Consider the following 511,907-nt stretch of genomic DNA (forward strand, 5'->3'; position numbering starts at 1 on the left):
TATTCCCTTGAAGAACGAAAATAAAATATCAAACAACATAAATCATATCCATATTCACACAATGGGACAATACACTGTTAAACCAAATGCGGTAATACATTTCCCCCGCTTCGTTCTGTGAAACAATCAGTTAAAATTACTTTTATGTCACACCAAAATAAAATTAATCCAATTAACTCTTGCTCATAAATGCATCGATTTTGCGCCAGGCAAATTAGTTATAATTTAATTATTTACATCAAGCGTAAATACATTAATGTAATATATAAGCTTCTAGAGTAAAGTAACACACGCGCTCGCAACATCGGGAGGCTCAGCAACCGGTGGACCCACAGGCAACTCTGCGCTCTACATTAACTCAATCTCTTCATCTTTCTTAACGAGACCCAGATGCCCCCCGGCTGATACTTTCTACCTCGTGATATCGTGATACTTAACGATTTTAACACCCACCATACCGATTGGCTCAGCTCTAAAACACCGATCACGCGGGAAGATCCTTTCACGACTTCGCTTTAGCATACTACTTAATGCAAATGGTCCCGGCGATTATGCCTGATATGCCTGATATACCAGATGTGGATAGTCATACACCGTCTTTGTTGGACCTTCTGCTGACTTCGCATCCGGTGAACTACCAAATCTCTGTCATGCGCCCTCTACGGCCTCGCTTTGCGGGCTGTCGCCACGTGTGGCACTACAAGTCAGCAGATTGGGATGGGATGTGGTCTTTTTTTGCGTCCTACCCTACGTTTAATGGAGTCCAAGCCCATTTGCTTTTTGTCGGGTACTCCAGATGCAGTCGCTGACTCTGGCACTGAAGCGGTTCTGCATTGTATGGAACATTTTGTTCCATTCTCTGCGGTGCCAGTCGGTGGCAAGTCTCAGCCTTGGTTTAAACGTTTTTGCGTCGTAAGCAAGAATGCTTTAAAACTTGGGCAGAAGCGGTGACATCCTGCTATGCGATTATCGACGAACTTAAAAAAACATACAACTCAGCCTACAGTTCCTTTAAACGGAAAATCGCTAATGCAAAGTCAGAGCACATTGACAGATTTGGAAAAAAATTGGCCCACCTTCCTTCGGGGATTCGAGCCTTCTGGTCTCTTGGTCAAAAGCTGTCCAAAGGAATGTCTGTCAGCCACCACTGCAAGGGAAGATGACTCGCTGGCCCATACCGCGTAGGAAAAGGCCGATCTTCTAGGCAGTCTAGTCAGTACGATGCTCGTCAACACAATATTGTTTCAGGGTAAATAAAGTATTATAAAATTACTAATGAAATAGACTGTGTCACTGCCACTTTGACGGGTATGAGACTTCAAACACCTTATTATCAACTTCATTATTGGAAAAAATTAAGTAAGAAAATTAATTTTACAGGCGAATTCGAAATGTTCAAAGCAACGTAAATGTTATTGCGTTAAAAAATAATATGTCTTACCACTCAAAAGTTAACAAGGTTCGTAATATTTTGTAAAAGCCGAGTCATGGACTAAGTGATTGGGCGGAAAATTAGCTAAACGAGAGGTGTCAATCACTCTAAATAGCGTATTCAGTATCTCATAATTAGATAATTATCTTGATAATGTGAGTGTTCAAATGTTTTAAAGATTAGCATGTTTCTAAATGTCAACCTCAGGGTCGATGTACGCTCGTACGTTCTTTATATATGCGCAATTAACACTCACAATGGAAAACATCTTGATAAAATCAGCAAGTCTTAGACCCACAATTAATTAAAGTAAATAATATAACGCTTATATATTAATGATTCCGTTGTCTACTCGAATACTAAGACGCTATGTCTAGCTAGCCTCAGTAGCATAAAAACAGTATTATTTCGGATTGGAAAGCGCATACTCTAGGCGTCTTGCCTATTTTCACTTCCATACATGTGGTTAAGGTAAAATTATACTTAATATAGATACGTTATTATTATTATTTGGCATTCGTGAAATACAATTGTTGTAACAGTCCTTAAAACAAGAAACTTTATTTCGGTAACACAAAGAACAAGCCGTCGTCGTTAAAAAAATATACACTATATATATATATCATTATTAAAAATCTCGCTTTGCTACTAACAACAACTTATTACGCATCACACAAAGAAAAATACAAAGAAAAGATTCCTTCAAATCTTCGTGACTTAAAGAAGTTGTATGTCATGAAATAATCCTTATAAATGTTGAAGAGTTATCGTTTGTCTCAGGGAAAAGGAGCTCGCACACAACCTTAATTTGCCCAATCTAAACATGGCAAAGTAGAAGTGATTGATGTTTAGTGTCTAGCGCCGACTGTGTAACAAGTGTTTTTATGTGACGTAATCATGACAATGTTACTAGGGAATGGGATAATGTGATTTGACTGCGCATTCTTTCTTTCATATTTGTAAATAATAAATAAAGCTAATACGTTATTTACAATATTTTGTACTATGACTTTTGATTAAATGATCTCTGAAAACTGAGTTTATTTATAGATGTTGTGCATGCTATCTAAGCTTAATTGCAAGTCAATTACATTTCAGTAAAACCTACTTTAAATAAAACAAGAAAATTATGAATATTTCTCTACATCATTTTAATATATTTTTGTAAAGCCACTACGTTTATTTAAATTAAATAATAGCAACCACAACAACACAAACGATCCCCTCAAAGCTCTATCGAAAGCTCTCTATTGTTCTTCCAAAATTAGAGAACATTATAACTCATAATAAATTTGAACACATATTTAAAACAAAACAGAAACAAGCTTAGTTGTTACAACAATATATTGTTCTAAATATGAAACGAAACAAATAACATTTTATTTGTACATACAGTTGTTTTTGCTGTAGTTCATGAATTGCAAACTAGACTGACGGACAGAACTCCGCAGAGTATTATAAATTCGACCTTTATCAAACAATCATTATCATGAGAGCGTCAAGCTTTGAAACATATTTTTACATCTGTATCATTGACAATATCAGTCTAATTTTCTATTTAATAAAAGTGAGAAAATAAAGCTTTTTTAATTTAACTGATAAACGTTAAGCAATCCTACAGTCATTTAATAACCATGCGTAATCTAACAGATTGTGTTAGAAATACACCATAGACATGTGTCATATGTCGATAAGACAAATTTGTCTCTATTGTGATAGTTAGTAGACTGATTATCTCAGTAATTGAGTACTAACGCCCGAATTACGTAGCAAGCGATTCTACATTGGACGTACCAGTAAATTATCGCGTTCCTGAGTACAGAGGTGATTAATCATTGTGGAACACAAAATACGTCTTAGGGAAAGGAAGAATTTAGCATTTTCTTTCTTAAATATTATTTTCATACTTATTATACATGCTTTTTGAAATTAAAATATATATAATCTTTATTATATTTGCAATTTTGCAATGTGTTATAGTTGCAATTATAAGTGTATGCACTTATAAACTAGCAAGTAATATATATTATTTTCACTGTGTTATTTCCGTTTACGATTATTCTAATTCTACTAGTCGCGATGTGTGGACAGTTTTCTAATGTTTACTTAAATTATACAATAATTAAAACTTAATCAATCCGTATTTTCTGTTAAATGAATTAAAAGATTGTGTCCATTATCTTACAGAATGGTGAATTACCGGCCGCTGATTAGGCGTAAATCGTATCTTATTGCCTATTGAATAGACCCAGTAATTTCTATCAAAGGTTTTTCATACATTACTGCATTGATCTTGACTCTTTATTTCTTTTTCTGTCTCATTTTTCAGATTTAAGCAAGCTGAATTAAAATGTAGCGGACAATTAATATTCCGAAGAACAAAGGGTACTTGTTTCAATGGAAAAATTATGAAGTGTAACACCAACAATCACCCGTTCATTTGAGTTGGTTGCATTCAAAGATTACAGAAAAAATCCGTAGAATATTTTATGATGTTATCTATGGTTCACAGATATTAGTAGAATAACAATTGATAAACAAAAATTTACAATCTATAACGAAAACTGAGGTAGGCATTATATTTTTATAGTTGTATAAAATGGTAGACATTAAAATTAGATTACACTATACAACAGTGCAGTCTCTCTTTGAGCCGACATCATGATATTTCAGTTATCCTGTGAGATAACGTATTTAATTGAATTTAACGAAATTTATTTATTTTAATATTTATAATATATTTTCATACCTTACTAATTATCTAGTATTATTTCATATGACTATTGATGTTATTGATATGAAATATTGATTTGGTGTATAACCAACGGTTAATTCTTGACCACATTTTCGGGAGATCAACATTCTTTTTAAACTTATTAATAAAACAGGCACAGATATGTGTTTATTGTGTTCCTTATTGAGTGATCACGGGACTTCTAAGTTGTAAAAAAATAGTACGACAGTTACTACAGTACAGGAAATATTCAAAGCAATGTATGTTTTGATGTATCAAAACTTCAATACAATTTTTATTTGACTACAAATAGCATTTTTTTCGCCTTATGAAAGACACTTAAGTCATTACTAAACGATAAAGACTCCAAGCCGGCGACTCAGATAAAATAACATATTATGTTATTACAAACTATGAGTACGTGAGGTGAAATATTATGAGATTGCACATTTGTCTTCAGACGCTCTGTGAAAATACTGACTTTTGAATAATATCACATATCTTTGACTATAGAGTATAAAACTTTGGTAATACGGTATTGTATACACATAATAAATAAAAACTTTAGAGATGTCAAGGGACACCCGGATGGAACGAAATTCCTTTCGATTAATTTATATGTTAATTGGTATCATAACAGTATGATAGAATTTCTCGACACCAATCTTACGACGAAAAAAAAAGCCAACATCACGAGGTGTTGTTCCCAGGCGGTCACCCATCCAAGTACTGACCTCGCCCGACGTTGCTTAACTTCGGTGATCGGACGAGAACCGGTGTATTACAATTGCAAATAGCAAAAAAGTGTCGTGACAACTTTTCGTAAGAATTTTTTCCGTCTAGCCCCCTTTCACAACGCGCGATAAGGAACTTCGTTCCAATTATTAGCTGAGTTAAGTTCGGTGGCGGTTGTTGGAGGGATCTTCAAATAAATGAAACTCTTTGTTTGAAGCTGGGTTCAACTAATAACTAACAAAAATTAGGGGTAGTGGGGTATCGACTAAACTAAAACTATATTGAGTTATTGAAGGGATCTTAAATCTAAGTGAATGTATACACTATAAAGAATACAACAGTAGTCGACGTATTGTACATTATCGGAAACGAGAATGTTATATTACAACTTATGAGAGTGGGAAAAACTAAAGGGCTCATTTTGGCGTCAATTGTGCGATGATTGCTAACATTTGGTTTGCACTTCTAATTATTGATAAAAACATATATATGTAACTTAACTAATGTTAGATTACATATCTACAAAATATATAAATTTTTGAGGGATCCCCAAGTCGTGAATATGTCGTTTCTCCGCATCTCGACAACGCGTTTTCGAAGCCACCTTCACGTATTCCAACTCGATTATTTCTTATTAGGTTTAAACCAAGTACAAAATAGCTGTAAGAGGAGAGGGTTGGACAAGCCATGTCTCTGATATAAGGATAGCGTGAACTTAATGAAGTTTGACGATTGTTTGTATTTGTATTTTTTGACAACCCATTGGATACAAATGTTGTCAACAAATACAAATCGTGCGCAGGAATGCTTTCGGCACTAATACCTATGGATGACATTCCAGTGTTTCGATCGATCTTTCAGAATGTTGTGAGGGTACTATGCAAGGGAGGCGGAGATATTTCAGCGCTATGGAATGATTCGAAATCCGACGAAGAGATACAAATTCAAGAGCTTCAGTATCGTGATTCATGTGTTAAAAGCCTATAATATTTGTCTATAATTTATATAATTATATAAACTTTCAATTTTTGAATAACAATGTTCTTGATTTTCCACTCAACCGCTAATATGTAGATAAGTTTAACCATTGATATTAACAATGATGTAGAATATAATATACATTATTATTCATGTATATTTGGTGAACAGATAATATAGAGATTACCATTATTTACACTATAAGAAACTTAAAGTAATAAACTGAATATTTAAATAAAACTATGTACTTTTAACTATTTCTATTAACTATTTAACCAACATATATATATAGTGGGTTTAGACTACCATAATAAGAATAATAATATCGACACATTCAACTCCAGTTCAACCCCATAGGAAGGTATCACAGCCTACGTTGATGAGTGAATTCTCTAGTTGGATCCAATTCGCATTTTCAAATTTTCCTATTTAATAACACTTAGAGAACCTCGGAGTTATCCTGTTGTGTTACTAAAGATCCTATCAAAGCCGTAACTCTGCAATAGTCAATACCACGACAATGCGCAATCGCAGTCTATGGAAAATGAAATTGAGATGTGAATGTCTATCAAACTATATTAATATTTACAATCAGAAGAATAACGACATAGAACTGCTGACACATTTATATTGATACCTAACATATTTTTTTTAGTTAAAGACGTTTTAATAATCAGACTTATTTATTTAATAGAATAACTAAAGTTAAATACAATGCTTCAAAATTTTTCTTGCGACACAAAATGTTAAATGAGGTTCAACACTTTAATAGAAGCCACGGTCTCATAGTTATAATTGTAATTGAAACCGCTAGTAAATTGCTAGAACATTTAACAATTTTCGGGTGTGTAACTGTACAATGTATAAAGCAATATAGGCAGAACATTGTGACACCGTACAGTGTCAGTTGAAATGAAACCAATTCATTTTTTCAGGCAGTTTACGTTTACTGCCTATGGAAGCTTCATTCAATTTCTATAGGTACCTATTTTTGCCGTGTCCAATATAAATACAATATGAACATTGTGCCTATATTTGATTGTATTCATGTTATTCTGACATTTTATATTCAAACAATATTTTGCAAGATTTTGATTTAATTTACTGTGTTGTTTTATTCAACGTTGTTTTAACCTTTTAATATTAAACGTCTATTTTACGTTGTTGGTTTGAATTTACTGCAAATGTAATTTGGTTTTTCTGATATTAATATTTAAATTCATTATATAAGAATGCAAATTTCTATACGCTATATTTTAAAGTTAACATTTATAACATTCTCTTTCAATTAAATAATTTTAATCTTCTATGCCAGGGTTTCCAATGATCATAAACAATCACATTGAATATTTAAGTATATTCTAATCTTAGCATGTCTTTTGTATATAGAGAAGTTAAAAACCTGTCTTATTTAACTTTATTTAGAAATCAACGCCTATGTACAGGCCAAAGATCAATTAGGATGATATTACATATTAACAACCTTGACTTGAACCAACGTATACTAAGTCTAAGTAATTCATAAGTCGAGTCGCTCACATTCGAAGTAGGTATCCGGGTGAAGCTAGCACGGAATAGGAAATAAGCTGGACAATAACTTTCCGCGAAATACCGGAACTGAGCTGAATAATAATTGCTCTATTCCCGTATATTTGATTCGGAACATTTAAGTTGCAGTTTCGCTGAATGAGCATCCACAGGCTCAGACGTCCTCAGTAAATCATCGTTGAAAAATTTTCCAGTAAACGTTGAATGGAAGGACTTATACGGATTATGTACACGCCATTAGTTCGGTTCACGCTTTTGTGCGGGAATTCTGGCTGACTCTCATTGTGACGCCGAAAGGGCTGCGATCAAGATTCAAGACAGACTTAATTACGATATCGCGATGCCAGTGCCAATCGCTTGTTCCTTTAATTGAATTACTATTGTCGCTAAGAAATGCTTGCCTAAATTCAAATGAGGGCGTTTAGTTTTGTTCTTCGTAATAGTGTTTGACCGACTTTCAAAATATATTTTTAAATTAGTTTCATTGTAATGTTGTTACCGTAATATATTAACTATTTTGTCGCCTTTTTAATCAAAATTATTATAGCAGAAAGTATATGATGAAAGTAAAGGAGACTTACAGACACCTAGAAATATAAAAGAGAATCTGTCTTTATATTTTTTTATATATTACTAGCTGATCCGGCAAACGTCGTTTTGCCATGTAAATATATTATCATTTATAATAAAAAATAGGGGTTGATCGTAGAGGGATTAAAATTAAGGGTAGTATGTATTTTTAACGCTATATCATAAAAAAATATAACTTAGGGGTGGACTTAGGACTACCCTTAACATTTAGGGGGATGAAAAATAGATGTTGACCGATTCTCAGACATACCCAATATTCAAACAAAATTTCATGAGAATCGGTCAAGCCGTCTCGGAGGAGTTTAACTACAAACACCGCGACACGATATCATATAAGCTGAGATTTGAACGCACGCCAACAGGGTTGAGGGGTATGCGGACGCTAACCATTAACCTTACACTCCACTTAATGAGCTTAATAGATAATTTCCTTTAAATCGATATAATTGCAAACACATTTGAAATTAAAATATAGAATAGTCTTTGTGAGACTACTAATAGCAAGCTTTTCCATAATAAGGATCTAGACTGGACTTTCGGTCACCGGTTACTATAAGCGCAAGTTGACGTGAAACTCTATGTTGATTTAGGAAACTAACCTAGGCGTATTGAATAGATAATGTTACCACATCGAACTATGTTCCACGTAAACTACTTTTGACGTAAATAATAAATGAATCGTATAGGGTCTTAGTCGACTAATGAATCGTACTCATGTTCTCGTTTGATTTTAACTAATTAATGACATGACGGTAATTTGCTAATATGTTTTAGTGTAGTTTGTAATTTGGATAAATAAAACACATTTATATTATCTAATTAGCTGTCCCCGCAAATCGCTTTAGTTTGATTTTTTTACTAACCTTTTTAATACAACATATTATGAAACATTTATCTACCTAATACAAATTTCAGAAAAAGAAAACTGGATTTTAGGTATTTCTGTCTATTTTTTTCTCTCAAAGATCAAGGAAAAAAATATACTCGAATTGATGGTAAGTTTCGCACTTAGCCACATATTTTGCGATTCACTTTGATTTGTTAAGAAAGTAATGGAATGATTAACTTATTCAAAAACTAATGCCCGCCGCTGTCTTCGGGGTTTTAAAAAACTATTTTTTTCCAAACTACTTAAATAGAAAACCTTGTTGTTGCTGTAAAAACTACCAACACAAATCGTCAAATTAAAATTGTATACAAATCGAATGTTTTTTTACTTGGCTAAGTAATTAAAGTTAATCGGAATATAAAAAGCTGTATTATGAAATGCTTTGAAATTTGTTTATATAAAAACCTTTATACTTCATCTTTTCATATAAAGAAATACAAATCTTTGATAATAAAAACAAAGTAATCTAAATCCTTTTATTTAAGCAAAATACAAGCAATTCTAAGAAGACCTAATTAATGTGTAAATCTATTATCTTACTTTCGAAATATTGAGGCGTAAAATAAGCTATTAAGATAAATTGAAAAGTATAGGTTGCGTTTTTATACCCGTCGTAAGCAGGTTATGATTATTTGAACGTCGAAATGTTTCATAAAATTTAAAAGGTAATTTGTTGGTAAATAATCTTGTTTTTTACTAACGTCGTAACCTATTCGCGACCATTAAGAACGGCGAGTTCTAACGCTATCGGATAAAGGTGTGAATATAAAGATTTCTTAGTTATTTTTATGTTCTATAAACACGCGTCAATGCCTGTATTATTAAAGCTTCTCATGTCCTTATATCAGGAACATTTTCTGTGTACTAGGGATGTTCAATAAAAAGTGATAATAATGACGCAATATTTTTATATTATTTTTCGACATTTCCCTTCGAAAATTCCCTTTAAAAAATCTTTTTCCTGGTCCTTAAAAAATGTGTACCGTGGCGACTACATCATCTTCAAATTTATGGCCCCTGATGATGTTCCTTTAACCGCGGAAATAGGGAGAACTAACTAAGACCTAGGTATAGATAGATGATGATGTTCTATCAATTCGAAGCCAGTTTCTTTAATAGCATCGCAACTCAGGACTGGTGCGCGGGTGCGTTAGCGGGTTTTGCTTGAGTTTTTCCTCACACGACTTTATTAATTGTTTTGTATTTTGTATTGGATCGTTACCACTCCTTGGCTATCCCAGAAACAACAGCCCAAGATCTTACTGGCAAAGGGAATCGCAAATGCCGCAGTTGGAGATGACTTTCTCCAGTCATGGACTGTTTTTTCGTTCATAATGGACAAGGTAATAATGGTTCATAATGTTGAAGCCATATTTCGCCCATCATTATGAATCGAGCCAAAAATCAGTCCATATTTTGTAACAATGTTAAACAGCTTTACGAAATTATAAGTCTGTTTCAAAGCATTCTGGGTACCCAGCGCGCTGTCACTTTTTCATACCCAAATGGTTCTGTTTAATTATTGACGTCTCATATAAATCTTTATTTTTCCTGTTATAAAAAAGTAACACGACGATCCGCCAAGATCGTCTCTTGTTGAATGTTTTCAACTTAAATCATTTGTTCAGCCGCTACTGAGGGCGTCACGTGCGTGGGACGTCGTTAATGAAAAAGTTCATCCTCGCTTGAAGTCAGCACAGCACACAAACGCGCAACCTGAGATTATGGAGGAGCATGAACCTTTAATGTTGCTCTCAAGTCTTGATTCACCAGCTCAATAGTAAAAAAATTCAAGATAATTTATTAGATAACCTATATAGCAAAAAAGAAAAGATAAAATTTTGAATGAAATTTATGTGCTATCGAAAAGAACATAAAATCTTATGTCATGTCTAAAGTGAAAATATGTAATACCTTCAGACATCTACCTTAATTATTATACTAATTTTAAGACAATATATACCCGTAACATCTCTCTAAATATCAAAACCGTAGTAATTAGTGAGCCTCTACGTCTTCTATGTCCGTCCTATGACCGTCGGCGGTGCAAATACGTCGACTGGCACAGGTTCTAAAGAGAGCTGTGCTTCAATAGTGTTATATAAAATGCTCTGCCATAATACGCTATACGCAATCCAATGGGATTTCACATTATACCTTAATCTTTCAGTAATTACAGATACATAAGTAAACGTATTACGCAAGCATTTCCATTTAGTCACAAACAGTGTTTGAAATGAACAAAACCAACACGGCGACACGCTTGTCCCAACGTAACTTTTAATAGAGTTGAAGCACAGTAACCCAATTCAAAACTCATTCAATAATACCCTGCAGGCTAGTAAGTTGTTCTTGGAAATATTGAAAGACTTTTACCCTGTTATTCTAACAAATATTTTATTTCAATACTCATTTTTACCTTATGTCGCTTTAGTAGAAATTCAGTTTTGTAGGATGAATGGGAATCTAAGGATGTAGACGATAGCACGCTACAATAATATTTTATTGTTTGAGTCAGTCAAGATAAGAGGTGAATCTTAATTTTGGATCGGAATTGTCTAAATCTTCTGTCAGATTATTTTAAACAATCAAAACGACCACGGTTCTATAAAATCAAAAGCCCTTCTATTCTTCTTCTATAAATACTGATAGTGATTAGTTCACTATCAGGATCTGGTACTTAAACAGTGCTAAGGTCAATTAATTAAAGATGTCGGGTTAGTGTACTTAGTTATTTTTTATTATGAAAATAATTAAAACAATAGCAATCTATTGCGGGTTACATTGTAAATTCCTAATAACTAAGTGTGAAATAATCACATTTTATGTAGTAATAGCGAGTTGAGACTAAATATTTTTAATAAAATAGTAAAATCTAATAAAGCATAGAACGCAACTGTGTTCGAATCCAGTATTCGTACTAAATTGGCTTCAACACAAAACACTGTAAAACCTCACAAAAGCAATGTGGCATGTTATTTACATAATTTATCAGTACCATTTAACCGTCTTAGTATGCGCGATACACATCTAAACACGCTCGGAGCTACGTGCACAGGACCCGACACTTCATTAGGCATCATTTTAAATTAATTTGGAGCGTACCTTATTTCGCTGGTAATAAATCTCTTTTAATATGCTCAAATATCGTGGAACACGTAAATCCATTTCTATTTGCTTTATTAAACTTTACAGAGAAAATTTATTTCTCTGTTTGAACAAGGCTGGTTCATTTCTTCAACAAAGCCACGAATGAGATAAGTGTCCTCTTATTTTAATATTTATAAAACGTTCTAAGTATCTAATTATCTTTAGTGACGTGCCTTTTTATATTTTATTAAAAAATAATCCAGTAATAAACCCTTATGCCTTTTATATTTCGATATTCTTGTCTGAAACATACTGGTTATGTTTTCCTTCCAAGTTCTAATGGCAACATAGAATGAAACATGAATTATAACGATGCGCAGGATTTGAACGCATGACCTCAGGGTTTAGAATTGGACACTTAACTGTAAGTCCAAATATACTCTACTAAATATTAAATCGAAAGATTGCCATAAATCAACAATTATTCTAAAAGGGTACGTGAAGATTTTTATATCACTACGGATGCTCTTGAAACACATCCGTTACAGGAACTTGTACATTTCTACAATAATAAACAATAACTAGTCCTAAAATTACACTGTGTATACAAAAGTTGATATAAAATGCATTTATTCTGATCTGTATTTCGATATTATGCACATAATTTATACTGACCGGGTTACCTTTTAGTGCCAGAGGAAATGGAAGGACGTAGTTCAATAGACAAACCAAGTTTCGCAATACAAATGACGAAGAATTGTCTTGTTTTGGTTAGTATAATTATATTCTTTCAATGTCGATAAAAATAGTTATTAAAATTCAATAGCCCTCGAATGGCCCTTGATTAATCTTTCTAGACATTTTGACCTTTGGAGGAATATCAACGATTAATTTAAATTCAGAAGCTACTCACGCATTCATTGTATTGTTTTACTAATCAATTAATATATCAACGTTTAATGAATAATAGTGCCAATGTGAAGGCAAGGTTGAAACTTGAAGGAAAGCTTATTCAAATGGAACGTTGTATTCAATTATCTTTGTGGATTTGTCGTGATGAAGCCTCGCGACATAATGTATTTATTGAAGCACGAAACTAATAAAGGGAAACAAAATAGAATCGTTTAGTATGAGCTGGTCAAATAACTGATTGTATAATTAAAGCTACAAATTTTATTCAATCATATTTCTATTGTATTTAGAGTGTTTTTTTTTATAATCTAGGTCTAGGTAATAATATCTAGTAGATAGATAATATACACATATATTACACTTTCTTCATATTGTATAACAGTTGCCGTGTCTTAGTGTTGCCCAAATGCAAGACCAAGACGAGACTTAGGCCAGTCTTGGTATTGTCTTGCGTCAATACACCTGGTCTTGGTCTTGGTATTGGTATTGCGCTCTCAGGCTTGGTCTTGGTCTTGGTCTTGCAGCAAGAGTCTCGCAAGTCTCGCGAGACTTACAAATACCTATTAGCCTATTGCTATTTGTGGGGGCTTGCGGGCTATCCTGGAGCATTCACCAATGTACAATGTTCATCAACCAATAATAGCAGGCAGGCTACAGGCAGTGTGTTGAGATTAGCAGATTTCATTACAGTGTGCGTAGGTACATTTTGTAGGCAATTTGTCGTACTCGTGACTGGCGCGCTTTGCTACGTAGGTACTGTCGTTAAAGTATGTGTAAGTAAGAAACGATGTAGGTACCTACTACAACAAAATTGTATTCCTTAGAAAAATAATCGTCGTACCTACACGACGATTATTTTTATTTATTTAGTAAATCATCGCTGACGACAATAGTCGCTACTAGAGTAGGTACGATAGAAGTTGATAAACCGACACTGCAAATCTCGATTTTTGGAAGTGTGTGATTTTAAAACAAAATGCGTAAAGCAATATGACGTCGCTCATATTTGGAGCTTTTCCACGTTTCAAGTTTGTTAAAATCACCCACTTCCAATTTTGCAGAGCAATGTCCTTTAAAAAGGTATAATAGGTAATAATAATATAAACTAGGTATATTTTTATTACTTACAACAATTTTTATAAAATCTACCTATCCTTACGACTACATTCTTCCTTGCGAGGACAACATAATCTATTTGCGTCCGTTCTGAGCACCCGGAAACTTATTTTATTCTTTAGAACATGGGCAGTGGCGGCGACCTTTGACATGAAAGCGACGGCGGCAACACAAAGTCTAGAAGCGGACTAAATTTTTACCTATTTTGGTGGGGTTGTCAATGTTGGCATTAGCACAGAAAAATAAAATTAAGTAAACACAACGTTTATCCACTTTTTAATAACTAGGTATCCACGATAGAATATTTTTTCTACTAATTTCCTAAGTACTCAGTCTAAATATCTTTTTCATAATTTTTGTTTTTCAATAATTTGTTGTGTGTAATTGAATGGTAAACTCTAAATCTTACTAGAGAGCTTTTTTAAAATAAACTTATTGAAAGCACTGACATGGCATATACACTTTTCAATCTTGCTGCTCACATTTTAGTACCTAGGTATCACTCACTATCTATCATTTACCGATATTAACAATGATTATTTCGAAATCAAAATATTCGCAATTCAATATTTGCAATACCTACTTAGTTATTAATTATCATCTCGCCCGACAGCTTTTAACGCTGTAGTGTTCGAATTCAAGCCAGTGCAGTGTGAGAATGTATTTAAATAAAAGAAACTCAGAGCATTCAATTTATACCTACCTACTGCTGGGACATGTTCAAGGTCATTTAATTTTATACTCCTGTACCAACCCTACCAAAATAGGTAAAAATTTGTGTGCCTCTGTCCGTACTCTTTGTCGGCGAATGCGGCGCTCAAACAGTGTCAAATGCTGTGATAAACTTGTTGCAAACCGCGACGTCTTTGTCGGTAAATTATCAAATAAGTAGTACATATATATAATACACCGACCGACCAACAGTTTATTCGCAGAACGTCACATTTCCCCAATCAACTTTGAACCTTAATTCTTTAGCGATAAACTTGAAAATCTGTTGAAGAAATTTGATAGATTGTAATAGCTTGATGTGCTGGCGTCTGTACCATAATATTGGCTGCCGTAGAAAATGTTACTAGACCTACTCGACTCGCTGTTACTTTTAAATTTTGCTAAATAGAAGAATAATATAAACTTTGAAACATAAGTTTCACACCTACATGATGTGTATATAATTTTGTTAGCTATAATTTTAAGCACATACCAACCTACGAGTACTAACGTTAGATCTGCACATTAGACATAAACAAGCATAACATATTATTATAGGTAGATACCTACAAGGTATGAACTTTGCTAGAAAGTTATTCTAGGTAAATTTTATCACATGGGATGGTGGGAACAGATTTGTGAGTATTAACACGCTACCTACTTAATAAATTGTTGAAATATAATAAGTACTAACCTACCTAATCAATACAATACGTTTCAGGGTGCTTTCAGACGAGCGGCACGTTGCCAACTGCAAATACAACTGCAGCCCTTAGTTTAGTGTTATGATATGTGATACCTACGGTTTTGATACTGGGGAACGTTTCTCAAAATCGGGATTGAAACCAAATACCTACTTATTAACGCCCAAATCTCAGTTTGTCTTAACTGCAAGACGCAAGAGTCTTGCAGGCTTAAGTATTGTCTTGCTCAAGTCTTGCGGGGTTCAGTCTTGGTATTGGTCTTGCTATAATAAGGCGGTCTTGGTATTGGTCTTGGTCTTGCAAAAACGCAAGAACAAGACAAGACTGCAAGACCAAGACCGATTTTGGGCAACACTACCGTGTCTACCAACGCGGCTTTACTGCTTTCTGCATCGAGATTCGAATCTAAATACTCCGCCTCTATCACACATATAAACAATACTCGAGGACTTAGTATATTTTATATTTGGTAAATTGACACTTAATTTTCCACAACACAAAAGTAAAACATAAATCATTCAACAGCAAATCTATATCATTTTCAAATATCTATCTGCAAACTGACACCGCAACGACGGCGACTTCAGGGCATTTCTACGAGAAATACGGCAAATAATCGCAATAATGAAACGCAGACTGTAGGCAGGTTGGCCGTTGGCGACAGATGGTAACCAGGAATAATTCTAGAGCAATTTCATAGCCACAAACTGCACTCGTCACCTGCCGTTCGTGCATCCGTTGCAAATTCACTGGATGTTTTATGCGACTGACGCGTTTTATGCATCCACAATGTTCAATTTGCGGTAAAATATTCGGCCTACCAAATCTCAATAAGCCAATGTGATTCAAGAATGCGAATTAACAAATATTCGCAGTAAACCAGACAATTTAACTGAGGCTTGTAGTGTTTTATTGAGATATGCATTGTTTATATAATATATTTAAATAATTCAGCTTGTGATAAAGAATTCTTATATTACTTGATTTTTTGCAAACTAGTCTTGGTTGTTTAGGTAAGTACTATATAGTATTCCTATAGCTATTATTCTCCACGTTATCGATCGTAATTAATTATATTCCATTTTCCTGGGACTTAAAGGATTTTGTACATTATTTTTCTTCTTATTTTCTTATCATTTTTAAAAGAAGCACATTATTACATCGCTTTAATATTTTTGTAAAATTAAACAAATGGTTAAGAATTTAATGTACCTAGTTTGTAATAGGCTATATTCCGTAACATGTTTGCAACGTACAATAATCTGGCTGGTTAATCGCCCGGTATTTCACCTATCTAGTGCTGATATATTAATTGACTTTCCCTGCCCAAATGTGTTAAACATATCATCCATACATGGTAAAAGTCAAAGATTATCACATACTTTACCCATTAAAGTGCTATTATTGAGTGACATTTCATTTGTTTTTGTTGTACTTATACTATCATAGAATTTTTATCGATCCTCAGTTTCGTGTACTTATTACATTAAATTAAAACTAAATTAACGCCTGGCATTTCAAACTTAGCTCGACGCTTCGAATTGTCTTCAGGTCAACGTAAGAGAAAAGACAAAATTAAAAGCATTAACGAAGGGTCTACCAACCTTTAGTTACAAATACTAGAAACAGACACTACTGGTTTTTACTAAAAGAAATCCTTTATACTGTGTAATATGATATTTTCTATGTGTTTCGTCTGTCTAAATCTTGTTACAGTATCAACATAAATTATGTATATTTATTCAATTTTGCTTCAAAAAAATATTCAGTTACGTTAAGGTGAGGACTGGTACAATTCTTTTTTCTCATTCGTCTTTCAATATTGTTCTTTCGACTTTGTTGAGTTTAATTCATTCCTTTTATAACTTTTCTTGATAAGATCAAATGATTATATGTGAACTTTATATTATATTGCAAATAAAATCGCCTTAGAATAGAATTGTGGTTCGTTTAGTGCAGCAAATCGGAAGAAATGTAATTTCTCGAAATAAATTTAAAATTATTTATTTCTTTAAATTAACTGACATTGTTATTTTCACTGTTGATTGTAGTTCAATCGTTACTGATGCTTTATTTGCTATTAATTAAAGTTTAGTCTCGTAATCGTGCAGATTATCTTCTGAGATTATAAGTTCTAAGTTACATTTTAAATTATTTTTTTGACGTGACAACGTCTTATAAATCGATGGAGCCGGCTTCACGCACGAAAAAAACATGCCTCATGCGGCGTTACCTCGCTCTGAGGCGTTCCATTTAAGGCTTGAAGTGCAAGCGAGAGCGCGAAGCGACAGAGAGGCACAATCGGACTCCGCGCTCTTCAGCGTTCGACATCTGTCTCTCTCCTACTTGAGTGAGCGATTCGTGACGTTGTCACGTTCAACTATCGTCAGTAAACCGACTTTACAGACAACCGATTTTTTTAACAAAATATCTTTAGTATCATAGACTAGTTCTCTATTTTATAGAAAATTAATTCGAATATTTCGGCTTCAGTAGAAGAAAGAATGTCACAACTCACACGTTTAGCGGTAAGACGACCCTTATCACCCGCCACGCGATTACACCGGGATTAACCGGCCAAATGGAATGTGTAATTATCTGTACCTAATTAATGGCGTTTGTCGAATTTATGTTTTCGGGATTGTATCTGTTTATCATGACAGATGTTAAGCAAATATACTTTTACAGAGATACAAGTTTGGTTAGTCATATATTTCGTATCATGTCCCACTTCTTATTGTTTTTGTTTAAATAAAATATAGTGATTCCTTTGGATTTGAACTCCGAGCAATTTATGTGTGATAATTAATATGTATGTGAAGTCACTAAGCTATGAAAAGTTTACATGTAAGCAAATCAATATTAGATTAAATATTCGTGTTATAGCATATAATTTCCTAGACGATAGCCTTTTTTTCAATCCATATTTTTCCCTTTATACTTTAAGGAACAAAAGACTTTCACAAAAATGTCACAACTTAAGTAAAAAAAGTTTGGTTTCGATCTTTAGTCTATCTATTTTGAGATATTACATCTACTTTTGTGTTGGCGCAAACAGCGTTACTAACATATAACTTATATAAATTGACTTAAAAATTATATTAGTAAGGTAAGTTTAATTTTTTTATAGAACAAACGCAAACAAATGTAGATGGTGGCTCTCCTAATGTTATGTGATACCGCCGCCCATGGACACTGAATGCCGGGCTAGCGAGTGCGTTGCCGGCCTCTTATTCTATACTGTAATTTATTTAAAATCACTCTTTTAGAATTAAATTTTAAAATAACGTTAAATTCGGGTACTCGTTACTAAAAAGCGCGTCCGTTGACCAGAGCAACGGAACTGAATTTACTCATAACGACATAATTCAATATTCCAGCACTTAGCGGGACATATTAGTCGTGACAAGTTATGCTCAGCGCTCATACATTTCACGTGATAAATTAATTAAAGGGGACAATGTAATTACCTTCCTCTGTGGTAATGGAATATCAGTAACAAGCTCACAGACGAGTCAAAGGCCATCGATGCGAGAGAACACAAGTGTCGAAACAATACTGCCACATATCTCATAACGAGCCGTTAATACGTTCCTCGATATTACGATTGCTTACCAGCCGTTATGTAATCAACGTGTTATCATATCGTATTTGGTTGCTATTCAGTTATTTTGTTTTACCCACTCGATGGAAAGATATTTGTATATTTAATAAACCAGTGGATAAATATTTATGGTTCGAATCGAAAATTTAGTATGGTAACGCTACATTGACTTCCCAGCGGGATACTCACATTTTTTATCTTCAAAGCTTGCAAGTAGAGGCAGACACCCACTGAACAATTATTTATTAAAAAAAATTGTACTTTGGTTAATACTGAAAAAACCGGCTAAAATAACAGTAGTGCTTACCACAATTCAAATAAGGAGCCGACATCATTTCTCAAAGGTCCAAAAACTGTCCGATTGGCAAAACTAACTGCCAACGTTACACATATATTTGTACTTATTGTTTGATTCAAGAGTGGTAATAGTAATTGCTTTGACAAGTGCACATTTTGTTCTTTAAAAATGTTGTCTATTATAACATTATGTACAAAGTCTATACAGTTATATTTAATTCCAGCTTTATTGCATATATAAACAAAAATATAGAAAAACATTTCCAGAAACAAAGGTTTAACTATTTGCGGTTATGTAATTGTTTAAAATCGTTGATTTCTTAAATATTACGATATCTATTGACATTACAATATATAAGCAAAACGTTTTTAAAATCATATTTTATATATTTAAACGTCTACATCCGTACTACGTAAGGCTACATTTCTCGCTTATAACTCTAATTATTGTTAATCTGTACTATTCGTCTATCCGGGAAGGCTGTTGAGCTGGGATTATCCTTGGAGGGTAGTGGGGTGCGTCCCTCGGCCTGGACGCAATTAACTCTCGACATGTTTCAATTTACACTCGCAAATACGCGCCCCAACAACCCCTCTATTCTAGTGATATAACTGCGCCTAGCATTAATAAACCTCCAATTTCATTATAATAGCTATATATGAGCTATGTTAATTATAAAAACACCTACAATAATTTATATTATTAAAATTATTAGATTACTCAAGATATTAGTTGTTTATTCAAAAGTCTTTCAAAGAGGGTCACAGAATATTGAACTAGTCATTGCATTATTTGATAATTGAGTACTGAATGCACGTGAGGTTTATATGGTATAGCAGGCTGTATAAATGGTATATAAAGGTTTACGGGACTTGAATATTACTTACTATAGATGACTACTTCTATATTTTCAATTGCTATCCATATATTTAAAGGACAACCTATCTTTACCCTTTCACACAAAACAGTCGAAAATCACGTATGTAATTTGTATGTTTTCTGTGTCTGACATATGTTAATACTAAGGTCGGCTTTCCGCAACTGTGAACTCAGGCGACGAGTGTGACAAACATTTTTCACGTGTCGCAGATTTTGAAAGGCATAATTGAGTCAATTAGCTCGTCCCAGATACTTTAAGTAATACAATTAAATTCGAATTTAAATATTTCAAAGGGTAAAAATATAGTTTGTTTTCGAGCGAGGCGCCGCAGGCTCGAATAACGCGACATAGTAATCCACCCGAGAATAACATTGTTTTCACTTTATTTTCACTTGTTTTTGTTCATTCCCAGGAATATACCGCAGAGACGTGTAAACGGGGACTGTTGCCTTATGCGTCGCCCTTCGTATTTGCAAAACAATTTCAACTTTTTTGAATGTTTTTATAACCCCAGCTTGAATTATCTAATGACATTATTCCCCAGATAGATTCTAATAAAAATATCATTGCGAAGCTGGTCGTAAGTTAGAAGTACATTATAAAATAGTAGATTCGATGCGGTCGATAAAATTCTCTTCCTGTATCGAACATTATTTAGTGGACGTTCCGGAATTAAATAAAATGGTGAAGTGAATTCGATGAAATGTATTTATGTAACTGAACTAGATTCGATTCCATTTACTCCAAAAGCTTTTGTTCTCGAGTCATACAGAACATTATTCATAATAGGAAGTGAAGTATTATGAAAAATAACGTCGAAAAATAGCGTTCTTGTTGAATTACTTTTAAGGAAACCGCGCCGCCAACCTCTTGTTCACTTTGCAGCCTGTATAGCGATATGATATATTACTGCTAGTGTACATTGTGTGATCTTACCACCTCGCTAAAAGACACCCAATTTAGTGTAAAATATTACCCTCTGCATTATTCTGTTCATTATTAAGAGAAACGAAAAATAGCGAACAAAAGCGCTACAGATTGTGCGCTGACCTTGTTTGTTTTAATGTAAAGATATTTTATTGCGTATAATTAAATCCTTGAGTAGGTCGTGGGAATAAAATATATGTTTCTTTTAGCAATTACATGTGGTTTCGACGTCTCTTATAACGTGTACCATCAAGTTACCGCTTGGGTTGTTTAATGCATTGCATTATTAAATATGAAGTAAATGAAATGAAACTTATGCGGCTGCTGGCAGTTCACTCAATCGAAATTTGAGGTAGTGCAAAGTTTCATATCGCATTGTTATTTGTGAACCGTCGTCGTGCTTCTCGTCTTTCAATTCCGGTATCCCAACTAAATATTTTAGAGCTGCTAAACTCGGCTTGTTTGTTTAGTTTCACTGATTCTGGATACAAATTGATTTTTTTCAATAATATAAATGCAAATTGTTATTAGAATAGTCCATCGTGTACTTAGAATTTTTAAAATAGACACGATAAATGAATAACTCAGATTTTTAAACAACTGCCTTGCGATTCTGTAACTCACTTTTCGAACTCTCACAGCGATTTTCACAGCGGCGGTCGCGCTTAAATCAGTCGTGACGCAGTCATTTTACGATTTGGCATTCTGATAATCAATAAACTACAAGGTCCCTCCTTATCAGAATGACAAATCGTAAAATGACTGCTTCACGACTGATTTGAGCGCGACCGCCGCTACGAAAACAGCTGTCTCTCACAGTGCTCTGAAAAGTGAGTTACAGAATCGCAAGGCTGTAATTTAATTATGTTGTAATCAACAGACATTGCGTTTCGGATGGTACGTTGGTTTTGAACAAAAATCGGGCATCATTAAATATTTGTGAATTTTGTATATTGTAGATTGTACACAGGCTTATTTAACATATCTTTAATACTAAAACGAAATTGGTCTTCTTTTTATAAACTAAAAAATTGTTATGCAAATATCAGAAATAAACAAAACATATAAAATTAGAATAATACGATATTGAAATAAAATCATGTGTACAAATAATATTTCTCTGAACCGATTTGAACTAAAATATTAGCATAGAACGATAAAACTTAAGTTTCATATTGGCTAGAGTGTAGAATTTGGCATCAACTGCAGCACCGTATGTTCCACAAGAAATTGGTCTCGCGTGAACAGCCTTCTATAAGTTATGTGGCTTCAACGTTTTACTCATCTTATTTGAATTTAATACATTAAATAATACACCGTATTTAAAAAAAAAGCTGTAATTGTTCCTGCACGCCTGACACTCTCTATACTAACAAATAATTCTATACATATTTTATGTAACGTACTCAGGAAATTATAAATCGTTTTACATATATTAACATAGAAATTCTTATATACAGAGCTATTGGTAATTTGACTATTCCCGTTTGGAGGTTAAAGGGGTCTTATTATTGGGTATAGTTTTAAATTAATTTTATGGAAATTTAAAAGAATAACCTTTAGTTTAGTTCGAATACGAATTTCCGCCTGCAATGATTGTTTTTCAGTTCCTTTGAAAAAAGTTGGGGATTGAGGGATTATAATTATCACAAATAGTAACCCCTATCACTTCCTAACGGGAATACATCGAATTCCCTATAATCCTGTATACTGTTAGAAATAGTGATTCATGAATTTAAAACTTACAAAGTAATTTTTTTTGTAAAAAAAAACTACTGTAAAAAATGTCCTTGTTTTAATGACTTTAAGAATTAACTAAAGTAGGTAAAACTCTAGTAAAATAGCCTAATTTATCTTGATGATAAGCAAATATTGTTCATTATAAAACAATTAGCATTTTATACAGACATCAGAGTAACATATAACATTTAACTTTCAACAGTCTACTTAAACAGACCGTTCTGTTGACGTTTTGAACATAATACATATATCGTAGCACTGCTACGCCGTAGCAGTATCGTGCCTATGTTGTTTTAGAGCGTGATATGTTTTATCAACGAACATAAAAAATACCGAACCTAACTTGGAAATTACGTCATACAATATTCAAAGCGGAAGAGTATATTAATAAAGAAAAATGTCACTTGAAAAATTATATTTCACCTATGTGTCCAAAGTCCGTTATGCATAGCAAACAGGCTCACCGTCATAAATAAAGAATTGTTACATGTCGGTCACAAATAAGTATTTGTTGATTTATTTGTAAGAATTACATTAGAATTATTTTTTTTCACTTAAGTAGAGACTTAAAAATGATTCCGTTCCTACTCATATATTTATATATCATATAATTAACATTCAGTGACAAAGACATTCTCGCCGTAGACTAATCGGATCGAGACAGGATTTATACTAATAATAATTAATTCTCAAATTCGTCGTTCATACTCGAATCACGTCTCAAATGGACAAAGTACTGAGGCTTGTGCCAGTCAGTTAATAATTCAATCACTCAGGCCAGCCCCGAGAGGTCCCGGGCTTAAATGCACAAATATGTAGATTCTGTATAACCCAACAAAGTTTTAAATGAAATTGTGAGTACATAACACATTCCGCTGCGGAAATTCTTTTATGGTCGACATAAATCTGAGTTATAGTTGATTTATGACTTCGGTACTTAGTTGTTTTGATAATTTTTATAATGGATATGTTACGTGTCGAGTAATGAAATAAAAATAACTTTGCCCACTCTTGGTGAGGTTTGTATGAAGACCAATAGGAAGCCATGATTATGCAATAGTAAGTACATATAACAGGGAAAGTCCGGCAACGCACTTGCGAGCCTTCTTCCTTGCCTTCTGGTCGTATGAGTATCCACGGGCGCGAATGTATCAGGTGAACCTCAAAATCGTTTGCCATACGTTTTATATAATATAAGGAAATTTACATATTTTATTCTATGGCAAATACAAAACAATATTAGTATTCGTTTTTAGATATTTATGTAAAGCAATAGCTATACTAGGAATATTAAAAAATAACATTACATTACAACATATAACCTTTCTTTAAGAATAAAAAATTATTTCAAATGAATTTAATCATAACATTTTTCTACAAAAATAGCTATGACATAACAAAATAAAATAAAATTAAAATAAAATATGTTTATTATGGAATATTAGATACAGGTATCACATATTTACTTTACCTTGATAAATTTGAACCTGTGGGCATCCTTACTCATCGGCAAAGAAGACAGAGGGTGTAGGCCGAGAGAAAAAGCCGCCGTAAAAACTCTCGGTAGGTACTCTTTTAAAATAGCGAATCATCAAACTACACTTATTTTAAAACATATATCGCAAATTAATTAGAAGTAGCCTGTCTAGCACAAGTATATAGTCCTAGGCCCTTTTATCAACTATATAATCGTTAACTTTATAGTAAGCCTTTTTACACATCTTTTCTTTAATACATTTCTTAAATTTATTAAAAGGCAGAGATAAAAGAGCCTCTGGGATTTTATTAAATAAGAGTATCCCTTTTCCCAAAACGGAATTACTAATTTTTAGATAGTATGGGGAAATTGCTACCTGCGTTTGTTCCGAGTATTATTATTAACACTTTATATTCTAAAGAAAACGGTTCTACTAGTAACGGTTTTAGATGTTACTTTTTAAATTGTATAGAACATGTCAGTTTCTTTGTTGCTGTGTAATATTCTTCAGCAAACAAATTTCAATAAGCAAATCTATTACGAGGCAAGATATCAAAAACCTATAATACCATGCCGTCCAAAGTTGTTATAACATTTTATGTCGCGGTAGCATTCTTCCGACACCAAGTTTTCTTACCGCGACCAAATTTTATGTCCCAACTTTGTATACAGGTGAACAATAACCAACAAACAATATTTATTCACAATATATTTATAAATTTAAAGAATACTTCACATTTGATAATTGGTACAACTAAATTTGCCTTTGAGGAAATGAATATTTACATCTTAATGCACTCTCCATTCTGAATAAATTCATTTTTTACACTTTAATACCGTACATACGTACAAGTACATACGTATAAGTATATACGGACAGTACGTAAGGTGAAAAAACATCGTGAGGAGATTGGCATATCTTGAGTGTGTGGCAAGCTGCTGATCACCTATTTCGTTTAAAGAAAAATGAATAATTAAACAAAGTACATAAAGTATTGTAGTACCATGAGCCATTCTTCATTCATATAAATGAGGTACATATGAAAAATGACTTAAGTCGCCGAGTCAAAGATAAAAACATAACATAAGAAAAAAAATCTATATATATACTATACACCATGAGTTTATCTTTTTAATTAAACATCGCTTCTTTATTAAAATAAACAACGTATCGTAATAGGTATTACTCTTAGGAAAAGCGCAAATTTTCTAATTAAATGAAAAAACAAACAATTTAATTCATTATTAAGAAAAAACACATAATCAAGCGTTGCCAGAAGGCATCTTGCCAGAATCCTGTAGCGATAAATCTTTCAGGACTCCGAATGAATAGAGACTTGGCGGAATTATTAACGCACCATTAGTTTCTGCCGAACGTCTTTATTTGTACATCGAAATCTCTTCGATTATCCAGCATTGATTTTCGCGGCCAATTTCATTGTTTTATAACTTTTATTTCATAGTAATTATTTAAATTTCATGAACATGGCTGGTTGAGTTTACTGGCAGTTTTAAAAGTATATTCTTTCCACGGTGAATATCATAACCGTCAACGCAAGAATTAACCAATGACATGAACTTTTAATAAGCAAAAAGCACCTTAAAAGTAAGCAATGAAGACGCAATTTAAATACACGAGAATTTACTAGACTATAACTATTTTACCATGCGTGGTCTTTTTAGAGGGCAATCGGGAAGTCTTGTGGTGTGCAAGCGATAGGTCGCGTGGTGTACGTTTAGAAATATACCGTATTTAATATATTAGGGAGTTTATTTCATCGTTTTACTTAACCTTAAACTAACGATTTACTTAACGTTTTACTTAACCTTAAAATAACTACCTTAACCTTTATTAACGGATTGGCAAAGAGACTTAGTTCTGCAGCCTACGCGGTTAAAAAAATTCGCTCACTAACTGATGTCGATACAGCTAGACTTGTTTATTTTAGTTACTTTCATAGCTTAATGACTTATGGCTTATTATTATGGGGTCATGCTGCTGATGTCGAAACTATTTTCATCCTGCAGAAGAGGGCTATTCGTGCAATCTATAATTTAAAATGTAGGGAATCTCTTAGAGATAAATTCAAGGAAATTAATATACTTACCTTTCCCTCGCAATATATTTATGAAAATATTATGTATGTATACAAAAATTGTGAAAAGTTTACTAGAATAGAACATACGCACAATGTTAATACACGGAACAAACGCAGGCTGCAATTTCCCCGTACTATACTATCTAAAGTTAGTAATTCTTTGATAATTGATAAAAGGGCCTGGGACTAGTGCTAGACAGGCTACTTCTAATTAATTTGCGATATTTGTTTTAAATAAGTGTTGTTTGATGATTTGCTGTTTTAAAAGAGTACCGAGAGTTTTTTACGCCGGCTTTTTCTCTCGGCCTACACCCTCTGTCTTCTTTGCCGATGAGTAGGGATGCCTTCAAATTTAATGACGTGGAATAAGTGATACATGTATCTTATGTTCCATAATAAACATATTTTTTTTTTTTTAACAGTTCCACATCATTACACCGCACCAAACCGCTACAATCATACATCACCGTATTCAACTGAAAGTCCGTAATTTAACCAGATAATGTTATTAATAATTTAAATTCAAATGATCGAAATCTATTATTAAATAAGTTTTATTTAGATACTTTTAGCATATTTCCAAACAGACTTTAACCCAACGTGAATTTATCCTTGTACCGAGACTTATTGGTTTAATATAATCGATTATTGAGACCTCAAGACTAATTGCGTTCCTAGAGTGATACCTTTTATTAAGAGGGTTATAAAAAGACATATTATGTAAATGGTTTAGTACATTTATCAAAGTTTAAAATAATTTATATTGTGGAGGTGCGTAATTATCGTAATTTATGCCTTAGATTTTTTATTTATTTAAAAAATAATTCCTATTTAGTTTTGTCTTAATATTTATAATATGTATTATGTATTTCTGCACAGCTTGCATACCTTATCTAATTTAATACATTTTTTTTTTTCAAAAAAATTTTTTGCCTGCATTTTGGTTGCCTGGAAGAGATCGCTAAGGCCGCGCGCTAAGAGAGCGATAAGGCCACCAGTTACCCTCCTTTTCATTCAATTATGTTAAATTTCTATTAAGTTAATGCCATAAAGTGTTAATAAATAATAAATAAAAAAAATATCAATTTTAAATATTCTTTACCTAGAATATACACAATTATAAAATTGTTTATACAATATCTTATACAAATCTGAGAAATTGCATTACTTTACTTTTTGAATCTCCAAAACCGTTTGCGATACAGTTATACAAAACAACTGTATAGTGCAAAACATAAATCAGGCGAAATGCTTGCCCGAAGAGCTCGTATTGTAACAGGTTGTAAGGGTATAAAATGTTTAATAGCGAATACCGCCCATAACGAAACCAAATACGCTTTCGAAAAATTCTAATCTTTGCTCTACAAAAATAATGATAGTTTAATGCAGCCTTTATAATTTTATAGAAAAAGGAAACTAGAGTAATAGTAACTGTGGGCGTCATTGACGTGAAAAATGAAATGTGCATTACAATATTGTCTTACAAACGCGTAATTAACTAATAACTCGTATTATCGTTTAATACTATTAAATTAAATACATTTTTGCAGACGCGTAGACTAGAACATTCATGTATTGTACAAACTATAAATAATTAAAATAGAATAAAACTGGCATAAATATATAAAATCAGAGATGTACACGTGTATGCGAGAATTTGCGTGGGCATGTGATGTAATTTACATTTATAATGTATCAGAAATTGTATTTCACATATCATGTAACCTTGAAGCTGGTTGTACCCATACGGAACTTTTGTATGAATATTTTCAAACGCTAACGCCACAACTTTTTAGGTCTCGGCCTCAGATTTCGGTATCTGTTTCGTGATAATTTGTTATTTTTTCTGATTGGAAAGAAGGTAGTCCGACTTTTTGGGTCTTTTTTTTTTAGAACATACTCTCAATTTCAGAGGCCTCGCGAATGCGTTGCCGGGTCTAAGGCATGTCAGTTTATATAAATTTACTATAAAAAACTTGTAAGTTTGATGGTGTTCAACATTATTTTTCATAGAATGAGCACACAACAAAATACTCATGAGTTCATAGCCGACCTTCTAAGACGCGGACTCACAAATAACTAATAAAGGACTAGACAACGTTATCTTTAACAATGAGGTACAATCGTCCGAAAAGCAATGAAGTAGGCTCCAGTTTCCCACGGCCTTTTACAAGTAAAGCAATCCACAAAAAGATAAATTAAGAGTAAATTTATTACACTAGAGTGCTCTCAGCAGGACAGATATTCTTCAGTACTCGGAGATTCGTGAATTTTATCTCGACGTTCCTGTTATTTAAGTAATTAACGGCTACCATTTGAAAAGCAAAGCAATAGAATCATTTTGTTTTGGAACAACAAGCCTTAATAAATTCAATGGATATAAAGTAAAATATAATGGAGAATATTTTATTATTGATACTCAAAGATTGTTTCATTAATTAGTTATAAATAGCATCCTTTTAAATACCTGTCAAGATTGATTGATTGTAGGGACAGCTACATTTTACGGCTACAATCAGTGCTATTAAGTCATCCTGAATGCGCTAATGAAGCACCGCAAAGGATATATTATGTCAACGTAAAATTATAAAAACCGTTAGATTGTAATCTATCTCGCGAGATTGTAAACTGTCGAAAAATTGGGAACTCAACGTACTGCTTACAATTTAACGTATTATTATTCGGTAGATTATAATCTATCGAAGTGAAATCGTCAAATTGTGAAACGGTACGCACCTCGCGCGCTGATTGGTTGAACGGATTATGCCATGGTGGCGACCATATTTGTTTGTTAATTCGTTTGTTGTCGAATGTAAACAAACGGTGTTTTGGTAAATGTAAATTGATGTCGTCTTGAAAGTAACTCGATTAAAGTAAGTCGATTTATTAAGTAAATATTAAACATTAGTTAGAGGTATACACCTGTTTGGTTCAGAGGTAACGTCACACGTCAATTCAGGAATTTTTCTATCAGACAGATGTATCCGTAACTGTGTAACTTTCAAAAATTGATTATGTCTAATAACGATACTTAGGTATAAGTCATTGCCCACAAAGTTTTTGACTGACTGTACTGGCAATTGTTGAACTATTTTTTTTTGTCGACAGCCTAGGTTTGAACGCACGAGAGTTTAAGAATCACACGCTTAAACACCAAGTTAACACGCTCAGTTATTTTATTAACACTCTATCTATTACCGCTATATCATTTGAATAAAGATATTCTCGCTGTCCAATATGATGTATATTCTAGGTACAAATACGAAGTCACTAATAAGCAACTTACATATTCATAAACGTATTTCAAGATATGAATAGCCTCTGAATGTTGTATGTTCATCACATCGAATTAATTTAAACATATGGTTAATTCTTCAATTATTTTGAAGATTCCACTAAGTTAAGACTGATTTATAAAATCTTTCATTCATATTAAATAGCTTAAACGATTTCATACATCAATCGAAGACATCCTAATAACCGGTTAAGTAAGATTTATGATTAAACCCAACAAAAGGCTTCGACTGCATCGATAAATCTGCTCACGAAATAATACGACCCTAACAATTTGTTAACGGGAATTGAATTTTTTAACCAATAAAACTACGACTAGAAGGAAAGATGATTCTACTAAAATGCGACCCCGGTTCGAGGGTACAAGAATATCGTTATTGGGCTCGGATTACTTTTTATCGTCTGTGTACTGCGTTCTATTAAACTAAAGATATTTTTCGTATAAATTCGGTAAACTCCGGTACTACAAATAATTGTTTTTTCGTCAGATTATTTATCTGGGAAGGCTATACTAAATCAAGAATTAAAACAGGGCTTAGGTTAGATTAGTAACATTGCTCCCACATATATTCTATAATTACGCGTATGATAAACATGGCCAATACTAAATAAGGTATATACTATAAATCACATGATTAACATACAATATTGGCTCAGAAGAATACATACACACAAAACATTTAACGTGGTATGTATAATATAAACTTATTTTTGATGTTAAAAGACTTATTTTGTTTAATAGTATATTAAGGCTTATACCTATCTGAATGCATTTAAATCTCGCTCTTTATGTTTCAATTGAAACATAAGGAGCACACTTTATAGTATCTCGTATTCTAAGTTCTTCAAATGCACCCTAGAGACTCTATAATGGGGGGTACCCTTTTAACTGCGTCATTTTCCTATGGTTTTCAAGGACTCATTTATTCCATAGTGGAGTGGTGAAGTAATTAATCCCCGTGGAAGACATGAACGTACATATTTAATCAGTGTAAGTGGGAAAGATGTGTGACCATTTTCCGATAGGCTTCTAAGGAGAAGAACACCTGTGTTCATGGATGTGAAATTTCACAGTGAATTTTCAGAAATTCCTTGTTTATTTACATTAATATGTTGTTTAGGCTTAAATTAAGGTTCTAAAAAAAATAGGCTTTGATATAAGTACATACTTAAATACGTTTTATTCAAAACAACAATAGTCTTCAAGGTCTTAGCAAAAAACTCTTCTGGCTTCCGAGAGATATAATTTTTCACATTTCATTCTGTAATAAATTATATAACATAACATTTAATTTAATATTACCATTCCTGATATATTAAGAGTAATATCAGCTTTACTTCATCTAGATACACTGTGTGGGCAGAAACAGACGACAACGTAATACGTATACGACTACATCAAAGAGAACCATGAAGTACGTAGATTACTAAATAATATTATCTCCTACATTCTTTATATAAACCTAATTTAAATGTCTTGATTACATTATATTCAAGTCATTTAAAATGTAACTATATAATATTCTTAGGGACCAGAAGCGGTAAATATTAAAAAAAAAAACAAAGCACTTAGTCAACCTAGGATGTTTTATTCCTTACATAATGATTTTATTTAAGTAACTACAACAATGAAATAATAATCGACTGAACATAATAGGTAACACAACTAAAAGCCGAAACTGATACATAGAACAACAACTAAACACCACTGAAACGTCCGTCACGTCCGAGAGCCAAACGTACCCCCCCAATCCGGTATTCCACTCCTTTTTTTATAACCTCTCACTCGGTCCGGTTTGCTAGGTGGGGATTTTTTTCTAAGAATATATTTACTATATAATTAAATATCAACCGTTAACGAAGGATTTGACAAAAGTGAAAAAAAAACAATTTTAAACATACAATAGGATTTATCTATAGCATTAATTAAGCCACTTACAATTTATGCCTGAGCACTATGGACATAAACCACTTATAAAGGAGTCAAAAGCGTAAAAGAGCTTTTTATCTTTCTTTTTACACTTGGTTAAGTTTTGCAGAAGAAATTACGTTGTAAAAAACCTATGGATATAACAGAAATAAGGATTTTACACCGATCCAGATACTTTTTAAGTACAAGCCGTATGGAAAGAGTACCATTTACTTTCTTGTTAACCAACCAGAATAAAGTTACCATAGATAAGACTTAATCTTAGCCTTAGATGTTTGTATCTTGGTGATCACTGTAACTGAGACACTGATTTTAAGGTTTCGACATTGGTTTCCTTAGAATATTTTCATCGTATCATGAACCCATATTGAGCCTATTTGGGAGAGTAATTCAATCTAATTAAGAATAAGACTAAATTAAATACAAGTTAATTTCATTCCAAGACCGTGGTATGAGTACTACATTGGTTATTTGCAATCTCAGTAAACTTATATCGAAACAGACTTCGTATCGTAAAACTACCTAATTAGTGGTAATATTTGTAAACATATATTACAATAGAAAAGAATTAGCGTATTCGCCTTTATTTTATTAATTATCTCGCTACGCTTCTGTTTCATTAATCTCGCTGTATAAAATCTTATTTTATTTTGAGATCGAGCTAAATAAGCTTACATTAAACTTAATTGGTTGTACCGTGCTCACAACGTTTAAGAACGAGAACTATCCATAAAACTTTAAACTTCTCAACTTACGTAATTAAAAATTTTGCCAAGACCGCAAAGTTTATATCGATTAATTATTACCAGGATGTGAAAACAATACAGTTAATATAAGTTTCGTCATGCTTTTATAAACATAATTAAATTAATAATAAAGACTATTAAACCTAACCTTGATAATTATAAGGCAAAAATCGTAGGATCCTTATAATAACTTTATATTTTAAAAATGTACCTTTTTAAAGTATAAAATAAAATAAATGTATGCAAGTTATAAAAAAAATGTATTACGAACTATAGACGGAGCTCAGCAAATAGAATATTGGCTGTTAAAATAGACGGTATTTATTTCAATAATATAGCTACGTGGATGCCATGGTGCTTTTGATTGCCTCGGTCAGCTTGAAAATATGTGAGAGCTATGCGGCTGATCAAGGGTTAATTAATGGTAAAAAAGTCAGTGTATAATCAATAGTTCATTTTTAGAGAGGGTAGATAAGGTCAAATACCTCGAACATTTCGTTACCTCTCTGAAACACGATGCTGACTTTGAGCGGGAATTAAAGGCGCTGTGTGTTAGAGCTAATATGGTGATTCGGTGATCTGCACGGCGTTCGCGTATGTATATAATTTTAGGTCTGTAGCCTGTGGTCGTACTATTAAAAAAAATTACAATGCCCTTCGTGTTCAGTTTTTATAATGCGTTCTGCCTCACTGTTAATAGCGGGAAGGCTGGATTGCCCTTACATGGAACATTGCGATGAATTTCATGTGCCTACATAATAAAAAAATACTGTGTTTTGTTGGAGTGATGTGTGCGGAGGTAATATTATAATTTATTTTTATTTTTATGATTGAATATACCTAACTAACCCGCTCATATTTAGGACTGTATTGTAAGTAACAAATAGTAACAATATTATGATTATTTTGAATAATAACCGTATGGATCTATGATTGTCGGCATTAAAAAATAAATAATTATTATTGTTATAAAAGTAGTATTAGGCTTGTTGTGTGTTCGATTCTCAAACCCAGAGGTTCATGACCTATCTGTCTAACAATGATTATTATTATTCTATGTGCGCCATTTGCTCGTATCGTAAATAAAATCATCATGTAAAAACCGACGTATTCAAGATTAACTAATCATTAAAGGCATTGCCTCTAAATACATAAAGCTAACTCAACATTCAGAAAAGTTTAAGGCAAATAAAGGGTTGTATTATTTGTAGTATTAATTATTATTATTTCACTGTATTGGCATTTTTGGGACACGTCTAAATGAAAAATAAGACATATAAACATAAATATGTGATAGTAGTAGGTATTTAGATATATGATAGGGAAATGAGCCTACGGATCAGCCATAAAATACAGCTACAGCAGCCAATGGACGTTTATTGGTGTTAAATATTTCAGAAACGAAAAGGTCTTCTTATTTGAAACTGTATATTATTGAAATAATGCTTAAAACTTAAAAAGTAGTCATACAACACAGCCAAATTAGGTACCTTTTAGTTAAACATATTGAATAGTTTTTATTTGTTTGTTTCCTTTTGTAAATTTTTGAACCTTTTTTAAATGTATTATGTATTCTATATCTGGCTATATTTTCAGTGTTATTATATATAATTTATGTTAGCTGTAGGATTACGAAATAAATAAATAAATACATCTCCTGTCTATTTAACAAAATTAGACTTGATTACAAAAAATACATATCATACGTAACCTAAAGAATAATAGAGCTACTATATTTGTTACATACATGTAATGTTCGTGTATTCCCTACAGAGATAAGCAGCTGGGTAAGTGCACAGTTCTCGGCAGTTTAGCAAAGCTCGTAGCTCAACTCGTAGCGTGAGGCCGCTAACAGAGCGACTGGCAGGCATTATTAACAGACCATTAGCCTTCATTCGACGCGCCGTGTCTGTGAGACGCTCCTTAATAGACAACTTCACTTCGTCAATCGTTCGGAATTACAAAGTCAATCTTTGATGAAAAGCCATCGAATGTAAGAGTGTAGACAGCTATTAAGGATATAAGTCATGATATGCTGCGTGTTATTTATAATTGATGTGTAATGTGTGTGTGTGTAAAGTTTGGGATGTCATATTTTCTTGTATAATTTTACGGATACATTTTGTTTTAGAACATCAATAAATATATCAATTGTTTCTTTCAGTTTAGGAGCCTATGGGTCGACTATTTCATGCACAATCCTCTTGTTATTTCTTTTAACAGATAAATATGGGTGTGGGTCAATTGTACTGCTACGATTTTTGGGTCTAAGACATGCTGGTTTTCTTACATACTGTATAGTGTAGTTTTCGTACTAGTAAATATTTATAAGTAAAAATTTGAGCATATTGCACAGCCGCAGTCTGGAAGCGCCATCAGGGTTGAGACACATTAACACTGCTCTTTTGCCTTGTTATAAAGTGAATTGCCGTTAAAAAAGAGTACTTGTCCCAGTCTTAACATGAATAAATGATCATAGAACTCAAGAAATTGTTTATATTTTGCTCGAATATTAATTAAATCGTTAAGTTAATTATATCAATAAATGAAATGGAGACATATTACGTAATTACACATTTTTCTAATTATCACAAACAAGCTCAAGGGATCAAAGTCGATTGCTTATATCGTCGGTCGATTCCCCCAATATCCTTGCGAATAATAGCGTATATTTTGAGACAAACCATAACTTTATCTATAGAGAAAAGTTAAAAAGCTATGTAAAAGAATATTTCTTTTTTCAAAACTGCTGACGCGAAACATTGGTATTGTTTATTTAAATAAATAATTATCAAGGGACTTAAGGCTACATATTAATAAAGAATTACGATAAATAAAATAGATTGTGAAATCTCAGGATAAAAGCCATAAATATATCGACAGTATGCGTCGACTACATGCCTTTTTTAAATATTTTCTACGGTGGATTAAATTCAATGCAATATTGATAAAACACATCTTTTTTAATCCTTATTATTCCAATAGTCATAGTTTCTTGTTTATTTGTATAAAACCAGTTCAAAGGAGCCTTATAATAATCCTATCGTTTATAAAGGGTCAGAGCATTTTATCAGGATTATAACTTTAATGCTAACAATAACGGCATTTATTGATAAATTTATTTATGCCCTATTTAATCGATATTTATTACGTTAAACTTTAATAATCGTTATATCAGTTATAAGGCTAATAATAAGGCTCCCGTTTATATCCTAAATATTTAAGAAAATTATATATAGAATCTTTCATACTAATGTGATTAATATATCATACACGTTGAACCTAGAATAATATGACTAATGTACTTCGACGATGACACCTTCATCAGCTCGCTGTGATAAATAACGTTTTTTGTTAGGAAAAACAAAGATAAATCGATTTAAGCTCGCGTAAGTATACTTTTTAATGGAAGGTATATACTCTTATTAGCATAATTATAAAACCCATTGGTCCTTATGTTTGATTCTTGACGAAACAGTCAATTGTTTCAGTCAAAAGATTGATAAAGAAAATAAGCATATGTAAGAGATATAAAAACGTGACTACCTCTTTGTATTTCACGGATATAAATCCGATGAAGCTTCCTCATTCCCATTTAGGTACCGTATATAGCCAAAAACTAAACATAGTGCTAGAGTCGGACGTGTAAGTTTAACATAAACTTTATACTAGAATTCTAAGCAATTTTGCACCTGCAAACTGTTTGCATATAATAACTTATTACACCCGGAGTTTCGAATTGGATTCCAAATTAAAACTTTCCTCTACACCACAACGCACTAAACAGTCATTCACACGAAACGACGTTAATATTCTGGAGTTGCAGTAACTTTTATGTAAATATACGTTGAAATATACCGCCCCACCTGGGCCCAAACGGCGGCACAACTCCCCGAGTTCCAACATATTGTGTTACGTGCCCGCTGCTGTCCTCTAACTAATTAACAAACTAAGATTTCTAAACAAAAGCTTGTTAAGAAAAGCTTTACAACTATTAAAGTTTAAACTTTGAAATAGAATAATTTGTCTGGCATTTGTTGAGATAAAATGTGGCTGATTTTAATATAAAATTGTAAATATGTTAACACATTTTCATCCACCTGATTAATGTGTATTGGTTTTATAATACTGATTTCGAGTACGAATTCTTATAGACATTAAAATACTTATATAACCAAGATTACAGTGCAAACCACTGATTTCATATCACAAATGTAATAATAATAATTCAGTGGCCCTAAAATCTATTATCGGTCTTGGCCCTGGGTCTATGTAGTAGATCATAAATATAATGTGCTTTACAAATGTTAATTCTTGGTTAACTTAAACCTAAACTTAAAATTTATAGATAGCTACTTAAGTAATAAACCTAATAATACACATTCATAATACGATAATATAAGCCCACATCACTAAATTCCTTTACAATTATTTAAAATTGATGAAGACTTTTAGAATATAATTTTTATCCTCTGTGGCAGCACATAGGCAATCTCAATCACATAACAAGAACCCCTTACGGGAACAACCCAATTTAGTTGTGTACAAGTTTATTTGGGTATCTGTCCGTAGGGTATTATACTAAATGGAAGGACAAATTCGCAACCTTTTGCTATATTAAAAATTAATATTGATTAAAAACTTTTATGACATTAAAATTTCGCATAATATCTCTAATTCACATTTCTAAAATACAAAAGATTAACGCAATTATAAAGTTGTTCTGATTAGAAATTGACAGCTAAAGTTTGAGCTAATCTCCCCGTTATGAACATTGTTCCTCAATAAATTTGAAACAATAATTCCCATCTAAATCGGGTTTTATACAACATTTAACAAACTCGGCGACATTTTATAATCGCAACTCTTAGGCCGAATGCAATATAAACGAGACTGAAATGAGTATTTCTTTAATCCGGCTGCAGCTATATTACAGAGAAAACAGGGAGAGTCAGAATTAAAGAAAAGATTAGTAATTCGCCTCCTAGACGTTGAAGTGAAGTGGCGCAAACAATAAATCTTGGGCATTTTCTTCCGCGGCCGATGCAAAAACAGCTACGCGTAATTAATTGCCTCCTTCGCCTGTTCGAGGTCAGCTTTGGAAAATTCAATCAGTGTTGCTGACTTTTTTGATTATATAAAATCACGGCCTAATTGATTTTGCTACGATTAATAGGTAAAGTTAGTTTTATAATTATTAACTTTATAATGCACATGCGATAATTATTTATTTAAATATACTACTTGTTTAAATTATATTCATCTTCTATTAATTATTAACTTCACCGCTCGTCTCAAAGAAAAATTAAACCATAATTGCGAGGGTTAATCTATTGAGTACTTCACGCAGACTCCAAAGCCGACTGAAAACTTAGCGTTTCACTCAAATTAATTAATTTAAAATTATCAAGTACGACCCCTTTATGGCTCAGAAGTCAGAGGAATCAACATTGCTTATTAATTTCAATCAAACTAAAACCGAAGCGAGTTTCTCTACAAATTACTTTCCTCCGATAACGGTACACAGAATAAAAATATTAAAAAAACAACGTCGAAGTTGAAGATCGCCGTAATGATCTGCTGCAAAGACGGATCGCTTTGAAATTGTTTTCGTTTTCCTTTCAGTCTGCCGCCAGACGACTTAGTGCCACTGCGGAAATACAAGCTTATCTGCTACGGAAAGGTTCGGGAAATCTCGCTTTCCTCGGCGACCGATATTACTATAGGGTAAATAATTAGGACTAATTCGCTTTATATCGCTTCTATTGACGCTTTCTTTTAACAAAGAGAATAAAAATACAATTATGTGTTTACCTAAGTTAAAACAACTATTAATGTCCTAAGCCTTGGATCTTTCTTCTTTATTATAGCTACTAGTATGATTGTCGTTGTCCTGATTTATATATTTTGTGTTGTATTGTCTACTTAGATAACGTTCTACTATCTGACGACTCATTGGTCTAGTGATTAGTACCCCTGACTGCGAATCCATGGATCCCGGGTTCGATCCCCGGCTGAGACGAACATCGATGTGATGAGCATTTGGTGTTGTCAGTTGTGCATAGGTTTTTATATATATTATATAATTAATTTCATATCAGCTTGAAATCTATTTTACGATCTTGACTTAGCCGTAAATAGAATCTTTGAATGTTAGATGATTCACGGGAACCTATTTGAAGAGAGCAATTTTTCGAACTGCGAAGAAATATTAGAGCTATAGTAATATTTTATAAGGAGAATATATAAATGTAAAAAATCAATATTCATTCATGACAAGATGACAGCATCGCTTAAGAGATATAATGGGTGATGGCAGAATTTAGTTTAACATTCAAATTAAATGTCATTTATTACTAATTAGATTTCTTGATTTGTTCGGTAATTATTAACTGAACAGAAGGGATAATTTAATGCTAGATGTCGGGTCTCTTAAGGTCAAATCAAAGTAAGTATTGGAAATCCTTAAAATTATCACAAAGATATTACAACTGCACGAAAATATCCAATGACAACCGTATAACTAGAAACATTCCCCTTATTTATAAAAACTAAATCAGTCTAAATTTGATTGAAGCACTCCTTCATTTCTTTTTCTCAAATTGTGATGAAAATAAGATGCTAGTTGAAACGTTGAAATTAGATTGATTATTGTTTATATAAATAAAGGAATAATATATTATTGTATAATAATGCTTTACATATTCGACAATCCTCACTTGTCTAGCGAGGTGTATAACATATTATAAAACGATTTCTATGAAAGTCATGAAGTAAAGCAACAAAAACACCCTAATATCTAATAATCTAAGCTTATAAAAATGTATGAACCATTATTTCTAAATAATATAGAAATAATGGTTCATATATTTCGATGTATATATAATATTCTCATCCCATTACAACTACATATATGTAACACAATTTTGATCGAGTCACATTCTTAAAAGAAGAAGTATTTCATTCTGTAATACTACAATATATACGTACAATGCCCTAGGGTGTTATGCAGATTTGATTTACCAGCCCATCAAGCGCTTCCATTAAGATATTTTTATAACTGTCAACACAACAATATAGTGTTCGTGGCATTGTCCGTTGTGGGCTTCCCCGGGGCTGATTGTCGACTAATTCCTCCGCTCCGCTGAAGGCTGTACAACGCAATAAATTCTTGGCATTCAGAAGAAGCAACCGAGCGAAAGAGCTCTGATAAAAATGGGATGACGCTGCGTCTGACATATTTTTTCATAAGAAAACAATCGGTGAATTGATACAGTATTGAAACAAAGCGATCTAATATTCATTCAATATAAATTGTTGACAAGCCGAGCATTATGAATATTTTTCTTATATTTTGTAGTGTAACTAAATATATTTTCTACTTCCGCACATAAGTTTTTTTTTTTAATTTTTCTTTAAACAAATAAATGTTATGTCTTGATACAATAATTGTCATGTCGATAAATGTCTTGCTTAGTCCATGCGGAATCATACGGTTACTTTAATCATACATTCTTCTACTTACGTACTTCTACTAAACTAAATAAACCGTTAAATATGTGTCACACTTCTGTTTATCGAATTTGAAACTCTTATAACATAAATAATAATTAAATTGAAAATTACACTTAAAACGGCAGTACAGCTCTATTTCTATAGATATTTTAAAAGCCTAAACTCGTCCCAATTTTATTTTCACGCCTGCAACTCGCAGATACGATGAAACTTTCATCGCAGGCTTTCACTAGACACGCGAGCGAAACATAAATTGTAGAATGGATGCCGCCGGATCCCGGATAAATGTTTTTTTATTTACGTACACTATATACTTTAATTTGTACGCTATTCAGTTTATTTGATACGTTGAATTTCGGTTAGAAATTTATTGAGAAATTAATACAATGTATTATTATGTATTTCAAAAGTTTTTAAGAAATTATCTTTACATAATTAATATTGTGTATAAAAATATATAATTGGCAAGAGTCAACTTTTACATAAAAACCATAATACTGTGCTAATATAGATAAATTATCGGTAGAAATATTATTTCAGCCCTGCGATTCTGTAACTCACTTCACGAACTCACACAGCGGTTTTCGCATCGGCGGTCGCTCTCAAATCAGTCGTGAAGCAGTCATTTTATGATTTAGCATTCTGAAAAGGTGGGAGCTTGTACTTTATTGTTTATCAGAATGCCAAATCATAAAATGACTGCTTCACGACTGATTTGAGAGAGACCGCCGATGCGAAAACCGCTGTGTGAGTTCGTGAAGTGAGTTACAGAATCGCAGGGCTGATCTCATTAAATTGCAATTAATACGCAGCATTTATTAGAATATACACATATTATATCTTTTATTATAATACAAGAGCATCTATTTTTACAATTAGAACCTTACACGTTCAATTTAGATACAACGAATGAATCGGAACCGAATACCAGAAACTGTTTTGTTAACGTGCAAAAAGGTGTTTCCTGGATATTTGACATTTCATATTCAATCATTTATAGAAGTCATTCATAAAGCATTATCTAGAGAAATCACTACGTCAATCGGTTACGTCGTGAGACACCTGAATACAAATGAAGCTGGTTTTAAGATTGACACATTTATTCATCACGCCATATTTTGCACTGTGAAAAAATAAAGGTAGAAATGGTACATACAATTTCGCTGTTGATTGGGTATAGGTAAGTTTGGACTTTTTCGATACCTATTTATTATATTTGGGTACAAGCAAATCAAGTAAAATAATTTGATTAGGTACTGCCGCCTGAAGGTTGTTTGAAATAGGAATATCTAATTTATAATCGTAACCGAAATTAGTTTTTATCTTGTATAGTAATATTTGAATAACCATCAGAACTGTAAAGAAATATCTTTTGCACAAAATACCGAATAACCAAAAAACATAGCATCAATGCTCAAAGTAACCAATGTTGCAATATTAATTTACAGGTCAAACGTCATTCCACGAGGCTGGTTATTTTAAATTATAATAATAACACATATAAAACGAACTCTTATTTTTATAATTGACAGTTTTATAAAGTTACCCATTACACTTTAATTCTAATTCTTGTACACTTCTTGTGAACAAGCACATATAATCGTATCTTATGATATCAACAAACATCATTAATTATACAAATACAATAATTTACATAAGACGCGATTACTTAACCCATATTGTCCCTCAGTGAATTAACGGTCGAACCCTTGATAAGGAAATACCTTCGCAGACGGAGACATTAAATTGGTACTATAGATAAACCACAGATCCGCGTATTCTGTATAACTAAATTCAATGACAATATTGTTTATGCTAGCATTGGCTATGCGTTTTATGCAATTAAATATTGCACGTACGGCGCCGTTAAAAAAGGGTAATGGAACGTAAAGTAAAGTAAAAAATCATTTAATCATATAGGTAACATAATTTACACTTATGACTCGTCTCGTATATCTGAGGTATCCCAATATCATCATGATGATGAACCCGACGCAGAAATTTTCTGCCCTATTGGGGGGTAATGGTACGTTATGTAATTATCGTTACATAATTATATAATACTAGCTGACCAGGCAAACGACGTTTTGCCATGTGTATTATTTCTAGGAAACTTTTTTTAGTTTAATAAATATAACTATCTACTATAATAAAAAATAGGGGTTGATCGTAGAGGGGTAAAAATTAAGGGTCGTATATATTTTGGTATGCTGTATCATAAAAAAATAAATACAAAAAGTTTTGTTTAAAAAATAAAAAATAAAATTTAGGGGTGGACTACCCTTAACATTTAGGGGGATGAAAAATAGATGCTGTCCGATTCTCAGACCTACCCAATATGCACACAAAATTTCATGAGAATCGGGTAAGCCGTTTCGGAGGAGTTTAACCACAAACACCGCGACACGAAAATTTTATATATTAGATTTAGTGTAGTAGGAACGTAATGAGGATTTTTCTTTTATTATTAAAACTAATTATTGAGATTATTCCACATAGATTATTATACAATGACTTACTCTGTTTCGTTTCATCCAATAGTTACCTACTAGAAATAATAATATTCATATTCTCTTCCTTCCGTCAAAAACATGAGATTGTTCCAAAACTATTCGTTTGAATGTTTTGTGTATGACAAGACCGGGAATTTTGAATAAAACTTCTACAAAACAGTTCACTTATTTTTATATTTCCGGACTTCGTTGCCTAAACGTTACTTTATTGCAATGTAAAAAATATAATTTGACAAAAACCATTAACGCACATAATGAAACTTGAATTTCTGGTTTAATTACGTTCCTGAAAAGATTTTCATTTGGAGTCAACATTTCATATAAGTAAAATGAGTGAGTTGTACGTAATGGGATCAAATTAATTTAAATTGCGAGATCCGAGTTAAAATTTTAACTAGCATTTCGCACATTGGTTATCAAATAAGCAGAGTGTATCATTGAGAGGCATGTTTTGGTGATCGAATTTTGAGCTGGGTGTAATTTGTTAGCTTTTAAAATTGCTTAAATTAATGCAGTTAATAAAAACTAGCATATAGCAGTATAGAGTAAAAAATATTTTAAATTGATTTTGTTACTCACAGGTGAAAATGTTTTTATCCTAGTAAGAAACAAGTAAATGATCATAACTTAACAGTATTGGATTGAGCGTGACTAATGTATTTATGTTTAGGCACACTCAGAATCATTCATTAGAAAATATAAATAAGCTTCCCAGATATACAATTGGAATATAAAAAATCTTCATAAAATTCTTAATGAAAGGGTTAATGCTTCTTGTATTTATAATAATAATAATAAGACTTTTATTTACTCTATAAATGTAATATGAATTATTGGTTTCACTATTTTGAGTTATTGTATTAAAAATTTACTTAGATTAATAATGTTAATAACTATTATTAGAGTAAATCCCATCTCAGGTTAGCGCCTCTTCTATTTCCTTCTTTTCCCTATGTTCTGTTTTTGGTTTGGTGTAGCTATATTCTGTCGGCCTAATCCACGGGACTGCCCGCCCACCTTCGCCGTGGTCTGCCAACGCTTATTTTCCCAAAGCGGGCCGCGTCCCAGCGTGTAGTTCGAAAGATTATAATTATATATTAAACCAACATTTGAGATACATCTTATGTCAAGAAAAACATCATAAAGTATCAAGTCTCAAAGGGTTAATCGCTTACGCGAATTGTACAGTTAAGGGTTATGGATCGTTTTTCAATTTCTGATATTCAATAAATAAGCGTCTTAAACATAACGGTAAAAACGGAATACTTAAGCTCTTTATTAAAGCCAAGTTAAAGAAAAAATATTGAATCCTTATCGCGAGTCCCTTTATGCGGCCTAAATTTATAATTCTCGTCTGTTATTTCAGACAGCTTCGAACTAATTCGGTAACACTCCTTCCTAATTGAAATGTGTCGTGTGGAATACATATTATACAATTCCTAAATTTAAATACCAGAATGTCTTGCACAGTTCTAAAATTGTATTCGACACCAAAATACAAGAGCCGTAATTTAATAAACTATAGAGCATGCTATTAATTAAATTCCTGTAAATCTAACGTAGAACAAGGTTTTGTCAGAGCTTAACAAATATTAAGATTTCTGAGCAGCGAAATAAAATGATTACGTACAATTATTGTAGTATTTATGCCTGCAAATTTACGTGTGAGTTTTATGTAAGTCAAATAGAAGGTGTCTATTGATTTTTATAAACCTAATTATCTATCTTTTATTTTAATAAAGCAAGTAAAAAAGCTAGTGAAGGCAACTGGAAGTAAAAAGTTTTTATATGAAAATATTATTAAGAAAATAAGTCGGACGTGAAATTTCTCTACTCGGTGGAAGATGACAATCGACCGCCATCTTCATTTTCTAGATAATTTATGGGCCGGTCGTTTTCTTGTGCGTAGGCGTTACAAAACATTTTATTTTAAGGTGTATAGTAAAAATTTTGCATAGCCAAGCGGTACTTAATGACATACCAATATCAGGTGTAATAAGTTTTTCTACAGACCAGTTGATGATCACGCCGGTGTGGCCTTTAGAATCTAATCAATTATTTATAATGGAATTTAATTTAAACTACTTAAAGGTGCTGGACCCAGTGGGTTGTATCGATCTATAGACAGTTTCAGTATATTTTTGCTCAAATATTTGTACCTATAACATTAAATGATAAGTTTGTTGAGCTAAACTTTTATACGACTTCGGTCAATGGGTTAATAGAGCGGCCAATATAAGGTAATATTCTATTCAGAACACATAACTTTGCTAATGACGCGTACGTTAAATAGGCAATTAGGGACATTTTATCAAGTAATCCACAAGTCTAAAGTATGAACAAGAATATTGTATGCATGACCTAAATATAAGTAGGGTAATAGTAGCTTTAGAAAAAATATTATGTTTAAATACTCGTAGCTCATGTCGCCAATGACGCATTCATTCTGAGGGTCGGATGTGGGTTTCAGATAAATAGCGGTCAAGTACGCGTCGGACCCGTGCATCGTACTAAAATGTCGCGTGAGGCACTTACATTTAGTATCTTATTAATAGAAAAAAAAAGCGTAGAGATATGCCTTAATAAATGTCATTCCAATATCAAGAAAAAAGGTAATATTCGAATATTATCTACGTGTTGCGCGGTTTACGTATTTCAATAGAAAATATCGCATTACCTCAACATGAATTTAATAATGCTATTTTGAGCGGAATCGTACATACTAAAATAAGCAATACAAACTATAATTTATGGATGCAAAGATAAAAAAAAATATTTGTTTATAAAAACTAGGAAAACCGTCGCGTGTGAAAAAACAAACAACCTTTCTTAGATAATCTGTATTGTTTCCCATTATAATAAGTAAAATGTTATTGTTTTATTTTACGTCGGCATTGTTCTATTGATTCTTGCCATTTCTAACTATTTATTGCTACCTATCTCATGAAATATTAGGTACAGGCTACAATTAACGAAAACCAGACGATGTTATTTTTGTAAATAATATGAATTGGGAAATAAATTCCTTAAATTATTTAAGAAGTGATTTAAAAATGTTTATTAAGTGCAAGAGTTTTTATATATTATCATGGTTCAACAAGTGTATTCCGACATACACTACTAATACTACTTTTGTTAATTGTGTCTAAAACTATCTATGATTATATTACACAAAAGTATCTCGTATCTCGTTACACTACCGAACGAGTAGGATTCCGTAGATGGCTTTTATGGGCGACCGGGACACAGGGCCAAGAGAGACAAGGCCATTTCTAGACGTTCACAGTCGAAATAGGGCAATTTCAAAATTGTTATCATTAATTGCTAATGTGGACGTAAAATAATAAGACATTTTAAAAGATCCAATAAGGATCATTATTTATTTATAAAATGTTATATACAATTTACAATTGACACAATGACCACTAGCGTAACAGGACCTGTTTGGAATCTGATATTTAAATACTGGGAATGATACATATTTAGCACAATACTTTCAACATATAAAATATTACGAAAATTTCAGATTCAGTGAGGTCTTGTCATTCTAAAGGCCGCATGACCGACCCGTCACATTCTACAATTCGAGTTTAATATATACAAAATATTTACAATTCTCAATCCATTTTCGTTTAACACATTAACCGCACAGTTCAATCTAGCAGGAAACTCCATTGCTATGTCACCAGCCTCAAATTTAACGCCTTACCGATAGTTAACTAAAAACGAAATTTAACTATTAACACCGCAAAGTTAAACTCTGCAACGTTTGGTAACTTTTATAAATTTTAAACTAGCAACAATGAACGTTTGAAGTTTATGCAATAATTAACAAGTCCGTGGACAGCTCCTGCGCCTTTGATACAAATAATTCCTGAAAGTGAAAACAGCACAAAACTCGACACAACATACTGTATAATAAATAAATGCGCTTAATTTCATGTAAAATAAGATTTGATCGGGCGAGATCAGAAAGGCGGAGCATTCGATCACAATATTAACTCATTAACCATTTGTCCCCGAGCACAAGTCATTTGTATACAATTTTAAATAGTCGAACTATTTTATTAAACTTGGATTAAGGTTGCAATTAGTGCTATCCGAGGCTATCGTATAGTAATTATTGCGTTAAGTAGTGCACGGCCCGCGGGGCGTACGTCAAACCTCTCAAGGACGCTCCGACGAACGCGCCCGTGATCCGTACGCCCGTATATATCTACGAGTATAGTGCTGCGCGGACGTGTAACCAGTCCGGACGTGTGTGTGTGTGTGTTAAAGCTGAAAACAACCAATGACTGTCCGTGGAGCACTAACTGGTCGACAGTACAGATGATCCTTACTGCGGAGCTACTACATCGGTATAGCACTAAATGCAGCCTAATAGTATCGTGTTTGTTACCATAGTAATATTTCCATATAAAAAGAATGGTGGTAACCATGGTAACAAATACCTAAGTCCACGTTCTACTCATTCCTTACAAACGACACTCTGTACTCAGAGCCTAGTACTGTTTGTATCGGATTACCCATTATACCAAAAATGGGTTCATCACATCACTTGGGTTCTTTCTATAGAAAACCATCTCGCATTACCCATTTACCCGACTGTAAATGTATATATACCCGATACAAAAGTAACGATAATAACCATCACAGCCCTATATAGGCGACCCTTCAAATGACCAAACATGCTTCATTATTACATTTTATTTTAACGCTTTCGTCAAATACAATTTTAATACATTTGAGCACTATACTAGCTGTGGTTGTTCGGTAATCTCTTTAGGTTGAGTGATGTGCTGCTTCCATTTCTCTCAAGGCCGACCAAGAAGTCTTCTAGAAGCTTCGCTAGCGCTTTCCGCTTGAACCTCATCGATTCACTAATAACGTCCCTAATCACTTCTTTCTTTATTTCAACACTACCTTTTAATTGTTTTAAGTATTCGAACAACTTTGTGAAATCTGAAACAAATATTTTGGTGTTATTTTTTGTTCAAGAACAATTCCTAAACGTGCTTAATGCAATATTATATTAATATATATGCTCGTCGTATAACAGAAACAAATATTTTTCCTTGTCCTTTGTATAACTTCCTATAGTCATTTGCAATTACTGCTAATTTATATACTTAATAAAATACAGATTTTTCGTTCCCTAATTATCACAAACTTTTCTATAATATTATGCTGGTAAATGGCTGCCAACTGGAAAATATGTTGCTAGGGAATTTGGCCTGTCTGCATTATTAACACTATGATGCACCATAGGTAAAAATGTCGCTCGATTCTAATTGGTTCACAATAAAACATGTTCAATGTTTAAAAGTATTCATATATAATAAAACAATAGAAAAGGAAAAATTAAATACAAAGAAATATTTTTGTATTTTCCTAGTAGCTTGACTATATCCAAACAGTCTGGGGCAGAAGGCTGATCACCTACTAGCCTGTTGGAAAAAAACAAATGATCGCGAAACAGATACAGAATTCTGAGGCCAAGACCAAGGGTTGTAGTGCCACTGGTTATTTTTTAAGTGATAAGCTTCCCTACGTATATAATAATCGCTAGGCTAGATTATTTTTTAATTACAGTTAATATTTTATAGTTACCTCTGCCCGGTCGACGCACAGCGCGATATACTTCCGATCGAACAGAGAGATTGTGCTTCTTTATCTCGGCGAGTTCCTTCCGTGAAGGCTGTGGCGGCATCAGAACTGATGATAGGTGGACTATATCATCCTCCTGGAAAGAAATAAAATTTACACCTCCTAATAAAAATATATCTCACTATTATTTAATAAAATTCTTATAATTATAGGTCATTTTATTGATTAACAACAATAATACATTTAAAAAAAATCATATTAAGTAACTGTCAAACTATACTGACAGTAAAAGTGTTGCCAACAAAGGCAATTTAGCACTGCTACGAAGCACAGATAATACCATAATTTTAATGTTTGGCATTTTTATACTTTACCGTATACGTATTCTTCAAACGATTCTTCTGTTTAGGTCCTACTACGCTTCTTTTATAATTAAGTTTTTTGTAAGTGGTGAGTTTCATACAAATTCATACAAATATATACAGTTACCTTTCTATTTATTGCCTTTTAATTTGATTTAGGTATGGTTCATGCTAAGGCCTATAAATGGATGTGTATTCTTTAATCTATAAGCATTTATTCTGGATAAATGGTGTGGGTGAAATATTTAAATGACATAATATTATTATTGAAATGAAAGACGATATATATGGTGGACAGAAAGCAAGTTTTAAGCAATTTATGTTCCACCATCATATTAATTTTTGTTTAAACTAAACTTATGATTTGACACGCTATATTTAAGTTTGACTTCTGAAATACGGACCCTAGCTTAAATACATTAGCATTTTCTATATATTTTTTTCGTAATTCTTCGCTTCAACATCAGAAACATTTTTGTGACTGATTTACAACAAGACATGGACAAAGTTGTCCCATTTCCCATAAAAACTATTAAAATACAAGTTTGTTACTAGTAGTTTTTAGGGTTAACCCTAAAAACTGTAAAATTTTCATTTCCAGAATATATATTTTTTTAAATTTAATTGGTTGCTTTGAAGCTGTCAATTATAAGCTAAATTAATGAGCACCCATAAATAAATACCTTTCGTTTTCTCTTCTTTCGTGAATTAGAGCTATTCTCCGCTGCCACTCCTTGTAATATGGCGTTAATTTGCAACTCCTGCGTATCGGGCGGCGCAGGCGCAACGCATACTTCGTGCGGCGGAGAGGGCGATCGAGGCATCTTACTTCCCATTGTTGTGTACGCATCTGAAATAATTCAAAATATATTTAAAGCACAATTAAATTGTATCGAACGTATTCGGCTAATTAAATAGCGTAGACGCAACAAAACATTTAATTACGAAATGTAAATTTTATTTTCTAAAAAAATTGTGAAGCTAGACCACTGTTAATTAAACATCACAGCCAATGACCTGTCCTTTGTTATTGAAACCTAAATTAATAATAAAATACATGACAACTCTGCCACGGCTTAATTAAGGCAACGGGCCTTGTATTGATTAAAAGCGATCTCATCCAGGCAACCATCACAAAGACTAATAATTTATAGTAGAGTGCAGGAAAAAGGAGTCGGTTTGGTTTAAGGAATTAAATATTTTGACACTATCTGGTCAATATATTCTTAAAGCCTTGTTTTATATACAAAAAATATAAAATATTTTAAAACAAATGGTGACTTTCACCAGTAGAATACTCGAAACATAACAAATCGACCAACCAGGCTCTAGAAGATAAACACCTGCAACGTAGCGAAGGTTAGTTTAGGTTTATTCCCTTTCTTGAGGGAATTTCTATAGAATAGATTTGAGACTGTGGTCTATGGTTTTCCCTTTACTAAGCGTCACGAGTTATGAAAACCTTTGATGTAACCAGTCAATTTTAATTACCTCCGTTGAGGAATGGTTTGATAACTGGCGGCAAATTGGCAGGCGCAGCGGGAGCTGACGCAGTACTCGCCGTCCCACCCGACTCCACGTTAGGCGGCTCCTGGAATATACAAATAAATTATTAATTCTACTCATACATTTGTCACTAACTTTTTTTACAAAAAACATCGTTGCCATGGTTACGAAACCTAGGCGTGTAAATCGTCTAAACAGTTCTTTACACTATAACTTCCGATCCCAATACCGTTGTACTGTGCGATCCCAAGGTTGCAACATCGGTGCTATGGATATTAAATCGAATTTCCATAGAAAAGCGCTGGGATCGGTATCGCTGTCGCTATTGGAAGCTACAGCGTAAGGGCGCAGTTACTAAATGACACGTACGAAATCTGTGTGCTCTTACTGGTGCACTGGTGAACTTAGACATAGACATAGACAACATTAATTACTAACAAAACACACACACGTCACTGGAGAATGATAACCTCGTATGTCCCGCCGCCAGTTGTGTGATTTGCTCAAAAACAAAAAGTGTTATAGTGCATTATATAAATACGTTAAAAATACCGTAGGGAAGATTTAAGAAAACAAGTGGAATGTTGGAATAAGAATAACATGTGAAATTAAATGAAGGAAAATAAGTGAAATTTAGTGACCGAAAATAAGACTTGGCTTAAAGGTCTCGTTACCAGGCCATAAAATTAATTAAAAAAAAAAAAAAAAAACCTCGTATGTCAAAAAACTATTTATTTTTTATTCTTAGACTTATGTCATTTAACTGGTCTAATTATGAAGTAAGATCTAATTTATGTTATTAATAAATATGTCCTTTTAATCATCTAAAATCTATGGCCAAAAACACATAATAATATTTTACCGAACGTTTCGTATCCTGTAATGTATGTCTGTCTCTGGACATACGAGGTTATCATTCTACAGCGACGATAATAACAATAATCAAAGATAAATATATATAATGTGAGATAACAATTTTTTTTTCCTTTCTGTTCGTTTCAAGTGTGTAATGCGTGTGTGCTGTGGTTGTAGTTGGCCCTGGCTCAGCATTATGCTGAGGAGCAGACTGTTTCACAGCACTTCAAGTACGCAAACGCATATAAGACTGTTTTTAACATATTTAAAGCGTATTTATGACTTAGAATACATACCTCAGGCGGTCTACCAGACGGCAAATCGGAAGGCACGGGCGCGAGAGGCGACGCAGGTCGTCTTGAGACGGGCGACAGTGGCGCTGCTGCTGGCGAGGGAGGCGGGGTGCTGAAGGACAGCGCTGGGGAGAGTGGGGCTAAAATAGAATAATAAATATTTATTAAATCACACAAAAGTTCCACTAAAGTAAAATAATCTACTGCTATGTTAAATGGAAAGGCAATTTTTTTCAATCAGAATTTTATGCCTGAAATAGATGAATGACGTGAATTTATAATAAATATTTATTTTATAGTACAATAAGAGATAAATCCCTGCTCAATCATTTTTATTTCTAACAACTACTAAGATTTTTGGCGCTTTGTTAAGACTCGTATTTAAGTAGATGAGAATTAGCATCAGTACTAAAAATTTAGTTAGAAGTCTTGAGCATTGTCAAATATGTCAAACTTTATATAGAAAATTTGGTTGGACAGCTCTTGACACTTGATTTAAATTTGATTGACGTTCTAGAATACGGGCCGCAGACTCCGTCCGTCTTATGCACGAAATAACATAAATACTTACTTTGAATATTATTAGGTTTAAGGTGTTCAAAAGTACAGATTAATATTATTATACATACGCGGCGTATACGCAGGCGAAGGTGGCGCTGGTGAGGTAGGTCGTCTCGCCACGATGTGTTGCGGCAATGGCCCCGCTTTCCTCTTGGGTGGGATGGCACGGGGACTCTCCGCACCCCGCTTTCCTCCCACTCCACTGCCGCCGCTACCCCGCACTGCGCCTAAAGGATCTATATCCGCTTCGTCGACCATCATACGCTGGAAAATTAATGGAAATATATAATTGGTATAGAATTAATCTTTGCCAAATGGTGGACATCAAAATACTCCAAAATAGAAGATCTACTCGAGCAAAAGATTTGCTTTCTGTGCAGTTATTTCTTACTTTTATACTTATCACTAGATTTGTAAGCTCTGGAATTATAAGGACTCCCGTAACTCTCAAGCCGGCAGACACACCTCTGTGTCTGTTTTGTGGATATTTTATAGTTTTTGTCTTTCATCATTTTAGATTTAATATAAACTAATTCTAAAACTAGCCTATTGAATTTCGATTAGGCTTACGCTAAAACAATTTTCAATAATATCCAATTCTGTCCTAACAAATGTTTAAATCTTATTTTTACAAATATAGAGAATATATGAGTTTCTTCATATTCTATATCTCACCTTATCAATCTTAAACGGATTCCCAAACATATGCTGTCTGACGGGTTGGGACTCAATTTCTCTTAGTTGCGGTGTCATTCGCTTGAGATATTCTTGGTAGTTGCCCATCTGTGCTACAGGCATCGAGTGAACGCTATCTTCGTCTACTAGACGTGTGTGCGCAAGCGAGGGCTGTAGGAAGTTAGCACGCATGCGCACCACCTGAAATCATATTTTTGGTATTTTTAATTTATATCTTAATTGTATCATACAAATCTATGACATGAAAAAACCCTATTTATCATTAAAATTTAAGAATTTGTATGTATCAGCAAATTAAACAGCAAAACTGTACACAAAAGTTATTAATTACACCAAGTAATTTGAAAAATAAAAACTCTCGAAACAAATTCTTAAAAAGACGCCAGCGCATTCGCGCGCCTTCTAGCATTATGAGTGTCCATGGGCGATATCACTCAACAGCAGCCCGTGTGCCCTGTTCTATAAAAACGATTCCATAAAATGTTTGTGAAAAAGATCTCTAAAATTTGAAGTAAGTTTTATTCAGCCTTATCTAATATATACAATTTTCGTATCGCGGTGTTTGTAGTTAAACTCCTCCGAAACGGCTTGACCGATTCTCATGAAATTTTGTGTGCATATTGGGTATGTCTGAGAATCGGACATCTATTTTTCATCCCCCTAAATGTTAAGGGTAGTCCCCACCCCTAAATAATTTATTTTTAATTTTTAGAAAACAATTTTTTTTTATGATACAGCATTAAAAAATACATACAACCCCTAATTTTTACCCCTCTACGATCAACCCCTATTTTTTATTATAAATGATATACATGGCAAAACGACGTTTGCCAGGTCAGTTAGTATACTATAAATATACCTGATCCAATAAATCCCGTCGCTGTATATCGAATGGATTTCGATATGTATGCGCTTGGGTTCTATGTCGTCCTCGGGATAGTCCCACTACGAAACCCCCAAATTCGTTCAACTGATCACGGAGCGCTGTGAACTTGTCTTGTAAACATGGATGACTTGTTAAATCCTTCTTTAAAGGCGATCTAGGTAATACGCGGACGCTTTCTGCTACCTGAAAATAATAATGATTTAAAAGAATAATTTCTATTTATAACTAAACATAATACTGCTATATTCATAAATAATAAATCTTGTGGTTCAAAATAAAAAAATCGAACAAGAAAAATCCGCACAATCAGCCATATATAAATAGGCATGCAAATGTCATAATAAGAAGCTAAGTCATTTATAAGTAATTGTCAAACTTATGTTCTAAATATTTGGTCACGCTATAAAAGCACCTTGACTTTAAAAACCTAATCACCTTCCCCTTGAAAACATTACATGGCAGCGATCTATAACTTCTAGGAAGGTGATTAAATATAACGTGAAAAAAATTATCCAATATAAATAACAGTACGTTGCGGTAAGCCTGAAGTTAGTTTTCAGAGGTAGGCAAACTTCATAAACAACAAATCTTGCAACTAATCAATAAACTGGGTACGAAATCGCAGGACAAGAAAAAGATGGCGCGTAAAGGAAAAATGTGACGTCACGTGACGTAAAAAAAATTCCAACGCCAATAAAGAAGTTTCACTTGAATAATAAAACACTGTGTTACTTAATGGGGAACAACTATTATACAACAGAGGGATTTATTTTAAGATATACGCTCAGCTACCAGATTTGTCCGTTTTGCTGACGGTATTGTTAATTTAGCATTTCAAAAAAAGTATATAGAGATAATTTATCAATCAATATAGTTTTAAGTTATTATCGCAATTTAAAAATGTTTGAATCTTGGTATAAAAGGAAGGCCTAAAATGCAATGACTAAGGAGTCATTGCATGTTTGACAAGTTTTTCTTAACTCAATTTACACATAAGAAGAGATTTGACATTTGATTTCTATTTATTAAGGCGATATTTCATAGATCAATTTTATAGAATTTCAATAAAAAAAATATTGTTTCAGAAATCGAACCCAAGAATTTCCATACACTGAACCCAGTCGGTATAAACAAGATTAATATTCGTATAACATGAGATGGATGACGTACAAATCTGTGCAAATACGGCTTAGGAACAAAGTTTGAGATATTAAATCCGTTTTATGGTTTCATACAATTACGTAATTTCACACCTCTCGTTGAACATAAATAAACTAATATTTATTCAACATGGAAATAATCATTGACCTCAATGCTTTGAACTGTGAGTAATCGAGGTCTGATAAGAGGTGATACAACTATTAGACAACATTTCGAAAATAGATTCTATTTTTAATGGGCATTTCTAAGATGGTTTAAATATTATTATTTTTTTTAAGACAATTCACACCAATTGACCTAGTCCCATGCTAAGCTGGTTAAGCTTGTGTTATGGGTACTAGGCAACGGATATACATACATATTATAGATAGATAGACATATAAATACATATTTAAACACCCAAGACCTAAGCACAACAACAAATGCTCATCACATCGATGTTCGTCTCAGCCGGGGATCGAACCCGGGACCCATGGATTCGCAGTCATGTGTACTAACCACTAGACCAATGAGTCGTCGAAAATAATTTCAATAATACATAGTTGACTACTGAGACCCAATTTTTATTTCCCCTAAATAATAAAAACTATTACCCGGATTAATTTAATACTACCAAAAAAAATCCGTAATTACCAATCGTTTTTATAGAAATTACCTAAGTTACAGAATCAGTTAAAACATATGAGAAACTCATCTAAAGGAATTCAATAAACGTAAGTTACGATGTCGAAACGAAGATAAGGCGTTGTAAGAAAATTGGAATTTTACAGATAACATTTTACTACTTACTCGTACTATTTAACTGACATAGATACTGATTATTTTATCTTAGTGTTTACAGCGCAGTTTATCTATATTAGGCCTAGGTTTGAATCCAAGAAATAAGATATTTGAAAAATACATATTTGCAAATAATCATCTCAATATCATAAAATTTCATATCAAATTAAATACCCTTCAGTTTGAGGTCTTATCAAAAATGGAAATTTATAGAAATGAAATTGTCAGAAAGTAGAGAATACTAATACTAATAATAATAATAATAATATTAAAGGAACTTTTCTCCAAGTCCTCTCATAAGAAACCTATGCATAAAAAATTTTATGAATTTATATTAACACAAGTTTTCACTTGCTGTTTTACTGGTTTATATGTTTTAAACAATATTACTACAAAGTTAACAAGCCCTACCAATAATAAAGTCATGTTATTAATAATCACCTTCTGGCTATTATTACTGGAGGCCTTATTAATGACGTCAGCACAGAGTTTCTCGAACTCAACTTTGGCTTGGTTCTTCAGTCTTTTCAAATAGTTCAGTACGGAGAAGCTAAGGCAGATATCTTGAGTCTCAGGGATTAAACTTTGAACGAGAGGTGCCGATGCACCCATTTTGGTTAAAGCTCGACGGAGTGGCTGAAATTAAATTATTTATATTCAAGTTGTTTAGTTTAAATCAAATTTTAATTTACAAATAATTTAAAAATATATACTTATATTACCACACAGTAAATGTACTAAAGCGACAATGATACATTGTATAAATTACAATGAGTTAGTTATAGGAATCTTAGATATACTTGCTTTAAGATTGAATAATAGTACAATTTTATATATTACTAGCTGACCCGGCAAACATTTGTTTTGCCATGTATATTATTTCTAGGAAACATTTTTTAGTTCAATAAAAATAACTACTTATAGCTACAATAATAAAAAATGGGGGTTGATCGTAGAGAGGTAATAATTAGGGGTTGTATGTATTTTTTATGGCTGATCATAAAAAGGTAAAGATAAAAAAAAAACTAAATAAATAACAACACAAATCTTTATAAAGTAAAAACTCACTGTAACATAATAAGAAGGCATCCTATCTAAATACTGTTGGAAAGCCATTTTCCATTCAGGCGTTGGCTTGCATCTGTGGACTTTAAATAAGTCATCCAATAAAGGTAATAACACTGGATAGTTGTATGGTAGGACGAAGAGATTCACACAAGTGAGGTTGGTCGAGGCTTTCAGGTAACCAAAGGGATGGCTCACTTCGGAGTTCTTGCAGCTACTGTTCGCTACAAACACCTGTAATAATGAGAGTTTGATTAAAATATATTTTGTATTTTTTTTTTTTAAACAATATATAATTTAAGAATATTGTTTAAAAAAAAAAAACACTCTTCAACTTTCTTACACTCTTCAATTCATCGATCAGACTTAACCTGTTAATATATTAAAATCAATGGAAATATATACTGGGACCTTATTACAATTTTATATAATTATTAAATTAAGTAACATTATATATACGACAAGTGTGGATTTAAGCTGAATCGGGATATAATTAATTTACACATTTTGATGAAATAAGTAAATTAAAGACAGTTAACCTAAAAAAATATTAAAATAATAGTTTTATTTTTAATTTATTCTCTATAATATTAGAAAACTTCTAACCTGCCAGCATATAGTGGGTTGTTTCCTGGCCAGAATAAACTGTGTGAGTGGACTCGGCTCTAACTCATACTTGTCAAAGGGCAAATTATCTATCACCATCGGCTCTTGGCTCGAGCAAGTGAATTTCACGACTGGATGCGCAGAACGAGGTGGCTGTAATAAATATGTTAAAAGCATTTATTATATATGTATATATATGTATTATTCATTACAAAAGTGACTTATATTTATTAATATATAACCATATAAGTCCTTCAGTCGATTACAGCTGAGCAAAATACGTATTGCCATGCACAGAACAAATCAATAACTACAAAAACATCACTTTCCAAGAAATAAATAAAAGTAATTATACATTTTGAAAATGCATTGGAATACTAGTTTTAACAACGTTAGTAATCCCAGAAATCGGGATTTAATCAGGTATACGCCAACGTAAGGACAAGACCAAGTTTCATCAAAATAGGTTTAGTAGTTTTGGCCATATGGTTTTTTTTTCATTCAATTGCTTCAGTCACACAACTGACCAGTTAAACTCCATTCATACTCAACATAATATTTGTAAAAGATTACAATTTTATTGATTTAGTCTTACTAAACAAAATTATAATTGCAAATCGCTCCGATATAGCCACAACAAGACAATTAGTTATTGAAATATCTTGAAGGAAAAGTTCTGGGTTTGGACACCAAGAATAAATTTAATGTTGAATGCTCAGCAATTTCTATTTTTCGATGCTATGAAGTAAATTTCTCAATTCTACACGCAAATTGGTTTTCCAAAAATAAATACAACTTTTCACTTAATTAATTATTTGTTTGTAATGCTCAACACATTTTTACATAGTTAAGTTAGTAACACTAACATCGGAACCCCGAACACAATGCAATTATATTTGTTTTCTTTTTATTGTATGTATTAAACTTACGAGTGTAGGCGCATTAGGATCGGGTCGAAATGACTCGGGTATAGGCCAAAACCCAACAGCGAACCCCTTTTGTGACACAGTTCGTGGTACGTAGATGAGACGGCGACACGAATGCCACGCTTGCGGTGCACCTGGTTGAACTGCTGCCAAAGTCGATTGATATGGACCGCCGTTCCATCTCTGTAATAATAATAACTTTATTGTAGGTAATTGGAATAAAATATGAACAGTGCACGCAGTGGTTAGGCTCGCAATCGGTCTGTCCTGCGTTCGAACCACTGCTGTGCCAATGTATTTCTTTCTATGCCCGCAATCAACACGCTCATACAGTTAACGAAAACATTGTTTAGAAACCAGCATGTCTTCGACCCAAAAATCAAAAGTCAAACCACCTATTTGTATATTTAAAAAAAATATCAATGGTCTAAGTATCAACGGTCCACGCCGCTGGAAATTTTGTTAACTATGGTTTTAAGATTGTTTGAGGGTGAGCTATTTATAGGTATTTAAAACATTAATTATCGTATGTAAATTATTTTATTTAAAGCGTAGTAGATACAAATCGTAATACACGGAAAACATATTTTAAACTAAAAGAAAATGAAATGTCTGTACAATCAATATGTTAATTGTACGATAAGGCAAGTAATGAAAAAAGATAAGGCATTGTTCTGTGGTTTGTCAAATCTTTGTGCCTGCGGCCTTACTTTTCAATACCGTTCTATAAAAACGGCTGCTTCTATAAAGATTCTTCAACTCATAACAATTACGGCTGGTATTTTAAATTTATTAAAAAATATAAAAAAAAGTTGATATTTAATTTAGAGCCGTGTTGGTCTAGTGGCTTCAGCGTGCGACTCTCATCCCTTAAGTCGTAGGTTCGATCCCAGGCTGTCCACCAATGGACTTTTTTTCTATGTGTACATTAAACAATCGCTCGAATGATGATGGAAAATATCGTGAAGAAATTGGCTTGCCTTAGACCCAAAAAGTGGACGGTGTGTGTCAGTGACATCGGGCTCATCACCTACTAACCTATTAGATTGTCAAATGATCATGAAACAAATACAAAAATCTGAGGCCCAGACCACGAAAGGTTGTAGCGCCACTGATGTTTTTTTTTTTTGATATGTCATTGAAATACATATTTGCTGTCACAATTATAAGTGGGTTCTGAATTTTGACCTTGGTGATAGGTATGATAGTATCTGTCGATATACAAGCTTACGTTGCAAAATATATTATAAGAACGTGTTCGTATATGAAGTAATCAGATGTGTGATAAAACAATCAAAACAATTTAACCACATTCATACATCGTCAAAGTGAAGTCTCGGCTTCTCCGGGAACATAGGTAGCTTGATGGGGTAGAAAAAAATACTTTTGATACGAAAACTCTACGACTCTAGCACAAAAGTTTGCAAATAAAATAATTTCTTACCCCATTCCTATCGTTGTCCGTTTCTATATCCTTCTCATCGTGATGCTCGTCTTCACCATCTCTATTAGGTCCACCGTCAATAGGCGGCGGATCAGGACCAATCTTTTCAAAATTTATCACCACCCCACTCTGCACCTTTTGCACGAGACTGTCGATGCACTGCATCAGCATACGATGGGAGGTGATACAGTAGGATCGACCTGGAATATAGATAGATCGATTTAAGATATTCAAATTCCATTCATATAAATTAATTAATTTTAATACCTCGCAAACGATTTGCGTTTATCAGTTTGATATATGGGAGACACATAAAACAGTATAAGTGATATTTACTAGTAATCATAACAATCAAATATACAATGTTTACAATTTTCTTAACCTACATAGTAATAATAAAAATAATTAATAAAAAGAAAATTAAAAGGTTTGGTCCCTATGGCAGAGCACCTTTAACGCTGGCAGAATTTCCTCGCTGTATTGCGATACTAATTATTCGTTGAGGGAGGAAAGCTGATAACAAGCTGATAAAAATAAATTCGACTAAATTTAATTGGATTAACAATATTACATAACAAAATTTAACTAAAAATTGTCTTCTATTTTTTTCGTACACGAAAAGAATCGCGATGAACCAAGAGGATGCAGAAAATTAAAAAAAAAAAATACATTATGAAATTTGACGACCGAATATTATAATACTACAAAATATAGCAGTGTATGCTTGCATACATTAGCATAGGTAGGCCTTCGTTTATAAACCTGCAGCGAAAAATATAAAAAGATTACTTTTGTATCTTCAAATCTTTTATGAGGAAAATTGTTTAATTTATTTTTGCATAAATTTAACTTGTGATATATCTTTGAACGCACTAGGTCTGTATCCTTAACACGAACAATAGTACCATCGTATTGATGATTTAAAAAGAAATAATATTTTTCTACAGAAAACTTCGACCTTTGAAACTGAACGAAAAAAGCGCTGGTTATAACATATAAGCAGCTAATTTTGGTACCAATAACGGATTAAATACAAACAAGTATCGTAAAGGGTATGCTTAGGATATAGTAGTAGTAGTTCATGATAATATAAATATTAAGTTTCTGTGAGAACCGCTAAACAATTACCTACTCAGTCAGTTTCGCAGAGCTATTCTTTCCAAAATTTTGCATTAAGTTATTTATATTTCTCGCTCTGTTAAATCATATATTTTTTTAGTTAAGTATTTCTGTTATGAAGTATAACGCCTGATAAGGTGTACTATTAGTTTTTACTGTTATTTTTGTTTGTTTCTAGTTATAAGATTTTACTATATTTCCCGTTTTTTTAAATGATTAAAGAGCTTTTCAAATCCATAGTAAACTTTACCATTCAAGAACATTTTAAACCTGCACGTACTATGTAGAATGTAAATAACAATCTTTATAATGTAGAAGCTTCTTCAACTTTTATTGCTATGCTCATTATTTTAAATTGTGTAAATATGTATATGCATAACACCCGAAAATAGAGATACCCTATACACAAAGTCATTAAGATCGCCATGCATAAAAAAATTGTAAAACAAATGTAGAATGTTAAGTAGAATGGCAATGTCGATTACAGATTCACGCTTTTAAATAACATCAAAGCAAACACACCTCGAAAACTAAACAAAACTGAAGGATTAATTTAATTGACGAAAGAAAGTTTATCACAAATAATAATATGTACCTACAAAATTTCGATTTATAGCAAATACGATTGTTATTTGAATAACGAACAACGCGTTGGTCCACCGTGTATCAATGAGCCTGAATGGCTAAACGTATTCGACATCATCTAACCATATTATAACATCGCTTCACGAAACTTTGCATAAATGAGTCCTATGAAGGCCAAATTTTATTCCTGTCTAACAGTTTCACATCATTAATTTAAATACGTACTTGTTTTTGTAATATTTTAAAAGCTTTAATAATCTGCAAATTTGCAGTTTAACTTCAAAGATGCAGTGATATGCGTAAAAATGCATTCTTATGTGAAAGATTATCATCAAGGTCAGGTATAACTTCAACTAATTGACACTAGTATAAACATTTACAATAAGCGATGCTCAAAAAACGTGTTAAACTGGTTTCTAAAGGGCTTGTCACTCCCTGTTTACTGAAATTGGTAATCTATTTGAGAAAGATTTGCATTGCGATGTGGGTTAATTAAAGTAGCTTTAAATATAACTTTATTTACGGTTTTAGGTTTCTTTTTCACATAATTTACTTGACTTTTAAAACGGTTGTAAAGAAAAACAAAGGAAAACAATTAGTAATTATCACACGATCTAGCGAACTACGCGAAGCGAGTCGCGGCAACAGATGGCGGTAATAAGACAATGGATTAATAGAGTTCGGGTATGATTCCGAATCGAGACTTGGCTCAAAATGTATCTTCCGTATGCCGGCCGGGTCCTGGATCTGATATTTATTTGTTATTTCTCAACTTAGTGGCTGTCGCTGACCACGACGTAATAAAACATTTGAAAAGCCGGGTTAAGTTAATGTTTAAACGCGTTTAAAATTAAATTTATAGTACTCGCATAAACCAAAGACATACAAGTGAATAGAAATCAGAAGATTTCTATTCACTTGTCTTTGTTTTCGTAATAAAATACCTATTTCCTAAAGAAATCTGAACCTTTAATTACAACCTAAACATAACAATCAACTATACAGTATTTATAATTTTCTTACTCTAAATAGTAATAATAAAAAGAAAATTTAAACAAATTTAAAGAGTATGGTCCCTGTGGCAGTGCACCTTTAACGCTGGCAGCGTTTACCTCGCTGTATTGCGATACTTATTCGTTGCGCGAGGAAAGACTAAAGTAAAGTACTAATAGTACATTAAGCACCGGTTAAAAGATTAATGAGGATAAGCAACCTTTGATATATCGGTTTCGATTTCCGGAAAAAAATAAAATATATGAGCATATAGTTTTTCAATTTACGTCCAACAGCGTGCAGTAAAACAAATGTATTGAACGCAAAAAATCCAATCGTATTATATAATTGTGTCTCATCAACTAATTCAATTTTTTAAGACAAGAACTCCAGCAGGATAGTTTTATTATTACTTTGAAATGTCATTGAATTTTTATTATTCATGTGTAATGGTATCAATTTTGGAGGCCTATACCATTATCAATATAAGTAGCATTGTCATTATTACTTAAAATTCTCTGACACTGTATAAAAGTCTTATTTCTTGTCGTCAAGGTGTCTTTTACAGTGACCAAAAATAAAATTAATTTTGTATAAGTAATGTAATGTAATACTTGAAATGGTCATGACCTATCCATCAATTGCCTATTAAGTCACGAGCCTACAGATGTGTCCAGTTTATCACTCCTTAAAAATATACTAGATTTGACGACGATTTCAAATTACTATAATCTTGTTTGAGTGTTGCATGATAGCCATAGTAGACCAGTGTCGATAATTTTTGAAACCTAAAAAAATAATAGTAGGATGAAACCTATTGGAAAAGGAGGAGAATATGTGAAAATCCTTTAATTTTTATAATATTATCCTCCCTTTCCAATAGGTTTCATCCTACTATTATTTTTTTCACTTTTTATTTTTTTTAAAGGCTGGTCTATAGGTATCTAAAAATTGCCTATTAAGACACTACTGATAAGTGATATAACCCTATAAAAACTCACTGCCAGAAAGCACACGACTGCATTACAGTTACTTGTAAGAATTGTTACGCGATTTCTAAGCAAATAACGAATATAGTAAGAATGGGATTCGGGGTATACTGACTTATCAGACTGTGAGACCTTTCAGTGCAGTCACAGATACGAAATGACAATATCTGAGGGAAAATAATACATAAATCACAGAAGAACTTCTGAGAAAATGCTGACAAAACAACTTTGTTGCTATAAACAAGGCTTAATTCATTGTATAAGACAATCTGAAATAAGGCAAAGCTAAATTTTATTGTTTTGATTTAAAATATTTTTAGTATAAATTATCATTAAATGTGTGTCACTGCTTGATAATCTTTTATGGTAAAAAACTTTGATGATTATACTAATGGGATAGTAATAATCATCAATTCTATATCTAAGGAAGCATTAATCTAGCAAAAAAAATATATGATTTAGAAAAAAATACCATTTCTCGGCTATTGGTGAATGAATTGTTTCATCTATTTATATATATTTGGAAATGTAAGGTAGAGCTTAGTCACTTCAGGAGATGAAACACTATTTCTCTCTATATTTTAATGTAAATATGTGTTATATATGTATAAAATGTAATAATAAATTAAAAGTAAGCAATTGTGTTCAAAGTTACAAAACTGATTTTTATTATTGTTTATTTTAAAGTGACTAGTTAAATATTTTTCCATCCACTTACCACCCGTAACTTCACACATTGCATCAATCGGAGAAGAGTCTGATGGTACAAGGCCTGTGTCCCGCTCTACAGCTGGGGTTCCTGCTAGCCTCAATACTAGGGAGAAAAGTCTTTGGTCCCATCGGAATGGCTCCCGAGTTAGTTCCGATCCAGGTATAGGGCAGTTCATAGGCAGATTAAACTGTTCAACAAGATAAATATATTCTGGAGTTGCACTTCTGATAAATATTATATTATAAATACAAGAACAATAACAATCTTAAAAATCCATACATTACAGCAAATTTGCTATAGTTTTAAATTGGTATATTTTTATCCAATAAGATTTCCTAGTTGTTTTGAGTAAATATATATTTCTTTTTAATTACCTCTTCCTGTATACCAGCATTGCTTGATAGTTTTCCTCCATCTGTTATAACAACAATTACTGAAGGTTCAAGATAGAAAGGACATCTTCCTTGGCCATAAGTGTCTATTCCAGTCTGCATACGATTAATATTTAAAACATCAAAGGCATGCTTCAAAGCAGCACCCATTGTGGTAAGACCAAGGCACTGTAAATTCTTCAGTTCATTTATAAATGTAGCCAAATTCTCTTTCCAACCAGCCTGCAATGGGACAGTTATTACATATTAAAACAATAATAATAATAATATTGTAAAGAAAACATGTAAATATCCCATATCTCGAAAACGTTAACATTTAAAACGAAGCTAGACGAGTCATGAATTCATATTTCCCCCCAATTCGCCATTTCGTTTAAAATGCGGTCTCGACCAATCAGAGTGCGAGGAGCGCAGTCGCGAGCGATATCGCGCAGACAGCAACGGCAGCCGCTCGTCCTGTTTACGTCGTGCTGTACATTTTGTTAATTCACTAGCAAAGAATGTTCATTTATTGGTCTACAAAATGAAGTGTTTGACAAAGAGATCTTTTATACTGAATACTATGGATTAATGTATTTATAATTATCGGAATAAATAGCAAAACGTGTTCACTCTACTACACTAACCTTGATGTTCGCGGGTGGCTCTTCGAAAGTTAGAAGCATATACCTATCGCCTCTGCTTTCAGGAGATCGTTGACGTACCTACAACATAATAGCAATTAGCACATTAAAATTACAGCCAAAGAAATCGATCATTAAAATGAGGCGTTTGATGTCGATGACACTGCACGTACCTTAACAAATGTTTCCACAGCGCCCTTGGCTACATCAAGTAACGTTGGGCGTCCGCCCAAATAAGCTCTTTGGTTCATAGATGCTGATGTATCTATTAAAAAGACTATTATAGTCATCGTGAAAATTTTCTAGCTATTTCCCTAAATACATTAAATATGCGCACGCTATTATAGACTAAGAACAAAAATGGCTGCTACATTGTACGCAGTATCGCGAAGAGGCGACCGTCCGACAGCCGCTTCGACGAGCAGCTGAACAAGCTACGCCACGAAGACTCCAAAAGTACCACGTGACCTAATCATTTGTTCGGATATTCTCGGATCGAAAAGAAAGATGTTCGGTTATAGTCGTGCCTTAGTTATAGAGTTGCCACTTAATAAAAATTAAATTTCCAACTTAATTTATTTATTATTAAATCACAATATATTTTAGTAAAACCTATTAAATAATAAATAACACATATTATATACAGATCTAATCTAAAACAATCTATTGATGGATGACTAAAATTTGTGTTTTTAGATACATAACAACATAAGTACGAAATGTAATATGTTTATTTTTTATTACATTTAATACGACTTTTAGAAAGAGTTTTTATATTATAAAAAAAATAGTAATAATTCCTCATTATTTAATTTAGTTACTAATTAAAATGTATACATTTCATTATTTATAGATAAATAATAGATATTTAAGAGGCTATCACTTTTGCCAATGAATTTTTCAATTAATGGGGTAAAAGCCATAAGTTAGCCACACAGCGATAACATGCATGTTCGTTGAACGATGCTATTAATGACTATAATTATTTTAGCTTTATTTTGATTCTTGATCATAGTCATATATATTTTATGTAGAACAGATTAAAAATTTTGATAAAAATTTTAAAAACAATATCTCATTGGTTGGAATTTTCGTTGGTAAAAAAAGTTACTTCACGACAAAAGCCAAAGCGCGGGACGCTTCAAAATTAAATTTAGATTTATGTAGTTTCAGTATACGTAAATAAATTAAAAAGAGTAAAAAGAACATCATTTCTACTACTTTTTATTTGTTTAGTTTAAATTTAGTTTAATATGAGTTTTTACTCATGTTAACGTGAAAATTCACTCTTTGAAATGTAACTGTAGTTCGTGCCTTTAATTGCCTACTACTATACCTACAACAGTGCTAAAGGAAAAACGTTTTGCGTGACATCTAATTTTACCTCTGACCTATTATTTTTTTTAACTTAGCTGGCTAACTTGCTTTATATCCTAACTACGGTTTTTGGCCGATCCACTGAATCATTTTTGATAAATTGATATATGGATATCAATGAGATTTTAGAAACTTATGATATACAGCGCATTATTCGAAGCATTGTTTAACTAATAAATATTTGAACTTGTGTTAAAAAAAATATTACTAAGTGTACTAAATTTATGACAAAAATAAGTTTAAGAGTTTAATATTTACTTAGACATAAGTTTATATAATTATTACAAAGACTTTTATATGCCGCCAAAGCATTTTTTTTTAATTTTGTTAATACGAACGTCAAGGAAACAAATATGTTGCACCAAAGACAATAATATAGTAACTTAATTGTTGTTTACTTTAATTAACTTTGGTTGCACGCTGAACGTTAAATCATTTCATTTTTTAAAGCGGGGCACCTCTATAAGATCGATATTGACTTTCAAATTTGGGGCTCTTTTCATCTCCTAATTATACTACACTTGGCATTACGTGGTAAGAAAACTAAATACATAATTGAAATTACAATCTAGATTGGAATCGCTATTGAATCTACTGGGTAAACCAACAGGCGTATGTATCTAATACAGACAATAATTGCCTCGGAAGGTTGGGTTGGTTTTTTACTAACAATAATTACTGTGGATTATTTCTAATTATACTTTGCAAAGTAAGTTTGAAATAATTTGGCGTGTAACTATGAATTAATTTTATCTATTTTTTTAAACATACAGAGATAATTATGAGAGAGATTATACCTATAGGCACGGACATTTACTAGGTAGGTACAAAATTTAATAGGTAGACAAATACTACAAAAATAGTTTTCGGTGTGAATCATAGCTATGAAGATTAATTTTATTATAATATTAATATTACTTATCCTGTAACTATTACGTAGATATATAATATATCTAGGTTTGTTTACAACTTCCACATGGACGGAAAACAAAATTCTGTGCATGTCCGTTTGTATCCAGAATCTCCGTATAGAAGCGATTATAACGTCTAACGCATAGGATGCATAAGTCAACTACAATATAGGTATATTCCTTTCTACTGTAGACTTGATTTCAGATGAAAAGAACATAAAATAAAAATAGTTACTAATTATTGTAATTAAAATTCACAGGAATTATTGATCTTTTTAATTTTAAACAGTTGTTTGTTTATTTATAAGAATATTTTCGACTGTCGTCTGTCGTTAATATTTTATTATTTTGTACGTATCCTTTTAAATAAATAAACACACTATAATATAGAAATAACTTTACTAGTCTAATTTGGCCGAAATTCATATAATTATTATAAAGAATTTTATATGCCGCCAACGAACTTTTGAATAAATTATTATAATATAAAGAATTTAAAATAAAATAAAAAAATCTCATATACCTATTTGCCCTTAATGTAATGATCAAAGACACATATTAGGAATAAAATATAAGTACAGACGAACTCAGTATGATTCGAATCAGATTTCATTAATAATTATCCTTAAATTATACTTATTGGAACCTATGTGGATTTTTTCTAATAATATATAATTTTTGCGTAATTTTATCAATGATTTGTTTTGTCTCTTAAGTCATTAGTCACTGAATATTATAAAAGTTATATTATTCTTATTTTTTGTTAATATCTGGGTTATATTATTTGAAAAGTGATAAAATTCAACAATATAAAATAATTGCATAAGCTTTATGAGTTGTCAAACGTCAATTCGCGTATGTCAGTTTTCAAATTTCAAAATAGTTCGGCACGGCTTCGGCTTACCGCTTTTCTAACTTCTAAATGAACAATGGGTACATACATAATCTTATTTTAAATTTAAATAATTAACTAATAAAATACGGTCAATTCATCTATCATCGTGAATCTATAATGGAGGGAGATATTGAAGTATTGGAAAAAGCCATTCAAAATCTTGAAGCTATTGGGGAAAAGGATGACGATTTGTCACATCAGGACCTGTATAAAAATTGGGGAAAATATGGATCTCAAGAGGAACGACGCAAAGAACTCTTAGAAACCCAAAAAAGGTAGGTTAAACATAAAGTAAATGCTTTAAATCTTTTTCTAGATCCTATATAATTCTGTCTTAATTATTTTACAGCAATAGACAGAATAAGGTTGATAAATTAAGAGGACTTATTAACGTTGTGGAACAAGAAAAAACATTCAAACCAAGTAACAAAGTGAGTATGTAAACAGAGGGTCTTAGAAATAAAAATATTCCTTGTTAGAACTGTAGTCAAAACAGTATTTTCAGTCATTATGGGACGTGTAAAAATTTAGACAACACCAGTTATTTGAGTTGGAAATTGTAAACATGAATTGAATTGTAATATTGAATCCCTTAAACAATTACTTAAATTGCGATTAAGTTTGTTTCAGAGTCACAATTAAATTTTGTAAAATTAAAATATTAAGGCATTTATCACAATTATTTGATATTATTGTGATAAACAACATGTAAAACAAGTTTTGATTGGGGAAAACCATATTTATAAACACTAACATGTTATTTTAGGTGTCTTACAGACCAAATATTTATGTAGCTGGATTTCATAAAACACCTCAAACATATAGTAATGTTTTAATGCTATCTGAATGGCTGATCGAGAAACCCTCAGACTTTGAAACAAATTGGTACATTGTCCCTTGCCCTAAAGCAATGAGATTGCTTGTCATAGCTTTTCATGTAAGTATATTGTAAGCTAAGTAAAAAATATTCTTTACTTTTTCACTTCTACTATTGAATCTTTTGTAGTCATTTTTTTATAAAGTGAAGTAGAAGTCTGCTTCTGCTTAAAAACCTTTTTTATATCGTCATGAAATCACAAATGCATAATACATGTTTTTAAAGATTCAAAAATGGACTTTGTGGAGACAGCTTAAATTTTATATATAATTATAATTGAGCCTATCAATATTGAACCATAATATTTATATCAGCCTTTTTTGTTCTATGAGGTGACATGTACAAAACTAACTATAATTTTTTTAAGGGTAACACTAAATGCTTTACCAAGTATGGTCATTTTAAATTTGAATGTTGCACGTCACTGCCGGGTGGTAATCCTAAATCAAGTGGAAATTGTGTGTTGGATTGCTTTTATGATAAAGAATCAAATACAATGTATGTGTTAGATTTACTAGCGTGGAATAATCAGCCTATGACAGATGGAGAGGTAAGTTTTTACCACCAAATATACCTACTTCATAAATCAAACAAAAGTTTCAACTGTATATCATAATTGCAACTCTAGATATTTAGAAACTTATTATACAAAAATTGAAATTAATGAAAATATTAATAATTCATTGCACATAACTTATGTACATATGTGTACCAATGAAATTCCTTATTGACTAAGTAATATAGGTTAGGTAGATAGGTTGGTTTACCTTTACAACCAAGTTAATAAAAAAAAACATATAAGAAATTAATATAGGTACTAATATACTATAATACTTAGGTTTACTGAAGCACTAACATTAAAACACTATTTATTAGCATTCTACACATAATAAAGGTTTATTCAGACAATAGTCTGATACCTTTTTTTCATTTTTTTCCTAAGATATATCATTTGTGTTTCCAGACAGAATTTCGACAATTTTGGATGCAAACTCACTTAAATGATATCTCAGCTATTAAAAAAATATCTAATTTTAACAAAGTCATCTTTAAATTATTACCAATGATACCATGTACGAAGGAAAACTTAAATAAGTAAGTATTATTGTAAGTAATGATTTTAATTAACAAAAAAATAGTCAGATAGTCAAACAATATATCTAAAGTAGATGACTATTAAATGTGTTTTTTGTAGTGATAATTTATTATTGGTCAGGAAAGTAGAAAAGTATTTACAATTAAATTAACGTTATGAGTGTGTGTTTACATTTTTCTATGGATTAATAGATGGTTGAGGTGAAGCTATATAATTAATTTGGCAAAATCTAGTACCCAAAAAACTTATGGATTTTTCAGGTTGTTCACTTCTCAATATACCCTTAACAAGGCAAATTTTTAAAAGTATTAACATGCAGATACCTTACTTTTTTTTAATATTGTTTGTTCTTTATCCTGTCTCACAACCTCAAACAATGCAGGATTTAATTTTTTAATATTTGGTTGTTCTACATTACAAAAAAGCAAATTTAATTACAGTTTGTTCTCAAAGTTCCCGCCTTGTGATGATCTAGATTTCCCAGCATTAGATGGATTGTTATTTTACCACAGGCAAGCACATTATTTTGCTGGACAGACACCATTAGTAGGCTGGCTCTTCCCATATATGGTCAATGAAGTTCTTGGCCAAGGTACATACAATAAACAAATTCTAGTTATAACTCTGACCTGTGAAAACTATCAAAACACCATTATTTAATTTCCAGTTGACTGTAAAGGATATATCATTATAACATATTATATACTTAATTATTGATGTGGATAAATAATAAATAATATTTATATAAAAAATTGTATTTTTTTCAGATATCACAGTGAGCTCAGAGTATTTAGCTGGAACACCTGAAGATTATACAAATCAATCTGATTTTATATCAAGGTTTGAAGAAAAGTTAAAAAAGAGAAATAGAAGGAGTAGAAACAACAGCTCTATGGAGACTGAATATGTGGTAATTGAAATACTTTCTATGTTAACCAAAATTCCGAGCAATGGACGAATATACTGATAATTTATATAAACTAAGGTTATATAAATTACGGCTCATTGGTCTAGTGGTAGTACCCCTGACTGCGAATCCATGGGTCCCGGGTTCGATCCCCGGCCGAGACAAATATCGATGTGATGAGCATTTGGTGTTGTGCTTAGGTCTTGGGTGTTTAAATATGTATTTATATGTCTATCTATCTATAATATGTATGTATATCCATTGCCTAGTACCCATAACCCAAACTTCACCAGCTTAGCATGGGACTAGCACTAGGTCGATTGGTGTGAATTGTCCAATAAAAAATAAAATAAAAGATGAATGTGCTCCAAATGTTTAAAAACATTTTATTTCACATTAATTTATTATGATTGTTTAATCATACGGTGCGCTCATATTACCGTCCTTAGTTAATTATATGTGGCCATTTGACCCTGTCTGTAAATTACTAGCGGCCCGTCCCGGCTTCTCACGGGCAATACTGAGCCCTAATCTACGAAAAATGATACACACGGGATCAATTACATGCAGTAGTTTTTGAGAGTTAATAGAGAGATAGACGCCGCGGCGGACTTATTTTTGTATGATATAAGAGATAGACTGTCGCTAATTTATTGCAGTTAATTTAATAGAGCTTGCTCTAGAAGTTAATGAGGATCATCGTTAAGGCAGCGTTCGTTAGAAACGTTTTCGTTCGTTTTTCCTCCGACTTACTTTCCAAATAAGGACCAACTATTTTTAATACAGTTGCGAAATAATTAAACAATTTAATAAAATATTAAAAACACAATAAACTCAACTAACTAATCATTTATTTCTTATAAAAGTTATAATTCACATATACATTGAAATTGGTACAGTTTTTTTTACTAACTGGGGAAGTTTTAGGTTGCATATTTACTGTTTGAGACAAACTATTATTAATTTCGTATGATTGTTCATGTATATTTAATATATAACTAGCAGACCGGCCAAGCGTTGCTGTGGCTAAGGTTTTAGTTATATTACATAGTTACCTATTCTAGGGAAACATTAGGACAACACCAGTCATGGGGACCACCATGCTTTATTGGTGGTTATGCCATTAAATTGTAACTTTTGTGAAATGTTGGTACTTTCAACACACCGCCATCTGTTAGAATTGTGACTGTTAAATAATAAACAAATATTTTGCAATAAAATAATATTGCGGGTATAAATTGAGATGTAAGCTATCCTATCTTTTAAGTTAGATCAAACTGCACACGGTGTGCAAATTTGATTGATCAGCCTCCTGTGCCTGACACACGCCGTCGACTTTTTGGGTCTAAGACATGTCGGTTTCCTCACGATGTTTTCTAATGAATGTTAATTGCGCACATAGAAAGAAAATCCATTGGTGCACAGCCGGGGATCGAACCTACGACCTCAGGGATGAGAGTCGCACGCTGAATCCACTAGGCCAACACTGCTCGATAGTTTACTTTATTGTGATTTTAATACATTGTTGTTTAAGGAGAGTGAAGAAAACATAGAAAGTGACAAGAAAGTGGACAGCATGGAATCGGAAGATACAAGAATAGATCCTAGAAACAAGTGAGGCTACAACTCGGACAAATTAAAATAATTATTAATACGTTTTAACGTATTTTTATTGTTTTGACACCGACAGTTAATATCAGATGTGAATACTACACGTCATTCATATTAACTTACGTCGGCAACATGTGTCATATAACTTTTACGACGTCTATTTCATTGGTATCTTTTTAGCTGGTTTAAAAGTTCATCCCAAAACAATGGTTTCGCTGGGTATCGAAGATTGGATATATTTGTAATTAATTAAATATCAAAACATTTTTATTGATTTGCAATGTCTCTCGCTTATTATCTGTATTTTAAATTGTGATATTTTTGTTATATATTAATTGTATACCTACCACACTACAACCGAAAAACGGACTGCATCCACTCTATAGCGCCGTTCACGATTCGCTCGCGGTCCAATCTCGGTCTGCTAATATTATGAAATGAAAAACAATATGTGCATTCATACTATCCGGAGCAGTCAAGTTCCGGTCGAATCCAAGTGATATTCGAAGAAAATTATACTAGACGAAGAACGAACTGTGAACAGCATTATAGCGTTGATCCAGCCTTAATAGTTTGTGTTTTCCATCAAATTAATCAATAGACAAAAATAAATCTTTTTGTACGAAATATATTGTTAATATTGTACATTTTTTAATGCATTTGGATCTGGTGAATAATGTTATGTTATTTTATATTATTTATTTATTTATTTATGCTTTATTACCTTATTCACAAACATACACATAACAAAAATACAAATTAAATGGTAAAACGCGTTTGTTTTGTTTTTACCCTTATAATAACGACCCTAATAAACTATTTATTAATACTAAATAATATTTTAACCAACGTATTATTTTTAAATTCTGTTGACGATGATTGAAACAGTTTGTTTAAACAGAGTACTAAATAATTTAGTTTTTATGAATTAATTCAGGGCCAGACAAATTTCAAAACGAAATTAAGTTCGTTAAGATACATATATTTAAACAATGCTAGATTGAGGAAGTAAGTAATTTTGTAGGCGCGATCGTTCGTCTATTAAAATGAGACAATTAATTTAGTAGAGAAAAACTAATCACTATATTATGACAAGTATACTATATTATGTTACTTTGAATAAAGTAATCAAACTCTTAATTGTACGCGAGTACTAAACATTTTTATAAACATTCTTTGACTAATATACACATGAATTAATTCAATTTTTACATAATTAGAAGCGGTTATCAAATTACACAGGTGTAATACACGAAAAAACTGCTCAGCAAATACGCACAAAATTCGAATAACAAAAATCCGTAGGATCGTAAATATTGTACGAATACTTAGAGGCCATAACATATATAACGAGCAAAAAATCTTTGTGAAAATACTTAAATGTGAACCCCAGGTGTTGCCTTAAATCCGTTTTTGTTAAGGACTAATATCAGATAATTTAGCTGGAACATTTCTTTAAAAATAATGCATTTTTAGAGCCTTTTTTTGTGTATCGTACTGCCCAAGGACGTATATACCTATGTGAGTCTCTGCCCACTCCAGCTTCTGCTTCTTAAGGCCGATTTACATTATCTTAGTGTTTAGGAGAGTGCTTTAGGATAGTACTTTAGTTGAAACATGTAAACGCTACTTGCTTTAGTAAACGCTACGCTAAAGAACTTGAAGAACTAAAGCACTCTCCTAAACACTAAGATAATGTAAATCGGCCATTAGATACGTTTATAATATAGATAGATAGTGGGTATGTTATACACAGATATTTATATTATTTGGGTAAACCTAACATAATCACATCACCGAAGTCCGTGGAGTAGCTTTCGTCTATTATCGCACAATGTAATTTTGGACCACGATGACTATGATAATAATTTTCGTGTTGGTTTTTTTGAATAAATAAAATCAATCATTATTATTATATTAAGCTAAGTACACAGTGGGGACCAGTTCCATAGTACGATCTGCTCTTGTATGCTGATCTGCTTGCCACTGCAGTACTACTACAAATTACAATGCAGTTATCAGCCTTCACTCTCTCTATAGTGACTCATCACTTCACAAGTTGATTAAAATATGCTACTATGTTAGTAAAAGTACTTCTTCATTATCATTTTTAATCAAATAATTTTTCTATAGTCAAAAGTTATCAGTAATTTTTGAGTTGAACATCCGTAGAAGTAGCACACTTAGTTAATTCGCATAGTTAAATCTGAAAGTTTATCCAAATTTATTAACTGGAAAATAAACACGAGTCAACCAACGATAAACATTTCGATTAAAAACACAATACACTTCGCTAAAAATTACCCAACTTAGTTTCAAGGCGTGCTTCACTTTATTTCAATTTACATAGGTTTAATCTGTGCGAGATTAGATTGCTCCGCTATCTCAAGACGTCGCTTCATGTAGGGTAATGAACGGGAGACTATCCTTATCCCGCGGGAACTCCTTGATCGACACTGTTTTAATTTCAATTATAACCTATTTTTATGCAATCAACGGCTGACACGAAAGTTTGATCTGAGTTTTGTCTATGGCATTAAGCGTTATGATTGATCGTTGACTTGTTCGACAGTATATTTAAATAGCCTGAAACTGGTTAAGCCGTTTCTAACATTTTTAATGAAAAATATATAAAACAAAGTCGTGTTAGTTACACCACATATAACTCAGGATCGGCTGGACCGATGTTAGTTATCTCTTTTTTGGTGGATTCTTTTCCACTAGCAGAATGCAGTATCGCAATATTGGTGCTAGAGATAAGAGGCCTATGTGTAAAACTACCATTCTTCTTTCGCAATGGCAAGCAGCATTTCTGTATTTGCAAAAAAGTCGTATTAATGTTATTACCTTAATGAAATCCTAAAATAAGTTTAACTAAAGTAACAACGATATTATTTGACTGTAAGGTGGAACGAAGTTAGCCGGGTCAGCTAGTATGAGATATTTGTAATATTTCGTAAGTTAAGGTATATACTTACAAGGTGGTCAAAAAGTCGTGGATCAAACGCAATTAGGGGATATATGAGGTCATCAGCTGCAAAAAAATGTTCTACGGGAGGTCTCTAAGCTTAACCCCTGCAGAGTTATAATTTATTTTGCGTTTTTATAAGAAAATTGACTTTCTACTAATTCTTATTAAAATTCGAAAAAATCTACATTCTGTATCTTTTTCATAATATCCAATAGATTGGTACTGATGAGTTCTTGCGTTAGACATACTATTTACCTATAGTTGTTTATTGAGTGTATTGAAGATAATATTAAGTTAAACGATATCATTTTTTTTTCAAATTATAACTTTTTGTTTACTTCGGACCCCACTGTGAAAAAAAAAATACTCTACCGAAAAGTGACCCTGTATTACAAGTTTTGGCGCATTTAATAGGGATTCTGAAAAGGTATTACGCATGGCCATGAGTCGCTCTAATATCTTTCTAGGAAGAATTACAAACAACGATTGTGAAATATTTGTATTAAAACAATTATTTCTCAATGTTTGTTTGTAGGAAACAAAACATTTTACAATAAATGCTCAAAATAAAATTTATCTCTTACAAACCCTTGAAACATAATGCATATAAAGTATATTTTCTTTTTACATCTGTGTACCCAAACCAATTGAAACTCGGCAGGATTTACATTCAGATCCAAGATAGTGATTTTCAAACAAAACAGCCAACAAACAGCTAGAAACTTTCGGTTACAATTTGTATTCACTACATGCCCTTCGGTCCACTTTTAGTCCCAAGGTGCAAAACGTTTGTAAACTGGAGCCTGAGAAATAAATTCAAGGGGTCAAGTGTCAACTTTTGTTCGCAAAACGTTTTTTCAAGTTTTCTTTTGTTTACTACGATAAAATTAAATAGATCTACTACAATTGTGTCTAACTGTAGTCAGCCTATTTTTGTAAGACACTCTCGTGTCTTTGTAAATCGAAGAAATATTACATACTTATAGAAATGAATTGTGGTTTACCAATAAAATATTAATGATATTGATTCAATGTAAAATACTTGTAAATATTTAATCGACCAAAGTACAAATATCATCAAAACTTCTAAAATTTAGTCTACGGTTAGGTAAAAATATTAGATCATTTAGCATAAATAGAAAGATACAAATTTAAATTTAAAAAATTTCGTTGTCTGTAAAATCGGTTTACGGACTACGTATAGTTTTATGTAACGTCAAAAGAAAACATCGATGAGAAATTGCAAACTTTTATGAATTAAAATGAATTATTATCACTATATTATCAGTATTGTGTATAATACAACGAAGGAGTTAATTGAAAATTACAATTTCTTCGATAAAATAACATTCTTTTTAACAATTAAATATTTTTTAAGAACAAATATATGAGATTATATCCCTAATGAAGTTCTGAAAATGCAACAATTATTACCTTTTTTTGCTGTAATTGTTCTTGTAATAAACAATGGAATTCCGCTCTATCTATCTCTATCGCTTGTTCCGCGGTCTCGCTTGCACACTCGGCTCAGACGGAACGTGACAATGAGTCATGTTTTTTCGTGCGTGAAGCTGGCGTTCATCGATTAATAAGACATTATCACGTCAAAAACATTAACCACGTGCTTAACGAACATTTCGAGGGTACAGTAGTTCTAACCTATTCACTTCTTACTAACAAATATAATGTTTTATATATTGTAATGAATCCTATATATTCTGACACTCGTAGCACATTATTCAAGATTCAAGTTATCATGTTTTCACAAACGCCGAGAGCCTCTACATTTGCATGAGTGTATTTTTATAAGGCGCGAGACGTCTCATCGGATTGGTATGATAAATGATGATGATATGCTAATAGAACAGAATTAAACAGAGTCTTTAGAGGAGGATCCATTATTGGTGGTAACAACGGTTGTAAAAACAAATACAACAAGGACATAATCATTCATCATTCTGTACTACAAATCCCTTCGTGCAAAACAAAAAAGGTTTATCCTCATAGAAATAGAAGCTTTATTAATATACCAAATTATTATAACTACAGAAATACTTAAGGTAATCTTAGTTTAGTCCCGTTAATGAGCAGGGTAATGGTATAAAGTGTGGCCATTACGAGGTGCGCAATACGATAACTAGAAATATATCGCCATGTGTAAACGTTTTGTTTTCCACGTAACTGCCAGGTCCCAATAAACGTGTCTTGAATATCTTTCTCTGTATTTTTACATACAGTTGATTATATGAAGGTTCAAAAGCATTAGCTTACCTTGTGTGCATACTTTCTAGTGTGCTTTTGAGTAGGTATAAGTGCTAAACAAACATATAAAGTGTTTAATGTAAATATTTACCCTTTAGTACCTTTAGTCCTTCATATATCTCTTTTCATCACAGCGTTAACGAAAATTGATAGAAAGAGACGAAAGTTACTGTAGTTAAAATTTTGCAATTATACTATTAAGTTTTATGAATAAGGGGGTTAATCTTTCAGATTGAACATGTATATTGAACATATACGAGTTAGTAATTAATTACTGTCCAATTGTTTTTTCAAATTATTAAAAAAAAATACTTTTGTTATTCAATTTTTTTATATTCGAAATTAGTATTTTATTTAAATTTAGTTTTATTATTTATAACTTTGATGTTTATCCTTGGCAAAATTAACATATGCTAAAACCCTCGGGCAATTTAATCAGGCAAATGTGAAAGAAAATGAACCAAAAATGTGTACTCAGACTAGGGGGACGTAAACATTCATCTAGCTAAAGCGTATATTTTGTGGATTCTTGAAGCAACGTCAGGCTGCGCTTAGAAGTACCAACATAAAGTACAAAAGGCGGTCTCATAATGAAATTCGTTGGATTTAAAAGAATAAATGAGGAATGTGGTTGAATGCGATGAAATGGGAGCTGAAACAGGGTGGTAATAAAAAGTAGGCATTCAATTCAGAGGGGCGAGTGCAGCTTATCTCCGGGTACAGGCTTATCCTGCATTTAGGGATAAACTTACATTTCCAAGCATACTTTTAAAATCGATCACGTGGTTAATGTAGTGATATACTTAGGTAAGGTGTTGCGAATGGTCTTTTTTAAGTAATTTGTAAACTACCTGTGCCAGCTTGAGCTCTTGGAAAGGAATTTTCATTTCGTACCAGTAGTTCTTGAGATAGGAGTGTAACCACACTAATAAAGTATAGATTTGTAAAGCGTAGTAATGTGTAATTGAAGGTCATGAATTTATAGCTAAGATATATAAAAGTAAAAGTGTAGCTGTGTGGGAATGGGTGTCCTATCTTTAAATACCCACTTATCCCCTTTCTAAAATAACTAAATTCGCTATATGTTCCGGTTTGATCACATGAGACATCTCATAGCTTTAATTAATACAGTGTAACTTGTCTTACTTAGTTAGTACTTAGTTGTAGTACTTAGTATCGTTATTCAAATAAACTTTTTTAGTTACAACTGGTTTGTGGAAATTCAGTAATTACTCTAATATTAAAAAGATACTTGCATTGAGATAGACATTAAATTATAAATTCACACTTAAGCCACTTTGGTAGCAGAAGAAACGGGAGTGTTAGTGTTTTCCCTCAAAAGCACAAAGCAATGGTTTATCTGACAATCCCTCTCTCAAAATCAAAATCGAAAGTGACTATGAAAAGTGCCGGGCCATAATCAGAGAAAACTGTTATTTATCCTCTATGTATTTATAAACAAAATGATCCTGGTGTAGATGTCAGTATCTTGTTTGAGCCAGCAACGGCTTCCGAGTAATAAAGTACAGAGACAGTTTACGTCGTTTTTATTGAAGTTTTTTAACGGAACATTTAATCGACGCGACGATGACGTCTACCCATTTAAGCCCTAAATCTATAAAACCGGCTACTTTATAGCAACATTGTCTTCGTTTTTAAAAGAGTTTGCATTGCTACATTATATTTAATCTTGCCTATTTCAATATACTTAGACATTGAAATTGACGGAATTACACTAAATTTATTTTCAATATGGATTTGTGTATTCGCGGACTTGAGTATGATAGTTTTGTTTTTCATCATTGTCTTAAAGAGTTAGCTAAGAATTTAACTTTAAAGCATTCGTATTTTCTCACTTTTCAGGCAGGCACGTAATTGCGTCAGCACCAGTCACCAGAGCTTTTCTATAAACAAGATTATTATTACTTTAAATTAAGGTTCATTTAATTGCACAAAAAAAATACTGTCGATCTGAGCATTAAGAAAGATCCACTTAATTTTTTTAGCCCTTACGGTTTTATTTGTAACTAACTTTATTTGTTTCGCTGTATTTACGATACGAGGAATGTCTAAGAAATTAGATATATTATAATAGCTTTTATGAAACAATATTGCTTTGTTATAAAAGCGTAATGTATAAAGTTAAGCAAAGAATTATGATCGCATTGACAAAACTATGATCTCAATAATGTTCCCAAGAGTGAAATGTAAGAAAATCTGCAATAAAAACGAAGTAACACGTTTCGACAATACGGAATTTAGTTCAAGTATAGATTCAAGGGCTACGTGAGCAGAATAATTTGGTCCCAAACAATTCGAAACTAAACTATCGCCTTGACTATTACACTATATAATGGTATATATTTCTTTATTGATTGATTTACATTGAAGTGCATTGAATCATTTGACGAACTGTCTACGTGGAAACACGATAGTAAAATGGAATCACAGATAGCGCAACGGCGAAACAGCTTCAATAACTAAGTTATTCCTTCCAAATGTTGTTTCGGCCTTTTCGATAATTAATCAAATAAAACCAACGGGATTGTTTACCCAGATGTTGACAGGTCACGGTGGATTTTCGTCGTATGTTTACAGGTTCAGGGTTAGAGTGCTACCTGTCCTTGTAGCAATACATCTGAAGCGACGGTGTTACATGTTCCGACTGATTGTCCAATGATACGACAGGTATAACACTGAACAAGCTATGGGAATAGAAGTAACACAGACAAATTTAAAGGAAATGTTCAACATTAGGTTAAGAGGCATCTATTTGGAATTTGCTGTAAAGGTCATACAAAAAGTTGTTATAAGAAATAGGTCTTCTACTTAATTTAATACCATTTACGTAAGTAATTTAATACCTGCGACGACAACATAGTCGGGGAATTATCTAGAAAACATTAAAAACTCATTTGGCGAGGTTTTTGATAAACAATTATTAATGTTATTAACTGCAACTTATTCTTTTGTAACTAACGAGCTGTGTTGGCCAGGAACGTGTGTTTGAAGCCCGTCTGCAAGAATAGATGTTTCTTTCAGCACAATGAAAACATGTTCGAGTGGTAAAGGAAAACATTGATAGGAAACCGGTATGTATTAGAAAAACTCTATGTGTGTGTGATCACTTCCTTACCTAAAACAGAAAAAATCTACCATTTCGTTTGATGAATTCCATTCATTGTTTAGGCAATATTAAACATTTAGAATACGCTTATAATCTTAATAGTAATGTATTATGCTGCTCGTGCGTTTTCTGAATAAATTGAAAAACATGCATTCACCTTGTAGTTTTAGTTCCAAACGTATTCATTTCGCCCATTCGATTGTCTCTAATGCTACATTATTAATGATATATCTGAAGAAGGGTTAAACTTAGCTATGACATTTAATGACTACTTACTTAAAGATTGATTTAAAGGATGCATAATGCCCCTCTATCAATCAAACGACCTTTTTTAACTCGCTATCGCTTTGCTAAATGGCTTAAGTTGTACATTCAGTAAAATGACTTTGAGAACGGCTATTAGACATAAGCAGAAAATAACTTTAATTGACAGTTTTAGAACTAATTACTCACTAGAAGGTATAATGTATCTAAAAGACGTAGTCCTCATACTTTATTTTCAACTTAAATGGGTGTAATATTTCATCATAAAGCCATGAAACATGACCTGTTTTCTGATTACAAACCAAATGCTGTTATTGAGAACTGAGGACCTTAATGATATATACCCTCCAATTTATTGCTAATGAACAACAAGATATATCTATTTTAGGGCAATTAATAAGGGTTGGCCTATTTCTTAGAGCATACTTTACATTGACTAAATGTAAAATATTATTAAAATTAACATAGATATTGAGAGTTTATTGGTACAAGGTATAGTTACAATATGCGATCCTCTCAGGCTAGATACAACAAGAACAATAGATGCTCTTGTTGTATGCATGTAAGGGTATAGCTGTACATAGTGTTAGACATTTTAGTTCTAGTTGAAAATGTTACTAAAATTCTTTTGTGTAGTACATATTATTCTTTATATACCATCCTTAACTTTGATGGATTGTGTATCTTTGCAAAATGAACTTACTATTACTTATTTGTTAAAGAAAAGCGATTCCTTGAATCGGACTTTATTTATTCATGACACACTTATTAACTACTACATCTTTTATCTATTAGAAATAATTGGCTGGAATAAATTAATATAATAAAATATACACTAAGTTGATTAAAGTAATACATACATAAGGCTTTTGTTGTTTATCAGTAAAGCTTCAATAACAAATAGATTGTGTTTTCCGTGAAATATTTCCGTACTCGTTTATTTGAAAATACTATAAAATTGTTCAATAATTTATACCAATATATTGTGTTCATAAAACTCTTATTACGACTAAGCGGTCTTTTAAATGTTAATACTGACCTATATCGTTAAAATGTATCGTAAAGTCCCATATTTTAATATTTTGTGGGATACTGACAGCTACAGGCGAGGTTATTTTGCAAGTCAATTTCCATGTAGAATGCATCCCATTATCAATTCTGTGTTGTTTCCTGCAAGTGACTGCTAGGCTATTCACATGATGTTAGTATATAATATCGTGATAATACGATGACATTTAACAACGTAAAAATCAACAATGAAAGTAATGAAAATGGCATATATTTTTACGTATTTCAATTTATAGACAAAGATGTTTGGAAACAATGTTAATTTTCCAGTTCATAGGCTTACAAAATTATGAAAGTTTCTGTAATTTCATTTTATTTAGACGCTGTAGAGGTACTCATATACAACCTAAATGTATATTTTTTTGTTTTTTCTTAGCTGTAAGAAAAACGAGTTTTTTTCATTAAGTACAGTTATAACCACAGAACTGTTTTTGGTGAAAATCTTAATATGATGATGCTGACTTTTCTACTAGTAAACTTCTCGATCGTTGAACAGCAACGGTACAAAAATCGTTTCGTTGAAGAATCATTTTAACCACATTTAATAATTGTAAATATTTAATTTCATTTTAAATATAGGTCGGTCGTTTGTATTACAATGGTCTTAATTTTATTTTCTACAAATCAAATAATTATAATCCCGTGGCTCTAGAACCCTACATGGGTTTTGGCATCAGATTGCATCCTTCTGCCTCACGCGTCATCGATTTTTGGATTTGAGACGTGCCGGTTTCCTCACTATATGTCCTTCATCGTCCGTCAAAGTCCATCGATGCACAGCCGGGGATCGAACTTACGACGGACACCGATACTGCTCTTAACGAACCGTAATTTATAACATAACCTCTGAAATAAGACCTTGAATAGTTTAGCAATCTTTGTCAAGCTATTCTACTTTTCCGTTGCTTCAACAAACTAAAAAAATGCATTTTACTACTGGAATCGTACAAAAGGAATGTGTTGCGAAGTGAACCTGTGAACCTACGTTTGGCGAAGAAAGAATGCGGTAAATTTTTAATCTGGATTCCACACTTTCTTCAGGTAATATTGGGTAAAGTAGAAAGCGTGGACTGTGGTATTCTATATTAGAGAACTGTAATACTAAGAAAGATTCGTACTGAGTATTTCAGAAACTACACTTTACCACAAATTCGCTTTAAAATTTCGAAGAACAATAATTATTTCCTTTGAATCCGTGGCTTATTTAAGAACAAACCTCACAACAGTGTTCGCCGGTGGTTCGAGGTTATATGTCCAGCCTCTAACAATAATGGTGCAATTGTTTTGGGTTGGAAAACAAAAGTTAAAAAAAAATGTTAAAAATATTTGATTATATTTTTATACTAAAAGTTTGTTAGATCATTGTTAGGTCACAGAGTATAGTCCAGTACTGTAGAAATATTTATAAAAGCGAGTAAAGGTGCCATATTAGTACCTACCCGCAATTATACGTATTATTACTATAATTAAAGATATATAATTAATATGATGCAAATCGTCTTTCAGAATATACGTAGAAAACAAATGAAGATTTGACCTTGCTTGTATTTTATTACCGATACGTCATATAATATAACAATAAAACTAATCAAAACATTTAAATATAAACCATCGGCAAATATTATAAATCGTTAAATTCGTCGAAGCGAAATGTGTTCAATATTAATTAAAGGTTGTCAAGGGTGGCTGCGGGTTTCCATTATTTCATTAACTCACTTTTATTTTCTCAATTGACAGAGAAAACGACTTGAACGATGGAAGCTAATTGAGAACTGGGTTAAAGAATTTGGAATTAAAAATCTGTTGACAGTTCTTTGCTATTGAATTAAAACCTATAGATGATTTCGGTTTATGTACACTGTTTACTTTTTACTCAATTGTTAATATTATGAAGTGATTGATTTTTTTGAAACGTAACTCAACATTATTGCCAAAAACTATATTTTGTACTGGCTTTATTTTTCAGTGAAGCACTCTTTATTGAAAAGTTAGTATATCATGTTAAATTACCTTTACTATACTTATGATTATCACTTTATGCGATATGTTCTTATAAAAACCATGATTATAAAATACATATCATGTCAGAAATAACTTATTTATTATTTAACAGCTTAAATAAACCTTTCTAAAAATATCTCAACGAACCATAGGCTCTGAGTATTGCAATTATGTGGGCTTTATCAAATGAAATTAGTCGCCGCCATCATAAATTTTCATGTGACACCTTGAGACCGTTATAGTAATTCTTTTCTTCGCTAAAATAATTTTCGCAAATATACGATCGATAGTAAAATAATATCTTTTAGTGCGTATTGTTAGTTTAAGTTTCAGTAGAGAATATAGGAATATTTATATTATGTAGTTAAAAATCTAGCTCGGAGCTCGCTCCATATTATTATTAATTTCAAACTGTTCATAACACTTTCGTGATTAGTAACGAAAGTACTTTTTACCTTAAATTTCTGGGTTCGTATTCCGACTAAGGGTTAGATAAGGCTGTGCTAGCCTGTTTAGAAATGTAAGCCTGACATCAAAAGTATCTGGACATTAAATTTTCAAGTAGTACAAAGTACCTTGTACTACTTAAAATTTAGGAAACGTAGGAACAGGTTTACAGTTTCCCTTGGTGAAGGTATAGAGTGAGGATTAAGGAATTTATTTGTTTTAAATTAAAGTACAGCCACTCGACTCCAAAATACGTCTAGACATGTAATCCGAGTATACTTGTGGCATTACACTGCAACTCATGAAATGTCAACAGCTTTAATTATCACAGTCACACAACTTTGAAATCCTTTTAAACTTTAAAGGGTAAACCCATTTCCACGTGAACTTTACGTGTAATATAAGGAACTATATTTATTAAAAGGTTAATAATAACTATCATATGCAACTTACGTAATTTTCTACGTAGAAACAAATCGATCTGACGTTTGAACCTTTGTGAACCGTAACATGTTGGGTTCGATTCTCGAGTTAACAATAACTGTTTCGGGTTGGTAGTAACAGAAGTAAAAACTTTCCTCAACAAAGTATGAAGAATTTGAAGTATGTCCACTTTAAGCCCTATTGGGTTACCGCACTTCAATCATCAATACAATAGTGCTCAATATAGTAGCGGTTTTCCGATGTACAACCGTTATTAAAAAGCCAAGCATTTCCTTACGTGGATTGAGATTTTCAAAACGCTGAATCTACGTGACTCAATAAAACCGTAGGCCTCGTTGAGCAGCAAACAATAAAAGAGATGAAAACTTTCAAGGGTCAATATAAAGGGATTGTTAACAGAAATATATTACACGGTCCGAGACGATTGTCGAATAATAGAAGGAGCACCTGTCGAAAGGATATTATACGGATTAGGTTCTGTTAGGTACCCTTTTGGGAATGTTCTAGCTTCTCGTCAATAGAGCGGCAAATTCTGGCTTTTCTCACGTAATTGGGTACTGACCTTCATAATCGTTATAGATTTACAATTCGGGGCAGTTAGCCTTGCGGTTAAGCAAGCATTCTGAACCTTCAAGTAGTTCATTAGAAATGGTTCTTTTTGGTAAAGAAACCTTTATGTTTTGACCTACTCACCCTTGCCGCTAACAAGCAAGCATAATTTTATAAGGGCGACCCCATAAAAAATAAAAAATTGTTAATACGATTTTTTCCAACAATCAAAACTTTATTGCTGGTATCAAATTTGATTTGATGACAAAATAAAATTATAAAATTTTCTTTCCGACGTTTTTTTAACACTGCCAATGGACTAGAGGTGCGTATTAGATATTCTCTTTACATCCAACTCGAAAAGAGCATTTGTTATTTCATACAGGTTTGACTGCCTGACATTTCCATCTTTTATTTTAATTGAAGTATGATTATTTTATAAATAAACGTATCTCTATAGAATATAAACTCGAGGGAGTTTATTGTTTATTTATAGCCATTATTTATTAAAATAAGAAAAAACTAAACAAGTTACACAAACTTGAACCAATTTTTGATAAAAAGTGCGGACAGCGTGCACAAACATTATGCTTTTGATATATTTAAAAATAGTTACTAAATGACAAAAAGAGAACAAGATTCCAAAAAAATTTAAAATAAATAACAAACTTCCTTCCTACAGATGGGCGGCCCAAAAAAAATCCAGAGTTGACAGGGTCCTTCAAGAAAAGTGCGTACCAATTCTTAAAAGACCTACAACGCACTCGTAAGCCTTCTGAGATTGTGAGTGTCCATGGGCGGCGGGGCGGTATCACTTAATATCAGGAGAACCTCCTGCCCGATTGCCTCGTGCTCTATTAAAAGTTAGCTATGAAGCTAGACTCAAACCCATTTCTTTGCTCGCCATAGACACTGTAGTGTGTATTGCGGCGAACCTCGTAAGGAGTTCCAACTAGACCGCATAGGGGAGCTCTTTGGGATCGCTCTCGCATTCCATATAAACGAATAGCTTCTAGTAACAAATACACTATAAAAATTATTCTGATAGAATTTCTGTAACAAGTATGTAAAATAAACAAATTCCTTTCTGTACAATTCCACGCAATTTCTTTCTAAGAAGAGAATTTATTGCTGATAACTTCAGCCGTAATTGTCGTAGTCAATTGGGTAGAAATATGTACTACAACTAAGTGTTTGTCAATACGCCTACCATGTTTGCTGACGTGAAAGAAAAATATCGTCCTTCCATTTAGACTTGCTCTTTACTCAATACTCAAGGTCAACAGAAAGCATAGACACGACTTGTATACCGTCTATTAGAAGAAAAAAACTAATTTTACAAAATAATTTGCGAACTCGCTAATTTGATGTGTTACATAAAAAAGTAAAATGCAAAAGTATTACGAAGAAAAGTATGTGTGAGTGTGGCACAAGGATTCGCATTGTCACCCACACGTGTAATACTTAATAGTGGGTTTACTTTATTCTAACCTGAAATAATGTTCATAAAGTAATAAATTCTACGATTGGGCTTAGATATCAGATATTTTATTGGAATCTATCTGTTTTTATATTATTATTTTATTTGTTTATTCACCTATCATTACTACAATACATTGTGCCTAGGTAAGCATACAGGTTTGATGAGCCACAGGATTCGCTTCTTTATGCAATATATGTTTTTTTTAATTTTCAATTTGACCTCGTCCTTTAGGTAACTGTTTTGTAACATTTTCGGTGGCTAATTAACACTTTAACGCATTGCTGCCATGCAAGTTTATTTGTAGAAGAGTGCATTTTTGTCTGATTCATATTTTATAATTATTTAAAGTGTTATTAGATCTTAGTTTAAGGTATGTTCGAAATTCAGGTCTCATAATTAGTAATTACGTCGATAGCTAAACTATTCAAATCATTTAGAGCGCATCATTTACCAGTTTAGAATATTAATTGTTAATTATTGGAAAATTAAAAGATCATCAAACATACTGGTATTTATAATTTTTTTTAGTATACAACCGTTACGCATTACTAGGAAATAATAGCAATATGGACACATTTTTTGGATAATAAATACATTGGTAAGTACACTTATTGTACATAACAAAGCTTGTGCAATAAAAAAAATGGTATTATGTACTAAACTTAAAAGCTTCTGCACTATCGTAAGTTAAAATATAATGAGTAATTTTCAATGTATAACATTGTTAGACGTCGTAAGAGCTACGTAAGTTTTCATGAAATGTTTTATCGCCAAATAAACGTTTTATATCTACCTCGGTTGTATCAAAATAAGAAACACGGTCGTTATTCACACTTGAATGAATAAGTCGGGTATGCGGTATCTCACGCGTCACTGGCCTTGTTATCCGAAGCAAACTATTGATGTCTGCGGGCTGTTTTCCCCATTAATGTAGGAGCAAATAGGACTATTTAATATAATGTCACTACTAACATTTATAGCTACGCCCGGCTTTTTTTAGATTGATTACTTTATATCGCGTTGATAATAGATGTGATGGCAGTGTCCAGCGAGAAAGCCAACAGGCTTGCATATGTACAACAGCAATACGACTTTTATAATGAGGATTAATTCTATGAAACTCACTTTACAGATATTACAGCTACTCCAGCATATAAGTATATAAATTACAATTATGTAGTACCGAATTATATGGCACAAATCAACTACCATTGCAGAAGAGAGTGGAGTTTGATGTGAACATATAACACTGTACATTTCGACAAAAACGCTTCGCTATTGGAAGAACTACATCGAAACAGAACATCGATCAGAACTTTAAAACCCTGGGTTTTAAAGACTATCTTGTATAGGATCTATAGGTAGCACAAATTTTAAATGTCCGTAACAAATATTCATTTATATAAGCACCTTTACATATAGATCTACATAATGAGAGAGAACTTGTCTATGTGAATGTTAAAATTAACTTTTTCTCAAAGGTAAAGCCAGCGCGAACTTTGTGTGCGTTTGGCATACTAATGACTAATTTGCAACTAAAATTCTTGTTCGCGTTGTCTTTTCTAACACAGGAAATTTTTACTTAAGATTTATTCCTTTAATGTCACGCAGCAACACTAAGCGAAAATGCAAATTTCAGTTACATTAGAATGTACTAAACGAATAGAAGCATACACAATTGATAAATAAAAATAAAGTTTTTACTAAAATTATAACAGTAGCCTTCATATTTAGAACATGATATTATTCTAGCTTATATGTTATATTGGATAGTGATAGGACACAGTATATTTTAAGTTTTTTGAATAAAGTTCATTTTAGCAACAACACTATTTAAAATAAAAAAAATATTATATTTTTCTGTCTTCCTATATATATTGGAAATGTGTTATAATAAGAAGTTTTTAATAGCCTTATTATTTATTATAAGGCTATTAAAAACTCCATTACACGATAGACGACAGATAGATAAAAAAAACTATCAGCTAAATAATGAAATCCTGAATTAACTTTCAACTCAGCCGCCGGTTACCAATCAAAATGTAAATGCAGTTCGCAGGCCCGCATTCATTTCTTTTAAATGGGTATTTTCGTGTAAAATTCGAATTCATCAGTTGTCAGTCAGAACAGTGACATTCATTTATTTTATTCCGATTAAGAGTCGTATTAAAAAGGCATCTATTGTCATTAAGTGCGCATTTAAATGTAAAAATGCAAAAAAATGTAACAAGTCTTCGGACTTAAGTTTAATTGACGGGTTGAAATAGGATTCTAACGTGTTTTTAACATACCATTATTGAATTTATAATCTGAAGGTCGATTCTCTGCATTTTGTTCATTCCAAATTATTATCATTACACATAATTTCGAATGATTTATTCCCTAGATGAGAGGCTGTTTCAGCGCAGAGGAAACAGTCACCCACGTAGTCCTGGAATGCGAGGCTGTGGCTAATCAACGTGAAAAATTCCTCGGAACGGTGAGGTTAAGGAAGCCTGTGAAGTGCCCAGGAGACTTCTGTGCTTCTGTAAGGAGCTAGGCTGGCTAAATTAGCCAGGACTTTTACGCACAACGGACCAATTAGGAGTCTTATTGCGGAAAAAGGAGTCCTACTACCCTAACCCTAACCCTAACCCTTCCCTAGATCAAATACAAAGTCTTTATATAACTATACAATTCAAAGAAAATAATATAGATTGACAGTGAGTAATTATCTTATTACTTTCAAGCGACAGGACTCTTGTTTATTTTCACTTTGTCGCATTAAAAATGCAATAACAGTACACATAGCAAACACATAAAAAGGCTTGCAAAAAGGATCCTAAGTCCAATCCCAAATGTCAGGGTTCCATTAATCATAAAGGCTACAAAGAATATGCCTAATATATCAAAAAAAGAATTGCAGAAAATTTTGTCCCTCTTGAACGCGAACAATTATTCATTTCATATCTTATCATTGAATTATGCGTGGACAGATAACTCTCATTATATTTACCAACGCTGTAGTGTCCCAACTTAAATCACGTACTTTACGGGGATTTTATCTTAAATATTGTATTGTTAATATTATTCACACTTTGAATTATTCAATCTTGAATTTAACCAAAAATGTTAATCCACTTCATTCAATTTAAAAATTTACTATATTTATATAATGAGTTGTGTTGCGTCTATCATACATGTTTGTTAAACTATTTCTACGAATTTAAGACGCTAAGATGTAAGAAAAGCATTTCCGTCCTGATGAAAGAATAGTCAGACAAAACGTGTCATATACCCCAGAATAAGGGGATATTTTTGAATCTAAGCGGCTTTGTAGAGGCACTATTTAACGTGCGTTCAAATGCCAGCTACAATACTATTTTTTTATATATCTGCAACATCTGCTCGTAGTTTAAAACGTCATGATGTAGTCGGCACGTAAGCCCTAAAGCTTACAGAACTTCGCAATGTAAAAGTTAAGTTTCTTGAAGTCTGGAAAAATGTGTTTCCTCTTAATAAATTACGTTCGATTCGACAGTACATAAATTCAACATCTACAAACAATCAGTAGAAAGACACTGATCAATAAAGCGATGTATGCGGAACTAATCAGTTTGGTATTCTCTTGAGACTACTTGGTATAAAGGATAAAGTATACTAATAAAACTATATTAATACAAAGATATTGTTCAGTTGTCATTTCGAGATAAACGTCGCAAACTGGGACACAATGTCATACAACTACTGCAACTTGAAAGGTCAGATTGTTCACTCTGAATGATTGGTATTGTTTATTGTTATAAACTATTATATCGTAATTTACCTCGTCAAATAAATATGATTACATTTCATAACAAAGTTCAAATAATATTAATTTTATTCCCTTTCCTCCCAACATTAAATTGTAAGAAATCTAACCGTTATTCATAAAAAATACTTTTTATACTAAACTCGCCTCTTTCTATAAAATTTGCCATAGATTGATTAGTTCTATAGTTGAACCAATGTAATACGACTATTTTATGTGCTTTTAGTAGTCCTGTTTTTATTACAAAAGAGAGCTGTTTTTTTGCTTGTTAGGTACGTTTATATATAATATTTCAAACGATTACAATGAATTTGGGTTGAGAGAAACAAAAGTAGTTATTAATATCAAATCCGACAAACAGAATCTAGCATTCAATATTTGTTAAATTAATAGCACTTTCTTCAATCAGCTACGAGTTTGCTACGACGCTTAAGAGCTTTAATATTGTATAGCTTCTTTGCGTAGCTGTACATTCATAGCGATCTTCGTAGCGTTCATAACCGTGTAGCCAGTCTTGAACCGCCCTCTAGCCGTATCGGGCGCCAGATCGTTTGTTTAGTTTTCCACACAGAATTTTCCGATTATTTTGAATTCGTCATTATGATAGTGTTTACTTAAATATATATAGAGGTATGTTATTAGATAAGGACTTTTCCTTTCTGTAGATTAAATCATTTGAATTTTTTAGTTCTAGGATTTTTACATTTGGTACTTACTAACTAGTGACATAAATATTTAGTTTTTTAAATTATAAATTAAAATACGTTCATTTAACTATACAATTTTGTTATATTTACAGTGATTTAAATGGTAGTTCTAAAATATAAAAAGTATTTCTACTACTACTTCTCTTGGGTCTGTCCCGTGTATTACTACTTCTACTCTACCGCTCAAACCATAAGGAATGTAAAAATTATCTGTAATACCTTTTCAAACGATTTTTTATTCAGTGTATATTAACTGAGCTGGTACATCATTGTGCAAAATTGACATCGTGCCTTTACATAATCTGTATACTTTACAAGAAACCGAGCGACCATAATAGGTACTTTTAATTAGAGAGATTTAAATGGAATTATGTTTTTAAGTGAAAATAATTATCGCTTGTATTAAGTATTTGCAATATCAATTTTTGATAAATAAAAGCCAATTTGTTGTGCAGCATTAAGCCATGATGCTAGATATTTTAAAGAACGGTTTTATTTATAAAACAGGCGAAAAACACAAAAGGCTAATCTGATGTAAAGTGATACTTATACCGGCCGGCTATATAAGAATGTCAGTTTTTGTAAGTATCTAGTTCAATTTCTGTACCTTATTACAGTAATGTATTTAGTGTTTAGACGTAATCTTGTTATAATCTCATTACATGCGTATCTGCTATTGAATTAATTGGTCCTTCTTTCGTATGCGCCCTATTGGGTTTTTGCAACTTCGGTGAACCCATAAATCACCATGACATAGACTATAAACTTAACTTCTTTACATATTTTTTACTTATACTTTATTTATATAAACTAATTAGAAGTGCCTTTAAAAGAAATACGTATATATAAGCGGTTTCGGATAAATATTTCATTCGTTATACCTTCAGAATGAACACATTAGCATAATAACCGTAATTTACAAAATGTGTGATTTTAGGGAGAAGAGAGTTATAATGAACTTGTAAAGTAATCGGTCTCAAGTTGGCGACTTTCAATATTTGTATAATTATCTAGATGACGGGAAGATGGCGACACTTAACGTTAATTAAGTCGTTTAAGTTCGAGAACAATATAACAAGAACAAGTGATCTGCGTAAACTTAAATTTCGCTTAATTAAAACTTTCTCGGGACTCACTCATGTGAGGGAAATTGTTTATCTAGGTTTTTTTGCAGATGGTACTCCGTCCCTTGTCACTTCTTGACGTACAGCGTTTAATTATTCTTATCACATCTATCATTAATTAATCTATACATCACGCAATCTATGGATTGCGTTTGTACACCTAAAATCTCCTCCAGTTTCACAACCTCGATTTTTATAAACGTTTTGCACTACCACTGTGTGGAACGAGCAACAAATTGACACTTGGTCTATAAGAAACACAAAACAAACATTTGGTTGAAATTTTAAGAGAAATGTAAGCAAATATCTATGATTTCTGAAAAAACATTTTTCTTACATATTATAATGTATGTTTAAAAACAACAAAACTTTTTCCTTACTTCCAATTATTTCACTCGAAGACATTGTAAACAGCACACCAAGAGCTCAAAAGAATGTTCACTTGAAAGATTTCAATATTAAATTCTATTAAATTCCTTACATTTAAAAGAGGGCATCGTGTATAGCATTTTTTAAAATAAATAACAAATAGGTAAGTTTATAATTAGTTATCGAATAACTAAAGGTTACATCATTGTTATTTAAAAAGATAATTTAATATAAATACTCGCAAAATATTCTCTTGATGTTGTGAAATGCTAAAAGTATGGCCAACAACTACTTAAAAAAGTACAGGGAACCCATCGTATTCCAGCGACGCTTCAGGATATTGGAATACTTAAGTATGTAATATGTATCGTAATATTCTCACCGTGTCGCTCAGGTAAAGTTCCGGCTGATACTCAATACAATTCCGTTTAATATTCCGATAAGAACTATTGTACCTAATATCGGGATTTTCCTGTAGTTGACGTTTGCTACCCAATTGATAGTAACTGATAAGGGTTACAAAAGATTACGTTAATTGAATATCTATATATATAAAAATGAAACCCGTTTTCCGTTGTCACGACATAACATGAAAACGGCTTGCCCGATTTGTCTGATTCTTTTTTTATAATATTCCTTGAAGTACGAGGATGGTTCTTACGGAGAGAAAAATTCAAAAAATTGAGTGAAAAAGTCTACAAACAACACTTTTCTATATTCCCATACAAAATATTCGTAATAATATTTAAAGGAAATTTGAACTTTAATACCATATTATAAAGTTCAAGTGTTAGTGGAGGGGTTGCGGGAAGGTAAATTTTTATTTTTTGACATAATGTATTTGTTGTATTATCAACTTTCTTTTTTTTATCTTACTAGCTAGACCGGTGTCCCGAATAGCAGAATAAGTATTAAAAAAAAATAAAGAATCGACTGTTAGGCGGTACGATTTTCGCCAGGCCAGCTAGTTGTTTATAAAAATATTATATACCTCTTTACGTACTTATATACTATTTCATAGGTGATTCGTCGATGTGAGGTCACATGGATGAGAAACTAAAATGTTATCAACTAATTTTTATAATATTTATAATCCTAGTAAGGATGAAATATAAATTAATCATAAAGGCATAAAATACGCTATAATGAAATTTTGACTGTTTCATATTTCAAGCTAACCAAAGAACATGTATTTGCGTGATTTTGAATATAATTTTTTGGCATTAATTATTATTCTCAGTGCCACCAATATAATTAATATAGTACGTACAAAAAGAAACATTGAACTGTACTGTAAAAAAAGTTATTAAACCCACCTAGACTAAATCATTGATACAACATATCGTGATTACCCGCTTTGTACTTCGTAACATACGTATTTATCACGTAATACTATAATAACATAAACGCATTCTCTAGTAATCGGTAAAGTACCAAATCTCCAGATATATTAGTGTTCTGTTAAGCTCTGGGTATGTTTATTATTATAGGTAGTATGAATGTGTACAACTGTTGTGTAACTTGGCCACATGTCTGCGAATTTCTTATTTTCTTTGCAACATTACCCGACCCGAAATGGAGATCTCTGCGTAAATTGTAATGGATTGTGTCGTTTGCACCTAGTCCCTACTCGAAGGGTTTTTTGTTGAAAACATTGTTTGTTTTTAGTTCTTAAGGCCTTGAACGGCGTAAGATGGTTTCATTAATGTTTTAAAAGGTTTTCTTCATTGATTTTTTATAAGGCCAAAAAGTATTAAATGAACGGAGATGTTGCGTGCATGGGATTTATCTCGCTCACACATTTATCAAAATCTTAGTTACATTTTGATGCTATACTATTCGAATTAGTGCTTAAGATTGCTTTCCTAGAAATTTAAATGAAACGTTTAATGTATAAAAACACATTTATTAAAAACTCCACGTTTCAAGTATGGTTGACGTCGCGTTATGTGGAAAAGAATACGCGTTTGTATACTTTAAAAATCATATTATTCGGTAAAAGAAAATATGATTGCTCAAAATATGAAAGAACTCATAGATACATATAGGATATGGTACTTATTATGTATAAATCACATATCTTATATTATTTATATAAACTCTATACAATAGATAAACAATACATACTACAGAAGTTATTTAAACTAATAGGTAATACAAATAAAGTTGGAATAAAATGAGATTTCATTACAGCGTCTCACATTGATATTACTCCATTATGCCCTCGTCCCCGAGCGAATATTATAGTAAACTTCTCATATTACTGTAAGGAAAATCATGAACTCAAAAATTACACTTCACATTTTAATATGAGTTTCAAAAGTTGTTACGAGTATTTGCGTAAATTTTTTATTTATCAATTGTACTGTTGATCCGACTATACAAAACCTATATAAAACGGTTATTAAAGATAACGTAACTTTTATTTAACTATTACGGATTGTTAAAGATTATAATTTACTATTAATAGGATTCTAATTTGATTTTAAGCATTCAAAAACAATCAATCAATCCGTAAGTTTAGTTTTTTTACAAACGATAGCTCTGTATTTCATAGAAAATGAACGCATAATTAAATTAAAGTTTTACTTTGCAAACTATGCAAACGTCCAAATTAAAGAATACGTCCGGATAACATAAAATATAGTAAAATTTTTGCGATCTTACACGTGATTTAGTTTCGCTGTGTAATGGATAATTCGTCTGCATGTGTAAGCACAATGCGATATGACTAAACGATTCTCCGAGAAAAGGTTTACGGAAGATAAGCGATTTGAATAAATGGCGAGAGGTGACCAAGCATGATTTATATTGTTTAAGTATGTGATACTGGCATAAGATATATCCTCGATTGGTTCTTGATTGGGTTAGTCTTCTATAGCTTTTACTTGTATCTACTACAAGTAAGAAGAAATGTCAAATTTGGATCTTTTCATAACATTTCTGTCAAAAATTAAACTTAAGGTTAGATGGTTCCTTATAAACTCACATTACTGAATTTGTGAACTATTTTAAATAAATTATGTATTTTGCTGACATAATAGAGACTACCTTTATTTAGCTAACTTTAAATGTGTAATGCCTTTTCATCACAGTGTAAATACAATCTATTAGAAAGAGTGTTTCAGTTCCAACCTAGGAATAAAAATTAAAATTAGGCAGACATTAATAATGGGGTTTAATTAAAGACTTTAAAAGAAGACATAACGTACTTCTAAAACTAAACGTAAGAAATTTAGTGTAGCATGCTTCAAAAATGAAAACGTATTAAAGATACCCCGCTAATTTATGGTTGAACACCCAGACATCCATTAGTTAATGGTCCAAATTACACTCGGCTTAGCGGGAAAATTTTACGTATCCATCACGTAATTGCATCCTTTATGCTTACTCATGCATACAACTCATAGCAATTTTTAATAACCAGCACCCTGTTAATTACATTATTTCCTAAAAAGTTATCAGGAACGTAGAAACTTGAGAAAAAATAGGTACTTATTACAACATAAGTTCAAATAGTTGGAAATTTTCTTATTTACACACTAGATTATTAAAATAATCTATCTGAACGTTAGTTAGTCATAATATTAGTAGGACAATATCAATATCTACGTGATACAAAAAACATCGATCTTATGTGTCATATCAAATATATAAGACCGAGCCGAGTGCACTTACGGATTTTTAAATCACGCGGATGGAAAAATTGAATTCCCTATGAAATGGCAATACATTTCTTGCGAATTTCTGCATATCTGAAAGCTTATTGAACGCTTGGTACAATAAAAACGAAAAATATTTATTGACTCTAACAGTTATGTTTCGCTTCAAAATTATTCGTTCCAAACTCTGTTACTTATTGGGTCACGAATCGGGAATTACGTTGTATTGGTTCAAAATAAATATTTGCTTTCAAAAGAATACGCTTCTATGATTTTTGAAATTCCATTTTTCATTTACAATTTGTGTAAATGGTACAATTACTATCTCCTGTACTTGTTATGAGATCATAATTTCTAAGCTGTTTTCTTAGTGTACATATATTCGACGCATAGGAATTGTCATGCCTTAGAAGTTTTATTGCAATTATTATAGTAATTTAATTACTATTTCTAATTAATGTTAACGGTTGTTAAAATAAGTGTACGATTCTACTGATTCCATAAACGATAATGTTATACTGCATAATTCTCATCATGTCGTGTGGTCGGAGTGAGCAGAAAGTTTGGGAGTAGCGGTAATCTTACTAGATTATCACGGTTCTATGGGGATCAAAAACTTTGCCCAAAGTTGCCTACTTGCTTCGGCTATAAGTAGGTTTTAAAAGCTATTAAATTTGTGGTATATGCTTGTAAATTAATTTTAAGCATAAAAATTCATTAGTTCACCTTTTTAATAGAAATTTATAATTAAAAAAAAAGGATTGTGTGGTTTTATGAAACCACGGTAAAAGTAAAACTTTTTTTCACATATTTAACTAAAAAAAATTGGAATAATATTCCATTAAGGGTATAAAATTTGCTTTATCAATCTTAATTTTATACCTGGAAAATTGGAATGATAATGAGAAATAATAAAAGTAGACTAAGTCTCCAACTAATATTTTTATTGAACTCTGTGTCTTAGAGAGTACGACATATATAATACTTAACAATTATTTAGATTATATACACATAGGAAATAATAGTCTTTACACTACACGGTCAGCTGCGAACTATAGGCGCCGCCATATTAGCCTTGGCTGCAATGACAAGCGCCTTTTACTTTATCCCTACTACGCGGCCGACCGTCACGCGACATGCAATACACAGACGAAAAAGTTTGAGACGATGTAATAAAAGTTTCACTTTAAAAACTACTATTTTTTCCAATTGCTGTAATATTCTGCATTGTTTTTGTATATTCAAAGTAATTACTATTTCTAAAGTAAAACAAACCCATTGATAGGTTTTTATATTACAGCCTATTGTAAAGATTTTGATATCAATATGAGAGATCGTATAAGATTGTAGATATTTGCGCTATGTCTACGCAGACATACAATATATGTCAACGATAGTTTATTTTTGAAAATATTTGTCTTGAACTGTACCAGGGGCTGAGAGTATAAAAAGAAGAACGCAAGTAGAAACTGCGTTTGTTTCTGATTGGTCAATCGGACGTAAAAACATGACGCAAAATGTCGCGAGTCTAAGTCCAAGTTCGTATTGGAATAGAAATGCAGTTGACCAATCACCATTGAACGGAGCGCAAAATCGTTTCGTCCTTTTACTTTCTACCCTCGCTGCTTCTCAATTCGAAAATATAAAATAACACTAAGATCAAATAAAACAAGTTTACATGTAACTGCAAAAGCTTACAGAAGCCAAGTCAACAAATAGCTTTCTAGCTGGGTTTTACTGTCTTCATTTATCTTGTCCAGTTTATTTTGAGACACTCTCATGAGGATCGAATTCCTATATAAAAACAAAGGCGAACTTGAGGGAGGAAATATGATTGCCAATAAAAGTTGCCATTACATTTAATAAACTAAGTTCTGAACCCCTATAGAATAGGATTTCCCCAGTACTTGTACCCCGAGCTTTCAGTAAACCAGTGCATAACTGACTACAAGATTTATAACAGTGATGTGTCGTTAATTTTATAGCGAAAAGCGGGCGTAAGAGTGTAAAGAGTCGCCAGGAACTGTAGGAAAATTAGAGCTCAAACTTGAGCGTTTAGTACTATAATATATTCCGTTCTTGGGCGCCATCATCGCCCATTAACCTTGTAATAGGTGAAATATGCTAAGCGTGAGCTCGCTGCGTTCTTAATTTAAAATTACTTAAACATCCTACGTACAATAATATACAATAATCTAGCAATTAAGTGGCACGGTAGACAAATATTTGCGCAGGTAACCAGTTTCATTTTACACTATGTTATCTATTTAAAAGAATTATATTGAAATAAGAAAGTTCGTAACACCTATACTTAGAACATACTAAAAAATACCTAAGTTTGTCTAACTCATTTGAATTGAATAAATCAATAATAAATAATATCCAAATTCTTTTATAGAATGTGTAATAAATCACAGACCGGATGTTTACTTATTTATCTAAATACGTCTGCATCTATGTACCAACGTGAGGACAGCGCTGAAATATTATGGCAAAGAAAAAATTCCATTCGCTGGTCCCTAATAAGATCAAGTTATAAAGAGAGTAAATTTAATTGGAGTAAGTTAAAAATTATGGCCACGCAGCGGCTTTGGTGTTGCTCAGTGTTATTATTTTTGACCTATTTTTAATAAAAGAAAGCGACATTTGTAATTTCAATGTATTCTTTATTTATTAAATTAATATTGAAACCTTTACTTAACCTTATTTTATTAAAAATTTAAATATTAACAGGATTTACGATATTGTTTTTAGAAGTAATTTTTAATGTGTTCATAAACGATTCTTAAAGCTTTTTATTTAACTACTGATTACTGATATCTCGTTAGCATATAATTTAAATAAAGAGCCTTATGTTTTTTTGAGAACAATCTACATATGCAACCCTTGCACGCTCAATCAATAGTTTAACATACTATTTAATTATATAGTATATATTTTCTTCACACTACATGTGATACGTAGTACATAGTACGTGCTTAAAGTTTCATTGTAGGAAAATAAATAAAATGAGTAATGTTCGACATGTCAGTCTAAACCTGGGTCATAATAATGAAGTATGCTATAAATCAATGACAGATACAGTATAAGGAGTGTTTACAATTGCTCGCAGAACACGGTCTTGCCAAAATATATACCAGCATTATTTAGTGTCATGAAGTGCTTATAAGCGCAGATAGATGTATTCTAATAAATAATAATTCACATTGTTTTCTTACCAAAACAAATACAATGACATTTTAAGATTTTCTTATCTATGTTATTAAACAAGAATCATTTGCATGCAGTTACGTACTGTGTTAATATGAATAATTGTAACATACAATCCCTATTATAAATACAACACCTATTTTTATTAGGTAAAGCATATCACTTAAAGGAGTTATTTAAATGACGATATTAGTATACATCTTGTAAGACACAATTTACACGTTTACATTATTTATTTAAAGTATTTAAATATCCATCAAATCAATGGCTGGTGTCTTAACTGTCTGGGCCTCAGATTTGTGTATTTATATCTGCTTCGTGAGTATTCTTTTTTCTAATAGGCAAATAGTAGATCAACCTCCTGTGCCTCACACGCACCGTCGACTGATTAGGACTAAGGCAGGCCGGTTTCCTCAAGATCCTTCAATATACGAGAGAGTATTAAATGTCCACATAGACAGAAAGTCCATTATGAACCTGCGACCTCAGGGTTGAGAGTCACACGCGGATACCGGAACTACCTAACTAACATAAAATTTTACACAACACATTAATTTTTTTTTTGAGAACGTTTCTCAAAACCAAAAAATAACTCGCTATTCGGTAGTAAAACGCACGACACAGGAAGCTTGTTATTGTTTTAATAATAAAGCCACGAATAAAGGTAGATGATTTTATAGCCGCGTCGGTGCATGGGAAAATTGATAAAGCGTAGCCAGTAGCCACCCTTTAGCAGGAATTCCTGTGAGCTGTGACCTGGCTCCTGTTAGCCTGCATTTATATTTTCTGTTTTGGAGTCTCATTCTTAATTTGGCTTCTTATCACTGTCGGACGGACTCTATCAGCAATTTGTTGATGAAAGCTTGAAAAATTACAAAAGCCACGGTAAAATTAAGAAACATTGACAAACTAAATATTTTATTATACTTTATTCGCTTTTTCAAAAATCGCTCTAGTCGTGTTTATAAGACAAACACTATTATGGATTATTTAATACATATATAAGGTTATGGGAGGTGGATTATTAATGACCTATCCATCTTAGTTATCTGACGTTACTTGGTCGATTTTCCCATTTTGCTCTCCTTGCTTCTATTGAATTCCGATTCCATTAATTAATGGAATAGGTACTAGAGCGAAGTGATTTTTTAGTTTTTCCTTTCAGATGCTAAAGAATTACGTAATACATTTTGACAAGTTTTATCGATATGAAACGTGAATTCTTTGCCTTACATATTTCACCGAAAAATTGTAAACACCGTTAGATTGTAATCTATCTCGCGAGATTGTAAACTGTTGAAAGATTGTGAACCTCAACGAACTGCTTATAATTTAACTTATTATTATTCGGTAGATTATAATCTATCGAAGTGAAACCGTCAAATTGTGAAACGAATCGCACCTCGCGCATACATACTAGATTTAAATAATAATTAAATAAGTATGAATTTGTAACAGCTGACTTCTATTGCTGTGTGCTTATAAGTGGTTAACATAAAAGGTAAAATCTTAGAAAGGAAGGAAATAATTTATATTCGCTATTAATAAAAATGTTTTACACACCTCATACCAAAATATGTCATTTTATTTTTTTTTTATTTTTTTCTGATTGGATAATTCACACCAATTGACCTAGTCCCATGCTAAGCTGGTGAAGCTTGTGTTATGGGTACTAGGCAACGGATATACATACATATTATAGATAGATAGACATATAAATACATATTTAAACACCCAAGACCTAAGCACAACACCAAATGCTCATCACATCGATGTTTGTCTCAGTCGGGGATCGAACCCGGGACCCATGGATTCGCAGTCAGGGGTACTAACCACTAGACCAATGAGACGCCATTCAAGCCATACTACACATACCTAGTTGTGTAGAGTTAATATTACACAAGTATTTTCACGTAACCAACTGAAAAATTACTTTACATTCTCCTATCCAATATTCAAATGACTAACAAAACGAAATTGGCAGCTGCAAAAACAGAACATTCACAAAGCGTATACAAAAGTTTCGTCATAAGTCATAACTTTGAGTGTCATTTCACAAAATGTTTTCTTTGCTATATGTACATTGTAAGTCTATTTAAACCAAAGTTAACGAATCGTGAATTAAGCTTAAAGTAGGACGGTATATTGCAGTTGACAGTTGGGGCTTTAATTTTGGCGATCGTGTATTTTTTGCACAAAAATATTTTGCGAACTTTGAAAGGTGGTACAGGAAATTTTTATATGTGTTCTTTATCTGCGATAATATTATCACTGACAATATTCAAATGCAATGGAATGCTCATACTTGAGATTTTAATGTGGATCATCTAGATATGACGTTGGAGAAGTAGGATTTTATACTCGTGTGTTTTTATTGCACAGCTATAACTATTGCACGATAAAACATTAAATCAAGTGATATAATGCTTCATGCTTATACTAGGATAAAAAATATTAACATAAAAGTATAAAAAAACAGATTTGCATTTGTTTAGAAACCATTACGGACAACATTTCACCTGTAACGTGGATACTCTAATACAACTTCGAACATCTGAAGTTGAGTACGCACATACATTAAATGTCCCCTTACAACCTTCAGTAACCCCTTAAGTAGATAGATGACGGTGATTGATGTATGATGTTTCTCTAAAAATTATTCAATTCATGTTACGCTGCGTGAATTCAACTTATCTCTTTTAAAAAAAGAAGAAAACAACGACACCAAAAAGAATACAGAAACAATCTTTTTCATTTGTCATAAATAAGCTTAATATTCGCCTTTGGTCTAAGCTTAACAATTTTAATTATAGGCTCAACTCGTTATTACAACCGCATGTAATCCACAGCTTTCAGAGCTTTTAGTATTATTTATATCGGTCGCCAGTACTATGCGAAAACTTAAGCTTGTCACGTAACTGATGTACGCTTTGCAAGTAAAGTAGGAATACTTTATTTTACTTATTATTCTTAGAACGGAAACTTTACTTACTGGTTTATTTTGTCGAAAACAAAGAGACAATAATTTCACATTCAAAGTGCAAGAGATAGAAATTTCTTCACATAGCATTTGAGTGTAAAATTGATCAGCCATCTGAAATTATTAAACAACATGGTTTGATTAGGAGTAAAATTGAGTTTGTATAAAGAAAAAATTATATAAATAAAATCTATTTATAAAATCAAACTACTAGACCAAGAATCATAGACATTAAAGCCTAACGATAGCAAAAAGGTCTACGTTCTTAAATTTCTCTTACATAACAACGCCTTACATGATACATCCAATAATTAGTTAAAGTGAAAAAACATTGTGGTAATACCTCACCAATGTTATTCCATCTATTAGAGCAATCACTTATTAGATCAGAATGGGGTCGATATTAGTATATATATTATAGTTATGGATTCCAGCTTGGTTCTGGAATACAGCTAATGTCTGGTATATGATATAAGTATTACTCTTTTTATAAGTAAAGTAAATTTTGTCTTACTGTAAACATAAACCGCTCATGAACGGTCATGTATAATATATTTGATTTTACTTTTTATAAGAAAATTAACTTCAAATGTATGATTTTTTTAAGATAATTATTTCATAACAATTAAGTTATGCCATGAAGTATCTTTTAAAATAAAAATTATAAATAATCAAAATTTGTTAAGTAATTTAAAGATGGAGGCTATCGTATTTAATTAATAAAACGTTGAGACGACATGACAAACCCATATCATTCGTCACTTTTTTCATTTATGTAAAATTGGATACATAGAAAGTAAATGATGAGATTACTCACTTTGACACATCCTTAATATCAACCATTTGAGACTGAAAGAAATGACCCCATTTGTATGGAAAAGGGTTACGAGAATTCAGGCATAATACTACCCAAGTATAAAACTATTGTCTTTTGTTACAGATATCGCTAGATGGATTCAGTGACAAATTAAATGATACGGATTTATTAAAAAGATAAGTAATTTAAAATCTAAAAATTAATACAGTATAACATTTTCAGTCAAACTGCTGCAACGCTCGCCCTGCGTTTTGTTAGTATTTTCAATTAATTAAATAGATTTAACTTATGTCGCTGTAAATACATGTGCAGTGCATACAGTGCTTCGATGATATTAACTCTTTAGAGGAAAATGTTGCCAGTGCCACAGGATCGGTTGTCAGGAAGGAGAAGCAGCTCCATTGTAAGCCGGACTCTGCTTGGCCGTCGTTCTTCCGTTTATGTGACCAGCAACCACCAGGATCCTGCTAAAGTAAGTCTATTTTTTACTGAAAAACAAATCTCTTATAATAACTGCCAAACATGTAAATAATCGTTTGAGTAAAATTTATTATTGTCTTCTGTCTTAATTAAAAAAATTCTCTTAAAATCTGTATTAAGAAGAAAACTCATAATCACTCATATTTTTACTGTCTTAACATATATATTTAATTATGTAGTTTACCAAATTAATGAAGTTAACTTTCGGTATTTATCGAACGACAAACAAACGAAACTAACCGATTCGAATAATAGTGTAACGAATCGAGGCGAAATATTCGACGGCGTTGATCTAAACTCGATTACGGCTCGTCAAATGTAGCAAACCACAGAGGAAATGTTTTATTGCTACGCCCAAAAACAATTGGATATAAAAAGGGAATTGTCTATTGTCTATGAACACATACATTCACTTTAGAGTGTCGCAAAATTTTGAGTGGTACGAAATCTGGCGCAACGCTGAACGTAATAAAAATGAACTTAAACCCCGTACATTTTGCATGAATCATACATTCATTGCTTCACAAATCGATATTTAACTTATTTTTGTATAATCCTTTTGTTGTCAAACTTTTTATGATAGCTATTTTGTACACGAAGTAGAATAAAATAAGCTCGGGTATTCATTTAATTAAATAATATCTTCAGTGCTAACAACGTATGATAACGGGATTTATTCTTACGACAAAAATTGTTTCGCTTACGCCACAAAAAGTGCGCTTAACAAAAACAACTCTTCGTTCCCCGGAAGCGATCGCCTCGTAGCGATAAGGTCACTCAGCTACTTTTATATTTGAAAAATATTTATTTTATTTCTGTTTGCAAATAAATGAGAAGAATGCTTAAAGACATTCCAGGCATAAGTCATTAAACGAAGACGACACAGATTCACGTCAGCATAACTTTTCAGTCCACTTATATAAACCATAGATAATGTTAAAACGCACAACCATAATATACATAATATAAATTTATGTGATAGGTGTACAGAAGTCGAGTGCCAGAACCTGTGTTATCACCTCGCCGTGTAACCAGACGGTAGAAGATATCACCATAAAATTTCGCACTATGCAAAGTCTATAGAAGTATGATAGTTTAATTTTGTTGCTACATATATATACCCTTATAATAGGTTTTAGGTTGCACGTTTTAACTTAATCAATATGCACATAAATACGTACCAAAACTGTATTAACATTAAGCTTAACTTCTTGTAAACTTACTCAATCTAAATGCATTTAAAACTTGCATAGAACTAGATTGAAAACTGTAATTATTGCCAACAGCTGTTCTTCCAATGTTATGTGTTCATTTTACACAAATTATTTTACAAATATTTGCCTTACGGTTAGTAATTTATTTTCTAAATTATAGATAAAGATAAGTATTTTTTAAAACAATAATAGAAAAAGGTTTGAATTATATTTTATGAAATTTCACACATATCAAATCATTCCCACTCTCAGCTCTTTGTCAACAGTAAAAGATTATTGACATGTCAAACTAACGTTTTATTTCGAATCTGTATGGCAAGATGCCGTCATAACTGGTCCACAAACGTCAAGTTTTTACGTTTCACGACTGTGTAAAATGAGATACAAATGGTATGCAGTACCAAGATTATTAAATAAATGCATAAAAAACATATATTCCAAAGAACGTCAAAATGCTTCGAAAGTAGAGCTTTCTGATCAGAACAAATTTTGCATATGATTCAATGGTATCACTACATCTGCTCAAAACAAACCTATAACAGGATTGCCTAACTTGGTACATAATGAGAGATTAAACCATAATTTCACCATCCCATGATAAATCTAAGTTATTACTTAAGGTTTTAGCGTACTTACTAAGCAGTTTCATATTAGCATAAAAATTGAATGCGAAATACTCCAGACTATTTTATGTAAATTTTAGGCGAAATACACATATGCTGTATAATTTGATCAAAAAGAGTCTCCGTAAAACTGCAAATACATGCTACGTTGATGCTGGCCATTGTGCCAATAAATATTTAATTACGGATTGTTTAATAATTTTGTGGTCATTATACAAATTCTACTCTATAACTCCTTTGAAAGTCATACTGACCAATGTTATTATGCAAAATATATATCATAAATTGCAACAAGCCGTAGATTACATATTTTAGCTATAGGGACTGGGTGTAAGTGTTTAACTATTCTATATCATTTTACAAAATACATTGTTACGTCACCTTTATTATGTATGGAAGTACCGTAGGCCAAAAAATGTGTTCCCCAAATAACTGAGTTTCTGAAGGGGAAAAAGTTAGATTGGAGCATTAAATATTACATGAATCAGGCAGAAAGAGTTACCTATAGCTATTAATAAAGCATTACTCTAACTTCTTTATTTACACCAATATTATGAATTAAGTATTTGTATGTTTGTTATGAATAAATTAAAAAATCTACTGATCCGATTTTATTTAATGCTACATTATTTCTGAGTAACATTGGCTATTAATTTCTAAAATAATTAAAAAAATGTCCAGCCGTATGGAACCGGGACAGAATAACATATTTTGGAAAATTATATTTAATTAAAGAATTATAATTTATTATTTTGATTTTGAGTGGACATCTCATCATCAATATTAAAATTATTGATATGAAATTAGATAAGCCCGGTTTCTAGAGTAAATGTTTAGTTCATTGCATATTCTTAGTATTGAATATATTAAGCTCATTGAAACATTTTCCCGTACGGTATGTTTGTATATTCAGTTTAATTATCGTACACTCGGCAAGCTTATAAAAGCTGGGGCTTAAATTGATCCATTTGAATTTCGAGGCTGAATAATTACGGGCTGAGATTATTGCAGCATAATCACACCGCGTGCTAGTAATGGCCTCTGGTTTACCAATACTGAAGCATAATACATCATTAGAAACCGTCGTAAAACGGTTTTGGATTCGAACTAGATTTATAAATACTAGACCACTTAAAATGTGATGATAAAAAAGTCGAAATGCGAATTAATGATTTCGATCGGAATTTTCAGACCTAAGATTTGACAGAACAACTCGTAAATAAGATAAAAATTTGTCAAAATATTATGGAAAGAAATACAACAGCCTTGGGATTCTGTAACTCACTTTTCGAACTCTCACAGCGGCGGTTGCGCTCAAATCAGTCGTAAAGCAGTCATTTTACGATTTGGGATTCTGATAAACAATAAAGTACAAGCTCCCTCCTTATCAGAATGAAAACCGCTGTGAGAGTTCGAAAAGTGAGTTACAGTATCGCAAGGCAGGAGTCAAAAGGAAATATAAAATAAAATTAAGCGATATTAATATAAAAACTAAATATCATGACGCATGCAAGTCATTTGATCAGAGAAAAGTGGCAAAAATGGAACAGAATAGTTAGTAGTGACGGAGTGGTACCCACGAAGTGGGAAACTATAAATAATATAAAAAAAGTAGCGGGTCCGATGTAGATTTGAACCGCTAGAGAACGCCAAGATTGGAAATTTGGAGGCCTTTGTCGAAGGACAAGCGGTAAATTAATAAATAACCGTTTGCCGATAGATATTAAGTATAGATTAGGACTACATATTATATTACATAAGATATATAGCATGTAAGTGTAAACAGCAATAAAGGCTTTATTTCAAAATATATTACTTTACTCTATGTTTACACAAAACAAAATTATTTGTATGGATTTAGACATTCAAACATTTATTTTAATTATAAAGCTTGTTATCCGAACCAATTGGACTTAGGGTCCTTCAAGAAAAGAGCGTACCAATTCTTAAAAGGCCGGCAGCGCGCTTGCGAGCCTTGTTGCAGTGTGAAATGGGAACGGTTCCAATTAACATCAGGCGAGCCACCTGCTCTTTTCCTCCTGTAACATAAAAAAAAAAAAAAGTAAGTGTAGCTTGGATGGTTGTAGTAATGCCTATAAACTTCCGGGATTCAATTAGCAAAAAGTTTTCTCATGAACAAATGCTATTTCAATCGCGCTGATGGCCAAGAACATCGCACGGAATCCATCAATCATAAAGTATCAGAAATAAATCTTTTAAGAATAAAGCCGACAGTTTCCCTCTTGATAGCCAGTTAACGTAAACTATAACTCGCATTTTACGAGTTTTATGGGAGCAGATTTTACGACTCCCATGAATGTAGTCTTTATGAAGATTCAGTTCAAGGTCTATAATAAATTATTCGGCTGATTGACCCCTGACACAGTATATTATATACTTTTTCATCTGTTCACATATATTTTTTATTGAAAGACCCATTAGTCCAATCATACATAGACATTTCTGCATTTGTTATAGTGGTAACATTTATAGTAAAATCATTTTTGTTTTATCAGCATTCGAACTCATGACGAGTTAACTATTAAGACACGGAGGCTGGTTGCCAAGCAGCTTATTTCGAGCAGACATAGCGATAATAATTAGTTGTTCACATACAAAATACTGTCAGTTTAGGATAATGGTCTCAAACGCACAGTCTACGTGATCCAACATACTAAAAGGGTTAAGCAAACTTTGATCATGTATTAAGTGCCATTTCTAGATTACTCACTGTCTTACTTACTTACTGTCTACATTATATTAAATATTCACCAATTATACGACTTATTATGTATCTATATTGTATAAAGATTACAAAAGCTGCTGTCATTGGTCTATGGTTGGGCTCCTCTTGAATATTATTAGATTATTTTCATTTGTGTACTTTTCATATATATAATTATCTAATAATGACATAATAATACATCAGTGGCGCTACAACCTCTTTAGGTCTGGGCCTCAGATTTCTGAATCTGTTTCATGATCATTTTTAAATTTAATAGGCAAGTAGGTGATCAGCCTCCAGTGCCTGAGACTCGCCGTCGACTTTTTTGGGTCTAAGACATGTCGGTTTCCTCACGATGTTTTCCATCACCGTTCGAGCGAATGTTAAATGCGCACATAGAAAGAACGTCCATTGGTGCACAGCCGGGATCGAACCTACGACCTCAGGGATGAGAGTCACACGCTGAAACCACTAAGCCAACACTGCTGACTATATTACTGCAATTAAAAACACAGTTATATAGTCTTTAACATTGAAATTGAGTTTTTTTGGTGTTTAATATATCAACGATCAATTCGCACTTTCTAAAACGCTCTAAAATTGTTATCGCAAAGACTATACTTAAAGTTAGCGTAATCATTCAGCGCGTTTATAAGATTAACCATTCTTCATACTTGACTCCTTTGTGTATCAAGTTTAATACTAAAAAAATATTATTGTCAACAATATTTTAAACAAGAAATGCGTGGATTAAAATAGGAACTAGGTTGCGGGTCATTTCATTCATCAGTAAGGATAATCGATTGTGAACGGTTCAGTTGTTTTGCTAGATTGATGGCTTCCAATTGAGCTATATTCGAATGACCATTATAGAAAATATGGCATCCGTTTGTCTAGATCACAGATAAATAGTTGTTGATAATACACATAAATTCTTTAAGCTAGCTAATAAGAAATACTTATACTACAACAGTATTAACTAAATTATTATAATTTTAAACGATTAAACAATGGAATCGAATAAATGTCTAAAATTTTTCATTATTCTGTCAAATAAGTATTTTAATCTATTGTAGTTTATTTAATAAAGCTTTAATAATAATAACAATCTTTTGTAGTTACAATTGGTTAAAATTGATCCATGTTAAAACATCTACTTTAAATCTAATTCAGCTAATTTGAATATTTCCCGAACTTTATTCTCGATTAATCAAATTCGTGATATTAAGGACTTCGCAATTATTAATAGATTCGTGGTTTATTTGTATTCAATTTTATTATGTTATTAAAAAACTATGTTCTTTAAGAATTGTTTAGCTGGTGTAAATGACTCTTTGTTTTGAATCCTCCATGAAGATGTCATATAACATAGTAGAAACAGAGATAAGCAAAATTTTCGGATCAAGCAAATCACAGTTTAATATATCGTGTTGCTTAATAAATTACGACTTGGAAAACGGATTGATTGAAAGACTAAGTGGAGCTTTCTTATTTTTTTAAAGTCAACTGTATGTTTCTTGTATACGGACTACTTACATGTACGAAAAGCAATTACACTTAAGATTAAATGTCTAAATGAATATTTTAACATATATCATTGAACAATAATTAACATAAAATCTAATCTTTGTTTTAATTTCGAACAAAGTTAATTTTACAGTAAATTTGAGATCGCTGGTCGGATTATGTTCAATAAAATATAGTCATTTTGTATATATATAATTATAAAAATAATTTATTTAAAACCTAGAAAAATAACTAACATAAAAACTTGTAGCACATGATTCTTTACAAAAAGTTACTATACTGATTAATAAATATAATATCTAAGTTTACGCCTTGTTATTTTCGTAGTGTACATAAAATCGTAATCGAACGTGAAAATGGATACAGAGGAAAAACGCCAGATTTTCTGGGTGACCCGGTAAAAGAAAATATTATTGTATTTCGTAAGAAAATATTCTAACGTAACAAAATATGGAAATATACTAACGTAAGAAAACGTATTTCTTATGTTCGCAAAATCAAGTCGTATTTAACATCTGTTCAACCCTATATTGAGTTATCGAAATATTCTTCAAATTCCCTTACAACTTTTATACTTACAGTGGAAATAGGCTATAAACTACATATTTGTTTAGTGGTTAAGTAAGCAATTCCAGTCTGTTCCCAGTCTGTCTACCCTGTCCCTAACACCTTGGCAAATTTTTCAATATATCCTAATTGTGCTTTTAATATCATGAAAACATATTAATTTAGTTTACAAGGGTTTTTTTATAAAGAAAGAGGTGTGCTGGAATTCCAAATACAAAATACTTTAGTGGTAATCTATATATATAAAAAGAAAATGGTGTTCGTTTGAGGCTCTTTCACGCTTAAACCACTGATCGTATCGACATGAAACTACCACCATTCGATGCGAAATTTTTCCTAGATGGTTTTGGCTATTTATTTTTTTAATTCCAACGTTCCTTCATTTTTTTATTTCTGTTTTACTTTTATGAAAATTTTTCCCGCTAATAAAAACAAAAGAGGCTTCCTAGAACCGCAAAACGTCAACATCTGTTAAAAACTCGATTTTCGAAATATTTTAATTTTCTTAGCGGGAAGTTAAAAAGAAGAATAATAAAAATATGAAAAAAAATAAAATAATGAAACATAAAATTTATTTTAATTCGTCCAGCAAAGCGGGCGCGAAACGGCTAGTATACCTATATAACATGTTCTTTTTATTAATTAGCTTCTCTATAGCTTATAATTATTTTTTTCCAAATAACATTATAAATCTTAAAGCGTTGGGTTGCTATGGGTAAATACCTACTTACCAATTGAATTCCATTTCACTTAAAGTATTCCTGGAAATTTCTGTTTACGTTTGAATATTTCGTGCAACTGTTATTTCAATTATTGCAGGTTGCTCCAGTTAAATGAACAATTTGCTAAACGTAAATTTGAATTATGTATAAGTTAAAATGAGTTTGTAATAAGTTGAATATTATGGGCTTATTTCTTTAATTAATGTGCAAATAGTTATATGTTACTCAGGGATGTATTATTCTAATAATGACAAAAAAAATTACATCGTTCCAGTAGTTTTTAAGTTTATTCGTTCCAAACAGACTACAATACAAACCATTGTATTGAGTGGTAGCCTGGAAGAGATCGCTCGAAAGTGATAAGGCCGCCAATTGCCCTTTATTTTAATTTTACTTCCTTTCTCTATACTTACTACGGAGTGTTAATATATTTGTATATAAGAGAAGCGTTGGTCTTGCGGCTTCAGCTTGAGTGTCGATCCCGGGACCAATGATCTTTTTGCATATGTGTAGCACTCGCTCATTGTGAAGTAAAACTTTGTGAGGAAACCGGCATGTTTCGAAATCGACATGTGTCGGACAAGAGGCTCATCATCTACTAGTCTATGAAACAAAAAATATCAAAGAAACGTATGCAAGCTGAGGCCAAATCCTATATAGGGGGGAACACCACTGAATTATTTATTATTATTATTATTATATTTGTATGTCTGTTAACTTTAGGCGTAAGGTGTACCTAAAGAATGCATTAACATTTAGGCGGTCTGTAATTGTTCTTGAAGTGTCACACATTATAACCTTGAAGTTTGATATATTATAAGCCTCTATTGGCGACTGTACTATTTAGAAAAAAAATTTAACTACTTTTAAAACCAAATGTTTTTAAAGAAATAAGTAATATTTAAACTAAAGTTTCACATTTCAGAGGCCCAGGCACATTTTGAGTCTCAGAGCACGCGGATTAGTAATAGTCGTTATATTATTTTTATTTAAAAGAAAAAAATATTGGTTGTTTGTAAAGTAGGTTTACGATCGAGATGTTTACGTGATAACGTCTTATTGGTGATATAAGTTTTTGGGAAGTAAGGAATTAATGAAGATAACAATTTTTTCAAATTTTAAATTACATCTATCGTTTTATTCACACTTTTGATGATAAATTTCGGGTGTAAAATGACAAGTTTACTTATTCGACTATGATATACATTTTTCTTCATACATTCACGGAATGACTGGCAGCGCTCGAGATGAGACGGGAGATCGGTCCGTCTCTCTCTCGTTATACCTGCGATCGCGCTCGTGAGGTTTTGGTGTGACACAAGTTTCTGAACATGTCACCCGACTAAAACGATTTTAAAGACGTTATCACGTCAAACTCCTTTAATTGTATTATTTGAATGATGACATTGTCTCTTAGAATTAATTATCGCATTATACTTATGAAAACTATATCCATAAAAAAATACTTTGAAAATGTCACAGTAAAGCGAAGTAATAATTTTCTTCAAACGGCAGATATACCGCATAGGTGCAGCTCAGTGCGTCATACATTATGCTACGAGTATACGCTCAATGCAAGCCAAACCCTTCATATTTCAGTGTGACACAATTCTCTTCGGCCACAGCAGTACATAATTAAAGTATTATTTTGATCTGTATGAATATGTGAAATAAGTTGTTGATTTTGTATTTTTATATGTAAAATTGTGTAGTAATGTCGAGTCATCTAGTATTATTGTAAAACAGGTAGACCGTTTTACAATAATGGGGTTTAAAAGGCTCAGTCCATGGGCGGTAGGTATATTTATCATACACATTAAATTACGCAAAAGCATTGTTTTTAAAAGAGGTATAAAAAATGATTTTGTATAATTTATTTATTTTTTTCATAAAAACATACCATATGGTATAAGATTACATTTAAAGCAATGAAATATTCCTAAACAACAAAATTACTCTACAAAAACTGCAATAAGTGTGGCAACACCACAAATTGTGAAATTGATCTCAGATTTAAAAAAACAAGATTATTCCAAAAAAAGCTGAACTTTTACATTAATAAAAACTCTTCTCTAATTACAATGTTTCAACAAAAGTCTATCCTCTCTCTTTCTATGACAGTTTTAAACAGCGTGACAGAAAGAAACAAAACAGTTCTTCAGTTTAAACAGAGCAATAACTCTGATTAAGTTTTTATTAAAAAGTGCGTAACTCTTTAACGCATATTTAAATACTTTTTAAATATACAAAACAGATTTATATGCTTCGTAAGTGTTAAATTCAGTAACATTTAATAACATTTTTATTATTTTACCCTTTTCATGTTGAGAGAGAAGTGAAATTCTCGCAAGCCAAGATTTGAATGATCCTTTGGTATGCTAAAATTAATTCATTAAAGTAATTATTATATCTAAAGAAACGGTTTGCTAAATCAAAGGATTGCAGAAGTCGGCGGCGGCTCATTATATTTGCACTATCGGCTTAGTTTTAGAGTTTTATTAGTGGTAACAATTTCAGAACTCGTTCTATGCGAATCCACGTTTGATCGGTCTCACCCAAGTCTTGTTTACATACAATTTCATATTCATAGCGACATGGTTTTCATTCGTTTGTCTAGCATTCCGATACGCTAATGTATTTCGTATTGCCATTTTTTAACTTCACCTTAACAGTAATAACATTTTAAGCAGCAACAACGTACCTAATAAGGGAAGGTATAAATTAGTACGTAACTGACTCTTTTAGGCTAAACATAAGTAACTCTATGGTTTCAGTGTGGTGTATTATATTGAGGCGAATTAATTTATTGGATTTTAAATATCGATAATAAGCAATTTTTTCTAAACAGCCTTTCTATAATTTTTAGAAGTTGTATATAAATACTGTGATAATATAAATATAACATTAATAGGAAGTAACTGTGTAAGTAAATGTACATGCTTATTATATGTGCTCGAATTCAAAGTCTCATAAATCAAATCGGCGTTGTAAGGTATTTAAAAACAACTTTTATTTATCTTTATTCCAAATCCTATTGAAATAGAGTTTATTTTATTTAAGGTTAGAAGAGATCGCTTAGGACAATGAGGCTGCCAGTTGCACTATTTGATTTAATATTTGTTCATTTGTTTTATTTATGATATTTCTTATGGCGTTAATCAATAAATTCTATACAAAAAAACATTGTTTTTATAACAAAAATCAAATTTGGTTTCTATCGATCCACGTCGCAGGGACACAGATTTCGTGCTGTGAATGAAAACTGAAACGAGCAGTTCTATAATTCAGAAGTGTCCCAGGTCGCAACTCCCTACATAATTAAATCCATCGGATTGGCTCTCACTTGTTTAAAAATTCATATTAAGCTACTTTTCACGTGAACATGATTGTAACTGCCAATTTGAGAATCCGAAATTATCCAACAATATAGTCAAGATCGTGATACGTATTAAAAATGTTTGGATAAAATATTGCAAATAGATTTTTTGCAAGAATTTACTGTATAAACATTTTACAGTACGAATGTATAGAATTTGTACACTATGTTTTGTAGTATTTTACAACTTTTTTATCCCTTTAAATATCATTAAACCTAAAATTTCATATACATATCTGAATAATCACCGATGTAGAATTTATTTCATATATCATTGACTGCGATCTCATCCCCGAGGTCGTAGGTTCGATCCCCGGCTGTGCGCCAATGGAAAGTCCATTGGTATGTGCGCATTTAAAATTTGAAAACATCGTGAGGAAACCGGCATGTCTTAGACTCAAAAAGTCCACGACGTGTGTCAGGCACAGGCTGATACTAGCCTATTAGATAGACAAATGATCATGAAACACATACAAATATCTGAGGCCCAGACCTAAAAAGGTTGTTATTTACTTGTTCTGGATTACAATGAATAATAGGTTGGTTATATGAAATCCATAACAACAACGGATCAAAGCTTAGAAAGAGGTCAATCTTATAAGCATTCTAGCATATTTCCAATATTTGTTTCGCCAGAAATCGAATCAAGGCTGTACAGCATATGCCTAACAAAGTCACGGACTTTGTCTATGATCATATTTTCTTGTAATAGGTATTCACTATAGGCGTATAATTAATGTAGAGAATATCTCATCCCATATCGATATTAATTAGGAAAATTTTGTACCGACCCAAGCAAAAAAGTTAATAACAGCAATAAATATCTGTTGGCACCCTTGTAATCGACTCGTTTTCATGAGTTTCTCGCAGTTAATCTGGGTTATTTATTTACTTTTGATATCAGATTGGCGGCGGTTTCAGCCTCACCCTTTTAAAGGCTTTGGCGAGCGTGTATCTCTTTAAGCCGTACACGTACGCAATTGAATGTACGGCTATTTTTTTACCATTTTTCTTTTTAAAGTTATAATAATAAGTAATCCGATCGTCATCTCTTAGACTATTAATTCTTTTACACACTCTTACACATACACACTCACACACATATTCACACAACCGCTCATGATAAAGTTATATTTTGTTACTCTCTCTCTGGATTGCTGAACATTTTCTATCCGCGATGGAAGGGTGGTTACAGGGGTGGCCACAAAGATGATAGGACTATAAAAGTCCTATCATCTTTGTGGCAGGCTAAAAATTAAGAAATCCTGAAAAAGCAAAATTGTGACGAGGGAAATAAACTTATTATTATTACTTCATGTATCACCTTATTAACTTCGACATAATTAGCGCCCAGATCGGTCGGAGTCGTAAGTTAATAAATACCATAACTTCCTCAATATTTTATATACAATAGCAAATGGGTTGGATTAAATCGGAAAAGTTTTAGACACAATCTGTGCGAGCACTATTCATGGCCACGACAAGTTTGAATGAAGCCGTTGAAACTTATGCGGTTAGATTTACTATATTCTGAAGAATAATATTCAATGAGAAAGTCTTTCGAACTTTTCAATGTACAAGACCGGATTCCCATTGGTAACTTGAAGAAGTAATTTAGTAAAACTACATCCCAAATAATTCGGCCTTGTAATTTTTTGCTAACATTTCCTTTATTATGCCCTAATGAATACACATTAGCAATGAATAATTTTGATGATGTTAAACATAATTGACCTATACAATTGTCATATATATCTTATCTATTCGGGATTACCTACATAAAAATCTGAATAATAAAAATATTTCAGATATTGCAATAAATTTAATTAATCCTTTCACTAAACCACTGTTAAATATAAAAAGATTAAAATTATAAATATATAATAAAGTTTAAAAATATTATATTCTTACGAGCTAGGGGAATGGATAGAAAACGGCGTAGATCTCTTCAACCGTTTATTATTAATAAATCAACGAGGAATTTAATTATAGTGTAATTCTAGTAATTTTTTTTATTTTTTTTTATAAAACAGGGGGCAAACGGGCAGGAGGCTCACCTGATGTTAAGTGATACCGCCGCCCATGGACACTCTCAATGCCAGAGGGCTCGCGAGTGCGTTGCCGGCCTTTCAGGAATCTGTACGCTCTTTTCTCGAAGGACCCTAAGTCGAATTGGTTCGGAAATACCTCAATGGGCAGCTGGTTCCACAAAGTGGTGGTGCGCGGCAAAAACTGCCTTGAAAAACGCTCAGTTGTGGAACGGCGGACGTCGAGGTGATACGGGTGGAATTTCGTACTCTGCCTCGACGTCCGATGACGAAACTCAGCTGCAGGTATTAATCCGAACAACTCCTCTGAACACTCTCCATGGTAAATGCGGTAGAAGATGCAGAGAGACCCCACATCTCTACGCAACGCCAAAGGATCAAGCCGCTCGGAAAGGGATTGGTCGTCGACGATTCGAACCGCTCTGCGTTGAATACGGTCAAGTGGAAGGAGCTGGTACTGGGGAGCCCCCGCCCAGAGGTGAGAGCAGTACTCCATGTGGGGCCGAATTTGCGCTTTGTATAGTTGCATGCGGTGGCCCGGAGTGAAGTACCGTCTCGCCTTGCTGAGCACACCAAGCTTTTTGGAGGCTAATTTAGCCTTTCCCTCCAAGTGACCGCGAAACTGAACGTCGTTCGATATGTCAACGCCAAGTATTCCAATGCTGGCTGTGGCTTTAAGAAGAGTGTTTTCGAAAAGAGGAGTAGCGACAAAGGGTGTTTTTTTAGCGGAAAACGCGCAAACTTGTGTCTTCTTGGGGTTAAATTGGACTAGGTTTAGTCTGCCCCAGTCTGAGACTCCACGTAGAAGAGTTTCGACTTCAGACACAAGTTTGTTCCGGTACTCATCGACAACTGCCCGAGAAATACCTGCCCGGCCAGTGTAAAAAGTATCCCCAGTGCTGTCATCCGCATAGCAATGAATGTTGCTAAGTTGCAACATATCATTGATATGCAGAAGAAACAGGGTCGGGGATAGAACACAGCCTTGTGGGACCCCCGCGTTCACGGGTTTAAGGTCGGAGCATACTCCGTCGATGACGACCTTGATGCTCCGATCGGCCAGAAAGCTGGAGATCCAATCGCATAATTTCTCGGGTAGCCCATAGGCTGGAAGCTTCGAGAGCAGTGCTCTGTGCCACACCCGATCGAAGGCTTTCGCTATGTCCAAACTAACCGCCAGCGCCTCCCCCTTGGACTCAATTGCCTCTGCCCATCTATGTGTAAGGTATACAAGAAGGTCACCAGCCGAACGACCACGACGAAAGCCGTACTGATAATCGCTAATCAGCTGGTGGCCCTCTAGATACCTCAAGAGCTGGCAGTTAACAATGGATTCCATTATTTTGGAGAACAAGGAGGTTATGGCTATTGGGCGATAGTTGGACGGATCAGAGCGATCGCCTTTTTTAGGGATCGGATGTATCGAAGCGGTTTTCCAGCACTTCGGGACAGTGCCAAGCGAGTACAGGTACCGGAAAAGGCGCGTTAAGACCGGAGCCAACTCAGGAGCACAAGTACGCAACACAATTGGGGGGATACCATCCGGCCCGCTCGACTTATGAATGTCCAAGGAAGATAGTGCTCTGCGGACAGCACGTTGCCGGAATGTGATTTCCGGCATCGAAGAATCACACCGCGAAATGGTCGGTGGTGATCTTCCTCGGTCATCCAAAGTCGAGTTGGACGCGAAGAGACAGCCTAAAAGGTCGGCCTTCTCCTTCGCAGTGTGGGCCAGCCAGTCATCCTCCCTGTGCAGTGGTGGAATAGCGGGCTGACAAAAATTCCCTTGGACAGCTTTGGCGAGAGACCAGAAGGCTCGAGTCCCTGAAGGGAGTTGGGCCAATCTCTCGCCAAATCTGGCAATGTGCTCTGACTTTTCTTTAGTGATTTCCCGTTTGAAGGACCTGGAGGCTGAGTTATATGCTTTTTTAAGTTCGCTGGTATTGGCATCACGAGATTTCGCCGCTTCCGCCCATGCCTTTTAATTATAGTGTGCGTAAAAGACGCAAAGTACGCGCAGAAATACACTAATTACGACACACAAAATACGGTCACTTCAATTACGCGCACTTCACACAGTACTTTAACTTTTCGATATTAATCTCTCGAAATCGCACTGGAAACTGAATTGATGGGTCGCGTTTCGGCTCGCTCATATATCCCTGGGAATAATCTTGAACGATGTTCGAGAACTTTCTGGCTGTAGTGGTACTGAACAGCTGTTGTTCTATTTTTACCGCACAATTCTAGAACGTACGTAGTCTTTGTCTCTTTCACCAATCGCAAAAGGAAAGTAACTTTATGCAATTTACAATTTTTGGGAGTGTGAGCCTCTCCTGAAACGGCCATAAATCACAATTAATAATAATATTAATTGATCATAAAGCTTGCTGAAAACGTCTCTTACTTGTGGAAAAATCGAGAAACCCATTTAGTCAACCCATTTTCGTAACTATATGTAAAAAAAAGGCCGGCACCCACTAAAAATGGGTGTCTATGGGCTGCGTAGACTGCCCTTTTTGGTCGTCCCGCAAGCTCGTTTGCCCCCCTATTATATATAAAAAAAAAATACTATATGAAAATAAAAATTAAAATTATGTACTTTGCTAAATTAGTTACTCGTACTTATATATTCAAAGTTTGCGTATTTTTTCTTACTCTTGTGCATATGTCAGGTTTCCGATTTAAAAAATGCCACATTATTTACGTGTATTTTTAAAATCATGAATTTCTGAAAAAATATTGATTAGAAACTTGAAGGACTCATAAAGATAGAAAGTGTAATGCTTATACATATTTATGCCCGCTCGGACACGATTTCATTATAAAGCTACTGCTATTTATTGTTGTTTTAATTTTAAATTTATAATACTACTCACAAACTCGACGCTGTAAAAGGATTAAAAAATTTCAACCAAGCGAGAAGATTTGCAAGTATCATAAAACATAACAAGGACGTTGGGATAATAGGACATCCCGTTAAGTAAACGCGTTAGGCCGTGGTTAAATTCGTTAAGGCCCACTTCCCTGTACCATATAGTTTTAATAGTTTGGGCGCAATTCAGTCTTATCTTAACCTCAAGTGTCTGTGTCGGTTTTATCCATCTCAGTTCTTTAAAGACAAGTATTGTTTATTTTGAAGTCCCGTAACCCTGCAATGGGGCATAGAGTAGTCACATTTCAGTGATACAGGTCGTCGATTTTTTAATCTAACCTCTTAGGGTTCAGAGTCAAGACAGAATTATGACTCAAGTAAAATTTAATTTTTTTTTTTATATACGGTACTCATACCTAGTGCTATTTCGACTTACCCTTCGACAAGTCACGAGTTAATGACAGTTCAAATAGACTAAAAATTCTGTTAACAGCCGGGGTTCGAACGACAGCATTCCAAAGCCCATGCTTTCCTATAATACTAGGCTTACATTACTCGCATGTTGTATATGCATGCAATTTTGTTTTTAAACAGTGTGTTTTTAAACAGAACAAAGTGTTCCGACACAATTTCACTAAATTTATATTTAGACCATGATGGCGAAACTCGATTACGTTTACAAAATGATTCGAAGCACATAATGTGGATTAGAAACGATAAATTGAGTCACAATTTAAAGGACGCGACATTGACTGATATACAACCTCCTTACAACATTCGCCGGCACTTTGCCGAGATCGACTAAAGTGGAAAAAACGGGACTCCCGCCCAACAAAATTTATTGGCTATCACAACACTGGAGAATTAGCTCCTTGATTTAACTTGAACCGATTTAATGGAATCTCGTTACATAATCTTTTTAAGAAATTCAAGGCGGTATTCACTGCTTTTAAATAATACTTAATAAGTATACCAGCCAAGCTATTTCTGCTCATTTGGGTGTTTTTCAGTTAAAAGTGTAAACAGTCAGTAACCTGACTATTTACATCGTGAACTAACCGGAGCTAAAGCCAGTGAACCACATTAACAATTACATCCACATTAACAACTCTTTGGTACTAAAATTGACTAATGATTGACTTTTGAAATAGTCTGTGGGGTTTTAATAATAAATGTATTATTTAAAGCATCCCTTTGCTCAGAACAGTACACTGATAAAACATCTAGTCAACATGTGTATCCCGTTTATCAGGTCTACAATGTGTGTGTGTGCAAATAATTATTTTACTAAAACCCTAATACCCCATTCTGTAAAACCATTGATTATTACCATTTTAATGATTTAAATCATTGTTTTTTGGCTGGCTGGCATTGATGGTCCCTAACAAAGAACCCTAATCATGTTATCTAAAGAGAAACCTATGTTCGTCGCGATAGTCTTGGAATAACGTACTACAAAAACTTCATAGTAAAATCGTGATCGCAATCGCTATCGAAAGTTATGTGGTTGACTTACTAATCAATAAATAACATAGGTACATACTACAGCATTATGTAGATTTGCTTTTAAAGAACCACAATTACAGAATATTTCACTACAGATAATATCATGGATGTTTTTCGTCAGTTGTTTTTGTTAGAAATTTCTATTCATCATTCATCAAGTTCGTGACTCGTGCATTTGTCTGAAGAAGTCTTTCCATAAACATCAATTACTCATCGAATATAATACCTAATTCATTGTTTTTATATGAAAACTTATGAAGAATCTTTGGTAATTTAAAAATATGATGAAACTTATACACATATTTGGTTGGAGATATATAAAAGTACGTAGTATAAGCGGTGTTTAAAAACCGATAAAACTCAATAGAGAAAGTTACCGAACAATATTTTCACAATTAAATCTAAAACTGAGAGCATTTTCATCCCAAAATATTGAAGGAGATTTCACGGACTCTTTTTATTGGTGAGACCAAGCGCATAGCGCAGTCTGGGCTGCAATTCTGAATTACAATACGAAGAAGACTAACGTACCAAAATGTTGGATTATACAAAGGAAAATTCATATCACAGTGTAATAAAAAGCGGAAGAAAAGGGATACAGCTAACGCCATCTAACCGTATTTTACTTAAAGTGTCAAGTAATGGTTGTTCTCGAAGCCACCTGAAACTCGAAACAATTTCAGCGGCAAGTTGTGTCTTTTTGAAACTTCCGATAGATGGAGTATTCCACAGATTTATATAATAACCAACATATTATGATATGTTTTTTTGTTATCTTCCCTCTATATAATAATAATAAATACTTATACATGAGATGTAATCTGTCACCCAATCATCTATGCGAAACATCAAACAATTTTTTGTACACTTTTGATACAACGTAAATTTCTTTGTGTAATACAGTTTTCAATAAAATAAAATATTATACGTAACGCTTTAATAAGAATAAAATATTTTACCGCGTTATTAATATGTAAAAATTTATTGCACAAACGATCACATAAGTTGAACTACAATTTCTGTTATTTTCACTTTAATAAGCCCAGCATTCTCTAGACTGGACGGCAGTAAATTGGATTTTATTTCTTACATGTCACAAACAAAACTGGACTATTTTCATATTAATAAGAGCTGCAGACTTTGACTAAGATTTAGAACTTAAGTATTATTCCCAATTTGAATAAAATATTTTTTCTTATTTGTGTAGTTTTTTTTATCAAAACCCGACTTCTTCGTTTCGCTGGAAATAATATCGCTATATATATTTCCAAGAACTCTGTACCTACCAATATAAGGCTAAACTTATTAGTTTAAGCGAATTAAATTTATAAGTTTCAAGAAAACCGACTCCAAAGATAAGACTCAAACATTAATAAAGAAATAGAACGATCAAAGACTCGATTCGGCAATAATCCTTACACAAAAAGACGATTAAATTCTCGTTTAGAATAAGTTGCATAAGGCCCAAAGGAGGCTGCTTTTCTCCAATTTTCCTCTCCATTTCCATTTTCTTTATTCAAAATAAATCAACTGAGATATATTACATCGGATTAGTATATGAGACAATAAAGATTGTATAAATTTATTTGTAAAATACATCTTCAATAATAATAATAATGCCTTATTACCCTTACAATCCTGAATTGGTCTTGGCCACATATTGCAATTGTTTCTATGATTATTATTTTTTGTTGTTTTAAGTTTGTGCAAACAAACACGTATATCGGAATATAAGGACAAAATAATATTCTAAAACAGTTGGGAACACAATTTATATTGAAATGAGTCAACACAAGTCACAATGACGTTGTGAGTGTTGTTAAATATTAACAACCCTCACGATATATTTACTTGTTTATAAGTAATCTTACAGCTAAAAAATAAAATAAATAAATATCAAAAAGGTTAGTCAACATCACAGGAGACCGAAGATCTGGCAGCTACCTCGGACAAAGAATTAGTCTAGCAATTCAAAGGGGGAACGCTGCCAGTATCTTCGGAACCTTGCCTAAAGGGACTCCTTTTAATAATATATTTTAGTTATTATATGTTAAGGTTAGTTATTTATTTCAATGTATAATGTATAGAATTTATTAGTATTATGTAGAACGAAATTCAGGTTCTAAATGATTGCTATAAAATTTAAGAAAAATCTTACAGCTTTACATATATATTATAAAAAAGAAAACACTAAGACAATATTCAAAGCCAAAACAGATTACATTGTCAAACAAAATATATGAAACAAAAAAACATAAGTACATGAATAGATAAAAAAAAGAAAACTGAAATTAAACAGCCTCCTTATAGTTAGATATTATGTTAACTTTATTATTGTAACTATTTTATAATTTTAAGCTATATTATGTGTATCCCTCGTTATACTAAGTACCAGTAGTTCCATTGTGTCAATATACGAAATGAAGACCGTGGGACACTTTAGTAAAACTTACTTAGAATTAAGATATTATCTAAAGTTGTAGAACGTGCGCAGCATCGAGCGGCCAAACTTTGTAATAAGATTAGAAGTATTATTTTAATTAAATTAATTTACAGAAATTGTTTTTGAGACCGCCGATGGCCAGCAACATTGCTAGTTCCATGAGATACGAATGTTGATAGTCCCGTATATTATAAGAACATCGCAGCTCTGCGGCTTTTCTATTAAATAATAAAAATTAATTAATTTATATTTAAGCCTTTTTCCGAAAGGGCATACTATCAGACCATATTCACACTACGGTCCTAACATACGTCTCTCGCTTCATCCACATTTATGACATTCACCATGCATACTCGTCGGTTATGGGACTTGTATTAACTTACATCGGAAAAATGTCAATTTTACTTTCGTTTATATCGCCTTAGTTATATCATGTTGCATACCAGACGACCGAGATAATTTTATTATGGTCGCGTGAAGTGCAGTTCAAACAATAGCATTCAAAATGTGTTTTTAATTTAAATAAAAGCATTTATTTAACCTTACATTACACGACTTTTATTTATGGTTTCACTGTTTCTCGTGTGCACAAGTACTTAATCCGACTTCAGCCTGCGGATTTATTTCAACTTTTGAATATGAAATATGTTACAATTTTTCATTTCATTTCATTTTGAATAAAGCTATACTAACGAGTAATCCAAAATAGCCAAAAACCAACACGGCGAGAGAAATATTAGTTCCAGTTTATGGTAACAAGGGACTGATCAAGCAATCAAAACGCGAGTTTAAACAATTAATTTTTATTTTCCCATTTAATAAATAAACTAGACGCGACCAACATTAACGCCAATTAGGGTGGAAAAAACCACAGATCAAAGATCTTGATCAATTTTCATCCCTTCTTAATTGGTATAGTGTGAAAGCGATTATTGCACCATGCATTAGTAAGATTACATTTTACAGCTTTAAGCTTTCATAATAGTCATGCCACGTTTCGTGCAAAAACTACCTTTACCAGTCTCAAAAAACCTTAACCTTTTAAAACAACATAATTTATTGGGCCTACCTTAACCTAATTAAGGTTGTGGTTTATTATTTATATTCTTTCTCGTGTTAACATCTTTTTCATAGTAATATATATAATTAAATAATTTGAATATATTAATATAAAGAATTTACTAAAATATGTGCTGAATCTTCAGCATTCTATATCAGAACATGTATCTTCTTTTAGAACATCCAATCTAGCTGTTGAGCTCTAAAAAAAGCAAACAATCAGCGCATACGCAAGCCAAATCGTTACCATGCATGGGCGCCGGCCATTACGTAATCATTTATTTTTTATTTACGAAAAAAATTGAGTGAAAATATGTAACTTTATCGTGTAGTGCGCTTAATATTTTGTTTTAAATAAAGTCTCTGTGTGTCAGTTATATTAGTTGTGGTTACGAAGTATTTAATATATCATTTGTATATGTTTTAATGAAAGCACAATGCATTTGAAACCAAAAGGTCAGCCAAAATTGAATTAATATAGAAATACAGTAAATTTTAATCCCGTCGCTTTTATAAAAGCTTTCCAAACGAGTAGGCAGGGATCAGTTCGGTGGCACATGCAAAATGATTGGCCCTTGTTGTTTGATTTAGCCCTGGCACCAACCTCTTTCCGCATCGCCGCTCCGCTGACTCGCCACAGGGCTTGTATAGCTTATAGCCAGTTTACTTGGAATTTCAAATTAATTACCTATTAAAAAATTATTGGTATAGTGTTACCTGCAGACAACATTTTATATAAAATAACTGTGCCGCGCGTCTTATTTGGGTAGTGTTATAATCTGTTATAGTTAAAGTAAAAAAAAAATATATTTTTATATGGAAAATAATTTGGGACCATCTCTCTCCACTCTTTTGTTACCCTGAGGTTGCTAAAAAATTATTAATTTAAACGCCAGTTTTAGACTAATTGTAAACTTGTAGTATATTTGCATTAGTAGTATATACAAATAAAATATTTCCACATGACTGTCATCGCTTTTGAAAGCATCGCTAATTTTATTCTAGCCCTGTACTCCACCCAGTCCCAGTTACAATACCCGCTTACATATTTAAATAACGTAGGATTTTTTTTACGTTTGTAATAACAAATTTCTAACTGGTAACATTTTGCATATATATGTAGAAAACTAATCTAAGATTAGAAACTAGACGGACTAAACTAAATAGAACACATTCAGTTTTATTTATAAATTACATATAAACAGAATAGAAACTTCTAGTACTTTCCATAGTTCAGAGTTAATTTGTACACATAAATCCTAGGCACACAAATGATATGATATATCATATCATGATATATATATAATATGATATGCTTTATAATGTATGAATGATAATTTTAACTTATACCTTCTCGGTAACAGTTGTTTTAAACTGCGTACCCAAAATAGTCATAATGTAAATCATAATAAACAAATTGTAAGGGAATGCGGGACCCTTAATAACCTACGGCGTATTGGACAAATTTACTCAAACTCCGAAACTTTATAAAGTTAACTCATAAACAATATAAATACAGAGGCCAGCGATCGGCAAGAAATTAATTAAACCTGTGTTTACTCTGACGGTAAGCACCAATTAATTTTGCGAATATATTTGTTGAATAAACAAACAGCCGACTGCGGCTGACTCCAGTTTACACAATTTAGAATGAATTGCAGTCAATAAATGTTAAGACATTGCTCACTTCTTGGTAATGTAGTTCTGCAGAATTCTAGATTTGTTTGCTTTCGTTAGTGTTTCTTTTGGTTTGCTTATATGAAGGAAATAGTGATTTGGTAAAGATTTAATTAGAAATGTACAGGCGACAACTGCGACTCCTTAATCTAAATTAATTGAATAGTGATATATGTCTCGTTTTAATTAACATTCCAATGCTTGAAAAACATTCTTTACAACAGATTTATTTTGAATTGCATAGAAAAATATATTACTTGCTAATTGATTCATAGTGTCACTATAAATCTCATTATTAATTATTATTAATGAACATAAAAAAGGGAATTTCACTATGTCCTAAAAAACGCCGCATCCAAAACAAGCCAAATCTTACCTAAATGAAACAAGGAAAGTGTAGTCAAGGTTTATATATCAAGTTAGGATTACAGAAATAAAAATAAAGTTGTATAAACGGAAGAGAATGAAGAATTCAATAAAACTCATCAAGCAGTTTCTATTTTGTGTAGCCGAGCACCTGCAAATCCAATTTGCGATCTTTGTTGCCCCTCTGAATATTACGTGGTCAAATACCGGGTTATTGCAATATTCCAAAAACGAACAACTGCAATGCAATATTTTTACCATGGTATAATACATTTTTTGATTTAATAAATACCTACCTACTTTATAGAGCTGTCAGTGGGTGACTCATTTCCCTGAGGTAGGTAGGATATAGGTTCGATGGAGTGCATCACGTGTGAAAACACCGTGAGGAAATCGGCATAGTCTTGCGATTCTGTCTGAAACTCACCTTTCAAACTCTCACTGCGGTTTCCACAGCGGCGGTCCCGTTCAAATCAGTCGTAAAGCAGTCATTCTAATAAACAATAAACTACAAGCTCCCTCCTTATATTATATTAAGATATAATTATTATTAACTAATAAGCAGCAGTTTAATTCACTATACGACTAATGATAAGAATAACACAGACTCTAGCCTAGATAATAATAATAATCCACTTGTGTCACCTTTCATCTATTTAGCATAAGATTGTTTGTTTATTAATAATTTTTAGAGGCAAGTAAGCGATCAGCCTTTTCTGCCTGATATACGTCGTCTAACTTTGACGACTTTGGGTCTAAGACATGTCGGTTTACCTTCACCGTTCAAGCAAAGATTGATTACAGATAATCAATAACCAAAAAATATATAACGAATTTATTCACAATTAAAGTACTGCACAGTTATTGGATATTTCCTTTTTTAGTAACAGTTTTAGCACATCATTGAGCAGCTATGAAAAAGTTACTGTCTTAAATAATTCACCCTGAAATGTGCCTGTGTCACGAAACTGACATCACAGCTGTATTAACGATGTGTCAGAAACATTAATAAATAAGTATTATTTACCACGATAGTTTGACAGTTACTTGGTAAGAACTAATGAGGCTCATCTGATGTTCAGTTATGCCGCACATGGACACTCAATGCCAAAGGGCTCGCGAGTGCGATGACGGCTTTTTAAAAATTGGATTCGTTGGTTCGAGTAAATTCTTCCACTTATTCTTTTTTGTTTTTTTTAAGATAATTGCACAAATTATTCAGAAATAATAATTTAAAATATACTTCCACACTCCTTGCAAAACAATTTTAATGAAGCATAAAGTAAAAGATGTATTAATTTTTTGTCTTGATTTTACATTAAAATAGTTGTGAAAGTACAGCGCGGTGTCAAAAATTTTCATATTTATATACAAGAACATACTTTCCTATAAAATTAATATTAGAATGCGTTAACTTAAAATCTCGTATTTGAATATCAATGAAATCAACGAAGAATCCGTTTGATCCTATTGACTTTTTGTAATCAGATCTCGATTTACTTGTTTTATTTATTTAGATAATATAATCGTGTAAAATTAATTCGTCCCAAGCGACAAAAACCTACTATGAATATATGTAAAGAGCAATATATCATTCCCGTAAAACACAATGCTGTCTTTATGTCTACGTTTACAAAGCAAACAATTGACTATCGCAAGCTTTGTAGCAGTTCGGACTTGGGAGCTATTCGTTAAGCCTCTGCATTAATGTTGCTCTGGCTTAGTATTCCACAGTCCACTATTTGTTAGCGTAGGCCCACGCTGGGACAGTTCGGACAGAGCCTGCCAACAATTCTTGATTTGAAAGAAATCTGTTTGTTCACCAAAAATTACTCGCGCCTATAGTCTTTTTGGTAACTTTGAATAACATTATTTTTTATTAAGCTCAAACACTAATTTTTTTCTTGAATTTGTCTTATTATTTCTGCAAAATATCTATTCTTATGAGCGTTTTATTGTTGCTTTATTTGCATTTTTCATAAATGGTTTATACATAATTTCACTATATTAAATTTCTGTAGAAATGTATTTTATGATTAATTATTTCCGTATACAATTTTCTTTGGTTTCGCATAACAACCTTCATTTGAAATTTAAATATATTCGCACACGTGAAACGTAATCTATTCACGTTCTTCTCAGAAATATAAATATGAAGCACGAACGCCGATATTGATATAGGGTAGCATTTAAATATTTATACATAAAATAACAAAAGGAAAACAATATTGAACAGACTGAGAACCTGACAAAATTATCACAATTCACGAAAATATAATGTATAAATACTTCTTCAATTTATTTATTTTAAATTTTGTGCGTAATATTAAGCAGTAAATTCTGATTAATGGCTGAATAAGTAAGTATATAAGTATATATATATAGTAATATATTTGTTCAAGGTAAAGCGCACAAAGAATTCAATATACTTCCACACTCCTTGCAAAACACTTTTAATGAAGTATAAAGTAAAAGATGTATTAATTTTTTGTATTGATTTTACATTAAAATAGTTGTGAAAGTACAGCGCGGTGTCAACTATTTTCCTATATACAAGAACATACTTTCCTATAAAAGTGATATTAGAATATATTCAAAGTTTGTATTCAATGCATTATCTTAAAATCTCGAATTTGATTATCAATGAAATAAACGAGAAATCCGCGATTTCACATGAGGAAGGTAAAGCGCACAAAGAATTCAATAATTCTTCTTGATTCCTTAATGCGATCGCAAGCGACTCGTGTTACCAGTAAATTGTAGAAACTTATCGGGTAATCTGGGTCTCACGTGCTTGCGTGTACCACGACCACTTGTTTGTCCTTTTTACCTCCTAAGAAAGCAGGTGAACTATTTTATCAATCATTACGGTAGTTTGCGGGGTGGAACGCAGGGCGGGCGGCCGGTTGCGGCAGTTGGGCGGGCGTCGGCTACGCGCGCCGTGTGCCTCGACTCGTAGCGCGCTACATAACACATGGTAAATGGTCCGCGAACTCCCGCGTAAATTGTGATATATGCATGCAGCAGTTCGATTAAATTTAGATCACTTAGTTCGGAACAATTCACGTATTTAAATTTTCATAAAAATACTAAATATACGTTTAGTTTAGGTAAATAAAAATGTATTTGGTTTAGTGATTTATGGTCAACGCAATTTTTTGTGTACTTGTTTCGTTAAGAAGTATAAAAAAATCATCCCGTTAAAACTGTTTTTTTGCTCATTTAATTTTTTTCTTATTTATCCATTTATTTGATCAACTAAAGTTTATTGTTTAGGTCAAAAAAATTCAAAACTAATATTATTACGCTTATTTCGAAAAATAAAAACTATTAAAATCACATATATTAACAAATCATGGCTCTATTAGTTCTTATCGCAGCCTTTATCAATTTATCATAACCAGTTAAACGTAATTGAGATATGGTTCTGAAGGGTATAGTTGTTCTGATACAAATGGGCAGCTAAAAGCTGAGGTATGGCGGGGCCAATTCGACATCTGTCTACCTACCATCATGAGACTACTCCTTCTGCGTCTACGGTGAGTAAACGTTTTCTAGACCTGAGCCTTTGTCAAGTGTACGTGTATGTTAATATGATCATTTTCGATCATTAACGGCATGAAAGTATTGTTTACTTTTCTACACGTCTTTTAACTTACACGTTTGTGCCTTTTTTAGCTCCAAATACGCCCACGCAACGCTTTTTAAGTTTTTTACAATGCATATAATAAATGCCATGTTTTAATTTATTAGACGGTCGCGGTGGTTGCTAAGAAAAACCTAATATAAATTTACATATTTCTCTCACCTCTTTCATCACCTCTGTGGCGTTAATCGAGGAACTAAATTACGTAATAAAAATATATGTAAAAAAATCATCTAAACCACACCTGTTATGTTACCTGTCACATCATATATGGATCAGCTTTTCATTTCAATGCATCGCATATCGCATTCTGATAAACAATAAACTACAAGCTCCCACCTTATCAGAATGCCAAATCATAAAATGACTGCTTCACGACTGATTTGAGAGCGTCCGCCGATGCGAAAACCGCTGTGTGAGTTCGAAAAGTGAGTTACAGAATCGCAAGGCAGTATTGGCCTGAGGTCTTAGGATCGAAGCCCGGCTGTTCACCAATAGATTTAACTTACTACTAGCTCTAGGAAACCGGCATGCCATGACCCAAAAAGTCAACGGCGTGTGTCAGGCACAAACAGCTGATCACCTACTTGCTCATTAGAAAAATAAAATATCGCGAAAATGGTAACGAAAGGTTAACATTTTCAAACCCTGGTAATGGCTTCAAATATCGTGCCACTGTTTGTTTTTATTTAAATAGATTTCTATTAACTAGTATTTCTCCGTACAGAAAAAACTTTCCTTCGCAATTTATAAAAGACGAAAGAAGAAAAATCTCGATACGGGTAATCAGTCTATCACTTCAATGCTTTTAACATTTTTTACTCTTTGACAAAAATAAAGAAATAAATTGAGGAAAATAAATTCTACCTTAGAACACTTTACTGTCAATTGCCTAATAAAATATAATAATAAAAACTTTATTCATGACAAATAGGTTGTGACAAAATTCATATATCGCTTGTCCCCACACTAGTCCCTGTATCTTGGATAACTAGATAACAATTAGTCAGTGGTACATGGTACATGTTGATAACAAATTTTTGAGAAAAAATAGGTTTAGTGTTAATAATCAAACACAAGTCTTATAAGACACACATACTTAATGTCTTCTAAGACTTGTGTTTAAATCCATACATCGGGAAATTTTATTATTAATAATGTAAATATAAAAAAATATAAATAAAAAAGAAGCGTTGGCCAAACACAGTCCTTCGTTTTGGCGTCGGAAATACAAGACGTCTGTTCTTAGATGTGTCCGGATTTGATAGTCCATAGAGTTTGTGATATCTTAAACAGATCGCTAAGACGTATAAATTTATTTCTGAATAGGTTTTTGTTTCTAGATGGAGTTTGACTGTGGGATATCTAAACGGTCTGCGATAGACAACTTTTAGAATCGCTCTTTGTGCACGATCCAAGTTAATCAGTGAAAATTCAGCCATTCCTCCTCATGCAGGAAGTTAGAATGGACACTATGTTAGAATGGAATGACAAAGTGCTAAATCAATTATTCTAATAACTTTGTCCTCCGCTACTCGTTTCAGTCGATTGATGATATACATCAATGATGCTTTCTGATTCCAGAAGACTGTGCAACAATGCTTTTCTTTTGTAAGGTGTCGATCTGTTATGTCTAATAATTATGTTTTTATTTTAATATAAATAATAAAAAACTTTACTTCTTGTAATCTCAAAAAATATTTTTTAAATAAACATATTGCAGCCAATGGGATGGTGATCCTGCAACGTGATAATTCGGGCGGAAAAAAACTTTCCCACGATGTTAAAGAATTTTCCTTCGGGCGTAGGAAATAATATGCTTCACGTCACAATTTGCGATAACTGGGAAGCTGCTAAAAATATTCGCGCGATTCCATCTCTCTATATAAATTCAGCTAAGAAGCTTGTTTAAACTTTTCTCACGAGTTTAATGTACCACCTGCAAAGTATTTTACAAAGAGAATACAGATATACAATTATTGATCTTGTCTTTAAATATAATACTAATAAATTTATTTTATATTAGATTAGATTAAATCAATTATATTTTTGACTCCAAATAAGATATGGTTTTTGGTAAATAATTAAAAAAGAATGTGACCTCAACGGATAACCGTTAGATCTGACAAATTGTCAATGATTGGTAAACATATTTGAGACTGAAACTTTGTTCGTTGAATCGTTTCTGACACTCGATGCGAATATTATCAAAAAAATCTAAACAAAATTCTTACTAAATAACTTAACAGGTTAAAAATAATCAAATGTATTTTTTGTGTCAATTGTGAAAAGAATAAATGAAATAATTTTATTAAAAGCTCTAAAATAATGAAACCTATACTGTTAACGTTAACCAAAGTTGTTCTGAATCTCAGCAAGACCAATTTTGCAGATGTTAAATATTTAATACTTGCTCAAATTTCAATTCAATCTCGCACACCAAAGCCTATTGAAATGGGTAAAAGACCATACATATTGTAGGCCGAGTCGGGACTCAGAATCGCAAACTGCGTGGTTCTATCAAATTTTACTGTGCAATTTCCTTTTGCCGCAATACGGAGAACATACAAATAATAAAGCCCATTTATCACCACGATTTTATACTTGAAATGACAAAATCGTGATGTGGTAGGGCCTATTTCAAATTAGATTTAATTTTGACGTGTCAAATTACTATCAACTCAATAATACGGATATGACAAATATTTATTTTCTAGGTAAGTAGGTTTGTACAAACACTTTTACAAGCATATTTTTTTTTAAAACAAAATCAGTTCGACGTTTCCTATCTGACTACTCTGAGAAGAAACGCCGAAACGAACTCAGAGGTCACAGTCTCTTTTAAAGTCCAGACAGAATCTTGGTTAGATCATGTGAAGACCATGTAGATTGCAGTCTGAAATGGTCTATTGAGGAAAGAACCACACAGATTGAGTGGACCTGTCAAGTCAGTGCACATTTGTCAATAATCGTGCAGCTCAACTCAAAACTAACGCGGTGTCCTGCGTAAGCGACGAATACGACGCGACGCGACGCAACACGACGCGACGTAATGCGACGCGATGCTACACGCGACAAATGTCCTACGTAATTTGGTCATTACTTCTCGAATCATGGAGAAGTACAGTACAATTTTGCTCGAAAGTTCATACTTAAAATATAGACTTTTAAAAAAATATCGTAAAAAGCATAGAAAAAAAACAAATATAATATTTTTACAAAGAAACACATTTGGCGAGTTCCATTATTTATATCCAAAATTAAGAAACGATTCTAAAATGTATAAACAATATTGTGGAGTGTTACTAATAAACGATTCCTATAATGTTTATGTTTTTTGTCCCACAAAAATCTTTGCTCACGCACTGCGGCGATCAACGCTTCAGAATCAACCATTTCATAGTTCGTAGTGTCGCGTCTGGTCGCCCTCAAAACAAGTCCGCGTGACGTCGCGTCTCGCCGCAGACTGTCACATAGGCCGTAAGTAGGGTATGCCGTTGATTTGATTGCGTTGGTCGCGTTCACCGCGTCGCGTCGCGTTGCATTCGTCGCTTACGCAGGACACCGCGTAAGGAGCTTAACGATTCGACGAACAATACCAAAGATAAGACATTCGGGTAGGCCGCATAAATTACTCAAACTGTCAGACTATGACTAAAACTGAGGAAAAGGATAAAATAAATAAAAAACAATGATCCACGTAGTCTTCACATTCACAATAATTAAAAATAGTATAAGTAATACTTTACAAATATTCATGTCATTGTAAAATTTTTGACATTGACATTGACAAGAATAACAACAATTATACGTGTTTATTCTTATAGGTTTTGTCATAGTTTGGTAAAGAAATAGGTTTTTGAAACGAATAAAGCATATCTTTTCTAACACATATATATTATAACTCTGAGAATTGTGAATTGAGTTTGTAGGTACTACTTTTAAACCCTTAAAATTAACGTTTTGAAGATTTATAAGGCAAAGACAATAAATCATTTATATCAAAATATTTGTTTAGCCACAGAAATAAAACCTTTATTGTACACTAAATTAATAATAATTAATTCAACATCATCGGAATTAATTCATTTCGGATAATTAATTATATATTATTCATTACTTATTAATTGCTGCTAGATTTGTACTTAATACCTACATTAGGCCTGTGATTACAAGCATAAAGAGAATTTATTGCACGTATAATTCGCAAATTTTGTCTAAGTTTTTTGAATTATTGTTAGTCTATATTTATTACAATGGTATATTAGCAAATTATACTAAATGACTAGTTACATTAATGGATTAAATACATACATTATTTGTGCACGACGTTAATTACTTAAAAAAATGTGCAAGTCGATATAAAAAAAATACTTTCTTATTTAGCATCTAGCCTAATTTTTAACGCAAATGCCGGAGAGCCAGAGTTCTGTTATATTATGTCAGTGGAACAAATAATATAAATTATTAACGATATACGAAGAAATTTAAATTGACAATGAAATTATCAAACATTTAACCAAACCTTGTCTTGGAATAATATTAGTATAGACATTATAAAAAACAGAGTCATCGTACATAACATTTTAATACCAGCAGATAAAGCAAAAAAATTACGCTAGAAAAATAAACATGTTGACAATACAATATTATATCTGTTTACCAACTCTTGTCTACTTTGATTCAAATTAGCCGAGTTCGCCCCAATTACATAATAAAATATGGTAATATATGATAATGTATTCGAGCATTAAAAGAATAACTGTGAAACAAAATAAAAGCTATTCCAATACTGACTCAGAATTTACGAGCATAAAAAATATTATAGCTTGAACATAACAACAATAATTTAAAAACGCGATGACACCCGATTTACGCAAGTTCAAACTTTATATTGACGTTTAATTACTATATCTGTATCTCAATGAATGTAGTTGTGGATCGCAGCTAACATATATGGTTAAACTTAAATAAATAGAAACTGCCTTTTAAGGTATTTATTAAATTATCTGCATTTAAATGATATTAAAAAAATGTTGTGAGTATGTTTACGTCCAATTTAAGTAACTACATAAGGTTTTGTTTCATTGAAAATTGGAGTGTATGTAAGACAGCCATATAGAACCTTCGATATTTACTTAGAGATCATCGTCTTAATAGCTCTAGTTTCTCTTATCCAAACATTCTTAAGTAATCTGGATTAATTAGGGATGTTTACTTTGATTTCAAGAAGACACAAATTTCACTTTGAAAGCCCGCTTAGTATACGTTGTTTTGGAATATATTTTGCCATATCAGACGGTGATATGAGGTCATTTTTCATAAAAGGAAAATTAGGCTCCAAGGAGCTTGGTGTGCTTAATAGGGTCGCTCCACTATACTTCGATAAAAAAATTTTTTAACCTTGTCCTCATATGATGATATTTTTCACAGATCTGTTTCCTGCAAGTGTAAATTGTGCACATAGAAATAAAGGTCCATTAATCTACTCAACCGTGATTTGTACCCTTTTTAAAATAATAATAAATAGTTTATTTGGAAATAAAGTGGTACATTGAGATTGATCTTTATCATTAATAAAGAAAACCGCACAATCAGGAAGAATTTTTTAAATAAATCATGGTGATCCCTTGGTAGGTACAGGTAAATTTCTTTAAATGAAAAAAAAATCAATTTCTTTTAATTTTTTTCTTCATTTCTAGGATATTAAACTTGGTACTGTCAAAATACCGAGTTCGTAAAAAACTACAGCTTGCAAGAGGTTGAACACCCATAATAGCCCTCATACATTTTTACCAAGTAATAAAATCTCTATTCACATCTACTGAATTTCCCCATAAAACGATACGATAGCGCAGTACCGAGGCAGCATACCCGTAATAAGCAATAATTGCTGCGTTTTTCAGGGCCACTTTGAGTTCGACGCAAATTTATTAAGGCGCGTACATATAGATAAAATGTGTTGTTTCCAAATAACCACAATCTTACTCTAATGTTATGCGTCGTATTAACTTAGTTGATACGACGTCTTCAATTGACTCGTTTTTATAAGTAATTTTGAGCTTACTTGGGTATTATTAGAATTCCGAAAGTGTTTTTACATTTACACTTAAATTATTATCCGCAATATGTCTGTGTTACTAAAAGTGCTACAATTGACATTGACTAAGCCGTTTGCCACAAGAAGCGTAGCAAGTCTGACATATTGATAAATGACCTCATAACCACAAATATAATATCGGGTTCTATTCGATCTTTCATGTCATAATAATAGTGTTGAATCGTGTCAAACAAGGGGCAATTGCTTTTCCTTGAACACAATTTTATTTGATCATACTATTGATATTACCTATCGATTTTAATTTAAGAATTTTCTATATAAAGTGAGATAGTGCATGTAATATTCGTATGAAAGTCGTAAGCCTCGCACTATGTAATTTCTATTAATAATCAACTAGGTTTTTATGTACAATTGTCATTGTTTTGCTAACGTGTGTGTGTAGTGTCTTGTTACGTATGCTCACTCTTTTGTAATAAAAATTCGCAGAATAATTGTCGTTTTTTTACCTTATAAACTGACGCTTTTTAGAAAAGTGATTTCAGTATCAAGAATCATCATTCAAAAAATCTATTTGATCGAAAAAAATCCTCAATATTAAATTGTCACATCAGACTGTAATCAGCACGCTTGTTCTCCAATAAGTTTAGTACTATTTATCGAGAAAAGATACGCCTTTAGATTCGCTAAAAGATTTTCCCAAAGAAGCAATCTTTTAGATTCAATTAATTGCGATTCAATAAATTCACGTAACATCTCAATAGATGCTACGTGAATTGAAACTATTTTCAAGAACTTTCCATCGGCATTTTTAAATAATATTTTGGTATATAATATAATATATAAATATTATTTCTATTTGTATAGTATTGAAATAGATTGATATACACAGATAGTAACCGCAGTTACGTGATATCCATAAATTATACCAATTATGAATAACTAGAAATTGAGCATGACTTTCCCAAGCCTGTCTGGGATTTAAATGAGGATAAACAACATCAATGCTCGAGTCAAATTCGTTTTTCATTTTATTAATCTATAAAATATTATGTATGAATACGAATTAACTATCTTATGTCAATAATGGCCTACTACAAAAATTAGGATGCCTTAACTGTTGGCTAGTATAATGAAATTAATAAAATATAGTAGGATTTTATGGAACAAACGTTTTTCATTTGGAATGTAGCGCTAACCTTCGCCCGTAGACACCCGCTATTCCGCGACTTACGGATGTGTTGCTGGCCCGATGGTTCGATCCTCTTTGCTTTAATAGAAGTAAGACTATATGTAATTGTCAATATAGAAGTGCTAACATTCCAATATCAACGTACAATCTCGTCTCGAGAACTGCTTGACAATGCTTTGGCAAATCGGTAGAATTAATTTCGTAACATGCAGCTTATGTATGCGTTCATTTAATATACTAGAGCGGTGTGGGATTCCATTAGCCTATAAAATGTTATTCTCTTTTAGCGGCATTTTTATGAAAGATTTATTGCCATCTTGTCTCTATAGTGCTTGAGACGTGGCTTTCAGCTTATATCGCTTAGATTAATCTTGAAAGTGGTGGAAATAAGTATGTAAGGCGTGATCGGTCACAAAGAGTGTCTGATGCCAGTTGGCAATAAACCAGATACTGCATTGAAACTTCACTGAACAGTGAACACTGTATTATGTAAATACTAACCTTTACGTGATTAGGATCGAATATTTCCAAAAGGCGAGTATTTCCGATAAACTATTTTAACTATCTTTTTTAAACTATTTGTACCTTTTCATACAAAACTAGCAAATGCTCATATTGAATAACTATTGTTCCTATGCATTATTAGCCTGTAATATATGTGTAATGCTTCTTCACATGTTTATATTAGTAAAATAACCAACCAACAACATATAATATGTAAAAACTCTATTTAGTTAAATAATAATGTCGTAAGGTTTAAATTAAATTTGCCATTTCGGATATAATCCGGCCTTTTTGGGTAAATAATTAAATAGGTTTCACGCAATGGGCTTAATCTTGAAGCGGCTCTCAAATCACATTTAAAAGTCGACCCGTGTTGAAAATGCGAAAACTTTTGTTTCTTTTTAATTAGGGCAAATTTAACAGATTTTTAATCCTATTTTATTTATAGTATAGTAGAGCAGTGTTGGTTTCAACAAGCGACTCATATATCTGAGGTCGTAGATTCGAACCCCGGCTTGCACTAATGAAATTTCTGTCTTTTATATATATTTCACATTCAACGCCCGCGTGTGTCAGGCATAAAGGACTGTCACTTAATCACCTAAACAGATACTCATACACAAATCTGAGCCCCAGAGCAAAAAAGGTTGTAGGAGCCTTGCGATTCTGTAACTCACTTTTCGAACTCTCACAGCGGTTTTCGCAGCGGCGGTCGCGCTCAAATCAGTATGATTTGGCATTCTGATAAGGAAGGAGCTTGTAGTTTATTGTTTATCAGAATGCCAAATCGTAAAAAGACTGCTTTACGACTGATTTGAGCGCGACCGCGGCTGTGAAACCGCTGTGTGAGTTCGAAAAGTGAGTTACAGAATCGCAAGGCTGTACTGGATGTTCTTTAGTATTAAATGTCTTAAATAACAGTTCGATTAATAATATATTTATTTTATTGTAATACTAAATAACACGAGCAACATACAAATACAATCACAACTATCTATTTATATCGCAAAAAGTAATGTACTTACCTACACTATTACATAGGTTTTAAAAAACTGTGATTACCTATCATAATGATATATAATACGTACGTGACGATGTTTGACGTTTTTTTTTAATTTACAGTTAATAAACGAGATAAACGTGCAGCTGGCGTTATTTCGGGACCTCCTCATCCATATTGGTCAGCCTCACGATAGCCCAGAACTACGTGAAAGGGTGCGGCGACTGCGACGTACTTGTGTTGAAGCGACCAAGCAAACCAGCCAGCTTGTTCTTCCTACCTGTAAAAAGTATGTATATGAACATTGTTTATAGCTGTTAAATCCCGTAACCTATATGGCATGGACCGGACACATTTCTGCATCTTTTCATTAATCATAGTAGGTGATGGTCACTTTATATATCTGACATACATTGATATTTATAATAAAGACATCCTTATGATGTTTTTCTTCAGTACTAAAGTGTTTACTGTGTGCCTTGAAAGAAAAATGAATTGGAGTCTGGATTCATAGAACGCGCGACTTCAGTTTGTACGTTCTCATAAATATAATAAATAGTACCAAGAACTCACCAATTGTAATAGCCTCATTGATGCTTCAATGCTAATGTATTGTGTCTTTCGTGGTTTGACGGTCATGGTAACTTTGAATAACAAGCACTTAACTTATTATAACACTTAAATTTAAGGTCGAATATTACAATCATTCATTCCCGTTTCAAGTACAGTTGCCTAATTAGTTGTATTTAAAAAGAAAGTTAATCGCAAAAAGAGCGAATAACCTAAAACCAGTAAACAAAAGGCAATTTATAAAGAATTTTGAGCATTGCTTCGGTATTTTATAAAACATTTTCCTAAACATTCTATACTCACGAAAATCATTAATTTTATTTTAGTTTTAATTTTATCGAACGGTTGAATGTAAAAAAATTGCTAACCCAAATTCAACACACATTTATAAATTAAAAAAGCGTTTTGTAAATTGGCTTCAATTATTCCACCGTGAACTCGGGAGTGAAATGTATTTGCAATTCAGAACAAAGGATAGGTAAAAGTTGAATAGGGCTGAATTTGGCTCGTGGACAGCGGTCGAGGCAGATTAATGCCCAACTGACAAATTGTTACTTAATTACCTAATACCTATTTTTATTCGTATATACTTCAGCAATTTTTTCTCAATATAAACCTGTTATCTTATTCGTGCATAATGCTAACACACAAGCATAAAATACATAGAAAACTTTCATAACTTCATTAGTGCAATTGCACTGTAACCGCGTATAATAAAATAAATATTATGTATTAAGTATATGCATATAATTGTTCCGTTTTAACTTTCTGTCTGTTTTCATTACAATATAAACACAATTTGATAGAGAAGGACGAAAGAGAATTAAGCTAAAAGAGCGCATTTAGATTGATTTAGGTCTTATGAATAAGAGGCGTAATTTTCAGATATTCTTTTATGCACGTAATTGATAAATCGTACATGTGCATCTCAATTTTGTTTGGTTATAAATATTACACAAAATATATAAATACGACTTTGTCTCGGCCACATTATTAAGCACTAATAAATCGACTGTAACAAATATTAAAATAAAAGTTATTTAACAAACTACAATTTCTATTATAGCAATAGTTTATTAATCCTTACATAATTTCGTGTTTATTATCTTGTTCAACAACAAGCATGCGGGATTTTTTTTTTACGTTTGTAATTTTATAACACCTTAAAATATAATAAATATTTTTTTAAACATAGCTATTATTATTATATATATATACGTAATTTTATATTTTTAACTTTAAACCATTTCTAAAATCAAAATTAAAACAACGAAAGTATATTGTCAGTGACAATTTGCAGAAACTGTTCCGTATGATTCCTTTACCAATGTCTCGTACGTATAAGAATTCCTTAATCCCAAAGGAATAACTTTTCTCTATAATACTACTAAATTATGTACCAGTACTTAATACAATGTATTTAGAAAGTTCATATAAAAGTGAACCAATTACGTCGGCAAAGTTCCGATTCCCAAATGGGATCCTAAAAAGCGGTAAACCGCGAAACTAATAAATCTATCCATTGTGCGATTTCTACGGAAAGTTCAACTATTTTCTCGTTACATTTATTGAAATAAAGTTGAACGGTTTATTTCATTTTACTACAAAATACAAGTAAACGTTTATGTAATTGAGATTTTTTTAAAGTGATACACCTCATGTTAAGCGATACCGCTGCCTATGGACATTCTCAATGTTAGTGGGCTCGCAGGTGCGTTGGCGGCCTTTTAAGAATTAGTTGTTGAAAGACTCTAAGTTGAAGTGGTTCGGAACTGCTGGTAGCTTGTTCCACATAGTGGTGGTGCGCGGAAAAACCTGCCTTGTGCAAAAATGTAATGGACAGTGAAACAATATTACTAATTATAATTTTGTGTCAAATTGTAGTCCTCATAATTGACCTGTCTCTGTTGTGTTAAAGGCCGTGTTCTTCTCACACTCTGCTTAGACATTAAGCTCCAGCCTAGTAGTGTGTGGTAAGCACAAACTGGGTCTTCCGTATGTCAAAAACGTACTGGATTTGACATGCAGTAGTCGTGCTTTACGCTATGTTTTCACCTTGCTATTGCTTGCTAACCGTTAGCTAAACCATTCATTGGTACAATTACTCACCAAAAATGTAGATTACATTGCCTCTATAGGTTGACAGGTTGTGGTATCACAGATGATAAATATACATACACGTCAAATTACTTTCACCATTTCTTTGTGTCGGGGATATGAATCATATAAAATGTACAGCTATAGTAGAGCCCATAAACTAACATTTTCGAAACATATTTGTGTCCAATAGATAAAAAAAAACATTAACATTAACCTTAACAGCCCTTTTAACTTAAGTTATTTTTGAAAGGTGTTCTTTATGTTCTTTTTATTCCCTTCGGTAATAAACTTCGATATAAAACGTCATAATGGGTAGAAAATGTGACCTTAGGGTTATATTTAACATAATAAATCTATAATTTCTCTTTGAAACAATTTTTTGTTCAATTCTAAAAGGTCCATAGATTGACATCGCGTTTTATTACCTAGACATTTAAAGTACCAATATGACTTTAAAAGTTCCCTCCTCACGGCCATAACTTTCATAGTGAATTCTTTTGTTATTTTATTTAATATTGATCTTTTTCGTAAAATATTTTTTTTTATTTCTTTTTCTGATTTTTTGAGTACATATTTGGTTAATGAACGTTAATAATAAAACAGATGATAGTTTTCATATATCAATTTAAATCAGAAGCTTTGCACGGATAGCATAGAAGCAGGAGCCTAAGCTCATAAAGTTTCCAGTAAAATTGCCAGAAACGATAACCAAATAAATCATGGAACATAAACTTTTTCATTAATCATATCATTCGTTGGTGACCGCATTACAGTTTGATAATATTGAGCTTACGCCTTACACGTCGATTCAATTGTTATTATTGTCCAATAATACCTACAAAAAAACTTTGATTTAATTTAACGTAGTTTTCCTTCTTTTTTTTTTTTTTTTGGAGTTTATGGCCTGGTATCTAGACCTTTAGGCCAAGTAGTTATCCTTTATGTTGCCTTGCCAGAGAATAGACAAGGATATCTTATCTGTTCTCTGTAATGTCTTTAATTCCCAACACCTATACAATTTTTAATAAAAGCACCCATAAAAGTAACGTATTTATTTTTAGGTCTAGTGGAGAAGTCTGTGCTGAACAGCCTCAATTGGTGCTATTATACTTTATGTCGAATCTACTCTTGCGGGAACTTGCCAAGTGCCACAGGCTAGTTCAGCTAGTGCCGATGGACATGTCGTCATATTACGGTATTTATATATTATAGTCAGCGTATAAGTCAATTTTTGCACGCTAAAAAAGTATTGTCATGACGAAAAGTGTCGGCTTTTTAAATCCATAAATTGAAAAATGAATAAAAAATTATGTTTTGCATGTATCGTATATTTCCATACTTTTGTATGCAAAGGCAACGCAATGTGCAAATTAACTACAGGCAATACTTTTTTGAAACCAAAGAACAGTTAAGTACATTTATTTTAATCGCATTGAATATTTCTTATTATTTATATAAAATTAGAACAACGTACGTTGATAACATTAAAAAAACTGTAGACATATTGAAAATTTTTAAGTATTAAAGCGTAAAATTTAATAATTAGCACGTTTATAAATAAACACAGATCTTGTTCTATTCACTCTGAACTAATATAAAGACAATTCTTAAACATCTTAAGAATGATTAGACAATATCACTTTCCTCCAATTAACGTGCCTCCGTTGTTTTGACATCATTAAGAACGACGATAAAATTAATTAAATTATAACAAAGCATTTTCGGTGAATTTATGATGAATGTTTATAATGAGCTGTGGCAATTATGTAGGTCACATTTACTATTTCGCTAATGACGTCAGGTTTGTTAAATTTCCACTTTTTACACAAACTTCTAAGACTTAGTAATGAGACAAGGTCAGAGGTGTTCTTTATTTTCATTACTCAAATATTGTTTAAACTCTTTTATTTCACAATGTTTTAAATATGATGTTTTTAATTAATATAATATTGAAATATTTCCTCATTATCGTCTTTCCCCCTATCATTATAACATGGCAATGATTAATAAGCAAATGGGCATTTATTAGCTAGACAACACCTGGCTTAATCTAACATTTACATCTTTCTATTCTTAAGATTCTGTTGAGAAATAACTTGCTCGAAGCTCGATGTTAGTGAAACAGTGTGGAAGAGGGTAATAGTCTATATATGTAAATATCATTCATTAGGGCACTAAGGCAAGAATTCATTCATCATTTAATTAGTGTTTAATACTATATGTGCAATTCCCAGAAAATCGCGCTGGACCATCAAACTTCGGTAACGTCATCAGTCAGATTTTGTTGTGTAAGCAAATAACGCCTGATTTCAATCAAGAGGAGCTATGCAGTATTGCCAAGGACACGCAGGAAATTACGAGAATAGTCACCGATATACAGGAATTCCTTCCACAACACGAGACGCTTAGTCATTTAGGTAAAATATTTCTATTATATTAGTCGCTAGGTCAAACCATACAATAGAATTGCCTAGGAACGGTTAGCATTAAAACTAATATATCACCTCAATTATGACTACGAGTTTTCTAAAGTTGAAGATGAAAGGCGTGTTTTAGAATAACAAATGTTGTCTACTGAATGATGTTTTTGCCATTTATACGAGTATACGGCTAAGTATGTTTTAGTGAAAGACATATCGGTTCTATAAAACTATATCATTTCTGTTCGTTTTTTAGTACTCACGTTTGAATAATTTTGGTTGAAAATGCAATCTCATTTTCCGTATATGACGTCATTAAATATTGACAGCTATCGTAAATAATTATTAGGTGCTCAATTTTATTGAACGTGTTTTACAAGCTTATAAAAGACAATAGTAAAACAGACGCAATTTTATTCTATTATGTATTTCAGATGAGTTAAATAACTAAGGGGAAAAGTAATAATGCGATTGGGCTTGTAGATACGCGATAAACGTTATTATTTTTACCCAAGGTACCCGACTAACTTAGGGGAGGATAGAAAAGATTATTCTGCTCATAATATAAGAGAATATTAATAGCCTTAACCCTCAGATCCCTCTTGTACGCATTAAGAACACTGCGCACTGAGATACAAAACGCACACATTTCTTATACGTTCTCGACACTAGCTATATTTCATAGTTTTTACTTGACACAAGATCAAACCACATTTGTATACGTTTTTACCAAAAATGTTTGAATGTAATGAGACCCTGTGCGAATTTGAAATGTACAGAATTATCGATGTCTTGACCTCTTTAATATCGTTTGAATTTAAATAATATACGAGTTTTAACCTGAAATTTGTTTTTTAGTATGTATGTAATTTTAATGAAACACATGATTTTACGTAAGAATGATAAGTAAATTCCGACAAATTCTGGCACGTTTCGCACGGATAGCACTTGGACGCTACGTAGAATATTACGATCAAGGCGCGTGGTTATATCACTTCCCTTCGCGTCACTTTTAAAACTTAGATTTATTTTGCTTTTATATAAACATTTAAGTAATTCACAGAGAGTAACATCGCACTCAAAGGGGACGAAGTTAACGGCCTATGGAGGAATAAGCGAAGAGGTTCTCTTTACAAAGGCATGGGAGTGCTCTGTTGCATGTCCCGACCCAACTACCTCTGAGGGTATCGAATCTCGCCCACGCGGCGCCTCTCGGAAACCCAGGAGGAATCAAGGTTTATGGAATTGGACGCTCAGTGTTCGTAAATCAGTGATTAGTAGCAGGTAAACGTAGTGTAGAAATAAAGGGTCCATTAGTTTGTCTATCACGCTACTAGAATCTAATTCACGCATTATAGTCAATAGGTCTTAGAGTAGTGAATTGTCTGGAAAGGGAACAATTTCGTTTTAATTTTCCGAGCACACTTTACGTTATTTAAAATGTATATATAATAGTTATAACCCCAAGCAGACTGATTCTTTTAAACCTTCTCTTACCTCTACTACGCATAATAAAATGTACTATTTGTTAAGAAATTATGTTAATGCGAATTGAACATCATATTTCTATCCCTATCAGAAAAAATATTTATCTCTAAGCATCTTAGAGACTAGATCAATTTTATTATTAAATTGTCTTCCAATAAAGTTCATTAATAATTAGATCTCATTACTATAAGTGAATGTATTAAAATTTATAAATTTTTTATCTAATACTTTCATTTTTGTTCCTATAAACTCTCTCTTTAAGCTGTATTGTGTAGTTCCTCAAAAATTAATATTAATTATCACTTAGCTGTGATAGGGCAACATTAAAGATTGAAATGAAAATCAAGAACAGAAATGATAAAATGTCAATAAAAAGTTTTAACCTTCGCAGTATGGATCTGATCCCTGCTTCATAAGCCTATTTAACAAAAGCTCTTGCAATCTGAAATGTTGTCCTACCGATTAAATTGAATAGAAATACTCGTATTATAACCTAAATATTTTATAAATCAGGTTAATTTTATAAATCATTTTTAGCACTTAATACGTATGTATGTGTGACGTAAAATAATATTGCATACATGTTCAATGTTAAGTACCGTACACTTAGGCTCTCAATTAAGGTTTAATTAAAATTATGGCCTAGTTATAGCTTGGATTTCTAGTCAATTATCATAATGTCCTTAAAATAGTTCATAAGGATATGTACCCGAAGCGAGTATAAAATAACTTAGAAAGTTATTTAACAAGACTAGTTTGTATATAATACACATTAAAAAATATAATAATTTACTAACCGTAGGGCGTGGCGCATATTAAATGGTTCATTAGGACGTATAGGCGGGTCATAGCTACGCACTTATTCGAACAGCTACGTCATTCAAGTTTTTGCTACGCCAATGCTACGATAATAATATTACGTAGAACTATGGCTCCAATTGTATGTAGCATATCATTCACTTAAATATTTTATTATATATTATTTTTCATGTGTTGAATGTTTATAATCTACTAGCTACCTACGACGCTTGCACAAAGTGTTTGAATCTCAGTTGATCAATTTACAACGACAAGGCCTGTATACGATCTCTAGTAAAACAATATTATTAACGTTTAGTTACACCAATCTAAATCATCAGGTGAGACATATAAAGAAAGAGATCTGAAACGCAAATATATCTGTGTCCCAAGTTACTTAAATTAAATATTGTGTCATTTCATTTATATAATAGTTTCTAATTGTATTTACTTTATTTAATTAAGTTAATTTAAGATTTAAAATATTTCCGTATGCATCTCGAAAATGCAAATATATTTTTCAGTAAAATTTTCTCCGTGGCTACTTTTCAATTTACTGAGATTTCCCTCTACCGTTCTCAGTTGAAGATTTAACGTGTATTGCTTCAAGCTCATACATTTAGTAGTAATATCTAAGATGAAATATAAATATTCATATAGAATAAATAGTTTGACATTTTATCGTGGTCTTCTGTATATGAAGAAGATTATATTTTTTGGGTTTTTGGTTTAATCTCAAAGGTACCTTATAAATCGTTTATGCTCGGATTCTATATCAATAACATTATTAATTATAAAAAAATACACTAATTATAAAAACCAATTTGGTCTATTTACAATATTAGGTTAGCTTAAAATAATCAAGATTACTCTCTGAATGAATATTATTTCTATCTCTACTGCATTATAAAGAAGTACGGAATATAAATAAGAATTACCTATTGTACTCACATATTTTGATTCTTCGGTCTATTATTACAAACAGAAGTATATATGAACTCAGAATGTAATTTCGGTTGTCTGACGGATCAGTTATTTAGTTAATAGTGTATAAAGTAGTTAAAATTAATGAAACAGAAAATCTACGATTTAGTAGCAACTACAATTAGTATTTTAGATATAGAGCCCGGATATAAAAGAACCTAAAAACATTTTTATTTAGCAAATCTTTATACGTCCAATATATTCCAATTTTCTTAATAATTATATCTAAGTATTTTTCTATTAAGTGCACTATGACGCATAACATAATTATAACTTTAATATTTAATAATACGTAGATGTACCTTATAAAGTATTAAAATAATGGTATATAACACCAAACAGTTTATATTAAAGTATATCAAAGTATGAATATCTAGGAATAGCCATAGTTTTATTAAGAAAATATTCGTGTTATTCGTATTGTTGAAGTATGCAGAACTACCAAAGCATTGTTTTTAAATACTCTGGAAATTTGCTGCTTCAAAACTGTCTTCAACTAAATATTTATTTCTATTTAACGATATTTGTAGCCATGAGAATTGTAATAATACGATAAATTCGTTCATATCATAAAAAATCAAATGTTTGGTGCGTATGAATAATGCTTCGATTATTTATAATTCCTAACTTTAGATTAAAGTACCTTACTGTAATACAGGAGTATTTATATTGAAGTACCTACTGAAGTGATGACTGTGATATACTTGTATATTATAAAGTATGTATTAGTAAAATATCTAAGGTATTGTGTTGTTTTATTTGTGCCTTGTGTGTTGTAATTTTAAGAACGAAATTGCGTACTTCAAGCGTAAATTTAAGGTCTGGTTCGATTATTCAGTATTTATTTTTGTTTGCTTCGAGTCTACATCACAAGAATTCCCTAGGAGCATCGGTACAAATAATAGCATTTGTAATCTTGTACTAGAATAAAAATTCCTTTTCTATAAAACTACCAAGTCACCAGTAAGAGGTTTGGTAAAAGAACATTTTCCAAAGAATCCTTTTGTATCTTTGCGAAACGATGACTTTATGATTTACTCTGGTGAATGCCTGACAACTTAGTAAAACCTGTACTCCGAAAAAGTGGGCTTTCAAAGGACCCATAACAAAGGCCTGACCACCAGAATATCTTTCTAAACATTTATAACACTTAAATAAAAAATATCCCTGCAAGAAAGTTTAATAAATATAGATTCGAATAATATTATTGAATCTTTCGCCGTGTCACTCCTTTTCATAGATGTCACCACGGTGACCTATATATGGTATAGAGGTTCTTGCACCACCCGCGTAATCACTTCTCGCCCTTTTTGGCTTGTAATCACGTTCAATTGAATCCTTTGAAAATTCTGAAAAAGCGTACTTATACATTTTTTTATGATATGATATCATTGTAGATGGGTCTGTTATACTGAGTTTGCATATAATATAGCCTGTGTATCTTATTTTCAATTTTTTTATAAAATGAGAAAATTTACACGTGTCACGTACTATACTTGTAAAAAATCCTAGCTCTAAAATATAAAAGTATTTCACAAACCCACATAGCTTACAACCAAAAGTGTATAGTATACAGCCTATATTTTATATTAAAGTTCCATGGTCCAATCAATTTAGCGGCGTCATAAAGCCGTAACAAACAAACCATCTCACCATTGTATGCATAATATCCGTAATTTCTACATCATAAATCTACGGTTATATTTTTGACTGGAATTTTTGTTTTTAATATTACCTCCATATCTGCACTAATATTATACAGAAGAGAGTCCATCAATTTAGAAAGGCTATTAACATCATGCTACGAATTAATTTAGGTGAAACTGCAGGGCTAATCTGATATACTAATAGAAAATATTGATTTTAATGCTTTATATTATGAAAGAGGTCTTACTTTCATTGGAATCCCTGTTCCTTCTTCTTGCAAGAAAGTCATCCATTAAAACAAACCCTTTGTAACGAGCCAGCTTTTTCCGTGGAGGCTTTGTTTCTAGTTTAGCCTGACTTGATATTAAAGATGACACCCTTGAACGACATATTTTTATTATTAAAAAGTGTGCTTATTTTTCAAAATTAACGCGAATGTTTTACCCGCGGACTGCCTGCATAATTCAATATCACTCTAGTGGGCAAGAAAGAATACTTAGAACGAACGCAATCGCCCAATGTCAAATTATTTTTGATCAAACAATGAATAGTGTGGCTTTAATTTCCTAAACTGTTTTATTGATTATTTTCTTAGTAGACAAGTAGGAGCCATCTGTTGCCGCCAAATTGTTGATTAGTCGATCTAAGATATCTTTTGATTTTCTCACGATATTTTTATTACCGTATTAATTGCGTAAAAATAAAATCAAACAATGCATATCTCATGATTGGAAATTATTTAACTCTGTAACTCTAGACTCTCTGTTTAGAAAATCAATAAGCACATTTTACATTAAAAATGCATTCCCGACACAAACACTTAAGTGCTTATATTTCATAAATTTTATGATCCTATTACTTGAGTAATTTCATATGTATGTTCAGCGTATGTGCTTTACTTCTAAGTAGTTCGAAACGCCTGCAGTGGTACAAGTTAAACATGCTCAATAGAATACTAACGAGGTGTAAATGGGTGAAAACGTTAAATTTTTAATTAAGAATCTTTTTCACTTACATTTCACCTATCCGTTTCACATCTGCTGCGTTAATTTTAGCTTGCGGGTCCAGAACCAAATATACTTTTGAATAGTCTTGAAGATTTTTAGAATCTACTTCGTATGGTTTACTTTGTTTTTGTTGTAGTAATTTATCTATTTTATTTAGTCCTGGATGTTTAATTTCACTAGTATCGGTCGAGATAGAATTTCCTTTATCATCATGGAATAAATGTTTGTGATGTCTGTTATGTGTGTGATCGGTATGTAAATCTTCGTCACTGTGGTTGATAGTTTCAACATTCTTTTGTTTTTGTAGGATTTTAAGAATGCGATCCAAATCGGCATTAAACTTCAGACTGTAGGATATTTGTGGTATACATTGTATTGCTGCAAAATCAATTGAATATTACAAAACGATCTCTATTGAAAATTTTTCATTCAAAACTTAATCTGTCCTTTTTACCATATACCTTGATAAATATTTGTTCATCGTAACTTAATACCGAAATAAAACATGAAATTCATAAAAATGTTCACAACTGTGTATAGAAATTCATATTTATTTTACGATAATTCATTTGAAATATTTAAAAAAATATCCGTAATACTCTTAAAAGCTTATCCTACTCTGCAAATCCTCTACCAATTAAAGTTATTAAAACTCGAAGGCAACAGATTGAATTAGTCGAAAAAATTTAAGCTGGTTTAAAATCGGCGTGTTGTTTCGTTTTCACTTTGTCGTCGCCATTCGAAATTCAAATTCATAATTTAAGCCGCATTCCACTCACCAAGTAATCCTACTACTAAGCTTAACATTCTGCAGCGCACTGAGAATTGTAATATTTTAGCAGTTACCGATATCGACACGGCAATTTTAAAATTCAATTTACTCTTATCGGTTTTGGGATTAAAAAAGGTGTCGCGACAACTAATTTTAGACTTAACATGTACTTATTTATAAAATTATCCCTCTAGCAGAAAATGTTGTCACATTTGTTTATTTTTAAAATTATCATGACATAATTTGCAATAACTGCACTTCAAAGCGTATTTATGAAGAAGTAAGGTAAGGTAAGAAATTTCATTGAATACGGATTCTTCTAAATAATTTCTAATATATTACTATTAACTACCCCCTAACAACAATTCAAGGGGGTGTTTATGTTAAAATGTGTTAGCATCTTTTTAAAATATGTATCAAAATGCATAAACTTAAGCACAAATATAATATTCTTATTCCTTACATTATTACGAGATCAAATTATTTTATACACATTGGCTAAAAAGTATCCAAATTAAAGGATTTATAAGAATTTTGTACTAAAAGTTTCATTACATTGTTGTCCCTTAGTTTTAATAGAAATCTGTCTCTTTTCATTACTACATAAACATAATTTGAGTAAAAGAGACGTAAGAATATTTTAGTCAAAGGAGTGTGTGTAATTAGACTGATTTAAGGTTAACGATTTCTAAGTCTACACTATCTATATTTCTCATAATATCTACAGCAGCAGTATTGGCCTACTGGCTTCAGGGAGTGACTCTCATCCCTGAGGTCGTAGTTTCGATACCCGGAGGAGCACAAATGGACTGTCTATCTCCGCAATCAATACTCGCACGTACGGCGAAGTTAAACATCGAGAGGAAACATAAATGCCTTAGACCCAAAAATATCGAAGGCTAAACTACTTGCCTATTATAAAAAATAATAATGAGATAACTGACCTAAAACATAAAACCTGCCCTTATTTAATTAAACACGATGAATAACGCGCGTAATTTAATTTATGTTGTACGCTATAACCGCGTGAATATGTTTCAATTATAGCTTGAATGAACATATTCAAATGTATTTCTTTCATGACGTACTTTTATGTAATTTACTTTACTTGTGATGTCATTTATAGGAAATTGTAGGTATGGAAAAATATATAAAGAATCTTATAAATTCTTAATACAGTAAAAAGCCTTTGATTTTCATTCAATGTTGAAATTTCTTTTGCCAGTTCTACGAACCTTGACCATGGTACCAAGATCAGATTTGTCTTTCATGGTTTTAAGTTTACGACGGGCTACTACCAAAACGGAACCATTGTGCCGCAAGTAAACATTGGACACTAACACTAGTTTTTTTTTATTTTAAATTAAATTTAAAGTTCATTTAAATAGAACACCAGAGTACAGTATCAGTCAAAATTACAAAAATATTACTACGCATTTGGGAGTTCCAATAAATTGCTTCTATGTCTTTAAGCCCATGCCAATTGCAAGTCTCTAGTCTATATTGAGCCTTTAACAAAGAATTACTACTTTGTTAAATTTCCCGAGGCGAGTGCACAAACGATTCACTATGCTACATGCATTTGACATTACACTTGTATCCCTTGGGGCTTCTCGCCTTCATTACAAATGCTTTCAAACGCTTTATATGACCGCATTCTAACCGAAATTCCTTTTAGTGGCTCTCTAGTTATAACGTTTTATTGTATTTCCTCAAGAGAGTTGGGTGTCACTCGCGATGTTAAGTAAAAATACGGGCTTATCTTGGAATCGATCGTAATATTTTTATGAATTATATTATAATACTACTTTTATGATTTGTTGACTCGAAATAATGCAATCAATTAATTAAACGCTTGGGATTAATGGGGCAATAAACAGCAACGACGGGCAAATAAGGTTATTAAAGTAAGGTCAATTCCTGATTGGAAATCACTTAATCTAGTAGCTGCGTTGGATTTGCTGTAATTAAGAAAAGCGTCGCTGAGCCTCCGTATATTGCTTCCTCAGATTAACATCAAGCTGCCGGTTAATTTCCTACGTTCCACTCCTTAATGGCACCCTCTATGGAACATTCCGCCTTAATATCATTGCGAATGATTGGAGCCATTGGACTGGAGACTTTTATTGGACTTTTTCGATTACAATATTTAAACAGCCATAGCAGCAAGGGCTGATTTAAGGGACCACAATTTTTTACAATATAAAAAGAAAAAAGGTTATAAATAATAATTATTGTTAAACAATAGCTTTTGTTAGTTGATATTTCCAAAATTCTGTATAAAACTGTCATCATAGTCAGCATCAAAATCAGTAACTTTACTAGTAACTGATCATATCATATCATATCAGACAAAGTTTTTTAGTATATTAATACTTATACATATAAAAAGAAATACGATTAGAGATGTGTCCTAAATAAGCTTCAAAACAGAAGAAGAACAGTGAACAGAAATATAATACTAATAGGCACGAAAATATACACAAAACAATAATTTTAAATGGCGCTTATGTAGGGGAACCTATCAACTTTGAAAAAGTGAGTCTTACCGGAATTACACATTCTAAGTATGGGAGCTCGATACCCGATATTAGCACGTGTGTAATAGGTAAATCAAATGTATTGCATGAGTGACGTGAAGTAATGATATACGGTGTTAATCATGTATATATAATAAAGCTTTAAGTGTTTAAGTTTATCCCCCCGATGCGAATTCTAGATCCATAGCATAGTAACACTATTGACCTACACTGTTTCTCTATCATGTCCGGTACAAACGACATTTCTCAGCCTACACTTCAGTATAAGCGCGACAATTTCTGTAAAACTTGTATTACGTATTATCTTTGTGTGTTTTATAAGCTTTGCTTTGATTACATTACATGCCTACGATTATTGACGAAATGGTATCCTAATACACAAATTTACACGCCACAAGAATGCGTGTTTAACTTTACACATCTCGATTCTGCTTCACAAAGGAAATCTCGCAAACAGATGTTAATGAGGCCTTAATGACTTTGCTATTTCCCAACAAAACCTAAAGCTTTCCCAATAATTACGTTGAAATTGAAGAATTTATTACGGTGAAGGTGAAGTATAAACCTTTTCCTTATTAATTACATTCTGATAACGTAATAATATACGCCAATCTAATAAATTCTGATGTTTATTAAATCTTTAGAATTATACACTCTATTAGTTCTATGAAAATGAATAAAACTGGGTGTGGCCCCATGTTTTGTGTGTCAAGCCATATGTTAATAGAACCATAGCTTACATATTAACAATTTCTTTATGTACTAAGATATCTTGATTTGAGTAAAATGATCCACTGACATTACCATTGATTTGTATTTATTGCAAAATTCTAGGATCTTGCAAAAATAACTAAAAATAATCCTTATTTACATACTCTAAACATAAAAAATTTAAGAAAAGTATTAAATATAAAATAAGTACTTTTGTTTTTTAGAATGTTATGTTTATAGGTAGGTAGCGTTTACTAAAAGACTGCATAGATTTTCACTTATTTTAATTTTCTCGCAAAGATACATGATAATGAAAATCTTATATCACTGCTAAATTATTGTTTCACAATTTTTAACATTATACAATTAACACACGATAAATCATAAAATACAATAGAAATATTTACCCCGAAATACTAAGGGTATAAGTCACCTTTAGTGACCTAATATAAAAATAAAACATATGAGAAACATCTATAAGCATGGGTAATAACAGTACTAATGATATATATCGTTAGTACTGTTATTTTGTAAAAAACAGATACAGGCTTTGAACAATATAGAGAGCGCGATGCTTAGATGTTGTCTTCGCATGTAATGTATGCTTTCAAGGTTAACGTTCTGGAGCTAATATTTCGTCAACTGCGTGCGGTCCGTTGCACTGTTCACAGAGAACGATAAAATTCTGAAAGAAGAATAAAGAAGTATTTATTACTATGCATGATAAATCTATAGCCCAAGACTTTGATCTTCATCGAGCTAGTCATATTATTCTGCGCTTTAACATTTACTTGTAGACTGTAGTACCGAAAGATTTGAAATACTTTGTCTAGTATGCTTTTCATTGCCACTATTATGTAAGTGTTACTGGGTATAAAGCTGGCATACCTACTGCTAGGTAGCTTTACTAAGGAGAGTGAAGTTTAAAACAGATTCATAGTCTTTAAGTTTAAGGTACAGACCAACATACAAAAACGGATTCCTGCTCACAACACCAAACACTATGCAAATACGAAAATTAATATTGTTTACTATAAATTGTGTTTTATTATTTAACTACTGACTTTAATTAAATAGATAACATGTAAAAGAGAATATTAAGATTCCGTCGTTTAAATACATCGCATATAATACACATATATAAATAATTTAAATAATCGTTCGACGGACTTACCAGGTTGTATTGCAAACGCAAAAGATCCATCGCGACATGGTAATTGTTGTTTGAAGTCGATCCGTGCTTTTCCATTAAAACCACTGATCTTTGTGCCAAGGCATCTAATTGTAAAAGACCGTTGGGTACTTGTTTTTTCTCTTCACGATTCCTACCAAATCTATAACCAAAATTGCGATGATTACGATGTGAATTAGCAAGACCATCAGAAATTTCCGGTTTTAAATTCACCATTTTAGCACACTCAAATCTTAAACGATACTAAACTATTTAAATTCGACAACTTATATTTATACAATTCCCTTAACTACCTGATCATTAAGAAATGGCCTCAGCTGTAACTCGGAGAAGTCAACATCTTTTGTTTCATTGAAATTGTTATCTTGGTTATTAAGTCATTAAAGGATTATAGGTTTGTAAATTGGCCAAGAAATAAATTAAGTATAATATTTTTTTTTTGGAAACAGTGTAAGATAACTTTTGCAGCTGTTCAAGTACAGTTGCTGTATAAGCTTTGAGCTTCGACCGCTACAGAAATATTAATATCACAATTTAAGTATGTGGTACTTCATGTACAGTAATGCGCAACCTTATTAGCAGCGGAAGAAATGCATGCTTAAATCTGTTGAATCTTAAGTGTGAGTTGTTAAAGTATAAGTAGTTTAAAATATTTATAATCGCCTTCTATGAAAATTGGTTTATGGGCACTGCGCCGTTCATAATCTTGAGAGATCCTTGATACCACTTCCGGCAAATACAATTGCTTCTAGTTTGTAGTCACTGAAAGCCTTTGTCAAAAAACCTACGTAGAACTGCGTCGTGCCGCGTGCCGGTTATATGATTTCATCGGTTGTCAGTCACATTTCTTGGTGAACAATACATCGAACAAAATAAAAAAAGTTATTATGTTTATATACTTTTATGGCAGTAAATAGCAATCCGGTAATCTGAAACTAAGGCTGTAGTTTATGTAGGCTATAAACTTTGATCCAGCAACTTTAGCATAACTCGTACACTTATTACAGCACTTCACTGCTTTAGTGCAGACGCTCATAGTTTCAAGTTTATTAGTTTTACAGCCACTTCAAAACCTCATTTCCTGTGTACCTTTCGTTAAATTACTAAGTTTTCTTGTTCATGTCTAAAGTTATTAGGTAATTTTTTTATGGGATACTATGAGTATAAAAAGCTAAATTCATAAACGTAATATAGGGTAGTAGAGTTTTGTCTCGTTTACTTACGAGATAGCGAGTTTAAAGACAAAATATTTAATAGAAGCTAATAAGAGTCAATTAACAATGAAAGCTATCCTCAAATATCAGAGAGCACACCAATGGTGACGAACCCATTTACAACGGCGGATCCAGGGGGGGGGTCATGGGGGTCATGACCCCCCCCTGAGCAGGACTTAGGTGGACCACTAATTGAACATAATGATTTTATATATAAATTTGTCACCATACAGATTATATGTAACTACATACCTTCAATATTTAATTAATTTAATATTATATAATAACTTTGTATGATGGCAAACGTTTGGGAATGAACGCATCGAAAATTTGTATTTTCCGCGCCACACTTGCGTGCGCTTGTCGCTATGAAACGTCTAGCTAGACCTTACCTCAATCGGAATCGGAACGACTAAACTTCAACATATCATAACATAGTCTTATTTTAAATTGTGACATCAATATGTATCCTAATATAGGAAAATTGGATACACTACCCTGTCAGCGAAGCGACAGCAGAAAGGTCTTTCTCTACGTTGCGCAGAATTAAATCGTGGCTAAGATCTTCAATGGTTGAAGATCGCCTAACCAGACTGGCACTTCTCCACGTTCATGAAAACGTACCCGTTGACGTAAATGACGTAATAACGCGTTTCGGGAAAACACGTTAATAGGCCACAAGCCCATGAACAAAAAATACCTGTGAAATGACCCAACCTGAATTACGCTTAGAAGGCTGTTACTATACCTGAAAATAGCTCTGAGCACTATGCCGTCATTTCTGAGCGGTACATCTGAGTACGTGAGTAAATGGACTTTCTCAGGTACAATGGGGGAATTTCGACTAATTATTAATGTACGGCTTTGTTATAAGTGTATAGATGATTAAAAATAAATGTCGAAAAACCTAGTGCCGTACAAAAGTGATGGTGCCGGAAGTCGGTGCAAATGTTTAATTCGACGACAGTTGCAGAAGCAATATAGGTCATTTATTACTGTACGGCATTTGTGTGATTCCTTTTGGACACATATACAGATACTTTACCCGTAAACGCCGTACATATTCCCAGCGGAGCGGTCGAAAGCCAAGGGTCGCAACATATGTCTGATTAGCATATAGGTGATGATGATATGAAACAACATAAAATTAAATGATCTTGAGAGTACTTCACAAATAGATAACATTTTCCAGCATGCCGTACATTTTTTGTGGAACACATAGGTGTATGGGGTAAATTACTTTCCTCAGACAAGAGTCATTTTCCGGTGACTTTTATCTGTACGGCAATAACACAGATTATTAATACTTTAGACAATCTTCAATAAAATATAAATGCCGTACACTTTCGATAGTCCGCTACCACCGCCTACCAATACAGGGCGTCCCAAAGTTATGGGAAATGAAGGGAAAGTACCTTAAATATCGTAGATAGGGTATTTTACTAAAATAAGACTTTATGTTATTTTTAAAAGTTATTAATTCTGCATTCAAAGATTTTTAAAAATTACTTGCCTCGTCTGGGAATCGAACCGACTTAAATGTAAAAAAAACACCCCTACTTTTATGATGCCAATCGAAAGAATGGCCAAAAACTAATAACTCTTCTTAAGTAACATAGTATTTTAAAAGAAAGGAACAGCGTGAATATATCTTTTTAATCAAATTAAAAACATTATCTATCGTATTCGGCCTAAAAAAATCCCCTACGAGTCTGTTCCTTTAGAAAAGTTATTAGGTTTTGGCCATTCTTTCGATTGGCATCATAAAAGTAGGGGTGTTTTTTTTTTTAATTTAAGCCGGTTCGATTTCCAGACGAGGCAAGTAGTTTTTAAAAAATCTTTGAATGCAGAATTACTAACTTTTAAAAATAACATAAAGTCTTCTTTTAGTAAAATACCCTATCTGCGATATTTAAGGTACTTTCCCTTCATGTCTCATAACTTTGGGACGCCCTGTATTATATTTTTATTTTTGTTAAAAATATGTTTCCTTTACCTCTCTCTGCTGGTACGATAAGGCTGTAAATATACTTTACAGCCTTATGGTAGTATACTCAGATATGTACAGTTATTAATGACCTTAAGGGACACCTCAAACGTCGTCGAAGTTTTTATCAGCTGTAAAGAATAATCTGGAGTAAAATGTACGGCATCTGGTTTTTTTTGTTTATTTATATTTGTTACATATAAAATAACAATAATCATTGAAAATATTACTCCCCATATTACTCTAGGAGCATTTGAAAAGTCATCAAAATTTCGGAAATTTCATATATTTTTTATCATAATATTTTTATTTGTTACCATTTATAATGAACGGCTATAATGTACAACAGTAATATTTAGTAACATTATGTAGAAAAACAAGTTGCCGTACATTATTCTCTGATCTTACAGCAGTAAGAACTTGGTAAATCCTGAAATTTCGATAAATATTTAATTACACAAATATTAACTATAATATTTGGACGGCATAATTATAAAACATTATTGTCCGTGTTAAATAATATTTTGAACATGTTGCCGTACATTTTACAATGACCTTAGGGTATATGGGTGTAGGAGTAGGGTTCCGACCCTTGGCTTTCGACCGCTCCGCTGGAAATATGTACGGCGTTTACGGGTAAAGTATCTGTATATGTGTCCAAAAGGAATCACACAAATGCCGTACAGTAATAAATGACCTATATTGCTTCTGCAACTGTCGTCGAATTAAACATTTGCACCGACTTCCGGCACCATCACTTTTGTACGGCACTAGGTTTTTCGACATTTATTTTTAATCATCTATGCACTTATAACAAAGCCGTACATTAATAATTAGTCGAAATTCCCCCATTGTACCTGAGAAAGTCCATTCACTCACGTACTCACATGTACCGCTCAGAAATGACGGCATAGTGCTCAGAGCTATTTTCAGATATAGTAACAGCCTTCTAAGCGTAATTCAGGTTGGGTCATTTCACAGGTATTTTTTGTTCATGGGCTTGTGGTCTATAAAGAAAAATTGATTTAGTTATTAAAATATATGTATTTTGTCTGTTTCTATTTTGTTTGATGGAATCCCTTGTCGTACCTGCATCTCTTCACTTTTGCGAAGTTTAGCGTAATACCCCTCGACATACCTCTAGCTGTTATGACAAATCATTCACCACGGTTATGTAACATAAATAGGCTGCCTCATTCCGTACGTGACAGGCGACAGCCATCAGGCCAAGTCGCCAAAACAGCCCGAGCTGAGCTGTAAAGGCCCTAAAGGCCAAAAACAATACGTGATAGTGTTTCTCTGGACGTCTTCAAGAGAAGATGGTAATATGTGCGTGTATACAGGTTGGTCCAACTAGTGACGTCAATAAATTTTTTTTAGATTCCTCACACCTGGGGGTATACGAAAATACCCCATGTATGTTCCGCGATTTTTGTAGTTTTCGAGTTATACATTTTTTTGTGTTTTTTGAATGTTTTCTGCCAGCGAGGTTTCAAAAATTCATATCTTTTTTGTTGTAGGTATTTTGCAGTTTTTTTTCTGTTAAATGATTGCCTTAAATGATGTTCAAGTAAAAAAATCCCAGCTTCCTAAAATTAGTTAAAGCTACTCAAAAAAGGTTTTAAAGTTAAAAGTTTAGTTTTTAGCTGGATTTGCCCAAACATTCGACTTCAATTTAAAAATACAAAAAGAAGTTTCCATAGCTTCTGGCTAAGTTTAAAAACTCCACAGGGTTCTAAGCTACCAAAATCATAGAAAAAAAAATGGTACTTAATTGGTCTTTTTTTTTTGTTGTAATCGGTGGAATTTTTTTTGGTGGATAGGCTAAAAATCATTTAAGCATTAAAAAAAATTTTTTTTCGATTTTATTATTATTATGGTAAATTAAACTTAATAATGTGTTTTTTTTATTAATGTTAATACCCGTAAAATAAATGTAGCTGTAATCGGCCTTTTAATGTGCATAGGCAAAAAATCATTGAAGCATTAAAACTGTTTTTTTTTTTTAACTTTTATTTTTCTTATATGGCAAATAAAACTTTACGATCTATTTTTTACTAATTTTAATACCCGTAAAAAAATTAGCTCGTGTAATTCTTACAATAATTTTGGTCTTACCACTCAAAATTCAAAATGTTATTCGAAATGATTATTGCTAATTGTGAAATTACCTGTTTTTTTTAATAACAAATATAAAACACAATTTACTGAAACAATACTATTTCTAATATATAAAATTCTCGTGTCGCGGTGTTTCGACACACGAACTTCGTTCGAACTTCTCCAAAGCGGGTTGACCGATTCTCATGAAATTTTGTGTGCATATTGGGTATGTCTGAGAATCGGACAACATCTATTTTTCATCCCCCTTAATGTTAAGGGTAGTCCACCCCAAAATTATTACTTTTTAATTTTTAGATGAAGATTTTTTTTATTTTTTCATGATACAGCATTAAAAAATACATACAACCCCTAATTTTCACCCCTCTACGATCAACCCCTATTTTTTATTATAAATGATATACATGGCAAAACGACGTTTGCCGGATCAGCTAGTATTATAATAAATTTTCAACCTTCCTTCCTCCAACTTGAATACATAACGACAACGTTTGGGGATCTTTCAAAGCGCTGGTTTACCCGAAGGAAAGCTACTTTTTTTTTAACGGGTATTAAATTTTATTAAAATCACATTATAAAGTTAGACCATTAGAATAATAAAATTCGAAAAAAAAAACATTTTTAATGCTTCAATGATTTTTAGCCTATCCACCTTAAAGGCCGATTACAACAATAAAGTACCAATTAAGTACCATTTTTTTTCTATGATTTTGGTAGCTTAGAACCCTGCGGAGTTTCTAAACTTAGCCAGAACCTATAGAAACTTCTTTTTGTATTTTTAAATTGAAGTCGAATGTTCGGACAAATCCAGCTAAAAACTAAACTTCTAACTTTAAAACCTTTTTTGAGTAGCTTTAACTAATTATAGGAAGCTGAGATTTTTTTTCATTTGAACAACATTTAAGAAAATCATTTCACAGAAAAAAAACTGAAAAAAAGATAGGAATTGTTGAAACCTCGCTGGCAGAAAACATTCAAAAAACACAAAAAAAATTATAACTCGAAAACTACAAAAAAACGCGGAACATACAAAAAATTATTGACGTCACTAGTTGGACCAACCTGTATGTATACAATATTGTGTTAAGTTTTTCAAGTGTAATAAAGAATAAATATTTTTAAATGCAATACTTACGTACATTAATAAAATACCTACTTTTTACTTGTATCTATTGTTATCAAAATTAAATTATAAGTTCTTGACTTGACATCGACTATGTGACCCCCTCCTGGCGCCAAAGCTGGATCCGCCCTTGCCCATTTAGTTCTTGCTGAAATTAAAGTTCCTTTATTTCTATTCTAGTAATAATAAACTATTATATCAAATTAAACTTTTAAATCAGTCAAAGTCTCTTATAACGACATCGAAGGTACTACTCATATTTGGTCGTAAAGACCGATAGTTGTAACAGCCGATGACGTTGTTATTCAGAACCTTATACAATAGAATTCAGCCGAGACCTTTGATTTTGGTCTATATAACCGGTATGTTGTTGTAAACGGTTTTGACTGTAAATAAAAACGCTAAGATTCACCGATTTTGGGGATTATTTACTAACCAAAATAATTCTGTCGTACTAGATAATTAAAACTTAAATAATTCCTAACGCAAAGGATTGCAAAATGTTTAGTAGACTAATCAAAACATCTTTAGAAAGATGAAGTAAACTAATTACCGTGATGATTAAGCGTTAAGTGGAAATTAACCAAACAAAGTTATCATAATAAAGTTGGCAAGCAGGTCTTTTCTTGCGCGGCTTGTACAAAGGATTAACTAGTCACCTCTCATCAATTTGACTTAAACAGTTTGTTAAAAAGAGCAATATAGGAATGATGCAAACAATAGTCGTAATATCTAGTAATGCAATATAAACACTCATATTATCATCGGACTAGAATAAACATATTCCATGGTATTTTGCTTGATTTTATAATCACCTAATAAGCGATTGGACATATTCGTGTTTCCCGGTAAATTATTAATCATTCAAGTAAACCGCACCCCAAAATCATTTGATCCGCACCAGTCTAAGATAGATGTGCGGTTTTGCATTACACTCGGAACAGATAAACCGCTTTATAATTATTTAGAACATTCCAAACAGTCTAAAGATATAGGTGTTTAAGCCCGTTAAATAATTTACACGTAAAATATAGTTACAAACACATACACACAGTATATGTATGTTAGTTTAATTGAAAAATGTCCAAAAGAACGTATAATATGTCGCCGCTTAATAACCCGTTACAATTGCCAGTCTAACCTTTTTTTACACGACGTTAAACGCTAACGGGCTGCCATGCTATTTTTTTTTATTAAATAGTTCGTTATATACAATTTATTAACAGCCTTGCTACCTAAGCTGACAACATCGAGACAACACATTTACTGTACCTATGTCTTTATTTTATCTAAGAAAACCTATTTGTCACCAAAATAACGTTATTACCTAAGCGATAACCCTTTCCAATAATAATCCTAATTATATAATTGCTATAACAAAAGTCTCTAATTAATAATAAGATAATTTAATAGGAATTTGAATGATAAATAAAAGACGTATGTAGTTAAACAATGACTGTCCAAATCATCATTTGATTAAATGTCTGATTTTGAGTCCTTTAGTTCAATGCCAAAAGCCAGTTTTTATGTTTAGGTAACATGTGAACAACATAATAAATATTCGCTGAAAATCCTTATGGAGTCAAAAATTAAAGAAAGTTTGACATTCTTGACTTGTGCTCTGAAAGGTACTGTATAAGTACTAACTACGAATACCAAATGCCTATTCTTATATTGAAGTTGTGTAGTCCCGTATCTATTTTTAAAAAGAGGCTAAGACTTAACGAATGTCTTTAATTATTATTCAAAGTAAAGTAGGTGTAAAGTGTAAACCTTCCGAGTCTTAGCCAAGAAAGCCACGGAGATGGTCATGTCAGCGACATAATTTATTACAAGCGTTCGTTACGTTGCTTTTATAATTTATCATTGATAGAAGAAAGCCTTTTTCTCTCGGTCTACACCCTCTGTCTTCTTTGCCGATGAGTAGGGATGTCTACCTATTCAATTTTAATGACGTGGGATAATTAGTGATACCTGTATCTTATGTTCCATAATAAACATATTTTTTTTAAATAAAGGAATAAAAATATTATTATGATTTTTTATGTATTATAAAAAAATATACAGACTTCATATCAGTTTCAGCCACTAAACAAACACTGAGAGATATAAAGTACAGTTTAAATTGAATAATAAACAAATAATATATAAATCAAGCTAATTTTGGTGTTATTTGCTATTTGTTATTTTTAAATTTAATACCCATGTGTTAAAGCCTTGTTATCTAGTCTCCTTATCTTCATAATATTCAAAGCCAACTTAATCAAGTGGTATAATAACACGTCCAAGTTCTTTGATTGATGACCTCGTCCTCTTGGTAACGACTTAGAAGTCAAAACTGGTGAAGGCTTCAAGATATGACATTGATACTTGACATAATTAAATAGTTCTTTACTAATATTTATATAGATCATTTCTAATAAGAGTATACCTAATGTTTACCTAAAATTTTCCGGCACCAAAATGTGTTTCAGTTATACAAAATGTATTTATGTTAAATTAATGTATGTAAACATTTATTTATAAAACCTATAATAATACGTTTTGGAACAAAATTGTAATCGAATAGGAGTATTCCTTGTGTCTTCACGTGGCTCCACCTGTGTCCAGAACAAATATTTAAAAGCTTGTGGCCATTTTATTTTATTTAAATAAGATAGCCTTTCCGCCTTAGATGACCGGTATATGCTAACCAATCCCCATGGCCCATACATTTATGCTATCTAATATTTATAGTGTTGCCTGCACCCATAAACATTAACTACCTACTTACAATATTGATTAATCTGTGTTCTATCTATCTTGAAATAACAAATGACATCTCCACTCAAACTTGTTTATTTTAATCTACATTTTTTAGTTTGTACTCTGTAGTTCATGATTCATTTTTGATTATTTAGCATTTCAATATTTTTTTAATAGTTTCTTGTTGTGATTGTGATTGTGAAGAATTAGCAACAATAATCTACAGTTACCGTGTTGTTTAAAATAATTTTATATTTAAGTAGTAAGACGTTGTGACCCAGAAATATGTGGGATCCAACGCACGTTCAAGTAACTGTACAAAGAGCTCGCAATTTACTTATCAAAGGAAAAAACGGTACTAATAACTGTTTTGTTACTATTTCACTCGGCAAAGAAAAATTTCAAACTTCCGTGAAACACAAAGCTACGGAAAATGTTGAGTGGATTGAGGAATGTGAATTACATATACCCTCGCAGGGAAATACAGCCGAGATTGTTTTGAAAGTCTTTACTGAAGACTACCTCAAAGACCACTTACTGGGTCAAATTTCGATTCCGTTAAAAGACCTAGATGTGAATGAACGCGCTAGGAATCGCTGGTATCCGCTGCGCGGTAAACCAGGGAAGGAATCTGATAAAAATAGGGGTGAACTGGAAGTGAAAGTAGCATTTTTAGTAAAAGAAGGCAGTTTGTCAGATCTTTCAAAAAAAGACAAACATAAATCTTCCCTGGGTAGTTTGGCTCACAATGTGGGAGGCAGTCTTATGAGTATTGGAAGTATTGAAAAACGTAAAAGCCTTCATAAGTTTGCTACAAAACTTGGATCTAAAATGAATTTAACTAAAAAAGATAAAAAGAGTGAATCATCATCACTTGGTGGAAGTATCGGTAACCTTAGAAAGTCCTCCATTTCTCCTCCAGATACTTCTACTCCAAAGAAACCAGTAGGTGAAGCTGATCCAGGTGTAATAAGTGAAGATGAAGATGAATTTGCTTTTGATGATTTATCTCATAAAAGCTCAGGTAGTTCACTGAATGTACAAACATCATATATGCCCCGTATAGCGAAATATTCGCCATCTCCTGTAAATGCTTCCTTAGAAAATTTAGGAGGAGGTGAGTTTTTGAGAAGATCAACTAGTAGCAATTTAGTTGTAACAGAAAAGACAGCACCCTCTAAACCAGTTCGCTTAAGTCTTGATACATTTAATTCTCCCCAGCTTCCAATACAGCATATAGGTGATGATGAATGGTCACAGAAACTAGTGCCCAGAAAGTCAATGAGTCAATTAGCTATAGATAGAGAAAAGTCTTCCAGTCTTGAAAGAAACAAAAAATTAGACAGTCCAAGTTCACTTAAAGAAAAACCGAGCCCAAAATTCTTTAAAAAATTTGGTAATAACAACAAGCCTAAAAAATTACTTGAAGAACGTATCATTGTTGGAGAAGAAAATATTGTGGAAGAAGATTCAATTAATCCAGCATATAACAACATTCCAAGGACAGTGCTACAACAATGTGATGGCATGTCACGTGAAGACCTAATTTTAATGATTTTTAACCTTCAAAAGGATGTAGAATCTGAAAAGAAAAAAAATAAGGACCTTGAGAACTATTTGGATGATTTACTTCTTCGAGTAATGGAAACTACACCTAGAATTTTACAAAATCCATATGTCAGAAATAAGAGCATGCATTTAAGAAATAAATAATACATTTTCTTCAGATTAATCAAGTAGATACTAGAAGACTTTGAACTACTACACGCTTAAAACATTCTTTGTATTATGCAACATCTAAAATTTTCATGAGATGTTAAGGTATGAGTTTCCAGTTTGTGAAAGTACTTCCTAGATATATTATCATCTCATGTTTATAATTGCGTCCTAATCTGTGCCTTACTTATCATTCATTGGGTCTGTGATATATGTACTGGTAAATTAGTTCAGATGAGATTTTCATCAGATTGTTGCATGTACCATTGTTGTTGGATTTCATTTAATTAAAATAACAATATAATAGATGTATTGAGTGTTTAAAGTAAGTTTTTGCTTCTGCTTGTTATTACATTTGTTTTAACTCTAATATGTGCCAAAAAAAATATGAATAATTTTAAAAAATGGCCATATCAGAGATTATAGCAAATTGTGTTAGATAATATAGAATCATTAAGATTTCCTTCAAAAATAAACCAATTAGATGATTATCACTTAAAATTATGAAAACTCAATGCTAAAATTCCTGATAATGATAAAAAGTGCAAATATGTATAAAATTGGAAATGATTAGTAAAAACTAGCAAAAGCTTCTATATTTTGTTAGACAAAAACTTTCAGTATTGTTAATTATATTTAATTTAAAAACAAAAGTAATCATAAACGTGTGCCTTAGCTGTATTTCACCATATAATGAAATTTCTTTATATACTATTCATACTGCATACATATATAATATTCATTTAAATATTACTGATATTTAAACATTTATGTTAATCAATTATATTTAATTTAATCAATAAGTGCAAATATACTTGGGTACATTCCCTAGTGCAATAAGTAATTTTAAGATCTTAACATAAATCACTTGTATAACGCAATAGAAAAGATTATGTTAGTTATGATTATTAAGTTATATTTATTATTAAAATATTAAGGCCTTTCTAAAAATTACAAATGTGGTCATTTTATGTTTTACACATTGGTTGAGTTTTAAGAATAGTTCATCAGTAAAAATAAGTAATTACATATACTATACACTAACTTTGCATGTATAATTATTAATAATTGATGTAAGACTACTTTCTCTTATGATATTTATATAATTTTTTCCTAAAATTATTAAGAGGAAGAAATGTTTTGCATATTTTGAAGCATGAATAATAAATATTAACAAAAAAAATATTTTTTCATTACAATTTACACTTTCATTCAAAATAAAACTTTTAATTGTGAAAAAATTGTTTATTTTTTTGATTAATGTATTAATAATAATAAGGCATTTCTTGAACACCTATTTGTGACGACGACTCTTCACTAGAGCAGGACTTGGTGCAGCAGCACTGTAAGTTTTCTGGGATAGCTTGTTCATGTAATAAATTGTGATAAGGGAAAATATCAAGCTGAAATAAAAAATAATATTTATCAGAATGAACATATTTTGTATATAGTTATTCTTTGAAGTAGATTAAGATGTCATATTGTGGTCAAATTATAAAATTACCTATATTTAATTGACCATGTAGATTAGATAGACTAGTTTGTATTTAACTATAAAAACATGTCTGCCACTTCATAATAATTTTCAAATAGCGAATTAAATAAAAATTACATATTGTTTTAAAGAAGCCATATAAGTTATTAACTGTGGTTTAAATTTAAACATGAACTTGCATGCAATAAGGTAATAAGTTATATAGCTTAATGCCCGCTATAATAAACGGACTATCTTAAGATCTATCTTACTTTAGAATTCATATTTCAGTAGGAACTAGTTGAATTTAGCATGTTCAATTAAACAACTCTTCAGCCCTACAATGTTGATAGATTTAAACTCTAATTTGGAAATCGAAGGCGCATGAGCTGAGCAGAGAGGAAGAAAGTAGATTGTGCCACTGTCCACATGTACTGTGGCAGGAAGGGATGAAAGTTTTTTGATTTAGAGGCCAAGAACATTTTGTGTTGCAGAGCCAGCAGAGATAGATTGTAAGACACATCAGGGTGACAGACAATTTAATGAATAACCACAAATAGGCCACAACATATATAGCAAGGAACTTAAATGTCATTTAGTATTTTTAGTTGAACAAATTGCTCCTTAAAAAACAACCAACATAGATGATTACTTCTCATACTTTAACATTGACTTTTCATAACATCAAATGTTATATTTTGAATTTCAGTGATATAAATGAAGTGCAGACTTATATCCGTTACTTTGTTGACAGAAAATGAAATTTGTATTTTAATTGTATAATAATCATGCAATTACTGTATTTAATAATATAAAAAACAGTTGAACATACCAAGTAGTGAAACAAACTCTATGAACCATTCCAGCTGCAATTAGTGATATGGCCATGGAAATAATAATTTCTGGCAATTTTAACTGGAAGTTTTTACCAAACAATGTGGCCTCTAAGTTACCAACTGCCTGTGAAAATTGTTGAGGAAACAATATGCTTATTAAAACTTTTTCATTTATCAAATTCATAGTATGCATTTAACAGGTAGCTACATATTTATATTATAGTTAATAACTTTTTAATGTGTACATTAGAGTTATTTTTGTTTACTTTGTAAAAAACACAACTTTTATTTTGAGAGACGCCTTTTATATTTACCATTATTATGTGAATTACTAGGCTCTGATCGAATAATTCTATACCTTGTATTTTAACATTTATGGATCTGTGGAGCCCTAATATCTTACAACGTTTTAAAGGATACAGTCACGAAAAACATGAACATCAATGATCCAAGATAACCCCCAAATATAATAGTAATTGGTGATTTTACGAGGATTGGTTTATACATCTGCATTCCAGAAAATAGCAGGAGTGTCAATATTGAGGATATTATAAACGATGTGGCACTGTTAACAGCTAAAAAATACAATATTCAGTTAAATTTTTGCACAACAATATAAAGTAGATCAGTATTCAGTTTATGGCATTAAGTAAAGTTTACCCATGGCTATTAAAATTTAACGTAATTCTTAAACGATATTAGATTTTATATCTTAAAGGAACTACGACTATTTAAGACTATAATTTTACTTTTAAGATAATTCTATTCAAATCAACAAACCGGCGAGCAAGCATTAGCCAACTCACAATTTGGAAATAAAATGTCAATTGTCACCATTCACATTGTGTCAATGTCAAATTTCAGCACTAAACTTTATTATTTGAATTAATGATCTGTCAGCTATAAAATAATCAATAGATTTGTATTTTGATTTCAAATTATTTCCCTTATAATGTTTAATTATATTTACCGGCAATATCATATATAATATCCAAGACAGTGACGCTCTCGGCTGGCGGCTCTTGCCGCTTACCGCCTACCGGAGTACCGGCCAAGAAAAGTATGTGCCTGTGGCACTGTAGTCTGTAGTCTGCACCTATGAGGCCGTTAGAGGCTAGAGCAAGACGAAGACTACTAAACTAAGAATCTTGTTCTTTTCTAAGGTCAATAGTCTCTAATCTGTACAAAAATTCAATCACAATTGATACAGCGGTTATTATAGTATCAGCATATATATATATATACAGTCAAAACCGGTTATAACGACATTGAAGGGACCGTGTAGTTGCCGACGTTATATCCGATAGTCGTTATAAGCAATGTCATATACACTTGTACAGTACATATGTATGTACATAGTTATCGATCTAGAATTGGTAGGTATGGGTTATAATATGGTATGTTACTATTATAAAATGTAAACGAGTCAAAAAAGAAACAAAAATATTTATTACGAAATAATTAGGTACAAAAGTAATCAGTCATTTTGGTCTGTTTTTTTTTTTAACCCAGTCTCAAATATTTTTTGCATTTTACGTTTCATACTCCTCAAGGTATGAGTATCACCAGTATCAAACTATTCGTTAAAGGCAACAAAATTTTTTTAAGAACCTCGGAAATCGTTGTTGGGTGAAACTGTTCGTTGGGAGAAAGTGCGTAGGTAATAATGTGCCTAAATATTCATTCAATGCTTATAAATAACATTTAAAATCGTTTGTATTGTTTTGTTTTGCTGAGACAAGAAGCGGTTGGTCGTTATAGCCGATGAATATAGATCATTTTCGTCGAAATTTCGTCGTTGTAAGCGATATGTCGCTGTATCCGATGTTGTTATAAGCGGTTTGTTTACTGAATAGTTTCATAGGGATTCGGACGGGACCATACAATCTGGTTGTAATAACCGATAGGTCGTTGTAAACGATGTCGTTATAAACGGTTTTGACTGTATATATATATATATAAATAACAAACTAATGTTTGCATATTTTATGCATAGATACCATTAAATATTTTATAAATGACCATTTCTTGCTTAATATTTTCTTAGATTTTATTGTTGATTTTAATTTACTTTAAAATATTAAAAACGCATATCAGAATGTAAACTGTATATAAATTACGTTTATCAGCGTCCCACGACACTCACACATTAACAGTTTCTACTGCTTATCATGTTTAGCTTTAGTCTCTTTAGCGCGATAATTAATAAATATTAAATCAATATTACCTACATTAGGTTAATTTTTCTAACTTCTATACAAGTCATTCCAGATCTCGAATTTTTAACTATATTACTATGCAGTGTACTTACAGGCATGTATTAAAAAAAATTAAAACTTCCAAGCGAACCATTGTAAGTATTATTCTAAATATAAAATGTAATAAGTACTTAATTGTTCTATTATTTAATCAAATAAATTCTTTCATTTACTTAATATATATTTCAGACCACCATCGTGCCTGAAATACGAATATATGAGGTTGGACCCAGAGATGGGCTTCAAAATGAAACGAAATTTGTACCAACAGAAGTCAAAGTTGAGTTAATACATAAATTGGCATCTTCTGGTTTGAAAAATATTGAATCAGCAAGGTAGCTATATTTTATTTGAATTTTCGTAATAAGTTTGTTAACTAAATAGGTTTATATTGTAGCATTTAGTAGCTTCTGTTTTCGGATCTATGGACTATATAATATACATTATTGTATTGTATTTTTTAGTTTTGTTAGCCCAAAATGGATAAAACAGATGAGTGATGGTGTACATGTTATGACAAATATTAAAAAAATACCAGATGTCAATTACCCTGTGCTAGTTCCTAATTTAAAAGGATATGAAATTGCTGTAAGTAAAATTAGCTTGATACATTCACAAAAATGGATATTGTTTAATCATTGATTTTCATAAATAATGTTTAATTTTTCATAAAATTGCTTAGTATATGTATATTAGTAGGTACCTAGTCCTTAACAATAAACAAAATTTTAATATATTTGACTTTAACTGACATATTCATGAAACAAACTAAATTATTCTAATTTATTGAATTGATTAAACACCATTTTTGTTAGAGTACTGTACCTACTGCTTACAACAGCTATTTATTAAAACAACATACTATAAAACCATTCAATGATTCTTCCCAATTCCAATACTTTTGTTATAGAAAAAATGCAATGTTGAAGAAATAGCAATTTTCCCAGCTGGGTCTGAGGCTTTCTCTCAAAAGAATCTCAACTGTTCAGTCAAGGAAGGACTAGACAGATTCAGGGCAGTAGCTGAACAGGCTGTGAAAGATGGTGTTCGGGTCAGAGGCTATGTCTCATGTGTAGTAGGATGCCCTTATGAGGGTCCAATCAGTCCTACTGCTATAGCAAAGGTAATTTTGGATGACCTTAAATAAATAAATATAAGTAACTAAGTCACTTACTTTTAAACTGAAGCCTTTTTTACATTATGTTTTTATATAAGTACTTATGTACAACTTTTTCTTTATTTTTTCCTAAAACTGTGAAGATTACTGTATTGATGTAACAAAGTGTATAAAGTATGGAAATATAATAGATTTTTTTTTTGTTTGGTGGATAAAAATAAGAAACACTATATAATAAAAATCTTCAAGTATTGTGCTTTGAAAAATGTAAATTATAAATTGTAATTGATTACAATTTACGAGGCTTCAAAAGAAAAAAATTTGCACCTTGTGATCAATGGTCATAGTAGAGAAGCTGGACTCTAAAAACGTAATGTAAACATACCTGTAATCTGTATGCTAATTTGCTTGTTGGTGATAGCTGTTAGCAGAGCATTATATTATATGTAACCCATACCAATATTAAAATAATTAATATCAATCATTGTCTAACCAATTTTATGGTCACCAAAAAGGTGTCATCAACAGTCAACTATTATTTCATTATGAAGTGCATTCAGTAGCGCCATCTTTTTATTTTTTTCATATCTGTATTGAGTATTCTGTAGTGCTAAAGCTATGTGTCACTGTTTGGCGCCAACCTTAAGTTATTCACTAAATAATAAAATTATGATTCATCATCGACTGCCGAATTTCTTTACAATTACAATTCTTATTCTTAAGTCAATTATATTTATAAAAATAAAAACGTCTTGGATATCTAGAATGACGTAATAAAAAAAAACTGTATTAAATGCTATCAGACATACCTACTAATAGGTGAAATTATAAAATGATAAATATTTATTAGTATTTTGGTCAATTATCACATTTAACCAATTATGCAACAGTTTAAACAAGTATGGTCTAATCTTAATATATATAAATTACGTGTCACGTTGTTTGTCCGCTATGGACTCCTAAACTACCGAACCGATATCAATCAAATTTGCACACCGTGTGTAGTTTGATCCAACTTAAAAGATAGGATAGCTTAGATCTCAATTTATACCCGCAAAATTATTTAATTGCAAATATTTGTTTATTATTTGATACAATTCTAACAGATGGCGCTGTGTTAAAAGTACCAAAGTTTCACATATTAAGCTATCTACCTTTCACATAAGTCCTACCGTTCCCTTGAATAGTTTACTACTATGTAATATAACACAAATCTTAGCCACAGCAACGCTTGGCCGGTCTGCTAGTAAATTATAAATGTCTATATATTTTAAACGTTTAATTCCTTTATTTTAGGTAACAGAAGAGGTTTTATCCATGGGATGCTATGAAGTGTCTTTAGGAGATACCATTGGTGTGGGAACAGCAGGGTCAGTCCGGCGACTCATGAAAGAGGTCCTTCAGGTTGCGAAACCCGAAAACCTGGCTCTCCACTTTCATGATACCTATGGGCAGGGCCTATCAAATTTACTAGCAGGACTTGAGGTGGGTTTTATATTTTGTAGGTTAACTTATATGTATAACTAGTCTGGCCATAAGTTCTGTTACAAATGAAAATGCATTTTTTTAAACTTTCTAATTATTTTGAATTTGGAACACGTAGGTATATTATTTTAAAAACCTTTTTAGATTTTGCGCCATTTCACATATTTTTTCGTGTTAATTATCAAATTACAATATGGAATAGGGTGTTAAAGAAAATAGGTTTGCAGTGATCGCCTTGCACAAAGTGGGTACTATCCACAGTTACAAAAACACTTCGTCGTATTATTCCTGATTAATTAAATTGTGATATTTTTTTCTTTTAAAGTTATAATTTTATTGTACGTAACTGGGAGCACGAAAAATGTAAAATGGTGTCGAAGGCTCCTGAAATACAGTTCTTCGTCATGTATATATATTCTTCTGCATTTGTTGCCAATAAATTATATTATTATTATTATTAGTAATCTTAGTCTTAACAACGTCCGGCTGCGAACTGCACCAATTAGTATAAAATACTCTTTCTTAAATGTTTTATATTATGTGTTAATTTTAGAATTATGTATAATAAATTTTGTTTTACGTACTTCGAGATGTTTAATAAGAACTAAGATTTAAATATTTAATGGACGACTTTAAATACGCTATGTATTGTATCTGCTTGAAATAATGTATTTAAGTGTAAGTACATATAATCATATAGTTTGAGGTTTTTTCTGACGAAAAATATATACATTTTGGCATGCAATTGGTAACGTCAAGTACTATCTTTATATATTTTATTATAGGAAATAAATTAAAGCAAATACTTCATATTGAAAAGCTATCTATAAAGGGATAATTAATCAAATTAACACAGTAATAATATCTAATACCCGCCCCATACAATGCACAAACTACAAAGCCAGTATATGCCGTTAAATTGTAAAACCTTTTTGCTTCCTAATAAATTGCTTCCTAAACTAAACCTACATACTTAATTCAACCAAAAACCTATATAATTTTCATACAAAATAACAGTTAAGATAACGTTCTAGAAAAATAATAATATGTTTAATCATATCGTTCTGTAAATAGCATCTAATTCTTATCAAAACATTGACAATACAGAATTCAAAGAGTTTTTGCGCTCGAATATAATACGAAAACACATCCACGGAACGCTTACGTCACCTGCTATTTTTAACCTTGCATACTTTCCACAGTTTGGCATCAAAACTGTGGATTCCTCGGTCTCAGGTTTGGGTGGATGTCCGTACGCCCGGGGAGCCAGTGGTAACCTTGCAACTGAAGATCTAGTCTACTTCTTATACGGTTTAGGGGTCAATACGAATGTCGACCTTGTGAAATTGGTCGAAGCTGGCCGATATATTTCTAACTTCCTTGCGAAGCCTACAGAATCGAAAGTCAATCGAGCTTTAGGAGACCGATTCAGTGATCATTTGGATATCGTCAAAATTGCTGCTTGTAAAACATAAACTATATTAAATGAATAGTAATTGTACAACTCGGCTCATAAGTAGAAAGATGAAACTTATTTCATATGATACAAGATGGCCACATCTAAATATTTTATTCGACTGTTCTTAATTCAAATCATTAGACAGAGACATTACAGAGAGTATTGTGAAATATAAATATTTTGCAAAGTAAATTCGAAAATTATAGAATAATCAAGTCAGTTCCTATTAAAAGTTGTTTTTATTGTATAACAATAATATTTTATATGCGTTTATGTAAATATATTTGCTGTTATCGCTTTTGTTGAAAATAAACAAGCACAAAACACAATAAAATATGTATCACTGACAGTGTTTTCTTTATCAATATAAACTTACTTATAGGTACTATACATACCTATAGGTCGATGTTGGCGTGATCGTTTAACTGGTTTTATCAATTATGCGGTGTGGGTACTGGATTGGTGGGGGAGCATTAGTGCGGCGGGCGCGCAACTAGCTGCCCGCTTACTTTCAATTGACCCTAATCAAAACTGAGGTCGATAACCCTTTGCTCAAGTCTAAACATTCGATGGAAATTTGAAAAATGGGAGAAGTAAAAATAACAGGGGACATAAAAATCGGAGGTGACAATCCGTGCTTTATCATCGCAGAAGTTGGCCAAAATCACCAAGGTGACATTGAGATAGCGAAAAAACTAATAAAAGCCGCCAAGGTAAGTGCATTTTTGTGCTAAATACAATGTAGAGGAAATAATGGAAACAAAAGTGAAGGTCCGTGTTTAATGACTACCTTGTTCCTTCTTTTTTTTACTCCGTACACTGGTCAAGGATAAATAACAATAGACATAAATATTGATAACCGTATGAAGTACGTATTGAGCAATAAACACATCAATTTGATAACACTCGTAGGCACTTTGTAGGTATTTATTAATATCATTTCTAAAAATTTTCCAAAATCTTACAATGAACAGCTGATGCAGCGCGGCGGAAAACAATTAAGCACATACAAGTTTTACAATGTATTTTTTTGGTGTCAAACTATTTTATTATTATAAATGTAAATACATAGTTCGATTCTATTGGTTTTATTTTCTAACCCTCATGAGTTTAAGAATATAAAGATATTTTAGAAAAAAACCGAGCTAGGTTCTCTAGAAGATCACCAAATATAGTATCTCTTATTAAATATAATGAATAAATTGTTCATAGTACAGTAAACAGGCTAAGCATCAATTGATATAGGTATTACCGCCGTTGTAAAACATATTGACGACTTACTTCATCGAAAAAAAAAACATTTTTGTCCTTTGTACAAACCGGTTGGTATTTATAGTTATTATATTTACAGGAAGCTGGTGCCAGTTGTGTGAAATTCCAAAAAACATGCCTCAAAGAGAAATTCACGAACAAGTATTTAGAGCGTCCATACGACAATTCAAACTCCTGGGGCAAAACATACGGAGATCATAAAAGGCATTTGGAATTTTCCGAAGCTCAGTATAGAGAACTGTTTAAATATTCCCAAGAAGTCGGAATTCCCTTTACAGCGTCTGCTATGGATATGGTAAGCGGGATCAGTTGGCCTTAACTTCATTTTTTTTTATTAATATAAAATAGTGACGCATAGTAAAGCAAGTTAATACATATTATTAAAGGTAACATATAGAGTATTCTTCATAATTTATCGCTAAAAAATATTATCAGAAATCATCCACGATGTAGTATTAAAATATATAAAATTAAGTTGTGAATTTCGCTCTCTTATGCAGAGGTAACATTATTCATTTTTGCAAAATTATACAATTTACGTTGCAGCTCAAACTAATCTAATCTAAAATCGTCATATCTTTAAACCGCAAGAATAATATTCGAATCTCAGAGAAATCCATTTTTGTTATAAGCATTGCTTTATATAATCTGTATATACCTATACGTAACGACGAAATATAGCGATAGTAGGTCCTCTAAACGTACTGACACATTGTGCCCCAATTCACTATAATAAAAGTAATTTAAAAAGTTAAATTGACTTCAAATACTTATCAACTTTACTTTACAGGCTTTACAGTATAATACATTTAAGATTTAGGATGAGTGTCTCTGAACCCTCAGATCACTGAAATATCCGATTTCAACAATACCACATCATACACAAACTCTTTCCCTTTCTTGATGATGAAAAGTTTCAAATAGATATTTTAATACAGCCAGTATCACCCGATATTGTATTTTCCAGGTATCCTTTGACTTCTTGGTAAACCTTAAGGTACCCTTCATAAAAATCGGTTCCGGTGACTCCAATAACTTGCTGTTTCTAAAGTATGCAGCTAGTAAGATGGTACCGCTCATTATATCGACTGGGATGGTCGACAAATCAGCTGTGAAAACAATATATGACATAGTATCGGCAAATCATAAACGTTTTTGCCTCTTGCATTGCATATCGGCGTACCCTGTGCCATTTGAAGACTGTAATTTGACTGTGCTGCAAGATTACAAGAACACTTTTGACGTACCCGTCGGATATTCTGGTCAAGAGCTGGGTACTGCAGTTGCGTTAGCAGCGGTTGCTTTGGGTGCTAAGGTAATGCAGTTTTGCTATCACTTTATAGTTAAGATTATATGTATAATTATTGTAAAAAGTATTAGTAAACGTAATTTAAAAAAAATCTTGTATCATACGTGAAAGTTCCAGCTTGGGTTTTGAAACCGAAAGTTATAAAAAACGTTTCACAATATCTATTGTTCTAGAGTTCTAGTATACATCAAATATTTTTAATTTAAGAATTATATTCGGCATGTTAGGTAATTAGACCTGTATCACGATGTTCGATGACAAACCATGATATTGCTACTGTAAATATTTAGGTACCTACATGTAATGATTTTAAATATTTCATCATGGAAACTTAAATCTACGACACTGTATACAATAATGCCACTTGGTAGCAATTAATGTTCACTTCTGGCCACTTAAAACCATTGCCTTAGGCTAATTATTTTGGCTCTTAGTAATTTCGACTTCATTGTACCAGAGGATTTAAAATTATTTATTTTAATTTAAAAATTATGCAATAGTACCGATGTTTTGCAGGCTTACAGCAAATAAATATTTGTACCTTTTTAATTCGATATATCACGCATCTACGAGTATAACACACTAATCAGTGGAATAATTTTTTGTGTATGTTTATAACGAACAATTTCAAAACAACTCAACAAACTTCAACTTATTTACAAAATTCACTATTAGATTGCTACATAACCCCCGAGTAATGTAGGCTTTTAGTTCCAAAATCTTTTAAAAAATAAATCCAGCCGGGGTTATTCGCCTGTTATTAACAATAACATCATTGTTTTATTAGCTGAGATTTTTAAGTTGACGTAGTTGAGTTAGTTTTGTTTCCAAATTATGTAATTAAAATCTTTATCGTTTCAGGTGTTAGAAAAACACATCACATTAGATAAGACTATGAAAGGTACTGATCATGTCTGCTCCTTGACACCAGCCGAGTTTAAACAACTTATTAAAGACGTCCGAGTCATAGAGGCATCGCTCGGTACACCGATTAAGAAAGTTGTCACATCTGGTAACTACTTTATTATCCGTTGTTTTCTTGAATCTTTTTCTGTTATATTAAATTAATTGGAATTGTGAAATGGATCAGCACCTACTGTAATAGTCCGTACTGTTCTACCGAGACACGAGTTTTGTGCGTAGTACTTCCGTTGGATGATGCAGCGATTATATTAATTATTTTATTGTTATTTATTGTACATATAGTGTTTAGAAAAGCCAGCAGCGCTACAACCTTTTTGGTCTGGGCCTCCGATATCTGTATGTGTTTCGTGATCATTTGTTTTCTTAATAGACAAGTAAGTGTCAGTATCGTTTTGTCGGTTTCGTCACGATGTTTTCCTTCATCGTCTGAGTGATTGTTAAATACGCACATAGACAAAAAGTCCATTGGTACACAGCTGGGGATCGGATCTACCTCAGGGACCTTAGTCTTTGAAACCACTAGGCCAACACTGCTTTAAACTTATCCAATGTTAGGCATTACAATAATTAAATAGATAAATAAGCAAAAGCACTAGCTTATACTTGCGATTTGCCTCTAAAAAATATTAAATAGGTAAAAGGTTAACACAACATATATCTTATCTGGAATATAAAAATCGTAATAACCAAAAACCTGTTTGGTTATTGATGAAACAGACCCATTGTAGGAAACCAAAAAAAACTTACTATTAATTTTTGCTATACAAAATGATTTTATTAATAGATTGGTTTAATTGAAATTTAATTAAAATTCTCGAATTGAATAACGACGTACCAAAAAACTTTTTACAAATTAACTTGCCTTTGGTGTCATATCAATTTCATATTTTTATTCGCGTTCATTGGTAAGTTAAGTATTCATAAAATTTAATTTATTTTCAGAGATACCGTGCATTGATAAACTGCAAAAATCTCTTGTAATGGGTTGTACGAAGAATAGAGGAGAAATATTATACCCCGGTGACGTCAAGATTAAAGTTGCTGAACCAAAAGGATTGAATGCCTTGCATTTTGACGAAGTGATTTACAAGACTCTCGTTTATGATAAGAAAGAAGACGAGCCGTTGAACGAAGGAGACTTTTGTTAAAAATGTTTATTAAAATATGAAAAGTAATGTGACAAATGGCTGCTCGATTATATATTAGAGTTACCAAATAATTCCGAATTCTTAAACAAACCGCGTAATAAAGAAGTATAATTTGTCCTTTATAATGGTAAAGTTTTGTCGGACAAGTCATTTATACTTTGAAAGATATTTCGTAAAAATATAATACTCGAAATTTAAACACCATAGTTTCATTTATTTATTACTTCTTCTATCCTGTTGTTGTTGTGTGGCCTTGTTGGCGCGGCTTTTAATAAATAAGATTATCCTTAAGAGAGTCTGCGTCAGATTCAGTTCCGCCACTAGGCCCGAACAATAAAAAAGTATTGGATTTGATATACAATTTGGAAACCGATATACAAAAGGCTCTAATTTACAAAACTGCTGGCCGTGGGCGCTCTTGTTAGTTCACTTCTACAATGCCAGAAGACTTGGTATGCTAATACTTCAAAATTGGTATGCTCTTATCTTGACGTACTTATGTCGAATTGGTTAGGAAATGCCAAGCTCCAAAAAAATCGCGCACTCCTTGAACAAGATTTTATTATTTATTTTTTATTCCGTCTGATATAATTCACAAACAAATGTATACTATTACACAGTACTGTCTTATAATAGTGTAAAAGAGGCTTGAATTGATTTGTTTAAAAGAATAAAATCTTCGTTGAAATCCAGTTGGAAGAATGTAGACGCATTGTTTGTTTCCAAAGTATGTATGACGTCAACATTCATTCAGAAGTGCGTTACGTTACGAAATTATATTTGAAAATAAAATACGCTGACGTAAACGTTATATTTATCTACATTTCACAGGTCTATTTCTATAAGGTTTCCCAAGAATCTAACTAGTTTATAATCTTTAGTTGTCTTTGAGTGTAAGTAATCAAACAAATTTGACTTATTCCAGAGTGGACTAAATATTATTAAAACCGAGATTTTCGGATAGTTGTCTGCCTAACCGTATTCAGAAAATTGGGTTACAATTCAGCGTTGCCAGATTTTTTTGCCAGTTGGGGTTTAGGAACTTTATGAGTAAAGAAAGCGGGAGTCGTTTGTCGAAAGCATAAAATAGTTAAAAAACTTATATAATCAGAGGTTTTAAATATTTATCTTTTTATTTAAGTTCGAATTACGTTTATATGATAATAGATAGCAAAAAAAGCCATAGAAAATGTAATTTAATAAAAATATAATTTTTTAAATCAAATTTACCCTATCGTTAAATAGTTCAGTCTTAATTGACTTCTTGATAAAAAAAAGACATAATTAATAAAAATATGGCGTTTCAAACAATAGTCTGAGCAATAAGTGTTACAAATTGCAACATACAATAAAATAATATTTTTTTATAGGAATTACTTATTCATGATATTTCTGTGAAGATTTAACTTCTTTTATGTTTCTTTTTCTCTTTAATGAAGATGAAGAACTCTTCACAGGATAGCTGTAGATTAAGCTGGATGAGTAATTCTGCTTTAATTTTTAACATATACCTGGTATCTTTTTTGGGTAGGTACTGTTGAAAGAGCTAGTGTCATTTCTGTGCATGGCAGTGGTGTCTTGACTCTTGAGTGACGGTTGAGTTATCCCCAAATAGCGAGTATAAGCATGCTTCCGGGACAGAAATTTTGTGCTGATGAACAGGTAATTGCCAAAACTGAAGCCTATTTTGAGGCTATAGACAAATCATACTATAAACATGGTATGACCTCTATAATCGTTGTATCACTCTCAAAGGCAACTAATAATCAAATCAAATTCAATAAAAAAAAAAGTTTTTTCTATGTTAGCCTATAAACTTTTCAGCCCAACCATTATACACAAGAACTTGCAAGCTAGTTCAATTGTTTTAATGTAGAATGGTGAAACCTACAAATTTTACTAAAGCCTAGAAGGTCTACATACTGAGTAGCAACTAGGTAATAATTTATTAAAAGGGCAAAGATTGCACGCAAGATTAAAATATTTTAGATTATTTTTGCTGCAGAGTAATGAACGGAATGAGTTCAGATAATGGCCAGACTTTAATAATGACTAATTATATTCTATCTACATATTTTGGATAAAACTGCACACCATTACAATAATGATTTTTCTTATCAAAACCTGTAGTTTACATTTAAATGTGAGAAGATTTTGATAGTGTAGTAGCATTTATGGAGACTAAGATTCAACACTAGTTTATGCTTTGTCAATAAACTTTAGAACAATAAAAGTTAGTGTGGTCTGGGAAAACCTAATTTTATGCAAGTGAAGCCACAGGAAAATCTTAAAAGAGCATAAGTGCTCCGCGCTGGCATGATGCCCGTTAGATCGCCAGTCCCCGGAGCACCGGCCATATCATCGCCTGCGCCGCTAATCCATAACCCTCGCGATTAATCACAAAAGCCAGAAAACAGAAACCCTCAACTGATAAACTTTAAAGTACAGTATAAAATAAATGATAATACAAACGCCAGTGATCAAGAGTATCCTCAGACAGCTTAAGAAATTAGGTCGCCCGGTTGTAGCAGTGGGATATTTTTATTGTGCGGTGCAGACGTACGAACACGCTGCTTCACTAACCGTAAATTTCATTCCATACTAGATTATGTAAGTTCTAACAAGTCTGGGGATGTCGTGGTGGCATTTATGTGAAATTGTGTATTTGTTAGTGCATTTGGACAATGAATAGTGAAATACCTACACTTTGTTGACTATGACTTAATACCGTGTTGAATAGTGAAAATGCATCATTTGTATCCCTTGGCTAAGGGAGATGCTCTGTGCCCTTTGGGATTCCATCCTCAAGTAAGGTGGCCCACGCGCTGCAAAAGATGCTTTAGGGATTACAAAGAACACGGTGGTCGGAAAAGGGATGATGATTTCACTGCATCCACCCCCAGTCTCTCTTACTCGCCAGCGTCACGGTAAGTAGCAAAAATACTTGCTTATAAATTTATAATACAGTAATAAAATTACTTAATCAAATATTTTATTGATTCTGTGTGTAGTTTCGACTGCGTAAGATAGAACTTATAGCAACTATGTGTCATTCAAAAAAATCTCTATTTAAAAAAGCCGTTTATTTTAAAATCGTTAAAAAGTTTTGTGTTTCAAAGAATTTTTTCGATTTTTGGTTGAGTTATGTTTTGTATACTAATTTTTATTCATAATATTTAATAATCAATTAATTTTATGAATAAATACTTAATCGAGACGGAACGATTGTACAAAACAACTTGCCATTACTTTTTTTAAATCTATTGATGTAATTTAATTGTTTAAATGTTACCCATCAATTAGAATCAATGTAAAGTATTTACATTTAAAAAATATTAACATTATGTAATACACTTTTTATTAAACCATTAAAATGTAAAGAGTATCTAATATTCCTTTTTTATTATTAAATACCTTATTTTCGTATCTGTACACATGCAATTTACGTATTTGAGTGAAACGTCGATATCTTACATGAACCTAAACTATAGTATACCTTATAAAATCGCAACCTTTAAACAAAACTTTATTTGTCAGATCCTGTGATAAAGCAGTACCACAGTACTTTATAAATTTTCCATAAGAATTCTCAGTTTTAAAAATATCTATAGGAGCTTTTAGCGAATACATAGCAATACAAGAATTAAAGCGATATCAGTCGTTAAAGATGAAAAGGCTAGAAGAACATTACGTCAATTGTAAGACCATAAAAGATAATCATGGCAGGATTCCAAATTCCAGCTTAGTTTCCGTGAATTGTTTGCATTGATCCCAGTGATGGATTGACTGGGTAGTCTGTAATTTAGCCAGCAGTCTTGATACATGAAATGCTAAGAAATGTTACTGTTGCAATATAAACATTTTAGATGCATAATAAGAAAGACAATTCTTGCTTGTCTCAGTTGAAAGTTATTTTATATTTTCATGGAGACCAATTCCTTACCTTGCTCAATTGTTTTCCTACTAGACGTAGAAAAATACCAGTTAAATACTAAAAAGCTAGATTTCATAGAAAGTGTATTTGACAACCATTACTTATATTAGGTAATTATTCGACTTCACATTATTAACAAACTGTATTTATGTAACTTATAGTATGATAGCAATCGATTTTTAAGAAATCAATACAAATTTAATTAAATTCGTTCTTCCAAATAACAATTCGTTCGCAATTTTAAACTTCACAAACTTCGAAGACATTCAATTTAAATGCATTTTAAAATTGGAACGCAAAACCGGAAAAGGTGTTTTAATTCATTTTATGACAGAGTATGCAATAACCAGTGATTTAGTCATTTGAAAATTAACCGCTCGGTTATTGAATTCCTTGCCAAATTACATGTTACAAGTCCATTACGATGTTCATACAGAACACTCACACATTAGTTATTTCTTATTCGTAAACATTTGTATGTTATGAATTCCAACAAATTCATATTATTTATACAGAGCCGGTTTAATTGTCTCGATGTGAATGTAGCCGGAATAATTTAGTCTGACTTGAATCGCGAATTTATTAGATATTTTTACTAATATTTTAACAGAGGCCGTGATGAAGATAATGGAACAGAGGGAGAGAGAACTGGCCGAGGCTGGTCTTCAAGCGTTAACCTCAGTTACAACGAACCTGCTAAGAAGGACACTTCCACGGGTATGTATTATTGTAAATTTCTCAACTTTCAAGATTTAGAGGTGCATAGTGGATATACCAAATTAAAGAAACAACAGGTGGTACATGGCAGAGAGTGGCACAGTGCAGAGAGGAATGGCGAGATTTGGAGGAGGTCTTTGCTATAAAAGGGCACACACATAAAAGAAGATTGAAATAGAAAGGCTATTATTAGTAGTAGTAGTACATTCACATTGGGTATTATTTTGTTTACTTTATACGTATAGGTTTGTCTCAGCAATAGAACTACATTAAACACAACTTATAATTGTTAGCAAGTTCAATTCTGTATATGAATTTAAAATCAGATTCAGATTTTATGTACAGATATTAGAGATCTCAAATAGCATGTTTTTATAATATTAAGTCAATAAATTACGACTACGATATTGTTATTTATTATCTTTAGAAATATTGTTGCACTGTTGAAGTTTAAGTACACTTAAACTGTTTACATGATGATCCATACATCAAGTCTTTTTAGGGAGTTGAGAATGTAAAACATAAGACGAAACGATTGGGCGTTCCGTGCGAATGTGATTGGTCATATTTAGTCAAAAACGCGTTACGCAACCTGATGCGTCATCTTATTACGTCAGTTAGTCCAATCACAAACAAACGCAACGATTTGCCTTGCGTCTTTTGTTTCATCAGAATATTTTTAGGGTCAAGCAAACCCGGATTGTGGACATCCACGCCTGACTTAGCAAACGAAGCAGAGACTGCAACAGCTGTCACTGTTAACCTTAAACTGCCGAAGCGAAGGTCCACGGGACCACTACCTTCGTTGGACACAGGACAAGGAAATGGTATGAAAATGCATTGATTGTAGAAAATAGGCACTAAATGATCTTCCTTTAGTTAAGATAACGGTTATGTTTAAATCGTAAATCGGTATCTGTATGTATGAAATTGCCGTTTGAAACTACATTTTTCCAAGCCAAATTAAAAAAAAATATTGAAAGTCAAACGTACATTTTTCTACTTAGGAATGTTACAGTTGTTGCATGAAAAACGTTTCACTCTGGAATCTCTGGAAGGGAATATTATTGAAACTATTTTTAGCTTGGCCAAATAAATATTCTGTGTATTAGGTTATTAAGACAATTAGGTTTTTAAACGTTACATGGATTTCATTGAAGAAAATTAGAGAATATAAACTGCTGTTTCAAGCATTTATTTATGTTTAGAGCGCCGAACAATTTAAATGTCTATAAAAAGAAACAATTATAGTACCATAAATACATCACGCCGTTGTTATTTGTAATGGGATAATGATATATAACCCAAAAGATTAAATTTAAATTTTTATTTCCTTATATTAAAACTCATATTTATGTACATCTATAAACATTCATACATTTATTGTCTAATTATATTTTCTATTTGCAGCTACGCAAATATATGGTAAACCTTCTTCAATACCCCTTCATTTTGAGCATTAACAAATCGCTATTCTTCCAATTCTTTTTGCTACTTACTGTACCCATTTATGCGAGCCTACCTACATTCACATACTTTTAACATCTTGTTTAAGAAAGTAACTGTTTTATGCAATCAAAGTTACAAAGTCTGTGAACCTGGTCGTAGCGTCCCTTAACAATTCGTACTGTTGTTTGTATCTAACGCTTTGTAGGATTATATATTATATAGGAAAGGTATAATGTATTATATTACAAATGCAAGAGGTGTATGAATGAAGGATACTTTCATTTACTACTATCTCCAAATAAGTAATCTCTGTGGGACCTGTACCTATAAAAGTTATAATATTAAGCATTCGTAGTACGAAACTTCTTTGCCACATCAGTACTACGGACTTCGGTGAGGTTATACCTATAATTGGAATTGGAATATACATAATTGGAACCCGTTTATAGTATTAACTAGCTGGTGCCTGCGACATCGTCTGCGCAGGATTAGTATTTCGAGTGGCTTAAATTAGCGTGGCGGAGAAAAAAACTACTAAAGATCCGTGGCGTAGCTAGACAACCAAGGGCCCTGGGGCAAATTGAAAAATGGGGCCCGCTGTTGTGTATACTGATTGGGTTTTATCAAATATAAATATGAATATACAAATACTTTAAAAATGCTAAGCTACTTAAGCTATTTTGTGCACTGCAGGGCACTCGAACAACTGTGTTGTTGAACTCTTTCTTATAAATGCTTCCCATCTCGAATTCCAAAATGCACATATCACTATCCGTAAAATTGACGACACTGCCAACCTACAGAAAGAATTTAGGGGAATTCCGTAAGCATAACTTTTGAATTTCTCTCAACTGAGTTGTCATGATTAAAGTGGGGTTGCAACCTGTCATATTTATTTTGAAAATGGGAGAAATTTCCAAAATTTCAGTTCGATCGAGATTTCTCGTAAAGATTTGAGGGCCCCCTGAGCTTGAGGGCCCCGGGGCACTGCCCCGCCTAGCCCCTAGGTAGCTACGCCACTGCTAAAGATATTGACTATAAGTAGGATAAACATTTCCATCATACATAAGATATGTCTAGCGGTTTTGGCAGCGCCCGCCATATAGCTCGCAGATGGTAGATTTTTTCCTACTTACTTGAAATTTTGGACAATTCACACAGTATATTTATAAATTATTGTAGTATTGTGTTATTCTGATATTTGAGATATATTATTGTTAAGTTTCATTAAAATCCATTCAGTAGTTTTTACGTGAAAGTGTCACAAATATCCAGCCGTACTTACAAACTTTCGCGTTTATAATATTAGTAGGATTCCAGCTATTATTAGAACAAATCAGTAAAAATTGGTATCAGTTTTACAGAGTAGCTCTGCTTGTCAGTCTAACGCATAAAATAATATATTCTTGTATTTGTTGCCTATTCTAGAATATAAGAACACGAGTCTCCAGTTATTTTTATTACAGAATCAGTAACTGTACGCCGACCATCGCCGTCACCCTCACCGGCTCCGGCGGCACCGGCCACTCAGATCACAATCAACAAAAATGACTCATTGGCAGAACGTGTGAGAAAGGTACGTCTATATAAAGATTCAGAAATGTGCCAAGAGTTTTATTTCGTATACGCAGTTACTACACGTTGAATCAATGTACTTTGAAAGATATTGATAAAATAATTGCCAATTGAAAAAAAAGGCGCTTAACTATTTCTCTATCTGTTTTCGAGATAATTTTTCGGTATAATTTAAAGCAGGTATATTTAAAGTGTGTATAAGTAGGTCAAATCCACAGACGCATCGCCATAGTTTACTCGCGTTTACTCTAAAAATATCTGAAAGGTCGCAACCGTTTTAGCGTTTGGCAATGCAACGGACATAATAATTAATTAAGGAAATGATATATTTAAATGCTAATTGATTTATTACTTCTGATTGATTGGAAGTAATTGATTTGGTACACGTGGTTTAAAGCGAAAGTCTTGGGATCGATTTTTGGTAGAACAATGTTACGGGTTGAATTTAAACAACAAAACAGAGGCTGAATTGTTTGAAAGGAAATTGGACTTCGGTACAGAGAACTATGCATATGTAAACAGCATAAAAATTTAATAATGTAACTTAGCTGTACATAAGACTCGAATAAATAAGTTACTAATTACGTTTTTTCCTTCAGATGCAGTTAATGAAAGCACAAAACAGTTTCGAGAAAGAATCAAGTACAGAAAAGGAACGCGAAAGAAGAAGTGCTTCTAGAAGTAAAGAAGAAGAAAGGAGTGCTCGGGCTAAAGAAGAAAAAGCAACTGTTAAAGATGATGTTAATTTTATGATGCAGGTAAAAATACAGGAGTCCTTTCATTCGTTCATAATGATTTGGTGGATCTGTTGTTAGTGCTCATTACTTACCACTGTTTAGAACACAGGAACAGAGTCTTCGCTTTAATAGAGACTTTAAGAAGGGTTATTGGACACTTTCTTATGTTAAATATACTTATTAGTAAATTAGGTTAGGCTTAACTTACTTATTAGTATTAAGTTAGGCTAGATCGTAATGTTGCATAATGTCTCAATGCAGACACACGTATAAAAAAATCATAATCATGATTATTTTTTAAAGATTGTTTTGTTTTTGAAACCCCAAGTCAAATCAAAAATATCACTTATACTTATGACAATTTAAAAGCGCTTATTTATTTATTAATGTTAAAAATAATACTTCGTCGTGTTGATCTTAAAAACGACTGTCTCTATGCTTTGTTGGTTACACGGCGGTTATATTTAATTCTGGTCTGGGACCAGCGAAAAAAAAAATCCTCACATTAATAACAATGACACAGTTTAATGTAAATTTACAATTAATTTAACTTCTTTTCTGCCGTTTATAAGTGTACTCGTTTACCTATAGGAATAATGTTTGTGTAGGTTAAAAGTAGTCGCAATGCACTCTCCAAACCGCCAAAACGTGGAGGACCAACTCGCGAAAAAGAAGAAACCTCGGATGACGAACATAGTCTTACTGGTACAGCCACAACAGACACAGAAACCACACTAATTGATGCTAATGTTAAGGAATATCAGGTAAGTTTCTTTTTTGTCATAGAACTTTCTAAAAGCTGTAAATTCTTTGTATACATCTCTAATAACGAGTGATTAATACTTCTATGTTTATATTCGGTAATTCTTCTATACCAATTTATATGATATATATTTAATAAGTTATAAAGCAAATAAAACGTTTTCCAGATCAACAGTTCAAATATAAAAAATATATATTTTAGTATTGCTCTGATGGTCATGATAACCCCCAAGATCGTACGTATCTTACGACAGATACGTCAATGCGATATTGTCATTTCTCTTCCAAATTCCATACAATTTATTTAGTTCACCACACTATTTCTATACAAACTATGTATATTGTATATGCTTTTGGTTCCAAAGTGCTCCTTAGCCGTACGATCGCTGCTGAAATTTTACATATATATAATAGAATAGGTAATACAATTTTTTTGTGTAAACAGTACCTCTTCTATTCAGAATGCACGTAGTTCAACAAAATATTTTTTCATTTATTTATATAATCATGCCTTTTTCCCGAAGGGGTAGGCATAGACCATGGATCACCATTTGCTACGGTCCTGATACACCTTTTTTGCTTCATTCACTCTCATGACATCCATGCTCGTCCCTTCCTCACAACCTCCTGAATTTGGTCCAGCTGTGTACGACAAAGCCTCCCAAACCGTCTTCAAAATCCAAGGCTGCCTTGTATATCATATAAACCCACCCAGCACCCTTTCGTAAGACCTAAGCATTCCCTTTCGTATCCTCGTCATTACGTCCTCTTTCAACCCACACTGCTCACGTATCTTGCTATTACTTAACATATCACGCAATCTTTCTTAACACATACTTTTTAACGCTCTCATTTCTATGACATTTATTCTACTCTCATTCTTTCTCTGCCACACCCAACATTCAGTCCTCTATGTACGGCCTCGTTTGTGGTTCGACTTTCCATCCGGAGATTTCATTCCATTCACAAAATCTTAAATATTCAAATATACTGAATTATTTATAGGACCAAATTGAGAGCCTAAAACAAGAGTTAGATCTTCTTAAGAAACGTTGTGAGCGAGTTGAAAAAGAAAAAAGTGACATCCTACTTAGAAGGTTAGCAAACATCGACACGGTAAATAAATATTCTATTGGGCGATCTTCAGAAGTTTTAAAGCTACAACAGAAGGTCAATGACCTAACAACTCAGAACGAGGATTTGAAAGACGAGAAGATACATTTGTCGCTTAGGATTAAAGAGGTTGAGACGGAACTTGAGGTAAGTTTTCCGAAAATAGTTATATAGCATTTTTATTAAATAATTTTTCCCAGATTTGATTGCATTTATATATAAAACGTTAAGTAAAATTTCATGTAAAAATGAGTCGCTAAGTCTTTATCCTCAAAATATATGAATTCATCATATATTTTGAGGATGGAGGAGGTTATCTAATTAATTATTATTAAAGAGATCTTCTAACTAAAGATTCAAATATAAAGCAATTTCTATGAACTTAGTGTCTAATATAATTAGATTTAAAATTTGATTATTATACTACGCCGATTTGGCACCACCATGCACTACAAGAGACCCCTTGGCAACTTTAAAATTATAATGATTTGCCTTCATTACAGCTATAATATTCCATAGTAAAAAACTATAACCCTTGCGAACTGGTAGTTAATGTAAATTTACAATTAATTACAATTTGACGACTCATTGGTCTAGTGGTTAGTACCCCTGACTGCGAATCCATGGGTCCTGGGTTCGATCCCCGGCTGAGACGAACATCGATGTGATGAGCATTTGGAGTTGTGCTTAGGTCTTGGGTGTTTAAATATGTATTTATATGTCTATCTATCTATAGTATGTATGTATATCCGTTGCCTAGTACCCATAACACAAGCTTCACCAGCTTAGCATGGGACTGACGATTCATAAGTGTACTTGTTTACCTATATGAATGAAGATATTTTGAGTTTGAGTTTGTTTACAAATTTATCCTGAAATTTAATATTCGTCATTCCAGTCAAGACCATCAGCTGAGGCACAGACACGGCAAATCGAACAGTTAAGGGCGAAATTGATTGCCGCAGAAACATTATGTGAGGAACTTATGGACGAAAACGAAGATATGAAGAAAGAACTCCGGGATCTTGAGGAAGAAATTGAAGAGATGCAAGACAATTTTAGGTAACTTGAATAATAGGAATTGCTTTTTATACTTTTCTTTAAAAATCGCCTAATTAATTAAACTTTTTTCCTGTCACGTCTTTTAAACGCACGTATTAGTACAGCTGGGGCAAGAGTAGTTTTTTAAGTTGAATGGTACAGAATAACTTGTTTAATACTAAGACTTTGTAATCAGTCTTTTCTATGATCTAAGGAATAACAAACTATCATCTTACAGGGAAGATCAAGCAGACGAATATACCTCACTTAGACGTGAGTTGGAGCAAACGATCAAGAATTGCAGAGTTTTATCATTCAAATTAAAGAAAACAGAAAGAAGAAATGAACAATTGGAACAAGAGAAAGTTGATCAGGAGAAAAAATTATTAGAGGTAATTAATGTCATGAATTTATTATTATATATTATTTATTTCTTCATAATATATCAAAAGAACACCCATAATAACTTTGAGTAAATTAGAGCTATAATTGTGAATAAAAATGATTTTTAATTGGACTTAGCTAGACGAGTTTTATTGTATTGAAAGAAAATAAAATCCCTCTTTACCGGATGAACGAATGTAAATACTACTTCCAGTTGTGGATACGCGATAAGCATGTTTTCCATATAAAACATTATTGACACCATGCTAATACGTCAAGTAGAGTTAGCATTTGCGGTTATGAAACCTATTCTTTCAACCCCCGTGGAGGAGTTAATAGTTATAATTTATAGTGCACGATAACTAGAGCAAGAGTATTGTTTCATGTTGAAATATACTGTCGAAATTGTATTATAATGTGATTTCTTGCAATTATGTATCGCTCGCGTAATTAAACAATTTTAACAATGCAGATTCAAAAAGTATTACATTATGTATCTAGTATAGTGTAAAAAAGTTTAAAAAATACGAATATTTTAAGCTTTAAAATATTAACAGATTGTCGGCGGTAAAGATGGCTTACAACGTGAAAACCGTATCAAAGAGCTGGAACAGGAAGTGTCGCGTTCCAACGAAGTAGCCTTAAGGCTTCAGCGGGAATTAGCTGAAGCGAACACCAAACTCGTCGCTGCCTCGGGCGCTCCACCAGCCAATCTCAAAAAGCAACCTATTAGTGACGGAGTAAGTGTCTCATTAAAATACGTAGGCTGTATATTGTCTACACTACATGATATAAATAATAAATAAATAAATGATGGGTTCGACGTCACCGAATTGTGCTTTCTAAAATCATATGCAACTGTTATTATAAAATACTAGAAACGACAAATCTCTTCAATTGTCTGTATTAAGTGCCTTTGAGATTAATTCTTCAAATAGTTCGCTTATTCGGGTAAAAAATATATATCTTAATCATTTATTTAGAAAAATTAAACCGACTTTTAACTCCGGTTATATTAACCGGAGTTTAAAGACACAAACTTCTCTAAAACGAAAAGTACTATTCTAGTTGCAATCGTAGCTTTTGTTTTGACAGCTGCTTATTCTTACTGTACATTTACGGCCAAAACCAATACGCAATCTCAATCCAATTTTAGCTGTCATAGACTGACAATTCAATCCATTTCTAAAGAAAAGCATGCCAATATTCAATACATGGACTGAGATACCAATCTAATTATTCAACCAATCGTTCAGAGGGCGGATAAGAGATTGAAGATTGCCCTCTGTATGAAAATGAATGTTTACTCATGCCAACAACCTATCTGTCCATTTTGACAGTTGCTCGATTGGCCAAATCAATCTCGGATTGCTATCGGTGAAACTCGTATGATTTGGGTTTGGGATTGCGACCTAACTTAATATTCATTGGGAAAATTTATTCATCTTCGTCATCTTCCAGTTCTAGTGATAGTGATTTTGAAGTTTAAATGCAATTATCCGATTGGGATAGTAATTCTGAAGCTGGAAGAAGACAACGTACTTCTGTGCGAAGACATAAGAAAACAAGAATTAATTATATCCAGAGCCTGAATGACGCCGAATTCACATTTAGATTTAGGTTAACAAAAGAAGCTTTGGAGACACTTTTACACAAAGTGATGTCTATCATATATGACTTCTTGCAGGTTTCATCTTTTTATCAACTTTTGTAATTTTTTTTTAAATATTAGCTACAACCAAAAATATTTGTTACTATAGATACTACCTACTAACACCACTTCAAAACCTCAAGACTCCAGCAGAACATCTTTATAACGAATCTCAAATACGAAGCAGAAATGTGGTGGAAAGGACATAATATGGTGTTTGGAAAAAATCGGTTCCCCAAAATCGGTTTGTCAAAAAAGGTTTTGCTTCAAGTATCTCGTGTACAAGCCGTGATAGTGGCATGTGCAGTGTTGCACAATATTGCTATTGATATGCGAGATGAACATTTTGAACTACTGCAACAAGTAGATGAACCAGCTGATGATATTGATCAAAGCGCAATTGACAACGTGGGAAATGCAAGTGTGCGAAGTAATCTTATAAGTGATTATTTTGCTTTATTACTATAATATTTTATAAATTACAACATTTTTGAGATAAATTAAATAATTTATTTAAATAAAAATACAAATTTTTAATACAATACATCCTCGCTCCAGGCACAAAATCTATTATTTTTCTAATTTATTTAACAATATATTTTTTTCTATGGCCCATAATTCTCTTTTATGCTCTCTTTCTTCCTCTTCAAATGCCCATTGCTTTCTCTTATTTAGATGCTCTTCCTTTCAATTGACTTTCATTTCCTTCGACAGACAACAATATCATGTCTTTGACTTTTTCCTCGATAGGGGGTAAGAGGAGTAGCAGCACTAGGGCCACCTCCTGTACGATATGTTTCAGCAGACTTTTTTCTTGTAGCACTCTTTAAGCTTTAGCACTGCGAAAGTTTACCCCACTTGTGCTATTAAACAGCGCCTCCAGCGTCTTCCAGCACTGCTCTTTCTCCTGCCAGGTGACTGAGTCACTCTTTTTATTTTCTAATATATTTTTATGGTCAGCAACAAGCGAAGTTAGAAGGTCAACTTCTTCCCGGCTGAAATTGACGCTTCTTTCACGTTTTTGTGTAGACATTTTTTTAAGTTAAAGAACCAACCTCGAATAACAAAAACAACATACACAAACTACTCAGAGAAAATTTATATTTGTAATAATATGTACTAAAATACTCAATAACAAACAAAAATACCATATGAAAATGACAGCCCGTTTCGTTACAAGTAATATTAAATGACCAACAAAAAGGTTAAGGTTCTATGTTTTTCTATAGAATTTTATAACTTTATTTGTTCGTAACAAAAAAACAAACAAAACGTTGCATAGCTATTTGCTACTTTATCCATACATTGTTAAACAGACCCTAAGTCTTACTTATTTTATTTCGTTCCAAAAACAGCAAGCTTTTGGTATGCTTGAACACAACATATTGCATTGAACGAAACGCGGTCGAGAGGCAAGGATCACGCAAAAGATTGCTGTCAATCTTTTGTCAAATAAACAATCGGATAGCAGAAATGTTTATTGGCATGCAGATTGGAGATCGGTCTTTAGATATGAATCAGTCCAAGATTGGTTATAATCATAGATTGAGGATACATTATTAATTTTGGCCGATAGACAGAGCCAGCATTCCGCAGACTTACGGTATAGTTGCAAATTCTATACTAATACTCGGTACCTATAATATTTTGCCTATCGGGGTTTTGACAAACGTAAAAATATAAGTAATGGATTATTTTTTTGTGGAAAAACTTTATATTTGAAGATATTAAAACCGCAGAGTCTGCTATCATGTTTTTATAGTTAATTTTGATGCTTTATGACATCTGGGTATGCCCAAAGGAACCCTCGATGTAAATAGTCAATTCCCACATCATCTAAGGCAGGTGAAATAGTAGGTATACCTTGTATTAATATGGAGTTTGCTACTATGCCGTAAATAGCTGGCTCTTAGACGAGTACTACGAGTACTCAATTCAATGGAATTTGCAGCAAAAAGTGTCTCGGTCATCTTTAACCCGAGGAGGCAGTCAAGAGGACCCGGCTCAATTATTACGCGATTTACAAGACTCACTAGAAAGAGAGGCAGATTTGAGAGAGCAACTACGCAACGCAGAAGAAGAGGTAATCTATCAAATTATTGTTTCTTACAACTCTAAATATTGAGTATTAATTTGTTCACAAATCAAATTAATGATACCACTATTACTCGAGTATTATAGTGGCTAAGACCAATAATGTTAAAATGTGTATAAAATAAACAAAAAACCTCAGCCAGGCAATAAGCCAATATCTGAGTCAACAACAGTCTGTTAACATAATATTGCACACATTTAAACTATATGCCGTATCCGCTATTGGACTTCATAACGCTAACACACTATTAAATCCAATAAATCGAAGTGCTATGAATTTTCATCAGGGTTTTAATCACCGCTTCAAAGGCAGCATGACCGCTCAACCGAAGGCATCATCACATCATTCTATTAACCGAACTGCCAATGATAAACAATACTTTCTAGATTTTCATGAACTAGAAAATAAATTAGGGACCTTAGATTTTAGTAGATTACTATCAATTGGTGTAAATCAAACTATCCAATGTCCTCAAGATGCAGTTCTGAGTTATTCAGAAGGGTGTCAAACAGAAACCTTAATGGTACATGATGTTGAAACCGATACTGCTAAGATATGTCTTGATTCGTGTATACAAAGCGATAATAATACATTGGAAACGTCAACTCAAACTGAGAAAAAGTTCTCTAAAAATAAAGGTTTGCAGACTGAAACTATCGGAGCAAATGTAATAACGCAAACTGAAAAACCTAAGCATAATAGTACTGGAGTTCAGACGACTAAACTAATTAACGATAAGTTCGTTGAAACCATATCAAATCTAAAAGTACGTAATGATTCAGAATGCTTTAATAAAGAAACGCAAACAGAAATATTTGACAATAGGGAAAAATCAGATAGTCCTCCCTTATCAGCCGAAAAATCATCTTCAACCGTTCATGTGCCCTTTTCTCTTGCATTGTTTAATCCATTGGCAGCGAGGTTACCAATTGTAGGTACATGAAGCACTTTAATTTCATTAGTGTTCCCATAAATAACAATGTCAATATAATAGTTTTCATAGTAATATTACTGATTAAACTAACCGATTTTCAGGCAAATAACTTACGTAAAACAGCGTCAAGAGTTGAGGACGACAATGAATCATTGCTACTACAATTGAAGAAAATGGCTACCAAAGCCAGAAGTATGTCCAACGAATTATGTTATTCAAACTCGTTTTGTGTATTCCAAAATCCCATATTAAACCCTGCATCAAATCTTTAACATACATAATACCTACGAAAGTTCATATAATTATCACATTAAACGCCCTGTATCTTGCCATTTACCAAAAGACTTGGTAAAAAAATAATTTGTGATTGTTGTTACTAACATGCTTTTTTACATAAAAGGATACTTCAATAAATCTTCTGTGGTAGCCATTTTCTCCAGAAAGCTTTTGAAAATTATAAAAATAATATCTTCGCTCTTGACTGTATGTGTTATTTCGTTATACTAAAACATTTCGGCTTTGACTGTGTTAAATTTGTATTGATTTGTATATGCTTATGAGGAACAATAATATACATTTTTTGCTAGGTCGTAAATTATCACCAACAGCCCCAACAAACAGACTCGCAATTGAAGCCCCCAACGAGAAAGATGAAGGTATATCTGATGAAGAAGATCCAGCAGAGTTACGTCTCTTGCTTGAACTTAATGAACAGGTAAACTATCGTTAATAAAGTTTACGTATTACATTAAATAGATAAGAATATAAATTCTTAACAATATATTTATAAAGGAAGCCGCCGTATTACGCAAAAAAGTTGAAGATTTGGAATTAAACAAGGAATCGTTGAAAAAACAAGTTAAAGAGCTTACGGAAAAAATCTCAAATGCGGCGACAAAAACAAATGCCAACACCGGTGCTGCATTACGTCGAACAACGAATAAAGGCAATTTAGCGGAAGAAAAAGTTAAAGTAAGTAAATAATACATAATACGTTGCATTTAAAAATACCTACATATTTTTTACTTAAATTCCGATAGTGTTGTTAAATGAGCGTTTATTAAATATGTACTTCTATTACGTCGCTGGGAATCTGTCATTGTTAGTGGTTCATAATAAAGTTTAGTGTAAAAAAAATAGTTTACTCTTTCTCTGGTGAAAAATTAGTGTGTTTCTAAATGAAACCGTATGAATACGTCACGCCAATAGATCGATCTATACTACTACTACTATAAACTTTAAAATCTATAGGTACTAGAAGATGAAATCGCTGAACTTAGAAATAAACTTATCGAAAAGGAAAGGGACTGTGAAAGATTACATGCAGAGTTGAGTCTTGCTCAGAAAAAACCTAAGGCATTATTGAATAAGAGCAAGTAAGTAAAAATACCATACCGTAAAGAAATTTTGTTAAAATATACAAACTATCGAGTTTTTTTGGGTTCTTTGGAAAACAGGTTGCCAATAAACTGCTATCGGTGCGTTTCCGGCTTTTTTTTAGATCAACTGTAACATTTTGAGGGGTTTCAGTAAGTGAATTTCTGTAAACCAGTGAATCATATTCTTATAGTTATCTTTAGCAGGAGAGGCTCTTTATATTTAAAACGGAAAATCAAATAAAATTTTTTGTTAATTGTCACTGTTAATACTATCAATTGTAGGTCACTCGATGGAGATCAACAAAATGTCGATCTTAAACGGCAACTGCAAGTTATCGAGCAAGAGGCAAGCGTATTAAGAACTAAAACGCAGAATCTCGAGGCCGATAACGAGAAACTGCAAACAGAGAATAACAGACTGCAGGTAATCCTAAGATATATATCGCTTCGTTATGCATTAAATATTGTACTTATTGATTAATTTTCATGGAAAGATTCACTGTACCTATCGTTCTGCAAATAATTTAGAGTTATATATTGTGAGATTCGCTGCGTTAAGATCAATACAAAATATTTACAGTTGCTTAAAGGGGCAAAGTCATTAAAAACAGATAAATCGCTAGAAGTAACAACAACAAAAGTCACTCAACTTGAAACGGAACTAAGGGAAGCTCTAGCAAAAATAAAAGAACTAGAAACGACAAAGGATGAAAAATCTGAAAAGAAAGTACGATTTAGCAGTGAAGTGTCTAAAAAGGAAGCTGACAATCTTAAATTGAAACAAGAGGAATTAGACAAATTAAAATTAAGTTACAATAAGGTTAGTAAAAATATACTAACAAATAATATTATTAAAATACTAGATTTCAGTTCTTAAATTAATATATAAAATTAATGTAATTTTAATAACCATAGCTTGATAAAGAAAAAGTCAAACTCCAAACGACACTTAAGGAATTAAAGGAAGATTCAATTAAGACTTTCAAACCAAGAACACCGAAAAAAGTGACAGATTTAACAACTAAACTACAGTTGAAGAGAATGGTTGATGATTTGGAAAGTGAAATAGGTAACTTATATTCAAACTTATAGTTTAATTTCCTATTCACTCAATGATGCATATTTATTAGAGAGATATATTTATTTGTTTTTTTTTCGCGTGATATTATCTATTATAATAATGATCTAGAAATCGTAATTAGCATCGAAGCTAGACATAAGTTAATAACCCACTCACATTTTAGTATCCACGAAGTAGTCTTAGCACAAATTTGACTTAATATATTTCTCTATATTCTATTTAAATATTTCTTTGAGCATTTTTGTTTAAGCTTGAAACGTTTTCAGGTGAACTATACGTAGTTATGAAAAATGCTGGATTATCAGGATCACTAGATAATAAAAATACAACTAAAAATATAGAAGAAATAAAAGAAAAATTATCCAAAAAAGAAGCAGAGTTTACGAATGAAAAGAATCGTTTGCAAACCGAAATAAGCAAATTAAAAGAGTTCAATCTTAAAATTGAAACTGAAAAGAAATCGTTTGCAGAAAAAGTTAAAAGCCTCGAGTCTGAATATAAAACTACACTTGCTGAATGCAAATCTTTAAAGGACGAAAAGAAAAATTTGGATGCCCAGATCACGAAATTGACTGCTGAAATGAGTATGTATCAATTCAAACAATTCGTTTTTTTTTTCAAGAATAATGAGAGCAAATCGTAACTGTGTCATCGGGGTTCAATTCCAAGAAAAGTAAATTAACTAATAAAGTAATAAGTCTAAAATTCTGTGACATAGATAACCATAAATAGTAATTTCTCTCCATTATCCTCTAAACACTAATAATTAACTTTCCTTTATAAGTAGAGATTATTATACTTCTACTTGATATTTCAGAAAAGAATAACTCGCAACAAACTGCAGTTTCTGACTGTATGAAGAAAATAGAAGAGTTGAAAAAGGAATTAGACGTTAAGGATAAAGAAATAGATAAATTGAAAAAGCATGCCGAAAGTTTATCTAAAGTGGAACAAGATAAGAATAAGTTGTTAAAAGAGGTAACAATTTTTATTTACATTTGGTAAATAAATTTAATCTGAAAACATAATATACAAGTAATAGGATAAATATTTTTACGCTCCAAGTCCTGTTTCATGTTGACTGGTTATTCAAAACACAAGATTTCTTTAAACATTAGAACAATAATTGTTTTATTAAATATTACTTGTACGTACATACAGGTCGGTGACAAAACCAAAAAGCTAACAGAATTGGAGAAGAAACTTAAAGATGCTGAAGATAAATGCAAAAGAACCGAAAAGCTCTTGGCTACTCGCAAGGATCGTGTTAGTAAATTAGAAAAAGAGGTTGGTATACCAAATGTTATACTTTAACCATTTGAGAAAAATATCATTATATTAATAAAATAATCGATTCAAAAAAGTAAACTTTACGTTGTTATTTATCATTAATTGTAAACTTAATATGTGACGAAATTCTTTATACGATTAGCTCTCAGAAGATAAGGATCTCATAGAAGAATTAAAAGATTCAAAAAGACGATTGTCATTTGAATTAACAGGCGATAAAGATGAAATACAAACGAAACTTTTTAAATCCGAAAGCAAGCTCGTAACTTTAGAAACCGAAATGAAGGAATTAAAAGCAGATTATGAAAATAAAATAACAAATTTAGAATCAACTATAGCCGCCAAAGATATTCACATAAAGCAACTGGTATTATGTGTGACCCTAGAGTTTAGATCCCTAGGAACCTCCAAATCCTTCAGAAATTACAAAGTTTTAGCAAAATTTTATTCGAATTAATACCACAAATCCAAATTCTATCCTATATTTCAAACGCATAGTAGTTGGGAAAAGGTGATTTCCATTGTAGACGCTTGCGCATGTTACTAGCATTTAATTTATACAAAAGGAACTATCGAATGCCTGGTTCATAGACTTATGTTTTTAAATTAATATAATTGTTTATATCTGCCAGTATAGTGCATATCAAAACAAAACTATGAAAGAATTCAAAATCGGTCCAAACATCACAAACCGATTTTATGTAAATAATACACCTAAGTGCTCTAGTAAAACTAAAAAAACATACATTTAGAACCTGTAGAAAATATATATTACTTGATTTACAGGAAGACGCCTTACGTGACACATCTAATCAGAAATACGACGAGGCAGTTTCATCTGTTGAACTGGCCCAAATGCAAAATAAATATGAGAAAGCCGCTAGTCAATTGAAAGAAAAGGAAGAAGAATTAAAAACAACCAAAGAAGATCTATCGAAAGTTGAGAAAGAGTTGAGTGCATTGAAAACTGAAATTGCTCAGGTTAAATCTACAATTAGTAAAACGGAGAATGATAAAAAAGATCTTGAAGATAAATTGAAATCAGAACAAAAGGACTCGAAATACTGGGAAAGTAAGGCGTCCGAAATTGACACTGACTTACAGGTATTTAAGAATTTCTATCTTGCTTATAGAATTCCTAAAGTGATTTCTATGTTCTTATATGATTTTTTTCTTTAACGCTGGCAAAACTATTAACATTTTTTACAAATAAAATTAAACCATTAAAAAACTGTTTATCTTGTACCAGGCTGAAAGGAAGAAAGTTGAGAGAATGAGATTATCTCACGATAAAGATACGAAGAATAAGGAAGCGGAACTGGCAACACTTAAAGGAAAATTAAAACTTCTAGAACAGTCTTCAGGTGCAGGTGCAAAGAGAATATCAGAACTTAAACAAGAACACGAGGACGCTGTCAAAAGTGAGTGTGCACATCATTTAGTGGCTTAAGAAATTGGAAGTAAAACACTACTAGAATAATAAATACGTAGCTATATAGCAGCTAATATAAATAAAACGTTAAAATTGCAATAATAAATTTAAATAATACATTTGAAAGTCTATTATAACCGGCTATTGTTTTTGATAAAAGTTTTTAAACTATCGCGATATTTTTCATAGTTTTAATTACAAAGAAACTCTAAACTCCTCTGACCTTTTACCCAAACACATAAATTAACTTATCTAAATTGAATTAAATATTTAATTTTTTCTTCACTTTAATTGACTGAGTAAAAGAGAACTCTACCGAAGAGTCCAATCTTTGTAGTCAAACGATGTTTGTAAGAGTCAGAAAAGGTATATAAAATTGGTGATAATCAATGTCATATATCTGAATAATATTTAATGTTTAAAAATACGTCTTTAAATCAATATCTATTGTATATGTAGGTAAAATGCTTTTATTTTATCATACATCATTTTCTTTACATTGTTTTATAAAAAATCTTTTATTTATGCATATAAATTTTCTCAGAATTGGCACATAATCTAGCGGTTGAAAAGGCAGAGTACGAAGAATTGACCGTTAAATATGAACTGTTAGAAGAAGAACACGTAGTAACAAAAGCTAGATTGACCGTTGAGAAGGAACAAGCTCAAGGGTAGGTACCCACCGACAAACAAACCCAACTAAAAAAAATTCAGTATTTTGAAGTCTATATAATTGTTCATAAAATCTTTTCCGTAATGCATATTCTATTATAATAATAAACTGATTTTTTGACAAAATTAATCTATCCCACATCCTACACTAGGGGGCCTTGTGTTGTAGGCAACATAGCAATTATTCTGTTAAATGGTGCATGTTTAAAACAATTTTTAAAGAAAAAGTAGTCTAAGAATTCTGTAGACAAATTAAAAATTCTATAAAATGAAATTTCAGAGACCTATTACATATACAAAAAGAGTTGAATGAAACGCTTGCTCAGCTCAAGTCGTTAAAAGAAAGCTGCGCCACACAAACATCGACTTGGAGTAATGAAAAAGCAGAACTTCAAGTAAGTATTTGACTTATTCCTTAACGTTTTTTTCAAATTATTAAACGATAAGCAATAATAACATAATTATTATTGACTTAATTAGCGATTATTGACTTCGAAGTGAAAAATAATAATAACATATATATCATTCAATAATGATAATGAAAATATCTATACTGATTCTAATATTACGATTTTATAGAGAGAAATATCATCTCTCCAAGAGCGTTTATGTGGAGGTGGCTGGGAAGTTGAGAAAGCACGACTCAATACAAAATTAGAAAAGTTACAACGGGAGCTACGAGAGTCAGTTAAAAACCATGAAGCAGTAGTACATCATCATGACCTCGTGAAGAAAGAGGTGAGTAAGAGTTTTTTTTTAAAAGAGGTCCCATGTACTGTACTACCACTGTCAGAAAAACTAGAGTTCAGGTTTTAATGCACTGAATGGTCAAAGCGCATATACATTTAAAGTTGAACATTGAAAGAGTCATTGAATATATGTATATACAATATAAAAAATCTGCAAGCTCTCCCCTCAGAAGTTCTTTTAATTCTAAAAAATTATTATGTATTTTAAAAAGAAATAATTATTCAAAGCTGGATGAGGCAAAACGAAAACTAGAGGATTACGAGAAAGTAAGCAAAGTGCAAAGGACGCTGACAGCTGATAATGCAGAATTAGAAAGAGAAATGGCAACACTCAACAGCAGACTTGAACAGATGGAGAAGGCAAGAAGGAATGAAATTTCAGAAACTAAGATGAGGTATGAAGAACAAATGAACACGATGCGTGAGGAACTAAAATCTCTACATAATCAGGTTAGTACACATTACAGACCCAAACATCGACGAGATGTTAGATAGCTAATTGCAAAAAAATAGAGCTACTTGATTTTCACCAATAATTCAATTTATTTAATATATTGTATTTAAAGGTATCAAGATTCAAACGGGAAAGAGATAATTACAAACAAATGTTAGATTCTGCTCAGAAAACGATGTCAGATATGAAGAATGGAAATAAATCAAAAACACCACGCAACTCAATATCAAGCACAGATGATGTAAGCAAGCTTATTATCGCCTATTTGTTTAGTTCCTTTTTTAAATTGATTCGTTATCGTTGTAGTTGAATGAAAATAAAAGGTAAACAGTGTTTTGGTAATTTTATGTAAACGGCTATTTTGTGGAACTAGCTAGTAAAGGTATTTTCGAACCGATATGACTTAGTGCCTCCGTTAAAAGAGTGTACCACTCCCTCAAAGTTCGGCAAAACACACGCAGCCCCTGGCGTTGCAGGTCTACCTATCTATTCGATTGCCTCCTGACGCATAAAAAAGGAAAAGCTGCAAAAATAACGTAGCTCATGTAAAGAATATTCCTTATACTCCTTATCCCTTATACCTACGGTACCGAGGCAAATGCCTCTATATCGGATAATGATATTCGCGTATCATAGGTTCCTGCCTATAAAAAAGATGTTTCGATTTGGCAGACATATCCCAAGGAATAGATGAATTAAAATTAAATTAGCTACCGCAAGATTGTAGCACGAAGTGTGCTACCTACCTTATGATCGTACTTAATAAATTCTACATACGTCTGTAAAATGAGGGTCAAAGTATAGAAGTATAGAATTTATTGGTTTAAGTATAGAATTTAACAAAACCTTTTCTCTAGTGAATCAAGTAACATAAAAAACAACATTTTAGGAGGAATTCCGCAACAAAGTGGCGACATTGGAGCAACAAGTGGCGTGTTTGGAAGACGAGCTATGTGAAGCCAGACTGCTCTCTTCAAAGCTAAATACAGAATTGATTAGTGAACGATCTTCCGCGGAAGTGCGTTTAGCCGAGATGCAATCACGTCTTAACGAGGTATGATTTAGGGACGTGATATGCTATCTTAAACAAGAATGATACCGAAATTTTGTATTGTTCTACAATCCACTTTCTTCCATTGTTCAAACTAGGTTTTACCCTAATTATTTATATCTAGGCCTTGGTTACATTATCAACACAATTTGGCAAGACTGGTGCGGCGAGTGATACGTTCGCTAGTCCGTTAAAAGCTAAATACTGACCAACAAACTATAAATGGTCAAAGGATTTCTTTGTTTTCGTTTATTTTTACCGTAAAAGCAAAAGATCTAAAAACATTCTGTAATCAAACACTTACTTATCGAAGAACACATATTTTTACAGAAATCTAAATAATTAATCAAACTTATTTATCGCATACATTGTGCCCGCAAGAGTAAATCGTAATAAACCATAATTTTCTAGTACGAAGAAGATAGACTACTATCATCCGGGCGTGCCCGGGTGGCAGGAATGGCGACTCGTATGGAGCTGGCCTGGCACAAGGAGAGAGATGAACAACAGAGGCTATTGCAGGAGACTTCTACACTTGCCCGGGACTTGCGACAGACGCTGTTTGAGGTAAGATTGCAGTTAGATTTAGCTTTAGTAGAAGAAATGAACTGTCCCATTACATTCACCGATTTGTCTATTTAATATTTTCGTATTTACTATTTACAATAATGACACATCTAAATGAGAATGCGAGTTATCATAATAACGAAGCCCGGCGGGAGACGCCAAGCCAACATGAGTCGAGTCGAAACTATTATATCGACTTTTACGGTTTATTTGACAATTTAAAGGAAAGAAAGATCTTAATCACCAATTATAGAGCATGATAAACGCCAAATAGCGATGAAATTGGAAACTTAAATTTCAGCTCGAGCGAGAGAGAGAGAAAGAGAGACTAGATATGAAGAGGAGAATCGATCAGATCAAACGAACCACCGAAGAAGAGACTGAAGAAGCTAAGAAAAAGGTAACTTAATAATGAGATAATAGAAAGTTGGCGCATATCGTGATATATATTCTGCATTCGAATCTATAAAATATAATTATTAAAAATTATATATTATAAAAATTAAAAAGATTTAGAAGTGTCTGTCTCAAACTAGCATAATTCAATGAACCCCGTTACTTTAAAGGTAATTTAAGAAAAAGTAAAAAAATATGTTATATTATTCATTATTTATTTATTTACTCTACAAACTACTCTAGCAGCAAATAGCCAATGCGATAGTTGTTTGAGTTTGGGTTTAACCCAGTAAGCATTTTTTGTCCAGGTAGCAGAATTACAGTGCGATTTATTAGATCTTCGGGATGCGCACGCAAAACTGCGTACGGCCAATGAAAAATTGCGACGAGATAAAGAGAGACATGACAGAGATCGGGACCAAAATAAACTGCTTGTGGGGTCACTTAAACGTGCACAACAGGTATATTAAATTATTGCATCTAAGAATTATATTGGTTGTTTTTCAGATTCCATACCACTATTAGTACCTATATTTTAATATCATCGCGCGTATTTTTATATGCATTTGACTTTAAGACTGCTATTGTTACAATACAAATCATAGTGGTAAAAAATAATACATAATATTTTGGAGAGTAAAAACGTTGGCGACTAAAAATATTGACGGAGAATATATTGCTAGTTTCCGGTTTGAGAACTGATAATAAAATAAGAACAATTATTTTTTTGTAGTTAAGGAATTCACTATTCTAACAATTTAATTTGCAGGAAGATGACCGTGTGGTGACACAACTTTTGGAAGCAATAGATGAGCTGATCAAACAGAGTCCGGACTTATTCAAAACTGAAACACCTATCAGACCAGAGAAGAGTCTAGCGACACCAACGCCACCTAGAAGGAATAGGGTGTGTATTTAATATTTGTGTTTGGTTAATTTTTAATATGGTGTATAGAATAGAGAAATTTAGTATCAGAATTTTAAACTAGCTACAATTATTAATTCTTTATAAAAAATTTAATGAACTTCCCCAGTCATCAAAGTCAAGATCCCGTTCTGCAACTCCTGAGCAATCAGCGGCTGTAACCAATGGATCGACAGGTGTGCGTCTGCGCATGCTGGCTGACGAGTTACGAGCCTCACGCATCGCAGAACGACAGAGAAGACAAACCACTTCGAGACGGTATTTGCTATTTATTTTGCTTTTAAAAACGTGCTAGTGTCAAAATCATACAAAGGAATGGAATTTTAATGGCTTGGCTTAATGAATGCCGATGCTGTGAATAATATAGTCACCTACTTACAAGATTCAGAAAAAAATACTCCTTATTCATAAAAACATAAAATCATAATTAAGCAGTGATTTGTCTCTATTAACGTAAACACAACCAGACGAATATAAGTTAATAGTGGGTGACTTCATGTTTGTGAATAATAAATAACCCTAGCCAAAGTTTGCTTCGTCGGTACAGAATTTTTATCATAATTTGATACGATTCGTTTGATTGTGATTGGTCAAAAGCATCTCTAATCCAGTCACAGAAATGCAATACGACCCGAATATCCGTATCGCCAAAAACTGAATTATTTTATCTTTAACACTCATCACATATATAAATATAAATACGTGAGGCCCAGCATACTGTACATGTTAGAATAATAATATTTAATTTGGTCCAATTAGTGCTATGTCAACGGAGCCGCGAGAGACTATGACGGTTACGGCATCGAGAACTCCCTCGCGAGTACCCTCACTGAAAAAACGGTCTATTTCATTAGAACAAACGACTAAAGAACAGGTATCTCATTACATTTCTAGAGCTCATATACCGATCAATTTATATAATAAAAATGTCACAGCGAATTCTACTTTTACTAGAATACTTTCTCTTTTAACGATACATCCTTTTTAATTATGCGTAATAAAGATTTTTATTTTCTTTCTTTTTCTTTATTTGCCATTAAAATAGGTTTATCGTAATAGCTTTTTACTATGAAAGTGATTTAATTGTCCCTTTTCTGAATTAAAACATGACATTCTGAATGGTCCATTTCCAGTCTTCTATATGGAAATCGGTGGATGATAGCAGCGTATCTTCTATGCAATCGTTGGACGGCGATGACAGATTATTCACTATGCAACGCGATACTAGTTTGGACAGGTAACAAAACCTACCTCAGAACAAACACCTTTTATTATATATTTGTTAGAATTTTATGCCGTTTACACTAACGATTAAATAGTAGTTTTAGTATTTGATTTTTTACACTATGACTGGTTTGCACAATTATTTCTGCACGAGTCTAGGTTTGAAGCTCATTTTTACCCGGGTATCAAACCCAGGATCTCCAGGCTAGCAGAATTAATTTGAATACAGATATAGTAGCGCCAGGCCTAGATGGTGCTTGGTTAGCAAAAGGATATTAAACAAAAGGCTACTAAACATTTATTTAAAAAATTTATTGTAGTCGTCTATCGGGTGGCTCAGCCCAGAGTGAGGTTCTTCCATCAGAAAAGAAGAAGAAAAAGAGTATATTTGGCAAATTGAAGAAGCTCACTAAATCTCGTTCTATCGACGATCATGTGGAGGAGGTGGAATTTAGACCGATAGGGAATGTCTCACAGGTAATTTAGTTTAAAATAAATTTATTCATTAAATAAACAACAATATTAATGTGTGGGCGATGATGACGAAAGAGATTACACAATTATAGGAAGTTAATATATTGATGCACTTACATAATATGTAATCGAGGTTTTAGAAAACAGAGTTTAAATTACATACCATATTGTGCTCATCATGTATATGTACTTTATTTTAAACAGCAAGGTTCCGATTCCGATATGAGTGCGACTGGAAGCAAGCAGAACTTGCGCGGGAGACTTTCCGATATGTTCAGTAGAAAACAAGTGTCGCGTGGAAACAGGTAAGAGAATATTATATATTATAAGATTGTCATAATGCAGATCGTTAACGATATAGAACAGAATAACAATAATAAATTAAACTCTTTAGATATAAAAACCAGACCTCAACCCCTGGCATGACTTTTTGATGTAAGAACTTTAGACGTATTAATGATACGACAGGCGTGACCCATTTTTCATACAAATTTGCATGACGTTAAGTCAAGTCTGCTGTAAAGTGATTTTCTCAAGTAATTGGCTCAACCTAAATTGAAACGTTTATAAATTCAGACCTACGTCTCTTCACTATCTTAACTAACATAGTAATAATCAAAAATCGATATATTTTATTAAATAAAACCAATTTGTCTTTTCATGTAATGCTTGCTTTACAGCAAGGAACAAAGTCCAGACACGGGTTCCACCAGCGGGTCACGCTCCATTCTACGCAACGCGAGTTCATCCACACTGCCTCGATCAACAGTCACGGTATAAAACTATATTCATAATTAATATTATTTTTCAATTTATTAAAAATTGTGACTGTTTTCCTGGACAAATTTTTTACATATTTCATTCCATTTTAATATCCTCTTTTCGCATAATTATAGAAATTATATTGGTAAAAACCTGTCAAGGTAGCGTCAGATTTCTGTATCTGTATCGTGATCATTTGTCATTTCTAATAGGCAAGTAGTGATATTCTGTGCCTGACATACGCCGTCGACTTTTTGGATCCTAAGCGGGCCTTGTTGCAGTCAAGACCGACTGCAATATGCGGTTTGCTCAGGAACTGCTCGAGCGGTCCGTGTATTGCGTATATGAATTTAGTATGGAAAATGCAGATCACGGATGAGTCACACGCTTAAAGCATTAGGCCAACACTAATAAAAACTTAGATTCAAGTTTGTTACTAGATAATTAACAACTGAAACTAGGCAAATGTTATTTAATAATTGTGTTACATTATATATTTTAGAGTGAAATGCGAGCATCGAGCGCAACGCCCGGTACGAAGAGAAAAGGAAAATAACTAAACAATTTTTTATTTAGCTTCATTATATTATCCACCCTATTCCACATAGCTGTAATATCACATACATATCAAGATTGGAGATTCATTATCTTACGGACTATCAACTAAAACACCTGAACGTCGTTTGTGACCCTTTGTTTTGTATTTACCTATTTATAAATAAATGTTGATTGAAAAAATGGTTTTATTAAACTCAAAACATTGTTATAAAGATTTATTAAGACCTGTTTTTTTACATTAAATAAAATGTATAAAAAATTCAGAAGCTCTTTTGCTTTACGACATAAATATATTTTAGGAACGAAAATAATGCCAATTCTAACAGGTTTATTAAAAAAAAACTAAATCAGTCTAATTGCACGCTTATCTAGTCTCGTCTCATTCAGTCAAATTGTATTTACGCTGTGAGACAGATGAGTACTTTGGCAAAAATGGTCCAATTATACTGATTTTGGGTTAAATGGGTATTCGAGCTGATAAAAATGCCGCACTGTTATTAAAATGTACAATTTAAGCACAAAAAAACAAAGTATAAAGTGGAAAATGTATTAATTTTTTAACATATACACGATTGAGCCCACAAAGTGCGGCTAACTCTGGTCCATGAGGTTGGAGTCTAGGCCGCTGGAGTCCTTCAGGATGGACTCGAAGATCGGCTGCAGTTCCGGGAACGACTTTATTTGAGTCACGAAGTCCATTAAGTGGGGGTTCTTTTCTGTAATTAATTAAAAGTGTTCTCTTAAGCAAAACGTATATGACAGGAGAAATTATAATCATACTGCCAAATAATTTAAGAAATTATAGCTAAAGTTAAGTATGTTTAGTGCCATTACGTTTTATAGCCTTTTATATAGTTTAACTTATGAAGAAACTGAGCACATTTTAGTACGAGTTCGCTAGTTTGACACAAACATATATAATTATATACTTAACAACTAGTATACACTCAATCACACACACACACGCACATGCGCACTTACACAACAACTACGCATGCATAAAATAAGTTCATAGAATTGTCAGAGAAACTATGAGAATTACATTTCATTTTATTTATTTAATTTTTTACCGGCTTTGCCTCTTAGCTGGGTTTTGTTTTGTTTTGTATTCTTTTCTAACAACTGTCTCAATATTGTATAAATAACGTATTGTATAAGTAGCGAGCCAACCCCAACACAAGTGTCTCTGACTACTTACGGGGGCTGTCTCAACTCATGTATTAATTGTAAAATTGAGATACAAATAAACATTTTTCATTTTCATTTCATTTTTATAGCCAAAATTGAATAGATTTTTTATCGACAATTTAAAATTTGTTTTCTTAAGTTCACGTCCGTGCTTAGTGGTACATATGTAACTGATCTGTGCTTGATTCCCGGCGAAACAATGATTACATCCATCACTACTTAAAAATAATAATGGCCCAACTTTTTTTGCCACAGTTGTTACTTTTTATGGTTTCTCTAATTGCATCTAATCTAATTACTACTAGTTACTTACCAGCTTCGGGTATCTGCAGTAAGGCAGCTGCGGCCCGTAAAGCTGACCGTTTGAGTTCATCCTGCTTCTCGTACTCCTGTTTCACGGAGTTGGCCTTCACTTTCATGGTACAGGTCGCACGGAGAGGCTCTACTAGACTCTCCAACCCTGGTGTAAATATAAAATAAAATATGTTTATTATGGAACATAACATACAGGTATCAGTTATTCCAAGTCAATTAATTATTAATCCCTAATCAGCAAAGAAGACCGAGGGTGTAAGCCGAGAGAAAAAGCCGGCGTAAAAAACTCTCGGTACTCTTTTAAAATAGCAAATCATCAAACAACACTTTATTTTAAAACAAACATTGCAAATTAATTAGCATCAACTAGATAATCGTTGACTTTATAGTAAGCCTTTTTACACAGCTTTTCTTTAATACATTTCTTAAATTTATTAAAAGGCAGAGAGAGCCTTTGGGATTTTATTAAAGAGTATCCCTTTTCCCAAAAAGGAATGACTAACTCTAGATAGTCTAGTACCGGGAAATTGCAGCCTGCGTTTGTTCTGAGTATTAACATTGTTCGTATGTTCTATTCTAGTAAACCTATCACTATTTTTGTATATTATTTTGTTTGTATAATATTTTCATAAATATATTGCGAGGGAAAGGTAAGTATAATAATTTCATTGATTTTATCTTTCTCTTTCTTTCGGTGTAGGTTAGGTTAACCAAATTACTATTGTTTTTGGTTCAAGGAACCACTATGTACGTATGTCGAAGCACGAGTGCTTTCTGCATGAATTAAATAAAACACATGTAAACAAACTAGCATGCAACTGTCAAATTATAATTAAAAGCAAATAAATTATTTATTTGACCATATTCTATGTGTATCAAAATTTATAATCTATGAAGTTCCTTATATGAGATATTTTTGATATTATAGTAAACGTACGACAATTAGTAGTATATAGAATTTTATATTAAATTAGCTCCCACGAACTTCGTTTCGCTTTAATATGATTTTCTAAACTTAGCCTTTTTTCAATATTTCTCTCCATAAAATCTTTTATTTATTCCTTTGAGTTATAGGAATAAATAAAATTAAAAATTACTCTAATTGTTTAGCCGTCTTCAAGTTAAGAGCTTAGCAACATATTTTGAGATTCTTTTTTATTTAGATATGTAGATTTACAGTTGTACCATCATTCTTTTACAAGACTTATTTATGAATTTGACCAACTGAGTATAACAAAATAAATTTATTTAAAAAAAACTTACTGTTGAAACCAAACCAACCCTACAATAAACTACATAAAACGGACTTACTCTGCAAAACAACAGCGGGGCACAGGCTCGCCAGCCTCGCGCACATGAGGTAAGTCAACATCTTGATGTCGTAATGGTCTCTGAGGCCGTCTTCCACGTGTCGCAGGAACTCAAACACGTCGAGGCGGTCCAAGCAAGTCCCTAACAGTGTGTACATACACTCGAATGCTGCCTTGCGCAGGTCTAAGCCATCGTCCACCGAGTGCTTGAATGGTCCCATTTCCACTTCACGTATTAGCTCTTTCTAAAAGTATATTATAAAGCTTGGTATCGAAGCGGAGTAAAGATATGTTTATTATATGATATGTTATATTTTTGGAGTTTACTCCTTAAGAAACGATTTGGAGTTTACTCCTTAAGGCCTGGTACGGAAATTTTATGAGGAGTAAAATCAAGTGTAACACGAAAAGTTGAGGCGTTATGTAGAAAGAGACAAACATATATATCTGTAGGATTGAACGTGTAAAAGAATGAGATGGAATACATTACACAGCGTATCTCATTCTAAAACACATGGATGCGGTTAATTGGTAAGCTTATCGTTTACATTTATAAATAATATACATTTTAAATACGAACAGCTAGATCTTTTATTATGTGTTTTTGTCCATAGTTTTGGATGGTAAAAAGGACATATTTATTAATAACATAAATAAGTCCTTATATTTTCATGATTATACCAGTTAAATGACATAAGAGTCTAAGAGTATTATGTTATTATTATTATTTATTTATATTGTTTTGTAACATACTTTATGTAATACGCTTTATTGAAGTAATATAAATAATCCGAATAATTACAGATATATGTTTGTTTCTCTTATCATTTTAGCAGATGCGTTCATTTACCCTTTTTTTCTATTCGATATACATATATCATAATTATCGTTCGTAAGGAGTAAACTCCAATCGTGCGTCGTAGCTGACACACACACACTTTTTTTTCCTTATTTATTTATTTGCTCAACGGTATTCCTACAGCTACTTATTAAACAATATTCAAACAATTACACTGTACACAATAGCCAAAAACGGAATACACATTTAAACATACACAAAGCACAGTTTCACCTATACAAATACAAAAAATATACAAAGAATATATGTATTTATTATAAATTCTAAGTTCTAAGATTCATTGTTCATTATAATATATATTTAATACAAAGGAAGAATTTTTAAATTATTTAAGATTTTTTAAATTATTTTTTAAAAAATTTTTAGTTAGCAGTCTGTTAAACACCTTTTAACTGACTTCCACTAACTATAGGCGATTATGTTTGCCTATACTATGATTTCTAAGATTAAATATTGTACAAAATTCATACTGGCAATATTAAATAATTTTATCACAGCATTTAGGTTTAAGGAACTTAGTTATAATATATAATACACGTTTTAAATACTTAAATTTCAAATGACTTAAAAATCTGAATTGTAATATTCTCGAATTCACTTGAACACACAAAATCTTATCAAAATCGGTCCAGCCGAGTAGGGGGACTTTAATAACAAAAACGCTACATATAAGATAAGTTTATCATCTTAAATGTCCTAATTATATGAAATTAAAAAAAAAAGCGAATAAATCTAAATTTTACGAAATAGCAGCATACAAATTACCTTGACTTTAGTCTCACTATAAATAGTGGGCAGCACTTGCGGCAGCAGATCTCTGACGAGGCTGGGTTTATTATGAGCAGCAGAGTTGAAAGCCACTAAGGCCACTCGACGCACGCCAAGTTCCGGATCGCGTAGGGGCACTAGAAGCTCCGCCATACAGGCACGCAGGAGGCCGTCTATTGCTTGCGGCTAAAGAATTTTTAATATACAATAATTATCTTTGGCTTTGATCATTTACGATTTGGTAGACATAGTATCGTCACGATATTTACATATCGTATCGAGCAAGTATTTATTGCGCACGTAGTAAGTTTAGTGCACAGCGGAGATTTGAATGGACTTTGAGTGAGAGTCATACAATCACCCAACCGCCAATCATCAAAGTAATTTTTAAGTGTGTTAAACAGAGCATGAGACAGATCTACCATTTTCTGCTAAATACACCGAAACAGATATACCCATTACCCATGCAATCCTAATAATATTATAAACGCGAATTTTGTTAGTATGGATGGATGTTTGTTGCTCTTTCAAATAAAAACTACTGAATGAATTTTAATTAAACTTTCCAAAATAATATAGCTTATACATCAGAATAACATATTTATAAAGAGAAAAACACATAGGCTACAATTTATAAAGATATTGTGTGAATTGTCCAAAATATCAAGTAAGTAGGAAAAAATCTACCATCTGCGAGCTATTCTAGCGTGCGCTGCCAAAACCGCTAGTTACAAATATGTAATGTATGTTGGAAATGTTTATAAATAGTTTTTTTTTTTTTTAAAGACAATTCACACCAATTGACCGAGTCCCATGCTAAGCTGGTGAAGCTTGTGTTATGGGTACTAGGCAACGGATATACATACATATTATAGATAGATAGACATATAAATACATATTTAAACACCCAAGACCTAAGCACAACACCAAATGCTCATCACATCGATGTTCGTCTCAGCCGGGGATCGAACCCGGGACCCATGGATTCGCAGTCAGGGGTACTAACCACTAGACCAATGAGTCGTCAAAAATAATAAAATATCAATAAATAGTAATATCAATATGGTAGATATTTTCTACGCCACGCTAATATAAGGTGCTCGAAAAACTAACTGCGCAGACGAAGTCGCGGGCACCAGCTAGTTAGTTATAATTTTAAAAACTCTAAACATGTCTAAACAGGGCATTGTTTTATTACCTGATCAGAAATGGTGAATTTGACAGCCGTTACGGCAGTGGTCCTAGTTAATGGTTCGGGAGATTTGAGGAACTCCTTGAGATGTGGCAACAAGTCTTGTGGCTCCAGGAGACACAGCTTTCCTAGACATTCAGCAACCTTGAAAGTTAAAAAGAAATAAAGTTCAAATTAATTTATAATAAGCTGGTTATTGTATAAAGTTTAATTACGAGCAAGACTGTACTACCAAAAGTATTCTAATTATACGGATCTATAAATGCAGTTTATTTAGTTAATATTTGAACCACTCCTTATATGGAAATTGTATTCGTTTTTACAACAAACTCCCAAGCGAAATTAGAGAATTATCACTGAATAAATCCAAAACTCTCATTGAACGTAAATGAATCAATAAAGCTTTTTATAAATTTGACGATTATTTAAATGAGCCTAATCCTTGGGATTGATTTACTACAGTTCAAACAATTTGTATGACTCAAAACTTAGCGATTAAAAGGCGGAGAGTTTCTTGCCCGCTCTACGCCCTTGACTTGCGAACTGGTAGTAAATGTAAATTTACAATTAATTTAACTTCTTTTCTGACGTTCATAAATGTACTTGTTTACCTATATGAATAGTTATTTTGAGTTTGAGTTTGAACGACGAAATTGAAAGGGTTTACCCACCAACCCTTTTGTATTGGTGACGACAAATTGTATGCTGACGGAAATAGGTAACACACAGTGGAAAAAGTTGGAGGAGGCCTTCTCCCAGATGAGGGTCGCACCTTTGAATAATAAATTAGGATCTCTTTTTGTATATTATATGTAAACTAGATGTGGATAAATAAAAGCTTATTATTATAAATGTGCTCTGACCAATGGTTGTCTAATCTCTATTGAGACTGGCCATCTTAGTGCACAAGTGCTCTATTATAGACATACGTAAAAGCTCTTTAGTCTTTATTATAAATACATACGACATTCCGAGATCCTTCCTCCGCGCATTGGCAGTGTTTTGAGAGTTGAATCCAAATTTCCGGAATGAAAGGCCTCAAAGCCTCCACTCCCTCTGGTGTTGTTGATTCGCAGGCGATTATCTAGAAAATTACCATCTTATACAAAAATGTATTAGAAACCTATAATATTCAAAATTGTTTTGACACACTTATTAAGACTAATGTAAGGGTTAGAACGCACTATTCAAAACGAATCGTTAGATGGCACAATGGCAATGTCATTATTCATTTTAATTTTAAAAATTTAAAACAAAAAATATTTCAAAATTAATTCGATGCAGCATTTTTAGAAACTTATTTCGACATAAATTTTTCACTAACATAATATATAGTTTCTGAAATAGTTCCCAAAATCCCAGTGTTATTTTTATGAAATTCGAAAGCGGTTTTTTTTAATAATCACGATCATATTTTAACTATTAAAGGGGGCGTAAGGTGATAACGTTCACTCATTCTATATTTTATATGTTCTTGGGCAAGTATATATATAGATGACATTTATGGAATTTATTTCATACTAACAATATATATAAGAACAATGGTCTTCGTTTGAGTCTCCTTCACGCCTAAACCACTGATCGTATCGACATGAAACTACTGCCATTCGAATTGCGAAATTTTTCCTAGATGGTTTATGGCTATTAATTTTTTTAATACCAACGTTCCTTCATTTTTTTTATTGCTGTTTTACTTTTATGAAAATTTATACATACGGACTTCACCGTGGAAACATTCGGGGAGGCTTACTAGAACCTCAAAACGTCAACATCTGTTAAAAACTCGATTTTCGAAAATTTTCAATTTTCTTAGCAGGAAGTTAAAAAGAAGAATAGTAAAAATATGAAAAAAATAATAATAATGAAACATAAAATTTTATTTATTTCCTATTTTGATTCGCCCAGCGAAGAGGGCGGGAAACGGCTAGTTTATGTTATAAAAAGGATCTCTCATTCATATTTTCTTACAAAAAAACAATTTTAATAAACATACATTAGATAAAGCCAATTATAAAAATGAATACCTCTCTAAGTGAATGAAGTAGTAGATACTGCCTTTTTGGCTGGGCGTCGATCTCGCCCAATATGAAAGGCAGGAACTCGGGCAGGTTGCCAACAGCCACTGAGCCAAGGGCGTAACTCGCGGCAGATTTCACTTCCTCGGAAGACGGTGTGAAGGAATTTAGAAGTACTTCCTTTAGATTCGGTATTGAGCTTAGATCCCTGTAAAAAGTTTAACATTTTGATGAGATTTTTGATAATGTTTTTTTATTGTTATAATAAATCTAACAATGAGAATTATTATGATGTCCGTGTCTTTTATATACGTTTGTGAAGTTACTTTTCTTTAAACACATCTATTTATTGAAGTAAAAAACAACGCATAGAAAAACGAAAAAATACTATAAGAATTATTAAAAATATTAATAGGTACACTAACCACGACTAAACATTTGATTTGTCTTCATATAAGAAAAGTACTGTAGTTTTTAGAGTTTCTTTTAAACAGAGCTCAACGATAAACGATCCTACAGTATAAGTGTAACAATTAAACTTACAAATGGCGTCCGATCTCAGCGATAGCCAATAGCGCGAACATATGCACGGTGTCGGAGGGTGGGTCTGCGGCGTCCCGAAGGAAAGCCCGCGTCGTCTGCAGGGCTTCGCCCCCCGCACTGCCGCCCCCAACCACTACTGCCGCTACGCATTTCGCTAGCGAGTGATAGGCCTGTGAAATATAGACGATAATATTGAAGTAAGAAGTAATGTTGGCCCCGGAACTGGAGCCAGCGATCGTCTACCCTGAGGTCGTTCGATTTACGCACCAATGGAGCTCTTTTAATATGCGCAATTACCACTCGCACGTAAGGTAAAAACTTTATAAGAAAATCCACCAAAAGCCAATGGCGTGTGTGAGGTACAGAAAGCTCATACAGATTCATTCTCTCATTTTTTTTGGTATTATAACGTCGACAGTACGCCGCTTATTGCCGTGGTACATATTTTCCATGAAAAATGGTAACCGTGGTAACAAATTTTTAACATAGTTTATCTTTAGTCCACAGGCAGTATAATGAATGTAACTCCACAATTGAGTTTATAGATCAACTTGAAAAACAAAATTCGCTAAAAATGCTGTGGTGGCGGTATAAAATATAGTGATTATATAATATAACAAACTACGCTAAACAAAAAAACATAATAAACAAGTATAATTTATCCCAAAGTCTGTCTTTATTAAAAAGCTCAAATAAAAACTAAATATATGTACCTGCTTAATATGATGAGCGGTGGCGTTGTGGTCGGTATTCCGGTGTACCGGCGCCACTAACAAGGCCAACAGTTCCCTTCTGGAGCACCCAGGTACATCCGCTTCCACCAACGCCGATAGTACGCCTACCATTGCCTTTAAGGCACCACCTGAATTTAAAACGGACATTGTTAAATATATTGACGATAGAATTCTAACCATACATATTGAACTAAAGAAATATTTGTTTCAAGGAATGGTTTAGTTTTATGGAAAAAGTAATATGATAACAAAGTTTATTTTAGCCGAATTGTTATTATTAGAATAGAATAGGTAATATTTGATATAATGATATATTTAGGTAATTAAATAAAAGCCTCATTTATTCCTTGAAACATTTACAAAATATATATATATTCTTGAGCATTTTTCTCCCTCGTTATTACATATATACTATGTCCTAACTAGATCAATCATCCCTAATGGTACATTACATTCGTGGAGGGAATTCCACATGCTGCTGTGTGAGATGGAATCGGATGCTATTGCGTAATCTATCTTATAGATTACGCAAAAGTAGTATAGCCAGATAATAATAGTATGTTGGTCCAAAATTTAAGTAATAATAATACAGATTTAAGGAGAATGTCCATACTTTCTTAAAATCGCTTTAAATACCCACGCAATTCTGAATCGAGCATGTATAATATAGGTAATTGGTACCATGTATCTACTTTACTTTTCCAAATTTTTGGGAATAAATAAATGAACATGATGACCTTGCAGCAACGGTGAGTTAGCCAAGGCCAGAATGTTGGGAGTGAGGGCCTCGTGTCTGAGGGCAGCGGGGCAGCGGCGGCAAACGTTGGACACTAGCGACAGAGCTGTTTGGGCGCAGTGTAAGTCCACCTCTGATACCAACGCCGGTACTTCCGTCAGTACCTACAATTTTTGTTATAAATTTGCAATCCATAAAAATAATGCGTCTAGTATTTCATTGTAAAACAATGTATGTATTTTTTGTAATTTTAGAAATTAAACAAATAAATAAATTATCATTTTTAATCTATAAAATTGTACCGACTCTCATGACTTCAAAGCAAGTATGTGGGTAGGCTATGAAGTAATGATAAAAAAGGTATTTAAATTTGCTAGATATAAGAGGTATTAAAAAAAATATAAGTATTGTTCTCACTTTCTACCTTCATTTCAATAACTTATTTATTATATGTATAAATATAAATGTTTTTATTTACCTTACTCAACAGCTCTATACTGATGTGATCGCTATAATTCTGTACGAGTGTGTCAAGTAGAAGCAGCGTGGACAATTTCAAAGCCCTTTGGTTCTTACGTAGAAATGATCCGAGAATGGGCACTGCATCGGACTGAAATATTGTGTTACAAATAATAATTATTACGTTATGGCATTTTCTTGTTTTATAATTTATCTATTCCATAGCTTATCACATGACAAGACCAGGGCACCAAAAACCATTACCCATTGGACGTAACACAAACTTGCCAGTTCTTCTCTTCCGTTCTACGCCCTTGATTTGAGAACTGGCAGTAAATGTGAAATTAGAAGCATTAATATGTATTTCTTTATTTACGATTCATAAGTGTACATTATGTTACCTATATGAATAAATGATTTTTGACTTTTGATCAATTATAAGAACTTAAGGAGAATTGATGTCAATGTGTGTGGGGAGCAACTATGCATATCGAGACCTACTAGCTTGTTTATAAGAAAGCTCAATGTGGATATTGGTGAGTTTTGGCCAAATCGCGTTCTTCTAACAAAACATCTTCTAATGTAACATCAATATAGTTTTTGGAATCGATCCATTGTCCACATATAAAGGATTCCTCTTTATAACAATAGTATACAATTAGAAAATTGTAACAATTTCTTACCAAGATAGGTCTAAGATCAATTCGCAGAGGTGATGAGGCTATTTTTGTCAGAGCCTTAACTGTTGTAAGTCTTGTGATTTCATTTCTCAGTCTTTCCAAAAATATTGGAAGACACACTGGCAGCTCATTCTAAAAAGAATATGAAATAAATTATAAATAAATCATTTAGTTATGGTTGAATTGATTCAAGACTGTGAATTATTTAAAAAATTGTTTTGCACTAGATAATTTTTTTTTAAAAATCATCTGTCCTAGCGGCTGTGTGATTAAAAATTGACTGTGTGTCAATCAGTTGATAATCATGAGGGTTACCCTGTTACTTAAATAACAAATTCAATGTCAAAAATAAGAGACTGGCTGCCCACAACAAAGGGAATCCTAAATATCCTGTTATTGTGTATAATAAAGGTATATTTTTTTTTAACATTACATTGTATGAGCAATGGTAGAGAGTTAGACGTTAAGCCACGGAGTTTAGACTTTTTTTGCTAAATAAATAAAGAGGAATTTCTACTTCCATAATTTTTAATCTCATACCTGTAAATAATCACCAAAGTGACATATAAGTTGTCCACAGGTGGCTATGGCCCGTTCCTTCACCTCCTGGTCCATATCAGTCGCACGTAGTCGTACGAGCGTGCACTCGTACATCGCGGGGATGAACGGACGGAACTCTTCCGGTGCCGGCTCCACTTCGATACATCCGTTATTTTCTATGTTATCTAGGGGTTAACAAACAACTATACTCTGATTTTTAATTCCGTAGAATTCTGACAGCTATCATTTTTTGACATGTCAGTGATGGCAAACCGTTTAGGCCGGGCACAGTTTTCAATTTCAATACGAGTCTGAACATCTGAGTCTATACATACATTTTATTGTTAGTTAATGTATCCATTTTATTAAGTGCGGTGCTCCACATTAAAAGTGGTTTAACGGCGAGTGGTAATTATGTTCCTTTTTATCACAAACAGTAAAAAACGCAGAAGTAAAGATAACATTTTTTTTTTAATGTTTATATTATTCTCTTTGATTAAACATCCGAAATCGACGTTTATTACTATTTTTTAAATTCGCTTATATTCAATAATTTAAATCATGTTTAAAAGAATATGTATTTATTTGTACAAGATATGTGGGTAAAGTTTGATAAGAGTAGTTTCCAATCAGCCTTCTGTACCAATCCAAGAATTACTTCACCTTAAATGGAGCTAAATTACGATTTACAAACTTTACTCAATTCCATTTGCCATCTCTTGGTAATATTAACAGTTTATCAACTCACCGAGTGGTCTCATAATCTTAACCAGCGCCTGCAGAACCCTCAGTGCCTCAGCGGTAACCTTATAGAAGGGGTCAGCCACGGCGGCCAACACGGCCGGTAACAACGCAGTCACGTGAGCACGAAGCCCTGCAGCACCCGGACCCCGCGACACCCACCAGATGAACACCAGGGTCTCTATTTTCATTGAGGATGCTGTGCCTTTGTCCCTGAAAGATCAAGGGGACATCAAATTTAATACTATGAAAGAGAAGAGTTTGGGTCGCACTGATATCAATCTTATTTAAAGTTATTACGTTCGAATCTAACTAAATGTGATTAATATAAACAAAATGTTGGAAAGAGGAATATTTATTATAACAAAAACTTATTGAACGAAATGTATAATAGTTGACAATTAACTGGTTTGCTTACATTGTTTACGTAGATTTTTAATAGTTTCCTGTAACCAACAGAATATCACTTATTTGTCATTCTGGCTTGTGGGGACAACAAATTTCATCGTAAAACACATACTGCAAATGAATACTCACATGAGGGGTGGTGTGAGAGCCCTAATGACCTTAGCGGCATGGTCAGTGAGGCAGCCAGGAGCCGCGGCCAACAACTCCCGCAGTAAAGCGAGTGCGGCACCACGGGCACGCACGCTACGACCGCGAATGACGCGAAGAGCGCCACGGACGATACTTGGCACCTGTAAACAAGTCATTTAGAAAAAATCACTTGATATGTCCCAACATTATTTATCTTTATTTTAATCATTCAATATGTTAAGACCGCTACCTACGGCTACCAACCGGCTTCCCTCATAAGGATGGTCCTCACATTATTTATATACCTATATTTGACCTTGGTGCCCGTGCATGGATCGTTATATCAAAATTACTGAACTGATTTTGATGAAATTGTTATATACCTGATTTAAAAATCACCATAATAGTATAATAATAGTTATTCAAAGTGTTGAGTCTCCAAATTTTGTATGAGATTGCCACTACTTTATTCTAAGCCTAAAACAAATGTTACATAAATAATAATAATAATCTTCCACAGGCCAAGACGTCTAAGACAAATAATATCTATTGATTTCTGCCCATGTATACAGGAGATTATGTGGCAAAGGGCAAAAGTGAAAAATAAAAAATTGATTTACATGATCAACCGAGGGAAAGGGGGTGGTAGGCACTGACTACTTACATGCCTAGCATCAAACTTTTAATTTTACCCGAGACTCATATGCAGTTAAACAGACTAACTACTGGACCAATGAGCTACTGGCCGCTTACATACCCTTTGTATAAGCAGAGCTTGTGGAGAGTTGTCAGTGGGTGCGATAGAGACTTGTAGGGTGGGCGGAGGTTTTGTTGCTCTCAGTAAAGCCGTGTACGCACTGAGGATATCGCACTTCACATTTTCTTCACGCTCTGTAATAGGAATAATTAAATCCAATCGATTTTTGAAGTTATACTTCTTTAGGCGCGTTATAAAAAATTTATGAGAGTGAAATTTTACGATGCGCGCGCACCGTGACACAAAATTAACAGAATGAAGTTGCCCACGGAAGATTGACATTAAACATAATTTAAAAACAACATTCCAATAATAATAGAATTTATGTTACACTTAATGTAAGATAATAAATATTTATTGAATTTTTCAAATGTAAACTGAACTTTAATAGACTATAATGACTCCTTTACCAGTCTTTGATTATTTAATTGTAATTAATTATTTGCATGAAATCAAAAACTATTTTTAATAATGCCAAAGAAGTATATCTTCTTACGCGCGTAGATAAGTACACGCACCCTTTTTTTTACATTTCTTATAAAAATATTCACCAAAACAATACATAATTGTCCTTCTCTTTAGACAGTTTAAGAACATCTAAATGGTGAATTAAAAAAATTACCTTTGAACCTGGCAATTAAAGCTGGCGACACAGTTTGGTACATTTCAGCCAAGAGCTCGTGACGCGTAGATATCACTGATTCGAGACATTTAGCGGCTGCACGGCGGACCTAAAAATTGGATTTTATAAATGAGCAAGAAAATTCAATATAACAAGTATTACTCAAACAAAACCACTTAATGCTCACATGATTTTAAAAAATAAGTTTTATATTATAATCCCCCCGGCTTTAGAAATTTCCGAGCTATTGTGATATGAAATTAAAAAAATATTTTTAACTAGGATAGCATAACATAATTTATTCAAATCTTGCACATTTAAGAAAAAGAATCGCAAAGACATGTTACGATTCCAGATATTTCACAACATTTATTCATATGTTGTCCAAATGATTAAAGAACTTTGAACATTTTATATTTAGTGTCATAAGTTTTTTCTTTCTAGGTCTTTTAGGCTTTCTCCAACTAAAGTGCATAATTATGGGAAATTAAAATAGAGACAGTTTTTTAATGTGTAAATTATGGTAATTAACATTTAACACAATGCAATTGTAAGATGTTTACTATTCTATTATCTGCAAATAAAAACCAACTTTTATTTAAAAACACAAAGAATATACTGATTTTAATTCCAGTTTTTCATTATTTCCCAATGAAATAAATCTTTTGATTAATATAAGTAGGATTTCACCTTCCATGACATGTCGTCATCATCAGAGTACTCTTCAGAGTCAGACTCAGGGTCTGCATCAGGTTCAAAGGACTCCTCTTCCATATCTTCATCCTCTCCACCACCGCTTTCCTCCTCATCTTCATAGTTATAGTTGGGGTCATACGTTATCATCTTAAGGCAGAGGTCTATTATCTACAAGAAATTTATTTTATACTTTATGTATATATTCAAAATCTAAATAATAAAGACACCTTTACATTGACCTTTACATTAAAAAAAATTACCTAATAGTGGTCTAATACATAGCAATTGTGCATCACATTGGATAGTTTATGGATATAGAATTTGGCAATTGTGATTTCACAATGTATATTAATTTTAATCCCTCATTGTTTTCTATCATTTATTATTACACAATCCAAAGATGGATAAGTAGTCAGGTCTAATAATCATCAAAACTTAACCCGAGCGTTTAAGAAACTACCAAATCTTCATTTATGACATATAACAAAACTTGCACCTGATTGAAAAATGGGATGTCGGAAAATGTAAGTTCTTAAATATATTTTGCAACACTTACAGTAGGAATATGTGGCTGAACCTCTTTTGGGCACTTTAAAACAATGGCTTCCAGAGCCTGAAGGCAATGCTCTCTCAACTCCTCATCAGAGTCTGTTGAATGTTCAAGCACTTGTGGTGCCACTCTCCACAACTGTTCACCAAATCTGTGTCCAGCCTGTCGGCTAAACATTAATAATAATTATTCAATATGTGATTATAGTGCCAAAAGATACAGTTTATCAAAATGAGGAATAAAATCAAACATGACTCTGAAATAGGAATTCAATAGTATCATAATAGAAAAAGTAAGATCTTTCTAGTTTGCTTAGTTGTCAAATATTAGGTCAAACACATACCAAATAGATGCAATGCATTGTATATGTGTACGGCTGACGCTAGCTGATGAAGAACTGCTCAATCCCTCCAAAAGATGATCAATTAATTTGTTGTACAAAGTTGCATTACAGGACATCACCAAGTGAGATAGGGCTACAATGGTTCGCTTACGAACAGCCTGTAATAACATCAGAATGTTTTAAACATACTCATTTTAGAAAAGAATTAGGTATGACAATACAACAACTATGATATTACCAATTAATTATTTGAATGTGGCAGACATTCAAGATTGCTCATTGGTAAATTTTCTAATAAGAATATGTAAAAGAAATTATTTAGATTTTTAAATTAAATACTTTTGACAATAAGAATTATATATAAATACAGTCAAACCTGGGTAAGTGAGAACTGGATAAGTGAGAAAACCTGTACCTGTACCTGCTTTAGTTAGGAACTCGGGTTAGTGAGAAACCTCCATAAGCAAGAATGAGATTGTGCTCCCTTGAACTCGTTGAACTCCTAGGTTTGACTGTATTTGAATATATAAAATTTTATTTTAATATACAGTACCTGTCTTGGAGAAGCAAGTTGGGGCAACAAAGAATTCAACAACATTGGATGAAATGATATCAGCAGTCCACCAAACCTGCTAAGTAGATCAGCCAAAATATCTAGAGCTTCTAATTGCACCGAAACATCTTCTTGCTACAATAATATACATTTTAAGTTTGTTAAATTATATTCTTTAGTAATAGCAAAGGTATGATTTACAATAATCATAGCATAATATTTTCCATAGTAAAATAACTTTCTTCCTAAAATATTTCACACTTGGTTTATCTTCTTTAATAATAGAAAGCACTCAAAAAGTTGAAGTTCAAATATTGCCAGTGAATTAACATTATGCACATGTTAATAGAGGGTTAGATATATTATATAGGGTGTGAATTCAAAACATAAAAAAAATTAAATGAATAAAAATATATACCTTCTCAATAGCACTGCTTAACCGGCCAGTTATTTTTTTGCACACATTTGCAGCTAATGTGTTAGATCCTAAAGGCAACTCTGATATGACAGTCTTTAGCCCAATGCTGCTTATGTCTCTTAGTTGTTCAGTATCAGACAACATATTTGCACATAAAGTTTCCACAATGCCCTCCACTTGATATTCTTTTACTTTATTCACAAGTGGGCCCAGACTATACAAAAACAATATGTATATAATCAATATAATTAATTATTAAACTGATATATGTCTAGTATCAAAAACATACCATTTAACTGCTAGATTTTGAACCTCTCCGTTTTTATCTTCAAGTAAACGAAGCAACATTTTTACAACTTTTCTTTCAGAATCATCATCCAACTTTATGCTATCTTTTTGCAGTTCAGTCATCAAATCATTTGTAGCCATGAAACGAAAATCCTTGTCATTTGATGTCATCTACGTAGACAAAAAGTACGTTTGTATATTTAAAGGAAAATCACAATTCTAAATTAAGAAATATCAAAAATATTAAACACCGGTTACCTTCTCAAGAAGATTGGCGATTTGATAGGAAACACTAGCCATTTTGATAGAATTTATTATACTTCGTTCTAAAAACTCAAGTTCATATTACTACATATGAGTAATTTTTTAGTTCTGTAATTATTAAATAGTATGTTGATATATCTGAAATAAATGAACTTTTATATCACAAATGTGGAGAATGGAAAGATGAAAAATAATGCACGGAATATTCAGTTTAATGATCAAATCATAAATGCTGACAACTGCCAATGCCAATAAAACTCACAGATTATAGAAGAATGATTAATGTAATCTATGACAAAATATTTTTAAATCATTCGCTTTTCGGCCAAGCTAAAGTCTTGTCTCTTTTTTTCTCTATTACCTTAGATACATAATAATATTGTGAAGTGGGACAAAAGTCCAGTCAAATAAATTTTAAAATCAGAACTCAACTTTTAATTTTTGAAAGAATGTAGTTTTAAAGAAACACTTTTAAGTTTTTTTTCACCCCTTTCCGAAGGTTGCAGCTATATAAATCTTTATACATTGTTTTTCTATCATTAAAATTACATTATATCAAAATGCAAAGTTGAGCCGAGCCTAAATTGTGATTTAATTAAAATGTATTTGACTAGACTAAAAATATTTAGCGATTTGTTACGCCTAGTGTTAGTGTTTTTTTTTTTAATTTAAACAAATTTGAATAATTTAATTATATTATTCGAATTATATTTAAGCATTACAAATATTTTATACTTGGTAAAATAATATAATACTCGTGATACATATTCAGTAACATAATGTTCCACACCATTGTTTTACTGAATTTTAATAATTCAGTCAATCATAAGGTTGTTATTTAGTGCGGCTTTAAAGATGAACTGATTACTGAACTATGTTGCGGCAAATATTATAGTAGACACGCGACTAGGTGACGCAAACCTAGCCGTAGGAAAAACTTATCTTATATTGTTATTGCCAAGCACTGCATGCCCAAACAGCTACGAAAGGTTGTGTTAGCTTGACCGGATTGTAATTTAAGTGACTTCATAGTATGATCCACATCCATTGCGTTTGATGACGTTTCTTCGTAAAGAGTCCAGCAAATGAAAGAAGATAACGAAAAAGCGCGGCAAATACAAAAAAAATTAGTATGGTATCCCTAAAAGTTTGATATATTTTGTGGATTAAACTTAATTGATACTTGATTTTATTTTATTATTTTTTACATTGGTAGTAACTGTATTTCAATGAAATTAAATACTATACGTATTAAGTATTTTACTATTGTCTAGTCTTTTACTTAAAATTACTAGCATTGCATGGAAAACTAAAACTATCTTTATTATATAACACAACTTTATTCGGAATAATCAAATCCGAATCAAAGAAACGAAATATTCTATCATATAAAACAAAGTTTAGTCTTTTATACCTGTTAACTATTCGGAAAAAATACCTAATAGAAATAAAAATGAGTAATTGCATGAAGTATCAAGACAATAAATCATACTAACCTAAGAAATTCAATGACATTCTGCGTTGCCATCCGAAAGTTTTCAAATAATTCAATTATCTTCTTTCATTAGTCAGACTAGTCAAATTCTGTAGTAGAATAGTTTAGATGTAGCAAGTATACTTAGCAAATTCAACATATATTCACATAAAACGGGATTTATGTGTTCTAATGTGAACGTAAAAACTAAACTCCTCAATAAACCCATATTACATTGAGAAAGACTATTAATTGATGTGTAAACGTCCACCGTCACCAACTCGCGATGATGGGCGTGTACAGCGCGTCCTGTTTTACCTGGAGCAAGACTGGACTCAGTTTCAACCCTTAGGTCGAATAATACGCAAATAGCTAATACGTGCCTGACAAACCTCAGCAATTTTTGTCTTAGGTATTCTCTATATCTATTTTTTTTTCATTACCTTGTATGAGCGAGTATTAATTGTGCAAGTCAGAAGAAAATAAAATTAATCCATTCTATTTGGCTTTTATATAGTAACGCAAGTGGAAGTTTTTTAATAACAAATTGCTTACAATTTTTATTCTATAACATGAATGATGTCTCATACGTAAGGTTCCAAATAAGTCATGACTTAAAGGTCTTTGTTACCAGGTCATAAAATTTAAAAAAAAAAATCATACGTAAGGGCTATCAGTGCTTGTGTATGACTGATAGTCTTCCTAGTCTGTGCTTTGAGGTTATGTTTTGAATTAAAATAGTTCCAACATTCATGATACATGTGAAAACTATTTATATTTTTAATATTAAAACTTGGCAAAAAATTGGCAATATCTTAAAGTATGGATTTATTTATTATTAACAGGTATTGTAAAATACACAAAAATAATTTGCGTTAATATAAACATACGTTTCATGTAATATTAATTATTCAGATATACAGGAGATGCTGAAGACAATATAGCAACTCAAGAATCAGTTCATTTACTTAAACTAAAGCAAGCAATTGAAGATAGGAAAAAAGCGTCTTCACAAAAACTAGGTTCTGAATCTTGTGAACCTGTACCCAAAAATGAAAAACATGAAGACAATAGCGAATTACAAATTGATAATATTTATATGGATGTTGAGCCGAATCCATTGAAGGAGTTGAAAGAAAACGTTGTAATAACAAATGTTGAACCGACAGTTGAAAAGACAAATATTATTAATGAATTTAAAGTACTTGGAAGTAGTGACTTTGAGAAAAAACCGAAGGTAATTGATATTTTTGTAAAATTAACCTGCCTAGAATTTTACTTCGAATTGTTTTGTGAATTGTGATGCTATTACACTTAGTAACCCACATACCACTGTCTCATTTCAGGTAGAAAGAGTTTTACCATATTGGTTGTCTCATGCCTATAGTGTGTCCAAGAATCTTCAAAAGCTCAAATGTAACGTAGAAGACCAAGCATGGTTACACAGTACACTGAAAAAGACCTTGGCAAGTGAGGGAGTTTTTAAATTGTTTCCAGTACAAGAACAAGTTATTCCTTTTATATTGAAAGAACAGAGCTTACCTGCTCCATTATGGCCACATGATGTGTGTGTTTCTGCTCCAACGGGTAGTGGAAAGACACTATGCTTTGTTTTACCAATCATTCAGGTACACATTTCTATTTTAAACTTAAAAAAATGAATTTTTAGATAAATTCTGTCCAATTATTATTGATTTAGCAATTTAAATGTTTACTTTATAGAGTCTGATGCCAGAACTAGGACACCACATAAGAGCATTAGTAGTGCTGCCTGTTCAAGAATTAGCCACACAAGTATCTGCTGTATTTCGAAAATATTGCACTAATACTGGTCTTAAAGTGGCATTGTTAAGTGGAGCATCACAATTGCAAAAGGAACAACAACAAATATTAAAAAATAGTAAGGCATTTTAAACACAAGTAGACAAACATATTTATCATAGCACAATAATAAACTGAAATGTTATGCAACTTGACCACAAATTCCTTAGGCTGTTCATAATTTTCCTCACATTTAAATCTGTAATTTCCTAGAAATCTGTGTTACCTCATTTGTTCAATATCAGTTTACTTTTTAGCTGAAACTCATGGCTGGATCAGCACAGTAGACATAATTGTTTGTACAGCAGGAAGATTAGTTGAACATCTACAAAATACTGAAGGATTTACACTAAAATATTTGAAATTTCTTGTTATTGATGAAGCTGACAGAATTATGGATAACATACAAAATGACTGGCTTTATCATATGTATAAGCACATTCAACTGGAAGGCCATGCTTCAAACAAAATTGCCCAACTAAATTGGGATTTCATATGCAACACAAGAAGCCCACCTCAAAAACTTCTTTTCTCTGCAACTTTATCACCTGATCCTGAGCTACTAGAGCAGTGGGGATTATTTCAACCAAAATTATTCTCGGTTGCACCAATATCTGATACTTTGGACAAAAATTCTAAAAAATATTCAACGCCTGATGAATTAAAAGAACAATTTGTTACATGTTCCACAGAAGAAAAGCCATTAATTCTTTATCACTTGTTAGTAGAACAAAAATGGGACAAAGTTTTATGCTTTATGAATTCAGGGCAATCAGCACACAGATTAACAGTACTTCTTAATAATTGGGCAGAAGGAAAGATAAAAGTGGCAGAATTGTCAGCTTCTCTTGATAGATCATCTAGAGAAAATGTGTTAAAGAAATTTAGACTTTCTGAAATAAATGTGTAAGTTAAATATGTATACAAAATATTCCAAACATCAATTAAAATTTCAGTAATCCTTAGAGGCCATTTTCAACCAACTAATGTAAATTCAAACTGAAACAATTTTTGCCTAGCCAAGAATCTAAACTGCAAGAATAACCATTGAATGCAATTAAGATTATAATTTTGATCTAGTATACATTTTTCAGTATTTCATGCAGAACCAAATATTTTTTTACATTTTAGAATTGTAAGCACTGATGCCTTAGCCAGAGGAATTGACATACCCGACTGCAACTTTGTATTGTCATATGATCCCCCCAAAAATATAAAAACATATGTACATAGAGTAGGGCGCACAGGAAGAGCTGGCAGACTTGGAAATGCTGTAACTTTTTTGGTACAGAATCAGCTACAAATGTTCAAGGTATGTTTGGTGTTTTGGTATTACAAGTTTGATTTTCATCATTCAATACTAATTCCAGAAATTTGATCGGAATATTTTCGTTTTGTTAATCCCAGTTTTAATTTTATGGATGTAACCTTGTATCATTTACATATTCTATTTAAAAAAAAAACTTTGTCTTTGATGTTGCAGGAAATTTTGCAATCAGGAGGGAAGGAGAATATTTCTCAAATAGAATTTACGTCAAATATGTTGGAGCCGCTAATAGACAGTTATCAGAGAGCAATACAATTAACTAAAGTATCAATTCAAAGTGAAATTGAAAACAAAGTCAAAAAGTCCATTGAACTAAAGAGAGGTGCTAAACAGAAAGCACGAAAAAGAAAACTCAGTGAAAATAAAACTAATAATTAGCTTTTCAATATATTTTTAAAACTAAAGATTATTTCATTGAATACCTACTTCTTACTTTGATACAATTTGATTTAATACTTACAAACCTGAAAAGGAGATAAAAAATAACTATATACTTTAAAATATTTATTAAAAGCTATTATATTCTAAGTTTGTCATGTTATTTTTGTTATAGAATAAATAAAAAATATTCACAACTACTCTACGACAAATATAATATTTATTATTCATTACTCAATATGGGAGTGAATAATATAAGCAATATTAAAACTTAAAAGCTCAAAAGAAAATGTATATCTGAATTGGTCTGTTTAACATGGGAGCTAATAACAATAAATTTACACACACAATAGATTAGAAATATACTGTATTTTACATCTATGATGTCCATCAACATACATGGGACCTCAATACATGTGATGTGGGGTAGAAAAAAAACAATTCTGGTAGTAATCATAAATTAAGGTAATTTAAAACACATTGACCACTTCTTTTGCCACCAATTAACTATTATTAACAAATGAAGACCTACATTTACAAATCCTAGATCTAATGGGCCTTCCATACTGTAAACATACAAAAAGCATATAAAAGTTGCTGAGATTAACTTTACTCTTGACTAGTAGTTTTAAAGCTATGCATACTAGTTGCTACATAACTAAACGAGAATAATAATGTAACAGTAGCTTTAACACTAAGAACTTCATAGAATGTACATATTTATCATTTTATAGTACAAAGTTACTGTTTATTGTTACTGAAGGTTAAATTATAATACTTCTTTGGGGGTTCAAAGTAAAAAAAATGTCAGGCTGGTGAATTCATTTTGAATGACATTGTAAACTTTAAAGACAATCACAATTGAATTAAATCTTCATTTGATATATCTAAAGAGTCTCTACTGTTGCTATTTGTATTACTTCCTGAATTTGTATTAGATTGTTTAGGTAATATTTTTCTTCTAGGAGGAATTGGAGCAGGATCTAAAATGCTACTCTGAGCTAAAGTCTTTCCTTGCTCCGAAAACATTTTGAAGTCCTTACTTGCTTCAACACGTTTGGTGTTTGGAGACAACTTTGTTCTTACAGGTGGGCTAGGAGCAGCTCTTGAATATAAGGGTCTATTGTCAAAAATAGATATATCTATGGGATTCAAACTAGCTGTTAAGACTGATGTCTTACTTTTTTCCAATGCATAGCTTTGTTTTTCTTCCTTACTTATGCTGTCAGTGTAAAATGTAGTTGTGTTCTGATATTCTGACCTCAAGTGTTTGTGAGCCTGAACATCTGACTTGCTCCTCTCAAGTGTAAAGGCTCCATTGGTGTGGAGGTGACAGCTGAATGAGTTTGTGTTGACTGTGCATGCTGGAGCTGTTGAAAAGGGTATAGATGGTGCCCACAAACATGCACCATCATTACGTGGTACCAGCAGCAATGGGTCCTGAAAATTATGTTTCAAATCTTTAGTTTAACTTAAGACCTCATAAAATTTAAACAAAAGTTAATACCTTACCTTGCCAGTAATGGAGTATATCTTAGACTGAAGGGCATGCAATTGGTTTCTTAAGTACTCATATGAAGACTGTCTTAGCTTCAAAACCCATTGTACCACATTATCTTCGCTTCGAGCAGCAAATATATGCCGTTTTTCAGGTTCATCTCTGATAAAGTTTACTCAAGCATGTTTAAATTAATTAAAAATTTCAAATATTTAAGTGTATAACAACGTGTTTAAAATATTGCTTATAACAAACAAATTGGTTAGAGATCTGTATAATATAGTAAAATCAATATTGAAATAACAACTCACATAAAGGAAATGGAGAAAGAAAAAGAAATATGGTGACCATGTTCCATTTGTACCGAAGAATTTTCCATAACAAATACACCAGCTGGCTGTTTGGTGTCAAATTTCCCCATTTCACTTATTTTGAAATAAAATAAGTAATTATTTATTAATCTAAACCACCGTTCTTTGAAAACTAAAAAATAATAAAAAAAGTAAAAACTAAATTTTGTTATTTGAGTAGATAGGGTGTGAAAAATAAAAGAATGAAGTTTCTTCATAGTTATTTTACATCTTTTAATGAACATACCTGTCTGATTTCGGTAATTGCCTGTAACTTTTTTATAATTTAGTCTTCCTTCCATAACACAAGGCCTGTCACTTAAAAGAGACAGCTCTCGAATATTGCATTTCATTTTATAAGAGTTTTATTTAATATTCAAAACAGCTTTAATTCATAATTAACACCTGCAAGGGAATGTGTTCATGTACTTATGAGTAGTGACTAGCAATTGGTCAGCTCGGCAGACTAATCAAATTATGACGTTATTACAGTATTCATTAGACTTAAGAGCGTTGTTTCTGTATTAAAAATATTTAAAAGCCATATTTGGTATTAAGAATATAATAAAGACACTGATAGACATTAGAAACTTAAAAATGTTGTAAATGCTATAAATTGATTGACAAATTATAATTGATAAGAAATAACTTGATGCTAAATGCTTACAAACATATTTTATGAGAATAATTATTATTTATATATTTAATTTTAAATAATAAATTAAATCAGTGATGGTTTACAAAATTTATATATATTTTATTTGTCACTTGTCAAACGGTAATGGTATTATTAGATAAACGGTTCTGGACCCGAGACAAAATCACTTTTCAACAGTCGTGACCCACAAACGCTAAAATGTATAATAATAATAATAATAATTTATTTCAAGCTTGTTTCACAGGAAAAAACTTATATCTAAATTACGCTAGTTATATAAACAAAAATAGTCAGGTATATCTGACGCTGAACAAGGTGTGAACCTGTATTTCAGCATACAGCGCCTAACCTCTTAAAATATATAACAGACAAAAAAAGGGTGCGTGTACTTATGTGCGCGCGTAAGAAGTTATACTTCTTTGAGTTCTTTGGCATTATTAAAAATAGTTTTTGATTGCATGCAAATAATTAATTACAATTAAATAATCAAAGACTAGAAAAGGTGTCATTATAGTTAATAAAGTTCACTGTTCAGTTAACAATTGAAAAATTAAATAAATAAATATTTATTATAATTCTCTTACATTAAGTATAACATAAATTCTATTATTATTCGAATATTGTTTTTAAATTATGTCCAATGCCGTAGCATCTACCGTGGGCAACTTCATACTGTTAATTTTGTGTCACGGTGCGCGCGCATCGTAAAATTTCACTCTCATAAATTTTTCATAACGCGCCTAAAGGCCGATTTACATTATCTTAGTGTTTAGGAGAGTGCTTTAGGATAGTACTTTAGTTGAAACATGTAAACGCTACTTGCTTTAGTACGGTTCTACTTGACTTTCAAGTTGAATCAAAATAGAATCGCTTTTTATTTTTGTTTCAAGTGATACCCCTCCCGCGCCCGCGCACCCCTCGAGTTCTTCCCTCGTTGTGTGTAAACACGTAATTTAGTAAAATCTTTAGGAGAGTGAAACGTGAAACGCGTGCGTGTTTTTTGATTTTTAAAGATGGCTAAATGGTCGGAAGATACAACTATCAAATTTGTGTCTGAATATGTTGTTCACGAATGTTTGTGGAACGTTAAAAACAATTACATAATACAAAAACAAACAGGCTAGGCATTCGGCATACACTGCCTTAAAAGAAGCTATTTTATTTATTATTTATATTTAGTTTATTTATTTCGAATAAAATCTCGTCTTCTATTTGTTCCATAACTACAGTTAGTATTTTGCGTAGAATAGAGCGTATTTGCCGACATCGTTGCGCGTTCATTGTGGCGCTGTAATGATACTCTACTGGAAGAAATGTAAACGTTCACTCGCAACGCACTAAAGAACTTGCCTTTCAAGTTGTACTAATATACTCTCCTAAACACTAAAGGCCGATTTACATTATCATTAGTGTTTAGGAGAGTGCTTTAGGATAGTACTTTAGTTGAAACTTGAAACATGTAAACGCTACTTGCTTTAGTAAACGCTACGCTAAAGAACTTGCCTTTCAAGTTGTACTAAAGCACTCTCCTAAACACTAAGATAATGTAAATCGGCCTTAAAAAAGTATAACTTCAAAAATCTAGCATCAAGTACATAGCTCATTGAAAAAGATAAACTAATCTCTTAAAATGTACAATCTATTTAACAAGTAGTTATACTATGGTGTGGAGTGTTTAAGTGTTCTCCGTAAGTAAGGTGAGAGGGTGCTTGTGTGTGTGGGAGAGTGTGTTCAATACTATTTTACAAAAATAATACTAATGTATTAATATATTACATTCTTATATACCTATAAATCATATAACAAATACCTATCCTTTTAATATATTAATCATGTCGAGTAGTTATATTATATATTTATTTATAACCAAGAGTTCCTCAGTTTTCTCATAATTGAGGCTTTTTAACCATTTAGTTACCTACTTCGTTTTTACACAAGACTCTATTATATATTTAATTGTATATATAAGGGCCTAGAAAGGAGAAAAATCTTTGTGCAAAAGTAGTTGAGCAATGATGACTTTGTTGAAATACAGTATCGTTTCTTCTTATATTTAATAAGGTTGAATTAAAGGTTATCTACTATGTTGTTTATTTATTATGCTAAGGAGAAATAGTAGCCGAATTCACAACATTTATATAGCTCACCTGTTGAAAAGTAAGGGTTGCTCTATAGACGAAAAATATGGCACAGAGCGCTTTTTCACAATAATACCAGTATTTTTGTTCATTAGAATTTTCAGCCTAAATTAAGAATTATTTTTAACTTTTTAGTTTGATGTGCTTTAAAAGCGTGTTTTATAGTTTTTTTAAACTATATTTATTTTCCACTTTCTAGTCCTAGCAGCAATACGTGTTGTCTTAATTTAATCGTATTGCTTTGTGGAATTAAAAAAAATTCATTATTTTTTCGAGATAAACCTATGAAATTATTATATTGTCGCTGATTCTTTAAGTGTACAAAGTTTGAATTAAATCTGTCCGTTTAAAGTGGGTCAAAATCGAGTCCGAAGGGGTCGGTTACATACATACATACAGGTGAAGCTAATATAAAGCGTGTAGAAAGATAATACTAATCCCCTTATACATATCAAAGATTTTATCGAGCATATTTTGTAAAGCTGCTTCGAAATTAAATCGAATGCATAAGTCAAGTTTTAAAAATAAAATAAAACACTTTTAATTACTTATTTATTTTAACTTTTAGTACAAAATAAAACTAGTACACAGGGATACATCTCAAACCTAGCTTTTGCAATTGATGAATAGTCCGAGTCTTACGACAATAAGTCTTCTCATTTGTACTATTTTAGACACTAACGTCACACTGATTAGCTCATTTTCCCCAATTAAAATAAAAGTTAGTCAAAACTGAATAATGCAATCACTCTTCGAGTCGTGGGCCAAGCTATATTGAACGCCAATATAACGCTACCACACTAATGGTACTTCCGAACCGATTTTACTTACATTACAAGTATCTTACACGAATACATAAGTAATTTTGAGGTTTGGAGCGGCATTGTTGAGTTTCAGGCACAATCAAGCCAGTGCACTCCAATGTTTATGATACACCAATGACATTATTGTATATATTGCCATTAATGTACAACAAGCATTATACTATTAATAACTCTTTCTTTATACATTAATCTCCACCTTTTTATTCAAGAGCGTTTAACACTTTCACAATCAATTTATGACAAAACCCTTATCTTAATGATAGTGAAGTGCATTATGAGAATGATAAATATATAATTTAAATATCACTTGCTAAAATGATCACTATTTTTACTGCAATTACTAAACTAGCGAACGACAATTTAAATTCAATGTATATAAGACAACGGTGTATACCCATTCCATACAATGGTCCACTTTAAAAATTATCAACTTCTACAAAGTCTTCTATTGTATCATTTTTATAAAGTATATATCTATTTTGATTTCATTAAGCCTGAATTAGTCTTCATAAATCTTTCCTAAAATAACTGTTGCAATGACAAAGGGTAATAATTAAGTGTATTTAAAATATTTTATATCTCCGAATCGATAGTAAATAAATACAATGAAACAAATAAGTATAAACCAAACCTTAAAACATAATACGATCCTTGTATTATGATGTAAAATCCCGTTAAATGAGCTTTGCAACAATTTACAACAAACGTATCAATTTTATAGATAAAATTATTAATACATTACATTAAATTTTGTTTAAACGCCATCGTAAAAGACATTAAGTGCGTATTTCCATGTCTCATAAAGAGACACATTGAAACAATAGAAACCCATAAATTTAACAGATAATATAACTACATGATTTTCGAATTATTACATAAAATGTCTAAGAAATCCATGACCTTAATAAAGGTAAGCCTTACACCTAAAAGGCGGATACTTCTGAGCGATAGTAACAATTTACACTCGGTACATCATGCATGTAATATAAAAACTTGAAAACGTTATTTCGAACGACGTCGACCCTGTTCCTAGCGACAACTACTTGACTAAAATGCATTTCACGATAAAAGAAATGCATCTCTATATACAATTGAACGTGTGCAGTGTCCCTAGCATTCGAATTGGAGGAACTATTAATAAGGCTATTGCAATACCGTGCCAATAACAGTGAAAATCACTGCTATAATACTAAATAACAGTGACAAACATGCCTGTAACTCATTCACAACGAGGATTTATCCAACGTGATAAAACTCGAGAGACATACACTTTGGCACGATTACGACATTGCGCCTGCAATTTTGACTAATTAAAAGTATGAATATAATAACCATTACATCTATTCAATCTTGTAATTTATCAATTTATTTATAATACATTACTTTTAAAAAATTTAAGAGCGTCCTTATTCGAAAAATAATAAATTATGAACAAGATGGAATATATGTAATGGATACATTTAATTATAAAAAAAATCCAACAAAAGATTTAAAATTCATTTTCGCTTCGTGTCTAATTAGACTTTGTTCCTGTTATTTAAAAATATCACGATTTTATGTACCATAAGGCAGCGGCTTAAACGGCAGTATCTGGAGCTTGATTTAAGCGAACAATATATTTAACCGAATTATTCTAACCGCTTATTCGTCCTATAGTATTCTACCAGTAGTATTTACAACGTTAACGATACAATTATCTAATTTAAGACACCCTCAAAGAAATGATTCACATTATTCAGAACTCACCGTAACATCAAAAACGAAAAGAAAAACAACAAACATCCATCAAAACCGGAGTAAAAACGAACCGTTAGCAGTCACCGAATTGTGTATTTCGAATTCTAAGAGCTAAATGAACACATGAAATACATTTCGCCGCGCGATCGTTCGCTACGTTCCGGAATACGACGATATAAACTAACACTAAATAATTACATTTCTTAAACGTAAAATAAACTCAATAATATACATAATTACAATATATATTCGAAAATAATAACAAATAAAATCGTTAATCAACATATCGCAAACGCGACTTTCCGAGCGGCAGTGTTCTTATATCGATCTGTTTAACGCGAGTTTTCACTAGTGCTACACACCGCAGTTCAATTTGCGTCAACGCAAAATGAAAAATATTATTTTTGGTAAATCAATGTGTTAGAAACGACACGGTACAAGCGGCGTTTTCTGGCATATCCAAGAAAACGTAATTGAACATTGGCGCTGATTGTCCGAGGGGTAATCCGATGTGATCCGGATCGCCCGGGCTCTAGAGCGGTGACGGGGCTACTCCGTCACCTGAGAGGGGGCTATGAGGCGATGCGCGGTCGAAGTCTCGGGCGCTAGATGCTCGAGCGTCACATGGGCGGCCTCTCCCATTCGAGCGCCGGAGGGGGCGTGGAGGGAGCCCCCTCCGCCGCCCCCCAAGCACCCCACCGCGACCGACGGAAGAACCGTTTCTTGAAGTGGTGCGTGGGCGGCGAAGGGGAACGCGCTTCGTTCGGCGCGTTGCTTTCTCCGGGAGCGCTCTCGGCGTTTACCTATCGAGAATTTTACACAAAATTATTTACATTACACTAAACATACAAAAAGATTAAACTCAAACTCAAAATATCTTTATTAAAGTGGGTAACCAAGTACACTTTTGAATTGTCAAGTTAAATTAATTGTAAATTTACATTTACTACCAGTTCGCAAGTCAAGGGCGTAGAGCGGGTAAGAAGAACTGGCAAGAAACTTTCTGCCACTCTTTTTAATCGCCAAGTATTGTCATACAAATTGTTTGAACTGGAGCAAATCAATCCCAAGGATTAGGATCATTTAAGTATTCCTCAAATTTATAAAACGCTTTATTGATTAATTACCGTTTAACGAGGGCTTTGAATTTATTTAGTGATAATTCTCTAATTTCGCTTGGGAATTTGTTGTAAAAACGAATACAATTTCCATATAAGGAGTGGTTTATCTTTTGGAGCCTGGTTGGTCGTACACTCAAATTAGTTATATTTCGCGTAAATGCACAATTGCATATACCTATAATTATAATTAAAATTAACAGAGTTACATTAACACCAATCTTACATACGATAGAATAACCCCGGTTTTCATACGAATTATACATTTGTTTTTCGGACTACAGTAAACCCATCTAACACGGTGGAGGAAACGTGTTGTAGGAGTATTCTCGCATAATGCGTTATGTACAAATGATTCAAGTTTAACTTTTCTCGTTACAGGGGATTTAAGTCGAAAATATTAAGAAAAAACTATGTTATGTACGAAATATGTGCGTACAAATTTCTGTACAATTTCTATTATTATTTATATCTATTAACTGTAACATTTATAATGTTTCAGTACAGAAATATAACGTGTAAAATCCCCGCGTTATATGGAGGAATATCCGTGGTGTACGAGGGACTGAAATCGTGTAATATGTGATAATTATCAATAATATTAATTTTTTTATTTAAAATTTTTTTTAACGGCTCGCACATGCACATTTTATTAGGAAATATATAGAAAGATATAGAAAGTTTTGAAGATAATATCGAACGAATTAGTTCTTAACGATATTGATAAAACTTATAGAATTGGTCGACTCTCTATTTGACAATTCGAATCTGTTAAATTGACACGATTAATATACAATTTTATATATTTTACATATAACAATCGTAGCATGTACAAATATAAGTAATTACAGACGGCTTGTGCTAAGAGATTATCATTTGTTATTTGGGTCGGCTTAAGACCTGTTTCTATATCTAAAATACGACTCGTAAGTAGTTAAGATAAAGCAAGCTTTAAAGCATACTCCAATGTTGTTTATATGACTATGCTAAATAGGTAATCATTCGAAAATACCTCAGTGATCACCGGATCGGTCGGTGTGGGAGGAGGGGCAGTCGGCTGGACGGCTTGGGCGGGCAGCTCGTTAGCCGTGGGGCGGGCGGCCTCGCCGTGACCTATTCCCGAGTCCGGCGACGTGTTACACGCCTCGTCCGACCTCCGGTGCTTGTCCTCCATAGCGGTGGACGCGAACGATATGATCTGGTCAAACCTGAACGCGATACGATCTTGCCATTTGCTCTCCTCGACTTCCTCACCGCCCTCGCCTTCTAAAACCAATTGGTCTATGTACACATGGCCTAAATGTTATAGAGTCCTAATGCTATAAACAGGAAACATATTTTGGATATTTGTAATAAATAACATCAAAACTACGGTATTGGTTATACATATATTTATTTCCAAAATGTTTAGAAATATAAGGGAAGCCGGGACATTGCGCTAGTATTTTATAATTTCAGCGATACTTCAGAATAATGTATTTTGAAAATTTAGAATCGATTTCTTTACCGGAAAATAACATCAATGTAGATTTTTTTAAATAACGCATTGCAAATGCATTAAATGAAAAATTAATTGTAAAACTAAGATATCTAAATAAACAAGGTTTATTACAATAACAGTGTATTATAATATCGTATGCAAATTGCTATAAATAGAGACAGCATAATTGCTATTATCACCTGGGGGCCGATCGGGCATCTCATCAACCAACGGCGTGGATGTATTTGAGTGGGGGTCAAGCGTAGGAGTGTTTCGCCTTGATGCGTCTTCGGCCTCCCCTGGTGCAGGGGGGTTTTGGCCTGCGCGACCCCGCCAGTACTCCGACGCTAGGACACGCGCTTGTAAACATGCTGCGAGACCTGGAGGTTTCGTACATAAATATAGATACAAGTTGCCACCACTATTTTTAAGGCAAAAGTATTTTTAAATCCAGAATAGAGAAAGGAATTCTAAAATAGAACCCTGAGCACAGGTAGGAATTCAAACCAGCATACTTTGAATTCCTAGTCTTGTTCACACAATTGGACACGGGACACTCCTTATCTATCAACTCTTAGGAAAGATTTACAACCCATGAAGTAAAATTAAGTTAATTTTTTAAATTTTTAACATTATCTTAAATCCATATTTGAACAAAATAAAAAAAAGCTTTTCATGCCTTCTCTTACTTTTCAGGTTTTTTATTTAACTTTTTTCACACTGTTCGTGAACTCTCAATTCAATATATTTATGAAAATATTATGTATGTATCCAAAAATAGTGATAAGTGTATTAGAATAGTATGTTGTTGTCGTATGTTACGCACAATGTTAATACTCGGAACAAACGCAGGCTACAATTTCCCCGTACTAGACTATCTAAAGTAAGTAATTCTTTTTTGGGAAAAGGGATACTCTTTTTTAATAAAATCCCAGAGGCTCTTTTATCACTGCCTTTTAATAAATTTAAGAAATGTATTAAAGAAAAGCTGTGTAAAAAGGCTTACTATACAGTTAACGAATATCTAGTTGATAAAAGAGCCTGGGACTACTACTTTTAATTAATTTGCGACATTTGCTTTAAAATAAGTGTTGTTTGATGATTCGCTATTTTAAAAGAGTACCAAGAGTTTTTTACGCCGGCTTTTTCTCTCGGCCTACACCCTCTATCTTCTTTGCCGATGAGTCTACAGATTCAAATTTAATGACGTGGAATAAGTGATACCTGTATCTTATGTTCCATAATAAACATATATATATATTTTAATAATAAAAGCGAGGAAGTTTATATATATTTTTCAATATTGAGTAAAATTCCTTCTGCACTAAGCGGTTGTAATTCAAATAGTGTTAAAAATACTACTAAGTAAGCCACGATCCAATATCTGTAATAAAAACTACCTTCTAACGGCTGATGCGTTTGTGTTTGAGGCGGCTCATGGTACCGGGCACTCATATGCACAGCTGCGTTGATGATGCTCTGGTTGGAGATTTCCAGCGTTCGCTCGATCTCTCCATTCACCAGGTCCCCGATGGTACGAGCTCCACCTGACACGCGTTCTTGTGATAAGTGACGACGGAGGGCTAGTTTTGCTGGGGACACCTGTAAAATAATATGTTACGTTCGTTTCATTTATAGATTTACTCTTATTGTATAGGTAAACAATATGAAAAACGTATTTCAATACTTTTGGAATTGTTTTTAATTATATTCTCATATTTCCAAAATTTATTCAAATAAAATATAAACCAGTGGCGCTACAACCTTTTATCGGACTGGCACTCTTGGATTTCTGTATCTGTTTTATGATCAATTGTTATTCTAATTGGCAAGTAGATGAACAGCCTCCTGTGCCTGACACATGCTGTCGACTTTTTGGGTCGATGTTTCCCTTCACCGTCCGAGCGAATATTAAATGCGCACATAGAGTATGAGAGTCGGACGCTGAAGCCACTAGGCCAACACAGGCCAATCAATTTTAAATTTATTACCTGTGTATAATCTGGCTGTCCGGGGTGATGATTCCTCATATCAGGCGGTCTGGGCTCGTGATGCGCATGCGACGGCCTCGGCTCACGGCGTTCATACCCGTATCGCTCTCTCCTTACATCCCTCATATCACGTGGGTCACGCAAGTCTCTTGGGTCACGTAGTTCCCGTGGGTCACGCAATTCCCTAGGGTCACGCATTTCTCTTGGGTCACGTATTTCCCGTGGGTCGCGTAAGTCCCGAGGGTCACGTAAATCCCGAATGGGGCGGGCGTAAGCTTGGACGGCGTTTCCAGTTTGCGGCCGTACATAGCCCTGATGGGGCACGTTTGGTCTCACGTAACCATTGCTGAACGTGTGATTTGGGGTGGGTTGCCTGGGCTGTGGAAGTAATAAATTTATATTTCTTTAAATAAAATAAATGATTTTATAAGTTAGTAGCGAGGCTGTTAATTTACGCGACATAGTCACTGCAACAGATATTAGTTTGAAATAGCATTTTAAATGTTTATTTCTATAAAATATATTTTCTCTTGGTTCTATCCCCATCTTACACAATTATATAAAAGTCCTTAATGTTTCTCTTTCTTGATGGGCAAGTGTCAGCGAGATTCAAGAATTCAATATTTGTGGGGATAAATGCAAAAGAAAGTACTATAAGACAAGTTAAGCCGAGACAAACTATTACCTCAAGCCTTGACGCCTTCCGCTGTTCCTGGTCTTCATTAAGCACAGAGGTGATGATGCTCTTCAGACGGTCTTCGAAGTTGATGACCTTCGGCGATTCTTGGACTTTGGCGACCACGTTCAGCGGCTTCTGGGACTTGACAGGCGAACGGGCCAATGGCACGCCCGGACGTGCCGGTACGTGCGCGCGATTGATTTGGACTGCCGACTTTTGCCTGTACATAAAATATATTATGATTTAGTACGACATCAGCTTTTTACTTGGCCAATTTTTGTAATCAGTCACTTTTGTGTATCTTTTGTGATGTAATCTTTTATGGTATAAACGTGAAAACTATAGCAATTATTTGTACATAATTTTTAGTATTGTATTAGTAATTTTTATTTATTTTTGAAGTTATAATTCTTTAGGCGCGTTATGAAAAATTGATGAGAGTGAAAGTTTACGATGCGCGCGCACCGTGACACAAAATTAACAGAATGAAGTTGCCCATTCTACGGCATTGGACATAATTTAAAAACAAGATTCGAATAATAATAGAATTTATGTTACACTTAATGTAAGAGAATAATAATAAATATTTCTTTATTTAATTTTTCAAATGTAAACTGAACTTTATTGACTATAATGACTCCTTTTCCAGTCTTTGATTATTTAATTGTAATTAATTATTTGCATGCAATCAAAAACTATTTTTAATAATGCCAAAGAAGTATAACTTCTTACGCGCGTACATAAGTCCACGCACCTTTTTTTTTTCATGTAATAAAGATGGCAAGCGTGGTACTCTTTAGTCCACTTTTATAATAAAGCATATCACAATTATATGAAACGACCAGGAGATTTAATTTACTCACAGACTGCCTCTGTAATTACTGTACTTACAAATAAATTACGTTTAAAACTTTCAAGAAAAAAGACTTACCTATGATCCGCGTGTCTATCTAGATCCTTCAAATACCCATTAACTATAACGTTAGGTTTTGAGATCTTGCCGGCTTCAATCTGTCGACCTGTCTCTAGTATTTTCTGAGCTAGAATTTCTGGGTTTTGTTCTTCAATCTTGCCTACATCAGGCACATCGGGCCAGTCTTGTGACCTCGATCTGTGGTCCCTAGACTTTCTAGGTTTAGAATTGACTGTATGAGGCTTAACGGTAGCAACGGGAACGCTCGGTGTTGCTTTCTGTTGCTCACTTGCTTTCTCCATCTGAATTATTTCGTTCTGAAGATGTCCAACTTGTGCGTGAAGTCTCTTCCTATGCGCTAGAGTCGCCGATATCTCCTTTAATATGCAGTCGTGCGCTATGCTTTGAGTTATTTCGACGTCGGGCGGGATGTGACCCAGTTGCCGATATTTTTCAGTTATTTCAAACGTCCTTTGTTTCACAAGCATTGCTTGTTCCACTTCTATATTTGATACCTGAAAGTATTGTTATACGTTTTTAACTGTATAATACCTTATATGTAGTACTAAAATTGTTTTCTTCTTTTGTAATGTGTCTCCCTATGTCGTCTTAGCTTACTACTACTTGAAGTACAACATTGATGTAATCTGTATTTTATTTAATCTGTGAGTGATTTTGTAACATACTAATATAACAGTTACAAAGATATGGCTAACCCTATAAGCTATGATATATAATAATAAACTGAAACCATTTTGTCTCATCAAAATTATATAGTAACGTATCTGGACGTATAGAGTTAGGGTTGAATAACTCGAAGAAACCCTCGTCTTTACTCAGAAATTGTAATTTTATTCGATACAATTGATTATATTGTCCCAAATATACTGACCTGTGCTTGTAATTTACTAGCTTTACTCTGAAGCTCCTTATGTCTCCCGACGATTTCCTTTGCTTTCGCCAACAAGTCCACGGTATTATTGGCATGAATACCAAGTTCACTCATCCTAGCCTTTAGAAGCGCCACACTGTCACTTATTAGCACACTTATTTGTTTATCTAACTGAGAGGCTCTTGATTTTAATTTTTGGTTTCTTTCCTGAAATGTTAAAATCATTTTAATTTAGTTTAACTATTTTTTATTCGACTTTTTAACAATGATATTAACAAAAACTATTCAACAACTAAAACAGCAAAATAATATATGTATTATTTTAAATACATATATTATTTTGCTATATATAGGGCAACCAACAGCAACTTAACTCATAAATAAAATTGCCACTAAATTAATTTAATTTAACATAACAGACAGCTTATTAATAAATATATAATAATTTTAGCACCATATTGAAAACCATCGAACTTTAAACTGGTTTCAAAAAGAGAAGAATTATACAAAGTCTACAATAAAATCTAAAATACAAAATCGCAGCTTGTCAACATACCTTCTCCTTATCAATCTGCTGTCTGATATCGTGGGCGTATTGCGGTGTGTTCATTTGCGTGATAAAAGCTAAATACTGGTCTCTAAACATATCGAGCAATAGTTGTAAACTGTATGGTGTGTGCGGTGAACGTGGAATCTCTAGTTCTGAATGTAATCGTTCAGGCGATTGTAAGGATACTCCCAATGCTGATAAACGTTGCTCTACGCAGCCAGGTGGCGCTGTCGTCACCTGTTCGATGAAATTAAAATTTGTTATTATACTTTAAACATGTGTTTGTTACACGTAAAGTGTATTAGGTTAGGTTATGGGTGGTGCAAAAACAAATATTCATCAAAATACGCAGCAAAGGTCATAGACCGATAGAACATAGATAAGAATATTGATGCTTGTCTTAAAGGTTTATGCCTTATGCCTTGCTATGCCTTGCAAGTGGTCAATCCTTAAGCCTGGTAAGGCTTTATATACCAAGGACCCTAATACCTTACGCTAAAGGAGCTAGAAGTGGCACAATATAGTTGATTAGCGATCTTAAACAAACAAGAAACTGTTAAACTTTTTTTAAATTCACTCACCGCGCCATTATGTATGGTGGAAGCCAGCGTGGTGGAATGCAACAAATCCAGTCCTGCTATATTAGGCCTCGCACCTCTGCGTCGCTTGGCTCTGGCCGCGCGTCTCCGAGCCCCACCGGCACTGGCACTCCGCTTTGAGCTGCGCCCGCGACGATCTATATACCAATCGCGATTACAAAAGCCCAATCATTTAAGATGTAGGGAATAGACTGCGTATGAATTGCCTCGCGTTAAGTGCAAAGAGTTTTAAGTAACTCCACCTGATACTACGGTTCACAAGTTACACAAAAACTAAATGTTATTTTATGACTTTACAGTCACATGTTTATATAATTTTACATTACATATATCGTAAAGACAGTCTATTCCCTTTGTGTTAAACGATCGCCCAATTCCTAGATTTAAAAAATGTACTTAAATTTCTTTAAATTTTTGTGTGCTTATACAAATGTCCAAAGAGGAAAAGGGCGAAAGTCATTTACAATTTGTGTATAGCGTTAAATTACAATAACTCATTTATAAAAAAAATAAGTATTGCTAGTTCAGTTGACACATTTTTAATAGACTTCATTGCCTTAGATTCAAATTGTAGAATTCAAAGAAACTTCAATATAGGTACTTTAACATTATTTCTAAACATGCAAAAGAACTTAATGTACGCCAACAATGAACACAAATAATCTATATCTAAAAGCGATTGCATATTTTATTAAATATAAATGAATGATAAGAAACAATATTATGATTGTACTACACATTTTTTCTAAACATTTATTGTTTATTTGGTCAATAAACTTTATTCAATATAAATGCGTGACAAGCTACAGAAGCGGAACGTAGAGTATTATTTATTTGGACCTGGATTGACTATTCAAAATAGTTGCAGTAGCTACAAATCGAAGTTTTTTTTTAATCGTAAATAATTCGTGTAATCACTAGTTTATTAACTTCATGTATGGAAAACTTGAGCGGCGCTTCGTGGCCGTATTTGAAACTAAACAGCAGCACGTGCTCGTAGGCGGTGACGTCAACTCAAACATTTTCCATACAACTTGTATAGAAAATCTTCGAGTTGATAGATCCTAACAATATCGTATTGAAAAATATCAGATATGTGCTAAGATTACTAATGTCAAATCTATTCGAATAGGTATTGTTAAATCTCAAGTAAGATTTAGGAAAGGAAAGATAGTCTTCATTAATCATGCAACAAATCAAAAGGCTGGTTAGAGCTAATTATATTCTAATAAAAGCATACTTTACGTCAGGTAGAGCTTACAGTTTAAAAGCTTTTAAAACAAACCTGTCAAAACAAAGGATGCCAAGTGGATGGATGATCTCGTTACCAGAATTTAAGTCTCTTTAACTATACAATGATGAAAGACATCGAATTCTCTTATCTAATTGTCAAATCCAAACTGTTAAAAAATAGTTTCACAAAGAACGACGACTCTTAAACAGATTGAATTAATCCGATGAAATCGAGGTGTGTTAAACGGGTATCCTGTGACACAATTTGCATTTAAAAAACATACCTTAATATCAACGAAATTTGATATTTAGTGTGTTATAATTAAGATTAAACTTCAAAAATGTTAGTAGTTGATTGAACCACAAACTCCTAAGTGTAGATTTGTTCAATTACAAATCAATAATAATGTGTAAAATTTTAATGGAAACCGATTTCCTGTGCCATTGAAGACTTTTTCAACTAATTTTTTTACTATAAAATAATGTTTATTTAGTTTTTATAACTGTAATTTAAAAGTGCACATAAAGGTGATTACAATATAGAGTAACAAGTACTGATTATGTACTGTAAGGTATATGGGTGTGTTCGTGTACGTTGTGTTAGAGTGTACTGACTAGAATCAGATGAGGAGGCCCAGGGAGCGCCCCATTCCCTGGGCGCGGGCTCAGGCCCTGGTGGGGCATCATCAGTTCCGCTGGACTCTTCATCACTTTCATCACTGGAGCGTCTCGCCGGGCGACGCTTTGCTACTGCTGCGCGCGCACGCGTCCGTCCATTTTCACCTCTGATGAATATTTACTTATACGATAAGTAAAATTATTATATAAGTTTTAAGCATAAAAAAATTAAGACTTATCCATACTCTTAAAATAACGTCTATCGGATTTTTGATATTTATTATCAAGTAAAGATCCTAACCCACCAATATGGGCTAATACAGGTTCTGCATGTTTCCTTGATAATTTTTAAAATGTCATGCAGTTAATCTCTCAGCCAACCCGAAACCATTATTGATTGATTTTGTTTTCCTTTTAACTTGCCCTGTGCAGCGAACAATTTTTCTGTTTTTTCAACAAACAAACAATATTTATAGGTATGTTATCTAAAGCTGGCGGCTTCAACACATTTACACTTTGTGCTTGTGTAGTGTCTGTGAATAAGCGCGAGACGTGATGTCAAACTAAAATGTTGATCTTTACTGTACATGTTGATCTTTTTTTAAACATTACCAGAGCAATCTCGTAAAATGGTGCACAATGTTTTTAATTATTTTAAGCATCTTAATAAAAACAGTTTAATGAAAAAATGTTATATTTAATTTGACATCAGATGCGACTGGGGTTTCTAAGAGGAGTATTGAAAGAATAGTTAGTGAAGTAAAAGTGAAGTGTGTTGAGCTAGATGGAGCTTATGTCGAAAAATGAAAAATTATTTACACGAACTACTCTTTCACGTTCTTGGTCTGGCTTAGAACTTTTGGATCCACCCTCGTATGCACCTAATATTTATATGTATTTGACACATTTTTATTTATTTACAACCCACCCAACCTTACTAAAACCAGAGTAGACTAAAATATATAGCTTGGCAAAAAAGTCATATTTTTAAACATACTGTATAGTGAAATTGCATTAGTGTGAGTACTGTGAACGCGCCAGCTTTCGATAACCGACCTATACACGTCTAACATACCTAATCGGTCTAGGCCGCGCAACTTTCCTTCTCCTCTCAGGCAAAGACCCCGTACTGTGATTGCTATTTCCATTGAGCAAGTCCGGCGTCGATTGCCTAGTGGGAGGCGCACTTAGATTCCTCTTACTGCTTTCTCCCTCTTCACACCCATTTTGTATACCCTACACAAAATAAATATTGTAGCATCTATGTCATTCGCTATAAACAAAACAAGCAATTGCACTTCATCTCTTTGTATGCTTAACGTCATAGAATAAACTAAATCACCCATTACCCGACAGACTGCAATACCCAAGATATTTTTATTAACGCCAATTATATTGTAATTGAAAAAAAACTTCACACGGGAAATATACTCGAATAGAACAAGTTTCAAGCATCTGCATTCTTGGGTACAATCCGTGTAATTAGCAAACACACAAACTGATTTTATTGTGCAAACTGAGCATGCATTAAATATAGCAATAAATAAAGATGCGATTGGAAACAGACCCTTTTGCTGACCTTGAGTTTCGGATTTTTCAGTCTTTGAAAATATCTCTCTAATTTGGTCCTATCTATTATATGTAAATAGTAAGATACTGGCTTCCCAGTCCACGAGACTGATCCTTTCAGCGGCGACATTTCACTAACGTGCATGATGGTCCCGATATCGCTGAGGTTTCTGTCTGTTATCCTAAAGTTAAGTGGACAAAAGCTCTTCGAAGACACGATTTTGGCGCCGTCTTTTAAATCTGCGAATCTCTCCTTTAACTGGTGGTCGACGTGAGGTCCGAACGCAAAATTATTAACAAAAACTATGGTCGCCGAATTTATCTTTTCTCTATGTTCGTCCATTAAAAAATCTCCTTTTATTAATTTATATTCCCCATACTTTTTTCCGTACCATTTCATCCACATTCTAAAATTCGAATCCATATTCTGAAATCAAAGCGTTGAAATTTCTTAGATATATTAACAATAAAAAATATTAATTGATATCAACTTTCTTTCCTACATATTGTATATAAAATAATATTTATTTGCAAATGGAATTCATAATTTAATAGATTCATATACTAAACAACTCTGACAGAAACCAAATTAGAAAATGTTCTATGCAACTGACATACATTATATCAACTATTTGTTTAGTTATGTAAGCCTACCTCTGCATATTTACTAGGCACTTCCGCTTTCTCGACACCAAAACAGATGCGGCAAGGTGTCGCAGCAGCCATCTGCAATACAACTTGCCCGACGCCCGAACCCAAGTCCACGAACACATCTTCTGCTGTGATATCTATTTGATCTATCATTTGACATACTAGCTCGAAAGAGGTCTCACCATACACCTGAAAGATACGAAAACAATATCGGTTATGTAAACATTTTAATAATCACAGATACAAAAACAAAAGATATAAAGTTAGAAAATATAATAAACTTTACTTTTTTTATTGGAGAGTTCATTCAACTTGTTCATTATAATTTTCAAAGTATATATTATTTTTATAACATATGTTTGGGTGATCTATGGTTATGTTACGCGTATTCCATTCCAGTGATATATGAAGTGTGATCTAAAAAGTGAAAGTGGAAGCATAAATCTTACCTCGGGCGAAAAAGGCTCATATTGGTTTAACTTTTCTGGGTCAGCAACGGCTTGGTTATAAGTTTGTTGCAGTATGTGTTTCAACAATGCTCTGGACGGGTACTTGTTTAGGCGCTGAGCAGGCAGTGAAGTACCTTTCTCCTGTAAACATTAATTAGAGCTTAAATTTAAAAAATTTAGGACATAATATATTTCTTAACAAAATCTATCTTGGGATCAATAATACAATAAGTTATAGACCTCACATTGATTGTGAAACTAATTTACCTAAGGCTAGTAGTTATTCCTAAAAGCACGATTATTTCCGAAAGGCATTTTAATTTAATAATATATATATGTATATATAAACTGGTTGCATACCCGTATTCCGTCAGGCACAATTCAAAATCCATTCATAAGATCTTGCCATTCATAAGTTTATATGACCTAAATATAGGACGTATTGACCTTGAATTAAACTGCCTTATTATAAGTTGATACCAATAGCGTCAGTGTGAGTAATACATGAGATATATTATTCTACTCGTTAAAAGTACAAACGAACCTGGTTTCCTCAGTAGCATAAAAATACATTGGACACAGGTAAATATTCTTACAGCTTGTTACGTCAACCGTAGTAAGGAACCTAACTTTTTATTATACATATGCATTGCAGTGTTTTTTTTTAACAATAGCATCGCTTATTATTAACGGGCATAATGCAACTAGTAACTATTTAACGTATATAGATTATACATACAAAAGACCCGACATGTAAACCTGTACTTGTGGGCGTTGTGGCCTCGAGGTTTGCGTTAGCCTCCTGCTTTGTTTACGTTGATTACGCAAATCATTCATAGCTATATGAACTACTTAACCTATGTACCAATGAACATGTAACGAATAAAAGAATATTTGTTATACATTCGTGGGGGAGCCTTTTAAATAAGCTTGTTATAATAACAAAATACTACTTGATATAATAACTATAACTTATTTGAATAAATAAAGTTAAAATTAATTTTATCTATACAAGCTTAAGGTTAAAAACACTACGTGAGACATTCGCTCAATATTACGGTCATTGCCCTCTTATGCGACCCCGCACCAAAATTTTAATCGATACGCATTTGAATAACAATTCTTTGTGATTAAAATTAATACGAATCTGATTTATAGTTTATATATATTAAAAAATATTATAGCTTAGCATTCAACAAGCTCGGTTTTATTGTAGTTTACGTAATATACTCTACTAACAGGGATCCGTCAAGTCTGCGGCGGCGTTATTTTATTATTAAAAATAAAAGCTTCTCGAAAATACATCCTAATTTGGTAATCATTACATTTTAAATTAGACCCCATTTCAACTATTTCCCGTAATATTTTAATTAGAGGTCAAAGTTAAAATTTAAGTCCCATTGGAAATAAATTCAAAAATGTTATGATTGCCGGAAATAAATAAATATTTATGATAATTTAAGATTGCTCCTAAAACAATGTACGAAGGCAACTTTTGGTTGAGAGTTGAGACGTATGTCCGCTACAGAGGTCAATCAACTTGAAGATCGGGTAATGTCGATGACTGTGATTCAAAGACTTTCACGAGTTAAAGTGAGCACCGTAAGACGATGCACGGTAATAATTTTGTTACACTGTGATGAATATAACTAGTACTTGAGTGGAATTGATACGTGTTATACGTACTAAGCTTCCTACACGGCGGACTCAAGGTAACGAACGAACGTGTTAAGTATGCGAGGTAGTCATCAGTTCTAATGACATCATAGGAAATCGAAAACGAATTTGGAATTATTCGATACAATATAGTATTGATCCTACTTTTCGAACTAATATCACTACGTTGGCTATGTTATTTTATCCATTCCACAATAAAAAACCGCTGTAATTGTATATAATCTCTAAATGGTGTTTATAGAAATTAATTACTAGATAATGATTAACCAGGCGATACATTCTTATAAAAGGGTTGTTGCGTAATTAGGAAAGGAGCAACCCGAATAACTAATTCTATCGAAGACGTTTCTGTTTATATTTGGATATTGTTACCAAGTTCTATGTTCGTCGTAACGAATAGAATGCATGGTTTAATAATAGATTTCTCTCGTGCGCCGTCTGCTATGGCTACAACCATCGATCGTTATGTTGCGTCCTCGTTGTCTGACGCCATTTTGGCCCTCATGGCCCTCTCACATCTCGCCCGCTCCCCGCTATTTTTCCCTCACTGCCCCACATTCATTCTCTGATTTTGCATATAATATTGTTTAGGCCGGTTAGGGACATCATCGCGTAAAATTCACATTATTTTCGGCTGCTTTGCGTTTTCCATTTCATTTCTGAGACACGTTAGAAATGTTAGTACAAAATGAACAGGTCATCCAGGAAGTTTATTTCATATAAATAGACTATGACATTGAACGGTTTTCACTTGGAAATCATGCCAACATCGTTGTAATACGTTTTTACGATATATTTATATAAGCAAATTAGGTAGAAAATATAAATTTTGTTTATTTTTATAGTCCATTGTTTTGCAAAAATAATAAAACTTAAACGATAAGCGTTGTTCTTTATTTTTATAGCAGTTGACTTTGAGATAGAAGTCGTGAGTTTCATTAACTCGATGTTCTGCTGATAAAAACTTTTTTAATAATATTAATCATAAAGTTTCGATTTATTTTAGTATAAAAGCAAAATATCAATCCTATCTATACATAAATGTTTTGAAAAAAAAAACTAGAAATAAAATCCGCGGCGGTTGCGGTTTTATATAGAAAATTCTTTAATCAAAACTACATGAGTACTAACAATTTAAATAAATCACGTTTTAATACTTAAGCACAAGGGGGACTTTGTCTTAATCAACGGCATATGATATATGCATTTATTTTAAAAGTTTTACCATTAGGACCATGATAACATATTTAAAAATGCACATATTACGCTGGTTATAAATGCGTTAGATATCAATGTCACGATTCGATAACATTGTTTACATTGTGACCACGTGATATGCTAGAAGGGGTCGCGATGCTACAGGGGTCGTCAAATGTCCTTAGTGCACCGGCCTAACTTGTACCTCTAGTTCACCATATTATCGATCGGTCAAATAGGGCGTAGTCTATTTGTGAACATGTGTTTATAATGGAGTTATATATTTTGTATTAGCAGATTTGTACAAATTATCAAATTCAACAAGCTAATAATGGAAAAGGCAAAAAGACAATTAAAGCTTATTTATTTAAGCTGTGTCATATGGTCCTATTTTGTAATTAGTTTCTCTCAGATATACGTTGTTGTGTTCACAAGAGATACGAGACAAGATAACAAAGGACTTTAGCGCATAAATACATCGCAATAAAATACTACTACTCGCAGTATAACGCATAGGTTATTTATAATATATGACATTACTAAGTACTCAATATACAAATTTGTTGTAGGCATTTTAAGAGTACAGTGTAAATAATTTTATAATTACCAAGGCGACAACGGAGTCGATAGCGCGGTTGAAGCGGTCGCATAATGCCCGCATACTCTCGTATGAGTGGGTGTCGTAGTCGCTTAGGATGTTCTTCTCCAAGGCACCCTTCATCTCCGGCAGGTCGTCGCATACCCACCTATATAATAAATGTAACATTAACAAAAATATTACTTAAATTGTACTGCTATAGTAGGTATTTATTACTTTTTAACTTTTGCTACAGAAGTTTAAAAGTAATAAAGCCATATTTAAAAAAGCCTTTGTATATTTTATTAAGGGAACCGAGAAGACGAATACAATACAACGGTTAACGGTCAAGGCAGGCTCTATCATAAAACAGTGAACGGGCGTATAAAATATACAATTGTAGTCAACAGATGGATATTACCTGGCTTGCGGAAGTTATACATTACAATAAGTTTTTGTATTATTTATAATGTTTTAGTAAAGTAAGTAGTTCATCTACAACAACTACTTTCAAAATAAAGACAGAAGGCATGGCATGTGTCTATATCAAATTTACACTTAAAGTTCACATATAACGTAAATTTTCGTAAGAATTACTTTATATCTCTGCATGATGAACATCTGTTTAGGATAATCTAAACTCTATAATTAAAATGTATCTGATAAAGAACACAGTTTTAAAATTACGTAAGAAAAAAAGAAAAGAAAGTTCAAAGAGACAGGTTTCAAGGCCATTGAATGCGAGTGAGTGAATGTCGAGAGGTCGCCAGGGCTATGCCACCCGACCTCTCGGTAGCAACGGGTGACCCGCTTTAAGCTTTTCTCTTTTTATAGATAAAAATGTTTCACCGAGTACTTCGATATAATACTGTACCTACTGATTTTATAGATTTAATCGTACGTTTAGCGCACACAACTTGAAAGTATAATTAAAACATAGTTCGTGGATAAAGAATAATTACTTCTCATCAGTATTTTGTTATCGTTTACGGATAGGTACAGTGCGAAAACAGTTTACGGCACCTATACATGGGTTATGAACACTCGATTTCCTTTAATTTTTACATCGAGATAATTGTGTGTCACAAGGACATGTTGCAATTTCATTTTTTATAGTTTATTGTGTATTCGATAATGTTCCAAAAGATTGATACGTTTTGATTGATTGATCGTAAGAAATGTAATGAATAAATTATATTATTATAGGTCATTGTACCTTTGCAATGGATCAAGTTGGCGTCCTTGACATTTCAAATTAAGCCAATAAAATGATAAAGCAATTTAAATTCCTACTAATTATTACATAAAAAGTTTGACTGTAAAGTAAAATCTGAAACTTCGCAATCTTAGTATATGGATTTTGAATATTCTTTTGGATAATGATAATTTTGCGCCCTATTTCCCTAGCATCTCTGTTAATAGATTTATATTGTTATCTGACAAACAGGTTCTTATGTTCTGTTAATAATATCTATATAAATAATATCGTCAGCTGCAATTGTATTGACTATATTGGTACACGCTACAGGTGAGAACAGGTCAACCCCGCGGCCCGTAGCAGGTGCATCAGCACGTGTACAAATATATAGAATGAATTAAGAATTAGTTTTATACCTTTGCGTTTTTCTTGAATTCATAACAAAAAGATCTTAATAAAATCTATAGATAAATAGAGAAATAAAATCATATATGGCAAGTTTTCAAAAACATGGCTAATAAACATAAATTGTACGAATAAGACGCAAGTAGCACTGCAACTGCACATAGAAATGTAGTACATATCTTTGATGGAGTAACTGCAACTACGCTGACGTCGTTAATACTTAACTACTTATCAATCTGATCAAAACAATTGTAAAGGTAGTCGACCTCGGACGTCCTTCGTAACCAAACATCCACGCAACGTAATACGGCAATTATTAGAGCACGTTGTACTTTACAAATCATAACAATATTGTTAAAAAACAAGTTTTGTAGTTGAGTTTAATTTAGAATAAATGTTTTTATTTATAAAGTTGAGCTATACAAATTAGGAATGTCGAAACAACAAACCAAACCTGACATAGGGTTCAGATATTTTGTTAAGCACTTTGAATATTATGAAAATTGCTTAACAAATTTTGTATCTCTGTTTAGAAGTATATAGTATTATAGCATTGCTTTAAATAAAATAAATAATTATAAAGCACATAAATAATGTTACTCACCTTATTGTTTCTACTATCTCCAGGGCCCCATCGTGCTTGTCCTGTAAAAACTCAAAATTATTAATCACAGTTACACAGTTCAACTGCTTAGCTGCCATGACTCCATGGTCAAAAGCTTAGTTTATTCATCATCCTGACTTGGATTGCTACAGAAAAAAACATATTGTGTTGAAAGGTGTGAAACACTGATCATAAGATAATTATCAAAAGTAAGAAATTATGTATTGTATTTTCTGCACTTCAATTGAGCATTTTATATGAACATTAACATTTTCATCATAAAGAGCTATTTAAAAAATGATTACTAAGCACATCCATATATTATGAAAGCTAATATATAGTTTTTATTCATATAAAGTAATTAAAATTATAAGTCTAACATTTTAATTAAGTAGATATATAATGGACTCTATAGTCTTTATTAGACTTAAATTAAATTAAGATATTTAGGCTATGGTAAGTAATTAATGAAACTAATATAGAAAGTTTTTTACATATTAGTGCAGCTGCAGTAATAGTAGGAATTAAAGCTACAGTATTGTAATAAATTTATGTTATTGTTGTAAAAAAAAAATTGTTACAAGTAGCTGAACCACCCCCCAAAGAAAAATATTTTTTTTATTTATTTGATTCACTTTCACAATAAGAAAGTCTTCCATTCATACTACATACTATTTGTTACAAAAGAAAAAAAATCGGGCTTTGAGTTCTCTACAACTCAAACTAAAGAGAGAAATTCTAAAATAATTACAACAATTATTATGAAAAAAGGTATGGAGTTAAAAGTATTCATTAATGTAGATGTAAGTAAGAGTAATTATTATGTAGGTGTGAGAATGACAAAACATACAAAACCCAGTTTATGTGTTGATAAACAGTATAGAGGAAAAGTAAATAATAAATTACACATTTCATTCCTGGCTTTATTTAGCACTAATACATTACTACAACTATCACATGACAGAACTTGCCTAAAATTAATAATATTTTGTTAATTTTTAAAGTTAGTGATAACGCAAATACATTATGACGAATTTAAACATACGTAATAGTAGGGTGTAGATAGCTAAAAAAAGCCGACACCTTGACAAAACACGAGGTCAATACACTCAAGAAATATAGAAGCCATGTGATCATTGAACAGTTCAACATTCCGTTATCATCTATTTGCTTATAAGGATATGATTATTCAGAAGTCAACTTCTAAATATTATAAAAAGTCAAAGAAAACTAAACAAAATTGTTCTTTATGTTTATATTATTGTCTGTAATAACACTACTTAACGAGAGCATAGTCAGGAAGGTTTATGACAACACTGAGATAATTGGCAATTTACAAAATAAAATGTATGCCGCTGGTAAAGCTACGATCATAAATATTGCGCTATAACCAGGGCATTATAGTAATAGAACTAAACACCACCGCAAGTTAAAATCAAATTCTTTACTAATGCTTTCCTTACCGAGCCATGACCTGATGTGAGGGGCCATGTATAAACAACGGGTTCCGCGCCTGCTGGAGAATGCAAGCGTAAATCCAAAGCCATTATAAGATAACCGCTGCATTAAAGCACACTTTTTTCACTTATGCACTAAATTTATCACTAAAAACCATCGATATTAACATAATTTCACTGCACTTTCACACACACACATTCTTAACTAGGCTAGGCGCCATGTTGAAAATAATATCAATTCCATCATGGCCGACTTAATCAGCACTGGTAACACACAGAGATAGCTTTGGCTTATAATTGTAGTCCACAGATGTTAGTAGCATATAGTTATTTTAAACATTATCTACTATAATAAGAAACCTAAGGCGATAATAGATATTCAAAATACTAAAATTACTAAATAGGGCTCAGAGTCAAGCGTGAACTGCTGACAAAAGTCGAATGTCTTTGACGCCGATGAACGTCGTAGACCGATTTATTACAAAAATATAATTTTTGTGATAACAGTAGAGACACTTGATAAATATCTGTTAAAATTTTAAGTTCGCCTGTAGACAATCCTTGTACTTTCTTTACGTTTAAATGAAAGGAAACACCTTCCATTTAAACGTAGAGAAAGTAGTCCCGATGACCGATCTAAAAATGCGGGATCGAAATTAGCTCATACTGGGTCACATGACCAGAGTTCATGACGGCGGGCGAGCGGTTCACGCTAGTCGGTAAGTAGCTGTTGACTAGATCTCTCGGATAGCCGGGTGTTTATTTATATTATTTGATAGGTATTTATTTAATATTTGTTCTGTTTAATTTCAAAAAAGGATAGAACAAGTGTAGCAAAGATGTCGTCAGATTCTGAAGAAGAAGCTCTTACAACTCGTGACTATCAGGAGATAGCAGAAGAAATTGAAAAGTATAAAAGGGATCCTGAAACTTCAGAAATGTTTGTGTCAGGCTGGGATGATGCGGACGTTGGTGTTGATATTGTGAAAAATCCAAAGGGTAAAATATGTTTAAAAAACAATCCCATCATATAATAAAACTAAGAACTGATTCCGTAAAAAAGTTTCATGTGTATAGAAGTCTAATATGAAATATAACTTATAATTTTCCTGGAAACGAATGAACCTATATAGTACTACATAATAATATATATGTACTTTATATATAACTATGAATATGTCCAATAATGATCATTATTTTTAACATTAGTTAAATGTTTTTTTATGGTAAAAGTGAAATTGCTTGTTGTCCACCCTACAAATAGAATTCAAGTCCAAAAAGTAATCTTAGAAAAAATTACAACTAGCTAGCCTTTATGCCTATATGATGAAGTAGCAGACCTATTTAATTTAGATAATGTTGTGTTAGCAGCAACTATCAAAAGATGTTTGATTTTATATTTTCATTCATATAGGTTTAGAGGAATTGTTATTACTGATCTGCTCTTAGGATCCACTCTTTTTTAACTTTTAGCCAATCCAGTAGATCATATTTTATGGGCTGCTGAAAATGGTGATTTGGAGACTATAAAAGACATTCTAAGTAATCAACCAGGTCTAGTCCATGCCAAGGATGCAGATGGATACTCTCCTCTTCATAGAGCATCATATAGCAACCATATTCATGTAATATCATATTTGCTTAGTGTTGGAGCTAATGTTCATTTAAAAACTGAGCTTGGTTGGACACCATTACATTCAGCATGTAAATGGAATAATTATGCTGCTGCTGCCAGATTGCTTGCGGCAGGAGCAGACCCTGCTGCTTTGTCAAATGGAGGTAATTTTTTAGATTTGATAAAACAATGCAACAATAGTGTCACATAATTATATAATTTCCTTTATATTTACATTTAAATTTTAACAATATCAAAGAATATTCTTTATACTTCACTATAATAAAATGACTTTTTACAACCAAGAGTTATCACAAAACCAAATAAGATTACTAATAGTTTTGCTTATAATGATATATGCTACAAAATATATCATTACCATGTGACATTTGAACACATTAAGATATAATATAGATGTCAATGATCTTTTTTTTTTTCAATTTCAGAACTAACACCACTACATTTGTTATCTTCAATTGGTCAGTCCAAATCCACTTTATTAATTTTATTTTTAAGAGAAGACATAGTAGAAGTTGCTCAAAAGCCAAATAATTCAAATGAAACTCCTAAAACATTAGCTTGTGGTCATGGAATTTATGCTCCTCTGTTTGAAATGGTTCTCCCAGCAGCATCACATATTCGATCTTTAGAGTTCACATGCAATCCTTATATACGAAATTAACTATTAAGTTAAATGTAACAAAGCTGTTTGGGAATAATGTAAAAATAAGAATAAAAATATTTTAACAATACAAAATTTTATTTCTTATAAATACTTTATACATAAATTACAAAAATCCACTTTAAACTTGCGCTAAGTAGAAGTAAATTTGGTTCTTGTGTTATGCAGTGGAATTTGTATACAATACAAGTGGAATTTTTACTACAGTACAATACAAATTTAAATCTTTCAGTTATCTTAATTTTACTTTTCACATATTATTAAGTTACATATAGAAGTACTAAGTATTGACATAATATAAACTTCTCGTAAAAACAAAATACTGTACTTTGTTTATACATAATGTGAGTATAATAATATAATTTTAAATATTCCGGTTGGTAAAGTTGTATATTTGTAGAAGTTACAAAAATATAATTAAATTGAGGAAGAATTATCTTTTTAACTTTATGGTCATACTTTCAATGACACACATGGCACTGGATACTAAATAAGATTCAGCATGCAAATTTTTTAAACCAATAATTAAATTTCTCTTATCATATCTTGATATTTCTGTTAAATTATCTCTACTTTCAGATGACATGTAAGGTAAAATTAAACAGCCTAAAGCAGGGCATTTACACCTGATACAATTTTTCCATATTTCAAGTAAATCTTCATCTTTTATTACAGGGCACAATGGTAGTAAGTTAATAGCTTTGAGACATTTTGTCTTTTGCTTCTCTGTTATTGGATAGTCAGCTTTTTGAAATGGAGACAAAATAACTGCACGCCAAGCCAAACATATAGAACTGTCTAAAGGGTGTGACATTTTCAATAATAATGGAATCAGTTCCTCATGTAATGAAGTCTTCAACAATAGTGGTATTAGATCACGAATACTTTTTAAGTCTCCATATCTGTATGCTAGTTCAGCTGATACCTTTAATGCTTCAATACTAGTTCCAGATGTTTGAGTCAACTGACTTATAGCATTTATTTTATCTTTTTTGAAAGAACTGACTAACCAAGGCATATCAATTCTTTCAAAGTGGACCGTATACAAAAGCTCAAGTAATGTTGGCCAGAGGTTTTGATGGTCTTTATTTGCAACTTTTACTGCAATCTCTTGATCTACGACACTCATTAGACATTGTAAAGCTCTTAGTTTTTTTATTTTATTATGATCGTTTTCATCATCTATAGCGATGCGAGATAAGTAAATGGCTCCCATCTTGGGACATGTAACTTTTAATATGTATTTAGCTGTAATAAGTTCGATGTTATTAAGACTCGGACTTTGTTTGTCTTTGTTCTTGTCAAGAAGATTTTCCAAAATTTGAATTCGGATTGAATTAATATTAATGCCGTTTTTATCTGCTATTTCATTTGCTGCTCTGTTGATATTATGACGGCCTATTTTTTCAACAAAGTTGGGATGAAGATATAAAGCATGGATTAGTTGTGAGGGCTCAGACGTCAGCCTAATAAATTCTTCACAAGCCCAGTCTATTTTATGTAAAACATGTCGGGTAGATAAAGTAGAATGAAGGCGTTCCATTTGACGGACTGCGCGATTACCAGGTTGTACAGCGGCCCAGCGCTGCGAAAACTGATAACAAAGTTGAGCGGCTGCTACTTGGTCGGCTCCTCTGGCACAACCTTGCAAGACATAAAATAGACATGCTCCAGCCCATTCCATATTTGCTATGTGCCTTACACAACGATGTGCCGCACGAAGTAATGGTTCTTCGTATGACGTCAATTTCCATATATCATCTTTTGTATCAGTTTCTGTTGTATTGTTAGGTCTTCTATTGGTCATAGTTTGTTTGACTGCATTACTACAAATCATATCTTTAGCTGTCTGTGTGTCAGCATCAAGTGATAAATTGCCTACTACTGGAAGCCAGCGTTCATATGTCGCCAATGTTATTTCAGACTTTAAATTCAACCACATATCGTCACGTATAAATAAGTGAAAAGGTAGTCTATAGTGTCCAATTTCTGGAAAGAGCCCTTTAACTGAAAAAGCTTCAAATTCATACTGCTTTGGTGTGCCCTGTCTTTGATATTCTTTCAGAAAGTTTAAAATAAAATATTCGTTTAAGTATTTACTGTCTGAAAAAGATGAAACCAAAAGGTAGTAAATACACAATAAAACTTCGTAATAATATGGATTTATAGATATTACACAACCATGAATAACTACTTCACCATTTTTCCAAAAATCTTTAAGAACATCCTTCAAAAAATCTTTGTTTTCAATATTTTGCCAAATCGTTAAGCATTTCGAAATTAAACGATCTTCGTCGTTTTCCAAGTTAATGTCTCGACATCCTATGTCATTTATAGAAGTTTTGTACTGCAAATTCCAATTAATCAAGAAGGAAATCAATAATAATGATAATCCGTCGTTAATACAAACGTTTAAAGTGTGACATAGTTCGGTTAGACGTTCGAAGGAAGTATCGGGTTGTTGCCGCAAAATGTAAAATAATAACATTTTGACATCCCATGTCTCTTCTCTATAATCGGGAAGGGCAATATCACCAAGATAAATGTTGAACTTAGACTGTAATATATACTGCGGAGGGTACGTCAATGCACTTGGTATTACAGTTTCTAGTCCAAACGTATGTCGAATTGCTGGAGATGACAAATAGTACATTATTGATGGCGAATACTTTTCAGATCGACCTTGCAATAATTCTAAAATGTACATTTTGTCACCAACAAAATCAGGACTTTTATAAATAACAAGTAAAAGTGCAGTCAATATAACTTGATCTAGTTCCTGAGATGCAAGTACTTTATTTAATAATTTTTGGGCAACATTTTCGGTAATTCTTAATAAATTTTCACTAAAATGTCTTTCGGAAATCAACGTTTCTAAAAATGAATGTGCGATTATACGTAATGAAATGAAATCATTTCCATCGTAGACCACATTGGCTTCTTCATGATTAACGTAAAAGTCTACTAAGTTATTTAATGCCGCATTAGAAGACATAGGTAAGAATATATAATTAAATTTCCATGTAACCGATAGGTTTTTAAGAATTGTACTTGTATTGATAATCGCATTTAACATCGATAATATTTTACATAATACATGAATGTACTCTTCAGGACAATCCGAAATTAAATCCGACAAAACACTTTGAGACAACAATAACAGTTCAACATTTTCTCCGTCCTTAAATTGATTCAAAATTTCTCTCTCATTACTTTTATTCTCTCCAATGCAAATCAACTGTTTAACAATGATTCTAACTCTTTCGTTAGCAGAAGTTTTGTGCAAGAAAGCTTCTAATTTTGAATGTTGTGAATTTAAGAAATCTAGTGTTGTAAAACGTTCAAAATACCGACTTCGGCCAGAGTTATCAATTTTCTTAAGAAATTCTAACTTCATTTCATAAAATTCTTCGTCACATAAATCATTTAATTCTGATCTAATATCGTATGTATTTTTCAAGTGATACATTTTTTCAAAGGCATTTATTTGTAATACATCTTGACAGTTTGACCCCTTAATAAAATCTAAATAATTTCTTTCTAATAATTTGTTGGATGGACCGGAAATTATATGTTCATATTTAATAACTATACTTTTAATCAAAATTTTTTGGTCATGTTTTGGTAACGACCTGAAGAAATCTAAAGCAACTTTAGTTTCACATTCTTTAAGACATCTATTTATATACAAACCATTTGCATAATGCCTTGTATGTGGCGATACGTAGTTAGTTACCGTTTGTAAATCATTTAACTCAATAGAAGGGGCACTAACTATTTTATGAATCAAACTATTGCAGTCAAAAGAATGCAGAGGTAAGTTATACTTTTTTAGAATCACCTTAAATTTAGCATCCTTTAATTCTTCATATATTCCTTGAGCTAGAATTCTATCTGATTCAGTAAGAGTAAAATCAGTAAAAGCTAGAGAAGCAACAGATTTAGCAATTTCTTCAATTTTGGGATCCCAAGGTACATCCAAAAATTTTAAAACTTGTAAAAAGCATTCTAATCTATTTGAAAGTGAGTGAATTGAATTAAGTAAAATTTCCAGTCTTTGTCCATCTACACTGCCTCCACTGCTTGCAGCTTGCATCTCAATGAAAGAGCATATTGTTAAATCTAAGTCAAATTGATATCTATTAGCATATGATGTTAAATTATCTTTTAGTAGGTGCTCTAAGTCTTCAGTATAACATCGTCTTAACATAATAAGGGCTACTTCCGTTGGACTTTGAGAAGTTATTTCAGTAATTAACATATTAATTTTGTATTTTTCCTTCAATTCAATTATATATTTTATGTGATCTTTTAGGATATCAAGATCATCAATTGAAATAGGTCTTATTGTTATAGTTTTTTGAGATGATTCAAAAACTTCTAAAATGGCTTCTAAATATTTTAAACCAATTTTAGGCCAAAATGTTGATTGTTCTAAACTAAATATCCTTTCAGACGTCCACTTAGCAATAAGATCTACATTAAATGGATTTTCATCTAATAAGGTTGGTATAAAATTACGAAGCCATATTACAAGTGCTCCTAATTTTATGTTTACAGGGATAGCATTTAAGATTTTCATAATGTCATCATCAGTAGTAGTTTTACTTAATTTTGAATATTTCAACCAACAAATAGAAGCTAAATCTAAATCTGACTTTGAAACAAACAATTCACACATCTCTATGATATTCATTCTAAATAAATCCATATCAATGTAATGTGTTATGCGTCTAAAATAAATGTACTCAAGTAGATCTAACTTTATCATTAAGTCATGGAATGCATTTGTCACAGCGATATCCTCCGTTAAGAAAATCTTTTTTTGAATGGAGCATAAAATTGATTTATATAAAATGTTATGTTTACATAACTTAGCAGCCATTTCAATTAAAAATAAAGAATCCTGAATATTATTGAATAAGTTTTGTAACTGAACTGAAACATTCTTTGTATCTGCAGCAATTACCTCCTGTATTAAAGACTTCAATTGTGCCTTCAAAGTTTCTTGTGATATTTGCATAGGTATTGTAGATGTCTTCAATTGTGGATTCTCATTATACTTCAAAGTTGTGGAAAATATTTGAACCTAAAAAGTTTGTAATAAGCATATTAAAATTCTTATTAATATTATATTTTATTGTTATTAGCATTAAACAATAACATACAACCATACTCAGATTAGTTAATAAATAATTAACACATTAATAAGATACTTCATAAAGACTTCAATAAAAAATGAAGAAATTAAAAAACCAATTCAATACCCTATGCTTCTCCAACTGTTATAATTAAGTCAGTATTAAATTTCATAGGTAAGTTGCACCATTCTTTAGATGATTTGCTAATCTACCATTGTGGATTATTTAATGTTGCATCTAAGCAATGTTAGTTACATATTTTGCTTCAGGAAAGTTAGCTAAACATAATTGATCATATTTTAGATGTTTGCCAATAATATAGATAATAGTAATAGCTTATCATTAATCTCCACCATCTGCTGTAATCCAGTTAATAATTCAACATTTATCCCTAATATAGATATATATATGATATAGATATATGCTGAAGGAAGTAGAAAACTAGCATTTTTTTTTAATACTAGCTTATCTAAGTTGTAAAACAACATTATAAACATCACACACATGCACATGCATGCTCTGAGATACAACTAAACTGTATACTGATTACCATAACTATTAGTCTTTAGAAATATAGAGAATTTAAAAATTTACTTACTTCTGTATCCCAAGTAAGATAATAAAAAATATTATCATATGAACCCAAAGGGATATAATGAGATTCAACTTTCTCAAAATTTACCAGTTTATTAAAATGTGTCAAATCTATCATCCACATTTCTTGTTTAGTCGAAAAAACAGCAGCGTCATCCCATGAAACAATAAATTCTAAATCTTTGTTTGTTGACAATTTTTCCACAATTCCAGTCACAGGACATTTTAATGATAAATTCATATTTTGGACAGATATATGCAAGCCATTCTCATAAAATTTCTGGAGAGGTTTAAATTTATAAGGAGGGGATACTTTCTGAAGGGAAACTGTTATTTCTTCTGCATTATTATCAAATTTTGCACATAACTCCTCTTTAGTACAAGGATTTAATAGCCTCTCGCCACTTGCGCTTATAAGTATTAACTTACTTTCATCACTCTCAAATCCGCAGATTTTATAATTAGCAAAATTATTGACAATCAATTTCAACATGGAATTTTTATTTAAATTTATAACAAATACTTCCAATGACTTAAGTGCCACCCAAAGAAAATAGCCATCAAATATGTGTTGGACTATTTCATGACAAAATGTGTAAGTGTTGTTTGAAGATAATAGTTCTTCGATTTGCAGATCAATGACTATAATTGTTTTAGCATTTTCAATTATTACGACTTTAGGATATAGCAAATGACCCTTTAATTGATTAATGTCTTTCGATAATTGGATTTTCTTCTGAAGAACTTTCATTTTTCCGAATTACTCTTAAACTTTCAGTGTTCTTCTTGTATACTTATATCTAATTCTCATTAAAACCTTATTGCAACTGAAGTGCAATTTTAGATATACAAAGTACCACCACACGTAAATGTATTCAGATTAAGTTTAAAACACAATTTAAGGGAACGTAAACATTTAACCTTGTGATTACGGTTAGACGTTAGAACAATATTTTTAAATTTAAATTTGACATCACTGGACACTGTCAGATTCTTTAGTTGAGCAAAGGTTGAAAATTGTCAGACAAGAATACGGGGCTAGTCAAGAAGATGTCTTAACAGTAGTGTATGTAGAAAGTAGAAAACTAAATTTGAATGAAAATGACAGTTCGTGTCGACAAATTTTCATACAACTCGACTAAGCAGACTCTGTCATCAATATTTACACAAAACAAACAACTGCTAATAGAACATGAGTAGAAAACGAATAATAATAAATCTTTTACTATATAAACAACGGTTTTAAATTTAAGACTAAGAAGTTACTTTCCGATGAATTATTATGGCACTGTATGGAATGGGATTTTCTCGTAGTATAAAAGCACTGTCAAAAATAAAATAAAAATAAAATAAAATATGTTTATTATGGAACATAAGATACATGTATCACTTATTCCACGTCATTAAATTTGAAGGCATCCCTACTCATCGGCAAAGAAGACAGAGGGTGTAGGCCGAGAGAAAAAGCCAGCGAAAAAAACTCTCGGTACTCTTTTAAAACAGCAAATCATCAAACAACACTTATTTAAAACAAATATCGCAAATTAATTAGAAGTAGCCTGTCTAGCACTAGTCCCAGGCCCTTTTATCAACTAGATAATCGTTGACTTTATAGTAAGCCTTTTTACACAGCTTTTCTTTAATACATTTCTTAAATTTATTGAAAGGCAGTGATAAAAGAGCCTCTGGGATTTTATTAAAGAAGAGTATCCCTTTCCCCAAAAAAGAATTACTAACTTTAGATAGTCTAGTACGGGGAAATTGCAGCCTGCGTTTGTTCCGTGTATTAACATTGTGCGTATGTTCTATTCTAGTAAACTTATCACTATTTTTGTATACATACATAATATTTTCATAAATATATTGCGAGGGAAAGGTAAGTATATTAATTTCCTTGAATTTATCTCTAAGAGATTCCCTACATTTTAAATTATAGATTGCACGAATAGCCCTCTTCTGCAGGATGAAAATAGTTTCGACATCAGCAGCATGACCCCATAATAATAAGCCATAAGTCATTAAGCTATGAAAGTAACTAAAATAAACAAGTCTAGCTGTATCGACATCAGTTAGTGAGCGAATTTTTTTTACCGCGTAGGCTGCAGAACTAAGTCTCTTCGCCAATCCGTTAATATGAGGGGACCACTGAAGTTTTGAATCCATGGTGATTCCGAGAAATACAGTTGTATCATCCAGATTCAATTCCTCACCGTTTATAATTGGCCTAGTATCCATAACCCTTGCATTTTTTGCACAAAACTTAATGCATTTTGTCTTTTTTGCATTAAGTAGAAGGTTATTCATACTAAACCAATGGACAATCGAAGACAGAGCATTGTTCACATCGTCAAAATTTGTTATTTGTCGTTTGATTTTAAAAATCAAGGACGTGTCATCAGCAAACCAAACTATCTGATGTTTTCTCTCTACCATGAAAGGTAGATCATTTATATAAACAAGAAAGAGGAAAGGGCCAAGAATTGAGCCCTGTGGTACCCCCATATCTACTGCCGACCCAGAGGACCTCTTACCATTCACTTCAACCTTCTGAGTTCTTCCGTGTAAATAGGAAGTCAGAAGATTCAGTGCGGTATTCTTGATGCCATAGTGGCGGAGTTTCCCGATTAAGGTCTCGTGTTGGACACAATCAAATGCTTTGGATAAGTCGCAGAAAACACCTAAAGCGTCATGCGACTCCTCCCAAGCCTTAACTATATATCTATATAACTCAACACCGGCATCGGCTGTCGAGCGACCCTTGGTAAAACCGAACTGATTATTATGTAATAATTTGTTTACGTTAAAATGACTTACCAGTTGATTTAATATAATTTTTTCAAATATTTTACTACAAGTAGGTAGTACGGAAATTGGTCTAAAGTTACTGGGGTCGGACATACTACCTGCTTTAAATAAAGGAATAACTTTACTATGTTTCATTAGATCGGGACACTCGCTACTTTTAATACAATTGTTGAAAATTATAGCTAGATGGGGAGCAATTACATCAATTAAAGTAGTAGAGAAGTATTATCGCCGAACCCCGCGACATCACTGCGTGCGTGGCAGAGGTGGAGACCACTGTCACGGCATACGTGGCTAAAGCGCTCAGCACCATGCACGCTGCTGCGAAGGTACAACGTACTCTGGACCTCCTGCCAGAGTGGTTAAACAAGTGGAGACACCATGAACCCGACCAACACTCAGGCGATCGCCTTCGGCCAAGGTAGGCCACCATCACCCCTACGCATCCTGGATCGACGTGCCGTGGAAGACCGATCACCTATTTGGGGGTCTGCGCCGTACGAAACACAACCTTACAGTGCGTAGTGGACGTGAGGACCGCCAACATAGCGTGAGATCTGCGGATGGTGTGTGTCGACAAGTTCGTCGCACGGCTCTTAAAGGGGATGTTCTATCGAGTGAATGCCTCTCAGTATCCCCACCTCCAAAACATCGGCAGTGGTACCACAGGCCACCAGATCGCCATCTCATCATCATCGCCACCGCGGGTACTGACAACACCAGGGCAGGAACCGCTGCTGTGACTGCTGGTCGCCTCGTTGGCCCTCCACCGCTAGGCTAGGGTCTCACCTAGCGGGGCCTAACCCGCTAGGCTAGGATCTCACCTAGCGGGACAGTGTGGATTGAAAATATCGACAAAAAATTTTAATACTGCAATTTTAATCTTTTTCCGTTGAAATTTTACTTTGACAGCCAAATACACAAAATCAAGTAACATGAATAGATAATATATGTCCCCGGTCGTCACTGCCATTAGACCAGTGCCGATAATTTTTGAAACCAAAAAAAATTACAGTAGGATGAAACCCATTAGAAAAGCAGGGGGATATGATCAAAATGAAAGGAAAAATAAATTACGGTCGATCTGAGGTCGGGAAGGGAAGGGGGGGGAGTTTTAAGGGTAAAAAACGGTTTATCTCGATTTCCGGCAAAACTAAAAGTCCTATCAAAGAGAACTAAATGGCAAAGTTGTAGGTCATAAAAAGATCTACAACTTTTGTATTCACACATTTTTCACATAACCTCAAAATTTATGTGAAAAATTCAAAAAACCAACTTTTTGGTTTTTTATTTCTATCTTTTACAAAAATTTATTTTTTTAAACGAAATTTGGTGAAGACTTACCTTATTATGTCCCAAATATACTGTAATTTATTTGATTAAAAATATTTATTTTTTCACCTTATTTTGAATTAATATCGAAAAAACACCCTAATTTTCAATCGAAAATTCTGACGTCAAAATTTCAGCTTTTTTCAAAAAGTTGATGTGCTTTCAGTGCGTTGAAATCTCTACTTTCCTATGGTAAAAAAATATATATATATTACCATAGTAAATCTTCTCGGAAAATGCAAAAAATCGTATGCAGTAACGCCCAGACCCGTCATCCCCTTCCCTACTTCTCTATGAATCTTCTTTAAATTATAATTAGATGCCTATTTATTACTATTTTAAGATAACTTATATATACCTGAGTGACCTAAAAAAAATTTTTAGCCTTTAGATGGGCTAAAATTTTCGTATTTCATAGAGAAGTAGGGAAGGGGATGACGGGTCTGGGCGTTACTGCATACGATTTTTTGCATTTTCTGAGAAGATTTACTATGGTAATATATAAATATTTTTTTACCATAGGAAAGTAGAGATTTCAACGCACTGAAAGCACATCAACTTTTTGAAAAAAGCTGAAATTTTGACGTCAGAATTTTCGATTGAAAATTAGGGTGTTTTTTCGATATTAATTCAAAATAAGGTGAAAAAATAAATATTTTTAATCAAATAAATTACAGTATATTTGGGACATAATAAGGTAAGTTTTCACCAAATTTAGTTTAAAAAAATAATTTTTTGTAAAAGATAGAAATAAAAAACCAAAAAGTTGGTTTTTTGAATTTTTCACCTAAATTTTGAGGTTATGTGAAAAATCTGCAAATACAAAAGTTGTAGATCTTTTTATTGCCTACAACTTTGCCATTTAACTTTCTTCGATAGGACTTTTAGTTTTGCCGGAAATCGAGATAAACCGTTTTTTACCCTTAAAACTCCCCCCCTACCCCTTCCCGACCTCAGATCGACCGTAATTTATTTTTCCTTTTATTTTGATCATATTCCCCTCCTTTTCTAATTGGTTTCATCCTACTGTAATTTTTTTCACTTTTTATTTATTTTAAAGGCTATCTGCACTGGTCTACATTGTGAATATAAGGAACAAAATACAATTATATCTTAATCAATACCACATTATCTGCCATGAATGGTGCCTATCAACAAAAATATGCAAAATGCCAAGTATGTTTTCATATCCACTTTGACTATTTTAATCCAAGGGTTTACACATGTTTCGATTTTAAAGTAGAACATTGTTTATTATTTACCTATTACTTATTTTTATTTGATGATGATGATATTCATTTATCCTTAAGGGAAAGCAAAAGGACTTTAGTCGCTGACGTTTTATTATTAAAAAAGTGAATGTTATCGAAATTGACACTGTCCAAAAAACATTTTTCGGTACGTGGTGGGAGGTGACCAGGGGCGACGACTGTCGAAAAGCCAGTCATTGTAGGTATTGCGATTTTTATCGCAGTCCGCAAGCGTTTTATTGCTCTAAAATACAACGTCAATTTTGCCAGATATTTTTAAAATACTTCAAACACAAATATCGGTATAGTCCCGGGCCCCGGCTCAGTAGACGTATTAACTTACCATTTAGATACGATATCTTAATTCAACAGGGTGAAAATTAAAACCATAAATAAGATCTTGGATAGATGAGTTTTATTAGTTTTAATTCGGTGGCACAATTCTTACAGAACTGGACCAAATATAAGCCTTTAAAATAGAATATTTTTACCAATAAAAATTAAACATAGTTAATTATTGCATTCACATCTTGCAAATGTAATACTTACAAATTACTTAAGCTTAATAAAAATGCACGCTGACGTTACTAATCTAAAATAACAAATTACGACCCTGACTAAAACTTGCATACTAAATATCTAGTAATATAGCAGAATAATGTATTATTCTGTACAATTATTAATATGAACCATTTGTATAGTTATTAAGGCACATTTATTATTATTTATTAAGGCCCCAAAAGACGGTAGGTAGGTACCTATATTTCAACCCGTATTTTATAAAAACCATAGCTGCTTTTGCGATGCGGTACTTTGTACCTCTGTACTTAAGGTCTTATATAATGTTTATACTTCATAATAAATAACTAACAATCTAAACAGATCTTAAACGTATACATTTTAAAACGCTTACTTACAAGATGACATTAGTAAACATTTGAAAAAACTCTATGACACTACGAGTAACAATAACTTAGCATCTTGCTATAGTATTATCAATTTATTAAGTCTTATTTATATCTACTTTGAAAACAATAAAAAATTATTTATCCAAACTTGGCCTTTATACAATTAAGCTTAATATACTATGTTAGTAAACGAAATTATACATTTTCCGTCCATATTCAGTTTTTTATTAACTTCAAGCCGCGACCTGCGCTATAAGATCTGGCAGATCATCCATATATAAGGAGATATTAATGTTACCGCATTTATTGGATATCTTTATACACACCAATGTATTTCTTACGGGAGCGTTAATTTCGCTGATGTCAATGATGTAGGTACTAGGAAGGGATTCCTAAAACACATTTACAGTATCTTACTGTGTAGCTGCTAACGTTATCCAAAGGCACAAGGGAAATTATTGTTATTGTTTAATGTCCTCCATAATCACGAATGTCACGAATATCACGGTTACCAAGTGGAAGTGTTGGCCTGTAGTTGTGGAGCAATTCCATTGCTTCTTCACCACATGAAGCTTCACCACAGCGGAGTTTACGCATTAATGCCAGCTGAAAAACAAGAATGATTTATTAGTTTCAAGTGATTTGATTACCTGGCTATATAAATCCGCTTTTATAATCATAGCCACTTCATATCTTATGTTCCATAATAAACATATTTTATTTATTTATTTTTTAGCCTCCATCATTCCAACTCAGAGTTGTAAATCAAACAAACAAAAATAACAGAGAATATGAATAAAAGTTTTATATCTATCCATAGATAATAAAAGATATTCTAGTTACCTGTTCAGCTGAAACTTCTACGGGTTGTTTAAATAATATCCATGTGACTGATTCTGTGCACGGTGGTGTTGTTAGAGAGCCAGGGTATGTCCAATAGCCACTACCTCTGGGCAGCAGGTTGGCCGGGTCCAAGGCCTCCGACATTGTTACTTTGTCACCCTTATGTTGAATGTATGGCAGAAGTCGGACGACCTTGTCCAATTCTTCATGTTTTGAACCAACCTGAAAGTACAATAGCAATATATTTAAAACTTGTAACGGCTGTGTATAGCATAGTACTAGGCTCTATTTAATCGTTGCTTGTAGAGAGCGATAATTTATATTCTTTAATCTCTAATATCACGCTGTTGTCTCACTCAAATTATAACTAAAGCCAAAACACATTGCATGTAAATTTAACCCATAAAAAATTCGATGTAGAACCTGCCGAAATAGTTTTTTTCTAATGCAACAAATGCTGTATGGTCGTGCTGATTTTTTTAAATTAATGTACTTTAATTGAGACAAATTGGAAATAACTCTACGACGTTACGTCATTTACTACTGTGCTTATGTGCGACTTTCATAATATTCAGCGTTGATGTAACCATTCTCTCTTTGCGGACATCAATAAAATGAAGATCAAATGAAGAATAGGGGTTCGTACTTTACGTTACTTATGAAATGAAAGAATGTCGAATAAAAGGTTATTTCGATAGTAAGTTGTTATATTTCAAATAAATGTTTTTCAATTTAAATAAGGGTTAAAAAGTACTATTTAAATAATCACCTAAGAGTATATAGAATAGGAGACAGGTTTTTACCGTTTGATTGATTAATCATAGGTTTTTACAAAACCACTGTCAATAATTTATGGTATAAACTAAAGGTGTACTTGGTAAAGTCGGTTCAAATTTAAATTATTATTTTCAAGTAAGCATTTGTTTTTAGTGACACCTATATTCTGCGGCTACAATCAGGGCGATGACGTCATACCCTGGAACGCGCTAAGTTATTCCGAAAGATAAAGATATGCACAATTTCGCGACCTTAGCTTCGGGGCCTTCGGGCCGGCCAGGCAGTGGTATTTAGTGGTTGGATCCTTCTTTTAGGTTGGAGGAACAGTACACCATCCTCCCACCACAATTTTATAATATTAATCTGTACTGCAATGCATAATTAGATCTAGTTATCTTTGTATGAGAATAGACACTGATATCACTATGTAACTATGAACTTGACGCGGTAAAAGGATTGAGTTGCATGGCTTCTTGTATACTTAGGTTACATAATTTATAATGCAACATTAATGTTCACAAATCCTAACCTTATGTTGTTGGTATGTTAGAGAATGTATTTTGGATATTCGGACACTGACTGCTCTATCAGCTTACAAGCTGAGTAAATTGTTTGCAAAGAAAGTAGGTGAAGTTGTTTTGGTATAAGCTTTTGAAGTGTTTAAATAACCCAGAAACATTGTACATATTAATAAATATATATAACATTTATTTTGTATTCTTCGTGTACAAAAAATTTAGGAAACCGTTTAACGATTTAAAAGTGTATTTATAACAAAAAAGTGTACTTTCAGATGTATAAGATTATTAATTACGATGTAATTTAACTAGTAAAGAATATTAAAACTGTTTAGAATATCCTAGACATTAAAATCTTTGACGTGTAATAATATAGAGTACAAAGTATATATACGGCCGTGTTCATTTTTCTTTGACAATTCCTATACATTTTGATTTTTGACGCTTAAGTATAATATTATCTCCATCGAAAATGATCTAAAACTCCATAAGTAACGACAGAGGATATTCGCAGCCAGTTTTTATAGCCTAATTCAAAATTACGTTGTCGCAAATCTATTTTAGCATTCAAAATAATTATCAAGCACTTGCTTGAAGTGAAAGTAGCATTCGGAAGTCGAGAGAGTGTACAACATTCATTTCGGTATTTAAAGAGTTGAATGGGTTAATATCACGCGCTCCAATTGAATGCATATAACGGATGCTCTCAATCATCATCATTTGATCTGACTGCAGCCAGGATGCAGTGGAAATGTCTGCTTTATGACTTACATAAGTAATGAAGTGCATTGGCAATGTCATAACTTGTGTCTAACTGCTATTAAAAAAAACATACTTACACCAAAATATTTCCTACAAAACGAACCTATAGATTTTTCATATCTATAGGATTATAAAAAAATAAAAGTTAGTTAATTAAAACTTTTATATTAGATTAAACAGCGAGAGACTTTTTGCTGAATATAATTTTAATGGTTTAGAATTATATATACCACGTGAAGCGTTCGTTATATAAATTTAAAATTTAATTTAAAAATGTACTAGGTATAAGGACAATACGGTGTGAAAGTAGTTATATCGAATTATTAATCTTTTTTCTTCTTTTTATTGGATTAAAATATAAAAATAATTCCCAAATAAAATATATAAATAATAAAACCCGACACTATTTTGTGAAACTTACCATTATGAATACCCCAAGAACTGCAAGTCCATCTGCTTGTCCAGCGGCCTCAACAAAGCTGTTGTATTTACTAGTATTCCAATGAACCAGGTGGAGTTCCCCTGAGAATGATCTTCCGTCTACTGTATGTTCTGATCCCTCCCCGTTTTTGGCACCCCAATGGCAATGCCATTGTTGAAGTTTATAGACGTCAGAGCCTAGTGGTCCACCTCTGAGTTCTGTAATTTATTAAAATTTAATTAGCCACGAGGTACTTCCTATAGCTAGGTATTTTAAAACCCGTTGTCATTGTAGAAGTTGATCAAATATAAACGTAGAGAAAATAAATTTTTAGACCATTATTGAAGTCGCTTATATATGTATGTATCTTATGTATAACTTTGTTTATATCTTATATATATTACTACCGTTACAATATATTATTCATAAGACATACGATATTAAAAAAAACAATATTTTAAACAAATAAGTACTTTGAAACATTACGTTTATACTCCGCAATAAAAGGGTTTGAATTTAACTACATTACGTACATAAATGTTATTTTCGTCGACATCAGTGACTTGTTCGTTGAATTGAGGCTGGTACAATCTATTATTAAAATATGTAAGTAGGGCTAGGAAGGGAAATAAATAATCTATTACATTAATGGGATGTAGATGCGTCATAGATGTAGATTGGGAGAATTCTTCCGTATCGATGCAATTTGACGAAACTGCTTACTGTCCTTAGGAGGCAATTTATTGGAAACGATGTGTAAGGTATTTCCCTTATACCTTTAATCGCATTAAATGCTACCTGTTATTTGTAAATTGTATTTGGTAACTATTTTTTTATGTAAAATACATGATGCAAAGGTTAGGTTAGATTATGTAAAATTGATTAAACATGAACTTGTATTTATTTTTAAAAACATTTCGCTTAATAATCTACTTTGGTACATTTTAACTAGGAATATCTGTTCCTGTATTATTGGAGCATTTCTTAGTTACCATGGTGTTATTGCTTTTTGAGGTACACCTCAATACATTGTATGTTGCAAAAAAAATGAAATTAGGTAGGTTATGAATTTTTACGAGCGAAGCACTATCCCATAAGGAAAACGTTCCATAAAATATTTGGTTCACATTATTTTAAGACAACAGAATATAGAGCGTATGAACATTTTCATTGAATATTCGATAAGGTAAATGTTTTAATAACGCGTAAATTATGCGAGTAAAGAATAACATTGTCGTTATGGAGAAGTAGTAAGCATAGAAGTAGCGAGTACATAATGGTTTCAAAAATGTAAGGAAGGGTTAGATAGATAACAAGGAACTAAACAGTCAATGGTAACGTTGTAAAGCAAGTTTGAATCGTTTTATAAAACTCTGCTGTAAAGTTCAGTTTTTTCGGGTTTATAAGATGATAGTTCGTATATAGATGCTGTTACTAGTATTACCTGAATTGTATCCATTTTCATCAACTCGCCAACAATAACCAGGATTGACGATAGATCGTGGATGATGGACGGAGTACCGGAAAGTAAGAGGTGGAACACTACCGCTGTTACTAGATCTAGATGTCACTATGTCTACGGGGCTTTGTCTTGCACCCCTTGCTTCTGGGAACTTTTCAAGCCATGTTACGGGACCTATAATCAAAAAATATAAGTTCTCTTTAACTATGTTTGATCTGCAAATATTATAGTCGGTGGAAACCATTTAAAATTATTAAAATAGGACCAGAAAACCCCAGTGGCCCAACCTTTGGTCTTGCTCCGTATTTGTGTACCTGTTTCCTTTACTTTAGGTCTACTATATGAGTAGTACGCAGTAGCACAGCCGGGCTCGAACACACGATTTCTGGCTTGAGAATCACGCGCCCACAAGGCTAACACTATTCTAGTACGTGTACAATTACAATAAAAATCAGAAAAACATAGCACACTGTGTCCAATTTTTACCATTGCCCTTGTACTTAATATGGCAACCAGTTTAGCCAATGCTAGCATTTTCAGAGATCATGGAAATAGGTAATAATTAAATCATTAAAAGGCTTTCGCGTTGCCAAAACCAATATTGGGTCTACGTTAGTTAGGAAACGGCATTGATGACATTCAATTATTATTTAAGCGTTACGAGATTTATTATTTCCGCTTGAGAAGTCATAACTATTAAGACAAAAATACTTGATCTCATAAACTCAGTAAGTGCCAGTCATGTTAAAAATAACAATCAATCCCAAATTGTGATTGTATTACAGTTTTTATACTTACTAGTGGACTTTATATAAATTTCTATTTAGTTAGGAAAAAGGGATAATATTTTTTTAGATTACTGATGATGATGATGAAAAGATTTTCTTGAATACAGAGTAATATTTTTACTGTTTGTTTAATGTAAATAATTAATAAATATACAAATAAAAGTTATCAATCGCAGCGCACACACTCGTTTCGTTTAGTTTGTGCTACTTCCTCATCGATAAATTTATTGGTTTTTTTTTGATTCCGAGAGAATATATTAATTGTGACTAAACGATTAACCTTCATTTCCGCACTGAAACGTAAACTTCGAGGTCACTGCGACCAACTGTTACGATCTGTCTTACATCTTAAGTGAACCTACGTTCACCCGTAATTATTCACTCAGTAAAATCTATTGTGATAAGAAAATTAACCAATTCGTAGTATATAAATAGTTGTATTGGAGCTCATGGGATTCACGCACATGGATCCGCTCTAACTTAACACAGAGTTCTTCGAAAAAGATTCACTACGTAATGCTTTATATTTGTTGCCCAGTCATTTAGATAACAAAGCAAAATACGATACCTTAAGGTGAAGTGAAATTAAATACATATGTAATGTATAAAATTTAACATAACAATATGTATTTGGAACTGTTTACCTACATTATTATTGGAGAAGGTGATTCGTCACTCAATAACATACGGTTGATATTTATATTATAATTTATTTAAAATTAAATGAATTCGTAAAAATCAAAATACATATTTATTTTGTATTATACTAAATATATTATCTAAAAATATTTCCATTTAAATAAATGAATAACCTATTGTTCTTTTTAATCGTCTATGTAGATTAAATCGTCATTCAAATGATATACAAGTTATATTTATTTACGTACTTGCGTCAAGACATATTTTTCTTATTTCCAAATAAAACATTTTATTCCAATGTGTAAAGTAAACCTTTTTGATTAAACGAACGATTTGTATTATTCAGTCGAATAAATAATATCCTACAGACAAATGTTGCAGGAAACTAGTCAACGTACCGCAAAATAATAACTCGGCGTTTATTATCCAACAATGAGGTAAAAGGAAAACAATGTGCGCGATTTACAATTTATATTTTAGTTCTGATAATTTAATACTTAGCTCGCTATTCAGTCTTCCTAAGTCCTAATGATTGGCTTGTGATGTTTAATTATAAACAATTGCGTGTGTTGTAATACCTCCTGCATAAGATAGATTGTTAACTAATCGTAACGAATTAGTAGGTAATTTGTAAGTCGTTATGTAACGAATATACAACTGGCTGTATCCCGGGGTTTTTCCCTCATAAATTTGGTCGTAGCGTAACACCACGCGTCCTCGTTGAAATGACTACCCAACACAACACAAAATAGTTACAATTTGAACCCTAGCTAATATAATCTAGTCCCTAAGCTTAGCGCGTTCAACCAACAAATAATAATACAAAGTATAAGTCAAATAAGATTTTAGTAAAAGAGTTTATCTGTCATCGTCCCGTCTTGAAACTATAGATTCTACGATTTTATCTCTCTATTTTATAAATTATAATATAATTCATGGTATGAAATATAATGAAGGTAGCACAGTTTTAACCTTAGCTATAAACATTTATAATATTGTGGAGTTGACAAAAATATACTTTTGTGTCTACATATGCTTTAAATGTTTTGAGGAGACGCCCACACGATGACAGTGGTCATGGATTGACTTTATTGCTGTGTAGTATTTAAATAAATAGATACCTAATTTTATTTAAACAGAGATAGGTAATATTTACTATTTTATATCTTATTCTTGACATATAGTTCAAAGTTTGAATTGAATAAAACATTGATTATTATATTCTTTGTTTTTCTACTTCATACGATTGTTGTATTCGTGTGATATTAATTACTCTTGGTCAATTTAACAATAAACATGGTAATTTAAATACTTTGATTTATGTTTGAGGGTAGTATTCAATAATTGAACACCATTTTTCACCTAAGCTCCGCACAATCGTGCTCTCCTTCGGTGGCACGAGGCGTAAGGCGTTACTTCGAAATTTTATCTTACAAACATTCTGAATACAGTTATATCTTAAAGACTGATAAAAGATAATTCATTTATAATGCACATACTTAAATACTTGCGATAAACATTCCTTTCGTAGGTTTTTTTAAGCTTTTTAGCAAATTTTTCAGCAATTACTCTTAACTAAATTTCGTTAAACCAATAAAGCATCAATTTCTGTCAAATCAAAAAAAAAGCTGCGTCAGATGATTTTCTATATAATAAAATTCTGCTTTATTACTTGCGACCAAAAACTCATTTCCCGTGTTCACTTTGCTCAGAATACATAAAACATTAATTATGTTTATATTTAGTTACCATAGATTATAAAAAAATATAATGTATGGTAACTTTTTTGGTTTTTTGGTCTTTTAAATATTTGCTTTTTAATTAAACAATATTGGCCATATTTTCGACTAAAAATGTTGTTTTACTATCCTTAAACTTAATTTTCCTACACAACAAATAATACGTAATTTCAGAGTAGTAACGGATGTCAAGATGATGGGTTGACGTTGTACATATCGACATCTTATCGCTACCAATTACAGTGTCATTTTGTTTCTCGTTTATTGCTGTTATACACCAACCACAATAAGTGGGTCTGTTTGGTATATGAAATTTTAACTTTATATTATGCAATATGTTTTACTTACTCTGCTTTCCATTTTGATTGACCCAATAAGAGAAATACATGTTTAACGTCGTAGTTGCAAAACTGAAGTTATATTTTTGTTGGAAATTAAATAACCCGAATTAAAACAATCTTAAGAATATTTCAGGTGAACGTGATAGCCAGTATTAACTCTTTTCGTGAATAATTGGTTAGTGTAAAAATACAGAACCAGAAATATAATATTTTCAATGATTTTTATAGTTTATTTAAAAGCATTCATATTAAAATTTCATTATAAAATTGCAACTAACGTTATGGGAATTATGACATTAATTTCCTTGGAATAAGTTTTAGCTTTCGACGTAGTTATTATTTTTGCGAAACTATCAATAACTATTTTAATCTTATAAGAATGTGATAATTTCAAAGTGGCCTTTTTATCGGGAATGAGGTATAGGCACATCTGTACTTGTGCATTTGCTATATTTATCCAATTATTTCCTATATTATCTCTTACTAGAGATATTGAATAAACAGTGGGTATATGCTAATAATAACTTGCTGTTCCTTTACAAGATTTTGAATCCGATATCCGAGCTTGGTACATATTCACATTCAACATCATACTTGTAATAATAGTATTGTTATATATAATTCATGAAATTATTAAGGAAGTTTTCATGTTGTTTTTTTTTCTGGAATTTAGGCCAGCATCCACTAATGGCTACATTGGCCACAAAAAGACGAATTATTCAGAAGTGAGTTTCACCTCATAATTTTCAGACAATTTATTCGATTCGCTTTTAGAACTAAAAACACAGCTTTCTTGATGCATCTATTTATTCACCAATTTGAAAAATGTGTGTTACGTTTATGTTGAACGATATGAAAGTAATTACAGGCTTCGGTAACAAATATATTATTAAATTTAGGTATCTACTTTCTTGACCGCCATTAAGGTCAAATTGAATCTGTTTTGATGATAACCTTTATCGCTTTTATTTAAGTTTATTTATCTTAATTACTTGTATTTAAAACTTTGTTTTATAAACATAATTGTTACACCCAATTTGCAATTGGCTTCAGGAAATATGAGTATACATTTTCTTTAATTTTTATTACAATTATTATTGCTTACTGACATTGTCTGCAATTTTAGGAATTTAATCTTAATTGTTATAAGGGGTAATGTAACGTTTTAATTTTCGTTTATGGGTAATTTTTTCAGAACTTTAGAGATTACCTTTACCTCCGAAACGATAGTTCCCTATTATCATATTTTACGGGGAGTCTTTCTAGTAGACAAAGACTAATTATGATTTGACATTCCACGTCATCTTATATTAAGTATAATACCAAGTTGTCTATAGTGTATACTGTTTACTGTAAAAGATTAAACATTTTTCAAAACCATAATAATGAATTTCTTTGTGGTATGCATATAAAAATACCAACTTACATTCAAAACACTACCAGTATGTAGGTAGATAATAGATATTAACATAGATGACAAATGTTAATACGTTATGTTTTATTTACATAATGAAAGTATGATTAATTAGACACTTGGGTTATGCTTTAATATTGTATGTAAATAAAAAGAGTACAAAAAAATGCACGAGGGCGAACTGGAAGGAGGCTCACCTCTGTCAAATGATACCGATGCCCATGGGCACTCACATTGCCAACAAGGCCTCGCGACACTTTCAATGTCATGACAAATAATTTTCGGTTTATATGTATTTAAATGCTATTTAAGATGAAGGGTAATTAAGATAAAGTTTGATACAGATGTAAAATTCGTTAATTCAATCGTGATAAGGATTTAGTTATGTTTTAGTAAAAGTGTAAATGCCATGTTAAAATGTGGTAATTTATTTTGTCAGTAACGTGAATAAGCATTATATTTAAATATTTATTTCACAATACTGAGATTTTACGAAGTCAGAAATAAGCTTGAATATTTAAATTATTATTATCCTTATCAAAGACAAATTCTCAACAATCCGCTTGAAAATTATAAAATTATTTATACCTCTGCGATGACTAATAAATCATATTAAAAAACTATTATAAAATAGTATTAGTTCGTAATTAGCGCCACGGATTTTTAATATCTATCAGCCAACTTAACAAGCGAATCAGTCACGTGCTTATGGGATGTAAACAAACCGGTTTTAGTGAATATCAACAAAGTTATCAGCAACTTATAAACAAATGATATTCACCGTTTTCACCCGTGTATCCCCAGTCTTGGTCTGCCATAGTATCACTTAACTTTATATACAAGTTCGTAACGATTATTATCGTTACGTGGTTAAGCCGTTACTGCGTCCGAGTACGAGCGGAGTCTCGGCTTTATAGAACACGAATGTTTGAGAGGACGGAGGCGCGAGGGCGCAGGCGCGGGAGGAGAGCGGCGCGCGCGGCGTGCTACTGCCGAGTGTTGAGTGCCATCCGAGCTCGACCCGCGTCCTCCATACGCTAGGCCTTCGCCTCAGGCCGTTACGCGCCACTGAGAAGGAAACATACGCCTCTCGATCGCCTTTTAGCTTTCTAATCTATTCTCGGTATTATCACTTGGTATGTAAATGATCTTATGTAAAAAAAGATTTTTGTCAATTCTGTAGTCGTACCTACTTATATTGTTATAATTTCTTTTATGACAATTGCGTATGAAGATTTCTAAAAAAGTCTGGCTACTGAAACTATGTTGTACTTTTCTTTACTTTTTTATTCAATTATATTATTAGTAAAATATTATGAATTTATAATTAGACCGTTCGCATTACGTAATGCATTTCTTGAAATTGTTACCGATTCTTAAAGAATGTGAAATATTTTCTGTCGTATTTATTTACTTGCCTTATGACAAATTTTCTCCTACCGCGCCCTCCTGGAGTTACACTTATTTCTAGATTATTGTTATTTTTTACTAGTACATTGTTTAAAATATCAAGCATCACTTAAAGAATTTGGATATTCTCCAAGAGATTGAGGTCGTCAATGTTTCCAGAGTGTAAAATAGGAGAGTAATCGAAATAAACCACTCAGTTATCCAAAATATTACACACTATATAATGTACTTTGTACCGTCAGTTTAATACACGCAATTTGATTAGATTATTTTTCTTGTGTTTAGAATTTCAAACCGCTGAAATGATTTTAATCTTGGTGTTGACACAGATGGGTCCTATAATTCTATTATATAATGATCGCTAATGACAAGAAGCAAGCAAGATTTTATTATCTTGTAAAGTTGATCTGTACCAAAAAAATAAATAAAAAATGGTAAAAAAATAAAATTTATAAATTTACCGCACTTGCGGTTTTAATACACATCCTTTCGTAATACAGGAAAATACCATCCCTTGTCCTTCAACTAACATTAAAATCGGTTCAGTAGTTCTGCCATAAAGCTGAAATTATCATGCGGACCAGCCATTTTCGATTAATTATATTGAACAATGTATCGTTGTAATTTTTGTATTTCGTTACGAAGGCTAGAATCGTGTGGATGGCGTGAGAAATAGAAATTTAGGTGAACTACTTGAGAACTAATAGTTCTTTGGTAATAGGTTGTTACTTGTTAGCTTGATAGTTGACATGAGGGTGTACTTGTGCTATAACAGACTTCACTTATCTAATCACGTAAGGCTATTTTCCTTATTGGATTATTTACATTTATTAATTCCTTTTCGTTTTAAATGCCACCATTTTTTTAGTCTACGAAGGAAAATCCTAGCTGTTTCACAATAAAGAAAATTGTTAAAAATGTTCTGATTTCTTATTCTAATCAAACTATATTGTAATTCTGATCAAAATTCTAAATGTACTATAAAAACAAAACTATATCAAACAGATTTATAAACAGACTTATTTAAGTTGTTGAAATTCATTGTTTACAATATCGCGATGTTAAAATATTTGTGTTACCATGCCGGTCAATAATTTCCTCAACTCTTCATCGAAAAGCAAATTATTTGGATATACACTGTGAATTATGTGATATTCAATCTGTTTTGAGCGTATGCTGTAAATAAAAATGATTTATTCAAACAGACTACTTATAATTCTCAACATAAAGTTGGATTACCATTACGAAGCAACAACTTGTTCTTTATAAAGTTTATAGCTTAACGAGAACAGAATTACAATCGAATGTTGTATTGTTTCTTTTTAATGGATTGACTAAAATTTAGCGCCCCTCGATACAGAATTTAAAGTACGTATTCAATCACATGTACGAGAATTGTATAATAACTTATGTAATATTCTTTGATATTTGTACCAAAAATTGGCTAATATACCTAGTTCAATAGTATATACTTAATGACTTTAGTCAATCAATTTGGTGGGCCTTAGCCTCTTCTAGTATTTTTGCCTGCCTTCCATTTTCCATACCTTCGGTGGAATTTTCTTCTGTAACAAAGTTGATAGTCCAACAACTACTGAAAGATTCTTTTATTTGCCGTTCCAGGCTCATGTCTGTCACTTAAGTATAAAGCGCTTTATTCGGTAGATATTAAGAACCTTATAAAGAACCACTTTATCGTACAGTAGCCTTATCGGTATTATCAATTTAAGTGAAACAAAGTCAGAAAAAAGTTTGCCATATCTGGCATACTTTTTTTGGCAGATTTGGGGGCTCAGTTTGATAGATAGATAGATAGGTATTTGTAGATTATAAAATGTAAATAAAACTGTAAACAATAGTAAATATAAACGACAGATTGATTAGTGAACGCAGACGTGACGTGAAAATGACGAGGGGCACGGTCATTCACTGGGTACATCCAACTATGTAGCTGCTATCAATCGTGCTAAAAATGGTCTCCCGTCAGCTGAAGGCCGATGAATTAGTGCAGGGATCGAATAAAGACTGTTGTTTGTACCAACTTCTACATAAACAATATTTACTTGGTTTGTATGGCCGACACCTAGGGAGTAGTTGTATTCTGTGCTAATTAATTGTACATTTGACTAAATACTTAATTTGACAGATAATACTTGAAAATTATCATATTCAACACCAGTAAGATGTTTTGTTTTTATAATTCGTTTAAAATTAAAAACAGTGGGCACAACTAAAAGAGAATTTTAAATACTTGCTCAAAAGTAATGGCGGTAAATTGTCTATGTACAAAATGATCGTCTCCTAGCGGATGTGAGTGATTTATTTCTTTTGAAAATGAAAATGGCTAACATTAAACAGACGAGTGCTGTTGAAAAGTAATTTTGACGTTACTACGACGTTTTAAACATAATGAATACAATATTCGCACACACAATATCTATTGTGTGTAAATTTAACTTAATATGCGCGTTGAGTCCATTTTTTTAAACTTCGAGCTTTAATTCTTTAGTGCTGTTACGAGTACCATGGGAAATGAACAAGGAAAACTTTTAAATTAATTACAATTTCATCCATATAATTATAAGCCCATCCTTATTTATAACTCCTTGTTCATGTGACGAAGTTTTCAAAGCTATAAATAATCTTAATAATACTAAAGCAGCAGGTTATGACTCAATAACAACAGAAGTGTTAAAATTCTCCTCACAACAACTAGCAAGTATCCTTACCCATCTCATAAATTTATCTTTCACACAGGGTATTTTTCCCAGTTCTTTAAAATTATCAATAGTTAAATCTATGTTTAAAAAGGATAATACAGACGATATTAGAAACTACAGACCTATAACTTTGAAATTAATAATTTAAGTGTAAATGTAAAAAAAAACAATTTAATACAATTTCGGAATTATAATAATTGCAGACCCAATAACCTCAAAATCAATTATAAAAACGAGTCAATTGAAGAAGTTGTATCAACCAAGTTTCTAGGCATGACACTAGACCAAAATCTTAATTGGAAACAACACATTTTAACGATATGCACGCGCCTTAATAAATTTGTCTTTGCTTTGAGTCGAACTCGCAAAGTGGCTTTAAAACACGCAGCAATTATTGCTTATCACGGCTATGTTGCCTCAGTTCTGCCCTATGGTGTCCTTTTATGGGGAAATTCGGTAGATGTGAGTAAAGTTTTTATTACTCAGAAAAAAATTAGACCAATTTTCCACGAACTCGGTATTCTGACAGTACCAAGTTTGTATATCTTTGAAGCAGTTATGACTGTCGAGAAGCATCCAAAACTATTTAATACATACAAATAAACTTGCTTGTATATACCGAGGGATCCAACACGGCTGCGGGTGCCTGCATGTTGCACCGCGCTATATTCCAAAAATTGTTACGCCATGGCTATAAGAATATTTAATCACCATCCTAGAAGTTATAGATCGCTGCCATGAAATGTTTTCGGGGAAGTTTAAAGGGAAGGTGATAAGGTTTTTCAAGTCAGGGTACTTTTATAGCGTGGGCGAATATTTGGCCTATAAGTTTGACAACAATTAATTATAAATAGCTTGACCTATTATTATGACATTATGTTAATGTTTTTATTATATGACATTGCAAAAAATTTATGACATATGCATGCCTATTTATATATGGCTGATTGTGCGGATATAAAAAATAAATAATGTGATTATAAAATCACATAAGGTTTGATTGTAATATAACTACTACGTAAAATTCTAATTTTTAATTATGTAAGATAAATTTGCACGCCATTATATGTGGCAGAATATGCGGAGTTTAGATTGTACAACCATAAGATTTTTATACCATATTCTTGCAGATAAATTATTATGATTATTATGAATTATTTAAAAACACTTAGTGATTATAAAAAAAGTTATTCTATAAAAATATGATCATTAATATATTAGCATAATGTAAAAAAATCGCAGGTATCGAAATGTTTATTATAATTAGTTTAATTAAATGATGCCTCTTAATTATTGTGTTTTTTATTATTCTGAAGGCAATGTACGAGGACAGAGTGGTGACTGATGGCTACTTTGTTACGGTTTAGGAACAATAGTGTGACTAAGTTTATAATAAAATTCGAACACTGTAAATTAAAATACAATGTTAGTGTACGTTCTTTAACTTAATTAAAAACTGTAGGTAAATTTCATAATTATATAAATTTAATAAAAGCTTTAATTCCAGCAAGGCAATAATTTTTATCTGTAAAAAACTCAGTCAAAGTAATACAGAAATATTGAGTCTATATGTAACTTTGTGTCAATATAGAGACTATAAAAACATTAATATAAAGGTGACAAATATACGATTAAGAGAATTTTTATATTTCTTGGAACAAACAGAAAGTCTCTTTGAGACGAAATCGTGTCTGCAATAATGTAGAGTAGGTTTCTAAAATCGAATGGATTATATCAGCCCTGCGATTCTGTAACTCACTTTTCGAACTCACACAGCGGTTTTCGCATCGGCGGTCGCTCTCAAATCAGTCGTCATTTTATGATTTGGCATTCTAATAATCAATAAACTACAAGCTCCCACCTTTTCAGAATGCCAAATCATAAAATGACTGCTTCACGACTGATTTGAGAGCGACCGTCGATGCCAAATCCGCTGTGTGAGTTCGAAAAGTGAGTTACATAATCGCAGGGCTGTTTAAACAAAAATAAATATTTAAAACCATCTTAGAATACATAATGTATTACATATTCAAATAAATTGTCGAAAAATTCAAAGATGGACAGTCTTTAAGAGCTATTGCATAAATTTGCAAGCCTTATGACTTGAATTGTAATACTTATTTGAGTAGCGAGAATAATCGCAGTTAGTGACACATAAATTTTAGTGTTTAACATGTTAAAGTTAAACTGATCGTCACGTATCTTTTGATAGCCGTCATCTGTCAATCACTGTTCTCGTGATCTACAGACGGATGTTAAGAATAAATATACATATTACCAAAAATCGTGTACAAATGATTTTCTTAAATTACCAAAAATCTATAAAAAATGTGTTCATATGAGGCAGGCCCAGTAATAGGCATAGAGCAGACAGATATCTTCATTTGTTTCAGTGACCATCTAAACGCGGAAAAATACCACTGCCGAAAATTAATGTTCAAATCTTTAATTATAGGTTCAAAGGTGGCAGTAAAACAACACAATCTATTAATTACATTTATTTGTAGACATTAAATATTTGATAAGTGTATTTAGAAAGCCGATAAACGCGCAAATTATCTTCAAACTTAATTATTTCATTTAATTATAGTTTATTTGACTAGAATCCATTGTAATAAAATAATTCATACCCCTATAATAACCTAGATATAATAAAATACATTAAAAATTTTCAAATATTATGCAAAATATAAGTTATACAGAATTTGTGCAATAAACTAAAAATTATAAAACTATACCGATGTACGTCGTAAATTACTTGTCTACGAACTTAATCCTAATAAATGCTCACGTTTTGTAGATTGTTTTAGATAGCTCCGTTAGGTAAATCTCTATATTTTATGTACCATATAAATATAGAGCTTATATTAATACTGTAATGCCTTTAAGGCGTATAAGCTAATTTAAAAACAAACTTCAAGGACGCATTCTTGAAGTTACGCTATGTATTTTTTCCCTACTTTAAAGAGAAGACAAAATGCATTACGCGTGTATTCTAGGCTTTGCTAAGATGCCGTTTTAAGGTGACTTTGTATCATTTTTCGGTATATCTACGTAATCTATCACTTCCCAGTTATCTTCTGGGTCTTCAGGCATTTGCGGCGGTATTGCTGCGCGAGCGTACGGCGTACCCTTATCATCCACTGACAGGTAAGAACGTAATGCTGCGAGGTAGTCTTCATCGTCAGAAACAGCCCTGGCTCTAGCGTTAAATGGACCACCAACATCTTCGCTTGGTAGCTCCCAAATGTGATACTGTGCTGTCATTTTAAAGTTCTGAAAAAGCGTAATACATTCATATATACTTTACTTAAGTACGGTGTAAGTTAAAGTAAGTCTTAGTCTAAGTTTTATTTTCATAAATTGCAATATAGAATAATTCGAGAAAACTGATCTAAGAAGTGATCACTGATATGGCTATTCATTTATTTATAAAGAATTGATAACATATACAAAAGTTTACTTAAATGACCCCCTATAAATTGAGGGTAATATCCAAGAAAAGCTAGTATAGCGGAGTCCGTAATGGGTCCGTTCCGCTCGCAATGGAAGGCGGGCATCAACGTGGGTTTTAATTAAAGTTTTTTGAAGGAGGTTAAAAATGACAGTGAATGGAAAAATATATAAATTGATTTTGAGCAAAAATAATTTCCAAAAATGGGATAAGTAGATCTACTTAATCAAGATAAATTCGTCTCTTGACATTCATAATTTACACAACATTATAAATTAGACGTGTTTTTTGGCCAAGCCAACAATGCACGTCAGTCTTCACGCTTTAAAAATATTTGTACTTACTTATCTCTTAACATGGGTATGGTTATTGTTTATTAAGCACATAATTAGTCGACTGCGCTAAGATGACGAGCATAATTTATCAACCTTGTGCAAACATCAAACGGCCCGAATAATCTTGACAAATTACTTAACAATTTTCAGTATAATATTAGTACGTATCTTAAGGTGACGCATAGAGACATCATAAAGCATGCTGTTTGTTGTATAAATAACCCTTGAGTTCCATGACGTCTACAGCTTCATCACTTGGGTATTTAACAACGTAGTAATTAGTTAATTTAGTTTCCTGTCACCAACTCACAAATAATAAACTATTATTCTAATATTTGTGTACATGTTAAGGATAATAAAGTGTATTGTAATAAACGCGGTCCTTTCGTACATTCATAAAAATTCCGTCCTTTAGTAGTACTTTACTAATACATGTTTATTGATAGCCACGCGCTGAAAGTTGATTAAATAATTGTTTTATTTAAAAGTTGAAATAATGTCATAATTATCTACGGAACACATATCATATTAACATGGTTAATGTAAAGTTACAAATCAGACCAGTATAAAACGCGACTAGACTTTACTGTCCGAAAAAATAAAGCCTTGAAGGTGGCGAATATCTTCAGACACCATACAACCGGTACAACCTCTTTAGGTCTGGGACTCAGATTTCTGAATCTGTTTCATGATCATTTTTCAATCTAATAGGCAAGTAGGCAGCTTCCAGTGCCTGACACACGTCGTCGACATTTTGGATCTGGGACATGTCGGTCTCCTCACGATGTTTTCCTTCACCGTCCGAGCGAATGTTAAATGCGCACATAGAAAGAAATTCCATTGGTGCACAGCCGGGGTTAGAACCTACGAACTCAGGGATGAGAGTAGCATGCTGAAACCACTAGGCTACTAATAATAGCCACTATATTAGTCCTATAATGTGTATAAAAGTTTTAAGCAAAACATTTATACAACATATGTTTTTCAACTATATCATCTATAGAATTCCAATCTTAGGTATTGTTTTAAAACATATAAATGAAAATTCAGTTATATAATAAATGCAATATGTACATTGTACGTCTCTTATCAGTCAGTATGGTTTAACAGTTTTATTTAACTCAAGCACGTGAGATGACGCCCGTCACCCGTATTGACAAACAATAAGCTTAGGATGGTCACATAAAGATTATTTGCCGTTTATAACTAAACACAATATGACATTATGCTAAGGCACCTTCACTAAAACTTTATTTTCCGCGAAACCTCCACTAAGTAAAAACAATATTGTGTCAACGCAAACATTATGTTAATGATATTTCATAGAGAGCAGGTTCTTAAGAAAATGTAATATATTACTTTTCAAAATTATTATTGTAATGTAATGAATCTTTTTCCAAAAGAGTAAATACGTTTATTAGGTAACACTTACGTTGTCGAGGCACCTACATAGTGATAGCAAATTTAAAATTTAAAACCACCTAACAAATGTGACGTGATTTTTATTAAAAAAAATTGACAGCCGTATCTCTGCATTGTATAAAATATTTCATTTTCTACAGCAAAATTGCCCGGTTGTGAACATAAAAGTATTTAAAAACTAATACACTTAAGCTATGAAGTAAGTGTTATCAAGTCAGCCTCGTGACATTATTGTTTTAACTTCTAATATTCGTACATCATGAAGCAAACGGCTGATATGTTCTCAGAATCAGTACTATGGTAATAAATAAGTTCTATAGTCATTATTTTCTACGAAACGCAGTTTTTTTAGGTACTAAGTATATCAGTGAATATTTTATACACACTAAAATTTTAACACTGAGGGTTATATGATTTTTTTTTATGATATTATCTTTGTATAGATATTTCTTTATTTGTATTTTCATAGGAACTAACTATATATTTATAAATTGTGTTCTGACCCATTAAAATGTCAATAATGTGAAATATCATACAAACCTCCGGTAAGCAATGATGCTGTAGACAGTAATAGTTAGTGGAACCATCGTAATGACACCAAGTGCCGTCAGGAAAGTAAGGGTCCAGGCCGGCGTCATTCAGTTCCACACGTGGGGCGTAAAAGCCACCTCCAACAGATCGTCTACAGAATATTGCACATCCCATCCACATACGAGCTAAAACAAACAAGCAGAGATATTGAATTCTGCGCCCTCTAGTAAGGCTTAAGGCAAACATAATTAATTCAGTATAAAACTGAAGTAATCGGGGAACTCCACTTCCCCGTGGAGGGAAATTATATCGCAATATTAAAATGTTATGATTCATATTATAAAATTTTAGTTTATCATATGCCCAATCGAATCAATTACTTTCCATTATTCAAAAAATTCCAAACGCTTTCTGTGAAATATTTTTTATTGAGTCATAGTAAACAAAAAATCGTTTTGTTTATGCTATAATCCTTATCAGCGAAATCGGTAATGCTTACTCATAGTTTCTTTTTCATTTCCGATCTTTCCTTTCCAGATAAGGAAAGACAAAAATAATCTAACAAAGTCATGAAGCACCCTTTTTAATATTGTATTTAGACATTGGTTTATTGTTTATGAAGCAGACAATGTTACAGCACGACTCTGAGACATTGTGAATGCTCATCAAATGTTAGATAAGTAAGTCTATTAATCTTACGTACATTGTATCTTGCCATACATTTTAAGTACTTGGCCTATGTTCGTATAAGGTCATATAAGGTACGAGCTCTTGTTTTATAAAACTTGTGAGTCCTGGGCAAAAGAACTTACTTAGCGAAAAGAATGACGACGACAAATTTCTATAGAAATCATCACGTGACCAATACAATTTTAAATTACGATAGCTGGTCACTCCAAAGCATACTTGTACTAAAGGAAAGGGTCTGAAACTTATTAAATAGCTCTTCATTAGATTATTATGTAGTATACTCATGCAGATAAGTTTTTCATACAATTTTTTCGTGGCGTTTAATATTCGTCTAACTCATGCTATACTCAGACGCAAACGCATAATTATTTGTGAATACCTCGAAGATATGTAAGTTATGGTTTAATTTGTTTCAGAGTTATAACCTTAGTCTTATAAGGAAACACAAACTCACTGGGGTCATGTGGGGCCTGAAGGCCGCCGCCGCGTGAATCCAACGTTGGAACCATTGAAGCATATTCTGTACACTTTCTGGCAGCTAACTCGTTTGCACTGACTCGAGTTTTCTTACCGCAAACCTATAAACAGGCGCATTAGACAGGTATTTTAGCTTTAATTAACAACTTTAACGTCAAGTAAGTCAGTTCAAGACCTTCTATAATTACTAGAAATTGATTTGCACATATTGCTAGATCTAGCAATGCAGCTGATAGTAACGCCTTTGCTTCGACGTAGGTATGGTGTTCGTTCGTGTACATTTATTATTTCCTCGGGAATCGAATCTACTTATATTTCGGTCAACATACGGATCGACCAAATAACAAACTAATTTCTAATAAAATACGGAATAAGTGGTTGTTATTTTTTTAATAGATTTTACCTTAGTGTCTTCACATAGTGCGACGTCATACGAAGCACCTTCACAGCTAGCTGCAGCAGGACAGGATCTCCTTCGCTCCTTTGATCCACGGCCTTTGTATGTGCACCCCGACTTACACTCTCCAGAAGTCCATACACTCCAGCTAGTGCCACTAGATGGCGTCTCGGTTGGTTTGTATGATGGATCCACTAGCATACAAGTACCGCCGTCACACCACTGAGGAATGGTAATATAATTATATATTTAGTAACGATATTTTAGTTTAAACGTTTTTGTTTATCTTTTAGTTTTTTTGTAGATAAAATCTCTTAAATACTTATTTTAATATTATTGGTTATGCTTGATTAATAAAGGTAAAATTAATAAAACATGCACCTAATTTTTGCATCTATCTGACACATGTAAAGTTTTCAAAAAAAAAATTGTGCGTTTGGATTTAATAACTGCAATCGGTACAAAGTTCAAGGATCCTCTTCGATTCGAATTTTACTTAATTTGGCCGCCAAGCCCTCACATTTCTCGCTTTAACAATGATAACTTTTGTATATGTGATTGAAATTATAAAAACAATAATTGAACTTGAATGACATACTATTGTTTAAGCTTAAAAGTGAGATTGTTATTATTTTAAACTACAACTTATTTGCGTCTTCTTGTCTCGTTGTTTACGCTACTTCAAAAATACAAATATAATGAACGAGTATTTGCTTCTTTTATGCATGTAAACGACCTCAAAATTATTCATTAAATTAATTATGATAAATTTGCTTTGTATATAGGCCATCGCCCTCAAGCGGCTTTACAAATATCAAAACAGTTAAAAAAATATTCTTGAATAAACCTTTCCATGACCACAAGAGGTCCCTGGCAGAGCAGGCCCAGAGTAATAAAACCCAGCACGATGCGGAGTCCTGCAGGTGAGTTGAGCGCAGATACCGCTGCCACTATCTACTGGAGATGCGTCCTTGTCTCTCAGTAGTACCTATAATATATATTACTAAACAATAATACATGAGAGAAAGAAAGTTGTTATACTAATGGAGTTGATATTCGTTTAAGCCATTGTTACAAAAAGCTAGTTTTAGACTTGGAACAAACACCAAAATTACAGTAGTATCTACTCCAGGTGATTTCACATTTATACGTATGTTTCACACGCAGTTCGAGCTAAAAAACAATGGTACTTATTAATAATAAGTAATTAGAACTAGAACGTAACAGCAGCACGGACTATGTGATACTTTTTACCACAAAGCCTATTTAATGTAGTTAATTATAGTAGTTAAATAGAAGATAATGATCTAATAATTGTACCTCACATTGTTTCTTGGCACCCCAACTCATACCGGGATAGCCCCCAAATCTGCTATGCTGAAGTTCCTTCGGGGTGTCCAAATCATCATCACCATCAAAAAGACATGTCGCCCATCTGTGAAATAACAGTTTCGTAATGGATTCCCCTCATACAACAAGTTTTAATTGGAGAAGACTGAAAATTTGTTATAGAATTTTTTATAGGCTGACTTTTAAATTCTTTTTTCCAGAATTATCTACATGACGATATACAATGATGTGCGACTATTTGCATCAGCATATAACGGATATCAACCATTGAAGACAAGCATAATAGGCCAGATCTTCTTTTTCAATAATCTATTTCGATAGTCACAGGACACTCACTGCAAATCAGCCGCGACGCGTGCGCTGCAGTGTGACCATGTTGCCTCTCCGTTAGTTCCACGAGATGGAGACATTATGAAACCGTCCCTTGCGCACGAGTTTCCTGATCCATCGTGATGCATGCCCAGACTGGAATGTATTAATGTATTGTATATAATGGAAAAAATATATCATAATATCTGCTATATGTTACTGGGTTATTATTTATAGTATAAACGAATAACCAGTTTTTGTAAACGATGTAAGTACTTACGTTTAATAATTTTAGTACTTATAGGTTTTTTTTTGTATATCAAAACCTATTTGTAGGAAACGTTTAAAAAGTAAAATAACCAAAGTAAATTCATGTTATAAGGTCTATACCATTGAAAAAACCTACTCTTTATATTACCTGACCCCGTCAAACTGTGGGTGAAAAGCGTTTAAAATAGCTCAAATAAATAATTAGTATCTTAATAAATAGTAACTTAAAATATATTAATTATAAGTATTAGTTGTGAGCGTTATAACAATTTCAAACAGACTTGTGTCCTATTTCATGAGCTAGAATGTAGACGGATGTGAAGCCGGCTGATGGATAGGGTCTGCCCAGAGTGTCTGTGGTGCCGAATTCTGATACTACACAAGCATGGGCGGGCAGACAAACGCCGCCGACAGGTGCTAGGCCCATGGTTACGCCATTGCGTCGACCGCCTTCCTCGGAGTAGAAGTCCAATCTGAAATATATCAAGTTCTTTTATCAGAACACTAACATTTTACTACGAACAAACTACACTTTCTATGAAAGCTATTTCGGTGGACTACGGACACTTATTACTCACCTTGTGAACAGCCTTGCGATTCTGTAACTCACTTTTCGAACTCGATAAGGAGGGAGCTTGTAGTTTATTGTTTATCAGAATGCCAAATCGTAAAATGACTGCTTTACAACTGATTTGAGCGCGACCGCCGCTGTGAAAACCGTTGTGTGAGTTCGAAAAGTGAGTTACAGAATTGCAAGGCAGTCTTCTGTCAAACCATAAATACAAGACACAATATTGTGTTAAAGTTGCAGCTTAAATAAATTTTAAAACGTAATCTTAAAATAATAAAAAAAAATACATATTTTTATCGAAATCAGAGAATGTTTTCTTGTGTATTGATGTGTTGAATCTTAAGTAAATTTCTATTAAAAGTTAAAAATGTAGCAATTACCCTGACAAGAGCAGAGCCATATCCCAATGTTGAGGGTCGTCATCATCTTCTACGTTGAGTGACCGTTGGTAAGCACAGAAGGAGTCAAGAAGCCGGCCTCTCTCTGCATGGGGTGGTAGTCCACTTGGCTGAGAGCGAAGTAGCGTCAGCCGCACCAACGAAAGCTGAATTCGGGTTCCCAGCGACGGGTGATGGTAGAGAGCTTGCACCTGTAACATTTATATAATGGTATTGAGATTTAAAGTAATATAATAATGCAACGCCTTCTTTGGCAATAATTTTTACAAATATTTATAATAATGCATAACAAATGGAATTCCTCACATACGAAGACAGGAGCCGTCGCGTTGTGTGTAGTTTAATAAGCCTACGAAATATGAATGTCCGAGGCTGACAAATATTTATGATAAATGTTGTTTGTAATCCAGACATCGAATTCATTATCCTCTTCATTGTGCCATGGAGATAACTTATTAGACTCAACAAAGTAAATTGCTAAGGTAAGGTCTGTGTCACACTGTGGACAAAACCTACTATTTATCTGAATACGTACCGTTAAATTTGAATTTCATAATGAAAAACGAATCAAGAATAATAATCACAGCAACTTAAACAAATATATAAACCAGGAAAAAAATCTTGCTTTATGTTTGATAATAGCGAATGTTAATACGCTCTTTGTTTGAGATGCGACGACGAAAATCTAATTTGATAAAATTATAAGCATCAAAGTGAATTTGATAAATGCTATCTTTTATCTCGTACTTACGACTTAAGCGGGATTTCGGTTAAAATATTTTTTAAATCAAAAAGTCAAAAAGTCTCAATCTTTTTGATATCGTAGTAAAAAAATATTGTCTCTGATGCTTTCTAAAATAAACTAAACAGCATCAGTGTGTCTGGAACTTTATCATAAAATCCAATAGGTATACTTACGCCGTTAATATAAGCCAACAGCATATCACGAAGTTCGCCTTCATTGTGGTTGAGGTACGGATGAAAGATCTTATACGCCGACTCGTCGAGGAATAGGGCAATTTCAATAGTGTAGGATGAGGGGGCAGGCTTTGACGGGTAGACACGTGGTCTCCGCGGGCCGTGGCGTAATGGTCTGGCGTCGTTATGAGTCAGCGGTGGCGGCGCGGCTCGCCGGATGATGTGAGCAGCGCGGCCTTGCTTCATTTCCGCCCGCCCCCCGCGTGGCAAAGGACGTACCTCATATGTGGAATTGTCCGTTACGATAAGGCCGTGCTAAAAGGAAAGACACAAAATGAGTGTCAGTCACATTCCAGTCCAAGTCTTTCATTATAACTATGCCTCTAGATGATGGCATAAAATTATACGGCTGAATAACCTTTCTGTATAGATAAAAATAAAATTAATCAACTATGGAACTCTGAGAACTGTTGTATCACCTTAATACTGCAGTCATACATAGTTTAAAAAAACGCTGCCGATATACTCCTAACATTTGAATTCAGGCAAAAGTACATGTCTGGAAATCAAAATGATAATTACAGCCAGCCTTTATTGATTTTAAAACAAAGTCGAGAGAATGTGTTAACGTATGTTATTTCAAGAATAGCATAGAAATTTCTAACAGAAGTAAGTACTTATTATAAGGCTCATATTGACTTGTCTACAACCAATTAATCAATATATTTTAGATTTGAAGTACATTTGTGTAATTTTATGTGGACATATTTATTACATCTGATATATCTAAACACAAATCATCGAACACGATATAGCATATTTTTCTTGCTATATTGTGTTCGGTACAAGCATGAAAAGAAAGCATGGTTGACATTAATTGACAAATTTTACCAGCGCATGGTCTTTACAAGCGGAGAAGGCAGCAACAGAGTCGGTTCCTGCGTGAAGATAGTGGCAGCTAGCGTCTACATCGGATAGAGGTTCTTCTTCCCCTTTTTCAGACCACACACGGAACTGCGGTGCTAGCAAGCGTCTATTTGGCACCAATTGCAAATCGAAATCTCTGCAACATTATTAAAAACTCGTGGAAAACACACATTAATCCTATTCTCTAGAAATCTAATCTACTAAAATGTGCATTTCAACTGCCTTTCTTTGCCTATTTGTAAGACTATATTCGCGCGCAGGTTCATATAAATCTCAATATAAAAAATGTGTTTCTTATGTCGTGGTGAAAAGTCAACCGGAAGCACAATAATTGAAGTGACATTTACTTCGTATTAATAATAAGATTTTAGTTTTTTTAAACCGAAGTCATGTCTTTGTCTGTTTAATAATTATTTACAAACCTTCCAAAAGCATTGAAACTGTAGGAAAAAGGAACATCGTCCTGTTTTGATTCGGACGATAGCGCCTCCCTGGGCACAAGCTTTGGCAAATAAACAACTTGAACATCTTTGTCCACAGCCTCCGTCCCGATAGATACTAAGTTTTCCAACCACCATCCATATAACGGTTTCTGTAAAAATTTAACAACATAAATGTTAAATATGTTGATTGCATTTATAAAACGCTTAGAATAAATGCAGTACGGCCCAATCAGTACAGGAAATGAGATATGCTTCTAAACCGAAACGTTTTTGTTTAACCGGAGTTCGAACCGCTGACCTGCTGAGTTACATTAAAATTAAAACTAATCAATTTACCTCATTTTTATATAATTCTTTTATATAAAACCAAATTTTACCATAGACAAAGAATAAAAAGAACACGATGCTGTCAATGGTGTATATTTTAAACGCTTTCTTAGTACAATTTATATGTAAGATATATTGATATATTCTTATTTATTTATTTGAAAGTAAAAATATGAACATGTATTTTAGAATAAAATCAAACTATGTCACGTATTAAATGGCGCACTTTCTTAACTGCTTTTTAATAAGTAAACCCACTTATATTTAACCACTCATCTGAAGTACAACATGCTAAAAGATTACTCATACAACAATACTTTCCACAACAATCAATGTAGGTATCAAGATCGAGCTTAAAGTTTCTTAAAATCGAACAAGGTCAACTTATTAGCGATAATTGTATTTGAAATCGCGTTTTGTGCATGTGAATGTTTATCTAATGAAAGTGACCCAGCTACTTAATTTCATAGTAAGAATTGGCCATTGTAACATTATAAAAACAACTCGAACTCTACACTTGAATTTTTGCAAAAAAAAAAACTATTTATACCCATGTCCTAAGGGACTGGTGTTTTTTTATAAATTATAAGGCTTCATATTCGTGCAAAAGAATTACATCTAAATATTATTACTGTAACCTTTGATAATTATTATTTGACTGTTCTAAAGTCAAAGGGTTGTATCTAGTCTAGTTCATAGGGTTTTAGTTAGAATTCCTGCGAAAGTTCCAGCGAAGTTTTTACGCAAGCACACGGATGTTCTCCTCGTGTACGGAGTATATAAATAAACACAAAACGAAGATTTAATAAAAAGGGGCTGTAGGTGTAATGTGACGGTATATTTAACTAGTTCACATATCATTAAAATAATAAAGAGGTTAGTGAAAACGAAATTGTCACCAGACGAACACGGCATTGATGTATTAGCGCTTCAGAGCCAACTAAAAGGGAAAGTTTATTTGTTTTTCTATTAAGAGGCAAGTGAATTTAAAAACCTCAAATGCGATGTTTCGTATACTAATTCTTAGTTCTGTATCAAAGTTAATCAAATCGATCTCAATGACGAGAATCTGCTATCGCGTCGTAGAAATAAAACGGGACAGTGAATCATAGCAATTCGATTGAAAACTACGTGCTGTTAACGCTTGTGTAACGATAGTACGTGATTCAGTACAAAGCCATAGTGCCGCATCGTCTTATGTAATGTAATTGCCAAAATAAAATTATAGGTTTAAATGGTTACGCGAATCGAGGTGAAAGTAATTTTGACTTTAATTGTGTTACATTATCAATAATTTTATGTAATCAAAGATCGATAATTATTTTCATACTTGCCACAGAAGAAACAGATCGTCGAAATACAAGATATCTTATCCTTAAAGATAGAGATATTATAGACTATAAATAATAGGTAAAGGGAAATATAGGTAGGTTTCACTTTTGATTCATATGCAATATATAATATATATATATATATATTAATAGTAATTTAAAAGTCAATAGTTCAGAAGTCAAATAACATATTATCATCACATATCAAGGTAATTTAATGGATAAACCCACACATGTGCTTAACAGATTTAAACTGTAACAAAGGTTTGTTTGTTCTGTACATACCTACATACTAAAAATTTATAAGCATGGTTCTAAATACAGTATATTTGATATTAGTTTACTTTGTCATAATATTAAATAAATGTCGTCTTCGTCGCCAACAAATTAAGCGAAAGTAATAGCCCTTTGAAATTAATGCCTAGACAATTCTATAAATATGCTTTGTGCCTTGACCGGGTCAGAAGAGGCTTCTGAAGGTTTTTTTATTTCTGTACTTACATAAAGCTTAAGGAGACAACATTCGCCGATGTTTTGGTGGAAATAGAACCTACTAATACGTACTATACATATGTTGAATCGATGAATATTTGTAAGACAATTATGCCAGAACGACTAAAGGAGAAAATTTGGCAAGAAGATAGAAAATAGTCTGGATATATATTATATACGTATAACTTACCTTTTTAGCCGATTGCTATTCCCGTAATTGAAAGATGATAGTAGAATTCATATTTATGCAAGGTAAGTTGCACGTAATATTATACAATAAAAAATTTTAAACGATGCCAATTTTTTTCGAAATGTTCTCTCTTCTTTTCCTTTTATTTTTTAACCAAAATAAAGACTCCGTCAGTAAAAAAGAGTTTAGAATTACTTATGTCGAATTTATGCCAATGTAAACGTTTTTCAGGTACTTCGGAATTCATATAATGAATGTATTACAAAAGTTACTCATCATTTTAACGGTTTTTATATTATTTACTTATGTTACACATTGTTTTTCGAACAAACGTGTTGACATGTTAACTCTTACTTAACCGTTATTTTGGTTTTAAGAATTTAAGAATGACAGTGAACGTTTTAACCGTGTTAATTTTAAATATAAATATTATGACTACTATTTATTATTTTGGGCTTTTATTATTTTTGTTATAAAGATGGTAAATTTAAATTTCATTATGATCCTTGGAAATAGATTAAAGCTAAGTTGATACATTCCGTTTCCGTTTTTAATTCATAATACAAAATAAAAGGCCACACAAATTAAATTTACCACGAGAACTTAATATATATGGTCTGTGTTTAACCATGAATAAATTAAAAATGGAATTACTTTTTCGTTTAGGTACGCATTAATAATTATCATGTTTTTACTGTTGTTGTTATTTTGTAAAAAGTATAATTGTTCAAATCAACAATTATACTTATTAATAAATATTAGGGCAATAAAAATTAATATAAAATATTAAAATATAAAAGCGCCGCCCGCCCAAGCGCTCGCATACTTACGGAAAAATGCGCAGGCGTGCCGGTGTGTAGCGCGAAAAACAATATAACTATCACTGTTTTAATTTGAAAAGCCATCGCTCTGTAACATTTCACTTTGACGGCGTCTTTAAAGTTAACGGAAACTTCACGGGCTCTTCTTTATAAGCGCGAAAGATGCAGGTACTTTGAATATCGGTAACGCGAACGTTGCACTGACAAGGGGTCGTTACTGTTTTAGATTAGAACGCAAACACTGCCTCACTTGCTACCGAAAGACGGAATAACCACCGCGTGCCCCCAGAAAACCTTTCGCACCTCTGAGAGAAAGTGGAAGGAAAGTGCAGATTTTTGGCTGTCATGTCACCGCCTACACTCGGGCGGTCCCCTTAGGAGCATTATAGCGCGTCATCAATCATTTCATCCATCAATCGGCTGTATCCATTAAAAATGGGATAGAATCGATATCTAATAAAAAATTCAGTCCAGTAGAATGTATAATTTTTTTTAGTAAATTAGTTTGGAAAAACTAAGTAAATAAAATTAAAACATTCAGATTTTTAAATTTAAATTTACTGCCGTAAAAAAGAATATACTATTTAAATGTATACTTTTTCAAAATAATTTCTTTATTATCTAAATAGGTACAAACTAATTAGCATTTTCAAGAAAAAGCCCGCATTGTTCATGTTGGTGGGTAATAAATTCCTTGGGATGGTTCCATCTATTAAGTACAAAAGGTATAAGAAGTTGGAAGTTTCAGTAAAACCTTTAATAATAGTTCGCTCTAGCTTATTAAGTTTCTTTTCTTGAATTTGGAACCTAAAGCAATACTTTTTACTTTTAAACTGCAAAAGCTTAAGCAGTGGTAATATAATGAATGTAATATAACTCACAATATGTCTTGGTGAGTACGCAAATAGGGAATGTAAAAATAACTGATTGCTAACAGAAATTTACGTCTATAGGTATAGATTACATCTTTACACATTATATCAATATTTATATAAAATATTTGTTCACTTATCGTAAACTTAAACAAAATAATTAAGAGAGTTACTGAAAAATCAGCCTAACTGTGTTTAATCTCGATTAATAAATGCAAAACAACAACTTTATTAACTACTGCAATAATAGTTTAATACGTACTATAAATTATTACAGTAAGTAGTCTACGTAGGTCTGTCTAGACTTTGTAATGGACAATAACCCTTTTGAGTTGCAATTTCCTGAAATGATTAAAAATGATATCTTAATTTAATTGCAACACTTTACATAACTTGTTATCAATTTTTTTATTCTTCACTTCACACCAATGATCAACTGAATACAACCAATGTAAAAAAGAAACCCTTTTCTATCAAGTCTGTCTCATCGTCCGTTTTAAGTAGGCACGGGAACATACAAAATAAGTACTTTGTTCTTTCATAATTTCTGTTCCCAGAGCTTACGTATAATAGGTACCTTTTTTCTTTTATTATTGTTCTCTTATTTCCAATATTTTTGTACAAATGTCGTTACGTTTTCTAAGTATTAGGTACCAATGCTAAATACTTGCTAGTCTAATTTGCCTAGACGTTATATTGTAAGAACAAAGTAAAATGTAAACAGATACAAAGGTAAGACAGTTTTTTCTTTTATACTATTACATAGTTTATAACAGAGTGTTCTCATAATTAGATTAGGTATAACATTTGTAAAGGGCGTAGTTAAAATTACCTTACTCCTTATCGTTTATTAGGGGTTTTTATGTTATGGAATTTCATCATTGTTTTTAAATACTTACCTACCTCTTTCTTTGTATATATATTCATTTATAGTCGTGGTTGTAAAAGAACCGTAACTTTGCACACTGAGTAACGTCCTCACGATATTGGCAGGTAGGATACGAGTCCTGAATAATAATGCAAATATGCTTATTAATTTGCACATCTTCTTCATTTTATACCAACCTGTCAAGCTAACTCCTTCAGTATAGTTTCATAACGAAATAGATTGAGTACGCGTTTTAATTAAAAGAGTAATAAAGCCGGTTAAACGATATTCGTGCCTTATGTGCACATGTTCCAACATTGGTGATTCACTTGTAGCAAAAAAACAAGGGACGACGGCAAGTGACGCAGCGAGTCATTGATCCCGGTGCGTTCCCGAGCGATCGACGCCATGCTCGAATACGGGTCCGCTACTCCGCCTGCCCCGCTGTTCTCTCCGCTTGTCATTGTGATATTTATTGCGTGCGTCGCTGGCGCTGCAGCTCTTCTACAATGTGCGCTAGTTGCCGCGATAATCAAACGGACAAGAAACGGTATGTTATGAACTTCCTAAATCATGCAATATTCTACATATTTGGAACATTACGTATTTTGATACTGTGCCTATATTCAATATGTATAATTTATAATATCTATCTGATGAAGATATTTTATTCGACATTATTAATTAGAGAAACGTAAACGTACCTATAGTAAGTAAACGTAGCTAAGTAACGTATAGTTGCGAGTTTCATCGCATATTTTCCGCGGGAAAGTTTTTATTTTCGATAACTCAATTAGCTACTACAGAATATCTGAGATTTTTAGTACATATACTAAATGGGTAAGCTATTGTTAATTGATAGAAATATATCATCACCAACTTGAAAACAAAGTAAATAGGTGCAATTCACATTACACATTATTCTTATTTATAATATTATTAGTGTAGAGATTTTTCTTCTTCAAGATCTTTTTCTCTATATCGGTTTACTATATTTTTATAGATTACTTGTGGTTTGGATTTCGCTGTTTAAAAATAATAAATAAATACGAAGATAAAATTTAAGGTGAATGCCCGTTTTACTTTAACGTTAGGAATCGTTGGTGAAACCTGACAGAAGTCTCGTAGCTATGGTAGGTACCTACTTCAATTTAAACATAACATTCAAAGTAAGATTTCCCTTTCCAGGTTTATACTGTCTTATTCTCCAACTCATTGTGGCTGACTTTGTGCTACTCAGTGCTTCCATTGGACCAGAAATTTGGACTACAAATGCAAAAACCTGGGACTTCGGTAAAAGCACCTGTGTAACATTTCGAGGACTCGGCGTATTCGCTTCAACAGCATCACTTTATTTGGTCGTTGCTATTGCACTACACACATTAGCGACCATTAATCTCGAAGAAAAAGTCGCGACTCAGAATAAGCGGAGTACTATTATAGATGATGAATCGAGGTCTTCACGGCACAGCCTTGTGGCGAACAGTGATACATCAACTCCAACCCGCACTATGAATGTCGATTATAGACTTACAACTAATACCAAAGTTCCTATAATACCCCCATCACTTTTTATATGGTTTTTAAGTGGGTCGCTCTGCATTCCTGAATTTGCATTATCTACTACTGTACCACTTGACCATGATATAATTGTTTGTGGCTTAGTAGATTCAGGCCACAGATTTAACATCTATTCTATGTTAGCAATTTTTAACTTTTTTATACCTACCTTTATAATGTCTGTCGCTGGTGTTTTGGTGGGATTTAAATTAAGTTCGAAGCATTTTCGAAAGAATGATAAAGAATCGGTGTCGGCTTTAAAATATTCCTTAAGTTTAATTTTAGTCTATTTCATAATGTGTTCACCACGCTCCCTCCTTTGTGTATATGAAATATATTCAAATAACTATAGTGATAGACTCAAAAACGAGAACAACATATTTTTAACGATTAATTTAATGTGTAGCAGCGTATATTTAGTGTCAATATTATTAAAACCCCTACTGTGTATTACACTGATACCTAGAATTAGAAATAAGTTTTCATTGTATTCAGGAAATGTTGTAGAAGTATAATTGTTATATTTTCCTGTGAGAATATGTTGTCCTGAAAAAAATGGTTTAAACGTGGGGTATGCCTAACGTGACCAAACGTCACGTTTTGAACGGGACTGTCCCTTTTTCCAATTACGAGTCCCGGTGTCCCCGAAATGAACTGTGGGGCGCAAAATTGTCCCGTTTTCAGAAAGCGCGCGAAGTTAGCAGAATATAAAATAACGTGCCAAAAGTTTCATTCTTATTTGAAATCGTCGCCTGCTATATTAAAACAAATTTGTTCTTCTGATAAATATAACTAAACATTTTGGGTAACAAAACATAGGTAATATTTTGTGATTCGTAAAAATTATGCCAACTTTTTCTAAATAAATAACTTTTAATTTTTTTTTCATTGACTACTTATTTGACCTAATTTAAACATGTCCCGTTTTGAGTCAAAGAATAAAAGGTCACTAGGTATTCTACCAATTTAAACCTGACCAAATAGTCTAACGCGTTTTTACGTCCGTTTCATAGACCTTTTAGGCAGTAAGTTATTAATACAGATTCTTTAATCCTACAAATAAGTGGCGCGTTTTTCAAAAAGCTTTCGTATACCTATCTACCATGTTATATATCTACTTAATATATAATATAATCGCTTAGAAGACTTGATGCTTTGTTATAATTTATATTGTCTATTGAAACTTTTTGGCGGATCCTATTAGCTCTGTATTAGAAAACAGTAGATGTTAGCTATGTATTTTTTGTCACGAGTAATTTGATGTCGGAAAAAGTTCCAACTTTGACCTTTGTTTTGGAAAAAGCGTTAATTTAAAAAAAGTCTTTGTAATAGAATTATTAACATTTTTTTTCGTTCTAGATATTATTTAAGCGAATCAGTTATTTGAGAATAGAAAAGGATTAATTAGATCGAGTCCATCATCTAATCACATTTAAATATTTTTATTAAAAAATCTAGGTAATCTATTTTTTTTATATGGAACCCGTAGATACGTTAAACTTAAAAACTAAAGACATTATTTTGTTACTACTAAATAAACTAAATCAAAGCCTAGAAATGTAACATAACGAAGTAACCTAATTAAAAATCTATAGCTTTCTGCAATCTGATTCTTAAAAATGTAATGTATAGAAGATTTAATAAATACAAATAAATCCTGGCGACTCATTCATAGTCTTCTTGTTTAGCTGGGAGTAGACCACAGGAGCCCTGGTTATAGACCATTGTAATAATCAAACTCATAGAAGAGTTAGAAATTAGTAAGTTGTTTTACGTACGAGACCTCATATGTAGCTAGTATAGACTCGGGCTAGAAACCGTAGTGGAAATTCATACATGTTATTATCATGTGTAAACAGTAAATAAAATAATACAATGTATTTTATCATATAAATCAGTTTCATTTCACTTATTTCTGTTGCTTTTTGCGATTTTTTAATAGCCATTGCAGCAAGTTTTATATTTTCCCTTAGCAAAACACTTAAGTACTAGGTCTGATCTGAAGCACATATAACCTCTACTCCTACCAATCGAAAATTATCGAAATGGCAAATTATATCCCAATACCCTTTGTGAGGAACTAAGACGAAGAAAATGACGAATGTTAATTAAATAGTTAAAAATCTTTTAGGGGTTAATAAGGTGGCTGTTTATTTTCAATATTGATTTCTAAAACTAAAAATTGTATTTAATACAAAAGTTTATTGGTGAAAACATGAAAAATATAATAGATTAATTAATGGCTGATAAAATGCAGCAGAAATGTTACAATATTTGTTCCATCATAAATCTATTTTGCTAATAAATGCCTGAAAATTCAGAATGCTTAGTGACGGGCACAACAAAATGGTTAATGTCATAATACATAACGTATACCTTTGGTTAATTCTTTAATGGTCGAAGAAAACGCAAACCGCGTTGACACTAACTACTTTTTTGTGCCCAAAATACAGCCATTATGTACAGTTGCGATTTATATTATTATGAAAATCTAATTTCATCGGGTTATTGGGCGTAATTTAACAATTTTTTTAAATAACTAATTGCATAATTTTAAACATTCACCATCATGATTTCTTCATTTCACTGCGGACATGCGGCGAAAGGAATGTTATCGGGGGCCGACCGGGCTGCTCGTTACACTTAAAGGAAAACACTTTTAACTTAAGAAACCGTAATTTTAATAACTTAAGTTATAAATATTTATATTCATCAGGTCAGCTCGATATCTGTAATCCAGTGTAAATACAGAAATACAAAACCGTCAAAGATGACACAACATTTAATTTGAGACGGATCGAGAAGGTCCGCTGCGAACACGTGAACATTTACAAGCGACGACTCGCGGGGGCCGGCGTCCTCGAATGTTACTCGTACAAAACACCGATGGGAGGAGAATGGAGGGCGAAGCGCCTTAGTTGTCGCCGCCTTCGGCGGGCTCGTCGCCGTCGCCCTGCGTGTCCGACGTCCACAGCGTCAGGTTGTCTCGCAGCAATTGCATGATCAGTGTCGAGTCCTTGTACGAGTCCTCGTTAAGCGTGTCCAGCTCTGCGATCGCGTCGTCGAATGCCTGCAACGCACATACGTTTTATCCACGTGGCCGAAAGAGAGTACACTCAAAATAATTCAGGATTTTATATCAATATTAAAACAGCAAATTAGAACTAAGGTACTAGTTAACCCTGGTGCTGGCTGGGTCGAGGGTTATTGGTTAATCGCTTGGGGCCATGCCGGGGCAGTATTAGTTTATTTGCCAATGATAAAATCGAGTCATGCAACACTAGTCTTGTAAGTTATTAGTGGGATGAGTTATGTAATCGCACTCTCGACACGATCGCATCGTTTTGAACCTGTTTGGCTAAGTGGCACGCCCGCGCTGGGGAGTTGATAATCTCGTAATAGAATACGGAAAAGTTGAGGGCGAGACCGAGCCTGATGGGGTGTGTCGGTTGCATTTTGGCCTTGGCGATGTCGAAGGCCTCCTGGTAGGCCTTCTGCGAGTCCTCGACTACGGCTGCGGACAAGCAGACACATTACCGACTGAGCCCGACTCTCGCGCCAGCCAGCACTGAGTTTACCAACTGACGCAAATAATGACCTGTTTGGCGAGATGACACGCTTTGTCTGGTGAATTTAATATCTCATAGTAGAAAACTGAGAAATTTAACGCCAAACCCAGCCTGATCGGATGTGTGGGTTGCATTTTGGCCTTGCTGATTTCGAAAGCATCCTGGTATGCTTTCTGTGAATCCTCTACAACAGCTGTAATTGAAAGTTATTACATCAAATTTATATAATATATGGTCCAAATTGAATTTGTAAATAAAGCTTTTTATACTTTTTTAATTCTTAAAACTAGTTATTAAAATAAGGTAATAATATTTTTATAGTTGCAACAATAAACATACAATTTCTGGTTTCTCCTGTGGCCACTTCTGCGAGGTACCTGTAGTAGTCTCCTTTCATTTTAAGGTAAAATACTTTACTTTCTGGATTACTAGCTTTAGGAATAAGGTGTTTGTCAAGTAAACCCTGCAACAAAAGAAATTTGAATTGAGTTTCAATACACTGACTAAAAACAAGGAGTAAAAATTATAATATGTACTTTGTTGAGAGAGAGAAGTTTTCTAAAATACATATTAACGTTTGACTAACTTAATCCATGCCAACATTCTTTTAGATTAATAAGAACAATCATAAACAAACTGCCAATCATTGAGTCGCATTCTTCTAAAATAGTAAAATGATAAGGTGGGCAAGGATAGAAGTCAATAAAATAAACTAGAAGGATAAGGGCAACGAACGAAGCAAGCGCGGACCAGGCGAGCAGGCGCGCGCAGTGACGCGGCGCACTACGTCACGCCGCCCCGCCCGGGCACCCCTCCGCGCCCCACCCTGCCCTACGACCTGCTCGTCGACCACCCACCCACAATCTATTCCATTAAATTTCATAAAAAAATATGCAAATTTACACCATGACTGCCAGTGCCATGATTGCATCATAAATTAAATTGGCAAGTAAATAAGATGACGTCATTGGCGTAGGAACGCAAAAGCTGACATCAAACGTTAATTCACTTAAAATGTGTAATATCCGTAGACTGCGGGATGTAGATCAGTATCTGGAAGAGAAATGATAGTCATTTCACTTACCAATACATCATAGCAGATTTCTCTGAGCTCCTTTTCTACTTTTACCCTATATTCTTTTGCCATCTGTTGTTTTCTTTCGGAACCTTCGGTTTTCTGTTCGATTGAGGATATAACTCGCCATGAGGATCGCCGGGCACCCACAACATTTTTGTAAGCGACGGAGAGGAGGTTTCTTTCTTCGTTGCTGAGCTCGACGCCGGTCTCAGTGACTTCTTTCATCGCGGCCGCCATGTCGTCGTATCGCTCAGCCTGCTCCGCCAGCTTGGCGCGTTGCACCAGTTCCTCCTTGTCGACGGACATTGTGAATGATGTGTGTGACGACTATATTACTGATGCCCCTGTAATCAATTTGTTATATAAGTGGATGCTATTAAAGCAAATCGATGAATGCGCGTTAAAGAATTCCTCAGAAAGACTAATCGTTAAGGCGTCACTTTCACCAAGTGAATCCAATTGGGTAAATGAGTCATCATGAAAGACGGCGCACCTTGGACAGGCTCACAGGCGCACTCGCGCAATGTATAAATTCAACGTAGCTCAGAGAGCAACCCTCACGCCAATCGCGACATCGACGCGGCGTCCGTTCGGTATGACAGCATCTCACAGACTCGGCCGTCGGAGGCACGCGCCGTCGCCGGGCCGCCGTTCCGTTAACGCCACTGCGCCAACGGTATTGATCCGCCGACCCGGGATAACACTCCAGACGAAATACGACTAGCGCGACGCTTGCACACCCCTCCACCCCCACCCCGCTTGCACCGCGCCCTCCCGACTACCCGGCGCCTACCTCCTAACTACCCTTATCTACTATATTATATGCTGCTTTCTGTTCAATACCCTGTTGCTAAGGTACCAGTCATAATTGGCTTTAGAGCTATTTTCAAATTTATTACTGACACACTGATAAATCCTACTCAGATTATTACATTTAAATTTTTTGGTATTGTCTTATATTTGAATTAAACTCAGACATCAGGACAATATTCCAGAAAGTGGGTGTGGCACTAAACATATTCTAGATTTAATTGTTTTAATGGAGCCTTTGTGAAATTTTATACAACAATAATTGTTTATAATAATGCGAAAAGACTACTTAATGAGATGGCATTTTTATTACTAAGTCAAAACTTTATCTTCTCATCTTTAGGGAATGACTACAAGAGTCAATTATAATGTACATTGAAATTTAATAGAAATTATCACATTGTCGTCAAGTTGGATTAAGATTTAATTCATACAGGTTATTTATAAACACTGTAACATATTTTACAATACAGAAGCTGATTGTAACTTTAAATTGATTTAGAAATCAAATAACTACATACTGTATCAAAAACTACATCAACATTTATGAAAATAGGTATCCAAAGGCAAAATATTAAAGCCTTAGTCAACATACATTATCCAACCTTTCAAACTTTCTATTGTAATCTCAATAAAAATAATTAATAATAATATAGCCAGGGAATCGGAACAGATATTTAAACATTTGATTAAAGAAAAATTAAAAAAAAAAGATACAAAAATATCTAAGTAATTGAAATAGCCTAACATGCTATGCCTAATGATTAATATTATTAGATCATGACTTTTTTCTTGTTCAAATACTGAGGTAATAAATAAAACCATGTTCTAAATATATCTAGCCACCATCCTGAGCTTCAAGGAATAACTTAAGGTGAGTCATAGAATTAAATGTTTAACCGTTTGCAGGATAATGATTAAGCCGATATAATCACTTTTCATATTAAAAACCTCCTAGATCTGAGAAGAGAAAAGATCTTATGGTATCGTGACCTTTTTAAGTTACCAATACGCACGTGCCTACCTCATGAGATAAGGAAGGTTCTTAATGGATAAATTATTTTTATTAACAATAACGATAGCATTAAAGCCAAGTTAAATGTCGAATCTCAAAACCAAGTTCATAATGACATTAATTATAATTAATAGAGATAACGGCGTGACCAAGACCCAAGGTAAAATTACGACGCACTTGCTTAGTTCACTATAAAAAAAAATTAACAGAAAAAAAACTCTTAACACTAACCACTTAACATAACATAATGTCGATTAAAAAAGAAACTTTAGTGGAAAGAATTCTAAAACAAAACGATAAAAGAAAATACCATGCACCTGTGTCCTTTACTTGGCAGTTTGAAGCGTTATTAATATAAGCGATTGTTCCATTAATAAAATAAAATATATTGTTTGTTTCTTTCAAAAGAAACAACTAGTGCACACAAATTTTAAACAATCTTTACTTTTGTAACAAAAATTTAGAATGTAGTTAACCGCACCGCAATATCGTGTAGCCGGCTCGGGCAAAATGGCTGCTTTAAGAGGCACTCCTTTTATGCGTCACAGTCACAACTAATTGCAATAAAGAATAAACAAATACACTTTATACTTTCACAAATAAGATATCACTCAATATTTAATATTCTACACTTACTTGTGAAGGGAATTAAAGTAATTAAGCCAGCGATAGCAACACAATTTCAATTTTTCTCTTGCTGCGAACGATACACTACACTGACGGCTGCGGGGCCAGAGGGGAAACAAAAACGGAACGGGGTTCTCAAATTAAAGAGGCCATTGAGAATCATAGTTGAAATTCTACTTTTATTGCCAGAATTAAAAAAGGCAGTAGCATGGTTTAATGGCCGATTTACATTATCTTAGTGTTTAGGAGAGTGCTTTAGGATAGTACTTTAGTTGAAACATGTAAACGCTACTTGCTTTAGTAAACGCTACGCTAAAGAACTTGCCTTTCAAGTTGTACTAAAGCACTCTCCTAAACACTAAGATAATGTAAATCGGCCTTAAGACTTAGACGAGATAAAAAGATTATTTGAATTAATATCGCCTTGAATGTCTAACTTTTTTAATTACGATTTTTAAACAAAATTACATGTTTATTTTTCGGCGGCATTGAGTACTTTTTCTATTTTTAATTTATACTATTTTTGTCAATAATATAATATACTCTTTATGATCATATTATCCCATAGATTAGGGCTTCATCTTTGGGCAGACACCGTATTTTAAAATGAATACACTTATATATTATTGAAACATTGAAGTCTCAAGTTCGAATTTAAAATAAAATTAACAATCAAGATTAAAATAATGTCCCTTTGCCTTTCCTATTAGGGATAAATTATTATCATCATTAAAAGAATGTCAAACATAGGATTAGATGTCATAAATGACAATTTGTAACTGGACTGTTTTGACATAACGCAGATAATTTCTCTTCTAATCTTTAAAAACAAGGCATTAAAGACACGTGAATTTTCTTTTTTCTGTTTTGTGGTTTGTTTCTCAGACTTATTAAACTAGCATTTATATTTAGACTATCTTATAAGTTACTTAAACATACATATATCACAATGCCGAAATCAAAACGGGATAAAAAAAGTAAGGATTATTTAAAATATAACCTAAAATAAATATAATATAAGGTTTTCATTTTATATGTATTTTTACTTTGTTTCAATTACTACTTTGCATTTTTTTGTGATAAATATTTCTACAATTATTTTATTTTTAGTTTCTCTCACAAAGACAAACAAAAAAGGACTTGTGTTGAAACAGAGAATCATTGAAGAAGTTAGAAACTCCTTATCGAAATATGAGAACGTTTTTGTTTTTTCTGTTGATAATATGCGAAATACCAAATTAAAGGATTTGAGAAATGAATGGAAGGATTCAAGATTTTTCTTTGGAAAGAATAAAGTAATGGCAGTTGCTTTGGGACGAAGTAAGAGTGATGAAGCTGAAGATCAATTAAATTTAGTATGTTTTAAAACTTTTAAGTATAATATAATTTGTTTTATACATAATTTATATTGGAACCTGCTATTACGCATTATTTTCAAAAATTTAGTAAACATTTTAAAACAACAACCAAAGCAATAAACTGGCTGTAGTAAGCTATCATTAATATAAAAACCACAATACTAATAGATTTCTTGGCGATAATGTAGCTACAATGCTTTTTTTTTGCACATATAGTTTTATAAAAGCATATAAATTTAAATGTCTTTAATTTAATTTTAGGTTTCAAAAAAACTTAAAGGCCAATGTGGTCTACTTATGACAAATAAAGATGTTGTAGATGTATTACAATGGTTTGAAGATTTTGAAGACTCTGAATATGCTCGCTCTGGTTTTGTTGCAACACGTGATGTTATTCTACCCCAGGGACCACTGAAAGATTTTTCACATACAATCGAGCCTCACCTTAGAAGACTTGGATTGCCTACCAGCCTAGAAAAGGGAGTCATTAATCTTTTAAAAGAATACCAGGTATTTTTCACATCATGTTACTGTTTTTAATTTGGATTTAGGTTTTTTATTTTTTACTATGACATAAAATTTGTAACTTGGATATTGTAGTTCAGCTAAAAATGTTAAACACATAGCTATTATTAAAAAACAGGTGTTGGAAGGTTGAATTTTGTTCTAGATTCTGTGTATATTTATTGACTCACTGCTTCTGTTTTTAATTATATTTATAATTTAACTAGGTTTGCAAAAAAGGCTCACCATTAACTCCAGAACAAGCCAGCATATTAAAACTATTGGGTATACAAATGGCAAATTTCAAAGTTGTGATCAAATGCCACTGGTCTAAAGGAAAGGGATTCCAAAAACACAGTGATATAGCAACAGATGATGAAGCAAGTGATGATGATGTACAAAATAATTCACATGAAGATGTTGCTATGGAAGACGAGGAAACATAACATAAGCCCAATAATTTTATATTTCAATAAACTTATGTATATGTAATTATACATATTTATTTTCTTAGCTTTAAATTTTAACATGTTGAACAACACAGTGTTAACTTGGAGTTTCCATACTAAGTGATAGTTCTATAACAAGATAATTTCATAGTAAAAACAAGTATCAAATTGTTTATCTTGAATGTATTCAGAGCCAACAATACATGATCTCACAATCAGAATTCCTGACAAGATTCAATTCAAGGGTTACAAGAGTTTATAAAAGATTATTATATTTTGGTTTTTATGTTTTCTCCAAGGGAAAAATTGTTGATGCATGGATTTGAAATTGAGTTACCCCTACCACAGGTTGTATAAAAACAAAAATTCTCAGCTTAACAAAATGTATTTCATACAAAGCAAAATGATTTAAATTGTTGAAATCATTGCACTATTCAATTTAATCACAGAAACATAATAAAAAATTGGTTTTTCATAAATCTATACAAAAATAATAAGTTTCAATATTCTATTATATGAAATCATAGCTATTTTTTGATAAAATGTCAAAAATTCTTATGAAGATGTCTAAAATTGGAAAAATCTTTGCTTTATAATTAAACTAAAAATAAAGAATATTATCATAGCTTAAGGTGAGGACAAAAACAGGAGTGCTTTATTTCACATTAAACATAACTTATACATTAATAGGTAATCACAGTACAAAGTAAAGCATCTTCATCACCCGACGCATCACAGTTTATGCACTCAGCAAATAAAATAGACTATTACATAACAGTCTTTGATACACAATGCAAAACATATTATTTCAGGTCATTCTGACCTTTCTATTGACTTAAAACGCAAAACAAAGAAATTGTAAAAACAATTTATTTTGAATATTCATATTAACAAAACTCTATCAAAATCGGCACAACATAACACAATTCCAGCAAGTATAATAGAAATTTAAAATATAATTTCCATGCATGATTCCATTTTGTAGACAAGTAACAGCAAAGGTGCAAGATATTCTATTTTTGCATAGTCCTATTGTAATTACATATTATATATTAGTTGAGATCAGTTGCATGTCTTATACAAACATTTAAAAAAGTAAGCATTCTGCTAAATTTTGTAATCTTAATCCTACAGAGAATAATTGGTATAGAATGATATAAGACTCTAATGTTCTCTATGCTTGATTGAGTGTGTATAAAAGAAATAAAAATCGAATTAATATTAATTGTGAATTCTTAAAAAAAACATCTTTAATTTTACTGATTTGAAGAGTTTTACAAAACCTATTAAAGACGAAGCAACATTTCAGTTATTAACATATTCCGAGACAAAATATTACATCAAGCTGAAGTAGAATATCTAAACCGAAAAGTATCGCGAGCCTTCTGGCAATGTGAGTGTCCATGGGTGACAGTGTTCATTAACATCAGGTGTGCCTCCAGCTCGTTTGTCTCCTGTTTTTAAATAGAAAAAAAGAGATTTTTTTCCAGAATAATTTCTTCCAAAATCTACACACAATATATACCTAGGGTTTTCAAGTCTACAAGTCCAGATTACGTAACATTATTTCCTGAATAATTTAGTTATTGCTCAATTGTATGATTAAAAGTCACCTACTATGGATACGCTAATGCATGCTAATACATGCATATTACAACATCAACCACCTAGAAAAACGATCTATTAGAAAAATCGTAGCAAAATTTGAGCCAATATCATAAGTAGAACTCTCTTTGCCAGAACCAAATCCTCGCAATTGTTTATCAAAGCGAAAGCTGCTCCATGCCACATTATACATCTTGAAAGATTATAAACCGATCTACGCTTATACTTGAAACTGCTAGCTCTCGTGTAACAAATAGCCCGAATTCCTTTTAGAGCTTAACATATTTGTTTCAAAAACTACTCTGAAGTGCTATACCTCAATGTTGGTAAGCAGATTATCTAGTAATAGTATTATCGCTTTATTTAGATTGTTTTGCGGGTATAGTGACGGTTGGAACAGGGAGTTCAATGACCTCTACTTCAGGAAGCGGTTCACGCCAGTACACAGCTTGAGAGAACTCGTCACTAGGCTCGCACAGTACCGGAGGGAACACTTGATCCACTAGCACGGTCATATGGGAATACCTGGAGGACAAAAAATACTGTTTTTAACGAAATTAGACTATAAAATTCTTGTCGTGTATCTCAACAAATTCAAGGATGCTGGGCAGATTCTGATGATTCGTTCTGCCTTTGTTTTACTTCCATAATCAGGTCAGACATGCGAGGTTGTATCCATATATTTTATGAGCAATTATCACTTTCTAGTTTTTATAGTGCTTGTCATGAAACTAGGCATTTGCTGTTAATACTAATAAGAAGTAAAGAGACATTATAGCAGCAATTTTAAATGTATGATTTAGTTTTATAGTTAATTTATTTTTTAATATAAAATATTAATAGTTTGTTTCGACTAATAGAAGTTTCGCAACAAGACATCAAACGAGAAAAAGTAAAAATAAGTTAATGAACATATAAAAAAATTATTAAACCCGTAAATGGGAAACAACACAGACACACAATATAAACATTCTTTAAGAAAACACAAAAAAGAATGTGATAATGGAAAAATAAGGAATAGAAAAATATACTAATAATTATGTGAAAAATACACACACCAGTTATTTTACCGTCACCAAATAATAAACTAGTGGCTACATTGTATAAGCTGATAAATTCTTAAACCGAAGTACCACAGATAAGTGTCTAAATCCGCGATCTAAATATACAAAATGTAATACTTTATTATTTTAAGAAATATTATTATTCAGATTTAAGTTTATTGAGAGATTTTGGCAAATATAGAATGTTAATTTTATGTAAGTACACAATACACATGACATGTCGATGATGACCGTTGATTGTTAATAAATTGTAAGTAAGATAGTAACTATTCAATTTAATATAGTTTTCCTCAAAATTTGGTTGGGCTATACATAGTACATAGATACAAATCTATAAATTTTATTTATATTTTTTATTATTGAATTATATCAAACGTTTTAATTAAACAAGATTTTGTTTACATAAATGACAAAGCAATACATATGAATTCGTTCCATAAGCTACCTATTACACCGACATACATATATGTAATATGAAGCGATATTAGAAGAAATATTTATCCCCATCATCATTCAAAAATAATTTTAAACCCACCGCTTTTACTATAGATCTGCTTCTTTTCATCGCAGCGTAATCACATTTTGTCAAAAAGAGACGCAAGCTCTTTAGAGTGCGATTAGACTGACTTAAATTTTTATAAAAAGGGCGCTAATGAGACATATTTTATTTATTATTTGTGATATAGTGTTTTACTAATCAATATTTTGTCTCTATTTGTTTAATCAAACTCATTTGTTCTACATATAGCAAATCCAACAAAGATTTCCACATAAAATTGAATAGCCTTAACAAGATGTTAGGGAAAATGGAGAATTATGTTTAAGAATGATTGATTTGAAGCCCCTAAGTTCATGCCGTCTGGCTTACCATTATCCTTTTTAAAAATAACAAAAAAATCGCGCTAGCTAATATTTTTCAACGGCGGGAAGAAATCATCGACCATGTCACTTTGCACGTGGTAACTGAAATATAAAATATTTATTAACTTCACGCGTTACTCTGTGTTATATTGATGGTGCAAATCGTGACATTGATATTTATTTACATATATGATTGATGGCTATGAAAAACAGATCGCGGACAAAAATATTGAGATTAGTGACATAAAATACATTAAAAATACCGTTTTAATAAGAAAAAAGTTTTGCTTCAACCCCTGTGACTCTAAACGATTAACTTACGTGGATTGGAATGTTTGAGTGAGTTCATGTTTCAGCTCCCCCTTATAGTTGATGGTGAAAATCCGAACTATAGGAATTCCCACTGCTTGGTATGCCCATACATCCTGTAAAATTAATAAATAGAATCATTAAATAAAGAACTGCGCCTCACTAAACTAAACTCAGATATTAGTAATATGACTTTAATATTTTTCAAAATTATGCTGCTAGTAATTAATAATTTGAATATTATTATCAACAATAAAGTGTTTTATTAGTAACCACCAGAGGCGCTGCATATATTTACACACAAATACTTTGGATATTCGGTTACGTTTAATACTTGAAAATCATAAAATACCTACTCCCAACATTGCTTATCGAAATTATGTTAATTTTGAAAAGTTTAATAGGCCACGTCATATTATTCAAATATATTTTTTACACGTATAAAACTATATCTTTTAAGGACAAAATTTAAAGGCCAAAGTTCGAATAATCTGTACCAATTGATTTTAACAGATTTAAGCCAAAGTATTTGTTGTACTCACGTTAACCCGATTTCCATATCCCGCATAGAACGGGGTAGACCCAGTCGGGAAGAGAGCTTTGATGTCAGCCAGGCATTGAATTTTGAACTCCTCTGGTTTTTTCTCAATGACCTCGCGATGGAAGGCCCGTAGTAACGAAGTGGGGTTCAATAACAGTGGTCCATCGGGTAAACATGTTTCACCTTGCTTAATTGAGCGAAGGTATTCGCGGGTCACCTGAAAATTGTGGGTATACTTATTATATGCAAGTATGTCATCTTATTTATGCCTTATACAAATATTGTAGACAAGTATTATAATAAAGCCCTCGAGAAGTTTAGATGCGAGATTTTAATACTATGTAATAATTAGAATCGAGTGCAAAAAAGGGTACAAAAGGACGTTCTTTTAGTGCCTCGGCACATATACGAAATAGTATGGTGAAAAAAGGAGGGGACAGGGACTCTGAAAGCTTATTCACTCGAGCGTGGGATGACTTACTTCATATAGCAATTCAAAAAAGATTAAACAGTCATTTTCGTATCAATGAGGATTGTTCCATAAGTACAAAATGTGAAAGAAATATGTAATCATTATCATGTTTATATTTGTCTATGAGTCAGCCTCAATGAAGACAAATGCCGTGTTTGCTTAGGAATTTGTCACATGAATACTCTTAGCTACTTATATTCATTATTTTTTATCTGTAGCGTATTTGAATCTATATAAATACAACAACAACTCCAGCTAGAGTATAAGTTAATATACATAATGGCCTGTAAAATAATCTAAATCTCAAACACTGAATTCGAGAAAAACAAAGGTTTTGGAGTCCTGCCTTGCTTTTTGTTTAAAAAATTCAAATCTATACAAACTGAATTTATTTTCTTTTTAACTATTTATCCTGTATTGTGAATTACAATTATTCTGAAGTGTAAAAGATTATATGAGGTTTAAGGATTTGTATTTTTTCTACATAAATATTAATTATACTTACACCGGCCTGTCCAATAGCCCTCGCAGAGAGGTAAAGTAGCTGGTATCCATTATTTTTTATCTTGGTGAATAGTTGCGCGACTCCCGACTGCGCCCAATCTTTTCCTACAAGAGGGAAAATGTGACCTAGCACGTCCGACCTAAAAAACAACCATCCCATTAATTTAATATCTAATACTAATTATATTCTATATTTGATTGATCGATTTTACGACATGACACGATGATATGATTAATTTCTATCTGTTTCATTTTAGTAAAAGTTAAAACCATGCCGCTTATACATACTATCGGTAACGTTTAATAATTATATATTTTTTTTTGCATTGGGTCTGTGTTTGTCCTATGCCAGATGTAAGAGACGGAATGTTGACGTATTTCAGTAAGGAAAAAAATAGTTTTCAAGCCATTTTCGAATAAAACTTCCCACGACAGATATATTGGTTCGTTGTTAAAATTATTATTATACTTATCAATGTCGTTTCTATTTTCAAAGATTCATTGAAGAAAATTACTACACCCAAAGCTAAATAAAAAAATATGACGTCTGAAGATCTATAGACAACAAATCATAATTGCCCTAATCCAATTCAAATTTCGATAAAACAATCATTCAAAACATCATTATCAAAAACATGAAAAACACGAATGCGGTTAACATATCGCATTATTATCTGCGGTTGGAAACAATGGTTTCACAAGGCCTTAAAACCAATACGTGACAACCATTTTTATCGTTCAAGTCTAGTTTGTTATGCAAAATTCGTAGGCGAAATAGTAATCCTTGAAAAAAAGTACACTTCCCCATTGTGTTTGTTTATTGCGACAGATTCGTGTAGCAACTGCGATTCGGAATCAAAAATGACTAGACTTTAAAATATATCGATTTATCAGTCCAAAATTTCAGAAATAAATGAATGACTATGAGACCCTAAAAGATAGATAGTTCCTAGACATGAAGACCAAACTTTCTGTAGCGAATTTAGTTTGTCTTTACAACTTGTCTGTTATTTTTATTTAAAAAGTGGCGCTACAACCTCTTTAGGTCTTGGGCCTCAAATTCTGTATATGTTTCATGATCATTTGTCATTTCTAATAGTCAAGTAGGTGATCAGTCTTATGTGCCTGACACACGCCCTCGACTATTTGGATCTAAGGCACGTCGGTTTCCTTACGACGTTTTCTTTCAGCGTACGATCGAATGTTAAATACACACATAGACAGAAGGTTCATCTACCATCCCGGCTGCGCACTAGCAACAGGGATTAGAGGCTACGTCAACCTGCTCATGCTAGAGTTTTTAATAGACAAGAAAACACTTTGACATGTAAAATGTATCTCTTCAATCGGTATGTTTAATACCTCAGTAATAAAGGTTTGAATTATAAAAATAATATACATAAGTACTTACTTGGTTATGGTTCCGTCGATGTCAGATATAACGATTTTGTGGTCGTACCGCCATCGGAACACATTGCACTTGCAGCGCGAGGTGCCTTGAATTGCCGTCGTCACACTGAACACCATCTCATTGATGCCCTCGCGCAGGTTCAATTTTTTCTGGTCAAATAATAATAACAATTTAAAAATTAAGTTTTCTTAAATTTTGAATTTCCAATTCGTCTGCTAATAGAACCAATTTCAAATTCAAGTTCAATGACGTACTATGTTTTGCCCTTTAAAAAGCCCTTGGCCTACAATGCAAGATATTTCTTTAAATCTCAATCTTACTCAATTAAAACACAGTAATGGCGTAACAATGAGAATACAAATAAAATAATCAAGCGGTCACAATTATAAGCTGTGTTCAAGGCACATCCTAACCCATATAAAAAGGCCTGCCAAAAGATTCCAAAACTTTAAATTAAATTTTTTGTTTATATCCAACTTACGATTTGATCAGAGGAGAGTCGCAACGTCTTACGGAAGGTGGAATGTCTTCGAGAGCCCTGCTGCGTGTCTTGATCTGAATCTGAAGAGCTTTGCTCGTGGCGATCACCTTAAATAATTGTATTATTGAAATAACTCGGTAAAAATACGTATTAAAACAATTGCAAAACAACCGTCGGAGATAAATAGAAGACTATTTGAAATTTTTATCATGAGACTGATGCAACCAAAACTGTTAAAATAAAATCCTTAACCTATTTTATATGAGTTAGTTTTTAATTGAAATGTCTTTGGCCTTAGTCACGGTTTTTTGTTAACAGTTAGCTGTGCTGTCAATCTTGTAAAATTCCTTGTACGAAATATTGATACGTCTCAAGTGAGTTAACTATCTACAACTAAGCTCTCCTACTGGACACTAAAACACCCTGCTTCTAGGAAAGGAAGACCAGACAATTTCCATAGATTTTTGAATTTATACGAAAATAGACATGCGAAACTAACTTTGATTGAAAATCTGTTTATCATCAAACTCCGGTATTCTCTCTTCAAAGTCTTCAGGCTGCAGATCTTGGATGATAACAGTGTCTTCTTTATTTTCTACATTTGGTGTGTTACTGTCTACTTGATCCAGTTCCGCTAGATCCTTCACTTCTGACTGAGGTACTGGTTCCTTTAGCTCTCCTTGTTTAGGCGGAACGTCTGGCCTGAAAGTAAAATACGAGTACTCGTACATATATAATTTTGTATAAATTTAATTTAATGTAATCTTGATTTAAAAAAAAATAAAAAATATGGTTTAGGTTGCCGAAATTGTAATCTGTCCACGCGCAGTTCCTCGCCTATCTCTTATTTAGTCTCACGAATAAAGAAGTTGGGATTTGTAAAAACCTAATAGGAACTAATAACTGATGGGTTAATAGTGGTTGTAGCTTAAAAACCTAGGTGTAGAAACACCAATAAACCATAGGTACAAATAAGTGTGAACTAATGTATGATGTATAAAAACTAGTTCACCATAAAAAAAATATTTCATACATAAAATAATCGTCGTACAACAAAGAAGATAGACTCATTTGTTATGATAAGTTATCAACCTATTTTACAAATTTTGAAATCCTATTAAAAAAAAGCACAAAATTCTTTGTGCTCAAAGCTAGTCGCGCACCACGTACCACTTGATGCTTAGCACTTTACTTCTAGGAATGTACTCGTAAGATCACAAAATCATAGGATGCTACGTATGGTTTTTACAATAAGTTTATAACGTGAGTTAATACAAAATTTATTCAAACTTGAAGATATTGAATTTATTACAGAGATACATACAATTTTAGAAACGTCGTCTAGTATGAATGCAATTGTGTAAAATTTATCGACCAATATCAATTTGTTTGTCTGAGAAAATAGGGCTTTTAGTTAAGTTCATTTTCCTTGTACACGATGATATGAAATAAAAAAATGCCATAACGTTTTTTCTACATTGTACAAATATTGGAAATAGTCATCGAAAATTGGACGTCCAGATTGGACTATATAAGAGCCATATGCCAGAAATCATATTTAAAATTTAATGCCACAAGATTATCTTTCAAATAAAAACAAAATCATGTCAGTCCAATAATCCTATCCTATCCTATCATAAATATTATCTAGGTAACAAAAATTTATATTATATATAAGAATTCTATTAATAAACAAATTAGCTAAACAATGTGAATTATGCTTAATATTATAATTGTCACCAGGGCCGCGCCGACCCCCGTCAGCGCCTGTGTGCGAAATCCATGAAGCGCCTCCTTTTTTTATAGGGGGCAAATGAGCCTGAGGGACGGACAAAAATGGCAGTCATCGCAGCCCATAGACATTTAGCGGGTGTGTTGCAGGCCTTTGAGGGAACTATTTATATTTTTCGGCCTATTTTTTACCAATCTTCAAGTTTCCATGTATTTTTTATTATTTTTTAATTTTTACCGAAAGGAAAATTTTCTTTAGTTTAATATACTAACTTACTGAAAAAACCTTTTTTTAAATAGGTAAAACGTCCGCTTGCCAATTGCCGTGAAAAATAAAACGCGAATTAAATTGTTACATAGTTAATTTATGATGTTCGAACGTTTTTAAGGTCAGATTTATGACATATCTTTGTAATAAATCCCATCTTTTAGTAGAGGACGAAAAATATTTATACAATTCTTGCACAATATTAAAAAACCCAATCGTGTATGAGGTTGGCAGCGTCGTTTACTATTAAATTTAAACTATGGCTAGCGCACGGTACATAAAAAGCGATATAGATCCAGCAATATTCTTAACGCGGATATTTGAGTCATTATCATAGCCTTGTCCCCTTAAGTTGTTTATGTCCAAATTAATGTCGTTTAGTTTTTCTATTATAAATGACGTTACTCCAGCGCCAGTTGTATCTATGATTGGACAGAAAGCTAGGAAATGCTCTCTTATTTCCAACTTTCTAGTTTCCTTGTTAAAGTTGACAAATCTTATTATCATACTAATTTGCTCTTCGAGTGAAACGTCAGGAGTACAATCCAGTATTATTGAAAAATATTTATTAATTAGACATAAAGTTAAAATAAAATGTTGAATTTGGTTACCGAGTATAAAAATTAGTTCATTTTCGATTTTATCAAGGTATGTCGGCATATTATTGAAATCATAAGACATAAACACACTCAAAAACTCACGGCGCAGCGGCCTTTCTTTTGATTCGTTAAGCTCTGAGTAATTAATGTAAACTTAAACCCAAAGCGTAAAATGAAACTTCAGACATACGTAAGAATATTGTAGTTAAGTGTAGTATAAATAATTTCGGTGGCGGCGCCCTTATTGTCTTAGCGCCTGTGTGCATCGCACACTTCGCACACATGGGCGGCGCGGCCCTGATTGTCACTCAACACTACAATAACTAGTGTTCCGCAACGTGACGGAATATAAGTATGACATTAAAATAGGCTATCGCTTGGCTCAACTCATTATACACGTGACTTTCAATCGTTATTAGGGCCTTTAAATACGAGCAACCGCTTTGTCGCAGTTTCGTCCATAGCTTACAAAATAACACTTTTAAATCTTTTTATATTATTTTTTTTAAACTAAGCTTGATTTCTTTTTTCATATTTTATATTTAAGTCTTCTTTAGTATTATGCATGATGTGTTATTTAGCTTTTAATGTGTACTTTATTACTTTTGTTTTTGTAAGCAAGATTTACTTATATTTTAAAACTCCTATAAGCTGATCTATTAATAAATGAATCTCTAATTGTAGTCTTATAACTCTTCAATATATTTAGGTATATCAGGTGTCTTATGATTTTCTATTTCTTGACAATACATAACAAAAATGTACTACTACGCTTGCTCTATATAGATGCTTTAAAATTTGATCTTCTAAAATTACCAAAGTTATAGTTAAACAACAGTACCTACTTGATTTAATTTTACTATATAAACTCAACTTAAATGGTGCTCTTAGTTTCAGTTTCGTCTGATCTCTCCCTTAGTGCTAAGTTCAAACAAAGGATGTCTAGACGCAACATGTTATTGTGAATAACGTGTTTGTTTACGTTAATTCTTAATTTGTTTACATATTGTTTTCTTTCTATTATTTAAAGATTACCACGCAATATTGATTCATAATTCATTTGAATTTTGCGAATTACAATGGCATTCTGTTTGTATTAAGTGTATGAAAATATTAATATTATTATGCATTTTATAAATTATATCCAAGACATTTTATATTATTCATATTAATAAATATTTATAAGTAATGTCAAATTAGCCTTGCTTTTGCCATGCTAGTGGAGCGTTGCTATGGGAACCGTAATATGTTACGGCCGAGGCAACGTCCCGGTATAGGTAGTTGAAAGTTTTTTATGCATTATAAGTAATTTAGTTATTTTTGTAGCTTCGACTTATCTTAATGTTAATATTATATATCTTTCGTTTGAGTTGCTAAAGGGAACTAAAGTATCCACTGGTATCTCAAAAGATTGTCATTTGACATTTTGTCAGTTGAGGTTCAAACTACTAGTTGATATTACTAAATATGTAAATGCTTTTTCTGCTTAATCCTATTCCTACTTACTACTACGTACTATAAATTTATCAAAATAATGCTCACGATGCTGATGTTAATTTTCAAACACATTTCAATACTAATATAATATGCCAAACTAGGAGGAAATCGTTAAACATTTATAGGCTAATCAAGGCGACCTTCAGTAAATAACAAACGGCTTAGGCGAAGCGATAAAAAATATAAATTATTCATTAACGATTCGCAATTTTTTGTAAAGACACACCTTTATTTGAATAAAATAAGTCATAGTCATTATGACCTTGATTTCATACTGAATTTTTCCCTCTTAAAAGACTGTCACTTCAATAGCTTAGATCAGAAATATTTTTGTGTTATTTGTATATGAGTTGGTGCGCGTTCAATTTTGTTATTTTATTTATTAACATATACATTTTAAAGACATATAAGTTAAAATATAAGCAAAAGCTTGGAACCACACCTAGCAACATTTTGACTTACAACCAACTCTACTTGTTAAAAGAAAAATAAAAGTCATGTAAGACATACAGAGACATAAATAACAAAACCTCTTTTCTGTCCTCTTATTGTAGAACCCCGCTATTGTACACCATTCCACTGATTTATTATGTAAAGACGTTGACTTAACTCCATATATGAAATTTTGTTATACTGAAGAAATACTTTACGCTTGTACTAACCTCTTAGAATCCGTGTTAGATCTTCTCCAATACCACCACGAATATGTGCGAGGCTTCGCTGCGTCTGTCGGTTGAGACTCAGATGGCTCCTTGTCCCCTTTGTCTAATTCTTCTAGCACGCGCTAAATAAATAATATCATTAATTATACTATTATATAATAGTTTCGCAGTTGATGATATATTATAACATAAGTTTTTGTAACATTGATTAATTTGCCTTTAATACTTTTATTGTAACGGTATATCTTCTGATTCAATAAGAGGCCGTTCAAGTATTACGTAAGTATATTAACGGCAAATTATCTCTCTCCTTCACCCCACCCCCTCCACTTGTCAGCAAAAGTAAGCAAAGCTCTCAGAAATAATAGTACGTAATTTTTTGTAGGAATCATCGAAAATGCATTTCGTTTTCGAACATAGACAATGTGTAAAAAAACTAAATACTCTTGACGTAATCACCAAATAAAAAAATCAAAGAACATACCCCCTCCCCCAAAGTGCTTACGTACTACTTGAACGGCCCCTAAACACGTACATACCTTACGAGTCGTTATGGGAAAACAACAATTTCAATGAAAAATTTTTGGACTTGTATAATGTATGACGAATTTCGTATGTCCAAAATTTTTCGCTGACTAAAAGTCGTGATAATCCTCTGAATTTTAGTTTTCAGTTATCATTTATTTTATATTTGTAAGGTAATTTTTGTAAGAGATATATTAGTAAATACTTACAGTAGGCAGAGGCCGTCTGTACGCCAACAGCGATAGTATTAGCGGTCCAGCAGTACGCCATGGGAGTGTGCGCGTCCCAATACGTACTTCCAACCTTCCTTCGGCCGCGAGTCGGCCGCCCATCGTACAGAACTCTTCATACGGAAGCACGTGTGAGACGGCACCTTCTCTTGCGTATAGTTGGACTTCACCTCTGAATTATAAAAAAAAAATTAATATCGAGAAGTATTTAATGAGAATAATAACAATAATAAAAAGTATTTTGTGGCAGGCGTGACTAGATATCGCAATATATAGGTCTACGCTTGTCAAAGTATCTTTGTCCGCTGATCTCGTCTATATTATAATACGTTAATTACACTTTCAGAATATTATTCCTGAAGTATTATTAATGATAATATTAATGAGGTACATAATACTAGTTTGTAAATAATGTTAACTTGGGATTAAAAAATTAACGTTTTTTGACTTAGTTTTTCTAAATGACGCAAAAGTAGGTAATAGGTGACTTAATGCAGCTATGCCTACAAATTTCCTAAATCCATTATTGTTATATTTCATTTTCAAGTCGAAAGAACATCTACATATTTTGCGGTATGTGCAAGTCCTATTTCGGTAAGCACTAAAAATATTCATACTTGGCAAGATTCTATCATTGACGTAAAGCCAGAAATCATGTTCAGACAGCTGAATAAATATACAAATTAAGAGCGTAGTTAGGATAAGTCTACAAGGCACAAAGCTAGGCTAGATTCATACTAATATCATTAAGAACAATGGTGCGAGACTTTGGGTTCCTCCTTTCTAAATATTACACGATGCCATTTTCATTTTCCAACAGGTTGTAAATGAAAATCTTTTGTATTTAACCAAAAATTTGTTTATCAAATACTTGTTTATAATATTTTCTATACATTTACATATGTTAAGTATGTAGATAAGTTAGTTAACATAAGTACCGATTATCATGTCCTTAATACTAATCTTAATATATATAAGTTACGTTGTTTGTCCGCTATGGACTCCTAAATGACCGAACCGATTTCAATCCAATTTGCACACCGTGTGCAGTTTGATCTAACTTAAAAGATAGGATAGCTTACATCTCAATTTAAACCCGCAATATTATTTTATTGCAAAATATTTGTTTATTATTTGATAGTCATAATTCTAACAGATGGCGCTGTGTTGAAAGTACCAACGTTTCAAATAAGCTACAATTTAATGGCATTACCACCAAAAAAAGCATGGTGGTCCCCATAACTGGTGTTCTCCTACCGTTTCCCTTGAATAGGTTACTACTATGTAATATAACTAAAACCTTAACCACAGCAACGCTTGGCCGGTCTGCAAGTAGTTTTATACATCTGTCATAAATTGATAATTTGTTTGTGAAACTATCAAAGCTGTCTCGCGCCCTTATAACATGAATATTTTTTGTATGGAATAAAGTTGAAATTGTCACAAAGGTGGCCGTTTACTCATTTTTTTACTCTTTTAAACAAACAAATGTCTGAAACTTATGAATGGTTCGTTGTAAAATAGGGAAACTTGTGAAAATCATATACATACTTGGCAAGAATCTTATCGTCGTCATCAGAGTCCAATCCCGGTGGTTCAAGCGAAGCGGGCGAAGCCGGAGAAACAGGTGACTGTGGTAGGGACGGACCATTGCCCGACTCGTATTCTTCCTCAGTAGGGCCTTGTTGAACGGAACCGCTAGTTCCTGTATTAATAAAACATATAATACGTTTAGGTACGGTAACCAATTTCTTTAATTTAAGTGATTATAAAATGTTGTGTAAAAAGACTACATAGGCACTTTATATTTTACTATATGTATTGAGGCAAACACGAGCCTTTTTAGGAGCGTGGTTTTACTAAAAGAATAAAAAACATATTTTCTTATGAGTTTCATGCAAATATTCGAAATAAAAAATTATTTGTGTGTGATTTTAAGCCTCGACTTAAAAACGTCTCGTGCAGACTGATGTTAATAGCTCTAACAAACGAATACGAGCAAGTATCAATTACTCATTTCCTAGAAAATGGGATCAAAACGGACTTACTGTGATAAGATTTCATAAATCATTATAATTTGTTAACGTACCGGAGGTACAAAGATCGAAAACATATCGTCGCGTATTTACATGAAAAATAGATATGTTAATAACATCTTACCTGACCGATAACGCTCTGTGTGGTGTTTGGGAAAGTACATGTTCGGATCCACTTGACCCTTATCTATATCATCTAAGTATACACCTTCAACACCCGGCTCCGCTTCCCGAGAGGAGATGAACCTGAACATCCCACTTAAGACCCCACGTCGCTCGTGCCTTTCCTCGTCCGAACTTAAGGGCTCCGTGGGGGAAGCTGGCTCAGCAGGGGATGCTGGTGAAGCGGTGTCAGTGGATTCCGTCATTGTCGTACGAATCGGGGGCTCAGGTAACTCCCCCCAGCGCCAGGACTGGGATGATTTATTCCCAGAAGTGGTTCGCGCTAATTCAACTTCCGTATCAGACTGTACCGGTGTACCGTGGCGAGAACCTTTCCTGTTTAAAACAAACGATTTAAATCAATAGAAGCCGTGAAGGTAAAGCTTTTGTTTTCATTTTAAAATGGCGCTATTGACACTGGCTGAAGCTGCTTCGATGAAATAATTTATATTGCTCTAGACGTATAATGTTTTTAACATAAACTCTTAAATCAATACTCTATAAGTTTCTTATAAAACGGATTTAACACGATATTCTTATCGTAATACATGACTTCCTATTATTCGCTCAAAAGTCAGTTTTGTCACGTATAGCCGAAGCCGATTAATTCAAATTCTTTTCACTTCAAAATGGCAATTAAACTCGGTTTAATTTAGATGCATCGAAGGTTGAATAAATAATAAATAAATAAATATGTTATGTGTTCAACAATTAAATTAATTTTAAATTTACATATGATATAACCATTATTTGAAAAAATATTAATATCACACATTAATTTGATTAGTGAGAAATACTAAAAGATAAGTAATTGTAATGATTCATGAACTTTGTACGTGCGAAAGCGTCACTATGTACTTACGATGTTTCTTCATAGACATTAAAGCGTGATAAACTGTATGAATATCGATTGTTAGTTTGTTGGAAAAATATGTATATGCAAATTGGACCTTTAAGAATTTTATACGGCTAAGCTAGGCAAACGCCTGACACTAAAAATCAATCAAAGAGCTTAAAAAATCTAATTCTAGCTTAAACTTTTGGATTCAAGTATTTAATTTAAATTACATTTGATTAATTTTTAGTACTAAGGCATTAAATATACAAGCTTGGTGATAAGAAATAAATAATTTACGTATGTCTGGAGGCAGCGTGCACCTCGAACGCTGTATCAGACAAGGCCAATGGTATGCGGTTATCACCATTCAGCTTCAAGTTTGACATTTCTTCACTGCAATAACATATTGTGTTTAGCAACCATTTAAAAAAAACTAAGATAAAATTTAAACGCGGGTAATATTGCCTCAATAATGTTAACATACGTACAAAAAACGGATAAAAATCATGTTTAAATCTAATAATTTTTGGAATGTCTTATTCTTAACCGCATTTTGTTCCTCCGCTTTACTTCCAGCCAAATATACATGAAATTTTGATAGCAGATGCTAATGATATGGCTTTGTTAACCATGAACGACTATGAAATTCTGATTTTGAAGCAATTCCTTAAACCTTAGCTTTCAATAAACTTCCTCATAACATGATGTAGGTAATACTTACTCGAGGGCAGCTGCCTCGGTGTCACTAAAGAAGTGAATGTCTGTGGTATTAGGAATGGTGGTCGCACGAGTTTCAATCGTGAAATCAGATTGACTGGAAATAGAACTAGTTGAGGACTTTCGATGGTGCTTCTTCTTGGAGCTGACTTTTCTTGTTTTCTTCTTCTTCTTTCCATTGCCATTCTGCTTTGGGTCTTCAACTGCCTCTATGGGCCTAAAGTCATTGTGCTCACTTATTTTTTGTACTGTTTGGCATGCTTCAGTGTCGGGGCTGAGTTTCGTCGCCGAGAACGTTTTCGCAACTAGATCCGGCCAGTCTGTACCTTCGTTGAGTCCATCCATCTCAAACAAAGCTTCATTCTCATCATTTTTGTCTTCTTTGGTATTTTTCTTTGAATATTTACTTAGGTCAGGTTTCTGCATTGTCTTTCCATCGGCGGTGTACCTGCGACAGACAAATAGTCTTATAACACAATTGTTTTGTTGAATACTTCAATACCTTCAGACAACTATTTTGATCAGAAGCATTCCTGTTATGAATAAAAAAAACATTTTGAAAAAAGTCTAATCAGAGAGATATAAAAAGTATAAAATTAAGCCTACATTATATTTAAACGCTTTCTAGCTTGACAAAAACGAATGACGTCGTCAGGAGGCAATGCCATTGCCAGGCGTTCAACTCGTGCGCATTCGCGCATCACATCGAAATAAATCCTGCTTAACTGGCTTTAAAATAACTTGACACACTTTCTACAGCAATGGCATATTTTTTTACATCTTTGCACAACTGATTTTAATGATATCTGTACCTAAAATTTAACACAACAAATAGACAATTAACTGAAAAAGGTTGACCACTATATAAGCTTATGTAGAAAGAAATTTAGCTTGAGAGAGTCGAATTTAAACTAATAACTACATATATTAGAGTTATTAAAGTAATTCACTTAAGCAAAGTCACAGATCAGCTAATAAATACGTCAAACTATTTGAACCTTCATTACACATGACAAATCAATTAATACATCTACTTAATATTCGTAACTACTTATGAAAGTATAATTTATGCCCACAATTTTCTTAGAATTTACTTTTTATGTATTCTCGATACCGATCATCGACATGTATGGAGTTGCCATTTCCATTTAAAATTTATATTTTTCAATGTCACGGCTGATAAATAGGTACTGGATATTTTTACAGTAGAATGATTAGTTTATTTATCGATCCGATATGACTAATTTGCATGAAGCAAATTCATATAAAAATCGACTAACCTTGGATATTAAGATCGCAATCCAACGTAATAATTAAAACGATTATAATCGCGAAAATGAGTTTGAATATTATATTAGACCATTTAAATTTTATTGTATTATGTACTATAGTATACAAAATTTACCTCCGCTTTGTGTAGTCTGATGCTTGGCCATGATCTGGTTCCACTGCAGAGAGGGAGTTTCTTCTTCTAGGCTCGTAAAGGTCTTCAAATCGATTTGCCGGTATTGGCGAAGTGGCCAAGTGAGCTGAACATTCAGCTTCATCTTCTCCGACCTCCACTACGAAAAACGCCTCGCCTGATTCACCAAGCTTCATGTGAATTGGCAGAGGCTCTCCATTGAGTTCAAGATCCACCTATAAGTCACGTCGATTAGTTATGTTAGCTTTTTAATATGCTCCTAATATGCCAGCAAATGGTTGTTTTGCTTAATCAAATGGATACTAAAAATATCCACATTTTTTTAAGTCTTAGTAGAAAATAGTCACTGGAATGTACTATTTAATAGACCTTTGTTTATGTTTTTACACATATACATAATTATTGATGTGACTAAGGGGGCGTCCATAAATTACGTGAGGTGTTTTTTTTAATTTTCTGTACCTCCCTCCCCCCCTGGTGAGATGTCGTGAGATTTTATTCAACCCCCTCCCCCATCCCCCAATCTCACGTGAAATTTTTCAATATGTGGGTTTCTTACGTAAACGCGTTGGATTGTTATTGAAAAAAGAAAAAAAAATTGCTTCGTGCTTTTATTTACGACTAAAACAAAATAAGTGAAATGTTGAGCGTTTAGATATGGAGTTAGCGGAATTAAAAAAAAAAAAAAAAATTGCGTGATATTTGCCGAGACCCCCCCTCTCTCCAACGTAAGATTAAATGAGATTTGACTCGACCCCCTCCCCCCCTTAAACATCTCACGTAATTTATGGACGCTCCCTAATATAATACATGGTTTTGCAATAAAACATTTCGACGACGACGAAGTCACAATGACAAGGTCATTGTGACTTCGTCGTCGTCGTCGAGAATTTACCTTAGAAATATAAAACCAAAACCTAAGCATTGAATATAATAGAGACAAAATGTTCCATTAGGCACTTGAAAACCGTTTTCGTAATAAAACAGGTGGCCTCGTGAAGACAAATATTTGTGCCAATTTTTTCAAACATTCGAGCAGAATTTGAACCCGCGACTGGCATTATTCCAACTGTGAATCAGTCACACATTTCCTCTCTCCTTTTGGCAATAGATAACACGACAACGATAAACTATATTATACAATACACACTAAGGATGAGTATATCTACATGCTTTCATCCGGTGTGGTTAACGATGTTAACGAAAAGTGGCACGTATTGCCCACCAAGCAAAGTATATTTAATTACAAACTTTGAATGAGATACGAGCAACTATTATTTTCCAGAATCGTCGAGACTAGACGAAGTGAGCTGTCACGAGAGTCCACTCCCGCGAAGATTTCCATAATTTGTTTTGTTAACGTTTACTAAATAGTTCATTTTTTCATACCAATTCATTTTTAGACTTTTACAGTCACGGTTTTAAATAATTTTCATAGAAATATTAATTGGTCACGCTTAATGAAATCTAGTTAAGAATTTAAAAAAGGTTTATATAAATCTCCGTTATAAATATAATATTCTTCTTATTATAAGCTGACTCGTAACTTTGCTTAGGTGTATTACTTAAATAACACTATACTAATTAGTTTAAATGCAACTCTCTCAATTATTTATTGGTTCATAGTTAAAACGTGAAATCTGTTGGTGACTGGTTTATATGACGACATTCAAACGTCATTTCCTTTAGTAAAGAGGACATATTACCAATTCGTAATTACAATTATTGCAGTATCAAATATCACATTGTAACAACATTTACATATGTATTACAAAAGAAATGTTCAGTCACATATGCTACTGAGATGCGTATATTTTTTTGGTATTGTGTTAAGCCTGTCTTCCAACTCATCAATTACCAAAACAACCTAGAAGATAGAACATCAGATCAAAATTAGTGTAAGAATATTTATCAAAATACATACTGTACATTTTTTTTTTCTGATGTTATCAATTTGGTAATTAGATGTAGAGCAAAAAATATTCAGATCGCTTCCTTAATTTATAATGACGTAAAATTAATATAGAATATTATTGTTATTATTCTATTGTAAATTATTTGTGGTATTGTCGAGTTTTGTCAAGTCTTATTAAAATGCAAATACATACATAGCAAGTTTCTATTTACCACATGGGGCAATGGTTTGCGTCATAAAAAATGAATGTAGCAATTGATTATATAACTGGCTATAAGCTTTATAAATTTAGCAAGATAAATGATATTGATTATGTATTACGTATACGAAATCGTCCAACAAAAATCGCTATTATTTTAGCAATACTGCAAGGTCGCCCACATTATATAATGATTTGTTTAATCAAGTCTGCCAAGGTATTTATAATCCAAATTAAATGCCTTGAAATTTTGATACATATTATGTACATGACATTTTATTATTCGAGTGTGTCAAGGTTATATGTGAAAAATTCTCGTTCCTTTATTTTACGACGCAATATGGCACATTCTTCTACATTCCTAGTTGTTTGCTCGCAATCGAGGTTCCTTGCCTTGAGGCGTGCGGATATACATTTAGATAATTTTAGCCGACTATTCTAATATATTTTTCCCCAGACTGGGGCTGACAGATTCGTATAGCTTTGGTACCAAATGGTAATTTGTTTTCCGGAATCGCAGCAAAAATTAAAGAAGGTTCTTACGTTGAATAGTTTATATCTTGCCGCGATCGTGCGAGACAAATAATTATTAATGAAAAAATAAAGAGTAAAACGATGGCTAGCTCACACGTCATGCTTGTGACCAGGTGCCGCTTCCGGAGATTGGACTGCGAGGTTTGCGTTCAGTTTTGTAATTTAATACAAATAAAGAACGGACCGTATCTCCCTCCTTTCTGGTTTCTTCTATCTATATATGTTTTCCTTCGTCATTTTGTATGGTGATTTGATATTTTAAAAGAGTATCGAGAGTTTTTCCGCCGGCTTTATCTCTCGGCCTACAACCTCTGTCTTCTTTACCGATGAGCAGGGACGTCTACCGATACAAATTTAATGACGCGGAATAAGTGATATATATATATATATCTTATATTCCATAATAAACAAATTTTTTTCATATGAAAATAAAATTTGGTAAATTTTTTATTTAAATAATTATAAGAAAACTATGTCTGAGGTTTCTACCAGTCTCTATACATTATTGCGGGAGGCCTTTTGACAATACAAGTGGAGAGAATTTACCGAAAGAAATAAAATATTTAATATAGATTTCACTTGAAATTTCACACGACATAGTTGTCGCCCGGGCCCGGCGGGAGACGCCAATCCTATTTAGTAAAAAACGTCCCTTTTTAGGAAAGGGTGATTTTGAAGCTCCCTTGCTGCCTAGCTTCTAAAATATAGGATATCTGTTATCAGCTTAGCTAATCCATATCCGTAATCCCTCTTATAACATGGATATTCCATTATATAACGCGGGGATTTCCCCATATAACGAGGGGAATTTCACACGTTATATTTCTGTTCTGTGAAATTTATAAAGATTTGTAACACACGCAAATATTTCGTTCATTCGTTCATTACATAGATTTTTGTTAATATTCGATTTAAATCTCCTTTAACGAGAAACGTTATCATTTGTACATAACGCGTTATATGGGTTCAGGCCTAACAATTAACTGTGCGGTGATGCTCTCATCTCGTAAGATAAATGTAAGTCTAAGTACGCTTTATAAAGTTCAGCCTAACTTAATTGTCACAGTATTTACCACTTTGAATCTGGAGCGTAGAACACCAAGTTTTCCAAATCGAACGTGAAACGGTGAACAAGTAAAACTCCCATCAGGCTGCTCCACCACGATCACATCTATCGCTCCCGTCAACGTAGCGCTGTTTATCTCATTATAGAATTTCTTGAAAAATGTCCCGATGTAATTCATAGAATACATGATGCTTGCTTTGTTGCTTCCTTTTCGCTAATTCTCATGCACTTTACTTTTACAGCTTAGCCCATATTGATTTCTGAAACAAAGGAATATAACGTATAAAGTGTTTCGCATCTTTTTGAAATCCGAAAGGTTTCTAAAAATACAATTTAATACAAAAACAATAGAAAATCAACAACGGAAACGAGAAATTTCTAATAACTTAAACTGACGTGGCGGAACTAAGAAACCATTTCCTTTCTCATTCAATGCAATTACATATATTACTGAAAGTAACGTTTCATCTCAAATAAATAGAATATATGTACGATTTACGAATCAGATACTATCTGTATAAAAATACAAAATTTAACTCAAATGTTTGAGATAATTTATAACGGTTAACAGTTATTGATGCGGAGTCGATTTCTGACTCTCTTTGAATATCTTGCAAAAAGCAAATTTATACGTCAACGTCATTTAATTTGTTTGTGCGAAATAATAAAATCATTATAATTATTACGAAGGACGTAAGTACGATAAAATTTCGCAATCATTTGTAACTTAGTATAGCAAAGATTTATTGATTGTTGCAAAGGTCAACCTACGTCAATGGTGATTATGAACATGTAATGACAATCTCATTAGCTGCTCTCGTGAAAAAATATAGCTAATACATATCGCCCCCACAGTGCATGACGCAAATTATACCAGACTTCGAACTACCAAGTGGTGACTTTATATGTATATTAGTTATTGGCATACCTACTATGTATATAAAAATATTTAATTTATAAATGATACACATTCCTAATATGTATGTAATTCATAATCGACTTTAGTTACTTCTTTACGAATAAAACCATCTTCAGATTCAATATTCATTACAAAAAAATGAAGATTATGTAACTGGCACGTAGCTATAGATAAACATATTTACAATACACATTTTCAAACGTCCGTTAATAATAATACGTCGCCCGCACCACCGTGATGATTCTCTTGAAAATTTTAACGAAAAATTACATTTGCAAAAAACAAATAAAAAAACTGGTTTAATTCATTAATCACGTCCATTCATCTTATGTAATTAAATTTTAATATAGAATAAGACAATTATTACTTGTTTTATATAAAATTATTCAAATGTGGCATTCCAAATTTTAAGATAATGAATTAATTAAGCTACCACGTGTATTTACTCTTACATTATACTTCTATTAATCATCGTGAAGCAAAGTTTTATTATAACACTTATATTATCATATAGCCGCTCAAGCAGACATTCAATTCTGTCTAGACTCTAAACTCTTGAGTGATTATGTAGGGTGTTTACAAAGGACTGCAAAATTTCCATGTATTATGCATTATACTGATTTTTACTCCTTTTTTGTAACCTTTGAAACGCAATTTACAAGAATCGTTCCAGAATTAACAAAATGCTCTAATACATTGCAGCTGTTTAATATAACGTCAAAATGTATAATTATTGCATGTAAAAGAATTATGGAAAACTTTATTACGTTAGATTCTGTGTTGTTGACCTCTGACCAGGAACAAGATGTTTTATAAAAAGGATGATGATATAGGGAAATAATTTCATAAAATGCTTTGCGATAAAAATTAAAAAAAAAATTAATTACAATAGAAATTTGTATTGGTCTGAGGACTTACACCCGAGCTTGTTTTAGAATCTCCTAAATACTATTACGTCTTTGAATTAAAATTTCCTAGTTACAATTTTTTAATTAACTTGTAACATTATGTTTACAAAAAAAAAAATATACTGAAGAAAATAAATAATTAACTATTTTGGTATTATTTTCCAACACAATCAAACGTAGGCCCAGGTCCTCTTGATAAAATAATTTCCTATTTTACTTCAGACAATATATGTACATTGTTAAATAAAATTAATTTATTTTACACGAATCTTAACCTATCATTATTATAATTTCTTATCGGGCCTCTCGAGCCAATCCAAGGATAAGTACTGATTAACGATATCAATACTCTTTAACAGTTTTATTCAATAATTGATGTAATAGATAACATTCAGAACCAATTGCGTAAGAGGCATACACTATATTTTTTTTTGTTAAATAAACTGTTCTTAGTCTGTTACATACGAAGGCTAAGTTTAAGAATTTGACACTCATAACAAATAAACTATAGTAGAAAATTACATCATTTTATATTCATAATTACAATATTTAAAATCTTACATTAATAAAGGAATCAGTATGTACTAGGATTTCATACTGGGTTTCGACAGAAAATTGTCAATAAAATAAGCCTTTCTACTTCCAATTTAAAAATGCGTTAACACCCACATAACCAAACTCAAGAATATACAGACTCCATACTTAGTTTTATTTAGAAAAAAGTAAGCTTAAGTGTACACTAATATACCTTAAAAAATCATGTTGAAATCCATCTTTCTTGGGTTTACAAGTTTTTCAAACACTTTTATGAGACACTCTTGCAACAATCGTCCTTTGTGTTACCTAGTTTGTTTTCGATAACAATATAACACAACGAGATCAAGGTAAAATAACAAGCGGAAACGAGGTATCCGCGTCGAATACTTTTACAAACTGATCATACACAAGTTCATGCTTGATTGTTGGAAGACTCGTAAACGTGTTGCGTTCGTGTTGTGTGACGTCCCAGCTGATACATCGTTACACGCACACAGCTATATGATACAAATACAACACAATATTATTTTACACTACACATATAAAGGCTTGTTGAGGGAAACAGAGATAGTGTGTACACGCACTATAACCAACGCCGATCGCGTGTTATATGGCGTGATGTCGTACCACGATGAATGAAAGTAAACCAAAAATTTGTCAACTATTACGAAAATGCTTATTATAGGTATTAAGTTCTAGATACATATCTTACAATTTGACCTTTAGGCAATTCGAAAAATTATATTTCTTTAATAATTTAAGGTTATATTTATCGGACATTGAATTTTGTATTATATCAAGAATAATGTACATGTATATTTTATTAGTATTATATTGGTCGTGGAATCGATAAGAATAGCTGAATCAGTATGTACAATAAATATCTGATATTATAATCACTAAATGCTGTTAAGAGAAGGGCGTCGTCCAAACTGTATGACCTATATTTTATAACAGCCTGTATCTTAAAAAATAGTTACAATAAATGATGCCAGAAAATTAAGATTTTATTACCCAACTCAATCTTAACCATCATAATAAGTTTTCGTTAAAGGATAATTTATTACACTTTTATCGTGTCAAACAATGCGTGGAGGGGAGCAAGAGACAAAATACTGACGCTTGTGGTGGTTATTAAATTCAATTAATTTGGAAATACTTATCTAGTAATAATTTGTTACAGAATCCGCGAGAGGGCTAGCGTAGCCACTTATAGGCGGGTATATGCTAATTTACAATTTATTATATTTAAAAAGACATCGATTATATCCGCACACTACACATTTAATTCCTTTTCAATTTTAACTGTACAATTATAGAAATTCAATGTAACTTTTAAATAAAAAGCAGTTCTGAGCTCCAGCTTTACTTTTTAGGACAAAGTATATCCTAGAAACACCTGCACCAGCCCACTTTATCCTATTCGTCTAATAATGGGTGTGTCATGACGCAGTGTTTACTAGACGCTTATCAACGAGCCTCTTACGTATTATTCAAATTTACAAGGCCAGAATTTTATGCGCAGCGTCGTTTACCATATAATATAGGCCTTATTACATTAGCAATAGCTGTCAAATTTGAAAATAAAATAGTTACACCTTTAAAAGAAATATTTTCATTATCAGATTGATTATTGCAGAAATTATCTAATGCGCATTTTATTACACTTGGCACACTAGTGAATAACAAAAACATGTTTTGAATGATAAGTGCTAGTCAGAGTAGTTTAAATTAAATAAACACAACATATTCAATTTTGTTTGTTTTGCGTTTAGAGTTATTGTTATAGAAAAAACTGTAAATACGTACCTATTATTATATAAAATATATAAAAATACTTTGTTTTCTCTATAGCCCATTTATATAAAACACCAAAAACTATGTTAGGAATTAAATAAGATATCCATCTGTTTTTGGTTAAAGGGATGCCAGGTTTAGGTTCTTAGTAGTTGTATATAGAAATGTTTTTAAAGGATAAAATTTCTATTTATTTATAAATGCTTCATTGTTTAAAGGTTATAAATCAAAACATGGCCGAACAAGAGATGACTTCAAGGCACCCCAAGTAAGGAAAAACATCTTACTTATCATTATTGTTACTCTCTGCCATTCTTTTTAATATTTTTTATATTATAGCTCCATCTCAAAAATAGAAATTTTAACATGCAGAAAATTGCAAACTGAAATAATGGACAAAAGCTATTCTGCTTATTATCAAAAGAATAACACAACCTCCGCCACAGTTTCGGCTAGTGATTGACATTCATGGGTATAGCCTAAAATTCAGTTCCCTGTGAAACAATATTACTTTTTCAGTCTAGAAGGCAAAGGAAGGTAATCACATTTTTGCCTTAAAATCTTATTAATCACACACACATAAAATCCTCTGCTCTTTAACCTAAATATTTTGATTAATATCCATTTTTTTAATTATATATTATTAGTTATTTATAATAAAGCATGTGGGCCATACCACTTTAGGCTGCCATAATATCAACACCCATATGTGTGACAGTATCTGAGCATGTTCACAAAAAGGTAGGTAATAAGATTCCAATGTATTTAAAAAATAATTATTATTTTCTAATTCTGGTCTTTACAAATCATTGAACCCAGAATCAATGAATATTTTTAATCGTGAGGGATGGATGCTTGTTTTAAAATTGATTTAATAACTTAAAAATAATTTTGATTACAAATTGTTTACTTAATATGCTCAATATTGGTTTAAATATAATATTTTATCAGGATCAAAAGTTATTTGTAATCTATTATTATTTAACATAGAGTATTAATTTAACATTAACAATATTATAGATAAGCTGAAATTTAAATGCTTGAAAAATTAATAATTTCCTTTGTTGTAAGCAAACATCTAAACACAATGATATATTTCCATTACTTACATGATAAAATGCTGATAGATCAGTTTGTTATAGACTTCACTGTCAAGTTATCGATTTTTAATTTATTGTTAAATTTAACAAAGGAAAAATAATTACTTTAAATAAATTATCAATTCAATTTAAAATGAACACTGAAAAGTGAAAACTGGATTGTTAGCAGTTAGCACAGATCACAGAAATCTAATATACTATAGTCTACCTCTACAGATGTGGCACATATTTTTAAATCCCTACGGTCTATTACTCTGTAACCAACCACAGATTCGCATTTGAGTATCGTAATTAATGAATTATTATTATTCAAAATAATTTTTGATGAAATTTACTAACACAGAATAATCTGTCGAAACAAGTTTAACAGTAAAATTTACATAGAAACCACAATATTATCGTTCTTTCGTTCGGTCTTGTAATTATATGTTTCAGTTTATAGGTACAAAAAAAGTGGAATTCAATTTAGGAACCTAAACTCATTAGCATCTCAACTAGATCGTTTTAAGAAAGCTCATGGTTCCCTGATCTAAGTTCAAAACCATACTCACTCAAATTTTCAGTTGTTTGGCGCAATGCCAAACAATTCAAGTGTTTTAGCCAAAATTAAATAATGGAACGGAATGATACAACCGCCCCCTATCACCACTCCAAGTAGCTAATCAAACTTTGTTCGCGCACCCTCTTTATCTGCTATCGTTTGTGCAGGCCGTTTAGTTGACTTTTTCGTGGTATGAAGGTATGAGGAAAGTTGAAGAGGGGTCCTCAAATAGTGACTTTAGCCGAGTAAGACGGTCATCTTATTTTTGTTGTGAAACATCTATAGCCGCACGTAAAACCGAATTCTGGCGTGGCGACGCATGCCGTGGCGACGCGTCGCCACGCTATATGATGGTATATATTTAATATACACCATTTACCCAACACGGAAAAACTCCTGCTTAGACTTAATAGCAAGTAACATAAATGACACACACTCGGACCTCCACTACTTGGCACTTTCAGACCATGAGACCGCACAATCACTGACTTTTACACTCGAAGAAAACGAAAATTTTAAAGATATTCCAAAATACTGGTTTATATACAGACGAGAACTCAATAGGGAAAACACTAATACATTTATTAGGTGTCTATCAAGCCTCACCTTCTCGGACGTATACAGCTCCACCACAACAAATGAAGCATTCGACAACTTCCATGACACTATAACTTTGTTTTACAATTTATGTTTTCCGATCCTAAAAATTAAAAATACATTCAAACCTATCAAAAATAGATTCTTTACTAAAGCCCTAAAAAAATGTTGTATAAAAAAAAGAACGTTATACCTAAAATATCATTTAAATAAGCACAATAAAAAACAAAATAAATCTGCATATAATAAATACTCATCTATTTTAAAAAAATGTATACATAAGTCCCATCAGCTTACTAATGCAGAATACATAAATTGCGCAAAAAACAAAACTAAAGCAGCCTGGAATGTAATTAAAACAAATACACGAGACATGAGATTTTATTCAGGAATAGAAGCAATTGATATTGATAGCAAAACATATGAATCACCACATGAAATATGCAACTTATTTAATGACTATTTTACCTCACTGCCTACAAAAAATAAAACAAACAATTTGCCAGAAGCCAAAATCCCTCTAAATCATAAAAGTATTTTTCTTTCCCCCATAAATAACACGGATATATTAAAAATTATTACATCGCTAAAAAATACAAAATCTACAGGATACGATAATTTAGATACCAAAACAATTAAATCATGCGCTTTATACCTACTTGATCCACTGACATACATAATTAATCTATCGATGGTAGAAGGAATCTTTCCTGAAAAACTAAAAATATCAATTATCAAACCATTACATAAAAAAGGAGCAAAAACACAAATGACTAATTATAGACCAATAACTTTAATTCCCATATTATCTAAAATTTTCGAAAAAGTAATGTATAATAAAATAGAGAATTTCCTTTTATCATACGATATTTTAAAAAAAGAACAATTTGGTTTCAGAAAAAATTGTTCTACCACCCTTGCGTGCTTTTCCCTAGTCAAACAAATTACTGAATGCTTAAATGATAAAATGCTTATAGGTTGTATCTTTCTAGATATGACAAAGGCTTTTGACTTTGTATGTCATGAAAGACTTTTAAAAAAATTAGATTGCTACGGAATAAGAGGTAATGCTTATAACTGGGTGAAAAGTTACCTTGAAAATAGAATGCAATATGTGGAGATAACAAAGATTTGTAAATTAGAGCAAAAAACCTATAGATCCAATTTTAAGAAAAATGAGTACGGAACACCTCAAGGCAGTATTTTGGCCCCGCTACTTTTTCTAACATACATAAATGACCTTCCAGATGCTATACACCAGAACTGTATACTATTTGCTGATGACACTACACTTATAATAAAAAGTAAAAACGAACAAGACTTAAAAAACAACTTAATTAAATCTCTAGACGACGCCATTAACTGGATGAATTCCAATAATCTACAAATAAACATGACCAAAACTAACATAATCCATTTTCAGACATATAACTCTAAAACACAATTAGACTTACAATATAAAAGCAATAAACTAGACATAATGAACGAGTGTGTATTTTTAGGTATAACGATAGATAAATTTTGTAGTTGGAAGGCACATATTGAAAAATTACAGAACAAAATAGACAGTTTTGTTTTTGTGTTAAAACGACTAAGGGAAACTGTTAACCATGCTACGGTATTAGCTGCTTATCATGCATATGTTTCATCTATACTTAGATATGGAATTATAATTTGGGGAAATTCAGTCGAAGTAAATAGGGTATTTAAGGCTCAAAAGAAATGTATTAGAGCAATTTGTGGAGCAAACTGTCTTGATAGTTGCGTACCTTTATTTAAGAAGCTCAAAATTTTATCTCTTCCATGTATTTATATTTTAGAGATATCCTTATTCGTGCACAGAAACATACATATTTTTAAGTCGAATGTAGAAGTTGAAGTAAGAAGTAGACATGGGATGAAATTGGCTGTGCCAAAAATCAATCTGGAACTGTTTCGGAAAAACAGCTTTTGTATGGCAATTAAAGTCTACAATAAATTACCAAAAGAATTAAAAGATCTTCCGTCTAGATTCTTTAAAAAGCGACTTAGTGAATTACTTTTAGAAAAAATGTACTATTCAATAAATGATTATTTGCATGAAACACCGTAATTGATATAAAGCTAATGATATAATGTATATAATATAATAGACTAGATAGTATAAGAATAATTGACATTGAATAATAATGTGAAATACTTTAAGACAAATTTGCGCGCCATCGTGTGTGGCAGAATATGCGAACGATTTATGATTGTATCACCTTAACATTTTGTACCATATTCTTGCAAAAAATAAATTATTATTATTATTATTATTATTACAGTCTATATGCAGTAGTGTGTACTTCGAAGTCACTGATTAAACGAATTAAGTAGTCACGATTTGAAATTTTTATATTTAATGAAAATAAATGTTTATTCAATAAATAGCCTTCGTTATCTGGAAAAAAAATCGTAATATTTTATCATTATGACATATTAAGTTCCTATCACAATCTGTTCTTTTCTGCATATAAATTTTACAAAATAATGTCGATGTTTTGACTAAATCCACCCCATCAAATCGCCACCAGTTCTTGACGCAACACCACCTACCCGATCTTGCTAGTTTCCGTTTAGGCGGGTCAAAGCTTTATTATTCAATGATGTTTAACGTGACCATAGACACAGTTACGTAAAAAATCGACCCTTTCCTCCTTCAGAAATGTGTGGTACCCATATTATAAACATTACTGAACTGATTTAAATGAAATTTGGAATATACATGATTAAAATTAAACGGAAGGATCGTATAAATGACTTCTAGTTCTGTACAGAAATTTGTAGACAAACATATAAACACTTACGAAATTTAACCCATGTACTTGAAGGCCTTTATTGTAAATTGATCATCACTCAAATATCCAATTCCAACATATCACATACATAGAGGTCTACTAAATAACTTAGGAAATAAAGTGGAAAACAACCGCGTCTAATTGTGTGCAAATAGATAATTATTGAAACATTAGCATTTTGATCAAAGGTTTGTATGTTAGTATATATGTATTATTGATAGTACATAATATACATTTCTATTACTCTCATTTCTGTGTTTATTATGGATGAGTTATTAATGTTTACAAATCTGTGCAACGGATTTATTCATACGAATTTAACCAAATAATTACAAACATTTAAATAGTTAAAAATAATCATTATAAATTGTACTTTTTTATTCAGAATTGTGTACTTTTATATCATATTTACCATTATTAAAATAAAAAACCCAAATAATGAATAATAATAAAAGAAATGAGAAGTAGTTTAATTATATAATAAAACCAGCTTAATATTAATTCCCACATAATATGCATTGACCATTAAGATGTGCTTTTAACTCGTTATATCTCAGATAGATAGAATTAGTATAAAATTAAAATACAAGATTAAAATATATGATTTTCTTTGCAATATATTTTTTACAATAATAAGTATTACAAGCATATTAGTTTATATCTAAAATATTCAGATGTACATTTAAAGTAAAACAAAATTTAACTATATAGATACTTGATGATTATGTATTTTGTGCTATGGTAACTGGTCAGATGTACTCTCTACTGAATCTCCTGCACCGTTTGGAAGATTGTTTTCAATTTGAGACATTGTAATATTTTGTGTTTTATTGCGTAGTTCAAATACTTGAGTTATTGCATCACGGAAGCACAAAAAGTTGTAATCAATCACACCTGAAACAAAATTGATTGGTTTTACATAAAGTAACAGTTGCTTCTCACTGTATACTTACGATTGTTTAAACTATGGAATGGATTCCATACAGTTTTCACAAATAGACCATGAATTAAGAGGAAAGTTTTTTTTGTACAATTTAAAGAAAAAGATAAAACTATATATAGTAAATAATTCTCTATCTATCTACATGTATGATAACATCTCTAATGAACACAATTCTCATGCTGGAAAGCATATAAATAATAATGTTTACTAATTAAAAAGTTAATTACCAATTATCTTTTAAATTCTATGGTATCATACTATTAAAACTATGATATTTTCATTAAACACAATTAGTTTTTATCCCAACATTTATATCTTTTTGTAAACCAAGCTAATCAAATTTATCAGTTATAGATCCGAAACAGGCTTATCCCAAGTACAACTTCGGCAAGCCAATTTCATAAATAATATATTTTACAAAATTATTGTTACCTTGTTTTTGGAAATTTTCTTCTCTGAGTATGCAAACTAGAGCTAAAAACTTGTTGACCTCTCTTAAATATAAAACTGTACCATTATTAAGCTTTATTAGGCTTGAACTCTGATTGTTGAATGTATTTGTTTCTGTTTCTTCCACCATACTGTAAAAAAAATTGTTAATAATATATTTATGAAAAACTTTGTATTAACAGGAAATCTTATATATAGAATATTGAAATTATTGAATTAGAATTTTATGAAATTGTTGCATAAGGAAGGTTTTAAAAGCCAGTGTTGATAAGTTTACTGGTAAACTTTTATAGCAACTATATATATTACAATATAATAATTTTCTACAAGTCGAAGTATTACACATACCCATAAATACAAGATATGTCAATAACAACATCAATCATGTCACAACAAAGTTCATAGCTTTGCATATCCACTGGTGAACTGTCAGTTGCAATGTAAATTTTGGATACAACATCAAACAAGAATGCCTTTTCTATACCAGAATTCTGAAAATATAAAATTTTTTGGAGCTTGAAAGACTTGTCCAAACAATCTCCTTTAAAGCTAATTTAAATTTATCTATGGTTAAACAAGGGTAACAATTTGTGTAGTCTCAGGATTAAAAGTTACAGTTACTAACTACTGAGTAGATAAAAAGTCTCAATACACCTCATAAATTTGAGCCTAACAATGACTCCCATATGTTAACAATGTATTCTGACATGCGGATTGCGGGAGTCATAGTTCACAACATAACAAAGGCTGATTCTCACGCTAAGCACTCAGTACCATTTAAGCACAGAGCCTCTAATACCTTTTAATAATAAATTCACATTTAACATTGTAAATAAATGCATTTATCACATCTTATATTATTATATAATTAAAAACTTTATTTATTATATATAATCAATCAGTGCTCAGTTATATAACAAATACTTACTGATATGAGTATATTAAGTAGATTTTCCAATGTTGGTAATTGTGGAATTAACTTTTGTACAACTTTACTAAATGCTTCAAATATTGAATGATCATAGATTGAAGTTAAGTGAAATGATAAGTGAACATGCTCCAGTCCATTTTCTGCTAAATCCTCAGTGGCTCTGTGATGTATATCCCTTTGTGTCTCCATTTTGTAATCGTCATTCAGTCCATCAACCTACAATGGAATTTTAAAATAGAAGATTAAAATATAATGCTTGCTGGTAGTTTTTATTTTAATATTCATTATAATGATTCAATATATTTATTATTATCTACTTGATTTTTTCAATATTATAATTGACTAATATATATATATACAGTCAAAACCGTTTATAACGACATCGTTTACAACGACCTATCGGTTATTACAACCAGATTGTATGGTCCCGCCCGAATCCCTAGTAACTATTCAGTAAACAAACCGCTTATAACAACATCGGATACAGCGACATATCGCTTACAACGACGAAATTTTATCGATATTCATCGGCTATAACGACCAACCGCTTCTTGTCTTAGCAAAACAAAACAATACAAACGATTTTAAACCTTATTTAAAGCCATTGAATGAATATTTAGGCATATTATTACCTACGCACTTTCTCCCAACGAACAGTTTCAGCCAACAACGATTTCGGAGGCTCTTAACGCTGTAACAATTTTGCAAAAATTTGTTGCCTTTAACGAACAGTTTGATACTGGTGATACTCATATCTTAAGGAGTATGAAACGTAAAATGCAAAAAAATATTTGAGACTGGGCTAAAAAAAAAAGACCAAAATGATTGATTACTTTTGTACCTAATTATTTCGTAATAAATATTTTTGTTTCTTTTTTGACTCGTTTACATATTATAATATTAACATACCATATTATAACCCATACCTACCTATTCTAGATAGATAACTATGATAATATAACTTGTAGATAGTGTACATACATATTAACTATACTTGTGTATATATAATATATTATGACATTGCTTATAACGACTATCGGATATAACGTCGCAACTATACGGTCCCTTCAATGTCGTTATAACCGGTTTTGACTGTATATATATTCTGTCTGTATCAATATCAATTATATAACAATGCTACTACAAAACTTGGCTTCAGGACTTTGCCTCAGATTACATCTGTTTGTTATATTTACCTTCACAAGTAAACATTATTTGCATACATAGAAGGAAATATCTATATGACATCAAGGTTGATTTTAGCCATCACCACTAAAATATATATATATATCCACATTTGTTATGGCAACAACTGTCAATCCTTTACAACAGGAATACTAATCCTTAACACATACTCACCTTATGAATAAATACTTCAAATTTTATACTACTATTCACTCTGTATGCTTTGGTAACTGTTTGTTGCAACTTATCTAAGGCATCTTGATAATCATCCTGAAATTAAATAATGTTAGTTTTGTATATTATGCCTTCAAAAGTTACCAAAACTAAATTAATGGTTTTAAATTTTTTAAGAATGCAATTGTAAAAATAGTAATTTCAAATACCTGGGCATCAATAACAAAAACCAGTGCACCACATCCACCAAATATTGTATCAGAATCAAATTTTGCATCAAAAAAATCTATCTGACCTGGAAAATCCCATATTTGAAATTGGACAAAACTACTATTGTTTATATCGTCTTTTACGATTTTGTTAGTTGATTCCAGAAACAATGTTTCATTGGGTGACATCTTATGAAATACAACTTTTTGAATAGAAGATTTTCCTGACCTGAAATGTGTTTAAAATTATATGAAATTAAAAAGCTTCTAACGTGTTATTGTTAATAAATTATTGTTCTGGTTTGAAATTAGCACCTCCTTAAACCCATCAAAAGGATTCTAGGTTTGTGATCCTCCTGTAACGACGTATTATCACTTTCACCATTTTGTTCGAATGGCCCATAGCTGAAATCTTTAGGAAATGAGCCGACATATTCATCTTGGTAACTCTGTAATACAAATGATAATTATATTTATTGCCTCAAAAGAGTAACTACACTGAAAGTTACTTTTGTAACATACCATTTTTGTGTCCATTCAATCATTACATTTCAAAGAAATTGTAAGTATTACCAATAGTAAGATTTTAGACACGCTTTTGCCTAGTAATTAAAAAACTTAAATGTTCTAACTTTAATTAAATTAATTAGTTTCAAATAAGAAAATTATGATTCAATAAAGAAACAACTATATGAATTATGAATAATGTTAGATAGTTAATATTAGTACCTAATGTCGCAGTCCGTTGTTAGTTGTCAACTGTCAGTTTTAAATTGTCAAATGTGGCAAGAAATTCCAGAACAAGTTATAAGAACTAAATACAGCATGAGAAGCAGGAGCCAGGAACCACGAGCTTGGGCCGCCGGTACCAGCGCTATGACCATCATTTTTTCATTTCGTAATAAGACCCCCGAAGAACCGCCATACTGGTACAAATGACTCACTATTTAGCGTCACTATCTCCCGGCCTATTACTTAACAGAGCCACTAAACAATAATTGGACACTACTTGCACTACACCCCTGCACTAATCAATGTCAATTACTAATCCGTAATCGCTTGCACTCGCACCAAAGTGAATACAGACCTTTACGCTACCGGCTCAATATTACATTATTAAACGTTTGTACATTTTATTGAAATAAGTTATATATACACAAATAACTTATATTGAGTAATATACCTAGTAACTCATTATTCTGAAGTTTAGACCTAACTATGTTACTTTCATGTTTAGGTATGAAAATAAATATTTTTTAACTAAAAGCTTCAAAATAAAATATATATATTAAACTAAACGTGTATCATAATAAATATTACAAGTAGATGGCTTTCTATATTTACAACGACATTCTGTAGTATTAATTGAAGGATTTGAAGGTATAGCTGTCGTGCGAAATGGGTGCCGCAAGGGTTTCGAAGCAGCAGCTGTTAGTTTATCGGCGCTTGTGTTAGACTGAGTGGGTCGCAAACGTCGCTCACGTTCTATTCGAGCCCGCTCTACTCGTTGAGCATGGGCAACACTGTGTTGTAGGCCCGCTAAACTATCAGTTTTGGCGGGAAAGCGTTCTAGGCTGTTAGATACTTCTCCAACTTCTGCTGTATCAGTATCAACAATTTCCTTATGATCCAGGATCATTCCTATATTTAATTTCAAATTCGTTGAACCATCTCGAAAAATTAAATATACTGTAGCTTGATCGAGAACTTTCAAAGAAAAGTTCTCGTTAATTTTAAGTGCCTTCATTTTGATTTGAAAAGGCTTAAATTTTTGGGTTAATTTCTTACTCTTCTCTTTTATAAAGTTGTCAAATTCGATGGCGAGCATTTCTTCATTATCTTGTCTTGGCTTTTCATCCCCATGGCCTCCCAGTTTTAGTATCTCTGGATCTTTATGCGCCATCTGAGTGTCAATCATAACTTGTTGAAGTACAGGCGGGTCATTTAACGTATGCCATTTCCAATGTGATACAGGCCCAATACTTTTATCTAAAATAACTCCTTCCGTTTGGTTATATTTGAGCCTGAAATTTTTTTGAATAGTGTTTGAAAAGATCTTTTAATTAATATGTTAAGTACTTTAGCTGGACTACTAAAATCTCTTTTTTCAAAAATACTATAGGTATTTTATATATAGGTCTATTGTGCAAGTGTGTCACGGACAAGTGCCAACCTGCTAAAGGCGTAGAAACCTCTGTATGCCAGAGTTGGGTCTTTGTAGCTGGTCCTATGCTAAAGTATTATAAAAAGATGAACAATTTTTTTAGGATCTATACTTAACCTTATTTTCCCGCTGTGATCAAACACCACACCGTTACCTAAATAGTCAAATGTAGCTAGTATTGTGAAAGGACGAGGACGGCCACGCTCGTCTGGCTCACCGTTGCTGTAGATTACAAATCGTTGTTGAGCGTTTGTTTCTGTAATAATAGCACAAAGTAAAAATATTTTACTGCAGCAAAGGATTGCTTTTTTTATTCCAATAAAGGATAAAAACGATGCTCTTAAACAATAAAACCGAGTTATTTTGTCGTAGCAATGTTATATTAGGCTTGCGCGAAACATGGAATGGCATAACTAAGAATTTTTACACCAAGTTTCTCACAACTTATTCACCTGACCCAGTAAATATTAGCACGTCGAACTAGTTAAAAATGTTATCTACTAGTTTCAAATTTTTTGTAATGCTTATTTTATGTTCAATCATACCTTCTGCATCGTAATAATCGAGAGCTAATCTGCCATTCCGATAAAACCATCTACCTTTTCCATCATCATCAAACTCAGCTAGTTTTTCACCTGTATCGTAATGCATTAATTTTTTATTTTTGTTATGTTCAAACCAATCGAACTCAGGATGTGCTGGTCTCATACGATATACGTTCATCTGTAAAAACACTATAGGTAGTATATTATAAATACAATTACTGCTATATTAAAATGATTCTATTCAGTTAATCGCCAACCGGGTATTAATGAACTTGGTATTATACCTTAAAAAGTATCTAAAACCTCATATGTATCATTACGAGTAAGCGAAAAAAAATTGTATATGGTAAAAAAACAACAAAAGGTTAAGTATATAATATTACTTTTCGGACCACTTTCTCAGTGGGTAACATCGTCCAACCTTTGTCGATAAAGGAGCGGTCCGACAGAGCGTATCTTATTACACCTTTGGCAGCCTCCGGGTCAATCTATGTCATCAATGAAAGTTTATTTTTTAATTATTATATAGGTACTAATTCGATACATATAGTTTATTATAATTTGTATATGCGATAGTGTCAGTGCCGATTTAAAATTATTTGTCATTTTTCAATCTCTCTTTGCTCCAATGCATCGCTCAGACAAAACACGAAAAAATGCAGCCTAAAATATTTACATACGGTATAGGGTATACGCCTCTTGAATATCGTTGCGGAGCTACGGCATCGCAATCTGGCGGTTTGCGGCGGCAATTCGCGGTGGTTTCTTTCATATGATTTGCATATAAGTCGCTACACGTTTTCGATTTGTTTAACGCAATAAGAAAAAAATAAGAGATAATATACCTATGTGCCAAACAATGATCAAGTGTGGATTTCAGAATGTTTGTGCAGAATTCTTTCGCGGAGTTTATTTAGTCTGCACATTATTTCACTTGGCTTTTTTGGTTAAATTTTAATACCTGGGGTCTTTTCTGTACTTCTGGTCTGAAGACTTTTTATTATTTCTTTTTGGAAGGATAAATTTACTTTTAATGCCGAAAACAGCGAGTTTACTGTATAGAAGTGTGAGGCTAGGCTCGTACGCTACACTTTCAGGATTCAGGTCGTGGAAATTCAAGACCTACTTGCTGTAGGGAACGAATAATTTTTATTTCATATTTTCGTCTCAGAAATGAATAAAAAGTCAATTACCGATTCCGAGATTGGGAATTTTTACACCTCACAACACAAAACTACCTCGTACCACCCATTTTTGTTTGTTTAGAGAGCACTGTTTAATATTTTTTTACTGAAATAATATCAAAACGTACAGCTGATCGTATGCAAACGACCGCTTGTTGCCTGAATCTGCCACACAACAACAACACAACCGTGCCACTAGATTTCTCCAAAAGGCGTATAGAAAAGATAAAATCAGCGCTAATCTAATATTTTGGAAGTTCGAAGCTTTCTTAGCTTACAAAGTAGATTTAATAAGATTTAAGGTATCGCTACTATATTTATCATAAAATCTTGTCTTTCACACCTTTGTGTTTGTATCACCTTTCTTGCTTTTAGACATCCCTTCCAAATTATTTATTAAATGAACGTAAAGAAAAATATTAAATATAAAATAAATTAATCCAAATCGTTAAACAGTTTAAAAATAAGGTCTATCAAAATTGAAACAATAGTTTGAAGTTGACAGAAATAGACAATTTAAAAACTTAAATACATAGTGAACGCATACTTTTAAAATAGGTATTACAAGTAAATTATTTTATTTTACAATTTTAAAGTAATGTAAGTACAGTTTTATTTATTTATTTAGGTATCCAACAGAAAAAATGCCATGAACGGCCAACCCTAGTAAAATATAAATATTGATGTGTCTGTGATCTCGTATATTATGTATTTTGCTTGTATGAGAGAGTATGTGTGACTATTTACTTAATATTTTATTTTATTCCTGAGACCTTTGTTTTATTAAAAACGTCATTCCGAAAATGCATCATTTTATTGGTTACACATTCTATAGGATAGCTTTTTGTGGGTTTTGTTTTTTGTCTTTATATATTATATAATATAATAAACAAGTAAAACTGTACCTGAACTCGTTTATACAAACAACATTGATGCTCTCTGCTCCTAGTAGTTGTATCGTGTTGTTCAGCCTATATAGGGCTTATCAAGTTTTATGTAAAATTGTCTCAGTAGTTTAAGTGTGAATGCGTTCACATATAATATTAATACATAGGGCATAATATTAGTAGGTATTCATAGAGGAACTTTACGATACTACTTTTGTAATTTGTTACAAAAAAATACATACCCGATGACAAACAAAACATACTTAATTTTATAAATTTTAATGTTCTTTTAAAATTTAATGTTTTTTTTCTTCTTTTTATGTACTGTTTCTCTAACGTCGCGGCTTTCACCGGCGCCATATCATCGCCATTTGGTGATGATGAAGCAATAACTGAGCGCATCTCCCTCTCCAAGGGACAGCTAAACTCTAATGTATATGCTTTTATTTGTGTGAGTATACTTATGGATTAAATAGTTAGTTTGTTTGTAGATAATAATATATACTATAATAAAATAAATAGAATACATACTCGCTTGGACACAGGTGAAGGTTTACTTTTCACTAAGGTACTTATATCCGACGTCTTCAGAGAGTCTTCTTCAATTAAAGTAGATTGAAACATTAAAGGCTCAAATGCGGTAATATTTTTGGCCTCTTTTTTATTAATCCTCGGAGACTCTTTGAGTTTAATAATTTTTCGACCCATTACCAGATCTGTCGGTTCACTTAATTTTTGTTCACCGAATACAATATTATCGACATCAAGTGCTAAATCAGAATCACAGCAAAGAATGCACGAGTCGTGGAGATTGTTATGGTCTTTATGTGCCCGACGTATGATAGGGGATACATTTATTTCTGATAAACGTTGTGGTCTCCCCCGAGGTTCTTTTTTTTCAGACTGTTTTAATTTAACAAGTTGCAATATTAAATTGTCCTGTGAATGTTTTCTCAATTTCACTTGGCTAATATTCAATTCCTTAAAGGTTGTCACCTCCTCTTTTTTTGGCTTAGTCACACCTCTTCTTTCATCAGGTTTTGATTGAGAATCATCTATAGCCATTTTTGAATATGCCTCTTCTTTTAATTTTTTTTCAGTGTCTTCTTGCATTCGTTTATCACTATTACCTTTTTCTGTATGTTTTTGTTCTTTAACCTTTTCACCTTTCGCGTGCTTTTCTTTTAGGTCAATACGTTTTAATTCATGGTCAGACGGCTTGTGACTTTTTTCTTTCTGTATTCGCTCTTTCTCTTTTAGGGATTGTTCTGCTTTTTCTTTTTTAAGTCTTTCTTTTTCTTCTTTTTCATTTTTCAGCTTTTCTTCCCTTTCAGCGCGTTCTTGCATTTTTTTTTCTTTTTCTATTTTTAAAAGTTTTTCTTTTTCTTCTTTTTCATTTTTCAGTTTCTCTTCCTTTTCAGCGCGTTCTTGCATCTTTTTTGCTTTTTCTATTTTTAAGAGTTTTTCTTTTTCTTCTTTTGCTTTTATTTTTTGCTCCTTACTTGAAAGTAATGCTTCTTTTTTCAAATCTTCCTTGGGAGATTTTTCCGTATCTTTTTTAGATTTATCTTTAAGAGGGCGCTCCACTTGATTTTCTTTAAGAACTTCTTTATCTAATTTGTCGCGTTCTTTTTTAAATTCTAACTCCGGAGATTTTGTAATATCATTAACAGCTTTGTGTAACTTTGATTTGACGGATTTTGTATCTTTCGATGATTTTATACTAGCTTTTTCTATTTCATCTGTGTCTTTGGTGCTAAAAGTAACTTCTTTCTTTTCTTCTATATCAGTTTGATTTTCTGGTTCAGTCTTTTGCTTATACTTTTCCATACGTGCTAATTTAATTTTTTCCTCTTCTTGAAGTTTTTTCATACGTTTTTCGTCCCTTTTTTTTCTTTCCAACTCCGCACGCTCACTTAACATATCTATTGTATCTTTAATTATTTCAGAAGAGCTTTTATGCCGTCTAATAGGGTGCTTATCCTGTTCTTCTTTAGGAAAAAAGTAACTGAAATTGTGTTCTAATGTTTTTTCCGTGAAACCTGATATTGAAGTTACCAGAGATTCTAAAGAGTTAAACCGCTTTAAAGATGTTACAGAAAACTTTTGTGTATCGTATTCTATTTGTGTTTCAAAAGGCAATTCTCGAACATCTTCGCGTTTATAATTAACATTACGTCTTATAGCTGTGGAGACTCTTCTATATTTCTCGCCATATTTTTTTTTATTTTCTTTACTGTCTTCAACAATAACCTTTTTTAATACGTGTAACTTTTCTTGTAACATTAAAGAATGCTTTAGATGACTATCAGTAGATGAAATAGTAACATCATCATGAAAAGTATCAATTGACGCAATATCATCTAAACCTTTCTCAAATTTTATTTTGTTGTATGTTTCTTCGTGCCCCTCAATATCATATCTTACAACTTGTGGTTTATTCACGACATCTGAACTTTCGTTAATTTGCGCGTGACCCCTTGAAAAACTTAACATTTCGTCCAACACCGGTTCATGGAATTTGTAAGATCTATATCGAGATTCACTGCATAGCAATCCCTTTTTTACTGCTTGTTTTGATAAGTTTGCAGTTTTGTAAAGTATTAAATTACTCTCCAATAAATCTATTATTCTTGAAAGCCATAGTTTCACCTTGTTTTTGTTATATTTAAATGGTGAATATTCCCTACCTATAGCTTTCCTATCTTTGGCACGTGTGCTACTTGGCTTACGAAATAGATATTCATTTAAGCAGTGATCGCACACATTACTGCATTCTCTTTTGTCAAGTGTTAACCTCTTGCGGCGGTAACATCGAAGATAATTTTTACATCGCGGACATTTAACATACTTTTCTGAAATAAAAACAAACTATTTACAGTATTCACTCATATTTTATAAATCGAACTAAGGAGGAAGAAATCGCAGACCACCTTGCATAAGCGATTTAATGCACACACGTACCTACCCTTTGTACAGTTTGACAAAATGAACAATTGACCTATCTAGTCATTGATATACAAAAAACCCAACATGCACAGTCTCGAATAAAAGTAACGCTCAAAAGTGTCCCGAAACACTATTTCTGTCCCTTTCTACAACAGTATGTCTATAACAGTATATGTTACAAGCATATATTATTGCAAAATCAACCTTACGCGAATTGCTTAAAGTTGTTATTACAACGCAGTGTATACGTACTTAAAGCAATAAAATTTTACAACCGACCGTGTTCGGTAGGACAAGGTATTGAGTGGAGTCGAACATGACTTTTTTATTTACAACTATTTAACATAATTTTAAATTTATCCGACTTTTCGGGTGCTTTACAGCGTACGTGGTCACGGTAACTGAAGACAAAAGGTGTTGGATGTTAAATAGTTGTAAATTTATAATAATACATAACTTTATTCCGGTTAAAAAGTTTTTTCTTTAAATTAAAAAAAAATGTTAAATTGGCTACCTCCTGACCTACACTTTATATAGCGTAAATATATTTGTCGAAAACTACACACAAAAAAGTTCAAAAGTACATAAATTTATTTATAAAAAAAAACACAAATAAATAACATCGACTCCACTTATAAGACGCGAGACTATTTGAAATGAGCGCACAATTTAGAATGTTGCGCTCATTTTTTGAGGACGTTTTTTAGACGTTGAGTGTGCATCTTGGGTTTTTTGTATATATCAATGTATCTAGTCTACATTTCCTATGAAATTTTTAACAAGCGAGGCGTAGAGACAAAATTTTTATTCAGCGCTTGGCCTTGAACAAAACTCTTTAATTGCTACCAAAATTCCATAACTTTTCTTCCTGACATTAGACTCCCAAAGCATGTATGTCGCTCTGATTAAGACTGACCTATTCTTAATTTCGTTAAGTACTTTTAAAGATAAGCGTATATGTAGACAAAAAAAATAGTATCTTTACTCTTTTCTTAAACCCAAAAACGTTAGCTTGAAAGCTCTACTGATTTTTTCAAAATTGTGAATATAACGTACCCATTTTGCGAAGTATGTCATCATTTTGATCCAATAATATATTGTCGTTTGTCCTATATTCGTGACGAGGCATGATGCTGCAAATCATTTATTATAAATAAAACACTAATCCAGAACAGGCTTCAAATACTAGCTGTTATCTTGCATACAAATCTAACTTTTTACAAGATCTGGTAGCTTAACAGGTATTCACAAGTGTTCCACACATTCGTTTTATTGACTACTGTCGCCCTAACAGTACTTACATTATTACTTTCCTGCTTCAAGACGGTTAAGAAATTCTTAATTGCAAAACTCGATTAAAGAATAGTTTCTCTCACAAATGAACTTATTTCTTTAACTAAATACTAGTTAAGACGCTACATTTGGACGATGGGTAGGATAATAATCTCAAATGTCTACTTACGCACATATAGTCGATATGTTATGTGCGAAATTTTAATATACTTGTGGAATAATGCACTTTAATTATTAAATAAGAAATATCATAAAAAATTATGTAAACAATGAATGCATACAAAAATAATTTTATGTCATTGTCAAGTGCACTTTACTTTTTTTTAATAGGTATTTAAAAATATAACACGAACCCTTTAGCTCTATATTTAACACAATTAAAATACTGTTTAAACATTGGGATTCATTTTGAATTTTGATAAAAGCTTATTTAAAAATTCTTTGTCACCAAGACGCAGTGTCAGCACTTAATGCAAGATTTACCCTATTATCAAGAAATGTGATGTTAATCACACACAATTTACGAGAATACAAAGTAAATTTCTTTTAATTCTGAGACAACTTTTGTAGTCGTGATACGCCTGGATAGTCTTTCTAGTCTGTGTTTCTGGAGTAAATAATTAAGTATTATAAGGAGACAGCACATCATTGAAAGTTGAACTTGGTGTGGAGAGATGTCGACAAATTACTTGTACTGGTATTAAGGTGGGAACTGACCAACGTTACGAGGTGTAATGTAACATGTAATGTAATGTTACACAGCGAGCATTCGTGCAGTCAGTACGTCGTGTTACGGGGAAACCAGCGAACAACGAGCCGCTCGTTGCTCGCTTTGAGTGCTCCACCCGGCTGTCGGTTTTTTGGCGAATCCTTTGAGTGTTACGCGGTTCGGTCAGTACGCTCTTTGTCAAAAGTCGTCCCGGGCGCACGCGCGTCGCGATTAATCACACGTCAATCAATCAATCAATCAAACATGGAGTGGAACAAAGAAAAATCTCTGTATTTTTCTATAAAATGGAAGAAAAGAGGAAGTGTTGTGGAACCCAGCTCATCCAGAGCATATAAATTCAACAGTGCTTCAAAATCGATCGGAGACATGCGTACAAAGTTTTTATACTGTCCAGTAATCATTTGGTTTTTCAAAGTTGCTATCAATGAGAAACCACCACATACGCCTCTGTTTTTAAATAAGTTTGATCTCCAGTAATGTTTTTTCTTCTTCTTAATTTGGATGAAACAATTATTAAGTAGAATCAAAGATACCAACGCGTCCTCACTGTCGGCCATCTCGTGAACACTGGCGGCGAAAGCGGAGCACAGACGTTTGACGAGCATGTTACGCCGATTTTAAAACACAGCGTAACATGCTCGATGCGTTACACACTCGATGCGAATGCTACATTACACATCGTAACTTTGGTCAGTTCCCACCTTTACTCAATCGAAATATCTGCGAACCTGGCTTAATGACGTCATACAAACTGGAGAGATAGCAAAAAAATTGAAGATGTAAAAATAAAAAATATTTTATTTGTGTACTTATTTTTATTGATACTCGTACCTACTTGAAATTTACAAATACTTATTATTTACATTATTTAAAATTCAAATTATTTACAAATTTACAGAGAAACAATAAACACTAAAATGCGATTAAAGAATAATACACGTGCGTCGGCGATTGCGTTGGCAACGGTACTGGATAGGCGAAAACGGGGCGGGGTGCGGGGAAGCGCATTCCAGCGAGGTTCGCAGATATTTCCGACGTGTAGTACACCTTATGCTTATTACAAAGGTATTATACCTAATCTAAGAATAATAAACTTAATTTAGATTTCACAAACAAAAAAATATAAACACAGTCTGTTTTAAATAGTTTTATTTTAAGTAGTATTAAAGTTGTGACTATTCTTTCTTTTTCTTAAATAAATTAATTATTCTTTGGCGCAATGAAATCGGTGTTCCAGATGGTTTTAACACTAATTCTTTAGTACATATATTGTGAAGAGGTCCAAAAGCTAATGCTACAACAGTGCATGCAAGACATATTACATTGTATGGCATACTGAAATCAGGTGTAGGCAAAGACACTATAGCACCATTTGTTCTGAAGACTGCAGGATACCCTAAAACAGAAATAAATTAAATTTAAACAATTTCTATATGACCTAATCTAAAATTAAATTTATCATCCCATAGGACTAAGGTAAAGCCATATTTTTTATGGGACATGAGGCAAGTTCCCTTCCTTTAAAGGCCCTTGAACTTGTAATGGTTCACAATTATCTGAAATGACAGTTGGTTATATAAAGTGGTGGTGGCTGCCACAGCAAGAAGTGTCTTAAAAAACGCTGACGTGAAGCGCCAGACATAACGGTGGAAATTTGGATTCTGGGTTGTAGTCCAATAATGAAATTTAGTCATAGGTATTAATGCAAACATTTCCTCCCCAACACCTATGCGATAGAAGTAGCAGAGAGATCATAAATGGCTACACACCGCCAAAGGATCTAACCGATCAGAAAGAACATGGTCGTCGACGATTGGAGCCACATTGCGTTGGGTGCGGTCAAAAGGAAGAAGCTGTCAATGGGGAGGGGCCAGAGGTGAAATCAGTACTCCATGTGGCATCGGATTTGCGTTTTATAGAGTTGTAGCGATCGTCCGGACTAAAGTACTGACCCGCCCTACTGAGCTTACCAAGCTCCTTAGATGGGAGTGTCTACAATTTATGATAAACTTCATATGGTACTTACATGGTTTTGAAGCATTAATTACTGACTCCAATGTAGTGCCATCAACTGGTATACTGGTATAATTCTTGGCTGTTGGTAGTTTTGCAGAAATTAAAGCAGAGCCAATATAAAAGCCATGATTTGCATCTGGAGGATATTCCTGCCATTTTAAAAATACGAATTCAAAGTCAATTGTCACTGTTGTAGTTGATTTAGGTGGCAGTCTCATAAGTAATTCTAAGTGGTAAGGTCTTTGTCTACTGCGGCCTGGTGAATAATATTGTTTTAAAATAAGACTACTTTCTGCCTCTCCATTTATTCTCAGAGTGCTTAGTTGTATTGGTAACCACCATGGTGCATTTTCTAATAGAATTATATCAATTGGTGCCCAATAGGTATTTGTTATTTCTGTAACAATTCCACCAAATTCTTTACCATAACCTAGGACATAGCGATTGAAATGCAGTGGTGGAGGTATAGTTACTGAAAACTTATTATCTATGCTATGCTTGGCTCCAATATTTATCATAGGGCTGTCAGCTTTTATATCATATACAGCTAATAATGTGTCACTTCCCCCTCTTTGGGACTGAATAATACTGATTGGCTTTGGTGACAATTTGAATGGCAAAGTGTCATTTGATGTAACATCAATGTAAATCTTACTTGATGATGAAAGTGGACATCCACCAAATAATCCTTGCCCAAATAATAATTTAAAGGACCAGTTGATACTATTTATAATTTTGAAATCATACACAAGGGCAACTGTTTGCTTCACCTCAAAATTGTAATTAGTACATTCATTATTTGAGCAAACTTTTCTTATATGTACACCTATAGAATGGTAGTTTGTATTGTGAATGAGCCTTGAGTTTAAAAGTGACGCAAAACCATGGCTTGATTCACAGGGTAATAACTTTTTCCAGGGTGTTAAGTTTTCAGTGCAAACTATTTCTCGAGGTAAAGATGCATATCTTGCAAACTGTGATGTATAATTAAGGCCTATGTTCATAGCTCCTACGGGTATCAAAGCCATTTTAGGACTGATTGTATTGTGGGCATCAATAAAATTTAATGATGCACAAAATAGGCCGGAAAGTGTTGCACTTAATTTTTTCCAATTAGCGTTGACATCAGTTACAGTTGGTGAGAACCATGCATAAAGTTCAGCACCTGGTGCTGCATCCATGACTGGGTAGCCCCATTGCTTGTGTCGCCATTGTCCTTCTGTTAATGTCAAGTGTAACTCTTCAACTTGAAACCTTGACATTATTTCCTTTAAGGAACGAGGTGCTAGATGAGAGTGTTCATCTAAAAGAATTATATGATAAAATGCTTGTGGACTTTTTTATTCCAATATGTATCTATTAAGCACATTGGACTGATAAGACAAGGAATTATAAAATTAAACTTACATGCATCTCCTGTGATTAGTGTAATAAATTGAAAATATACATATAAGTGCATAGGCGGTAAAGGTTTGATGTATAATTCCTCCTTAAAATCATCGCTGCTTACACTGATGGTTTGAGAAATTAAAAACAAGAGAAAAATAATATTTCGAAACTTCGACATTAGAATTAGTTAAACTCGTTTTGACAGCATTTACTTTTTTACACCGTTACACCGCTATTCCTGGTCCCCTAAAATTAATGTTATTAATTATTATAGGTCGTTAACGTTTACTTAATAATTATTTTAAATTGACATCACCTTACAATTCTAAATTCCAATTTCTCATACATAAACATAATACTACTGACAAGTTGACAACACATAAACACAGATTAGATATTTGTAGACTGATAATGACAAGTACATGTGCGTTTTCCAATTACAGCACTAGAGCGCATTATGCGGCCTAATGCTCAACGTTGAATGTTCCAACTACAGCTACGCTTCGCACAATTGAGCTCTCTCAAAACTAATGCTCTCGCGTGCTTCTCGCAATCAATACCAACACAGTGACAGAAAATTGACCAGTGTTTTTCTTTAAGTTGGCATTTATCGAAATTTTCGTAAGTAAATATTTTTTATTGTTGAAAAATTTGTAAGGCTTTCGTTTCGTCGGAGATTTTGAAAATAATTAAAGTTATTTCAAACTGTACAAACAAACAAAGGTATAAATAGTTACTTTTTTATATTCCACATTTAAAAAAATATGAATACAATTTTAATTTTAAAGTGTTTCTACAAAAAAATCGTCACAGCACCAAAATCATAACCTCTTAGATTTAAAAGAAATAATTTTATGAATAAAATCAGCAATAAATTGTCCAAAATCGACATCAAATAACGTGTAAAAATTAATTATGGGCCATCACAGGGTGGTCATTCGCCTGAAGGGCAGGACGAAAGCTCACTGGAGTGAGCGAAGTAGGCAGTTAAGGTCCACGCATTCCCCGGTGTAGGTGGTTTTTTACCCTAACCTGTTTTGATTTTTAATTTACCGCGCCTGCGGCTTTTAATTTGTTGTTAGCTCTTATTATTATATATTATATATCCGTTAGGACATGTTGGGCTTTTTTGTCGGGTAATAATTGATGCTTTTACACACTAATGGGTTGAGATGATGTATTAGCCTGGTCGAAGTGGCGTGCGGACGCCAATTTCATCCATCGGGCTATGGTTTTGACCTCCAGGTCGTGGTTCAGGAGATCGACGTTCCTCACGTAGAAGGGCGTACTGGTCACGATTGTCATAAATGGTGCTGGAGCGCCTGTAGCCGGTGGATATGGCTAGGGGCACAATGCGCGAAGACTAAGCTAGCGTACGTCTTTCATGGTCGGATACAGTCCTTGTACAGTGTCACCTGTGTCTAAGGGACATAATATGACTTTTGTATTTATTATACTTGGCTATCTTGTGCGTTTTCCAATTACAGAGCATAATGCGACTCAGTGCCGCACAATGCCGCATAATGCTGAAGCTTAATTGGAACGTGAATTAGTTTTCAAATGCGTCAGCAGAGTGCGCTAAGTCAGTGTTGAAAAAAAAAATGTTCTGAATAGAGTTAGCAACCTCATTAATGTATAAATAATATGGTTAACAATAATAATTGGTTGAAAACTTTTTACGCTTATTTTAATAATCAAATTATTTCATTAACATTTTTTTACTGAAATAAGGGAAAACCTTTAAAGAATATAAGGTTTTAACAAGCTAAATTAACAGTAAAATATTTAGTTTCATGTAAGAAGTTTACATCATTTACGTTTTGAGTAATTTTTTTTAATGATTTCTAAAAAAAATATATACTTTTTCAAAACCATTGCAATGTTTACAAAAGTATAATCCTGTAAATTAAATTTGTTTACAGATCCGAATTTTAAAATAAAATTTTATTCATATTTTAAATGTTGAATATAAAAAAAGTAACTATTTACACCTTCATCCATACTTATTTTTTTTTTTTTGCAGTTTGAAATAACTTTAATTAGTTTTAAAATCTACGAGGAAACGAAAGCCTTACAAATTTTTCAACAATAAAAAATATTTACTTACGAAAATTTCGATAAATGCCAACTTAAAGAAAAACACTGGTCAATTTTCTGTCACTGTGTTGGTATTGATTGCGAGAAGCACGCGAGAGCATTAGTTTTGAGAGAGCTCAATTGTGCGAAGCGTAGCTGTAGTTGGAACATTCAACGTTGAGCATTATGCCGCATAATGCGCTCTAGTGCTGTAATTGGAAAACGCACAAGTGTGCGCTTCTCCATAGATTTGCTTCATCTATGACCTATTGTCAGGATTCATGTGACATGCCACAAACTCCACAAAAAAAAAACATGTGACGTGATAGATGACATTTGACACAGTGTAGGAATTAGGATGTTTAAATTAAAATAGGTGTTTATTCTTATTGTAAACATGAGTAATATTTTGTATTAATTTCATTTACTAATTTCTATTAGAATTAAAATATGTATGTAGCATTTGGCTGCTTTAAGTTTTTTGAAGGATTATACTTTTAATTTAAGAGATTTACTTGCGCATATACACTATGGATAATGAATTCCTGGATATATCAACAAGTCTCAAACTGCAACTTGGTTATGGTATTGGTCATGTTTTAAACGATGTATGCGCGAGTTTGTGGTTTACATATTTCTTGGTATATTTCCACCTTGTGCTTGAATTTACTGCTTCGCAGTCGGGCTACTTGATGTTGATAGGGCAAATTGTTGATGCCCTATCCACCCCTTTTGTTGGATATCATTCTGATCATACTGATAATTCTATGAGTGCTAGGTATGGAAGAAGAAAGTTATGGCATTTTTTTGGTAAGTATAATACTTATAGTTAATGTATAATTTTTATTTAAATGAGTAGTTCCAGACAAATACAATATCACAACTTTTAATTTTTTCAGGAACATTATGTGTGATAATATCTTTTCCATTTATATTTTCTGAGTGTATTAGTTGCTCTTCAACTCACAAATGGGCACAAATGTACTACTATGCAGCTTTTATTCTTATATTTCAAATTGGTTGGGCAGCTGTGCAAATATCTCATCTAAGCTTAATACCAGAACTAGCTGATGACCCACATGTTCGAACTCAACTTACGGCAATTAGGTATTAAATAAAAAATTACGCACATTATTTAAAATGCATTTTTATAAATCATTACTTTATGAAGATAGTACATACCAATAATATTATAATGTTTCATTATATAATGTCTGAATAGCATCTTAACCATTTTTGTTAAAGTAAACAGGCTCACTTTTCTGAATTATTTATTAGTAAAGTAAAGTACTTTTTTTTAAAACAAAACTGCTTTATCAGATATAGATACAAGTTTTCTACTTTATCACTATTATGCTAACATTCACTACTGTAAAGCACTATAATATCATTTCTGTTTGCAGATATGGATTTACGGTATTTTCAAATTTGTTTGTTTATATTATAACATGGGCTGTTTTTCACTTTACTGGTAATTGTGATAAAGATGTAAGTTATTTTTTAAAATAAATAATAGTTGATAAATAACAGTTTAATAATATCCTTTTGTAGTTTATGAAGCTACTTTTCACAAAACTGTAACTGGTTTTCGTTTAAATAATATACATAATTAAAAATTTAATTTTTAATGGTGGTACTTTTCTTTTTCTTTACAGCAAATTGGTCCAAATGATGTTTGGAAGTTTAGAGAAATTATGTTAATTGTGATAGCTGTAGGAACACCTGCATCAATTTTCTTTCATATTTCTATTAAAGAAAAACCAGCAAGATATGCTATCCAAAATGATACAGAGAATACAATGACACACTGCAACTTATTTAAGAATATTATCTTATATCAGGTAGAAAGTTTATCTAAATTGCTTCTATATTTCATTCCAATAAATATTTGATATTGTTTCATTCAATCTTACTCATGCCTTAAATTAAATTAGCTTCTTTGTTACAATAAGCTAGGCATTTAGTATTGGTAACTTATGGTATATTGTGGTAATATTACACAATACACCATAATTTTCTTAGTAAAATTTGTTTGAAGATGTAAAAATCAGCTACAAATATTTTATGTAGCTGATTTTAAAAATATAAACCTAACTAATAAAAGCAAAATTTAAGTAAAATTTCAATTGTTAATGGTTTAATGTATTTTGAAATTTTTAATAATATATTTTCACTAAACTAATTAGAAAATTTGGTTATGATTATGTTTGTGTATGTTTTTGTTCCAAAGTTACTTAACTTTGAACAAAGACACTCAAAACTATTGATTATGATATTGTTTTGATTATGAACTTAGTTGTTGTTAAGGTTATATACATTTGAAGCACTACACTTTATAGGTAGCTGGCGTATATATGAGCACAAGGCTAGTTGTAAATATCTCCCAAGTACTTATGCCACTATATTTACACCGAACCCTGGGTTTGGCAGCACGTTCCCTTGCTGTAGTTCCATTGGCTATGTTACTTGGCAGTCTCATAGCAGCCGGTGTTCAAAGATTAACACCCAGATCAATAACCAGAAAATATACATTTCTTTTTGGATTCATTTTTTCCCTGTGCAGCTATTTGTGGATCTACTTTGGCTTCGATGACAATTATAAATTTTATTACATTTATGTGGTTGCCGTTTTTCTAGGTTAGTAATTATCTTATGTTTTTTCTGCAGACGCACTGACCTATTAGGATTCTAAATTGTACTGTTAAGTAGACTTAATAACTAGTCATTATTATTTTAAATAACCATGCAAACATAATAAAAGTGTTGATCCTTTTAATATTCCAAGGTTTAGATTTTATGTATTTTATACAAAATAACCCATAAATTTTTAGAACAATTTAAAGGTAGGCAAGCAGTCCAATGGATATAATTAAGTCATATATGTAATTGTTTTCTTTTTTGATTTTCAGGATTTGGAGCTGCTCAAATGTTAGTCACAAGTCTATCATTAACAGCTGATCTTGTTGGTGAAAGTACCCAGGCATCAGCCTTTGTATACGGGTTGATGAGTTTCACTGACAAGCTTTCTTGTGGGATTGCTATTGCTGTAATCCAAATATAGTAAGTTTAATTAATTCTACTAGCTTCAGAGTGTTATTTGTTCAGTTGATAAAAATAGTCATGATCTTAGTATAACTAACAGTCCGAATATAATAATTAGAGATTTATTTTGATTTTACTGTTAGGTATTAAAAAATAAATGTTATTTCAGTGCAGATGAAGCAGAGGCAACATACTATCAATATGTGTTATCCATAGGGTGTGGTGCGGCAGCTGTTATGGGACTAATGTTTACACTATCTTTGCCTAATCTTACTCACAACAGAATTACAGTTGGAAGTAAGTAGAATCAGTAGAAATTTTATTATTCCTGGTTCACCCACGTTCTAATCGCAATTCAGTTTACGTATGTATTTTAGTGTCCCTGTGATTGTATCTAGCGCAAATTTTTTGTTATATGAGTATTATTTTTAATGAATTTTGGATCAAAATTTATTAAAACACAGGCAATCTCAACTTAATCATATTGAAATCCTATTTGAATATCAGTTTACAATACATTTTACATAAATATTACATTTTAAAATAGACTTGATGAAACTCTTTTCTTTCCAGTCCACTTAAAGATTTTTTAAAAACACTTACATGTTATTGCCAGACTTTAATTTATAATTATCTTTTCAGATATTCAATCTACAGATGCATCCGACCATGAAACTGTACCAACAGGACCAGATATTTAATTTAAAAAACATTTTTATTTAAGTTTTAAATATGTTTTATAAGGTTCAAGTGATATTATTTCTATTAGAAAAATAAATATGGAATAAATTAATTTTCTTTAAGATACAATAGTCTTATTCATGTGAATTCATTCCTGTAGAACCAAATCAAGAACATTTATTTAGAGCTGTGCAATAAGGTTGAGTTTAGTTTCCTATCTATATGAAAAATTTAATTAATCTCTTTTAGTGCTGGTAGTGTAACATTGTTCTATAAAGGTACTACATATACATAAGAAATTATTTAATAATTCCTATTTATCCTTTATCTTTGATTATAAATAATATTCAATATGGTGAATAAAAATATTTTAATATCACATAAAAGCTTGCTCAGCAATTTTGGTACAAAAGTGAGAATTTAAATAAGTTTAATAAATAGTAGCTAAAAAGCCGGCAGTCTTAAGCACAATTACAAAAAGGTTCAACTGATATTTATTCAGTAGCAGCTAGTGCCATTACAGTAAATCGCACCTCATTGGGATCTCTTGCCATGAATTCCTTACAAACTTTGGCAGCATCTTCAAGAAATGTCTCTGGAGATGTAGGGCCATGATTGATAGGAAAAGCTTTACGGCCATCCAATTCATACAATGCACCATCCTTGTGTACAAAAGTTATGAAGTGATGATTTACAGGTTCATCAGGATTGGCTTGAGTTTGACCTTCCTGTGCTAGTTCTTTGTGAGCATTGATTATACCTTCACTGTTATTGAACAATGTACTCCGAGCTGTAGGATCCAAGTCCTTAGCTGATTCAAGAAACTTTTTCAAGTGACCATCAGCAATTTCAATCTTATCAGTATTATTTGCAACAGCATGGATAACAGCAATTGTGCCACATGCATTGCTGATATTTTGTTTCATATAAAATAAATGTTTTGACACTTCTTGACCTTTGGAAAGAATTTCTGCTTCTTCATTTCTTTTATATTCTTCATAAGCTTCCGACAAAGGAAACAAAAGAGTCACAGCTACGGAAGGGCTGGGAACCCAAGATAACATCTCAGGTTCAAGCCCCATCACGTCTACAATATTCCATTTTGTAGAAACTCCATGTTTCTGAAGAAACTTGTTGATAACATCAGGATTGGATTCCAGTGGAACTAAAGCTTCAGCTGCCATCACGATTTCTAAAGATAAAAGTAAAGTAGTAGTTATCTCACTAAATTAAAAGTATTTTATAGGTTACCGCAGTATTTAAATTTACAAAAATTGATTGATTTAAAGGTCCATAGCTATTATTTATTTTAAAACAACACTTTTACTTACGATTTTAATGTAATCTTAGTGACGAATTAGTAGTCCAATATATGAAACTGCAAAAGGTATTCGAACCCTGCGAAATTTTTATTGATCTACAAATTTGAATTTACCTTACTCATCATAACACAGACAATTGATATTTTTGCAATAGATAAGTTTACTTCATAGTTCATAAAGACATTCGTTTCAGTTACTATGTTTTAAACCAAAGACAATAAAATTTTTACTGTTAAAAATGTATTATTATAGTTTTTTTATTTTTTAAGGGGGTAGCTGCTATTTTATACTTAGTTTGCAATTATTGCATGTGGTGATTCCATCTACCAAATCTGTGTTGGCTTATGGCTATGTTGAATGTTCTTTAATCCAGAGGCTTTAGTCAAGATGCCTTAATAGTAGTGTATGTTGAAAGTCAGAAACGACATTTGTATGAAAACTTTTCGACACGAACTATCATTTCCATACAAAGTTTAAGTTTAGTTTTCGACTTTCTACATAAAGTTAACAGTACTGGGGGTCTAGCCATATTGGTGTCGAAAAGTATTCTACATACACTACCGCTTTTGCGTAATTGTACTGTCGAAAACGCTTCGTTCGTAGCCAAGAGGCATGTCGATACATTACCGCAAAGTCGACAGCGTAGATGCGAGCTGCTGTTCGTAGCACCTTATTCCGTCATATTGTCTCTGGATTAAATGTATTCCTAATGTCACTTTTATAAACAAATAAAGTTAAAACTACAATATTATTGTAAATTTGCAATAATTGCAAATTCCAATTATTGGAAGCTGCTAAAGGGACATTAGAATATCAGCAAAGTCGGAACAATTTTCGATTTAAGTGGAATTTACGGAAGGTGCAAAGTGAATATATGAATTTTAATTGCATGTTTAAATTAATTATGGTTTGTTACATGTTTTCTCAGAAATTTAAGGCTACAAATAAATGCAATATTTTGAAATTGCATAATCGCGATATATAATATTTAGTAGTAAACAAAAACTAAAAAACTACTTTGATATTTTTAGGATTTGACCTCACAACTAATCTGCAAAATGAAAAAGCAACATATTTTGTTACCGCTTAGAAGAAACAATAGAAATAGTACTGTGGATTGATAAATAAAGAGTGAAAATAAGGTTGACTAGAAGTTGATAAAGTCCAAGGAATTCAAAAACAATAGAAAAAAAACGTAGACTAGTGTGAACTCTGAAATTAGAGTTTGATTTAAGCTTTAATTAGATTTGGTGTTTGTGCTTAAATATTTTTAATGTCAATTTGCAAGCAGATTTATATATAAGTGTAGATTTTATTAGTGATTTGCTACTAGTTGGAATTATCTCTGTTTATGTCCAACAATCAATTTCAGATTAAGTTAGAGTCATAAAGGTTGATTGTTTATAATGAATTTATACTTTTAGAAAGTGAGAATTGAAAAGCAGCAAGTACTCAATGAAATGAAAAGAGGGATTAATAAAAATTATAAAATAGAAACTTAGTCTGGTATGAAATTATAAGTTATATCAGTGATTTGCTACTAGTTAATATATAAATGCAAAATCTGTTTAAGTAAGAAATGAATAAACATTGTATGTTATGTATTTGTCAGTTTTATTTTTGGGAATTTACCTATGTCTTCTTTAGTAGGAAAAGCCATTAAAGTGGTTAACAATATTAGTTTATTTTACAAGAATATACAGATAATACATATATGAATGACCCGTAACTACTAATAGTTAGGAATATTAAACAAACAGGTAGCAAAATAAAAATGTTTCAGTTATGGTTATTTTTTATTACAATAAGGCACCAAATATCTTCCTTAACATAATGCAGTCTACATAGAAAAATAAGCATATGTAAAAACTTATTAAACAATACAGACATTACCACTGAACACACACAGGTGCACCAAATTCAATGCATTACTACCTAATGTAGATGTATTCATATTTATATATGTAGATAATTAACTAATAAATGTAAGTGTTAATTTGCAGCAATGTCAATATCTTGTTTGTGTGCTGTTATATACAAAAAATTGTTCAATTCATAAAACCTAACGTTAAATATTGTGATGATTTCATAAAATTACTATGATACCTACAGTTACTATGAATACATCCTGGGTGATTAAAAAAATAGTGATGTTTCCTTAACACAACAATTGTAAATAATAAGATTAAATGTGGAAGAACATAGTTTCAGTTACTGTTTCCTGTTCATGAGGTAATGTTACTTAACCAACCATTATTTCATACTCCACTTGTCTTATTTTTTACATTATTCATAAAATGCTTCATTCCCCATCATCAAATTCATTTTCAGGTACATAATAGACCACTTAAATTAATTAAAAGATATGACTTTAATAAAACTTGTCCATTTGTGGTTTTTTTTAATATTTTTAGTTGTCTTATTAGCTTCTCTTTTTCTGAAAAGAAAATATTTTAGTTAGTACTTTGATCAAATAGATAACTGACAAACTAAACTGTAAGATCAGTCCAAGGTTTTTTCAATAGGTAACTTTAATATTAAAACTCTTTACTTAATTCTAAACTTAAAAATATACTTAATTTGTCACACAATGTCAGTAACTCCCAAGGGACTTGAATTTAAACTTCTCATTCATTAACAATATTATAATAACTTCTCTAGTAGGTATATTGACTTAGTAAATAAGTAAAGAAAATATCTGCTTACCATTACTTAGTATTGCTCACTAGATTTTATATTTCCAAAGTTCATAAAGTATAAATCCACTTTATTTGATTAATTTAAATCAGTATTATATCATTAGCTTCTATTATAATTACTATAAAATATATTTAGAACTTCTAATTTTTTTTTTAGTGACTGCTTTCCCATCTGAAATATACAAATAAAATGTACAATCATTTTACTTTGTGATTACATAATATATGCAATATTAAATGGTATATGTATTTTTCAAATTAAAGAACAATTTCATGAACTTACCTGCAATATAAATATCAATAAAAGATGTCCAATATAACTAGGATTTACCTCTACTAATTTGCTGATTTTCTTGATATTTTCATATTTATCTGTGTCTATTATGTTATCCTCGCATTGATTCATAGAAAAACTAAAACTCTTAACTTAAAAATATTAACTCTAGTTTAAATTATTATAATATCTCGAGAACGTTAAAAAAAGACAGATAACAAATTAAAACCATTTCGTTAAAACGTCCAAAATATGACATGTTTTTAAAACGGTAGCCAATTAAGATGGCAATAGTTGTACTGAATTATTGCAAACAGCAGCTTTTGAGATCACGCTAAAACATGGCGGAAAAACGCCGTTTTTTCTACACTGCCGAAACATTAATTGGCCGTTGGCTACCGAATAGCGTAAGCGTTAATGTGTGTCTTTTCGTAGCACTGTCATGGCGTCGCTTATTGTATCCCGACTCACGCCTTTAGGGCCTAGGCTACCGACTGTCGACACGAGCTGTCATTTTCATACAAATTTAGTTTTCGACTTTCTACATACACTACTGTTAAGCCATCTTGGCTAGACCCCCTGTTAAGGCATTTTGACTAAGGCCCCTGATTAGTTACGACAGTACGCTCAGTGGTGACAGTGACACTGTGAAATATGACATATGATTTTTGGACAACTGACACATCTGTCGTGTTTTGTAAATTTTACTTTTAGACTTTAGTCATTATTCACAAAAATAGCTTAGAAATTTATTGCAAACTTTTCTATAACTTTATAGATCACATTCTACGCCAAATGTTTACGAAAATCCCCACATTATGCAAACAGTAAACTATCGACGAACAAGTTGATAAGGTTAAAATTATAAAATGGCTGTTTGTGGTCTTAGGACGCTTCTATTAATCGTCTGTATCTTGGAGTTGGTAATTATCATTTTTTAATGAAAGTGGTGATTGGGACCCAAATAAGTTTCTTACTGATACTATTAATGACTGGTTGCATCGTGCTTCTCAAACGAATCTGATCACCTACTTACATTCGGCATAGGAAACGTAAAAAAGGTTACAAACAGATTTCATTTAGTCTAGTTGAAGCAGGTGCATTTGTTATGTTTTATAAAACATAAGAATTCAATTCAATATCTAGCCTTAAAAGGCTATTTACTGATTTATGAGTCTTAAAATCAAATGGGGTGATTTTAATAGACAATAGCTAGTTAAATTATTATTATTACATTCACTCTGAAAAATAATAATATGAAATATACTAACCAATACTTAGAAAGATTGCAGTAGTAGTATACAACAAATGTTTAGAAAATTAATAATAATTGCTTTAAATTATTTTTAGATTGTGACAGTACAACGGCAGGTCTTTGATTTCCTGGGTTACATGTGGTTACCTATTATAAGTAATTTTATAAATATTCTTCTTATCATATTTGGGTCTTTTGGAGCTGTGCAGTATGTGACTACATATCTTGTTGCTGTGAGTTAAATTTTTCTATAATTACAGTATAAACTTCAGGTAATATCAATTGATTTAACATTAAATTATAGAAATGTTAGAAACTTTAGTTGGTTTGCCTTGTAAAATGTAACATTTCTTTCATATAATGACAATTTTTAATGTTATAATGTTAGATCTAAGACACAAGAAATCAAATTTCTAAAGCATAGTTAGCAAGATCAAATTAATAATTGTGTGAAAAACTCAGTTACCAAATGTTTTTTTTAGTATGCCCTGTGGAGCTTATTGTGGTTGACATGGAATATTTTTCTAATTTGTTTTTATCTTAATGTTGGAACTCTTAACAGGGTAAGTGCTATTTTTATAATCATCCTAAAAAAATATTATTTTTAGTTAATAGTAAAGCTAAATTCAATATTATGTACACTGAGGATGCATGATGTAAGTAGCAAATTATTTTTATTTACAGGAAGGTGGTTTTTTATCACTTGGCACTGGAAGTGTTAGCTGGTGGGAGAGTAATGGTTGGGGGTGTCAACCTGTGTGGGGAGAGGTTGATGGGCCAGGGTCTTGGAGACCGGCCAGAGTAGATGGCTGCTTTTTACCCTGGCACCACATTGAACTGGCACAGTCTTCTATAGCTGCAATACTTACTGCCACAGCCTTGCCACTTACTATATTACTTGCTTTTAGGTCTTTTAAGAGACATAAACCATCTCCAGGTAATATTTTTTATAATCTCAATTTGATTAATTGCTTGATACTTCAGCCAACTGCACAAAAGGATTAAAACAAATATAGTATTCAAAAATTTATGATACTTTCAGATAAAGGCACCTTACAAAGACGCCAAGTTTACACAATAGAGTTAAGTCCCACCGAGACAAATATAAGCGAGAGCTCCCTCAAACCCATGACTCCACGCCGTGTGAAACGACGTTCTCGCCGATCTTATAGAAACGCTGGCTATATAGCTTCAAATGCATCGTTGCCTGCCGATTCTAGAACATCGCGACCTACTTCCGCCCATTCCTCTTACTCAAATTTTCATGCAGCACGGCCAAATTCCTATCACCCGCCAGATAGTACTATTTGCTCCCAAGATACATATGAATTGCCACCTCCACCGGTTGAGTCAATACCAATAATGACTAACAGATATGAAACTGTGAGGAGAAGTAAGGCTAAACGAGGGCAGGATGTCGTCGGGCCATACAAAGAGCCAAATAGATATGAGCCGCCACTGAACTACGATAACAATGTGCCCTATCAGGTCAATCGGGGATACGAAGCACAAAGCTATGAAAACAGGGAAATGTCTCCAAATGAGAGTTTATATGTTGGTAGTGGTTATGGAGGTGGTTATGTGTGCGAAGGAGCTTGGGAGGCACCTCCTCCCCCAGCTCCGCCGTACTCCGCCAGAGCCACCCCACAGGCGCCAGGGCCGCCAGCCTACCAGCCCAATAATGATCCTTGTGATGAATGTAACACTCACTTAACCTAGATTCTGATAAGCCATATTGCCATATTCTTTCTGGCCAGGGGGAGGTAGAATGACCGCGTCTCTAAATTTCGATTTGTCAACACTGTCTTTACAATCCAACACCAAAATATTCCTTATAAAGAAAATAACAAAATGATTTTTTTACAGTTGCGTGAATATAAATTTATTAAAAAATATTAGTAAATAGGAATAATAAACAAATCACAATCATTTGATGAAGTGGGCAATTGAAACAATCTCAGCATCTTTGAATATATTTGTAAATCATTACATTTAGATGGATTGCTTTAATGAAAGTTTGAGTAATAAAGACTATCCTATTATATTTGGTAACAAAACTGCATTATAGTAACTTTAGGTTTTTCAATCACTGTGAGCCAGTGCCTTTCAAGTTCTGTTTAATGTGTTTTACTAATAATTAATGTTCACATAAACGGTTGCGTTTATGAGCAATGTCTAGAAGTCTAGTGGCGCTCACCTTGCAGCTCAATTAAGTATGATATTTTTATTACAGTAGTAGATAGATTGTTAAACATTAGTTAGGACATCACTGTTATCTGCCTTTCGTACTTAAGTCATTGTTGTTGTATAAAATACACTTTATTGTTAGGCGAAACGATTTTTTTAATGACGTTTATATAAGACAACGAATCTCTTTAGAACTATTTTTCTAGGTTTTTACTTACATTCCATAAGCACAAACTTTGTCCGTCCATGTAATAAAAAGGAATTTAACTAAAATAAATTTAAGTTTAATGGTACCTGTATGACAATGCATTTCCTTGTTAGCAATATATTGTTCTACAATTGATATACAAAATGAGCTTTATTAGTAGTAAGATTTTTTACTTTTAAGTGAAACATTTGGAATATTTATACCAAATATACATGAAATGAAACTAGTTTATTTTATTTAAATTATGATGTCATGGAAAATCCTAAGTCTTGATAGACGGGTCGTTCTTTTTTTAAACCTACAATTTGATAAAGCTTAAGCTCAATTTTTAAAATAAAAATATAAAGCTTTCTTGTCAGTTTATATATATATATTCTGATAGCAGATTTTCTATTCTATTGGAAAAAGTGGTTTGCCGAGATGTTTACAGATTTTTGTACGATTTTCTAGGCCTGAAAGAAAAATTAGACAAAAAAATTTACTATTTCGGCACGAAATCTTTTATTTTATTCTATCGAATACTCTTTGTCAAATAACTTGTACTTTTGTAATACATTAATTAACTAAATGAGCTTTTAGAAAACATATTAATATATTACATTTGTATGTATAAAATATGTTTTATTCGTGACCTAATACCACTCCGTCACATTTTCTGCTAATATAAATGTATTTTTTGCTATAAATCAATTTTTACTATCATTTAAAAATAAATACCAATACCACAGATAGCAATATAATCAAATAATATAAATTTTAAATGTTGCACTAGTCATAACAAAATATATAAAAGACAAAAATAATTTTCCTATCAGAAGACAACATCGTGACGGAGTTTGGTATTCTAGGGGATACCAGGCTGCGTTTTGGTATAAAACTGGTTTATTTTTCTAAAATAATTTATTTTTTTATACATCTTTTCAGTCTTCATCATTGTCATATAAAATAACATGAGATCGAACTTAGATAATTATTGAAATCACATTTGAGAACCTTTAGAATAAGAGATTCATATTTTAGTAAATTAAATGACTACTCATTCGTTTTAAGTAATTAAAGTCTAGTATAGCTTGACATCAAATTAACGTTTCCAAAAACATAAAATAAAATAATCATTGAGCCATTGATAGAAAGTCTTATTTTTCGAATATTGACAGTGGCTCTTCGAACTAGAAATATTGTCTCTTCCCTTTTTATTAACATTCGGAGCCTGGAGTGTTTGGTAAGAAGTACCGCAGACAGCAGTTTGATCAGTTGGATCTTTCGTTTTAAGCGTGGCGAAAGGCTGATCTTCATTGGTTGATTCATCTGGGCTGGATTATGTATACATAATATCGTAAAATCTTTTTCGGGGCATTTTAATTGTGTTCATAATATCAGTGAGCATGAAATCTTCCACATCATGAATTATATCGTCTTCTTTTTCGTTAGATAAGAACACGCCCACAGTATATATATATATATATATATATAGGCAGAGGCTGATAAATTTAGAATAAGACAACAACGTCGTAAGAACAGAATTGTTGACAGCAACAACTAAATACTCTATGGTTTAAGACGAGTTTCCGTGAACATTTGGTGGACTTGCTTTGTTCCTTTCAGGGGCACAATATTATTTAGAATCGTTGTTGCTACCTTTTCTAAGTCTTAGTCTGTCAAAATGAACCGTTTAAATTTGTTGGCATCTTGAAAGTGGATAAGAATTGGAACATCTGCAATATAGTTTCCTCTACCTACTATGGCATCACCTTGGCGTTTCATTGTCCCTCCAACCATCAGAAGCTCCTTTTCCATGCCCTGATTCAAAGAAGTTCCAGGATATTTGGCGAAACCCATAATCTTCGAAAAAATTGTTTGCCATTAGGTAAAAGTGTGACAGAGTTGACATGTGACGTAGGGGTAAAAACTTGTTGCTAAGTCGATAACATTTAAAAGCAGACATAGAATTTATAATTTACTCATTGACAACAAAATATTTCTTATAATGTAAGAGTAGACAACAAAAAGTAACAATAATAATTATATTTTGAATCCATTACTTACGTGACGAAGCGGTAGCCGAATAAAAACACACACCTTCTGTCACAGCTTTCGAGCGATTGACGCGCTGACTTTTGATCTCATAGGGGAAAGTGTACCAAGGGGGGAAGGAGGTCTAAACCTTCAATCACAGGCCACAAAGACGAGCGGCACCAACGCGTATTTCGAAGGACAACCCACGTGACAGAATTTACAAAATAAAACACCAGGCAGTAGGAGACAAGTATTTGATATTTTTTAAATATTTTATTAAAAGTGATAAAAAATAATGGTTGCTATTGCATGATAGGCAATATATTTAGGAGCTATAAGATATTTTTATGTTTTGTGTCATCATATAATTTTTTCGTAATATTATGGATTAAACGCAAGCTGAGGTAGCGGGAGACACAGGGAATTTGTATGAGATACACTTCTGTCACGCGGATTTACTACTTTGTCACGTACTTTTACAATTAAATTATTCAATATATTTGTTATTTGATCGTGCATAGCCATTATGCATATAGTACAGTGCATGTTGAAATACAATTAAGAAAAAAATAATAGTAATTTCCTTGTTTATTTTCTCACTGATTGGTGGAGACAACTAATTGTAGGTTAAAAAGAAGAATGACCCAGACACGTTTGAAAGAGAGGAGCAGTCTCGATGGAGATTTTGCTCTGAACGCCTAACAGCTCTTAACACATCTGCTCATAGTCTAGCTGACTGATTGCAAGATAAAGACTTATATAAAAAATAAAATTATGATGTAGGGAGTGAAAAAAAAAACCAAAATGAGCATTGTAAATATATTCATATACAAAATGACCAAATTCGTAAATCTAATTGTACATAATGAAAATTATGTTTTGGTATTTCTAAATTATAAAACTTAAACATGGTTTCTTACTGTTTTGATGTAAGATTTAAATATTTTATTTTTAATAATAATGCATATACAAAAAAAGGGTCCCCCCCAGATTTATAAAAAACAAAATCACTCTTAACTAACTGTTTCGTCTTTTTGCCAAATTGCGTTTTATGCTGTGAATTGTGATAGAGAGAGACGGTAGTTAAAATCGGACAAAGATTTATTTTTTATGAATAAGGGGGTAAATTTACACGCTTTAAACTATGACTAGGAATGACATTTTATACATGTACATTAATTTTGACAAAGTTTTAGATATTTTCAGTATTATATAGCAGGTAAGGTTTTCCTTTCGGCAGCCGTGAGATCCGGGTGCCACACATCCACTATAAGTACAAGTCTTGACCCTGTACCATTATGCCATACTTCATGTTCAAAACTGTCATCGAATATGAAAACTTTGCCTAATTCCCATTGCCTGAAATACAACCTTTATTTTGAATTTTCTCTAATTGACAAAATTTCTGCAGAGGAAGTCTTGTAGAATCAATTTTATGAACACATTGTTTGGAATTTAACGCACAATTAAAACAACGCGCGTAAATAACAGTCAATAATTTGAAAAGTAGTGTAAACGTTTCGAAAATTAGTTTATTCAGCAAATTTTCTAGTAATCATGATTTTAGATAGATAGCGATGGGGAAAACTACTTAAGGAGGCCCCACAGGGGGCTGTATAGCCATTGATGCTGATGATAAATGATTTTAGATGGAAGAGATGAAAGCACAGGGACATTCTATGTCACAGCTTCTAAATTCTAATTAGCTGATACCAAACAAAAATAACCGCTGCCCATAGACAGAAGACTCGCGAGTGCTATACCGGCCTTTTGGGTACGCTGTTTCTTGAAGGACCCTAAATCTTTGGTATTTATAAAAATCCAACAATAGCAATAATTAAACGACAAATGTGTAAATTTTTGTGTCAAAAAGAACTCGATAAAAAACACGTACCTAGTCACTTTTCCAACTCTGATATACGTGTCTTTGGTGTTGCTGAGAGCTAAATGCATCCTCAGACGACAGTTAGTGGGCCCGACATGAGGTCTTACGTGGGTACCAGCCTCCATTAAACTGAATTTTATTTGACCTCTGCGGCATCGGGCACTTGCCTCTTGACTTACTGAAATAAATTAGACAATTTAGTTTATTGAAGTCGGTTAAAAAACCAAAGTTAGTTAGTAAAATCTATGAAAATCGGTTTAGTGGTTTATGCATTATGGCCGATTTACATTATCTTAGTGTTTAGGAGAGTGCTTTAGTACAACTTGAAAGGCAAGTTCTTTAGCGTAGCGTTTACTAAAGCAAGTAGCGTTTACATGTTTCAACTAAAGTACTATCCTAAAGCACTCTCCTAAACACTAAGATAATGTAAATCGGCCTTTAAGCATAACTCGACGTTAAATAGGACAATCCAGACAAAATTACTTTTTACATGGCTTGCATAATTTTCATAAAACATTATATTGAAGCTGATAGATTTAAATACCTATAGAACACGTAACAGGCGCGCGTTTACACCTTCCTGGAATCTCCTGTCCCCTTACAAAAACATCTAATTGTGACCATTCTCCCCTTTCCTTTAACCCTTCCTTTTCCTTTTCAAATAATTCCTTTGCCGCTAAACCCTCTTTAAGAATCTCTTTCCATGAATTCTCCAAGTCCCGAACAAGTTTTACATAAGGTGTAGCTTCAATTGGCCACCAGGGCCGACTTTTTAATCGAGCCACATTGTACAGGGACCTTTGTTCTGGCGAGAGAAAATGGCCCAACTTTGCCCCCTTTTCGTGAATTTCTTGTGCTTCTTTAAGTCTTCCGAGCTGCAATAACGCATCTCCCAGGTCGTAAAAAAATCGGGGTTCATTAGCGGCTTCAGCATCACCTTCTAAAGCCTTTTGTAAATATATGACAGACTCTTCCAATTTGTTGAATTGGTTTTTTAATACGAATCCATAGTGGGCTAACGCGATGCGATCGTTCGGCCATAGTTTAAGAGTTTCTTTGAGAACTGTATCTGCTAAGTCCGCCCTGAAATATTTACTCCCAATAAATATAAAACTAAAAAGCTAAAGTCATATATTTTATATTATGTGCAAGGTTAATTTTTTTTATCTTTATAATAAGTAATAATCTGTGCGAAAAGAGAACCGGCTTGCGGTTATGCCAAATAGCGTCTGGACGGTATAATTCTTAGCGTCATTTCTTTCGAAAAATTAATATTTACCTAAATATACTTTAAAATCTTTCATATTAAGTGTTGTCAACAATAAAAAAGGTAATTTAGCACTGCAGTGATCCCAAGACGGTTCTCTTTCCGCACAGACTATTTAATAATTAATCTTCAATTGTTATACCTATTAGCCATGAGGAAGCTCACTGTCAAATTATTCCGATAGTGCACGTTATCAGGGAAACGACGGATCAATAAACGGTATACAGGTTCGGCATTCAAATATGTACCTAAAAATTTATGCATGTACCTAAATTTATCTCATTTTATGGATTCAAAATCTAGGTAAAACTTGGAAAAAATATACATAACGGTCATTAATTATTATAACTTCTGCATCTATTTAGTCCTTTAAAAAATTATATTGTGAAATTCGTGTCTTTATTGATTCGAATCAAAGTGTGTGTCGTACCCAAAAATTTAAATTATAAGTGCCTTATGAATAAACATTTTAATTAAAGCTTACCTCTAAATTGTATTCTATCAATAGCTCGTTGAGCTATCTCAACGAGTTTTCTATCCGATAATCGTTCATTCATCTTAAGTAGCTGCACATAGGCTGTAATGGCCCTCGAAAGCAAGCGGTTATCTCTCTTCGTTTCTGCCATTAAATCCAAACATTTTGCGACGACGTATTGCGCGCGCGCGCTGCCTTTTAGTTCCATCGCAGACGCACGTTGCTCGCACGAAGGCCACGCCCCCTCAATACGTTAGTCAACATTCACACAACATCTCAAACTAAACTACTAAAATTTATAGCTAAATACATACGAGGCTAAAATAAAACTTACAACAAATATTCTGATATAGTAGAATTTTTAAATAGGTTATATTAGGGTAAAATAAAATGAAACAGAAACGACTAAGTTAGTCATCAAAAGATCGGCAGAGGAATTATGCGCGGGGTGCGGGCGCACAATACAGTCTGACCGATCTAAAGACGAAAAAAAAAAAAAAAAATGGCACAACGAGCAAAGTTATTAGTAGATTGCTATTATTCCAACCAGCCCTGTAATAATAATATTGTTGTAATTGGTTGATTCTTTGAATGTTTGTTGGTGGGTCTAGAAATGTTAGTAGTGTCTGGCATATAAGTTGGCCATTGTTAGATGTTCTTAACACTAAAAGTACATGCGCGAACTCTCTTCCACTACGCAAAATTTAACCATATTACGTGCCGAGACCAATATAAAAACATGCATTTGTCATGCTTTACGGTTAAAAAAAACAAAAGTTTGACGACCACCAACAATTTCGACGAGATATTATATCAATTATACTACTATTTCAGGCAAAAATACCTTAATCTTAATAAAACTGTGTCTAACACCCCTATTTTATTTTCGGGATATAATGCAATCAAAAAATTACTAATTATGGAGAATTCGTTGATATTTTTTGTTAACTTTTATTGGTCAGTAAGACCAACCCATTAATGTGTCTGCCTCATAGACTTAACATTCCAATAAATCTTTTCTAATTCCAGTTGTTGAATGCATACCTGTCGAAGTTCTTCTTCGGCAAGATCTAGTTGCTGTGACCAATAGGGGTCGTTAGGCTCTCCCGGCCAATCATCTTCTATACTATTACCACCTCCTTCTGAAATGAGAAAAAAATATTTTTTAATTTATTAATAAAACTATATGTTATTAATATTAAAACTGTTATCGCTAACGCCGAGAGTAAAACGATTTTTTAAATAGTTAACTAAAGGTAAAGAGAATACCACTTATATACTACTTGAAAATGATGACAAACATTTCCTGTATTGGAGCTATCAAACATTTTGATTCTACAGCACAAACGAAAATAGTTAATATCACTCACATGGTTAGTCATGCCAAATTATTGCTAAGTTATTGCACATGCCAAGGCTAGTGTTATGCATCGAGCGCACGAGAGTTCTTTACTGTTATTTCCCGGCCTCTCTGGTTCCGGTAGCCGCCCATATTTAGCCTCTAATCGGTTTAATAAGTCCGAATCATCGACATCTGATATTTCTTCTTCGACTTCTTCTTCCTCCTCATCTTCTAACTCTTCCTCAATTTCTTCTTCATAGATTATTTCAACATCTTCATCTTCTTCGGTCGGTTCCTCAACCGGTATAGGAGGTTTGTTTACGGGCGCCGTTTTAGTTTCCTTCATTTCAGGTTTTTTTACCACTATCTCTTCTACTTCCTCTTGTTCCTCCTCCTCCTCATCAAGTTCGTCTTCTTCCTCTTCTTCGTCACTATAGAGCTCTTTTTCAACTTCATCTTTGAGATGTTTCTCTTCGATTTCCTAACAAATACAAATAATTTTATTCACGCTTCCTTGTTTATTAAGTTTTACATTTTGCGTACTTACTTCTTTCGCAACAATTGTGGTCTTATCTTCTTCAGGTATTGGTTTTGTTAAAGGAACTGATTGAACAATAGTAGATGTTTTTTTAATTATTTCCTCTTGTGGATTTATTTGCTGTATAATCTCTGGAGTTTCCTGTGTTTGTGGTATGAGTGTCATGCGTCTTTCAGATACAGAAGGCTGTTCAACGAAATGTTCTTCTTCGGGTTCATCTGTTAGATCAATTTTCTATTTATTACTTATTCGATCTTTGAATAATATAGAATAATAGGACAGTACTACGCACCACGCGGGGCTGTTGCGCGTCGCACTACCGCATGTGTTGCGGCGAGTAAAGCGCCGCCAACCAGCAATTTCAGCCACACTGCAACATACGCGCTTCTTAATTCACTGGCTTCCATACAAATACATCATAACTATAAATAATTCGCATTCAAAAGGTCCTATAAATTTATATAAGGTCCTGGGATACGGTAATTGCTTATTTTCGTATTATTTCCATTCACACAGTAAAATTTGCGTACTTAAAGACCGACTTCAATGGTAGTATTGACGTATTGAACAAAACCAGAAGATGTATTTTGTACTCAGTTTATGTATTTTAATTTTTGTAGACTATTTCTGGATGAGTGTTAATTACGCCATAGTTATGTAAGAACAAAAATTACCTTCCATACGCGCGAAGCCATGGTAAATATCTAAACCAAAGGAAACGATCGGATTCATGTCATGTACTTTGTAATATAAATTTTATAAATAGTTTGTACGTGCACGTCTCACTTGCAGTCGCCACGAATGAGCCAGTTTTACGTGACTCGAGAGATGCGTGGGCGACGCGAAAACGTTGGCCGGAGTTCGCGGTATTTTAGTTTTACTATAATTCGGTAATCCGTGACAATAGCTTAACATTTTCTTATATTTAAACAATTGAAGAAATTACGTATAATTAATCAGTCAGTGAATTGAAAATGACATACAATATGTAATTTTCAACACTTAGATTATGTTTGGAAATAATGTGAATTTGTCACATAGTCAATTAAAATAAACCGTATAATAATTTAAAATGAAAAGTAACATACACTCAATACGGAAATAGCGGAAACAAAATGTACAAGTTAGCAAAAGCCATGCCAAGCAAAACATTTATGTTAGTATTTATTAATAGATAAGTTAATAATAAATATATATATAATATAATATATTAGTAGCGTTATATTTATTCATAAAGCAACGTAGTACGTCCCTATTCCCAAAACCGAACAGAGATGCATTTAATAAATCCTACGTTGTTAATAAAAAATCGATTAAACTCGTTCCTATTATATTCTCTTGACACTATAACCTCAGATTGTATCCTTTTCTTTGATCATTTTTATTTTAAAGACGTTACGTCTGCAATCAGCTGCTTGGCTTTTATCAGATTTTATGACTTTGATTAGATGATTTTGAGGCAATTAGGGAATGCTTATCCCTCCGTATTTGTTTTCCCTCCGTAACTAGCAAACTATCAAACTGCGGCAAGTCTCGCCCTTCTCAGCCGAAACACGCAGTCTGTCGTTTCCAAGAGGCACGAGACCAGTAGGTGATCAGGCTTCTGTGTCTGACAGTTGTCATCTATTGTTATTGTTTGTATATTATTGTTGTATTTGAGACCTGCCGTACGTTTAATGCGCACATAATTCATTGATGCACAGCCGGGCATCGAAGCTACGACCTCAGCAGATCGCACGCATTTCTAAACAAAAACGATTTTTGCTCCTTAGCTTAGCTGAATGTTAAGTAAGTACGATAATACCTTCCCTATTTTATAATTGGTTGGTCAAATAATGATGCACTGTTAAGGTTGAATTTTGAGCAAAAGTAATGTTTATAATAATTGCAAGAGGATTCTATAGAAATACCATTGAATACGCGCCCATTTTGTAACTTTCTTTACATAAAAATCACAATCAAAATATAACGCAATTTGCAAATTCTATTAAAAACTTGACATTACTTCATGAGCATAGTCCGTCGCATATAGCCTATTCACTATAAGTCCAATCTAAAATTTAAAGTGTTTTTACTGGCATATGCTTCATTAAATCAATCGTTAGCCCGGTATTAAGTTTATTTGTGTTTTTTTTTAGATATTTTATTTAGTTTGATGGATAGGTAATAAACGAACTTAATTAAATGTAAAACTCGAGTTATTTTATACGTAAACATGCAAATCTAGTTGAGGGTAGAGACAAAAAAATGCGAAAAAAATGCAAGCTTAAAACTATAAAGATTAAACTTACTGCCCTGTGAAGATTGCGCCTCGCGCTCTTTTTTTAATTCTTCTTGCCGTCTCTCGTACTCTTCCTCATCAGCCAAGGTATCCGGCGTCTTCTGGACAGTTTCTTCTTCTATCTGTTTTATTATTTTTTTGTAAGTACCATTTCATTTAATTTAGTTGTTACGGAAAAAAAAGTTGAAAGACAAAGTGATGATCCTGCCTTTTGATTTTGTTTGCGAGGGTATCGTAAATTTACCGTACTTATTTAACGTGCGTACGTATTACATAATTGAACAAAAGGAATAGCGTATCCTGTTGCTTCACGCGTGTTGGGCTAGAGAGGCTGTTGACCAATTGTTATCACACGGAATAAGTTAACGTTTCGTATTTTCATGCTATCGGTTGCTTGTTTAACATGATGTAAAGCTGGAAAAGTGTGATATCGAAGCGTTTTTAATCCGGAACTAATAGCGTTGTACTAGCGTAGCGTTGACTAATAAATATGAAGATATACAAAAATAAGATATGCTGTCAGTAAACAACTTTTTGAATTTACTATCTAATTTTGATATTAAAAGTTTCGCATCGAATTGCCAACGAGCTTTGTCGTGACTCAAAAGGAGGGAATAAATAATAATGAAACGTTACACATTATGTAATGATACATTTAAAATTTACGTTCTAACCTTGCTATAACAAATGCGTATGTTATTTATTTAGCGTATAGTCAGGTTTTTCATAATTATCTCTAATTTTTATAAATAAATTAGCTTAATAGACTCAGAGATAATTCACTATAGATACAATAAAATTAAAAAAATTAAAAAAAAAACTGAGAGTATATTTAGTTCTAAAAATGTGTAAATTATTTTGACTGTAATTTAAGTAATAATTGTATTTTACCTCAGTATACGGTTTCCCAGGTGGAGGTATAGATATACGTTCAACTGGCGGCTCATCGTCATCTTCAATTTGCGTGCTCTGGTCGTCATTTTCCTCATCATCGCCTTCTTCAGACCCATCTGATTATATTAATAAAGTTTATCAGTGTATTCAGAAAAAAGGTAGAACTTCTTTTATAAATATTAATTATATTTTTATCCGATTTAAACTACAACGATGTATGTTAAAGCTTCTCCGCCTGTGGGCCGAATATAAATCTCAGTGTTCATGGCCTTTCAATATGATTCATTAATATTTTTATTATAACAAGCCAAACCTAAATTATATATTTTTATCATAGTATCTTATTGCACATATAAAATATAATAATGTACATTGTAGATACATTGTAACACTACACATTGGGGTATCGGCAAATGTATTTCTGTATTTGTATGACATTTTTGACATGGAGTATTCAGCGTTCCGTATAATTTAACCACCGGCAATTGTTTGAGGTAAATATATATAAATAATTAATTGGATAATAAGTTACATAAACTTAATGTACCATTATCATCACCAGCTTCATCGTCCTCTTCTTTTACTTCCGAGGAGAGAATATCTTCATCTGATATTTCGCGTTCAATTCTCTCAACTTCATCATCCTCGTCATCTTCACCACCATCCTCCTCATGTTCCTCCTAAAGTTTAATCAATGTTTTAATTGAAGATATCTATTATTATGAAAACTTGGTATAGAGTATAGGGTTTCAATGGTACAAATATTGTAAAAAAACGAATGGTTCGTTGAAGGTCTGGACCTCAGATTTCTGTATAAGTTTCGTGAGCATTTGTTTTCTAATAAAGAAGTAGGTGATCAGCCTTCTGTGACTGACACACGCAGTCGCCGCCGCACACTTTTTGGGTCTAAGGCGTGCCGCTTTCCTCACGATGTTTCGTGCTAAGCCGAGGTTCGAACATACGACATTAGAGATAAGTCGCGTGATGAAGCCCAACTCAACACTGCTCTTATATTATCCGTAGTTAATTTAACAGTCTAATTATACATCGATACACATTCCTATTTGTGCCTTGTAATCTACATATAATATGAAAGGTTTGTAAAGAATTGTTAATAAGTCAAATATTTTCTTTCTTTTTCTAGGCTGCTTTTCAAAGGGTTGTTTTAAATTTATTTAAATAAAGTAAAAGTAATCATAAGCCAAACCACACAGTTTAAAAGTCAGTATTAGTTTAAGAGAAACTAAATTCCATCATGCCTATGCCTCTTATTAAACATTTGACAAAACAATAAATATTTTAGAAGTTAAATGTTATATAAACGCAATTAATACAAAAAAGTTAAATTTTAATTGCACGTCTAACATAGTAAAATTTAAATTTAGAAAGCAATGCTGGTTATGTGCCAATTATTTAAAGATATTGGTTTTAGTACTACAAATTTTTTCAAGGGCCAAATCATGGGTTTCCGTAGTATATACTTTAGTAAGAATAAACAAATAAAATAAACAACGCTGTTAGAAAATCACGTGAGCAAAATATGTTATAATACATTAATTACTACGGAACCCTTAAAACAACACACATTCTTTTACAGTTTTTTTGCACCTCTTTTTCCCATACGTCATCATTATCATCAATGTAGTCACCGTTGTGATTTTTTTCAATTTTGTCATTATTTTCGTTTTGTTCGTATTCGTCATTGTCATTGTCCTCTTCATCATCATCCGTTTCATCATCGTTTTCTTCGTTTATATTATAATCATCCTTTACTATTTGATCTTCTTCATCACTTTCATAATTTTCTGCACTATTTTGATCATCATATTGTTTGTATGCACTGTATGCAATGTCTGCATTATCCTGTATTGTATTAAAGTAATATAGCAACTATTTTACATAAAAACATCAAAATAATGGTTTATTAATAGTTTTATGTTTTGGTCACCTCTTCTTCAATTTCATCTTCATTTTCATCACTATTTTGTTCTTCATCAACCTCATCATTGTCATCCTCTTCATCATCGTCTTCATGTGATTCATTGTGTTCATAATCGTCATCATTATGCTTGTCTTCATCGTCACCATTGTGTTCAATATCTTCATCATCAGCTTCATGTAGTTCTTCATCATCCTTATATTTTAGGTTTAATAAGAAGGCATAAAAAACAAGATATATATATATACTGTGTGGTGTTTACATAATATTTTTATCAAATTTCTTCATCGGTATCTATGAAATTTTTGAATAAAATTCATACTAATTGAAAATAATATGGATATAATTCATACATTATGTATATTTAATAAATAAGTTTTGTTTGTATAAACTACCTGTTGTTTTGAACATAGTAACTTACAGGGTGATTTAACTCTAGTGTATGTTCATCATGATGGTCATCATCTGGTGTATCTTCAATCCATCCTTCTAAGACACCAGAATAACGAGATTCAACTGCATTTGCCTCCACTATATCCAAAGTTTATATCAATTAAAGTTAAATACTTAAAGAGATTAAACAAATATAATATTTGTTTCTTAATCTATTAATAAACTCAATAATACTGTCAGTCTAGAGACTGATCTAAACAGTGACTCTAAAAAATAGCACTTAAATAATGAGTATATAGAACATTAGAGAGTATAACCCCAATTCTGTTAAATAAATTTGAACATTATATAAGATGAAGAGAATACTTACAGTCACTGAGACCTCTATTTTCCAAAATTATAAGCCCAATTAGTGTTACTAATACTGCTAAAAGAGAGAAAAAGATAATTTTGGCACACCAGTGCCCACCAGTTCCATGTTCATGGTACGAATGAATGAAAACATCGCCTTCTCCGAACACGGCGGCTGTTCCACGAGGTTCTTCAATACCCAGGTCATCTGATTACAGAATATACCACTCTACTTTAATACTTTTTTTGTAACTCATAGTAAAACAGGAAAAAAATAGATATGTTATGCATACCTTTCTTCTTTTTCTTGTCTTTTCGTTTTCGTGGCTGCACATCACCTGACATTTCTATCTAGCAGCAGTAAGTAATCCTATTGTTTCATAACACTTGGTAAACAATAGCTACAATACTGCACGAGTGAAACGTACTTAAAAATATTAAGTGCGCAATTAATGTATGACTTGATATTGAGTGCGGCGCACGTTTACACATTAAAATAACCTACACGACAAACAGTAACACTGCTAGATTCTTGATTTTATTTTAGAATTTAACCTAAAAATAACCGGCATAGACAGCTCAAGATAGAGATAGCCAATATTTATATAGCAACAGCTGATTGGTTACTTCCAGTGATTCCCATTTTATGTATTAAAATTGTTGGAAGTTTAATACATAAAATGGGCAACAATTTTATACTTGCAAACTTTACCGAAATAATTGCACCGAATGGTGATATTCATGTTATTTAAATGATAAAACCTAAATTCGTAACATTTGATTATTATTACTAGATTTATATTAGAAAATACTTACCGTTATCTGGTGCAAAAAAAAGCCCACGGTTTTGTTGTTTTGCCCAAAGTTGGGGAATATTTAATGTTTTAGATCTCCTTTCAATCACTGGACCAATCCATATAACTGGCTTTAGCATGACAATTGACATTCAAACATTAAATTTAAGGGCTTCCGGCTTATATATTTTGTTATTATGATTTATGATATTCGGCAATCAGCAGGTGAAAGTGAATCAAATTAAAACTATTCGTTTCAACTGCCGGTTATAAAAAATATTCTTTTCTTTTTTTACATTCTGCTATAAGGATGTGTGAAGTAACCGTTTTGCAGGATGGTTATTCATATCAAAATAGCAGTAGTGAAATGATTGCAAATTGCACGTGTTCCTTAATAACAGGTGTTCATAACATAATTGTCGATACAATGACACCATGGGATTCAGAAAAAATTCTTCAGTGTTGGTATACATGCTCTATAGAAATGAAATCTTTTTCGATTTCTTTGTGAAAGTAAAGAAAAAAAATCGAAAGAGACTTTATTCCACTTTTTAGATCTGTTATATATTAAAACATATTTATGGTTTAAAGATCTTTCCACTGGGAAGAAAATATCTTTTCAGTAAGACTGCTCATATAATTTTATTTAATCTAGTGCTATGTTTTTCCAGCATTAGAGAAACACAATTTAACTTGTGAAAAAATAAATTATGTAATTTCAACTCATGGACATTCCGATCACACTGGTAATAACAATCTATTTCTTAAGGCAACCCACATAGTTGGATGGAGCATTTCTTTCAAAGACAAATATTACATACACCCATTTGAGAAAGGTAATAAAATATCTCTTAAAATTTGTTAAAAGTTTTAAGATCTACAATAATTAATGTTTTTATAGGGAATGAATTCATTGTAAATGAATTTGTGAAAGTTGTTCCTACTCCTGGTCATACAATGTCTGATGTTACAGTCCTAGTAAAGTCTAAGGATGAGATTGTAGCTATAGTTGGTAAGAAAGAGTTATATAATATTTACAGAATTTCACTGATGATATGAAAATAGTTGATAAACATATTCATAGGTGATTTATTTGAGAAACATGAAGACATTATGAACCAGAATATTTGGATGAGTGTTGGCTCTGAAGATCCTATACAACAGGCTAAAAATAGAGCCAAGATAGCTGATGCAGCAGATTGGATTATTCCAGGTCATGGGCCTATGTTTAAAGTGACAAATGAAATAAGGACAGTATTAAGAAATCAATCTTCTTAGATGAGTACAATCTGATCTCTTTATATCTTGATCTGTATAAGTGATGTGGAATTCTTTACTTCCAACATAATATAAATAAATAAAACTTTATCATTCAAACCTTATTTTATTGTTGCATTATTTTACAGACACTACGGAGTTAAACATTGTCAATATTGTTCAAGGATATATTTTACTCTGTATAGTGATATTAGGGAAGTGTTAAGGTTGGGTTTGTTCTAATTGTATGAATCACAAAGAGAAGTATTTCTGAATAAAATTTTATTAAATATTACAATTTTTTCCTAAAAAAATTTGGTGATAAAGAATTGTCTCTTATATGACAATCAAGTCTATGAAAAAGAGAAAAGCTATATTACATTGTAAAAATATAAAGTGATAGGTTTATGGTAAATTAATGAAAACTACTTATAGACATATATGAGAATTTTATGTTTTTTAAAATTGAAGAAAATTGCATTGATAAACAATTCACTAATAGTAATGTAGCTGTAAAAATGCATACAGAATTAAACTATTTGTACATCCAATCTTTTGAAATATGTAAAGATATTGAAAATATCTGTTACTACTGTTACACAATAAAGAAACAACTTCAATTCAACCAACAAACTCAAACTGCAGTACATCTACACATCAGCTTCATAAACTAAATATCACATGAATCAAACATAAATATTATAACAGTGCTGAATATACAACCTTTTTTGTCATTTAGAAACCCATTTCATGGGTATGAAATAATAAACCACATAAAGAAAATGTAAACAAATATCTCCTAAAATATAGCATGAAGTTGAATATTTAAAAAAATATCTCATGTCTCATCAGTCCTCTTTTTCTACTAGATAATTTTTGTGGTTGACACAATTAGGATATCTTTTCTGTTTTGATTAAATAACTGAAAACAACTTTCAAAAATGCAAAAAGTTGAAAAGAGGCAATCATTTATATTGTGACAGGTGCTCTTTAAAACACATAAAGCTATTAAATGTGCTTGCATTGATAAAAGCTTAGCTATTTAAAAGAGACTGCACGGATATTTTTTTTTTAAATTACTTTTTATTATTTTAGCAATAAAGTTTAAATTATCATCTCAAGGAAGATTATGTTTTCGAAACATATTTGCTACACATTATACAGTATTTTTTAAGGACAGTTCCTACATTAAACTAATTCATAAAAAGAGCAGAACTGAGCAATGCTAATGGTCATCATGACCACATCCTGGTGGGTAGATAGGTTTACCATGTTACCAGATGTTTCCCGAATTGTAAAATGTGTTAAATGACAATGACATATGTAATTAATGCCTTTCCATAAGGAATAATGTACCTATCTGCTGAAGGAATTAAATAGGTACAGAGTACACTTTCTATAGTGTCAATAGAGTCTACAGAGTCAACTCTCAAAGTAATTGCTCAGTCCAATCTCCATTCATGCTTATAACAACACTAGAGAAATAAATATATTGAGGAGCAGCACCTCATTACAAAATTCGTGGCACAAAGAGCTTATTTTCGCAATACACAACTTATATATTACTACCAGTGATACCTTCAACAGAAATCCTTGTATCCACAAGTCCGGGCCAAAGTTGCTGCGTGCAATTAAAAAAAAAGTTAAATTCTTCTAATAAATCTATTAAGACTTCATATCACAGTTGATAATTGATAACGCTTAAACTTATATATTCCCATATCCATTCCGAACGCTAAAAGATAGCTGCAACCAAGAAAAAAATAATTTTGTAATAAAACGTAAAGAGGTCTTTAAAAGAGAACTTATACATGAAAGGATTTTAAATTTTACCTGTAAAAAGAAAAAGCACTTAGCAAGTTTTAAAATGAAGTTATACCTGTGGGTCTATACTTGTAGGAACTGGTTGAGGTTCGTCAATACACAGATCCGAATCTGAATCGGTCCTTCGAAGTCCATTATTGTCCTAAAAATCATATATAGCTTAAGACAGATGAATATAAGAGCTTCAAGAAAAGAACGTCCCAATTCTTAAAAGGTCGGCAACGCACACTGCGAGTCCGGTCAGTGTCCATAGCCGAAAAAAAAAGAATAACGAAACGACTAATATTTTCAATTGGAGGTGATTAGTTTAGACGCTATCGATCGTAATCAAGCCACATAGTTCACGTTCTGTTTTCAAAATTATTGTTTACTCAATAAATAAAACTTAAACTTGTAAGTGATAAATTATTTTAAATTTTGAAGTATCTTACTCCTTGTGTGTACTGGCGTGTGGTAGTCAAAAGCCGCGCTAGAGGTCTAAAGAACGCGGGCAATGTCTCCGTAAGTGGTGGTCTTGCGTGCGTAAGCAGGGGCTTCAGCAAACGAGAGTCCAGCGCACCCCATAACTTAGCTAGCCGGGATTTCTCAGTTCCGCTATCGCCGCTATCACGATGGCTTTCCTATAAAAATATTAATTAACATAAATTAAAGTCCACCAAACTACTGTTTAACCTGGGAAAGTTCATCGTAAAATCTCATTTATTTACGGTTCGTTGATTTCAATTATTAACATACTTACATCGCAGGGAGTACTCTATATAGTTATAGTTTTAACGAGACTGGAACGGTTAAATATTTTGAAACAAACACTCAAAGCAAATAAAGGGAGATATTTACAGTAAATAAAAGATACATACGTCCTCATAGTTAAGGTGGCAAGGCATTATGACTCCGCTCTCGTCTTTTCCCCATTTAACTACCATGCGGCCAGTCTAGACATTGAAACCAAAAAATTGAAAATAGTTAACATGCAATATTGCAGGAAAGATTTGTGCGTGTTAGATTGGTTCCCATTTGCAATATTTCATGCTTCATGCGTATGAATGAAAAGCGCTAACCAAAGCGAAAATCTTAATTTGAAGCTTTTCGATGTTGGCTAACGTTGAGAATTATGAAAGAAGTTCCGTGTAGTCATGCGAAGAGCATTGTATTGTTAACATATGGTGAATAATTTATGGTTTATATAAGGTGGTCATGCTGTGCTTGTTAGCTTATTAAAATTTCCGCATGCTATAAAGGATCTTACGGGTGCTTGCTCACTCGATGTTGTTACGTCCACGTTTCTTAGCCCCAAACTAATATCACCTGGCTGATGAGAAATTTTAAAATTATAACGATTATTAAACTTTAATTTCTACGGATCTATCGTAAAGATACAAATTAAATTACCTATACGAAATTGTTAGTACCGAAATACTACACGGAAATTTCTTTAGCTATGAATGATACGGTACGCTGTTAGTAAATATGGGTATTGTATAAGCACCTAAACACAATGTTAGCTGCGCAATAACTTGTATGTACGTACCGAGCTGCCCATGTCCGTGGCCTGGTACAGCTGCCACAATAATTTAATGTTAATCACATGCGTGACTCGTATACGGTAAATAGTACACCCTCACTAGTTTTTTATGTAGTTTATAATTTAGGTTTTCTGTATTTTTCTTTATTTTATTTCGAAGCCTTGTCGACATGAGCTTATATGTCTAAATTTAATTTTAAACTAAATTCTACCGTAAAGATTAAAACATCAGCCTTGCGATTCTGTAACTCACTTTTCAAACGCTCACAGCGGTTTTCGCAAGGCAGTATATGATTTCTATAATTACAATTTTAATGTAAAAACTACGTGAAGGTGCATTACACAATGAGTCCAGCGATTTATGAAGAAAACGCTACACACTTTTTTTACATAATGTCTTTCATATGGGATCTGAACTGAAAACCACCGAAAAGTAGAAGAAACACACCAAGAAGAGAAATACTGTGATGATATATCATATCAGGTGACCTAGCTTTGATTTTTTTTATAAGAAAATCAAATTAATGTCAATTAAAAACGAAATAATTTAATAATGGAGTGTGTTAATTAATTACTTTTTCGCTGGTTTACAAAATTATTTAGCATTACCTAACCCAAAACTACGCTACATGATTTAGCAATTGCATTCTGTTAGCACTATTTTACAGTACCAGAAGCGTTTGTAATTGCTCAGAACCAAAGTCCCAAAGGGGAAAAGAAATTGCTGATTGAAATTTAATCGTGTTTCTATTTAAGATAGCAGTGTGCAAAGAAATAATATTATAATTTACATACATTTCTCACATCCCTGTAAGGCAGCGTGTCGCTCTCTTCGTTCTGTCCTTGGCTGTAATTATTTAAAAATTATTGGCAAAAAAAGTTTAAACTTTGTATTATAATTGAATTTTTATTAACACAAATTTAATAACTGAAAAATATTAGACTGATACCATATTTTCTTAAAGTCTTAAATTTTGATCTAAAGCATTCAGTTTCGAGGTTTCATGAATTAATTTGAAAGTAATTACAGGCAGTCCTCGACTTACGTCGACTTAAGTTACGTCGACTTAAGTTACGTCGAACAATGTTTTGACACTATTCCTCAAGCATACGTCATTTGTTTCGATTTCCGGCATAGGAGAATTCATTTGTCTTGTGCAAATTTGGAGAATGCCATGAAAATGTTTGTAAGAAAATGATACTAATTTTGAGAGAAGTTTCAACGTTAATAACAAAATTTGTGCAGCCTATCAGTGTTACCAAGATCTGTATGATAGCAAAAATAAAGAAGGGAAGCAATCTAGAATTGATAGTTTCTTTAAGCCAAAAGTTTAATTTATTATTTCTCATTACATATTAAAGTTTTATAATTATTATTAAAATTAATAACATACAAATACCAAAAATTACTGGCAATTTCATAAGTGCATATATAATTATTTTAAGAACTTTTGATAATAAAGTATGTATAATATATATATCCTTTGTTATAAATGAGTTTTACATGTAAACATACTAAAAAATATGTCTCGACTTACGTCGTTTCGATTTACGTCGCGTATTTCGAGAACCTAACATGCCGTAAGTACGAAGACTGCCTTTACATCAAAATGGAAATTAAAAGAGGTGTTAGTAAATTTAAGTCCTATTTCTCCATCTAAGAAAAATCATTCTTTACATAGGTCCATGTAAAGAATGATTTTTCTATGTCCAATTCCCAAGCTAAATTTGAAGTTTTTAACCTAAGTTCGTACCCGGTGGGTATACGCAAGTACGCTAGGGCATGCGTCGCTGCGCCTCCTTGCAGCACCACCGTGGCTATCACGATCAAAGATGTGGTCGTCAACATCGCCTGACGCGCCTCTGATACTGTGTTGCGGATTGCTAACGCGAAAGACATAGCGCCGCGCAATCCTAAACAATAATTGAAATAGACATTGATATTATTTTTTTGCAGTCGATCGATTTCCTATCTGCATCCCAATAACCAAACCCTACGAAGACAATCCATTTTTGGCGACGGATAAAATGCTCTTTGTCGTTCCATTTTACCGAGTTTAATAATCAATGTAAACCAAATAAAGTATATAAAACCGTACAAATACTTAACATTAAAATATACATGTCTATGTTTAAAACATAACAAAGAGCTTTTTTAATTATTTAAAAAACTGGTGTAAGTTAAAATCTGTTAAAATAATTAACTGTTGAAATCAAGCTCTCGTCAACTGTCTTTTTCATACAAAGGTCTATCCACAGACACCGACCTCCCATGGAAAGCTTGTATCGACAGATGGCTATTACAATCCGTCGATTGGTTATTGGCACACTTGTTACATTTGGATTAAGATTACTATCTCAGATGGTCAAAAATGGACTGAGATAGGTTATTGGGTTCGGGCGTAAGATCGCTCACATGTTGATGATAAGTGAAATGATTTTTGCCATACATGATTCAAAAAGCATACGTAATCAAAGATGCTTTAAAATTATATACCTAAATAGGCCAAAATGGCAATTAATGTGAGACTATAATTGTGTTACCTCGAAAATTTTTATTTATTTATTTTATTAATTTTGATCACTTCTTATAAAACAAGGAATGCCTTTGTGAAATATCTATTAACATAATATGAATCTTACCAGAAAAGAAGAGCATGTGTTGGAAATTCATGGGTATTGGTGGTTTTCGTCCGAGATTCATAAGAAATGATAGCGGATAGATATTTACTGCTCGGCCAAGAGTTGAGGTCAACTGATATTGTCGTTAAGGATATATTCATTAGCATATTTAGCACATTACGTATATGATAGTCGCAAGTTGTATGCCGTCCTGGATTTGATTGTACTAGATGAGAACCATGTATGTATTTTTAAAATGCTTTATTTATTTATTAGTAAATTTATAGTGGAAGTGGTTCAGCTCACTAAAAATAATCAATCAAATAGAGGCATGTGTCGGCAATTTGGTTATATTGATTTATGATGCGAAACCCCTGTTCCCCGATATTTTAGTTTTTTTATTACTTATAAAGGACTATATTTCAATGAAGAAAAACTCATAGCAAGTAATGAATTATTTAGAAAAGGATACAAATCCGGCGATAATAAACCAGGGATCAAAATGGTGCTTCGGGAATGTGAACATCGAAACACCTATGTATGTAAATATGAAGTTTTCAGCCAAAAAGTTGAGCAATTCAAACAATTGTTTTGTCCGATTTCTCGAGTCCGTAGACAGGTTGTTGTATGTGTAATGTGCCTGACATATACCACAGAATAGTACCGCTACAACACCTGAAAAAAAAAAGCCGTAACTGTAACTTTCTTTAACGATACCGACAGTAATCACTCAATAATGAGTTTGTGTACCGCGCTTCAATTGTTGCGACATCAGCGTTACGGCTATTGAGAGAACTACATCGAAGTGGCACACAAAAACGCCGGTATCGGTATCGCTTTCGCTATAAGGAGTTATGAAGTACGGGTACTGTTTTTGGTTTAATATTCAATAAACCACATTAGCTACACTAAATATTACTAAGTTGGAGAGTTTAGTACAAAGCATTAATTTCGAGAAGATTCTGATTGCTTAAACCGGCGGGACACAACAAAAAAACATTACACACTGTTTTATTACAGGGTGTAAAGTTTTTTGTTTTATTACTTCTTTCTTTATCTTTTAATAATTTATTCATAAAAATTAATCAGTCTAAGTACTGTCAAATTATGTTTACGCTGTAATAAAAAGACATATGACTCATTAGATAAAACAGTGTGATAAGACTGCCTTACTTTAAATAAATAAGGGGGTTAGCTTTTAAATAGTTATCTAATTTCGAGATATCGTCGGGAAAATTATATTTAAAAATCTAAAATGGATTTTTTTAATTTTTATTATCGAACTTTATTGTATAATATACAATCAGATAATTTATCAGATCGTTAACGAGCCGAGCCTTATCGTTTACACTTTTCAACCCTAGTGAGGGAAATTAAAATCAAAGTATGGGTGAATGCAAGCGCGAAAATATCAACCTAAAATATCAGATAGTATAAAATAATTAAAAGATCATGACAATTTAAGGCGAAATGAATAAAAAATCCAGCAATTTGACACATAGAGCGTACCATTCCCTCAAAGGTCATCAATACACCCCCGCACGCCCCCCATCGTTCTAGTTGTCCATGGACGTACTTTGAATATTTGAATTTGGCCTACTGTCATAAAAAAATAATACTTTCGCATCTCATACCTGTTAATTCGCACACTTCAGCGATGAGGAAAGCCGCGTATGACATAAGAACAAACAATGCCGATTCCAAGAGGGGCCAGTCACGTACGTGCGTAAACTTTGTCATGTACAATGTATTAAGGAAATATAATGGGACAAAGAATTAGCGAATTACTTCATGTTAGGGAAATTAATTAAATTATAATAGGACTCTACCAATTAGTTTATCTGAATATGACAAGTGCAGTAGATTAAATAACTATGTACTTTAGGTGAATAGCCAACGTATAAATTTTCATGACATTGAGCCATAGAACAACTCATTTTTGCATTTGTTTTTCATAAAGTTATCATCTTTTAGGGATTCAGCCTTTTGTTCCTAATAACCCGAAAAAATATTTGTTTCTACGGGGATCAGGTCTAGGATCTTCAGGGTCAAATTATGCCATGGTGCTATTAAATCGATTCTGTTTAGACATTCGCTACGAATATATTTTTAGAAACATATGAACATATGGAAAGACTAATCCAACGGATAAACTATAAATCTCCATTGTAATATATAGAAGTTATTTATAATGAAGTCTTATTTTCTGATTTAAATTAATAATAGTATTATTAATCATTAAAATTAAATAATGTCGCGTAATTCAGTGTCGCGTGTCTCGTGGCGTAGACTTCCTCTTGCGTTATCATTTGAGTACTGTTAAACACTGTCGATTATTATTTATTAAAAAGGATATCAATGCTGTGAAACAGCCCATGAGAGCTCCAACAATGAGAGAAAGGCTGAATATTCCGATAAAATCGCCTATGGCTTGTAAAAACGCTGTTATTTCAAACTCGCCATCCGTTGAATATCTCTTCTCGTAGTTTTGAATAGCTCTGAAACATTTTTTTTTTAATTCATAAATTTTCAAAATATACCAAAGACATTGGACCTTTATACTACAGCGATTAAACAGACAAATTTCTGAACGCGCCTTTAAATATTTGACCACCAAGTGACAATGTTTTATTTCTAAAACGACATCCAATGTTTCACAGCTAGGTACAGTTTGTATTGGAAAATCGAGATTGGAGATTTTCGGTTTATGTTACTTATTATTTATGTTTCTTTTCGTTTGAATCTCTTCCGAACAAATATTTCAAGTTCAAAATCAGACAATTTAGAGCAATAATTCTTATATTTATAGATAACAACAAAATCTAATCTATGTCTTAATTTATAATGTGAATTCAACTATATTTTATCTAATTTTTGGAGAGAAGAACAACATTAATTCAAACATATAAATCGCAAGCTGTCGTCCGTTAATATTAATAAAAACGTGACTGCAATTGTAAAGTCTAGTGTAAAACATCTTCGAAATTATATAGGTATTTGATGGATAACCAGTTTGATAAATATTAATATCTTAAATAATCAAGATAAAAATAATTAATAAATATAGATATAATTGAATTATCTAACAATTAGTGTGAGTATACACGATAAATGTTGATTTTATTAGTTAAATTATAGTATTTAGAGAAAAAATAAATATTTCGTATGTACTTGTGCTAAAGTATTAAAAATATTTTTATATATATTTGAGATTTTAAATACGCAGGTCTTAAAGCACAGTTTGTAAAGGACAACTTTCTATTAAATTAAAAAAAAAACTGTTCATCAATGATTTACTCCTTTCAGTACTGATTTTAACCAAGTGTGACCTGTTTATACAATATCAGCTATAATTTTTTCAGAAACAATATATGTATTGAATGGAGTAAATATATATCCATTTCATATTTGGGTTTTAAATTCAAATAATCTCCATTTTATTTTTACTCACCCACTAAGTACTAAAGCTACTGCATCATTTAGGACACTTTCGCCAAATATCATTGCATACAAATTAACATCAACCTGAAAGTAAATAACCAAATGATCATACATTTTTGTAAGAAACTGTAATACATATTTTATCTTAATAAGAATAGCTAAGTATACTAATACTCTGCAAAGCCATCATAAATATTTTATCTTGTTAAAAAATTCTCTTGTTATATTGTTTCGTAACAGACTAAAAACTTAAAAGGGCATTTTTTAAAATGATTATGAATCAATGAGCAATCATCAACAATAAAATACCTTGACACAATTATTGTTCTTTGCTATAAATTATATAGCTGATTAACGTGTAAGAAAGCAATTTATTCTATGGGGTCATTAACCTGATTTCTAGGTATTTAATTATAATATCAGGCGATCTGTAAAGTGAAATGTCCACCTAATAATATTAGATTTTTTAAATCATAAATTTTGACTATTACGTTAAATTGCTTTTTAGTTTTGTAAACCTTACTCAGGCTGTCTGTGTTAAGGCTAAATGTACTTTGATTTACATTTCTATGTCTATACAATGTTTATGGTCATGGGAATTGGGTGTTTTATTAAACAACTAAATAGTTGTTTTGTCTAATGCAATTAGACATATGGTAATCAGCCTTCCGTGCAAGACTCAAGTTATTTTTTTTGGGTATAAAGCATACTTGTTATCTCACAATATTTTCTTTCACGTGTTCAGGTTGAACCTCAGGGAAAAGAATCACACGTGGAAACCACATAGTCAACACTGCTCATATTGTTAGTAGTCCCATACATACACAAATTTGCCACACATTTCCAAGTCCGTTTTACTAATAGAAGTTTTGCCTGTCAGTTAAAAATTTTTTGAACCTGAGGTGATAAAGTTTTTGGTTTCACATAGCTAGAATATTACTTATAAATCTTTTACCTTAAGCTGTGAGAAAATAGCAAGAACTGTTAAGGGGTCTGTTGGAGAGATCAGTGCCCCAAAGTAGAGTGTGTCTAAAAATGTGAAGCTTGATGCCAATGATGCTGGCATCAGTTGAACAAAACCATACATAAGTGACCCAATAACCAATGCAGATAATGCTGTCCCAACCATTGCAAAGGTCAATATAGCACCTAAATTACGAAAGAAGTATTTCTGAAAGAAAATAAAATGTTTCTATTTTGTAATATTTAAGACACTAAAGGTTCTATGTTTTTTTAAATATATACCAATAAATAAAAATACAGAATGAATTTGAATCAATAAGCTGAAACTAAAGAAGACATTATTGTTTCTTAACATCTTTATAAGTATGTTTGTTAAAAATAGCATTTGGATATACACAGATTGTTGAGATTGATTAAAAAGACATTGATCTTGACTTTACTAATTTCGTTTACAATACACAAACAATACTTAAATTTGGTATTGCAAAAGCTTGTGAAGGTAAACAATCTAAGCTCATATTTACTAAATCAAATTTCATTTATAATGTCTTTCAAAGTGCAATTGTTAGTTACTTACTCTTTTTAAACAGTACCCTGCATGGAAAATAATAGGTGGAAGAATAATATTGAAGAATATTTCAGGATCAAATGTAGCTTTTAAATCTATTTCATTCTGTTCTACATTAACAATTTCTCCTCTAAAGCTGTAGGCATATGTTTTGTTTGGTACAGGACCATCTGTAAAGACATGTGTATTGTTTATAACATTCCCAGTTATTTTGAATAAAGTAGAAATTATCAACTTTAATAGTATGTGTTTATAAATGTAAAATATGGTGATATCAAAGATTATATAATTAGAACTAATTGAAAGAGGATCTGCAATAGGTACTCACCACCCGTTACTTGAATTTTATCTGGAAAGTGGAACCTAACCATATCTGGAGGAACAGACAGGTTATATTTTGAATCTGGATCTGGATGAGCATCAATATAGGTAATTTCATTTGTACTGCTTCCATATCGAATAATGGCACCAACTATAAGACCTACAACATAATAAAATTGTATTATAATTAAAATGATACCCCATTCGTTATATTTTACCGCTTCAAAAAGACAAAAATTTATAGTTAAATTAAAGTAAATATTAACCAGTTTTAGTAAGTAGTAATTATCTACCACCAAGGACAAGATTTTGTGTTTTTAGATAAGATCAAACTTACATACTTATTTATTTAATTCATAAAGCCTACCATATATTACAGCCAAGCCCGTTTCGTGGAGCCAGCTCACACGACGATGCTTAAAAACCCAAATTGTAAGCACGGTCAGGGTAAGAAGACATGTATAAATTAAAAGATTTAAACTATCTATACGATGGAGCAAAGTAGCCTTAGCATCAAGTGCTATATCAGCTCCAGAAGCATCACATGACACAATTATATACAAAAAGATATTACAGTAGACAAATAAAAGATTCATCTTGCACAACGAACGAAAATATCACATCACAGGAAAAATCGATTTGAAACTATCTTTAGCTCACATAACAAAGAAATGTTTATTTATAAACAGTATAGATTTTAGAATAAATTCCTCTGATGTATATTACACTGCCATTCAAATTAAAATAGTGCTTGTTAAATAAAGCAATCCGCGAAGAAAACAATATTTAACGAATATTTTTCTAAACACTACACTAACGTCGTACGTAAATTCGTCGACTTTACCAAAAAATTTAATGACACCTGACACAATTGAAAATAAATATTGGTCAAATGTCAGCCTTTACTCATCAGCATCTTCACTCACTCATCTTCTATTAAAGTTTCTTTTCAAATTTGACAGCGGACATCTGACATATATTTTTATGATGATTTACGCGGGAAATATTAAAATGGGGTTACTTTGTAGTTTGTACTTTAGAATCAAACATGTAGTAGAAGTAATTAGTAAGCCATTAAATTGCATATTATTTCGAATGTTCAATTTATTGCTATGAATAATTTAATTCATATGTTCAAGTTTTAGATAGATTTTCATCTTATTTGTTAATGCGAGCTCGTACTGCCGATTAGCCAAAACCTTTAGGCAATTTTGTGACCGCAGTCTTTGTTTTTACAAAAGTACAGTTTGTGTAAGTACGTATTAACAATTTGTAGTAATTATATCACATAAAGGGCACTACAAAAATTAATGTAGTATTTAAAGTGAATGGCGGAAGGTGGAACACAGGCGAAGGTTGTTAAATAATAAATAATACCCATTAAGACACTTTACCAATAGTATTAATTAGTAACAATTAAAGCAATTAAGAAATTATAAAAGGTACTTATTTGACATTCGTTATTTGGCCGACATTTATTGTTTTGTATTGATATTGGAGGTAATAAGTTTTTATAGTAAATTATACCTACTAACATCCGGAACTCACGACACTGTAATAAATGAATATCAAATCGGCACCCAACATGTCAAGTTATCAAGGTCTTTGTGATATATCCGATATTTTTAATAGGCAGTACCAAATGCGTTTTACCTTACTAAATACAATGTGTAGTACACATAGTAGATTGATGAAGCAAAATTAATATACCAAGTATGTACCTACTGGAGAACATAACGATTTCGCATCGTATATTTCTCCACTTTTATCTAATAGCTCAATTAATATTATTAACTTTTAATTGACAATTACCCCACCCCAATCAGTCTAATTTACCTTGTATATAAGTTTACATTTTTTATTACACGATATAATTTTATGTATAATTAAGTAATGTAATTTTATTTCCTTAAGGTATTTCGTGTCAAGGAGACCGTAACGTTGTAAGATAATTTAGCTGTATTGTAGTTATATACTAACAAATGCATTGAGTTAAATGTATAATGAATGCCTTAGATAGTTTTTTTTTTTGAAACTGTATGATTAAGTTGTATTGCGATCACATTTTTTTATAATATAAAGTTTAAACAATTATTAATTTAATTAAATATTAATACACCGTTAACATTAAATGTATTTTTTAAAATAAGGTTTATAATACCTTAAATTATATACATTATATTGTATGCGTATGTAGTTGTGTGGCATCGGCAGTTCCAAACTATGTAAATTAGTTCTAAGCTAAATTTTATATTAAAAATTTAGCCGTTAATAAAATAAATTGTCGAATCTAAGAGTCAAAATTATACACATTTTATATTTGGCATAAATCTGCTTAAATAATTTCTCTATAGAAGTAGTGATTAATATGAATTTTCGAATCCCTTGGAGGACGACGACGACTTACCTCTCTCAAACTAAATTTTTGAGCTTCCTTTTATTCGCCTTTATTAACAAACCGATTAATAGTAAGACATAAAAAATACATTAAAAGTTAAGGTAAAACATATTTTTAATTAAAGATTTTAATAGAGGAAATGTTATATATGTTTTTATGTATCCTGGAAGTTTCACAGTAGGTAATTATTACTTTAACAAGTAATTTGCAAATTATACTTTTATTAACCTGCGGGGAGAGCCCAGATTAATAAAAGCAAGAAAACTTACTCGTATGTACGTAAATAAATGTCAGTACATTTTATTTTTTATTTTATATATCAGGGGGACAACGTGCAGGAGGCTCACCTGATCTCCTCCTCTCCTCATTTACACGCTATATTTCTAAGACAAGCTTCATTGGATAGAACGACGTTTCGAACAAATTTATTTTGCTGTAAAATAATACTCGTACATGCATATCATAGACAATAAACTGTTCATTTCGATACAATTCACCCGAATGCTGGACGTTGCACACTGCCACCTCCAATCCTCTATATCCAAGGCATTACGTCTTTCAAGATAAAATGTAAAAGTTATCTTTTGGAATTTTAGTCGGCAGGGTTGGCAAATTAGTTGCATTGTCTTATGAATTACATATTCTGTTTGTGTTTGAAATTTGTTTTTTTTTCTTATTTTTTATTTGAATTGTAAACATTTTTGTTTTGATTAGTGTGCATAGCGTCACTCTAAGATAGTACAGGCCCACTGAAAATCAGTGTTGCTCAGTGTTCGTATTTCTTTTATTTTTATACATCAATCAGATAAATGTTTTTTCTTTCTTTCTTTAATTATTAAACACTTTTACCTACAAACAAATTTTATAATTGAATATAATTTTGTATAAAATTTTACCTGCGGTATAAAATAATTGTAGGTAGAAATAACACACCGTTTGCACTCAACAACATTTTAAGAACATTTTAATAATAATAGATATGTGTGATAACTATTAAATTGATCGATTCCCATTGATTTCTTTATATATTACATCAAGGTAATCCCCCTTTTCTCTTTTTCAAGCCAAAATTTTTATTCGAAACCTGGGGCTTTTAATAAAACTCAATTTATTGTCAAGGCAAATAGTACATGGGCACGTTCTTATCACGTCAGTCGATATAGAGATAAATCCTTATGTCTTTAAGTACTCATGTGATGGTTTGATCGCTGTTGGAGAATGGCGATGACGTTTGATCCTCGATGGTTGAATTGCAAGGCTTGAACGTGCAGTGCGCGATTGATTCGCGCGCGTATTGCACGCATTCACAACCTTCGAGTAACCACAATTTTTTAACGAAACTAGTATTTATAGACATGTAAACGAATTTACCAGTGATATAGTGATTATAACGTAATAGTGAATTATTCAAGATGAAGTTTATTTCTTTTGTTTTTATTGTTATATTTATAAGGTAAGTACTACATCCTTCGAGTATAAAAAACCAAAAAAATACTTTTGAAAATTAAACGAAATGCCATATAAAATTATTTATATGGCATTTAAAATTTAAAGGTATTGGGTGTTAGATATATTGTTTATTTATTTCGTATTGTGGTAATAATATATATATGGTAAATATTTAATGCCTTATCATTTACAATTTTACATTTCTCTGAATTTTTTGGAGATCTCTCGAATTTTGTACAACACAGGGCGTGTTTTCGAATTCGTATAAAAAAAACAGTTCGAACCCAAGACCCTTACAATAACCCAATTGGATAATTTGAAACGTTTTGAATCACTTGCATAGAACGGTTATTTACAAATTATATAGTCATTATTTAATGTGAAGGGAGATTGAGATTCAGGTAGGTTTCTGGTCTTAATTTAAAAGTACTCTGAGTGCCTTTATAAATATTCGTAATTTATTTGTATTTTATCATTTAAAAAAAACTGTTTTCCAATTGGAAGTGTAATTAAAAATTTAATTTATTCCTTAAATGCTGTAACATTGACGTTCATCATTAACATATCAATGGTTGTTATTTTTTTTAATGAGGTAATATATATGCAAATTTTAAACGAAATTTGTCACACAATCTATATGGTTTTGTTGATTGTATTGTCGCACCTCCTTGCTTCATTTCATAACCCACCGTACATATAAATTCTCCCACTTATTCTTAAAAAATAAATCAGTTCGATTGCACCTGCCTCTTTTCGCCACTGCGTGAACATAATTTAGCAGAAAGAGGCAAAATATACCTTTAGCTAAAGGAGCGTAATTCGTATACGTTTCATTTCTATCTAAAACATTAGGACACATGTGTAATGCGAGGAGGAAAGCAAACTCAAACTCAAACTTAAACTCAATATAATTTATTCATATATAGGTAACCAAGTACACTTATGAACGTCAACAGAAAAGATGTTAAATTGATTGTAAATTTACATTTACTACCAGTTCGCAAGTCATGAAAATATATTGTTTCCCTGAGAATCGAACCAAGAGTCAAAAAGATAAATCAAAAGAATGGTCAAGTAAACCAGATTGGGGATTACATACATTAGATTAGAAAGTAGTTTCCATATATAAATAACCTTCTACACTGAGTTTGATTTTCCTTTTATGCGACAGTTGAAGGATTTCCTTACGGAAATAACTTCCTATAAATGATAAATTATTACGACGCCCTAGAAATTTGGCCTTATGTTAGGGCACTTGTAAATTGTTGCTGTCTGGTTTGTGCCAGGATTCTATATTCAAAATTCGAATATCATATCTACGTATGTAGCATAGCAAAAACGCTTAGTTCGTCAATTAGCTCTATCATACTGAGAACAACTCTTAATATGCAATTACGTATTTATTTAACGAAAGTTAAAATAATTTCTACACAGAAATTCATTGAAATGCAAAGCAGTATTGTACCAATTATAAGGCTCAAGGCTATTAGATATAAATTACAGTTGATTATATATTATTTGAAATAAATTATATTACTACGCCAACCAAAATCCTTGCAATATAGCTATTTACAAGTATAAAGACACTTGTTTATAATAGTAACAATAATTATCTATGATAAGGTGCATTATGGGAGTATTAACTTTACACAATGCAAATATCATTCAATCACGTTTTATATTATGAGGATATAAATCTCGACCCGAATCTGCATTAAACAATCACTGTAATTGAAAGAAAATTACGAAATTATTATTTGAAAAATATAGTAAGTTTTAGCAGTTAATTTGTAAAAGTAAATTTTGTTTATAATATATCAGTAAACACATTTGGAAATGAACAAATATATCTTTTTATTTTTCTTAAATTTACGTTTTTGTGGTAGGATTTGTTAAATCTTCATATGTATTTCCATATGTACATATATAGATTGTTAAAATATTATTATCCTATTATTTTGCATAGGTAAGTCCAACAAAGATCATGTTTTTTTTAAATATTGAATTTGAAAAAATATTAAGGTCTGATTCTGCACATCCTCAATTTAAAATAGCATTAATACCACTTAATATATGTACCAGACGATCTTCATTACTCAAGCTCAAGCAAATATATATAAAGAGATCTAATTTCTGGAAAAGTATAAATTACATTGTTTATTTATTTAATTAAATCTTTTTATAAACTAAATTAGTAATATTTTTTAAATATATTTGAATAATTGCATATTATTTTCGTAATTCCGTGAACCTTTTGTATTAGGTCTCGTAACTGAATTGAGATATTTTTACAGAAATGGCGAAGGTGTTAACTTTTCCGGTGGCCTTAAGTCGAACTATACGTTTCCAAAAGATTTTTCCTTTGGCGTTTCAACAGCTGCTATACAAATAGAGGGAGCGTGGAATGAAGATGGTAAGTTTTATTACAATACAACCATTAATATATCGAAACAGTTCGTCGAATCGCGAACAACAAATTCGTTGCCAGGAAAATGATTAATCCCTGACGTCGGACACGGGACTTAACGTTTTACAAATTAAGTTTTCAAAAGCAAATACGTAAGGATCTCTATATAAGGATAAAGTACCTCCTGTCCAACGTAACTTAATTCTCTTATAACTAGAAAAACTTATTATTTACAGGAAAGTCTGAAAGCATATGGGACAACCTAGTCCGCAGAAATCCAAACTTTACGAAAGATGGTTCGACTCCCGACGTAGCAGCTGATTCATATCATCTATACAAACGAGATGCGGAAATGGTCCATGAACTCGGTGTAGATATTTACCGTTTCTCTATATCTTGGCCACGAATATTACCCAACGGCTTAATAAACTCCGTCAATAATTTAGGCATTCAGTATTACAAAAATCTTATCAACGAACTAGAGAAATATAACATTACACCCATGGTTACTATATATCATTGGGATTTGCCCCAGAAATTGCAAGATATGGGAGGTTTTAGCAACGAGCACATTGTAGAGTACTATACAGATTATGCCAATTTATTGTTTGAAAACTTTGCTGATAAAGTGAAATACTGGGTCACGTTCAATGAGCCGATGCAGACTTGTTTGGAAGGTTATGGAGGTACTTATAGGGCACCGGCCCTGAACAGACATGGTATCGCCGAGTACCTCTGCACGCATAATCTGCTGAAGGCCCATGCTGATGTATATCACTTGTATAACAAACAGTACCGACCAATATATGGAGGTAATAATATTTATTTTGTTGAATATTTCCGGTTTGCGTAGAACTTGTTTGAATTATTGGTATGCGCCAGTAATTGTTAATCGCGGTTACAACCAATGTTTTATTGCGACTGAAACTATATTGAATTCTATTAAAATAAACATATTATCAATTAACGAAAAGTTTTAAACTAAGTTAAAATGAAACAAATTTACATCTTAATACTAAATAGTTACATTTAAAATGGTATTTATGCCAATAGAAACCCCCTTAGTATAAGCGATATTAGATAATGTATCTTATTCCTTTCTATAGGTAAAATTGGTATTTCACTTGACTCTAATTGGGCACAACCGAAAACTAACTCTCCAAGTGATATAAAAGCTGCTGAACTATATTTAAGAACTCACGTAAGTATCATTTTCTGTTATTGCCTATTCCATCCTGTTATCATAAAATATCATATCTTTCAATATAATTTTGTTCATTATTTTTCTATTTACCCTAGTATAAATAAAATACGATGTAAGTAATGTCATCAGTACCTCCGTCATTTAAGTAGTCTTAAAGAGAATGCAGATCTAGGTCGTTTAAGTTTTCCTGTGAGTCACGTTATCGGTGACTTTGACCCAGCCTTTGGGAAAATACCATTCAATCCTAAATAGCAGTAATTATCCACATTCTAGGACTTTACCGTTAGTTTGAATCCGGATTGTAGTATAATTATTGATCTCTGTAGAACAGTCGACTATGAACGAAATGTGGTTCTGCTAGGAAAAGGCAGAAAGCGGATCTTTGATGGTACAGTGTTTTTTAATAATTATCGGCAGAACAGTGTACCATTTCCAACTAATTCTACCGCGGCTTATTCGCTTTAAAACAATGCGTACAAAAGAACGCAGGTTTAGGATTATATCTGATATAGTTCATATACATCTAGTTACTTCAATAAAATTACTAAAAGATAATAAAAATATGTCCTCTCATACCCTTAGATAGTTGAATGTCACGTTGCACTAAACACTTTATATTGGGGTTTTTATAAACCCCAATATAAAGCTGATAAGTCTGCACGTTATAAATACTAAGAATAACATTATTTAATCTAAGATAACATAAAGATAATGAATCATTTTCTTTTTAACAGGTTGGCTGGTATGCTCACCCCATTTTCTCAAGTGAAGGAAATTATCCACCAGAACTGATTCAACTTGTAGACGAAAAAAGTCGCCATCAAAACTACTCCAGATCACGTCTACCTAAATTCACTCAAGCGGAAGTGGATCACATTAAGGGAACAGCAGATTTCTTTGGCTTGAACCATTATACCACGTACTTGCTGAGCATGGCAGAGAAGGAAGTGGGTCAAATCCCATCTCATGAGAATGATGTTGGTATTGTACGGGTTCAAAATCCTAAGTGGCCATCGATGTCTTCTTCAAATTGGTTGAAAGTAAGTTGCCTAAGCCCTAACGTGTATGTTATAAGACATACTTATTTTCTACGAACAGTAATCGAACCTATATCAGTTATTCCATCCGCATTTCGTAAACAATTAGCCTACTAAACTAAACAAAACTTACTATATCTTAAAAATAAAATTTAAGTTCTTTGAAGTAAACTTTTCTTCGTAACGTACAAAGCTCCATTCCCTGTTGATATTGTTTAAAAAAAATACTCCGTATATTTTTTTGTTTCCCGAGACGTTTAAAAAACCCATTGTTTAAATAGAAAAACATTTTATAAAGAACTCGAAATACATTAAACGTGAAACAAAGCCTTTATAAATGCTTTTTTAGAGAAGTATTAACAATATATTATATGTGTTTATTTTGCATCATTCTATATTGTAAAAATAGAATAAAATAACAACACGACAGGTTTTAATTGAAATAAAAAACACAAAGCATACAGTTTCTTAGAACTGGTTCTCCTATAGTCAATATTGCAGTTTTTATTTCTGTATGTGCAAAACGTTCGTCAAGGATTCTGATCGAAAATTTGATTTGCTACTTATTAATTCACTAATAAGTTGTAAGATTACTTAATAAATTAAAAAGACATGACATATCATTGGAATAAACAAGATTCTTGGAATTAATTCGTTTTGGTGTCCAATAAATTATATTTAATGGGATATTAATATTAAAAAATAAATTAATAAACCGTCTAACTTTGAGACTCTCATGCGCCAGAGTAACCTTTATTTAAATATTTACTGACCCTAACAGATTTGTTGTATATTATTGAAAAATAGATGTTGTCCGATTCTTACTGAATATGCATTAAAAAATTCATAAGAATCGGTCGAGCCGTTGCGGAGGAGTATGGGGACGAACATTGTGACACGAGAATTTTTACATTAGACCATAATTTCCTCTAAGTCAGAATTGGTTTGGATTTCAATAGCTTATACAATCCTTACGGTGCTCAGGCGTTATTTGCTGTGAGAATTTGTAATAAAGTTAAATTTATTAAATTTTAGGTGGTACCATTCGGGTTCCGTCGTCTTCTAGCGTGGATAACAAGGACGTACAATAACATTCCTATAATCGTTACCGAAAACGGCTACGCGGATTACAGTGGAATTAATGATGACGCAAGAGTTACCTACTACTGCCATTACTTGAATGCCCTGTTACATGCGATACATGAAGACAAGAGCAATGTTCAGGGATACTTCGCGTGGAGCCTAATGGATAACTGGGAATGGGACGATGGATTTGTGTAAGTTCTTTCATAAATATAAATGAATATCATAAGGAAACCGTATGGGTGCGGCGTAGATTGTGTTTGGTTTAAAGAATAGTGTCTGTAAATGAACTCGGCCTAATGGTAGGGGAGCCCAAGAGGGGATTTCGGGATTTACTAAAGCGCGGCAGATTAATATATAGGGGGATACCTTGTACCCGGTTAAGTACCTCCACAAAATATGAGGTCCATATATAAGGCCGCACGTGAAGGAGACAGGATCAGTTTAGTAAAAAAAAATTGACCATCAGAAATTCCCGAGCGCGTCAGATTAAGGTAGGGTGAGTTAATTACATCCTAAAAAGTGTATATTCCACTAATCTGACAATTTGAGAGTGACGGAAAAAAGGGGAGGGCAACAAAGTTGTAAAAAAAAAACGTCATCTCGACATTCTCGAGCGTAGCTAATTTTTTTTTTATTTTGAAGGAAATAATTCAAGAATAATGAAAAATATATAATCTGACGATTTCCGCAATCCGAAATAACAAAAATTCGTCGATAAAGTTAAATGCGTGCAGCTGCGTGATGCCTACATTTCCTTTAACCGATCGGAATCTACTAAACGGCGTTCTAAATATTTCCCTCAAAATTACATTTCCTGTGAATTTGAACCGATTCGGACCGATAGATTTTGAGAAATTTTGAAAAATCTTAAAAAAATAAGAAATATTTTTTTTAAAGTGGTTTCTTTATCGATCAACTTCAAAAACTAATCCGCCTTTGAGCTTGAAAAACCACGTCGATCGCCACCAAGCTGGTCAAAAGCGGTTGATTCGTTCGAGAGATATCGTACACGAAAGAAACCCGAAAAAGTGTTTTTTCGGGATTACTCCGAAATTTGTGGTTCGATCAATTAAAATTGTAAAATGACTTATGAGGATGATAAAATTGCGTCGAATGCCGCCAACCGCGTGAAAATTGCTTGATCCATTCAAAAGTTATTGCGGTTTGAAAATTCCAAAAATAGTGTTCTATGAAACTTCTATTAGACTTTCGAGCTGGGAGAGCTCAAATGCATAGAAATGTTATTTCTTTGAACTCAGCGAGCTCAAAATATCAATTTTAAGCGCCCAGGAATGGAATTAGCGGGAAGTTGCAGGGATGGCCCTTTAGGTGAACCGTTTTTCTATTTTTTTTTTGTCAGATCAGGCGAATCCCTCTAGATAATCGTCAGATTATGAGACAGTACGTTTAGAACATAAAGATGAACCACATATATCTTAATCTGACGCGCTTGAGTATTTCAAAATTGCGTTTTTTTTTTGCAAATTAAGAAAATGGCTGTGGGTTTGCGTCCCATCGAAATCGTCAGATTAGTGAATGAGAGCTTTTTTTTGGTGCACTTAACACTCCCTTAGAAAATCTGACGCGCTCGATAAAATTTTTTTTTTTTAATTTTCAACCCTTAAATACAACCACCCGCATCATGCAAACGATCAGATTAACATACGTACATTATTATAAATACGTAGGGCATAGATGCTATCAATATCTGACGCGCTCGAGGATGTCCATGCAACAGTTTTTTTTTACATATTTAACTATCTATAGCCGCTTCCCCCACCGATGAAAAGGAATTTATCATATAACATTTTTTTCTTCTTTTTATCTAAGCTTTGCATCCCAATAGGTCTCTACGACGCTCGAGTAAATCCCCATTTAGCATCGTGGGCTCCCCTACCATAAACCAATGAAACGAATCGCGCTGTCGTCTTTTGTTTTACATTCTCAACGGTTTAGATTCCGTGTTTGGAGCTTACAAGTAATAATAATAGTACTTTTTTGTAAATATAGAACCACAATTGGACGGATTTAGGGTTGTCAGTTTTGAGAATTACACGCTCAAGGCATTAGGTAAACACTGCTCTCTGTTGTAATAAAAGTATAAAATAAACTGGTTTATGCAACAATTAATTTGATTCGTTGAGTTCCAAATTACAAAATAAATCTATAAAACAAGATGTACCAGCAGAGCTTCTCTATACTCATTTCCAAAATCTTAATAAGCCGAGATAGACGTTCAGTAATGTAACGATTCCAATTATTATAACATCTTAAAATAATATCTACTAAATTGCAATGCAGTACTTTTAAAGTAGCGCGAATTTCCTTGAGCTCGGAATCGCTATTGAAGTTCTCGGATTAAGCCGGCTTTTTTTACTGAGTTCTCGACTTCGTATAAAATAATTATTTTTAGTAATAATGGTAAAAACACCTTACATAAGGAAAATTGCCTTTTAAATCCGTAGACGGTGATTATACTCGTAAAACGTCCTTAACAATTTAATGAACACTAGAGGTCATTCATTGTCACTGAAATCTTTAAATAGGTATCTTAAAGTCAAACTAATGACATTTCAAGAATATGCAAATACACATTTTGTCTTGTGACTTGTCTACAATATTGTCACGTACTGATTAGGAATATGTTCTGTAGCAACAATGAAAGTGTATATTAACATAATTACTGTAATTGTTATAATTATTTAGGAACACTAGTAAAAAGGCGCTATAACCAGGTTTAAGCATGAAGTTCTTAACTGTGTGTGTGTGTAGATGTTTCGATGCGTACATAAATTGCTCGTAATGTTAAAAATCTGAAAATGTACCCCGAATTGTGTCAGACATAGAAGGCTATAAAAAACAATGCAACAAAAATTCAAAAGCGTTACAATCCTGAATATTTTTCGGATATTACGAAAGTCTTTAAACTTCAATGCGATATTCAATATACATATAACGATAATAAATTAAAACCAATTTTCATTAAAATATGTGTTATAGGACCTTGTAAACTACTTTACATATACTGTAGCGAATCTTATGAAGTAATTGTTTTTTCAACTGGTCTACGTTTTTGTTTAAAATTATTTACGCTTCATCCAAAAAACAAAAGTGATAAGACTAATCATATTTAATACTCATCTTTGTCGAGAGGAAAGATAAAAATTATGCATCCAAGGCTATATAAAAATCTATTTAAATTCATCATACGGATTCTATTTCACCATGCCTCCTGCTGATAAAGGACAAATCTTTGTTTTTAATATGTTTTACTGTGATGTATTACTTAAGATGTCATGTGGAACATGGTGTAATGGTTCAGCTCCTTACAAACGTTGTGTAAAACAAAAAACTTGGCGATTAAAAAGAGTGGCGGAGAGTTTATTGCCAGTTCTTCTCTTCCGTTCTACGCCCTTGATTTGAGAACTGGCGGAAAATGTAAAATTAGAAGAATTTCATATATGTATTTTTTTTTGACGTTCATAAGTGTACATTGTGTTACCTTTATGAATGAATGATTTTTGACTTGACTCGATTAGGTCTTCATATATACGGACCAGTTTAGGGTTTCTCGTGACCTCAGTCAATCATATTCCGCTCATTCAATTTAAAACTAAATCAAATTAAAATGTAATTCAAAGCTTAAGAAAAATTTGGGTTAAAAAGTTCAATAAAACATTACCAATATTTCCTACTACAAATCTATACAGCCAGTGAACTGCATGAAAGTTATAAACATAAGCAATAATTATAATCTTTAGAGACATAAATAAAACGCAATATCCGTCATTCATGATATATTTCACTCGTCATGTATGTAAATGCATTTGCAGGTCTCGCTTCGGTCTTTACTTGGTCGATTTTGAGAGTCAGAATAAAACGAGGACGGCCAAGGACTCGGCACGATTGTACACGAGCGTGATCTCCTCGCGAGGCTTGCCAGAGAATTACGATCCTGATGACTACTCTGCCTTCTCATCAGCATCGAAAGTCCTGCCTACTGTGCTCCCCCTCATCCCCCTATACCGATATCTACTTTAATTATATACTCTCTCTCTGTATATAAAATTAATAAAATTAAGTATTTAATATCATAATGTTTTCATTCCTATAGTATTAATACTCGACAGTCATAAGTTTGCTTGCGTTGTCGCGGGCGACTTCTCTTTTCAGCTGAGCCTGTATGCAAGCAAATGATTTCCCCTTGGTCTCGGGTAGCACGGCTAGAATGAACACCAGCCCGAGGATTGAGCACGCACAGAAGCCCCAGAAAACTGTGTAGATACCATATGTATCTCTTATTACCTGGAATTATAAATTGCTCATATTAGTAATGTTGATGACAGCTTGTTGATCTGAGATGAACGACATCTCATAACGTCTTCATGTTTCTTAGGGTATAATTATCACTATTAATAACGTCTGCCATGTGTGCTGATCATATAGAATTTTTGCTCGCCAGCTCCCTAACTATCAATCAATGTGTGCGTAAGAAGTATAAAGTAATAGGTACTCGTAATACTTGATAGTAATTGTATCTTAAGCCACTAATCAAAGAGCTATTTGACGTATTTATTTTATTTTCCTTTCATTAGAAACTTCCTTATATTTAAGCGTCTCGTTGTTCTCTTTTATGTTTAGTTTTTCCAAGAAACAAAGATTAGACGTGTGTGTGTAAAAGTAATTTAAGGTGGTATATATAAACGGAAAGGATGGTTTAATATTAAATAGTTTTACTTGGAAGAGTTTCTGAACAGCAAACATCGAAACTCCAGTATAAATATGAGCGACACAGGAGGCGTACAACTTGACGTTGGTCGGGCATTCATTAGTCCCACCCCTAGCGCAGACAATAGAAGCAGCGGTTTCCGTCCAACACGATCGACCAAAAGTGTCTCAACTGTGCCTCAATAGATTTTTCGACACGTTCCTAAATTTATCGTAATGGTAGAAATCTGAAAATGTACCCCGAATTGTGCCAGACATAGAAGGCTATAAAGAAAGATGCAACAAAAATTCAAAAGACCCAACGGGGTTGTAGCGCCACTTGATTATTAGGAAAGGCTCAAATCTTTAAACTTCAATGCTATAGTCAATATATAACGATAATAAATTTAAACAAATTTTCAATAAAAGATCTGTAATAGGACCTTGTAAACTACTTTACATATACTGTAGCGAATGTAATGAAGTATAGGTCTACCAGAATCTGATGGCAATTTTTTTAAAAAAAATCAGCGATTTGCATGTGGCAACAAAAAAAAATTCATCTGTCATCTGAAATTTTGAGGAATTGTTTTTGGTTTGGCTTCAAATTTTCTTTAAAAAGTGGTGAAAATGTTGAAAAAACCTCTTCGATCGCAAGCAAGAAATATTGTTTTCAATGTTTATTAAAGAATACTTGATCAACAAAGTGCAGAACATACACAATCATCGATATTTAGCCATGTGCAAGTGTTGACTGGTTAGTAGGAATGACACGTCTTGATACTTTGGTTTATTGGATTTTCGTATGTATTATATTATGTACTTATATAACGTAAACTTTGGTTTATTTCAGGGGTTTCTAATACTACCATAAGACGAATTGTTGCCAAAGGCAGATCTAACAGAGGCGTATTTAGTACGCCCGGTAAAAAAAAAGGTGACAAAAAAAATAAACTTGGATAGATTTGATTTAGAATTGAAAAAAGAAACTAAATATCAGATAGATGAGATTTTTAAATCACAAGGCCACGAAGTCTTGAGGCTCCCACCATATCATTTTACGTTAAACCCCATAGAATTAATCTGGGGACTAATGAAACAAAAACTTGCGGGTAAAAACGTCAATAGACCTGCAAGTGATATAAAAATTTTAACAGAGAAGAGATTTAAGAAGCTTACTCTCAAGTAGGGATCGATGAATGGCGAAAATCTTGCGAACATGTAATAGAAATTGAAAATCAGTTCATAGAACAAGATCTATTAATTGAGATGCAGGAGGATAGGTTTATATTAAATACTGCGTCTTCTTCTTCATATAAAGACTTTTTCATGGATGTGCAGTATTTGGAACCATTTTCAAGTTCTAATAGCCTATATTTGATTAATAAACTCATGAACAGAGTAATTGGAGTTTTCATCTAAATTTCAAACCCCACATTCGCCACAGTAAAATTTTCAAAAATTATCCTTGATCATTGGATAAATTTTTATATTTGCATGTATCACACACAATCAGCCGCTATAAGGGAAATAAAGTATCAAAACGTTTTACTCCAATTTCCCTAGTATTGCTAGCGTCAATTTCTTTTTTCCCTTTGTGCCATCAGATCCTGGTAGTCCTATAATTGTTATTTCAAGTGGTGTATGTTTTTGTTTGAAATTATTTATGCTTTACTCAATAAACAAGAGTGATAATACTTGACGGCGCATTCCTAGCGCCATCTGTTTAGAAATAGTAGAATTATTGGAACGAGATTTGACTATGGTCAGTCTGGCGGAGCGTCGTGTCGATGGTCAGCGCGAACATGTTGAATTTCGTTTAGTTTTCGAACGTCAACGGCGAGCGCACCACGTCTGCGACGAATCGCTTTTTGTTCCAAATAATCTTGTGTCTTTTTGTTACAAAACTAATTAAAAGTGATTGATTAAGTGATTCCCTAATTACGAGTGAATAGATTTTAGTGAATTGCTGTAAGGGAGATACTTTTTGTGATTCTATTGTTCCTACCCACATAACAACTTATTGAAGACATGGCTTATTCTTATGATAAAGGGCATCCGCCCATATCAGAAGTGGGATCCCATGCGCTACTGACCGTGCAAAAACAACCACCTGACTAAAATAGCGCCTTGAAGTTGTTAAGTAATATGGAAATTTTACTTACTCGGATGTTAGCGACAACGCAACCACCGGTGGCAACTGCTAACGCCCAGTATAGTGCAGTGAAATTCGTAGTTTAATCGGGTAGACGCAGACGCGGATATAGAAGGTTGGTCTTAATTACTCAGCTTAAAGTACTGACTAAACATTTAGAGGGCGTAGATTTCTCTAGCTCTTAGCAGTGTACTGAAAGGGCGCGCAGCTTGCTTGAGCAAGTTAAATTTGTATGAGCTGACATGGGAGAATGTAAAACAAAGTTTAATGGCTAGATTTTGTAAACCAAAATTATTTCAAGACTTCTTTGATGAAATATTGCGTTTTCAAATTGGAACAAAAGAAACTGCAGCAGAGTGGCCTGCGTTTATGGAATATGATCGAAACTATACCTAAACCCGAATCTCAAGATTTTATAACTGGATACGTCATATCGGTCTTATGTCAGAAGGATGATTTGATATGCCGTGAGCTAAACGCATATACTGTCACTATTAAACCTCAGCTGTTTAGAATCTTAAAAGGCATTTCCCTAAAGCGAAGATCGGGGGTTACTGAAATCCAAGAGCCTGATTTCAAGCGACCTAGAATTGTGGACGCAAGATTTCCTGGTAAATGTCATTTTTGTAAAATCCTCGGACACCGGCAAGCCGACTGTAAAAAGCGTCTTCGAGAAGATTCTTCTAGGATGACTAAGCAGCAAGATCCGTCAACTGCAACACGTGCCCCCGAGAAAACTTCTACCGTAACCTGTTATATATGCGGTCAAGTTGGACACATAGCAACAATTTGTACAGAAAAGGAAAAAAAGGTGGTGGATCTACTGCAAGGTAATAGGTAATATCTGCGAACAGTGGCTGTCGAGGGGCACCTTGGGGATGTCATCTGGTGAGTCAGTCTCCTTTTTTTTGTTTGATAGCGGATCGTCTTGCTCGTTGAGAAAAGAGAGCTATTATACTAAGTTCCCAAGTACTGTGCGCAATGATCTTGTGTATCTTGCGGGCATTGGTGGTGATGAAATAAAATCTACGTCACAGATTTCGAGTGAGGTTAATCTTGAAAATTTTATAAAACTCTTGACATTTCATGTAGTACCAGACTCATGTCTTACCCTGTTGTAATAGGTAGGGACATTTTAGAAAACGGTGTGAGCGTCAAAATTAATAATGATAATTTGATTTTTTTTTTTTCTCAATTTGAGGAACAAGTTAATGTTTGAAGTCTAAAACTGACCTGACCCCACGTGTTCATCGTTGGTGGGCATTTTTACAAGCCTACGATTTTGATATCATATATCGCGAGGGTCGTGGCATGGAGCACGCGGATTGCCTTTCTAGAAATCTGCTGCCGGACCCCAATAGCTTAGTTTCCGAGTCACAAGTCTCTTCAAAATCTACAATTCAGACAGTAAATTTTATAGAAATACATCGGCGCTGGCTTTCTGTGGAACGGAGACGTGATGCAGTGGTCCAAGACTTGATCGACAAGCACAATAATGGCGATTTTCCTAAACCGGTTGGTCAGACATGTGACGTTAGGAATGGAGTTCTTTATAGGAGGAAACAAGATTATATCATGGCTGCCAGTCGTCCCACGTTCCCTAATATGGACTTTGATCGATCACGTTCATAACGAGTTGCAGCGACTGGGTGGTGACGGAACACTGGACAGACTGTACGAACAGTGTTAGTTCCCTCAGATGTCCGAGTGCGTTAGAAAAATTGTTGACTCTTGCATTGTCTGCAAGTCATCGAAGGGTCCCGCAGGTGCTCAGCCTGTGCAGCTACATTCTATTCCAAAAGCTCCGGTACCGTGGCAGACGATTTATATCGACTTCACCCGCAAACTAAGGAGAAAAAGTGACCGTAAGGAGTATTGTTCGGTAATTGTTGATGCGTTCACTAAATGCGTATTATTAGAGCACATTAGACGCAGCTAGCGCGGTTCAAGCCGTTAAAAATGCCTTTTGCCTTTTTTTGAAGCACCTAAGCGCATAGTAGCCGATCAAGGCAGGTGTTGCGTTGGCCAGGATTTCAGGAGCTTTTGTCCGGAGCGTAACATTGGGCTGCATTTTATAGCAACTGGCTCCAGCGGGGCAAACGGGCAAGTCAAGCGTGTGATGCGCGCTTTGAAAAGTTTTGCTAGCGATTATCGTTCGGTACCCGTTCTCAATCTCTAGGTATGTCGAGAATTAGGTGTTCAAGTCCAGATTCAGAACAAGAACAGCGAATTGACGTAGAGTCAGCTAGGCAAGATGCGTCTCCTAACATACAAAGGGCAGCCGCATCCGATACTTTACGATTTGACCAAGGTCGAGCTACTATCAAGCCATTTTCTAAGGGCGATTTCGTATTCATCAAAAGTTGCGAGCGCAACCAAACTGAGTTAGAAAGGAAGTTTCTTCTTATTCTTATAGTGCCATCTCCTTGCGAAGGTTGGCGATCATCTTGGCTATTTTAATTTTGGATGCCGCGCTTCTAAACAATGACTTGGTGCTTTGACCAAACCATTGTCTCAAGTTTTTCAACCAGGACGTGCGTCTGCGGCCAGGTCTCCTTCTACCTGCCACTTTGCCTTGTATGATTAGTTGAAGGAACTCATATTTTTTTGGAGTTGCGTAAAACGTGTCCGAAATACTCAAATTTCCTTTTCTTAACCGTCATAAGCACTTCTTTGTTCTTCTGCATTCTGTCCAGCACGGTTGTATTTCGTATGCGGTCTGTCCAAGATATTTTAAGCATACGTTGATAAACCCAGATCTCAAACGCTTCCACTTTTTTTGGACATAGTCTCTGTCAGCGTCCAAGATTCTACGCCGTAGAGCAGCACAGAGAAGACGTAACATCGCGCAATACGAGTTCTAAGCTGTAAATTTAGGCGCTTGTCACAAAGTACTTTTTTTTTTTAGTTTTGAAAAGGCGTTCCGAGCTTAATCAATACTGCAGCGGATTTCGATGCTATGGTCACCTCGACAGACCGAATGTTTGTGATATATTGACTGCAGGCTCCGATACACTGTCCGCAGGATCAGACACGCTTACAGCGGAGTCTGATACCCTAAGTAACATTTCAGATCGCGAAATCTTTGAGCATGAGGTCCGAATTCACGCAGCGCAAGACAGTCCGTAACTTATAGGTATTTGTAATCTGTAAGCACTGAAGTCTACTTAACTATGTTGGCACGATTAGTGAGAAGAGTCATTGAATAACGTGGTGTGTGTGTGTGTGTGTGTGAAGGTGGTCGAAAGGATAATGTCGTCCGGGCCATGCACGTGTGGCTGGTCGAAAGGACACACCCGTCCGGTCCAATCTTAAGTGTTAATTGGTCGAAGGGACAGTGTCGTCCGGTCCATGCACAAGTGGCTGGTCGAAAGGACACACCCGTCCGGTCCAATCTTAAGTGTTAATTGGTCGAAGGGACAGTGTCGTCCGGTCCATGCACGAGTGGCTGGTCGAAAGGACACACCCGTCCGGTCCAATCTTAAGTGTTAATTGGTCGAAGGGACAGTGTCGTCCGGTCCATGCACGAGTGGCTGGTCGAAAGGACACACCCGTCCGGTCCAAATTGATACTGTGTGAAAAATTTATCCTAAGGATAGGACATGCCGATAAAGAGTGTAATGTTTGTTAAGTGATTAGAAAAAGGTGCCGTCCGGTCCATGAGTGGTCGAAAGGACACACGCTTTTTTTTTTATTCTGATAGTCATAGTTGTATGACAGTAGCATTACGTCTAGTAGTCATAGCTTGTCAGGTTGGGCGAGCGGGTAGATTTACTGACACCTGTCCGATTGATTCTGTCACTGTTACAGGACTGCAATCTGATGCGCCCGAGGACGGTCGAAAGTCAGTCCGGCCGTGACGGCGCATTCCTAGCGCCATCTGTTTAGAAATAGTAGAATTATTGGAACGAGATTTGACTATGGTCAGTCTGGCGGAGCGTCGTGTCGATGGTCAGCGCGAACATGTTGAATTTCGTTTAGTTTTCGAACGTCAACGGCGAGCGCACCACGTCTGCGACGAATCGCTTTTTGTTCCAAATAATCTTGTGTCTTTTTGTTACAAAACTAATTAAAAGTGATTGATTAAGTGATTCCCTAATTACGAGTGAATAGATTTTAGTGAATTGCTGTAAGGGAGATACTTTTTGTGATTCTATTGTTCCTACCCACATAACAACTTATTGAAGACATGGCTTATTCTTATGATAAAGGGCATCCGCCCATATACTAATCATATTTAATACTCATCTTCATCGTGAGGAAAGATAAAAATTACGCATCCAAGGCTATTTAAAAATCTATTTAAATTCGTCATACAGAGTAGTGTGTACACTGTACAATACATAATTGTGTTCACAGATATTGTTGCACCTTTAATATATTTTTCACTCTTAGAGAGAATTAGCCACTAGAATGTAAGTGCGTGCTCCTATTTCACCATGCCTCCTGCTGATAAAGGACAAATCTTTATTTTTAATTTATTTTATTATGATATATTACTTAAGATGTCATGTGGAACATGGTGTAATGGTTCAGCTCCTTACAAATGTTGTGTAAAACAAAAAACTTAGCGATTAAAAAGAGTGGCGGAGAGTTTATTGCCAGTTCTTCTCTTCCGTTCTATGACCTTAATTTGAGAACTGGCGGAAAATGTAAAATTATAAGAATTTCATATATATATTTTTTGACGTTCATAAGTGTACATTGTTACCTATATGAATGAATGATTTTTGACTTGACTCGATGAGGTCTTCGTATATACGGACCAATTTAGGGTTTCTCGTGACCTCAGTCAATCATATTCCGCTCATTCAATTTAAAACTAAATTAAATTAAAATGTAATTCATAGCTTAAGGTTTGAAAATTTTGGGTTAAAAAGCTCAATAGAACGTCACTAATAAAACATTACCAATATTTCCTACTATAAATCTATACAGCCAGTGAACTGTATGAAAGGGATAAAATAAGCAATAATTATAATCTTTAGAGACATAAATAAAACGCAATATCCGTCATTCATGATATATTTCACTCGTCATGTATGTAAATGCATTTGCAGGTCTCGCTTCGGTCTTTACTTGGTCGATTTTGAGAGTCAGAATAAAACGAGGACGGCCAAGGACTCGGCACGATTGTACACGAGCGTGATCTCCTCGCGAGGCTTGCCAGAGAATTACGATCCTGATGACTACTCTGCCTTCTCATCAGCATCGAAAGTCCTGCCTACTGTGCTCCCCCTCATCCCCCTATACCGATATCTACTTTAATTATATACTCTCTCTCTGTATATAAAATTAATAAAATTAAGTATTTAATATCATAATGTTTTCATTCCTATAGTATTAATACTCGACAGTCATAAGTTTGCTTGCGTTGTCGCGGGCGACTTCTCTTTTCAGCTGAGCCTGTATGCAAGCAAATGATTTCCCCTTGGTCTCGGGTAGCACGGCTAGAATGAACACCAGCCCGAGGATTGAGCACGCACAGAAGCCCCAGAAAACTGTGTAGATACCATATGTATCTCTTATTACCTGGAATTATAAATTGCTCATATTAGTAATGTTGATGACAGCTTGTTGATCTGAGATGAACGTCATCTCCATCAATGTGTGCGTAAGAAGTATAAAGTAATAGGTACTCGTAATACTTGATAATAATTGTATCTTAAGCCACTAATCAAAGAGCTATTTGACGTATTTATTTGATTTTCCTTTCATTAGAAACTTCCTTATATTTAAGCGTTTCATTGTTCTCTTTTATGTTTAGTTTTCCAAGAAACAAATAATAGACGTGTGTGTATAAAAGTAATTTTAGATGGTATATATAAACGGAAGGGATGCTTTAGTATTAAATAGTTTTACCTGGAAGAGTTTTTGAACAGCAAACATCGAAATTCCAGTATAAATATGAGCGACACAGGAGGCGTACAACTTCACGTTGGTCGGGAACATTTCTCCAATAATCACGTAGGGCACCGTGGACAGACCAACAGCGTAGCAAATAATGTAAATCATCATAGCCGCTATCGGTAGCCAATGAAGGATTGCGACTGACTCCTTATTCGACAGGTAGAAGTAGAAATACGTTCCAAGAACGCCATTCATTAGTCCCACCCCTAGCGCAGACAATAGAAGCAGTGGTTTCCGTCCAACACGATCGACCAAAAGAACCGACAGGCAGCAAGTGGCAACTTGGACACATCCCACATATATTGTTGCCTTATACGGCTCTATGTGGCTATCAGTTATATCGAATATTGTTTGGGCATACGCAACAAGAGCAGCGCTACCACAAAACTGTTGGATTGTGAAGATTCCTAAACTTATCCAGAGGGCTTTTCTGTTCGTCGCTTCGGTAACCAGATCGCCCCATGTGCCTCGGTTTTTCATGTCCTCCTGAACGTTGATTTCTATGTTTTTAAGTTCCAATCTTATATCACCACTGCGTAAATGTCTAAGAGCACGTTCTGCTCTCTCCGTGCGCTCAAATTTCAGGTAATAGTAGGGCGACTCGGGCAGAAAGATGAAAGTTAATACGAAAGTAATGGGCAGGATCATGTTGATAGCGGCTAAGGTTTTTATGGTGACGAATGGTCCGATGCAGTATTGGGCAAGAATTCCAACCTGAAATAAGAAAATGTATATTGTTAGAATTATAATCAAAAGTAACCAAAATTCTGGGTCCGCTTGTAAGATTTCAGAGTTCAACAAACATTTACATTTAAGTTCTTTGTCTATATTTTTTGGTTTAGAATTAGCACTTGATATTCTACTTTCAGTTTTTCAGGTTATCATAATTAAGTTATGCTATGGAGTATCCTTGAATAAGTTGAAAAAGTAAAAAATATCTGTGTCATGTTATCATTCTTATGAGTCACGAGAACAAAGACAGTTTAAAAATTGCATTTCCTTCAAAATGTTTGGACTAAATCATTTTATGTTAGCCTCCTTACTCTATATTATGGTATGGGATTAAGACTATCAAGATTAAATGCCCAAAACCAGCCTATCTTTTTACCCGCATTAAAACAAAGACTTTCAAATTTCGATTCTCTAACTCACTCATCCATGAAGGAAGTTGTTTAAATTAATTTATAATATAACGCTTTGTCAGTTTACTCTTCCTGTCATATCTTGTTAATAAAACACCGTAAAACTTTACTATTTAACAAAGAATGTTGAAATCACACGTGGCCTAGATATTAAAACAGTACATACAGCGTTCTGCAAATTCAATAATTAAAAATATCTCTCAAAATTAGTTCACGCAATCGGTATTTCAGCGATAATTAAGTTTAATAATTTTTACACAACTGTTTAGTTATTTTCACAAACGTATGGCCTCGTTTCAACAATGTTATTACCTTATTCATCAATGTGATAAGTGTAGAGAGGGCGCCACGGACTTCATTCGTAGCTATTTCTCCCGTGTACATTGGAGCAACTGTGTACACTATTCCATAACCAAGCCCGGAGAACATTCTAGCCACATATAGCACGGCAACAGACTTGGCTACGATGACTAATATCCAGCCAATTATGAAAGGGACTGCTCCAAGGAGTAATGTGGTTTTTCTACCAAAGCGGTCTGCGAAGTATGCTGATGGTATCGGCGTGAGTGCCGAACACAGGATCATGATGGACACGATCCATGATCCTTCGTCTGCTGTTGTCGGTATGTAACTCTGCGGTGACTGCAGATACTGAAGAATGGGGGAAGGCCAACCGTAGCAAGTACCTGCTGTTGCGGTGATCAGCGTCGCTGAAAATCGAAAATATGTTTATTATATTACTTGAATGTATGTCTGTTTATTACTCCTAGAACAATTATTTGTAAAATAAAGTGTAAATATGTGACTCAGTTTTATTTAATGTCACACGTACTGTCCAATAATTTTCCACAGTTACTAAAGGATTGATGTATTTATCTAGGCAACATGTTGACAAATACAATGTTTACCTACAATAGATAAGATGTCCGTTAACATCGAGACAGATAAAGGACGCACGTACCCTACTTCACAAATTACGAAATGTTTATTATTTATTATATTAGTTTACACGCGATAAATTAGTGGATAACATCTACAGTGTTTAAATAGACATAGGTATAATTAGATATCTAGAAAATATAGATAAATCTTATATGGATATCTTAAAGGTTTACAAGCATTAGACCTAGAATAAAGAGCATAAGCAAAATTTATTGTATTCAATAGTCGAGAGCCTGAGGAAACTCATACCAACAATATAACGCTTTATTAAAAAATTAACACACGCCTTAACTATGTATTGTTCTTTGATTCTAAAGTGTTCTACCATTCTCATGGAAATAGGAAGACCCAATTGTACTAATCTAAGAAGGCCATAGTATGTTATGCGAGTTTTAGATGGGGCAAAAAAAATAAAAATTGATATAACATTTAACCGACGATACAGTCAAGTCGTTCGGTTATCGCGGTTATCACAATTTGTGGAACTTCTTTCTCGAATAATAAACAATTATTATACGGAAATAAACCATTGTAACGTCGTCACACTATATCAATGTACAATGTAATTAATCTTTTTTAACTATCAAAGAACTTATAAACGCTTCTTGAGTTTATGACTTAAAGCTTTAATTTATATGTGGTATTAAGGTTTATTGCGTTATTAAGGTTTATTGCGTTATTAAGGAATATCAATTATTATTATAGATGATATTTGGACCACAAGAAAACGTGCTACCTTTTATTTACTTGTTTATTATAGTGACACTTATATATTAGAATGTACACCGTGTACATAAGATATTACTTTGCTCTTCATTTGTTAGATCTATAAAAGCTGTAAGCTTTTATCCTATTGTAGACAGTTCAAATTACAGGAAGCACAAACGGATAAGGATCATTCAGTAAAAGCAAATGAAATGATTTGATGTAACTGTTGAGAACGGAAATAATTTTGTAAAGAAAGGGTTGTGCGCAGTTAAGCACTGCAAGACTTCAATTTGTGAAAACCGATATTTTTCGGATTAATACTTTCAGAAAACATATTAAATTAGGCTTTACTACTAAAACTAATATACATTTAACAACGTGGCAGAGTATAGGCAAATTTCTGTATTACGTATTTTTACGCAAGTGACCTTTGAATAAAATAGTATTACGAGTAACCAGGCTATTGCAGTATGGTTTTGTGCCATTTTTAGCGTTTTTTACGTTTAATTGTGTATTATTATTAAACAGTAGCAATGTTTAGTTAATAAATCAATCATGTTTACTCATTAAAAAAGTAAACGGTTTTTCGAGAAACGAACATACAAAAATCTGAAGCTCATACTATACCTTAACGGTTGTAGCGCTACTGGAATTTATTTCTTTTCGAAATACATAACCAAATTTGATTAAAGCGTAGTAAAATTATTGACGTACACAATTTTGATCATAAAGTTAATAGTATTAGCCCGGTATAGTGATGTAAGGACAAAGAACGATTGCCAGTTGGCACCAGTTTTTGATTTTATACGGCGGTGTAAACTTGGACTGTAGTACGTAATTCCTAATTTAATTATTAATTAAATACATTATCTGGAAGACATAAATATGGAAACGCCCGTTATATTCATAAATAAATATCTGACTTAATTGTAATAGGGAAGTAACGGTTTGAATACTACTGATTGCAAATTATTTTTGCATTAATTTACATCTTATTAAAATAACGAATTGCTACATTACCTTTTATTAATAAATAGTACTAAATTATAAATAAATATATATGGCAAAGATATTTATAGAAAATTCTGTTTATGGTATGATATTTCTGGTTTAAACGAGATTAAACATATCTTTTGGCAGTGTTGGCCTAGTGGTTTAGGCATGTGCCTTTTAACCCTGAACACTAATTTTCTGTCTATCTACTCATTTAACACTCGCTCGAAAGATGCCTTAGACCTTAAAAATTGTTAGCGTGCCAGGTAAAATGCTGATCACCTACTAGCCTGTTAAGAAAAATAAATGTTCAAGAAATAGATACAGAAATCTGAAGGCAGGACCTAGAGGTTTTGGCACCACGGGTTATAAAATGTTATTAAAAAATGTCAATAGGTACAGGTACAGTAGCAACTAAGTACCGATTGATCTAACATTAGTCTTGATACATAAGTTTTTACGATTTCCAACGCTTTTACCATAACTCGACTAATTTTGGTCTAGCTTAGTCTGAAACGTGTACAAGAATTGGCAACATCAATCATTATTACATTCAACGAACGTCTCCATCCAAATATAATTTGGTACGTTAGTAATTTTGAATACCATATAATTACTAATAATGTGTGTCTATAAAAAGTAATATTGACGTTATGACGCAACTCTAACAATTTTATTTATTGCGTCATGCAATCAAGAGCAGTATTTCTTAAAGTTTAACACAAAATCTCTGACCAAAGACTCAATTGGTTTATCTTATTAAATAGTTAACGATCACCATACATGGGTAATGGGGATAAAACATTATAAGAGCTTCGACAATGAACGCAAACAATACGGATAACGATTCGTTGATAAAGTCTTACAATTCGTTATCCGTTAGTCCGCACCGGCCATTTCACAAGTATAAATAGCTCACGTGTGTGAGTCACGTGTTTGAAGGTAGCAGTCATTCGCTAAATGAACACAAATGCGTTATTCTTCCCCGTCTAGTGTCTAGTGTCAACGATCTAGGTGAACTTTCAACTACATTATAAGGTAAAATAAGACGTCATCTAGGAAGATCATTTTTTTAATAGAGACTATACACGACTAGATTTTCAGTTGCAATTGCCAATTTTTTTATAGCTATTCTAGAAAGAGAAAAGAAAGTTGTACGTAACCATTTAAACATTCTAATAGTCTAAATAAAATCATATTTAAGTAATATGATTATATAATATATAATAATTACAACAAACTTAGAAATATAATGTTTCGGTACTGGGACAATAATTATACTTTTTGTAATAATAATATAACTTCTCCTCGTGTACAAAATACGCTTTACTTTCTGACATACGCCAAAACAAATAATAGCGCTGACTTTAATGATGAGAGCCATAAATATTTCAAAGCTATCCGTTTCGTATCGAATGTGTTGTATGGTAAGATTACCGGTAAATACCTTAATACAAGTGAATTGGCCATTGAGTACTTCAATAAACTTTCGCTCTTTTATCAACTCGACAAATAACCTGTGTGACATTGAGAACGTGTTGCTTGTTAACATTTAAGGAAGATAGCTATGACAATAATTAGGTGAATTTTATTTGTCATTAGAAAAAGCCAAACTTATTTGGCTTTAAAGAGTATTTTAATTGACTAAGTGACATTCTTTGTAGCTTTTGCAATAAGGAAGCCTTTTGTGGCAATATTGCAAGTATTACAATTTACCAGATCTTATTAAAGACATCTGCAAAGAACAATACGTATTCATTACGTATCTATAAAATACCCGATTCCTTATACTATATCTAATACTGCTACATTTTAATAAATCCTATCTGTAAATTTTAAGAGGGCTAAAGTCCACATGATCTGTAGGTAGTAAATGCCGCTCTGACAATCAAACGAACCGAACCGAATATTATCTTAATCCGTTGTCATTTGTCGAAACGTCATGCTTTGACAATGTAAGTGTTACGTTTATTTTTAAATCGTATCGAGCGCGTTCTATTTATTTATTGGTCAACACACGAAGTAATCGAATTAAAACATCACAAGGAGTTTATAAATAATAAAAGTAAGGTAACCCGAATATGTATAATTAGTTTTAAAATTACTAAGGACGCTAAAATAATTTAATATTCATGAGCATTTATAAAAAATAAGCAATTATTTTAATTACGAATTCAAACGAATAATTTATTTTAATTTTTAACTTATTAAGACTTAAGTTACCTACTTTAACTGAAAAAAATTAACGTTGTAACAGTGGCTAAACAGTATTCAGTGTTTTCTCAGAATTATAGTTAGGCCATAATCGAGCTGTTTGTAAACTCTTTACGTACCACTCAGTACTCACACTCTTACCATAACCCGTAATACTCTTACCATACATGGGTATAGGTAAATCTTATAAAATCGCGCCTGAATGTAAACTATGTGTAATGACACTTACGACTACATGTAATCTGTATATATGTAAACACTACAGTAAACGCCAAAGTTCTACATCCGCCTCTCTATATCACCTTGATTGTTTAGTTAGTAATTCTTAGCCTACAGACTCGAATGTTCTGTATCTTGCCTTGACGATTTGAATGAACTTCAGAATTCAATCAAATTGTAACTTTGTATTTTCAGTTTTCTTCCTTATTTACACTTGACTGAAGTAGAAGTTTTATTTTTCTATTCTTGAGTTAAATGTTATTTGCGTATCGAATATATATATCAGGAATTAATGTTAATTGCTGTACTATAAGGGAGATAGACAGTAAAGATTTACGAGGATGCAATTTTTAGAACAGTTAAAGTTCTTACGTGCAGCAACTATGAGCCGTGAAAATTATAATACGCAGTTTTTGACTTGTTTTATCTTGTAGTTCTGTGCCTCACTTTAGTATTATAAGTAGGTATTCAACATTAAAAATATGTTTTTAGAGATTGTATTTATCGTACACACGTTTTAATCCTAAATCAAACTTTAGGAATGATAAAGCGGTTGCGCAAAATTTTTCATACTCATACAAGACTCCGACTACTCAATTATACCCTATTATATGTGATGTAACAATTATATATATGTAATAATCAAATATAATATTAAATGTACCGATCTATGGTAGCATAGATAAACATTTTTTAGCTTGTACTGAACATCTACAACAACATCTACATCTACAACAACAACAACATACAACAACAATAGATGACTCTTATGTTGTTGTAGATGTTCAACTATTTGAGACTCATTGCTTTCTTATTTCAAAATATACCAATTAGTAAGGAAAGATTTCACTCATTCGTTATAGATATGGCCATGAATTAATTAACCATTTAAATTTCCTCAAATTATACTCGTAAAGCCATTAAAATAGAACAATGCATACAATACTCTATAATAACCTCGGCGAATGTTGCATTATTAAATTATATAAAAAAAAAATTACCACGGTAATTTTCCCTTACAGTATTTAAAAACTTAAAGGCTTGAAAGAGTTTGAAATTTTTATCCAAACTGAGACTCGCATCACTATCTGCGTACCTATATGTAAATAAAATAATAGTTATCTCACCTACTACTTACGAAAAAAAACATAAATCTAAAGACTAACTATTATATATATACCTATTTATTCATAACAGCTAAATCTTCCTTAAAAACTGTTTTAACTAGAGCACTTATTCGTCTGTTTCTGATTTACTGTTATTAGACTGATTTAATTTTATATGCACAATTATTGCCTTATCTCTTTCATCATGGCGTGAACACCATTAGGTAGAAGGTAATGATATTTTAGCTTAAATGTAATTATATTATTAGTTGTTTATATTTAAGGGTGGGTTAAAGGGAAATATGTTTTTAAGCATTCTTAGTTTTTTAGTAAAATAGAGGAAAACAATTGTAGTAGTAACTTAATATTACGTCAGAAACGCAATATGGCCTGATTTATTTTTTAATATCTTTTCTATGTAAAACTTAAGTAATTTTTTTTATTTCGGACGCGGTTTTTTATTGTACTTAGAGGTTGGTAAGTTTATAACAAAAGGGCCGAAAGGGCTTACCTGAGGAGATCCCTCTTAGAAGTCAATAATACCCAGCAGGATAGTTTTTCAATAACATTCCACTGTACATAGTTTAGTTTTAATTGATGTATTAGTTAACGATGGGTTTTTTTATTTAAACGTTTATTTTATTACAGTCATGTTAGATTAAGGAAACTTTTAAAATAGGATTATTGGCATATGTTTTTTGTGTCCTAAAATTGTTTTTTGTTTACTTTAAAGAAAAAAATCAAAGCATCTTGTAGAAACTGGTGACCATCGCTAGAAGTCTAAGAAGTAGCCTATGTCCACCATGTACATAATAAATTATACTTCTAAATGCTCCTTTGGTAACTATATAACATATATATACATTTTAGACTAGGTTATTACATGTCTAATATAACATGTGCACAAGGAACCGTTTATTTCGTTCATTCACTCATTCGTACGGAAAATTTTCGTTTTATTTACATTAATGTATTCACTTTTTATGAGTTATATTCGCATGTGACAACACTTTCACAAAATTAATATTTCTTAGTGAGGAGATAAATTAGAAAACTGTATTAATAGCTCAAAACGAGTGCCGGGATTCAAAATATCATAAGTAGCTCCTGTTTACACGTAGGTACGACTAATAAATGAGACTTCCCTTGAACCCAATGACACATTTGCTATCAAGCAATTTTCTGTCAATGTGTGGTAAGAATGAAGGAGGTCAGGGGATCATATTATTATTCTGATAACGGTCTAGTAAAGTATGAAAATCTCGAGAATATTGTATACGTATAGTGTGCTTGCCGCGTGTAAGGAATGCGACACGTTTCATTAAAATGTCGACAGTTGCTGAATGCTGACTAGGCCTCCAAATACATACGTTTGCAATTAGCCACTGCGCATTATATAAAATATTTCATAAAATATTATCAGATAGAGACGAGGCTGAAGCATAATATTATGATTACTTGTTATGAGCTAGGATTGTGAAATGTTTACACTACAAAAGTGGGAAGCAAGATGTACTATGTTGAATTCGCGCATAAAGATAGGTTATAAAACTTACCACACAGCGCTGTTCCATATTCCTTCCAATGTGAGCGAGTTTTTGCGGTCATTGTAATATTGAAATTTAAAATACAATACTAAAAAATTAACTGGGTTTGGAATGAGATTATCTTGAGCACTGATTTTTTATAATAAAATTTCTATATAATATAATTCGAACTCATGGTTAAATATAAATTATAACAGGATATACTAACTAAATATCACAATAATATATTATATTCGATCTAAAATTTAATGGATTTTTAAAAGTAAACGTTATAACCGATTGGGCTTCATTTTGAAAGGTTTATGTGTTGGTTTGCAGGTCCATAGTTTTGCGAGAAAACGCGTAGAGTATGTTAACGCGACGAAAGCGAGTGAACAACTGAACGAAACACAGACACTTGAACACGAATGAACTGAACGGATCGCATAGAACGGAATGGAATGAGGTAAATCGTCGCAAGCGCACGCTTTTGGTCCTTGTTTATCGGTCGGCTTGGTTTGCCGGCAAATCAAGCGGGCTCCAGGCTGATAAGAAAAACGTTGATATCATGAATGTATGCGATGTTGAGCCACGCGTGTGAGTGACTACCACTCATTCAGTCGCACTGCGAAAGTCACCCTGCTTACGAATGTTTGCTGAGACAAATGTATTTTTAGTTAAATACAGTCCAAAAATAAGTCTAACAATACTACCGACATGGGCTAAATACGACAAAACATTACGATTTAATTAAAAGAAAATGAGGCGAATTTAATAGGCTGTGTAGGTAATACATTTTAAGTATTTAGCCACCAATTGCTACGTTAGACTAGACTTACCTTAAACTAAAAAGGAAACACTTATACAAATATGTATATATATATATATATGTATGGGCAATGAGACTATTAAAACTGAAGCCTTGAAAATGCACGTTTATTTTTTTATTTATTTATTAACACTTCGTTGCATATACATTAATATAGTACAATTGAGATAATTAAATTAAAAGGAGAGCAACTGGCGGTTGCTCAATCGTATAGTTGGAAAGTGAGTATGGTATTTTGGCATTCTTTAAAAGCATATAATATTTCCTAATTTAATTAGATTTTCACTCCGCCAGCGAATAAATTATATATTCAGAACTTGTAATTATTTTTATTGAGGAGCTACAGTTACTAATGTACATACATATAAATTTAAAGAATGTTTAAACATAATATTATCATGTATTAGGAAGAGATAAGGTGTCAATACGTGATCAGATTCTGTTAATATTCTTGTCGATTAAAATATCTAAAAAGGTATTATTGATTATCTCTTGATAATACCTATTATAAAAACTGTGTCACCCGTTATAATGATTAATTATATCTGTAATTAACAATTGCTATTGTCAGTTTGTACCTATTAAATTGTTGGTGGGATAGTGGGATAATGGTACAGTCGTTTTGCGTATTTTTGTACCAGGAATTTTTATTTCTACCAAACAAGCATATGATTCAGCGAAGGACCTCTTTTAATGTACTATGGATATAGTGTGATATCACTTTTCTTTTAGTTTCCAATCAAGAGTAATAATAGCAGTTTCACAGTTATTAATAACATACATTATTTTTTATTTATACATACACGATTGGCAGAGATATATTGTCCTGTCTCGCCTTATCGACTTTTTTGACGTTCACCATGCATGCTCTTCGGTTATTTTGACTCCGTCTGTCTCCTCTAGTACTTCCTGGATTTGGTCCAGTTTTTTTTTTATAGAACAGGGGGCAAACAGGCAGGAGGCTCACCTGATGTTTAGTGATACCGCCGCCCATGGACACTCTCAATGCCAGAGGGCTCGCGAGTGCGTTGCCGGCCTTTTAAGAATTGGTACGCTCTTTTCTTGAAGGACCCTATGTCGAATTGGTTCGGAAATACTTCAGTGGGCAGCTGGTTCCACAAAGTGGTGGTGCGCGGCAGAAACTGCCTTGAAAAACGCTCAGTTGTGGAACGGCGGACGTCGAGGTAATACGGGTGGAATTTCGTATTCTGCCTCGACGTCCGATGATGAAACTCAGCTGCAGGTATTAATCAGAACAACTCCAGGTATGTACGATAAGGCCTACCGACCCAACCTCACAATTCACGGTTGCCTTGTCCTAATATACTATCCTACTCGTAAGCGCTGTAATTAATGTAATGCTTAATTGATGTCACACAGTTAATAGTTGTATGTAGCAAATGAATATATAATTACAATATCGTTTTGTTGCAGTGAAAATAGGACAATAACTAATTAGAACTTTAATCTTAATGCATAAATAATCTTTTTCTATGCATTATTCAGTCTCTTAATGAAACAGATATATTTTAATATTAGCTGTAAATAAAAATGTATATTGCCTACGATCACTGGCTGGACAGATAAAATTTCGTAAAAAATGTGAGTCTCATATTATATCGATTTTTTAATACTAAATCAATAATGGAAAATAGAAAATTAATCTCAGATTTTTTTTTATGTATGTACATTTACTTTCCTCGATAGTGATAATTATACGATGAATAAACAAAGCTTATCTTTTAGAGAATATGACGTCTTTTACATCGCACTTGAATAGATAAAATTAATTAGGTTTTATCTGGTTTCACTGTGATGCAAATTATATACATATATATTTAATATATATAATTCCAACAGGACGAGACGAGTCTTAAGACTATGCAGCCTTTGTTATGGCCATCTAATCAACAGCACCCAAGGTCACCCTTTGTCACAGTCGACACTTTATTACCCACAAACGCTAAACGAATTTGAATGGGGTGACGTTACTTCAGCTGTCGTCACGTGACCATTTTCATATAAATTCGTTTGCCCAAGTATGAATAACAATCGTGCACGTCAGGTGCGTATTCAAATAGTACCAATATATATTTGTAGTATTTCTAATTAACTTCATTTCTTATTTTTAACTGACAATTTAATTAAGAATAAAGTGCACCAGGTTTTAAAACTGATAGTGATGTGACGGTTGAGTCGAAATTGACTCAGATTGAGCCGATTCCATTATGACTCCTATAAAAACGAAATCTAACAAGTTAATACCGTTAAATAACTAACTTCTTTAATACTGTTAAGTAGCTAACTTATTTTTTAACTGTTATTAAATATCCGGTGATTTCACGTATTTTTAATTTTGAACGTAACGTAATACTGAACCTGATGAACGTAATTTTTTTTGCCACAGTCATTTAACGTCACAGCATTTTGCGCACATTGCTTATTATTTTTCGTCACAATTATTTGAACAATATAGAAATAACATAATTTTGTTGTGCAATATTTTTATTGAATGTTTAAAGAACTTTATTTATTGACATAACTTTCACACATTTGATAATAGTCACCGTGACCACGCACGCTGTAAAGTACGCGAAACGTCGGTTAAGTTTAAAATAATTGTAAATACATAACTTCAATCCGGTCAAAAATTGTTTTATTATCATTTCTTATTACAAAAATTATTTTTTATTTACATGAGAAATTAAATATTATATACGAACGAGATACACGTCGCCATCAGCTAGCCCAATTCTAGTCTAATGGGCTCATTCTAATGTGTATATGTAGGGCATTAAAGCCCTTTTGAATTGATTACTGATTATTGATTTTACGGCTCCCTTGTACTACAAGCGTATTAGACTTTTAACTTTGTCTATTATCTAAGCAGTATATGATAACAGTTAGGATAGATTTTGTAATATGTTGTTGAAAACATAGTTGAGGCATGGGCAGGTAGCGATGCAATAAAATGTTATATTTGAATAGTCGTCGATTTTCTATATATATATATGTATTTGCATTACATTGTTGAATTGTGTAATTTTTATCGTATACATATTTTGTTATTGTCTCGCTAAATTGTACTGGATTAGTATGTTTTTGTAAATTTCCTAGGATTGATAACATTTTATTAGGGTAACAAAATATTGAATGGTTGTTGTAAAAAGCATTAGGTAGGTACGTATTTATTTATTTATAATTTATTACCTCAATCAAAAACATACACATAACAGAAATAAAAAACAGGTTACAAAAGTTATAAGGCAACGGGCGGCCTTATCGCCAACAAGCGATGTCTTCCAGGCAACCCTAGTACGTAGACATACGACAGGAAATTCATTATCCAATAACTTAGAAAAAAAATATTTGTGCGTCTAAACTCGATTGGAGTGTTTTTAATAAATTATGGTGTCAAGTCGTAGTTGACTTCTTGACATTACGTGACGTGGATGGGTACGAGGGCGTCCACAGAGTCTCCAACGCGTTCGGTCTTAATTTATTTTACCTCAAAGTCGTTCCGTCTCTCTTCGCCTCATCTGTAAAAGACGTAGTTGATACGATATAAAAATTAACATTTATATAAATGGCTCTAAAGTATCCTAGAATAATATTTCTTGCTTTTTACCCATTTAATTTGAATTTTCCTTCTAGCTTGAGCTTCTAGCAAGAGAAAAAAGTGGAATTGAAATTCGGTTATTTGTTTAAATAGTTTTGCATAAAAAAGTAGATATAAGTATGTATGTACTTTCAAGTTTCAACTGTTTTTTCCAACATATAAACAGAATGTTTGATTTTTACTCTCTTTAGTAGCCAGGATTGGTTGTGCGTTTTAGAAGGCTTTGATATTTTAAACGTTGGTGCGTTTTAATTTGGAATACTTTTACGGATCGTAATAGATTTATGTATTTTAGTCATCATACATGTTTATGGTCTCTGATGCCATAAATATGAAATTATTATTGTACATTACATAGCATTACATTTGTGAATTTATCTATTCGATGTCGGTAAAGAGAAAGATTAACTCAAGCATAAACGTTACCTTATCGTATCAGTTTTATTGCGTTTATTCTTAAACAAACACTATTGCAGGGAAAATTTTGGTAATTTAAGTTTACTTAAATTATTTGTTTATTGCACCTGGTACTTAAACACACAAGTTTTATTGATTAGCCTTGATACGGTAGACGTTTTAAAAAGGCTATTAAGCTGAATTCTTGTTCGTTCATTACATTGTTGGAATAGTTAATTATTTTGAAAAAAAATTCACCAATATTTGTCTTTTTGAATGTGTTTTTTTTAATATAAAATATATTTAAAAAAATAGTATTACGTCGTAGTTACCGATAACAGGGTCTAACTATATTTACTTATTTGATTTCCATTTCGTAACTTTATGTCAACCTTTAATGTTTAAGCAAGATAACGCCAAAATACCTAATTCCAAAACGAACATTGTTAAGATGTTAGTACATTTTATTTTCGCCATTCTTTATAAAGAGTAATATTGTTAAGCCTACATCGATAACAATAATTGTAATTAAAGCCGTGTATTGACAAGTCTATAATTAATTAATAAGATAAAACTTTGCATCTTTTTACATCATTTGAAAACAAGAATGTGAATAAGTTATCATCCGATCAACGCGTGAAGCACACACTCATTCGTACTATACATGTGTGCCAAATAACTCACTACACCCACAATCGTGTAATTAAAATGTGTGCAGCTCACAACTACACTGACAAAATGGGACGTATTCACAGCTTTAATCGCATTTTTTGTGAAGAAATTGTCACATTATATCACGACTTTGCGCAAATACAATCACATGAATCACTGAGCTATAGAATTTGTCGATTGCGATGTAAATAATTTTTTAAAATCTAAGAAATGTACGTTTATTTATAGAGATTTTTCTCTGAAGAGAAGATGCAATTATTTTAAAATTGCAATTGGGGTTTTGAATTGCAAGGTACACAGGCAGATTATAACATGTATAATACCTATAGTGAGCGTTTTAAACGACGTTTAATATAAAATAATATACACCATGCACCTAATTGCACCTTTTAACAAATGTACCTTCTCACCTATCTCGTTTAATCACAGCGTAAACATAATTGATTAAAAGAGTGTAGACTGTAGTTCTTATAAACAAGTGTAGGAAATGTTAAACTTAATAGTTGTCTAAACTTGCTTAATTATTCGGTTCATTATATGTTTGAGTGCATATCTGTATTCGGAATAGCATGACGCAGACGTTAAGTACAAAGTCCAACCGTTTCAAACAGAGCTTCAGTGAAAAATGAGTACATGTGGATTGGGAACGAATACAACGCCCATTGTAACATTTTTGTCTTAAAAGTCGATGAGTTGCAATAATTTAAAACTTTAATTTATTTAGGTATTTTCGAAACTGAACATCTTTTATTTCATACTAGTTAAGTACATTAAACTCGGAAGATGATGCAAAGGTATCGAGCTAAACCATAATAAGTGGTATTCCTGATAACATTAACAATTCTTCCGATAAACGACAAAATACGGAATATCTTCATAAATTCATAGTAAAAACTAGCGCCTGTTAAAAATAGCTGCTTTTAACAAAAAATGGTACAAGTGAAACAAAGCATATAAGATAGTATTATTACATAGGATAGTAATATACTGAATGGGACTAGGACCAGTCCAGAAATATCCATATACTGTTTAGCTCCTATTTGTGTCGAGTTGTTTCATCATGTCTATACAGATTATCAAGATGTTCTATCAATCTTCTATGATGTCTCGTAATGACGTATGACACACCCACAAAGATAACATTAATACTTTACCTATTATACATAGAGTCGTTGTATTGTTAATAACTATCTATTAGAGGATACCTCGCAGAACTATAGAATATTTTAGCTCCTTAATTGTGAAATAAGTACACAAATAGGTACAAGTAACAAAGTACTGTTAATTTTGGGTTTTTAGATGATTTTTACATTTAGAAAACAATATATTTGTAATGTAAACAAGACTATATTCGTTTAATTAAGAGCGATAAGTATGTTTTGGAGTAAGCTTAACGGAAAACCTGGATGGGATATCCGGCGAAAAGATAATTGTTTCCGGTATGAAAGGCTAACTATCTCCATCCGGTAAAATAATGAAGAACCAGAGAAATGTTTCTACCTAAGTAGGGAACATCAAACAAGTTAATTGATTCATCGTGTATCATAAATAATAAGAAAATATATTTTTCTTGGAAATTTATGGCGTTATATAAGCCAAGAAGGAATCCATTATATTATTTTCTACTTTGAAACATTTCCATCGACTTTTCGTTGCTCAGTGGATGTTGCTGGTGGTGTTAATACTAGATTAAACGTTGGTGTTTAGATCACTGAATCTTGGGGGAAATCCATATTCGTTTCACTTCCAAAATTGATATTACACGCCTTTATACAATGTGGGCATAGAAACGCGTCTCCCATATGTTTTTAACATTACAATTGCTTTGTTAGATGGAAGATGAATTCATAATTTGAGTTCCATGGGCGTCCGGTATAGTATATTTAATATGACAAATTAAACAAAAGAATTAACAATCACAATATATAATTTCTCTTAGTTCTACGATCCACTTTTTCAGATCAGTTTGCACAGATGTAAATGGCACACAATATTTAAGGCACTAGGAATGTAAATAGGATCACAATAAAATATAATATAATTACAGACAAAACCAGTTATAACATAATGAGACCAACAGATAATGTTTAGCTTAAAAGTATGGGTTAGATTCCTATTACGTTTAAAAGGTTGTTTTATTAAACGTATTACGGATATATTTTGTTAATTTTATAATTATTAAACAGTGTTTGATATATATATAAAGTTATAAGGCTATCATTTAATCTGTGGTCGTTATATCCGGCTATTTCTGAATTTGCTATTAAAGGCCACGCTTAAGAATTTAACCCTTTCCTTAAATATTACCTTTGGTGCCTGTTTAATAACATAATTACATTTGTATATATCATATAATAGTTTAGTAACAAAATAATATTTTGTTTGCCTACAATTTTTTTCATATACTATATATTTAATAATATTTGGGTTCTTTGTTACATAACTAGATAAACTACAATTATTAATTCGGAATAATAAAATCGATTGAAAGGCACTTAATTATCAATATATTTTAACTTTATTTGGCACCTTTCAACGGAAGATCTTTTAAATATATATTTTGGTATTAAAGCTTTTCTTACAAGAGTTAAAAACTATACAGATTATGCCTAAATATTAACTGCTACACCTCATACATTTTATTAAAATACTTGTCTTAAAGTTAAAATAACAATTACAATAAGAAATTATGATTCCACATTTTTCAATTTTACTAATATCTTGGACCCTTTCAGTTTATTAATAATAATAATATTATGGGGGTATTTAATAATTACAGTATTAGGAATATACAATTTAAGTGTTATCACAAAATTAAATCTTACACCCGAAACTTTACTCCAAGTAATCCAAAGATATACTTAAAAAGTGACCAGTTTCGGTATAAATATTCAAATACTGATTACTGAGATATTTTGAAACAAATTTCAGGAATTATTATTTACCTATCACTATCTAGTTCGAGGATAAGATTATTATCCAGTAGGTTATCAAATATTCTATTTGAGATAAATTTAAAATAAGGTAGTCAAGGTCTATACGGTATAATACAAGGTAGGATAAAAATGTGTGTGTAAAATATCTGCGGAATGCTTTATTTAAAAAAGGACGGAAATATTAAGTACAGGTATAGCACCTTCGAATTTTGAGTTTCATAAATTTATCCGTACCCTTGCTACACCGCCGTCCCTCTTTTCATACACAACTTTATCGCTACAGTATAACCTCTCTTGAATGGCAGCGAACGATTGCCCTTTAGTTTCAGGAAGTAGCATTAATATAAATATAACGCCACCGACCGACAGCAAGGCGAAACTCCAGAATGCGACATATGTACCTAAGTTATCCGCGATCACTTGATATAACTTAGTAACTGCAAATGTCATTAAGGCAACACATATTTGAATTATACATGTGGCCTTTGACTTTATGTGAGTCGGAAATATTTCTGATGTTATAGCAAACGGAACTGTCGCCAGGCCAATAGTGTAGGAAAATATGAATATTGGTATCACAACAACAGGAATGAATTTTAAGTTAACAATGTACTCACTGTTTGCATATTTCATAAAAAAGTACGCTCCTATAATAACATTAGCTAGGCCAACGCCGCAAGACGAAACTAAAAGTAAAGGTTTTCTTCCTAACCTATCAACTAATTGCGATGAAATTGCGGAAGTTAGTAATTGGACCGAACCAACCACTATACACGATTCTCGAGCGCCTAAACCGCCCTCAGCAGCTCCAAATATTTGTTCCGCGTACGATATTATCGCGGTACTGCCACAAAATTGCTGGGTAAAATATATCCCTAGCAAAATTATCAGTCCTCTTTTATTACCACCTACGGTGACAAGATCCTTCCAACGACTCTTTTCCTTCATATTCTCATTGACAAGGTGAGTCATACTATCTAATTCTTCCATCATGTAATCACGGCCTCGAAGCTTTTTTAGAGATCTCTCAGCTAAATGTGATTGCCCGGATTTGAGGTAATAGTATGGCGACTCCGGCATAGCACTAAAGGTTACGACGAAGAGTATAGGTATTGCAATGTTGAAACTCGCCAGCCCTAACATAGATACGTAGGGCCCAATGCAGTATTGTGACAGGATCCCAAACTGAAATGGAGAAAAAACACAATCAATTACAAAAACAATAAGGGTATGTAAGAAATATATTATATAGGTACTTATTAATATATATGCACTCTCGGAATAAAATAATAAAAAATACGTTTTTAAGAACTTTTCATTTGTTTAAATTAGGTTAGGTTATACGATTAGATATTGTTTTTGTTGTAACGTGTAAAACACATAATTATTTCCGTACCTTAGACATTACTGTGATGAGGGTAGCCATAGCCCCTCGCACCTCATTCGATGCAATCTCACCGAGGTACATAGGAGCTGTTGTGTATGCGATGCCGTAACCTAAACCCGATATGAGCCGAGCTGCGTATATTGTAGGGACATTGGTCGCGAGCATCACCAGGATCCAGCCCAGGATGTAAGGAATTGCGGCGAGGAGCAACGTCTTTTTTGTGCCAATTCTGTCTGCGAGGTACGATGCCGGGATGGGGCTTAATGCTGAAACAGTATAGGGTTTCAATTAGATAAGATACAATTTTAAATATGCATTTTCATTACATTATGATTCCGATAGCTATTTGCGATAGCTAGATTAGCTATTCTAGAAACTTCTATATTTGAATTGAGGTAAAAAACAGCGTATGTATGAGGAAAAAAATATAGAATAGCTGATAATTACGCTGATTATATAATGAAACCAGAAGAAAAATCTACGTCAACATCTCGTAAACCTATAAAAATTTGGCATACAATATTTACATAGGCCAAATAAAACTGTAACAGTAGGCAATATAATCACCTGAACTTAATATCATTAGAGAGGCAATCCATGAACTCTGATCCGGCGTTGTTGGAATAGGAGAGTCTTTGTCCTGTAGTTTCGGGAGGGTAGGAGATGTCCATCCCACTGTAGTTCCCGCCGCCGCCGTGATCAAGGTCGCTGGAAATTTTAAAATAGCCATGAAAATATTGCTTGATAAAAACATTTTTAACGTTTAAATTTTGTGTCTTGAGACTATGAATCGTGAATAGCCAAAGTGTCAAGGCACGCATAACATATTGCGTAGAAAACTATCTATATCTGGATTCATACATCAGAAAATAAAATTCAAGAAAATGCACTCGAAGCTATACCTCTTATATTTTTATTATTATCTTTAAACATGTACCACGTAATAATTGTTTTCTAGTTACCCACAACACAGGGCCTCCCTAGTGTGGGGACGAGCGATATATGAATTCTGTGACAACCCTTAATAAAGTTTTTATTATTATTAAAATCATGTTTTAATATAAGTATAACAAAGGAATGTGTTGAAACACTTACTGTAGGTTACTCGTCGTGTTAGGTTTATAAAATATTGGGATTTTTATTTTATTTACTGTATATCTTATGAAAACTTTGTTAATTGTTAGTCCGATGTTCTAAAACTAAAGTAAACCAAACCGATAATCTAGTTATTCTTAATAAAGCCCAACTATGTTGATAATAACCCAGTGCCGTTAACCCTGCATGGTTGACCTCTGACTTAATGTGAAGTATAAGCTAGTGCGTCTAGTAGTCTATGGAAAAAATCTAATCACAGACAAGGACAATAAACATCGGTTTCGAAATTAGAGAAATTGATGTGCCACCGAAATAAAAAATAGCTTTCATAGTTTTTTAAACTATAAATTAAATTTTGAGTAACTCAGAAGAAAATACTAATCTGGCAGATGTATCTAACGTAGTTAAATCCGACTCATACGTCCTTAACGAATGATAAAAAATAGAATTACAAATAATGAAAAATGATAAGGACATGATAAGTTTTTCATTTAACAGGTAGCGACGATGATTCACCAGATCTTGACCTAGATTCATATTTTACATTTCATCAGTTTTATCAGTTGTTTGCGTAATTTTTTAATCAAATTGGTAAATCAATGTGAATTAATAATTATAAATAACAAAAATTCATTTGTATTATTAGTAGGATTAATATTAAGAAAAACCTAAAGGGACTCCTTTTAATAATATATTTTAGTTATTATATTTCAAGGTTAGTTATTGTTTTTTTGTTATATTAATTTATGTTATGATTTTAAGATTTACATAACAGCATTTAGGAACAGGAAACTCTTATACAAATTTTTATAGAATAAAATTATAATAATAGTATTATTAATAATTATTATTGAATTTAGTAGTATTTAGTTAACTCTGAATAATTGCTCTAATCACCAGGATGTTACAGAAAAAAATGCATTACAGGAAGAATGGTTAATTTCGAACTTGAGACTTAACATAAGCACAGACAAAATTAATTAAGTTTCGTAATTTACAAAAAAAAAATGTAAATGAAAGAGATGAGAGACAAGTGGAAGTATTTGGAGGCCTTGAGTCCTTCGCAGGACGTGTACTAGTGTGGAATAGAATAATAACATAAACTTAATGTAACTTAAATTACTACACGAAAAAAGGCTATTTTTTTCCAAAGTTCACCTACAATTCATGCATATGCCTTTTGCGTCAAAAGCCTCAATTAAAAATGTTATTGTAAGAATAAAAATAATACCAACATCCGTCGACCTAAACACTTTATTGTCAGCATTTTGATCATTTGATACGCCTTAGAAACAACAATGAACGTGATGATTTGCACTTATGTATCGCGTACATGACTTTTAAGAATTGTACCTACGCCATATAAAAATACAACTTCTTATTTCGTGAGATATTCAATATATAAAGCTAGGGTACGTGCCCATTTACTTCACGATGGAGGTACTTCATACTGTATGAATATAAAGGATTATAATAAAATCATTATTATGCTCCCAAGATCGAGGTGTATGATGTTGATTTAGGCTTAGATGTTACCTTAAATTAGCAGTCAAACGTTGCTATGCTCAACAATTATAGTATTAATAACGCTTTAAATAAAAGGAGAAGAATGGTGAACTTGAAGGGTTATTATTTGTACCTTTTATTGCCAAATCATATAAAAAAATGTCCTAATAAAAAAATGTTTAACAACCTCTTCATAGATCTACCGAATATACCAATTTTATTTGATACGAGAATTTTATATATAGATATATGTATTATTATATATACATAAATAAAAGAATGGCCTATTTTCTGTTGTTTGTGGTTAAGTTGGTTTTGAACACCGAAATTAGTCTTAAAGCGGGATACCGCAGTAGTTTTCTACTTATAAGTAAGTAAGTTCGAGATCATTATAAGAAATGTTTATGTACTTACCTATTAGAAATTAACTTATCTGAAAATATACTCTGTAAACCTAGCTTGTGTTGATAAAAGTATATTAATCACGTAACATAACTATGTGTAAAATTACGCTATAATTACCAATTAACCGCTTATAGTTCTAGATTGTGCTTAACACTCGTGTAAATCATTTGAAACAATTATTTAATAAATAAGCTATTTGTCCTCAATCTCTTTAATTATTTTAACGTCTTTTATACCACATTGAGTACAATAAAAAATATGGCGCAATTCAATTTAAAATTCGAATTCAAAAGTCTTCTAAACACAGGTGGTGTTTAAATACGTTGGTGCTAAAATACGGGTATTTTCCAAGAACTCATCCCGTACTTAATATAGCTCGTCCCGTGTGTATTGGAATAAACAGTAATATTTAAATAAATATGGAATATACATTAAGTTTCATAAAATCCAAGTTTTATGTTATGGGTTGCAAACGGGTTAAACAGGATTCGTAAATATAATAAGAGAAATCAATATCTAACATCGGTACCAATACCGTGGAAAAGACGCAAAGGAACAGGTTGCGTTTTTTGTCGTTACTCAAAAAACATCTCACACATGTTCATACTTGATTGATACGTTCACATAATAATAATTCAGTAACGAGACAACCCTTTATTGGTCTTAACCTCAGACTGAAACCGTTCCTTTGATCGTCTTTGATTTGTAGGTGCACCTAAGGTATGTCAGAGCAACTGTTCACTGACACAAAAAGGAAAGATTTATACTTTTGTAAGTAACAAATAAAACAACGGCTTGCGCTATTAAAAATGTTCGCCGTAGAAATGCCATATTATACCTGAGCAATATAGGCTATTTATTTCCAAAAAAACAATGTCCAGGTTTGCGTTTGAATTATTCGAAGTCGTTTAAACCAGCCTGGAAGTAATTCAAAATGTAAAACAAAATACATATAAAACTTTGGCGCGTTTTGTTTGTGATTAATCTTTCTGTCATTTGACTTATTAAAGTCAATCTATCAATCGGCTTTCACATGACATTCTCACCGCCCAGGACGCATTTGGTCATGCATTTTTGTTTATAGAATAGGGGCCAACGATCCTATATGCCCACAAAGGGCCAGACACGTGCGGTAGTTCGTTAAATGTGACGCGGACTGTGGAAGACTTCCAGACATCAAGATGATGCGGTCAAGGTTTAAAAAACTTATTCGTACACACTAATTAGTTAAAGTAATGTAATGAGATGATTTAATTATTAGGAACAGGACACTGTCTGTGTGTTCAGAATAGCGCCTAGTAAATGTAGCAGCAAGATATGAGATATAGTATTATTGAATTTACTTTAGACATAATCACAATCTGTAAATTATACTTGAAATAAATGATTTTTTTATGGCGTTTCGAAACTGGTTTATATATTTTTGTTATGTCTAGCAAAGTGATTACAATATATCTATTTTAAGATAACACACATAACTATCGGTTTAATAACTACCTACTTACGTCTTTTTTTTCTTACGTTGTAATTAGTTTGTTGTTTTTAAGCGAACGCAAATAAGATAATGTTGAACCAAAAATGTTTTAATCACAGGTACCATGTTTCATTGACCTATCAGTCAGATAAGTTGTAAGAATAATTTCGTAGGAAACTTAAGTAGACCATTTTTGGACAACCAAACATTTTCTGGAAGAGGAGGTTGAAAGAACCAGTATGATTTTTTAATTAACACTACCCTCATTTTCTCTCGCATATGTCTAATAACAACGTAATAAATAACATAAAGAAACGTAAATATGATACTAAAATATGTCGCTATACCGTGATAATATCTCTCTAAATATTCCCATACTATCGGATCTTTATAATATCTATAGAGTTTAATTTTTTTAACTGACAAACTCGAACGATTAAAATACTCACCACGTAGTAAGTCTCATAAGTAGGTAGCCCAGATTCGCCAGAGCCTAGAATAGTGCCGCAAAAGCGGAACTCATGTAAGCCTCTTCTGGGTAAAGGCGCACGTTGGTACTCCGGGGAACGGAGGCCGGACACGTTAGCAAAGAAGCGCCGGAAAAACAAGAACAAAACCTGAATACGCCGCAGACCACATGTCATTAAACGCCAGATAAGGCAAAAGATGTTAGAAGTATGGAATAAGCGGTACCTGGGGGGTGAAACAGCTGGTACCACAAGAATGTTCGTCGGAGATGTTAGAGCTGTATATAAATTAATAAAAGAGAAACGTTTCACACCACAGATGGAGCAAATTATTACAGGGTACGGAGCCTTTGAATGAAGACCCACATACATGCAATAATGGCGAACAAACCGTAGAACATATGCTTATACAATGCCCTATATTCGCACCATTCAGGCACGACATGGAGGAACAAACACAGATGACAGTAGACCGTAACGGTCTACAGGACATGTTAACAAAGTACAGACCGTGCCTGGAACGGTTCAGCGACGAATTTATTAAATATGTGATGGAGCACAACAAAAATTAAAGAACGAATCTTGCAAGCAATTGCGCCCCGGCTCGCCCATGAATATTGTAAATAACAATACCGATGTAGCAGAGCGTATCTCGCGAGACGTACGATTTTATTTTATTTATTTTGTAAGTAACAATATAAGAGATGGAAAAAAGTCCCCGGATACAATGGCAGGGCAGTGGAACGAAAAAAAGTCTCATAAGTAAACGAAGTCGTGGGCAATCATTAGTAATTAATAAACTAATAGCAAACAAAGTAATACGATTTCTTTATAAATATAGATATAAATATTTTACAATTAAAAACAATATATAGGATAAATGTAATTTATACTCGTGTGTTAATAGCAATTAGGAATCAGTTAACGAAGTAACTTATAAGTGTAATGATGTAAAAAATATATTAAGTTAAAAAAATAAACAATAAGTTTTCTTTAGACTATACACAGCAATGATCGTAGGAATTGTGAAAACCCCAATATATAAGAGTTAGCGTAAGTCTCAACTGAATTGTATACTTAGAATTTGCTTTTTGGGGATTTTTTTTCCATTATTGTATTATCCTATATGTACAAGGTCAACGTCTATACAGGCTCTTAAGACACAACCACGACGCATTAAATACTTTTTTATTATTTGGCAGCATATTAGGATTGCACAATAAGAATAAATTCGCGGTAACATTTTGTGACGCCATAGATCTACATCTATGGCGATACTCTATTGTGCAATAATACAAAGACTACAATAACCCCCTAAAAGGTTATGACAGATAATAATTCAATATTAAAATAAAGTCCCTAAAGTATTACTTTTCAAAGGAATTCTTGAAATTCTCTATGATATTATATTTTATTGAGTTTTATCCGCTGTCATATACAATTAGGTTATATTGAGATTGCAACGAGACTAATCAAAAAGGAATGCTTCTGTCTGCCCGGGCTTAGTCGAGTAAAGTACTTTAATTACGAGTTCTAGAACATTCCGGAGTAATCTTATTCTTATTGCGATCTTCGCCACTACAACCCAACAATCTTTACTAATCTTTTACAAAGTTTATCTTATTTGTTCTAAAATTGAATTTATCTGCTACGATTTCACGCTTGGATAGACAGATTAGCTAAAGGACATAGACGAGATGTTAATTAAATGTATGACCGATGGAAACAAGAAAATACATTAAACATATTAAAAGGCGGGCAACGTTATCGCGAGCCTTCTGACGGTGTAAAGTATTTACTCTAATTCGTATTAAAGTCACAATCTCGCCTTCAGCACTGTCAAATATGCCAAAAAACTAGATTGAAGTTTGATTACAATATGGACACGTAACTTCAAAAGTAAACCTTCTGTATGGTTACTCTCCGTTCTATAAAAATACTACTAATACTAAAATAGAAAATGAGTAAGACGGAATCAAATGACGGAAAGTTCAATTTGACGTAAATTTTTCTCAATTTCGCGTATCAATGAATTCGCCTTAGAGATGGCAATTTAGCAGCAACATCACATCATATTAAAGGATCTTTAATGTATCAATTAATAATGAAAAAATAATTCAAGTAAGAAATGTTTTCAATACTTTATAGTGTATTTTTAATTCAATAAAACTGGTGTTTTTTTAAAAAAGGTTAGATCACGCTCTAACCAGTTTATTTCTATAAACGAAGTAATGCATATATATTCGACCTAAAAAAGAGATGCTATGAAATCCAAGCAATCCAACGAAATATGAATAGAATAAAAAGACTAGTACTTCGTACTTCATACTTAATGATGTCGCTTTTCGTTATTTGAATTGACGTCATTCGGTAGGGTTCTGCGCTAAATATAAAGTATAATAAAAAATAAAAATTTACTTAGGGATGATGTAGTTAAAAAATTGTTAAATATCACGTGATCACTACTCGTGAGAGTACTCATACTATTTACACATAAACCATATTTTAAGTTCATGAAATGATTAATAAAACTCCTATACTGCCTACTGGTGGACGGCTGGCATTAGTTTCCTTCTGCGACTATTCTTAGAACTAAGATAAGCTTAAAATAATTTCTTTTTGTACTGCACTTTATAGACAATTTATTTAAGCAGCAAGTCAACTCGACTATGTATAAATAACTTTCATACATTATTAAATTTTTTATCTAAATATGGAACTATTCTAAACCAGACAACATAACAGAAATATACTATACACTATATTAACCTACGTTTATTTCACAAGTTGAAAAAAAATGCAATTCATTGTTGTCGCCAGCTTTATTTTTTACTGAGAAATTATTACGACCGTGTCCATTACTTAATAGAGCAGGCCAAACCTAGAAAAACAAGGTTATAATCCTGAAAATAGTATAGTACGTAAATTAACTGTATATTTGTATGTATTTTCCCGCCTCCTCTTAGTGGTTAAAATGTAAAACTCGGTCCTGGGTTCAATTTCCGTCATTATCATTTTAAATTCAAATAAGCCTATGTACCAATGAAACAGACGCAGTACTGTGTATACAACAAAATTATATTCAGTTGATAGCACACAAAAATTCGCGTCAACATAATTAATATTTAATAGTTTACAAAATTAAATGACGATTGAATAGTTTATTAATCAAAATGTTAATTGGTATATACGTAATCAATCATTTAGTGAATACGTGCGTATGACATAATGTTTAAAATATGTATAGTCCAGCTATTAAACATTTATTTAATACATACTAGCTGTCCATCACATCACACGCATGGATATCATTATTAACAAAAGTACATCATTCTGCGTGGAGAAATACATACATAGACATAGGTCTAAGACTCTCAGATATGTCGTTTCAGCGTGAGCTTATACATACAAACAAGTGTCATTCCCGCATATGGAAAAATTCCATACTTTGGATGACACTTTGGTTACCGCGTCAAACCTGATTCTAGAGAAACGAACTCTTACTCATTAGGATAACTCTTTCCTACTTTTTTATTCGCACTCATACAATTTGAATACAGTTTTTATTTTTGTCAGTCGTTTTATGTTTTATAGATGTTTAATAATTCAAATTATTTATACTTTTATTATTCGATTTTAATTCAATCAAATTATATATAAAAATTAATTCGCAGGAATTCGATCTCCGACTACCCACTTTTTATCACATTTTTTTAAGGACCAACATTTAAATCTACCTTATATTACCTTCAGAACATAGTAACCTAGACAAAATGCTATATAGGGTAGATTATAAATACTATGTTTATATTTAGACCGCAAACTTCGTAGAAGCAAGTTCAAGTGATCGTTACGCGGACCTTTTGAAATGTGGTATCAAGTCATGTATATTTTATCTATACTGATTAGTTTCGATCTAGCCGAAACACGAATTTATTAACTATTAATGATGAATTCATTATATATTATACTAATCCAGATATCAATATAACCTATTTTATTAATATGTAAAACTCAATCAGAATGAGAACTAAAAAAAATGTTTCAGAAGTAGTAACTATGTTAATCTTTAATAATACTTATTACTATCACGAACTACGTAAATAATAACCTATTTGAATGTAAATTATATTATTAAATAATCTAGCAATGTAAATAAAACTAATACATATATATTTTATACATTTACTATATTACGTAGACGTACGTACGTAGTTGAAACTTCGAACGGTGTATCTTCAGTGTTGCTTGTATGTAAATTTAGGTTCGAATTATTAATCGTGATTAAAAATAAGTGATTAACTCACCACTCAGTGCCGTCGCATATTCCCTCCACTTGCGGCCGAACACCATTGTTTGTATTCACACAATTTTTTGAAATAAACATTTATGGAAGTTCTACGCGGGCAATACAGTGCATGTGGGCGATCACTGCCTGCGTTTTGTTATATTTTGGAAACTGCTATCGTGTTAAAAATAGATCGCCACGTGCTATTCGCGTTTCGGCCTGATCGTGAATGGTAGCCAGGCGACCGTGGCTTGTGTTTATGCGGAATGAATTCACGATGTTGACAGTTTCAGCTGTCAATAATCGCAGGCAGACGGCCGCTGCGGGGCGCCGCCTCCGCGCTTGTGTCACCACAGATAAAAACACGCTCACCCTGCTTTGGCATCATTTGTGGCTGCCGGCACTGATAACGTCATACATCGATTTTTATGTGAAATGTAGGTTTCGAAGTTGTTAACCTTTAATTTATGTCTGCAATGCTATTTATCTTGTTCAAGTACTAGGGCAATTATAATTGTATTATTAATATGTAGGTCTATGTCGGACCTTACTCTTTCCGCTGATATGAAACCTTTGAGGATAAAACTGTTCAGTAAACATTAACGTTAATTCAATAAATGCTATTGAATTGTGCTCAATAATATTGCATAATATATTATGACCTATTTAAGTGAAACATGTTAATTTTGCGCGTATACTTTTTATATATTCATGGTCAATGATGTGTGGTATGTTTTAAATTATGATTATAACATAAAATAAATAACATACATGATATAAATCAATATATGCTTTTAAATTTTACCCGTTTTGTTTGACTACATGTCGGTCGCGGTTAATTCGACGGGCGTGTTAAATCAATTTCAATTAAATTGATCACGGTACGTTATAAATAATTGATCTTTTAAGGAGGTAAATATATACAGTGTTACTAGTAGTATACGTAGCAACATATACTTGGAATGATACTAGTAAGTTTATTAAAATAGTACAGACAATTTGCCAAGGACACGTAAATAAACACACATTTGAATTGTTTATAATGTCATATAAATTGACTAACGACATACTTTTAAAATTACATATAAAGTTCTTATTATTAAATCGATTTTTTTTAAATCAAATCTTAACTCTCTAAAGCAGCTGGCTGATAGTTTATGATTTCAATGGCTAATTTGTTATACTATTAAGCTATATAATATGTTAAAATGTAAGATCAATAAAAATAGCTATTTCTTTTTTAATAGTTGAAGATAAGCTATCTGCTATCAACCGTTGGAGAAATGAGATGTATCACAATAATTAAAGTTCAATGAACCATTTAGTAAAATCACTTACGTAGAAAGTACGTAGGAAATGGCCAAGAGATTTAATGGCATATTTAAATTATTAATGGTTTGTTTGGTAGAAATAACACAAATACCGTTATAGTATTTTTGATAAATTCCTCGTTACTTAAAACACGATCATTATATATATATATTCATTGTTATAGTTTGTAATACCTACTCTGATATGAGCCTGTCTTACTTTTTTTCAAGTCATCTTAACAAGACCTCCTTCTACGAGATGAAAGTAAACATTTAATTATATACTGACTCCAAAACTCGGGTTAACACTCATCAAAAGAATTCTTGATAACCTTTATCCCCTTGAAATACTAATCTAAACAAATGAACTTGTTATTATAATGATCAACACATGACTATTTCAAATAAACAAAATACATGCAATGTTGCAATTGGTACATTTTATAGTGATATATTTTTATCAGAAATTCTTCATTGACATAATACTTGAATAAAGTTTATTATTTGACGTAACTTGTTATAGAGTTGTCGCAGCTAACTAGCTTAATTAGCCTTTCAATTAACAGTCTAACCTTTTAACTGAACGGCGCCGTTTAACTAACGGCCTGAAAGATGTTCAGCCAGTTGATCCAACAGCTAGGCTAGACTTGGATCGATGACCTTTCATTACTTGCGTAGCCTGTTGACTGTTAATTTAATTCCGCTTTCTGCCAAACTCGAAACGAAACTCTTCAAACTGTCGATATGGCGGCGGCAAACCACGGATGTTTTTTGCAAAGTTTCATGAAAAACAAGTACAAGGAAAGAGTGTAGTGACAATAATGTGAATTTGACTCAATCTATTTAATTAATGTCATATGTTTCATATTTTTTATTTCTGCCAAATAATGACTTTATCGTACAAATGGCCTAAGTATTAGCCAGCCAGTTTATTAAATGTTGTTAAGTTAAACGGCGCCGTTTGGTTAAAAGGCCAGGCTGTTAATTGAACGGCTAATTAAGCTTGTTGGCTGCGACATAGTGATCTCAGCAGTGATTGCTGTCGTAATCCAGTGCATATTTTCAGGATATGAATCGATACTAAACTTGTGCCTTAACAACTGATAGTTATGACATAACCAAGAGTGTATTTATATGTATCAGTTTCCATAATTACAAATAAAAATGAACACTAATAAATATTGATACCAACCCAATTAAAAAACTATTAACGTGAATTTATAAATATTCCTTCTAATTAAAATGTAAAAACCACAATATGTGGTAGTTCAAAAACAATTACTTCAGATGACCATTGCTGATATAATTTAAACTTTCAAGAATGATAAGTTTAACAATGATTTCGACTAAATTGAGGTAATATTAATAATAATAATAATCCAATGGCGCTATAGGGGTCTTGGCCTCAGATTACATCCCTTTCTTTAATATTTTTTTTCATGTTATCAGCGTTCTGTCATAGATTTTTTGATTTGATACAATTTCGTTTCCTCACGTAATTTCCAGCGAGTTTTAGATGTGCTGTATATGCGCACATCTAAAACTAAAAGTCCATTGTTGCACAGCCGGGATCGAACCTACGACCTCAGGGATGAGAGTCGGATACTAAAGCGACTGCTTACTATATTAAGGTTAATATTTTTTTATATTCGTTTTATAACGTTGTTAAATACCAAACAACTTTTTAGATATTATATTTATTAGAACAAAGAAAATGTATAAATTGTCGAGGTCTGAGTATCGGAAACATGAAGTTTATAATAGGAATATACATATTTTTTTAAATCATAACAAAACACCGACAATTTTATCTTCATCAATTGTAATATCATAGGTAATGATTTAATAATCGGATGCTCTTCATTATGGGTAATTTTGTTTAATGAATTGTAATTAAAATTGATAAGTATTCAACTGTATTTTTTCCTTGGTACACTACCTGACAGTTGAATGATATTAATTGACATTAATTACGTGAAATATTGAATTGGTCCTTTGAAATCTTAAAGAATGCTTTCCTTATTATTTATTACAGTAGTTTAAACGTTTAATTATCACATAATGGTTTACGGTATATGGTACGGAATATAATGTCAAATCTCCCATAAGGTGGTGTTGGGAATGATCGATTGGAAATTGGAATACAGAACAACGTATCTTTTAAAACAAAGAAAAGTTTTCCTTTATGACATGTACGCATATGTAATTTAATTAATTACAGAAAAAGGTAAATTCTTAGTATAATGCAAAACTTTTTCGTCCCATTTTTTTGTTCAGGATTCAAGCCAAATCTTAGCATTTTTATCGCCCTTCTCATTAGACATTTCAAATTTTTTTTTAAGAATTTACTTAATACAGATAATACAACTTTTTCTACAGCTGTGATGCTTTTTGACATTGAACACCTTTTGTCTTCAGTCACCGTGACCACGCACGCTGTATAGCACGCGAAACGTCGGAAAAAATGTATTATGTAAAATAATTGAAAATTTATAATAATACATAACTTCAATCCGGTAAAAAAGTGTTTTCTTTAAGAATTTACTTTATCCTTAATTAATAGTAATTATCTACGTGAAAGACCTTTGATAGCAAGAGGATATGCATAGGACACACTCTTCGAAGGCAACTCGCTCAACTACATTTCCAAATAGCAAGACTCGACTTCCCAAATAAAGAGAAAACCTTACCAATCCTGGCGACACTCAGTTGTAGCACGAGCTATTGGGTTGAATGGACGTAGACCGAGGTTAAGTGCATGTATTTAACGGGATCGCAAAGTGCTGTGGAAAATTTCTGCCTACCTAGGGTATAAGACATGAAGTAGATCAATAAAAAGAACTAAAAAATCAAATAACAAGTTTATATACGATATAGTTCTTCATATTTGATACTTAACAATTATCTTATCTATTGATAGTAAAAATCACGTTTGCAAGAAACTAACAAAATGTAGCGCAATATCGCGGAATAGAAATAAAAATTTATGATCAGTAATTATTTATTATTACGGTTTTGTGTTTTTCACCCTTTTTGGTGACAAGGAAAAGTTAATTTTCCTGTACATTTCACTGTGTACGAATTATTAATACTTTATAGATTTTGGAAAATATTCGCGTATTTGAGTATTCGTTTGACGTTTATTTTTGTGCTATAGTTTTTAGGTTTGTTATTAGTATATCTATTAGTACTTTATTCATATCTGCTTATCGCAAGTGATATTATCTCTATATTTTATTTTAAGTATTCAGCGTAAAGTCTTACAAAGTTCCAAAGATTACGAATGCAAAGCAAAACTAGACGTAGTTAAACTAACCTTGCCACTACGATTATAATAATTCCGTAACTTAGAGTTAGATCTTTAACAAGGACCTCAGTCCAATAGTTTGTATTTGAAGTGTTCATATTTGAAACTTTGAATAGTCAAAGGATAGTTCCCAAGTTTGGCAATTTCACATAGTGGCGGGCAAGTGCATACGAACTTTGTCAATCTATGCGATTAGTGCATAATACTTGACGTGATATTTGGCTTTCAAATATGGTAAGTCATCATATTTGGCTTCAGAGATAATCTAAATGGGATAATCTTCAGACTGTTTACATATTTCTTTGTATCTCTCATTTGTTTTTACTGGCTAGTGAGTGAACTTACCTGGAAGTATACATTCCTATAAAGCCTCTTTTCCCTTTTTGCTTAATGGTTTTAATAAGACCGTAGCAGAAATGTCTAAGCAAGATTAAGATCCGTATCAACTGACTTTCTATTCGTATATATTACTTAATTAATTTGATAACTATTTCTTTCCGTTTTTTCTTGAAATCACGAATAATTTGATAAAATCACCAGCCTCATCATACTTATAACTTACTGAAATTGATCATTCCTATATCTATTTGTATTACTAGCAGTATTAGTAATAATATAGTAGAAAGTGATGTACCTTTAACATTACGAAAGTAGTTATCAATCAACAACAAAAATCAAGCAAATGTGTATGGCATCTTATCATAAATAAAAGACCATGTTGTTACCATGGCTACGATGTTTCATGCAACATGGTGAACAGGGTAACAAAACCAATCTCTGTTTTGTACTAAAGGCCCCAGAGTCGATGTTTAACAAGCTAAGACTTAGCACGAACTGTGAGTCCTATAAGTCAAAATTCAATTCATTTTTAACGTAGGTACGTACTTTGACTTAGCGAATCTTTTTCTTAGCGCTTCCTTAGCGCTGTATCTCTTGTATGCCAATTCCAATGAATAGTATTTGAAAGTTCAGATATGAGACGCAAATGCTAAAAACTTTTATATACAATGGAATTTGATTGAATTGTTTCGATACAATAACTAACAATAACCACTGAATCTTTTAATAAAAACGTGCGTGAGTAAATTACAAATTTTTGAACCCATATTTGTTGGAATACTCTAAATAAATTGTAATTTGATAGTCAAATAACCGAGTGACGTTATAAAATGAATTTAGGATCAAGTTACCGAAATGGGTTAAGCATATTTACATTACATAGAGAATTTTATTTTCCCTCGACTTTTAGGCTGAAAGGTGTGATCAAGTATTCCAAGACACAGGGAGACATATCGTACGTGATCTGATTAGTGAGGCCTCACAGTTATATAAGTGAAAATTACTATGTTTTCATACTTTGGGACGAATATTGGGTCCCCAATAATAATGTTGGTCCTAGTGGTATTAGTTTAAAAGTATATATAGTATTATATATTGCACAGTATATATAAACTATTATTCTAACTATATTACAATAAAATATTTGATGCGCCTGTTTTTTTTAATTTTAGTTTAAATGTATAAAAAATCATAAACGTTTTGTTGTTGATTGTCACCGTGATTAAAACTATCAAAGTACACATACATAATACATATACATACTGTATCTTAATTTAAAAATGTTGTCTTGTCTTAAAATGGTGAAGGATTATCTAATTTTATAAAGGTATATATATATGAATATTAATACATTATAATATCTTAAATTTATTATACGAAAAACTTCAATAACTGATTCCCCAAACATTACTATCGAGTAATTACTTTTACAACCAAATATTTGTTTATGGTTATTAATCAAATATTGGAAAACATTCGTCGGTTCTAGTCCAAATATTGGAATCGTTTATAGTATGTACTTTTTAAGTATTTTGAAACATTGAATCTAATATCCAAAGAGAAATCGCCGTAATAATTAACTATAATAAATAAAATTCCATCTGCTTTTAAGCCTGAAGTGAAATAAATTTATATTTAGAGGACTAAAACAAAGACAGCGATTACGGAACAGGAAAAGGTCCCGATAAATATATATCTTCCTTTAGAAGGACAAATCTTATGTATTTGAAATAAAAACAACTTTTATAGTATGCTATCTTTTGCAGATTTCAAGTAAGGTTATAACCTTATTATAACCTTACTTGAAATCCGCAAAAGATATAATAATACATAGTTCCCTCACTAACAAAAGTGAGTTATTACATCGAATAGCAATGATACTTATTATTAATAATGTCAATCGTCATACATTAATCTTCTATTGTATATAATCTATGTTCCTATTTTTTTTTTTTACGTTTTCCAGATAATTCCCCGACTATGTAGTCGTCGGAGGTGTTAAAAAGCTTATATAAATGGTATTGGTTACCCGAATGTTTACTTTCTATTAGGTACTATATTACTATTTCTACTACTACCTATTTCTTTTGACAACCCCCTGCATGACCCTCACAGCAAATCCCTAAATCCCAAAATCTATGTTCCTATTGAATATACTTAATTTTCCGCGTTATTTTTTTAACGTTTTATTGTTTGAGGAAAATTTTCGAAATTTAAAATGATCCATTCTGAATTTAACTTCGTTACGCTATCATTGATTGAAGAATTGAACAAAAGCTATTTCCATTGAAAAGTTTAGCGGCGACGGTGAACATAGTTGTATTATTATCAGGTGCGACCGCGGAGCAAAGGCGCCAGTCACCCACAAACTTCCCCAACTTTCAACTCCAAATGCCGTATCGAACTTCAAATTAAGCATCAAGTCGTCAAAGCGTTACCTTAAACACTCCAGATTCTCTAATGGAGTTCTAACGAAATTGTTCCACTAAATAGATCTATATAATAATAATAATAATAAATCCTTTATTTGCCATGATAGTGGTACAAAATAAAATAAAAAATCGAACAACAAGAAAAGTCCGCACCATCAGCCATACAATAACAGGCATGCAAATGTCATAATAAGAAGTCATTTATGAGTAATTGTTAAACTTATGTTCTAAATATTCGGTCACGCTATAAAAGCACCTTGACTTTAAAAATCTAATCACCTTCCCCTTGAAAACATTACATGGCAGCGATCTATAATTTTTAGGAAGGTGATTAAATATTCTCACAGCCATGGCGTAACAATTTTTCGAGTATAGCGCGGTGCAACATGCAGGCACCCGCAGCCGTGTTGGATCCCTCGGTATATAAAAGCAAGTTTCTTTGTAAGTTTTAAATAATTGTGGATGCTTCTTGACAGTCATAACTGCTTCATAGATATATAAACTTGGTACTAATATCATAATTTCCTGAAACTTGAAAGGTCAAATTGAGAATGAACAAAACTGTGTTACTGATCAGATATTTTGTAAACCCATAATGTAGCGACCACTCGTAAATTTGACCTTTTATGGGGCATTAAAGTGTCGATAATACGACCCAACGCGAGCCCAATATTGGTGTCTATTCCTTTTTGTAGTAGGAAAATTCTGAACCAATGATCTTCTAAATAATTGCCCAATTCTACTTACCATACATTTTCCTCTTTATTTGTATATTGTCGTCGCAAATTCTGAGTACGAGACATATCACTGATTCTAAGTTAGATTATACTTATAAAAGCAAGAATATTACGATATTATGTATGTACGACCTTTCGAACTGGAATATTAGTATAAAAGATAACATCTACAACATCTTGGCCTTCGATATCTGTTGTTTTTTGATATAATTTTTTATTAATATGCAAGTAGGTGTTCAGGCTATCTATTTTTGGGTTTAGACGTTTCGTTTTTCTCACGAATCGGCTTGAAATCCTTTTACAGTACCAACAAGTGTTAAATGCTCAAAAGAAAAATTCCATTGGCATAGTCGTGATTCGAACGCACGTCCTAAAGGTTTATATTCACACGCTTATACCGCTAGGATACTGTTCTTGAGTTATTCGAAGCGGACAAAAAAATCCAATTTTTTAAGAGAAAAGTCAATCATTAATAAATCTTTCAGGCGCATTAATATTGGGTAAGCTAAAGGAACAAGCTTAAGCTGAAATAATTCGATAGTAAAATGGATCGGGTAATGAGAAAACAGTCGCAGTGCCGACGATTACTTTGCAGGGATGGATTTAAAAAACAACGTAAAAGAAAAAGTGTTTTTGTACCCCTTTGCACCCAAAACAAAAAGTTTTTATTTTCTACCCCTTTGCACCCCATTGCGCTTATTATATAATTATATAATGTCTACACCAACAATAATTTTTCAGACAATTGTATTACAATAAGATTTAATTTGTCACTCATAATATAATAATAATAATTTAATTTACCATTCGAGTTAACAATGTTGCCGTTGAACCTAGTATTAGATATAATTAAACGAACCCATTTGCTTCCAGCTATATGCATTATACAAAGTAATAAATTGCGAAGGACAGTCAATTTTTCAGCCCCGGCACTGTAACTTTCCTAAGATCCGATAAAGCCCTCGTTTTTCTTCGATAATCCAGAAAAACCGTTGGCAACCGACATCGACATTTGCTCGGGAATGGCCGAAATATCTTTTTAATTTGAATGTATTGTTTTAAAATGTATATTTTATCAGGATGTTTCGCAATCACGAAATCTAAAATGTTCACTTTATATATCAATAAGAAATGAAGTTACATAACTAAGTTGGTACGGAAATCTGAAACTTCGTGTCAGTTTGTTGCTGTTTTACTTGTTTTGGTTGTAGTGAAACTTTGTTAATATACGCTATGTCCAATCTATAGTTTTACGCACGTTCCTTTTGTTGTGATTATTGGCTTAGGACAACACAGAGAATTAGGTTGGTATTCTAAGACGAGACAGTGCAAAGTCGGACTACCGTATGACAAAAATGAATTGGGTTATGATAAACAAACGACTATTAGCGTAAGATTCAAAATTTAGACAAACCTTATACATTTAAACAAAATTTAAAAATGAATCGCAAAATATGTAACTAAGCGCAGAACTCGAAGACGGCTGACGAACTCGAGTATTTAATTTAAAATTTATTCCTTGAACTTTGATGAAGGTTTTTATGGAAAGAGCATAAAAAATGGCATAGAAAGCCCTTTCAATTCTTATTTATGTAATTTTGAACGCAATTTCAAATTACTATTTGAATGAAAATATAATTTAACACAATGTTAATAAATGTTTGCATTTTAATAAATAAAACTAAATTTTCCAAGTAGTTGATGTTTTCTTAGATAAACGATATATTTTTTGTGTTTTTTTACGGAAAACCGTCTCTATGAAGTAGCATAGCAAAATATATGCATAGTTTCATATGTGCTACTAAAAAGGTAGACTAAATAAAAAATGAGAACGAACGAAACGAAGTTCGCGTAGCAGCAAGTTCATGTTTTTGACGTCTGGCCTAAATTACCTTTATACGATTATAAGTAATATAAGAACATACATTTACTTGTAGTTATAATACTACTTTATCAATTAAGGTATTTCAGTCTATGTTATACAACCTCGATCAATATGAGTATCTAGGTATTGATGATTGTAAAACAGCAGATTGGCCCCTAATGATTCACGATCCAAAATTTGCAAAGTTGCACGAGTGAAAATATAGTGTAACGACTTCTCAACGTGAAATAGTATTATACAGCATAACTGCTTTATTACCGTCCGCGCTAAATTGCATAAAATATGATAATTATATTATCCAATACAAAAACTCCAGGAAGCCTCTGTTGTTAAATGAAATTTTCCTTTGTCGTGGCTTTTCTTTGACGTAAATTAAACTGAAATATTGCGGGAGCTGCAAATTATAAGTCATATTTCGTTTATCCCCAAAAATAAATTCGCGAAATTTTCGACGGCTCAACATTATTAATACAGCGGATTAATATGAGGATGCTTCTGAATCTTTCGAGGTTAAGCTGATGTTTACCTGGGCCACTAAAAGCCTGCTCTATACTTGACACGATTTCTTTTTGATTTTTTACTGAGATAATTTAAGTTAACGAAATGTGCATCTGTAATCTACTATATGATTTAACGCGCCATATTAATTTTTTTTTTATAGAACAGGGGGCAAACGGGCAGGAGGCTCACCTGATGGTAAGTGATACCGCCGCCCACTCAATGCCAGAGGGCTCGCGAGTGCGTTGCCGGCTCAGCTGCAGGTAATCTAATAAGCTGATTAATCCGAGCAACTCCTCTGAACACTCTCCATGGTAAATGCGGTAGAAGATGCAGAGCGACCCCACATCTCTACGCAACGCCAAAGGATCAAGCCGCTCGGCTTGTAAAATAACACGATAAATCTGATATTTATTAAGCTGGTTGGAGAATATACGTGATTCACTATAATTTAATGATCTAATAAAACAAGTTGAACGTTGTATGCAAGGAAAATATCCATTAAAAGTTGCAATTGACTTGAAGAGTACTGCCAAGTTGAGATTAGTTCCGTGCACAAAATCATTAATCTTTTAAACGTGTGATAGCATCTGACATTCTAAATTCGTTAACAAATAATTAATTTATTCCTTTACTTGTCACGAGAAGGGATTTAATCAATCACGATACTAGGTGGTCCCAAAATTAACTGGCCTAACTATAAAATAGAATAAAGAACCTGATGAATTTTAATTTTTCAGTAAAATGTCAACTAATGAGGACTTGACTTCTGCTCCCGCATCTACTGGCATGGCCGATTGTGTTATTGTGAAGATTTGTTGTACACGACCTCTAATCGTATTTATTTGGGCTAAACCTTTATCTCTCTCTTTATCTCAATCTCCCAATATGTTGGGAAATAATTTTATGTTAATTTATAATGTAACAGAATCTCTTTATAATAAACAAAGTCGCTTCCCGATATTGCGGTTTCATTAATAGATATGATTAGTATAATGATTAGTACAATGATACTATAAAGTGATAATAGTATGTAAGTACTATACATTCATATCATATATGAATCACTCCACACATACTCCTTATACACGACTACACAAAGCACTCTTGCGAACTGAACTGAACTCACTAGTTTAAAGTAATTCATCTTCTTAGACTTAAATTAATAGAGTACAGTTTTTAATAAGATTGTGTGAAGTGTGCCGGACCGATTTTCTTATGAGAAAATTTACGTGAATTTTCCTTCATAACTTTTAATTGTTCGCGCTTTGATTGCTTTAGTGCAGTGGAGTACTAACTGATTTCTATATAAAGTAAATGAAGAAATCCAAGAATAATTTAAAACATAGTTTTGCAATTCAAATGGAAGTACATAGTTTCTTGAAACTTTTACGACGACGCTAATAAAATATTCAGTTGTTATCTCCGCGGGTTTTACATATTTCATGTAAATACCTAGTTACTTAGTAACTTTATAACTTATTTTTAAAAGTTAAATCTATACCCTAAAAACATTAAATTTACTCTGAATTCCACAGAAACATATCATTATTCATTTACATACAACAGTGACGTTTAATTATATTTATGTGATTATAAGCATATTAAATATAGGAGTGCTCCTACACAACACATTCTAACTACAATTTGAGAAAAGACGATGTGATATAAGGGATGCCCGTCTCGTACCAGCACCATAAAGCATTTTGAAAGTCGCCAAAATGTTAGGCCGAATGTTAGATAGGTATCTCAGTCCATGGATTGAATATTGGCATGCTTTTCTTTAGAAATGGATTGAATTGTCAGTCTATGACAGCTAAAATTGGATTGAGATTGCATATTAATTTTGGCCGTTAATGGTTTCATTTGACAAGCGATCAATTTTAATTAATAGTTGTTTAAATGTGTTTGTAAATACGTAATTTTATATGTCTCTTTATGCAAAGAAAACATAGGAACAACAACATAGGAAAGTTTACTATAAGTTTGCATAGGTCAGGTGTTACTTACCAACTTAGCTTGAATCAAAGTTCATTCATGTTTTCCTGTCAAAGAATATTTCTTATCAAAGAGACCACATGTCATACCTTTTATTAACAATTAAACTAAAACTATTAATCTGCTAATTTTAAGCTACGTTCTAATTGCTATCGCTATATAGCCTTGTCAGTTTTATTGGTACTGTCATGTGCACAACACCCGATATTAAAAAGGCGTAAAAATAAACAAAGATTTTCGCCTTTCGATAAGTTTTCAAAGAAAATCCATTACTCAAGTTGTATCGACAAGCTCGAACGAGTAACTTTGTGGGGTCATCCCTTTTTCAGAAGATATAAAAATATTACAAGTTTAAAAACTTTGGTAAATCTAATTACCAAAATAAGTACGGGTTGTTTAACTGCTTGTTTGCTAATATGTATTATAAACTAGTTCATGTGATATTTGAACTTTCTTTGTGTTTGAAACCCAGTTCTTAAAGACTGAAATCAGTAATAGAGTATAATATAATTTCAGGTTAGCCAATCCATTTATTATGCAGGGGCCTCCCATGCAAAGCATTTATTTATTAGAAATTGACGCCTGAGAAATAATCAAGGCAAATTTACACTGAGAGACTTTTATAGAATTTTAAAGGCACTTAGATTATATAGTTCAGTTCTTTACTTTTATAATTATTTATTTATTTACACTTCGTTGCAAATAAAAGAAACACAATACATAAAAATTATAAGGGATGCAACGGGCGGCCTTATCGCTAATAAGCGATCTTTTCCAGGCAACCTTATCTTGGTTACAACCAAGAGCAAACTTCAACAAAAGCCCAGCGAGAATAGAGTTTTTTAAATTTTTATCTACGCATCGTAGTCAGTGAGTCGTGCTAGAGTCATTCTAGAAGACCTTTCTGTGCTTTAAAGTAGAATAATTAACCATGGGGATTATGAATATTCCGATTACAAACTGGTTTTTAATTATAGATATTAAATTTGTTAAATTCATATATTTATTTAACTTCAGAGTAAAATAACGTTAATATACCTATAAGTTTTAACCCTATTACTTTATGACCTTCTTTGCCAAAGGTGCATAACATATATTGTAAATCGACATACTTAAGTCAGGTATGTGATGTGAAAAATGAGCCAATTTAAATTTCACGCAAGACTCGTATTCAGAAAGGCTGCTTGGAAATTTCATTTCTGCACATATTATGTAACTGAATGGAAAAAGGAAATCATTTCAAGCTTTTACATAGCTAAGATGCTGAAGTTCTTATACCTTGTAAAATCTAGTTTATTCTATATATGTTTCTTTATTGATTACTTATTTCTGTAGGTATATGATTTCCTATTTTTATATAGCGTAAGTAATCAGATACGGTGTTTAGCAAAAAAAAATATTAAATTGGGCATCTCTCACTTGTGGTCAAATTTACGATGAAAATAACATACTGTTATTCGAATATTAAAAGTAAATCAGCAAAAGGCTATATCTAATATATAAAATTCTCGTGTCGCGGTGTTTGTGGTTAAACTCTACCGAAACGGCTTGACCGATTCTCATGAAATTTTGTGTGCATATTGGGTATGAGAATCGGACAACATCTATTTTTCATCCCTAAATATTAAGGGTAGTCCACCCCTAAATATATTTTTTATTTTTAGATATTTCTTTCTGTTTTTATTTTTTTATGATACAGCATTAAAAATACATACAACTCCTAACTTTCACCCCTCTACGATCAACCCCTATTTTTTTATTATAAATGATATACATGGCAAAACGACGTTTGCCCGGTCAGCTAGTAGAATATAAGCATTGCACTCTTAAAAAATCTAAAGACACGTTTTAAATGGCTTCCTATCTACTGTCATAATCATGATAAATGTTGCAAGAAAGGTTAGATGCTTCCTTCAGTACCTTGACACTGCCTAAGTAATTAAAATCCGCCTATAAATTTTGTATCGGTCAATTCTCGGAACAGTAAGTACGAATTATAAAGAGCTCTCTTCGGGGAATATCGCTGCCAGACTTCAATTAATCAAAGCTTACAACAATACGATACCAATAAATAAAAATACAACAAACGTTTGATTTAGGTTAAATTTAAAAGAATAACTGGGTTGCTTCGGGCTTATTCTTTGATTTCCCACGAGCGAGAAGTTCAAGTAAGTCGGAAAACCTGTCGGTTTGTTATAAGGTTTTACCTGTACAATAAGCTTTATTCAGTTAAAGTACAGAACTGTGTCGAACGGAGAACGTGGTATTTATTTTGCGGAGCCTTTTACTATTGTGTTAGCTTTTAGGTTTTATTCTCCCAGTTAATTGATTGCAGGCGTGCATTGTTATTATTTAATAATGATAGTCTTCATTTCAATTAGAAGCGATTTTAATAGATCTTATAACTACGAACAACACAAATTAAGAAAAATAAATTCTCCAAATTTTTAAAAAAATTCGGTAGAATGTTTGGGAAGAGACAATACGTAATATGTTATATGAGTATTGTATATATAATATACTTATTATAAGTTTTCTATAAGATTGGTAACATAAGTCTAACATATGTTTGACTAACAAACGTTTGTATAAAGAACAGGCTCAAAACTCCTATCTCTCTCTCTTCATGTCTGAGCGACGTATTCAGCAAGAAAACATCTGAAGCGGCCAATCTGTTTCCACCGGATTCAGTCCATCTCCTCCTTCTACCTCTCTTATTACAGGTACAGTTTTGAGGGCAATGAGTGTATCACTGGATCGGGCCATCTGGTTGGTCACGTGATCTTTTGACTTTTTGATCTTTTAAAAGCTCTATACATAAGTATTATTAGTAAAACGCTAAATGATTAAATGCTCACTTCTCACTAATAAGGAAAATATGGCATTTCAATACGTAGGTAGTAAAAATGGATGTGAAAGTGTTTATCCTTTGTCTTTCCGGTTAAGTTTGATAGAGATGTTATGACTTGTTCTACGTTCAATATTTCATAGAATAAGGCATAACAAGAACGCGTGTTTCATTTTGCCTTTATAACTACTAATATTCTACGTAATGTCAAGTATTGTAAAACAATTCACGTTACAAGATAGTAAAGATTTATAAACCAATTTGTATATAGCTTCTTTATTTGTTTATTGATAATTTTAAAATAGTTTCGCAAATTTGTATGGTACTTTTATTGACATTGAGAAGCCAGAGCTTAAGATATAGGTTACCTGGATTGTGATCGTTAGTTTAGTAGGTAGTATTTTTTCACTGTTAATATGATAAGTTTATCATAATATACTGTCTTAATCATAAACCTATGTTTTATAAGCCTCAAATAGGTATATATAGCAGGTAAAGTCATTTTGGACACATTCTGTGGCACGTGATTATTCAAGAACTACCCAACAGTTTTTTGTACGGTTTCACCAATAGATAGTAGAATTCTAGAGGAAGGTTTAGATGTTAAATTTACGATAGCATTATGTAAATTGTCAAACAGTAAGAAATCCATGCGGGCCATGATTATGAACAAACAAACGTAACAAAACAGTTCAGGCTTATCGAACGTAATTGTCAAATATATTTTATAAATAAAAACCATTCACTCAGTAATGAACGGTTTTCATTTATAAAATATCACAAAAACCCGTCTTATTGAGTAGGTCATTGGGACGGCTCTTAGAAGGACTCTAGTCTGAGTAAGTACCTACAAGAAACTTCAATAAATTATTTTCAAGTCTGACTCATTCACTAGGGATTCTATCACATTACATTGTAAGTTAAGCTTTCCTTTTAAAGTCGAGAGAAAATGGAAATTCTAGGTCTCAAAGGACGAGAAAAATCAATTTTCAAAAAGAACGTGTTAATATTTTACATAATTTCCCACCGGTGTAGTTTTTGCTGTTTTGTTATTGAAGACATAAGGGTCATGCATTTATTATATTACTTTAGATGAAATATAAAAGTTACTTCCAGTGCTTATCTTAAATGATATACAATAATGGGTAAGTAACAGTAGTGTTTTGTTTTTATTTTTCGCCACCGATCATGCCGGATACGCATTATTAGGTAAGAATTTTATAATAATAATATTCCTTGTACTACTCCCGGTTTCGTCTAACTTTTGTAGGAACTAGCTAGGTCCGATAGTAGTGGCGCTGTCGTCTATTTCAACAAACTTACTTAGGACAGCATTAGTTCCAGTTTTCACCACCAGTTCCAGTTTTTTGTTGTCAACTTCACGGGACTTAAACACTAAAAAAACCACGCCCCCGCGACATCTTCCATCGGTCGCAACAAATACAAGATGCGCGCGCACCACCTAGTCGAAGGGTTAGGCTACATTAATGACTGTATCAAGGAAAACTCAAAGTTAACTCAAACAAATTTTTTTTTTCTGCACTTAATATATTATATTTTATTACTACTCTACAATTTTATATTTTATTATTATAACTAAATTAACATTTATTGTTTTTTTTGTAAGTTAATATATTTCGTAATCGAAATAAAATTTAATCTATAGTTGGTTATTGTCTAAAGATTGTAAGAGAATAATATTTATATTTGTTATCGTAATGTATTTTGTTTACGTGATCATACTAAGATAAAATTCGACTATTATAAACAATAAGAGAGCGTTATCATTATCTATGGCAGTTGTATAGTGTGCACTATGCATAGCCGTCATCCGCCAAAATGGACGTACGTCATTCGTGCGCCGCTCTCGCCATCTAGCGGCATCGGTAGTCCCCAGTCCCCTCACACCTGCCCTTCTGGTACGCGGGGCGACAAGACAATCGACATTTGCCGTCGCGCTCGCACTAGTGGCACGTAAAAATAACCTCAAATTATCTCGTGAATAAACTCAATCATTACCTTCTTTAATTAATTATATACCTTAGTGTTACCTTGTATAATACAAGGACGAAGTATATGACATAACACGTAACACAATCAGTATTTGTTATTGGTGAATGTTGGTGCTAGTATCGAAATCGAAAGTTTTTCTGACAATAATGTTCTTTTTGGTGGGCTGTCGACGGGCAGCCCCCAAATATTGTGCCAGTATGTGGTGGTGTTTATTTATATGTGTTATGTACAGTAATCTAATAGGAGTTTTAGGTTCTAATACAACCGCTGTCGCACATAGTAAGTATAATTGAAATTTATTACCTACCAGGTTCTGTATATTAAGATCTTGATTGTAAATAATCATGTTTATTTATTAAATGATAACATTGGAGTTATTAAATATAAATATTCTGGATTCTTCTGCTGAAATATTAATGTAAATAAACGCAGAAGGCGCTTTATTGTATAATAACGTATTGTAACATTGGTATTTAACAGCGTAAAGGTAATTGTATCGTCGCGTCGTACTCTTAATTATCATAAACTAGTTTTGCTTGTGTTTTCATTTTATTGACATTACGTCTCATTTTATATATTTATTAATGTTTATCTGAATTTAATAAAGTTTTTTATCAAAGGTAGATAAGGTTAACTATCTTCAGAGTCACGCCACCCAGAATGACATAATCTATTCATCCGCTCTTAGATAATAAATTAAAATATTTATAGCTATATATAATGTACTGTATGGTTGAAACTGTTAACCTTAACTTTGCAACCAGAGATGAAAGTCAATATATAAAATGCCTGCTTGACAGATTATCAACGAAAATAACTCAAGATCGATTCTTAAAATAAATAATCTACGCGAGTAGGATTCTAGTCAATGTTACATATTGTGTATACCTATTAGGTAGTTTAGTTATAAGGCTATTAACAAACAATTGTTTATAATATAATAAAGATCAATAACAGAAAATCAAGTGAGTTATTTGTATGTACACAAAATATTTAAAATCTAAAATAAAAAAATAAACTTGAAATCAGTAGGTGGCGTTGAAGGTTCTTCCTCTGTTTTGTACATATATTTATTTTTTCAAGCGTAAGCCATTGTCCTTTATATAATAATTTGTGTTATTTAATTTTAGTATAATGTAAAATGAGTATGTTCAATGTTCATGAAGGGCTGTCTGAATTACGACGTAGTACAGGGTTGTAAATGGACAACACGGAGATAATAATATGGTCTCAATACCTTAGAAAATGTTTTTAAGACATTATAAAACAAATGACTGCAGCAAAATAAACTGTTTCTGTTAATTGAAAGCGCTTCCTACGGTAAAAAGAAACCGAATAACTAAAAGATCTTGCATATTGCATTACTGAGCTATACACCGCGCAAGAAATTGAAGTGTCCTGCGCGGTTCAATGACTTCCTAATAATTTTTGGAAATTTTTATTATGAATTACGTTTGGAGAATTCCTAATGGTAGTTTTATTTGTTCAATGGAAAATTCCTTTGTAATTTACAATTTCTTAGCTTGCTATTGTATGGTTTCATCTGTGTGACGGATTTTATTGAGCCACTATGAGCTATGTCGTCATCATATTTATAACATTAATCGAATCCTCGTCAACTTCACACAACAAAATAATGGGGTGTGTAGCTTTTACTTAGCTTACTTTTTTAGTAGTTACATACGAACATATGGAACATTTTTGCTATGCTACCCCAACTCGATCCAGAGACGACGAAAGGCACACAGTAAAATAAAATACAAAAACATGAGAAAGCGAAATTTATAAAGCAAAGTTTAGTAAAATGGTAAAATTACACGCGTCAACACAAAAATCAATGAAAAAGAAGCGTAATTACGGATGCGTAATGCGGATGCTATTAGCAATTATTTTAAGTTGTGTTTTTTTTTGTTTGCGGTCTTCTGTGCAATTTTGCTCTCCATAAAAACCTTCCTGAGTTAAATAGATTTAACAAAAAAAATTGATTGTTCCAACTGTCTTCGAGTTTTGCGCTTAGCATATTATGCGATTTATTTTTATATATTATATTAAAATAAATAAGAATTAAATATGGAAGGCACGTGATATTTAATATGAAACATAAGTATTCAGCCTTGTTGCGGTTTGCAAAACCATAGTAAGACAATATTACACTTATATTTTGCGTACAACATCGTATTAATATATTGATCTTAACTAAAATAGAGATCCATTCAATCGACTGAAAGTGATGTTTTCCTGAAACTGAGCAAAGTTCAACAATTCAATGGCATACAGCCAATTTAAACTGAACTATATTTAGTTGTTTATTTATGATGGAAAATAAATACAATATTGCGTTTTCAATACGTCATAATTATTCATATGAAGTTGATAATTTGCACTGTGAAGAAAAAGCGCTGTCGTTTACCAACGAGATAACGTACTTCCATATTAAATCTAATATTAGTAAACTTTTAATAATTTGTCGGATCATAAAACTTTGTAGAGTAGAATATCCGCAATGAGAACAACGTAACTTACTGCTCTAGAGCATTATTATTCATATTGAGTTTTAATGTTTATAAACAGTTTTTGTCGCGTCATAAAATTGCTTTAAATATTGCGAGGATAACAGTCTCAATTTTGGCATGCCGCTGACGGCTATAAAGCCTCCAGATGAAAGAACACAATCGCATTGTGGCAATAAAGGCTTTGTGTTCAAGGAGCCGTCATTTTTTGAAAAATGAAAAAGGTATTGCACTTGTCATAGTAAAGTTTTATCGAATATCGGATAAAAATACAGGATGTAATCAACAACCATTTTATATTATATATTATAAAGCGTGCGACTCACATCCATGTGGTCGTAGGTTCAATCCCCGGCTGTGCACCAATGGACTTTCTATGTGCGCATTTAACACTCGTACGGTGAAGGAAAACATTGTGAGGAAACCGGGCATGGCTTAGGCCCAAAGTCGATGGCGTGTGTCAGACACAGAAGGCTGATCACCAACTGGCCATTAGAAAAAAACCAATGATCACGAAACATCTGAGGCCCAGGTCAGGCCATTGGCTTTTGTATTTTTATTGAGTAAATAATATATTCTATGGTTTTTTCCTACATTAATTGTATATTTTATTTGTTCGATATGAATATATTTGACTAAGTCAGTAGAGCAAGCTACAACCAGTCTAACCTATCTAAAATACATAATTGAAATGCGGTTAAATCTGTTAACTTTGAGCTGTGTTAAGTGTCGTAATAAATATATAATATTAATTAATACTAAGACAAACATGTTAAAGCGATCCAAAGCGCAAGTTAGATTTACTCCGAAACTTGTGTCTTGCACGGTTATACGAAGCAATTCACTTTGTTTTGAACTTCATTCACAATTAATTATCCCGACAATTGAAGAGATGCAATTGCGTTGTGGACTTTGTATTCTAATATATTTGAACAAATCAAGTACTGTTTTTTTAATTGCCTTGAATATCAATGATTTCAGAAATTACAGTAGGTAGGAGCTACTTGCTAGATGATAGATTTACCTAAACAAAATTAATGTTATTACTTTTATCTAAAATACTAATAATTTTCTCCTTTATTGAAAGATTAGAAGCGCTTTTTAAACAGTGTTTACAATGCATATTAACTCGCGTTATGAATTGTTTGAATGAATATTTTATTTTAAATTCACAAGGCGGCTTATTAATAGGTTTTATTTTAATTAAGATGGGTCGTATGAGTGTTTGATCTTTAAGAAAGGGGGATTCTCGCGTGATTTGTTGCTTGTATGCCAATTTTCATATTAACAGAATATGAATTAAAATAGTAATGACAAAAACTAAAATCGTTATATTATTTTGAAATGGCTGCCCTATAAAGTTATTGGCTGCACTATTTGTCAGATCCGTCACTATTCTACGACTATGAAGAGTTATGTGGCGTACCTACTAATTAAATGAAACATTAGTTTATGAACAGAACTTAGTCGAAAGTGTTTTTTTATGAAAGCTGTTGGCTTTAAGGGCCTTTACAGCTCAGCTCAGCTGGAATTGGCGTTTGCCCGCGACTTGCGTAAGGGCGCCTCCTGCGAGACTCGGACCTCGGCTTGGGCCATCGCGGGGTGGTCAATGCCTGAAAGGCAGGACGGAAGCTCACTAGAGTGTGCGAAGTACGAAGTGAAGGTCTACGCCGTCCCCTGTGAAGGCGGTTTTTACCCTAATCTGACATTGAGTGGAAAGTGAGTTACCACCACAAGGTGACAGGAATTTCTATGCATTACTTTTAAGACTTTAGTCATAGAAAAGGTTGTTTTTATTAAATGGCCTCAACTTGAAATATTTGTGTATTTAATTAAACAAAATTTTCGGTTATTATAATATAAAACAGTGTTTTTATGCTGGCTAAAAGTATACGGAAAGTTTCCGTGTTAGCGGCAAAAGATCTGATATGAGAAAAGTTTACGTTCATGTAGCTGCGGGTTGCGGCTTCTAATTGTACTCACTCAACAAATTTATAACTTTTATGATTGTTTCGAACACCGTCACAGGTTGTAAAACGTATAAAATTTCATGAAGATACATCGCAGTAAGATATTGGAACTGGCACGATTATTCGGCGGTAGTGTGTTCAACTAATTTTGCTTACAGTAGATTGTTTTTTGAAGTGAAAACTTCTTTAGCGACGTTGTACACTTTTTTTGGAATGGGTAAAAAATGTTAAACTCGCGTCAGGACAGGTGACCTGATCGAAAATTCGTAAGACGGATGGAGACTAGACAGCTGTCGTGTTTAATGTAATATAAATTGTCATATTTGTGTACGATAGCGCAATAAATAAATATTGTATTCTACCACATAAATGATAGTACCTACTTTATACTGATAATTAAAGCAATTCGTGCAAAATTATTCCCTAACTATTCCAAAATATCAAAAATGCACAACGTTAATATTCAAGTTTTCACTTCTGCCGGCACTCCCGGAGTGCAACCCGTCGTTTTTTTTTACTATATCAAATGAATATCATGCAATCTGTCTTATGGATGTTTAAGGCATTCTACAACATATAAAGTATGTTCCGTTTACATACATACTATTATGTTCCACTTAGTTGAATCAAAATATAAGTTTTTGGTTGGCAAGTTGACCCCTTACTTGACTTAAAAGATCGTTGAAACATTCAGGAATGCGTTTGCTCTATGCCTTATTAGTGGGTTACGGGTTTTCAAAAAATACTAGCATCATAAATGAATTACTGGTCACGTTTTACGGTAGGTAAACTGGTTTTTCATTAATTTACATCTAGGACTCTTAAGTTGTCATATTTAAAAAAAAATGTATCATGGTAGTCCTGTATTTAAAAATGATTTAAATGTAGTTCAACATACAACCTTTACAGTACAGAACAGTAAAAATCTTAATTTAATATTTATTACACTAACAGTTTAAACGCATAAATCAGTTGAAAACTATTGTTTTTGTTAGTTGCGCGATGTTTAACGAAACTTCCTTCGGGAGTTGATTTTTGAATAAGTCGCAAATGCAGACGTTTCGAAAATGAGCAACTAACGAGTATAGTTACGAACCCGTAATTTGCATACAAATTGGCTTTCGGGGATAAATGCTCCATTTGTATTCCACCACAGGAACCCAACTCAGTGGCGAAGTATTTATCCAGTTTAGGATTTAAAACGGTCTGCTTATCGAAATTACCAAAGATGCTAATTAAAAGGGATCGTATGACCACAGATTATTGTATTATTAACGGTTTTTGTCTTTGAGTTTCGTCACAAATATTACTTATCTACCATTAGTTAGGTTAATATAGTTGTAAACCCTGATTTTAAATTTATATTAAACACAAATGGACGCTGGAGACCCTATGTCCCTAATGTTAACAATCGTGTCACTGGCGATGGGCGCGACAAGATATTCTATAACCTGTTTGCCTGTTATCCTGCTTGTAATTGCCGTTAATGTGTTAAGTGGTTTGGATTTAACATAAATAAACTATAGGTCTCAAATATCGTCTTCAAATTGATCCCATTATCGTTTTATAACGAACGGAAAAGTGCTCCAATGTGGACTGCTTCCTGAAACTTTGAATAATTGTATATGTAATATGTATGCCTGTACAAATTAAATACAAAAAAATTATTAAATTAAAAACAAATATGTATTAATTTTTAAAATGTTATTTTAAATTTATCCTACATCTAAATACCGATCAACACGTGTTAAGTAGCAGTAAATAAATTGTAGGTATATTTAAAGCAAACGACAACAGAGTATTTCTCTTGAGCTTTTAATTATAAAGCGCTAGAGTCGGGATGAAAGGCTGGACGCAGGAAATAATGCAAGTGACTGATGAAACAGCTAAGAGCGTACTAGACAGCTTTATTTTAATAACAATTTATAATAGCTATTTCCCTTTTTGCCCTTTTCTATTCAGCGCTTCTGGTCGTTGAATTTTCATCAGCGCCGAGTTACTAGAAAAATTGATTAAATATTTGTTTCACACACATAGGCCGCAAAGCCATTAAGTTAAGAGATTGTCGGCTTTTGATACATGTCTTTGTCGCATGAAGACCATTCTCATGTGGCCGATGGGTGACTTCACCTTATAACCCTCTGGTTGAGAAAGAAGAACTAATAAACCTAAATATCCTGCTATGATGATCCTGACTTAAGAACCTACACATATACTCGTAGGTTTATTTCAGATTAAGTTTGGTAATTGTATAATTTTTCAGTGTTACTTGTTATTTTGTTTTTGTTGATTTGGTTTTGCACTTCTTGCACTAATACCCTTAGTATTTTTTTAGGTTTTTTCCTTACTAGCGTTGCCTGGAAGAGATCGCTTGTTAGCGATAAGGCCTCATGTTGGATCCCTAATTTATGTTATTTTAATGTAACGAAGTTAAAATAAATAAAATAAATACAGAAAATGGATTTTCTATTGTATTAAAATGGTTACTATTTATTATTTCTATTATACTCATACTATCTCTATATATTCTTCATTACTATCTATTATATTATATATATACATTTTCTATTATATTACTTACACCAGTCGTAGCCAGATAGAGTCGCGTTTCTATATACGCTAAAGTTTTAAATTAAATGTATGGAACTCGCGTAAACTAAACATGATGTTGGTGTTTCCCAAGTCCCCTAAACCCGATTAATTTGCACTGCATGATACACCGAGGGTGCTTCATAGATTGCCTGTCAACCGGGTTACGCATCCGCAACTGTCACTAGTCCCCTATTGATTAATTAAAATACACATTAACATCGCAGATTTCTTAAAATAGGGCCTAAATTTAATATATTTGTCAAGGGGTCAATTGGAGCAATTGTACAGAGTGAGTGCTATTACTATATGGACAAAGATGCGTTGTAGTTAACTGTTTCTTAGACTCAGATATTCAATGGAAACGTGTACGAGCCAGGCTGTACATTGTTCTCACTCAGGCTTTATTAGTTATAAAAGCGAGGCGATTACCTAAATCGTATAGCCAGGCACTCTATTCAACAGTTACATTGCTTTCATTTAGCATTCGTTTCATAGCAATTAACATTTAATTGTTTCACATATATTCTATTGTTGTACGCGAGTGGTTAATATAGATTAAAAACAAAATCTTTTATTATCAAATCACCCTGATTACCCAGAAATCGTACATAATATCTTTGTGTAAAGTAGAGACCGCATCTTAGTAGATTGGATGTTAAAACATAATACTTAAGACACAAAACGTGCCTTCCGTTCGGAAAGCATAAAAGGATCACTTACCTATGGGCTATGACAAAAGTAATCGACACGCATATATGCGTTTCTCCAATGACGTATTGTAGCGTTTATACGACTTTATTTCTAAAATGTGTTGCACAAAATTTATCCCCGTTCAAAAAGAAATTATCCAATATATCAGTTTTAAAGGACTTAAAACTCGTGTACGCTTGAAAACGTGTAATTTCTTAAAATGAAGAAATTTCACAATTTTCATCCTTTTTTCTCGGTAATTTTATTTCACAAATTTTAAAGCACACGGTAATAGCTTTCACGTAGAAGAGAGATTAATGCTTTTAATGAAGTGCATTTAAGAGTAAATTTTTAATTTTTAAATAGGACATTTATTTGTTTTAATTTATAGCAGGTTTGTTAAGATTTGCATTTTAAAGTTATATTTAAAATTAGGATGTAATGTGTCTATGTAAAAAAAACGTGTGTGTACTAATGTACACACGTTAGAAGTTATACTTCTTTGGCGTAACAAGATAAAAATCTTTACAAAAATTTTGCCTTTCGCCTTATTCTACGTTTGTAGAAAAAACAACACTAACAATAGAAAAAATTTACTTCCAAGTAAGTCAACTTCAGGGTGTCGGTTTTTTGTGACGGAATGCGCGCGGCATTGTAAAAATTTACTCTCATTTTTCAACGCGCCAAATGAAGTATAACTTCAATAACTATTATAAATTAATATCCTGAAATTTAATTTTGCAGGCCATATTTTAGTCAGTAATACCACATCTGTGTACGATAGAAGTAACGTTCAAAGACAAGGATATGTATAGAAATTCACATACTCTGTCTGAACCCATGTCAAAACTATTCAAGGTATCATAAAGCAGGATACAGAAATTTATCTTTCTCTTATCGTTAGTATGAATGGCGCTCCTTCAAAAGCTATATGATGTCATGCAAATGATAATAAATAATCGTAACATGCAATATGATAAGATGTTATTGCGTATAATTCTTTGAATAGTAAAGAGTAGCTGATGCTGACTGACTGTAAAATGATATAAGTACCTACTCAATAACAGGGACACGTAGAATAGGTATTAGAAAGAAACAAACCTTTATTTTATATTAACTGAAAATATATTTTTAATCTCATTTCCTCAAAAAAGTATAAGTTTGAATAAATTAAAGTTTAAGAAATATTTCTTAAAGCAAATAAGCTGTTAATCACGAAGCTATTATACAGGCCATGAGTCGCTCTAATATCTTTCTAGGACGAAAAAACAACAACAACGATTCGACTTATGATAGATTATTAATTATAATTTACCTACCTTAATAAGAATTAGTAAAAAAAGTCAATTTTCTTATAAAAACGCAAAATAAATTATAACTCTGCAGGGGTTGAGCTTAGAGACCTCCCGTAGAACATTTTTTTGCAGCTGATGACCTCATCTATCCCCTATTTGCGTTTCATCCACGACTTTTTGACCACCCTGTATATAGTCAATAATATAATAATTATTGATTTTGCGGTAGTCTACATTACCAAACAAACTTAAATCAAAAATTAGGAGTTGTCAAACCATTTTTTTTAAATGAGATACGAATAATAATCAAGAATATGGATCTTAAATTCCCTGTTAGCTTATTGGCGTATTCACATATTGTTAGGAGAAAATTAATTTAAATATATAAGCCATGCCTCCATCCTTTAGAAATAAGCCTAAGTGCGAAGTGTCTGAGGATATCAATGTTATAACGTTTTGTTGCAGATGTGTGTACACCGAAACAATTTCAGTGTGCAAACGGGATGTGCATACACATGTCGTGGGTGTGCGAGGGAGAGGACGACTGTGGCGATAACTCGGACGAAAACATCGAAGAATGCAAAAAAGGTACTTGTTTATTTATTTTATTTCTATTCATTCATAAAGTTTTAAATTAATCCCAAATTTTATCAAGATTTTGAATCAATTATAATTTGGGGTTTGAATTATTTCTGTTGAAGGTTCTGGGAAGCTACCACGATTATCAAAACAAGATATAATAAATTACTCGAATTTTTGTGCACTTTAAAATACACATTAATACAGAGGAAATAAAATAAAATAAATACCTCATCGCAATTCGAAATTTAAAAGTTAAACTAGCCTTCTTGGTGGCTTTGAAGTAAGAAATTACATATATCGCTCTGACATTTTTAACTTTATATTACTTAATGGAATAAAACACATTGATAATAAGGCCTGTATGTGACCAACGAAAGAGAAGATGTTATAAGTGTCTGTTCTATTGTAAGTTGTAACACTATATAGCAGTATACATTTTATATTGTTAACGACCAGAGAGGAATACATAACAGTACCAAAGAACCAGGAGGATATAAACTCTAACGAACTAACCGGCAAGCGACAACTATTGTTCGTGAACGATCGCAACCGTCTTTAGCATTCATCTTGGCTTTATTAAAACAAAATGTTGACATTGACAGCGTATTTATTGTAGAGGACAATTTGATTTATTTTCATTGTAATAATTTGTGGTCTTTGAAATTTTTGAATGAGTAAACTTTCTAGCCAAAATTGTACATACTTATAGAAAAGGTTTGCTGATGTTTGAAATAGAAATAGTTCAAATATGTAACAGTAAGTTTTAGATTAGTTCAGCCTAGATTTGTTACCGTATGAAACAGAGGTCGTAGAATCGATTCCCAACGAAATAGTATAGTTTCGTAGGCATAAAAAGTTAAAGCATATTGTTAAAGTTTTGCTGATACCTAATAAACACGAGTTACACATTAACCTGTATAACCTACATCTAAAAACCTATCTCTATACTATACCTCCATCTATTTAGTAATCTTCGTGGAAATAAACAAAACAAAATAAATATATTTTATTTTTTAGAGTTGATTTAACTGAGCGTTGGAGGTATGAAATAATTGAGAATGATTGCATTCGATGGGTCTGATTGGTATTTGGCTTTATTGATGTGATGACTCGCCGACCGCGACGTGACGGCGCCCTTTTGCCTTATACTGCGCATGCGTCTATTAGATCAAAGGAAAATTGTGATATTGGTCTTAGGTTATCAAATTTCAATATAAGCTCTTGCCTATTTCCTACGTTTAACTGAATGAAAACAAACTATCTAGTTTGAAGATTAACTTACCTACCAACACAAACTATTAATACTAAGAAACTTCATTGATATTCAAATAATTATGGAAAAGACTCTTGGGGTCTCTAAGAATATTAAAATCATAACAGTCTGTCGTCGAAAGGCTATATTGGAAATCCTTTACTCCTAAAATAGGTAAAGAGTGACGTAAAGCCAAGTCATCACACGACTCACGTTCAGGCGACGCCTCAGTCTGTTAATGCTCCCATACATAAGTTGATGACTAATGGTTTAACGTTATATCACGCCATATCATATCAGGCATATAGCGGAATATCTTTTTCACTATTGCAGAGTACGAAAGATCTTCAAAATCAATATATTCCTTTCATTTAGAAGTACATGCTTGTCATTTATTATTACTGTCCTAAGGGAGCGTTCAAGTATTACGTCACGCATTTTTTGGAGATGATTGACCCCCCCACCGTGTAACGCGCCGTAACGTTTTTCTAGACCTAATAATAAAACGTTTCGTGACCACCCATTGACTATACCTAAAAGTTACCATTATGTGGTGTAAAGTACTGGAAAGTCGAAAATAATATTAACAATAACGCGTAATTCAATCCCCGCCCCGCATCGTAACGTTTTAACAAAATTCGTTACGTAATACTTGAATGCTCCCTAGATGAATGATTCTTAGAAAATACATCAACTACATTAGATCAAAGATGTTGCATAATTCAACAATTTTTTTTAATGAAACACAAAAAAGCAACATACTCGTAATTGTAGGTTTAAACAGTAAAAGGAAGGAATATTAAAATTAAACCTAAATGAAAACTGAAATCAACCAAATACCTTATTTACCTTGTAATATGTAAATTTTGTATAGCGTGAACAATTTTGCATATATAAAGTAAGTAAATACACTACAAATAGTAATGAAACAGATCCCGCATTACTATTACTAGCTTTAGTAAATTAAGATTTTAGTACGATTTCTATTTATTTATTGGGACAAAAATAAATCCGAAGATGGAATATAAAATATTATAAAAAATAACATTTAAGAAACTCAATAAATAAAATAAAATACATTAAACTAAGAGTTATTAAATCGTGTGTGTTGTGTGATTGTGTGTATCAGAGTAGGTACGTGAAGTGGAACAGATAGTTACTTGTAAAGTATTTTTATTTGTCATTGGCCTTTCAACTGTATAGGCAATTTGTTTTTCGAATATTGTTTTATTACCATATTACATATATTAGGATGGACTTTTATTACAAATCTTATAGCTTTGTAATGTGTACATCGTGCTCTTATTGCAGACAATAAGAGCACGATGTAGAACTTATTGTGATAGGGGTATTTAGGAAAAGAGGTATATTTTGTTTAAGCTGAAAATTCTTTGATAAAAAGTTTGCTCGCAATTAAGCCTTGTATCAAAGAGCTTTTAAATATCGAATTTTCACGTCTATTGTTTCAAAGTGTCTGGTATTTTGTGCTTCGTTATTGTGAATTAACACATACGTCATAAATGAGACGTGTGTATAAAAACGTTAAAGATGAATAAGGCTTGGTATAAATTCAAAAGGTTAAGACGATCGTAATTTTATACAACTTTAAATTAAACCAAAGTTTGGAGACAAATACGGCTAAGTTTCGGACATCCAATAACCAGGATTCCCGAAAACCCATAAAACTCTAAACCAATCTTGTAATATTCAAGATGAAGGGTGGTAGTAATTGCTGCTATAAAATAAGGGTGTCTTCCGAACTTAGAACCGATATCAAATTTTAGTGCTTGGCTTCTCAGAAATGGATCTGGTTTTTTACTCCCATTAAGAATGTTAATATATAATTATTGTAGTTGCTCTTGATTTCTTAATTAAATTGTTAACATGTAATGAGAGTGTGATCAAGTTTACTCGGATATGACTTGGAATAAAATGACCAATGAAAATTGAACATTATAGCATTAAAATAAAAGTTTTAGAAAAATTAAACCTACTGCAAAGGTCTGTTCAGATTATTTATGTTGGCACCTAACTTATACCCTCCAGCAGTGTGTTTAATTGATTTTGATGAGACTGTTACGTTGAAATGAAGGTGATTTGTGAACAAAATCGTGTTAACATGACTAAAGTATTCGAGTGTATGTTTGTGGACAGACATAAACTTCTGCTTAAAAGCCTAAATAATTAGATACTCACACCTAAATTTGTTCTAATAACAATATTCAGGTCGAACTTCCTATTTATAAATTTAATCAGGCCGATTGCTTTCGACTATTAAAGAAATTAATGTTGTTTTGAATCCCACGAGGATTGTTCTCGCAACAAAATTTCGTTTCGGAAAAGTCGTAAATAATTTATTGTGGGAATTAACATAAAATTACTAATCTCTTTATTCCTTTGGGCATTTTCTCTTTAATTACTGTGACGACTTTGTATGGTTGTGCAGTGGAGCAAATTTTGAATAAATGTAGGGGGATACTCCACATATCTCTCATTAAAACGAAAGCATTGTTATCACGACGGTTCTATTGTTTCAGAATATTTTGCTTCATATTATACCTATGCAGTCTTTTCAGCTGATATTAATATAGGCCTATTTTTTAGGCCAGTGCTGCTGGAATAAGTACTGTCAAGACAAAGTGAGAATACGAATAAGATTATTCGTATTTCAATAAAATATTTGTTTGTCAAAATCCAACTGGTTATATTGTCATTCAATGTAAAACTAAAAATCTTATCTGATGAAATTATTTAGTAGAACAAGCACGGGTACCAATTGTTTATTTTTCATCGTATAATAAATTGGAGACGTTAGTTACGGTTCAAAAGTAATATTAATTTTATTTACTGCATAAAATTATCAAATTTCTATAAAGATAAATAAAATCAAATTTCAGATAAGTTCCTTTTCTTTCAAGTCCGTTTGCCCATTCCGACATTGGCCTCCTCCAGGCTCTCCCATTCTGCCCTATCTTGCCTTACTTGTACCTGCCTTGCCTGCAACCAGTTTTATATCGTCTTCCTATATCTCTATGCTTTTTTCTTTATGTACTAACTCATACTTTTCTCTGCAAGCCAAGTGTGTCCTGTCCATCTCCACTTGTCCTTTGTAATACTCTGGCTAACGTCCTCTAACCTTCCTTATCCTAATGAACGCCGTATTAAATATTAGCAAATAAATATTCACAAGGTTAAAGTCATACAATTTATAGGGCGATAACGCATTTAAGTCGAGTACATAAATAATTATCGCACTGAAATTGCTTTTTTCCGCTAAAATTGTTTAATTCTGAATTCAGACAGCTGCGTTCAATTTTAAAATATGGCCGCCCACAACGTGACTCGGTTGTCAATATGAATTGGAAGAGTTTATGGTAATACATTGTAAACAATAACATTTAGTAGAAATAATTATAACAGGAAAACCGCAGAACCTTTGATTTAATAAGTTGTTTAATTTTCCGGCTCGTTAGCTATAATTAATTGCTGTGAATTGCGATAATAAAAAAAATACACGCGTCGGCGAAATGTAAATCTCCTTCAGGTTTTCGAAGTCGGCAACAAGTCGGACTACTAAAGCTTTTTTAAATAATAAAAACGTTTTATATATTTGAAGTGAAAAGTGATTTTGAGGGGCTTTTTAGAGGCTATTTATTACTATGGTGTGATACACGACACGGGCTGATCTATGTGGAAAATACAAAAAAGCAAACACAAAAATTAGTCTTCTCCATAGTAAATACAGGACCTCATGACGATATTAGTGGTAGTTAATGGTGTAAAAAGAATGTATCAATAAGAAATCATAAGTTTCGAGAAAATGTTAATGAAATAATTTTCGACTGGTCTAGCCTTGTAATATTGAGTTCGTTTTGTTTTGTGAAATACCTCACCAATTATAACTCTTATGCCTTTGATTTTCAATAATAAATCAATATTTCTGTTAAAATTCATATAAGTTCAGTGGTGTAATATGCTCATTATCAACTACAGGTAAAAATATATGGAGTTGCAAATCCATATTGTTAGTCCGAATTATCGTAGAACATATCTCTTGTTAACTGCCCACCTGTCATGGTTTTATGGCCCAAATAATACAAAATTAATGGTACGGGGATTTCTACAAACACATGTTTATAATTAGATGACGACTGGTCACGTATTCAATTCAATAAATGTAAACATTTTCCTACGTACATAGCGATGTGGTAAACGGGTCCCCTGCGCCTAACCAATTTTAAATGAATACCAATTGCCTGGTATCGAGCCGAGAAATGCTCGCTTAAATCAGTTATTATTTGTATACAATTTTTTTTGTATTCTTATATATTTTTGTATTAAATACTTATGACACCTTAAGGTTTTATATGAAATTCTACTTTTTAATGCGCTGTTAAGCTGGGCATGTTTTTTAAACATTCTTAAGGCATTTACTATCTGAAAATGTACGTCAGTAAAGTTAATTAAAAATAATTTTAATTTTATTCCTAATTTTAGTGTTACTCATCATACATTAAAAAAATAGCCTTAAGATTGACTATATAGTGCATGGTTTGATTATTTTGACAATGTTACCAAAAACCCTCTAATAAAAGACTTTCCATTTGCATTAACTTCAGTACGTGGTGTATCTTGATTTAACTAAGTCGGTCATAACGCCCCGAGCTCTGGTAATCATGCTATTGCATAGTCTGTAGATTCAACGATTTGGTGCTCTCCGTTCAGAAATTCAACGAATTTTCAGCATCATTAACCCCCGCCTACCGGGAAAACTCGAAAGATAACGAAACAGATCTTTCTCGGCTTTGTTTCATAGCTTCGGAGATAATACGGTCATTTGAAAGGAAAGTTCTCGGAATTAGTTTTAGACCGGGTTTAGAATGCAGTTTATGTAACTTGAGATTTATTTTGTAGTAAATTTAATTAAATTTGAAGTATGAAGATTATATTAGGCCATATTTCTACTACTGCACGCATCCATTCATCCTGAATCTGAAACCGTTTCGTGTATCGATATAGGTAAATATACCATCCACTTATATATTACCATGACGCGGCGGAGCGAGTTTTGGGTTTATTTGAGACAGTTCAGCATATACTTAAAACTACTCGCTAAAATCCGAATCCGTAGACACCACCATCATCGAGATCGGTCCATGATCTGTGATCGGTCATGATGAGTGCTTGATAATACACAAAAAAAATTACACGTCGAATTGATAACCTCCTGTTTCTTATGAAGCCGTTTAAAAGTAGAGAGAACAGATGAGGAGGTAGCATTATGGACGTCAATCAATGAATAGTAGAAAATACTTATAGGCAAACAAGCAGGAGGATCAGCTGATGTTAAGTGAAACCGCCGCCCATAGACACTCTCAATGGCTCGCGAGTGCATTGCCAGCCGTTTAAGAACTGGTACGCTCGTTTCTTGAAGAACCCTAAGTAGTATTGTTTCGGAAATACCTCGACGGGATTAAAATTATCCTCTAAAACGCTCATTTGTTGAACGACGGACGTCGAGGTGATATGTTTAGAATTTTATATACCTCGACGTCCAATGATGAAACTCAGCTGGAGGTATTAATTCCATTAAATTTCTGCAAAGTGCATACATAACATAAAACAGAACATCTTGGAGGCACGCTGTCTGCAAGTTTTGTTAAAATTCTGTAAGGCAAGTACGAACTAAATTAAATTACCAAGAAAATTGGACTGACAACTGGACAATACGGTCCTAGAAGTTCGTTACGTCCCAACGACAAAGCTTATTTTCTACTCACGTCTTACACTTTTACGATTTCAAACCTTCTGAGCAAATTTCTGCAAACACAACCCGCCATCGACCCAAATCTTTCTCACTTTAATCGAGTTATCCCTAAATCGCTTTGGGAAACTAACATTTTCTTTAATTGATTTTATTCGTGGCTATTAAATACCCAGCATTTATCGTTAAATTGTCGAGCGTTAGTTGCCATGGAAACGGAAGTAGGCTGAAATAAGGCTAGGTGTAAGGACCTTTAAACTTGAAGTAACTAAAATCTTAAACAAAGGGAGACGGCTATGTTTTGGAAATAAAGTGACCAATAAAATTTAAATTTTATGCACCGTGTGATAAGGGAAAGATGTAATCATAGATAAATTTGTATACTAATGTATTTTATGTAGCCAATGTCACTTCATGGCATATTTTTGCATAAAAGCAGGAGTTTTGCGATGTCAGCGTATAGGTTGGAGGTAGTTCAACCTGACTTCGAATACCGATAATGCACCAATTGATTTTTTCTTTGTACATAATTTACACTTGTCCGGGCAGTAAAGTCAAATATCTTGATAACTTAGATTTAAAAGCGACGATGTAGGTAGCATAGCGGTAAGAATTAAGATGGTCTACCTTCTTTAGAGATCCAGTCACAAAAATATCCCAAGAACCATTAAGAGATTACGGCACTTCATACTTATATATAGTTTTATAGTATTTTCCTCTTACTGATAAAAAACTAAGTCAAAAGCCAAAATCATTTATTCAAATATATGTAACATAATAATGTACAGTCAATTATGAACGTTAAAAAAGAAATATATATTAAATGCTTCTAAGCTTACATTTACTGCCAGTTCTCAAATGAAGGGCGTAGAACGGAAGAGAAGAATTGGCAATAAACTCTCCGTTTCAGTTCCTATTTCACTTAAAGTGTGTTTATGCTATGATGGAAAAGGACAGATCAGTAGTTTAGTTAAAACGGTGCGGTTAAATAGATTTACTTTTTATGAATAAGGGGGTAGATATAACATTCGAAACATTTATGCAGATTTGAGCCGGTCGTCTATGTGCAAAAACGGCTTTATATAAAGTACTTAAGTACCCAACGGGTTACCAAGTCCATTATCCAAATCTCGGATAAGTAAAAAGCTGTCTCCGTAAAGTATTTTATGAAAAACTTTGCAACCGTAAGATCAATAGCGTAAGCCGCGGCTTTAGTATACATTTTGTTGTGTAATGGCAGTTATTTGTAAAATGTGTATAAAGTTTTTATATGAGTGTAAACCAAGGATGGACCGCGTAGTATCTATCTTAATATTACCCGATTCTGTATCATAATCTGACATTTTAATGGTTAGTTATAAACACACTAACTGGTGAAAAGCCCTCTATGCGAATTCTAGATCCATCCTTGTACAAAACACAAATGTTTTTGAACACATATTTTTGAGTAAAAACCTACATAACCGAACTACCTGTTCTCTACATTTCTTTATGGTAGTACGCAAATCTTGATTCTGAAATCGTGCTTGATCTTTAGATGTTTCAATATTAAACACTATAACGAAAAAATATCTTGAAAATTACTAAAAATTAAAAATCCATATATTTTGTCATTCGCCAACTAGTATTGAGCCAGAGCCATTCAATAAGACTAACTTCCCAACAAGGGGATAATCATGAACGCTTATGATTATAATTATTTTGATGTTGCCTTTGTAAACATAATCTCCTTCGTGGCATATGTGGTGGATGATTTAATAGAACAACTGGAAAGCTACTTTGGATAATTATTAATAATATTATATTATACAATGATGTAGAAATATATATTGTTTAAACTACACCAAGCTAACGATAGATTGACAGGCCCTATTTCCATTAAAAATTACCAAGAATGTAACCGTCTGGAATTACCTATAAAAATGTTTATTGTAAATTGTGTCATGTTGTTTATTTCAAATTGTGTCATTTTACTATCGCGTTAATGTGACAAAGTGGTCACACTGCAAAGGCTGCTTCTGAATTACTCCATACAAAAAAGTAACAGCGTTTTTATGAAATGTCTTTGTCCACTGCTAATGAATGTAGCCTTTTACATTAAATGAAGCCGTACCACCACGAGGTAAACGTTTGGTTGCAAAGATGGATTTATAATTACTGTTCGTTTTAGATTTTTAGTAGTACACAAAGATAAGTTATTTGTCAATTAGAGATTTAAAAGATGAATACATTAGAATTAGATTTAGGTAATTTTAAATATACACTGATTAAAACTAATTGTAAAGGGACTCAACCCTGCGGCCGGCTAAGCAACACGGTTTCTCTCTTTGTTTCTTAAAATAAATATTTGTTTAACCTTTGCTTACGGGAACCACTCCGTATTGCTTATGTTATGTGATATTTTAAGTATACACCTGGATTAGTTGCTGTACTGGGTGGGTATACTTAATAAAAATTATGTATCTCTGTCTTTAATTAAATATTAAAAAGATATAAATCTCAGCGTTAGAAATCTATGAAATACTTTTGAACAATGCTGACATAAATTACTTGAAAACATTTATAACCAAAATTGCGTAAATTTACGTACATAATTTAATTTTAAGATGCTACAACTTTAAAGATAATAGTTATCAAAAGGTAAATATCAAACGTTTTCATTACGACTTTGTTCAAAGGAAAATCTATGATGATGTTATTAATCATGCGTAAAACAAGATAACGCTCCAAGTACGACTACAAACGATGTATACTCCTTTTGGACCCATATTTGTTGAAAATAGCTTATTTTTATCAAAGAAAAGGACAATTGTATACCTCGCTTATGGATGTTTGTTTGACCTATTTCTTTGATGCAACTTGAAGCGTAAACAGCTTATAAATACTTCATATTTCAATTTTATATTTAAAATTATTTTACAATCTTCTTAATCTTTTTGATTAATTATTATATTCTTTAGTTTAAGAGATGTGACTTTTCTATGGAAATCATCGTTTTCTTATAAACGTGTTGTGGAGATTTACAAAGAAATGTACCAGCCCTGTGTTCTATTACCGGTAACGGGTAACGGGTCTTCATACCTATGGTCTTAGATCCCGATATATACAACGACCTTCACCCAGATGCTTATTTAATGAAACGTATTTTTTATTTAATTTAATATGTCAATAAATATAATCCATATGGGTTGCCTAGCAAATTTCAGTCCAGAGTATTATAATTAATATTAAAAAAAAAATATTTTTTTAAACATACCGGTTTATTAGATAAATTCTATACCAATCGAAAGTATGAAGCCCATAGAATATGCAAACGTTAGGTTGTTTTTAATCAATTAATTATTTATGTGTATATTTTTTATGTGACACTAAAGTATATATACATCTTTAGTAAAAAATAAAGTTATAGTGATACATATATAATACTACCTGATTAAAAATTTTGATTGAAAAAAATTAAAAAAAAATTACTACATGCAAATTATAAAAAAAAAATATTTTTTTTAAATATTAATTAAACATACTCTGGACTGAAATTTGCTAGGCAACCCATATGGATTATATTTATTGACATATTAAATTAAATATAAAATACGTTTCATTAAATAAGCATCTCGGTGAAGGTCGATGTATATCGGGATCTTATACTACTAGAAATGTTTGTAAATTAAATCTTTCACGCAATATTACTGTCAGCTGTAATAAATTATTTAACATTTATAAGCCGAGGCTTCACGTCACCAATGGCTCCTTGACTTATTCAAACGAAATACGTTCTTTGATTTAATAAAAGAGGTTTGCCTTTTCGCAGATGTTTATGTTTAACGGGAATTTACAATAGAGTACTGTTTTACAAGTCTTTTTTTGTGATTGCAGCTGTTATCTGACTGGATATATTCATTTTCTGTTTTGACTATGACATTTTAATTTCGTTATTATTAGACGGTTTTTAGATGTATAGTAATTAATCTACAAAAAGAGATAATTTAAGGAACCAGTAGGAAAGGATAAGAACATGAAGCTTAGTTTCATCATCGGACGTCAAGGCATAATGCGAAATACCACCCGAATCAACTCGATGTCCATCGTTCCACAATTGAGCGTTTTTAAGGCAGTTTTTGCCGCGCACCACCACTTTGTGGAACCAGCTGCCCACTTAGGGTTCTTCAAGAAAAGAGCGTACCAATTCTTAAAAGGCCGGCAACGAACTCGCGAGCCTCCTGGCATTTAGAGTGTCCATGGGCGGCGGTATCACCTCACATCAGGTGAGCTTCCTGCCCGTTTGCCACCTGTTCTATAAAAAAAAAATTAATCAGCTGCCTACTGAAGTATTTCCGACTGAACCAATTCTAGGAAAAGACCCTACTAATTCTTAAAATTCCTTGGCACTTGCGAGCTTACTGGCAATGTAAGTGTCCATGGGCGGCGGACATCTAGCCCCTCTAGCCCGTTTGCCCGTAGTTATAAAAAAGTAGCAGCATACATGTATATAGGTTTAATACGTTTCTTCTGAACATAACACGTTCCATTCAAAATAAATGAGTAAAATGGTATAAAACATATTCAATGCCCCGGAGCTGTTTGGTTAATAAATCAAAGTAAATAACGCTGAGATAAGGAATCTAACAAAAGGATAAAATAAATCACCATCATTACATTTTAACGCACATCCCATTTACCACGTTACATTTACTGAAATGTAAACATTTGTTAATACAAGAAAAATTGTATGAGGATGGTTTTTTGAGGTTAAAGATAACTTAAAAGAGCCATTTATGATTCGTATTACAGATTGTGATACAAACTCATAAAATTTTTAAAACTAAAATATTTTCTCATCATATTAAATTTTTTTAAGCCTGAAGCCTTACCTACGCGATTAATACGCGTAGGTAAGGCTTCCCCTACAAAGGATTTCCTAATTTTGTATCTTGAGTCACGAATTTAACCATCTGTTCTTGTTTAAATAAAACTTCTTCAACGGATGAGTGATCTTCAGCAAATAGTGGTCTTTTAAATATTTAAATACATTTAGTGACAATATCTTGCTTAATTGCCTAACAGCTTTTTAATAAATGAACAGTGAACCTCACTTTCGATCTAAACATCACTTAATTTTAACTTGAATCAAATTACTTAAATTGGTATTTGTATTTATAGATGGTAATTTGATGGAAAAACCAGCAGCGGGAATAATTACGACCTCGTTAACAAGAAACTTAATTTGGGAATAGCCATTCAAGTTAAATTACCTCCTTCAGCAAAATTTTAGTCTGTAATTTTGTAGACTTTTAATTTATGTTACAGAAAAACATAGGTTTTAGAATGTATGAAAGAATATATCCACTGTTTCTGCATTAAAGTTTTATTTCTTTAACGTCAACATCTACGTTAAATAGGTCGCGCGGTAATAAAAATAGGTTACACAGGTTCTAAATACAAATTACGTGACATCTCCCCTACTATTTGGTTTGATTAATGGTAGATACAAAAAAGGCAAGTGCGCAAGCTCCCTTTGATAAGGAAACATATTTCATACCGAAACTGAGCTTTGTAGAGCGATATCAGTTAGACGACGCTTTGCTTTTCGCGAATGAAATGTATGAGTATTGTGGATTTTTTCCCATTCAAATGCAAATATTGGTACGTGGTTTGCAATTTAAAGGAATGAAACAAAAACCAATCATGGTTTCAGCGGGGTCACAGCATCGTAACTGTGTTATTCTATAGGAAATATTTAAATAACATTGTAATAAAATCAACTTTTCATACGATTTACTACAGTAAAAGTATTGTATTTTATTGACATAACCTTTACACATTTAAAGAAAAAACTTTTTAACCGGATTAAAGTTTAAGTGCAATTGATGTCAAAAAGTATCTATCACAGCTTTTTGTCTTCAGTCACCGTGACCACGCACGCTGTAAAGCACGCGAAACGTCGGATAAATTTAAAATTATGTTAAATAATTATAAATTTATTATAATACATAACTTTAATCCGGTTAAAAAGTTTTTTCTTTACACTAAAAGTCCTGTGTCCCTTAGGTGGGGCTGAGGGCTTCCAGAGTAGTAAACCAGCCTGATCGATATTGTTTATAGAAAAACTCACTTAAACAGTAGATTTTCTTATGACTTTTTATAAAGAATCCATAAATCGGAAACGAAATCAATATTATTTTTCGTAGTTGATTCTATCATGAAAAATGAATTGTCGGTTCGGAAGCGATTATTCCATCGTTTTAAGCGATTTGATTGATATCAACGAAATCGGATACTTTACACGGGCCTCTGAGGGTTTTATGCTCTAATCCGCTCCTAAAGATGAGAGTAGATGATAAAAAACATGTTTTGGAAAAATATTATATTGGATATTTGCTTGCTTCGCTTTTGTGTATCTACATTATAAACAGAGCAAACGATCCAGCTTAAATGCATTACCCAAAATTGGGACAGTAAATTGCTTCGCCCAATTAAAATAAAACTAAATTTGTTAATCTCCGATTAAACGCCAATTATTGTTATTTATATTATATAATATATCGGAAATGTTAAGTCGATTCTATTGTTATATTTGTCAGATTTTATCTAAGCCACACTTTAGTTTTAGTTACTGTGACTATAAAAATTTTGTTTTGGCACTACTGACTATTACTAGAAGCATTGTTCATATTTCCTAAGTCAAGCTAACGTTGACATTAGTAATACGAAGGTGCTGGAGCCAAAGCTTAACACTTCGGTTAACATAAGCTTCAGCATTCTACGCATCGTAGCCTGCGATCGTAGATGCTCTACGGGCTTCGAGCTACAATTTATCATTTGTGCATTTTAGATGCAAGCAATGTGTTAATAATTAAATTCACTTTCATATATGGCCTCACTAAAATGTGTTATGAATGCAATGCTTCTTTCCAATGACAATGTATAATTGACTACGTGCATTTGTTCTAATTTCTTTGTTTAAAAATGTCATGTAATCTTTTGTATTGTAATTTTGTTACGTTTTAGTAAAAAAGTACGTGTTTATGTTTAAATTATAGATTTCGTCACAGTACTTATACTTAATGTTATATTTGTATTTGTTGAAATTAGGACGCTTAACTGCTTTTTGAGTTCTTTTCATAGCTTTTTAAACTTCAATGCGTTTGTTATATTAATGTTTCATTAATAATTATAGCACCCTGAAACTTTGATGATACATCTACAGTGATTAATCTTAACGCTATTAATTACAACGTATTTGTGTTATAATTAAGATTGACGAGTTTTACGCAAGGTGACTTCACAAATTGATCAGTAATTAAATGCGTCACTGATAGGCGTGGATATTATTGAAATGATTGCAACCTAATTAATATATCTTAGTTTTAAAATCTTGATAATATTGTGCTTATAAAAGGCATAAAGATGGGATTTTAACACCACTTTCGCGTATCTAATGACTCTGTCCTTGCCGAATGCTTTTACCTCGATAAATGCATAATAATAATAATAAATAAATATATTGCAAATGTTAGTCAAGTCAAAGTCAAAAAACATTTATTCATGTAGGTAAAACAATGTACACTTATGAACGTCAAAAAAGAAATACAGGGTGGCCAAAAAGTCGTGGATCATACGCAAATAGGGGATAGATAAGGTCATCAGCGGCAAAAAATTGTTCTACGGGAGGTCTCTAAGGTCAACCCCTGCAGAGTTATGATTTATTTTGGTTTTTATATGAAAATTGACTTTTTTTTACTAATTCTTATTAAAATTCTAAAAAATCTACATCCTGTATCTTTTTCATAATATCCACTAGATTGGTACTGATGAGTTCTTGCGTTAGACATACTATTTTTAGTTGTTTATTGAGTGTATTGAAGATAATATTAAGTTATACGATATAAATTTTTTTGAAATCAAAACTTTTTGTTTATTTTAACTTTTTGTTTTCACGAAAAGTGACCCTGTACTACAAGTTTTGGCGCATTTAATAGGGATTCTGAAAAGGTATTACACGTGGTCATTACCTCATTACCATGAGTCGCTCTAATATCTTTCTAGGAAGAATTACAAACAACGATTGTGAAATAATAATTGTATTAAAACATTTATTCTCAATGGTTGCTTGTAGGAAACAAAATATTTTACAATAAAATATGCTCAAAATTCCTGACTCTGACCATAATACTTAATCTGCACCGTCTAATCAAATTCCTACGTAACCCTACAGCCATCTTTCAATTTTTTGAATCTAGTCCGATTCACACAGTACTGGTCACAGGTAGGTAAATAATCTATCATAAGTCCGAATCGTTGTTGTTTTTTCGTCCTAGAAAGATATTAGAGCGACTCATGGCCATGTGTAATACCTTTTCAGAATCCATATTAAATGCGCCAAAACTTGTAATACAGGGTCAGTTTTCGGTAGATTTTTTTTTTTTTACAGTGGGGTCCGAAATAAACAAAAAGTTTTGATTTAAAAAAAAATTTATATCGTATAACTTAATATTATCTTCAATACACTCAATAAACAACTAAAAATAGTATGTCTAACGCAAGAACTCATCAGTACCAATCTAGTGGATATTATGAAAAAGATACAGGATGTAGATTTTTTAGAATTTTAATAAGAATTAGTAAAAAAAAGTCAATTTTCAAATGAAAACAAAAATAAATCATAACTCTGCAGGGGTTGACCTTAGAGACCTCCCGTAGAACAATTTTTTGCCGCTGATGACCTCATCTATCCCCTATTTGCGTTTGATCCACGACTTTTTGGCCACCCTGTATATATTAAATGCTTCTAATTTTACATTTACTGCCTGTTCTCAAATCAAGGGCCTAGAACAGAAGAGAAGAACTGGCAATAAACTCTCCGCCACTCTTTTTAATCGCCAAGTTTTTTGTTTTACACATAACACAACGTTTGTAAGGAGCTGCAACCATTATACCATGTTCCACATGACACCTTAAGTAATAAATAATAATAACATACATATTAATTGATTTGATTCATTAATTGATTGACCAAATATAAATTGTTAATAAAAGCCAATTCGTTGAGGTTCAGTTTATCCTCATTTTCTTCAGACGAACTTAATTCTTTTGTTCCCGAAAATAATGTTTATTTGTGACATTTAACATAGTAATTTCAAATTAACTATATACGTACACAAAGTCACGGATTTAATATATGAATTTTATATTTTTGATTAAATACAGTAATTCTGATCCAAATCTATGTTAATGAGACCAATCCAAACCAATCTATCACCAGTTCTATTGATTGCTAATTTAATTGGATTATTTTAATTAGTATTGGCTCGATAAGAGCATTATTAATTAATGTGATAAAGTTAATATTAGTATTGTCTGTCTATATTGATATTATTATATGATAACACATATCTTTGTAAATTACTTGTATAACAAGTTCGAATATAGCAAAAAATTTTCCTTGTTCCTTGCCAATTATTTAGTATATATAATAATTAATAACACCTTAGCAAAGAGGATGTGAGGAAATATTTTAAGAAGCGGGAGAACTTAGACTATATTTAGCAGTAGTAAGAATTCAGGTTTTTCTTTAAAATATTAATTAAGTTGTAGTTTGCTTAATGTTGATTTTCAGTGTTCTTTTTTTTATCAATGTAATCTATTTTGGCTTAGGATATTGTCTAAGTGTTTTCTTTTATAATATGGATATGTATAGCTGAAATAATACTCATAAATAAATAATTACCTAAAAACCTTTCTTATTTTTACCTGTTGTTTATTACCTTAATTATTTTTTATGTTTATATTATTTGCGTCATCGTCGCAGTTGTCTGTAAGAAATTGCTTTCTGCTACGTCCATTGTCTTATATATGACTGATATTTTTATGTAATTAAATGTATAAACATACCTGAAGAAACTATTAATTAGCTTAAGGACATATTATTCTGTATCCTTATTTAAAAATTAAAAGTTGCTCGTCCATTCTTTACGAAATGTTTACTAATATGATAGAGAAAACATTAAATCAATAAACTCCAAAAGATCACAAAGCCAATTAAGAATTCGGGAAATATATAAAAATCGAATGAATGTTCTCGACGTTATTATAAAAGAATTTTTTCTTACGATAACTTTTGGTAATATACTTCAAACAAAGGTGAACAGATACTCGACGTACAAAAGCTTTCACGTAGGCAGGTCACGTCAGATAGGTGTACTCTCGGTTTATTTATGTGCCCCTCTTGACCTTCTGTCACCCATAAAAGTATTTTCCGAACGTGCCCGCGGATGCGTTGCGGCTGTTAACTTTTACTGTTGGGTCTTCTACGGCCCTTCGGAGTTATAGCCCCGCGAACAAAGTAATTCTTCGTTTTAATACCGCTTACGGCGTAGTCCTTTTTAATTGTTGGTTAGGTCAGTAGTCTTGTGTAATTTATTGCTTCCTTGCTATGAAGATTATACACGCAAACGTTTTATGGTCTTGGAATGAAGACTTACTGTCTTAGGAATCAGTTAAATGTTCCATAAATCTCCAGATGGTTTTTAAAGAACAAAACTAAAGGCTTTGGCGTTCTATAATTCTCATTCATCGGTCATTAACTTCATAGTCATCTCAACTAATAAGTGAGTGAGTGAAATATGAAACTTAGAAAGGAGAAAATCATTAAACTAAGTAATACCTAATTCGGCTATGTTGTGTGATGGTGTGAAAGTGAGGGTGTGTACCTATGTGGGTTGTGCTCACACTGCAGCTTATTAAGTGATATCGATATTCTTAATACTCATTTTAAGCATATTCCGCGATAGCTTAAAAAAACCAAGGTCTAACAATCTAAGAATTCGTGTTTATAAATATTCAAACAAGTCGCTACTGATCTATCGCAGACTTTAATCTACGATAATAATTGACATGATCATACAAATATGACATAAATATTATAATATTTACTGTATAACAATAAAACGACCAACCAGCAGTTAACAATACGTTTCCGTATTTGCGTACAAAGCTGTTTAATTTTTTCACGAAAATAAAATTCTCATAACATTGTTATGTAAAATGTCAGGGAAACATGAATTTACTGCGCCGTTTCAGCCTCCGAAAACGAGAAATGAGTTTGGACTTATAACATTCCTTGCGAACTGCGCTTGTTTTACTAACATTATAAGCATTTGTGCCTTAATAAGTTTTTATTTTATACTTTTGTTTTAGGTTTTACTCTATATTTTAATAAAATTTAGATTAGAGTAAGCCACAAATCATGTATTTCTATAGTAAAATTACAAATATTTTTACATAAATTATCCTATCTATATAATATTGTTTGTATAAATAAATACATCACAATAGCCCTTAATTCCTTTGTACCAGGGCGCTCTGAAATAATTATTGGCTAGAATTTACCGGATTTGATTACGAAGTACATGATTGGCGGTAACTAACCCAAGGGGATTAGGTTTTCCGTTACAAAAGAGATTAATTCGATATTACCCATTCAGCTTATATGAAATACTATAAGAATCTTTTGTTGTAAATTTATATTACAAAGACTCACTATGAGGTTTATTCGTTATTCAATATGTTAAATAAGTAAATAATAATTGATCAACACCGAATACACAATGGTTTTTATGTATTGTTTTTCGATAATACATATTGTAGCGACATCTACAATCTGCGCTTACGAATCACTACGATGACGTCATACCCTCAAACGCTCTAACGAAGTTATCCCAGCCAGTAAGGATATATACATCTGCACGACCCTAGCCACTATCTACAATATTTTATTTTTTTATTCATGTGTCTTTACTAAGACATCAACAATATTACGATTTAGCCTAACTTAAGACTAATAAGTCATTTAAGTCTAAGGATTTTTAATGTGAAAAGTGTCCAAAAACACTACTTACAGTCTATTAAAGAGAAGACACTCTGTTTTTGTGTTCTATTTATTTTCACTCACTATTTAGCACTTAATACTAACGTGCACTAACACTAATTCACTAGTTCACATGGCTTTGTCCTTTTCAGTATTTTCACTAGGCCCGTGGTGTCATGGGGTTGAATAGCCTCTACATTCACGTGATGGTGGAGCCTATGTTCGTGGGCTCCCAACAGTCTTTTTTATGATTGTGTCGATGTCGACGTACATTAACATATTTACTCCCGATGGAGGTCGTTATTGCAAATGCACCAGGGAGCATTGACTATATCCCTGAGCACTTTGTTTTGGAATCGTTGGATTATTAGATACAATATATTAAAAATAATAATGAATTGGGTACTGAAATAAAACATTTAATATTGATGGCGTTTTGACTGCAAAATAGAATACAGCACAGGTCTAATATTCTTTTTTGTTCGTGTTACTTAAACCTTTAAAACCTGTAAAAAATATGTATATGGACTGTATCTAAAAAAATATACCTACATAAAGGTTATATTTTAGGAACTTGTATGGAAGCGAAACCTTATTTACATTGAACAGTGAGTGATAAAACTTTGCCTTGTTAGGTTTATTGTAACCTGCTGAAGTGTCTCTCCCGTGGGACAAAGAGTTTCGTAGGGATTCGGTAGATTTTATTTCGATTGCTCGCCTTGTGAGTGCTTCTCAACGAATACATTTAAATACGAATCGAGTTGATATCGAATTTCAATCGGATTTGTGATTCCAATGTATACCTTAATGAGCAATGAAAATGTACAAGCTGCGGGTTTGAATATTTAATTCATCAGTGAAAAAAGAAATCGCTAAACTTATCGATTTAAATAATATGTTTGTACGAACCATCTGTACGAATTTGCTTATTGTACCTGTTAGCTTTAGCTAAGCAGATGCGTCATTACTAGGTATAGTACGAGATCCCGCTGCAGGATTGGTGCGCTCATCGACTATTTGTTTAAAACCAAATTTTTATGTTTATTTATAATTAAGAGAATATATATTTACTAGGGTGCCTATCAAAATTTGGCCGCCATTATTTTTAATTAAATTATTTTTAATTGATTTTTGGTAAAAAATTTCGTTCATTTATTATTTAAATAAAATAACGTCTACATCACGGTAATTAATATGAAGATTCTAAAAAATCACGGGTGCCGTTGCGCACATGGCCGCACCTCTTTGGCAGCCAGGTGTAAACAGGTATGATTTCGATAAATTTATACGTTTATAACCTATTTTTATTAATTATATGTCAAATTGAAGCTAATTTTTTTCTATTAATTATCATATAAAGTTGCTTAATTAAATCTGGCCGCAAATAAGGGCTACTGGCTGTTAAAGATAATAAATATTTAAGGTAGAGTGAAAGAGAGTTAGCGCGTAACATCATTTGTCAGACGAGGACAGCGTCGAACGTTATAGAGATTACGTTACGTTAATAGAGACGACTTATAAAAAATATGTAATTTTTTTCAAAATGACAAATTTAAAAATTGCAACAAAAAATTAATGTTGATTTGATATATCGACGGTCTAGTTAGCAATTTATTGAACATTTTGATGAAGCAATAATCCAATTACAAATTATTTGAATGATTCAAACTTAAATATTATATCTCTATTAGATATTAATGATATTAAATGGTTTTTTAAAATGATAATAAATTTTGAAGTCATTGTTTTTTTCGTACAAATAAAAGATTCTCTAAAATGGAGTTAGATAATTTGCTAATTAGAACGTCGATATTTAATATTAATTTAAAAAATAAAAAAATAAAACCAAGGTGACTTAAGTAAAAGAATTTTTTATTGCGAAAGTATTATTTAAAAAATTTATTAGATTTTATTCAAGTAATTAATTGTCTGTTACATATTAATTAAACATTTAAGCAAATTAAAAACTTAAAAAAAATAATCTTATAACTCTTATATTTCCGTAACTCTTATTTAAAAATCTGAATCATCGGCTTAAAAGCGTCGCACAGCCGACAATCGCTGTCCTCGTCTGACAAATGATGTTACGCGCTAACTCTCTTTCACTCTACCTTAAATATTTATTATCTTTAACAGCCAGTAGCCCTTATTTGCGGCCAGATTTAATTAGGCAACTTTATATGATAATTAATAGAAAAAAATTAGCTTCAATTTGACATATAATTAATAAAAATAGGTTATAAACGTATAAATTTATCGAAATCATACCTGTTTACACCTGGCTGCCAAAGAGGTGCGGCCATGTGCGCAACGGCACCCGTGATTTTTTAGAATCTTCATATTAATTACCGTGATGTAGACGTTATTTTATTTAAATAATAAATGAACGAAATTTTTTACCAAAAATCAATTAAAAATAATTTAATTAAAAATAATGGCGGCCAAATTTTGATAGGCACCCTAGTAAATATATATTCTCTTAATTATAAATAAACATAAAAATTTGGTTTTAAACAAATAGTCGATGAGCGCACCAATCCTGCAGCGGGATCTTAGACCAGTAGATACACTCGGTATAATATGATAACTTAAAACAATGTAAGTTTGTTTAAATAGTAATGAAGTCACAAATCAATTAGTCAATTTAATAGAAAATTACGTAGGATACACTAATATAAAAAACTAAAATAGTTTTAAATTGTATGCCCACGATAAATCATTAGAATATATTTCAATTTTTATAGAACATTTTGTTCAACAATTGCGTTGCGAAAGTTATAACAATAAGTTAATACGTAACAATAAGTATTTAATGTAAAATGTATTTTACTTAAATTAATAAATTACTCCGTAAATTAATAAATTCACAATAATCCACTTTGAAATACAGTTTCATTTATTATTCATTTAATAATAATGTAATTTCAGCTTTAACTTAAGTCATAGGTAAACCAAATACTAACCACTTAGTATATATAATCTTCAGTTAAGCAAACATGAATATGTTTTTATTATTTGTTTTTGCTATTTAATTCTAACTAATTGTAATAACAAGAATTAAATATACGTATAATTTACACAAATGTATTGCCTCTACCAGATGATTGTCTAAACTTGTCAACAATGTCGAGCATAAATAACTAACACATAAATTCACAATTTGTACGGTGTGTTTTTACTATTATTTAAAGTCATAAATTACGATTATTTTTGAACCGTACCTCACAGACAACAAAGTTATAACGGATTTTATGATTAGCCTTTTTAAGCCCGCTTGAAAAACAGGTACAATATTTAATGTATGAACTGATAATTTTATTTTACTCTCAGTGATATGTGTCTAATAAAACTTTTTTTGTATGTTTTTTTAAGAAATACAATCTGACTAGAAATTTACATCAGAAAAAAGCAGCTTCAATAATTAATTTCGAAAATTTGTAGGATATTAAACTATGTTAATTAAAACTGATATTCTGTAATTATTTTCAATTGTATTGCATATTCAAAATAATGACATCGTTCGTTGTTCAACTACAGGCATATTTCGGGACTTTCAATTGTTTCATTTCGAGTGATTTCGGTATATTTTATAGTTGGCTCTATATTGTTCGCGGATACAGATTGTTTTTAATCTGTGTCAATATATGCGCGATCGTCATTCGTTTTACGGCACCAATATGCATTGTACACATGTAAGCTTTCGTAATTTCTTTATTCTATGTTACATTTTTGTTAATTCATACAGTTTCAATATTTCCATTATACTGGTTATATAAACTATGTTTAAAGAAACATCTTATATACTACTACTACAGTCAAAGTCATAATGTTATAACGACTTCGAAGGGACTACTCATATTTGATAATCGTAACAGCCGATGACGTTGTTATTAAGTACCTAATAATAGAATAGAATTCAGCCGGGACCTTTAATTTTGTTCAATATAACCGGTATATTGATCTAAATTTCTAAACGATGACATCGTAAACGGGTTTGACTGTATATATATATATTTGATTGAAACTACATATAACTACTAAACCTCCGAGGATTTTGATCGTGTAAGATTAATTTAAGGATATTTCTTATAGACCTTTTGTAAAGTATGACAACATTTTATAAAGCAGAATAAACAAATATACAATTATTTGAGTCCGGTGATATATATATATATATATATATTTTATTATAATATAAAAATATATATTATATTATAAAAACACCCTGCAGTTTACGTTTTACCAACAGTTTGTTTTTTTTTTTTTTTTTTTATAATATATCACTTTTCTACTCCCCTGCCATTTTGTCCAGGGACCTTTGCACATCACACGTCTCGCGAAAGACGCCCCGGCTACATCTGTAATATTTTTGTTAACAATATTCATGGGCGAGCCGGGACGCAATTCCTCGCGAGACCCGTTCTTGGGGTTTTATTTGCCGCCTTTATATATTCCACAATTTTTTCGCAGAACCGTTCCAGGCACGATCTGTGCTTTATTAACATGTCCTGTAGGCCGTTACGGTCTACAGTCATCTGCATTTGTTGCTCCAGGTCGTGCCTGGACGATGCGAAAATAGGGCAATGTATGAGCACATGTTCTACTGTTTGTTCTTCATCGCCGCAGTCACATGCTGGGCTTGTCCTAATTTTAAACCTATGAAGGTAATGTGCAAAGGCTCCGTGCCCTGTAAGAATTTGCGCCATCTGGGGTGTGAAACGCTTCTCTTTTATTAATTTGTACGCAGTTCTAACATTTGCGATAAATAATTTTGTAGTTCCAGCTGTTTCACCCCCCAGGTAGCGTTCATTCCATACATCTAGAGTCTTTTGCCTTATCTGATGTTTTACATATGACAGGGGGTATGCGGCGTATTCAGGTTTTGACCTTAGTCTTTCCGCCGCTTCTTTTGCTAACGTGTCCGCCCTCTCGTTCCCTGGCGTACCAACGTGCGCCTTTACCCAGAAGAGGCTTATATGAGTTCCTCTTTTGCGGCACTCTTCCAGGCTCCGGCGGATCTCGGCTACCTGGGGATCGAGAGATCGTCCACTCACAATAGCATCTAATGCTGACCTAGAATCACTGTATATTTTAGCGTCACGCTTATTTTTATTTATGTGGCTAGTCGCGTTTCGTAGTGCCGTCAATTCAGCTTGAAAAACTGTGCAGTGGGGCGCCATCTTAATCATCTTGCTATTTATTTCCATTCCGTCCAAGCGGCACCCACTCCTATACTTGTTTTGCTGCCGTCCGTATAGATTTGTGTGCCGCCGTGTCCTTCGATTTCTTCCGGATTGGTGAGCATCTTGTAGTCCAGTTTTGTTTGTTTCGCCGGGTGTGGGAGATCTACGTATTTCACTCTCCTCTCTAATTCTTCGCCCTCCAGTATTTCCGTGCTGACCCCCCTTCTTATCTCGTATAAGGCAGCGGCTTCTTGAATACGGAGGTCTAGTGGAAGTATCCCGGCCAGTAGGGTTGCTGCGTGTAATGATGTCGTCCTATAAGTTTTTGCTACTTTTTGGGCAAAGCCCCTTTGAAGATGATTTAGTTTTCTGCGTACACAGATTTTATTTGTCGCGGGAGCCCACACCGCGGCCGCATACATTACGATTGGTTCAATAACGGCAGTGTACGCGGTCGCGATAACTTGCTGGTTTAGTCCCCATTCGATCTTCGCGGCTTTGGCCAGCTGCTTATATATCTGGATGGCCTTCCGGCATACCCTCTCCACATGTCTGTTAAACGTGAGTCTAGCATCCACATCAACTCCGAGAATTCGAATGTGGTTATCCATCTGTATCGGTACATTATTCATATTTAGCCGTGGGGTATCATACTTCAGTTTGCGCGTCACCACCATGGCTTTGGTCTTGTGTGGCGCAAACTTCAGTTTGTTTAGGATACCCCATCTATGTATCCGGTTCAATGTTGGGTTGAGGTTCTGCTGGATCTCACTACCGGTCTCTCCTTCCGCTATCAAAACGACGTCATCCGCAAAAGCCTGGACGTACTCACCACCATTTCGCAAGTCCTGTAGGAGCGGGTCCAATATTAGATTCCACATTGTTGGTCCCCCTATTGAACCCTGAACGCAGCCTTTGTTAGTTACTTTTTCAACCGTTTGTCCAGCGTAGGTTAATTTTATTTGTCTTTCGTGTAAGTAACTATCCATTACTTTCCTTAGTTTTAATGGGCATTGTTCTTCTGCCAGTCGGACTCTAATTTGCGGCCACCAAGCGCTGTCAAATGCGCCCTCTATATCGAGTGATACGATTGTTAGTATCTTCTTTTGTTTCAGCTTTGCGCGTATATGTGTGACTGCGTCATATAGGGCGTCTTCAGTGCTCCGCTGGGGCATGAATCCGTATTGGATTTTCGAGGTTTTCGGGACTAGATGCCACTTTAGCCGAGCGATTATCATTTTTTCGTATACTTTGCCTAGAAGAGGTAGTAAGCCTATGGGTCTGTAAGACTTCGGGTTTGTATAATCTGTCTTACCAGGTTTGCGCAATACAATTATTGTAGCCTTTTTCCACAATTTGGGGAAGTACCCTAGCTCCAGGCATTTATTTAGGACGGTGAGGAATAAGTTAGGCGCCGCGTTTATCGCGTGCCAACTTATGTCCGCCGTTATGCCATCTTCTCCGGGGGCCTTCCTCGGGTTGAAACTGAGAGCGGCGGTTTCGAGTTCAGTCATTGTAAAAGGGGGATCATAGACTAAGTTATGTCCCTCTTTATTTACTGTGTTTGCTCTTCTTCTTATCAATTTGTGGTCTTCAGTTTCATCCTCACTAGTGTCTTCCGGGAAGAAGGTTCTTGCCAAGGTCTCCGCTGACTCCCTTTCGCTAATGTATCTACCGTCCCTGCGAAGTGGTAAATCCTGGACTCTGGTCTCTGTCCCTCTTATCACTCTATATATACCTTCCCACATTGTCTCTCTTTCCTGTTTCTCGCAGAACTTTTTCCAGCTCTCAGTTTGGGCTTGTTTGATCCGGTTTTCATACTCTTGTTTTAATGCTAGGTATTCACCTACAACCTCTTGCCTTCTGCGTGCTGCGGCACATCTTATCCTTCTCTTTCTAGTCTCAACCTGTTTCTTGAGCACCTGTAGTTCTTCGGTCCACCAAACCATTTTTGTTTTCTTCCCGGTTTTAATTTTTGGAATTGCTATTTCACTTGATTTAATTACTACATCTGTGAATTTTTCTACAATTTGTTCCAAGTCTTCAATTTTATCTGTCTTTGTTACGACGTCCTCTGTTAACTGAGAATTTTCTATATTTCCTAACATTTCTTCCTTGAATTTTACCCAATCAGCTTTTTTACTGTTGTAAATTTTTGTTTTACTCTTTCTCTGGATTCCTTGATGCATTTTTGCATTAATTTTGAATAATATGGCATTGTGATCCGATGAAACCATTCCTATGTCTACTCTCCAATCTTCAATCTTTCCCAGTAGGTCACTCGTGCACACTGTTACGTCTAAGTGGCTGACTATTCTGGTTCCTCTCCTTATAACCTCAAATGTTGGTTGCTTCCCATCATTCAGTATGTGCAGGCCAAGCTCTGTTACCAGACTTCCGAAGGCTTGTCCTCTATTGTCTATTTTTGGGCTTCCCCACCACGGACTTTTGGCGTTTGCATCACCCCCTAGCACTATTCTACTATTGAGCTCATTCACCGTCGTTTCCAGGTGCTTTAGATAGGGTTCTATACAGGCTGGGTCTGGTTCCATGTAGAATGAGATTAGTGCAATGCCAGTTTGTGCCGTGGTCTTCAGTTTGATAGGCACTACATTAGTTGTTGTTAGTGCGGGGTATTGGGTAATACCAATATCCTCGTCAAAAATTAACACTGCTGCCTTTATTACTTTACCCGCCGGAGGATTCTGGCACTGCACCACTCTCACTCCCCTATAGTCTTTCACCCTACCCAGGGCTCCAATGTATGGCTCCTGTACTAGAGCGACTGTTATTTTCCTCGATTGTGCTTCACAAATAAGTTCACTCATTGCGAGTCTTTTCCTTTGCAGGTTAATCTGCACTATTTTTATCGATTTTACCGTTGGCTGGCCCTTAGCAATAAGCTACTCTGCTTCTGGCCAGGCTATCCCACCTCTTCCTTACTGGACAATGAACGTCAAAGGCTCCGTGGTCTTGTCTCTCGAAACCCATCCTTTTGCAGTTTATACAGGTGGGTTTTTCAGCTGCTTTATATTTGAGGCACTTCTCCCGCATGTGGGTTCCTCCACAGTGGGCACAGGAACAGACCAGATCGTCCTCTTCTTTGCAGTGCTTTCGCCCATGGCCATAGCCCAGACATTTCATACACTGCACCAGAGGGGACTGATCTCCAACCCACACCCTTTGAAGGTCCACATGCACTTTTCCTGCGCTAGTCAACGCTTGCCATAATTTTGGTGAGACCTGAAGAATGACGTGACCCTCATATGGGTTCCTCGCTCTGCGACGGTATTTTTCTGTTATCCTCCAGTCTTCTTCTCTTATGTGTTCTACTATTTTCCTGTTTTGTGTTCGTATTGCCTGCTTTATATCCTCTTCTGTATTGTAATTCAGCAAATTCTTTAGGATGATTAGTGGGTCTTTGTTTTCGACTTCTTTTACTTCCAGGTGCTCATTTTCACTCACTAAGTTTTGCTTGAGTCTCTCCTTTTCTTCTAGATCTCTACATCCAATTATTACTTTTCCGTTTTTGATCTTTCTAATCCTATCCACTCTAATGCCTCCCTCTTTAACATTTGCGGCTTCCCTAATTCTATTTATTACTTGGTCTCCCGTTTCCTTTTCATTTCGTGGTGCTATTATCATGGAGTGCAGCTCTACACGTCTGTTTTCCATGATAACACCGTGTTTTGGGTTGGGTGGCCTATCTCTTCTTTGGCCGCTCGTTACCTTGGCATAGGTGCGTCTCCCCTCCAACACTTGTCTCATCATTGTTGTCTGTTCTTCTATTTTTTCTTCTAGTCTCTTTTCCTTTCCATTTTGCTCACTAATATTTTCTTGGAGTAGCTTGGTAATTTCTTCTAACTTTTTAGTCTCCTTCCCTAGTCTTATCAGCTGCTCCTCCATCCCGTTTGATTTCACCTGTCGTGTGTTATCTATTTTATCATTGTCTTTTCCTGTTTCTTCCTCGTTTCCTTTGTCATTCTTTTTCTCGTTTCCCTCCCTTGTCTGGGCCTCTGCTTCTTTAACTAGCTCACAGAGTCGCTTGATAGCAGTGGTCACAGCTATTTTAATTTCACCCTTTAAAGTACGGGCAGCGTCTAGTTGAAGGAGGGCACTTTGTTGAACGGCTGTTGCCTCAGCAGCTTTGCTTCTATATGTTTTTGCGTTTGAGTAGGTTCTGACCTTCTTTTCCTCATTTGTTACCCCCTCCCACTGGTCAATGCTCTTCCTGACACCGGCGGCCACTACGGATGTCTGCACACTAAGCTTATCTTGTTTATTAGCCTCCACAATGGTCGCGGAGTGTGGTTTTGTCGGTGTGCGCAACCCAAACATTTTTCAATATTACTACAGTTTCTCTGGTCCGACACGCAGTGTACTGTGAAATCTGGCGAGCAATGTACGCCAAAGCGTCAGTATGTCATTGTTGGTACCCTTGGGCCTTGAGTAGTCTATTCTCAGAGCGCGCAATGTACCGCGAATATCTAACGAGCAATGTATGTTAACGTAATATGTCACTGTTGGTGCACTTGATTTCTGTTGTCTTTGAAATGACTTTGTATAACCTCAGGATTAGTTTCGTTTATTTACATTTAGTACTATCTTATTTCACTTTATTTTCCACTTTTCGCGTAGATTTTTTTAGCGACTAATTCCTGCAAATGTTTTTACAATACAATTGTTGTGTTTTTAGCACTGATGCACTTATTTTTATCACTTTTATTATATAAAAATCCAGGAGTGATTGACAGCACGTCTTCACGAGTACTCGCTCCGCTCTTGACTCCAACAGTTTGGTTACATAATAACATTACCTTATTCGCTATGAATAAAGATAACATACGGATATTGGATGAGCAAGTAATACTTTTCATATCATCTTTAAATTTAGCGGAAATGGCAAGGTATTTGCAGAGTAAAAGCAAGCGTCGCCTAGTTATCGCAAGATAACGAATTGAAACGAGTTGATACAAAGTGAAGACTATGTTCATTACTTTAATGGATGTTATTGGCTATTTTTTTGTAGATTTTATCGTCTAGTTCAATTCTATTTCTAGTTAGTTTACAAGAAAACATGTTGTTACAAATTTTACACACATCAATTATATTAGAACATAGAAATTCCAAACAAGCAAGATATGTCTATAAAGATTATAGCAGTATAAACAATATTATTATACAAGGTGTCCCATAATTGACCGTCAAGCCCAAGAAAAATAATAAAGAAAATTATTATTATTCTAGAAACTATACGTGTTTTTAAAATTAAGGCCATTCAAAGAAGTAAACGATTTTCTTTAACCTATCATGTTCTTCCCATTACTACATCTTAAAATTAAAGTAAAATGACAGGGTACGTTAGTGCGAGCATGCTGAAAGTTTAAGGCGTGTGATTAAATGGCATAAACATACGTAAAACTTCTTACATTTTACGTATATTTATGCCATAAATATGAAATTCGATAAAGGGCCTTTTAATGTCATTTATCTACTCCAATATTCCTTAATCCGACCCGTTTCGTAGCACTGTAGCAAGCTCGTAGCTCTGTCTACACATCAGCTTTTTAACTGATCAAATATTGAAGATTATTTATTTATTATTCTTTTTTGCACTGATGTTGTACATTTTTCATTGCTAAAAGCAATTAATCCACCAAAATATTCAAATCCTTGCGAATGGCAATTTCGAGTTTCGACAGTATATTTTATGAATGAGCGGTTTATGGCCAGTGACGCGAAGTCGGGTCGCCATCGTCTGTTTAAATCCGGACATGATAAATGCTTCATTTCGTACGGAATTCTGGTTCCGAATTGTTTAATTATTTGTTTACTTCCGTAATTCAGAGTTCTTTGTAACTGAATTAATCGCACCAAAGATTTCTCATGTTGATAAAGCTTCTCGTATTGATTTCGATATAGTATTGTATATTTCCTGGATTATACTTAAAAGTTATAGGCTGTATAATTGTAATTATGTATATCAATACATAGTAGTATCAGGGTAGTCTTGACAACTCTTAATTCTTGTTGGGACCCTACACCAATGGATTTCAATATAAATCGTCATTGGTTTTAATAAACTAGTCTAGCAAAGACGTAATCTTATTTTTGTTACAGGTAAGAAACTCAACATTGTTATCAATGAGGTAAGTAAATATTTCAAACCTATATGGAAATTCTTTAGAATTTAATACACCGTTATTGCGTCGTTCACTGCAAGACTCTACATGTGTGTCGTAGAAGTATTGTAGTGTACTCGGGAATAAAAAGGTTGTAAAATATGTGTGAACACGTTCTACGCTCGACGACATGAGTGGCCACGGGGGAGAGATTGAGAAAATCAAATTCACATATTTATCACATACGCTCTATTTTATATCTAGAGATGTCAAGATCGTAAAAGAACGACAATTTTTCAATAAATATACACTAAAAGCTTGGTTCTACATGTATTTATTTAATTAGTTTTAGTAATCTCTTAATAACCTAATGTAAACCGGTTCTACGCTGTAGGATCGTAAATGTGCTACGAGATTAGAACTTAGTAACATTTGTGTGTATATTTTATTGTTTTTATTTGATTGTAGATCTAATTAATACAAGTATCGTATACAGTATATATTAAAACTAGCTGATGTAATTGGTAACAATCATACATAATCGCGTTTTAAAACGTTAGCAGCCATTATAGCTAGAGTAAAGATATGTTTACTGTATATTGTACTTCCTTGAACACACTGTTGATTAAGAGTAATAAATTTCAAATACATTACAAAGCCGTAATCTAACCTACTATTTTTTTTTGAATTTAGAATATGGAAATACACACTGACGATGTTAAGATTGAGTAAAAATATCTTTAATGTAAAAGGAACTACGCGTCGAAAAAAATGTCGTGAATTATTTCGCCATAGACGATAAGTCGATAGCACTCAAGCATTATTCAATATCTATGTTCGAGTTCGCCTTGAGGCGTAAATGTAATTTTTATTGACGTGCTCATGTGAATGTTGGTACTATGTGAACTGGTAAATGAGTTATGTATGTGATGTCATGCATCATTAATAAATAAACGCTTAATATAGAAATTGTTAAAAAACGGCAAGGAATTCTAGAGAAAAATAAATTTAATTAATTAATTCGTGTACGCGTCGGTGCACCATACATACATTTGGCGTTACCACCCTTTATGGAAAGGTCCTACGTTGATGGGTCTGTTTTATTAATATTTTTTTATAGGCAAGTTGTATCAGTATTTTGTGCCTGACACATGTCACCGAACGAGCGCACAAGAGTTGAGACGCTTCACCGCTGTTCTAATAAATAACATACATTGTACTATATATAATATAATATATTTCAGAATAACATTCGTACTCGTATTTAAAACGAAATTAATGCACCATAAACATATCACTTTTGCATGCATTGTAGTCTGCAGTATAATGAACCGGAACATTTGCGCTAAGTAAATGTTAGCGTGCATTCATCACATACGGGCTGC

General features: G+C 32.6%; 35 protein-coding genes and 2 long non-coding RNA genes across 84 annotated transcripts in view; 16 read left to right on the forward strand and 21 right to left on the reverse strand.

Annotated features, from left to right (window-relative positions):
* Nucleotides 1-45,814: 45,814 nt before the first annotated feature.
* LOC125049979 (integrator complex subunit 6) lies at nt 45,815-65,072 on the reverse strand. 2 transcript variants are annotated; one of them, XM_047649556.1, is made up of 17 exons: nt 64,798-65,072; nt 64,628-64,705; nt 63,984-64,223; nt 63,616-63,796; nt 59,212-59,411; nt 57,771-57,950; nt 56,842-56,994; nt 56,239-56,469; nt 55,612-55,806; nt 53,203-53,412; nt 52,323-52,523; nt 51,716-51,911; nt 51,090-51,226; nt 49,924-50,023; nt 49,116-49,282; nt 48,074-48,206; nt 45,815-47,425 (listed from the first exon to the last, which is right to left on the reverse strand). In XM_047649556.1, the coding sequence occupies exons 1-17, from the start codon at nt 64,912-64,914 to the stop codon at nt 47,220-47,222; spliced, it is 2,925 nt and encodes a 974-aa protein (XP_047505512.1). In that variant the 5' UTR covers nt 64,915-65,072; the 3' UTR covers nt 45,815-47,219. The 2 variants fall into 2 exon arrangements, with proteins under 2 accessions (XP_047505512.1, XP_047505521.1); XM_047649565.1 differs by lacking the exon at nt 64,628-64,705.
* Nucleotides 65,073-67,779: 2,707 nt separating this feature from the next.
* LOC125053342 (snurportin-1) lies at nt 67,780-72,986 on the forward strand. 2 transcript variants are annotated; one of them, XM_047654671.1, is made up of 8 exons: nt 67,783-68,082; nt 68,157-68,238; nt 68,574-68,744; nt 69,052-69,234; nt 69,649-69,779; nt 70,221-70,372; nt 70,548-70,690; nt 72,222-72,986. In XM_047654671.1, the coding sequence occupies exons 1-8, from the start codon at nt 67,925-67,927 to the stop codon at nt 72,303-72,305; spliced, it is 1,104 nt and encodes a 367-aa protein (XP_047510627.1). In that variant the 5' UTR covers nt 67,783-67,924; the 3' UTR covers nt 72,306-72,986. The 2 variants fall into 2 exon arrangements, with proteins under 2 accessions (XP_047510636.1, XP_047510627.1); XM_047654680.1 differs by lacking the exon at nt 69,052-69,234 and having other exon boundaries at nt 67,780-68,082.
* An 18,237-nt stretch (nt 72,987-91,223) lies between these two features.
* On the forward strand, nt 91,224-146,962 carry LOC125054945. 2 transcript variants are annotated; one of them, XM_047657099.1, is made up of 6 exons: nt 91,224-91,334; nt 103,697-104,045; nt 139,304-139,470; nt 142,913-143,046; nt 144,086-144,268; nt 145,335-146,962. In XM_047657099.1, the coding sequence occupies exons 2-6, from the start codon at nt 103,926-103,928 to the stop codon at nt 145,451-145,453; spliced, it is 723 nt and encodes a 240-aa protein (XP_047513055.1). In that variant the 5' UTR covers nt 91,224-91,334; nt 103,697-103,925; the 3' UTR covers nt 145,454-146,962. The 2 variants fall into 2 exon arrangements, with proteins under 2 accessions (XP_047513055.1, XP_047513058.1); XM_047657102.1 differs by lacking the exons at nt 91,224-91,334; nt 103,697-104,045 and adding an exon at nt 129,711-130,320.
* Nucleotides 146,963-148,703: 1,741 nt separating this feature from the next.
* On the reverse strand, nt 148,704-151,027 carry LOC125051910. Its single transcript, XM_047652538.1, has 4 exons — nt 150,975-151,027; nt 150,204-150,573; nt 149,436-149,566; nt 148,704-148,890 (listed from the first exon to the last, which is right to left on the reverse strand). Exons 1-4 carry the CDS (start codon nt 151,000-151,002, stop codon nt 148,766-148,768), a joined length of 654 nt encoding a protein of 217 aa, XP_047508494.1. The 5' UTR covers nt 151,003-151,027; the 3' UTR covers nt 148,704-148,765.
* A 3,495-nt stretch (nt 151,028-154,522) lies between these two features.
* Nucleotides 154,523-155,790, reverse strand: LOC125053953. The gene is made up of 2 exons (XM_047655591.1): nt 155,393-155,790; nt 154,523-154,903 (listed from the first exon to the last, which is right to left on the reverse strand). Exons 1-2 carry the CDS (start codon nt 155,624-155,626, stop codon nt 154,832-154,834), a joined length of 306 nt encoding a protein of 101 aa, XP_047511547.1. The 5' UTR covers nt 155,627-155,790; the 3' UTR covers nt 154,523-154,831.
* Nucleotides 155,791-164,715: 8,925 nt separating this feature from the next.
* LOC125054669 (rab11 family-interacting protein 1) lies at nt 164,716-166,595 on the forward strand. Its single transcript, XM_047656690.1, has one exon. It carries the CDS (start codon nt 164,886-164,888, stop codon nt 166,311-166,313), a length of 1,428 nt encoding a protein of 475 aa, XP_047512646.1. The 5' UTR covers nt 164,716-164,885; the 3' UTR covers nt 166,314-166,595.
* Nucleotides 166,596-167,546: 951 nt separating this feature from the next.
* Nucleotides 167,547-169,447, reverse strand: LOC125054696 (protein KRTCAP2 homolog). Its single transcript, XM_047656725.1, has 4 exons — nt 169,287-169,447; nt 169,047-169,201; nt 168,623-168,750; nt 167,547-167,719 (listed from the first exon to the last, which is right to left on the reverse strand). Exons 1-4 carry the CDS (start codon nt 169,288-169,290, stop codon nt 167,611-167,613), a joined length of 396 nt encoding a protein of 131 aa, XP_047512681.1. The 5' UTR covers nt 169,291-169,447; the 3' UTR covers nt 167,547-167,610.
* Nucleotides 169,448-170,669: 1,222 nt separating this feature from the next.
* Nucleotides 170,670-175,290, forward strand: LOC125054691 (hydroxymethylglutaryl-CoA lyase, mitochondrial). The gene is made up of 6 exons (XM_047656710.1): nt 170,670-170,979; nt 171,074-171,219; nt 171,349-171,472; nt 171,795-172,007; nt 173,298-173,486; nt 174,689-175,290. The coding sequence occupies exons 1-6, from the start codon at nt 170,923-170,925 to the stop codon at nt 174,959-174,961; spliced, it is 1,002 nt and encodes a 333-aa protein (XP_047512666.1). The 5' UTR covers nt 170,670-170,922; the 3' UTR covers nt 174,962-175,290.
* A 109-nt stretch (nt 175,291-175,399) lies between these two features.
* LOC125054681 (sialic acid synthase) lies at nt 175,400-179,797 on the forward strand. Its single transcript, XM_047656699.1, has 5 exons — nt 175,400-175,658; nt 176,297-176,512; nt 177,185-177,532; nt 178,388-178,538; nt 179,393-179,797. The coding sequence occupies exons 1-5, from the start codon at nt 175,530-175,532 to the stop codon at nt 179,596-179,598; spliced, it is 1,050 nt and encodes a 349-aa protein (XP_047512655.1). The 5' UTR covers nt 175,400-175,529; the 3' UTR covers nt 179,599-179,797.
* Nucleotides 179,798-182,243: 2,446 nt separating this feature from the next.
* Nucleotides 182,244-209,188, forward strand: LOC125048459 (golgin subfamily A member 4). 4 transcript variants are annotated; one of them, XM_047651075.1, is made up of 42 exons: nt 182,244-182,525; nt 184,143-184,249; nt 184,933-185,076; nt 185,660-185,674; nt 187,165-187,274; nt 187,873-188,031; nt 188,619-188,774; nt 189,778-190,032; nt 190,784-190,947; nt 191,165-191,318; nt 191,868-192,050; nt 194,913-195,044; nt 195,343-195,991; nt 196,578-196,705; nt 196,783-196,962; nt 197,242-197,366; nt 197,652-197,793; nt 197,950-198,189; nt 198,285-198,438; nt 198,717-199,034; nt 199,268-199,428; nt 199,612-199,737; nt 199,883-200,107; nt 200,527-200,844; nt 200,990-201,161; nt 201,717-201,843; nt 202,125-202,239; nt 202,424-202,582; nt 202,822-203,043; nt 203,160-203,288; nt 203,937-204,101; nt 204,510-204,665; nt 204,967-205,065; nt 205,370-205,522; nt 205,831-205,968; nt 206,096-206,244; nt 206,746-206,860; nt 207,120-207,223; nt 207,531-207,687; nt 207,889-207,989; nt 208,365-208,458; nt 208,949-209,188. In XM_047651075.1, the coding sequence occupies exons 1-42, from the start codon at nt 182,344-182,346 to the stop codon at nt 209,000-209,002; spliced, it is 6,936 nt and encodes a 2,311-aa protein (XP_047507031.1). In that variant the 5' UTR covers nt 182,244-182,343; the 3' UTR covers nt 209,003-209,188. The 4 variants fall into 4 exon arrangements, with proteins under 4 accessions (XP_047507031.1, XP_047525650.1, XP_047522583.1 ...); XM_047669694.1 differs by lacking the exon at nt 195,343-195,991 and adding an exon at nt 196,092-196,182 and having other exon boundaries at nt 208,949-209,187; XM_047666627.1 differs by lacking the exon at nt 199,883-200,107.
* A 349-nt stretch (nt 209,189-209,537) lies between these two features.
* LOC125048460 (cullin-associated NEDD8-dissociated protein 1) lies at nt 209,538-226,349 on the reverse strand. Its single transcript, XM_047647520.1, has 24 exons — nt 226,107-226,349; nt 225,850-226,019; nt 225,561-225,774; nt 225,143-225,277; nt 224,590-224,747; nt 224,253-224,415; nt 223,691-223,864; nt 223,001-223,109; nt 222,379-222,512; nt 221,622-221,782; nt 221,092-221,297; nt 220,344-220,528; nt 219,807-219,935; nt 219,143-219,274; nt 218,666-218,828; nt 217,908-218,056; nt 217,195-217,364; nt 216,661-216,859; nt 215,601-215,720; nt 214,643-214,780; nt 213,442-213,630; nt 211,819-212,062; nt 210,506-210,652; nt 209,538-209,720 (listed from the first exon to the last, which is right to left on the reverse strand). The coding sequence occupies exons 1-24, from the start codon at nt 226,146-226,148 to the stop codon at nt 209,596-209,598; spliced, it is 3,756 nt and encodes a 1,251-aa protein (XP_047503476.1). The 5' UTR covers nt 226,149-226,349; the 3' UTR covers nt 209,538-209,595.
* A 2,035-nt stretch (nt 226,350-228,384) lies between these two features.
* LOC125050119 (probable ATP-dependent RNA helicase Dbp73D) lies at nt 228,385-231,138 on the forward strand. Its single transcript, XM_047649737.1, has 7 exons — nt 228,385-228,431; nt 228,502-228,823; nt 228,933-229,214; nt 229,309-229,486; nt 229,665-230,313; nt 230,539-230,719; nt 230,891-231,138. The coding sequence occupies exons 1-7, from the start codon at nt 228,409-228,411 to the stop codon at nt 231,110-231,112; spliced, it is 1,857 nt and encodes a 618-aa protein (XP_047505693.1). The 5' UTR covers nt 228,385-228,408; the 3' UTR covers nt 231,113-231,138.
* Nucleotides 231,139-231,225: 87 nt separating this feature from the next.
* On the reverse strand, nt 231,226-233,935 carry LOC125050129. Of its 2 annotated transcripts, XM_047649758.1 has the most exons (5): nt 233,628-233,935; nt 233,208-233,365; nt 232,922-233,093; nt 232,625-232,772; nt 231,226-232,552 (listed from the first exon to the last, which is right to left on the reverse strand). In XM_047649758.1, the coding sequence occupies exons 2-5, from the start codon at nt 233,311-233,313 to the stop codon at nt 231,968-231,970; spliced, it is 1,011 nt and encodes a 336-aa protein (XP_047505714.1). In that variant the 5' UTR covers nt 233,314-233,365; nt 233,628-233,935; the 3' UTR covers nt 231,226-231,967. The 2 variants fall into 2 exon arrangements, with proteins under 2 accessions (XP_047505714.1, XP_047505705.1); XM_047649749.1 differs by having other exon boundaries at nt 233,208-233,935.
* A 2,359-nt stretch (nt 233,936-236,294) lies between these two features.
* LOC125053543 (histone-lysine N-methyltransferase, H3 lysine-79 specific) lies at nt 236,295-258,434 on the reverse strand. Of its 6 annotated transcripts, none has more exons than XM_047654946.1 (18): nt 258,181-258,434; nt 256,718-256,758; nt 254,541-254,679; nt 251,060-251,200; nt 250,614-250,799; nt 249,970-250,386; nt 249,466-249,626; nt 248,388-248,557; nt 246,522-246,676; nt 245,947-246,177; nt 245,391-245,597; nt 244,517-245,013; nt 243,592-243,805; nt 242,907-243,284; nt 242,316-242,517; nt 241,116-241,295; nt 240,448-240,701; nt 236,295-239,120 (listed from the first exon to the last, which is right to left on the reverse strand). In XM_047654946.1, exons 1-18 carry the CDS (start codon nt 258,262-258,264, stop codon nt 238,938-238,940), a joined length of 3,840 nt encoding a protein of 1,279 aa, XP_047510902.1. In that variant the 5' UTR covers nt 258,265-258,434; the 3' UTR covers nt 236,295-238,937. The 6 variants fall into 6 exon arrangements, with proteins under 6 accessions (XP_047510902.1, XP_047510885.1, XP_047510893.1 ...); XM_047654929.1 differs by having other exon boundaries at nt 249,958-250,386; XM_047654937.1 differs by having other exon boundaries at nt 240,448-240,698; nt 249,958-250,386; nt 258,181-258,433.
* Nucleotides 258,435-258,895: 461 nt separating this feature from the next.
* LOC125053582 (ankyrin repeat domain-containing protein 49) lies at nt 258,896-260,541 on the forward strand. Its single transcript, XM_047654995.1, has 3 exons — nt 258,896-259,173; nt 259,648-259,953; nt 260,236-260,541. Exons 1-3 carry the CDS (start codon nt 259,014-259,016, stop codon nt 260,469-260,471), a joined length of 702 nt encoding a protein of 233 aa, XP_047510951.1. The 5' UTR covers nt 258,896-259,013; the 3' UTR covers nt 260,472-260,541.
* Nucleotides 260,528-267,179, reverse strand: LOC125053574. The gene is made up of 2 exons (XM_047654983.1): nt 266,211-267,179; nt 260,528-265,560 (listed from the first exon to the last, which is right to left on the reverse strand). The coding sequence occupies exons 1-2, from the start codon at nt 266,955-266,957 to the stop codon at nt 260,905-260,907; spliced, it is 5,403 nt and encodes a 1,800-aa protein (XP_047510939.1). The 5' UTR covers nt 266,958-267,179; the 3' UTR covers nt 260,528-260,904.
* Nucleotides 267,180-271,986: 4,807 nt separating this feature from the next.
* LOC125049728 (carbonic anhydrase 1-like) lies at nt 271,987-283,186 on the reverse strand. The gene is made up of 5 exons (XM_047649170.1): nt 282,987-283,186; nt 277,267-277,458; nt 275,823-276,040; nt 273,345-273,566; nt 271,987-273,107 (listed from the first exon to the last, which is right to left on the reverse strand). The coding sequence occupies exons 1-5, from the start codon at nt 283,021-283,023 to the stop codon at nt 272,970-272,972; spliced, it is 807 nt and encodes a 268-aa protein (XP_047505126.1). The 5' UTR covers nt 283,024-283,186; the 3' UTR covers nt 271,987-272,969.
* Nucleotides 283,187-288,949: 5,763 nt separating this feature from the next.
* On the reverse strand, nt 288,950-302,305 carry LOC125053618 (A disintegrin and metalloproteinase with thrombospondin motifs 14-like). The gene is made up of 13 exons (XM_047655059.1): nt 301,998-302,305; nt 298,807-298,976; nt 298,349-298,520; nt 297,458-297,772; nt 296,522-296,730; nt 295,852-296,043; nt 295,328-295,456; nt 294,962-295,076; nt 294,489-294,629; nt 293,648-293,863; nt 293,222-293,345; nt 292,087-292,262; nt 288,950-289,611 (listed from the first exon to the last, which is right to left on the reverse strand). The coding sequence occupies exons 1-13, from the start codon at nt 302,070-302,072 to the stop codon at nt 289,354-289,356; spliced, it is 2,292 nt and encodes a 763-aa protein (XP_047511015.1). The 5' UTR covers nt 302,073-302,305; the 3' UTR covers nt 288,950-289,353.
* On the forward strand, nt 293,233-295,514 carry LOC125053655. The gene is made up of 4 exons (XR_007117602.1): nt 293,233-293,368; nt 293,653-293,873; nt 294,427-294,564; nt 295,313-295,514. It is a non-coding gene; the product is annotated as an uncharacterized LOC125053655 (long non-coding RNA).
* A 1,482-nt stretch (nt 302,306-303,787) lies between the features above and the next one.
* Nucleotides 303,788-306,174, forward strand: LOC125053625. Its single transcript, XM_047655072.1, has 2 exons — nt 303,788-304,278; nt 304,917-306,174. The coding sequence occupies exons 1-2, from the start codon at nt 304,137-304,139 to the stop codon at nt 305,801-305,803; spliced, it is 1,029 nt and encodes a 342-aa protein (XP_047511028.1). The 5' UTR covers nt 303,788-304,136; the 3' UTR covers nt 305,804-306,174.
* A 1,778-nt stretch (nt 306,175-307,952) lies between these two features.
* On the reverse strand, nt 307,953-312,552 carry LOC125053634 (14-3-3 protein zeta). 5 transcript variants are annotated; one of them, XM_047655114.1, is made up of 5 exons: nt 312,397-312,552; nt 309,942-310,279; nt 309,197-309,320; nt 308,639-308,802; nt 307,953-308,358 (listed from the first exon to the last, which is right to left on the reverse strand). In XM_047655114.1, the coding sequence occupies exons 2-5, from the start codon at nt 310,239-310,241 to the stop codon at nt 308,203-308,205; spliced, it is 744 nt and encodes a 247-aa protein (XP_047511070.1). In that variant the 5' UTR covers nt 310,242-310,279; nt 312,397-312,552; the 3' UTR covers nt 307,953-308,202. The 5 variants fall into 5 exon arrangements, with proteins under 5 accessions (XP_047511070.1, XP_047511040.1, XP_047511078.1 ...); XM_047655084.1 differs by lacking the exon at nt 308,639-308,802 and adding an exon at nt 308,887-309,050 and having other exon boundaries at nt 312,397-312,551; XM_047655122.1 differs by lacking the exons at nt 308,639-308,802; nt 312,397-312,552 and adding exons at nt 308,887-309,050; nt 312,242-312,320.
* Nucleotides 312,553-313,186: 634 nt separating this feature from the next.
* LOC125057323 (mRNA turnover protein 4 homolog) lies at nt 313,187-314,741 on the forward strand. Its single transcript, XM_047661369.1, has 4 exons — nt 313,187-313,364; nt 313,498-313,742; nt 314,007-314,255; nt 314,477-314,741. Exons 1-4 carry the CDS (start codon nt 313,337-313,339, stop codon nt 314,693-314,695), a joined length of 741 nt encoding a protein of 246 aa, XP_047517325.1. The 5' UTR covers nt 313,187-313,336; the 3' UTR covers nt 314,696-314,741.
* Nucleotides 314,742-315,064: 323 nt separating this feature from the next.
* LOC125055116 (phosphatidate phosphatase LPIN3) lies at nt 315,065-341,789 on the reverse strand. 4 transcript variants are annotated; one of them, XM_047660154.1, is made up of 17 exons: nt 338,924-339,175; nt 336,356-336,608; nt 332,617-332,849; nt 331,216-331,659; nt 330,792-330,887; nt 329,619-329,992; nt 329,010-329,163; nt 327,438-327,630; nt 326,704-326,825; nt 322,446-322,648; nt 321,947-322,053; nt 321,466-321,614; nt 320,056-320,194; nt 319,080-319,295; nt 318,550-318,653; nt 318,236-318,330; nt 316,690-316,828 (listed from the first exon to the last, which is right to left on the reverse strand). In XM_047660154.1, exons 2-16 carry the CDS (start codon nt 336,533-336,535, stop codon nt 318,270-318,272), a joined length of 2,775 nt encoding a protein of 924 aa, XP_047516110.1. In that variant the 5' UTR covers nt 336,536-336,608; nt 338,924-339,175; the 3' UTR covers nt 316,690-316,828; nt 318,236-318,269. The 4 variants fall into 4 exon arrangements, with proteins under 4 accessions (XP_047514486.1, XP_047513735.1, XP_047515319.1 ...); XM_047658530.1 differs by lacking the exons at nt 318,236-318,330; nt 338,924-339,175 and adding an exon at nt 341,619-341,789 and having other exon boundaries at nt 315,065-316,828; XM_047657779.1 differs by lacking the exon at nt 318,236-318,330 and having other exon boundaries at nt 315,065-316,828; nt 338,924-339,170.
* A 4,235-nt stretch (nt 341,790-346,024) lies between these two features.
* On the reverse strand, nt 346,025-350,139 carry LOC125063506 (ras-related GTP-binding protein C). The gene is made up of 8 exons (XM_047669987.1): nt 349,981-350,139; nt 349,774-349,907; nt 349,459-349,687; nt 349,250-349,345; nt 347,888-348,106; nt 347,308-347,450; nt 346,942-347,090; nt 346,025-346,460 (listed from the first exon to the last, which is right to left on the reverse strand). The coding sequence occupies exons 1-8, from the start codon at nt 349,993-349,995 to the stop codon at nt 346,303-346,305; spliced, it is 1,143 nt and encodes a 380-aa protein (XP_047525943.1). The 5' UTR covers nt 349,996-350,139; the 3' UTR covers nt 346,025-346,302.
* A 139-nt stretch (nt 350,140-350,278) lies between these two features.
* On the reverse strand, nt 350,279-358,773 carry LOC125063462 (calponin homology domain-containing protein DDB_G0272472-like). Of its 5 annotated transcripts, none has more exons than XM_047669933.1 (7): nt 358,650-358,773; nt 358,244-358,320; nt 354,770-357,093; nt 352,551-352,655; nt 352,168-352,345; nt 351,740-351,878; nt 350,279-351,482 (listed from the first exon to the last, which is right to left on the reverse strand). In XM_047669933.1, exons 2-7 carry the CDS (start codon nt 358,314-358,316, stop codon nt 350,747-350,749), a joined length of 3,555 nt encoding a protein of 1,184 aa, XP_047525889.1. In that variant the 5' UTR covers nt 358,317-358,320; nt 358,650-358,773; the 3' UTR covers nt 350,279-350,746. The 5 variants fall into 5 exon arrangements, with proteins under 5 accessions (XP_047525889.1, XP_047525879.1, XP_047525870.1 ...); XM_047669923.1 differs by having other exon boundaries at nt 358,489-358,749; XM_047669914.1 differs by lacking the exon at nt 358,650-358,773 and having other exon boundaries at nt 358,244-358,477.
* Nucleotides 358,774-360,342: 1,569 nt separating this feature from the next.
* Nucleotides 360,343-362,993, reverse strand: LOC125063487 (GPI transamidase component PIG-T). 3 transcript variants are annotated; one of them, XM_047669970.1, is made up of 4 exons: nt 362,937-362,993; nt 362,634-362,861; nt 361,237-362,529; nt 360,343-360,606 (listed from the first exon to the last, which is right to left on the reverse strand). In XM_047669970.1, the coding sequence occupies exons 2-4, from the start codon at nt 362,791-362,793 to the stop codon at nt 360,386-360,388; spliced, it is 1,674 nt and encodes a 557-aa protein (XP_047525926.1). In that variant the 5' UTR covers nt 362,794-362,861; nt 362,937-362,993; the 3' UTR covers nt 360,343-360,385. The 3 variants fall into 3 exon arrangements, with proteins under 3 accessions (XP_047525926.1, XP_047525916.1, XP_047525934.1); XM_047669960.1 differs by having other exon boundaries at nt 362,932-362,992; XM_047669978.1 differs by having other exon boundaries at nt 362,944-362,970.
* Nucleotides 362,994-365,051: 2,058 nt separating this feature from the next.
* Nucleotides 365,052-368,525, forward strand: LOC125049050 (major facilitator superfamily domain-containing protein 12-like). Of its 4 annotated transcripts, XM_047648115.1 has the most exons (8): nt 365,052-365,501; nt 365,591-365,798; nt 366,095-366,179; nt 366,347-366,532; nt 367,031-367,328; nt 367,601-367,751; nt 367,903-368,030; nt 368,376-368,525. In XM_047648115.1, exons 1-8 carry the CDS (start codon nt 365,222-365,224, stop codon nt 368,432-368,434), a joined length of 1,395 nt encoding a protein of 464 aa, XP_047504071.1. In that variant the 5' UTR covers nt 365,052-365,221; the 3' UTR covers nt 368,435-368,525. The 4 variants fall into 4 exon arrangements, with proteins under 4 accessions (XP_047504071.1, XP_047504080.1, XP_047504087.1 ...); XM_047648124.1 differs by lacking the exon at nt 368,376-368,525 and having other exon boundaries at nt 367,908-368,030; XM_047648131.1 differs by lacking the exons at nt 367,031-367,328; nt 368,376-368,525.
* A 242-nt stretch (nt 368,526-368,767) lies between these two features.
* LOC125049067 (ubiquitin carboxyl-terminal hydrolase isozyme L3) lies at nt 368,768-369,894 on the reverse strand. The gene is made up of 2 exons (XM_047648153.1): nt 369,746-369,894; nt 368,768-369,606 (listed from the first exon to the last, which is right to left on the reverse strand). Exon 2 carries the CDS (start codon nt 369,596-369,598, stop codon nt 368,909-368,911), a length of 690 nt encoding a protein of 229 aa, XP_047504109.1. The 5' UTR covers nt 369,599-369,606; nt 369,746-369,894; the 3' UTR covers nt 368,768-368,908.
* A 3,492-nt stretch (nt 369,895-373,386) lies between these two features.
* LOC125052280 lies at nt 373,387-375,799 on the forward strand. Of its 2 annotated transcripts, none has more exons than XM_047653024.1 (5): nt 373,387-373,632; nt 374,060-374,197; nt 374,447-374,527; nt 374,649-374,901; nt 375,007-375,799. In XM_047653024.1, exons 1-5 carry the CDS (start codon nt 373,579-373,581, stop codon nt 375,681-375,683), a joined length of 1,203 nt encoding a protein of 400 aa, XP_047508980.1. In that variant the 5' UTR covers nt 373,387-373,578; the 3' UTR covers nt 375,684-375,799. The 2 variants fall into 2 exon arrangements, with proteins under 2 accessions (XP_047508980.1, XP_047508988.1); XM_047653032.1 differs by lacking the exon at nt 373,387-373,632 and adding an exon at nt 373,654-373,770.
* A 3,381-nt stretch (nt 375,800-379,180) lies between these two features.
* Nucleotides 379,181-390,466, reverse strand: LOC125051766 (aspartyl/asparaginyl beta-hydroxylase). Of its 4 annotated transcripts, XM_047652315.1 has the most exons (17): nt 390,034-390,437; nt 389,760-389,948; nt 389,418-389,527; nt 389,006-389,191; nt 388,666-388,920; nt 387,605-387,737; nt 387,055-387,173; nt 386,174-386,285; nt 384,175-384,252; nt 383,892-384,100; nt 383,456-383,825; nt 383,047-383,144; nt 382,012-382,246; nt 381,670-381,775; nt 380,805-381,343; nt 380,270-380,438; nt 379,181-379,734 (listed from the first exon to the last, which is right to left on the reverse strand). In XM_047652315.1, exons 1-17 carry the CDS (start codon nt 390,083-390,085, stop codon nt 379,584-379,586), a joined length of 3,111 nt encoding a protein of 1,036 aa, XP_047508271.1. In that variant the 5' UTR covers nt 390,086-390,437; the 3' UTR covers nt 379,181-379,583. The 4 variants fall into 4 exon arrangements, with proteins under 4 accessions (XP_047508271.1, XP_047508280.1, XP_047508288.1 ...); XM_047652324.1 differs by lacking the exons at nt 388,666-388,920; nt 389,006-389,191 and having other exon boundaries at nt 390,034-390,435; XM_047652332.1 differs by lacking the exons at nt 379,181-379,734; nt 380,270-380,438; nt 381,670-381,775 and having other exon boundaries at nt 381,258-381,343; nt 390,034-390,466.
* Nucleotides 390,467-390,733: 267 nt separating this feature from the next.
* LOC125051872 (metallo-beta-lactamase domain-containing protein 1) lies at nt 390,734-391,916 on the forward strand. Its single transcript, XM_047652482.1, has 4 exons — nt 390,734-390,995; nt 391,206-391,370; nt 391,436-391,546; nt 391,619-391,916. The coding sequence occupies exons 1-4, from the start codon at nt 390,845-390,847 to the stop codon at nt 391,810-391,812; spliced, it is 621 nt and encodes a 206-aa protein (XP_047508438.1). The 5' UTR covers nt 390,734-390,844; the 3' UTR covers nt 391,813-391,916.
* Nucleotides 391,917-392,586: 670 nt separating this feature from the next.
* Nucleotides 392,587-403,908, reverse strand: LOC125051791 (sodium/hydrogen exchanger 7). 16 transcript variants are annotated; one of them, XM_047652359.1, is made up of 17 exons: nt 403,420-403,908; nt 403,060-403,212; nt 402,741-402,901; nt 402,156-402,371; nt 401,211-401,284; nt 400,116-400,257; nt 399,394-399,499; nt 398,232-398,434; nt 397,781-397,892; nt 396,892-397,051; nt 395,933-395,984; nt 395,144-395,173; nt 394,862-394,924; nt 394,473-394,547; nt 394,047-394,235; nt 393,671-393,757; nt 392,587-393,412 (listed from the first exon to the last, which is right to left on the reverse strand). In XM_047652359.1, exons 1-17 carry the CDS (start codon nt 403,646-403,648, stop codon nt 393,347-393,349), a joined length of 2,118 nt encoding a protein of 705 aa, XP_047508315.1. In that variant the 5' UTR covers nt 403,649-403,908; the 3' UTR covers nt 392,587-393,346. The 16 variants fall into 16 exon arrangements, with proteins under 16 accessions (XP_047508315.1, XP_047508306.1, XP_047508322.1 ...); XM_047652350.1 differs by having other exon boundaries at nt 396,880-397,051; XM_047652366.1 differs by having other exon boundaries at nt 392,587-393,537; nt 396,880-397,051; nt 403,420-403,907.
* Nucleotides 403,909-406,700: 2,792 nt separating this feature from the next.
* LOC125063008 (myrosinase 1-like) lies at nt 406,701-416,724 on the forward strand. The gene is made up of 7 exons (XM_047669202.1): nt 406,701-406,903; nt 409,194-409,312; nt 409,543-410,118; nt 410,413-410,507; nt 411,245-411,550; nt 412,583-412,824; nt 416,467-416,724. Exons 1-7 carry the CDS (start codon nt 406,863-406,865, stop codon nt 416,672-416,674), a joined length of 1,587 nt encoding a protein of 528 aa, XP_047525158.1. The 5' UTR covers nt 406,701-406,862; the 3' UTR covers nt 416,675-416,724.
* A 23-nt stretch (nt 416,725-416,747) lies between these two features.
* Nucleotides 416,748-417,896, reverse strand: LOC125063018. Its single transcript, XR_007119452.1, has 2 exons — nt 417,371-417,896; nt 416,748-416,938 (listed from the first exon to the last, which is right to left on the reverse strand). It is a non-coding gene; the product is annotated as an uncharacterized LOC125063018 (long non-coding RNA).
* Nucleotides 417,897-424,504: 6,608 nt separating this feature from the next.
* LOC125060257 (facilitated trehalose transporter Tret1-like) lies at nt 424,505-434,690 on the reverse strand. The gene is made up of 4 exons (XM_047665458.1): nt 434,286-434,690; nt 426,860-427,257; nt 425,358-426,119; nt 424,505-425,027 (listed from the first exon to the last, which is right to left on the reverse strand). The coding sequence occupies exons 1-4, from the start codon at nt 434,335-434,337 to the stop codon at nt 424,839-424,841; spliced, it is 1,401 nt and encodes a 466-aa protein (XP_047521414.1). The 5' UTR covers nt 434,338-434,690; the 3' UTR covers nt 424,505-424,838.
* Nucleotides 434,691-441,680: 6,990 nt separating this feature from the next.
* LOC125052067 (facilitated trehalose transporter Tret1-like) lies at nt 441,681-453,671 on the reverse strand. Its single transcript, XM_047652735.1, has 4 exons — nt 453,349-453,671; nt 444,662-444,802; nt 444,104-444,360; nt 441,681-443,892 (listed from the first exon to the last, which is right to left on the reverse strand). Exons 1-4 carry the CDS (start codon nt 453,392-453,394, stop codon nt 442,924-442,926), a joined length of 1,413 nt encoding a protein of 470 aa, XP_047508691.1. The 5' UTR covers nt 453,395-453,671; the 3' UTR covers nt 441,681-442,923.
* A 16,951-nt stretch (nt 453,672-470,622) lies between these two features.
* The window catches only part of LOC125051582 (very low-density lipoprotein receptor-like), a 158,694-nt gene continuing 117,409 nt past the window's right edge, over nt 470,623-511,907 (forward strand). The window contains exons 1-2 of the mRNA XM_047652013.1: nt 470,623-470,975; nt 480,219-480,341. Coding sequence (XP_047507969.1) covers nt 470,801-470,975; nt 480,219-480,341 — 298 coding nt within the window. The 5' untranslated portion in view covers nt 470,623-470,800. The remainder of the gene's footprint in view (nt 470,976-480,218; nt 480,342-511,907) is intronic.

This window comes from Pieris napi, chromosome 1 (genome assembly GCF_905475465.1).
Source record: "Pieris napi chromosome 1, ilPieNapi1.2, whole genome shotgun sequence".
Classification (NCBI taxonomy): Eukaryota; Metazoa; Arthropoda; class Insecta; order Lepidoptera; family Pieridae; genus Pieris; species Pieris napi.

What these genes read in the sequence shown, in the direction of transcription:
- LOC125063008 (XM_047669202.1), top strand. Translation starts at nt 406,863, where the DNA reads ATGAAGTTTATTTCTTTTGTTTTTATTGTTATATTTATAAG. An exon ending in GGGAGCGTGGAATGAAGATG is followed by an intron (nt 409,313 to 409,542) that starts GTAAGTTTTATT and finishes TATTATTTACAG; the next exon opens with GAAAGTCTGAAAGCATATGG. An exon ending in CTTCTTCAAATTGGTTGAAA is followed by an intron (nt 411,551 to 412,582) that starts GTAAGTTGCCTA and finishes ATTAAATTTTAG; the next exon opens with GTGGTACCATTCGGGTTCCG.
- LOC125049979 (XM_047649556.1), bottom strand. Translation starts at nt 64,914, where the DNA reads ATGACTATAATAGTCTTTTTAATAGATACATCAGCATCTATGAACCAA. An exon ending in ATCCTAATGCGCCTACACTC is followed by an intron (nt 56,995 to 57,770) that starts GTAAGTTTAATA and finishes TATTTATTACAG; the next exon opens with CCACCTCGTTCTGCGCATCC. An exon ending in TGTGCGTCGACCGGGCAGAG is followed by an intron (nt 47,426 to 48,073) that starts GTAACTATAAAA and finishes TATTTGTTTCAG; the next exon opens with ATTTCACAAAGTTGTTCGAA.
- LOC125051766 (XM_047652315.1), bottom strand. Translation starts at nt 390,085, where the DNA reads ATGTCAGGTGATGTGCAGCCACGAAAACGAAAAGACAAGAAAAAGAAG. An exon ending in AAGATGAAATTGAAGAAGAG is followed by an intron (nt 388,921 to 389,005) that starts GTGACCAAAACA and finishes AATACAATACAG; the next exon opens with GATAATGCAGACATTGCATA. An exon ending in TGATAGAATACAATTTAGAG is followed by an intron (nt 381,776 to 382,011) that starts GTAAGCTTTAAT and finishes ATAAATTTTTAG; the next exon opens with GTACATATTTGAATGCCGAA.
- LOC125053625 (XM_047655072.1), top strand. Translation starts at nt 304,137, where the DNA reads ATGCTCGAATACGGGTCCGCTACTCCGCCTGCCCCGCTGTTCTCTCCG. An exon ending in AATCAAACGGACAAGAAACG is followed by an intron (nt 304,279 to 304,916) that starts GTATGTTATGAA and finishes TTCCCTTTCCAG; the next exon opens with GTTTATACTGTCTTATTCTC.
- LOC125051791 (XM_047652350.1), bottom strand. Translation starts at nt 403,648, where the DNA reads ATGAATCTTTTATTTGTCTACTGTAATATCTTTTTGTATATAATTGTG. An exon ending in GTAGCTTTAGTACTTAGTGG is followed by an intron (nt 400,258 to 401,210) that starts GTGAGTAAAAAT and finishes AAAATGTTTCAG; the next exon opens with AGCTATTCAAAACTACGAGA. An exon ending in GGTTTATTATCGCCGGATTT is followed by an intron (nt 397,893 to 398,231) that starts GTATCCTTTTCT and finishes CGACAATATCAG; the next exon opens with TTGACCTCAACTCTTGGCCG.
- LOC125050119 (XM_047649737.1), top strand. Translation starts at nt 228,409, where the DNA reads ATGGATTTATTTATTATTAACAG. An exon ending in GATTTATTTATTATTAACAG is followed by an intron (nt 228,432 to 228,501) that starts GTATTGTAAAAT and finishes TTAATTATTCAG; the next exon opens with ATATACAGGAGATGCTGAAG. An exon ending in ATCAGCTACAAATGTTCAAG is followed by an intron (nt 230,720 to 230,890) that starts GTATGTTTGGTG and finishes TTGATGTTGCAG; the next exon opens with GAAATTTTGCAATCAGGAGG.
- LOC125054681 (XM_047656699.1), top strand. Translation starts at nt 175,530, where the DNA reads ATGGGAGAAGTAAAAATAACAGGGGACATAAAAATCGGAGGTGACAAT. An exon ending in AACTAATAAAAGCCGCCAAG is followed by an intron (nt 175,659 to 176,296) that starts GTAAGTGCATTT and finishes TTATATTTACAG; the next exon opens with GAAGCTGGTGCCAGTTGTGT. An exon ending in CGGTTGCTTTGGGTGCTAAG is followed by an intron (nt 177,533 to 178,387) that starts GTAATGCAGTTT and finishes TTATCGTTTCAG; the next exon opens with GTGTTAGAAAAACACATCAC.
- LOC125053582 (XM_047654995.1), top strand. Translation starts at nt 259,014, where the DNA reads ATGTCGTCAGATTCTGAAGAAGAAGCTCTTACAACTCGTGACTATCAG. An exon ending in TATTGTGAAAAATCCAAAGG is followed by an intron (nt 259,174 to 259,647) that starts GTAAAATATGTT and finishes TTTAACTTTTAG; the next exon opens with CCAATCCAGTAGATCATATT. An exon ending in TGCTGCTTTGTCAAATGGAG is followed by an intron (nt 259,954 to 260,235) that starts GTAATTTTTTAG and finishes TTTCAATTTCAG; the next exon opens with AACTAACACCACTACATTTG.
- LOC125048459 (XM_047651075.1), top strand. Translation starts at nt 182,344, where the DNA reads ATGCATCATTTGTATCCCTTGGCTAAGGGAGATGCTCTGTGCCCTTTG. An exon ending in TCTTACTCGCCAGCGTCACG is followed by an intron (nt 182,526 to 184,142) that starts GTAAGTAGCAAA and finishes ATATTTTAACAG; the next exon opens with AGGCCGTGATGAAGATAATG. An exon ending in TAAGAAGGACACTTCCACGG is followed by an intron (nt 184,250 to 184,932) that starts GTATGTATTATT and finishes GAATATTTTTAG; the next exon opens with GGTCAAGCAAACCCGGATTG.
- LOC125054945 (XM_047657099.1), top strand. Translation starts at nt 103,926, where the DNA reads ATGTTGCCAGTGCCACAGGATCGGTTGTCAGGAAGGAGAAGCAGCTCC. An exon ending in GTTCTTCCTACCTGTAAAAA is followed by an intron (nt 139,471 to 142,912) that starts GTATGTATATGA and finishes ATTTATTTTTAG; the next exon opens with GTCTAGTGGAGAAGTCTGTG. An exon ending in GGACATGTCGTCATATTACG is followed by an intron (nt 143,047 to 144,085) that starts GTATTTATATAT and finishes TGCAATTCCCAG; the next exon opens with AAAATCGCGCTGGACCATCA.
- LOC125063462 (XM_047669914.1), bottom strand. Translation starts at nt 358,331, where the DNA reads ATGATTTGCAGCATCATGCCTCGTCACGAATATAGGACAAACGACAAT. An exon ending in TGACATACTTCGCAAAATGG is followed by an intron (nt 357,094 to 358,243) that starts GTACGTTATATT and finishes TTTTTATTTCAG; the next exon opens with AAAAGTATGTTAAATGTCCG. An exon ending in CTGAGAAAGTGGTCCGAAAA is followed by an intron (nt 352,346 to 352,550) that starts GTAATATTATAT and finishes GTGTTTTTACAG; the next exon opens with ATGAACGTATATCGTATGAG.
- LOC125053574 (XM_047654983.1), bottom strand. Translation starts at nt 266,957, where the DNA reads ATGAAAGTTCTTCAGAAGAAAATCCAATTATCGAAAGACATTAATCAA. An exon ending in ATCTTACTTGGGATACAGAA is followed by an intron (nt 265,561 to 266,210) that starts GTAAGTAAATTT and finishes CAAACTTTTTAG; the next exon opens with GTTCAAATATTTTCCACAAC.
- LOC125057323 (XM_047661369.1), top strand. Translation starts at nt 313,337, where the DNA reads ATGCCGAAATCAAAACGGGATAAAAAAA. An exon ending in CTGAAGATCAATTAAATTTA is followed by an intron (nt 313,743 to 314,006) that starts GTATGTTTTAAA and finishes ATTTAATTTTAG; the next exon opens with GTTTCAAAAAAACTTAAAGG. An exon ending in ATCTTTTAAAAGAATACCAG is followed by an intron (nt 314,256 to 314,476) that starts GTATTTTTCACA and finishes TAATTTAACTAG; the next exon opens with GTTTGCAAAAAAGGCTCACC.
- LOC125053342 (XM_047654671.1), top strand. Translation starts at nt 67,925, where the DNA reads ATGGAGGGAGATATTGAAGTATTGGAAAAAGCCATTCAAAATCTTGAA. An exon ending in AGCCTATGACAGATGGAGAG is followed by an intron (nt 69,235 to 69,648) that starts GTAAGTTTTTAC and finishes TTGTGTTTCCAG; the next exon opens with ACAGAATTTCGACAATTTTG. An exon ending in CAATGAAGTTCTTGGCCAAG is followed by an intron (nt 70,373 to 70,547) that starts GTACATACAATA and finishes TATTTTTTTCAG; the next exon opens with ATATCACAGTGAGCTCAGAG.
- LOC125052280 (XM_047653024.1), top strand. Translation starts at nt 373,579, where the DNA reads ATGGCTGTTTGTGGTCTTAGGACGCTTCTATTAATCGTCTGTATCTTG. An exon ending in TGACTACATATCTTGTTGCT is followed by an intron (nt 374,198 to 374,446) that starts GTGAGTTAAATT and finishes TGTTTTTTTTAG; the next exon opens with TATGCCCTGTGGAGCTTATT. An exon ending in GAGACATAAACCATCTCCAG is followed by an intron (nt 374,902 to 375,006) that starts GTAATATTTTTT and finishes TGATACTTTCAG; the next exon opens with ATAAAGGCACCTTACAAAGA.
- LOC125049067 (XM_047648153.1), bottom strand. Translation starts at nt 369,598, where the DNA reads ATGGCAGCTGAAGCTTTAGTTCCACTGGAATCCAATCCTGATGTTATC.
- LOC125053634 (XM_047655114.1), bottom strand. Translation starts at nt 310,241, where the DNA reads ATGTCCGTCGACAAGGAGGAACTGGTGCAACGCGCCAAGCTGGCGGAG. An exon ending in AAATCTGCTATGATGTATTG is followed by an intron (nt 309,321 to 309,941) that starts GTAAGTGAAATG and finishes CTTTTGTTGCAG; the next exon opens with GGTTTACTTGACAAACACCT. An exon ending in CGTGCCACTTAGCCAAACAG is followed by an intron (nt 308,359 to 308,638) that starts GTTCAAAACGAT and finishes TGTGCGTTGCAG; the next exon opens with GCATTCGACGACGCGATCGC.
- LOC125051872 (XM_047652482.1), top strand. Translation starts at nt 390,845, where the DNA reads ATGTGTGAAGTAACCGTTTTGCAGGATGGTTATTCATATCAAAATAGC. An exon ending in TTCAGAAAAAATTCTTCAGT is followed by an intron (nt 390,996 to 391,205) that starts GTTGGTATACAT and finishes ATGTTTTTCCAG; the next exon opens with CATTAGAGAAACACAATTTA. An exon ending in TGAGATTGTAGCTATAGTTG is followed by an intron (nt 391,547 to 391,618) that starts GTAAGAAAGAGT and finishes ACATATTCATAG; the next exon opens with GTGATTTATTTGAGAAACAT.
- LOC125063487 (XM_047669970.1), bottom strand. Translation starts at nt 362,793, where the DNA reads ATGTCGAAGTTTCGAAATATTATTTTTCTCTTGTTTTTAATTTCTCAA. An exon ending in ACTAATCACAGGAGATGCAT is followed by an intron (nt 362,530 to 362,633) that starts GTAAGTTTAATT and finishes TAATTCTTTTAG; the next exon opens with ATGAACACTCTCATCTAGCA. An exon ending in AATTAATGCTTCAAAACCAT is followed by an intron (nt 360,607 to 361,236) that starts GTAAGTACCATA and finishes TTTCTGTTTTAG; the next exon opens with GGTATCCTGCAGTCTTCAGA.
- LOC125060257 (XM_047665458.1), bottom strand. Translation starts at nt 434,337, where the DNA reads ATGACCGCAAAAACTCGCTCACATTGGAAGGAATATGGAACAGCGCTG. An exon ending in ATATGGAACAGCGCTGTGTG is followed by an intron (nt 427,258 to 434,285) that starts GTAAGTTTTATA and finishes TTCGATTTTCAG; the next exon opens with CGACGCTGATCACCGCAACA. An exon ending in CTGTTCAAAAACTCTTCCAG is followed by an intron (nt 425,028 to 425,357) that starts GTAAAACTATTT and finishes TTATAATTCCAG; the next exon opens with GTAATAAGAGATACATATGG.
- LOC125054669 (XM_047656690.1), top strand. Translation starts at nt 164,886, where the DNA reads ATGTGGGATCCAACGCACGTTCAAGTAACTGTACAAAGAGCTCGCAAT.
- LOC125054696 (XM_047656725.1), bottom strand. An exon ending in TGTTCATGTTTTTCGTGACT is followed by an intron (nt 168,751 to 169,046) that starts GTATCCTTTAAA and finishes CAATTTTCACAG; the next exon opens with GCAGTTGGTAACTTAGAGGC. An exon ending in AGAGTTTGTTTCACTACTTG is followed by an intron (nt 167,720 to 168,622) that starts GTATGTTCAACT and finishes TTTTTATTTCAG; the next exon opens with CTTGATATTTTCCCTTATCA.
- LOC125049728 (XM_047649170.1), bottom strand. Translation starts at nt 283,023, where the DNA reads ATGGCAGACCAAGACTGGGGATACACGGGTGAAAACG. An exon ending in GGGATACACGGGTGAAAACG is followed by an intron (nt 277,459 to 282,986) that starts GTGAATATCATT and finishes TTTTGATTATAG; the next exon opens with GTCCCGTAACATGGCTTGAA. An exon ending in TAGAAGTTTCAGCTGAACAG is followed by an intron (nt 273,108 to 273,344) that starts GTAACTAGAATA and finishes CTTGTTTTTCAG; the next exon opens with CTGGCATTAATGCGTAAACT.
- LOC125054691 (XM_047656710.1), top strand. Translation starts at nt 170,923, where the DNA reads ATGCAGTGTACTTACAGGCATGTATTAAAAAAAATTAAAACTTCCAAG. An exon ending in AAACTTCCAAGCGAACCATT is followed by an intron (nt 170,980 to 171,073) that starts GTAAGTATTATT and finishes TATATATTTCAG; the next exon opens with ACCACCATCGTGCCTGAAAT. An exon ending in GTCCTACTGCTATAGCAAAG is followed by an intron (nt 172,008 to 173,297) that starts GTAATTTTGGAT and finishes CCTTTATTTTAG; the next exon opens with GTAACAGAAGAGGTTTTATC.
- LOC125051910 (XM_047652538.1), bottom strand. Translation starts at nt 151,002, where the DNA reads ATGTTAAGCTTAGTAGTAGGATTACTTG. An exon ending in CTTAGTAGTAGGATTACTTG is followed by an intron (nt 150,574 to 150,974) that starts GTGAGTGGAATG and finishes TTGATTTTGCAG; the next exon opens with CAATACAATGTATACCACAA. An exon ending in GTGAAACGGATAGGTGAAAT is followed by an intron (nt 149,567 to 150,203) that starts GTAAGTGAAAAA and finishes ATGTCGTTCAAG; the next exon opens with GGTGTCATCTTTAATATCAA.
- LOC125055116 (XM_047658530.1), bottom strand. Translation starts at nt 336,535, where the DNA reads ATGTATTCTATGAATTACATCGGGACATTTTTCAAGAAATTCTATAAT. An exon ending in ACAGACGGCCTCTGCCTACT is followed by an intron (nt 326,826 to 327,437) that starts GTAAGTATTTAC and finishes TTATTTATTTAG; the next exon opens with CGCGTGCTAGAAGAATTAGA. An exon ending in TAAACAGATTTTCAATCAAA is followed by an intron (nt 322,054 to 322,445) that starts GTTAGTTTCGCA and finishes CAATTATTTAAG; the next exon opens with GTGATCGCCACGAGCAAAGC.
- LOC125053953 (XM_047655591.1), bottom strand. Translation starts at nt 155,626, where the DNA reads ATGGTGAATTTAAAACCGGAAATTTCTGATGGTCTTGCTAATTCACAT. An exon ending in TGCGTTTGCAATACAACCTG is followed by an intron (nt 154,904 to 155,392) that starts GTAAGTCCGTCG and finishes TTCTTCTTTCAG; the next exon opens with AATTTTATCGTTCTCTGTGA.
- LOC125052067 (XM_047652735.1), bottom strand. Translation starts at nt 453,394, where the DNA reads ATGGTGTTCGGCCGCAAGTGGAGGGAATATGCGACGGCACTGAGTG. An exon ending in TCTAATGATATTAAGTTCAG is followed by an intron (nt 444,361 to 444,661) that starts GTGATTATATTG and finishes ATACTGTTTCAG; the next exon opens with CATTAAGCCCCATCCCGGCA. An exon ending in TCATCACAGTAATGTCTAAG is followed by an intron (nt 443,893 to 444,103) that starts GTACGGAAATAA and finishes TCTCCATTTCAG; the next exon opens with TTTGGGATCCTGTCACAATA.
- LOC125053543 (XM_047654929.1), bottom strand. Translation starts at nt 258,264, where the DNA reads ATGGCTTTGGATTTACGCTTGCATTCTCCAGCAGGCGCGGAACCCGTT. An exon ending in GATAGACACGCGGATCATAG is followed by an intron (nt 243,806 to 244,516) that starts GTAAGTCTTTTT and finishes TTTTATGTACAG; the next exon opens with GCAAAAGTCGGCAGTCCAAA. An exon ending in AACGCATCAGCCGTTAGAAG is followed by an intron (nt 241,296 to 242,315) that starts GTAGTTTTTATT and finishes CGAAACCTCCAG; the next exon opens with GTCTCGCAGCATGTTTACAA.
- LOC125050129 (XM_047649758.1), bottom strand. Translation starts at nt 233,313, where the DNA reads ATGAAATGCAATATTCGAGAGCTGTCTCTTTTAAGTGACAGGCCTTGT. An exon ending in CAATTACCGAAATCAGACAG is followed by an intron (nt 233,094 to 233,207) that starts GTATGTTCATTA and finishes ATTATTTTTTAG; the next exon opens with TTTTCAAAGAACGGTGGTTT. An exon ending in TATACTCCATTACTGGCAAG is followed by an intron (nt 232,553 to 232,624) that starts GTAAGGTATTAA and finishes CATAATTTTCAG; the next exon opens with GACCCATTGCTGCTGGTACC.
- LOC125063506 (XM_047669987.1), bottom strand. An exon ending in CTTTTGATGGGTTTAAGGAG is followed by an intron (nt 349,688 to 349,773) that starts GTGCTAATTTCA and finishes AACACATTTCAG; the next exon opens with GTCAGGAAAATCTTCTATTC. An exon ending in AGAAAATTTCCAAAAACAAG is followed by an intron (nt 346,461 to 346,941) that starts GTAACAATAATT and finishes ATTTTGTTTCAG; the next exon opens with GTGTGATTGATTACAACTTT.
- LOC125053618 (XM_047655059.1), bottom strand. Translation starts at nt 302,072, where the DNA reads ATGGCTTTTCAAATTAAAACAGTGATAGTTATATTGTTTTTCGCGCTA. An exon ending in CACTATGTGAAGACACTAAG is followed by an intron (nt 293,346 to 293,647) that starts GTAAAATCTATT and finishes GCCTGTTTATAG; the next exon opens with GTTTGCGGTAAGAAAACTCG. An exon ending in TCAGGCCCCACATGACCCCA is followed by an intron (nt 292,263 to 293,221) that starts GTGAGTTTGTGT and finishes TGTTTGTTTTAG; the next exon opens with CTCGTATGTGGATGGGATGT.
- LOC125048460 (XM_047647520.1), bottom strand. Translation starts at nt 226,148, where the DNA reads ATGGCTAGTGTTTCCTATCAAATCGCCAATCTTCTTGAGAAG. An exon ending in AACTTGCTTCTCCAAGACAG is followed by an intron (nt 224,748 to 225,142) that starts GTACTGTATATT and finishes ATGTTATTACAG; the next exon opens with GCTGTTCGTAAGCGAACCAT. An exon ending in AGGAAGGATCTCGGAATGTC is followed by an intron (nt 214,781 to 215,600) that starts GTATGTATTTAT and finishes TTAACTTTCAAG; the next exon opens with GTTGCTGAATGTCTAGGAAA.
- LOC125049050 (XM_047648115.1), top strand. Translation starts at nt 365,222, where the DNA reads ATGGATAATGAATTCCTGGATATATCAACAAGTCTCAAACTGCAACTT. An exon ending in CTGGTAATTGTGATAAAGAT is followed by an intron (nt 366,180 to 366,346) that starts GTAAGTTATTTT and finishes TTTTCTTTACAG; the next exon opens with CAAATTGGTCCAAATGATGT. An exon ending in CAACAGAATTACAGTTGGAA is followed by an intron (nt 368,031 to 368,375) that starts GTAAGTAGAATC and finishes TTATCTTTTCAG; the next exon opens with ATATTCAATCTACAGATGCA.